Consider the following 576,716-nt stretch of genomic DNA (forward strand, 5'->3'; position numbering starts at 1 on the left):
ACTTTGTACGACCCCCTTTTGCCAACAAACAAGGTCTGGGGACTGAGATGGTCATGGGAGGAGCTTGATTTTGTGTCTGGTGAACCATTTCTGTGTAGACTTGGCCATATGTTTAGGGTCATTGTCTTGCTGAAAGACCCAGTGACGACCCATCTTCAGCTTTCGGGCAGAGGGCAACAGATTTTGATTTAAAATGTCCTGGTATTTCAAAGCATTCATGATGCCATGCACCCTAACAAGGTTCCCAGGGCCTTTGGAAGCGAAACAGCCCCACAGCATCACTGACCCACCCCCATACTTCACAGTGGGTATGAGGTGCTTTTCAGCATGCGCATCTTTCGTGGCACTCCAGACCCACTTAGTGTTTGTTGGCAAAAAGCTCAATCTTGGTCACATCTGACCAAACCACACGGTCCCAGTTGAAGCCTATATATATATATATTAGGGCTGTCAAAATTATCGCGTTAACGGGCGTCAATTAATTTTTTAAATTAATCCCGTTAAAAAATTTGACGCAATTAACGCACTTGGCCCAGCTCAGACAGATTTAAATGACAGAGGAGTGAAAGGCCCACTTGTTAATTGTGTTTTGCTGAGTTTTGCTGCCCTCTGCTGGCGCTTGGGTGCGACTGATTTTATAGTGTAAGTAATTATTGGGGGAGGGTCGTTATCGTTGGCGGCACGACCAGGTGCTGAAGACCATTGCTGAAGCCATAGCGAAAGCCGTAGCTAAAAACAACAGCAGCAAACAACAACCTGACAAGAGGAGGATAGCCTTTGTCAGGGCGGGAGAGCAGCTTCAGTCACAGCCCAAACCAGCTGCCGGGCTCCTCACCTCAGCAGTGGACTGGGTTCTCCAAGTGGACTTAGGCAAGCAACTCAAGTTTCCTGAACACATTTTGACAACTTCATTAAGACCAGACATTGTGCTTACGTCAGTATCGGCAAGGCAGGTGCTACTGATAGAATTGACAGTTCCCTGGGAGGACCGCATAGAAGAGGCGAATGAGCGGAAGCTGTCAAAGTACCAGGAGCTCGTTGAGCAATGCCAGAGAGGAGGGTGGAAAGCACGCTGTGAGCCCATTGAGGTGGGGTGTAGAGGCTTTGCCGGTCACTCACTATGCAAGGTGCTCACACTTCTGGGCATCACAGGTGCTGAGAAAAGGAAGGCGATCAAAACCACCATGGAGGCAGCAGAGAGAGCCTCCAGATGGCTCTGGATTAGGAGGAGCGATCTGTGGGCAAATGCTACTGGGACACAAGCTGGGGTCTGATCAACCCTGGCTGGGTCACCTAAGGGAGGGGGTATGATGTTGAAAGACCCGAAACCCCCAATGATCTCAGGAACATCACTGATGATGTGTCCCAGTGCATCCTAGGATGTATCTTACAATCATTGCCATCAACAATGGCGGGCTACAAGTTTATTTTTTGATTGAAAATTTTACAAATTTTATTAAAACGAAAACATTAAGAGGGGTTTTAATATAAAATTTCTATAACTTGTACTAACATTTTTCATAAAGAACTACAAGTCTTTCTATCCATGGATCACTTTAACAGAATGTTAATGATGTTAATGCCATCTTGTTGATTTATTGTTATAATAAACAAATACAGTCCTTAAGTACCGCATGCTGAATATATATATATCCATCTTGCGTCTTATCTTTCCATTCCAACAATAATTTACAGAAAAATATGGCATACTATATAGATGGTTTGAATTGCGATTAATTATGATTAATTAATTTTTAAGCTGTAATTAACTCGATTAAAATTTTTAATCGTTTGACAGCCCTAATATATATATATATATATATATATATATATATATATATATATATATATATATGTACATACTGTATATATACATACTGTATGTATATATATATATGTTTGTGTGTATATATGTGTGTGTGTGTGTGTGTGTGTATATATATATATATATATACTGGACTGTCTCAGAAAATTAGAATACACAATATTCTAATTTCCTGAGACAGTCAGGAAATTAGAATATTGTGTATTCTAATTTCCTGAGACAGTCCTGTATATATACACAGGACTGTCTCAAAAAATTAGAATATTGTGTATTCTAATTTCCTGAGACAGTCCAGTATATATATATATATATATATATATATATATATACACACACATACATACAGTGGGGCAAATAAGTATTTAGTCAGCCACCAATTGTGCAAGTTCTCCTACTTGAAAAGATTAGAGAGGCCTGTAATTGTCAAGATGGGTAAACCTCAACCATGAGAGACAGAATGTGGAAAAAAACCCCAGAAAGTCTGAGTTTGATTTTTAAAGAATTTATTTCAAAACTTTGAGTGGAAAATAAGTTTTCGGTCACCTACAAACAAGCAAAATTTCTGGCTGTCAAAGAGGTCTAACTTCTAACGAGGTCTAACGAGGCTCCACTCGTTACCTGTATTAATGGCACCTGTTTTAACTCATTATCGGTATAAAAGACACCTGTCCACAACTTCAGTCAGTCACACGCCAAACTCTTCTATGGACAAGACCAAAGAGCTGTCGAAGGACACCAGATACAAAATTGTAGAGCTGCACCAGGGTGAGAAGACTGAATCTGCAATAGGTAAAACGCTTGGTGTAAAGAAATCAACTGTGGGAGCAATTATTAGAAAATGGAAGACATACAAGACCACTGATAATCTCCTTCGATCTGGGGCTCCATGCAAGATTTCACCCCGTGGCGTCAAAATGATAAAAAAAAAAAAAAGTCCGTGTTGCCCAACGACAGCCCCAAAACATCACTGCTCTAGAGGAGATCTGCATGGTGAATGGGCCAAAATACCAGCAACAATGTGTGAAAAGCTTGTGAAGAGTTACAGAAAATGTTTGGCCTCCGTTATTGCCAACAAAGGGTACATAACAAAGTATTGGGTTGAACTTTTGGTATTGACCAAATACTTATTTTCCACCATGATTTGCAAATAAATTCTTTAAAAATCAAACAATGTGATTTTCTGTTTTTCCCCCCCCACATTCTGTCTCTTACGGTTGAGGTTTACCCATGTTGACAATTACAGGCCTCTCTAATATTTTCAAGTGGGATAAACTTGCACAATTAGTGGTTGACTAAATACATATTTGCCCCACTGTACATACAGTTTTTTTTGCTGGTCTGAATATAACAACATGCAAATATATTTGAATGTTCAGTTCAAATTCAAATAAAAAGGTCGTTTTGTGAAATAATATATTCTCTCTGTTTATATTTTTATAGCGAACACACAACGATGTCGTCTGAAGTGACGGGATGGCAAGACTGACTGTCAAATGGTTGCAAAGAGTAACAATAAGCAACAATCTAAGTAACAATCTTTTTAAATAAATGAACTATGTGTAACATTACAGTTTTTTTTTTCTTTTTTTAAAAAAATGTTTTTAAAATAACCATCAAAAATAAACAATACAAAATGAAGGTCAAAGTTTTTATTATATTTACACTGATCATAATTTCAATGAATCACTTTAATCATTCTTTAATCCTCTTTTACCACACATCTTGGGCTATGAAAATGTCTGATATATACAGCCATTAGTTTGGTTGGCACATGAAATATGAACATATGATCAAATTAAAATATTCAAATCAAGCTACGGTATAAAATTTGTAATTTTAAGTTTTAACTCGTGTCCTGAGGAATGAACTGATCTATGTGTGTAATATATTAATGAACACTAGAGGACGCCCTAAGACCAGCATGGAAACGAGAAGTGTCTTTCTGGTCGGAGCGGATGTGAAATTAATGACGTTGTCACAACAGATAGGTCCACACTGAAGACATAAAAAAAAGATGATAAACACGGCTTGGCTGTTGTTTTTGTTTTCCTTTAAGGTTTATGAATTCAAGCCATCGACTTGGAAAAAAACCCAAAAAAACTTAAAGCGTTTCTTTCATTTGACGTCATTACCGTTTTTTCCCAATTGGTGGAAATTTACCTGAGTAGGGTGGAAAATTTTAAAACCAGGAAGCAATGCCTTCAATGTGTGCGGAGACCAGTGGCAGCGTCAGTTAACAGTTCAAACATTCATCTGTAGCTACCGAGTACCTGAATGGTAAGCGGGGTATTTCCTCTCCTTATTGGGCCTTAAACTTATTTTAAATGTGGTCAACACATAAATTCTCCAGACCCACTTAGTGATAGAGCTCAATTTTGAGTGACATATTGAAATATAGACATAATGATTATACACTAAATAACCATGAAATGTTTTACGTTTTACTTCAAATGACACGTTTGTGCTTCAGGATGCAATGAAAGACCACTAGCGATACCTTTCGATCTATCCTGAACCCTCAGTCATAGGATTTGACGAGGTCCTACACATACCAAATGTTCAAAGTGAAATATTTCAGCGAAATGGCGTCAGACCTAAACAAAGTTCAAATGAACTACGACCGCCGGTTTGTAACGCGTGGCAGGGCAGGATGAGTGCATAAAAAGTAAATAAAGGACGCAGACTTCCACTTATGCACTTATAATACACAAAAAATAAATCAAATCCAGCTCAACCACTCGTCACTCAGGAGTGCAATTAACCACGCACACATGATCAAACTTGACTCCCAAAAAAGTAGCTAGAAACTGAAGAAGAAGACGAACATAAAGAGGCGCCACTGTGTGGTGGATGTCCTAAGGAACAAATAGTATCACAGAAGTGACCGTTACAGGCTCCCTAAATGACATGATAATCACACCCAAAGAGCGCACATGCTCCCTACCAGGAAACTCAGAACCAGGAAGAAACTATAAATGTGCAAATAAATAATCAGCCCTGAGACAAAATGTTACTGCTTGTATGATCCATGCCCAATTTTAGTGAGGGACAATGCGTGTAGTCTTGGGTGACCAAACGTCCTCTTTTGCCCAGACAAGTGCACTTTTCACGTCCTCGCCGAAGCGTCCGGCCGTGTTTTATAAATTAATGAAAATGTCCGGTTTTCATGATGTTTCACGGGACCAATTTGAAGAGAATACCTCCGGCCGCAGGGGGGCAGCGCCTGCCTGCGTTGATGTGGCTCCTACTAGTAGGTGGAGAAGGAGTAGTTCTTGTTTTTTGTTGGCAGTTTACCCCATGTATAATGGTGCATTACCACCATCTTCTGGGTTGACGGTTTGGCACGACTACAGTACAACTTGCAGACTACAATAAGGAGTAGTTCTAAGAGACGTTTATGCTGTTGTAATTTTTAAAAATATTTAGTTGGCACATTTTTTTTTTTTTTGTGGGGGAGGGCGTTTTTGTACTTGGATTATTTTTTAGGAACAATAAAGCCTGTTGAGTAAAAATTATTTCCATGTAACAAATAATATATACTATATGGTAATATACTAGTATATATATATTAGTGCTGTCAAAATTATCGCGTTAAAGGGAGGTAATTCATTTTTTTAGACAATCACGTTAAAATATTTGATGCAATTGACGCACATGCCCCGCTCAAACAGATTAAAATGACAGTAGTGTCATGTCCAATTGTTTTGTCGCCCTCTGCTGGCGCTTGGGTGCGACTGATTTTATGGGTTTCAGCACTTGTGTAATGATTGACATGAACAACTGCGAGCTACTAGTTTATTTTTTGATTGAAAATTTTACAAATTTTATTAAAAGGAAAACATTAAGAGGGGTTTTAATATAAAATTTCTATAACTTGTGCTAACATTTTATCTTTTAAGAACTACAAGTCTTTCTATCCATGGATCGCTTTAACAGAATGTTAATGTTAAAGCCATCTTGTTGATTTATTGTTTTAATAAATACAATACTTATGTACAGTATGTTGAATACAATACTTATGTACAGTATGTTGAATGTATATCTCCGTCTTGTGTCTTATCTTTCCATTCCAACAATAATTTACAGAAAAATATGGCATATTTTATAGATGGTTTGAATTATGATTAATTAATTTCCAAGCTGTGATTAACTCGATTAAAAATTTTAAGCGTTTGACATATATATATATATGTATACACACACACACACACACATATATATATATATATATATATATATATATATATATATATATATATATATATATATATATATATATGCAGTGGGGAGAACAAGTATTTGATACACTGCCGATTTTGCTGGTTTTCCCACTTGCAAGCCATGTAGAGGTCTGTAATTTGTATCATAAGTTCTCTTCAACTGTGAGGGATGGAATCTAATACAAAAATGCAGAAAATCACATTGTATAATTTTTAAATGATAAATTTGTATTTAACTGCATGAAATAAGCATTTGATACATTACCAACTAGTAAATATTTCGACTCTTAGTTCTTTTTTAAGAACCCCTCCTGTTCTCCACTCATTACCGGAAGTAACTGCACCTGTTTGAACTTTTTTTTACCTGTATAAAACAAACCTGTTCACATGCTCAAACAAATAAACTCCAACCTCTCCACAATGTCCAAGACCAAAGAGCTGTGTAAGGACATCAGGGATAAAATAATAGACCTGCACAAGGCTGGGATGGGCTACAGGAAAATAAGCAAGCAGCTTGGTGGGAAGGTAACAACTGTTGGAGCGATTATTAGAAAATGGAAGAAGTTCAAGTTGACGGCCGATCTGCCTCGTTCTGGGGCTCCATGGAAGATCTCGCCTCGTGGGGCATCACTGATCATGAGGAAGGTGAGGGATCAGCCCAGAACTACACGGCAGGACCTGGTCAATGACCTGAAGAGAGCTGGAGCCACAGTCTCGAAGAAAACCATTGGAAACACATAACGCCGTCATGGATTAAAATCCTACAGCGCACGCAAGGTCCCGCTGCTGAAGACAGTGCATGTCCAGACACGTCTGAAGTATGCCACTGACCATCTGGATGATCCAGAGGAGTAGTGGGAGAAGGTCATGTGGTCGGATGAGACCAAAATTGAACTTTTTGGTCTAAACTCGGCTCGTCGTGTTTGGAGGAAAAAGAAGGATGAGTACAACCCCAAGAACACCATCCCAACCGTGAAACATGGAGGAGAAAACATCATTTTTTGGGGCTGCTTCTCTGCCAAGAGTACAGGATGACTGCACCGTATTGAGGGGAGGATGGATGGGGCTATGTATCGCCAGATCTTGGCTGACAACCTCCTTCCTTCAGTGAGCGCCCTGAAGATGGGTAGTGGCTGGGTCTTCCAGCATGACAACAACCCAAAGCACACAGCCAAGGCAACTAAAGAGTGGCTCCGTAAGAAGCATCTTAAGATCCTGGAGTGGCCTAGCCAGTCATCAGATCTGAACCCGACAGAAAATCTATGGAGGCAGCTGAAAGTCCGTGTTGCCCGGCAGCAGCCCCAAAACCTGAAGGCTCTGGAGAAGATCTGCATGGAGGAGTGGGCCAAAATCCCTGCTGCAGTGTGTGCAAACCTTGTCAAGGACTACAGGAAACGTTTGGTATCTGTAATAGGAAACAAAGGTTTCTGTACCAAATATTAAGTTTGATTTTTGTGATGTACCAAATACTTATTTCATGCAATTAAGTGCAAATGTATTATTTAAAAATCATACAATGTGATTTTCTGTTTTTTTGTAGTAGATTCCGTCCCTCACAGTTGAAGAGAACTTATGATACAAATTACAGACCTCTACATGCTTTGCAAGTGGGAAAACCAGCAAAATCGGCAGTGTATCAAATACTTGTTGTCCCCACTGTATGTATAAATTTTCCTATCCTGAGGACGTAGGCACACTTTAAATATAAATGAAAGTGATATAGGCATCTTTGAGTGAACTTCAAGTAGAGTTCAAGTATATCGAGACTGGCCGAGTGTCCTCTTTTTTTGGAAATCAAAATATGGTCACCCTAGTGTAGTCAATTTTAAGCGAATGAATGAATCAATCAATCAATTTAGCAGTTTGTTTCGAAGGCTAAATCGAAAATTTGATAATATAGCTAAAAGAAATACATATGTGGCGTCGTTTGAATCTTGCTATAGGGTCTTGCGCTGTACGAGGAGCAATTTAAGAAAATACATAACTATAAGATAAATGCACTATAGGCAAGGCAAGGCAAATTTATTTATATAGCACAATCCAACACAAGGCAATTCAAAGTGCTTTACATCACATGAATATCATAAAAATCTCATTAAATCAATACAACGTAAAAAAACAAAGACAATCGAGAATGATACTGAGTTTGCCTTATTATGACACTGTGAGGACATGTTCTCACACCAATAGCTAACAGATTTTTTTTGTGTGACGTTCATAACCTCAAAATGTCATGATAAAAGTAAATATTTACCTGTATAGCACCTCCATAGCAAAAATGCAAGGGAAGCAAACGAAAAACCTTGTTCAGCAGTAAAAATTGCTTTATTATGCGCGACGACATATTCTTCATAACCTCAAAATGTCATTTTTCGGTGCATCGTAAACTGAGAATCCCTGTACAGTACTTTATCTTCACTCGGCACTAGTTTTCAAACTCGGTTATATGCAATGTTATTATATTTAACAGGTGACTTTTAAAAATCAAATGTTCCCTGGCTAACTCCTGCTTTCAATGGTGACGACATTTTCAGGTATGCTGTGAAAACATCCTTCGACTTTAATATTTGGGATAAGACAAAAGGACTGGACCGCAAGAGTTAACATCTTGCCTTAGCATTTTGCCAGTTGGTTGCCTGGGGCTTCATCAGATGGATGATCAGCTGCTTTCTATAAGGGCTCCAGTTGAGGTAAGCACGAGAAGCCATTTAAGTCCTGATAACATCACTACGTAAACACACACAGGCGCACACGCTCTACCGGACAGGTGTGAGAGCACTGACTGCTTAGTCTTCCCACAGCCGTTTAGAATGGCAGCCGGTGCTGACAGCACAGACAAACAGCATCAGAGTGAGTGAGGGGAAACAAACAACTGGTGGAAGGATGTGACAGTGTTTTTCAAGCAACCTAAAGCCAAAAGGGAACCTCTTTTTCTGCACTTGACAGTTGTGTAGTGTGCTCCTGATGAGAAACGCAACACATTCATTCAGTTAGATGATTAATGCGGGTTTCTTTTAAGATAAATAGGGAATATTTTATGCTAGTGGTAGTCAAACAGCAAAGAGGATCGAAGAAATACTTGGCTTTCCAAGTAACACTTGATCAATTTTGGAGGGGTGTTCAATTTTGAGCGTTTGATTGTATACGACATAAATCCTTACCTTCATTTTCAGACCAATACATATTTTTTCAAGGCCATTTTGGTGCTAATATTAATTTTACGGCTGTCAAAGGATTAAAAATTTTAATCGAGTTAATCACAGCTTAAAAATTAATTAATTGTAATTAGAGCTGAAACGAATTCTCGAGTAACTCGAGTTTAAAAACTGATCCGAGTAATTTTATTCACCTCGAGGAATCGTTTAATTTTGTCAGCTCTAAGCATCACACTTTGCCCGGACTCCTTTTAATGCGGAACAACGCGCTGATGTTATGTGCGTAGAAGAAGCAATCAAAAAAAATACCTTACTGCAGCCGACAGCCGTTACAAACTGCGCCAACGTTGCTAAAAACTACTCCCGCATGTTGCTACGGTGGTAGCAGGTAGTGTCTCATGCGTGTCATAGATATCACATGTACGTACAACTAGATGCGAAATGACCGACTCGGCGGCGTTAATAAAACAGCCGCCATCTTAAAGCAGTACACTTCTTAGCGCTGATAAATAAGATTAACGTTACTGTCACTCGCTCACGTAACGTTATCCCTGCGTAGGGCAAGGTTTCTATTCATTATGACCACTGTCGATGCGTGGCTAGCTCTTACATACGGGCTTTATTTAATCTGTGAAAACAGCGCTGTAGAGTGATTAGGGTGTAAAATAAAAACGTAATAATGCTAACTGTCAATTTTAGCTCACTAGTCATTGCTGGATAAAACACCAAGTAGCACTGGTGCCTAATGTGCTCCAATACAGCACAGCATTTATTTTGAACACTGCAAAAACTCAAAATCCTATCAGGACTTACAGTTTAGAGGTAACTTAAAACTTAACTAGAACTTATAGCTTGACACAAGTGGAAATTCAATTGAAACACGTGGGAAAAACACCTAACATTTAAGTGATGTCTGTTATCAAGCGTAATGACGTTTTTTGGGTAAGAAATATATATTTTATAAGCTCTAAAGTTTTTGGAGTGAAAGCAGTGCATTGGTGTTTTTATTCTAGTCACATCTGAGAGGCAACTGTTGGCTGTTTTCAACAATGTACATCGAAAATAAAGACATTGATTGACTGAAAGTGATTCAATATTAGATGTAATGTCTTGTTTTCTCATCTATATTTATAATTGTTCTTTACCCCCAAAAAATGTTTTATCCGATTACTCAATTAATCGATAGAATTTTCAGTCGATTACTCGACTACGAAAATATTTAATAGCTGCAGGCCTAATCGTAATTAATCGCAATTCAAACCATCTCTAAAATATGCCATATTTTTCTGTAAATTATTTTTGGAATGGAAAGATAAGACACAAGACTGATATATACATACAACGTACTGTATTTGTTTATTATAACAATAAATCCACATATGGCATTATTAACATTCTTTCTGTTAAAGGGATCCACGGAGAGAAAGACTTGTAGTTCCTAAAAAGATAAATGTTATAGTTACAAGTTATAGTAATTTTATATTAAAACCCCTCATGTTTTCGTTTTTCATAAAATTTGTAAAATTTTCAATCAAAAGTAGAGTTGATATAATAATACTAAGAATAAAAATAACAATAATAAGGATAGAGTGACCAGTCTGAGTAAGTTTGTGTATTTTGCATAACTATTTTGTTTGGGAATGCCAGTTCACTTTGCATTATTGTTTAACTGTGTGAGAATAGGGCCTCATTACTACAGACTGAAGTGCTTTTCTTTTTGTGAACATTATTTTTTTGAGAGATAGGAATATTATTTTTGTTGTGCTTTCACTAAATGATACTTATGTTTGTTGTGAAGGAGTTGCCGAAACATATGCCAATAAACGGCGCGGTCCAATCAACGCCTGTGTCCACTCCCCTTTATAATATATATCTATATATCTATACATTTCTTACCCAAAATACAACAAGAGACACATAATTGCCACTAAAAGAAAGAAAACTTACAGAAATATGTGTGGAGCACAAATAGCACAATGCAACAGCATAAACGTCTCACAACTACTAATTCTCCCACTATTAGAAGGAATAACATTGGTATGTCACGGCACTGCCCCCAAGCGGCTGGTGGCATTCTCTTCACTCTTAATGTGCATAAACGGCGTCATTGTAATGTTTGAGGCAATGCGTGAGCGGGTCATTCAGTGCATGCGTTAATTGTGTCAAATATTTTAACGTGATTAATATAAAACATTAACTCATTTGCTCCCAGAAACGTACAAAGACGTTGTATTTTTAAATGCTTAACTGTCCCACAAACGTAATTATACGTCTTTTGCGTTTTTTTGTACAAGAAGCATCTAGAGCTTCCGATCTATCGCCGAAACAAAAAACAAGCCTTAAAACCAATTTTAAAGCAATAAAACTGGCCACTGGAGGGCAGTAGCGCATCTGTTAAGACCTCACAACCCAATTCAAACAGTACAACTTTATTAGGGAAGTTAGCAGAGCCTCTCCGCAGCTTGCTGCTCAGGTCCACCGCACGCTCGAGTGTCCTGCACGGAAACACACACGGCCAAACCAGTTCCCCCCCAGGAACGTAAGTTCCCCAGGCAAACGAGACAGTGGTCACCACAAAAAAAAGACCAAAAAAAATCCATCTTTACGAGACAGTCGGCAATGAGGGAAAAGTTTAACCGCTTTCGCAGCCACCAAGCGTCATCTCTCAGTTAGATAAGTGTGAATAAATTGTTACTTTGCTATCAAAAGCTCTATTTGGCTGGTTGTTCATGTTATTTTGTTAAAGGAAAATATTATTCAGATGTTTGGGATGTCACTGAAGCAAAAAATAGCCGTGTTAAAGTCAAAGTTATGTTTGAAATTTTTGCGTTTACAAAAAGCTCATTTTCTCCGTTTTTTTCATCAGAAATTGGAAAATTGCTCAAACTAAGCTATTTTCTAATGCTGATTTCTAAAGAATGGAAAAAGATATGAACTTTTTTTTCTGCTGAAAGAAGAGAGTCAAATCTTTCTTTTGGTGGGTTCCATGTTTATATAGCAATAGAACAGAATTTTTTGTGCGCCTTGCAAAATCAGTCAAAATCCAGTAAAATGGCCGGGAGCGAAGGGCCTTGCTCCGGTGAAAATGGCTGGGAGTGAATGAGTTAATTACCGCCCATTAACGCGATAAATTTGACAGCCCTAACTAATTTACGACAAAATATTTTTCCTTAATACTACAAACGCCAACTGTTTTTGGCAATTTAAAAAAAGCAAATTAACCCCATAAAGACCTGGAATAATAAATAGCCTCGGGACCACTGCTCTACATGACCCAAAATGTAATGTCTCCATACCCTATGTCGAGGGTCAGCAACATGCGGCTCTAGAGCCACATGCGGCTCTTTAGCGCTGCCCGAGTAGCTCCCTGGAACTTTTTTTTAAAAAAAGTTTGAAAATTGATGGGTGAGGGAAATATATTTTTGGGTTTAATATGGTTTGTGTCAGAAGACAAACATCACACAAACATTCTTCTAATTAATTAATATTGTAATGAAATTAAACTTGAGGCGGATTGGTGCATCAAAGTAGTCACGTGGTGCGACATTCTCTATAGCAGGGGTGGGCAAACTATTCCACAAAGGGCCGCAGTGGGTGCGGGTTTTTGTTGCAACCCATTAAGAGGACACATTTTCACCAATCTGCTGTTTTACAAGTGCAATCAGTCGATTGCAGTCAGGTGCTTCTCATTTCTGCTGAAACCTCATTGGTTATACTATCTGTGCTGGGTCAGTTGGAACAAAGACCAGGACCCACTGCGGCCCTCGAGGACTGGTTTGCCCACCCCTGCTCTATAGGCTGCACTGCAGGGAAAACATTTAATCATGAAGGGTCATTATGTACAATTTAGTTATTTTGATAGTGGCTAATGTAGATATATACAGCATGTGTTGCCTTCATTATAAGGCTTTTAATTTTTTGCGGCTCCAGACGTATTTGTTTTTTGTTTTACTGGTCTAATGTGGCTCTTTCAACATTTTGGTTTGCCGACCCCTGCCCTATGTGGATGCTACGTCTCAGTTATAATTATTTGTACAGGTTGAAAGCCTGTCAAGTCAAGGCTCATGTTGTTGTTGTTGTTTTTGTTTGTGGTGTGTACAAGTTTTTTTTTTTTAATCTATTCCTCTAGATTACTTAATTCGTATTTTAAATTGAATGGATCACAATGAGATTTGGTAGGTAAACGTATACTCATCGATCTCTGGAGCCTGATTTAAGCTAAATAAATGTGTCTGGGCTTATTAATTAATTACAGACTTATTGTTACCTGTAGGTTATTGTTACCTGTAGTTTTGGAACTGATCCTCATAAAGCTCGGCAGCCGTATTCCATGGGTCAACGGCCATCGTACCTCGTAACTATTTTCCCTCTGAATAATTTGTACACAATTAAACAGTGACTATAAAATATGAACTGGTCACAGCATTCAGCCTCTATTTGCACATTAGTGCTTTATTTATTTATTTATTTTTTAAATTCTTAATCATAAATAAATGATAAAATTTAATAAAATGTAATGTAAACAATATTACTAACATTAAAATGAATATTAACCAGAAATGCACTGTGGTTTTAGCCCCCAATAATTTTTTGGGGGGTCCAGCTCAGATGTAATGAGAAATAAGGACTACTAATATCACAGTAAAGTTAATTTTATATTATTGTATTTTTAAATTTCGTAGTATTGTATTGAACTCATTGCCCGCCATTGACAACATAGACATCAAGTTCATTTAAACTCTGAGGACTGGCTGTGAATTTTAATTAGAGGAGCAACATCTAATCGACAGCTGATCGATTAGAAAATTAATCGACAACTATTTTGATAACCGATTAATCGTTTAGGACCTTCTTCACCTTAAACATGTACGAATCCTTGAAATTACAACATACTGTATATAGAACTTCTCAGTTGTAAATATAATCAAAATTCCTTATATATTTTTGTTAAGTCAAAGTAGGACATGAACAAAAATCTGCTTTTACTTTGGGAAAACAACAATTCACATTTTTTTTTGCCAATTTTCGGACATCTTACTGTCTAAACTAGCTTCTTAATAAAGCTGCAACAACTAATTGATTAAATCGATTAATAAATTTGTTGCCAACGAATTTGATAGTTGATACAGTTGACGGAAATAGCCATTTTGTCTTGATTGCTACCTACAACATGTGGAAAACAAGGTAAATTGTGAAGGTAATGGAAAGAAGTAACATTTATCCGTTTGTTGCTGATCTAATGCTAATCTTTCTGTGCCGTTGGCGGCGCTAGACGTCCTATCCATTTTGACTGGGAGGGTTAGGACTGGTCATTCATTGTTAGCTTTTCCCAGTCAAAATGGATCGGATATCTATTGCCCTCAATGGAAACCAATGAGTTCGGTAAGTGTCTTATAAAGGGTTAACTTTGTTTGTGGCATTGAACATGTGTATTTATATGGTTCATGGAGCACCCAGTCTCAGCAGCATTTGTTAAAAGTTGAATGGAAACGGATACATCCCCTAAGTTTTTCAAAATAACCTTGAAATATTCATCTTTTGCTATCAAAAGTTCCGTTTCTTCTTGTGTGTGTGTGTGTATGTTTGTGTGCATGGAGGAAGTCAGCCATAAAGGCGTGGGAAAGTGATAAGATCAGAGAAGTGTGGCTGGGAAAAGATTTTCCCTCGCCCGGATCCACCACGTCTTCTACTTTCACCTTCCTTCTCTCTTTCAGTCTTTCTCTTTCTGTGTTCCTGGCTCTTTTTGCCTAACAAACAGATCAGAACCATGATGATTAACACTAACAGTTGGCAGTGGCTGGCCACATCACATATCAATGCTTATATTCTCAGTATGATGGATGACAGTTTACTGCGAACCTAAAATCACTCGCGGATTCTGCACTGGTCCATTGTGGTGAAGAAGGAGCAGAGCCAAAAGGCAAAGCTCTGGACTCATTATCCGCCCTGTGCTCCATCGCAGGTCGCTGGCTGGGCGCCGGTGTATCAGCTGGGTGTTGCCTGCACCGGCGGGGGACCCTGCCCTGCCCAGAGCTTGGTGGGCCACTCGGGGTCCCGTGGCATGCTGTGCCGTGCCGGTTGGGGGGCTGCGGCTGTATGATATGTTAAATATTGCTATTGATCCTGAAAATATAAGTGATTATCTCTGCATTTGGTTATTTTTGTGAATCTAGCATTTGGTGATTTTTGTGAATCTAGTGTCAAATCTGACAATTTTATAGCCATTTTAAGGTTTGTTATACTCATATAAAAAAATAATTAATCGGGATTTTATAAGGGAACGACTTTGAATTTTTGATGCCGCTGCTCATGGAGACTCATATATGCCTAAGGTAGGTGCCTGTTTTGGTTTTAGGTCGGTAGCAGCTTTGGTTTTGAAAATCTTTGTATTCGCACGTTTTTGAAAATAGGCCCCCTACGAATCGGCCTTATGCCCCGTGTCATGTCGTATATTCATGTATATTATGAAGTCGATGTCCCAATAAAAAAAAAAAAAAAAAAAAGAAAACATAGATGTATTGGAATATATATATGTAAATATGATATATAACTTACATCTCATGCAGTTCTATTAAGTGTTCTGGTATAGGAAGAAAAATAAATAAATAAAAATACAGAACCTAAATATGACATACAGTTGTGGTCAAAAGTTTACATACACTTGTGAAGAACATAATGTCATGGCTCTCTTGAGTTTCCAGTTATTTCGACAACTCTGATTTTTCTCTGATAGAGTGATTGGAACAGATACTTCTTTGTCACAAAAAACATTCATGAAGTTTGGTTCTTTTATGACTTTATTATGGGTGAACAGAAAAAAGTGATCAAATCTGCTGGGTCAAAAATATACATACAGCAGCGCTAATATTTGGTAACATGTCCCTTGAACATTTTCACTTCAATTAGGCGCTTTTGGTAGCCATCCACAAGCTTCTGGCAAGCTTCTGGTTGAATCTTTGACCACTCCTCTTGACAGAATTGGTGCAGTTCAGTTAAATTTGATGGCTTTCTGACATGGACTTGTTTCTTCAGCATTGTCCACAAGTTTTCAATGGGGTTTAAGTCAGGACTTTGGGAAGGCCATTCGAAAACCTTAATTCTAGCCTGATTTAGCCATTCCATTACCACTTTTGATGTGTGTTTGGGGTCATTGTCCTGTTGGAACACCCAACTGCGCCCAAGACCCAATCTTCGGGTCTTGCACGGCAGCCTCTCAGTCCATGGAGATGCAAAACACGCTTGACTGTGAACACTGACACCTGTGTTCCAGCAGCTTCTAAGTCTTGGCAGATCTGCTTTTTGGTGATTCTCGGTTGAATCTTCACCCTCCTGACATATTTTCTCTCAGCAGCAGGTGATAGCTTGCGTTTTCTTCCTGATCGTGGCAGTGACAAAACAGTGCCATGAACTTTATACTTACAAACAATTGTTTGCACTGTTGCTCTTGGGACCTGCAGCTGCTTTGAAATGGCTCCAAGTGACTTTCCTGACTTGTTCAAGTCAATGATTCGCTTTTTCAGATCCATATATGTATATTTTTGACCCAGCAGATTTCATCACTTTTTCTGTTAACCCATAATAAAGTCATAAAAGAACCAAACTTCATGAATGTTTTTTGTGACAAAGAAGTATCTGTTCCAATCACTGTATCGGAGAAAAATCAGAGTTGTGGAAAAAACTGGAAACTCAAGAGAGCCATGACATTATGTTCTTCACAAGTGTATGTAAACTTTTGACCACAACTGTACTGTACATGCCCAAAATCCAAGAGCTCCAAAATAAGAGCTGCATCAGTTATGCAAAACCAATATGCTCAGATTTAACTGAAACTAGATAAATATTATAGTTTAGTTTAGGGCTAGGTGATTTTAAGATCAAGACCGAAGATTAGATTAGATCATTTTTAAATGTTTTCATTTTTTCATTTTTAAGTCGATTTCCATGATTTGCTGTGTCAAATTTAATCCACCATATAGCAGATTTTGAACAGTCTCTCAGAAAGGGTCCATTGATGATGGTTTTCAAGCGGTTGTTACACTTCAGATGAGGCCAACTGTGAAGCTAAATATATACTGTAACAGAGAAAATAACGTGCTCTAAAATACATATTTAATTTTTTGAGGCTGTAATGGCTTAATGTTAAATCTAAAAGGGAAGACACCATTATATAAATACTTATCGTTATGGTTATGGTGTTACACTTATATAGCGCTTTTCCACCTTTCAAGGCGCTCAAAGCGCTTTACACTATCTATTACTAGGGTTGTTCTGATCATGTTTTTTTGCTCCTGATCCGATCCCGATCGTTTTAGTTTGAGTATCTGCCGATCCCGATATTTCCCGATCCGATTGCTTTTTTTTTTGCTCCCGATTCAATTCCAATCATTCCCAATAATTATTCCCGATCATATACATTTTGGCAATGCATTAAGAAAAAAATGAATAAAACTCGGACGAATATATACATTCAACATACAGTACATAAGTACTGTATTTGTATATTAAATCCTCAAGATGGCATTTACATTATTAACATTCTTTCTGTGAGAGGGATCCATGGATAGAAAGACTTGTAATTCTTAAAGGATAAATGTGACTTTGTATATTATGACTAAATATTGCCATCTAGTGTATTTGTTGAGCTTTCAGTAAATGATACTGTAGCCGTTTAACTGTTCTGCCCAAATGCATGATGGGAAGTGCAACCATGACTGCGTAGTGGCACCAATTGATATATCTTCTCTGCGTTGGGAAATAACATAGGGTGTTAAGAAAAAGATCAACTACTACCTTTCTTCCCCACATTGCTTCCCACGATATTTCTAATTGTTGAGAGAGGGATAGTAAGGCTTTAGCCAATTAAATAAGAGCTCCAAAGGCTGCCAAAATTCACTCTACTCATTTTACGCTGCCTTTTAGCTCTATATATAGGTAAAATGGTGCCATTATAGATTGAACGCGACAATTCGTGAGTGGGTCGTGCAGCGCATGCGTTAATCGCGTTAAATATTTTAACGTGATTAATTTAAAAAAAATTAATTACCACTGTAACGCGATAAATTTGATAGCCCTACATTAAGCCAAAACTAAAGACTCTAGATGAGTGTAAGTCATTTTGTCTGTAACGTTAAATACAATTAGAAAATGATTTAATTAAAAAATCTATATATATTAAAAAAGGCATGTCCGATATTTTTTGCCGATTCCGATACTTTGAAAATGACGTGATCAGACCCGATCGATCGGGACATCTTTACTTATTAAAAAAAACTGTAGAAACCAAGTTTTTTAAAAAAAAAATTGAAATCGAGATCGGACAATCTGGGGGCGGGGGGGTTCTCCATATTGCCCAGCCCAAGTGTGGATTTATTATTTTTACATTCATACCCATGACAGCTATAAACGTCCACTGCACAATCTGTAGATTGCAAACTATATGTTTATCTGATTGCATTTTAAACATACACTAATTCATTACTTAATGAGTCAGTGTGCTTTTTACTTGGAGTTGTGTGAAATGAGAAAGTGTGTTTGTGTGCCACTAAGGGGCGAGCACAGCAGGTTAGTCCCACACAGCAACGCCTCCGTGCTGGCAGCCATCTTGGAAGAGATGGTATTACCCTGGCATGTTTTTTTGTGCGTGTTCTCATATGTGTGGGTGCTCTCCGTCTCCAATTCACATGCTTCCCATCTCCACCCCCAACCCCCCAATTTACTCCTTTCTTGCAGCTCAGGAAGCTCAGCCACCCCTCCTTTTCATTTTATTTTTTAAACAACGGCCCCCCACCCTTTCCCCTCATTCTGCACCTCAGCTCATTTAAATGAATTAACACGCCTTCCCTTGTCTGTGAAGAATCCTCCTGTCGACATTACACGCTCTCACATACGCCGCAAGCATCACGCATGATCGCTTAAAGGCTCGCCGTTCGCCACCCGCCCGTTAATACACTGCAGCAAAGTGTGTGCCATTCATATTTGCCCAATGCGGAGCCTCGTTTGAAGGCGGTGCCATGCAGATTTGGTGGTGGGGAAAAAAAAGGCTTTTTGCAGCTCATTACTTCCTCTTGATACAAACCTGGGCTAAGTAGGTTTCTAACATGGCACATTGCCTAATTTTCAAGCTGTACATGGCTCTCGAACACTCTTCGTTGCTAAACGTATGACCTTGCAAGGAGTCGTACAGCAGTTTGCGCTCTTCCCAATTCCCCCCTTGTCAATGGGCGGCATGCGCATTAATGTTGGCAACATTAGCGCTAATGTGATCCTAGCGTGTTGTGGGGGCCTGAGGGGGAAGCACTGATTGTCTGAGCATTAACATCCACATTAACATGTCTCATCACGCTCACGTCTTAGCCACCCTGCCCTCCTCGAATGGCGTTTCCCGCCCCTCCCCTCTTCTTCTATCTGCATCCCTAGCTCCAGGCAACCAGCGATGGCACCAATGATGGAGATGAGTCATTTTTTTTTTTGGGTGTAGAGCCATCTTGGGCCCCATCTCTCCCTAGTGACACTTATAGGAGCTGCTTGGCTTTTTTATCAAGACGTATGTCAACCCCGATGATGATCACTGTCTGACAAAGAGTATACAACCTGCTTGGTGCTGTCAGGCCCACTTATATCAGCCCTTTGACCAGCATACTGCCTCTTGCAGCCCTGGCCGCACACGTCCTGCTTTCCTGCAGGGTGCAGTTAAATGTGTTGTCAATGAGTGAGCGAAAGGAAGCGCATGATACTCTTGACACATTACATTGCCCTCGCATTTGTAAACAAGCATGTCTGTCCTACTCACCTAAATAGAGAAGCTTTATTAATGGGATAGCATTTGGGTTCGGTACAGGATATAGCAGTGGTTCTTAACTTGGGTTCGGTGAGTAAGTCTCGGGTTCGGTGAAGGTAATGAAACGCAGAGCCCTATTTTCGTACGCTGTTTAAATCTAGGCAAAGTGGCTTTTTAGACTACGTTTTGGACTGGTTTGCTCTCAATTTACAGGCTTAATCAATTTGTTTTAACTGCTAGTCCTCGATCTGATGGGAGGGGGAACTGGTTTGCTCAGTGGAAGGTTGACTTGCACTTGTTATGAGAGAATACAACAGACCATTGGGCAGCATGGTCTCAAATTTGACCTTTTTCTAAAACATGCTGTCAAAGCGAGAATAATTTTGAAGGGGAATTTGCTAAATTATTAGCTTGCTAGCTTTGATATATCCGTTTTGAATTTTGAAAAAAAAAAGCTTTAGTATCTAATTCCAAAGGGTTCGGTGAATCCACATGGGGAACTTGTGGGGTTCGGGAAGGTTAAGAAACACTGGTATATAGTATATTAGTGCCACCCTGATCCGATACTTAGTATTGGTATAGCTGTCCAACACGGCTATTTTTGAGTGAGATACAACACCGGAATGGGTCACAGGATGGGTATGGAAAATGTATTCATGTGTTTTCAGATCTGTCGTGGTTTTCCGCAGCTGTAAATAAAAAATACTCGGCAAATATGTCTATTGGGTGGAACTCCAAACCGGATTCGGTTGAAGTTGGGAAATTGTGTAAAATGTAGATAAAAACAAAATACAATAATTTGAAAATCCTTTTCAACCTATATTCAGTTGAATACACTACAAAGACAAGATATTTAATGCTCAAACTCATAAGCTTTATTTTATTTTTCAAATAATTAGAATTTCATGGCTGCAACACGTGCAGTACAAGTTGGGAAAGGGCATGTTTACCACTTGGTTACATCACCTTTCCTTTTAATAACACTCAAACGTTTTGAAAGAGAGGAGACCAATTCTCTTAGCTTCTGATATGGAATTCTTTCCCATTCTTGCTTGATGAACCGTTTCAGTTGTTCAAGTCACCCATGCCACGGGAACTAATGCACCCCCATACCATCACAGATGCTGGCTTTTGAACTTTGCGTTGATAACAGTCCGGATGGTCCGCTTCCTCTTTGGTCCGGAGGACACGACGTCCAGTGTTTCCAAAAACAATATGAAAAGTGGACTCATCAGACCACAAAACACTTTTCCATTGTGCATCAGTCCATTTTACATGAGCTCGGGCCCAGAGAACCCGACAGCATTTCTGGATGTTGTTCATAAACGGCTTTTGCTTTGCATGGTAGAGTTTTAACCCGCACTTACTGATGTAGTGAGGAACTGTATTTACTGACAGTGGTTTTCTGAAGTTTTCCTCAGCCTGTTTGGTGATATCCTTTACACACTCATGTCGGTTTTTAAAGCAGTGCCGTCTGAGGGATCGAAGGTCACGGTCATTCAGTCTTGGTTTCCGGCCGTGGCGCTTACGTGCATTGATTTCACCAGATTCTCTGAACCTTTTGATAAAATGGACCATAGATGTTGAAATCCCTAAATTCCTTACAATTTTGCTTTGAGAAATGTTCTTAAACCGTTCAACTATTTTCTCACGCAGTTGTGGACAAAGTGGTGAACCGCGCCCCATCCTTGCTTGTGAATAACTGAGCATGTTTGGGGATGCTCCTTTTATGGTACCCACCTGTTCCCAATTAGCCTGATCACATGTGGGATGTTCCAAATAGGTGTTTGATGAGCTTTTCTCAGCTTTCTCAGTATTTTTTGCCAGCTTTCCCAACGTCTACTGGATGTGTTGCAGCCATGAAATTCTAAGTTAATTATTATTTGGCAGAAAACAATTAAGTTTATCAGTTTGAACATTAAATATGTTGTCTTTGTAGTGTATTCAATTGAATATGGGTTGAGAAGGATTTTCAAATTGTTGTATTTTGTTTTTATTTACATTTTACACAATTTCCCAACTTCAACCGAATCCGGTTTGTACTTGAAGCCAGTGATATTAAACGAGCATCGTGTAATATTTGTAAACAGAATTTCTCCAGGGCTTACTTTAAAGGAACTAAACAGAATTTTTAGAGTTAATTTAAAATACTTTTCTACTCCATGCATGCTCCACCAATGTCCTGAGCCCAGAGTCATAGTATACAGAGCCCTGACATTTGAACTGAGACTGCTCCAAAAAGCCCTTTTTCTTGCCTTCAATAGAGAGCCTTCGGGTCGAACCCTCTGGGCGAACACATGCACTATGCACGTCCACGTGCACCCCCCCCCCCCCCCCGCCCCCCGCCAGCAGCGCTGTTTCATTGAGCCTCTGAGTAGTCTCCGGTCGGCAAAAGCACTTTTCTAACTCACTTAAGATTAGCTACCACTTGTTTTTGGCAGACCTTTTAATTTTAGTCTTAGTCTTTTGGACGATAATACTTTATAGTCTTATTCATCTCAAAATGTCTTTGTCTAGTTTTTGTTGAAGAATACTTAAGACTAATTTAGTCTAGTTTTAGTTCACGTCTACTAAAAATGTTTTAGTCTGTAAAATAAAAACATTTCACTCCAAAATAAATTAATAAATGAAGGTTTCCAACTATTTTGAATGAATAGTTCATTATTTTCAATACCCACTTGGATGCCACGAACTGTATATAAAAAAAAATAAAATAAAATAAATGTCCGAGAGTTTAAGAGGACGCTCGCCGTTAGCATTACAGTAATGCTAACGCGAACTTGAATGCTATGCTAAAGCTACAGGTTACATTTAGTGTGTGATGATCACTCAGCACAGACCTTTTAGGCTAAAGCAACATTACATATTCTCTCTGGCCAAGATAAGAAAAAAAATACCGTTTGTGCAAGACTGGAGACTGGTTGCGGGTGTTGGACAGTGATGGTGCGTGGGTGTTTGTGTGTGATTCGGTGCATGTGTGTGTTCCACCTGTTACATAATAAAAAGTGGAGGCAGAGTGTGTTGCTTCTACTGCCACTCTAGAGCGGCTCTTCAGTGGGAGTGAGAGAAGCCACAGCTCGCCTCAGCTCTCTTTCACAAACAGGATTTGGTTGTGTGTAGTTTTTTTTTGCATCTCAAACATCACAGTTCACCTCACATTTGAACACAGAAGCCGTAATGGATGCTACTCAAGTAGTCTCTCTGCTTAGCCCTAACCTGAAGAGCCTTTTTTTTGTAATTAAAACTTGAACATTAAATTGTCCTCATTCGACAGAAGCCAATTATTTTTGGATGCTGGTTGTTCTGTGATTTTATTCAAACGTATCATAATTCCCAGAGGGTGAACCTATGTTAAGTTCACAATAGTACTTTAAATAAAAGACAATTGATTGCAGTGAAGAAAAGAAAAATATGTTAACAATTTAACACTTGACGTGTCGGCAGGCGACACGTTTACGCATTTCACGTGAAAGATTCCTCCAGTTTTTAATATTGCAATATATATCGCAAACCCCAAAAAACTCGCAATGTATGTTTTTCCCCTAATATCGTTATTGTCCAATGCAGATTCTTGACTCTTGACACCTTTTCCAATGCGTATTCTTGACTCTTGACAACGTGATGATGCTGGAACTTTTCTTTGGTGCTGTTCCAGTGAGATTTACAAAGATGACTGCCTGAAGAAGACATCAAAATTCCCTCAGTTCTTGATGATATGGGGCTGCATGTCAGGCAAAGGCACTGAGGAGATGGCTGTGGTTAAATCTTCAATAAACTCACAAGTTTACATTCCAATTTTAAACAGATTTCTTATCCCTTCAATTGAAAATATGTTTGTCATTTTCCAAGATGACAATGCATCATGCCACAGAACTAAAACTAAAAAAGTATTCCTTGGAGAAAGACTCATCCAGTCAACGTCATGGCCTGCAAATAGCCCAGATCTCAACCATATTGATAACCTGTGCTGGAAATGGAAAAAAATGGTCCACAGCAAGGCTCCGACCTGCAAGGATGATCTGGCAACTGCAATCAGAGAGTTGGCACCACATTGATGAAGAATACTCATCAGGTCCATGCCTCAGAGACTGAAAGCTGTCATAAAAGCCAGAGGTGGTGCTACTAAATATTTGAGATGTGTTTTGATGCTTATTTCTTTGTTTGTTTCTCATGATTCCATAGTTGTTTTCCTCAGAATGGAGTGATTCCATATATATTTCCCTGCACCTGCTCTGTAAAATTAACATTTACTGACCACCACAATGTTTTTATATTCATTTCTTTTAGTGTTTCTTAATGCTAAAGAGTTGCACTTTTGAACTAATTCATTTTTTCAAGCTTTTTATCTGAGTTTGTTCTACATGATAAAATGTCTGAGTGCTCGTCCAAGACTGGTGATTCCATACTTTTTGCTAGGGGTTGTAGATGAAGTGGCTCAGACATCTGATTAGGATGCCCCCTTGGTTGCCCCCTGGTGAGGTGTTTTGTGCATGTCCCACTAGGAGGAGGCCCTAGAGTCATTCCAGGACATGCTGGGTGGACTCCGTTGCACGGCTGGCCTTTAAATGCCTCTGGGTCCCTCCGGAGGAACTGGATGAAGTTGCCGGGGAGCAGAAAGTCTGGGTTTCCCTCCTGAAGCTGCTCCTCCAGCAATCCGACCTCGCTTATCGTGGTAGAAGATGGTATGTTATGGTAGCTGCAAAATAAATATTAATAAGCAACGTTTGGTTTCTATAAATCACTAAAGTGTTCGCTTGCCTTAATGATCAGTCCTAAAATACAGTATTCTGTGGAAATCACAATGTTTCATCACTCTAAAATAAGTTCACCTGTTTTGAAAGTTTACCTCTGAGACAGATGCACCTCACTCGCAGAGGTGGGTAGTAACGCGTTTCATGTACTCAGTTACATTTACTTGAGTAACTTTTTGAGAAAAATGTACTTGTAAGAGTAGTTTTACTAAGCCATACTTTTTACTTTTACTTGAGTAAATTTGTGAAGAAAAAAACGCTACACTTACTCCGCTACTTTGGGCTACACATGCAGGAGTCATTACATTTTTCATCTTTATTGTACATATTAGATTTTTTTTTTTCTAGCGATGCCAAGAGTAGCCCTACAAATTTCATCAATGAGACGTCGCAACAATAATCACTTGACTACAATATACCAATCAGACGCAAGCTTGCCGTTCTATGATCACACCAGCCTATTCAATCACGTGGCGTCTTTAAAGCACCGTTAAAAATGAAGTATTTGACATAGAGCGCTGCCCTTAACATGACTCGAAAGTGTGGATTTAAACCTCTCTCTCAGTTTTTATTTCCGATTGACTGCGGAAAACCGGAGATATAATTCTTTTAATTTCATAATAGTAACCATTAAGGAACTCAGTACTCATTATTCGAACTATTATTTCCACTAAGAGGGCATTCATGCTCTTTGGACGAATAATGCTTCATTTCTGTCATTTATTTCTTCGCAGGAATTCAATGATTTTTTTTTTGTATTTCTTTGGCTCAATGTGGTAATGTAATGGGTTATTATTAATGTTGCACCAATACCTATACCAGTATCGGCGGGGGGCACCGATCCGGCCCGAAATGTTGGTATCGGTATCGGTGAGTACCAACAAATAGGGCGCCAACATCATTTACTGCCATTACTTGAAAGCAGCTGTACTGTGCTCACCAAGACGCTACGGCTCAGTCCTGGCTATACAGCGAGCTAAACTCCCAAATGACGATGCAGGACATCGGTATGATTTTTTGACTATGTCATAACGTTGATACTAACGTCATAACTTGAAGAAACAAACTAAAAATAGAAATGAAACAAACATGTTCGCAACAACTCAACACCGCGATGATTAGCTGCTAATACAGGTATGACATTCACAAACAGCATGCGTTCGCTCGTGTCCACACATCATCGAAACAACTACACAACTGGCTTTAAGTGTCCGATCGCGAGTGGAAACACACAACAACAATCCAAAAGAAGATACATACAGACGCTGCCTCTGTAGATATTTTAAAGTATCAAAAATGCACCAAGGCTCGCAGCTGTGTTTTCCTTTCTCACTAGCTCGCTCACTCGCTCGGATGCTTCGTATCTGTGCGTCTTCTTCTGGCGTGTAAACGCGCTCTTCTTCGCGTGAGTAAGTGCAAGTGCGCCCCGCTTAGAATAGAATAGACCTTTATTGTCATTATACAGTTGTACAATGAAATTGTGGAGCACCTCCTTTTACAGTGAAGGATAAGTTAATATCTCAAAAGTGACTTGCAAGTATAAAGTATAAAATCTAAATAAATATAAACATAAAATGTGTATGAGGAGAGGTGTATGATAAAGGGACAGGATGGTGTGATCAATTATCATAAAATTATTATTTGTCACCCATACCAGGTATGCAATAAAATTTTTTACATGATTCACTTTGTATTAGTCTTTCCTGTTTCACGAAGGTAAGCAGCAGCCTGACAAAACCATGTTAGCAATGATTTCCCAACCAAGTATTTCGCGCTTCATATAAGCAGTGTATACAGAATATACTATATATACTAGTATATATATGGCGGAAAACACTCAGGTGATTTCAAGTTTCGCTCTGAGACCCCCAGTTTTGTCAGATTTCAAAATTGTCCTATATGCATGTGTGATACATCATTGGAAAGCTTAAAATCTCAATTTTCTGGGAAAATACAAATTTTGAACCGGAGGGCATTAAAAAAAAAAAAAAAACAGCAAAACCCTAACTGGAGGTGAGAGCACGCGAGAGCAGAATTAAAGACGCCATGATTTTAACGAAATATTAATAATAATAATACATTTTATTTGTAGAGCGCTTTTACCAAAGCTCAAAGACGCTTTACAGTAGGAACAAAAACAGCAAACAACGTGAACAGAACAAAACAAAGAAAATAATTATAAGTTAAAAGCTAGTTTAAAAAGGTGAGTTTTTAACAGTTTTTTGAATGTGGGAAGGTCTGAACAGGTACGGACGGGTTTTGGGAGTGAGTGTAAATGGCCACAGCGGGATTTTTGGCAGATTTTATGGGTGAAACATGGTAATATAACAAGGGTTGTGATGCAGCGATCGCAGACATCGGGGAGTGGTCGAGATGCTCATTTTCATATATTTACTCTTTTAAACGTTTTTTTTCCCCCCAATTTTTCTTTGTTTGGATCGATTATATATCATCTAACATATCGGAGAAAATGCGACAGTAAAAAAAAAAAAAAAATACAATTAAGCGATACTTATGAGGTAGATATCCGTGACTTTTTTACAGACACCATTTTTTTCATTGTGACTTAATTTCAAGTTCAAAATATGCGAGTGAAAAACTTTTTAAAGTGTTTTTTTGGGGGGGGGGGTAACGAAATATTAGACATCAATTAATGATTCTAAGCTAAAAATGACGGACATTTTGAATAATAAATTAATTACCTTTGTTACGCGACGTCTGTAAACAGGGGTTTCCAGGGTAAAATGGACAAATTAAAAATAGTTCGGGGGCTTAATGTGCCATGAATCTGCTATGGCAGTTTATAGACATATTGTTCTAACTCAACAGTTCTTTTGGCTTAAAATATAGTTTATTTTAAAGAGGAGTGCAAGAGCAGAAACAGCTTTTTCAGTCTTTTCTGTGTTGTCCGCCATATATATGGCGGAAAACACTGAGGTTGTCAGGTGGTGCTGGGCAGGCAGGTTGTGTGGACCCAATTGCAGGGAAAACAAAGGCAGCCAGGGAGGTGGTGGTGATCTCAAAAACGTTTTAATAATAACTAACAAAACACAAAGTACAACCAAAAGTACTGGGGATCAAAAAAGGCAAGGTTCAAACAAAACTTACTTTACCGGAGGGTTTAGAACACGAGGGCTTGGACAGGATCTTGGCTTTGACACGGACATAGACGCTTACATTGACAATGACGCAACAAGGACTGAAAAGAAACTGGGAGCTTATATACACACGTAGACAAAGGGTAACGAGACAACAAGGAAAAGCTGGGTAACACACTAGGATGCAGATTGCAGGACACTAGGAGAAGGCACAACAGGTGAAATCAATGGGCAATCACAGAGACAAGTCACACAAGGAGAAAACCAACACAAAACCTAACAGAGGTGACTTGAAGTTCCGCTCTCAGACCCCCAATTTGGCCAACTTTCAAATTTGTCCGATATGCATGTGTGATACATAATTGGAAATCTTAAAATCTCAATTTTGAACAGTAGGGCATTTAAAAAAAAAAAGGGTTTTGCTGTTTAAAAAACATTATCTGGAGGTGAGAGCACGCGAGAGCAGAATTACAGATGCCATGACTTTAACAAGATATTATCGCTTACTTACCTTGTTTCGATCCAAAAACTCCATGTAGCATGTTTCATCGAGTGTCAAGACACAGATGTGAATTACCACAGCTGGATATTTTGGGGATTTTATGGGTGAAACATGGTAATAAAACAAAGGTCGCGATGCAGAAATCGCAGACATCAAGGAGTGGTCGAGATTTTCTTTTTCATAGATTTACCCTTTTAAATGTTTTTTTGTTGTTGTTTTTTTTTTGGGATCGATTATTTGCCATCTAAGATATCGGAGAAAATGCGACAGTTACAAAAAAAATACAATTAAGCGATAGTTATGAGGTAGATATCCGTGACTTTTGTACAGACGCCATTTTTTTCATTGTGACATAATTTGTTTAAAAGTTTAAAATATTTGAGTGAATAATTTTCTAAAGTCGTTTTTTTTTTTTTTTTTAATGAAATTTGAGACATCAATTATTGATTCTAAATTAAAAACGACAGACATTTTGAATAATAAATATAATTACCTTCGTGTTATGGCTGGGTTGAAACAAAAGCGGTTGCGCGACGTCTGTAAATGGGGTTTTCAGGGTAAAACGGACAAATTCAAAAATAGTTCGGGGGCTTAATGCACCATGAATCTGCTATGGCAGCATATAGACATGTTGTTCTATCAAACACAACAGTTCTTTCAGCTTAAAATATAGCAGTTTTTTTTAAAGAGGGGTGCAAGAGCAGAAACTGCTTTTTCAGCCTTTTCTGTGTTTTCCGCCATATATATATAATTTTTTCCCCCTAAACAGGGTGATATCGAAATGGTATCGGTATCGGCCGACATTACCCAACCAGGTATGGGTATCGGGGCCAAAAAATGGTATCGGGGCAACACGAGTTAGTATCATTGTAACAGCAGTTCGTAAAGTTAACTTTGTGCTCAGAAAAAAAAACATTGTTTAAAAAAAACAACAAACGAACAAATTTGTAAGCAGTTATTCACAATGTTACTCATTACTTGAGTATTCTTTTCACCGGATACTTTTTTACTTGAGTACATTTTTTGGATGACTACCTTTACTGTTGCTTGAGTAATATTATTTTGAAGTAACGCTACTCTTACTTGAGTACATTTTTTTGGCTACTCTACCCGCCTCTGCTCACTCCGTTCAAGACAAAAATGATATTATTTTTGTAAGACTCGGCAAGAACTTTGACACTATTTTTAATGGTAAACCTGCCACCACGCTCATGATGAAGCATGCGTCAAAGCGCGCGTAAGGCTGCTTGTTCCATCCGGGATGCGCGCGTCTCGTCCCCCAACATCTTGATGAGGATTGCGGGGGTGGGGCGACAGCACTCCGTCCCGGTAAGGGGAGGAGGGATCAGGCAGCGGAGGCGGTACTTTCTCCGCGGTTCGTTTCGCGGCGCCGGAGAGAGCGCGGGACCAGGGCTGGAGCGACCTGCCGGGGGAAGCGCAAGCCAAGAACCCAGTCCAGCACGGAGCCTCGCCTGCCTGGCAGACCTGCTGCGCCGTGCGCTCTTCTTTTGGAAGGGGACTGCACCACATTCCTGTGAACTATTACTGCTTTGAATGGCATGTGGCTTGTAACTTTACTTCTGCTGTATTCTTTGCAAGAAGGTAGGCCACCGAGATGGAGTCTTCTTTCTTCATATGTCCATCTGCACGCCGCATCTTCCATATTGATTTTACGCGTGCACGATCATAACGGGATTACTTTGATAAATGATGCTGATGTGGGCTGATAAAACACTACAAAATGTATTTTGGAGGGCTTTTGCTAACTTTTTTGGTGTTTTGCTTAATAGGTGCCCGCGAGCACATCTACCATCTTTTCGTGTGATATTGATTTTCTTGACAATATGAAGTCTAGATGGTGAGGGATATAAGTTCAGAACACAAAAATTAAAAGGCACCTTATATTGGAGGAGTGCGTAAAATGACCAAATGGCGCACAAAAAGTCGCGCATCTCGCTCGTTAGAGGATAGCAACACAGCGACCATTTGATTTGTCTGATTAATGCAAGCAGGTATTGTGAACAGCGATGAATACGCAGAAGCAGACTGATAGTGATCATCCTGAGGGCGCACGGTGTGACCGAGCACCTTTGGTCCATCGTGCTCTTTGGTGTTTTCGTGTCAAAGTCCAAAAGGGCAAATGACTTGAATGTATTTTTGCACTCAAACAAATTATATCCCTGGAGGAAAGTATAGGAGAAATCTGATTCTCCTTGTGCAATTATTTTTATCATTTAAACGCAATTTTAATCTTTTTTAAGCAGGTGAGTGCATGCAAAATGGTGCGTAAAAGCCTGTGTGTGCGTTCATGCAGCAACAGCATAGGGGTCATTGCTTTTTGATGGGAGATATGTGAGCAGTTTCTAGCAGAGATGAATTAATTTTGGGAGATAATTATGCTCAGTGGGAGACTTTCAAGACGATGCTTTGTTAACATTGCAATTTATTGATGAACACGCAAACGGGAGGGTAGGAGTGAGCATGCAGATGCAGTCGTTATCAGCCCTGCTCTAATTATTCATCCTCCATTTTCTGAGGCTCCAGATTTCACTGATTGGCTTCACTCTAAATGCTGCAGATGGGAGCTTCATGATTCCCTCGTCTTAAAAATCCAAATTTGAATTTTGTGTGATCACGGGCCTCAGGAGTTGTGTGATCCCTTAGAAAAAGAAGCTTCACGTTAATTGATTCTATCAGGTTTTGTCTTCATGCATGATTTGTCTGGATACTGAATTTCCAAATGACATGGGGTGGAGGGATTCATATTTCAGTCTAAAATGTATGGTGGGTGTAGGACGCTTTTTTTGTGGTTCCTCATCTTTGGCCTTGGAAGTGCCCTCTGCCACCTAGACTGCAGTGCTATTTGTTTCTTTTCATTGGATTACAAGGTGTTTGGATCATACACATTGTACATCCCGTCCCGTGACTGCACATCGCTCGTGTGTGTAGGAGGGCTGGGGGCGTCAAACAGCCAGTGGAGCGTTAACAGCACCTAAGATGGGAGAGATGAGATAACGCATGGGAAACAAACTTCCACGTCAGTTGTTTTCATCCAACGCAATGTTCTACCCATTTTGCACGCTTCCCCGGCATAGATTATCCCAGGTGCATTCTGTGCCTGTATTTTCCGTTTGATAAACTTAATCACGGGCACCGAAGGCAGATGCACGCATCAGTATACTGCGTATTTTTCAAGCTGGGCCGCGCCTCGAGAATGGCATTTCTTCTGCTTTCCTCTATTTTGCAACTAAATACGATATTTATTTTGAAAATTCTCTCTTTTAAAAAATAGGTATTTCTGCGTTTTATTGGAGCAGGGAAGGGATGCACCCATGCTGGCCTGAGAGGCCCCACTTGCAACTCACGTTTACATTTGAAACATTTTAACCATTTTGAGAGCGACTATTTTTGGTAATTAAAAACTATTATTTTCTTATTAATTTGTATATATATATATAAGTTTACATTTATAATAATTTTTTATAAGTAAATGTATACAACGTAAATAATTGCTGAATTAATGACAATGAATAAAAACAGAAATACACTCTTATTATGGCTCCAATTAACACTCTAAAGCGATTAAAAAAAAAAAAAAAAAAGTCATTGTATTTAACTCCTTGCCTGCCATTGACGGCGATACACGTCCAATTTAAACTCTGAAGACTGGCTGTCAATGTTCACGTTTCAGATCTGTGGAAGTCTTTGTTGCATGGTCATGCGCAGCCCTCCCACTCAAAATGAATTGGACATCTACCGCCCTCAATGCAGGCAGCCAGTGAGTTAAATGACTGCCCTCAAGGCATTTGGTGCACTGTTTTCCAAGACGGCTAAAAAGAAAAATCTACCAGTAAACATGGTATACTGGGATGAAATGGAGGCGTTTGTGTTGTTGGAGCGGCTTTTGCCATAATTATTTCATCAATTAACATGATTCCGGTTACATCCAGTTTCAGTCAGCAGGCCTTGTAAAAAAACGACTAAATGCAATGTTCACGATATGTCAGTCTTTATTTATTACACAAATTACAACACATGCAATTTGTTTATGACTTTCGCCTAAAATCAAAAAGCACTTTTCCCCCCCTTCTCTGACTAACAATAAATAGTGAACCTGTGGTGTTTTCTGCGCATGCTTATTCACATGCGGACTCCAAAACACTCAATCGCGGGATGAGTCACGTCGTTGCTCTGACTGCAGAAGCGGTTCGACTGTATTTGACAACTGATCTTTTACTATTAAAATGTAAAGTACTACTACTTTTTGACAAACAAAAACAAACCTTACTATTATTAGTATAGTAGATTGGAAATTAATTCATACCGCCTACGTGGAAAACTCACAGATTACATTACAATTACGCACGATGTTATACGAGAACATTGTTTGGATCCATTGTTTAGTTGCCGCTGTTGCAGCTGTCAGCTTCCAGTCGCGAGAGAAGCAGCTCAACAGCGGACGTGTCACTCTCAGGTTAACTCGTCACTCAGGTTAACTCGATCGCCTGTGCTTCCTCGGTTAAGTGTTGGCGCGCTGCGTTTGGCAGCTGAATGGTGCTGAACACCCACACACGCACTCACTTGTCCAGCTGACCGAGTCACCCAGTCTCGTACACAGTATGAACATTTAGTTTGTCTAGAAATAAAATAAACATGTTGGATAATGTGTTCGTGAGAAAATTAAAAATTTGTTTCGACTTTTACCATTTTCTATACATATTTTTTTCATTTTGAACCCTTGACAGTGCATTACACCAGATAAGGGCTACTTAAAGGGAAAGAGAAAGACATCTTCATCATGTGCATCTCAGTGCAAATGATCTTGATTAATAAATTCTAAACATAGAATCTCATTCTTCTGATATATAATAGTGGAGGAAAATGTAAATAAGAATATTTTATTATTTTTAAAAAATATTTCCAGAAATTGACTGCCTGACAGGAGGGCAGACATTTAATCATTGCCTGTATTATTGAACCAATCAAATGTTCGAAACCCTGATTACCCGCCCTACCTCATGACATATTTAATACACTTTATCACATGCATCTGTAATCAAGTCCATTGGTGTGTATGTGAATGGGTATAACTGACATTACAAAATGGCTGCGTCAGTTGGTTGTGTAATTTTTGGTTTCAAATATTTTCTCGATTATCAGAGGTTTTGAGAATTTTCCAATTTGCACACGTAAACACTTGGAGCAAGCGTCTTTCATATGAATCATCTGTACAAGGTGTTGTCTTTGCCCTAAAGTGCCTGTGACAGCATAAAAAAAAATCTTAAATAGCATTTATATGTGAATTAGAATAATATTTTGAGACGATTCGATTATATACAACAATTTGGCAAAGTGCAGATGACAAGAAATTAATCTTTTAATCTGCCTTTTAGCCCCGCCTATCATTATAGTGCTCTAGCGTCCCCAGCTGGAGGATGACGTAGGCAGGGTCACGATTTCATCTGATTTAGAATTTAGCCATTGAGGGGGAATTATTCAGAACGAGGAAAATGCGACAAAGAGAGGAGCAAAATGTTATTATTTCAATATATCTCTACTCCAATATTTTTACAGGATATTCTTTTGATCCAAGTATTTTTTTTCCCCAATTGATAAATAAATGGTATGGTCTTGACAAATAACAGTCTTGTGCTAGATGGAATATGAAATATTAAAAATGCATTTATTCAGTACGACATGGCAAAATTACTCCATAATGGTCAAAACTGTCAACTTCTTGAACCGAATGGTATTTTATGCCACCTCAGTTAGTCCGGCTTTTGTCATTTCTCTGCCCCGGCATCGGAGATTGTAAACAAACCAGGAGGCATGACAGCTAGATGACATGCTAACCCGATCCGAGTGGCGTTTCCAAGTCTTATTCTCGCCTCTCGAAGCGAAAAATCACACTAAACTACCCCGGTCATGTCACACAGCAGCGGGGTTGCCGATTGTCTTCACCGATTGGCAACCCGCCCAGCGGAGAGCAAGTTACAGCTCGTCGTTCCCCTGCTGCGGGCAGGAGGGCTCGTTTGCCAGGAAAGCAGCTGGAGAATGACCGCTGGACAAACTGGCTGACGTGGAAGGAGCGGGTCGCTGCCCGAGCCCAACCCGAGGATAGTGGCATATTACGAAGAGGGCAGAGGGGGCTGGAATTCTGGACGATATGGAGAACCGCACAAGCATAAGCAGAGTGTAGCGCTCTCCCGGCGGGCACGTCAAGAGAACCAAGGGGGGTGTGCGTACGCCGAGTGGCCTTCTCTGTGGACAAGGAGCATGGTCAATCACAAAATGCAAGCCACCTCCTTATTAAAACGTGTGCCATGATCCCAGTATTTGACATAATACAAAAGACGATGTTTACTCACTTCCTCGCAAGTCCAATGGTCCCACAGTTGCCAAACTTGTTTTGGCTATTCCCTGCAGTCAACGGGAACTTTTTGAAACCCAAAAAGGCTCACATGCCTCACCATGGCGCAGCAACAAAACCCTGCAGCACATTTGGTTGGCGTGTTGCGAAAAATAAATGAATTAATCATCAAATCAGCTGAGTCAGCTGTCCATCTGCATACTATAAAGCAATGAGATGCTGACCCGCGTGACGTCACATTGACATGCCTCCTCAATCCAGGAAGTTACACTTTTTCATGGCGCGGGATTCAAAAAATTGAATTTATAAATTGATCACTTCCACACATGTCCAAGTGGTCCATTTCATTCAGGAGGATAAAACACTGCGGGAGATATGAAACAAACATGCTTTTTGTTGTCATAGGCACTTTAACTTGTTTTACCTTGGAACCCAGACTTTTTCTGATATAGTTGTACTGCATTTTACGGACTATAAATAGTACAGTGGTACCTCGACATACAATCGCTTCGACACACGTTCTTTTTGACATCTGACGTAAAATTTGACTCGCCATTTTTTTCTACATGCTCGAAATACTACGATTTATGACAGCGCTGCAGTTTTTTTTACTGTAAGACGGACGCTGGGCGGATTTTCTTGTGAGAGAAATCAACATGGGTTCCAAGAAAGTTAGCGCAGGTGGTGAAAAAAAAAGGAAAAAGGTGAGGCTTACAATTGAAATAAAGATGGAAATGATAGAAAAAATATGAGCGTGGTGCGCGCATCCGTGAACTGGCTCGACAATACGGCCGTGGAATGTCTACGATCTCGACTGTCCTCTTCTGACCTCCGTTCGTCAGTCTTTATAAGTTAAGGTGACAATTATTATTGTAGTAACATCGTAAAAAAATCGCCAGCTTTGTCAGGTTTTTAATAATTTGTTTCAGAACTTGTGCAACACAACATGCCTACTGTCTGCTGCGGCTGAACAAAGTGAAAGTGAAAAGTCCCTCTCTCACTCTGTCAAGTCAGCCACGCGGTGCGTTCAGGTACACCACGCAAAACACATCTGCCACATTAGAACCCGATTTGTTACATTATTACAGTTATTAATATTACTATTACAGTATTATATTATTATTCCGAATTTTATTCATGATTTATTTGTTTTGCGCTGTGTAATGGCTGTTTGCAATAGTACCAGCAGCATTTATTAAGGATTTAGTGTAGGTTTTCGGGCTGTGGAGCGAATTAATCGAATTATAATGTATTCTTATGGGAAAATCCTGCTCAACATACAACTATTTCTATGAACACAAACAAGGTCCTGAAACGAATTAACTTCGTAAGTAGTGGTACCACTGCAATTTTTCCCAAAATTATTGTACGCCTTACAAACCAGTTTGCCTTGTTTATGAAATCTGGTTGTGCTTAATAATTTTGATCTTTTTTTTGTTGCGGCATAGCTGTTTTTTTTTAAAAAGCCAAGCGAAAATAATCATGAACGGAAAACAGTGAAATTACAATGGGCGAAGGAAAAGCTGTTGAGGACAGTGATTAATTATTATTCAGTGATAAATCACAAATCTGCATTAGGAAAGTTGGTGATACTGGAAAGTTATTTGATGCTGTTTCAATGAGATTTATATAGAGAAGTGCCTGAAGAAGCTCTGTCCACCATCGTTGATGATATGGGGATGCATGACCGGGTAAGGCACTGAGTAGATATCTGGTGTTAGAACTTCAATAAACATACAGGTTTATGTTGACATTTTGGGCATATTTCTTATCCAATCGTTTGAAAAGATTTTTGGGGATGATTAAATCATTCAAGATGATTATGCAACTTGCAAACGAGCAAAAACTGTGAAACACACATATAAGGTCAGTGCCATGGCCTGAAAATGATCTATTATTGGTCTCATCTGACCAAAGCACACGGTCCCAGTATTTTTTTGTGGGACCAAGATTGAGCTTTTTGGCAACAAACACTCTAAGTGGGTCTGGCGTGCCACGAAAGATGCGCATGCTGAAAAGCACCTCATACCCACTGTGAAGTATGGGGGTGGGTCAGTGATGCTGTGGGGCTGTTTCGCTTCCAAAGGCCCTGGGATACCAGGACATTTTAAATCAAAATCTGTTGCCCTCTGCCCGAAAGCTGAAGATGGGTCGTCACTGGGTCTTTCAGCAAGACAATGACCCTAAACATATGGCCAAATCTACACTGAAATGGTTCACCAGACACAAAATCAAGCTCCTCCCATGGCCATCTCAGTCCCCAGACCTTGTTTTGTTGGCAAAAGGGGGTTGTACAAAGTATTAACACCGAAGTGCTTATAATTGTGACACACATTATTTGATGTCAAATAATTTTTTCTTTATGTGGGATTTATTTCCCTACTGAATTAATGTACTTTTATTGAAGGTTGGATTTTTCTCTTTTTTTCCATTAAGGTCCCATATTATTTGAATTTTAAAAAAATATATAAGAAGCTAAAAAACACGTCTTTTTCAGGGGTGCCAATAATTATGGAGGGCACTGTAGAAATCAAGCCAATGAGTGTGTTATGTCCCTCGACTGTCGCCGTAGTTCCCTCTTTACTGGTCCATCCTTGTCATTTGAGTGCTGGCTTCACAACGTATGAAACCTGATAGTTTGTATATTGTGACTAAATATTGCCATCTAGCGTATTTGTTGAGCTAAACGAAATTTTTGAATAGAGTTTGACCAAAGTCTGAGTAAGTTTTATGTGTGTTTTGCATAGCTAGCCTATTTTGATTGGGAATCCCAGTTCTCTTTGCATTGTTGTTTAACTGAGTGAGAATAGGGCCTCATTACTACAGATTGAAGCGTTTTTCTTTTTGTGAATTTTTTTTTAAAATCAAATAAAAATATAAGAAGTTACTCACAATGTTACTCATTACTTGAGTATTGTTTTTACCAAGTACTTTTTTATTTGTACTTGAGTACATTTTCTTGGACGACGACTTATAGTTTTACGTGAGTAATATTATTTTGAAGTAACGCTATTCTTACTTGAGTAAAATTTTTGGCTACTCTGCCCATAATTCTGTATGTAGAGACGTTCAAAAGTAGATGTACCCTTGTATAAGTTGTTTTTGTGTGATCTTTCCTTATTTTTTGTCCTCAGAATGAGTGATTCCATATTTCTTTTCTCAGAAATTAGGGTTTCTATAATTCCTTTAATGTGCATGTTCTGTAAAATTAATTGTTACTGACGACCACATTTTAACTCTTTTGATTTCTTTAAGTGTTTCGTAAACCATAAAGTTGCCATTAGAGTTTTGTGTCCTGTCTATGGTTTGCTTTTTTTCCTACACAATAAAACAACCGAGTGAACATCGACCGAGAATGGTGATTTTATATTTTTCCCTCGCCAGGGGTTGTTGTCGTGAACTTTTAGTTTTTTGGCCATCTTGCTGTCAACACATTTTCAGCCTCGGCGGCCATGCTTGTATCCGCCTGATGTAACAGGTTGTATCCTCTGGACTGGAGATTGATGCATATTGACAAATATCTGACGATCACTTTGCATCTCTTTGTATTTTCTGTTCTGCTCACCGGGAAGCGATTTATGACCACGTCTCTGCCAGAGCTCTGGGGGAATATCAATAATAAAAGAAGAATATACACCTTTACAAACTTGACATTAAGCTAAGCCGCAGAAATCATCCTTTTGAAGTGCTAGTAGTGAATTTTTTAAATGCTGAAATGGCTGCCTAATGTTTTACTGACACTGCATAAAGTGTTTACAGGAGTTGTTTACCACCCTCTGCATAGTGTGTGTGTACGTGTGTTTTTCTGTATCCGTAATACAGCTTTCCATGTCGAGAAAGGACACTGTTAGAAATTATTTGCATGTATTGCCACACAACCTTAATGCATATCTATCTGAAGCACACACCATCTTATGCTCCTTTAATGGACTCCTGTATTCTTTTATAACTTCAACGCTTAGGCTATTATTTGACAAGTTTTTGTGCGGCTGTTATTGCTATGCACTTGCCTACAGAGGAAGCAGACTTTCTTGTACGTGTCATGTTTACTGTATGTGCATTCTAAATGAATTAATGGAACAGTAAGTATGTTTGAAGGCAAGAAAGTATTTAGAGAGGGGGAATTATTGAGCAGCTTTTCAATGCATGTGATGAATCTCGCTGCATGTGTGTTAGGGGTAATGTGCGTGGGGGTGTGTGTGTAAAATGAATGTAGATGAGACAGAAAAAAAGCTGCATAATGCATAACGGCTCACCATAGGCAATATCCTTGCTTCCCTAGCATACATATTCATAGTCCATTTTCATATCCACTGCAAAAACAGAGGGAAAAGTGCAAATATATTTGAGTTCATAGTGAACAAATGCACAAGAAAAGAAATACGAAGAAAAGTGAAGATACAGAAAAAAAAAAAAAACTATTGTTAAAGGATCACCCGCCGGGTACTTCACCTTCAATGAGTCTGACCTTCTTTATTGTAATCATGCCGCTCATGCTTGAAGAAAGCAATCAAAATACAGTTCATGAATGCTGCTCTGCCAACAAAGGAGGTGTGATGGAGGCCCCTGGTTATTGAAAGGACATTTAAGGTCAAAAGTGAAACAGTTGTACATTGGTGTCGAAGATATAAGTGATACACATTACAGGGATTTTGAGATATGAACCAACATTAGGAAAGGTTTTGCTTTGATTTGTGGACGCATATAGTGCAGACGCTGTTTCATGCCACTCCCTGCTGAAATTTACATGGAAATAAAAATAAATAGACCTGCGGATTTAAAACAACTACATAGTTTTGCCTTTGGAAAGTCTGCTATGAAAATGACTGCTATTAAAGCATCTTAGTGAATCACTTAAAGAGGCACTAAAGTGTTTTTTAACATTATTTTTCATTACCTTTCAATCTATGATACCAGATTTCCATGTGGGCGCTAGCAATGTGTTTGGTGACTTTGACACGTTGCGGGGACACGGACTACAATCGTTCTTCAATGACACTGAGCTTTGCAGTTTCATAATTATTTGGAAAAAAAAATCACTCACTTGACATTCTTGCTTGAGGGAGAGGCGTATTAAGTCAGGAGGCAAGCTTTTGCTGGACCTTCCTGGTTCCAAAATGCTTATTTCTTATTTCAGCTAAAATGAAACCTTCACATTGATGGAGAACCAGGCGAAGAGGCTGCCTTTTGTTGCTCAACAAGCTGAGCAAAAGTGCCTCTCGGCCGGCTAGACAGCGAACAGTGACCCATGGTGGAGATCTGGGGGGCAAAGATAGCAGTCACGAGACAAAAGTATTGTACTAAACCACGGCAAATGCGCATGTATAAATTTAAATATTGCAATATTTAAATACTGAATGCTGAGTGCGCCTCAGTTTACAACCAGGAAGTGGCCAACTTGAGATGAGCTTACTCAGCTCCTTGGCGCTCCTGACATTTGTTGGTGTTGAGAACGAACAGAGAGGGAAGGTACTTGGATAATAAGACATGGTTTGACGTAAGGCCGTGAGCATTGTCAAATCATACCATTTAAAAGTGATTGCAATCAAATAAAAATGAACAAATAACACACATCAGCTCGGGCTAACTAACACTCTTATTTATTATTATTATTATTTGCTTGCGTCTAAAAGACTATTGTACGAACTCCCAGTGGCTACGGTGGCCACACCAAAAGGAGCAGTACAATGAATTGGACTGTAGCATTAAATCATGATGCACAAACATTGTTATTTTCATAATTGTATTTCCTTATGTTATCACTCAATGTTTGTATTTAATACAGCATAAGGAATGTTATTTTCTTTTGTATTGAAACATGTATACTAATTCTTTGGGATTGGGGTGGGCCTGGGACAAATTACTTTTCATTAATTCCAGTGGGAAATGCTGATTTGGGCTATATGGTTTTAGTTACAAGTGTAGTCACTGATCTTATTTTAGTAAAACTTGGCCCTACTGGCTTGCTGGTCCAATTAAGAACCCTATTATGTTCTGCAATTCCTTCCTTTGCGGCGAGACGTCCAACACATGCGCACATCAGTTAAAAGCGGCAAGTACTTACTATTTGTGTTTTTATTGAGCCTTTTATTACCTTTTCATTGCCTCAAAATACTTTTTGCGTGTGTTTCTCTCTTGCACTTTTAAGCATTGTGTTTTCTTGTGATAGCTTTAAAGCAGATTGTTAATCAGTTGACTACATCAGTCACGTCGTCAGGGTACCCACAGGTTATTAAAAGTATTAAAAAAGCATTGAATTTAGTTTTCCATTATTAAAGGTGTTAAAAGCATTAAATTAGCTGCCGTAAGTCTGGAATTTTTTCACAGTGGTTTTAATTTTCAAGAACATCTCAGTGCAACCTAAATTATATCCATGACAAAGTTGTTTTTTTTTTTTTTTTTTAATCCAAGATGACGTGTAGAATTTTTACGATGCGCTGCACCTCGTGCGTGCGCGCCGTTAGCATCATTAGCATCAACAGCAGCCAATCGCACAGTACTGTGTGCTAACGCAAGGAACTGCTCAGATGCCTTAGTTGTTATGTTCGACGAAAGCCTCAACAAGACAACCAAGTCCAAACAGTTGGACCAGCATGTGAGGTATTGGATCGGCGACCAAGTCGCATCCAGATACTTTGGGTCGCAGTTTATGGGCCATGCGAAGGCAGTGGACCTTCTTAACATTTCAAAGTAAGTTGCCAATTTCTCCAGTTGAAATGTGTTAGATGCAATAATGTATTTCTGCACGGTTTGCCTTTTGAATGAATGTGAATTTCGCAGTTTTAACTCCAGAGTTAGCCATGTTCAATGGGATATTGGCAGGTGCACTAGCCTTAGCATGGATAAACCGGAGTCGTAGATTCACCATCACTCTCAGATACACAACACGGTTGACACTGTCTATTATTGGAACGAGTGCAGGGTAACGTACTAACGTTGATCTGAATAACATGGCATGGTGATAGGCAAATTATAATGTAGGTGATAGTAAAACACCTCCTGGTATATTTAAATGTTTTTCTTGATTAAATAAGAGTATGGATTTTCTCTATCTGATTAAAAGAAATGTCTTCAATAGCTAACAAAGGATTAACATGTGTTTTTTATACTTCTTGTAATGTGATTAGAAAAAAACAATTACCAAGGGAAATGGTCATGTGTAGCTTTTTTATTTTGTGGTAATTAAAGGTAAACTACTGCCATTTAGTGGCTGTTTTTTAAACTTTCACTGCCAATTGCAAGCACTTTACAGTTAAGGTGGCCAACTTGACAATCACCTACCTACCACCTTGACTAGGTCCTATTAAAAGGGAAACATGTTGTATTGCAAATGTAATTTCTGAAGTTGCTTTACAATAATAGTGTAAAATCCATTTTATGCTGGGAAAAAAAATTCTGAAAGACCTTATATTTTAATGTGTTTTAATTGTATCTTCAATAAATGTGCATTCTTTTGTCAAACACACTTAGTAATTGAGGTTAAATTTGATGTTCGGTGCTTTATTTTTTTAATTCAATATTATCTAAATAATGGGTGCGAGAAAAGTATTAATTTTCAGTTGAAATGGCATTAAAAAAGGTCTTAAAAGTCTTGAATTTAGATTTCGCAATCCTGGGGGGATCTGGTAGTGTATTTAAACCACCCTTATATGATATTACTACATTTAAGTATTTTCTTAGGGCATCTTTAGTATGTTCTGTGTGTACCCATCTAAGCAAAACAAGCTGAAAGTGCATGGTCGGTAGTACTTTGGGTGTCGAATTCGCCTCTTGTAGATGTTTCACCGGTGCAGCACATTTTGGCAGAACATTCATCCTGTCTTTCTTGTTCATTTTTCTTTTGCTGCTCGTTTTGTGAATATCAACAGTGCTGTCGTGCTCATTGATGTTCCTCGCCGGTTCAAATTGAAAGGGCTGAACAGATGACATATTAATGTCAGAGTCATTCTCTGGAAGCCCGGCAACGTAACCCAGTGACGTCACCGCCCTGCGACGTCAACAACAATGGCGACCTACTAGTTAAACTAATTTTACAAATTGTATAAAAACTACCGTGATAAATCAAGAGAAGTTTTAATATCAAATTAGTCTAACTCATAATTGCGTTTATCTTTCTAGCCATGGTTCCCTTTAAAGTTTTGATACCAAGAGACATTAGTAGTGTAATAGTACATGTTTCTGCCTTTTACACAGCTTTTTTACATGCAGTTCTTCAACCCAGACACTGTAGATATAGTGTTAGCTTGTAAACACTTGAACCATACAAATCAAGCAAAAAAGACACATGCTAAAGTCGCAACCCTTGATGAAAGAAGAGATGAGGAGTGTTTGTATCATGCCCAACTCAAATTCACCATTCTATTTTTTTATGTGATATTTACAGCAAGTTGACATGTGGTTTATGTTGTCGTAATGTTGGCACTTTCCTTGGAGGCCATCATCTGTGGAGGCCTCCTTCCGTGTAGGCGAGTGTGTGTAAACTAACTGACCTGGATTCATAGCGTCGGACAATAACGCGATTAGCCTTCCCCATCATAAGCTGTTGCTTTGTGGATGTTTTGGGCCTCTGCTTAAGCATTCACGAGTATTTTTTTGAGGGGTGGGGGGGTATTTTGGACAGCATCACCGGATGGTTTAAGGTTTGTTTAGATTTGAACAGATTATAGAATTTGGAAGCATATCATGTTGAAGTGAGGTGGCTGGACAGATGAGAGGGAGTTTACCTAGTTTGAAAAATGAATTGCATGTCAGCCAAAAAAGCTGGGTTAAGTTGTTGCACTCACTATAAAATTCAAGGAGAAGCAGGTCACTGGTGTGCTCCCATTCTGCTGACCTAAATGAGCTTGTAGGGTCCACAATTTCAAGGTTATCGGTCATACAAGCCATGTTTCCTCTGGTTGGGAGATGTAAAAATTGTTAATTTTACTCATATTAAATGTTATCATTCACAATAAAGCAGTTATCCAATTACATTAATTAGAATAATTCAATAAGAAAGTATCGCTCATTTTTACCAGTTTTTGGTGAAAAATTTCCATCCTGCACTAACCTACATCTGTCCCTGAGTGTGTTTCTCACTCACAAGTGCATTGAAGAGCTCTCGATGGACTTGAAAGTTTGGATCATTTGAGAAGAGTGACTGCAATAGATCAAAATTGTAGAAGGATGATGACACTTGCCACAAATTTGCTGTCTTTCGTGTCACCGATCACAGCTTTGCCTTGCACATGAACTCATACTACCTGTTTGATTTGAGTCACAGGCCGACAACTTTACAAGTGAGTTTCTCTTCCCAACAAGTCTCTGGTGTACCAGCAACCAGTGTTGTTATTCTTACTTTAAAAAACGTAATAGGCAGTGGTGTTAATCTTTCTTTAAAAAAGTAATTAATTACAGTTACAAATTACTTTTCCCAAAAAGTAATTGTTTTAGTAACTCAGTTACCTGAATGTAAGAGTAATTAGTTACTTGGCAAAGTAACTGGTGATAATTTTCAAAAACACGTCACACAATGTGAAGTTTAAAGAGTTTTTGGGACAATTGGCCCTAGCCCAATTCTTTACCCTAAACTTAACTAGACAGAATGGCTTTGTGGATATTGCGATAACTAGATAGTAACCTTTGCTATGTGTGGAAGTCATTTGTTGTTATGAATCAACCGTTAAAGTTGTTAAAATTGCTCCTGTTATTGCATTAGTTCCCTTCTGTCTATTTTCAACATGTCGAAGTTTTAAAACTGTTTCATCATTTAAAGATAAATTTCAGTAAAGTTTTGCCAAGTTAGGAGCATTTTAGATAAAAAGTTACTCAGGTTCGCTAGGAAGGTTCTCTACAACAGAGCCTTCTTGAGAAATCTACTGCTTTAAGATGGTGGCTGTTTACTAACGCATCTAGTTCTTTATTATACGTGTTGCTAATGCAGCCATGTCTGTCATTTGCATCCAGTTCTGTATATATGTGATATCTACTGAAGCATCGGCTACAGTCAGGTATTATTGGCGCCACTTAGCATAGTAGCATTGCGTTTGCAATTGCGTCACACTGTCTTGCCTCCTCCCCTCTCCTGCTCTGCTCTCTCGTCTCCGTGAGTCCGTCTTTTTCAGACTTTATTCGCGTCAGTCAACCAACATCGTAAAGCATAGTAACGCAAGGCTTTCCCGCCTCAGTAACGGTAACGGCATTGCCAAGATGAGAAAAGTAATTAACTAGATTACTCACGACTGAAGAAAATAACGCCGTTAGTAACGCCGTGATATTCTAACGCCGGTATTAACAACACTGGTTATAGGTTACAGTTACAATTTACTTCTCCCAAAAAGTAATTGCGTTAGTAACTCAGTTACCTCAACGTAAGAGTAATTAGTTACTCGGCAAGGTAATTCATGTTATTTTTTATGTTCTACACATTATTACATGATCCATTCGATAACGTCTTTCACGTCAAATACGTTTATATTAACTAATTGAATTAAACTTTTTCATTCCAAAAAAAAGCATAGGTCACCTTTTTTACATTTTTTTTTTTAAAATTTCACTTATATAAGAGTGTAATGTACGGTGGCCGAGAGGTGTCAGGCGAAATGCAAAGTCCAAAAACTTTGCAAATAGAAAAAAAGCACGAACCCCAATAGCTATCGCTTTGCAAAAGAAAAAAGCGCGAATACAAACTGCCACAACACGGTCCCCAATTCATAAAGCGTGATTGCAAATTGGCAAAAGCAAAACCCCAATTGCCACAACGCGACAGCAAATGGCTCGCGAGACGAATGCAAAGACCGGCAGCGCAACAGCAAAATCCCGCACTTTGTATATTGCTATTTTTTCTTTGTGACCATATCTACGGCCCTCCGTGAAGTTGACCACCCCACCCCCCCTATCAGACGCAAATTTATATAAAAATGATTTCTATCGTTTTTGCTGTAAAAGATTTGTGTGTGCTGCTTTTGTCTTACAGATATTTACAATTTTTATAGGTAAATCTGAGGTCAGCTAGCCCCCCCATTTCGATTAAGAATTGTGTCGATTGTTTGTGCTGGTTTGTGCTGCAACGGTTTTGTCGATGCAGTATTATACTTTTATTGAGATATTAATTTCGAGTGGTAACGCCACTCGTAGCTTTTCCTTAGCTTAGCTCCCACGGCTAATGGAGCGTACCGAATCGATCAATAACAGAGGGGTCTCCCAACAACTAGCACGATCATAACACAAACAAATTTGGGTCCATTTTACAGAAAATTGGGGGGCTTGAGATATTTTTTCGAGGTATGACGTCACTCTAAGCCCATTTTCTGCAAAATGGTCCTGAATTGGTGCCATTTGTTGGTGCTACGTTCGTGCTAGTTGTTAGGACATCCCTCTTTTATTGCGAGAGTTAGTACGCTCCATTAGCCGTGGGAGCTAAACTAAGGAAAAGCTATGATTGACGTCACCACTCGAAATTAATATCTCAATGAAAAGCATAATACTGTATTTACAAAACCTATCTGACCTCAGATTTACCTATTTTTTTTTAAAACTTCCGGGTCATCCTCTTGCCGTCGTGCTGCAGGATTTTGCTGTTGCGCTGCGGGTTTTTGCTGTTGTGCTGCGGGTCTTTGCATTCGTCTTGCGAGCCATTTGCTGTCATGTTGGGGCAATTGGGGTTCGTGCTTCTACCAATTTGCAGTTGGGCTTTAGGAATTGGGGATCGTGTTGTGACAGTTTGCATTTGTGCTGTTTTCTTTTGCAAAGCGTTTGCAATTGGAGTTCGTGCTTGTTTCTATTTGCAAAGTGTTTGGATTTTGCATTTCGCTTGACAAAAGAAAGCCTTTTTCCTGCTGTACTGAACCGTGACTTGTGTGTACCGTCACACCCCTAATACATGTAGATATATTTTTCAATATGCAGGTGAGGCTTTGAATCTCTTCCCTCTTCTATCTTTGCTCTAGTTGTTTTGATTGAAAAAAAAAAACAAATCACACACGGTTTATGGATACATCATTCATGAAAAGTTTAGAGCAAGTGACTATTTTTGGTAATGAAAAACAAAAATAAATTAATTATAATATAGCATCTACAAGGACAACACCCACTTGGTGATGATGATACATACTTACAGTCCATTGTTTTCAATTAATTGTACCCAACTGAGCGCCACGAACTGTATGTAAAAAAAAAATAAAATAAAATAAAAAGTTCCCCGAGTGTTTAAGATGACGCTCGCAACGCTAAATTCTAATACTAGCAAGAACGCGAATGCTATACTAACGCACCGAGCCACCTAGCATCGTTTTTGCACGATGCTAGGTATCCCCTCCTCCCTTCTCCCACTCTGCTATCTCCGTGTCTCTCAGACATCTCTCGTCATTCAACCAAATTGTAGTAACACATGCCATCAGGTCCTCAGTTACAGTAACGGTGTTGCAAAGATGGGAAAAGTAATCAATTAGATTACTCACCACTGACAGAAATAACGCCGTTCGTAACGCCGGCATACTCCGTTATTAACAACACTGCAAGCAACCATAGCCTATTCCACTTGATAGAAAACCCACACATGCATAAGGTGTGGGGCGTTCGAACGCAGACCTCCAGTTGTAGTGCGATTACTGGCTGGATAGATTCTGTGTGCATCAAATGCGTAAAAGGAGATTATGTGGGTTTAGCACTGTGCGTCTGGCATACAAATTCATCACTGTTGGAAAATACCAAGCGAAGAGTTGAAAGCGACGTATAAATAGTAAAAAGTGCTAAACCAAACCCACTACATGACATAATGTACAGTGGGGCAAATAAGTAGTCAACCACTAATTGTGCAAGTTCTCCCACTTGAAAATATTAGAGAAGCCTGTAATTGTCAACATGGGTAAACCTCAACCATGAGAGACAGAATGTGGGGAAAACACCCCAGAAAATCACATTGTTTGATTTTTAAAGAATTTATTTGCAAATCATGGTGGAAAATAAGTATTTGGTCAATACCAAAAGTTCATCTCAATACTTTGTTATGTACCCTTTGTTGGCAATAACGAAGCACAAACGTTTTCTGTAACTCTTCACAAGCTTTTCACACACTGTTGCTGGTATTTTGGCCCATTCCTCCATGCAGATCTCCTCTAGAGCAGTGATTTTTTTGGGGCTGTCGTTGGGCAACACGGACTTTCAACTCCCTCCACAAATTTTCAATGGGGTTGAGATCTGGAGACTGGCTAAGCCACTCCAGGACCTTGAAATGCTTCTTACGAAGCCAATCCTTTGTTGCCCTGGCTGTGTGTTTTGGATCATTGTCATGCTGAAAGACCTAGCCACGTCTCATCTTCAATACCCTTGCTGATGGAAGGAGATTTTCACTCAAAATCTCTCGATACATGGCCCCATTTATTCTTTCCTGTACACAGATCAGTCGCCCTGGTCCCTTTGCAGAAAAACAGCCCCAAAGCATGATGTTTCCACCCCCATACTTCACAGTGGGTATGGTGTTCTTCGGATGCAATTCAGTATTTTTTCTCCTCCAAACACGAGAACCTGTGTTTCTACCAAAAAGTTTGATTTTGGTTTCATCAGACCATAACACATTCTCCCAGTCCTCTTCTGGTTCATCCAAATGCTCTCTAGCGAACCGCAGACGGGCCTGGACGTGTACTGGCTTCAGCAGGGGGACACGTCTGGCAGTGCAGGATTTGAGTCCCTGGCGGCACATTGTGTTACTGATAGTAGCCTTTGTTACTGTGGTCCCATCTCTCTGTAGGTCATTCAGTAGGTCCCCGCGTGTGGTTCTGGGATTTTTGCCGTTCTTGTTATAATTTTGACGCCACGGGGTGAGATATTGCATGGAGCCCCAGATCAATGGAGATTATCAGTGGTCTTGTATGTCTTCCATTTTCTAATAATTGCTCCCACAGTTGATTTCTTTACACCAAGCGTTTTACCTATTGCAGATTCAGTCTTCCCAGCCTGGTGCAGGTCTACCGGTCGATCTTTATTCCTACCCTTGCTTTTGGTCACGAGCTGTGGGTCATGACCAAAAGAACAAGATCCCGGATACCGAAATGGGTTTCCTCCGCAGGGCGTCCGGGCTCTTCCTTAGAGATGGGGTGAGAAGCGCGGTCATCCGAGAGGGGCTCGGAGTAGAGCCGCTGCTACTCTGTATTGAAAGGAGCAAGATGAGGTGGCTCAGGCATCTGATTCTGACGCCTCCCTGGTGTGGTGTTCCAGGCACCTCCCACTGGTAGGAGGGCAAGAGACAGACCCAGGACTCGCTGGGGAGACCTGGGAATGCCTACGGACCTCACCCCCGCTGCATAGCTGGATGACGTGATTAGAAAGAGGGAAGTCTTGGTTTCCCTGCTGAAGCAACTGCCCCCTGCAGCCCCACCTCGGATAACTGTGAGAAAATGGATGGATGATGGATAGATGGTTGTGACTCAGTTCATTAATACAAAGGTTAACTATAGGTATGAAGTGAAAGTAAATTGGTTATATAAAAGCTTTACACAGCCTCGTTGCATAGGTTAAACATTTTAGACACATTTCCAAAAAGTATGTTTGATGTAAACGCACACTGCTTATCATCAAAAAAATTCCATACAGTACAACGAAGCATAAAAATGTTCACAGATAGTTATTATGATCAGGTCAAAATGCTAGTTAATTTCAGGAAAACCTCAAGCTTTCGTCAAGTAAATCCTACTAGAAAAGCTATTTGAACATTAATCGGAGGCACTTAAAATAGTGGCTGATGTGTTGACTTCCACTGAATGAGTATGAATGTGATTAGTTATAGTCTATCTGAACACAGCCATATGCCAGTTATGAGTAGGGGTGTGACAAAATATCGAAATGGTGATATATCGTGATACTTTGTATCCCAAAAGGTTATCGATATGCTCCTGCCAAGAATCGAGATATCGTTTTGAAAAGGTATCATTATCTAAAAAAAAAAATGAAATACAAATGAACCAACAAGTTGAAACCAAATTTTTCCACCAAAATACTGTCTCAGTTAATTCTAAAGCTTCATTGACGGTGCTCGATGCCCATCCATTTGGACTGGGAACGTTCGTTGATTCGAAACCAGAGCATTTACAGTCATTCTGTCCAATTTTCAGGACATTTACAGGTCACTTGCTGTTCATTTTAAGGCATTTACAGGTCATTTTCTGTTGAGTTTGAGTCACTGCCTATTCATTTGGGTGATTCCCAGGTCATTTCCTGTTTTGTAACTCAAAATAAACAGGAAGAGACCCATAAAATACCCCACAATCAACAGGAAGTAACTGAAAATGAACAGGTAAATGACCTTAAATGGCCCAAAATTACCTCATTACTTGGCATTGGGTGCCACTACCGGCCATAGACGTTCAATCCGTTTAAAGTGAGAGGGACGGCAGCGAATTCGCTGAATTCGCTGCCCCTCAGCACCCTCCCAGTTCAAATGGATTGGACGTCTACTAATGATAAACGCATTCGAATTCACAGCAGAAGCTTGTTTTTCTGTTTATTAGTTGTTTGTAGAATATCCTAGAATGATTTCCTGACCAATGTATCGATAATCGTTGTATCGTCAGATCATCGTTATTGTGAGCTTTGTATCGCAAATCGTATCGTATCATGAGGTACCAAGAGGTTCCCACTCCTAGTTATGAGGATGTGCAAACTTGTACAAACTATTTTTTTGTTTTTGTTTTCGTTAAACAAGCTATACTGTATGTCACATTAATTGTGGGGAAATTGTGGATGAACTACACTTTTTAGATCTCTAACTACAAACTTTCAGCAAGTCAGAGAGACGATGATCACTAAAGTGTTAATACGTCACAATTGTCATAAAGCAGCAAAACTATATATTCTATCATAATTTTCATCAGATAATGACAGTAAAATGTGTGTTACATATGTTCCATTTACCAAGCCCACTCATCCTTATTCTTGCTATCAAGATCTTCAGCCTTTGACTTAATCAGTGGTTATTAATGACGCCCTTTGAGGGCGACGAGCCTTAGAAATTAGCACCTAAATGACATGATATAGAGTCTTTCAATACCCATTGATGCGTTTTAGCCAGCACCCCTCTGTCTCCCGGGACATTGAGAATTAGAGAGATAGTGCTAATCCAGGCATTGTTGACACAATCCAGGAAAAATTGATTATTCAGTATCAAGGTTTGAGAGGAAAATTCCCTGGCTCGTGGGGGTTGGGTGGTGGGTCCCCGCATCTTGTCCTGGTCTCCAGCCAAGCTTAGCTCAGCGCTTTCTTTGACTCCCCAACTCCACAAGCTCCCTTTTAATACCTAAGAAATATACTATCCTTAAAATTATGCATCTCGTTAAGTCCTTAAAACTGATATATGGTGGTTCGTGGAAGACAATGTTTAATCTGTACTATAACATCTTTGTTCTATCACTAACGCCTCTCAAATCTGCTTCCATTGCTGAGTTCATGCCAGATTTAAAGAGGCTGATTTCCAAGGGCCACCTTGGTGGGAACTTGAAAGATTAGATATTAAAGATGTGTCTAAGGAACATTATAAATGAAGGCAGCGTGCACAAAATGTTGGCCTGAGTGCAGGTGAATAGTATATCTGTGCAGCATATGCCTTAAAAGTGGCTTTTTATTATTTCTTTGCTCTGTTACTCGAGCTTTTATAGACATTTTGGTTTTAATATACAATGGACCCACTCGCTCTTTATGCTTGGCCGTCATTGAATTTCCACTGGGGGATTAATGGGAATGTATTCATATCTTAAAAATGTCTCCCAGGGGACACTTGGTTACAGCCACATCGAATAGAAAGGAATAATAAAAAGCCTGCCTTAGTTGTGGTGTTAATCCAACATTAAATGTGGGATGGCATGGCTCAATAGTAGAGTAGTTGTCCCCCAACCCAGAGGTTGTGGGTTCGATTCTCTGCCCTGATGAACTCGCCTAAGTATTCATCAGCAAGATACTGAACCCCACATTGCTCCTGGTGCTGCGTCATGATGCGTAGATGGGAATGTAGTGTAAAGCGCTTTGAGCAACTTGAAAGGTGGAAAAGCGCTAAACAAGTACAGCACCATTTACCATAAATGGGTAGTTTCTAGGGGTGTTCATCTTACATTTATAAATACAGTGGGGCAAATAAGTATTTAGTCAAACACTAATTGTGCAAGTTCTCCCACTTGAAAATATTAAAGAGGCCTGTAATGGTCAACATGGGTAAACCTCAACCATGAGAGACAATGTGGAAAAAAAAGCAGAAAATCACATTGTTTGATTTTTAAAGAATTTATTTGCAAATCATGGTGGAAAATAAGTATTTGGTCAATACCAAAAGTTCCTCTCAATACTTTGTTATGTACCCTTTGTTGGCAATAACGGAGCACAAATGTTTTCTGTAACTCTTCACAAGCTTTTCACACACTGTTGCTGGTATTTTGGCCCATTCTCCTCTAGAGCAGTGATGTTTTGGGGCTGTCGTTGGGCAACACGGACTTTCATCTCCCTCCACAGATTTTCTATGGGGTTGAGATCTGGAGACTGGCTAGGCCACTCCAGGATGTTGAAATGCTTCTTACGAAGCCACTCCTTTGTTGCCCTGGCTGTGTGTTTGGGATCATTGTCATGCTGAAAGACCCAGCCACGTCTCATCTTCAATGCCCTTGCTGATGGAAGGAGATTTTCACTCAAAATCCTTCGATACATGGCCTTACGTGGTCCTAGCTCTATGTAGGTCATTCACTAGGTCCCCCCGTGTGGTTCTGGGATTTTTGCTCACCGTTCGTTATCATTTCGACGCCACGGAGTGAGATCTTGCATGGAGCCCCAGATCGAGGGAGATTATCAGTGGGCTTGTATGTCTTCCATTTTCTAATAATTGCTGCCACAGTTGATTTCTTTATACCAAGCGTTTTACCTATTGCAGATTCAGTCTTCCCAGCCTGGTGCAGGTCTACAATTTTGTCTCTGGTGTCCTTCGACAGCTCTTGTGACTGACTGAGGTTTTGGACAGGTGTCTTTTCTACCGATAATGAGTTAAAACAGGTGCCATTAATATAGGTAACGAGTGGAGCCTCGTTAGACCTCGTTAGAAGAAGTTAGATCTCTTTGACAGCCAGAAATCTTGCTTGTTTGTAGGTGACCAAATACTTATTTTGCACTCTAATTTGGAAATAAATTCTTTAAAAATCAAACAATGTGATTTTCTATTTTTTTCCCCCACATTCTGTCTCTCATGGTTGAGGTTTACCCTTGTTGACAATTAAAGGCCTCTCTAAGCTTTTCAAGTAGGAGAACTTGCACAATTGGTGGTTGACTAAATACTTATTTGCCCCACTGTATATATTGTAACATATTTTTCACTTCAAATTAAATCAAACTAAAGATCAGTACCATTATAATGCATTGCATTTTTTAAAATCTGTGCTGTGATAACAATAACAAAGATGCGTCTGAAAAGTTCCAGGACTTTCATCACAAAAGCTACACACGTTATCCCAAAAAAGTCAATATACTTTTCATTTTTCCCCAATTTGATATCGGGTGTCATTTGGACGTTAATTTGAGTTTTTGCAAGCCACTCCCTTCTCGAGCCCCCCCATGGTTTAAATTTTTGCTATTTATTTTAGTTTTTCTTTGGCCAATGGGGGATTTTGACCAGGGATATCATCATGAACCAACTCCAATCATAATTTATATTTTTAATATTTATTTAGAATTTTTCATTTTTCCTTATACATTTATTTGATTTTTGCTCTTACTACTTATCTTATTTATGTACTTTACAGATAGATAGATTATGATATTATTTTATCATTTCATGTCAAATTTTTTTTTTTTGGGGGGGGGGGGGGTGATTTAAGATTATATAAATTTTATTTGAAATTAACAGAGTAGTGCACTGAAAGAAAACACTTAGTGGAAGTTCTGCCGCTACCACTACTGATAAAAACACTCTTGAGCAGAGATAGACGCAAAACTGGGGAAAGTCTGGAGTCTATTTGGAGGACTCGTTATGACTTAATTGTCAACTCAGCTTCATATGAAACTGAGTGGCATCTCCAAAGATATCTTTAATGAGACCAATCCTGAAACCTTTCTGGCACAACCTCTCCTACACTGTCAATCAAAACTCTTGGTACTGATCATATTTGTTTAGGTGTATCAATTTGTCCACTTCTTTGTTTCATATTACAAATGCTTTTTGACAATTTGTCAAATTACTTTCGCCCATCCCGACGAGTAATGCATGTGTCCCTTTCTCTCATCCAAACAGTCACCAGTGAGGATGTTGTCTCTACGCGGTTGTACTTTGTGAACGCCTCCCTGCAGCGGGTGACCTTCTCCAGCTCAGTGGGGGTGTCCCTGCCCTGCCCTGCGGGCGGCGCCCCCCATGCCGTCCTGCGTTGGTACCTGGCCGCCGGAGACGACATTTACGACGTGCCCCACATCCGACACGTGCACGCCAACGGCACCCTCCAGCTCTACCCCTTCTCTCCTTCCGCATATAACAGTATCATCCACGACAACGAGTACTTCTGCACTGCCGAGAACCAGGCGGGGAAAATCCGGAGCCCCAGTATTCACATCAAATCAGGTGAGAGTAGATACAATAAACACCGACATAGGTCATTAAAATGGCTTAAAGCCACTGGCTCGTAAACCTGATTTAACCTACTTCATTTTAAAGCAGAGTCTTCACCAAACGGTAGAGTTCAGTTCAGCTCATCAGAGTTGACTGTTTTCAGCATAAGAGGGTGAGAAAAGAGATTGACGATTGTGAGATCTCACACTCCACTGCAGGAGCGGAGCTTAGGGGTGTTCTGGGGGTGCAGCGGCACCCAGGCCTAGGCCTCTAGGGGGCCCTGTTTGTTGGCGTAAAGTGTCTGTGGTTGGGGAGGGGAAACAGAAAGGTAATGATGCCCAGAGCTGAAACATAGTGTTTAGGTGTTAAAAATTAGACCGCCCCGCCCACACCCAGGCCTTCAGGGGGTCTGGTTTGTGGGCATAAAGGAGGCATGGTTGGGCAAGAGGAGGGTCAAACAGATGATGATGATGCCTGGAGCTGGAATATAGTGTTTAAATGTTAAACTATAGACCCACCCTGGCCACACCAGGGCCAGTTTCTGGGCATAAAAGGGGAATGGTTGGGCGTGGGGATGGTCAAACAGAGAGGTAAAATGATGCAGGAGCTGGAATATAGTGTTTAGTTGTTAAAATATCTCTAATAATCTAACCCTAACCCATCTACTACATTGTAAATATTGATATGGCCACTGTGCAAAAAAGTGTAACACAAATGACTCACGGGGGAGGGGGGCTTGAGCAGTGCAAACAGAGGACCGAGTACTGGACAATTTATTGTTAATCGCTGTTGTGACATGATCACTCAACACAACAGTGCTAGACACACTACTAACGCTGGAGTTAACTCTCGTAGCTTGTGGGAAACGTTCTTGACAGCGTTTACTACCCCTTTATTTTGTATAAATGTGAAATCATATTGGAGATAGTGCCTTTCCTGCCACCCCCCCGCAAACATGTTTTACATGTCTGTTGGCCCACTTAAGCCGCGGCTGTCTGTGACATTCCTTTACCCGAAGTAGTCCTATACCAGCGGCTTCGTTTTCTTCGATAGGGAAAAAGTTCAGGTGTTTCATGTTCTCCAGCCAACGTGCAGCACAGCTGAATCACAGACACTAAGCAAGCACTTGATAAATAGCTAATTAGCTTTTTAAATTACCTTGAAAAATAGCTAATGACGTAGGGACGGTATGATGGAAAGTTTTTGCGGTTTTGAAACCTTGACGTTTTAAAACCATGATATTCCTTGAAAATTGTAACCCGCCAGTGCCTACATTAAAGAGTCATATTATAGGCTACACTACTTTATGCTGAATGCTGAGCTGATCCTTTGTAAATGGTACCATCAATACAGCTATCAGTGACATACTGATTGCCAGGTGCGGTCTGTGGCCAAAGCATTGCTCCTGCATACACTCATTGAGTTCAGCCATTTTGACAACGTTAGAGTCGCTGTCGCTGGTGATGTCGACAAAGTTCTCCTCCTTCAGGTCCCACACAGAGCGCATTTGTTTCAGGGCCTAAGTGAACATTTCATCCGTGTCGTCGTCCGGGAAATACACAGTTCCTACTTGTTGTCTATGAAATGGCCCGTCAAACTGATGTCGGGCTCCAAGGTTTGTCATCCTTCCTGAATTCAAAATACTGCCAGACGACCGACGTCGAGTTCTTTCTTGGCACCAACACCACACTAAGTGTGTCAACTAATGTTATTCTCAAAGTGCCTGTGGCCTGGCTACCGGTAGCCATTTCACTATTATCTGACTCTATCATGTTCACTTGTAGCATTAGCGTACCGGTTGATAACCACGTGACTTCACACTTAAGCACACTGGCTGCACGTTCATAAAGGGGAATGACCATTGCATACCAACACATAGTCTCAGCGGGCCGAAAATGCTTTAATTTTCTCATTTAATTAAAAAAAAAAAAAAAAAAAGAATTTACCAGCCTGGTCAAAATTATGTCAGTCATCGTGAATCATCTCGGGAACGGTAAATTGTCGGTAAACCGCTGGCTCTAACTTCAGCTCAACAACAGCCAGTTTGTAAGATTTCTTCACCTTTCGTAGCAATCAAACAATATTTTACCCACGGTTTTTGATAAATTCCAGCTCACTGAAGGTGTCATGAGCAGTGTTGGAAATAACGCTGTTATATATAACGGCATTATTTTTTCAGTAATGGGGTAATCTAACTAATTATTTTTTCCGCCGTTACAATGCCGTTGCCGTTACTGATAGTCAAAAGCGGTGTGTTACTTACTTTGAATAAACTGAAGAAACTACCAGCCGTAGCGAGTCTACTCTGCTCTGTTTATTTGTCATTGAAGACTTGGGGTGCAGTCAGGTTCATGGCAATGAAAATAGTAAACACACATAGCCTACCTTTGCAAAAACGATGGAGTTGTTGTTTGATACGGTCATAATGTGCAGGTCCTGCACCCATCCGCAGCAAAACTGTTCATAGCTTTGTAGCGATTTGTAATTTCGGAATCGCTGCTGAGTTTAGTAACATACACCAAACAATAAATACAGCAGAATGTCCATTTCGCGTAATTGTGGAAGCCCGTCGACATCTTTACTCCATTTGTCTTCGGCTTGCTCGTATGGGTCAACATTGTTCACATCCTTAAGTTTGATCACATATCTGTTCTTCGCCTTAGTAACGAGTATGTCTCTCTATCGAACTGGCAAGTTAAAGTTAAATGTCCCGCGAGCCAGACCTGCTTCCAATATGGCTGTGTTGTTGTCAAATCTCACGTGATCCCCCATTCTGTGACGTAAACTCTCGAGCCTAATAGCGCACGTACTTCAGAGCCGGTGTTTTCACACACAAACCGGAACAACGCGTGCGGCAAACACACACACGCAAAACAGATACGGAGGGATATGATGGCAGAGCATTCAGAGGAAAATGTGTCCTTTACGAGGTGGAGATATAAACGCTATTTCAAATTGGTCGAAATTAAAGGAAAGAATGTGCATGTAAAGCAGGGGTGGGCAAACCGGTCCTCGAGGGCCGCAGTGGGTCCTGGTCTTTGTTCCAACTGATTCAGCACACACAGTATAACCAATGAGGTTTCAGTGGAAACAAGGAGCGCCTGACTGCAATCAACTGATTGCACTTGTAAGAAACCAGATTGGTGAAAGGCTGTCCTCATGATGGGTATGAACAAAAACCCGCACCCACTGCGGCCCTTTGTGGAATTAATTGCCCACCCCTGATGTAAAGTGTAATTTATGTCCCGGGGCAAAGCTTTTGTCGACATCTGTGGTAAGCAATTCAAATCTGTTTATTTTTGTTGCACTTCAAGTGTAGGATAAATCTGTTGCTGGTGAGGTGCAATAAATATTACAAGGTTCTATAATTTCTAATCTATAATTATAATTTTATAAAATTTCAAATTCTTTGACATACAACAACTTCTTTTTAAAGTAACGGAAATAGTTACTTTCCCTGGTAACTAGTTACTTTTACAATAGAGTAATTCAGTTACTAACTCAGTTACTTTTTGGAAGAAGTAGTGAGTAGCTATAACTAATTACTTTTTTAAAGTAACGTGCCCAACACTCGTCATGAGCCTAGCTTACCTATAGTGGCTTGCCTACACCATATTAGCACCTAGCTTTGGTTACTCTGTTTTTTCACTCGACTCTGGAAACATTTAAAACTTGAGATTTATGTAGCTACTTTGTGTATCTTGACAAACTCCCTTAGGAGTGTTGTCAAAAAAAGTACGACAACTACAACTGTAGCTTCCTTTTATTTTCATTCAAAGTAAACGCCTCTTCACCGACTTGTTTGAATATTGTATGGTTAGAAAAAGCATATGGACGCACAAAAAATACACTGTAGTGGAGTTGGAGCATTCAAAAATAATGAATAAAAATGAACCCCCACATAAAACTACATAAATTAAATAAAACCGCTCCAAATCAATGTTCCTTTTTAAAAATTGTTATTATGCTGGTTTGATTAATACAATAATTATGAACATAAATATAAGCTCTGTTTAAGCTTACTACTTTTTAGTGCATGTTAATCACAAACCATGTGTGTGCTCTTGCAGCTGGTTGTTGGTAATGGCTACTCCTTGGTCAGTGAAATAAAAATAAAAAGTACAATTCTATTTTTTTAACATTATATAAGTCGCAGGCCAAGCAAAAGTAAGAAAAAAATGTGGAAAATATGTCTCCATCTCCATCGACCAATCATCTGCAATGTGTAGTAGCTCCCCTCTTTTGGTACTGCACCATTTTGGAGTCCAATGGAAGATGGCCAAAACCTTAGAAGCACAGCTTTTAATGACTATCCTCAAAATGTGTCCTGTACTAAAATTACCTAAAGTTTTGTGCTCGGTGTAAAACTGGGTGCTGCTGACCTGTCTGCACTCCCAGTCAAGGTCAAAAGCTAGAGAGGCAACGTGTTACTTTTCACACAAATATACACACGCACATGCAAACACTAACTCATGCCAGCATGCCTCCTGCCTCCCAGTCTCCCAGTCTCTCCATCTGTCCACCGACTGGAAAGTCCCCTAAACACACACACTTCACACACACTCACACACAAAAACTGATATACGCACACAGAGAGCCATTTTCGTCAAGCTGGCTCTTGGTTTGTAGCTGCCAGCTCTTTGCCGGCGTGTTTTGGCAAGGACAGTTTGCGAGAGTCAGCTGCAGACATGGAACGATGCGAGCACAATCATGAAAAAAAAAAAAAAAAAAAGTGAAATAATTTGGAGTGTGTTGCTGATTCCTGCCTAAAGAAACACTCAGCACTTCTCAATACTCCCAACAAAAAGCACATAATGGGGCAGTCCCTTCTGTGTGACCCTTCTCACAAGCTTTCATGATGGAATGACCTTCCCTCGCCCAAATGATTGCAACTATTAATCAATTAAATGCTGAGGCTACTGCATGGCTACAGCTGTGTAAGCAGGGCCCGTGTGCATGACTGTCCACTTCACTGCCTCCACACGCACATGCAGTTGCCACGGGAGACCTTAGGTGTGGCTCAGGTGGGATTGACACAGCCAGAAAGAACACAAAATCATCCCTGCCTTCATATTTTTCTCCAGCTTGCGGTTTCTATCATTCCATTTTTCTACCTTCATGTCACATCTCCTGCCATTGCTCCCCCCTTTTTCACACCCATTACCACACATGCTCGTGGTGGTCCAATAATAGAATAAGAGCGAAACTTGTCTGAATGAGTCCACATTATGTCACTATGGGGGCTAACAGTAAAACTGTTATTATTATTTTTTTTCTATTTTCTTAAAAAGGTCTACTTGTCACCACTTTTCTGCATCTCTCACTTGTTTTTCACCCTGATATGAAAATTATACTGATTTCAATGTGATTTTTCAAATATATGAACATAAGGCAAGTCAAATCAAGCCAAATTTAAATCACACCGAGGCCTCAAATGACTTCACAAACACACAGTTGATATTTTGATATTAAAGCAACACTAGGTTAACTTTTCAACCTTTATAAAATATTTTCATAACATTTGTGATGATATGTCCACTGACAACTAGTTGAATGACACGTCTTTAATATTTTGAGGCGGTCTGAATTAGAGCAGGGCGGTAAACCAAAAATTTACAGTTACCGAAATTCTTCACGATGACTGACGTAATTTTGACCATGTCGGTAAATTCGGTAATTTAATAAAACAAGAAAATATAGTCTTCATCCCGCTTTCACTCTGTGTTGTTCGGCTATGTTCATTCCCCTTTAAGAAAAGCAGACAGTGCGCTTACATATGGAGTCACGTGGTTTTTAGGAAGCAAAACAAACAGAAGCCCGGTAGGCTAACGCTAGCGGCTAACGACGCTACAAGTAAACGGGATGGAGTTGGGCTTAAAGTGCCTGTGACACGAAAAAGCATGTTTATTTCATAATACACGCTGTATTTTATGCTCCTGAATGATATGGGCCGCTTGGATGTGTGTGGAAGCGATCGCTATATTTATTTAGTTTTTTGAATCCCGCGCCAGGAAAATGAGTGACTTCCGGCTTCGGTCTTGCATTGAGGAGGAGGGCGCTGTGACGTGTACGGTAGAAGACGTCCTCTTCACGCTACAGTGTACTGTTGTGTATGAGGACGAAGGATTCAGCTGATTTTGCGGATTAATACGTTTATTTTTCGCATCACGCCAGCCAAACGGCTGCAGAAAAATCATTCTGTATGAGGGAGAGGCGTATGCGCCTTTTTGGAGTTTCAAAAGGTTCCCATTCACCGTGGATATTTACTGTGGGACCATTGGACTTACAAGGAAGTGAGTAAACATCTTGTTTTGTATTATGTCAAATACGAATACAGCGATTACAAAGTAAACACTACAAACTTCCTTTAAATGAAGGACTACTTACGTTTGATCATTGATAGGCATGTAAAAAGCTCTCCTAATGCATTAGCAGCAGCACGTTAGCTGCGTTAGCTCCAGCCACCCTCCTCCGGGGAACGAACTGTAAATTGCTCTCCGCCGGGCGGTTTGCCGATCCGCTAAGACATTCGACAACCGGGTCGTCATGTCAAATAATCCAGGATAGCTTTGTGTGATTTTCCGCTTTGAAGACTTTGAAACATCACTCGGTTCGGGTTAGCATGTCGGCTAGCTGTCACTCCTTCTGGTTTGTTTACATTCTCCGAAGCCGGGGAAGGGAAATGACATATGTCCGATTTAGGTGTCATAAAATATCGTTCGGGAGGTGCGACAGTAAAGGTGAAGTCGACAGTTTTGACCATTATGTAGTAATTTTGCCATGTCGTCTTGAATAAATGGATTTTTATTATTTCATATTCCATTTAGCACAAGATTGTTATTTGTCTTGACCATGCCATTTATTTAGCAATTGGGGAAAAATAATTGGATAAAAAATAATAGCCTGTAAAAATGTTGGAATAGAGAGACTGAAACAATGACATTTTGCCGCTCTCTTCGTCGCGTTTTCCTCATTGTGAATAGTTCCCCCTCGACGGGCTGACTGGTCCTTCTCAAGCCATTTATATAGCTATTGGGGAAAAATACTTGGATAAAAAGAATATCCTGTAAAAATATGGAAGTAAAGAGACAGAAACAATGACATTTTGCCGCTCTCTTCGTCGCGTTTTCCTCATTGTGAATAGTTCCCCCTCGACGGGCTGACTGGTCCTTCTCAAGCCATTTATATAGCTATTGGGGAAAAATACTTGCATAAAAAGAATATCCTGTAAAAATATTGGAGTAGAGAGACTGAAACAATGACATTTTGCGGCTCTCTTCGTCGCGTTTTCCTCGTTCTGAACAATTCCCCCTCAATGGGCTGAATAGTAAAACCAATGAGCCCAGTCTACCGCTGACGTCATCCACCTGTTGGGGACGCTAAAGCCCTATAATGGTAGGCGTGGCTAACCGGCAGATTAAAAGACTAATTTCTCGTCATCTGCGCTTTGCTAAATTGTTGTATATAGTCGAATCGTCTCAAAATATGATTCTAATTCACATAATAATGCCATTTAAGACTTTTTGTCTGGTGTCATATGCTCTTTAAGTTAGCTTCGCCAAACTTTTACCCGACATTAAGTAAACTCTTGGCGGGTTCCAGACGGGCTTTCACCCGCTGTCCTCCCTGGTTCTCACGATTTCAGGGGAGGATGCTTTCAGTGGTTTCTTCTGGTAGCCAAGCCACAGGCTAACGCTAGCGGCTAACAGCGGCTACAAATGAACGTGATGGAGTCGGATAGCAGCTCTAACCTGGTCGAAACGGCTGAAATTAATGAGTGGACTGGGCACGGACTTCATGTAGCAATCATTATGTCGCGTTATTTGGTGTGTGATTTCTCTGAAAGCTTTCATGATGGTAAAGCACTCAGCATAAAGTATAATCCAACAGTGAAGGCTATATATAATATGACAGTTTAATGGCCACAGCTATTTTTCTGTATGTGTTTGCTTTAGTCTGCCATCATAAAATCTTAAATGTTTCATTGGCATCAGAGCAATACAGCTTTAATCTGGTTGTGTCTTTGTGGGTGTGTATGTATTAAAAAATGTTCTGGGGAAAAAAAAAACGTGAAACCTTGACGTAAACACTTGTGTTGAATAATTATGTCACAGCAGCCATTACCAATAAGTTGTCTGAAGTGTACTGTTAAAGCTTCAAGTCATTTGTGTTAGAATGACATGTTTGCACAGTCGTCATATTGATTTTTATAATTTTGTACATTTTTCAAGTCATACAAGCTGTTATAAATGTTCACCCTAGAATTCTTATTGTTTACAAGATTTTTTTTAATACTTGATGTTTAGACTGCATGTGCAAGTGTTAAATTGAAAGCTGGTAAATAAATTTAACGAGAAACGGTTTATTTGTATTCCATGCATTTATTCAAATTTTCAAATTATATAACAGTCCGCTTGGGCGAATTTCTCGTCATTTATCGTTATTGAGGTAAATCTGCTTCATTTATCGTGATACGCACTTAAGGCCATATCGCCCAGCCCTAGTCTGAATAGCCTTCACTGGCACTAATTAAGGAAGGTGGCAGGAACCCTGCCACACACAGCGAAAAATACAAATGTGCTGACTGCTTTACGGCATACATCACTTCCCCCTTTCCCCATTCATAATAAGACTGAAGTCGATGCTAACGCTTTCGCACAAATTCTCCAAAGATGGCAGAGCAACAAAAGAGGCAAAAAGTTTTGTATGAGGAGGAAACATTAAGGAAGGCTAACAGGATATACAGAATAAACGTTGGCTCGGCTTTCATTCGCTGGCGTGACGCCCCCCGCTGACTAGTTCGGGTGGAGTGGGGGGTTAGCCACGCAGTTGCTAACTAAAGATGGGAATCTTGGGGCACCTAACGATTCGATTATGATTCAGAGGCTACAATTCGATTATAAATCAATTATTGATGCCCCCCCACCCCCAGCTGTTAGCTGCTTTTGATGTTTCACACATTATTTACAAAAATTGTACAAAAATCCTCCCAGGCTTAAATAAACTACTATTTCAGTATCAAGTTAACAAAACAGTTCAAAACAGTAACTAAAATACTCAAGTCCCCGTTCTGTATCAGCAGCTTTAATTACATTCAGTTGATTTAATGTGGTGAATCAACCGTTAAAGTTGTAAAAAATTGCTCCTGTTATTCCATAATTTCCCTTCTGTCTACTTTCGACATGTGAAAGTTATAAAACTGTTTAATCATTTAAAGATAGATTAAAGTCAAGATTTTGTCAATTTAAGATTATTTTAGATAAAAACTTATTTAGGTTCGTTCGGAAGGTTCGCTATAACAGCCTTCCAGAGAAGTCTACTGCTTTAAGATGGCGGCTGTTTACCAAAGCCGACGAGTCTGTCATTTCGCATCTGGTTCTTTATACATGTGATATCTACCGTTGCATTATGTGTGAGTTGTTTGTAGCGGCTTATGGCTGCAATCAGGTATTATTGTTTTTTTTTATTTATTTATTTTTTTAATTTTTTAATTTTTAAATTTTTTTTTTAATCTAGCACCATGAGTTGAGCCAGAGCCGTGAATTGACCATGATGTTTACTCTCGGTCCGTTCCCCATTGCGTCCCGAAGGCGCGCTTATGGTGTTTTACTTCCGCTTTACTTGGCATATTTCAATAATTGGAATTCGGATATTTGTGAATCGTTCTCGAATCTTCCGTGGCCGAATCGCGAATAATCTAAGAACCTGAAATTTCGCACACCTCTATTGCTAACCGCCATATGCTACTGTTTAGCCACAACTGGATTCATTACCTTATTGCATTTCATTCTTCACACAGCCACTGGAAACAGAAATGTTGTTTATTCAATCTGCAGGCGACCATCATGATTTTACGACACTATGCGGGTGTGCGTTGGTCCTCATGGGAAATGCAGCGCTGGCCCTAATGGGAATCGCAGTCTTACTTGAGGCAAAACACTACCGATTTTATCCACCGGCGTCACTAAAATCGACCAAAACCGAAAAGTTACCAAGTGTTGCTTTGAATAAATACCAAATGAGTATTAATAATAATTAGGGTTGTTCCGATCATGTTTTTTTGCTCCCGATCCGATCGTTTCAGTTTGAGTATCTGCCGATCCCGATATTTCCCGATCCGATTGCTTTTTTTGCTCCCGATTCAATTCCAATCATTCCCGATAATTTTTCCCGATCATATACATTTTGGCAATGCATTAAGAAAAAAATGAATAAAACTCGGACGAATATATACATTCAACATACAGTACATAAGTACTGTATTTGTTTATTATGACAATAAATCCTCAAGATGGCATTTACATTATTAACATTCTTTCTGTGAGAGGGATCCACGGATAGAAAGTCTTGTGACTTTGTATATTGTGACTAAATATTGCCATCTAGTGTATTTGTTGAGCTTTCAGTAAGTGATACTGAAGGCCATGCCAAAATGCATGATGGGAAGTGGAACCATGACTGTGCGTAGTGCTATCAATTCTTATATCTTCTCTGCGTTGGGAAATAACATAAGGTGTTAAGAAAAAGATGAATTGCTACCTTGCTTCCCCACATTGCTTCCCATGATATTTCTAATTGTAGGGAGAGGGATTGTAAGGCTTTAGCCAATTAAAATAAGGCTCCAAAGGCTGCCAAAATTCACTCTACTCATTTTACGCTGCCTTTTAGCTCTCTATATAGGCATAACGGCGCCAATACAGATGGAGCGCGACAATGCGTGAGTGGGTCGTGCAGCGCATTAATCGCGTTAAATATTCTAACGTGATACATTTAAAAAAAAATTAATTACTGCTGTTATTGGGATAAATTTGATAACCCTACCTTAAGCCTAAACTAAAGACTCTGGATAAGTGTAACATATTATGTCTGTAGCGTTAAATACAATTAGAAAACGATGTAATTAATAAATATATATATATATATATTAAAAAAAGGCATGGCCGATACTTTTTTGCCGATTCCGATACTTTGAAAATGACGTGATCGGACCTGATCGATCGGCATCGGGACATCTCTAATAATAATAATATACAATAAAATACAGATAGAAATCCATTGAGAAATCCCCTAATCTAAACCCTCCAAAGGGATTACATTTGATGCCTTGAACCTTTGTACTTAATGGAAGTCAAGCAGATACCAACAGTTTTATTTCTCTTTCAACGTGTATACATTATATATAGTGCAGTATAGGACTGGTAACAAGCGCTATAGAAAATGAATGTGTAGCTATATGCCTCAGTTAACGTTGCCGTGCTGATTGAACCTCAGCCCTTTTGGCTGTGTTGCCACATGGACCCTCTCCAAAATGTAAGCACATGCCAACCACCTCATTTTCCTTTAAGAGGATTAGGGAGGACAGTTTTACAAACCATAATCACTTGTCAGTGACGGAATTATCAAACTATGAGAGAAGAGAAAATCTATTTCCCATTAATGTGAAGATTCAGGAGATGGATTCTTGGTGTAACAACCGCTCAGAGTCCGTTGCAAAGGGAATGGCATTGGTACTTTTTAGAGATGTCCCGATCGATCGGGTCCGATCACGTCATTTTCAAAGTATCGGAACCGGCAAAAAATATCGGCCATGCCTTTTTTAAATATATATATTTTTTCTTTTTTAATTAAATTTTCTAATTGTATTTAACGTTACAGACATAATATGTTACACTCATCCGGAGTCTTTAGTTTAGGCTTAAGGTAGGGTTATCAAATTTATCCTGATAACGGCGGTAATTAATTAAAAAAAAAAAAGTATCACGTTAAAATATCTAACGCAAATAATGCATGCGCTGAACGACCCACTCACGCATTGTCGCGCTCAATCTGTAATGGCACCGTTTTTACCCATATAGAGAGATAAAAGGCAGCGTAAAATGCGTAGAGCAGGGGTGGGCAAACCGGTCCTCGAGGGCCGCAGCGGGTCCTGGTCTTTGTTCCAACTGATCCAGCACAGAGCTTTTAACCAATGAGGTTTCAATGGAAATAAGAAGCACCTGACTGCAATCAACTGATTGCACTCATAACACACCAGATTGGTGAAAAGGTGTCCTCTTGGTGGGTTGCAGCAAAACCCCACACCCACAGCGGCCCTTTGTGGAATAGTTTGCCCACCCCTGGCGTAGAGTGAATTTTGGCAGCCTTTGGAGCCTTTTTGTAATTGGCTAAAGCCTTACAATCCCTCTCCCTACAATTAGCAATATCATGGGAAGCAATGTGGGGAAGCAAGTTGGCAATTGATCTTTTTCTTATCACCTTATGTTATTTCCCAACGCAGAGAAGATTTATCAATTGGTAGCACTACGCACAGTCATGGTTCCACTTCTCATCATGCATTTGGGCATGGCTACAGTATCATTTACTGAAAGCTCAACAAATACACTAGATGGCAATATTTAGTCACAATATACAAAGTCACATTTATCCTTTAAGAATTACAAGTCTTTCTATCCGTGGATCCCTCTCACAGAAAGTTAATAATGTAAATGCCATCTTGAGGATTTATTGTCAGAATAAACAAATACAGTACTTATGTACTGTATGTTGAATGTATATATTCGAGTTTTATTCATTTTTTTCTTAATGCATTGCCAAAATGTATATGATCGGGAAAAATTATCGGGAATGATTGGAATTGAATCAGGAGCAAAAAAAAGCAATCGGATCGGGAAATATCGGGATCGGCAGATACTCAAACTAAAACGATCGGGATCGGATCGGGAGCAAAAAAACATGATCGGAACAACCCTAGTACTTTTACATTATTTTGTGGAAATACAGAAATACAAGAACCAACATTGCCCTTTTTGTCATTAACGCAAGCACGTTTCTAAAGGTGCTGAAACATGGGATTAAAAAAAAAAAAAGAGCCAAGGTTCCATGTTATGTACACCGTACACCTTCTTGCAGGCGCTTGATAAAATGATATGAAATGACACCTGTTCACCCCATTTTCCTTTTGTCCTAACCCAAACGCACAAACCCGGGCAGTCTCGGCCAAGACAGCAGGTGTTAGGATCGTTTTCCTACTCCATCTGTGCTCCCCATGTCTTCTGCGCCTGACATGTATTTACTAATACAGTAAGCAGGGAAAAGAGGTCTGAAAATGATACACAACGATCGCGCCTGCTTTCCCATTCGCTTTCCCATTCGTTTAATAAAAGAACCTTTACCCATTAATTTCCCCGTGCATTTCATTATTTTTTCACGTCTCCTTTTCTGTTTTTGCAGCTCTCTTTATGAATAAGTAAATACAGTATTTGGTTTCCCCGGCGTTAATTATTGAAGCGACAGTGATACAGGACTTGCCTCCCAGTGCGCCCCTGCGCCAAAGCCGTGTTTTAGCTCGTTCCTAGGCAACCGGGCTGCATATAGTCAGGCATCAGTAACATCCTAATGATTCTGCGGTGCGTACAATGAGGGGGAGTGCAATTTACACACAAATCAGCCCGGGTTCGCATTTGCATCTTTGCATTCGTTTATGGAGAATATCAATTGCTAGTCACAGCTGGTGTATATCAGCACTTTGACATACTGACAAAAATAAGATTGTTACTTTGAAATTTTAACCTTTTTAGCAGAGGTTTGAGATGAAGGCTATGGGGCGCCGTTTGTAAAGCAGCACGTTGAAAATTATGACACTTTTTTTTTTTTTTTTTTTTTGCTCATTTACAACATTATTTAGCAACTTAAAGGGTATTATAATACTAAGGGGCTGCGAGATATCAATAGAACTATTATGTGGCAAGATAACAAATATTAATAAAGTTAACAAAAAAATAAATCACATTTATGAGCAATTATCAAAAATAGATCGAAAATTACGAACATTTCCAAAATTATTCCGGAAACAGCTGAATGGGGCGGAGACGTCACAATAAGGAAACAAAAAGTGGCATCGTTGTTTATTGAAGAGAGAGTTGCGTTCGTATTCCATCAAAAAATGTCTAAAATGGTTCAAACCTGTCATGCTATGTGGTGTACAAATAGCCATTTGTCGCAATGTAGTACCCATGAGTTCCCGAACGCGAGAAAAAGAGCTGGACTACGCAGACAATGAGTAAAGTTCGTCTGTGCTAAGAGGGCTAATTTTGCAGACCCAGCCTATGGCACGGTTTTGTGTGGTGCGCATTTTACACCTGAAAGCTATTCAAAATATGGACAAATGAAATCAGGTTTCGCTAAGAAATTGCTGCTGAAAGCAGATGCGGTGCCCACCATACACGCGTAGCCACCTAAACATCCCGTGATATCAAGAAAGAGGACGATGACTGGCTCTGATGAGACCACCCCACCACCCCAGGCTAACCAAAGAAGTGGAGCAGCCAAGCTCGAAATGGCCAGAGTGAGTTCTCTTTTATAATAATAAACATATCACGCATTGGATATAGGACTGGACACATGTATAATTTATTGCTCGTAAAATATGTACAACAAATCCTCTAATCTCATTCATATTTGTGTCTGTTGGCAGAGCGAAAACCTATGATAGCACAATAAATGATAGTTATTCTATACATTACTTTATTTTGCGGTCACGTTGTATCAGCTTGACAAAAAGAAATGCAAAACAAACCATTCGGTGTTTCCCCACACGATCTGTTGCCGGTGTTTCATCAGTGTGATTGTCCCCTCAATGATCCTTTCATTAGGCTGCATTGGCTTTCGTTTGGGCTGAAATTGATAACCCAAAACACCAAAGAAAGGTTCATAACTCTCCTTGTCACCATTAGAAGAACGTTCGTTACGTCGGATCCGTCGCTGCAACTAGAAACAAAATTGTCCGCCATCATCGCCACCATTCAGTACTAAGCACTGAGCCTGTTGTTTACTTGTTGTGACGTCACGCACACAATATGCTAGATTTCCGGGATCTCGGGCGCCGAACAATAGCCGCCCCGCGTGAAATGTCCCCCCTGACGGCAACGCTTATTTATAACGCTTTATTGAGGTGAAAACATCAAATGTTTTCATGGACGCATTACAGTAATGGATTTACGACTGTAAAATCAGTTTTAAACAAATAAATTACACAAAATACTAGTACTGTATTTAGTAACAAATCGTGGACTGGGCCACATAACCATCTTTGAACAGAAATATATTAGTCTACAGGTTTTCACGATCATATCCCAATGACAATCACACAGGTATGACATTTATTAGTTCAAGCAGAGTAAAATAATACATATTCACCGTACAAGAAAGTTTCCATTTCCATCGATTGGTAAGAGAAAGATGTTTGTACGAGTGACGTGTTGGCGCTCAATAATAAAATAAATAAATAAAATAAAATAAACGCTCAATATAGCATTATAAATAAGCGTTCCCGTCAGGGGGGACATTTCACGCGGGGCGGCTATTTTTCGGCACAACACCGGTCGTTTTAGCTTGACAATCGATCCAAATTTCTGTCATTTTCTTGGTGTTGCGATGTGTGTAATTACACGAAGTGGCATGATATGAATCCAAAAGGCATGCGTTTATGGATAAATGATGGAATATTAGCATTTCCCTAGGTGTTGTAATACCCTTTAAATATTCATTTTTAAATAAGAAGTTTTTGGACCTGATTCTTTAAATCCAGAACTAAATATTTAATTTAAATCTTAAATTCATATCCTATATCCTAAATGTTAAATAAGGTAACGTTCGGAAATAAATATTTAGCTTAATACGCCAATTCACATGACTGGGGACTGGAAGTAACAAAATAAAAGCTGGTGGAGCAGCTGAGACTGTCTGTTTACGTTGCTTGAAAATGAATAAAACCTACTCAACAGTGGCAGTCTGCTCTTAGACATGAGTCATTGTGATAATAACAATATATAAGTAAAATACATATTTAGGAGAAACTATTTAAAGAGTATTTTGTGTGCTCCAGCTTTTATTTTGTAACTTCCGGTCTCCAGTCATGTGAATTTGCATATTAAGCTAAATATTTAGTTCCAACTGTCTCCGGATTTAGCATTTAGGATATAGGATATAAATTTAGGATTTAAATTAAATATTTAGTTCCGGATATAAACATTCAGGTACAAAACCTCTTATTTAAAAATGAATATTTAAGTTGTTAAATAATTTTGTAAATGTGCAAGAAAAAGTGACTCTAAAAATTTCACACCACGTTTTCAACAATGTGTGGCGCTAAATGTGAGAAAATGTTGTCGTAATTTTCAGCATGTGCTGCTTTACAAATGGAGCCCCATAGAAGGAAGCCCAATCCTGGGGTGACATGGACTGGATGTCACTACACCAAATACATTTACAAGCTGTCAAGATGATTTTAAACACTCTATGATGGGCTCAGGGGGAATTGGGAATTTTCCCTGCTATTGACGAGTGGCAGCAGGGTCGATCAGAGAGTAAATAAATGATTGAAAGAATTAGCCGTGCCGTGGAAGCCGAGGCTACTCAGTCGATCGGCGTTATTGATCCGCAGGTAGATGGTATCAGTGAAAGGCAATGACAGCTTTAGATGTAGAGTAGGTCTTGAGACTTGATTGCAATTATATATCCTTTAGCTCTGAATTGGTTTACAAATGAGGCGCCTGCTCGCATTAGTGGTCAACGTGTCGGGCAACTTAAAGCGAAAAAGCGATCTGCCTACCGGAGGATGTGTTAAGGCTGTGTTTCATTTAAGGCTGTATTCTCCTGTGTGCTTGTAGTCAGAAAAGAAATTTGCACTCGTTTCCTTGAGTAAGTAGTCCCTCCAATTGGACACTCTGCCACAATTCGATTTTGATTTGATTCAAGTGCCTTCGAAGAACGTATTAGAATATTTCGTACGCATGAACAGAGTAATCTGTTCCCTTTTACTTAAAGTGCCTGTGACACGAAAAAGGCATGTTTATTCCATAATACACGTGGTATTTTATGCTCCTGAATGAAATCGACCACTTGGATGTGTGAAGAAGCGATCGATATATTTATTCAATTTTTTTAATCCCGCGCTACGAAAATGACAGACTTCCGGCTTCGGTCTTGCATTGAGGAAGAAGACGCTGTGACGTGTACGGGAGAAGGAGTCCTCTTCACTATACAGCTGTACTGTTGTATGAGAAGGACTAAGGATTCAGCTGATTTTGTGGATTAATTTGATTATTTTTCGCATCACGCCAGCCAAACGGCTGCAGAAAAATCTTGCTGTACGACGGACAGGCGTGTGAGCCTTTTTGAGGTTTCAAAAGGTTCCCATTCACCGGTGGATATTGGCCAAAACAAGCCCTACCACTGTGGGACCATGGGACATACGAGGAAGTGAATAAACATCGTGTTTTGTAATATGTCAAATACTGGGATCATTTTATAATGTAGGTGGCTTGCATTTTGTGGCTGACATGCTCCTTGTCCCCTCGGCCGACAACTGGCGGCTTGTCGCACATCCCCCCGCTGGGAGAGCACTATACTCGGCTTATTGCCCTCTTCATGTGCCTGGTGTTCTGTCAAATTTTCCAACCGATCAGAAACTGCAACTTTGTGTTAACAATAGCCGCGAATACAGTAAACACTACAAACTTTATTTAGATAAAGGACTACTTACGTTTGATCATGGATGGGCATGTAAAAAGCTCTCCTCATACACTTATTGTCATGTTAGCTGCATAACAATTGCAGCCACCCTCCTATGAGTCTCTCGCTGTTTACAACTTCGCTGTGTAGTAAAGCATTATTTTGCCGTATCTGTGCTGACCATTTGGCAGCTAAACGCTCCTCAGACTTCGGCCGGTTTGTCCGGCGGTCATTGTCCAGCTGCTTTCCCGCAAACAAGCCCTCCGGCCTCAGCAGGGGAACGATGAGCTCTAACTTGTTCGTTGCCGGACGGGTTGCCGATCGGCGAAGACAGTCGACAACCCAGTCGTCATGTGAAATGATGTCTGTCATTTGCATCTTGGTCTGTATATATGTGATATCTACCGAAGCATTATGTGGGCGTAGTTTGTAGGCTATCGTCTACACTCAGGTATTATTGGAGCCACCTAGCATAGTAGCATCGCGTTTGCAACGGCGTCACACTCCCTTGCCTCCTCCCCACTCCTGCTCTGCTCTCTCGTCTCCGTGAGTCCGTCTTTTTCAGACTTTTCTCGCGTCAGTCAACCAACATCGCAACGCATAGTAACGCACGCCTATCCCGCCTCGGTAACGGCGTTGCCAAGATGAGAAAAGTAATTAATTAGATTACTCGCTACTGAAGAAAATAACGCCGATAGTAACACCGTTATATTTTAACGCCGTTATTAACAACACTGACCGTGATACCATGAAACCATGATATTTTGGCTTAGGGTTATCACACCGTCAGAATCTCATACCGGCACATGCCTAGTGGTACAATATTGATTTTTTTTTTTTTTTTGGTGACAATTTGATACACGCCTTTGATCAAATTATTGATTCAGATCAATGGGTTTTTACACTTCTAATACTTTTATTTTTTTAATGCCACTACTTTCATGTCATGTACAGTACATACACATGTGGAGCTACCCTAAAATGTGGTTGTAACTAGAGATGTCCCGATCGATCGGGTCCGATCACGTCATTTTCAAAGTATCGGAATCGGCAAAAAAATATCGGACATGCCTTTTTTAAATATATATATTTTTTTAAATTAAATCGTTTTCTAATTGTATTTAACGTTACGGACATAATATGTTACACTCATCCAGAGTCTTTAGTTTAGGCTTAAGGTAGGGTTATCAAACTTATCCCATTAACGGCGGTAATTAATTTTGTTTTTAAAATTTATCACATTAAAACATTTAACGCAATTAACGCATGCGCTGCACGACCCACTCACGCATTGTCGCGTTCAATCTGTAATGGCGCAGTTTTACCTACAGTGGGGAGAACAAGTATTTGATACACTGTCAATGAGTTTTCCCAGTGGGGAGAACAAGTATTTGATACACTGTCAATGAGTTTTCCCATTGGCAGTGTATCAAATACTTGTTCTCCCCACTGTATATATAGAGGTAAAAGACAGCGTAAAATGAGTAGAGTGAATTTTGGCAGCCTTTGGAGCCTTTTTTTTAATTGGCTAAAGCCTTACAATCCCTCTCGCTACGATTAGAAATATCGTGGGAAGCAATGTGGGGAAGAAAGGTAGTAATTGATCTTTTTCTTAACACCCTATGTTATTTCCCAACGCAGAGAAGATATATCAATTGGTACCACTACGCACAGTCGTGGTTGCACTTCCCATCATGCATTTGGGCAGAACAGTTAAATTGCTACAGTATCATTTACTGAAAGCTCAACAAATACACTAGATGGCAATATTTAGTCACAATATACAAAGTCACATTTATCCTTTAAGAATTACAAGTCTTTCTATCTGTGGATCCCTCTCACAGAAAGAATGTTAATAATGTAAATGCCATCTTGAGGATTTATTGTCATAATAAACAAATACAGTACTTATGTACTGTATGTTGAATGTATATATTTGTCCGAGTTTTATTCATTTTTTTCTTAATGCATTGCCAAAATGTATATGATCGGGAAAAATTATCAGGAATGATTGGAATTGAATCGGGAGCAAAAAAAAAAAAGCAATTGGATCGGGAAATATCGGGATCGGCAGATACTCAAACTAAAACGATCGGGATCGGATCGGGAGCAAGAAAACCTGATCGGAACAACCCTAGTTGTAACCTGTTAAATCTTTTTTTCTGAGCCAAGGTATATTCGTATTTAAAAGTGTGCTTTATTTTTCCTAATTGACTTCAATAAAATGCACACGTCTCAGGGAGCCTTTTAGGTACATTTACAATGGTGCCCTGGTTTGGTGTGAGGGGTAAATTAGAATTCTGGATGGGAAAAATCCCAAATAGGTAAAAAGTAGACCAGAAGAAGAATTGAATTTAAATGTAGACAATTTTCCGACATTTGCTTTGTCATGATTGTAGATTGTAGTTCCCTTACAAGTTGGTGGAGTTGAGCTACTACCCCCCCCCCCCCCCGCCCTACCCCCCCCCCCCCAAAAAAAAAAAAAAAAAAATAAAATAAATTGGCACAGGTTTAAAGTAATAGATAAGGGTTACTTTAAGGTGAAAGACTCTCTAACATTTGGCAAGGACATTGCCTCTGGTTCCACTGGGTTCCAGTGACAGTGGTTCCTGGCATAAAGCATTATTAATGACCAAGGAAACTGGCCTTCAGGCTAGGCGTTAATTATATCACTGGAGAGCTGGGAGAGAGCATGAACACACCAGAGGGTGGGGCCTATCTCTCTGTTGTGTGTGTGTGTGATTTGCATTGTTAAACCATTGCTGTCCTCATTTTGGAGGGAGGCCTAGCTGGTTGAATGGCATTGATAGATTGGGATGCCAGGAACACTCGCCAGCATCAGCCTTTCTTGGGCCTCATTTAATTTCTGTAATTGTGCTTTCCTCATCTTCCACATAACTCATCCTACTTGTATTTTTGGTCCCGTGTCAAAATTTGTAAGGGAAAAATATTGACCCTTTAAGTGGGTTAGGTGTCCAAGGTTCGAATTAGAGAAAACTGGTCATGGTGTCGGGACTACCAAACTACTCTGTCTCAGCTACCACTTGGGAGTTACTTTCATATTGTTATGAAAAGCGCTCCAATATGACATCTTGGGGGTGGGGAATGATACTGACGCGGTTGGATGTATTATCAAAGCCAGACGCCATGGAGGTTGGCATTGTGTAATGTGGGATGAAGCCCACATAAGCACGGGGAGCATTCAACCTCTGCACAGGGAGGCAGAAGATGAGATTTAACCCCAAACTTTGATTCAGACGTTATAACCCCTCACTCATCAACATAATCTATTAAACCAATTTACTTCATGTGATTTATCAACAAATATTTGCTCCGATTCAGCATTGCACTTGTCTAACGACTCTGAAAGTGACAGAGTTAACTACAGAGATAATTCGGTTAGCTACAGGCTACTGTTTTCATCATTAAGCTGCGTCTTAATCACCACCACCCTGGCACAGATTCACTGCCCTACGCTCGCTGTGACATGTGCAGGCCACGTGTTTCTGATGCCTGGCGCCTGCATGTGACAGTCGCAGCGGCTGCGAGCTATGCCGCGCTCCTTGCCGTCTTGAAGCATCTGTGCCGTTGTTCTTTGAAAGGCTAAAGGCCACTCACTGCGCATCCCCTTCAACTGGGCTTTCAGTCAGCCCGCCTTAAAATCATAGTAGTATAGGGTTGGAGGACTTCTAACATGAGCGAGCAATAACACCAGCTCGGTTCTTCATATCTGCCTATTTGCCTATCCATGTGTATAACAACACAAAACTCTCCCGTTTAAATGTTTATTTAATACTTTTCCGGGCTGATTGAAAATAATCGCTAATTGCTTTCTTACATCCCAAACTTACAAAACTCATGACAAAAGCTACAGCTTCATAGCTACTTATTCAATATATATATATATTTTTAAAACTTATCAATGTCACTTCAAAGGAAAGTCAAGACTTTCTAAAACCTTTATGTGAAAGACGATTTCTCAAAGCAAACTGTTTAAACTCAAAAAATGACACCGCTTATGAGCACAACCATTTTGTGATGTCAGTTGTACCCATTCACATACACAGTGGCGACGTTTACATGCACAACATTTCATTTATCCGATCAGTATTCGGATTAAAATTATGATCTGATCGACTGTTTTTAATGGGCAAATGAAATATTTGGACTTGCGTCTTCATGCAAGAAAACAGTCGCTACAAATTATTTAACCTGCGCAGATTGATGCTGCCTTCACGTATTGTCGTAATTATGGGAAATATTGTTAGAAGCTAAGCTTTTAACAAGATTTATCATCTATTTTCACTTTTTTTTTTTTTTTTTACGCCAACATAATATCGTACTTACACATTTATGAAAATCATTTTTTTTTACGGTTTGCTAGAATGTTCAGTTACAAACAAAAACTTACCGTTTGCATTTTGATGCATTCTCTTCTTGTTGTGTAGATGAATTTGTCTAAAACAGTTTTTTTCCCACTTAACAAAACAAAATAAAGTCCATGTCTGCTATGTTTTTTACGACGACAACAAAAGTACATGAACAAGACGCACTCGAGATTACCAATGTGGTAACGTTCATCTTCCCACAGCTTGTGAAGGCAGCATGACCAAATATACCAGAAAACAGTAGTAACTAGGGTTGTTCCGATCATGTTTTTTTTTGCTCCTGATCCGATCGTTTTAGTTTGAGTATCTGCCGATCCTGATATTTCCCGAGCCGATTGCTTTTTTTTTTTTGCTCCCGATTCAATTCCATTCATTCCCGATAATTTTTCCCGATCATATACATTTTGGCAATGTATTAAGAAAAAAATGAATAAAACTCGTACGAATATATACATTCAACATACAGTACATAAGTACCGTATTTGTGTATTATGACAGTAAATCCTCAAGATGGCATTTGCATTGTTAACATTCTTTCTGTGAGAGGGATCCACGGATAGAAAGACTTGTGACTTTGTATATTGTGACTAAATATTGCCATCTAGTGTATTTGTTGAGCTTTCAGTAAACGATACTGTAGCCATGCCCAAATGCACGATGGGAAGTGGAACCATGACTGTGCGTAGTGCTACCAATTGATATATCTTCTCTGCGTTGGGAAATTACATGAGGTGTTAAGAAACAGATCAATTGCTACTTTGCTTCCCCACATTGCTTCCCAAGGTATAGGTAAAACGGCGTCATAACAGATTGAGCGCAACAATGAGTGAAAGGGTCATGCAGCGCATGCATTAATTACGTTAAATATTTTAACGTGACACATTTTTTAAAAAATTAATTGCCGCCGTTATCGGGATAAATTTGATAACCCTACCTTAAGCCTAAACTAAAGACTCTGGATGAGTGTAACATATTATGTCTGTGACGTTAAATACAATTAGAAAACAATTTAATTAAAATATATATATATATTAAAAAAAGACATGGCCGATATTTTTTTGCCGATTCCGATACTTTGAAACTGACGTGATCGGACCCGATCGATCGGGACATCTCTAGTAGTAACAGAAGAGGAGAAAGCCGTACTGACTTCCACGCAACAAAAAACAATCGCTCCATCCACTTTGAAATTAAAAGTTACCATTATTTTATGTGTTTTCCCCCCTTTTTCATGATCAAATCTTTCAACAATTTTAAGATCTTTTTATACCTCCATCAATGTTTTTGTCTTGGATACATACCAGTTTTACGCAAGTTGTGCCTACTCTGGCATCCGCTCGCTCTGCTTCTACTGGCTTCTGGGAATAACAGAAATGCATATACTGACACCAAATGCAAAGGCGGTTTGTTTCAAAATTTTGGCATAAACTGTTTTCATGCGCGCTGATCGGATTATCAATCGGGATAAACCACACCTCTTGTTCAGAATAGAATCTTGATCTAGGTAATATTCCGAAATGGGGGTGTACATGTGTAACCGGTCTTCATGGAGCCACGCCCTATGATGCGTCAGGCGAGCGCGCTAACCACCATGCCAAAAACTCAGGCTAGCAGCTTTAGCCGCCAGTGCGCCCTCTCGAAGGCATCGGGAGCAGGGGCGTTACCGAGGGGGGGGGGGCAGGGGGGGCCGCTCTGCCCACCCAAAGAAAACTGGATGTAGTACTAACGGCAGTCTGGGCACCGCGTATGGTGTCCCATTCATATACTAGTAGTACTGATGTGTTTAACCTTTGCGTTGTTACCTCCTCTTTGACCTTTAAAAAAAATTTTGAAAAATGAAATGAAATGTTGGCTTTGTTCCTAGGGGGCGCTACACACATTTACGCATATATATATATATATATATATATATTTTTTTTCTTTTACATTTTATCAACGTTTTCACCAGTGTTCACCTGGCTGTTTAGTTTGGTGAGTTTTGAAGCATTCTGAGGAGGTCAAAGTAGGGCTCAGAAGCGTCGGCGGGACAAAGAATGACTGCTAGGGGGCGCTTGGCTCTGCATAGTGTATTTGGAATTTGTCTTACACGGTATCAAAGATTGCACCTGTCTTGACCTGCCTGCTGATTTTGGTGCATTTTGAAGCATTGTAAGGAGGTCAAATTGAGCTTAAAGGGGCTGCAGAACAAAGAATAACTGTAATAATAAAACCGAGGAACCACAATAGGTTACCTAAAAAAAACATTGTCACCTGCATGCCCATACTGTTCAATTATGGATGTGTTAAATAGTCAAATAAAGTCAAATCAAATCAAATCAAATCAACTTTTATATGTTTAGACCAAATCACAACAACCGTTATCTCAAGAGGAAAACAAAACATGTTTTAAGGTGCAGTAGTCCTACGCTGCATTTCGACCTACTTGAGCATTGTAGCTTTTATTTTATTTTTTTCCCCAGGTAAGACTAATGCCCACCCACACCTGGCATCCTGGTAACACCACTGATCAGGACGGGGGTTTCTATGGAACGCACACAACAGACCTGCGTGCGCCCGTTATACATTTTTATTCCGATCAGGCTTTTAATCCGCATACCGGTAAAAGTAGGGTGACCATATTTTGATTTCCAAAAAAGAGGACACTCAGCCCGGCCTCAAGATACTTGAATTTTACTCGAAGTTCACTCAAAGATGCCTATATCACTTTAATATATTTAAAGTGTGCCCCCTCACTCTGGATGGAAATATGCATTTTGAAAAAAATAACAATAAATAATGACTAAAAAAAAATATATATATATACATAATGCAGACCCATGGAAGTGTAGTCCAGTCAATACACATACACACAGTAAGCTATGTGCCAACTAAACATTTTTAAAATTACTATTGCGACAATTGTCCTTGACAAATTGTTATTCCCATTCAATTGATATTCTCATTCAATGTTCTAGATTGCACACAAACAATAACCCAAAAAAAACTGACAAACTATTCAACCAGTATGTTTCCAAACGTAGCAGTTCAAAACTACGTTTCCCATAATGCCTAGCGTGGTTTAGCTTACTGATAGTTAGCACAGGCAAAAATCAAACTTTGCTACAAAAGTTTACAATCATTGGCAGCGCAACGATGCGACACCAAACAGGATTTTACAGTCAAAGCTCCGACAGAAGTCAACAGTTGCCATTATATACGTATTTATCATAAAAAACGTAACAACTGAGCAGGCGTTGTGGCCAAATCGTCAACCCAGTAGATGGCGGTAATGCCTCATGATAGGGGTAAACTGCCAACAAAAACAAGAAGAACTACTCCTTTCCTCCCTTCTAGTAGGAGCCATGTCAACTGCTGCCACCCAGCGGCCGGGAGGATTCTAGTCAAATTGGTCCCGTGAAAAATAATAAAAACCGGACATTTTTATGAATTTATAAAACCCGCCCGGACGACGAGGACACCACGCGAAAGTAGGATTTGTCCGGGCAAAAGAGGACATTTGGTCACCCTAGGTAAAAGTGTCCATGTGAACGTACCCACTGATAAATTCGAGCACATACAGTATGCACGTAATATTGGGTATAAATGACATCACAAGGAAGGACGTTCAATCTAGGATACTCGCATTTGATGGGCTAAAATGGTATCAGCGGACAATTCCTGAAATTACCGGATTTTACTTAAATTTTTCTTGACTATTAAATATCAGAAAAATGAAGATTGTTTTTATATATATATTTTTTTTTTTACTAAACGAGATTCTTCCCACTGGGATGCACGTAATAAAGGTGTTGTCTTACCCTTTAATGTTATAAAAGCCATAAATATACACTCGTGTTATAATTAGCTGAATGAACTCAATGCAAAACACAACGAATGCTTTTCTTCAGTAAAGTTATAATTAGGATTGTTTTACATAGCTGTGCAATAAGTAATACACATTACGTAATTAGAAGAAAATATATTTTGGCACTACACAATTTTTAAAAAAGGAATTATGAAAAATACATCTGACACCATGTGACATTATGGCAAAATGGAAAAATATGTCAATTACAAGTTACACCTTTTTTTGTCCAAAATATTTTGCAAAAGTTGTAAAAAGGATCGATTAAAAATGAATACTGTTGCTTTTTAACCCTCCTGTTACCCGAGTTATGCCGGGTAACAGGAGGGTCAGTTTGACCTAAGAAATGCGCTAGTGTCGAAAAATTATTTAAAAATCATGCTCTGACTAATTTGCTCAATGGATCGGACGTCTATCGCCATCAGTGGCAATGAGAATTAAAGGTGTAAGAAACTGAATTTTGAAAACTTTAATCTAATTGTAAACATGGTCCACTAACCTTCACTAAGCCAAGCAGAACAAATATAATACCCCAAAATACCTTTATTTTCTACATAAAGATGGGTCAATTTTAGCTCTACGACTAAATATCCTAATGTAAAATAACGACACTAAAAATAATTTTACTGCAAATATGTGTTAAAATGTTAATGAATAAAAATTTGAATATTAAAAATCGGGGGGGGAAATGGTCAATTTGACCTCTGTGAGTAAACATCCCAAAAAAAAAAAACATCACAAATAGCAATTTAAAACAGGTCTGTTTGACCCGTGGACGTAACAGGAGGGCTAAAGCCTGAGTTATGTTACCTCGTTGCGGTGACGGCGCAGCGACTACGGCGTCATTCGACATTCGATGGTTCTCCGGCTAGATGACGCGTTGCTCTGTAATTTACTGCCAAGCCACTAGAGGGGTGTTGTGTTATGTTTGTGCTATTTTGGGGCATGTTTGTTGACTTCCTCTTGTCTAGTTTAACAGAGAAAAAATAAACAATGCAAGATGGAACGCTTGAATGTAGCTCTTCAGCTCATCAACATTTAATAAATGTTGATCATACAAATGTTGAGGCGCAGGCGACGCATAAGACTGTTTCGAGGCGGTCTGTCCAACTTTTGATGCCGCATAGAGTTCTAGCCTCGGGTGAAAACCAGCTAGCTGTGGCGGCTGGCTTCAAACTCAAACTGGCGTCGAGCACTGCGTCCAGCGTTTTGTCCGAGGTCTGCAAAGCCCTCCAACCCGATTTGTTTGCCGTGTCCTACAACCAGCCAGTGGGAAGCTATAGCAGATTTCTGGCGTCTATGGAACTTCCCAAACTGCATTGGAAGCCTTGATGTTAACGTTATCATAAAAAGCACTGAGGCACTCTCAATCAGTGATGATGTATCGTGTGTGAACTATCTGTTATTGAAAATTAAAGATCAAAACAACTTTTTTGACACCAAACTGTGCTTTATTCTTCATATACTTGAACTGTGACAAGTAAATAAGTCACAGACTCACAGCAAATATATGTACACAATAAATGATGAAGTGCACCAACCAAAAATACGACATAAAGTGATAAAAAGCTGGAAGTTTTTGGCCGACTGGGTCACCGCTTCGTGTGGCCACTCGATTCCGAACACACACGTCTCGGTGGTTCTTCCATTTTTTTATTCAATCGCTGACCTTTCTATTTGGCAAACTTTATGATGTCTTGACGAGACTGGCTCTTCAACGATCCTCCCGTCGGCTTGGTCCATTTTTGCGTCTAGAAAAGTAATGTTTTACAATGGCGGTGATTTCGCGCTGAACCGGAAACAACAGTCTGAGCGAACCAATCACAGTCCATTTCCTCCACGTTGACGTGACGCTAGGGTTTGAAAAATCTATAGGACCACGTCAGGCTACGGCGCAGGGTCGTAAATCGGGTCTTCCTTGACGGCGTAGGTCTGACGTGGAAGTATAACTCGACTTTAAAAGGTCATTGACTGCAGTAATTACGAAGCTTTTTTTAGTCCACTTTTACCAACTTGATTTTTTTTTTTTTTTTTTTTTAGTTAAAAGAGTAACATTTTTGCAGTGAGGATCTTTTCCTTTATAGCAGGGGTCCCCAACCTTTTTTGCACCACGGACCGGTGTTATTTGGGTCTTTTTTTCACGGGCCGGTGTTCTGACAAATTATGCAACTCATCAAAAATTGCAACGATGCGGTTCTGCGCATGCGCGCAACGTTAAACATAGCCGCAAAATGCGTAAATGCAGCGATTCCAAAGTAAACACTACAAACTTTCTTGAAAGAAAGGAATATTAACTTACTTTTCTTTCTTGAAAGAAAGGAATATTAACTTACTTTTGATCAGGGAAGGACTTGTACAAAAGGTCTCCTCAGATACATCCTGCCAGGGGTCGCGTTAACCGAATATTTTCCGTCGTTGACCGGTTTTTTAAAACGGTGACGGAAAAAACTGAAGTCCATCTGTCATTTTGACAGGTTGCAATTCACACTCCAGACCACAGGGTGGCGAGTGAGCATATTAATTAGTTATTGTCTCTCTTGATGCATGACGTCGTTGGCCTTACTCGGAAAAATGTCAAGGAAACTGAGTGTCCGAAGTTTCTTCAAAAAGCCCCAAAACGACGATGGTGTTGATAAAAGAGGTGAAAAAAGAGGGACTGATTCAATGGAGGATGAAGGATGACAACGAATCAAGTGAATCGGCGGTTCACTCCTCACTGCGGCGCGCAGTTGAAAACGCCGCCAATTACCAAGAAGGGCAGAATTGGTAACACGGTGAAAGCTGCATAGAGCCAAAAAAGCGGACCAGACTAGTCAGAGCCTGAAATTATTTCAAGGAAAATATGGAGGGTGCCACCACTGTGTGTACTCTTTTTGCTAAGCTGAGCTCGCATACCACGGTAGCACGTCGGCTTTGAACGAACTCTTGGCGCGCCGTCACCCAGGTGTATTTCGGAAGACAACAGGAAACAACAAGCTAGCGGATTGTAAGTCCATACAACTTTCTAACGATTTAAAAAAAAATTGAAGTTGCCTTTATGTGCGTCGTATCAACGTGCATTTTTATTTAATAATGATAATAAAAAAATATATATGTACTGTATATAATGGAATTATATAATATTTGATTATTATTAAATGACTGGCCTGCTTTACTGTAATCCATGACTGCACTAATGTTAGTTACTTTATATTATAAAATATTATTGTATTATTGTGTATATACATATAGTGACTGCATCAAGATATAGTCATTTTAAAAATTTAAGTGACGGGTAAAAATAGATTATGACCGGATTTTTATGACCCTGTCAGTCAAAATGACAGACAACGAAAAAGTCTAGCGCAACCTCTGCATCCTGCCATGTAAGCTGCACACAACAACTGCACACCACTCTCACCATTAACGACTTTGCCTTGTCGTCAAACATTAATTATGAAGCCCGCTTCACAAAGATACGATGTTGGAAATTGTAGCAAGGTTTTCAATGCTCTTGTAGCGATGTCAGGATATTCCAGAATGACTTTAATCCAGAACCTCAGTAGAGTTGTCTCAAATATACGTTTAATAAGGTCGCCGTCATTTGCGATCTCTACAAGTTGATCTTCCTTTTGCACAGATATGCTCGAATCACTCGGTTTATTCACAAACAGGTCATGAATCCACTCCTTCGCAGTTGTAGCTGGTCAGGTGCCCTTTTCGCCGTAAAAATATCTTCAAAGACTTCTGTTTTCCAATCATCTTCGCTCGTGTGGGGGCCAATTATTTCCGGGAAAACAAATGTGCTGCGCCCGCGGCCTAGCAATACGTTACTATCAAGGACAAGCGCACATAGATATATTATATACACAAACAAGATGTACTACTAGCAGTCCAATCAATGGATTTCTATGACGACATTCTAATCTATGCCGTAGTATTATATCTAGATTAGACAGGGATATTGGTGTGTTAAGCAGGGGCATGGGGTTAATTCAGCCAGAATGCGGTGGTTATTAAATTATTATTTTTATGCGGCCCGGTAGCAAATGCGTCACGGACCGGTACCGGTCCGAGGCCCGGCAGATGGGGACCCCTGCTTTATAGCGAATAACTTATGAATAACCTCACTTTAAAAATAATCTTATTTAAAAGCTATTTTCTACTCTCCCTTATTCCATACTAGTGTTCCGGGAGCCATATACAGTCCGTGTGGCTGACCAGCGCTCCATGCGAGGTAATGTTGCTGTCTTCAAGTGCCTCATCCCCTCTGCTGTCCAGGAGTACGTCAGCGTGGTGTCCTGGGAGAAAGACACCGTGTCCATTGTCCCAGGTAAGGTGCTGAACTTGTCAATGTTGCGACAGAGTCATTTGTGACGGCCAGTTGAGTTTTGCTGGTGTGCTTGATCAAAATTCAAAAAGTGATGGAGTCAAACAGTGTTTACTCTGAGAAAGGGGTAGTTGGATCAGCAATTTCAAAATGGGATTTTACATCAAACCCTGTCATGGAAATGAGGTGTTCAAACTTGGTTGCTGTAATGAATTTCTCTCTGGATGTCATCGGTAAATCCAGTGCTGTCAGAGTGAGAAGATAGAGGGGAGGATTTAAAAAATGCACCACTCCTTCAAAAAGAAGATAAAATGGCCTTTGCCTGCCATGTTGCTGGCTCTTCGCTCGCTATCGGACGCCGCTGTTGTTAATAGCCATGTTCCGGGGATAAATCAGGTTGTGTGTGTGTGAGGTGAAGGAAAATGTAATTTGATGAGGGAAGGATCCTTTTAGCTGCTCATCACAGTCACCACAAAGAGAGCATACGTACCCTTGTCATTCTATCGGACATTATCCATGTGAAGGCCTCCTACACGTTTATATTTTGTGCTAGTGTGTGCGTTTGAAGGTTTGTGTGGTGCTCAGTTAACATTTGCTCTGCAGAGCAGTGGCAAATTGTTGGGTGTCAGATGAAACTGTTTAGGTCAGATGATATGTTACACTCCCGCTGCCCTTTATCTTGAGCTCTGATAACGAGCACCTCTTTCATCTTGGAATTGTGTGTTTATGTATGTGTGTGCCTGTTTTGTGTAGCGCTGCACTGTCCTTCACTCCAAGCACACATTGATCCAATACAGCTGTTGTGCATGTATGTTAGTGTGCGTACATGTACTAGTATGTGTGTGGCCTGAGGGGGGTTTCCAGTTTGGATCGATAAAACTTGCTGTTGGATTTCCCTCTCTCTTGTCACGGATCCCTCACCGTGAGACTGGCGAGACTCTCTGTTTTGTGTGTTTGTGCGCTTGTCATAGCCACTCTCTCGTAGCTGTGTGGGGTAAGAGCTCCGTGGGAGTATGTTATCGATCAGCTGATGGACGTATTCACTAACACATTAACATATCAACGAGCAAGAACATGAAAACACATGCCCACACAAACACACATTTTACATAAATCTCTGGCTAAGCAGATCAACGTCAATGTCCCCCAGCGTTATCGTAAAATGCTGAATGTTTAATGTAGTTTCATTTGCATTCAACAAAAAAATTATTAAAGTGGAGTATTATTGAATGAGTAGTTTGAATATGACACTCTATGTACAGTGGTATGAATAAGTATTTGAACCTTTTGAAATTTCTCATAACACACTCATCCTCACCGTGAAGCATGGTGGAGCCAGCATCATGATTTGGGGCTGTTTTGCTACCTCAGGGCCTGGACAACTTGCAATCATTAATGAAAGAATGAATTCAAAAGTTCATAAGGTGGTTTGCAGGAAAACCTGTGCCCGTTTGTCAGACAGTTGAAGCCAAGAAGAGGATGGATGCTGCAACAACACAATGATCCAAAACACAGAAGTAAATCAACTTCAGAATGGTTTCAGAAGAACAAAATACACGTTCTGGAGTTGCCAAGTCAAAGTCCAGACTTGAACCCCATTGAGATGCTGTGGCATTACCTAAAGACAGCGATTCCTGCCAGACATCCCAGGAATCCGATTGAACTACAGCAGTTTTGTTGAGATGAATGGGCCTAGATTAGTCCTGATCGATGTACTAGACTGATCTGCAACTACAGGAAGTGTCTGGTTGAAGTTATTGCTGCCAAATGGGGGACACAAAATATTGAATGTGATGGTTAGCTTACTTATTTTTCCCTCTTCTGTCATTTGCATACTATCCTCATTAAAATATGAAAACCTATAAATGTTTGGGTGGTTTTAGTTTAAGCAAACACAGTTTTGTCATGTGTGATTTTGACAAAAATCAGATCACATTTGATGGTGATTTTATGCAGAAATGTGAGAAATTCCAAAAGGTTCAGATAATTTTTCGTACCACTATAGAATTCAAAATTGACTTTTTAGATCACCTTTAAGACAACATTACTTGACATTATGAACAAAAAATAGCTTTTACTTGGGCTTAATATGAAGTAAAATAAGACCTATGAATGATTGCAAAATGTCTGGTCCAGAACTCATAGATCAAACTAAGACAAGTTTGAACAGTCTATCCCATTTGCACAAAGCAAGGTCTCTCAATGTATGTTTAGATGATCATTTTTGTGGACAAACTTAACTGGACCTGACCTCAACCTCATTAAACACCTCTGGAGAATAATGATTACTAAGCGACTGATTGTTGAGGAATCTTTGATGAAGCAAGTCGGAGCCAAACAAAGTGCTCTATTTAGCTGAAGATTCAATTAACTAAGCCCCTTTCACATATACCTGAACACCGTTTAAAATCCTGGACTTTAAACGGGTAGACCTTGTGTGTGAAACCAGTTGCCCAGGTCAACTGACAAGGAGATTACGCGGACATTTAACTCATTTGCTCCTAGAAATGTATAAATACGTTCTATTTTTAAATGCTTCATTGTCCCAAAAACGTATTTATACGTATTTTGCGTCGTTTTTTTTTTTTTTTTTTTTTTTTTACAAGAAGCATCTATAGCTTGCAATCTATCTGAGAAACAAAAAACAAGGCTCCAAACCCATTTTAAAGCAATAAAACTGGCCACTGGAGGGCATTAGCGCATTTTATAAGACCCGCAACACGATTCAACAGCAATGAACGGCCGGGCAGCACGGTCAGAGCGCTGTTGGCATGATGCCAGGCGGCGCTCCGACCGAACAAAACAACCGAGAGGACGCCTGGGAGGCCAGGCGCTGGACGACCAAGGAAAACGAGTGGGACCCCCAGTGCAGTGGCTCGCCGAGCAGACCCCGCAGAGACGCAAAATAAATCCATCTTTGTGAGACAGACAACGATGAGGGAAAAGTTTACACGGCTGACGTGGCGACAACGGGCGTCATCTCGGCAACAAAGCGTCATCTCTCAGTAGTCATGTGTAAATAAATTGTTACTTTGCTATCAAAAGCTCTATTTGTCTGGTTGTTCATGGTATTTTGTAAAAGGAAAACATTATTCAGATGTTTGGGATGTAACTAATGCAAAAAATAGCTTGGTTAAAATTAAAGTTGTGTTTGAAATGTATGCGCCTACAAAAAGCCTATTTTCTCCGTTTTTTCATCAGAAATTGGAAAATTGCTCAAACTAAGCTATTTTCTAATGCTGATTTCTAAAGAATGGAAAAAGATATGAACTTACTTTTTTTCTGCTGAAAGAAGAGAGTCTAATCTTTCTTTTGTTGGGTTCCATGTTTATATAGGAATAGAACAGAATTTTCTGTGGGCCTTGCAAAATCAGTCAAAATCCAGAAAAACGGCCGGGAGCGAAGGGCCTTGCTCTGGTGAAAATGGCTAGGAGTGAATGAGTTAACGGGTCGCGTCTTTGTATTATGCCCGGGACTTTCCCGGGAAGAGGCATGTGTGAAAGCAGGGGTTGAATTCCCGGTTCACGGGACGATGGCTGATGGTAAATATCATGGCGGGCCAGTCATCGTTTCCTCTTTCTTCGCAGTAAGATGAGTAGCGGTAAACAAACATTGCAGTTATCAACATGGCAAACTGGAAATAGCTAAATTAAACTGAAAACATAACAAAATTCAATTGCTACTGGATTGTAAAGCTGAAGAAGAGAGTCCATCGTCCATCTTTGGAAATGTGGTTTATTTTGTTGCCAATGCTGACCAAAAATGACATAATGTCCGGTTTATAAAATCGCACCAGCTGCCCTCCCGCAAAGAGAGCGCTGAGTCGGCAACATGGGACAAGTCTGTAAAAGTGTCCAACCCACGTCATTCCCGGGATATCGCTCAATGTGTGAAAGCAATGACACGGGTATATCCCGTGTCACCTTACACGGGAATTTACCGGGATATAAGTCTGAAAGGGGCTCTAGTTTGTTAACAGTAGAACAACATGATGTTGGCTATACCACTTTGTAAACCTCCACTGTAACAGCAATTTTCGGGTGGAATTTTGGTAGATGTTATAAATTCCGTTATTCGATTTAAAAACAGCCGATATCAGATATACCAGCCAATATATTATGTGGGAACAATTTGTAGTGAAGCAGAACATTACTCGATTGAAATGGGGAAATTTTAAATAATACAGTGTCTACAAAAGCAATATAAACTGTAAACTTTATGATTGTTTTGCATTAGATAATGGTAAATATGGGAATTAACAGTTGTCTTGAGTTTTTAATAAAAACCTGTGTTGCGGATACTCCTTATGGTTTATTGAACCCACAAGACAACAGGAGCAATTAATTAAAAAAAAAAAAAAAAAAAAGTTCAGTCCTCAAATATATGAGATCAAGTCTTAAAGGTAAATTTGGTGGAAAATGTTCATGTATCCACTTCATTCCAACTTCTTCCTCGTTGCAAAACTATGGCTGGTTACTGTACATTTATTTTCTTTGGTTAATATTCACTATATATGAAACAGATCAGTTTGCATTACATTTTTTCCTCAGTGAAAAATTAGGCCTGTCAAACGATTAAAATTTTTAATCGAGTTAATTACAGCTTAAAAATTAATTAATCGTAAATTATCGCAATTAATCGCAATTCAAACCATCTATAAAATATGCCATATTTTTCTGTGAATTACATATATATTCTGTTAAATAAATTGTTGGAATGGAAAGATAAGAAACAAGATGGATATATACATTCAACATACGGTACATAAGGACTGTAGTGGGCATTTCACTCTACTGTCATTTAAATCTGTCTATGCTGTCCTCACTCCGAAGCGTCTACTTTTTCCAAAGCTAGACAGCTAGTGAAAGACGCCTTAATAATCAGACTTCTTCCTTTTTCATCTGATTTATTAATAAAATGGCCTCAAACCATTGTCCTCTTTAGACCGTCGTAAAACTACAGAAAAAAAGTACACAAGCATTGCATTAGCAACAACGTTAGCTTAGCACGCTATACAGGTTCACTAAACATAAAGAGTGTCTCATACAAAAAATCTAACATTTCGCTTACTAACATAATATGTACATTCTTTACAACAGCCATACTTACGGACAAATCTTGTCCAAGGATCATATAAGCACAACATTACAATGTAGGCGTCAGCCCGAGACGTCATGCAGCCATATTGAACTGGCAAGAAAACAATACACCATGTCGCAAAGCGACCACAAGAGTTCGCTGTTAGCACAAAAAGCCTTGCTGTAAAACTTACCAAAAGGCAGAATACTGTCTGAGCGGGACATGTGCGTTAATTGCGTCAAATATTTTAACGTGATTAATTAAAAAAATTAATTACCGCGCGTTAACGCGATAATTTTGACAGCCCTATGAAAAATTTATGAGAATTTTGTGCAATTCAGATTAATGATGTAAAACGAGGTTTTACTGTACGTCATTGACATGTTGACCGATGTCAATGTTAAATAGTAGTGCCTCGACATACGATCGCTTCAAAACACGATCTTTTCGACATCCGACGTAAAATTTGACACACCATTTGTTTTTACATCTGACGAAATGCTCGAAATTCAACGATTCATGACAGCGTCGCAATTTCATTGTTTTCCCGCAAGACTGACGCACGGCGGATTTTCTTGTGAGAGAAATCAACATGACATGGGTTCCAAGAATGTTCAAGCAGGTGATGACAAAAGAAAAAAAGGTGAGGCTTACCATTGAAATGAAGATGGAATGATGGAAAAATATAAGCGTGGGGTGCACGTCCATGAACTGCTTGACAATACTCCGACGACCTCTGTTCGCCAATTTTTATACATTAAGGTGACAATTATTATTCTGTTACCATCGCCAAAGAGATAACCAGCTTTGTCAGGTCATTTAATTCAGAACTTGTGCAACAAAACACGCGTCGCCAACTGATAGCAACAACAAGACGTGAAAAGAAAAAGTCAACTGCACTCTCTCACTCTGCCGTCAGCCCCGCGGTGCGTTCAGGTACACTACGCAAAATACATAATGTATTTGTGTTGCTCTTGTAATTGCTTTTTTGCTATAGTAACAGCAGTATTTATTAAGGATTTTGTAAAAAAGCACTGAACTGGTGTGACTAGAGAATGGATACCCCTGCAGATAGTCCTTTTAGAACAATAATGATGCCCGTCCCGAATTATATAGACCAAAACTTTCTCTTCATCATTTTATTTTCTTTCTACGAGAACGTAGGTCTTAGCTTTCTTTAGGTGGCCAAAATATTGGTAACACTTTATAATAACTATCCGTTTCACTAGTTAATAGATCATTAGTAAACTGTTGATAAATGATTTATTGTTGATTTGTGAAGTATTTGTTAACAGTTTGTTAAGCATTTATAGGGTGTTCCAATATGGTTGACCCCATTCTAAATGCCCATGCTAGTTGATGGATCTTAATAAAACTATATACACTTTATGTTGAAGGTCATAAGTTTTATTGGTTAAATATACAAAGAAAAGTACAAATATTTGTTGGTTCTATGGCAGATTTTCATAAATGTGCAACATGAGCGTTGCCTGCAAAATGCCTTATCAAAATGCCTTTTCTTTTGAAGTGAACGGCATTTCTTAACCTGTAAAGATAGAAATGCCAAACGTTACACACAAAAACTTGAAACGTTTCTACACAAACTGTGTTCCAGGTTAACAACACCCTGTAAATGCATAACAAACTGTTAACAAATACTTCACAAATCAACAATAAATCATTTATCAACAGTTTACTAATGATCTATTAACTTGTAAAACGGATAGTTATTATAAAGTGTTACCAATATGCCTGATCATAAAAACAACAAATTGCAATCACCACCAGGGAGATTCAAAACACGTAAGATGCAAACAACCTGGCATTATTAACAGGTTTAATGTAGGTTTTTGGGCTGTGGAACAAATTAATGGAATTATAATGTATTCTTATGGGAAAATCCTGCTCGACATACGAACATTTCGACTTACAAACAAGGTCTTGGAACGAATTAATTTCGTATGTAGAGGTACCACTGTATATATGAATCTATACAGCACTAGTTCTAATGGGGATTTAAACAGAGCTTTTCCCATCCCAAACAAAAAACTCTGATGAATATTTGTTAAGTGACAATGCAATTTTTTTCTACAAGAATCAAATCCGTGGGGTATTTATGTTCTTGTCTCAATCCTTCCCACACGCAGAATGCCAAGATTATCAATGACATAGTGGCTCTTTTCTCCTCAGTTCTGTGTCCATATTTGACCCCTCCATTCTTTTCTCTTGGAAAGCCTCACAGCCTGTGTCAGCACTTTGTTGAAAACGGAGTTAGTCTATCACATGACTCCCTGCCACACACCTTCCGTCCATCCATCCATCATGAACAGCTTTGAATTTTTCAGCCGCACTCGAGATGCTCTGCTGGTTTGCCATCTATTAAGAGGTCCGTGTACGCCAAGGTGTGGACTTGACAGGATGACACGTGTCACACGAATGGCTGTGTTGGTCAATAAAACTGACTTTGAATAAGCTTTGATGAAGAGGCAGGCGTGTGTTTGCTGACAGCTGCCCTCACTGCGAGACGACCCCGCTTGGATGTCATGTCACATTTTGACAGCCAAATCTGTTTGCATTGGAAAGTTCACAAAGCAATGGGTGTGTGCTTGCGTGTGAGTTGGGGGGTCGACAGATAGATCCTTTCGCTACTATCTCACCGTAGCTCTTTTTCTCTTCCTTTCTCTCGATAATTGATGGTTTGCTGCTTAGAAAATTATCATTTGTGTGCCCGTCAGCTGGGAAGTGTTGAGGGATATGCCTGAAAGAACTGTGTTGGGCTGCATGTGTGTGACTTTGTTATTAGTACCCATCTTCTACTCCAACTTTTAAATCTAGTGCGAGTTTCATCTGGTCACCATGGTAACGGGTGCGAGCTGGCAGAATGAGGAAGATGTGAGGATGCAATACTGCTTGATTTATATTAGTACGTCACCACAACACACACATACACGGTACAAAGCAGCCGATGCATTTATACACACACTTGATCTCATTCACATGTTAGATATTGCTTGGAAAATACAGGTACATGTTTTATAATGCATCGCTTTGTTGTAACATTGCTAGGGAAATTATAAATTCTGCACTCATGATTATGAAAAGGGCATTTGATGGTGAAACAAGAAAGTCTTTGCACCTCAAAACTCACTGCACCTGCATCCAGGGCGAAGCTGGCTATGCGGCACAATAGAACTCACTGCTTATTAATGATGTTTCTTTGTGTTTTTGTTTTTATTTTTTCGTTTTCCGATGATTACACACGGTTTTAGCAAGATCATGTAAATTACTCACGGCTTTGAGTGTCTTTGAAGAAAGAACACCACAAGAATTAAAATGATGTAATATATTCTTTAAGCACAATTTTTGTTGCATTGTATGAAAAAAAAAATGCAACCGGTTACTTTGACCTTTTATCAAAAATTTAAGAAATGGATGCGAAATAGACGGCGGCACAGCCGTAGAGTGGTTAGCACATCTGCCTCATAGCTCTGAGCTCAAAGGTTTAATCCTGGGCTCTGGCTTTCCTGTGTGGAGTTCAGTTCAAGTTTAAGTTCATGCATGTGCATGGTCTCCCTGTGCCTGCGTGTTTTTTTTTCCGGGTACTGCAAGTGTATACGTGAATTTATGTTTGTCTCTTTGTGCCCTGCAATTGACTGGCAACAGATTCACGCTATACCAAGCCTACTGCCCATAGTTAGCTGGGATAGGCTCCGGTACCCCCGCAACTCTTGTGAGGATAAGCAGATTGAAGATGAATGAATAATACTTAAAATAGAAGCTGTTTGTTGCTGCTTATTTTAAAACTAAACATAAAATGAACACAGTTAAGCATTAAACATTCAAAATAACCATGTAACATGACTTTATGCAGCATTCTTTAAGACTAACATTGACGTTATGGTGTTATGTTCATTTAGCAATAGACATGTGCCGATTACCGGTTTCCAGGTATATCGTGGTATGAAAACATCATGGTTTCAAAAACGCAAACATTTTCCGTCATACCATCCCTAAGGGGTTAGCTATTTTTATGTCCTAAAAATGCAGGGAGAAATCCCTTGCTTGCAGCTGCAAAGCTCAACCCTCCCTCACCGGTTGTTGCTCAGTGTCAGTGAGTCAGCTGTGCTACACGATGGCTGGAGGAGGTGTAACTCCTGAACGTTTTCCCTGTCCAAGAAAACAAAATCACTGGTATAGGAATACTTTGGCTAAAGAAAAGTTACAGACTGCCGCGGCTTAGAGGAGGAGGGCCAACCGACATGTAAAACATATTTGCGGTGGGTGGCTGCTGAGGCAATACCTCGAATAGGATTTCGCATTTATACAAAATTAAAGGTTAGTAAACACTGTCATGAATGTTTCCAGCCAGCTACGAGAGTTAGCTCTAGCATGTTTAGTGTGTCTAGCGGTGGTAAAACTTGTTTTTTTCTCTTTGGCAACTGTCTGTTTTGAGAAAGAGAGTGTATGCATAATGTAAACATGATACAAGTCATACACACATGCTTTTTATAGATAATAATACAATTATTTTTGTTCTCATGGTAATAATGTTGATCTGTGGTTTTAGGATCACCTGAAGGACTGCATTTAATTTAATTTTATTTCGAATATTTCAGTTATTTTTTGGTAATTTCTTTTATTTATTTGAACCCAACCTATACTGTTGTAATTATCTAATTCATGTATATGCATATGAATGTATTTTAGTGTTCCTATAGTGGACAAAAAACACACATTACTAAGGGCAGTACGTTATTACTAATGGATTATTTAAAAAGGAAAATCCCATAGCACTTTTCTTATTTAAAAAAAAAAAAAACATGAATGTGCCTCAGCACACTAAAGGCTGAAGGCTGTGCCCTCTACTGGCTAACTCATAACCTACAGACAACACAGGCACCATAAATCTATGTGCTGGCGCTCATGCCCTCTACTGGCTAACTGGTAACGTAAAGGCAACGCAGGCATCAATAATTCTGCAATTCATTAATTACATAGCTAACAGCTACATAGCTACCAAGTTTCAAGACGAATGACGGAGAAGTAGGGCTTCAAAGTAATGTCCACAAGAACAACAAAAACAACAACCTGATTGGCGACTTGACAGGCCTTCACCCTGTTGCACAATTTTAAGTCACTTATGAGATGGATGAATGGCATTTACATTCATTTCAATGTTGAAAGATTGAGACCTGAGTTATGAGAAGTGTGAAGTATGAGGTCGAGGAACAAATAAAACTTCTTTAAGTCAAGGTATTACTATATGTCTATCCCTATCAAGTGAGGTTGTGTTTGCGATATTGTACAGCTCCCAAAGAGATTTATTAACTGGCCAGATTTCAGACTGACCAAACGTATTTTATGTGGTACCTATTCCTTAAATATAAATGGAAAATCCATCCATCCATCCATCCATCCAACCACCCACCCACCCATTTTCTCCCGATTATCCGAGGTCAGGTCGCGGGGGCAGCAGCTTCAAAAGGGAAGCCCAGACTTCCCTCTCCCCAGCATCTTCAGCCAGCTCTTCTTGGGGGATCCCAGGGCGTTCCCAGGCCAGCCGGGAGACAGTCTCCCCAGCCTGTCCTGTGCCGGCCCCGTGGCCTCCTCCCTGTGGGACGTGCCTGGAACACCAGGGAGGTGGCCTGGAGGCATTCTAATCAGATGCCCGAGCCACCTCATCTGGCTCCTCTCGATGTGGAGGAGCAGCGGTTACTCCGAGCCCCTCCCGGAGTACCAACCTTCTCACTTTATCTCTAGGGGAGAGCCCGGACACCCTACGAGGAATCTCAGTTCGTACTCAGCTTGTATCCGGGATCTTGTTCTTTTGGTCACGATCCACAGCTCGTGACCATAGGTGAGGGTGGGAACAGAAATCGACCGGTAAATAGAGAGCTTTGCCTTTCAGCTCAGCTCCCTCTCTACCACGACGGACCGATGCAGAGTCCGCATCACTGCAGATGTGGCACCGATCCACCTGTCGATCTCCCATTCCATTTTTCTGTCACTTGTGAACAAGACCCTGAGATACTTGAACTCCCCCACTTGGGGAAGGACCTCATTCCTGACCTGGAGAGGGCATTCCACCATTTCCCGACTGTGGACCATAGTCTCAGATTTAGAGGTGCTGATTCTCATCCCGACCGCTACACACTCATCCGCGAACCGCTCCAGTGAGAGCTGAGGGTCACGGCCCGTTGATGCCAACAACACCACATCATCCGCAAAAAGCAGAGATGCAATATTGAGGCCACCAAACCGGACCCCCTCAGTGCCTCGGCTGCGCCTAGATATTCTGTCCATAAAAGTGATGAACAGAACCGGTGACATAGGGCAACCTTGGCGGGGTCCAACTCTCACTGGAAACGGATCCGACTTACAACCGGCTACACGGACCAAACTCTGACATCGGTCATACATGGACCGGATCCCCCGTATCAGGAATTCCCATACCCCATACTCCCGGAGCACCCCCCACAGGACTCTCCGAAGGACACGGTTGAACTGCTTCTCCAACTCGACAAAACATATATAGGCTGGTTGGGCGCACTCCCATGACCCCCCGAGAACCCTGCTGAGGCTATAGAGCTGATCCACTGTTCCGTGGCCCAGACGAAAACCACACTGCGACTTCGACTTCCCGACGGACCCTCCTCTCCAGTACCCCTGAGTAGACCTTCCTAGGGAGGCTGAGGAGTGTGATCCCCCTATAGTTGGAACACTCCTCCGGTCCCCTTTTTTAAAAACAGGGACCAACACCCCGGTCTGCCAATCCAGAGACACTGTCCTCAATGTCCACGCGATGTGGCAGAGGTGTGTCAACCAAGACAACCCCACAACATCCAGAGCCTTTAGAAACTCCGGGCGGATCTCATCCACCACCGGGGCTCTGCCACTGAGGAGCTTTCTAACCACCCCGTTGACTTCAGCCCCAGAGATAGGAGGACCCGCCTCGGAGTCCCCAGGCTCTGCTTCCTCATGGGAAGGCGTGTTGGTGAAATTGAGGAGGTCTTCAAAGTATTCGACCCCTGGTCTTACAACATCCCTGGTCGAGGTCAGCAGCGCCCCATCCACACTATACACAGTGTTGGTGGTGCACTGCTTTCCTCTCCTGAGACGCCTGATGGTGGACCAAAATTTCTTTGAAGAGGAGAAGGCAGTTTGAAAAAAATCTCTGTTGATGCTAATCTTCAGTTAATTTATAGGAATATATTAAATTGTAATGTTTTTCATTACAGATATTACAGAATATTTAAATGTACAATTATAAATGGTCTATTCAAATTTTGTCTAAATCGAAATTGATAATATATATTTTGATGGGATTATTTTGGTCCTGAGCCGTGTGTCACTCTGAACCTATCCAGAGCTCAGAGATCAATGTGTGCACAGTTGAGGCCTAGTACTCTGCCTCTTGCTCCTGAGAGTGGTAGAATCACTCAGTTCCAGAGGAGGAGCACACATGTATTTTTTGTCAGTGAATGAATGAAGCAGAAAATGAAATGTGCTTTTTGTTGCTGTTTTTAAATATTTTTCCAAAATAAAGCAGTAAAAATATGAAGCACATTCGTTAACATTCAGGCACCGGGTGTCTGGATTTGAGCCCCTGATTAGAGAAGAAGGACGGTTTCCAAAATGAGGTGTTTGGGCCGTCGGTGACAACATAGGGCCCTCGACGGCATCCGTTGGGTTTTTACCCAAGCAATCTTAAGGGGCGAATATATTTGCCCTTTTTTTTAACTATTGATGATATAAAAAATAAGAGCCAAATGGGAAAAACCTGACTGTTAAAAAAAAAAATGCAGCAGTAGAGATATAAATAGACTATTTAGCCTAATTGAGGCCAATCGAATGCTCCCAAAAATGTTTTGTACCTGCCAAATAGAGTTAAAAAGAATAAGAACAATGAGAGACAGAATGTCACCCCCCCCATACACCCCCCCCCCCCCCCAGAAAATCACATTGTTTGATTTTTAAAGAATTTATTTGCAAATCATGGTGGAAAATAAGTATTTAGTCAATACGAAAAGTTCATCTCAATACTTTGTTATGTACCCTTTGTTGGCAATAACGGAGGCCAAACGTTTTCGGTAACTCTTCACAAGCTTTTCACACACTGTTGCTGAGCTTCATATTATTTTATTTACAGTAAAATATTTGTACAAGACCCAAGCTCATCTGTTCATTTGTGCAATTGAATGAATATATTGCAAAGGATTTTTAAGGCAGATTCCATATTCATGTGTTAAAATCTTTGCCATTGAGGTAAGTAAAATTAAAAGAGCTCGATAATAAATTGTTGTAAAAGAATTGCATTCTTACATTGTTGGCCATGATAAATGAATAAATGCATCATAAATATCTGAAGCCTTGTCACTTTCCTGTATACTCAAGCGGTGCATGTGTACAACATTCCTCCTCACTCCGCACCACAAAATAATCAGTAGAACCCAAATAATGGGGCCCGCGAACTGATGGTTATGTAGATGGATTGATTTTTGTTAAGTTATGGACTCCACATCTGCATTGATTGGCTGATGTAGCGAAGTGAGAGTTGTAGGCGTGAACAGTGCAGCAAAGTGTGGCGGGTGTACGCGTGCTTGTGCATTCATTGAAAGGACTTGTTTAATCCCTCTACACACACGCGCACGCCCCCCCCCCCCCCCCCCCACCCCCACACACACATGCATCTACACACAAAGTGGAGTACAGCCTCAGTGCAGCTTCCACCTAGTCTCCATTTTGTGGCCACTCTGCAATGGCCCCCACGTACTCTCGCTTTCCACCCTTTCTGAATTTTACCCCTTTCTGTGTAGTACCCACATTTGGAGAGGCACTTATTAGAAGATGAAGTGACAAAGCTTCATCTTTTGGCTTCCACTCTGTCAAACACAAAAGTTAACAACAGATAGGCGCCGGGAAAATGGCAGAATCAGCAGAAAAGAGAGAAAAGAGACAAAGTGGCGCAAAAAGTGTTCTAGGTGTTAAATTATGCAGGTGGCAAAGTGGGCATAGAATGGAAGGATGATGGACTGACTGCTGTTTGAAGAAGAGACTAGGAGGGATCTGTGTGTATTCTGTGTGTGTGCTTTTTTTTTTTTTTTATTGCAGTCCTAAGCCACCCCCAAGGGAGAGAGATGCGGCTTGGGGCTTGAAAGGGACTGTGTCCTGACATTAAATATGCATCCGACAAAAGCTTAATGCCCACCCTATCGCAGCCCACCCTCCGTCTCCTTTCTTCCTTTGCAGCCTTTCCATTTATCTTTGCTAGTGTTTGACCAGTAAGCATCTCTGTGTGTTTGTCTTTAGGATAGGAGCAGTTTGTTCCTCTCCTCGGTTGCGGGGACGAGGGCAGTCGTGTTGCGTTGAATAGGTGGTGTTTACTTATTGATGTGTGATTAGGTGTGCGAGTGTGAACCTGGCAATGATGCGTGTTAGGCAGGTTATTTATTCAGCACTTGTGTTTGGATGTTTTACAAAGAGAACTGGTGCAGAGTGACTCCAGTGTGCTCTGTTTGAGTGAGTGAGGATGTGTGTGTTTCAAAGTAGTATAGACTGCTTTCCAGACAAAGATCAGGCAGCAATATGCATTTGTGTTGAAAATATGATAAAGGTCATGTCCTTGTAAATAAGCCTCAGTCTCCAATACAACACTTGAATTGCTTTTTAAACATCGGAAGGTCAGTGAAACACTCAAAAACAACTCACTTACACTTAGATTCGCTGACGCCACTTGAAGAAATATGTCAAATTTCTGGAATATTTTTGTGTTCAATTGATGATAGTTACACTTGTATAGAGCCATTTCACCTTTAAAGGGATCCACGGATAAAAAGACTTGTGGTTCTTAAAAGATAAACGTTATTAAATAATTTGATATTGAAGCTCCTCTTGATTTTTTGTTTTTATACAATTTGTAAAATTAGTTTAGCTAGTAGGTCACCATTGTTGTTGACGTCGCAGGGCGGTGATGTCACTGGGTTACACTGCCGGGCTTCCAGTGTATGACTCTAGCAGCATAAACATATCTGTTCAACCCTTTCAATTTGAACCCAAGAGGAACATTAATGAGCATGACAGCACTGTTGATATTTCACAAAACGGCAGCAAAAGCAAAATGAACAGGAAAGACGGGAGGAGTCAAGCCGACAAAACCGGTGTTCTGCCAAAATGTGCTACACTGGCGAAACATCTACAAAAGGCGAATTAGACACCCAAGGTACTACCATGTACTGGTGTCAACAATAATCGATGCGACGATCCATCCCGATGTGGGGTATGGACGATTTGATTCGATGCGGGCAACAAGCCGAATGGATTCAGCGCATTTTAAAATATATAAGACTAATAGCCTAGATCTTGAGCCCGAACCCGACCAACCCGACCCGAATTTCGGGCCCAAAATGTCAATGATTTACGTTCGGGTCGGGTCGGCTGGACTTCTCGCTCGCTTTTTTTTTTTTTTTTTTTTTTTAAATAAATCTATATTTCTATACTAAAACTATGTATGGATGTTAAACTAAGGTATATTAGTTATAAAAATAAATAAATTGGATAAAACAGAGAGAAGGCGCTTTGGTAATCCCAAACATGAGCCGTAGCAGAGCCAGTGCATTGTTTGCGCACATGAACACATGGTTTCTGGGCGCGGGCCTACAAATAAAACGTAAAATTTCCGGGGTTTTTCGGGCTCGGGCATACAAATAAAAAATGAAATTTCTGTTTTTTTTGGGCTCAGGCCTGCAAGGTAAGTTAATCGCTCGGGCTGGGTCGGGCTTTAATACACACGGGCCGGATTTTTTAGGCCCGAACTAGGCTCTAATATAAGTATGTTCAAAAATCTTCCCTGCGCAATTCCGGTGATGCAACGGATTTGGTTTCTCCATCTGTATTATTATTCTCATGTTTACCTGTAGAGAAAGCTACTTTACATTAAAAGCAATGCAGGGGGGACGAGGAACCCAAATCTGCTTCCTTACCGGAGTAACGTCACAGACATGCGCAGTTGCAATCGAGAGAGCAGAGTGATAGGACATAACATAACAATGGCTGAAGCGGAGAAAGAGGGAGTGCTACTGTGTGTAAAAAAAAAAAAAGAGAAAGCCCTGGTCTCATTCAAAGCACAAATTAAATGCTGTGATATTTTTTCTTTCTTTCTTTTTTTTTTAATATATATATCTGAAAGTATAATATTTTCATTTGACTTCAACCAGGAGTGACACAAGAGCCAATAAAAAGTTGTTTAATGTCTGACCACTTGTGTTGCCTCATGATTCATGAAAAATATGCTTTGCTTTAGAATTTTAATGCATCCCAGGCTTTAATGCATCGCGATGCATTGCCGAATCGAACCGAATCGAATCGTGACCCTCTGAATCGAATCGAAGCGTGGCCCTCCTAATCGCAATCGAATCGAATCGTGAGGGCAGTGCCGATGCACACCTCTACTACCATGAGCTTTCAGCTTGTTTTGTATAGATGCATACAGACAGAACATACTAAAGATGCCTTAAGTAAATACTTAAATGTAGTGATATCAAATAAGGGTGGTTTAAATACGCTACATGACTAAACAGATCAACAATCTGCTTTAAAGCTACCACAAGAAAACACACTGCTTAAAAGTATGAGAGGGAAAAACATGCAAAATGTATTTTGACGCAATGAAAAGGTTATAAAAGACTCAATAAAACCACAAATGTTAAGTACTCGACGCTTTTCACTGATGTGCGCATGTGTTGGACGAATTGCATAACACCGGTAGTGTTCGTCTATGAGTTACAAACTACAGTACGCCATCACCCCGATTACATAATATTTAGAATGTAAATTGACCAGGGCGCAATGTTTTATGCGCACAATGGACACTCGGGGTGATGACGTACTGTACTTAGTCACTCATAGACGCACATACCGGTTTTATGCAATTCCTTCTATGCGACGAGTCGTCCAACACATGCGCACATCAGCGAAAAGCGGCGAGTACTTACCATTTGTGTTTTTATTGAGTCTTTTATAACCTTTTTCATTGCGTCAAAATACATTTTGCACGTTTTTCCCTCTCATACTTTTAAGCAGTGTGTTTTCTTGTGGTAGCTTTAAAGCAGATTGTTGATCTGTTTACTACATTAGTCATGTAGCGTATTTAAACCACCCTTATTTGATATCACTACGTTTAAGTATTTTCTTAAGGCATCTTTAGTATGTTCTGTTTGTATGCATCTAAACAAAACAAGCTGAAATCTCATGGTAGTACCTTGGGTGTCAAATTCGCCTTTTGTGGATGTTTCGCCGGTGTAGCACATTTTGGCAGAACACCGGTTTTGTCGTCTTGACTCCTCCCGTCTTTCCTGTTCATTTTGCTTTTGCTGCTCGTTTTGTGAAATATCAACAATGCTGTCATGCTCATTAATGTTCCTCTCAGGTTCAAATTGAAAGGGCTGAACAGATGACATGTTTATGTCGTAGAGTCATACTTTGGAAGCCCGGCTGTGTAACCCAGTGACGTTACCGCCCTGCGACGTCAACAACAATGGCGACCTACTAGTTAAAACTAATTTTACAAATTGTACAAAAACGAAAACCGAGGGGTTTTAATATCAATTTTTTAAACTCATTATAACGTTTATCTTTTAAGAACTACCAATCGTTCTATCCGTGGTTCTCTTTAAGTTCGTATTCTTTCTTTCTGATAATTAAGTTTAATTAAAGAAACTCCAAACAAAAAAGTATCACATCTTTTTGTGGACATGACACCTGTAGCTTTGAAGTGTTAGTTTTCTTATGTATTTTGTCATAGAAGGAACTGAATGGACACAAGAAGCCTTTCTATAGATACAGGTAAGGAGACAAAAGGTGCAGATCAATAAATATTGAAATATACATGTTGTACAGGGAGATATGGGAACATGGATGTTGTGTGCAGATTGAAATGGCGGGAGTGATGGAGCAAGATAAGGGAGTGGAAGTGTTAGAGGGGGGCTGTGCACGAGGAGAATTTCAATGGTACTCCAATCATGGAGGCAGTCTCGTTAGCCCAGGGAACATTTGCATAGTGCTTCGGCGAATTCATTTGGCCTTACTCAGAGAAGATGACTCCCTTTCCTCTCTGCTAGTTAGTTATTCATTAGCTGCACTCGGCCAAGGTGTGCATGCGCGAGGGCGCAGAGGCAGTCCAACGCCTTTGTGTTTGTTTTTGACCAACCCGCAGACATAATTTCACAGTGCGGGACCCTTGTCGTTTTGCGCAAAAGATCATTACTGATTGTGTTTGTGTGCCATCCTTTACTTTCCTAGACTTTATATATGTGCAAATGATACTTCAAGTACATGCTGGTCCAATCTCTGTCAGATTTTTCGGCAATTTGTCGACGTCATGCATTACTCATCAGCCGACACGATGTCCTCGCCAACATCCTCTTCCCCAACCTCGCTGCGTGTACCGCTGCTTCCCCCCTCCCACTTCCTCCTTCTTAAGCCTTAGGAACTAATTAGAGCAAAAATACATTATGGGGTGGCTTCACACAATCAGCTCAATATGCAAAACCATCACTAATGGGGATCATGACTTGCCTAAAAAAGATGTCACTTGTAAGAAGGGGGTTAGAGTGCGTCAAGTATTGGGGGAGGTGGTATAAAGGAGCACAGACAGTGAAGATTACATACATAATGTAGAAAAGAGCAAATGTTTTATTCTAATTATCCTGCTAACATCACCCGGGAATCTGATGTGGCTTGGCAGGGCACAACAAATATGGCGGCGATATGTACTCAGAATGTTTCTCGCGGGTTTCCTGGATTCTTGATGGTTTTTCTTAAAGCAACACTAGGTAACTTTTCAACCTTTATAAAATATTTTCATAACGTTTGCAATGATATGTCGACTGACAACTTAATTTTTTTTTTTTTTTTTAAATATGGACAGTGCACATTGATGAACATCTAAAATATGTAAATATGCCAGACTGCACCAAAAATGCTAATTTACATCCGCAGTCCCTAGGCAGGTAACACAAAGACAACCTCTTTTATATCTTGAGGAGGTCAGTATCGCTTTCACCGGCACTAATTAACTTGGAGGAGGCTGGCAGAAACACTGCCACACAAAAAAACTACAAATGTGCTGGTTGCTTTACGGTATACATCGCTTCGCCCTTTCCCCATTCGTTATAAAGACAGAAGTCAGTGTGAATGCTTTTGCACGAATTCTGCGAAGATGGCAGAGCAACAAAAAGAAAACGTTTTGTCAGAGGAAACAAAAAAAAGGCACTCAAGAATAAACATTGTCCCGGCTTTCAGATCGGGATACTGTATCGGCAAATTCTCAAAATCAGGCGACTTGGACGCGGGTGCAAAACTATGCAATCGGGACATTCCTAGTATGGATGAGGTGGTACCTTGGTAGTGTTTAAAATACACTGGGAAAAAAAAATACAAAACCCCTGTTGAAATATTTATGTGATATAAGAGATATAAGAGATCACAATCAATAATTTTAAAACTTTTACCACTCTATATATTAAGAGAGCTCCAAAAAATCGATCATTAGATGCATCGCGATTCGACACGTGACGATTCGATTACAATTCATAAAGGTTAAAAAACGATGATTTTTTTCTAATAACTTTACGACAGCCACTCATAGCGGAACGAAATGCAAGACACGTCTGCCGCCTGGACACCTTTAACGGACACACACAGAACGTTATGATGGATGCTGCCGGTTACTGAGTGAGAGATTTACTCTTTTTCAAAAGACTGGAAAATAAATTTGTGTATGAGACAGGCAGAGCTTAGCGGTCGCGCTTCTGTGCGCAAGTTATTTTTTTAGAGCGAGAGGGGACGAGAGATAGTTCGTTACTCCTTGTCTTTCAGATGTCCAGCAGTAGTTTCAAGTCATATCAATTGAAAAATGTCCTGAGTGTGTTGCTAAAACCCGTGTGCGTCTATAAGAGTATAAGGTGAGTACACGATCCCTCTTGTACAGTTTAGCCTTTATTGTTTTTTTTTCTTTAGATGTTAACAGTTAGCGCTGAGCGCTAAGGTAATTAGCTAATTTACTAACGTGTATTTCATATGCAGAATGTGTAAAACAATGAATAAGTACAGCTGTAACACTACAAACATGCGAAATAGTACAGAAATCTGTGAAAACAAAGTATATTAATTTAAAGAAGTCTTATTCCTAAAGACACTTTGTTTCCAGAAAATGTGGAATTCATTCCACATGTGTAAATGTTATTGTATTGTTGAGAGAAATAAGTGCTGCCTTTAAAATAGTTAATGTTTTTTCACTTTCTTGTAAAAAAAAAAAAAAAAAAAAAAAAAAACATAAATAAATAAAAAAGCAGCTTAAGGGCAGCTTTTTGTTTTGTTGCTTTTTGTTTGTCATGTTTCCATTGTTCCTGTTGAATCATTAAGATATTTTAAATAAATAATAGACATAAATTTGTTTGGCTACTTTATTAATTAGTAATGTAGGATGCATTGATAATCGTGATAATTGTAATAACTGTGATCATCGTCAATACAGTGATCATTGTTCGGAAATCGAATCGTAGCACCCTGAATCGTAATCGAATCGAGTCATGGGGTGCCTAAGATGGCACACTCCTACTATATATACAGTACCGTACATTTTAATTGAAAAAGAAAAATTCAGAGTAAAAATAACTAATACAGATGCACAAGTGTACACACACCCTTATAACTCAGCATGTGGCTGTTTAAAATTAGCCAGTCATGTTCACACTCATGTTAAATGGAAGTCAGTGCATACATGCCAGTATTTCAAGTGCCTCTGTTTAGCCCTAACAAAAAGTCCAAATTTTCAAGTAGGCTTTAGTTTCTGGACATTTTGTTGCCTTTTGACAGAAGCTACGTATTTTTTCTAACGCTGACTAGGGTTTGGAACTGCTGATAATACCCTCCATCTTGATTTACGCTCCAGTTTAAGTGGATGTCAAAGCTTAATATATTTTAGGTGAATTATTTACAATAAAACTAAATAATTAGCAGATAATGTACGTTTTATGGTTACTAACTGTTTTAAAGTCAATATAATTATTCACAATGGTCTGAAATAAATGATTGTCATCTGATAAAACAAAACGGTTAACCGTCATTTAAACAACCTTCAGTACACAATTGTAGGGAAAATAGTACTTATTATACATCTTAGAACAGGATCGTCATTTGATTACAGTAAGAGGATCAAGAAATGTGTAAGTATAATATTAAAGGAAAAAGTTGACCTGCAAGCCGAGCATTAATTTGCTCAGCCTCCAATTGCGTTTTTCAAAAGAGCTGAAGAAAATGGTTCGTTCTTGTGCCTTACAGTCATACATGTATTTGTGCGTGTTTGTATTTTCGTGAGGTATGGGGGGGCAGGGCAATATGAGAGATATCCTGTTCCAACACATCCCCTCTGGAGCGCACCTAATGACCCGTGACCTGAAGATGTGCATGCGAGCGAGGGAGGGATGCGAGAGGAGGAGGAGGCGTGCAGGTAGTAGACGAGAAGGTACAGAGTGGGAGGTGGGCGACAGCGCAGTGAAGAGCCTGGAACTAATGGATGATAAACCAAAGCAACGACAGCACAGTATATTCCTAACATGCCTTACCTGACTTGTCGCTGCCTCTACCTCTTACTTGGGTGTATTCTTACTCAAACAATGTCTCATCTTTTGGCCCCACCCTGTCCTCTCGTTAACACTAGCCCTGACCTCAGCAATTTAAACTGCGTAGCTGCATGCACTGATGTTTTTGCGTGTGTGTATATGAGTAGGAGAGAGAAAGGCAAACCTTTCTGACCTCCCCTGTGAGCAATGGTGTCTCTATGCTTTATTAATAGCTAATCAATGTGCTCTCTAGGATATATAGACTGCCCTGAGGACTCCCATAAGACATGTGCGGATCTATTAGGACACACATACACATACATGCATAACTATAAACTGCGAATGGCTTTAATCTAGTCGACAGGTTCAGGGTTTCAAGTTAACATAACAACATAGTAAAAGGAGGAAGTTTATATACAGTATGTGTACAGTATATGTATGTATTAGAGGTACAACAATTAATTGATTAATTGACAACTAATCGATTAGCAAACTAATCGACAACGACTTTGATAACCGATTAATCGTTTAGGACCTTCTTCAACTTCAACTTCAACTGAAATTATAACAAATACATAAGTTCTCAGTTGTAAATATTATCACGTTTCTTCATTATATGTTTGTTAAGTCAAAGTAGGACATCTGCTATTACTTTGGAAAAACAACAATTCACATTTTTTTCCAATTTTCGGACATTTTACTGTGTAAACTAGCTTGTTAAAGCTGCAACAACTAATCGATTAATAAATAAGTTGCCAACGAATTTGATAATCGATACAGTCGAAGGAAATGATCATCCAATTTGTCTTCATATATGCCGAAAACAACTAAATTGTGAAGGTAATTGAAAGAAGTTACATTTATCAGATTAATCGATTAATCGTTTAATTAATCGGCCAATTAATCGATTAGGAAAATAATCGTTAGTTGCAGCTAGTGTTGTTAATCTTACTTTAAAACCGTAATTACCGTATTTTTCGGACTATAAGTCGCAGTTTTTTTCATAGTTTGGCTGGGGGTGCGACATACTCAGGAGCGACTTTTGTGTGAAATTATTAACACATTATGATATCATTTCACGTGTTATTTTGGTGTTTTGGAGGGACACTGATGGTTTGGTAAACTTGTCTTCAGAAGAGGCTCCTGTGCATGACAGCCATGCACACCAATTTGATGTAGAGTGCGGCATGTGGTCTGAGCACTAACAGGCTGACCTCCCACATCTTCAATCTCTGCAGCAATGCTGACAGCACTCCTGTAACGAGTCACATGACATTTTAGAGGGAAAATGACAAGCAGCACTCAATTTGGACATTTAGGGATGTACTCACTTTTGTTGCCAGGGATTTAGATATTAATGGCTATATTTAGATTTATTTTGAGGGGAAAATAAATGAACTCTTTTATATAAGCTGCACACATACTGCTTTTCATTGTGTCTAAGTGTCATTTTGTCAGTGTAGAAATGCGAGGGGTGTACTCACTTTTGTGATACACTGTATATATATATGTAATGCTGTCAAAGCAATGCTTTTCTAAATGAGGATTTGGTGTGTTGGCGTACCCATGTGTTACTGATGTATTTTAGTTATAACAATGGGTTTATTATCAAGATGTGTCAGAAAAGTTTACAACTGGTGTCACAAAAGAAAAACAAGTATTGATGACATAACTTCGTGACAGAATTCACGTAAACAATGCACCCGATGCATTTGGTGGATGTAAAGTGTTCCAGTGTGTCAAAGATTGGTTTCCATATTTATTAACTACGAAGCAATATCCTTCCACATCAGCATCGCAACTCTCTTGTAGCAATTGTGTAAAACATCTTGTAAATAGTCGGACCTTCAAAATTAAGCATCGAGTCTACCGACTTTCCTGGACCATGGGGTGGCTTATTAAACAGTTACACTAAATAAACAAGCACACAAAACTTTTAATTTGACTGAATAACCCAAATTATGTGTGGTGAGAAATTTTATTACACTGGCGTTAAGCCTGTCACGATATGCAATAAGTCAAATTGTTGCGCGGTAAATCAAAAATGAGGGTGGTAATTTTCCCGGCTGCGATTTATCGCAGCATGTGTGCGTGCATACAGTTGTGCGTACGTGTTTGCGTTTGCTGAGTGCACTCGCACACGTGTGTGTTGATTGCATATGAGACTCCACTAGCTTTCACAGATGTTTATTGGCCATCAACATGCCGTAGAATTAAAGTTTAGATATACAAAATAAGGAAACACATCAATATTAAACATTAAAGCTAATGAAAAAAAAGACAATGTACTAACCACTTTAGCCTACTATAATTTTTTTTTTTTTTGCTGGGTGTAAAGCCTACGGTTAGTGGCTTAGCAAACGTACTTCTGGTGAACATTTCAAAATAAAAGCACGCCATGTTCAGGTTTCTGGAGGCAATTTTACATACTTCAGATTCTGCACTAAGAATAGATTTAGAATGACAGCCATTGTGAAAAATCTGATTGGCAATGATAATATGGTGCAATAAATGATAGTAATTCGGCTTCAAATTTGTTAATATGCGCACTTTGCAGGACAAGATGACAGTGATTTTGGATCAAATTAAAACTTTTATTCATTCATTCATTCATTTTCCATGCCGCTTTTTCTCACGAGGGTCGCGGAGGTGCCGGAGCCTATCCCAGCTAACTTCGGGCTAGGGCTGGGCGATATGGCCTTAAGTACGTATCACGATAAATTGAGCAGATTTACCTCGATAACGATAAATGACGTTAATTCGCCCAAGCGGACTGTTAGATAATTTGAAAATTTGAATCAATGCATGGAATACAAATTAACCGTTTCTCGTTAAATTTATTTACCAGCTTTCAATTTAACAATTGCACATGCAGTCTAAACATCAAGTATTAAAAAAAATCTTGTAAACAATAAGAATTCTAGTGTGAACATTTGTAACAGCTTGTATGACTTGAAAAATGTACAACATTAAAAAAATCAATATGACGACTGTGCAAACATGTCATTCTAACACAAATGACTTGCAGCTTTAACAGTACACTTCAGACAACTTATTGGTAATGGCTGCTGTGACATAATTATTCAACACAAGTGTTTACGTCAAGGTTTCAGGGTTTTTTTTTTTGTCTGAAACATGTTTTAATACATGCACCCCCAACACATACACAACCAGATTAAAGCTGTATTGCTCTGATGCCAATGAAACATTTAAGGTTTTATGATGGCAGAATAAAGCAAACACGTACAGAAAAATAGCTGTGGCCAATAAACTGTCATACTATATATAGGCTTCACTGTTGGATTATACTTTATGCTGAGTGCTTTTTCATCATGAAAGCTTTCAGAGAAATCACACAGAGATGCCAAATAACGCGACATGATGATTGCTACATGAATTCCCTGCCCAGTCCACTCATTAATTTCAGCCGTTTCGACAAGGTTAGAGCCGCTATCCGACTCTTTCAGGTTCATTTGTAGCCGCTGTTAGCTGCTAGCGTTAGCCTGTGGCTTGGCTACCAGAAGAAAGCACTGAAAGCATCCTCTCCTGATATCATGAGAACCAGGGAGGACAGCGGTGAAAGCCCGTCTGGAACCCGCCAAGAGTTTACTTAATGTCGGGTGAAAGTTTGGCGAAGCTAACTTAAGCCTGACTCCATCCCGTTTACTTGTAGCGTTAGCTGCTAGCATTAGCCTACCGGGCTTCTGTTTGTTTGGCTTCCTGAAAACCACGTGACTCCATGCGCAAGCACACTGTCTGCTTTCTTGAAGGGGAATGAACATAGCCGAACAACACAGAGTCAAAGCGGGATGAAAAGACTATATTTTCTTGTTTATTAAATTTCCGAATTTACCGACATGGTCAAAATTATGTCGGTCATCGTGAAGAATTTCGGTGACGGTAAATTTTCGGTTTACCGCCCTGCTCTACGACGGGCAGAAGGCAGGGTATACCCTGAACTGGTTGCCAGCTAGTCGGAGGGCACAATTAGACATACAACCATTCACGCACACACTCATACCTATGGACAATTTAGAGTGTTCAATCAGCCTACCATGCAGGTTTTTGGGATGTGGGAGGAAACCGGAGTTCCCAGAGGAAACCCACACGATTAAAACTTTTAATCGGCTCTAATTGTCAGGCAACAAAAATAACATTGGGTTTCTTACCTATTTCATTTTTTGCACTTACCTAGCTTTAAAATGACTCATTATATGCATTGTGTGTTTGAATATTTATATTTTTAATATAGTTTGTGTTTGATTTAAGGATAACAATTAATTGCATTTGAATAGGTGATTTTTTTTAGGATTTATTGTTACTATATTCGTGGTTGAATTGGTTTTAAAAAACTGGCAATATCACATATCGGCAATAATTTATGAGACAACATATCGCTCACTAAAATTTGTTATCGCGACAGGCCTAACTGGCGTTCTTTTAATTTGAAGGATAGTACCTTGATTTTACTTTACCCTATTTGAGTGTTGCAGACAGGGAGGCTTGGTATTGCCTTAAAAGACAACACAATAAAATTCGTTTTCTGGCACCTGCCGTCTTCGCTGCAGTTGTAGGTAACTTGGTCAAGAACTAAACGCTGGAAACTTATGTTTTCAATTGCTTGTTCGCAAATCTTATTTCCTTTTTTGTGCACTTTCCCATGGTGCTATTGTTAAATGGAAACTGTAGTGAAGTGGAAACGGACTGCTTCAGGACAGGTGTATTAGAGCTGTGCTGTCAATATAGAATCATAATACAGTAATCCTGAAATTAATGATGTATTGGAGGAAAACAATCTGATTTTATAATGTATGTAGATGGAGCCAACGGTAGAAAATGATACATAGTGGTATTGATATTTTTGTCCTACTCTCAATAAGCACCTGCAGCATTTACTAGCAGCCTTGTGGTATATAGATGACTACCTCTATTTCTCCTTTTCCCTACTTCTACCAACCTCCCTCTCTGCTCTTACCGTACATTGGTTCTCGCTATTTGGGAAATGCTTTGTTCGTGTGCATAGCCAGTGTCTTGCAATGCCCAGGGCAAAGCAAATTTTCTATTCCTCTTCTCTCCTTTGCTTTCTCACTGGAGACCTTGTTTGAAAATAACGATTCGGGCTTCAGACGTGTCTCGGGACGACAAATACTGTTTTCTCGACTTGGTGTTTTCTTCATGTTTTTAAAATTCTATGTGAATGATGAGATTAGTTCAATTTTTTAATGTTGCTCTACACCAGACATGTCCAAAGTCCGGCCCGGGGGCGAAATGCGGCCCGTGGTCAAATTTCATCAGGCCCCCAGCCTCTGTCATAAAATCAATAACATCTGGCCCGCACACAGACTTAATAAATTAGTCAGCAGTACTGCAACCAGCACATGAATTAGCTTACACACAAAATGCTGCTCCTCATTTACCCACTAAAAGGCAGCAGCACTTTAACCCTTTATTGCCAAATGCATCACATTTGATACACCTAAAATTTCATGATTTTCAGACTAATTTAGAATTTTGACATTTCCTTTTGGAAAAAAAAATGATGGATGCAAGTCAACACATGCATCTGCAGGTTCCATAAGAAAAAAACATGATTTAGCATGGGTTATAGATACTAGAGCGCTTATTACACATATTCATTTTTACTTTTCTTTTCACAAATTCGAAAAAAAGGTTTCATTAGGACCTTATTTTTCAAATTCTGGGATTCTCTCATAATTGCTTCATGTTGCAGGTATTTAGGCTAAGCAACATTACTCTGTGTGACCCTCTACTTCCAATTTTCTAAAATGGCTACAATCAACAACAAAAAAGTTGACTGTGACGACCGACGCTTCAAGGATAGGTGGAAATTGGACTATTTCTTCACTAAAATACGCAACAACTGTGTCTTGCCTCATTTGCAAAGAGACAGTCGCTGTTTTTAAAGATTTAAATGTTAGGCGATATTACCAAACAAGACACGCTGACATGTACGACAAGATTACAGGGAAGATACGCAGCGAGAAATTAAAGCAATTTGAAGCTAGTTTAATTTCACAGCAGTAGTATTTCGCAAGATCCCGAGAGTCGAAAGAGAACGCCGCAAAGGCTAGTTGCGAGATTGTTGAAATTATTCATTAAAAAAATAATAAAGCAAATATGACAAATGGCTTGCTAAATTTTGCTTAAATATATTGTTCTACGTAAAGGACATCAGCCAAGCTCGGCCCCCCACATTTTTACCACGCCAAATCTGGCCCCCTTTGCAAAAAGTTTGGACACCCCTGTTCTACACAAATATTTTAACGATAAATCAGGGGCAATTTTGCATTCAGGCCAGTGCTTCGTGTAAAAATCGTATACTAGAAGGTTAAAAGATTGTAAAAATCTTACACTTACCTATACTGTAGCTAAATCGCTGATTGCATTTAAATAAACACAATGTAAACAATCTATATTTCACTTTAAGTACCACTGTATAAACATACCACTATGCATATGACGATGGAACAACGTAATTTGGAAACAAAAAGTTAAAACCTGAACATAAAATGAACAAATGAAAAAAAGTAATACACAACATAGGCAGAAATCCAAGTTTTGTTTAAAACAAATGAATAAAAATGAGTTTTAAGGCTGCTTTTAAAAATGGAGAGTAACGTTGATCGTCTCATGAGTAAAGGAAGGTCGTTTCATTGTTTTGGACCAGCAACAGAAAATGCTCAATCTCTAAATTTCAGTTTAGACTTTGCAACCTCCAAGTGTAGTTGTTCAACTTGACCTCACACACTGGAGGGAGGAAAACACATTATAATATTACTATAATATTGTTGCTAGGTATCCGATAGTGTCTGTTTTGTGGCTACTGTATGTTCATTTAGAAAGTCTTAGAGAGAATATTCAGAAAATGAATCAAAATAATTACTATACGGTACCTTTTGATTTCACCTCTTTTCATATCCAACTGACGTTTGACTGCTAATGTTCTTTTAGTGAGCCTCTATATGAAAGACAAACCGCAAGTGAGCTGATTTTCTTTCATTTTTTTATTTATTTGTCTTTTTTAATAACCCAGTTTAGCTGACTAGGCTTCTGAAGGCAAGTGAATATGTAATTTGAATCTCGTTTACATTTCCGTTAAAATCCATTGTAGCCTTGATGCTTTCTCTCTGGAGTTGAGCTCGTACTCGCTTTCACGTGCGCCGAAACACACACATGCACAAGCTCTTGTGTACAAGCGCTGGCTGACAGTTGAGTGCTTGCACTACAAATCAGTCATCCTTGTTGAATACATCGCTGCTGCCAAATAGAAAAATACAGTGTATGTCAGATGCAGCCTCTCCACAAGATAAAATGTACTGGAGCAGCGTTGCTCACTTTAACACCTCCTATTAGAACATTAGAAGCACTTCAGCACAAAGGATGGTTAAAAAAAAAAAAAAAAAAAGAAAAACATAATGGCTCACTCTAACCCTTTTCGTTTTGTCATATTTTTTCCTGTCAACCATATTTTCCCCCATTACGGATATTAACTATTACTATGTAGTATGTTTTCTGGCCTGGTCATAACAACAGCCACTATACGTTATATTAAGGGTGTAACGGTACATGTATTTGTATTGAACGTTTCGGTACGTGGTGCTCGGTTCGGAACAGTGGCGTACCGAACGAGTTTCTGACGTAATGTAACCCTTACTTTTCAAAGGCTGTGAGTCGATCGGGTAACAGCTTCTTTTTGTGTAGATTATATTTACTCCGTCTTTTCTACTATAATGAGGACCAACACGGTAGGCCAGTATAACCCAGAAACGTCAACGGCGCGACAACGTGGCCGCCGGGAGAACACAGTGAAACGCGGGCGTTAAAGTCAATCAGCCAATGCACACCAGTCGCAGTGCGGCCGCATGTTAGACGCGTCCCAGAAGCGGCTCAACACGATGCACGCGAAAAGAACGGCAGAGTTTATTATTTGATGCGAGACGCAACCCTCCTGCGTCAATACTACTACCGGTAGCTAGGATCGGGCAGACCGGAAGTAACTCGTGTAAAAATACGGTGGATCCGGTCGATTTTCAAACTAATATGCAATCGTAACCCACTTTTTGAGTCCATCAGATCTCTCGCGTGGTAGATCGGGGCACAGTTGACTTGTCTTTGTTGATTTACTGCTGTGTTCTCTGCTATAATAATAACCAACACTGCCCCGTGTTCAATACAAAACCCTCCTACCACAACAAAACAAGTAAGAACTAATATTCACATAGGAACTAAAGTTCTACAACATAAAATATACTATATAAATGAACACTACATCACATTTGTAAAATATTTAAACACATAATAAAATAAATAATAGCTAATTTAAACCTTTAACACCTAACCTGTCGGCAGCGACGCGTTTACGCATGTCGTCTTTGAAGCTTCGTCACACTGTAATTACGTCAGCCACGTGCCGCTGGTTGGTCTCATTTGAAAGTGCGGAAGTTCATGTCCACACCAGTTTTTATTTGAAGTCAGTCGACCAAGAAAAACGGGAGATAACGCCATTTGAGTTTTATAGTTTTATAGCACTCATAAATATGCATTAAAACGCTGCACGGACTATGTATCTATCTCCATATTTCCATAATTTCTTGTCGTTTTTCAAAACCGAAAGCAGCACAAAAGACTACATATCCCAAGAGCCGTTTTGATGTCAAGAAGGGCGAACCGAATTTGGACATTTTTAATGAATTTCCAAGCGAGGCGCTAACTAAGGAAAAGGAGGCATTCGAATCAAGCAACAGCCGGTTTGATTGAGCGAGCGACTTTGAAACGTGCAGAATGAATCTAAAACTAAATTTAGCGCAAGCTAATGCATTATTTCAATAACTCAAGGAAGAAGATGAGCCGTATTTGTCGTTGTTTTCCTGGGATGAGTCGGCGCATCGGCGAGTAGAACTGTCAACAGCGCGCAAATGGCGAAAGAGTAGGCTGTGTGACGTTGTGTGTGACGCAGCTCCGTGACCTGTTCATGCAAAAGCTTTATTGAGTGCGCAAAAAAAAAAAAAAAAATGTATTGGGTTGTATGCAAGAAAAATTCTCTCTCCTCTCCAAGAAAAATTTGAGTTGAACTGAACTACATGTCAATATTTTTGAAAAATACTTTTTTTCAATGTTATATATATTTTTTCTTCACTATAATCTTTTCAATTTTTATAAAGATGAGTGTTCGAGAAGCTTGATTGCATGTACGTATATACTTTAGATAAGGTGATGGGTATAATACCTAACTCCACAAAGAGATATCCTCCAAACCCTTTTTGTGTTAGATGATATACGGCGTATTATTTATTTTTTTTTCTCACTATTTTGCACTATATATAACCTGTTTTGACCATAGTATGTGTAAAGGCCAAAAACGCCTATGACCATACTTGTTTTTCGTGTTGAATTGTCAGACATAAAACTATTCAATCTTATTTTTTTCTAATGAATGTTTATTCTAACAAGTTGTATAAATATTATCAAGCTTCAAAACGGTTGGTCGAGCATGTTTGGTGGTCAATGGGACATCAACATTACAAATTTTGAAAAAATATTTCAGGATTTTATTGTCTTTTTGGGTCCAAAATGTGGATTATAATTGGTCAGTGAAGAAAACAACAGTTTGGACATGAAGTTCAAGGTGTCCTTAAAAAAGGGACCCAACTTGGCCATTGTGAACAATTTTTTCTTTGAAATATAAAGGCAACATTAAATGCATGCAAATTCGGCCAAAATAGGCTTAGGTGTTAAAGGGTTAAATAAAATAAATTGAAATGAGCTAAAACACCTGTAATTAAATAATAAGAATTATACACAGATCCTGCTTACACAATTAAATTTATTAATTTCTGTGTGGCGCTTTAATTTGAGAAAATCCACCAATAAAGCTTTTGAAAACCGTTCATTAGAAAAAAAAAAAAAGATTCATTGAGGCATTTCATTTGTAAAATACATGTTAAAATCTATGTCATTGGGATTGCTTTTCTCTTTAGCACAGGACTTCTTTTTTCCTTTCTTTCGGAAAGAAAGCTGACCAATACGCGGGGTCTGAAAGACAAATTGTTGTTGGATTATCTTTAAATACCGGCTACCTTTTGGGTAGAATTCTAGCTTTGTATAGGCTAATGTTCCTATTGTTGAAAGCACAAAGGTGTGTAATAAACAATTAGCACATTTATATTTTGCATTTTGTTTTCTTACTGTACCGAAAATGAACCGAACCGTGACCTCAAACCTGAGGTACGTACCGAAGTGAGATTTTTGTGTACCGTTAAACCCCTACATTATATTATTTTCTACATAGAAATGGAAGCATCGTCTCTTTTTGGAAGTATTGCTCATATACAGTACTTTGCAAAATGCGAATCTAAAGCCAATTCTGGAGTTCCCAATATAAAAAGCATTGCCCTACAAATTTTTATTCAATTCTGTCCCTCGTCAAGCACACCCATCCTTTGTGACAGCCACTCAACTCTAAATTTGCTGTCTATGGGTGCCGTGTGTGTGTGCGTCTGCATAAACAGTGAGCGCCTCTCTTTTGCCGGATGACAAGTGAGTGCCTTGTTTATTTCTGTTGAGGGGCAAAACAGACTCTTATTTATTCCTTCGCTCTCCTTCCTGCTCCGTTACCGCTTTCTTTTATATACAGACAAACAGAGATTGCTTAACTTCACATTGAGCTAAAATTCTATCAAGGTGAGGTTGTTTGTGTTGGTAAACCGGTATCAATATGTGAATGGCCTAAGAAGACTGCATGTAATTCTGGGATTCCCTTAAGGATCATTCATTGTAAATAAAATGCTTATTTCCAATAAAAATAGGATTAAATGTGATGCTTATTGAAAGGCGGTCTTAAACATTGATAATATATTTATTCTAAAACCAATACGCTTCTTCTTTAAAGGGAACCACGGACAGACAGATTTGTAGTTCTTAAAAGATAAATGTTAGTATGGGCAAAAGCAATTAAATGACTTGCCTCCAGCAGGATTTGTACCTATGTTTCCCGTGTGACTGACGAGCACATATACACCACAGGACTATACTTCCATGTGGTGTTAGAGTCATGATTTTATTTTTAAAGCAATCGCAACCCACATGCATTGGCCGTATGAGAGGTAAAACCTGAAATGGAAACGCAACTAAAAGAAATTGCGGTTGGCTTGACGGATTTAGAAAACACGGCTTACTTCAGACAGCAAGCAGACAACAATAAAATAGGGATTGCGTAAAAGGGTTTATTGAACACACAAAAAACACACAATCATGAAAAGGGAGTCACAAAAACGGTCTGTGACAGTAGGTCGGGATCAATTAAAAAAAATAGAGGCAGACAAATGAAAAAAAAGGCAATGATGCAGCTAGCAAAGAAGGGATATACAAACTGTCAAATGGCAGCGAGTCAATATCTCGGCAAGCCGCCTAGGATCGGAATAAAGACACTGCTGATGAGCTGGAATTGGATGCAGGTACGACATTTTGAACTCATCCCACATTTCTGTAACAAAACGATCTGACCAGCAGCAGAATCTGACAAAATCATGCCAGTTGTCATACTAGCTTCGCTTGCTAGCTAGTACACCTATTCTCCCAGTCCAGCCCAAGCGCGTCATTACCTCCAGCATGCATTGTGCGCTTAAAACCTGTTTAGTATAGTATAGTATAGTATAGTATAGTATAGTATAGTATAGTATAGTATAGTATAGTCATATGCGGATTTTAAGGGGGGGTGGGCAGGGCCCCCTGTTGGCCGAAAAGTGTCATTGCATGTAATTGACTTTCCTATATATACTGTATAAAAGTTGTAAAGAAATAAAACTGCAACAAAAATGAATGAAATGAACGAAAAAATATATTTTTATAATGAGTCAAAATAATTTTCGAACAGATCATGTGACTAGCAACTTAGAAGGTCATCTGCTTAGCTTATAATTTTCAAAAAAAAAAAAAAAAAAATTAGGGGAGGGCAATTTTATTTTTCAAATGATTTTTTTTCTTTGATTGAAAATATATATAATATATATATATTTTTGTTTTTAATTGAAGCAGCTTTTTGGGGGATTAAATGATTTGGACACAAATGACCTACCCATAATATGGCCTAAACACAAAAAGGATTGCTTCAATCAAATAAAACTTTTTCGATGAAAAATTAAGTGTTCAAATTCAAAATTTTCAATCTATTTTTTCGCATTAAAAAACTTTTCCATGATTGATTTTTTTTTTTTTTGATTGAAGTGATTTTTCTTTTTTAAAAAATATATATGTTTTAAGCAATTTATTTTTTGATTGAGTAATAAAGAAATAAAGACAAAAATGTCCTAGCCAAAATGTGGCCCAAACACAAATCAACATTACACTTCAATCAAAAAAAAAAAAAAAAAAAAAAAAACTTGACTTGACTTCCAAAGCCAACAAAGAAAGTTTAGACTTTTGTCCATTCCCTTTAAATGTGTATTCTAATCAGGGTAGATTGAGACCTGTACTTCAATACTGAGTAGAACTCAGCATCAGTTCAGTCCAAACATTCAGCCTCAATTTAATGAGATCCTTCTTTATTTTTCTTTTTATTAATAAACCACAACTGGACAGAAGAGAATTTTTGGTCACAAACAGAAAAAAGGGAAATTGTGATATAGAAATATGATTGAATATTATGCTGCCTAGCTATAAGAGGCGATACAAGCTAATTACAACTTATTTTTCAGAGGAGACACCTTGTGGAGAGGGGATAAACCTAATAACTGAAAGTACAAGAAGAGGCAAGTCAGGGCAGATTTGAGTATTTCCATTACTACCTAAAAAAGTATTATTGGTTTGTGTGTATGACAATGCAACTAATCTCAAGGGTCTCATGCTAATAAACGTGATTAAAATATGTAATGGTTGCCCAGGCCTGAAATATTGCAAATATTCCTTTTTATTCCCAGGTACTCTATATATGACATCGGCATTATAGACATACAGTAAATAATTATTTTAAAACACAATATTCTGCTCTGGATGGATTTAGCTGTATACCTGAAAATGTAATTTATTGCGAAAATATAATGTCTTCGTAGGGTTTGAAATGGTTTTTGTTATTGTGATTAAGGCTTTGGCATGCTGTCTTTTGACCATGCTTTAAAATTTGCTTAGATAGCTAAAACATGGTTTATGCCAACCCAATAATCCAAGAGTTCCACTATGTTCAACCTCAGTGGTCGTATTCAAGGGCGTAGGTTTGATCTCAACATTGGTATGGAAGATTTAACAGCATAACCTGCATGTACTCTTTTTGCTCGGGACATTAATAAGAACAAAGAGATCAGGTGAACGGGGGTCAGGGCTAGATTTCTCACGAATATGAACCTAATTAATTGATAGGCAAAATGATTCATGCAAACTTTCATGTGCATTGGTTCAGGTGATACACCGTTCCATTCAAACCCTTGTTTCAAAAACTACTAAAACATTTTGAAAACATAGTTAAATTAGCAAATTCAAATTGCAATGTTTGAACATAACTTCAATTATATTAACATACACAATAAACAAAAACGTGTTAGCGATCTCTTGACCATCCAGGAATGCGAAAAAAAAAAAAATGGTCTTAAGACCACTCAACATTGTCTGTCGAGAAAAAACTTCTTTGTCATGGAATAACAAAAATACATAAAAATGGAGCCTTCCTTCAGGTAAAACACATTGTCCATAAACACAGCCAAACTCAAGAAAAATTGAATGCTCCTTAGGGCTGCTTTCCGACTACATAGATAAAATAAACATGAAAATTGACTGACACACACTGACTGGGGAGCGCTCTCTCGAAGCAGCTTCTTGTTTACATTTTTCTGGTTCTATAGTTTCCAGCAGACTACATTTCACACAGTTTAATTAATGTTAACTGGTGAAACCACATACAGGAGGACACTTCTCTCTTAGCAGCTTCTCACTTGAATTTTGCAGGTAAGCAAGTCTACACAGTTTAATGTTATGCTACTCTATTGTAGGTCGAACTTTCAGTAGCAAAGTTAGTAGTGTTCCCCACCTCCTGTCTTTACATTACTTACAGTGGCTGTTGCTGCTGCTGGCCGAAAGAAGACCTACTACCGTATTTTTCGGACTACATGTCACACTGGAGTATAAGTCGCATTTTGGGGGGAAATTTACTTGATAACATCCAACACATAGAACAGATACTGTATGTCATCTTGAAAGTCAATTTATTATAAAAATACAATAGAGAACAACATGCTGAATAAGTGTACAGTATGATGTTACATGATGCATGAACTACGAAATGCGAATATACTGTCCTCACTAGGACGCTACGGCTCGGTCCTGGCTCTACAGCGTGCTAAACTCCCAAATGTCGATGCTGGACGTCCGTATAATTTGCTGAATCAATTTCGTCCTCGATACCAAACAGGTTCGCATCAACGTAAATAAATGATAATTAGGTGCTATTACAGCAATGACACAAATGGTTAGCATGTGTTCGCTAGCATTAGCACATCGTTCAAACAACCACACAACTGGGTCTAGGTGTCTGATCGCGGGTGGAAAGCACAACAACAACAGAAAAGATGATACACACAGGCGTTGCCTCTGTAGAGCTATTTTACGAGCATAAACAATGAATGTTCTGCCGTGTGAGCACTCTTCTTTGTGTAAACAAGTGCGAGTGCGCCCCCACGTGAAAGCGGCACAAACTAAAAGCATGCATTTCAATATAAAAAAGTCAATAAAACAATAGAACACACATTGCCAAAGGCAGAAAGCGAACGCAGCCATAGCTATTAAATGTTATTCAGATAAATATAGCATAAAGAACATGCTAACAAGTTTACCAAACCTCCAGTGTCACTCCAAAACACCAAAGTAACAATGATATGATGGGAAATGATATCATAATGTGTTAATAATTTCACACATAAGTCGCTCCTGAGTATAAATCGCACCCCCAGCCAAACAATGAAAAAAACTGCGATTTATAGTCCCAAAAATAGGGTAATATCCCTCCCCTTCGATGGGGGCGGAGGAGGCGGCATGTTGTTGGGGGCTGTGCGTGTGTTTGTTTGTGTGTGTGTGTGTGTGTGTGTGTGGGGGGGGGGGGGGGTCGGTCAAGACTTCAGCCAATCAAAGGTGCCTTTGAGAGTAAAAAATTAACCGGCAAATTGACCAAATGCAAAGAGGTCAGTGTAAGTTTGAACGTTATGAAAATAATTCACTTAATAATGGTAGGGTCAATTCTATCTTGCAACACGTGTGAAGACAATCTACCGTAATGCCCTGAATATAAGACTGTGTTTTTTGCATTGAAATAAGATTGAAAAAGTGGGGGTCGTCTTGTATTCGCGGTCTAAACATCATACCCATTCACCAAGCTAGATGGCGCCAGATATCATTGAAGCGAATGCTGAACTTGAGGAGTAATGTTCTGTCATGACAGATCTCAGCTACTCTCAAGTTTAACCAGTTTGCATTATTTTATTGCAATGTTTTTCCTTATTCAGATTTGTTTCAAGACTACAGTTACAGTTAGAGCTCACTTTGATGGTTAACGCTGTTAATGCAATTTTGTTGTTTTATCACAATAGATTGGTTTATTTACATTTCAAAAACCAGAAGCCATTCATTTACAAATGTGATTGCACTTTAGTTTACATATTTAAATGTTCAGATATTAAGATTTGAATGAGGCAAAATAACATGCTTTTTCTCTCAAATATATTGTTATAATCAGTTGTTTCAGATGTACTGTAATTATTTTCTGTATAAAAATTAATTTGGTGTTCAAAAAGTCTTTATTTCAAACTTGAGTCTTGAAAAAGAGGGGGTCATCTTATAATCAGGGTTGTCTTATATTCGGGCCAATACAGTAAATTATTTAACGGAACTCATTATATAATGCAAATAAGGTTCCTTAAAAGTTGGTGGGGACAATTTGAGCATCCTGAAAAGTTGGTAGTGTTTTGTCCCTACCGTCCCTATGCAAACCTACGACCTAGGTTGTATTACATTTACTTTTCAGTACGTTGCGGCCTTTTGACATTGGTTCGTTGACGTCCAAATTGTATTTTGTCAGGTAGGCGTCACCTGCCTGTCTTTTTCCAGGCAGTTCTCACACAAAACGCGGGATGGCTGTCATTGTGGCATCCGTTGATAAGCAGTGGACACGAATGCGTGTTTGCACTTCAGAAGTCGACGGCGCGTGGCAGCGTTCCACTAATAGGAAGAGTGGCGCTGCGTATACGCAATGTGTTGCTGTGCAGCAGGAACCATTCTGCCTTCTACTCATTTGTGTGTGTGTGATTCTTTGAAGCTTATGTATGTGTGCATGAGTCTGCACATTTATATGTACATGTGTATGTTTGTTCATCTCTGCTCATTAATTCACACTCGCATACCAAGTTTACCTACGTGTGTGTTTTTGTGTTTATGTGAAAACCTATCAAGATGAAGGGTAAGTGACGACAGGAAGTTGTCAGCAAAGGAAAGAGGGATAGTGAGAGTGAAGACAGATAGGCGTATACTCTCCAGAGAGTTCCACAAGGGGACCAAAGTCGCATTCTGCCACCATAAGCATGTTTAAATTTTGAAGAGGCACTTAAGAGGACAGTGCAGAAATGCATATTTCTCAAAAAGGTTTGAAGAAGGGGCATGTGGGCAAACCTGATGGGTGTGTGTGTATGTGTGGAAGAAGCAAAGAGGTGTTCGAATGAGTGGGAGAGCACATTCAAGGAGAGATGTAAAGTGAGTGGGGATGCGGGTTCTCTTAATGGAGGTTTTTGCTTCACTAATTTTAGGGCCCATTTAACAGAATGTGCCTCCCACTGCCTCCTTCTCAACCGCTCCCTCCTCCTTCCTCGCATCTCCAGTTAATTTAATGAAGGGTTGCTTTTAGCATTAATATTCCAATACCAAGTGATGTAAATAATGAATGCAAGCCACCTCCTATTCTCTGTCTCCCTCTCCCAATGATGTTGAGCCCCATCTGTCGTCTCAATGGTGGCACAGAGCACTCCCTAAGGAGGATAGGCAAATGTGGGATAAGTGGCCAGAGAGGATAGGAGTGTTGTGAATGTTTTTCTCTACATAAGCACCCTAAGAGGTTCTCAATGTTAGACTTGTGTCTAAGGGTCAGATTTATTAAATCTTCAACCATTTCATTTACTCAATACACTGTTCAGAAAATGGCCGTCATGTTTTTCCCATTCCCTTCAGCATAAAAGGGAAAATTCATTGTTTCACACAAGACAGAACACCCTTAAACAAAAACATTTCAAAACATGAATACTAAAATATGGTCTTTTCTCAACTCACAAATATGTACTTGTGAAAACTGGGCCAGGTTAATCAGGTAAACAGTAAATATACTCACAGAAAGTTGTAATAGGCATGTCGAGGTATGACAATGTGACGGTATGATAACCTTAAACATAAATATCACGATTTCACGGTATCACTGTTTTGCAATTACAGCTCTAAAATGTGTTATTTTGAAATGTATGGATTAAAAAAAAAACATTTTTTTTCCAATGAGCAAGATTTTTATTTTTCAAACCAACAAATTGGCAAATTGGAACATATGAGTAATTATAATGTTAAAATAAGTTAAAAATAAGTTAAGTTAAGTTAAAATAATCAATAAAAATATAACAAAAAATAAATAACTGAAATATAAATGCAGTCCTTTAGGCGAGCCTAAACCCACAGCCACAGCTCAACATTGTTATCATCAGAATAAAAACAATTGAATTATTTTCCATAAAACTTGCATGTGTATGACTCGTATCATGTTTACATTATACACACTCTCATTCAGCACAGTCGCCAGAGAATTTATGAAAGAGTATTATGAAAATGTTATTTTGAACAGATGTTTACAATGGTGGAAGACTTAAGCAAAAGTAAGCTAATGTTGAATGAGAGAAACTAGTTAGCCGTCTTGGCATGCTAATTAGCCTCGTTAAAAAACGTACATTAAAGTTTTTTTACCCCCGCTGGACACACTAAACATTAGACGCGATTCTTGGATTATTCGTGATTCAGCCGTGGAAGATTCGAGAACGATTCAGAAACATCCAAATTCTGATTATTGAATTATACCAGGTAAAGCGGAAATAAAACACAGTCAGCGCGGTCTTCGGGAAGCAATGAGGAACGGACCAAGAGTAAATATCATGTTCAACTCATGCTGCTAGATTAAAAAAAAAAAAAAAAAAAAAAAAAACAATAATACCTGACTGCGGCCGACAGCCGCTACAAACAGCGCCCAGTTGCTAGTGGCTACAAACACATGGCAACATACGGCTATGGTAGATATCACATATATGTAGAAGTAGATGCGAAATGACTGACTTGCCGGCGCTAGTAAACAGCCACCAAAGCAGAAGATTTCTCTAGAAGGCTCTGTTGTAGTGAACCTAATTACTTTTGATCTAAAATACCCCTAAATCAGGGGTTAATCAATAATCGATTTATAATCGAATCCGTGCCTCTGAATCGGAATCGAATCGTTAGGTGCCCAAAGATTCCCACCTCTACTAAACATGCTGGAGTTAACTTTCGTAGCTGGTGGGAAACATTCATGACAGCATTTACTACCGTAATCTTTAATTTTGTATAAAGCAACGGGGGTGTTCACACAAATGCAAAATCATATTGGCGGTATTGCCTCCTTTGGCAACCACCCTCTGCAAACATGTTTTACAGGTCGGTTGGCCCTCCTCCTCTAAAAAAGCAGCCGTCTATAACTTTTCTGTAGCCGAAGTATTCCCATACCAGCAACGTCGTTTCTTCGATGGGGGAAAAAGTTCTGGTACTTTACCTCTTCCAGCCATCGTGTCGCACAGCTGAGCAACAACCAGAGGTTGAGGGATAAGCCCTGCAGCTACAAGCGAGGGATTTCTACCTGCATTTTTGGGACATAAAAATATGGCTAACACCGTTGGGACGGTATGACAGAAAATTTTAGTGGTTTTGAAACCGTGACGTTTTCATATCACGTTATACCTTGAAACTGGTAACCGGCAAATATCGAGTTGTATACTAAAATTTGATACTGGCAACAGTACCTTGTACCTTCTTCTGTCTAATGAAAGAAGATTTTATATGAAGATCTTTGTTGACATTTTTGGGCACATGCACAGTTGGTTAGATGGGAAGAAGTCACAACCATGACGGCAGGCAGTGAAGACGCGATGAACAGTTAGTGGGCGAAATCTCCAATTTATGAACACATTCATGTCTGAAGACCCGAGAAAGTTTAAAGAGACTCTTAAGATGTTTATTGCCGACAAAACTGAAGTAATTCAAAACTATACAATTGCATTGTTTCTTGTAAGACCCCCAACCCGATTTAACGGAACGAACAGCCGGCCGCATGGCCGGGGCGCCGGCGGAAGACGACCAAATGGACGTCCAGGATGCCAGGCGGCAGACGACCGAGCAGAACGACCGGGACCACCAGTGCAGCAAACGATGCCGTTGAGTCAGTGCTGGAAAGACTCTAAAAAATCCATCTTTATGAGACAGGCGGCGATGAGGGAAAAGCTTGCCCCAGCCATCGCAGCCACAACAGCGTCATCTCTCAGTTAGTTATGCGTAAATAAATTGTTACTTTTGTTGGGTCTAAACTATATACTATTCTGCAAAGTAACCCAAGCGAGGACGTAAATAACTGAGACAGGAGACAGAGAGTGAGATTTTACCAGACGGCCGCTTGGGGAGAGGTCGGAGACAGTGCAAGGTGCCAAATCGGAGTCTCACCGAAGTCTCTTCTCAAGCTCCTCATTCTGCCGTCTTTTGTTAGAGAGCTGTTGTTATGGTTACACAACACAGTCATGCATTACATCAGTTGCAAGGCGTCATTGTGACGGCAGTTTGTGATTTGCAGTGTACCTCTAAGTCAGTACTTCTCAAATAGTGGGGCGCGCCCCCCTGGGGGGGCGCAGAGCGATGCCAGGGGGGGCGCATGTGTCCTCGGGGAACATGCTTTTTTTTTTTTTCTTTTTTTTTTTTGCCGTACTGGAATAACGTGTACTTGCTCATCCACTCTGTGGGTGGCAGTGGCGTTCTCATTTACAGAGTGCGTTCAGTATTTTTGAACTAAGGAAGAGCACTCAGCACACAGAAAACAGATATGAAGAGCAGTGCGCCGCCGCCGTTTTCGAAAGCCGTTTTCCGACCGGACTCACTCACGCAGCGACCCACGGTCTTGTCGGGTTCTCACGTCGCCGCCCGAGAAGTGCCATTTTCGGCTTGGGATCGTCACGTCGACCGCCCTCACCTACGGTTCTACCTCGGCCGCCGAGAATGCGCTTTTTTCGTGCCGTTTGCCTTTTAGCTTTGACTTTTAATACAGTGTGTGCGGAGGAAAGACCACTGTTTACTGTGTCCAAAAATATTTATAGCGGACAGCCAGAAGCCAAATCAATTAAGACGCCACTTAAAGACATTCGACCCCAATCTCATTGATAAGCCGCTTGATTGTTTTTCAGCGAAAACGTGCCGAATATTGCCAACAATCGTCCTGCTTTGTCAGTGTTATATCAGTAAACCAGTGAGCATTGATCGCATGCTCATTGCAAAATAACTCCACACCATTGCAAAGGAGGTAATACTGAGTGTGAGCAGCAAAAATAAAAACTGTCCTTCTGTCCAAGGACACTCTTTTTTTCTTTTATTCACTTTTGTTTTTTTCGGTCAAATTTTTTGGCATATTGTCCCCATGAGTGAATGTTTCTAATCAATTCGAATTTGTTATTATTTACTGATTTTATTACATTTTATTTTTCTGTATCAAATGGTCAAAAATGTAACTTGAGTGTATTTTTACAGTTTGAACATTGACTTTTTTTTTTTTTTAATTCAGGCAAATTGATGCTCGTCAAGTCTTCTCTGTTACAAACAAAACAACGTTAATAAAGTTATACTTTATTATAAGTTGATCTGTTACTTTTTTCTTTATTAGAAAAAAAGGACACAGTGTTAGGCAGATGCGTATTTATGATAGTAATTTTATAGACAAATGATACTATTTACAGTGGCGGCAGATAGTTTGGGGGGGCGCGAAACATTTATGTCTTGCTTGGGGGGGGCGTAACAGAAAATAATTGAGAAGCACTGCTCTAAGTGAAGATAGCAACTTTGTTTTGAACACACACACACACTCGCACACAATGTGGTTGGGGGAGTACAAACATGTACATTAGTCACTCCGCGTGAGTATGCATTGTTACAGTGTTTAACTATCATTCGCATCATAGCTTGGGAGTAGTTATGGGAGAGCATACTTGTACAACTGGCGTAATAAGTGTCATACAGATAAGCTTATATTACAACTTTGCTATCAAAAGCTCTATTTGTCTTGTTGTTTATGTTTTTTTGTAAAAGGAAAACATTATTCAGATGTTTCGGATGTAACTAAAGCAAAAAACTAGCTGTGCTAAAGTCAAAGTTATGTTTGAAATGTATGCTTTTACAAAAAGCTAATTTCTCTGTTTTTTCATCAGAAATGGGAAAATTGCTCAAACTAAGCTATTTTCTAATGCTGATTTCTAAAGAATGGAAAAAGATATAAACTTTTTTTTCCTGCTGAAAGAAGAGAGTCTAATCTTTCTTTTGGTGGGCTCCATGTTTATATAGCAATAGAAAAGAATTTTCTGTGTGCCGTGCAAAATCAGTCAAAATCCAGTAAAACGGCCAGGAGCGAAGGGGGTTGCTCCAGTGAAAATGGCTGGGAGTGAATGAGTTAAATTTGATTATATTTAATACAATGGTGGTCATAAAATAGTTATTAAAAAAAAAACAACAACAACAACAAATATAACTGCAGCATACTGAGGAGCTGTAACCGTTTTGATTCCCTATATGGTAAATGGTAAATGGTGTTATACTTATATAGCGCTTTTCCACCTTTCAAGGCGCTCAAAGCGCTTTACACTATCTCGCCATCCACCTACTGGTGACGCAGCACCAGATATTCAAGTATTTTTATTATAATATACTACTAGCGAAAGCAGCACAATGTCCCTTGAAGTGAAGCTAAAAATGTGGCAAACACTGTTTAAATCTGTACATTCTATTTAATTGTCATTATTCTACATTCTTTATAGCATGATATTACCAGCTGTTAATTTTCATATTTAACCCCAATTTTGGGAGGCTGGGTTACTTTGGAAGGCTGGAAACGTTCAACAGCAATGTGGAACTATGTTTTGAGATATGACGAGTTCCTTGTTTATTGTTAATCGAAACTTAACCTTTGTGAAGAGTGATTTTCCTGTTTCGAATGTCATTGTATGGCACAGATTCTATGGTTGAATTATTGATCGATAGAAACTACGCAGAATTGCAAAATAGTGGTTCAACACTGTTACAAGAAGGTTTTTCAAAGATCCATAAAATGCTTGTGTCTGCATGGTTCAGACTGCAGGCCTCTTGCAAGCTTGTAATGAGAGAGCTAATTAATTTAGGCTCTGCCACCAGATGGCTAAAACCGCATGGCAGCAGTCGAGGGAGGTACTCCTCTTTCGTCTTGCTCACCCTTTCTTTTGCTTTGAAGACGTCTGTCCATCTCGCTAGCAATACTTTTGGATATGTGTGAGAAGGACACAGTAGCTTTCGGGAGGCACGACATTTGATCGATCATCAGCAAGCCTCAACGGGCCTCTGGGGGTGCCTCTAAGTCTGTTAAACAATTATGCACTCACAAGGTGGTCAACTCAACCTTCCACGCTATCACCCAGCGTTTGCGTGTTCTTTCCACTTGAGATGTGAGCGGATGGTTTTGGTATTATTTATGACATTTGTCTGTGGCGTTACTCACTGACTACACACACACACACACACCTACACACCAGCATACACAGTCAGCTAGCCGCTAACCACTTAAATCTGTTTCTCTTACAATGCTGCCACAATGAGACCACTTTGGTGTTTCTTGCAACCTTAGCCATTTTTTACTAGTTTCCTTGAGTACTTGAGTGGGAAAAAGCATTAAAGTTTCACGACAAAGTGGGGGAAAAATGAAGAAATAATGAAAAAAGGACATCGCTCTACTGTTGCACACCACCAAGCCCCCTTTCCACCATTTGTGACGCATTTCCGCAATCTTATCTGAGGCGTGTACTCAACTGCAGGTTGGGATGGCATTCATTTTATTTGATACATTGTATGTATATGTTCTTCAAGCGAAACTGACGTTTAAAACCAAAAAAAAATTATTGCAAAGGTGAAAAACACTAAAAACTAGCAAAAACTGGAACAATTAGTCCCAACTTGGTGCTGCTGTTTTGTTCAGTGACAAATCTGACCATCAGTTTTTATAGCATTTTTTTTACAGTGTTTTTGTCAATTGTTTTGAACTTGCCATAGGTGAGTTTGTTTTTCACAAGTGGTTCAAACCAGTCGTGGTGAGTGTGATTAAACTTAATCTGATTTCAAAGGGGGAAAATTACTTCATAAAAGTGGGCAACAGCTTCCATCTCCCCAGCAATTTCATCCATATCCTCCAAGGAAATCTGAGGCATTCCCAGGCCAGCCATAAGACATAGTCTCCCAAGCATGTCCTAGGTCGACCCTCGGTCTCATCCCAGTGGGACATGCCAGTACAACTCACTCAGGAGGCGTACAGGGGGCATACTAATTAGATGCCCGAGCCACCTCATCTGGCTACATCAATGAGGAAGAGCAATGGTTCTACGCTGTGCCTCTTCCGGATAACCGAGCTTTTCACCCTCTAAGGGAGAGAGACACAGAGAGGGCATTCCGCTATTTTCCGATTGAGGACCATGGTCTCAGATTTAGAGGTGTTGATTCTCATCCCAACCGCTTCACACTTGGTTGCGAACCTCTCCAGTGAGAGTTGAGGATCCCTGCCTGATGAATCCAACAGCACCACATCATCTGGAAAAAGCAGAGTTGCAAAGCTGAGGTCACCAAACCAAACCTCTTCCACACCTCAGCTACTCTTAGATATTCTATCCATAAATGTTATGGAAAGAATCGGTAATAAAAGGCAGCCTTGTCGGAGTCCAATCATCACGAGAACCAAATCCGACTTAAGACAGACGAACGCGTAGAACACAGGACTATACTTTCGCATGATGTTAGAGTCAAGATTTTCCTTATAAAGCAATCCCAACACACATGCAATGTCTGTGTGGTAAAACCTGAAAGGGAAGGTGCAAGTGCGGCTGGCTTGACCACAGAATTAGAAAATGAGGCTCACTTCAGACAGCAAGCACACAACAACAAAAAAACACGTGATCATGAAAAGGGTGACACAAAAAGGGTCCATGACAGTAGGTCAGGATCAATAAAGTATAAAATAAATAAATAAATAAATAAATAAACGAGGGAAACCGTGGTGAGAGGCAGACAAACGAAAAATACATGGCAATGACGCACCTAGCAACCAAGGTATATACAAACTGTGAAATGGCAGCAAGTCAATATCTCGGCAAGACGCCTAGAATCGGTTTAAATTAGGGCTGTCAAAATTATCGCGTTACGCGCGGTAATTAATTTTTTAAATTAATCACGTTAAAATATTTGACGCAATTAACGCACATGTCCCGCTCAGACAGTATTCTGCCTTTTGGTAAGTTTTACAGCAAGGCTTTTTGTGCTGTCTAACAGCGAACTCTTGTGGTCGCTTTGCGACATAGTTTGTTTTCTTGCCAGTTCAATATGGCTGCACGACGTCTCGGGCTGATGCCTACGTTGTAATGTTGTGCTTATATGATCCTTGGACAAGATTTGTCCGTAAGTATGGTTGTTGTAAAGAATGTACATATTATGTTAGTAAGGGAAATGTTATATTTTTTGTATGAGACGCTTTTTGTTTATGTTTAGTGAACCTGTATAGCGTGCTAAGCTAACGTTGCTAATATAATGCTTGTGTACTTTTTTTTTTTGTAGTTTTACGACGGTCTAAATAGGACAATGGTTTGAGGCCATTTTATTGATAAATCAGATGAAAAAGGAAGAAGAATTATAGAGGCGTCGTTCACTAGCTGTCTAGCTTTGGAAAAAGTAGACGCTTCGGAGTGAAGACAGCATAGACACATTTAAATGACAGTAGAGTGAAATGCCCACTACAGTCCTTATGTACCGTATGTTGAATGTATATATCCATCTTGTGTCTTATCTTTCCATTCCAACAATTTATTTTACAGAATATATACAGTACTGTGCAAAAGTTTTAGGCAGGAAACCTGCCTAAGACTTTTGCACAGTACTCTATATATTTTGTTTTAATTATTAAATTTATTAGGATCATGGAAGCTTCCACTTGGGGAAAATATAAACATACAGTATATCCTGTATATACATAATATAATAAAAATATACAGTACTGTGCAAAGGTTTTAGGCAGGTGTCCCGTCTAAAACTTTTGCACAGTACTGTATATAATTTACAGAAAAATATGGCATATTTTATAGATGGTTTGAATTGCGATTAATTGCGATTAGTTACGATTAATTAATTTTTAAGCTGTAATTAACTCGATTAAAATTTTTAATCGTTTGACAGCCCTAGTTTAAATACACTGCTGATGAGCTGGAGTTGGATGCAGGTACGACGTTGGGTACTCATCCCACATCCCTGTAACAAAACAATCTGACCAGCAGCAGAATGTGACAAAATCATGCCAGTCGCCATACTAGCTTCGCTTGCTAGCTAGCACAGCTATTTTCTAAGTCCAGCCTAACCGCGTCATCATCCTCAGCATGCATTGCACGCGTAAAACATGGCGGCCTTTGTAGGTCAAAACATGTACTTAATGTTATAGATTTTTAAATCAATGTCAATAATATATTTGTTTCCAGTAATGTTTTAGTAAAAGAGAAAAATTGTGTCTTATTAGAGCCTACAAGTCTTTAAGTCCGAGGTTCCCTTTAAATTTGTAGACTTCTGAAACTGACTTGTTTTGGTCTTGTATATATGCTCTTGTGGGTTTTATTGTGGATATAATCAAGGGGTGTAGAATAGATCGCGTTTGAGTTGAGCTGACAATACAGTGGAAATTACAACAATGTGTGAAGTTACAAATCTTAACCACTTGTGTCTGTCGTGACTTTTGCTGCTTTTCAGCCACACATAATACCAAAAGGCTGCAGAATAAAATGGAGACGATAGTAGGTGATGGTGCATGTGGCACATTTTGCATGGGACTGTTGTCATTGCACAATAGTGATCATTATCTTAGCTGTTGAGTGCACACAGCGCTTGGCAGTATAAAGTCTGATGTGGCGGAGGGGGACGGGGGATAGGCTGTAGTCATAGTCGTAATATAATCAGAGCCCTTTTTGTGAGCGAGAGCAGAGTACGGCTCAGTGTCTGCTGTTATTGAGAGCTTATCCCCAAATGCCTCCTACTTGCATATACACACACACGTGAAATGTATAACCATCTCCATAAAATTATTCCATTCATTCTCAGCCCCTTGCACACATCAAATACACCACAAACCTGTCAGTCACAGCTGGAAAATATTATGCAATATTTAAAGAAAATTTTGTTTGATCAACTCATTCGCTCCCAGGCACTGTCATAACCAGAACCGGATTGAATAGCAACAGACTAATGGAAAATGGAACTTGTCGGCTTTATAAAAAAGTGTTTATCCAAATAGATTTAGATCATGTTCAGTGTTGTCACAGATTACTTGAAAAAGAAATGTAATTACTGATGACCAATTATGCTTCAAAAAAGTAATCTTACGTTACTTTAGAAGTAATTTATCGGTTACTTTTTACCAATTTTTCTGCTTTTCTGCCTTAACACCCAATGTAAAAAAATCTGAACTTCCCCTTTAAAATAAAGACCTAGCCGTTAAAATTGTTTCTATAAAAGATGTAAAGCAATGAAACAAACAACAAAAATGAACGAAATGAACAAGAATCCTTCAAAGTATTTCATAAAGGGTCCAAATTATTTTTCGAACAGATCATGTGAGTAGCACCTTTGATGGTCCTTTGCTTTGCTTAGCCAAAACTACACCTGGATGGATATTTAGAATTTCTTTAAACCTAAGCTTTCAAAAGCTTCAACAACAACTGAGCTTGAACCGAGAATTAAATACGAACAGTTTAAAGATAAACCATTTTGGCGCGGAATATAAAACGGTGTTTTTTGCATTGAAATATGATTGAAAAAGTGGGGGTCGTCTTATATTCGCAGTCTAGACGTTATACCCATTCACGACGCTAGATGGCGCCAAATATCATTGAAGCGAAGTTCTGTCATGACAGATCTCAGCTACTCTTTTTAATTGAACCAGTTTGCATATATTTTACTGCAATGTTTTTCCCTATTCAGATGTGTTTCAAGACTACAGTTACAGTTAGACTTCACTTTGATGGTTAATGTAGTTATTGCAATTTTGTTGTTTTATCACAATAGATTGGTTTGTTTACATTTAAAAAACCAGAAGCCATTCATTTACGAACGAATGATTGCACTTTAGTTTACATATTTAAATGATTTAATTTAAGTAATCGTAATTTAATCAGATATTAAGATTTGAAAGAGGCAAAATAACATGCTTTTTGTCTCAAATATATTGTTATAATCATTTGGTTTAGATGTACTGTAATTACTTTCTGTATAAAAATTAATTTGGTGTTCGAAAAGTCTTTTTTTCAAACTTGAGTCTTGTATTTATACAGTATATGCCAAATGTTTGGACACACCTCATTCAAAGCAATACAAACGATGGTCACAACCCCATTGAAAAGGCAACAAATTCCACGTATTTCCTCTGTTAAGGCACACCTATGAAATGAAAACCTTTTCAGGTTTTTGCATCTTGAAGCTCACTGAGAGTTCCAAAAGTGTGCAAAACAAGGAATAAGAGCAAAGGGTGTGTACTGTGAAGAAAGTAGAATATAAAACCTGTTTTCAGTTATTTCACAACTACATAATTACACACGTTTATTCATAGTTTTGATATCTTCAGTGAGAATTTAGAATTTAAATGGTAGGGAAAATATAGAAAATATACAAATGATGAGGTGTGTGTCTAAAATTTAGACTTTTGTTTCAGGGTCATCAACATGTTTTGAAACCAACAAAGGTCAAACTCCGCCTATGGTTACAAACTGTAACTATAAAATGTACGTAAAGGCTGGTCACAAACTGTAGAAGTGCTGTCTGTCTCATTAACGTTTGTGGTATCTCTTCTGCCTCTTCAATTGTTCGTGTCCTGACGAGGTAGCTAGGCTATGTCGTTATGGCCGCAGACACGACATGGTAATACACGTGACCCGTTTTTTTGTTCTCCACTGAGAAAACGTGACATATGATGTCACTCCCAAACTCAAGGGCAACATTTGTTATTCAAAGTGCTCTTCATACATGACTGCAGTATGATTAATTCCAAATACATTATGATACAATCACAAAATTAGTATTGGCCCGAATATAAGATGGTGTTTTTAGCATTGAAATAACACTGAAAAAGAGGGGGTCGTCTTGTATTCGCGGTCTAGACATTATACCCATTCACAACCGTAGATGGCGCCAGATATCATTGAAGCGATGTTCTGTCATGACAGATCTCAGCTACTCTCCCCATTCACAACGCTAGATGGCGCCAGATATCATTGAAACGATGTTCTGTCATGACAGATCTTAGCTACTCTTTTTAGTTAAACCAGTTTGCATTATTTTATTGCAATGTTTTTCCTTATTCAGATTTGTTTCAAGACTACAGTTACACTTAGACTTCAATTTGATAGTTAATGCAGTTATTGCAATTTTGTTGTTTTATCACAATAGTTTGGTTAATTTACATTTCAAAAACCAGAAGCCATTCATTTACAAATGTGATTGCACTTTAGTTTACATATTTGAATGTTCAGATATTAAGATTTGAATGAGGCCAAACAACATGCTTTTTCTCTCAAATATATTGTTAAAATCATTTGTTTCGGATGTACTGTAATTATTTACTGAATAAAAATTAATTTGGTGTTCAAAAAGTCTTTTTTCAAACTTCAGTCATGAAAAAGAGGGGGTCGTCTTATAATCAGGGCCGTCTTATATCCGGGCCAATACAGACACTAAAGAAACTAACTTTAATCAGATGGTTTCGAAAAATGAACGCGTTAGATTGCTCGTTACTGAGAAAAAGTAATCAGATTACAGTAACACATTAATTAGTAACGCGTTAGTGACAACACTGTTCATGTTTCAAAAGAGCCGAGGTTCCAAAAATTGCAGAGTCTTTCAGTGGTATTCTTATATTATAGGCTGGTGGAGACTGTCCCAGTAGCCCAACCACTCATAAGAGGAATAAGATGGATGGATGATCTGGTAGGGTGGGTGGTTGGGGTTTATTGGATGGATTGATGAACAGTGATTTGCCCCCAAAATACGTCCAGTAATTTAGTCTCTCTACTCTTCTGATCTAGTGTTACGCTAAAAGCGTAGCCCACCATAACAAAGTGAGTTGAAATCATGGCTGCCTATTTCAAGCAGAGGTTTAAAGTTCATAAGGAAGGCATGTGTGACATTAATCCTAGTATGGACCTGGCACTGAATGTAGTGAAGTTGGGTCTCAAACACAGGACTTTAGGACTCATAAATAATTCTTTGACCTGGTCATGATCTCTGAGCCCTGAGGAAATCCCACTGCTGACCGGAAAGACGACACATGAAACATCTCAGGCTTGACCTTCCACTACTGCACATATCCACACAGAACCAACCCAATCCCTTAAGACATCCTTCTTCCCACACGGATTCTCTCTCTTGACCCTCTCTCACTTTCATTTTTTCCCCTCCATCTCAGCTCTACTGGGACGGGCTCTGCTATTCCTCAGTGATAAATAAATGTTTCGCTTTGTCTCCTCATTAATAATACAGACTTACTTTAAGTGCTGAGGTGGGGGGCTTCCATTCTTAGTCTTCCCACTATGTTGTTCCCTCTCCCAGTTCTCCATCCGCTCATCTAATACAGGCAGAATGGAATGAACATAAAAAAGCACTCAGAATCTCCGCCGCTTTCTGTGAAGACTACCTGTAGCTTTGCGTGGGCCTTCACCTCAGCAACAGGAGGTGAAGAAGACAACATGGATCTCAAGCTTCATAGGAGACGAGGTAATAGCAGAGCCTTTGGTTTGTTTGTTCAAAAGGTTTAGTGTACAAAGCTTCAATGATTTAAACTTAATGGAAAAGTCTTGGAAAGACAAGGACTTGTAAAAAGTCTTTAATTTTATCCAACGGAATGTATATTAACAGAACTGTTAGGTAAAGCAGGCGCTTGTTTTCATGTGGCTGTTTTATTCACTGATTACATTTTAAACACGAGCGGCGTATTGGCCTTGGATGAGTTGTGCATTCACCAAGTGCCCTTTTATTTCCACTTATGCTTCTCAGTGGCGGTGTAAGAGCTGCACAGTTATGAATCAAGGCAGCAAAATACTGCGTTGGGGGGGATGCACACTTATTTTTCAAACATCTCCCTAATTTTTCACTTAAGACTCTTATATGGGTGACATTTAAATAGTGACTGATTCATCCCTCTGGGTTCTAGTATTTTGCATTTCACTTATTTATAATGACGGTAGTACTGTAAATTTGTCGTAAGGGCTTCGTGTGAGATATGACTTAATACACGGGGTGAAAGTAGGGCTGGGCATTGTTTGAATTTGAACAATTCCGATTTTACGTTTCGATTCTGGTTCCAAACGATTCTCGATTCCGATTCTTCTAATAGGTAGGGTAAAAAAATATACATTAATTTCTTATCAATTTTTTTTTTTTTTACTTATATGAACTTTCAATTAAATATGAATTTCTCACAGGGCCATTTTTAACCTGTACTGTATATGGCGGAAAACACTCAGGTGACTTGAAGTTCCGCTCTGAGACCCCCAATTTGGCCAAATTTCAAAATTGTTCTATATGCATGTGTGAGACACCATTGGAAAACTCAATTTTCTGGGGGAAGAAAATTTTTGAACAGCAGAGCATTTAAAAAATATATACGTTTTTAACAGCAAAACCCTAATTGGAGGGGAGAGCACATGAGAGCATAACTAAAGAAGCCACGATTTTAACAAGATGTTATCGAGTACTTACCTTTTTTCGATCCAAAAACTCCATGTAACATGTATCACCGAGTGTCAAGACACAGCTGTGAATGGCCACTGTCGGAATTTTGGAGGATTTTATGGGTGAAACATGGTAATATAACAAGGTTCGCGATGCAGAAATTGCAGACTTCAAAGAGTGGTCGAGATTTTCATTTTCATATATTGACTCTTTTAAAAAAAAATTTTTTTCAATTTTTCTTTGTTTGGATCGATTATTTATTATCTAAAATATTGGGGAAGATGCAACAGTAACGAAAAAATACAATGAAGCGATAGTTATGACGTAGATATTCGCGCTAATTTTTTCATTGTGACGGAATTTATTTAAAAGTTTAAAATATGCGAGTGAATCATTTTTTTAAAGTCTTTTTTTTTTCCAACTAAATATTAGACATCAGTTAATGATTCTAGGCTAAAAATGACAGACATTTCAAATAATAGATATTAAGGGTGTAACGGTACATGTATTTGTATTGAACCGTTTCGGTTCGGGGTCTTCGGTTCGGAACGGAGGCGTACCGAACGAGTTTCTAACGTAATGTAAGTTTGTAACCCTTACTTTTCGAGGCTGTGAGTCGATCGGGTTACAGTTTTTTTGTGTAGATTATATTTACTCCGTCTTCTCTACTATAATGAGGACCAACACGGTAGGACAATCCAGAAACTCAATGGCGCGACAACGTGGCCGCCGCGAGAACGCAGTGAAATGCGGGCGTTAAAGTCAATCAGCCAATGCACACCAGGAGAAGTGCGGACGTGTCCCAGAAGCGGCTCAACGCGACGCACGAGAACGGAAGAGTTGATTATTTGACGCGAGACGCGGCCCTCTTCGTTGATTTACAGCTGTCTTCCCTGCTATAATAATAACAAACACGGCCCCGTGTTCAATACAAAATCCTCCTACCACAACAAAACAAATAGGAACTAATTTTCACATAGGAACTAAAGTTATACAACATAAAATATACAATATAAATGAATACTACATCACATTTGTAAAATATAAACACATAATAAAATAAATAATAGCCCCTTTAAATAAAATAAATTGAAATGAGCTAAAACACCTGTAATTAAATAATAAAAATAATACACACATCCTGCTTACAAAATTAAATTTATTAATTTCTGCGTGGCGCTTTAACTTTAGAAAATCCACCAATAAAGCTTTTGAAAACCGTTCATAAGATAAAAAAAATGTTTCATTGAGGCATTGCATTTCTAAAAGACATGTTAAAATCTTTGTCATTGGGATTGCTTTTCTCTTTAGCACAGGACTTCTTTTTTCTTCTTTCTTTCAGAAAAAAAGCTGACCAATACGCGGGGTCTGAAAGGCAAATTGTTGTTGGATTATCTTTAAATACCTGCTACTTTTTGAGCAGAATTCTAGCTTTGTATAGGCTAATGTTCCTATTGTTGAAAGCATAAAAGTGTGTAATAAACAACTAGCACATTTATATTTTGCATTTTGTTTTCTTACTGTACCGAAAATGAACCGAACCGTGACCTCAAAACCGAGGTGCGTACCGAACGAGATTTTTGTGTACCGTTACACCACTAATAAATATGATTGCTTACCTTCTTTTTATGGCTAGGTTCAAACAAAAGCGGTTGCGCAAGGTCTGTGAACAGGGGTTTCCAGGGTAAAACGGACAAATTAAAAATAATTCGTGGACTTAATGCGCCATGAATCTGTTATGACATATTTGTCTATCAAACACAACAGTTCTTTTGGCTTAAAATATAGCAGTTTATTTTAAGAGGGGTGCAAGAACAGAAACTTCTTTTTCAGCCTTGTCTGTATTTTCTGCCATATAAATATCAGTCTTTGAACTTGAATATGATAACGTTTCTTTCCACAGGAGTGCACTTTCACAAAGATTTTTATATTTCAATATCAAAAAGTCAATAATACAACTGAACACACATTGCCAAAGGCAGAACGCGACCGTGGCCATAACTATTAAGAGTTATTCAGATAACTATAGCATAAAGAACGTGCTAACAAGTTTACCAAACAATCAGTGTCACTCCAAAAACCCAAAATAAAATGTGAAATGATATCATAATGTGTTAACAATTTCACACGTAAGTCGCTCCTGAGTATGAGACGCACCCCTAGCCAAACTATGAAAAAAACTGTGACTTATTGTCCGAAAAATACGGTAGCATCATTGCAATGAGCTCGAGAGTGTATCTGTTCATTGTAACCTGACAGTCTAAAATGCCTGGAAGAATGTTTCAGAATTTGCACACAGAGGCGGCAGCATATGTGTAAGTGTGAGAGTTTGTGTTCGTTTGTTTGTCATTGCAGTCTCCCAGTTTCAGGGTAAAGATGCTCCTGTGTATGTAATATGATTTGTAGGGTATGCTATGTGTCACAGCAAAATAGCTGCGTAGAGCCGCTGGGTGTGAGTGAGTGGTTGTGTGAGGGACAGCCTGCCTTGTATCACTATCACTCACCCAGACGTGGAAAGACACTGATGCCGCTTCACACTGACGCTCGTCTGACTCCAATGTCCGAAAGACTTCCGCCGCTCCGGGCAGATATTTGTGTTCTCGTGTGTCACATCACATCAAAGTCTGGCATCCAAACACCGTCCTAAAGCTAGTTTCTCTCCCTCACTTCCATTGCTAAATCCCTCTGTTTTTCATTCTCTTGCTTGCAAGTGCGGGTGGGGTAAGTGTCTCGATGGCAATTCCGATGCCTCGTAAAATGTAAAAGGTGAGTTGGCAGACCGCCGTGGCTTTATTTGAGGCTGTTGCAAGGCCACTTAACCTTTGATCGTGAGTGAATGTCAGGTTTTTGGGGTTGAATGAAATAGATAAATTTGGAATTATAATCACTAAAAATAAATGTGAGCAATTTATGCTTATTATTAAACACTTGTGTTACCCTCTGACCTGCTACTTTGTAATTAATTTATATATTTGACGGTATGTCAGATTTTACTGCTTGACTCAACCTTTAATGGGTAGGAGTGCCCTTGCTGCTTAACTATGGTACAGTAAATTAAAGAGGAAATCAAGGTGAGGCCTGAAAAAACACAAAACAATATTTATAGAAAAACTAAATGTACTTAAAAAAAAGAAGTAACGTGTTTTGTCAAGATCGAAGTGGCTGAAATGAGGATAAGCAAGTACAGTGGGGCAAATAAGTATTTAGTCAACCACCAATTGTGCAAGTTCTCCTACTTGAAAAGATTACAGAGGCCTGTAATTGTCAACATGGGTAAACCTCAACCATGAGAGACAGAACGTGGAAGAAAAAAAAAAACAGAAAATCACATTGTTTGATTTTTAAACAATTTACTTCCAAATTAGAGTGGAAAATAAGTGTTTGGTCACCTACAAACAAACAAGATTTCTGGCTTTCAAAGAGGTCTAACGTCTTCTAACGAGGTCTAACGAGGCTCCACTCATTACCTGTATTAATGGCACCTGTTTTAACTCATTATCGGTATAAAAGACACCTGTGCACAACCTCAGTCAGTCACACTCCAAACTCCACTATGGCCAAGACCAAAGAGCTGTCGAAGGACACCAAAGACAAAATTGTAGCCCTGCACCAGGCTGGGAAGACTGAAACTGCAATAGGTAAAACGCTTGGTGTAATGAAATACACTGTGGGAGCAATTATTAGAAAATGGAAGACATACAAGACCACTGATAATCTCGATCTGGGGCTCCATGCAAGATGATGCGTCAAAATGATAACAAGAACGGTGAGCGAAAATCCCAGAACCACACGGGGGGACCTAGTGAATGACCTACAGAGAGCTGGGACCACAGTAACAAAGGCTACTATCAGTTACACAATGCGCCGCCAGGGACTCAAATCCTGCACTGCCAGACGTGTCCCCCTGCTGAAGCCAGTAAACGTCCAGGCCCATCTGTGGTTCGCTAGAGATCATTTGGATGATCCAGAAGAGGACTGGGAGAATGTGTTACGGTCAGATGAAACCAAAATCGAACTTTTTGGTAGAAACACAGGTTCTCTTGTTTGGAGGAGAAAGAATACTGAATTGCATCCGAAGAACACCATACCCACTGTGAAGCATGGGGGTGGAAACATAATGCTCTGGGGCTGTTTTTCTGCAAATAGACCAGGACGACTGATCTGTGTAAAGGAAAGAATGAATGGGGCCATGTATTGAGAGATTTTGAGTGAAAATCTCCTTCCATCAGCAAGGGCATTGAAGATGAGACGTGGCTGGGTCTTTCAGCATGACAATGATCCCGAACGCACAGCCAGGGCAACAAAGGAGTGGATTTGTAAGAAGCATTTCAAGGTCCTGGAGTGGCCTAGCCAGTCCAGATCTCAACCCCATAGAAAATCTGTGGAAGGAGTTGAAAGTCCGTGTTGCCCAACGACAGCCCCGAAACATAACTGCTCTAGAGGAGATCTGCATGGAGCAATGGGCCAAAATACCAGCAACAGTAAGTGAAAAGCTTGTGAAGAGTTACAGAAAACGTTTGGCCTCCGTTATTGCCAACAAAGGGTACATAACAAAGTATTGAGATGAACTTTTGGTATTGACCGAATACTTATTTTCCACCATGATTTGCAAATAAGTTCTTTAAAAATCAAACAATGTGATTTTCTGTTTTTTTTTCACATTCTGTCTCTCATGGTTGAGGTTTACCCATGGTGACAATTACAGGCCTCTCTCAGGCACATAAATGTCAATCCTACACATAAATATCAAGTCTAAATATTTCTAATTACAGCCAATATATCCTGCTAAGTAAGAAGAGCAATGTTGCTGAACTGCGTAGAATGGTGTAGACATACAAGTTTAACAATTAGAAATAATCAGAAGTGTTCATTCCAAAACTGCCCATTTTTGACAAAAGTAGCCCAGAACCTGCCCAATGCATTTCCCTCCCACCCTGAGTCTTTGAAATTTGAGCCAATAGGGTAGGAACCCACTGAATCTGACAGCAATGTCTCCAAATTGGCCAATTGTTATGAGATGTATCCAAAAAGTGAGCAGAATATGCCAAGATTCAAACGTTGCTGGATACTAGTAGAGTCAAATCGCTTCAGCACCAATCGCCACCAACTGTGGATCATCCTAATACATTATAAAGGTTAGTTACTTTCTTAAATGAACCAGTGTACTGACGGTTAAGTCAAAGTGGCTCTGTTTAAAAATAAGACACAAACATGAAATAATTGCTATCTTCTGCCCTCTAAGATAACCTGCAGGCATTATTAGGGACTGAGTCACACAAGTGTTGCTGTGCCGAAATATTCATAGTTCTCTGCTCCAATTCTGTTGCATGAATTCTGTCACCAATGTTCTTACGGGTTAAGTCATGGGCACGCGCACACACACGCACACACACGCACTCACACACAGTCAGCCGTCATGGTCTGCCAGCACTCACTTGTAATCCCTCAGACAAATTACAACGTCCTCTCCTCCTCCCTCCCTCTTTGCAGCTGCAATTGGATTTGGATAAAGATGGCTTTTCCTTTTCTTCTCCATTCTTCCCCGCTTCAGCTAAAGAGGGATCTGCCTGGGGAGATTACGCACACACAAATGCACGCACACACTGCAGCGCATAGACGTCGCATTTGAAGAAAAACATCTTCACTAACATGCTGTCCCCTGCTTCCGCCCCCTCTCCACTCTTAACTATAGCGACAAGCACCATAGCCTAGAGGTCAAGAGCCTCTATTTTCTTGGCTGTCTTTCACTGAATCACCTCACATTTCTCCTACACACTTGGTTTCTAAGACTACTTCTACTACTACATTGAGATACATGTTCTTTACTGTGCTCACTCCATCATTCATACTCCTTGTTTTTGTGCCCTTGGGGTCAAAGCCCTTACCTCGATATCATGTTCACTTCGAGCCTCCCCCCCGAGTTCTCAGGCAACTGACCTCCTGCTTCTTTCAGCATGCTTGCCACAAAATTCAGGTATGATATGATCCAAACGTCTTCATTGTCGTAACAGGATATACTGTACTATATAACAGGGACTATGCAGGCATCAGTCTTTCTTGTTCTCCCTGTGATGTTTCCTCTGCGTTCTTTTGACTTATTGCCTACAGTGTTGTTAATATTACTTTAATAAAGTAATTATATTTCCAAATTACTTCTCCCAAAAAGTAATTACGTTAGTAAGTCAGTTACCTGAATGTAAGAGTTATTAGTTACTTGGCAAAGTAACTGGTGATAATTTTCATGTTTTTTTTTTTTTCCCCCCTCAAAAAGAAGAAAAAAAACCATAGGTAACACTATGTGAAGTTTAAAAGGTTTTTAGGACGATTGGCCCTAGCCCAATTCTTTACCCTAATTTACCCTTTACCCTGAATCAACCGTTAAAAGTTGTTAAAATTGCTTCCATTATTGCATTAGTTCCCTTCTGTCTACTTTTAACATGTGGAAGTTTTAAAACTTTTTCATCATTTAAAGATAGATTCAAGTCAAGATTTTGCCGATTTAGGAGTATTTTAGATAAAAGTTACTTAGGTTCGCTTGGAAGGTTCTCTAGAACAGAGCCTTCCTAAGAAGTCTACTGCTTTAAGATGGCGGCTGTTTACTAACGCATCTAGTTCCTATAATGTACATGTTGCTAACGCTGCCGTGTCTGTCATTTCGCATCTAGTTCTATATACAATATATGTGATATCTACTATGTCTACCATATCTACCATATCATGTGGGCGTAGTTTGTAGACTATCGGCTACAGTAAGTATTATTGGAGAAACACAGCACCGCATTTGCTCGGCGTCACAACTTTTTTGCCTCCTCCCCACTCCTGCTCTGCTGTGTTGTCTCGGTGAGTTCGTCTCCTTCAGACTTTCCTCGTGTCATTCAACAAATATAGTAACGTATAACGCACGCCTTTTCATCCTCAGTAACGGTAACGGCGTTGCCAAGATGAGAAAAGTAATTAATTAGATTACTCACTACTGAAAAAAATAACGCCGTTAGTAACGCTGTTATATTCTAACGCCGTTATTACCAACACTTACCAAGTCTAATTCATTTGAAATGGCGCATGATTCAGTGTCTTTGGATGTGCTAGACATCCAATACACTTTGACTTGGATGGTTGGCAGCGATCATTCACTACCAACCTCTGCCAGTCAAAATGGATTTGGACGACTAGTCCCGTCACGTCATGAGTTAAGGGAGACAAAATTTACAGAGATTTTTTTTCACAGCGTAACTTCATGTGCTGCCGTCAAATTCCCCAAGGATAAAGAATGATGGCACAATTTTGTGAACAATTGTGATTTTTTTTTATTTTTTTTTATGAAAAGTGCCGTTTGCTCTGGGTCCGCAGAGAGATGTGCCCTGGTCCGGTCATGGACCGCAGCCTGCTAATTGAGGACCCTGGCTCTAGCGGATAAACTGAAACGATGGCTGTGGAAAACAAATGAGGAGCAGGAATGCCACGTCTTGATCGTTCGCCTCCATTGTTTATAAAGCCGTAATGCCACAGTATAAATGGTGATGGCGCGTTACATACTTCCTTTGTATCGTATTATTATACGGAGACACCAGTCTAAATTAAGCGGTGGGTCCGTAGTTTATAACATTACACGGCTACCCCGTGCAAGAACATATATGGAGAAGAGGTACATTAATGTAGCTGACATGTCGTATACTCCAACTAATTACGCCTTTAAGGCCATTATCCGTCCTAGTGTAGACGTAGACTTAGTGTGTAGTTGTTAAAACGAAGGATACAATAATTCTATGATTGATGTTTGGTGGAGTCCATTATTTTAGTTAACCCTTGCTTCATCCCATAACAGGATGTGCGATATTGAAAATGGAAAGCTCGAATTTGAAGAATAAATGTTTGCATTTTAGTGTAAGATATTATCCACTATACAGTGGATGTTAAAAGTTAATACACACCTATTCAAATGCCAAACTTATATAATTTCAAAAATTAACAAAAATACTTAACATTTATAAACTTTTTCCCTAACCAATAATGACTGTGTTCAGAATTAACCTGACTGAAACTCATTTTAAAGGGAGCCAGTAGACATGCACCATTCGAAGTGTTTGAAAATTGATAGTGATGACTTACCCCAAATTCGGCTCTTCTTGTAGGCTTGCCCAGACATTCTTTCTCTTAGTGGACTGAAGGTTTTTTGCTCACACTATGCTGTAGTGCTATTTGTAATTCATTTGACAAAGGTTCTAATTACAACTAAATGAAGAAATATCAAGTTCACAAGTTCTAATAGGGTTTTCCTGATATTTTTCAGCTTTCTTGCAGAAGTTAAAATGTCTTATGCAAACATCGACTCATTTTTCAAACTATTCATAATTCCTTCCCTAATTCCAGCAGATAAAAAGAAACAAACCCAAAGCCTCTCAATAGCCCCTTTCACACAAACCTGAATACCGTTAAAATCCCGGGATTTAAATGGGTAGCCCTTGGGTGTGAAAGCAATTTTCTGGGTCAACTGACACGGAGATTACGCGTACAATATCGCATCTTAGTATTATGTCCGGGACTTTCCCGGAACGAGCCATGTGTGAAAGCAGGCGTTTGATTCCTGGGTCACAGCACGAAGGCTGATGACGTAAATATCATGGCGGGCCATATAATCTTCGCAGTAAGACGAAGAGCGGTAAACAAACATCACAATTATCATCATGGCAAACTGGAAATGGCAAAATTAAACTGAAAACATAATGAAATTAAATTGCTACTGGATCATAGAGCCGAGCAAGAGAGTCCATCGTCCATCTTTGGAAATGTGTGGTTTATTTTGTTGCCGATTTTGGGATCCGCAACTGCGGAAACAAGGTTTTACCTCAAAGCAAACAACGGAGGGAAGCGTTCAAGGGTTTATTAAATACAAACAAAAATACATGCGATCGTGGAAAAGGGGGAATAACACAATGGGTCCGTGACAGTACATGAACGGGGATCAATAATACTAACCTAAGCGGTAGCCAGAGAGCTGATAAGACAACAAATAAATACACTCAAATACCAGCACAACGTAGAGGATTTCTAAACAAGGTCGGCAGACAAACAAGCTAACAAATGCATGAAATTTGACAGTACAAGGTGTCGAATGGCACCCATCCATCCATCCATCCATCCATCCATCCATCCATCCATCCATCCATCCATCCATCCATCCATCCATCCATCCATCCATCCATCCATCCATCCATCCATCCATCATCTTCCGCTTGCTCCGGGGTCGGGTCGCGGGGGCAGCAGCTTTAACAGGGAAGCCCAGACTTCCCTCTCCCCAGCCACTTCAATCAGTTCCTCCGGCGGGATCCCAAGGCGTTCCCAGGCCAGCCGAGAGACATAGTCTCTCCAGCGTGTCCTGGGTCGTCCCCGGGGCCTCCTGCCGGAAGGACATGCCCGGAACACCTCACCGGGGAGGCGTCCAGGAGACAGCCGAACCAGATGCCCGAGCCACCTCAGCTGGCTCCTCTCAACGGGGAGGAGTAGCGGCTCAACGCCGAGTCCCTCCCGGAAGACCGAGCTTCTCACCCTATCTCTAAGGGAGAGCCCGGACACCCTGCGAAGGAAACTCATCTCGGCCGCTTGTATCCGGGATCTTGTTCTTTCGGTCACGACCCACACCTCGTGACCATTAATGAGACTAGAAACGTAGATCGACTGGTAAATCGAGAGCTTTGCCTTTCGGCTCAGCTCCTTCTTCACCACTACGGACCGGTGCAGTGTCCGCATTACTGCAGATGCTGCACCGATCCGTCTGTCGATCTCTTGCTCCCTCCTACCCTCACTCGTGAACAAGACCCCAAGATACTTGAACTCCTCCACTTGGGGCAGGATCTCATCCCCGACCCAGAGAGGGCATACCACCCTTTTCTGACTGAGGACCATGGTCTCGGATTCGGAGGTGCTGATCTTCATCCTAACCGCTTCACACTCCGCCGCGACCCGTTCCAGTGAGAGTTGAAGGTCACGGCTTGATGAAGCCAACAGCACCACATCATCTCAAAAAAGCAGAGATTCAATGCTGAGGTCACCAAACCCTAAACACCCCCTCAACGCTTCGGCAGCGTCTAGAAATTCTGTTCATAAAAGTTATGAACAGAATCGGTGACAAAGGGCAGCCTTGGCGGAGTCGAACGCTCACTGGGAACGAATTCGACTTACTGCCGGCAATACAGACCAAACTCTGACACCGGTCGTACAAGGACCGAACAGCCCGTACCAAGGGGCTTGCTACCCTGTACTCCCGGAGCACCCCCCACAGGACTCCCTGAGGCACACGGTCGAACGCCTTCTCCAGATCCACAAAACACATGTAGACTGGTTGGGCGAACTCCCATGCACCCTTGAGGACCCTGCAGAGGGTTTAGAGCTGGTCCACTGTTCCACGGCCGGGACGAAAACCACACTGCTCCTCTTGAATCTGAGATTCGACTTCCCGACGGACCCTACTCTCCAGCACCCCTGAATAGACTTTACCGGGGAGGCTGAGGAGTGTGATCCCTCTATAATTGGAACACACCCTCCGGTCCCCCTTCTTAAAAAGGGAACCACCACCCCGGTCTGCCAATCCAGAGGCACTGTCCCCGATGTCCACGCAATGTTGTAGAGGCGTGTCAGCCACGACAGCCCCACAACATCCAGAGCCTTTAGGAATGGCACCCAGCAAGTTAATATCTCTGTACCCTTCTCTTGACTCGCCCAGGACAATTTCCCATGTGTGAAAGCCATGACACGGCTAAATTCTGCATCACCTTACACGGAAATTTGCCAGGATACAAGTCTGAAAGGAGCTTATGGTTCTTACGGTGATGAGCTGCTGTAAATGACAGTGGCAGAATCCTATGTTGGGGGATTAGTTCCCAGGGTTCTTTGAACCATTAGACAGTATAGTCTCTTTATTTGTGCACCGTTCTGTGGGGTTGTGCTGGCATAACATAAAGAAGAAAGAGAGCCTATCAGGATGAAATAGATGTGCAGCACCGTGTGTGTAATATGATGAATGCAACCTCAGGGACTAATGTTGTGTGTACGTGTTTTTTAAGGCTTGTGGTGCGGCTGAATTATTGAAGAGCGGAGGCAGCAGCTGCTCTTTAACCCTGAACCTCAGACAAGACAACGATCAATATTTAAGCATAGATGTCATGATACACCACACACAGGCACAAATACACACGTGCACACACATATATTGTGCAATCACATTCCTATATGAGAAGCAGTGCAGCACTGTCAGTGCACGCATGATAAATGGAGAGTGTTTTTCTGCACATCAGGGGAATTTGCAATGTGTGTTGCTTAGCTAGAGTAAACACGTTGGTGTGTTTGTCAAGTAGGACCCTGTGTTGTGTACTTGTGGTCGGCAGGCAAGGTGATGTCATTGCAAACATGCAGTATTATGTGAACAGAAGAAGAGCTCTGTCTTCACTATGTCTGTCTCTGCCTTCCCTGGGCCACCAGCACTGGTAATAGGGAGGGACCTGTCAGCTCACTTAATGCAGCTAATGTTTGCCTGCGCCTGGGGACACGAGCACAGCAAACGCACACGGTCCTGACACACACAGTGCTCCACTCTCGCTCACTGTCATCCACTCTGTCACATCGCCTCTCTTCCACAAGCACACAGCCCCCCACCCACTCTGCACCCCCCTCTAAATCTCCTTCAGATTCTTCTACCTCACTTCAATCTCTTTGCTATCTTCCCATTTTTGTGTTTTTTTTGTTTTGTTTTGTTTTGTTTTGTTTTGTTTTACACACGGTGACAATTTTATAGGCCACATCTTGTATCATGAATGCTGCTAAGACAATATGACATTAAATCATCTCTGTGCTTTCATGCTTGCCTACCCACTTTAAGACAATGTCTTAACCTTTTCCTAAGTGATAGACGTTGTTAAATATACACCGTAAAACTTGGGGATCTATCCAGCAATATTTTTTATTTCATACTGTAACAATTTGAGTTGAGTTCTGTCAAGTTTGTGCCCTACTTTGCCTTGTCCGTTGATCGCCCATTGATTTAACCTGTTGGGCCTGCACCTTGTATGTCCACCAATCCGCTGCTGCTTGCGTCTCCCACCTGTACTTCATTGGCCTTGTTCAGAATGGCAGCCGAAATGTTTTATTTTTAGCTCATCCAGATTGAAACTGGATGGTTTTTCTGTGTTCTGAACAGTCACAAAGCACAGAAATCATTTTTGCTAGATAGATTGAGACCATGTACAAGAGGCAGTTTGATATCCATAATGGACATAATGGCTAGGTTCATACTGCAGGCCCTAATGCACGAATACGATTTTTATGTGTGTTTTTCCGACTCGAGTGAGGCATTAACTTGACGGTCTGAACGGAACGAGTCGCATAGAAGTGGACCATTTCAAATCCGATCTTGGCCACATTTTTCCAGAACGGCTCGGCGGTCTGAACTGTAAAGTCTCCCAAATCGTAATTCATGCAGCAATTATGTCATCAAAGGCTAGGTTCATACTACAGGTCTTAAAGCGCGAATCCGATTTTTTTGTGTTTTTCCGACTCGAGTGAGGCATTAACTTGACGGTCTGAACGTGACAAGTCGCGTAGAACTGGACCATTTCAAATACGATCTGGGTCACTTTCGTATGTGGTTCAAATCCGATCTGGGCCACATTTTTCCAGACTGTCGCGGCGGTCTGTACTGTCCAGTCTCCCAAATCGGAATTCATGCAGCAATTACGTCATCAAATAGTGAGAGAGACGCTACGGTAGCGGTGCAGCTGTGCGTTATTAGCGCCTAGCTTGCAGTGAACACGGCTTTTGGGGAAAGGCCGGGCTTGACAACAGTCATAAAATAAAAATTGGGTTGAGGATAAGCCTCTCTTTCTCTCTGCTGTATGTGAGCAATATTTCAACATTGCAATGCCTACACGGCCGAGAGTTGGGACAAACTGCCCGTATGTGTGTGTGACATGCACGGACAGTGCTTGCATGCTATCGAGCCATATAAACTTCGACTATAAGCCTAAACGGGGATCATTTATGTCTGTTATTCGTATCCTCATTTTGAAATGCAAAATGTGATATCCCTGGAATGACGGATGACGTGTGTCATTTTTTTGATGCTTCTGCAAATGCTGGTCTTCTTGCTCCACGCGTGTAGGACTGCGAATTATAGCGCATGCGTAATACTTGAATGGTCTCAATGGACAAAGGCAGTCTGAATGGGCATGCCAAAAAAACGGATATGACAAAAAATTGGATTTGTGCATTAAGACCTGTAGTATGAACCTAGCCAAAGAGCGAGAGAGACGGCGCGCTACGGTAGCGGTGCAGCTGTGCGTTAGCGCCTAGCTTGCTTTGAACACAGTTTTTGGGAAAGGGTCGGGCTTGACAACAATTTAAAAAAAAAAAAAAATGGGTTGAAGATAAGCCTGTGAATGATCGTTTTTCTCTCTGCTCTAGATGAGCAATATTTCAAAATTGCCTACACGGCGAGAGTCGGCGCAAACTGCCGTATGTGTGTGTGTGACATGCAAGGACAGTGCGTGCATGCTATCGATCCATATAAACTTTGAATATAAGCATAAACGGAATTGTTTATATCTGTTATTTGTGTCCTCTTTTTGGAAATCAAAATATGATCGCCCTAGAATGACGGATGACAGCCAGCATGTGTAGTCATTTGTTTTGATGCTTCTGCGCATGCAGGTCTTCTTGCTCAGCGCGTGTCGAACTGCGAATTAGGCTAGGTTCATACCACAGGTCTTAATGCACGAATCCGATTTTTTCGTGTTTTTCCGACTCAAGTCAGGCATTAGCTTGATGGTCTGAACGGGACAAGTCGCATGGAGGTGGACCATTTCAAATCCGATCTGAGTCACTTTCGTATTTGGTTCAAATCTGATCTGGGCCACATTTTTTCAGAACGTAACTGGCGGTCTGAACTGTCAAGACTCCCAAATCGGAATTCATGCAGCCATTACGTCAGCAAAGAGCAAGCGGCACGTTGGACGCCAGCCATGTAGGCAGTAGCGCCCAGCTTGAACTCTTGAAACATGAAGCGGGCTTGACCACAGTTGTACAAAAATAAAATGAAAATGAAGAATAAGCCTTACAATTTTTGATTTTCATTCTGTGCACCAAATGAGCAATATTTCATTATTGCACACATGGCCGAGTCAGGGCAAACTGACGCACCCACGTCATTTCACGCACACACGTCAAGGCTCGTGTGTGCGTGTATGCGTTCTATCAGTCCATATGAACTTTGAATGTAAGACTAAACGGGAATTATTAATGTCTGTTATTTGTGTCCTCTTTTTGGAAATCTGATCACTCTGGAATGACATACAGCTAGCATGTGTAATTTGTTTTGATGCTTCATAGCATGCGGGTCTCTTTGCTGAGCGCATCTCGGACTGCGTATTAGTGCCCATGCGTGATACATGAACGGTCTCGATGGACAAAGGCAGTCTGAATGAAACAATATGGCAAAAAATCAGATTTGTGCATTAAGACCTGTAGTATGAACCTAGCCTTAGTGCGCATTCGTGATACTTGAACTGTCTCAATGGACAAAGGCAGCCTTAACGGGCACGCCAAAAAAAAAACAGATATGACAAAAAATCAGATTTTTGCATTAAGACCTGCGGTATGAATCTAGCCAATGTCACTCTATGCTGCATAACGTCTTTGTCGTGACAGTCTGCTGCCAGCTGTGTCAATAATGTGGTCCAGTCTGAACAGGCCCAGATCCGATTTGGACACTTGCTAAAAAATAAGAGTGAACAGTGAGCCCTAAATTTCAGACATGAGGAGGAATCCGATTGGGATCATATACTGTATATGCCTGCAGTCTGAACACCGCCTTGTCTGTGCCATGTTCCATCATTCCTTTGTTGCGTGATCGTCAATGTCTGCGTCCGTGCCTCCTATGTTCCTGGGCCCTCGCCCTGCCATGTTTTCGAGTAACGTGGTTTTTATTTTGGCCTTAAATTTACCTTAAGACCTTTTAAACCCGTCTTCTTGTTTGCACATTGTTTTATTCACTTCAATTAAAGCATTTTTGAGGAGCGTCAGACACCTTGCCTTGCCTCCCCGTTTTTCGTGGGTTTGGGTCCACCCCTCCTTTGTTCTTCACATGCTTGCACCTGTTCCCTGACACATAACACATAATTCGTCCAACTTTTCCTGTTCATTCTTGTTAAGTTCTTCCTGCTTATTACCACCTAAAAATATAGCCATAATGAAGGGGCTTCTGACTAAAGAAGACATGGAAAAACTTTGATTGTACTATTGCAACGGTATATTTACAGCTCTTGATAAAAAATCAGTCAGGATGCTGCAACTAGTACAAAATGCTGCTGCCAGAGTCCTTACATGTACAAGGAAACTGGATCGTATTACACCGGTTTTGAAATCGTTACACTGGCTTCCAGTGAGTTAAAGGCTATAAAATATTGCTACTCGTCTACAAAACACTTAATGTCCTTGCACCAAAATACATGCTTGATTTGTTGGATCCTTATGAAGCATCTAGACCCCTAAGGTCGTCTGGAACTGGTCTCCTGTATTTTCCAAGAACAAGAACCAAGTAGGATGAGGCAACATTTAGTTATTATGCTCCTCACCACTGGAACAAGTTACCAAAAGGTCTGAAGTGTCCTCAAACTGTCAGCTCCTTTAAATCGGGGCTAATAACGCTTTTGTTTATCCCAGTTTATAGATAACTGTCTATATATTTCAAATTTCAAGCTATTTGCTTTTTTTTATGTATAATTTTATTTCCTGTTTCAATTGACTTTGTTTTAACTTTCTTTTGATTTAATGTGATTTTTATGAATCATCTCTGCTCGTGGATCTTCATGTGATGTAAAGCACTTTGAATTGCCTTGTGTAGAATTGTGCTATACAAATAAATTTGCCTTGCCTTGCCTTAACTGACATTTGCTGTGAATCTAAACAAAACAAAAATAATCGCACATTGTGGATTTAAAACTACTATGAGTCTGCTAACTTAATACTAAGAATAAAAAGCATTCTGATACTTTGGTGCTGCAACACATGTAGACTGTAAATATAAAAAGACCCGTATAACCCAATTAAAAAAAAATATGAGCGAATGAAGAGTACATGGAGTGGCAACAAGGTTAGTTATGCAGGCTTCATAAAATTTTGTGAAATTCAAATATTTTTTGAAAAAGCCTGTAAAGCTTATTGAACGTGAAAATGCTTTCTTACTTTCTTCTTACTCCCACCTCCCTACAATCACCCTCTGCCCTCCTCCCCTTCCCTTGAATATCAGTCATGCAAATCCACGATGCAGCCAAATCTTGTTCATCTTTTTGCCTTTTTATCGCTCGCTCTCCGTCCCCATCTTTGCTCCTCTTACCCCTTTCACCTGATTTCCGCATGTGTCATCCATCCTTGCTTGGATACGTGGTCTCCTTCTCTCTCATTATAATGATTTCGGTTCTGGCTTCAGTTGCTGGCCAATTAAAACTGAACAGCAGGAGGTACCTTCCTCCTGCTTCATGAGATGGCCTCTGCTCTCCATACTGTAAGCTTATATAATAGAAGTTAAATTATGCTTACATTTTAGTATGGTGTATGCTGCTGACCTTGGTAAATGCCAAGTGACAATAATGCGGCAACAGACACCAGGGTGCATTATATTTTGTTGTTGTTCTTGTTACTTGTTTTTATTTTAAGACCTCTCAGTGTTAAGGGAAGAGTATTAAGGATCACACAAGATTTGGAGCACGAGCTGTAAGTAGTACTAATAATAGTAATAATTACATTATTTCAAATATTGTATAAGAATTTGAGTAATCCTTGTATGTAATTTGGACTAAATAAAACTATGAATATCTAGTGTTTGTGTCTGTGTATTTTAGTAGGGATGTCCCAGTTGCATATTTTTGCGTCCGAGTCACCTGATTTTGAGAATCTCATGATACCGAGACCCGATCCGATACCAGGAAAAAAAGTTTGTAATTTTTTTTTTTTTTTTTTTTTTTGAACAAAAGTTCCAAACATGTTACAGTACTGTACTGTTTACAGTACGTCCTCCATCTTTTTCCAGGAATGTTGTGGAGTATAAAACGTATGTATTTATATACAGTATATCTCTATATATTAAAAAATAAAAACGTCTCACCCACTCAGGCGGTATGGTCTCTCCTTTCAAGCTCGGGTCCTCTACCAGATCACTACTGGCTATGCCTACTACCTGGTTATGTCGTTCCATGTATGCCTTGCCTGCCAGCATCTTACACCTGGCTGTGACGTGCTGGACTGTCTCAGGGTGCATTGCCTGCACCTGGGGTCCTGTCTGGTGTGATAGACCCCGGCCTCTATTGATCTTGTGTTTAGGGCCTGTTCTTGTGCTACTATGATCAGTGCCTCGGTGCTGTCTTGCAGTCCTGCTTTTTCTAGCCACTTGTATGTTTTCCCATGTCAGCTACCCCCTCAATTTGTCAGTGGTACATACCATGCAGGGGCTTGTCCTTCCATGATAGCTCCTCAGGGTCCTCCTCCTTACTGGGCTTCTGTTGCCTTAGGCATTCACCAAGCAGGTCATCACTGCGGGCCATTTTCATGATGTACTCTTGAAGGCATTTAGTTGCCTCCTGGATAGTGGCTTTGATGCTCACTAGTCCTCGGCCTCCATCTTTCTGCTTTGTGTAGAGCCTCAGGATGCTGGACTTAGGGTGAAACCCTCCGTGCATTGTAAGGATCTTCCTTGTCTTGATGTCCGTAGACTGCATCTCTTTTAGTGGCCAGGATACAATGCCATTAGGGTTTCTGATTACTGGTAGGGCATAGCTGGTAATGGCCTGGATCTTATTCTTGCCATTCAGCTGACTCTTGAGGACCTGCCTCACCCTCTGTATGTATTTGGTTGTGGCAGACCTTCTAGTTGCTTCCTCATGGTTTCCATTTGCCTGTGAGATCCCCATTTATTTAGATGTCTTCCACATCTGTTATGTTGCCTTCAGGTAGTTCAGCCCCTTCAGTTGAGATCACCTTCCCTCTTCTGGATACCATTCGCCCACACTTAACTAGTCTGAATGACATATGTCTTCCTTATACTTCTCATGAGGTGAATCAGGGAGTCGATGTCACGCTCGGTCTTGGCATACAGCTTGATATCAACCATGTAGAGGAGGTAACTTATGGTTGTTTACTTCAGAACTGGTACCCAAAAACCACTCTTTGTGATGATCTGGCTTAGGGGATATAGGCCTATGCAGAACAGCAGGGGTGACAGAGCATCTCCTTGGTAGATACCACATTTGATGCCCACATGTGCAACTCGCTTTCAGTTGGCTTCTAGAATTGTCCTGGTCCCACTGCCCCAAGCCAAGCTCTCCTATTTCTAATGCATACATTGCACTATCCTCCCCTCACAATCCCATCACGGTGCTGGGTAATGGCTGCCAGCCGGGAACCTGGCAGCCACAGTAATAGGGTGGTAGGTGGGTCCAACACTTTTTCTCTAAGGCGTGGCTCCCGGGGCGTGGCCTCCTATCTGCCTGGGCTGCCGGCAGCGGGAGTGGGGGGAGGGTGCACCCCCCCCCCCCCGAGACCCCCAATTTGGCCAAATCTCAAAATTGTCCTATGTGCATGTGTGATACATCATTGGAAAGCTTAAAATCTCAATTTTCTGGGGGAAAGAAAATTTGGGACTGCAGGGCAACTCGAGGTGAGAGCATGAGAGAGAGCATAATTAAAGACACAATGACTTTAGCGAGATATTATCGCATACTTACCTTGACACAGCTGTGAATGGCCACAGCCTGACTTTTTGGGGATTTTATGTCTAAAACACAGTAATATATCAAGGGTCGCAATGTAGAAATCGCAGACATCAAGGAGTGGTCGAGATTTTCTTTTTCAAATATTTACCCTTTTTAAAAAAAAAAAAAATTCTTTAGTTGGATTGATTATTTATCATCTAAAATATCGAGGAAAATGCAACAGTAACAATATATATATATATATATATATATATTAGGGCTGTCAAACGATTAAAATTTTTAATCGAGTTAATTACTGCTTAAAAATTAATTAATTAATCACAATTAATCGCAATTCAAACCATCTATAAAATATGCCATATTTTTCTGTAAATTAAATATATATATTCTGTAAAATAAATTGTTGGAATGGAAAGATAAGACACAAGATGTATGTATACATTCAACATACGGTACATAAGGACTGTAGTGGGCATTTCACTCTACTGTCATTTAAATCTGTCAATGCTGTCCTCACTCCGAAGCGTCTACTTTTTCCAAAGCTAGACAGCTAGTGAACGATGCCTTAATAATCAGACTTCTTCCTTTTTTATCTGATTTATTAATAAAATGGCCTCAAACCACTGTCCTCTTTAGACCGTCGTAAAACTACAAAAAAAAATACACAAGCATTGCATTAGCAACAACGTTAGCTTAGCACGCTATACAGGTTCACTAAACATAAACAAAAAGTGTCTTATACAAAAAATATAACATTTCACTTACTAACATAATATGTACATTCTTTACAACAACCATACTTACGTACAAATCTTGTCCAAGGATCATATAAGCACAACATTACAACATAGGCGTCAGCCCGAGACGTCGTGCAGCCATATTGAACTGGCAAGAAAACAAACCATGTCGCAAAGGGACCACAAGAGTTCAGTGTTAGACAGCACAAAAAAGCCCTGCTGTAAAACTTACCAAAAGGCAGAATACTGTCTGAGCAGGACATGTGCGTTAATTGCGTCAAATATTTTAACGTGATTAATTAAAAAAATTAATTACCGCGCGTTAACGCGATCATTTTGACAGCCCTAATATATATATACAATTAAACGATAGTTATGAGGTAGATATCCGTGACCTATTAACAGACACAATTTTTTTCATTGTGACGTAATTTGTTTAATATGCAAGTGAATAACTTTATAAAGTCGTTTTTTTTTTATATATATAAAGTAAATATTAGACATCAATTAATCATACTAAGCTAAAAATGATAGACATTTCGAATAATAGATATAATGACTTTCCTTCTTTTTATGACTGGGTTGAAACAAAAGCGTTTGTGCGGTGTCTGTAACGGCGTCTCCAGGGTAAAATGGAAAAACTGAAAATAGTTTGGGGGCTATTTAATGTGCCATGAAACTGCTATGGCAGCATATAGACATATTGTTCTATCAAACACAACAGTTCTTTTGGCTTAAGTACAGCATTTTATTTTAATGAGGGGTGCAAGATCAGAAACTCCTTTTCGGCCTTGTCTGTGTTTTCCGCCATAATACAGTACATATATATTTTTATATTATAAACCTTTTCACCTGATACCGATCCTCTGAAAAATGGCCCGATCAACCCGATTTTCGATCACGTGATCGGATTGGGGACATCCTTAGTTTTTAGTTTAGTTTCAGTTGAGGTTGAATAATTTAGCACACAACAGTGTATATGTTATGTGCATGCTTTGGTCCATTGAGTAAGTACAGTTTAGTATACAATCAGTAGACACACTGGTAGAAGTGTTTCACAACTGAAGCAGCAAGATTTTGTATATAGTGTAGCGTGATTGTGAGTAGATGTTCCATATACCGTATTTTTCCGACTATAAGTGGCAGGTTTTTTTTCATAGTTTGGCTCGGGGTGCGACTTATACTCTAGAGCGACTTATGTGTGAAATTATTAACACACTATTATATCATTTCACATGTTATTTTTGTGTTTTGGAGTGACACTGATGGTTTTGTAAACTTCTTAGCATGTTCATTATGCTATAGTTATCTGAATAACTCATAATAGCTGTGTTACGTTTACATACTGGCCACGTTTGCATTTTGTTGTTCATGCATCATGTAACATTAACATACTGTACACTTATTCAGAATGTTCTCTATTGTATTTTTATTTTAAATTGTCTTTCAAGATGACATACTGTATCTGTTCTATGTGTTGAATTTTATCAAGTAAACCCCCCCCCCCCCCCCCCCCCCCCAAAAAAAAAAAAAGTGACTTATACTCCGGTGCGACTTATATATGTTTTTTTCTTCTTCATTGGCCGTTTTATGGCTGGTGCGACTTATTGTCCGAAAAATACGGTAGTGTAGTGTGATTGTGAGTATTGCCATATTGTCTGTACTGTGATTGTATTGTCATGTTGTCTGTATTGGTGTTTTTTGCGTTCAAATATCTGTTGCATAAAATGTCATAACAAAGACACTGATGCTGTTTGTGACTTGTTCATTGGCCTTTTTCATTGTTTGTTACCATTAGGGCTAAACTGACTCTTTTAAGCTAAAGCAAGCTATGTTGTTTTATTTTCTTGCTTAGATTGACAAACCTAAACTGAGTGGCATTAAGTGTAAAACTACATTGAGGAAGTTTACTTTCTGCCAAACTGCTGCTTGTTGCCAAGTGTTTATTTTTACTGCATTCATCCAGCTCTCTCAAGTCTGTCCTTGTAAATTAAAGAAAAGGGCCAAACGATGACTTACAAGTATAGAAAAAAATTCTGAAAAGGTGTCTTAATGCAAGCTTGCTTCCACTTCTGCCCTAATACGTATTAATGTTTTTTTTTTTTTAGCCCCTTGCTATCATGTCAAAGTGTTATTTTGGCAAATAGATCCTGCGTAAAAAGCTTGACTCTGTAATTGAAGGTTTTTGTGTGTGATATTCTGTCAATTAGCTGCGTACACAAATTTTTCTATCGCGCTCTCTGATCTCACTAGAAACCATTCTAGTTGCAAGGCTATGGAACCACCACTTGTTGTCATGATATTCAAACCCTATATCATGATTTTCCCAGCAGCATTAAAGGCGGTGTTTACAGTTTACAGAAAAGGTGTACCATGATTCTTTATTCTTGATGACTGAATGTCTGACCTCTTTTGCTAGGAACCTAGTAACTGTCAATTTAATTTTCAAGGGATAGAGGTGGCAACTCTCTTACAAGTCTAAGCGGGCTCAGTTTCATAACTGTCATTTTCATGAAGCACAAATGGGATTTTGGATTATTAGGGCTACTTGGGTGTTTGCGCTTGTTCTCTGTCGCCATGCTTGATGCTTGTATAAGGAGGCAGAGCATTAACCATATCACAGCAGATGTCACCATCCTCTGTGGAACTGTGCTCATCCATTATATAAACACCAGCATCCTTCATTCTTGTCACCCATTATTGTTTCTCCACACAACAACCGCACCCTTTGCATCCTTGCTTCCCTAATAACTTTGATTCACGTTTACTATTGTTTCAGTTAGGGTCAGCATGAATTGAGTGTTCGCACAGAGGCGGCCATCTGTAACGGTAAAGAGGACGCGCAATGTTTGCCGAAGACACGACAAAACAGAGCCGACAGTGAAGTGGACACAGTGTTTGCTCAGTATTTATCTACACGGGTCTCTCATCAAGCTGCCACGGGACGCTGGATTATCTGACATGACCTCAAAACACGCCTGACTTGCCCCTCTGTGTGCGTATGCAAGCATGCACAAGCGCACATGTATAAGCAATGAGACGTTTGTGCTCGGTTGCATGTGACTTCACATATGCTAAGTGTGTTTGGATGGCAACGAAACAAAAGAATTCCCTGTTGAGGGGATTGTTTGCAAATCTACTGTACATAAAAGGATGTAACAAGCTTCCCTCATTGTCACTATTATCATCACCATCTTTATCTTTCTTCTCCCCGCCTTAGCTCCTTGTTACTCTCCTCCAATTAGCCCTCTCGTCATTTTTTCCTGTCCCCTCCCCCTTGCTCTGCCTGTGACATTGGGCTAAAGTGGGACAGTGTAGCAGGGCAGTGAGGCAGAAGAGACGTAGAAACAGTCAGGCAGGAACGAAGGCAAATTTGCTCCTACCCTCCTCCCACTTCCTCCTCAAGTCCTCCTGGACCCTCAGGCCTTCCCTTCCTTGTCTGTGACTGCTTTTAGCATGTCACCACTGCTCCACTCCCAATCGGCAACATCTGTGTCTAGATCTCCTTCGCTCCCCATCATCCCTCATTACATCCCACTTCCTCGACACCCCCACCCCATCCTCTTTTTGGGTCTGTGTCGCCAAGATGCCCAGCAACAGCGGTGCAGGCGCATCATCGCCTTGGTTAGGAAGCACAGCAAGGAGAATAGTGCCCTCGCTTCCCCTCCCTCCATGCCAGGTGCAACCATGCGAGCGCCGGCCATGCTCCCCGATGACCTCCCGCTCCCCAACACTGTGTATGTGTCACTGTGGCGTTGCTAACATGCTGTGGCACATCATGGCGACATGGCGCTGCAGAAGGGCGAGGGCGAGTTTAGCGCAAGTGAGCTGGCATGGCTATCAGCATTGGCAGGGTTCCCATGCTTGCTCGAAAATTTTCTTGGCATCAGTTTGTTTTTTAAAGGTCTTTAACTTTTCCACAACAAATAGCTGTCAACACTCAGGCTAAAGCAAGGATGTTCAAAATGTTTCCCCTTGGGGTCAAATACAGAAAAATAGATGAGTGGTCGCACCTTAATATTGCATTCACTGTGCTGTAGGTCAATATATGCTAAACTGTTGGACATAGAGTATAGGACAGTAGTGCCTTGAGATACAAAAACACCCATAGCAAGACTAATGTTTCTCTTTTTAAAGGAATGAATATCCATTGCTTAAAGGGTTATTCCAGACATGTCCAAAGTCCGGCCCGGGGGCGAAATGCGGCCCGTAGTCAAATTTCATCCGGCCCCCAGCCTCTGTCATAAAATCAATAACGTCTGGCCCACACAGAGACTTAATAAATTGGTCAGCAGTACTACTACGAGCATATGAAGTACCTTATACAAAAAAATGTTCCCACTAAAAGGCAGCAGCCCTCTAAGCAACATTACCCCGTGTGACCCTTTACTTCCAATTTTCTAAAATAGTGACAATCAACAAAAGAAAGTCAAGGATAGGTGGAAATTGGACTATTTCTTCACTAAAATACGCAACAACTGTGTCTGCCTCATTTGCAGAGACAGTGGCTGTTTTTAAAGAGTTCAATGTGAGGCGATATTACCCAATAAGACACGCTGACATGTACGACAAGATTATAGGGAAGATACGCAGCGAGAAATTGAAGCAACTTGAAGCTAGTTTCATTTCACAGCAGCAGAATTTCGCAAGAGCCCGAGAGTCGAAAGAGAACGCCACAAAGGCTAGTTGCGAGATTGTTGAAATTACTAATTATTTTAAAGCAAATGTGACACACAGAATGGCTTGCTAAAATTTGCTTAAATATATTGTCCTACGTAAAGGACGTCAGCCAAGGTCGGCCCCCCACATTTTTATCGCACCAAATCTGGCCCCCTTTGCAAAAAGTTTGGACACCCCTGGGTTATACAGTATATCACTACTGCACCAATGCCATTTATTTTTACATCTATGCATAGATTTCATAATAATATTGACGGGACACTGGGCGCAGGGCCGATTAATAGGGGGCCTGCATTGTTGGCGTAGCTGTCAAAGCTGACTGAGTGGAATCACAGACAAAGAGCTTTTTTCGTGTAAAATAATTGTGAATAAATGCTTAAATCACTGAATCCTTTATACAAATGGACGTCTCGATTCTTAGTTAAAAGCAAAAAAAAAAAACTGTACAGTTAGCATTTATTTTACGTAAATATGTCAAAGTACGATGCTAGTCTGTCAGTCAATGGACAAGATCTCCTCTACAATGTGATCTGAACCTGGACAACTCGCCTGCCTGGGAAACCGTTTCAAGTCTGGATATATGGAGGATAGCTCAAAGTTGAAGACATTGAGGATGTACCGTAATTTCCTGAATATAACGTGCACTTTTTCCCCCCAAAATCAACTTGTAAAGTCATGGTGCGCATTATAAAGGGGTACATGGATGGAGACAGAAATATATATATGTATAAACCGATTTTTTTTTTATTGACACGGCCACGTTGTGTTTGAAGAAACGTATGTGGTGACCCGTTGCTGACCATTACGGTACGTGACGTCACCATTTTGTTTCGGTAATACTTCACTCTAATCGGCCGAATGATTTCGTCTGTGTTATATTCTGCTTTTTTCACTCCTCATAAAGCACAGAATTTAGTTTCTTGAACTCATTTGAGTCAACGTTTATTGCAGCTCCGCAACTCGGACAATAACAAACATAAGCACACAGACTTCCTGTGTCCGTCAACTATATCTGTCCCTCGGGAAACTCAAACCCAAATAACAATACTTCCTATTGTTACTGTCGTGTTGACAGCGATGAGCTCTAAAGGATTTCCGACTTACGTTCTCACTTTCATTTTACCGTATCAATCCATGGAAGAAACATTTATTCATCATGATGAAACGATCAAGTTATACAGCAGCCTTTAAAAGAAAAGTCACATCTGTTTTGTTTTCTCTTAGATTCTGGTAAGTTGGAGAAGTTGTCAAATCATATTATTACCGTAAATATTGTCAGTTTATGGTAATGTTTTCAACTACCAATGTGCTATGCTTGTGCTGTGTTTTACCAGTCAGTAAAATGACATTTCTGTATCTGTACACGAGCTCTGTTTTCTTGTATTCTTCTATTTATTGGTGCTAAAATTAGGGTGCGCGTTATAAACGGGTACAATAATTTTCCCTAGATTTTACAAGTAAATTTGGGGTGCGCATTATACACGGGTGCGCCTTATATTCGGGAAATTACTGTATATCTCTTTGTTGCGCTGCTGGCTGCGATTCTTGTGCAGGGGCTTGGAGCCCAATTGATTCGTCGGATCATCACGTAAGTGTTGGAAAGCCAAAAGAAATCAGTGGAGTTGGCCACTACTACGAACAGCACTATCACCGCAGTGCACGCCTGCCTCAAAAAGGCCTGTGATGACTTATTACAGGTGAAGAATGATCTAGCGGCATCCAACGCTGCCACAACCAAAATGGTAATCAAAATTACTATTGAGCTGCGAAACCTGGAGATAAATGTTCGTCGGAATGCAGCAAGGAATGAAAACCGCGACGAGGATTAAATCGACGAAATTGGGTGGCGGACACGGCCTGCCATCGGTCCTCAGCTTTTCACCTATCTTCTGGATTATCCCGATCGATCGGGTCCGATCACGTCATTTTCCAAGTATCGGAATCGGCAAAAAAAATATCGGCCATGCCTTTTTTTAATATATATACAGTAAATGTTTTAATTAAATCGTTTTCCAATTGTATTTAACGTTACAGACATAATATGTTATCAAATTTATCCCGATAATGGCGGTCATAAGTTTTTTAAAAAACGTATCATGTTAAAATATTTAACGCAATTAATGCATGCGTTGCACGACCCACTCTCACATTGTTGCACTCTATCTGTAATGGTGCCATTTTACCTGTAGAGAGAGAGATAAAAGGCAGCATAAAATGAGTAGAGTGAATTTTGGCAGCCTTTGGAGCCTATTTTTAATTGGCTAAAGCCTTATGATCCCTCTCTCTATGGTCAGAAATATCATGGCAAGCAATGTGGGTAAGCAAGGTAGCAATTGATCGTTTTCTTAACACCTTATTTAATTTCCCAACGCAGAGAAGATATATCAATTGGTAGCACTACGCACAGTCATGGTTCCACTTCCCATCATGCATTGGGGCATGGCTACAGTATCATTTACTGAAAGCTCAACAAATACACTAGATGGCAATATTTAGTCACAATATACAAAGTCACAAGTCTTTCTATCCGTGGATCCCTCTCACAGAAAGAATGTTAATAATGTAAATAATGTAAATGCCATCTTGAGGATTTATTGTCATAATAAACAAATACAGTACTTATGTACTGTATGTTGAATGTATATATTCGTCTGAGTTTTATTCATTTTTTTCTTAATGCATTGCCAAAATGTATATGATCGGGAAAAATTATCGGGAATGATTGGAATTGAATCGGGAGCAAAAAAAAGCAATCGGATCGGGAAATATCGGGATCGGCAGATACTCAAACTAAAACGATTGGGATCGGATCGGGAGCAAAAAAACATGATCGGAACAACCCTATTCTGGATCGAATCAACTGAATGAACTAACCTCTGAATTATGAACTGATCTACTGGATTTAATCAACATAACAAGCACATCGCCGCGATCGACCAGGACTATTTAGGAAAATGAACAATCAAGGGGAGGGTTAGAAAAATTTTTTCAAAAAAAACCTTGTAATCACGCCACAATCTGAAATGTCAAAAATTGTTATTCGATCATTTCTGCGTCCTATTGTATACTGGGGGCGGGATTCAATAAGCTTCGGCTTCTCCCATCTGCCCTTTTTTTTCGGGTTGAATTAAATGTAAACACATATGATTGCTTTATGATTGTTTGGATTTGTCATGCCTGAAAGGAAAAGAAAGAAAGAAAGAAAGAAAGAAAGAAAGAAAGAAAGAAAGAAAGAAAGAAAGAAAGAAAGAAAGAAAGAAAGAAAGAAAGAAAGAAAGAAAGAAAGAAAGAAAGAAAGAAAGAAAGAAAGAAAGAAAGAAATGTGGCGGTCGCCATATGTAAACAGAGCTTTTCCGGTGAAAATTCTTGTGAGTAAATGCTTAAATCCCTGAATTCTTTATAGATATGGATGTAAAACAGTCTCGATTCTTGGTTAAAAGCATAAGAAAAAAAGACATGCAGTTAGCATTTATTTTACGTAAATATGTCGAAGAATTATGCTTGTCTGTTGGATAATGTGGCGGCAGCCTTAAAACACAGAGCTTTTTATGTTGAAAATTCTTGTGAAGAAACGAAAAATAAAATAATTATCTTGAATCCACGAACAAATCACTCCTGAGACAATCCTTCCTGTTTGTAAGCGGTACAGCTTTTGTACTTTTTCAACATGAATCCGGTGTTGAATCACTGCATGTGTCGCTGCTACCGACTGCGAATAACTGAAGCGGATTGTGGGATGGCCTCCTACTTCAAGGCGTGGGGCAGTGAAGGTTGAATCTGAGCCATCAATATCATTATGAAGTCTATGTTTTTTGGCATGTTGTATTCTTGCTTAGGGATAAACTGTAGCTTATCAAAGCTATTGTATTTGGCTGTTATCGAGAATGATTGTTGGGTTTTAATTTTATGCTTATGTTTATTAAGCAAATTGGTTGCCTTGCTTTTGTCGGTCTGCCCCAGGGAAGTTGTACCTACAATAGCCTATTGTACCTTTTGTGAAATGAATGAATAATAGAATGCAAGCCATCTTTCAGTGTCATAATTGTTGCAATACAAAACCAATGCATTATTATTTACAGACTTTATTCAGGCAAATCTGTGTTTGTTTTCAACAATCATGAATTGATTTTTATTTTGTTTGCTTTGACAGTTAAGTTAAACTGCAACTGGCAATAAGCAGTTTGAAACATTTTTTTTAAAATGTGTTCAGTACAGATGCTGCATGTTATGAAGTGATCTCAAATTATAAGAAGCCCTCTATCTTGAAAATGTTGTTTTGAAAAGTGATATTTTGATAAATGTAATATGTTACCTGTGATTTATTGACCCCCATTCCAGGGAGTCTCCATGTATTGCTTATTTATGAACTTACAGCAAAATAGTAGATATGATTACAATAGTAGAAGGCGTGCTGCTTCCAGAAGATTTTCCCAGAGAACCAGGGTTTCATCTAAATAATGAATGACAAACACACAAAAACAGATCTGTGTGTGAAATTACTAGTCTTGTTGTTTGGTATTTTTCCACAGACAGCTGAATTAAGGTCACGTCGTAAGAAGCATTTGCCATGTGCATTGTGTGTTTATAATGTATTAGCTTTGTCCCGTTAGCATTCTCATGGCTTCCGAGCGTGTCTGTATTTATAATCTATGAGGCTAAATAATTAAAGGCAAAAGCGACACAATAAACTGCATGTTGACAAGTTTGGAAAATATGTTTGTGTGTGTACCTAGGGAAGAGAGACATTTTTTTTTGGGTGGTGTGTTTGTGGGACTTCAAAAGGATACAAGGATACAATCTAAGGACAAGAGGATAGAAAGCAAAGAGGATTAGGTTTTTTTTTTTTTTTTTTTGTCACTCTCGCTTCTCTTGTAGTTTTCATCTCATTTTCATTGCCATGCAAATATTCAACTAGATCCATGCCAGTTTTCAATATATATGGACCTACCAATTAAGGTCACTTATGCAGACACTTTAGCATGGAGGGAGACTCAAAATCAAAATGGATGACCAGATCGTCTTACATCCATGTTGCTTTAATGTTTAATGCAAATAAACATGGAATTGTTCATAAAACTGTTTCCTCGAAAGACAAATGCCACCAAACAACCCTTCTAATGTGACACATAAATTATGGAGAATAAATTTTAAACCTCTTTTTTGTGATGACACAAAAAGCTGGTTCTGCAAAATGAAACGGAATTTTCACCCTCGTAAACATAGTTGGAGTGGAATGGAAAACACTTGCGAAAAGCTGCATTTAATATTAATGTGAAAAGATTCCCAAACGCAAAGGAGTAATCCCTGTCCGAGTGACATTTCATTATAGGGTGAATACGAATCTTGAAGTAGTGATTTCGCTCTCCACTTCTCTTCGCATGCATCACTTCTAAAGATTGACAACACGATTTATTTTTACAGCGGTTTGCTTGTACGAAACAGTTATGCATGCATATGTAAATGATGTTCTGCTACCAAAACAAAAGCGCCTTGAGGGATCTATAAAGATTTTCCATCTTGCTGGTACTTCGTGGAAGGAAAATTGATAAAATGGTAACATGTTAGGTGTTAGTATACTAATATGTGGCCAGGTAGAAACTTAAGTATGGAAAAGGTTGATGGGCAGAACATCAATACTACAGGAACTGTGACGATATCTTATTAGGGAACTATATTAATATACTGTATTTTGTATCCTGATTAGGGCTGGGCGATAGGGCCTTAAGTACTTAAATTCAGCAGATTTACCTTGATAACGATGACTGACAATAAATTAACCCAAGCGGACTGTTATATGAAAATATGAATAAATGCATGAAATACAAATTAACCGTTTGTCATTTATTTACCAGCTTTCAATTCAACATATTTTACAAGTGTGCATTCAGAGTAAACGTTTAGTACATAAAAAATATATTGTAAACAATAAGCAAAACGGCTTGTATGACCTGAAGAATATACAAGATTGTAAATATTGCTATGGACACTGTGCAAACATGTCATTGTAACACAAATGACTTACAGCAAGAGGGGCTTGAACAGTGCACTTCAAACAGAGGACCGAGTATCAGACAACTTACTTGTAATGGCTGCTGTGACATGATCACTCAACAAAGCTGTTTACTTTAAGTTCCTACTGCGAAAAACTAGCATGTTAACCATTTCCAGTTTTTTTTTTTTTCTTCAGAGCATTTTCTGAAATACGTGCACTTATGCACACACACCCACAATGAGCACAACATTATAAATATTGCTATGGCCACTGTGCAAACATTTCATTGTAACACAAATGACTTACAGCAAGAGGGGCTTGAACAGTGCACTTCAAACAGAGGACCGAGTATCAGACAACTTATTTTTAATGGCTGCTGTGACATGATCACTCAATAAAGCTGTTTACTTTATGTTGCTACTGAGAAAAACTAGCATGTTAACCATTTCCAGTTTGTTTGTTTTTTCAGAGCGTTTTCTGAAATACATGCACGCATGCACACACACCCATACACAGATTAACCTATATTGCTTTAACTCTTATGCCAATGAAGCATTTAAGATTTTATGATGGCAGTAATGACACAGAATAAAGCAAGCACATACAGAAATATGGCTGTGGCCATTAATCGGTTTTATTATCGGCTACACTCTTGCATTACACTTAATGCTGAAAGCTGAGCTGATCCGTTGTAAATTGTACAATAATAAAATCTTTCAGATAAATCATACACACACACACACACACACACAGATACAAAATAACAACTGATTGTTAGGTGCAGTCCGTGCCCAAAACACTGCTCCTACTTTAACTTCTTGATTTCAGTCGCTTCGTCAATGTAAGCACCGCTGTCGGTGGTGATGGAAACTTCACGTCCCACGCAGGAAGCATTTGTTTCCGGGCCCGAGCAATCATTTCACCCGTGTGGTCATCTGAGAAATGGGCGGTATCCAGCACCCGGGGTGCGCAACTCCCACTTTTTTACTATGAAATGGACGGTCAAACTGATGTAGGGCTCCATGGTTCGTCGTCTTTCTCAAAAACAAAATAGAACCGACGTCGTTTTTTTCTTGGAACCAACACCACACAGTGAGTGTCGACTAATGCTATACTCGAAACTACCGGTAGCCGTTTCACTATCATCCGACTCCATCACGTTCACTTGTAGGGTTAGCGTTGCGTACGGGTTGATAGCAACATGCTTCTGTTTGTTTGGTTTCTGATAGCCACGTGACACATAAGCACACTAGCTGTACTTTCTTAAAGGGCAATGAGCATAGCTGAACAACATATAGTCAAAGCGGGCTAAAAAGACATTTAATTTTTTCATTTCATTAAAATTTACCAAGATGGTCAAAATTATGTCGGTCATCGTGAACCACCTCAGTAACGGTAAATTTTCGCTAAACCGCCTGGCTCAAATCCTGATAATTGATAATTTCTGAAGATATTCTTTTTCTTATTATTGGGCTTTAACTAATTTTTTTTGTTTGTTTGTTTGGTCCATATCGATGTGCAGGTTAATGCCTTGCAGTAGATTTGTACTTTACAGCAGCACAACACATAAAAGAAAAGTATCCACTACAAGTCGTTCCTAAGAAAGAAACACATTTGTTTACAATAATATTGCAATATTATATAATGTTGCTATTAAGAAGGCTCTATATAGACAAGATAATTTTTGACTGATTGTTGGTGAAAATGCAAGAAAATTAACATTGTTTTTTTTTTAAATTTAGAAATACCTTTTTATTCTCTTCAAAGGGAACCTCGGACTTGTCGGCTCTAATAATTCTCGATTGTTCTCTTTTCCTAAAATATGTTATTAGGAACACCATATATTTTTGCCATTGATTTAAAAATCTATAATATTTAGTTAATGTTTTGACCTCCAGATGGCGCCATGTTTTACGAGCAATGCACGCTGGGGGTGATGACGCGTTTGGTCTGGACTGGGAGAACAATTATGCTAGCTAGCAAGTGAAGCTAGTATGACGACTGGCATGATTCTGTCAGATTCTGCTGCTGCTGTTTTGTTACAGAGCTGTGGTATGAGTTCCCAACGTTGTATCTGAATCCAATTGCTGCTGGTCAGCAGTGTCTTTAAACCGATCCTAGGCGGCTTGCCAAGATATTGACTTGCTGCCATTTGAGAGTTTGTATATCCCTTCGTTGCTAGTTGTATCATTGCCTTGTTCTTTTTTTCGTTTGTCTGCCTTCCACCGCGGTTTTCCCTCAGGTTTTGTCTGTCACTGACCCTTTTTGTGATCGCATGTTTTTTTGTGTGTTCAATAAACCCTTTTACATATGTATGTTATTGTTGTCTGCTTGATGTCTGAAGTTACCCGAGTTTTTGTAATTCCGTGGTCAAGCCAGCAGTCAGGTTTTTCCACACAGACAGATAATGCATATGGGTTGGAACTGTCTGACTCTAACGTCACGCGGAAGTATAGTCCTGTGGTCTACGCGCTCTTCTGTCACACGGGACATGCGGTTTCAAATCTCACTGGAGACAATTTTATTTGCTTTTGCTGCTCCTTTTGTGAAATTTTGACAGTGCTGTCCTGCTCATCACTTTTCCGCTCGGGTTCAAATTGGAAGGGAATAACAGACAACATGTTTATGTAGCTAACGAGTGACATTGTGGAAGTACAACAGCGCTGCCAAGTGATGTCACCTCCCAGAGTGCAATGCATCATCAACAGCAATGGCGACCTACTAGTTGAACAAATTTTTCACATTTTATAAAAACGAAAACATTAAGAGCGGTTTGAGAATATCAAATTGTTATAACTCATACTAACATTTATCTTTTTACTCATTCACTCCCAGCCATTTTCACCGGAGCAAGGCCCTTGGCTCCCGGCCGTTTTACTGGATTTTGACGGATTTTGCAAGGCCCAAAGAAAATTCTGTTCTATTGCTGTATAAACATGGAACCCACCAAAAGAAAGATTAGACTCTCTTCTTTCAGCAGAAAAAAAGTTAGTTCATATCTTTTTCCATTCTTTAGAAATCAGCATTAGAAAATAGCTTCGTTTGTACAATTTTCCAATTTCTGATGAAAAAAATAGAGAAATTGAGCGTTTATTAAAGCATATATTTCAAACATAACTTACTTGACTTTAACACAACTATTTTTCGCTTTTGTGACATCCCAAACATCTAAATAATGTGTTTGTTTTACAAAATAACATAAACAACAAGAATAATCTAATCTAATAATAAGCTTTTGATCGCAAAGTAACAATTTATTTACACATAACGAAACTATTCAACTGTTGAAATATTTGCGCACATAACAACGGGGAAGGCTCTCTGCTGCTCCCGGTTGAATGAGGTGGCTCCCAGTAATCTGATGAGCCTGGATCAAGATCAGTCTCACTTTTTTCACCATCTTCATCGTTGGTTTCAACCTCGGGCTCAGGAGTAACGCAACGTGAGCTTCGCAGAACGCGTGTGGAACCTGACGCTGTTGTGGCCGTCACCGTCTGACTCATCAAGCTAGATCCTCCAGTGTCGTTACCTTTCGTTTCCGATCGTTCTCCACATTTTTCTCTAATTCTCACGCGTCTTCACAAGATCCCTCCAACTTCCCTTTCCTGACTATTTTTTTTTTCACTTCCTTTCCTTTCTTGGCCTTTCTTGGAGTTCTGACAAAATGCGCTACTGCCCTGCAGTGGCCAGTTTTATTGCTTTAAAATGAGTTTTGAACATTGTGCATTGCAGTTTAGGTGCAACAGAACCTAGAGATTAAGCCTGAACGATATATCGTTTAAACATCGCCATCGCTATGTGTGTGTGCGCAATAGTCCCATCGCAAGGACGTGCGATAGTTTTTATTTTTTTTAATCCACATACGCCCTGCTTTCTGCTCTGCGCAGAGCCTCAAACCCTCCCTCTCCCAGCTCTTTGAACCTCACAGTCACTGCAGCACTTGCTTATTAAAGTTAACGATGCTGGTATCTTTGATCTTGCCAAAGAAGCGGATATCACAGCGCAGCAGCTGTCAATCATCGTTTAACTTGTTGAACAGTTTCTGCAAGGAAGCCGCTTTGGAATGAATGTGTGTGTGTGTGTGTGTGTGGAGACATTTGAGACATATAAATTGAATGCCAGAAGTGATCATGAGGAGTTTGTAATTTCTACATGTCCACCAAGAGTCAGAGCTGAGGTAGATGAACAGAAGTATTTAATAAAGCCAAGCATTTTTCTACTACAGTACTTTATTCTTGTTCAAAAATGATTTGGTTGGACAGTTATGTTTAAGACTGATCATAATTATTACATTTGAAGTGCTTAAAACCATTTATTAAATTTATTAATATACATGTATATGTATATATATAATTTTTTTTTTTCATATCATACTTTGGGGAAAAAGTGAGAAAAAAACATGCCTTATATGTATCTCTTTTCAGTGCTAAATCTGAATAAATCGAGCACACAAACAAAAAAATAAAAATTTGGGAGGCGGGGTGCGCAACTTTGCGGTTTTTCACTTATTGCGGCGGGTTCTGGTCCGCATTAACCGCGAAAAACGAGGGATCACTGTACACTGGTCATTGTGAGTCATCCGAAGTCTTTCCAAACAGCTATTCAAGTCATCTAGTGAAAATTTCTTTTTAAAAAAAAAATATATATATATATTTTTTAATATCGCAATATAATATCGCAAACAGGCACGGTGGCTGAGTGGTTAGCACGTTTGCCTCACAGTTCTGAGATCAAGGGTTGAATCCCGGGCTTCGGCCTTCCTGTGTGGAGTTTGCATGTTCTCCCCGTGCCTGCGTGGGTTTCCTCCGGGAACTCCGGTTTTCTCCCACATCCCAAAAACATGCATGGTAGGCTGATTGAACACTCTAAATTGTCCGTAGGTATGAGTGTGTGCGTGAATGGTTGTATGTGTCCTTGTGCCCTGCGATTGGCTGGCAACCAGTTCAGGGTGTCCCCCTGCCTACTGCCCGTAGTTAGCTGGGATAGGCTCCAGCACCTCCGCGACCCTCGTGAGGAATAAGCGGCATGGAAAATGAATGAATGAATGAATGAATATCGCAAACCCCCCAAAAATCACAACAATAGTTTTTTTCCAATATCGTTCAGGCCTACTATAGATGCCTCTTGTAAAAAAAACACACACAAAAAAAAAAAAAAACGTAAAAGACGTATAAATACGTTTTTGGGAACACTGAAACAATTAAAAAAAAAACTTATTTATACGTTCTTGTGAGCAAATGAGTTAAGAATGACAAGTCTTTTTGTCAGTGGTTCCCGTTAATAGTTGCATTGTATAATATCCAAGATTGAGTCCCTGATGAATGAATATATAATTATTGTACATATCGTAAAATAAACATTAGCATGAGTCTTGCATCGTGTTCGTATGTCATTATAAAGTAGGCAGAGGATTCTATCCTAATAGGAATGTCATTTTTCTGTGAGGAACTGGTTTTGAAATCCTATCAGATCAATCAATGGGGGCTTCCTCTATGAAAAGCCTGGTGGTAAAGAAGCCCACTGAGCACCCACCATGATTTTGAAAAAAAATATATATATATATGATTACAAATGTTAAGTCCGCCAGGTTTGGTGAAAACCCTTATTGAGCAACCTGCGGATGATTGGGTTTAGCTTTCGAATGTAGTGTTACATTATTTTTTTTCCCGCTCTTCTTTTTGATGAGAGTTAGGAGGAGGGGGCGAGGGTCTCCACATATTAGAACAGGAGGCATGGGTATCCTTGGTGGGGGTGGACAGCTGGCATTTGACAATGAAACATGCCTTTTTAATGAGAGCATTAGGCCTCTGCTTACGTTGGATCATGCACCTGGAAAATAAACCAGCCATTTTAAGACCGGCAATTGTATTGTTGTATTGTCTATTATCGTTGCTGAGTGTCTTCTTTTGTTCAATTCACACAATTTCTTTATTAACCTTCTGTTATTTTGACATAGCCTCTTCCGAGTTCTCACCTTGAAGCCTTTCTCTTCCCTTGATCTAACGTGCCTGTAATTTTACCGTCTTGGTGGCTCTCTCTGCTGTTGAGTTTTCCAAGCACTACTTGTCTATTATGCTTTGAATTTGAATAGAAGGGAAATAGGAGCCAGTGTTCATTTCATACTAGAGCAAGAGATAGATATCGGGGGGAGGAGAAGGTGGAGTATGCTTCAAGCTTGTTGTCACGAGGTGTCGATTTCCCTTTGTCAAATATACGCCGCTCCTTTATGCCTCGACAACAGAACAAATGAGAGCAAAATCAGGAAATGATAGCGGCGGAGGGAAAGGTTGGAGGGAATTGTGAGGAAGGGACCGCTATTGATTTGACACGCAGGGGAATCACAGAGGCTCTGTTCATTTTCATTCATCTGCCCTCGTAATGGACTGTTAATACGGTGGGTTTGTTAGAGGGCAGAGGGGGGATTTCGGGGAATGACTGCGCTTTATCAGAATTCAACACTTATTTCTCAAATTTACCGACAATCGGCAGAATTCACATGCATGTATAAACTTGCATGCGGACATGGAGGATGTGAATCTGTTAACTACATATTGGGCCAGAATGAACTCACTCTGTTGCACTAGTCATGTTTCATAAAGTGTGTGTGTGTGTGTGTGTGTTCGATGTGTCTGCCTGTGTGCATGCAATATATGCTCTAGGTTAGTGTGTGTGGGGGGGGGGGGGGGTAAATAACCAACACAAATGAAATAGCTTTTAGGTTTTTTGCCTGCCTCTTAGAAATAAGCCATAATGGACCCTTGGCAATTATATAAAATATATATATGTAATAACTACCAGAGTAAGCAGAGCAGTGACCAAATACTTTTTCTCTTATTGAAGTGCAGTAGAAACCTTCATCATCAAGGCAAGGCAAGGGAAATTTATTTCTATAGCACAATTCAACACAAGGCAGTTTAAAATGTTTTACATCACATGATGATCCACTGCGATAAAATGATAGGTAAAAATCACATTAAATCAACAAGAAATTAAAAAACAAAGACATTTGTGACAGGAAACAAAATGATGCATAACAATCACATTAAATCATCAAGAGAGTTAAAAATAAATAAAAGAATTGAAATCGGAAATGGATATAAAACCAAAAAATCAATACAAAGTAAATAACCTGAAATTTGAAATATATAGACAGTTATGAATATGCTGTTGTAGACAATAGCTGTTTTAGCCCTGTTTTAAAGGAGCTAACAGTTTGAGCACACTTCAGACTTCAGGTAACTATTTCCAAAGATGAAGAAGGAGAATAGTAACTAAATTTGCCTCACACTGCTTGGTTCTTGTTCTTGGAACATATATCAAACCAGTTCCAGGCGACCTTAAAGGGATCCTCTATTTTTAAGACAAGTAATTCTTAAAACATAAATGTGAGTATGAGTTATAATAATTTGATATTAAAACCCCTATTAATGTTTTTGTTTTAAGTTTGTAAAATTATTTTAAGTGATAGGTCGCCATTCTTGTTACATCGCATTGCGTGACGTCACTGGCCCCGAATGCCAAAATTCCAGCTTGTCACTCGTTAGCTTTCCCAACATGTTGTCAGTTCTACCCTTCCTATTTGAACCAGATCTGAAAAGTGAAGAGCAGGACAACACTGTCGGTCGTTCACAAGACGAGCTTCAGGGAAAAATGCGTGCAACAAATACCTGATAAGACAAAAGTAGGGCAAAACTGGTGATGCGAGAGAGTCCTGTTGGGAACTCCGGTTGGGAGCGAGAGTGCATGCTGTTGGGATTCGGGAACTCCGGTTTTATTAGCAGATATTCAAGGTAAGCATATTGCATTTTCAAACGTTTTACCAATATAATTATGTAGATTGTTAGCTTCCAGAGCTGTTGTGTGCTTTACATACAGTACAGGCCAAAGGGCACACCTTGTGTAATCCAGGTCTTGTACATTGTAATGCGTGGTAGCTAGGATACGTGTATAAAAGTATCAGAAAGGGGAGAATCTTCCATTTATGCACATTTATTCACAAGAAATAATATTTCCACCTTGACCACTCTTCACTCGGGAGCTCAGCAGTATGCAAACACACATTCCCTGACGAAGTCCAACATTGTTGTAAGGTCCACGTCAGAGTCACTGTCGTCACTGTAGCGTGCCATAGTGCTTTAATTATTTAGTATGATTTGGGGAAAACTCCCACGAAGAATAGTCAACAAAAAAGATAGCAATAGTAATCCTAATCCGCGTTTTTTACTCACTCGAAGATCCAGGAATTAGACCGATCCCATGGCAATATCGCAGCCGCGATTAGGCCGTCGATTCCACAAAATAGACTGATCCGAAAAGCCGCTGTGGGACCGATGAATAAAAATAAATGGACAGATCCAAAACCATTATTGCAGACGCGATGGGACCCTTACTTGACTGAGGATCCAGGAAAAATGTTCGGGCGCCAGTTGTAACGCGTGGTGGGTAGGATACATCCATACAGGGACCAAAAAGGGGGAGAAGCTTCCACTTATGCACATTTATTCACTAAAAATAATAATTCCACCTCGACCACTCACTTCACTCCCCTTTTTTCCATTTGACTGGAAATTGCATCCAAAAGCAGCACATCGTGGCATTTTACTTCGCGAGTTTAGGCAGCTATAAGCAATTGTTGAACACGCTACACATTCGGAAAGATACCAACGACGTCATCACTGCGAGCCCGCAAACCATGGCGCCAACTAACGGTCAAAATATGGACTAAATATTATAAAATATTGCCATTGATTTAACATTTTATGTGTTTCTAACAACATATTTTAGTACAAGAGAACAATTGTGGTTTATTAGAGCCTACATGTATTTAAATCAGAGGATCACTTTAAGGTCAAGATGCTTCATAAGGGGTCAAACAAATCCATCGTGTATTTTGTTCCGAGGCCATTAAGTCTCACACAATCCGGTCTGGAGAACACACTGGTGAACATAAAGTTAAAATCTAAGATGTGTTTTTCGCAAGAACACATTGCATGTGCTAAAACACAATATTCTGATTATTATATTTAGGGTTGTTCCGATCATGTTTTTTTGCTCCCGATCCGATCCCGATCGTTTTAGTTTGAGTATCTGCCGATCCCGATATTTCACGATCTGATTGCTTTTTTTTTTTTCTCTCACGATTCAATTCCAATCATTCCCGATAATTTTTCCCAATCATATACATTTTGGGAATGCATTAAGAAAAAATGAATAAAACTCGGTCGAATATATACTACATTCAACATACATTACATAAGTACTGTATTTGTTTATTATGACAATAAATCCTCAAGATGGCATTTACGTTATTAACATTCTTTCTGTGAGAGGGATCCACGGATAGAAAGACTTGTAATTCTTAAAGGATAAATGTGATTTTGTATATTGTGACTAAATATTGCCATCTAGTGTATTTGTTGAGCTTTCAGTAAATGATACTGCAGCCATTTAACTTCTGCCCAAATGCATGATGGCAAGTGCAACCATGACTGTGCGTAGGGTCACCAATTGATATATCTTCTCTGCGTTGGGAAAGAACGTAGGGTGTTAAGAAAATGATCAACTACTACCTTTCTTCCCCACATTGCCTCCCACGTTATTTTTAATTGCTGAGAGAGGTATTGTAAGGTTTTAGCCACATTAAAAATGGCTCCAAAGGCTGTCAAAATTCTCTCTACTCATCACACGCTGCCTTTTAGCGCTATCTATTGGTAAAACGACATCTTTATAGATTGAACGCGACAATGCGTGAGTGGGTCGTGCAGCGCATGTGTTAATTATTTGATGTGATTAATTTTAAAAAATTCATTACCGCTGTTAACGCAATAAATTTGATAGCCCTACTTTAAGCCAAAACTACTCTGGATGAGTGTAAGACATTTTGTCTGTAACGTTAAATACAATTAGAAAACAATTTAAATTTTATATATATATGTATATATACATATATATATATGTGTGTGTGTGTGTGTGTGTATTTTAAAAAAGCATGTCCGATATTTTTTTGCCGATTCCGATACTTTGAAAATGACGTGATCGGACCCGATCGATCGGCATCTTTAATTATATCATTACAGTATATATTATATCATAACTCATTTACTGCCATTAACAACAAAAGCCATCTAATTAATTTTGCTTGATGATTCGCTGCCAGCCCATCCTAGTCAAAATACAGGTACATTGGATGTCTATCACTTTGAATGGCAGCCAATTAGTTAATTTAACAGATAAACTAGTTCCATTTTTAGTTTTATGATTACAACTACACCAAGATAAAAATAAAAATCCATTCGATACTTTGGTATGACAAATATTCCAGTTTACCAGTACATTTTTAACCACTGCTTGTAAAACTGCAGTCACTAATGCCTTTAGGTGACATTTGAATCAAAATCGCTCTCCATGGTGCTGAATGATTGCAAACCTAGAATGTTTTCCATGAGTGCTGCACTTATGGTGCACTGCTCTGCTCATTCACTCATTCTTTGAGTCAGGACGAATGAAATTGTGTCACTTAAAGTAATGTAGCGACGTCAAAAATGCAAAAACATCTGCTAGCATTGTTATCCCATTTCAGAAGTCGTTTTTCTACGACATTCACGTAAACAATGAAAAGTACTTAGACACAGTTTAGTCTTCATGACACCACTTAACTGATGCATAAATTAATGATCATTTCATTTCAAATGTGGTCAGGGATCGAAACATTGCCCTGAAATGTGCAATGTGCGATTTTATTACTGTGGACACAACATATTTATTTTATTAACATGAATTTATATATTTTACTTTTACATGTTCTGCGGGTTAGATTTTTTTTTTTTTAATGCTTTCTTAAGGCCTCTTTGTTGTGCGTGATTACTTGGAGCTGTGAATACTGTCAGATTAAAGGCTCTGCCTGGTGTCTTTTAAAAAGATTTCAGTGGCCTGCGGAGGGCTACAATGTATAATAAGAAAAACTCTCATAAAAACAAAACAATGAGTTTCAGTCCAGCATTCTCACACTGAGAAAACACTTCAATGCGAATACATTTTGATTGTGCTGTTGATCCTACTGTTATCTTATATTTCATTCACCGCATGGGGCAAACTGAATGTAACCTGCCTAGTTTATCACATTCATTCTTTAAGATTGTGGTCATTTAATAAGATAAGAGCAGAAACTAAGCGTGTTCACTCGTCGCAATTCATTTCACACACGATTGGCCACATTAGTAAATGTATTGTAGAAGTGGTTTCACCATTTGGTTAGGAAAGATTTGGAAGAGAACTACAAGTGCAAAATGAAAGTTGAAGTGTCAATTGAAGAAACAAACAGACACATTACAGATTTACAGACCATAAATAGATTGTTTCAATAATTTTAGGGAAGACAAGAAATGCACATTATTTGGTTAAACTATTCATGAATGCATGGTATTTGGTGCATCTGTCCATTCAGCATTTTTTTATCAAGTATCCAAAGAGGAGGTTTATAGATTTAGTTAAAGAGGACATGAAGGTGCAGATAACAGGGTATGATAGAGACAACTGATTCGCTGTGGCGGCCCCTGAAGGGAAAAGCCAAAAGTAAAAGACGAACAAGAAAAAAAATTACATGTAGTCGCTGGGTTACAACGTACTCGACTTACAGTGGGGCCAATAAGTATTTAGTCAACCACCAATTGTGCAAGTTCTCCTACTTGAAAAGATTAGAGAGGCCTGTAATTGTCAACATGGGTAAACCTCCACCATGAGAGACAGAATGTGGAAAAAAACAGAAAATCACATTGTTTTATTTTTAAAGAATTTATTTCCAAATTAGAGTGGAAAATAAGTATTTGGTCAACTACAAGCAAGCAAGATTTCTGGCTGTCAATGGGGTCTAACTTCTTCAAACGAGGTCTAACGAGGCTCCACTCGTTACCTGTAATAATGGCACCTGTTATAAATCATTATCGGTATAAAAGACACCTGTCCACTACCTCAGTCAGTCACACTCCAAACTCCACTATGGCCAAGACCAAAGAGCTGCCGAAGGACACCAGAGACAAGACCTACACCAGGCTGGGAAGACTGAATCTGCAATGGGTAAAACGCTTTGGTGTAAAGAAATCAACTGTGGGAGCAATTATGAGAAAATGGAAGACATACAAGACCACTGATAATCTCCCTCGATCTGGGGCTCCATGCAAGATCTCACCCCATGGCGTCAAAATGATAAAAAGAACGGTGAGCAAAAATCTTAGAACCACACAGGGGGACCTTGTGAATGACCTACAGAGAGCTGGGACCGCAGTAACAAAGGCGCCGCCAGGGACTCAAATCCTGCACTGCTAGACGTGTCCCCCTACTTAAGAAAGTACACGTCCAGGCCCGTCTGCGGTTCACCAGAGAGCATTTGGATGATTCAGAGGAGGACTGGGAGAATGTGTTATGGTCAGATTAAACCAAAATAGAACTTATTGGTAGAAACACAGGTTCTTGTGTTGGAGGAGAAAGAATACTGAATTGCATCCGAAGAACACCATACCCACTGTGAAGCATGGGGGTGGAAACATCATGCTTTGGGGCTGTTTTTCTGCAAAGGGACCAGGACGACTGATCTGTGTAAAGGAAAGAATGAATGGGGCCATGTATCGAGAGATTTTGAGTGAAAATCTCCTCCCATCAACAAGGGCATTGAAGATGAGACGTGGCTGGGTCTTTCAGCATGACAATGATCCCAAACACACAGCCAGGGCAACAAAGGAGTGGCTTCGTAAGAAGCATTTCAAGGTCCTGGAGTGGATTACCCAGTCTCCAGACCTCAACACCATTGAAAATCTGTGGAGGGAGTTGAAAGTCCGTGTTGCCCAACGACAGCCCCAAAACATCACTGCACTACAGGAGATGTGCATGGAGGAATGGGCCAAAATACCAGCAACAGTGTGTGAAAAGTTGTGAAGAGTTACAGAAAACGTTTGGCCTCCGTTATTGCCAACAAAGGGTACATAACAAAGTATTGAGATGAACTTTTGGTATTGACCAAATACTTATTTTCCACCATGATTTGCATTTCCATACTAATGTTATTCCTCCTAATAGTGGGAGAATTAGTAGTTGTGAGACGTTTATGCTGTTGCATTGTGCTATTTGTGCTCCACACATATTTCTGTAAATTTACTTTCTTATAGTGGCAATTATGTGTCTCTTGTTGTATTTTGGGGTAAGATATGTACAGAGATGTACAGTATATGTTAAAGAGGCGAGTGGACACAGGCGTTCATTGGCATAAGCTTCGCCAACTCCTTCACAACAAACATACAGTAAGTATCATTTAGTGAAAGCACAACACAAATAATATTACTATCTCTAAAAAAAAAAATAATGTTCATAAAAAGAAAAGCACTTCAATCTGTATTAATGAGGCCCTATTCTCACCCAGTTAAACAACTATGCAAAGAGAACTGGCATTCCCAATTAAAATAGCTATGCAAAATACACATAAAACTTACTCCGAATTTGGCCACTCTATTCTTATTATTGTTATTTTTATTCTTATTATTATTATATTAACTCTACTTTTGATTGAGATTTTTAACAAATTTTATTAAAATCAAAACATTAAGAGGGGTTTTAATATAAAATTACTATAAATTGTAGCTATAACATTTATCTTTTAAGAACTACAAGTCTTTCTGTCCGTCAATCCCTTTAACAGAAAGAATGTTAATAATGTTAATGCCATATTGTGGATTTATTGTTATAATAAACAAATACAGTACTTACAGTATGTACAGTATGTTGTATGTACATATATACCTGTCATGTGTCTTATCTTTCCATTCCAACAATAATTTACAGAAAAATATGGCATATTTTAGAGATGGTTTGAATTGCGATTAATTAGGATTAATTAATTTTTAAGCTGTGATTAACTCGATTAAAAATTTTAATCGTTTGACAGCCCTAAAATAATACATAAGTTAACATCTAATTTAAAAAAAATAATAATAAAATAAAATAAAGGTGTGCATTTTTATGGAATTTTATGTTTTGTTTTCGTTTTTAAATCTCTTATGGCTTAACATAGCTCAGGCTAATTATAACTTTTGGTAGTGTTTTTATCAACAAGTTAGCCAAAGTTAATTAGCAACATTACACACAACCCCCTTTTATGGGGAATCCCTGATGCTGCCCAGACTCCCCCCCCCCCCCCCCCACCACCACCACCACCTCCCACTAAATCGAGTTTGAGACCACTGCTTTAAAAGTATTTCTATAAATAAAAATATTAGTGTAGTTTGAACATAAAATATCCGTATGAATCGTTTCCTGACCTCTTGTTTGCATGCCACTGAGCAGGAAGTGAAAATTAAGTGCAAAAGAAAAACAAAGCAGTGATAAGAACACAAATTTGTGCCAGTTTAAATAAGGAGCGTGTAGGAATTTTGTGCTGTTGGTGCCTTGTTGCACCATCCTGTCAAGTGGAGGTTCTGGATTGCGATGCAAATACTGACAATTCGTTTAACGCAAATGTGGATTGCGAGCCCCTTTACGGCCGCTACCCCAAGCTTGCTAATCAATTACAGAGCAATTCAGAAGTTTCTTTCCCCTCCCTGGATGTCCGTCGTCATTATTTCAACGTCTGATTCTGTTTGTACTTCTAATGAAAAGTACTCTGTTCCACACACTCCTTCACCAAACGCACCCGGGCAGAAGTGGCGCCGCGCCACCGCAGCGCCCCCTACTCAGATGTTGTCATGTGAGCGAGTGGGCCCTAGCAACAGTGAGCGAACAAAAAAAAAAAAAGAGAGAGAGATTCTGATGAAAGCAGGGTAATGGGTAAAATTATGGTGCAAAAAAAATACATTGATGAAGGGAGGAACGAGGAAGGGATGGGTTTGGGCTGGAGGCCTTAGCGCATTAATAAATGATGAGTCCAACAGTGTGAATTGCTGTTAGTTTGCACTGCTGCAGCGCAGCCTTCATTTGCATGGCAGCTCCCCCCACACCCACTCAACTTACGCCATTTCCTCTCTCGTTTTCCCTCGCTCGCCTTCACTCGCCTTTTCATCTATTTTGGTCTTCTGTCCCTCGACTAGTTCGTATCTGAAAATACATTTTTTCCTTACAATTTCTTTGGCTCCAACCTGTATGCTGGCAGGACTAACGTTATAGTAACATTGAACATTCTCTACTTTCTCCTTGTTTTCCTGCCTCATCTTGGCACCAACTTTTTCAAAATGGTAAATATAGTAATCTATATTTAGCAGAACCTTTCCATCCCCCTTTACCTATTTCAAAGAAGAATGTTGCTATGTCTCTCACTGGGAATTTTGGGGAAGAGAAGTGATGCTGCCGGGCTCTCCTTTTGCTTCCAATACTCCCATGTCTTTCTGTTTTGGTATTTGCACGTGTGTGCACATGCATAAGCGCACACACACACATCCAACGGGGGCTTCTCTCTGCACTTGGTTTGACTCACAGCCTCAGGCCAATCAGCTGAACTGAACTCCATTGCGAACACACCCTACTGCTAAAAGAAGAAGAGAGGAGAAAGGAAAAAGGCAGGGATTGACAGAGGTATAGGGCAAAAGGGAGGGTTGGCATGATGAGAAGACAAAATATGATGAGTGGAAGAGGTCAGGAAATAAGGAGAATGTGAGGGCGTGCTGGAATGAACCTAAAAAAATCTCTTACAAGCCCCTGGTAGAATGAGAAATAATTAGAGGAAAGCAGACTGTGATGCATACTCTTACAAAGATGCACTCAACAACAACAACAACAGTCCTGGAGGCGTTGGCAGACTAGACTGGAATTGATCTCTTCTCCCACGAGAAGACGAGACTGAGACATGGACGAATCGTTTTCGCTCATGTGCCGCTCTCGGGCTCATCCCTTTCACTCTCTGTCACTCCCGGCGGCATGTTGCTCTTTATCTTCTGTTGTACTCCCTCCATCAATCTCCATTTGCTGCCCTCCTTACCTGTAGGGTCACCTCCTCCAGCGTATGGGAGGAGAATGTCAAATATTAGATAAAAAGAGGTGGATGGCCATCAATTAATACAGCTGAAAGAGTCACCGCAGGCCACAATGAATACATACACCGATGAGGGCCGATACTAGACCTCGTCTGCCTTTACATACAGCAAATAATAATGGGTCATTTCCGAATTCAACCTTCAAATTCTAAAATAATCCCTGTTAGGGCTGCAGCTATCGAATATTTTAGTAATCACGTATTCTACTGAAAATTCCATCGAGTAATCAGATAAAACTAGGGGTGTAACGGTACACAAAAATCTCGGTTCGGTACGTACCTCGGTTTTGAGGTCACGGTTCGGTTCATTTTCGGTACAGTAAGAAAACAAAATGCAAAATATAAGTGTGTTAGTTGTTTATTACACACCTTTGTGCTTTCAACAATAGGAACATTAGCCAATACAAAGCTAGAATTCTGCTCAAAAAGTAGCGGGTATTTAAAGATAATCCAACAACAATCTGCCTTTCGGACCCCGCGTATTGGTCAGCTTTCTTTCTGAAAAAAAGAAGTCCTGTGCTAAAGAGAAAAGCAATCCCAATGACAAAGATTTTAACATATATTTTACAAATGAAATGCTTCAATGAATCTTTTTTTTTTCTTATGAACGGTTTACAGCTTTTACAGCTTTATTGGTGGATTTTCTCAAGCTAAAGCGCCACACAGAAATTACGAAATTTAATTGTGTAAGCAGGATCTGTGTATTATTCTTATTATTTAATTACAGGTGTTTTAGCTCATTTCATTTTTTTATTTAAATGGGCTATTATTTATTTTATTATGTTTTTATATTTTACAAATGTGTATATTGTATATTTTATGTTTTATAACTTTAGTTTTATCTTAGTTCCTACTTGTTTTGTTATGGTAGGAGGGTTTTGTATTGAACACAGGGCCGTGTTGGTTATTATTATAGCAGAGAAGACAGCAGTAAATCAACAAAGACAAGTCAACTGTGCCCCGATCTACCTCTCAAGAGATCTGATGAACTCAAAAAGTGGGTTACGATTGCATATTAGTTTGAAAATCGACCAGATACACCGTATTTTTACACGAGCGACTTTCGGTCTGCCCTAGCCTAGCTACCGGTAGTAGTATTGACGCAGGAGGGTCGCGTCTCGCGTTAAATAATAAACTCTGCCGTTCTTTTCGCGTGCGTCGTGTTGGGCCGCTTCTGGGACGCGTCTAACACGCGGCCGCACTGCGACTGGTGTGCATTGGCTGATTGACTTTAACGCCCGCGTTTCACTGCGTTTTAGCGGCGGCCACGTTGTCGCGCCGTTGACGTTTCTGGGTTATACTATCCTACCGTGTTGGTCCTCATTATAGTAGAGAAGACGGAGTAAATATAATCTACACAAAGAAACTGTAACCCGATCGACTCACAGCCTCGAAAAGTAAGGGTTTCATTACGTCAGAAACTCGTTCGGTACGCCTCCGTTCCGAACCGAGCACCACGTACCGAAACGGTTCAATACAAATACATGTACCGTTACACCCTTAGATAAAACATTTTTTTTTTACAATTTTTTTTTTTTTTTAGGTAAAGAGCAATTCTAAGTACGCCTGCAAGCAGGACTGAACAGGCCCTCGTAGTTTGGCGCAACTTGGACGTCATGCAAGTCAGACAGCATGCAGGTCAGGGTGGTGGCAGATCGTCCCCCTCTCATCGTCTCATGAGAACCTAACTTGCACGAAACTCGCCTCTTTTTTGGGGGATTAGAAATACATTCATACACCTAGGGGAGAAAAAAAAACTATTGAAGAGGGTTCTACAAAAAAGGAGGCGTTACTGAGCTGTGCAACCACGCCCTTATTCAAAACCAAAATGAATCTTCTAATTGGGCCAATTCGACCAAGTGTTTTAAATTTTGTGACTCTATAGGCTTCCTAAGTCCCTGAAGAAATCTACTTCCTTTTAATGGCAAACAAAGGGTCGTCACGGCACCAGACAGAGACAAGTTAACATGGGCCTTAAAATGTAGTATTTCAAAAGGTCTTGTCAATGACCAAACTGAAAATAACTGGACATGTAGAAATAAAATGAGTGACTTTTTGTTGCTACTAGTTGGCGCTGCAGGGTTGTTGCAAATGACCCCTACAGGACAAAATGGTGACGTTTCTTGTTCCCACTTGGGGGCGCCAGGCCTAATGGGTAATATTTCAATGCAGTCGCGTTCAGCCTAGGATACCTCTCATATATACCAAATATAAAAAAGACTGCACCTTGTATCAGTGAGTTATTCGTCATTTACTGAATTTGTTGTGTTGCCAAAAAAATGGTCGACTTTGGCACTCCGCTTAGGTCAGACCCATAAATGAAAACCCACCATTTTGATAACTTAACATCTCATATGTGTCATGAACAGTCTCACCAATTTTGAAGAGGATCTAACTAACTCCTTAGGCGGCAAGGTCTCAAATGTTCACCATGAAAATCGATAAAAAGTTCTCATTTGCCCCAAAATACCCGATTTCCTGTTGGGTTTGAATATGGGTGCAAGAGAGTTATGGACTCCCGCAAATTTTATTGCTCTACATTCAAGGGGGTGCCACTGAGCCATTTTGTCACATTTTTTTTTTTTGCAAAGTCACAAGATTATCGAATTTACGCCAAGTTGCATCTATGAGCGAATTTTGCTGAGTTTTCATTCATGTTAAGGCCTCCAAATTGGCCATTTTCATTTGCCATGAAGAAATAATAATAACAATCCTTTGTATTTCAATAGGGCTTTCGCACCAGTTGATGCGAGGGCCCTAAATAGACATGAGAAAACAAGACATTTCACCTAATATTGAACCATTTTTAGATAATCAATGTCATTATTTTATACAGTATTATGTTAAATATGTGTCTACATAGTGCGAGCGTGTAAAGAAGCAGACAGCATAGGTGAACATGTTTCCTTGAGCACTGAAAAGCTAATTCTCTTTAATTTGTCCTCTATCGCTTTCTGGTTTTTTTCTTTCCTTTCCCATTCTTCACTGTCTTTGAAATTCCTACTCTACCCCTCCTCCTGCCGCCCTCACAGACCTGTCTTTCTTTCTGCAGGCATGTTGTGACAGGGTGTAGCAGTGTGTTATACAAAATTCCACTCACCAAGTGCACATTATCATGCAAGGATTAATACCCAGGTTGGAATAAAAGGGCAGGCTTGGAAATTAAATCTTATGTCCCTTTAGCCCTCGTTACACCAGTCTCATGAAAACATATTTGTATGTGAACTTCTATCCAATTATCCATTAAATGTGCTTGCACGCTTATATCATACGGTATTTCCAGTGAGTTATTCCACCTGTGTTCTACCAGGGTCTTCTCTTGTCAGCCTTGTGAAGACACATGGGAACATGCAAAGCAAACAACAGAACCATGTACAAACACACTGGCGCACTTTGCGGTCACAATGGCGTAACCAAACAACGTGCGACTTACAAGAAAGCCTGAAGTGTGCACTGTCTAAAATAACCCTTTGGGGTTGGGAAGGAATACAAAATCATTCAGGCAAGCGTGAAAAATCAAACACTGAAATTCACTCTCCTCATCTTTTCCCCCATCGCGCTCTCTTTTTCTCTTCCTCCATTTCTAAGCGCGCACACACTTTTTTTTATTGACATGTGGATGAATCACAGCGAGAACTAGAATGAAAATGACACTAATCTGCAGTTACAGTAATACACATACACACAACATCAATTATTAACACTTACAATGACTCCCTTGGTATCTTTTTCTTCTAGTTCTCATCCATCTTTTTTTGCGGTGCATATCTCACTGGATGGATGGGACATGTTAAAAGCTCTCATGTGTTTAGCTAAGTGCTGTGGCAGGCTCTTTTACAAGATTTTTTTTTATTCCATTTGAAATCTGAGAGTTTTTCTAGCCTATAACATAGAAGATATTAGCAGCAAAAATCTCTTCAGAACCTCAAGTTCAGTTTCGTTGTTAAGCTTACTTGTACAAAACACACTTGCTTTTGCCAAAAAGGAGAGATTTTTAAATGTAAAAATAGAATTATAAATATGGAGTCCAATTTTGTTGAGAGTAAGTGCTGGTGGGCAGCCTGACTGTTGCTATAGTGAGAATGTTCATTCATGAGTCACAAATCCGTGACGCTGCCACGTTAATGTGAGTGCTCATTTTACCACACATTTATGTCTGTTATCGTCATACCATTTTTTTTGTATATTGAATTATATTTGTGTATTTTTTGCATATTAAAGTATGATATATACTAGTATATCCATGACACAAGAAAATATGGAGTCTGCAAACCTAGGATGACTTTGTAAAAAATGCTCACAAGACCTTGTATATCATCTAAAGGGTGTTTGATTGGTTGAAGGCACCAGACTCATCCACATTTGCATACATGGACTTTGTCAGACTATAAAAGAAAAGAGGATTCCTTTCACTGTTCCCACAAATCTAAGCCTTGAGATCTTTTGATCCAAAATGTCTTAGTAAATGAGTGAATGAAGACTCAGTGGATACAGCGATGGAGTCTAGTCCAACTTTGATTGCTTATTTAATTTTGTCAAAATTGGTAAAGTCTCAGGTGGAATGGCTATTACCTGGTGTCCCCCAGGGATCAATCCTGGGGCCCCATTGTTCAACTTATATACATTCATGTGAAAAAATTAGGACATCCCATTTAATATTCAGTTCTTTATTAAGAAATGTTCACAAAACAATGTCTGACCTTGTTTTTCCTTAGCTCTGGAAAACAAAGTGATTTAATTGCAGGTAAACAACAAAAATTAACATTGTTTTACTCGTTAAACCAAATATATACAGTATATTTTTAAAAAATGCATATTATAGGTGAGGAAAAAGTTAGGACACCATACCACCTAATAGCTAGTGTTACCCGCCTTGGCTGAAATAACTTCAGTGAGATGCTTTTTGTAGCCATCTACCAGTCTTTGACATCGGTCTGAAAAAAGTTTGCCCCAATTCTCAACGCAGAATACTTTCAGCCGTGAGATGTTTGAGCGGTTTCTTGCATGTAAAGCCTGTTTCAAGTCACCCCACAGCATCTCAATGGGATTAAGATCTGGGCTTTGACACGACCATTCCAGGACTCTCCATATCTTCCTTTTCAAACAGTCCTTGGTGGATTTACTGGTATGTTTTGGGTCATTGTCATGTTGCAGCGTCCAGTTTCGCTTCAGCGTTAATTTTTTCACATATGTTCTCACGTTCCTCAAGCAGTGTCTAATGTAGGATAGAATTTATGGTGAATTCAATGATGGTAAGCTGGGCAGCAAAGCACCAGGGTCATTGGACTTCCACCCCCATGTTTCACAGTTGGTATGTGGTTCTTTTCCTAGAATGCTGTATTGGGTTTACGCCAAACATGTCCTCTGTTCCCGTGTCCAAATAATTCAATTTTAGATTCATCTGTCCAAAGAGCATTATTCCAGAAGTTTGTGTCTACATTCACTCTAGCAAACTTCAGTCTGACCTTCATGTTCTTCTTGGAGAGCAAAGGTGTCCTCCTTGCACACCTCCCACAAAGGTTAAACTTATGGAGTCTCTTTCTGATTGTAGAGGCATGCACTTTCACATCAACAGTAGCAAGAGCCTGCTGTAGGTCCCGTGAGGACATTTTAGGGTTTTTGGAGACTTCTTTTATCATCTTGCGGTCTGCTCTCTTTTTTTTTTAAATCAATTCTGAGATATTTCGCGATATAACGTCACACAATTTTCATATCGATTCAAAATCCATCTGTCGCGATTCTGGCACCTGTTTTTTTTGGTGGAAATAAACAAGACAGTGGCTGCACTTCTTCCCCCGTCCACTAGTTGGCAGCGTGCAGCAGCCTTGCCATGCAGTCTGCTGAAGTAACAACATCTTACAAGAGTTATCTCGGGTGGCTTCTTTAAATAGTCTCGTTAGGTTTGGCGCCACGGAGCAAAGTTTCAAAATGGCAGATAGAGATACGCGATGCCCTGAAGCACCTTTATAAGTCTGAAATTTGGCCTCATTTTGGCTTTTGCTGCAAAAACGGAGGCATGGAGTAAGCCACGCCATATATGCCGTATACTGTACCTGGATGCTCAAGCTAATGTTTTGACCTACCATTTTTTTTTTAAAATAACTGTTCGTTATTGAAATGTTTTACATCCTAAAAAAAATTTTTTTCATATCAATTCTGCATTGAAGCAGGTAAAGCTGATTTGCACCAAAGCAGGTTGCACTTATAGAGAAATGTTATAATAAAAGCCATATGTTGTTTAAAAATAAGACAAAAAGATGTTTACTTGAGTGGTGGAGTAGGTTTTAGGAATAAATTGATATAAATGTACTTTTATGCCCATTTTGACTTGTTTTTCCTAAAGTGATATGCAAATATCGCAATCATTGTCTTAAAGTGGAGTATCCGGATTAATCGGGATTGAATCGACTCGTGACCTGTAATTGTGATTTGAATCGTATCCTCGGATATGAAGCAAAACACACCCCTATTAAATATTAATGCTGCTTTTTGTGTTTAAAATGACCTTTCAAAAAAGTAATTAACATTATTGTTCCATGTATTGTATCCTTAATTGCACACAGTATAATTAAATACAAATTGTTACTAACATTACTGGTTCATCTTTGCTTGACAGTGTCAGCGCCGTTTACCATTTCTCCGCCTTCTTGAAAAGTTAACTGGCATTCAACCCCGCTTGCCAACGTGAAAGCAACGCTTGAAACAAACAGAAAACAGCGCTGATGTGACGTTAAAAAAGTCAGAGCGCAACAAAGGAAAGCGGACCGCACATATACTGTTGCATCATGACATACCAGATATGCATAGAGATCAACCATTTGGACTGCTTAGACCTAATAAATAACATAATTAAATGACAAATTATATACTGTGCTTACCATCAATTTTGTGAGGTGGCGGACAAGACACTGATAAGCTACTTTAAAAAAAAAAAAAAAAAAAAAAAGACTGGAGATAAATCAGCGGACGAGACAGGCGTCGTAAATATATGAAATCACGTTAGTCGGGTACATGTACTTTTTCTTCGTTACATTGCACCACTGGTCAGACGTTGCATTGCACCACTGGTCTTCCCACAGCTGCCTGTCTGTCCGTCTGTCCCTCCGTCTGCCTGTCTGTTTGTCTCTCTGTCTGCTTTTTTCAATGTACAATAGCTTTCTATGAGCTAGTGTCTGACCAGCTGTGTCTACATGATTGAGCTGATCTGATATTGTTGCCTTGCTAAAGGTGCTGCAAGGGATGTGACACCCCTGTTGAGAAAAAAATAAAAATCACTTTGGGAACCAACTCTTTATTGTCACAAATGGGAAATACTCTTACCTTGGGCCTTTGTCAGTAATGGCCTCTTAGAATTGTTATCACTCTTTTCACCCATACAGTGCCTTTTTTTTGCCTGCCTGTGCTCATTGAAAAATTCTGAAGTACAGTACCTGAAGAGGATAAAATGTACGGAATGAATCGCTGAATGTCTTTATCTGACTACAAGTAATGTGTCTTCCACCTTTTCTCTTGTCTGCCACAGGTAACCGTTTCTTCTTGACCTCATTTGGAGCTCTGTATATCTCAGAGGTACAGAAGGAAGATGCTCTGTCCACCTACCGCTGTATCACAAAGCACAAGTACAGCGGTGAGACTCGGCAGAGCAACGGAGCCAGGCTCTCAGTTATGGGTATGCAAAATTTCAACTGGCCAGAATCAAGAATTACTGTCCACTGTACTTATTTTTCTTCCTGTTTCTTCCTTTTCAGACCCTACGGAGTCCACCCCGTCAGTGCTGGACAGCTTCCAGTCCGGTGAAGTGAAGGTAGGGCACAGTGTGGAGCTGCCATGCATCGCATCCGGTTACCCAAACCCTACCATCAGATGGTTGAAAGATGGGCGGCCGCTTCCAGCAGACTCTCGCTGGACGCGCCGCATCACGGGCCTCACAATTTCTGACTTGAGGCTGGAAGACAGTGGAAACTATATCTGTGAGGTCACCAACAGCTTCGGCTCCAAGGAGGTGACAGGTCACCTCAACGTCATAGGTGGGTAAAAATGAAATAGTATTTTAAAGGGCCCATGTTTGGCAAGTTAGGGCAATGTGATTCATGTTTAGGTAGCCGATGAAAGAGATTTGTATAATGTATAACTTTTGGGTGGCCCAATAATTGCTTTAACAGTTTTTAAAAATAATAATGATAAAACCTGCCAGTGATGGCTTAAACAGGGATGCAAAACCGAAATGAAAGGAAGAATATGTCCTGATTAAAGTAATTGAGAATACCAGCCATAAGCTTTTTCCAAGTAACAAAATGTTGATAATTTCGTGAAACAAAACAAAAAAATAAAAAAGCTCAATTAGGTATGAATGACCCAATTTTTAAGTTTCTTAAAGGGAACCACAGACTTATAGACTTGTAGGCTCTATTAAGCCTCAATTGTTCTCTTTTACAAAAACTTGTTTTTAAAAACACATTAAATATTGCCATTGATTAAAAAAATCCATAATATTTAGTTCATGTTTTGACCTACGGAGGGCGCCATGTTTATGCGCACAATGGACGCTGGGGCCGATGACATAGTTTGTCACTGTCACTAGACGAACACTACCAGTTTTCTGCAAATCCTTCCTACGCGGCGAGAAGTCCAACAAATGCGCACATTAGTTAAAGCGGCGAGTAGTCAGTATTTTGTTTTTATGAAGTCTTTTATTACCTTTTCACCGCCTTGAAATACTTTTTGCATGTGTGTTCCTGTCATACTTTTAAGCATTGTGTTTTGTTTTGGTTGCTTTAAAGCAGATTTTTAGTTTTGTAGCGTATTTGAACCACCTTTATTTGCAATTACTATGTTTAAGTATTTTCTTAAGGCATATTTAGTATGTTCTGTCTCTATGCATCTAAACAAAACGAGATAAAAGCGCAAAGTAGTCCTTTGGGTTTCAAATTCGCCTCTTGTTTCGCCGGTGTAGCACATTTTGGCAGAACACTGGTTTTGTCCTACTCTCCTCTCGTCTCATCCCGTCTTTCCTGTTCATTTTGCTTTTACTTCTCGTTCTGTGAAATACCGACAGTGCTGGCATGCTCATCAATGTTTCTCTCGGGTTCAAATTGAAAGAGCTGAACAGATGACGTTTGTGTCACTAGTCATACTCTGGAAGTCCGGCAGCATAACCCAGTGACGGTACCGCCCCGCAACGTCAACAACGGCAACCTACTAGTTAAACTAATTTCACATATTGTATAATAATAATAATACATCAAACTTGTTTAGCGCTTTTTTGGACACTCAAAGACGCTTTACATAACATAACACATAAGCAGAATTAAGAGGTGGGAAAAGCTAGTTTGAACAGGTGGGTTTTTAGGAGTGATTTGAAGTTTTGTAATGAGTCCGAGTTCCTGATGGGTTTTGGGAGTGAGTTCCAGAGTGAGGGGGCAGCAGCGGCGAACGCTCGGTCCCCCAAGGTTCGGTGCTTAGTGCGAGTGATGGGTGTGAGGAGATTGGAGTCGGCAGAACGTAGGCGGCGGGAGGGACAGTGCTGTTGTAGAAGGTCAGTGAGGTAGGAAGGGGCCAGGTTATGGAGGGACTTGTAGGTGAGGAGGAGGAGTTTGTACTGAATCCAGTATGAGATTGGAAGCCAGTGAAGCTGTTGGAGGATGGGGGTGATGTGCTCTCTGGAGCGGGTGTGGGTGAGGAGGCGGGCGGCAGAATTGTGGATGTATTGCAGCTTTTGGAGATGAGAAGATGGAAGACCATAGAGGAGGCTATTGCAGTAGTCGAGTCTGGATGTGATGAAGGCGTGAATGAGTATTTCAGCTGTGGCTTGGGAGAGGGAGGGACGGATGCGGGCGATGTTGCGGAGATGAAAGAAGGAGGTTTTAGTGAGGTGGCCGATGTGTGATTGGTATGACAGTGTTGAGTCCATTATGATGCCAAGATTGCGTACGGAGGTGGAGGGGGTGACAGGGTGACCATCAATGAGGAGAGTGAGGTTCTGTACAGAGGGGAGGAGAGCTTTGGGTCCGGTGATGAGAAGTTCTGTCTTGTTACTGTTGAGTTTGAGAAAGTTATTGTCCATCCAGGTTTTTATGTCGGACAGGCAGTTTGAGATTTTAGAGAGAATGACAGGAGTGATGGATTTAGCTGAAATGTTCAGTTGAGTGTCATCTGCATAACAGTGGAAATGGAGTCCATGGTGGCGAATGATTTGACCGAGGGGAAGCATATAGATTATGAAGAGAAGGGGGCCGAGGACCGAACCTTGGGGGACACCATGGGTGACAGGAGAGGTGTGGGATTTATGGTTATTGATGGAGACGAGGTGGTGACGATCAGAGAAATAGGAGGTGAACCAGAGTAGTGCAGTGCCAGATATCCCTATTGACTGAAGACGGTGGAGGATGTTGTGGTCAGTGGTGTCAAATGCGGCAGAAAGGTCGAGGAGGATAAAACGAGGGTATAAAAACGAAAACATCAAGAGGGATTTTAATATAAAATTATTTAAACTCTGAACAAGTCTTTCTATCCGTGGTTCCCTTTAAGATTCATTGAGTTGAAGCAAAAGATTTGGCAAAAGCATCTTTACATTTTATGTCATAACTATACCATCAGTAGAATATAGTTTTTTTGTGGGTTTTTTAACACATGTATAAAATGTGTTTTTGTTTGAAGTCTGAAATGGATCAATGACATTTCTATTCATTTCACATTATTTATATAACTTTTAAGAGTTCATTTTCACGATTATTGGTGGAATTATGGTCGAGATCTCAACCAAATAAATCAATTTTATGGAACTTATTTTGATAATGCCGTGCTATAATAAGATGATTGAAGATATTGAAGTCATTGGACATTGGACAGACCGGCCACAAGGCACATCAGTACACAGCCCACAAACATGGAGTGACATGGCATAGGAGCAAAGATACACACACTCAAGCTATAAATCATCTTTAACACGTGCACGTATCTTTTTCACCCAAACCCACACAAGCAGGAACTCAAAACACCAGCTGCTTTATTGTTCACTGACATTTTCTTCTCCTTTTTGTTTCTCTGTGTGAGTTTCATTGTTGTTTAGAACACACACACGTGAAAATGCATCTGACGATGCAGAGTGTGTATCACATTGACAACCTAACAGACACAAAGATGTTGAAATGTGTAATACTCATACATCAACCCTATTTTCAGTTCAGCATGACACAATCGTTTGCATTCGAATCATCCAAAATGCACCTCTTCTGTGTTTTATGATATCAAATGGGTGTCAAAACCATTGTGCGACAAACCTGACGTCAGCCATATGCCATGCATGTACGAACACATAAACGCTGTTACACTCAAAACAGGTAAACCTCGTGTAACTAAGAAAATAGGCACATACATACTCTTTACATATTTAAATGCTAACAAGCTTAATGCTATATAATTGAAAACATAACACTGAGCATCAAAAGTTGTGGTTTTGTAGCCCTTTAAGCAGCATATTTTGAACACAATTGGTGAAGAATACTTAAAGGCATACTGTATATTATTTGTCTTCACTTACAGTATCTCTACATACAGTGGGGCAAATAAGTATTTAGTCAACCACTAATTATGCAAGTTCTCCCACTTGAAAATGTTAGTTAGAGAGGCCTGTAATAGTCAACATGGGTAAACCTCAACCATGAGAGCCAGAATGTGGAAAAACACAAACAAACAGAAAATCACATTGGTTGATTTTTAAAGATTTTCGTTGCAAATCGTGGTGGAAAATAAGTATTTGGTCAATACCAAAAGTTCATCTCAATACTTAGTTTTGTACCCTTTTTTAGCAATAACGTAGGCCAAACGTTTTCTGTAACTCTTCACAAGCTTTTCACACACTGTTGCTGGTATTTTGGCCCATTCCTCCATCTCCTCTAGAGCAGTGATGTTTTGAGGCTGTCATTGGGCAACATGGACTTTCAACTCCCGCCACAGATTTTCTATGGGGTTGAGATCCGGAGACTGGCTAGGCCACTCCAGGACCTTGAAATGCTTCTTACGAAGCCACTCCTTTGTTGCCCTGGCTGTGTGTTTGGGATCATTGTCATGCTGAAAGACCCAGCCACGTCTCATCTTCAATGCTCTTGCTGATGGAAGGAGATTTTCACTCAAAAGCTCTCGATACATGGCCCCATTTATTGTTTCCTTTACACAGATCATCTGTCCTGGTCCCTTTGCAGAAAAACAGCCCCAAAGCATGATGTTTCCACCCTCATGCTTCACAGTGGTTATGGTGTTCTTCGGATGCAATTCAGTATTCTTTCTCCTCCAAACACGAGAACCTGTGTTTCTACCAAAAAGTTCTATTTTGGTTTCATCTGACCATAACACATTCTCCCAGTCCTCTTCTGGATCATCCAAATGCTCTCTAGTGAACCTAGCGGGTCTGGACGTGTACTTTCTTCAGCAGGGGGACACGTCTGGCAGTGCAGGATTTGAGTCCCTGGCAGCGTGTGTTACTGATAGTAGCCTTTGTTACTGTGGTCCCAGCTCTCTGTAGGTCATTAACTAGGCCCCCCCCGTGTGGTTCTGGGATTTTTGCTCACCGTTCTTGTTATCATTTTGACGCCACGGGGTGAGATCTTGAATGGAGCCCCAGATCGAGGGAGATTATCAGTGGTCTTGTATGTCTTCCATTTTCTAATAATTGCTCCCACAGTTGATTTACGTCAAGCGTTTTACCGATTGCAGATTCAGTCTTCCCAGCCTGGTGCAGGTCTACAATTTTGTCTCTGGTGTCCTTCGACAGCTCTTTGGTCTTGGCCATAGTGGAGTTTGGAGTGTGACTGACTGAGATTGTGGACAGGTGTCTTTTATACTGATGAGTTAAGACAGGTGCCATTAATACAGGTAACGAGTGGAGCCTTGTTGGAAGAAGTTAGACCTCTTTGACTGCCAGAAATCTTTCTTGTTTGTAGGTGACCAAATACTTATTTTCCACTCTAATTTGGAAATAAATTATTTAAAAATCATACAATGTGATTTTCTGGGGGGGTTTTTCACTCTGTCTCGCATGGTTAAGGGTTACCCATGTTGACAATTACAGGCCTGTCTAATCTTTTCAAGTAGGAGAACTTGCATAATTGGTGGTTGAATAAATACTTATGTGCCCCACTGTAAGTGTTCTTTATAGCCAATACACATCAGAAGGAACAATTAGTCTATTTTATGCATTAAATAATGATATTTGGTCTTTAATTCTTTACACAGTAGTGATGCCTCGTTTTTTCGGTTTATGGGGAAGTGCGATAATCTAAATCCGTTAACTAGAGGTGTAGCTTATATATATATATATATATATATATATATATATATATTCCAATGTATTTAGAGATACAAAACACATGATTGTTCCCCTTTTTTCCCCAAAGTATAATTCTTTTATAAATGCTTCATTGAGTGGGTCCACTCAAATCAACTCATGCTGCTCAGAACAGCACACAACATAATGAATTGCCATAGCACACTAAAGCCAATGTTTAACAAGTTAAACCAGTTGGCGCCTTTGTAAAAGCTTTTCTGGCAAGTTCAAAGCAGCTACCTTGTCACTCATCGTTAACTTTAACAAACTGTAGCTGCCTGGTAAGAAAGAAAAGCTTCAGGATGGAGACTGAGAGGCTGTATGTGATCAAATGGGACATCTTGATAAAGACCTACATTTATTTATTTTTTTTAATAGAAAAAAAAAAATCCACGATGGACAGAGGGTGAGATGTTTGAAGCGCAAAGTAGCGAGGGATCAGTGTATTACATTATTACTACATTATAACATAATTATTTTTCCGTTGTATCGTTTGATTTTATGTAGTACAATATTACAGAGGAATAGTTTTCCTAGCTAGGATTAGACATATATTTCAGTGGTGGGGTAGTGCTGTTGTGTATTACCTTACTATTTCATTCAATGGGGAAATATTTTGTTATTTTTTACAAATATGGTGTAATTATGTCAAGGATATGACAGAATGAATAATGTTTCTCCACCTTTAGAACCCCTGCGGGTCACTTTGTCCCCCAAGAACCTCAAGACGGGCATCAGCAGCACAGTCATCCTGTCTTGCGCCGTCCAGGGTTCTCCCCATTATACTGTGTCGTGGTACCGTAACACAGAACCCGTCCTGCCCGACCAGCACTTCTCCATCCAAGGGGCACACAATGACACCTTGTTCATTTCGGCAGCCCAGAAAAGACATTCAGGAGCTTACCAGTGCTTTGCCACGCGCAAGGCTCAGACTGCCCAGGACTTCTCTATCATATTACTAGAAGGTGAGGTTCATCAAAAGCATCCAGGTATCCAGATATTGAGACATTGACACATTATTTTGTGTTGTTTGCCAATTTAGAGCAAATAGCTTAAATATATTTTTTCCTCAGATGGTACGCCACGTATTGTGGCCTCCTTCAGTGAGAAGGTGGTAGTCCCAGGTGAACCGTTTTCCTTGATGTGTACCGCCAAAGGAGCACCTCCACCCACTATCACTTGGACTCTGGACGACGAGCCTGTGGCCCGCGACCTTTCCCGTGTGCGAGCCAGTCAGTACACGCACTCGGACGGGAGCACCGTGAGCTACGTCAATGTCAGCAACCCCCAGATTCGCGACGGAGGATTGTATCGGTGCGCTGCACGAAACTCGGCCGGTAGCGCCGAGTACCAAGCGCGCATAAACGTAAGAGGTGCCTGTCTACTTTTCAATATCAGTCATACTCAAGGCTTCACACAGCCTCACCCCTACCTCACCACCCCAACTCATATCTTTCCTCTACCCTTCTATTTCTTTACTTTTCACTCCTTTTTTATTCTTACTTGTGTCTCCAATGAGCTCTTTGTCATTATAATGTGACTTAATGAGTTTCAAGAAGAAACCCTTGGTTAAACCAGAGCTTCCTAACCAATGTAACTGTAGTGTGCTCTAAAAGTGATCAATAGGTGTGTCCTAACAAATGATCCAATTTTCACGTAAATGGTCTGACAAAGGTTACTTATTCACTACAATGTATCATTGCTCATCTCAGCCAGTGACAGAATACTGCTGTCGATTTTTGTTTAACCAGATTTGTATCTCCAAAACCACTTTTCATGAAATCGAAAAATATCAGCTAACTCAATACATTAAACTTATTTTATATTTGTACCTTAGCGATAATTACTTTTGCACACCACCAGCCATGCCAGTAGTCTGTGTTTTAACAATGAACAAAAGCTAACAATGAAAGTTACGTCTTCTTCCCACACTCTATTTTAAAAGTCCATGAGCCATAAATGATGGCTAAAAATTCAATTTAGACACACACATACCTTTGCGGTTGACAGGATTAAGCCTTTGCTTGTTAACAAAACAAGTTTACCTTTAAAGTGCCTGTGACACGATTTTAAAAAAAAAAAAAATCTTAAATAGCATTATTATTGGAATTAAAATCATATTTTGAGACGATTTGACTATATACAACAATTTGGCAAAGCGCAGATGAAGAGGAATGCGTCTTCAAATCTGCTATTTAGCTCCTCACGTCATTATAGCGCTCTGGCGCTTCCATCTGGGTGATGACATCAGCGTATGAGTGATTTCAGCGGATTTAGCATTGAGCCTAAAGGAGGGGGATGCGTTTTTCAGCGATTCTGGTTCAAGTGTGGATCTTTCAAATGATATTGTCAAGCCAGAGGAAGCTTGTTGCATACAGCCAAATATGTTTGAGTTGTATTTGGAGGAGGAGGAAGATTCAGAACGAGAAAAAGGCGACAGTCCAACAAACATGAGGCCCATGACTAGAGCAGACTGTAAAGTGTCATGATTGTTTTAATCTCTCTACTCCAATATTTTTACAGGATATTCTTTATATCTAAGTATTTTTCCCCGATTGCTTCATAAATTGTAAGGTCATGACAAATAATAGTCTTGTGCTAAATGGAATATGAAATATTAAAAATACATTTATTCAGTACGACAGGGCTAAATTACTGCATAATGGTCAAAACTGCCGATTTCTTAAATCTCCCAAACAGTATTTTATGACACCGGACACCGCGGGGACTCGGAGAAGGAGGAAAAAGAGGAGTGTTAGAGTTAAGCTACTTGCTAACCCGAACCTCTTCCAAGTCTCTTCCTTGCCTTTCAAACACGAAAAATCACCGCGGCTCATGCCACACACAGTGGCGGGGGTGATTGCCTTCACTGATCGGCCAGCTCCCGGCGGCGAGCAAGTTTCAGCTCGTGGGTCCCCTGTTGCGGCCCTGGCAGGAGTGCTCGTCGTCAGGATGCAGCTGGGGAAAGAACACCGAAAACGGCGCATTCTTGATAGACAAACTGGTCAACGTCGGAGCCCTTAGGGCCCGAGCGCAAGCCGAGGATAGCGCTCTCTAGGCGGGCACACAAAGAGGGCCAAGAGCGGTGGAAGTCTCCACACAATCAAGAACCGGAGACAAGAGCGCGTGGCTGCCCGAGCACCTGCGCCCCCGCCTTTATCGACCAGCGACCATGGTGTGCGAAATGCCGCCGGTCGTCGGCAGAGGGAGGCGGCCACTCCCGCCTTCTCGGTGGACAGGGAGCCTTGTCACCCACAAAATGCAAGCCACCTCCTTATTAAAACGTGTGCCATGATCCCAGTATATGACATAAGATAAAACATGTCGCTTACTCACTTCCTCATCCGTGCAATGGTCCCTGGATTGGACAAATAAGGACAAATAATCTTTTGGCTGTAAATGCACAAAAAATTGACTTCAAATAGTGGTATTGGATATTCTGTAACGACATGGAACTGGTCAATTGGCCACTGAGTGCCCTGGCCAAGATCTTTCTACAATGCGGCCAAAACCTGGACCACCCGCCTGCCTGGGATAAACCCTAAAGTCTGGATATGTGGAGGATAGCTGGGGTAGATGGCGGCCGCTGTGTCTGACCACACTCGAAGTGGAATGACATCGAGGATGTTCTTTTTGTTGCGCTGCTGGCTGCTACTCTTCTGCAGGGGCTTGGTGTACACTTGATTCATCGGAACATCATCAAAGTGTTGGATAGCCAATAGCGATCGGTGAAATTGGCAACTACTGCGGTCAATGCTATCGCTGCACATCACATCAAGGCCTGTGATGATATATTACAGGTGAAGAATGACCTGGCAACATCCAACACTGCCACAACCTGAATGGTGATGCAACTTACCATGAAGCTGCGCAACTTCGAGATGAATGCTTGTCGGGAGGCAGCAAGGAACGAAAACTGCAACGAGGATTAAGTCGACGAAAGGGGTGTGGCGGACACGGTCTGCCATCGGTCCTCAGCTATTCCCTATCTTCTGGATCGAATCAACTGAATAAACCAACCACTGAACTGTGAACTAATCTACTGGATCTAATCAACATAACGATCACATGGACATGATCAACAATGGACTATTGGGAAAATGAACAATCAAGGGGGATGGTTACATTTAAAAAATAAATTAATTAATTAAAAAAACTTTGTAATCGCTACGTATTCTGAATGTCAAAAATTGTTATACGATATTTTCTGTGTCCTATGGTATACTGGGGCGGGTCTCAATAAGCTTCGGCTTCTGCCGTCTGCCCTTTTCGGGTTGAATTAATTGTAAACACATATAAATGTTGTATGTTGTTGGATTTGTCATGCCTGAAGGGAAAAGAAAGAAAGAAAGAAAGAAAGAAAGAAAGAAAGAAAGAAAGAAAGAAAGAAAGAAAGAAAGAAAGAAAGAAAGAAAGAAAGAAAGAAAGAAAGAAAGAAAGAAAGAAAGAAAGAAATATTGTCATACTCGTTTTTCCTATTCTTTGCGGTGAACAGAATCTTTTTGAAACCCAAAAAGGCTTACACCATTCTCCCTGGTGTAGCAACAAAAGCCTGCAGCACATTGGGCTGACGTGATGCGAAAAACAAACAAATTAATCAGCAAAAGCAGGTGAATCTGCAGTCCTTCTCATACAACAGTATGGCGGTATAGTGAAGTTGATGTCAATCGTTAACGTCACATCACCCTTCTTTCTCAATCAGAGACATTGGCCGAAAGTCTCCCATTTTCGTAGCGCGGCATTTAAAAAATTAAATAAATATAATATCGATCGCTTCTGTACACTTCCAAGTGGTCCATTTCAATCAGGAGCATAAAATACATCATGTTATATGAAATAAACATGCTTTTTTTGTGTCATTGCACTTTAACGTATCTAAGCAAACTATTTGTTAGATTTTTCTTCCCACAAACTTTAAATCATTGCTGCAAATCTTCAGAATCTGAATCAAAATGAGTTTGACGGCACTTTGTAAGAAACTTGAACTGACGATGTGAGGGTTGTGGTGGCTTTATTCCCTGCGCTGGTGCCCTTGTTGAAGTATCCTTGAGAAATTAACTGAACCGTGTTGCTTCTGATGCTGTGTCATCAGTAGGTGAATGAAGAGACCCTGTCAAACCGCTTTGAGAACCTTGAAGGTACAAAGCCCATTTACCATTGAGATTGGTTAACGTTCATAATTTGCCAAAATAGCAGCCCACATCATGATTGATCATTAATATCAATTGATGCAAAACATATTCAATTGACAATGCTTTTGGGCATCCAATTTTTGGGGGGGTTTACGCCTGAGAGAGATTTTCCTGTGTGTATGCTATTACCTATGCTATCAGGTAATATTTCAACAATATTAATAATTGTTGTGGTAGTTTGTAGTGTTGTAGAACTACCAGTTTGAGACCCCCGCTCACCATTATTATTAGGGTTGGGAATCTCTGGCATGAAGCCGATTCGATATGTACTGTATCTAGATACACAGGTTACGATTCGATTAAAAAAACGATACATTTTTAAGGCCGAGCGATTCGATACGATTCGATACAGTTTAAGAACGATACGGTTCGATACAGAGTGAAAACGAAACGATAGTAAACATTTGTTGTGTGTGTTCGTACAGTATTTTAAACATATAAAAAAGATTAAAGATTAGATTAAACAACAAAATTTCATACCAATGTTGTTTTGTTTTGTTTTTTTATGAAAAAAAAATAAAGCTTACTATAGGACCGTCATTTTGTTGGATGGGATTGATAATAAAATAAAACTCCAGTGACAGACAACAATAAAGTGCAGTAATTTAATTAATGTATTTCCTGGTGTTCTGAACACAATAGATAAGTAATTTAAGTGCAAACTTTCAACATGAACATCTGACAAGCAAAAAATATTAATTATATGCAGCAGCTCTTGAAAAAAAGAATTAAACCTGCTGTGTTATCATAAATAAATAATAAATTATGCTGTACCACTGGTATAACTGGGGGAATAAAAACATGGCATTTTAGACAATACAGGTCTATAATCATTACTTTAACCTTATACACAGCAAAGTCATTCACTTATGCCTGTGCTTCCACATTTTTTTATTCCTCATCACTGTCTATATCTTTTTTGAAGGGCAGATTTTTCTTGAGGAAGATCAACTGATCCACATATTCATGTTTAAGTAGACTGCGTTTTTTGGAAACAATATGCTACCTTTCCACCATTGTAGTGGGTTATTTTTCAGGGTTAAAAACTCACAATCTCTGTACCGCTTCACACGTCACACTAGCTCTGTCCCATGCGAACAGATCGGGCTGCCTTCATCACTTCCAAGTCCGACTTTTGTTTTCTGGGGTGCGTTGAAAATCTCTCTGCACGTCGCTTGGCGTGGTGCGAAAACTGTCCATTGTTTTAGCACGTTGCTTCATTGCCACTACTAGTTTCATTTTGGGCTGTGAAGAAAACGCTATGGAGTGTGCGTTACAGTGGTTTTGTTAGCTCTCGCGTTGTTCTCACACGCCCGTGACGATCGGGTAATGACGGCGACTACTAGCGGTTCTGCCGAAATGAATGGGAAGTTGAGGCAACCACGGCGGCGGTCACAATCTAAGTGCGCTGTGTGGTGAATGACACAAGTGCAGCATGTGAGGTAAAAGCTAAGTTATTATCATATTAAGCAATGCATCGAACTAGGCATTAGAAGCCGATTCTTGTGCTCGCGATAGCCGAATTCTATCTCTACTATCGGTTCATTGAATATTTAATGGCTAATTACTGTCGAATGGTAACTTTACTATCGATACAGCTGTATCTCTGACCTGGAAAATCGGATATCCGATCGTATCGGTTTACATAATGTAGGCCTAAAATTTTAAGATGGATGGCGTGTAAGCGAATGTGCTTTGTAAGCGAGGGAGAAAAGCATGAAGCATATGGTGTCCCGTAGATGGACGTGATGACAGAAAGAGAGTGCCAGTATGTGGATCGAGTGATGGTAAACTTTGATGGTCCTGTCAGAATGATGAGTGACCCTGATGGACACGCCTGCGTCACCGTCTACATGTCTCATTTTAGTGTCCTATTCCCTTACTGTATCCCTCCGTGAAAAACATCTGTATAAAGCTAGTCTGCTTCTCCAAAGACAATCTTGGCATTGACAATAAGCAGTATTGCTAGAGAGGTTCAACTCTACGAGCAACCCAAACTGACACACATACAAAGGCCTATCTAAAGCAGTGGCGCTTACTCACTCACAGAAATGGAATAGACTTATCCCAGCCAGTTATGGGGCCAACAGCTACAGTCATTGTTGTGAATACATGTGGATACACTGTATATCTCTGTGTATTTTTGTGAGTGTGTGGGAGCGTGTGTGCCAGCGAGACAGTGCTTCTGAATAATACATCTTTGGCTCGTCAAAGCTGCGACTTCAAAGCTCGGCACACACTGAGAAATGGAGGAGAGGAAGTGAGGATGCGAGGCACGGCGGCGTATAAGAGAGGTGGAAGAAGAGATGAAAACAAAGATGTACGTAAGATAAAGTAAGAGAAGGTCAGGCAACAAATGAAGGATGATTGAGGGATGGTCACTATTGTCCTCTATTGACTCTAGACACATTTCTTCACTCACTCAATTTTTTTCTGCCTTAGTCTATCCATATTGTTTCTTATTGTTGAAATTTAATCCACTGTTCATATATTTTGGGCTTATCACTCACTGTACGCTCCTTGTGAACACAATTCGATGTAAATTTCAGCTTTTTATGTTTTATGCAAATGTCATTTAACAGTGGCTAATGATTATGATTCCAGTATCACGACAGATTATCGATCTCTTTCGTGAGATGTGTAAGAAAGTGCTTCAAACATGCGGCCCAGGGGACCAATTGCGGTCTGTGGGACAGTATTTTGCAGCCCCTTACTTGGCATCTAGTTTAAATGTTTGTGCAGCCCATGTGTCAGGGATGGCTCTGGATAATTACAATTTTAAGTGTTGTCTTTTTGCAGAAGTTGTCAAAATTTATTAGCGTTAGTAAATTAGTTACTTGGTTGAAACGTAATTCCAAACTGACGCCAGGTGGAAGGTAAATATTTCAAGTTTTATTTTACGTCTAAGTTTTTTAACTTCTTCCTACTCCTTTTCGAATCTTATGTATTTGTATTGTATTGTATTCTTATGTATTTGTATTGTGTTTGTATTCTTGTATGTCCATAATGGGATGCATGTTTTCAAAATAATTTAATCAATCAATCAACCAATCAAAATATTTCCTGTCACCAAGTTGTGCCTTTCACAAAACCTGCTGTGAAGAGATACTGTCGGTTGGCAATAGACGTAGACAATTTCAATAAAAGTAGGAGACAGAAGATTTTTTACGTGAAAACGTGTGCCTCTAGACCAGGGGTAGGGAACCTTTTTGGCTGTGTAAACAATGCAAAGGACTATAATGAAACTTTTTTTTTTTTTTTTTTTTTAATGTGCTGTCAAAAGAGCCAGATCTGGTTTGTAAGCCGTAGGTTCCCAACCCCTGCTCTACATTCTTATATGTAATAGATACACAAATAAATTTTCTAATGCTCGAGAATTACAATATCAGATGTCGTTACTCAACTAGACATGCAGAGGGAAATTGAAAATAGCAGAACTGTCAAGGCTAAATTTTTACCAGATGAGTTTGTGTTCCGGGTCCAGCAATATATAGCGCCAGAGCCAATCCGTGTCCATTATATGGTATTGTTCAAATTATACCGTCCGCGTCAGCGCTACGAATTGACTGCGGACCATCTCCGACGTGCCGGAGCCCGCCGAATGGTTTGGGCTACTATTTTTGTCGGAGACGCATCCGTCAAAATGGGCAGAGCCAGGCCAAGAGTCAAAAGGTGCTTATTCACTGTTTAAAAACTAGCAAACATGGACAAAGAACGCTTCATCATGGAGGTGGAAAGTCACAAAGTGATTTATGATGCAGCAGATCCTTTTTTTTAAGGACAAGATTAAAAAGGAAGCTGCATGGAACGCCATAGCAGAAGCTATGAGGATGGACAGTGAGTTTTTATTCAAGTTATCTAATTTACAACAGTAATTAAATAGTGTCACAAACCCAAGGTAAAAGCAAAAAAATCGGGAAGGATGGCATGGAGCTGCCGGTCAGTTGTGCGCAGGCAGTATGTTTTGTCTTATTTTTGACGTACTGCAGAGCACACAGTCAACACGGAGATTGGCGGATTCGTACCAAAGACGCGTCCGGTATAATTTGGGCTTAAGAGGGAAGCAGTTCACCAATTTTTATGTTCTGAAGAAAATGTTCTCAAATGTTATTTATAAAGATTGAGATTAGATTTCTTATCCTTTTTTTTACTAAAATACTAAAATGGAACCGGTTGAATACTTGATGGGGCCAAAACTCACCTTGAAGTGGCCTCCGAGATAAGTTGAGTTTGAGACACCTAGTCAAGGAATTCCTTCATTAGGATGTCATAAAAGATCAAGATGATTTAACTTCTCTCTTTCTCTTCTTTTCCCTCTAGTCCATCCCTTTCCTCCAACCCAATAACCCTCCCCTTGTTATTCCTTCCCTCCAAAAATTCCACGCCTAGGTCTGGCACCATTATCTAATGATATTTTTTCCCTCTCTCTCTTCTGGTAAAACCTCTCCATCTATCTGTCTCTGTCTTGCCACCTTTACCCTCTCTGCGTTGATCAGGCAATCCAAGGATTCGTCCATTGAAGAACATCACGGCTGTGGCAGGACGTAGCTCTTTTATAAACTGTCGTGTGATTGGCTATCCATATTACTCCATCAACTGGTACAAGGAGGGGCTTCTGCTACCTGACAACCATCGTCAGGTGAAGTCAACTACATGCAGCTCCAATGTCAATACAAACCTCAGTTTCTCAGCATGAACAGCCGGTTTCAGTTCTATTATTTCTCGTGTATAAAAAGGAGTTATTCAGGAATTAATTTGTTTCCTACTTCTGAGTAGTAGTGGGGTGTCTTCATTAAAGGGTGAAGTTCAGAATTTTTGACATTGGGCTTAATCTTCGAGTTATCGGGGGTTTAATTAATCGGTCAATTCCGTGCAGTTAGTTAGTTAGTTATTAGTTTCAGGGCTCTGGAGTGGCTAAGCTACTGCGAGTAATGGGCATGCCAATAAAAAACAACATATGCACGCATGAAAATCACCGATGACCCATGCAATCAATAGTGTTGGCTATGTTTTCAGGATGAAGTTATTAGAACTTAACATTGTAGGTTAATAACTAGGGGTGTAACGGTACACAAAAATCTCGGTTCGGTACATACCTCGGTTTTGAGGTCACGGTTCGGTTCATTTCGGTACAGTAAGAAAACAAAATGCAAAATATAAATGTGCTAGTTGTTTATTACACACCTTTGTGCTTTCAACAATAGGAACATTAACCTATACAAAGCTAGAATTCTGCTCAAAAAGTTGCGGGTATTTAAAGATAATCCAACAACAATTTGCGTTTCAGACCCCGCGTATTGGTCAGTTTTCTTTCTGAAAGAAAGAAGAAAAAAAGAAGTCCTGTGCTAAAGAGAAAAGCAATCCCAATGACAAAGATGTATTTTACAAATGAAATGCCTCAATGAATCATTTTTTTTCTTATGAACGGTTTTCAAAAGCTTTATTGGTGGATTTTCTCAAGTTAAAGCGCCACACAGAAATTAATAAATTTAATGTGTAAGCAGGATCTGAGTATTATTCTTACTATTTAATTTTTAGCGCATTTCAATTTATTTCATTTAAATGGGCTATTATTTATTTTATTATGTGTTTATATTTTACAAATGTGATGTAGTATTCATTTATATTGTTTATTTTATGTTGTATAACTTTAGTTCTTATGTGAATATCAGTTCCTACTTGTTTTGTTGTGGTAGGAGGGTTTTGTATTGAACACAGGGCCGTGTTGGTTATTATTGTAGCAGAGAAGACAGTAGTAAATCAACAAAGGCAAGTCAACTGTGCCCCGATCTACCACTCAAGAGATCTGATGGACTCAAAAAGTTGGTTACGATTGCATATTAGTTTGAAAATCGACCGGATCCACCGTAGTTTTACACGAGTGACTTTCAGTCTGCCCGATCCTAGCTACCGGTAGTAGTATCGACGCAGGAGGGTCGAGTCCGCGTCAAATAATAAACTCTGCCATTCTTTTCGCGTGCGTCGAGTTGAGCCGCTTCTGGGACGTGTCTAACACGCGGTCACACTGCCACTGGTGTGCATTGGCTGATTGACTTTAATGACCGCGTTTCACTGCGTACTCGCGTCGGCCACATTGTTGTGCCGTTGACGTTTCTGGGTTATACTGTCCTGCCGTGTTGGTCCTCATTATAGTAGAGAATACGGAGTAAATATAATCTACACAAAGAAACTGTTACTCGATCGACTCACAGCCTCAAAAAGTAAGGGTTACATTACGTCAGAAACTCGTTGGGTACGCCGCTGTTCTGAACCGAGCACCACATACTGAAATGGTTCAATACAATTACATGTACCGTTACACCCTTATTAATAACTAATACAAACAGCAACATTTGTAATCCAGCAGCTCTGTATGTAACAGGCTGCAGAGCGGAATGATATTTTTTTCCCCCGTTGTGTTTAGGTCGTAGCCAGCAGCAAGTATCCACAGTTTGTATTGTTCCCCGTTCTTAATAGGGAATCTGTGGACACTGTCATTTGCCCATTTCTTCTGTCTGTTTCCATCACCTCTAAATGCACGTTTCACTATGTTGCCGTTCTTCAGTCAAGACTCTGTAGACTGATGCAGTATTCGGGGAAGGTGGCAAGTCGGGAGTTTTCCAACCTCTAACCAGGAAGAATATCATTGGAACACCACTCAAACTAGGAGGCCCGAGTCCCAAAGTCAGGAAAAAAAAGAACCCTGACTTCACGAATTGCTTCAATCAGACGTCACTCGACCAAATGGGCTGCCCGTCGATAAGAAGGCTGTCAATAGTAAAACTAAAGAAGACAGTTTACAGTGTGGTCTATTTACCTTCGCCATCATTTTTCCTCCACTATTTGATCGCTTACGAGAACGCAGGTTTGCTGGAGGTCAAAATGACTTTTGATGGCCAAACTAAAAAACACTAGGAACTAGAGCTGTCCCGATCGATCGGGTCCGATCACGTCATTTTCAAAGTATCGGAATCGGCAAAAAAATATCGGACATGCCTTTTTTTAATATATATATATATATATATATATATATTTTTTTTTTTTTTTTAATTAAATCGTTTTCTAATTGTATTGAACGTTACAGACATAATATGTTACACTCATCCAGAGTCTTTAGTTTAGGCTTAAGGTAGGGTTAAAAAATTTATCCCGATAACGGCGGTAATTAATTTTTTTAAAAATGTATCACGTTATAATGTTTAACGCAATTAATGAATGCGCTGCACGACTCACTCACGCATTGTCGCATTCAATCTGTAATGGAGCCATTTTACCTATATAGAGAGCTAAAAGGCAGCATAAAATGAGTAGAGTGAATTTTGGCAGCCTTTGGAGCCTTTTTTAATTGGCTAAAGCATTACAATCCCTCTCCCTACGATTAGAAATATTGTGGGAAGCAATGTGGGGAAGAAAGGTAGTAAATTATCTTTCTCTTAATAATTTATGTTATTTCCCAACGCAGAGAAGATATATCAATTACGCAGAGTCATGGTTGCACTTCCCATCATGCATTTGGGCATGGCTACAGTATCATTTACTGAAAGCTCAACAAATACACTAGATGGCAGTATTCAGTCACAATATCCAAGTCACATTTATCCTTTAAGAATTACAAGTCTTTCTATCCGTGGATCCCGCTCACAGAAAGAATGTTAATAATGTAAATGCCATCTTGAGGATTTATTGTCATAATAAACAAATACAGTACTTATGTACTGTATGCTGAATGTATATATTCGTCCGAGTTTTATTCATTTTTTTCTTAATGCATTGCCAAAATGTATATGATCGGGAAAAATTATCGGGAATGATTGGAATTGAATCAGGAGCAAAAAAACATGATCGGAACAACCCTACTTGGAACTCTTCGAGGTTGCAACTGGTACCATCCAAGTGGGATAAGTCCAACGCCCCACCTTCCTCGAATGCAGTATGAGCACGAGTGGCCCGCAGCACTCCTCTCTATTGTGGTCTTAAATTATAGTTCCGCAGAAATAAATGAATTACGGCAGTTTGGTGTGATGTTGTTTTGGCCGCATGGGTATTTTGAACAACGATCTGCATTTTGAATTTATTTGACTATGTTAGATCTGTTAACATCATTTTTTTATTGGCATGCTAGGATGGGACCATTGACTCGCGGTAGCTTAGCCACCTCGGAGCCCTGAATTTAATACATAACTAACAAACTGCACGGAATTTGCTGAAATCAACTCCACTGACTATCTAAACTCTCGCTACCTCGAACATTAAGCCTAATGTCAAAAATTCTGAACTTCCGCTTTAATGCCTTTATTGTAATATTGCACATTTTGTTATATATTGTTACAGCCGAGCAAATAAGATATAATTAGTTGAGATTAAAGATGGTAGCTAAAATGTTTTGGGATATAATTACTGGCTTAAATTTGAACACTGGATTGAAAAGGGTAGCACAAGTGTCAGCCACGCTTGCCCCTGACTGTGACCATTACATAACTCTTTGCAGGTGGTGTTCGAAAATGGTACATTAAAGCTTACCGATGTCCAGAAGGGAATGGACGAGGGGGCGTACATCTGTAGTGTGCTCATACAACCGCAACTGTTCATCAAGCAGACTGTATATGTCACAGTCAAAGGTAAGTCGTGTTATTCAAATCAAGTTCCCTTCCTCAGTAGTCACTTATCTATGAAACAAAAGTGCACAGTGCGTAGGAGGTCGTACAAAGAAGTTGTGTCGTGTGATTTTTATGGTTTCTTTTTTTATGGATTCTACTGGTGCTGATGGTGTGTTAAGTACAAGTTTTACAAAGTCATAAGGGAAACATGGGGGCTCCTATCTTGTCTGTCCGCCGTTACTGCTGGAAAAAAAAAAAAAGCTAATACGGTTGGTGATAATTAGTAACTGGATGATCAAGAGGATCAGAAAATGGCCTTCGAACCCAATGATTTTTGAGCTGTAGCTTGGTTCAGAGTACAACTACTTCGATGTATTTTTACTGTGGTGACTAAAGTGACTCAAGATCAGTACTGTTTTTGGCAGCCATTTTGATTTTCGTATTAGTCTTTTGGACGAAAGTACTTATTAGTCTTAGTCATATTATAGTCATTTCAAAATGTGTTCGTTTTCATCTAGTTTTATTCAACGAAAACTAAGACAAATTTCGTGTAGTTTTAGTCAACGATTCTCGAAATGTTTTCGTCTATAAACTTCAAACATTTTAGTCCATAAATAAATAAATTAATTAAAGGTTTCCAACAAGTTCGAATGAACATGACAGACGAGCACATACGTAACTGCAGAGTCTACAAGGATATCACCGTTTTCATGATGATAATACACACTCAGCAGGAAAACAGCACATCATTTGCAATTAATTAAACTCACGTGGACGCCATGAACTGTATGTAAAATTAGGGATAGGAATCGAAATCCGATTCAAATTCCGAAACGGTTCCTAGTGTTTCGAGGGGCCTCGACATCACAATGAAAAAGCCTTAACGATCCCTTTAACGATTCCTAAAGACGCATATTGCGTCGTGACGTGTCTTGTTGTCCAGACGCATCAAACTAGCACGGCGCCAAGAACCACTCGCTCCAAAGTTTGGCTATACTTCACCAGGAAAGAGGGTAAAAATAAAGGTTACGATGGTTTAGCACGAGCAATGCAGCCGGAAACATAACAATGACAGCACGTAGGTTCAAACGCTCGAAAGTGTGTCTTCACTTCACGAGGAAAAATTACAACAAAGCGACTTGCAGTCATTGCAAGGTGGAGATAACTGCGTCGGGAGGGAATACGACTGTACTGTCCTCACCAAGACACTAAGTCTCAGTCCTGGCTATACAGCGGGCTAAACTCCCAAATGACAATGCAGAAGACGTTGGTGTAATATGCTGACTTTATTCAGCCGTCGTTATGACACCATCACTTGAAGAGTGAAACTAAAAATAGAAATGAAACAAATCAATTTCGTCCCCAATAACAAACAGGTTTGCATCAACGTACAGTGCCTTGCAAAAGTATTCGGCACCCTTCAACCTTGCAACCTTTCGCCACATTTCAGGCTTCAAACATAAAGATATATAATTTCAATTTTTTGTCAAGAATCAACAACAAGTGGGACACAATCGTGAAGTGGAACAACATTTATTGGATAATTTAAACTTTTTAACAAATAAAAAAACTGAAAAGTGGGGCGTGCAATATTATTCGGCCCCCTTGCATTAATACTTTGTAGCGCCACCTTTTGCTCCAATTACAGCTGCAAGTTGCTTGGGGTATGTTTCTATCAGTTTTGCACATCGAGAGACTGACATTCTTGCCCATTCTTCCTTGCAAAACAGCTCCAGCTCAGTAAGGTTGGATGGAGAGTGTTTGTGAACAGCAGTCTTCAGCTCTTTCCACAGATTCTCGATTGGATTCAGGTCTGGACTTTGACTTGGCCATTCTAACACCTGGATACGTTTATTTTTGAACCATTCCATTGTAGATTTGGCTTTATGTTTTGGATCATTGTCCTGTTGGAAGATAAATCTCCGTCCCAGTCTCAGGTCTTGTGCAGATACCAACAGGTTTTCTTCCAGAATGTTCCTGTATTTGCTGCATCCATCTTCCCGTCAATTTTAACCATCTTCCCTGTCCCTGCTGAAGAAAAGCAGGCCCAAACCATGATGCTGCCACCACCATGTTTGACAGTGGGGATGGTGTGTTCAGGGTGATGAGCTGTGTTGCTTTTACGCCAAACATATCGTTTTGCATTGTGGCCAAAAAGTTCAATTTTGGTTTCATCTGACCAGAGCACCTTCTTCCACATGTTTGGTGTGTCTCCCAGGTGGCTTGTGGCAAACTTTAAACGAGACTTTTTATGGATATCTTTGAGAAATGGCTTTTTCTTGCCACTCTTCCATAAAGGCCAGATTTGTGCAGTGTACGACTGATTGTTGTCCTATGGACAGACTCTCCCACCTCAGCTGTAGATCTCTGCAGTTCATCCAGAGTGATCATGGGCCTCTTGGCTGCATCTCTGATCAGTTTTCTCCTTGTTTGAGAAGAAAGTTTGGAAGGACGGCCGGGTCTTGGTAGATTTGCAGTGGTCTGATGCTCCTTCCATTTCAATATGATGGCTTGCACAGTGCTCCTTGAGATGTTTAAAGCGTGGGAAATCTTTTTGTATCCAAATCCGGCTTTAAACTTCTCCACAACAGTATCTCGGACCTGCCTGGTGTGTTCCTTGGTTTTCATAATGCTCTCTGCACTTTAAACAAAACCCTGAGACTATCACAGAGCAGGTGCATTTATACGGAGACTTGATTACACACAGGTGGATTCTATTTATCATCATCGGTCATTTAGGACAACATTGGATCATTCAGAGATCCTCACTGAACTTCTGGAGTGAGTTTGCTGCACTGAAAGTAAAGGGGCCGAATAATATTGCACGCCCCACTTTTCAGTTTTTTATTTGTTAAAAAAGTTTAAATTATCCAATAAATGTTGTTCCACTTCACGATCGTGTCCCACTTGTTGTTGATTCTTGACAAAAAAATTACATTTCATATCTTTATGTTTGAAGCCTGAAATGTGGCGAAAGGTTGCAAGATTCAAGGGGGCCGAATACTTTTGCAAGGCACTGTAAATCAGCGATGATTAGCTGCGAATACAATAATAACACAAATGGTTAGCATGCGTTTGCTAGCATTAGCACATCATTCAAACAACTACACAACTGGATTTAAGTTTCCGATATCGAGTGGAAACACACAACAACAACACAAAAGATGATACATACAGGCGTTGCCTCTGTAGCTATTTTAAAAACGTAGGCTCGTAGCAGTGTTTCCCTCTCTCACTAACTCGCTTACTCGCTTGGATGCGGCACTTCTTCGCGTGTAAGCGCCCTCTTTTTCACGTGAGCGCGGACTTCTTCGCGTGAGGAAGCGCAAGGGCGCCCCCACTTGAGCGTGAAAGCGCCATAAAAACTAAAAGGAATGCATTTCAATATAATGGTAAATAATACACTTTAACACATGGGTCCCAAAATTACGGCCCGCCTCCACATTTGGTCCGGCCCCCTGAACAATACTAGAGAGCATTTTGAATTTTTTTTTTTTCTCTCAATAGTGTTATTTATTTCCTGGCCTTTTTCTGTGAGGAACTCAGAGAGGGTTATTTGGTTATTATCTATTTAATTAATAGTGTTATTATTATTTATTATTATTATATATTATTATTTTCATATTATTTACTTTTGTTGCGTGAAGAAACCCAGAAAGGGTTTTTTGATTGTGGCTTTCTGAAAAACAATAATTTTTTACATTTAGGCACTCCTGCAATCGTCACACTTTTTCTGTTGCAAACTGACCCCAGCCCCTCATCAGAGAAGGGAAAAGTTTTGTGGCCCTCACAGGAAAAAGTTTGGGGACCCCTGCTTTAACACATATTGCCAAAGGCAGAACAACGACCTATATGCCAATATATATCATTATTTTTTATTTCTATTAGAAAAATGTTTCAGTAAAATGTTACACATTCTTGTTCATTTGCCACTTATTGCCACAGTTAACATTGAGGCTTTGGGCCTCTTTTGACCTTGTTGTGAGTTTGTAAGGTTGTGACTTCTGATTAAACAAACTCGATGCCAATCAAAACTTTTGTTCTTCTTTTTCCCCAAATTATAATCGATAAGAGAATCGATGAAGAATCGAATCGTTAAGCAATATCGATAATGCAATCGGAATCGTAAAAATCGTATCAATTCCAATCCCTATGTAAAATGTTTTCCAAGAGTTTGAGAAGTCACCACGCTAAATGCTAATGCTAATGGAAACGCATTGCTAACTCAAGCGCTATGCTAACGCTACAAATTAGTTAGTGTGTGATGATCACTCAGCACAGACCTTTAAAGGCTAAAGCAACATTGCATATCTAGCCAAGATAAGAGAGCAAAACTTACCAAGCGGCACCTAACGCATATGTTTCACAGCACGTCACATGAGTGACATGACCAAACACTGCTAAATGTATGCTAAATACACATACAATAAGAAAACCTCACACATTGTGAATTTATGGCGGAAACTATGACGAATTTTCATCTCATTCTCGTGTCGTCAGACGAAAACTGGCCTCCATCTCGATATGTTTCCCAAGTGTCCCAAGACACGTTTTCAGCGCGTCAAATGAAAAAATTGTCCGTTGACTAAATATTTTCATTATCGTTATTTACGAAAACAACACTGCTCAAGATAAACTAAAACTAGAAGACACACTGTTGATAATATTTTAAAATGTTACGTATCATTCAAAATAGTTTTTTCTGTTTCTAGTTTTTCTGTGAGTGGAGGATATGTTTAAAACAAACAAACAAACAAACAAACAAACAAACAAAACACAGCGATTAGTTGGTAAATTCCTCAATGGCGAACAACTAATATGTGTGGGCCAACTTTTGTGCTCAAAAGTGAATTAAGATGCCCTAACCATCACTGAGTAATGCCTGTATATTCATGTTGTATTTTAAAGCAGGGCTGCTTATTGTTCTTTTGTATCTTTTTTACCAACTGCTGTACATTTAGTCTGATTGACCAAAATGCTCTTTTCATCACGTTTTATATATGACTTTTTCAATATTTATCTGTATTTATTGATATACAGTGCTAAACTTTGCAGGCTTCCCTGATGCTGACATAATTTTGAGTAAACCAATTAAAATGATACCCCCAGAAACCTGACCAAAGTTTAATTCAGAAAAACTATGCCAGTATTTCAGTTTTTTTTTTTAAAACTGGCAAAATTCTGCAAGCAACAGTACTATGCAATATTGGGAGAGGGAAAGTGGCTAAATTCCCCTGATTTTTACTCATAATTATATAACACACAATTATAAGCAAGAAGCAGTTTGACCCTAAAGCACAAATGTTGTGAACAAAACAGGAAGAGAATAAAGTGCGGATGCATTGCCTTTAATAACCCCTGATTAAGGGGCGGAGTGGCCTAGTCAGTGTCCTCTTGTAACCACGAAGCAATTACATATGCCCAAGTGCAATTGAAAAGGATATGTGTGAGAGCGTGACATATGCGCATATATGTGGATTATACCTGGCTGTCACCTTGAGCTTTTATTCACTTTGCCCTTTGCAGCGCCCGTATTGTTGTATACGTATTTTGCATCTTGTCTTGAAGTTATCAGACATGTCGAAAAATTGTGTTTGTGAAAGTGTGTTCACAAAGTGCGAGTGTGTGCTCGTCATGCCTGTGATTTAATTAGATGAATTTTAATGAGGTCCAGATTAAATCCCCCAGATGTCTCAGCTGTAACCCCCACCGTCGCCACCCTCCCAACTCTGCATCACCTCTATTGGTCTCCATAGCAACACCATTCTCCCCCTGTGGATGGGGCTCTAATTAGAGCAGCTATTATGGGCTGGCTTTATCAGGGCAGGGAGGGTTGGAGTGAAGAGGTTGGCAGGGGGTACAAGCGTAGTTGCTAACGGGTGTAGATAGGTGGGCTAAAATGCGTTGAGAGTGACTAAAAATGAGTGGGGGGGGGGGCTTGACATTACTTTGGGTGAATTTTCAACAATTTCTTCCCTTTTTCTCACCCTTCCCTGCTTCATTGTTTTAAATCCTGAACCACGCACACCCCTCAACCGCTGACTCTCCACCTCTTGTCCTTTGAATGCCCTCACATCTCCAAATCGGCACGTCTGCCCATATTCTGCCTTCACATTCGCTGTCTATACCCCATCCTTCACTTATTCATATCTGACTTTGAATCTCTGTCTTCACCTCTTGCTCACCCTGCTCATTTAAACAACCATCAAACTGTTTGATTCTCTTCTTCCCTTTTTCATTGACTCTGTTTGCCTGTCGTCTCCTGCTCGCCTGCCCTGTATTTCACCCTGTTGCCTGTCCTTGCATTATCTCGACGCCACTCTGTTTTCATCACACGTTGTCATCGCCATTATACGTCATGTCACTATTTCTCTTCCCTCCGTCTTTTTCCCCTCATGTATTCATTCACTGTAATCCCACCCAGTTCCTCCGCTCATCCAGCCGTTTGACTTTCCGCCGACCTCCATCGGCAAACTGATGTACATCGCTTGCGTGGTGGCGTCCGGAGACATGCCCATCCGCATCACCTGGCGCAAGGACGGCCAGGAGATTGTGCCTTCGTCAGGCATCACCATTGACACCAAGGAGTTTATGAGCTCCCTACAGATTTCAAAGGTTTCACTGAAGCACAACGGGAACTACACATGCATTGCCAGCAATGATGCTGCAACTGTTAGCACTGAGAGGCAACTCACTGTCACAGGTGAGCAAGTAGCAGGAATTCAGTAGATTTTTATAAACGAAATACAGTGGGGCAAATAAGTATTTAGTCAACCACCAATTGTGCAAGTTCTTCTACTTGAAAAGATTAGAGAGGACTGTAATTGTCAACATGGGTAAACCTCAACCATGAGAGACAGAATGTGAGAAAAAAAAAAACAGAAAATCCCATTGTTTGATTTTTAAAGAATTTATTTCCAAATTACAGTGGAAAATAAGTATTTGGTCACCTACAAACAAGCAAGATTTCTGGCTGTCAAAGAGGTCTAACTTCTTCTAACGAGGTCTAACGAGGCTCCAGTCGTTACCTGTATTAACGGCACCTCTTTTAACTCATTATCGGTATAAAAGACACCTGTCCAAAACCTCAGTCATTCACACTCCAAACTCCACTATGGCCAAGACCAAAGAGCTGTCGAAGGACACCAGAGACATAATTGTAGACCTGCACCAGGCTGAGAAGACTGAATCTGCAATAGGTAAAACGCTTGGTGTAAAGAAATCAACTGTGGGAGCAATAATTAGAAAATGGAAGACATACAAGACCACTGATAATCTCCCTCGATCTGGGGCTCCATGCAAGATCTCACCCCGTGGCGTCAAAATGATAACAAGAACGGTGAGCAAAAATCCCAGAACCACACAGAGGAGACCTAGTGAATGACCTACAGAGAGCTGGGACCACAGTAACAAAGGTTACTATCAGTAACACAATGCGCCACCAAGGAATCAAATCCTGCACTGCCAGACGTGTCCCACTGCTGAAGATCTCCAGATCTCCACCCCATAGAAAATCTGTGGAGGGTGTTGAAAGTCCGTGTTGCACAACGACAGCCTCAACAAGTCACTGCTGTAGAGGAGACCTGCATGGAGGAATGGGCCAAAATACCAGCAACAGTGTGTGAAAAGCTTGTGAAGAGTTACAGAAAACGTTTGGCCTCCGTTATTACCAAGAAAGGGTAAATGGTAAATGGTGTTAAAGTATTGAGATGAACTTTTGGTATTGACCAAATACTTATTTTCCACCATGATTTGCAAATAAATTCTTTAAAAATCAAACAATGTGATTTTCTGGGTTTTTTTCCCACATTATGTCTCTCATGGTTGAGGTTTACCCATGTTGACAATTCCAAGCCTCTCTAATATTTTCAAGTGAGAGAACTTGCACACTTAGTGGTTGACTAAATACTTATTTCCCCCACTGTACCTTCAGTCCAATGAGTCACAATTTGGGACTTACAGAGCAGCTTTCTCCTTTTGATTTTTTTCCCTTTGAATTTCTTTAACACTTTATAAGGCTGGTGTATATTTTTTGTAATTTAAGAGACAAAAAAAAAGAACTTGACCACATTATCATCTTGTGTACAGTTTTGGCCTATGACATATATAGATATTTAATTATTATTTATTATTCTATTTTTTGTTATTTTTATGTATTGGTTTGTGAATAAATGGATAAATTAATGAAATATTATTAAAACAAAATTTAAGAAAATTAACATGATGAAAAACAGAAATATCCTCTGGTTAATGCCCTAAAGATTTTTTTTTCTTTTTAATTTAAATTTTTATTTAACTCTTTGCCTGCCATTGACAACGATAGATGTCTAATTCATTTAAACTTGGAGGACTGCCAGTGAATGCTCATGTTTTAGTGCCACTGGCAGTGCTAGACATTCAATCCATGTTGACTGGCAGGGCAAGCAGCGGTCATTCGCGCTCCCAGTCAAACTGGATTGGATGTCTCGTGCCGTCAATGGCAGCCAACGAGTGAATTGAGTGGTTTACAAAAGGTAAATAATCTCTTTTATTTCAATTAGTCTTTAACCAATCAACCAACTAACATCAATCAATAATGTACCTAAAACTTTATTAATTCTCCACAGTGCCCCCTCGTTTTGTGGTGCAGCCCAACAACCAGGATGGAATATACGGCAAGTCGGGTATTCTTAACTGCTCAGTTGATGGCTACCCTCCCCCTAAAGTTATGTGGAAACACGGCAAAAGTGCACTAGGTATATAATCACATTCTTATCTTTCATTTACAATCCCGGCACCCACATTAAATTCACCTATTTCCTCTAATGAGGTCTGGTAAAACTGTATATTTTTAAAAATTCTACAGTTCTGAAAGATTGCAATGCTCAGAATTGATTGGTTTGCTTTCACAGTGCCTGTAAAGTCAATCCAGATATATGTCTCTTAATACATATTTGAAGATGGTTGCTTGAAGTATTGAAAGATGTGAAGAAACAGAATTGAATTCACCATTTTAGTTTTCAGTTTTTGCTTTATGTGCTTTTAAATTGTTTCTTAACCTGTGCATTTTGTCTCAGCTGGTATCGGGAACCCACAGCAGTACCACCCTGTGCCCCTGACTGGCCGTATACAGATCATGAACAACGGCTCGCTGCTTATTCGACATGTGCTGGAGGAGGATCGTGGCTTCTACCTTTGTCAGGCCTCAAACGGAGTCGGCTCCGACATCAGCAAAAGCATGGCGCTCACTGTAAAGAGTGAGTATATAAACTCCTATAGACTAATTTTGCAATTGTCCAACCACAAAACAAGACTAGATAAACCTCATGACGGTAGTTGGAACTTCACTTTCTACAACTTTCTCTGTTGTTCAGTAAATTTTTCTCCTTCGAACTGTGAACGAAAATTTTTGATAGGAGTGTCTATAGCAGAGGTCACAGAGCCGCGGACTTCGGTCCGGTTCCGGACCCCCAAGCCGTCTGGACCGGATCTCAAGCTGTCGCGACTAATACACGTTGCAACAAAAAAAATTTTTGTTTGCGGGTTTGCAGAGCGGAGGTGGGCAACAAACAAAAACGTTAGCGGTGACGCGCGTGAGCCAGCCAATGGGAGTGAAGCATTTGAAAGTTATTTTTAGAACAGCATGCCTCACACTCGATTTCCAGACTCCGCGGAGTGACAGCCAAAAACCGAACCGAATGAAGTTGAAGGAAGAGGCGAAAAGATACGGCAAATGGCATGCTCAAAACTACGCAAGATTGATGCAAAAAAACAGTGTTTAAGGAGGAGTGGACCAACACATTTTTGTTCATTTTACCTGGCGGCAGCATAAGACCGCTATGCCTCATCTGTTTAGTGACAGTAGTGCTTGTAAATAGCAGCAATTTGAAAAGGCACTATGAGACGAAGCACGCAGCTTTTTCGCAAAGTTTCCCTATGAACTCTGCCATCCGTTCTCAAAAACTAACGGAATTAAGGGCTCAATATGATCACACCTCAAGGCTCATGGTTCATTCATTCACTGTACAGCAACGCGCAAATGAATGCTCCCTCAGAATAGCGCGGATATTGGGTCAAAACAAAAAGTCTTTAAGTGACGCACCGATTGTCAAAGATTGTATGAGTGCAGTTGCTGAAACTTTGCTTCATGGAAAGCAAAAAGAAGAGGTCTGTCAAAAAAATAAAGCAAATCCCCCTGTCAGCATCCAAGCATATAAAAAGCATATTAAAAAAAAAGAAGTCTTGAACATGCTCTTATGTTGCTATTTAATGATTAAATTAAAGCACTTTTTTAGTTTTATGCACCTTTTATATTTTATTTACATTTTTGAATGTTGTAATTATCAGCATGGCCACGTAAAGATACGTTTGCATTTTTATGGGGAAAAAAGAAGCATTAAAAATATTTCCGGACCTGAGATTGTTGTAATTTTTCTAATTCGGACCCAGAGGATTTTTAATTCATGACCCCTGGTCTATAGTGTTAAAATTAATATAAAGAGAATTGCGCAGTTTGTATTAAACGAAGCCGTTTATTTTGCTAGATAAATCCATTTAGCTTAATTTTGTAAATACTGCATTTTTCCCACTATAAGGCAAATCAGAGTACAAGGCGCACCTTCAATGAATGGCCTATTTTAAAACTGTTTTCATACTTAGGATGCACTGGATTATAAGGCACAGTAGTTGTAGTAGTAGTTGTAGTAGTAGTAGTGGTGTATTGTGTTGTGTTATACTGTACATCATGTCATGCCATGATTAACCAATATTGATCCATATATAAGGCGTATCGGATTATAAGGCGCACTGTCTGCCTTTGAGAAAAATTGAAGGCGTTCAGGTAAACCTTATAGTGCGGAAAATATGGTACATATATTGTTTATTTTATGCACGGAGGGTTCCACCCCAAATCCAGTGTCCAGAGGCTATACGCTAAGCGCAACAAGGGAGGCTGAGGGTTAGTGAGCATCAGGAACACTATCCAAGACGAAATATCCAAGCTCCACGCATACATTACGAAGATGGCCCCAAGAGATGAAGTACTTCGTGAACATCTCAATCACTACAAACTGAAACGGAGGAGTTGGAGGAACGATCACGGGAGGAAAAACCTCTGCATGGGATGTACCACCGACAGATAACTGAAGTGGCAAATCTGAACAGGTCCTACTAATTTTTAGAGAGGGCCGGACTGAAAGACAGCAAGTCCCCCTGCTGAAGCCAGTACAAGTCCAGGCCCATCTGCAGTTCGCTACAGAGTGTTTGGATGATCCATAAGAGGACTGGGAGTGTTAATGTGTTATGGTCAGATGACACCAAAATACAAATTTTTGGTAGAAACACAGATTCTCGTGTTTGGAGGAGAAAGAATACTGAATTGCATCCGAAGAACACCATACCCACTGTGAAGCATGGGGATGGAAACATCATGCTTTGGGGCTGTTTTTCTGCAAAGGGACCAGGACGACTGATCTTTGTAAAGTAAAGAATGAATGGGGCCATCTATCAAGAGAATTTGAGTGAAAATCTCCTTCCATCAGCAAGGGCATTGAAGATGAGACGTGGCTGGGTCTTTCAGCATGACAATGATCCCAAACACAAAGCCAGGGCAACAAAGGAGTGGCTTCGTAAGAAGCATTTCAAGGTCCTGGAGTGGCCTAGCCAGTGTCCAGATCTCAACCCCATAGAAAATCTGTGGAGGGAGTTGAAAGTCCGTGTTGCCCAAAGACAGCCCCAAAACATTACAGCTCTAGAGGAGATCTGCATGGAGGAATGGGCCAAAATACCAGCAACAGTGTGTGAAAACCTTGTGAAGAGTTACAGAAAACGTTTGGCCTCCGTTATTGCTAACAAAGGGTACATAACAAAGTATTGAGGTGAACTTTTGGTATTGACCAAATACTTATTTCCCACCATGATTTGCAAATAAATTCTTTAAAAATCAAACAATGTGATTTTCTTTTTTTTTTTTTTTCACATTCTGTCTCTCATGGTTGAGGTTTACCCATGTTGACAATTACAGGCCTCTCTAATATTTTCAAGTGGGAGAACTTGCTCAATTAGTGGTTGACTAACTACTTATTTGCCCCACTGTATGTGACTTCATTCTCATTTTTTTATGGCAGGTCACATTAATGTCTGGTGGACTGCTTTTTCAGTTAATAAGGCAGCTAATAAGATCTGGTAGAACGAAGCCTGCTTTAGAAAGCTAATTTAAACCACGGTGTGTGTGTTTGCGTGTGCATACGAGTTTATCGGCCGGGTTGTGAGAATGTCGAGCAAGTGAGCGATTGATCCCCTGAACCCCCGGGATCTGTCTACAGACAATCAAAAACACTTTGAGCTTAATCATTATCTGCAATCAATTGGCACGACCTGGCCTCGTTGCCAGTAATGGCCCGCATGATGAAGAAGCACGGGGAGAGTCGTCGAGGACAACGCACTTCGGCCGCCATTATGAAGTGAACAAGAGACTCATATCAGCTTCATCGTGCTGGACAGTGACCTTACCTGACAGCAGTACTGGCAAAAGAGATGTTAACGATTCATTTCTGGCACATTTGACACTGGTGGATGAATAACCACTCTATTAAAGGTTCACTCCACCCCCCGCTGTCCTCTTGCTTTACTTGTGGTATTAGTGTTATTGATTGAACCGTTCCTCTGCTCTGCCTCCTTCAATTTTGTCTGTTTGGTTCAGTGGCGTGAGGAAAAAACGAGGTAGGGTGGGATGAATAAGTGATGAAAACAAAACAGCAGAACCTTCCTCCTTGGGTCGATATTGTGTGTGCGAGAAGATTGAGTGCGCCAGTGATTTTGTGTACAGAGGAAGGCAGAGTGTATCGCTTTTGCTTCTTCATTCACCTAGACCTCAGTATTAACTATCGAAGAATGAGAGAGGAGGTTTATTGACTGTAGCTCATTGACCATTGCTCTTCATTGCTGGAACTTTGCCACTTCGACTCCACCTTTTTAACAGCTCGCTTTCCTTCTTTCGCCCTCTCTGCTCCTTCACCTCCTTTTAAACTCTGCCTATTATCCACTAACTTTCTTGTCTGTCGATCCTTTTACTGTCTCTCCCTTGCTCGCTACAGTCCCAGCCATGATCACGAGTCACCCCAACACTACCATGGCCAAAAAAGGTCACGTAAAGGAGCTGAACTGCACGGCCAGGGGAGAATGGCCCATCATCATCCGCTGGGAGAGAGGCGACACGGTCATTGACCCTGACCGCAATCCCCGCTACTCTATTACCACCAGCCCCAACGAGAAGACAGACGAGGTGTTGTCCACTCTCAAGGTAAGAAACACTTACGCCTCGCCGACAGCGGGAACTTTATGAGTCACGCTTGACAAATTGTTGCACTTTGTTTCCACAAGTCAGGGTGCAAGTTGCAAAAACATACTCACTTCAAGGCTTTTTTTCTTCATGTAGGAAAATATATTTTCAATAATGCTATAAAAATAACTTTCTAGTCCCTGAGCGGTTGCATACGTATGCCTGGAGATGATGTTGCTGGGGCTATGCGCCAATGAAAGAAAGAAATTGCCAAATATAACTAATAATAACTTAAGACACCAGCAGTCTTCAAATATACCATGCACGTGTCCTCATGAGAGGGTGTGAGCAGTATAGGGACAACATCAAAACGCTTATTAGATAACATTGCTGTTTCTTTCTTTCTACCTTAAAAAGACGCTGATACATGAAGGGAACGATGTTAAAATCTCAAATGGGTGCTGATCTGAAATAGGAGCCTCTATCTAATGCATTGTTAAAAAGTTGAAAGACAACACGTCTGAATTTTTTCTGAAATTACAGTGGTACCTTTACATACGATCGCTTCGACACGCGATCTTTTCTACATCCCACGTAAAATTTGACTCGCCATTTGTTTCTACACCCGGACGATGATTAATGACGGCGCCGTAGTTTCTTTGTTCTCCTGCGAGACAGGCGCACGTCAGATTTTCTTGTGAGAGAAATCAAAATGGGTTCCAAGAAGGTTAGTGCTGGTTAGGAGTGGGAACCTCTTGGTACCTCATGATACGATACGATTTGCGATACAAAGCTCACAATAACGATGATCTGACGACATGGCGATACAACGATTATCGATACATTGGTCAGGAAATCATTCTAGGATATTCTACAAAGAACTAATAAACAGAAAAACAAGCTTCTGCTGTAAATTGGAATGAGTTTATCACTAGTAGACGTCCAATCCATTTGAACTGGGAGGGTGGCAGCGAATGAACATTCGTTCATTCACTGCCATCCCTCCCACTTCAAACGGATTGAACACCTATGGACATCAGTGGCAGCCAATGCCAGGCAATGAGGTAATTTTGGGCCATTTAAGGTCATTTACCTGTTGGTTTTCAGTAACTTCCTGTTGATTTTGGGGTATTTAATGGGTCACTTCCTGTTTATTTTGAGTTACAGAACAGGAAGTCACCTGGGAATCACCCAAATGAATAGTCAGTGACTCAAACTCAACAGGAAATTACCTTTAAATGCCCTAAAATGAACAGCAAGTGACCTGTTAATGCCCCGAAAATCGGACCGAATGACTGTGAATGCTCTGGTTTTGAATGAACAAACGTTCTCAGTCTAAATGGATTGGGCGTCGAGCACAGTCACTGGCAGCCTTAGAGTTAACTGAGACACTATTATGGTGGAAGATTTTGGTAGCAACTTGCTGGTTCTTTTTTTTTTTTTTTTTTTAATATTGAAACCTTTATAAAACGATATCTCGATCCTTGACACGAGCATATCGATAACCTTTTGGGATACAAAAAAAAATCAGTTTTGGTTGTAAAGTTTTTTAATATTGCTACTATTTTCCAGACCGATCAACAGACCTTTGCAATAGCTTTTTAACCACACAACCTTGAATTCGCTTTCTCATATGTCTACGTCTGCTTGCAGCTGAAACCTGCAGAGCGTGAAGACTCAGTCTTCTTCTCCTGCCATGCCATTAACTCATACGGTGAAGGGCGAGGCCTCATTCAGCTCACTGTGCAAGGTATCCATATGCGTCTTTACGCACAATAGCTCTATATCTACACTGGTTCACAATGTTTAACCCTCAGAGCCCCCCGACCCTCCAGAGCTGGAGGTGCGAGAAGTAAAAGATCGCAGCATGAACTTGCGATGGACGCAAAGATTTGACGGCAACAGTGTCATCACTTCCTATGACATCGAGTATAAGAACAAGACCGGCAAGTACAATTACTGTAGAAAAAAAGAGGCTCAGTTGTTTGTAGGAATTGAAAGATAACCATTAGGATCTTTTTTTGTCAGATTCTTGGGAGCTAAAGCACGCCACTCGAAACATATCCCCTACAAACAATCAGGCCAACATTGTGGACCTCCACCCAGCTTCCGTCTACAGCATCCGCATGTACTCCTACAACGCTATCGGTAAAAGCGAGGCCAGTAAGGAGCTCACCATCAGCACAGAGGAAGCTCGTAAGTACATGGCCACATGAGAGAAAAGCTAGTGTTTGTTTCACTGTGTGCTAAATGGTACATTGTCCATTTTTACAGAACCTGATGGTCCCCCCATGGATGTGATCCTGCAGCCAGTGACCTCTCAGAGTATCAGGGTTACTTGGAAGGTAATGCATGTTTCATTGGAAATGTAAAAAACAAAATCTTAGAGAACCACATAACACAGTGTACAAGTAAAATTATCTTATTACAGTATTTGCAATTATAAAAACCTGCGCACCTATCCCTGGCTGTGTGCTCTGTGCCGCTCCCACCGCAGCAGCATAATGGCTACAAACAATACAATTACATAGCTAGCACAAATCTGAAAAGCACTGACACAATTTGTTGAATTTGAGGCCATTTCTTTCCTCACCAATCGCTTATCCAAAATATAAAGTCGTTAGCCTCTTTTCCTCTGATCACTTTCAGGAACGTAGTTCTAGGTATATGGTCTAAACAGTTCATAGTGGACATGGTGGTTTTCATTTTAACAGGCCCCACAAAAACAAGTGTCACGCTGAAGTCCGTTTTTTCCCTGACGCAGCAGTGACATATTATTTATGCTTCAGGAGCAGTGAAAATGGAGAATAGAGAAGCCACAGCACAAATATTTTCCATGTTATTGATGTTGTGTGCACTAACATTAGCTGTGGAGTTTATTCAGAGAACCAGGAGATGAGGAAGGGGCAGAAGTATGGGTCTCGGTTGTCGGCTTTACCAATCACGTCGTCCAGTTCCTGTGAACTATCCAAACTACTACCAAAAGACCCTGCCCGGGATTAAGGGTTTTTGGAACTACAAAATTTTTGCGGTTCTACCTGCTGAACCGTCATATGAGCTGCAGTGCGAATAGTAAATGGAAAGTACTTGTATAGCGCATTTATCTACATGGTTACCTTTTCACACACACATTCACATGCCGATGGTGCTGTTGCCATGTAGGTCCCTGCCAACCCATTGAGGGCAAATTAGGGTTCAATGCGTTGCCCAAGGGCACTTCGACAGTGAGCACTTGTAGCCGGGAATCGAACCTCTAACCCTTCGGTTCCAGGACAACTCGAACTATCAATTGCGCCATGGCCCCCCTGGCACAGGCGAATGGCGCTATTCTTTCAACCAATGGGTGTCATGTACGAGATGGAGGAACCAGTTGCGTTTCGCAGGCACAGGATTTTATTGATGTTGACAGGCAAATAAAACAATCAGGTCAAGCGGCAATGGCTAGTTGGCATGCAAATGCTGAATCACAGACGACCTGACACTGAATGCTAGGTGTTCGTGCCTTATATACTGTTCTCAGTTGTTCTTTGTGACATATGAAAGAGTACACAGTCTTTGTGATGGAAGCTTTGTGATGCATGAGTGTGATACAATATGCTGGCAATATGCTGGTACATTGGTACATGACAATGGGGGCCCATCGGTTCCTGTAGTGATGAGGACGACGCCTTGTGGTTGAGACAGAAACAGTTATTTATTTAATTTCTTTTACAATTTTGAGGCCATTTCTTGATCAATTGCTTAAAAAAATATGAAACATATGAAAGAGTACACAGTCTTTGTGTTGGAAGCTTTGTGATGCATGAGTGTGATGCAATATGCTGGCAATATGCTGGTACATTGGTACATGACAAAACCCCCTCTCAAGAGACAGCTCCCACAAGTCCAAACAATTGAGCCCACCAAGGGTTGCTAATCCACCGACCCGTCCATGGCCTCATCCACGGAGGGCATCGGCTCAATCTCCTCCTCGCCAGTGGAGGAATCAACTACCGATGGCACAAGGTCGGGTTCAGAGTCAGATGTGGCTAGGGCTGAGAGCAAGCCGCTCTACGTCAACCGCACCGGACGGACGGTTGGTCCGGATGGAGGCGGTGGAAGTCTGAGATAATGGTCCGATCTACAAACCGCCCAGCTGGGACCCACAGCCTCTCCTCAGGACCATATCCTTCCCAGTCCACCAGATATTGGAGGCCCCTGCCCCGGTGGCGTGACTTGAGCAGGCGGCGAACTGTGTAGACAGGACCCCCGTCCACCATGCAAGGAGGGGGAGGTGGTGCTGCATTCGGGACCAGGGGGCTTTCATGGACTGCCTTTAATTCAGAGACATGGAAGGTTGGCTGAACCTTCATAGACCTGGGTAGTTAGAGTCGGACAGCTGATCGGCTGATGATCTTCTAGATGGGAAATGGACCAGTGAACCTGGGTGCCGATTTACGTGATTCTACCTGGAGTGGCAGGTCACTGGAAGAAAGCCATGCCTTCTGGCCCACTTGGTATGCAGTGGCTGCAGTCCGTCGAGGGTTGGCTCTGATGGCATAACCAGAAGCAGACTTTAAAAGAGCGGCACGGGCTTGAGACCAGACTCGGTGACATAGTCGTACACAGGCTTGGGCGGAAGGGCAGGAAGCGTCTCCCTCTTGGCTGGCGAACAGGGGCGGTTGATAGCCGAAGACAGTGTGAAAGGGAGACAGGCCGGTGGCAGAGCTGGGAAGGGAGTTGTGAGCGTATTCCACCCACAGCAGATGTTGCGCCCAAGAATGGTGGTTGCGTGAAGCCATGCAGCGGAGGGATGTCTCAAGCTCTTGGTTGAGCCTTTCCGACTGGTGGTGATAGCCTGACGTGAGGCTCGCTGTGGCTCCTAGGAGGTGGCAGAGCTCCTTCCAGAAGGAGGATGCAAACTGTGGACCCCGGTCAGATACGACATCCCTTGGTAGTCCATGGATTCGGAATACTTGCTCCATAACCACCTGTGCTGTCTTCTTAGCAGTGGGCAATCTTGGCAGTGGGATGAAGTGGGCCATCTTGCTAAACATGTCCACAACCGTGAGGATGGCAGTGTTTCCTTCAGAAGGAGGGAGTCCGGTGACAAAGTCCAATTATATATGGGACCAGGGTCGTTTGGGGACTGGCAGGGGTTGGAGCAAGCCGGCTGGGGAACGGCTGGTGGTCTTGTTCTGGTTACAGGTGGGGCAGGCTTTCACGAAGTCCTGGATGTCTGTTCTCAATGATGGCCACCAGAATCGCTGGGAGAGCCGGTGGATGGTGCGTGTGACACCAGGGTGACAAGCCAGGTGGGAGTTGTGGCCCCACTGGATCACCTGGGACCTCAGATTATCAGGAACAAAAAGGCGATCAATGGGGCAGGCGCTGGGGCCAGGCTGATCCCGGATGGCTTCTCTGACCCGCTCCTCAATGTCCCAGGTCAGCGTGGCAACTAGGCCGGAATCCGGGAGAATGGGCTTGGAATCCTCCACTAGTGCTTCATCCTTCTGGAATACTCGAGAGAGGGCATCAAGCTTTGCATTCCGGGAACCAGGACGGTAAGAGAGGGTGAAATTGAAACGTTTAAAGAATAGGGACCACTGGGCCTGCCGCGGGTTCCACCGCCGAGCTGTTTTTATGTATTCAAGGTTCTTGTGGTCAGTCCACACCAGAAACAGAACAGTTGATCCTTCAAGCCAATGTCGCCATTCTTCCAGAGCAAGTTTCACAGCCAGCAGCTCGCGATTCCCAAGTCGGCAGGACAGTCGGCGAGAGTAGAAGGGGCACAGATGTAACTTGCCATCCGATGCTGCGCGCTGTGAAAGTACTGCCCCGACTCCCACGTCGGACGCATCCACCTCTACCAGAAATTGTCGCTCTGGGTCGGGTATTTGGAGGATTGGGGCAGACTTGACTTTTTCACCTGCAAAATTGTCACCACTTCCAGGGGAGGGAGACTCATAAAACAGCTGTTCTAAGAGGCTCCACCTGTCTTGGCCACTGTTATGGATATGTCCCCCTGGTTGTTGTTTCCACTTCCAGGAAATGCACGCAATGCCATACCATGTTTCTATTTGTTATTTTACAAGTGGTGAGTACGCAAATGATTGGAACATTCCGCGACTGCTCGTAGAAGCCGAGCATGACCCCTCTCTTGCACCAGTGTGCTGCGTTCAAATGCTTTCACAAAAAAATAAATAAAAAAGTGGTGCTCACAAAATGGACTTGGATAAGCTGCTAACAGAACATAGAATTTATATATATACTGTATATACATAGTTGTGTGTGTATATATATATATACATGTATTTATTAGAGAGAGAGAGATGTATATGACACACACACACACACACTGTATGACTCTCGTGGGTCCATATTTTAAAATTTGTTTGGTGTCTTGGCTTTCTCGGTCAAAAAGTTTCCCGACCCCAGCTGTAGCTGGTCAGAGACAATGTTAGGCTGTCTTTCAAAATAAACATCATCATTCCACCCCACAGGCCCCTAGGAAGGAGCTGCAAAATGGAGTGATCCGGGGTTACCAAATTGGTTACAGAGAGAACGGCCCAGGCAGCAACGGTCAGTACAGCATTGTGGAGATGAAGGCCACTGGAGACAATGAGGTGTACACACTGGACAACCTCAAGAAGTTTGCCCAGTATGGCGTGGTGGTTCAGGCCTTCAACAGAGCTGGCACTGGGCCATCCAGCTCTGAGATCAATGCTACCACACTTGAAGACGGTAAGGACCAACCACCATACAGTCAGTTGTACACCATCTCGAGATGTGTCCAAAAAGTTGTAATGTAGTCAGGCCAACATTTTTTTTTTTTTTTTGGGCTACATGAGAGGTGAATCACTTCTCAGCATCGTACAGTGCACTTCTGCACCATGGGAAACTACAATAAAAAAGCTCATGTTTGTTTTTCAAGTGTAAAAACGGGCCACTTAAGTGACCAGCCACCATAATTGATGCTTGTCAAACAGCACGGCGCCATGTGAGCAAGTGGAAGAGTAAACTGTCACCCATCCGCCAGCTTTGATTCACAGTTACTGCACGTTCTGTGTCGCTTTCTCGCCGCCTGAACTGTGTCACATTGCTCCATCTTTTATTCACTGAAAAATCACTGCATTCGCTCTATTCTAACAAGAATGAATGTTGCCTGCAGTAATCCAAAGCTTTCGTGCACAGCACAAAGGAGCGCAGCGATAAAAAAAGCTGAGTGATTAGATGGAAATAAACAACTACAACTGATCTTATTGATGTTTTTTCCAACCCAACAGGGCCAAACATTTGCTCATTTTAGATGTTGAAATGTGCAAGCTACTCTTTAGTGACATGATTCCTTTTTCTTTACTAATTAGACAAAAATGCTTTACTGAAAATGCCTTTAATTGTATTTTGAATATGGAACTAATTAATAATGGATATTATTTTGTACAACAATAACTATTGGAATAAAAAAGATAGCATTTGCGTAGGACTGGTTGGAGCTGGAATGAATTACAGCCAAGCAGGGTTTGTCTTGGCTCAAATTGATGCAGATCATTCACACACACGTACCAGTAAAGTTGTCACTCCTTGCTGAAACAAGCACTTATTTGTTGAAGTCTATACATGGTTTTTCTTTGTTCTCAAACCTTTTTTCCATTAGCCTAATAGCATAATTGCCTAACTCAATTTTGAATGCTTTTGGAAAACAAAAGAAAAAAACACAATAAACAAATAAGAATAGTCCAGTTGTCTTGGTTGAAAACAAGCGTTTCTGATTTAGAATTGTACCAACATCATTTGCACCTGCATTTGAATTTTAAAGGCAGCAAGAATTCTTACTGCATTTATAACACAGTGGTACCGCTACTTACGACATTAATTGGTTCTGGAAGTAGTCTCATAACCTGAAAATTTGAGAAGTAGAAGGGAAAAAGAAAAGATATATATCTTCCCTTTCGAGTTAAGCGATGTCCTCTTCTTTCACGAGATCGAAAATGGCGTTGGCTTTGTGGCAGAGTACCGTCTTGGTGATTGTATCTCCAGCTATTTCCTTTTCCTAAAACCATACAAGTCTCTCCATCATCATGAAACTGACTCCTCTTGCATGAAAGGATAGTCAGAATTTTCGAAAGTGTTAGTGTTTTGGTGGTTTCTTTCTCTTAAGACGATGTCTATCACCTACCTCGCTTTTCGTGACGGAAAAACGCGAGGAGACCTGTGCTGTAATTTGCTACTACAACAGTGAACCGCGTGTGTGCTTAAAAAAATCTCTTCATGAGACAAAACGCGAGGAGACTTGTGCTCTTTTGGCGAAAACGTCAACCCGTTATAACAATAACACCGTTGCGCCTGTGCACGGTATCATACCGCGACACCCAAATTGAAACATTGGCACGATATTTAAAAGCAGAAAGCAGGAATTAAAGACGTATCTTTCACAGTATATTATTGTATTTTTGCCTCTCGTAACCTAAAATTTCTTTCATAACAAAAGGCATATTTGTTGAGCTATTCCTAAGTACCACTGTATTTCTCTTTTGCCCCCATAACACAAGGAGTGATTTGTCCAAATTCTATCCGTTTACAACATTTTTTTTTTCTCAAAAGAGGCTGCTCCCATAATGTCATGACTGCCTGTCTTCCTCTCCTCATGCAAACCCATGCATACATGCACACACACGTTTATTGAACAGTTGGCTGAGCCCAATTGGACCAGAGGAGGCACAGCCCTGCAGCACTTCCCTGTGGCTGTCACCGTGGCGACAGTGATATTAACGGCCATTCTGATCATAGTGATAACAGCAAGCATACTAAAAATAATTATAATTAGCTTGTCTGTCGGTCCGTCTCCCCCTCGGTCTGCTTCCTGCTGTAATTATCCGCAGCTGAGCGCTTTGTCTCTATGCGCTTCTTTTCATCTTTTTCTGTCCTTCCTCTGCTTTTAACCCCCTTCCTCCCTTCCTCCTTTCTTCCTCTACCCATCCTCTCCTTCTTGAAGTAAAAACAAAATATGCGTTTTGTTTTTTTATCCCCCATTTTATTATCCTATTAATGATTAATTCGTCTAAGAAATGGACAAGGTTATATATTAGACTAGTCTTCCTCCCACCTTTCTTCATTTACCTTAGAAAGCCCTCACCTGTTCTCTGGAATACGCACGTCCTCATTTATATCTGCAAAGTGAAAAGACATACATCCTAATTATTTACACTTGTAGCCCAAAGGTTTATTCATAAAAGGCCCAGTTTCCTCGCTTCCTCTGTCCTCCTCCCCACCTCCGCCTTCCACGCCAGCTGCCCAGAATAACGGCCCTGGCGGACTTGGCCCAATCTCGTGTCTTTCAGTCCGCACTCTTCCTCCCTCCCTCACAACCCCCCCCCCCGCACAAGTTGACTTCTGTTCATTGCCGACACTGCGCGTTATTGAAAGCCTGAAAAGCCAATGCTTCAGAGTGGACACCTGGATGAGTTAGAACAGAGTTGGACTTGTGCAGAGGGAGAAACGCTTATATATTTTTGCAAGCCCGTTGAATCGCCACTCGGTTGCAGCGGAAACACCCATTAGGGCTTTGCTAATTAACCTTCAATGGGCCTCTCGTTGCACATTGCTGATTTACTGTTGAAACTTATCCAAGCATTTCCTTTTGTTAGAAAGATCTATACTCTCACTCACAAAAACAAAAAAAGTTTTCATGCTTCAATCGTTCATCCGTTATATACAATGAGCAGTGGTGCCTTGACTTTCTACATGAGTACTATAATATGCTTTCCCTGGACACGCCTATGACTCGGGATGAGAATCGAAATCCGATTCCAATTCCAAACTGGTTCCTAGTGTTTCGAGGCCTCGACATCACAATGAAAAAGCCTTAAAGTGATCCTCTGATTTAAATACATGTAGGCTCTAATAAACCACAATTGTTCTCTTGTACTCAAAGATGTTGTTAGAAACACATAAAATGTTAAATCAATGGCAATATTGTATAATATTTAGTCCATATTTTGACTGTTAGTTGACGCCATGGTTTGCGGGCTCGCAGTGATGACGTCAATGGCATCTTTCCAAATGTGTAGCATGTTCAACAATTGCTTATTGCTGCCTAAACTCGCGAAGTAAAATGCCACGATGTGCTGCTTTTGGATGCAATTTCCAGTCAAATGGAAACAAGGGGAGTGAAGTGAATGGTCAAGGTGGAATTATTATTTTTAGTGAATAAATGTGCATAAGTGGAAGCTTCTCCCCCTTTTTTGGTCCCTGCCCACGCGGTGTGCATGTACGGTCATCTTGGCCATAAAAGTGGCGAAAACTAAGCACTTTACACTCATATTGATGTACAACATCATCTTAAGATGCTAAAGTAACACATTCCCTCTTAACACAAATGTCCAACGCAAATATAATGTAAACAACGCTCTCCTCGACCAGCCAACTAGCCAACGTAACAGTAAAAACACGAAACGGTTGCGCTGATAACGGCTCTAACTTATCATAAGAACTTTAAGATGATATGAAGAGAAAATACTTACATTCGTTCATGGACGCACACAGATTAACACTTCCTCGCACACATTTTAACAGGTGTTCGCACTCTGCTCGAAATGCATACCTTACGCCTATTCTCGGTCACAGAATACTCAGCGCGTGTGACGTAGGACAATAACAGGAAGTAACTGACTGGTTGCTATGTGAACGAATGCATAGCCAACGAACCTTTCTAACAAGAGTATTAAAATTGCTAATAGAATGGTTTGCGATTATTTTAGATGCATATATGTTTATTTTTCTTATAGAGTATTCGACGAGGAATACGATAGACGCATTTATAGACTTTTGGGGGGGGGGACACACACCATTTTTTAAAGTAGTCTCATGAATAATGACCTGGCCAGTGAAAAGCAATGTAAAAATCACTCGACGATGACTCTTCAGATTATACTTGGTGAGTGGTTCCTGTTTGAGTAGTCATCTAGTAGTACTTGCTGAATCGAATGTGTGTAATATGCATAATCTACGTGCTGTAAATCGTACTGGTTGGAATCTATAAGAGAATTGTTAGATAAACTGCCAAACGATTGCATGGAACTGAAACACACGGAACCGGTTCTCTATAGGAACCAGTTCTTCATTCCCATCCCTAGTGCTACACCGTCAAAACGTCTACAAGAGGCGAATGTGACACCCAAAGTACTACCGTGCATTTTCAGCTTGTTTTGATTAGATGCATACAGACAGAATATACTAAAGATTCCTTAAGAAAATACTTAAACGTAGTAATATCAAATAAGGGTGGTTTAAATAGTCTACGTGACTAATGACCGATCAACAATCTCCTTTAAGGCTACCACAAGAAAAGACGATGCTTGAAAGTATGAGAGGGAAACACATGCAAAAAAAAAGTATTTTGAGGCAATGAAAAGGTAATAAAACACTCTATAAAAGCACAAATAGTAAGTACTCGCCGCTTTTGACTGAGTGCGCATGTGTTGGACGTCTCGCCATGTAGGAAGGAATTGCAGAACACCTGTGGTGTTCGTCTAGTGACAGAGACAAACTACGTCAATACCCCGAGTGTCCATTGTGCGCATAAAACATGGCGCCCTCCTTAGGTTAAAATAGTCCTAAATATTATAGATTTTTAAATCAATGGCAATATTTTATGTGTTTCTAATAACATACAGTATTTTACTAAAAGACAACAATTGTGGCTTATTAGAGCCTAAATGTCTTTAAGTCCGAGATTCTCTGTAACAATTAAACAGTTTCCGCATCATTACTTAATTCTTCATTGCTCTTTGACATTGAGGTCATTCTGATGTGCACACCTTGATGGTGTTGCAGCAGTTAACATTTTTTGTTCAATTGAGATTTTTTCCTCAATTGCCTTCACTAAATTGTTTTAGAAATGTGTTCAGTTCATTCATCTTCGGTCTGTTATGAGGTTTGCTGCCACCATTTACAGTTGTGTTCAAAATTATTCAACACCAACTGTCATATAGTGTTATAGCAAGTTTGAATTTTTAAAAAAAAATCTTTCATCTCAATCATAAACATATCCAATAAGGCATAACGTCTTACAGACTAAAGCAACTGTTGATTTTACAAGTCTTATTTGTTCTAAATGTGAATAAGATGAAAAAAAATAAGTCATACTACGACACCGTACAGCAGTGTGTTTTGAATAATTTTGATCATAACTCAAAATGTTTGTCAACACCTCAAGACAAAAAAACAGTGTGTCATTTGAAAGTTGTTGTAATGCCTTTTCACATTCAGTAAGTAAAGTCATTATTGTAACCGGAATGAGGACTTTCTGATGAACCATACTTTCTGAATTTGCGACCTTTTCTGTGCTCCATCAATTCAAATAAACGCCCTGCCTTAATTAAATCACTTTGATTAAATATCTTATTTTATTCCTGGAAATTTAATAACATGCACAGCTCGACAGTATTATTCGACCACCCATCATTAGAGGAAAAAGAGAGTGCAGCATTATTAAAAGCTTTAATGGGGACTCTTTCACTTTGATCTTTTGATGCCAAAATTTGAATCAGGTCAGTCGGCTTCTCTGTGAAGTCAGATTTTAATCAGACATCTTACAACTAATCCCATTCTTCTGTTTTGGAATGTATGAACATTCACACCTTGATTAATAGCATAAAAATTCTACTTAAAAATACATATATTTCATTTTGTTTCTTTTTAATAGTATTTTGGTGAAAGAAAAAAAACAGGGCAGCTTTCATACAGTACAACTTTAGATTGAGTTGTCCTCACATTCTTACATGACTGTAAACATTTAGTATACATTTTAAGGTTTTGTATTTTAAAATCTCCTTAAAATCAGTGTAAAACAGCCTAAATGGAACTGTTGTTGTTTTCTTACAGCTAAATCAGAACCTTTTGTTGGCATTTGACTTGTTAACCATCAATAAAAAAACTATTCCTGATTAATTCATTTGACACCAATTAAAACATGAGATGCATTAATCACGTAACTTGTCATTTACCCACTGTGTTCCCAGTTCCTAGCCAGCCACCTCAGAATGTGCGCGCCATCTCTGTCACATCGGATGAGGCAGTCATCTCTTGGGCCCAACCTCCCAGAATGACCCTGCACGGCGTTCTGAAGGGCTATCGTGTCGTTTTTTGGGCGGTATTCCCTGACGGAGGTGTGTTTGTTAGCTTCTTCTAATACTGCTTACACTAGTACAGTGGTATGAAAAAGTATCTGAACCTTTTGGAATTTCTCATATTTCTGAATAAAATCACTATCAAATTTGATCTGATCTTTGTCAAAATCGCACAGATGAAAATACAGTGTCTGCTTTAACTAAAACCACCCAAACATTTATAGGTTTTCATATTTTAATGAGGATAGCATGCAAACAATGACAGAAGGGAGAAAAATAAGTAAGTGAACCCTCTGCCTAAGGAGACTTAAAGAGCAATTGAAACCAATTTTTACCGAACAATTTAAATCAGGTGTGTGCCCAATCACGGATGAGTGTTTTAAAGCCCTCCCTGCCCACTATAAAAAATACACCTGGTAAGAATTGTCCTGATGAGAAGCATTGTCTGATGTGCATCACTGCTTGGTCAAAAGAGCTGTCTGAAGACGTGCGATCAAGGATTGTCGATTTGTGTAAAGCTGGGAAAGGATACAAAACCATCTCTTTAAGTCTGGGTGTTCATCAATCGGCGGTCAGAGAAGTTATCTACAAATGGAGAGAGTTTGGCACTGTTGCTTTTGGTGGCCGTCCACCAAAGATGATGCCAAGAGTTCAGTGCAGAGTACTCGGAGAGGTAAAAAAAAAAAAAAAAGAACCCTAGAGTGTCTGCTAAAGACTTGCAGAAATCACTGGCACAGTCCAATATTTCTGTGCACACATCAACTCTATGTAAAACTGTGGCCAAGAATGGTGTTCATGGGAGGGGTCCACGGAGGAAGCCAGTACTATCTAAAAAAAAAACATTTTTTCTCGTTTAATGTTCGAAAAAAAGGCACTTGGACTCTCCACAGAAGTTTTGGCAAAATATTTTATGAAGTGATTTAACCAAAGTTGAATTGTTTGGGAGTAACACACAACGTCATGTGTGGAGGAAAATTAGAACAGCTCACCAACATACACCTCATCCCTACCGTGAAGCATCATAGAGGGATCATCATGATTTGGGGCTGTTTTGCTACCTCTGGGCCTGGACAACTTGCAATCATTAATGGAAGAATGAATTCAAAAGTTTATCAGGATGTTTTGCAGGAAAACCTGAGGCCTTCTGTCAGACAGTTGAAGCTAAAAAGGGGATGGATTTTAACAAAGATCAGATCACATTTGAAGGTGATTTAAGCAGAAATGTGACAAATTTCAAAGGTTTCAGATACTTTTTCATACCACTGTATGTTAGTGTGCTGTTACCTAATTGAAACGAGGCAGATATTTTACATTTTCCAATTTCATGCACACGAAACATGTCAAGCCTGAGTTTTCTCGGCACTTTGAGTTGGCTTGGTCTTCTCGTTGCTGTGTCAAATTTGCAAGACATGTTTATTCCCACTTCAGAGCAGGGGTATCAAACTCATCTTTGTTGTGGGCCACATCGTAATTCTGCTTTCCTTTGGGGGACCATTATCGAATGTCTGCGTATATGGTGGCTTCATCATATTATATACTGTACACACAACAACAAACTGAATGATACCAACTCCAGACGGCATTTTTTCACTTTTTCACCTAACCTGATATTTTCGGGCTGCAAGTAGAAAATTGATTTAAATCAACTTACAAGGTAAATATGTAAATATAACCTGGTAAATTTTCAGTCATGTTCACTGTATTACTGACAGTGTTGTTCAAGTTACCTTTGAGAAGTAAAACGTTAGTTACTTCTTTGAAAAAAGTAACTAATTACTTTACTGGTTATTCAATTCTGAAAGTAACTACCTTCAGTCACTTAACTAGAAAAAATAAAAATAATAATTAAATAAAAATAAAAATTTAAAAAGTTTTTTTTGTTGTTTTGTCTTACAGTAAGATAAAAGACAACTCCCTCCTAACACTATGAAATGTAAAGGAACAATAAAACGTGCAGAGATTTTGACAGTCTTGTTTATTTTTACAAAATCGCCTTCAAAACAAAAGTTGTTTTTCGATATGAAATGAATAAAATAATCAAAACATTAATAATAATCAACTGTAGACATCATCAATAAGACCCGCCCTACTCTGTCAGACTATCTCTGATTGGAATACGCTGACATCTTGCGCTATGTTTGCCAATCAATAACCTCTTCTGGGACATGCTATGTTTTCTTTAGAGTGAGAGGATCCATGTGGACTCCGAAACTAGTATGAGAGCCCAAAGCTGTCAACAAAGATCACCACAGATACAGATAGCGGCAGGGGTCGCTGTAAAATGACAGATAGACTGACGTACCACAGCACTCCAGTGGAAGATTTTCACTTGGATTACTTAATATAAGTAACACGGGTAGCATCATACAATAACTAAAGTACCATTGTAAAATGAGAAAATGTAACAAGTTGTGTGAGAAGTTGCAGCAAAAAGTAGTTTTTTGACGTAACGTAATGAATGTAAGGGCGTTGTTTACAACAAATACTGTACTTTAGGCGCTCCTTCTTGCATTATGACCAATAAGTGGACTGAACTGGACTGGTGGAGATGTTTTGTCAGACGCCCGAATAAGGAAAAAAAACAAAAAAGAACAATGATTTTTAAAATCAACAAAATTACTGGTTGCACAGATGCGAGAAAATGACCAATTTAATTGTTATGTGTGACATTTTTGGGGCAAAGTTCCTCCATTTAGAAGCAGTCAAGAAAACGGATACCTTTTTCATCGTATATTTTTTTCTAATTGTATGAAAGTGACAACAATATTAAATTCATATTAAATATATTATTAAATATATAATATTACATTCAGTGCAAATGATTTGCTTTCACAGGCCATACAAAATCGTTGGCGGACCAAATCTAGCCCCAGGCCTTGAGTTTGTCACCTCTGCTTTAGCGGGACTTTTATTCTACACATCATTGGCAATGTGTATAAACAGCACATGAACAAACAATGGAATTAACAGCCTTAAAAATAAAAAAGATTCAATTACCGTATTTGCCTGAATATAAGACGGCCCTGTTTATAAGACAACCCCCTCTTTTTCAAGACTCAAGTTTGAAAAAAAGACTTTTTGAACACCAAATTAATTTTTATACAGAAAATTATTACAGTACATCTGAAACAAATGATTACAACAATATATTTGAGAGAAAAAGCATGATATTTTGCCTCATTCAAATCTTAATATCTGAACATTTAAATATGTAAACTAAAGTGCAATCACATTCGTAAATGAATGGCTTCGAATTGCAACGAAACGAATTGCAATAACTGCAATAACCATCAAAGTGAGGTGTAACTGTAGTCTTGAAACAAATCTGAATCAGAAAAAACATTGCAATAAAAAAATGCAAACTGGTTAAACTTGAGAGTAGCTGAGATCTGTCATGACAAAACATCGCTTCAATGATATCTGGCGCCATCTAGCGTCGTGAATGGGTATAATGTCTAGACCGCGAATATAAGACGACCCCCACTTTTTCAGTCTTATTTCAGTGCAAAAAACCCCGTCTTATATTTAGGCCAATACCGAATTGAAATTTTGGTCATTTTTCATGACTAATCTTTTCATTTGCTGTTCAGAATGGGGTGAAATGCAGAACATCACCACAACCAAGGAGCAAGTGGAGCTGAGGGGCCTGGAGAAGTTTACCAACTATAGCATCCAAGTCCTGGCCTATACTCAAGCTGGTGATGGCGTGCGCAGCAATGTCCTATACATCCAAACCCGTGAAGACTGTGAGACTCTTGATGTTTTATCTTAACACACACGCACACACATGGATAATGCAGTTTTATCCAAGGGTTTAAGACATTTCATCCACAGTGTGGGAGGCGCATTTGTGCAGGGAGTAAGAGGGTCTTTGTAAGGCTGAGGTAGCTGATTAAAACCTCTTTGTGCTCTGATGTGCCATTACCAGTACTAATGAGAATTAAGAATCAAAAAAGTGTGTGTGTGTGATGAGCCTAAGGGTGTAGATATGTGCATGTAAATCCGTTATAGGGAGGGTGGTGTTTAGCGTTTGTGTGTGTGCATTTCCCTGCCTGTGTGTGTTAGCGTGAGAAAGTGTGCTTTTGTTTGTGTGCAGGTCTCGCCTGGCATCACGTACAAGAGAGAGATTAATTCTTTGTGGCTTAGGGAGAATTAATTTTGTGCTTACACTGGTGGGTTGTGGATTACATCCGGATCCGCCTCTCCGCCCTTTCCCCGAGGCTCTGACAAGGGAGGAAGGCAGGCGGGGGTATAAGAGATTTTTAAGATGTGCCATTTCAGAGAAAGGCCTTTATTCTGACTTCCATTTACCTTTTTCTTTGTATTAGCCTGACTGCAGTAGCTCTTCAAAAACATCTGCGTGCCCGTGTGTGAGTGTTTATCACATCCAGGCTGAGAGGCTCTTTCCCCTCCTCTCCCTGATACGGGCCGACAGTGTGTCCAGGGGCAACCTTTTCACATACGTTCAACACTATCTTTTTGATCCGTTTGCCCTCAGTGCTGTGTACGGCATATGGGAAAGTGTTTACAGTGGAGCAAACAGAGCAATTGTCAGCCCGCCTCCGTCTGCCGCTAAAGCAGAGAGGACAGTGATTCACGACCGCCTTCTGTGGGGGTCCTTTTGAATGTGCATATGTGTGTTATATGGCCGTGCTTGTTACAGTGATTTGGGTACTCTATGGTCCTCTTTTTACCACGCTACAATTTCAAGTGACTATTTCAAGTAGACCTCTGCAATCTAGTTAATCTGATATGATTCAAAATGGGGGCTTTACAAAGGTAGCAATGCTCATTTGTGACACTTATTGTTATACAGTATTAACAAAAAAACTTTAACTGTTTAACAGTTTAAAATTATAAACAAGTTCAAAGTGCTGTGGAATGCAGTTGTGGCTATAGATAGGGGTTTCAAGATCTGAGCTGTTGTGGGACTGATTTTTACTTTCTTTTTTTTTTCCCTTCATTTGTAATTAAAATATTAGATTCAAGTGCTGCATGGTGGCATTGAGCTCAAGTCACTTCACAATAAAAAAACTTTAACTGTTTAACAGTTTAAAATTATAAACAAGTTCAAAGTGCTGTGGAATGCAGTTGTGGCTATAGATAGGGGTTTCAAGATCTGAGCTGTTGTGGGACTGATTTTTACTTTCTTTTTTTTTTTTTTTTTCCTTCATTTGTAATTAAAATATTAGATTCAAGTGCTGCATGGTGGCATTGAGCTCAAGTCACTTCACAATAAGCAGCAGTTACACAATGTTCATGCCCTTAATTTTGGCTTAATGATTAAACAAAACAAAAAAAGCCCAAGTGACAGCTCATGTCATGAAAAACATTTAGGTCTTGTCACTTGCTATCTTAATGCTCCATTTAAATGCATTCATAACTTTCATGTCGTAGACTAGATTTCCTCCAATTTCATCCAATTGTGGCCTTTGTTCTAATGGGCAACGTGTCGCATTTACTTGTCTGATAAATTCCCCACTTGTGAAAAATAAACATCAAAAATATTTTTGTTTCAATCAAACTGCAATATTTTTTATTTCTATAAATATGCATTTGTATAAACAAAGGCCTTCATATTAAATGTTTCATGCTCTATAAATAAGTGCTTAAATGATATTGGACACTGAATAAGGATATATAAATATATGACGGAAAACATATGGCGGTGACTTGAAGTTCCTCTCTGAGACCCAAAATTTGGCCAAATTTCAAAATTGTCCTTTATGCATGTGTGATACATCATTGGAAAGCTTAAAATCTTGATTTTCTGCGGGAAGAACATTTTTGAACAGGAGGGCATTTTTTGACACCTTAAAAGTAGGTCAAATCAGGTAAGTGAAAAATAGACATTTTTAAGACCTTTGAAATTTTCTTTAATTTTCTCATTTAAAAAAAGGTTTTCGACACCCATCTTGGTACATAACGATAACTAACGAACACTTCAAGATGATCCCCCTTTGTCTACTCAAGTCTTATTTATAATCTATGTAATCAATATGCATGCACTAAGACATGTGGGTGGATGTACAATATTAAAGGAAATTGGTGTGTGAGTAAATGTAGATTTGATTTAGCCCTGTGTTTTATTTTGTAAATAAACATGGCTAAACGGGGAGTTAGCTGTAGAGTTAATGATAACTTTACTGCATGCATTTTTTGATTTGGCTTGATTTAAACCTGTTCAAAGAAAAACATTTCCAGGGGAAATTCCAGCGTTAAATTCCAATACCATAATATTTTTGCAGTGGGCTTTTACAGTATTTTTTTCAGTTATGATTAAAGAATGTGAATGCGAGATACTGAGAATAAAAGGCTCCATATGCATAAAGGGAACATATAAATGTGAGTACATAACACTATTTATAGTATTTGGCCTCGAAGCCTAAGACCTCGGCTTTATGATTTAAGCATCTAATTTATCTCATACACCAATATCTTCCCATAATAAGCAATCCAAATGGTAACAAGGGTCGAAAAGATAATAGATAGCACGCTAGTCTATTAGTCTGCTGTGTCCATAATTCTCGTGCTAGCGTTCGACGGCAATGTACGTCGTTTTGTGGTGCGACCATGAGCGAGCATCATAAAAGACACGCTGATTTTAACGAGATGTTATCACGTACTTACCTTGTTTCGATCCAAAAACTCTGTGTAGCGTGTCGCACCGAGTGTCAAGTTACAGCTGTGAATGGCCACAGCTGGACTTTGTGGGGGTTTTATGGGTAAAATACTAATAACAAGGGTCACGACACTGAAGTCACGAACAAAAAGGAGTGGTCGAGATTTTGTTTTTCAAATATTTACAGTTAGTTTTTTTTTTTTTTTTCATTTTTCATTGTCTGGATCGATTAATCATCTAAAATATCGGGTAAAATGCAACAGTAACAAAAAAATACAATTACGCAATAGTTATGAGGTAGATATCAGTTACAGACACTATTTTTTTCATTGTAGCGTAATTTGTTTAAAAGTTAAAAATATGCATATGAATAATATTTTTAAGTAGTAGTAGTAGTTTTTTTTTTTTTTTAACTAAATATTAGATATCACTTAATGACACTAAGCTAAAAATGATAGACATTTTGAATAAAAAAATATAACTATGGTACTTCTTTTTAAGGCTGGGTTGAAACAAAAGCGGTTGCGCAGTATCTGTAAACGGAGTAAAACGGACAAATTAAAAATAGTCCGGGGACATAATGCGCCATGAAACCGCTATGCCAGCATATAGACATATTGTTCTATCAAATACAAAAGTTCTTTTGGTTTAAAATACAGCAGATTATTTTAAAGAGGGGTGCAAGAGCAGAAACTGCTTTTTCCGCCTTGTGTGTGTTTTCCGCAATATACAAATGTTTGGTATCAAATTGAATAAGTCAGTGCTATAATAATACATATTTTATGACTGTTGTTTGGACAATCAAGAAATCCCACAAATGATTTAAATTGATCTATGTTTTATTGCAAGCATGCATCTATTATCATTTTGTTTACATGCTTCTCAGTCCATTGCCTCTCTCTCATGTTGTAGACCCCGGGCCCCCAGCTGGCATCAAAGCTGTGCCTTCCTCCGCCAGCAGTGTTGTGGTATCCTGGTTACCCCCTCATAAGCCAAATGGAATCATCCGCAAGTACACTATCTACTGCTTGAACCCCGGATCAGGCCAACCGGTGAGTTGAAAAAGTGCATAAAAGAGATCATTTCTGGAGCGAAAACATTCCATTTGCTTTAATTTTCTGTCATTAATCTTGTGTCCGTAATTCTTATGACACCAAGATAAAAGTGAAAGGATTCAATTTTACCCAGCATAGAGTCTGTATGCGCTCTTGCACTTTTTTTTTGCTGCAGTCTCAGCACGAGGCGTGTGTGGGAAATGAGCTCCGCTTTACTGCAGTGTGTGCGTGTGTGAGCTCGCCCTCCCGCCTTATTTGCATATCTGCGTCTCATCGCGTTGCCAGGACAACCTCATCTGTTCATCAAGCAGGACAGAAAAACACACATGCACATAGAAGACACACATATCTATCTGTCGGTCTATTATTCTCTCTTTTCTATCTAGAGTATCTATCTACAGTATCTATCTATCTATCTATCTATCTATCTATCTATCTATCTATCTATCTATCTATCTATCTATCTATCTATCTATCGATTCATTCATGCATCCATCTGAGGCCCCCATGCAGAGTTCAGGATGATTACTATGTAAATGAGTTGTACTAGGGAGAGAGAAGAAAGGAGGGATAATATGGTGGGTTTGCATACACACTGCACGGGGAGTACTTTTGTTCTGCTTTTCATTATGTCCCTCTATTGTTCCCTAGATCGCCGCTATTGCCCCTCTTAAGAAATATTTTAATATCCGTTTCAGCAGCATGCGCTCACTCACACCACACCACCACTACCCTCCGCTTGGCTGTTTTTGACTGGTACAGTATCCATCCATTCATGACTCCTGCTGTACCTCTCCCTCACTCTCCACCTGTGAGTATAGAGACAAATGCACGGGAGTCATTGAAGTAAATGTGAGTCAGCAAGAGGTTGTGAAGCACAAAGTGGGGAGGCTCAATGTACTGGCGGCTGTAAAACCAAAGGTGGGAGGAGAAGGGAAGGATTAGCACAGCAAGGGGTGAAGGATAGGCAGAGAGGACTGGTTGATGAACACCAGCTGAAGAATAAATAATTGCCCATCTGGGTTTCTCATGTGAAGCAACTATCCTGCAGGAATAAAAAATATGGCAGCAGGCTCAATTTTGACCACCCTAAAATAACTGGACCACTGAAAATGGAAATTAGTGCCAACCTGCTGGGTGTGGTGACATTTAAATGGTAGCAGCAAATGTTTTCTAGGAGTCTTTTTAGGCAAGCTGTTATTAGGAGGAAATGAATGTACCATACAAAACTCATTCACGTAATCAGGAGTTTTATGTTTAGGCGGGGGGGGGGGGGGGGGGGGGCACAACATGTTGATGACCCCAAAATGCAGTGTCAGCAATAAAATTAACTTACAAGAATATTTAAAATAAGAAGCCGACAATGAGCGTTTTTTGTTTCCCATCGTTCTTGAAGGGAATTCTAAATCAGGCAATATTTTTCGCCAAGATCGTCATGCATTGAATTTGATACGCCCGCCGGTGTCGCGCCAATGTAGTTACCCCAGTCAAAAATTGTATCCCCTGGGCGGAGCCGTATGGAGATAGATTTGTGTCTTTATTATTCAATCAAAAAAAAGTTGCTTCAAAAAAAAAAAAAAAAAAAAGTTGCTTCAATCAAAATATATATTTTCAACCCAAAAAAAAAGTCGCTTCAATAAAAAAAAAAAAATGTCTTTGAATGCAAAAATAAATTTGAAACTCAAAAAACTAAAAAAATGCATGTAATGCATGTTTTTCTTTGATGAATTTTTATTTTTATTTTTTTTGATTGAAGCAACTCTTTGATTGAAGTAATGTTGATTTGTGTTTGGGCCACATTTTGGCTAGGACATTTTTCTCTATTATTCAATCAAAAAATAAGTTGGTTAAAAAATATATATTTCCAAAAAGAAAAATAATTTCAATCAAAAAAAGAAAAATTTCAATCACAGAAAAGTTTTTGAATGCAAAAAAATATTTGAGATTGAAAAATTTGCACTTAATTTTTCACTGAAAAAGTTTTCTTTGATTGAAGCAATCCTTTTTGTGTTTGGGCCATATTATGATTAGGACATTTGTGTCTAAATCATTCAATCCCCCAAAAAGTTGCTTCAATCAAAAAAAAAAAAAAAAAAATTTTCAATCAAACAAAAAAAAAAAAAAATCATTTAAAAATTTTTTTCATATGTGTATATATATATACATATATATATATATATATATATATATATATATATATATATATATATATATATATATATATATATATATATATATATATATATGTAGGAAAGTCAATTACATCTAGGGACACTTTTCGGCCTCCAGGAGGGGCCTGCCCCCCCTTAAAATCCGCTTATGAGTATAGGGTTATGCAGAACAGTCCTGAATTTAAATGCTCTGCAACAGGCAAAGCCTCAAGCACGACATTTATTCGTCCTCCTTTGTTGCGCCTGAATGCAACACACCCCAGTGTGTTCACGAGTGCTTGCTGCATTGGGAGCTGTGTTAAGTACTTCGGAAAGTGCTATTCCATCTTAATATCTGATTTGCTGTTAAATTGTAGGCGCCACTGCCACAAATTAAATTATTTTTTTATTGTCAACACATCCGTTAGTAAGGAGGAATTTGAGTTTTTCTTGCCGTTTATGTTAGCATGCTGGCAGTTAGCTGCTTCTCACGTTAGACAGGGCAGTAGTTGTTGTTGCTGGACTTTAATGTTTTTTTTGAAAATATTTTTCTGCTCAATATAAAAATAAAAAAGAAATAAAAATTGTATTCTTGCATTTATTTATGCAGATTTAGTTTAGTTTCACATTTAAAGTGATCCTCTAACTTAAATACATGTAGGCTCTAATAAACCACAATTGTTCTCTTGAACTAAAATATGTTGTTAGAAACACATAAAATGTTAAATCAATGGCAATATTTTATAATATTTAGTCCATATTTTGACCGTTAGTTGGCGCCATGGTTTGCGGGCTCGCAGTGATGACGTATTTGGTATCTTTCCAAATTTCTAGCGTGTTAAACAATTGCTTATTGCTGCCTAAACTCGCGAAGTAAAATGCCCCGATGTGCTGCTTATGGATGCAATTTCCAGTCAAATGAAAACAGGGGGAGTGAAGTGAGTGGTCAAGGTGGAATTATGCACATTTATTCACTAAAAATAATAAGTGGAAGCTTCTCCCCCTCTTTGGTCCCTGTATGCACGTACCCTACCCACCACGCATTACAACTGGTGCCCGAACATGTTTCCTGGATCCTCAGTCAAGTAAGGGATCTGTCTATTTTCTGGATCCGATTTTTTGATCCGTCGGTCCCACAACGGCTTTTCGGATCAGTCTATTTTGTCGAATCGACGGCTCAACATTGCCATGGGATCTGTCTACTTCCTGGATCTTCGAGTGAGTAAAAAAACGCGGATATGGATTACTATTGCTATCTTTTATGTTGACCATTCTTCGTGGGAGTTTTCCCCAAATCATACTAAATAATTAAAGCACTATGGCACGCTACAGTGACGACAGTGACTCTGACGTGGACCTTACAACAATGTTGGAGTTCGTCAGGGAACATGGGTTTGCATACTGCTGAGCTCCCCAGTGAAGAGTGGTCAAGGTAGAAATATTATTTTTTGTGAATAAATGTGCATAGTCAAAGCTTCTCCCCTTTTTGGTACTTTTATACACGTATCCTAGCTACCACGCGTTACAATGTACAAGACATGGATTACACAAGGTGTGCTCTTTGGCCTGTACTGTATGTAAAGCACACGACAGCGCTGGATGCTAACAATCTACATAATTATATTGGGATAAGTTTGAAAACGCAATATGCTTACCTTGAATATCTGCTAATAAAACCGGACAGCATACACTCTCGCTCCCAACCGGAGTTCCCAACAGGACTCTCTATTTGCTGCACGCATTTTTCCCTGAAGCTCGTCTTGTGAACGACCGACAGTGCTGTCCTGCTCTTCACTTTTCAGATCTGGTTCAAATAGGAAGGGTAGAACTGATGACATGTTGGGAAAGCTAACGAGTGACACACTGGAATTTCGGCCACGGGATCAGTGACGTCACGCACTGCCACGTAACAAGAATGGCGACCTATCACTTAAAATAATTTTACAAACTTTATTAAAACAAAAACATTAAGAGGGGTTTTAATATCAAATTATTATAACTCATACTAACATTGATCTTTTAAGAATTACTTGTCTTAAAATAGAGGATCCCTTTAAAGCCATAAATGTTCTGCTGCGTGACACTGCACTTTGAAAGAGCGACGTATTTGCAAAATAAAAATACTTACAAAATTGAAATTTGCCTTCTCCAGATATGTTTTTCCTATTGTGTTACACACGACAGGCCTAATCATGATATGGTATATCATAGATAAATTATCTTTTCATGAACAATATATCTTTTAATGACTGTATTATGATACCATTGTTATCATGTATGTGACTGTGGTGCACTTTGCCAGATGTCAGCCTTTTCCTTACTGAATGCCACAGGGTTTCCTCCTTTTTGGTGTTGTGGAAATGGCCACCCTACTGTAGTATTATGATATTTGCTGTCTCTGAGTGTTGATACATAATTTGTGTTAAAAATATGCTTAAATAGCCATATGAAATCAAAAGTACTGCTATCATATATTTTTTTCTCTCCATGTCATGTTGCATATTGGCATTAGGCTAGCGTAGAGATCGGGAACCTATGTCTTGCGAGCCATATCTGGCTCTTTTGATGAGTGCATCTGGCTCTCCACACTCCGTGATTTTAAATGTGGAACCGGCCGGCTCGTTTGACATGAACGAGCTGTGCTGAGCTGATGGTCCATTCACACATTTTTCTTGAGCCATTAAACATACGTCATAATAATATTCTTCAATTCAGTGCCCAATGGTGGTCCTCCCGTCGCGGACTGCACGGAGATGGGCGTTAGTACAGAACTCGTCTTGCGCCTTAAGTCTCCGCTCAGCCAGCAGCAGGGTTGGCACCGCCCAACTCAATGCCAAGCAATCTGGAGTATATAAGAATGCATAGAGGAAAATTAAACCACTAAAAGTGAACTACGTGGTACCTGAAGTCATAGAGGTGCACAATCAGTTTGACTTTGATGACTTTTTCGCCTGTCAAAATTGTCGCCACATCCAGGAGACTCACAAAATAGCTGCTCTGAGAGGCTACACCTGTCTTGGCCACTGTTATTTACAAGTTCCCTGATTTTAACATCCCAAGTAACGATGTCAGGCCTTTGTTGTTGTTTTCTAAAGATTTATTTCGATCACAAGTTAGCGACTGCTCGTAAAAGTTGAGCGTGCCCTCACTCTTGCTCCCGCATGATGCATTCAAAAGCGCTCACGAAAAAAAAAATAGTGATCACAAAGCCGACTCGGACAAGCTGACAACAAAATATGTAAACTCTCTTGGTCAAAAAGGTTCCCGACTTCGGGGCTAGCAGGAGGTGAATTTTTTTTCTCTATGAAGTCCAAACAAAAATATCTCTTCAAATACTGTAACTGAAGTTTCCAAAGCACCACTGTAATTTATTTTGTGTATTAACTGAAAGGTAAATGAAAGAATAATCCAAGAAGATTTACGGAGTGAGTGCCAGTTACTGTGTGTAATTGTATGCACGTATGTGTGTGTGTATACTCTACGTGTGCTCAAAGAAGACAATGATGTGACTAGACAGCAGGCACACGGCTGAGTTAAACACACTGCAATTACACATTCACCTCCAGGTCATGTATGCCACTGTATGTGTGTTTTCTCTATCATTCGCGTATGCGAGTGTAAATGCAGATTTATGCCATTCTGCATGCGTATTGTGGCTTCTGCAGATTGGCCTCATTAGTGTATGACTGTTCATGATATCTCTGACTGACTCATTTATCTTTCTCCCCATTATCTTTGTCTGTGTTCACCCTGCCTTAGGAGAAGCTATTTTCTTCGCCTCCTGTCCTCCCCCTCCAGCCAACTCCCTCTCACACACACCTCTGGTGTATTAGATTATGTCTCACCCCCTCCAAAAAAACAAATCTCGGTACACCTTCCAAGACTGTCCTTGCTTTTAGTTTTGGGGGAGACTTGAGGGCTAGGTTCACATTAAATTGATGTTCACTGAGTCTTTCACATTACTTCTGCCTCTCTAGTAAAGTGACAGTATGACCCAGTGTTTGGAACCCCTTGGATTTATCTCACTGATTTCTTTTTTACCACGCAAACATTAAATCATATAACATATTTTCTGGACTATAAGGCTATGTTCATACTACAGGTCTTAATGCATGAATCCGATTTTTTCGTGTTTTTCCGACTCCGACTCGAGTGAGGCATTAACTTGACGGTCTGAACGTGACAAGTCACATAGAACTGGACCATTCCAAATCCGATCTGGGTCACTTTTGTATGTGGTTCAAATCCGATCTGGGCCACATTTTTCCAAATCGGAATTAATGCAACAATTATGTCATCAAACAGCAAGAGAGACGATACGGTAGCGGTGCAGCTGTGCGTTATTAGCGCCTACCTTGCATTCAACACTGCTTTTGCGGAGGAGTTGAGGATAAGCCTGAAAATGATTGGTCTTCTCTCTGCTCTATATGAGCAATATTTTAACTTTGCTTACACGGCCGAGAGTCGGGGCAAACTACCTTATGTGAGTGTGACATGCACGGACAGTGCGTGCATGCTATCGATCCATATAAATTTTGAATATAAGTCTAAACGGGTATTATTTATGTCTGTTATTTGTGCCCTCTTTTTGAAAAGCAAAATATGATATCCCTGGAATGACGAACGACAGCCAGCATGTGTGGTTATTTGTTTTGATGCTTCTGCGCATGCGGGTCTTCTTGCTCAGCGTGTGTCGGACTGTGAATTTGTGCACATGCGCAATACTTAAATGGTCTCAATGGAAAAAGGCAGTCTGAACGGGCACGCCAAAAAAACGGATATGACAAAAAATCGGATTTGTGCATTAAGACCTGTAGTATGAACTTAGCCTAAGTCACTTTTTCCCCTAGATTTGGCTGGGTTTATGACTGTATACTGTATACTTATTATACTATACTTAGGTGTGATTTATATATTATGTTTTTTTCCCCACACTGACAGCTGTGATAACAGCACGCTGGGCGTGCCCTCAACATAATTGGCGCAGTTTTTCAGAAGTGATACTGCAGATGATTTTGATGGTTTGATAGATATTTGGAGTGAGATCGCTAGTTTTGTAAACAAGTCATATTTTGTCGTTTAGGCTATAGTTATCTGAATAAATTTTTAATATGTTACCTTAACAGACAGACATCAATTTAGCATGTTGTCCTCAATTTTATTGTTATTATAATGTTTAATGTTTGTTCTTGGTTTCTGAAAAATAAAAAAATCTATATTTCTACTTACAGTGGGGCAAATAAGTATTTAGTCAACCACTAATTGAGCAAGTTCTCCTACTTGAAAAGATTAGAGAGGCCTGTAATTGTCAACATGGGTAAACCTCAACCATGAGAGACAGAATGTGGAAAAAGAAAGAAAATCACATTATTTGATTTTTAAAGAATTTATTTCCAAATTAGAGTGGAAAATAGGTATTTGGTCACCTGCAAACAAGCAAGATTTCTGGCTGTCAAAGAGGTCTAACTTCTTCTAACGAGGTCTAACAAGGCTCCACTCGTTACCTGTATTAATGGCACCTGTTTTAACTCAGTATCGGTATAAAAGACACCTGTCCGCAACCTCAGTCAGTCACACTCCAAACTCCACTATGGCCTAGACCTTGCAAGATCTCACCCCTTGGCGTAAAAATAATAACAAGAACGATGAGCAAAAATCCCAGAACCACACAGGGGGACCTAGTGGATGACCTACAGAGATCTGGGACCACAGTAACAAAGGCTACTATCAGTAACACAATATGCCGCCATGGACTCAAATCCTGCACTGCCAGACGTGTCCCCCTGCTGAAGAAAGTACACGTCCAGGACCATCTGCGGTTCGCTAGAGAGCATTTGGATGATCCAGAAGAGGACTGGGAGAATGTGTTATGGTCAGATGAAACCAAAATAGAACTTTTTGGTAGAAACACAGGTTCTCGTGTTTGGAGAAGAAAGATTACTGAATTGCATCCGAAGAACACCATACCCACTGTGAAGCATGGGGGTGGAAACATCATGCTTTGGGGCTGTTTTTCTGCAAAGGGACCAGGACCAGGACGACTGATCTGAGAAGTATCTGAGAGAAAGAATGAATGGGGCCATGTATCAAGAGATTTTGAGTGAAAATCTCCTTCCATTGGCAAGGGCGTTGAAGATGAGACGTGGCTGGGTCTTTCAGCATGTCAATGATCCCAAACACAAAGCCAGGGCAACCAAGGACTGGCTTCGTAAGAAGCATTTCAAGGTCCTGGAGTGGCCTAGCCAGTCTCCAGATCTCAACCGCATTGAAAATCTGTGGAGGGAGTTGAAAGTCCGTGTTGCCCAACGACAGCCCCAAAAACATCACTGCTCTAGAGGAGATCTGCATGGAGGAATGGGCAAAAATACCAGCAACAGAGTGTACAAAGCTAGTGAAGAGTTACAGAAAACGTTTGGCTTCCGTTATTGCCAACAAAGGGTACATAACAAAGTATTTAGATGAACTTTGGTATTGACCAAATACTTATTTTCCACCATGATTTGCAAATAAATTCTTTACAAATCAAACAATGTGATTTTCTGTTGTTTTTTTTCCACATTCTGTCTCTCATGGTTGAGGTTTACCCATATTGACACTTACAGGCTTCTCTAATATTTTTAAGTGGAATAACTTGCACAATTAGCGGTTGACTAAATACTTATTTGCCCCACTGTACTTCTGTAGATACATCTTTAGATTGTGTTATTTTTGTTTTTTGGTGAGTGTTTTGGTCCATCCAGCAACCCATTAGCTATATATTACTTCCTTACGTGCGTTGCAAGCATGCTGGAGCCTTTTCCAGCTGTCTATGGGCAAGAGGCAGGATATACTCTGAACTGGTTGCCACCCAATCTCGAGCACATATAGACAGCAACTTTGCCGCTGAGTGTTTTATTCATAGTATGTGAGATTACTTCACAGCCTTTTTTGTGTCTTTTCTTTTCTCTTTCCTCAGATGCCCAGCGAATATGAAGCCAACCCAGAGCTTGTCTTTTACCGCATCAGCCACCTAAACCACAGGCAGCAGTACTTGATCTGGGCTGCGGCCGTCACCACTGCAGGACGAGGAAACTTCAGCGATAAGGTCACCGTTGAGCCTGCCGCCAAGGGTGAGGTCCCACTGTGTGATACCAGATTTTGATGTGAGATAATCTGACTTGTCCAAAAGGGGTTTAGCAGTATAGTAGAGCTACTCATGAACATATTTTCTGGGTTTAGATACTCTTTTTATCGTTAGATCCATCAGTTTTCTAACTTTACGGTAGCTCTATTTTGTTTAAAAAAAAATTTAAGTGTTATTCTTCCCAACGGGAAAATTCAAAGCACACAGAGTTGCTTTAAATAAAACACACAGGGAAAAATGGGTGAAAATAAAAACAAAACAAGTTTTTTATTGTTGGAAACCGAGCATTGAGCATCACCTCAGATTCATTGCATTCCTTTTCTCTACTGAGCTTCCCCCCGCTGTCTGTTACTGACTGTTTTCATGCCGAGTTGCAAGGTGCACTATTGATTTCTGAGTTCAGAGGGCACCAGATAAACTGCTCTAAACCTAGGGAGGTGATTGGAGGGTGCAGAGGGCTAAGAGAAAGTGCCATGACAGGAGAAGACTTACGTAACTAATAAACCAGGCAATGAAGAGCCCAGTTAAATCAATAGGTGGTTCGTTTTGATTAAAATATAGGCAAAATAATGTAGATTGAATTAAAAAGGGAAATGTTTTCTTTTTTTCTTTTTTGTGCTGCTTGACGTAAAGCTTAGCTTGCGTGCGTGGTGTGATCCGCAGCTGTAAATGGCAGCATCCTCAGGCTTTCACACTCAATACTTCATTCAACATGAACATAAGTGCACTAGAGTGCTGGCGTTAAGAAGCCTAGCTAGAGAAAGTAAGTGGGAGGGTGACCAGGCCTCGGATTGGATGGAATTTTTCCCCCATTATATCCTCTCTGCTCATTCTCTGTCACGTTCTGTATTATTCACATGCTGTACTTTGTTGGGCAATGTCATGTTGTAATCGTAAGGGGTATCAGCCATCACATACAGTCTGAGGAGTCATATTTAACCAAATTTATTCACCAGCTAGGTCCCTTGACACATCTGCGCTTCCAGCTGGCAATAGTTCAGGGAAGGAGTTTTTCTTAAATAGTTTGGTATGATTGACACTGTTAACCTGTCATTCAAATTCTCGAACCACAGACTGGTCGTTGGCCATTCATGAATACTAGTTGCTTAGAGCAGGGGTGTCAAACTCATTTTGGTTAGTGGGTCACATTCAAAGCAAATAAATCTCATGTCGGCTGGGCAAGATTATTTTCGGCCAAATAATTTAACTCGCTGGCTGCCGTTGACAGCGTTCGACGTCTAATCCATTTTGACTGGGACGTCGTTCATTCGCCCATCCCAGTCAAATTGGATTGGACGTTGAACGCCTTCAATGGTAGCCAGTGAGCCGTCAATGGCACTGGAATTGGATAATGAGCATTCACATGCAGTTCTTCCATCATAAATGAATTGGACATCTATCGTTGTAAACGGTTAATTTTGTGTCACTTCCTTTACATTTTTGATCATTTCCTGCTGATTTTAGGACATTTCCAGGTTACTTCTTGTTGATTTTGTGTCACCTTCTGTTTGTTTTGCGACTTTTTTTGGTCACGTCCTTGTTAACTCATTGGCTGCCATTGACGGTGCTAGACGTCCAATCCATTTTGACTGTGAGGGGACGTCTAAACAAATGTAACTGCAGACATGAAAGTGAGCCAAGTGCATTCGTGCACGCACTCGATTACACAAATCATAAATCTGCAGTTTTACGCCGCCAATGTCAAAATAAAAGCATGTGGTTTTCTTAAGTAAAGTATGAATGAGCTACAATGTGCCTGTCAGGAAGAACAACCCAGCGGGCCAGATTGGACCTGCCGGGCAGCTTATGGTCCGTGAGCCGTACATTTGACACCCCTGGCTAAGAGGTTTTAATGGCACTAAGTTTGAGCCGTTAAAAATAACGTCCTCTTGTCCATATTTTATCAGCCCCTGCAAAGATCCTTTCGTTTGGAGGCACAGTGACGACCCCATGGATGAAGGAGGTTCGACTGCCCTGCAACGCTGTAGGAGAACCAACACCAACCGTTAAATGGACCAAAGACAGGTTGGAAGTGGCGCTAAATTAAGTCTTTGGTCCTTGAATTAAAACTCGTGTGAAATATAATGTATTTTTCTCGGGTAGTGAGAACGCAGCCATCCCTGTGTCGCTGGACGGACAGCGTCTCATCATGGCTAATGGCACATTGGTGCTGCGCACAGTCAAAGCTGAAGATTCTGGCTATTACACCTGCACGGCCACCAACACATTGGGCTTTGACACCATCATCGTCAATCTTTTAGTGCAAGGTGGCCAACTGACAGCATCTGTTTTCTTATTCTGTTTTAATAGCTTTATGCAGAAACAATTTATTTTGTGTGTATTTATGTCCTTCAGTTCCCCCAGATCAGCCTCGTCTTACTGTGTCCACCACCTCCACTTCCTCCATCACTCTGGCCTGGATACCAGGAGATAATGGCGGAAGCTCTATTAGGGGTATATCTAGTTTTTTTCGTTGTATTTTTTTCTCCCATTTATGTATTATCAGATTAGTTGTCAATTAGTTTAGATATTTCCAATATCTGGAAAACATTTTCCTTGTTTTTCTCTTTCTGCTAGAATTATGGTGAAACTACTGTTGTCAATCTGACATGTTAGTCATTATTAAGTTAATAAATTTTCTTGAATTTATACTTCTCTGACAGTCATAGTTGAGACTTCTCTTTAGAAAGTCTACTCTTATATTGAAACTCCTGAGTTTGTACTGTACTAGCATCCCCATTTGAGTGTCTTATAAGTATATTCCGTAACATTCAGTGCTGCACCAACTGTACATTCAAATAAATACCAAACCAGACACTAAAGTAGGGTGACCAAATGTGCTCTTTTGCCTGGACATGTCCACTTTTTACATCTTGTTCTGGGAGTCCGGTCGGGTTCTACGATTGATTTGCATAAAATACTACGGTACTGTCGGGCTTGTGACATGTTCCCAAAGAGCCTGCTCAGTTGTTAAGACTTGTGTTCAATACATATATAATCAAATGCTCATGTACCTAAAAGTGTAATTAAGTCAAAAATACTTTTATTCTACTTTGGATACAAATTTGCGCATGTGTGCGCAGTCACAGATTGGCTTTATCATGTCATCAACTATCAATTCTCATTCACAAACAAATCTTCGTCACGACAGGAGCTCACAGGCTATCGGTACGTTGTAAAATTGCTAAACTTACCTTTCGGCAACTGTTTACTTCTGCCGGAGCTTTGTACTGGTGCGATTCGTAAAATCCCATTTGGTGTAGCATCGTTAGGCTGCTGATGATTGTAAACATTTATAGCAATGTTTAATTTTTGCCTCGGCTACCGGTGCTAGCTATCAGTGAGGTAAGCCGCGCTAGGCAATATAGGATGTGCAATTTTGAAGTGCTGCGTTTGGAAACAGGCTGGTTGAATTGTTTTTCTGTTTATTTTGGTTATTGTTTGCGTGTAATCTAGAACATTGAATGAGAATAATAATTGAGTGGGAATAACAATTTGTCAATGATGATTGTTGTGGTATTCTCAAGGCTACGGTTTGATTTACATTATTTTACTGGAAAGAGAAATGAACTTTTTGTTAAAGCTGAATTTTCTGCAAAAGAGGTATTATTTAGAACATAGTTTCAGATAATTTATTTGTAAAGTAAGAATTTAAAAGACAGCTATTATTTTGTTCAAGGATTCACCAGTACAGAAGAGATTTTTCTTTTTTAACTCACTATTTAATTCCAGTGTGGGTTTTTTTTTTTTTTTTTTTTTTTTTGCGTTTTTATTTTAGGAATAACAAGGCCTGTTAAGTAACCTCTGTGAATTTGAATTTGTGTTTTTGGTTATATAGTTATTATTTTTTTTATAAAACTGATTTTTTTTTTTCTATCCAGGCGGAAGAGGCACACTTTAAATATATTAGAGTGATCAGGCATCTTTAAGTGAACTTCAAGTAAAATTTAAGTATCTCGGGGCTGGGCCGAGTGTCGTCTTTTTTGAAAATCAAAATAAGGTCACCCTATACTAAAGAATATGGTGAAGGAAAATTAATGAAATCATTACTAAAAGATACATTCAAAGCGACACCAACCAAGAAAGAAAAGGCTCGTTAATACAACTGACTGTGTTTACATCGCTTGAAAAAAAAAACATTGATTATCGTTATTAGCATATATGCTCAGTAAGCAGCACTTCTGAGGTTTTAGTAACCTAGGAAAGGTTGTCCTTCAAACAGCTTTTTTGTGTATCGCTCAGACTGACTAATACTCCCATCTAGTGGAACATAAATGTACTTTCGTTTATCAATTTACAGTGAGAGCCACAAAATGCTCAGTTAGTTTGTAATAGCTATGTAATACAATCTAATTGATAATAGCAACACGTTTTGTGTGCATTATTCATAGGTTTTGTGCTGCAGTATTCCGTGGACAACACAGAGGAGTGGAAAGATGTGTTTATCAGCTCTACCGAGCGCTCATTTAAATTGGAAAACCTGCGCTGCGGCACCTGGTACAAAGTCAAGCTGGCAGCAAAGAACAGTGTCGGATCAGGACGCATCAGCGAGATCATTGAGGCCAAGACCCACGGCCGAGGTCAGATGCCCCTATAATGCATTGGATGTCTATCGCTTTCAGTGGTAGCCAGTGAAAGAATACAATTAATGTGCACTTCAGTATTTCAAAATCTCAGATTTGCACACGGACATCTTATGGTGCTCTTGACCCATTCAACAAACATCAAACTTGCAAAAAATATTCTTCATTTGGACCCCTGTTTTCAACTGTTTAGGGTTGTTATTTGTATTGTAATAACCTCAATTTGAGGTTTTGTTTTCCAATAAAACAAAACAATATACTAGTCCTTCTCAAAAAATAGCATATTGTGATAAAGGTCATTATTTTCTGTAATGTACTGATAAACATTAGACTTTCATATATTTTAAGATTCATTAAACACAACTGAAGTACTTCAAGCCTTTTATTGTTTTAATATTGATGATTTTGGCGATAGAAGTTAAAAAAAAAAAAAAAAAAAAATCCCTATCTCAAAAAATTAGCATGTTTCATCCAAACAATACAAAAAAGTGTTTTTTAATACAAAAAAAGTCAACCTTCAATTAATTATATCAGCTATGCACTCAATACGTGGTCGGGGATCCTTTTGCAGAAATGACTGCTTCAATGCGGCGTGGCATGGAGGCAATCAGCCTGTGGCACTGCTGAGGTGTTATGGAGGCCCAGGATGCTTCGATAGTGGCCTTAAGCTCATCCACAGTGTGGGGTCTGGTGTCTCTCAACTTCCTCTTCACAATATCCCACAGATTCTCTATTGGGTTCAGGTCAGGAGAGTTGGCAGGCCAATTGAGCACAGTAATGCCATGGTCAGTAAACCATTTACCAGTGGTTTTGGCACTGTGAGCAGGTGCCAAGTCATGCTTTTTAAAAAAATGAAATCTTCATCTCCATAAAGCTTTTCAGCAGATGGAAGCATGAAGTGCTCCAAAATCTCCTGATAGCTAGCTGCATTGACCCTGCCCTTGATAAAGCACAGTAGACCAACACTAGCAGCTGACATGGCACCCCAGACCATCACTGACTGTGGGTACTTGACACTGGACTTCAGGCATTTTGGCATTTCCTTTTCCCCAGTCTTCCTCCAAACTCTGGCATCTCGATTTCCGAATGACATGCAAAATTTGCTTTCATCTGAAAAAAGTACTTTGGACCACTGAGCAACAGTCCAGTGCTGCTTCTCTGTAGCCCAGGTCAGGCGCTTCTGCCATTTCCAGCACACACTTGTGCATGGTGGCTCTGGATGTTTCTACTCCAGACTCAGTCCACTGTTTCTGCAGGTCCCCCAAGGTCTGGAATCGGCCCTTCTCTTTTTCAGGGTGCGGTCCTCTCCTCTGATTATGCAGTGTTTCCTGCCACACTTTTTCCTTCCCAAAGACTTCCCACTGAGGTGCCTTGATACAGCACTCCGGGAACAGCCTATTTGCTCAGAAATTTCTTTCTGTGTCTTTGCCTCTTGCTTGAGGGTGTCAATGATGGCCTCCTGGACAGCAGTCAGGTCGGCAGTCTTGCGGTTTTGAGTAATGAACCAGGCTGGGAGTTTTTAAAAGCCTCAGGAATCTTTCGCAGGGGTTCTGAGTTAATTCGTTGATTTAGATGATTAGGTTATTACCTTCTTTAGAGTACCTTTTCATGATATGCTAATTCTTTTAAATAGGGATTTTTGGTTTTGTCTGGATTTTTTCCCCCCAAAATCATCAATATTAAATCAATAAAAGGTTTGAACTACTACAGTTGTGTGTCATGAATCTAAACTATATGAAAGTCTAATGTTTATCAGTACATTACAGGAAATAATGAACTTTATCACAATATGCTATTTTTCTGAGAAGGACTGGTAAATGCTACACAAAACATCTTCTTACAATCCTTTTTGACCATTTCACTGTGTTATTTCCTGATTCGACACACATTCAACAAGTATCAATCCTCCTTAAATCAAAATCCTACCAAAGAATACTATACATTTGGTAACGGTGTAAATCACCAATTTCATGACAATAAAATACGATATTGAATCTTCGTACAGAGATACGATATTTGCCGATATGACTTAAATCCTAGGGCTTTTTTAACGCAATATTATCTACAAATTTAACACGATCAGTTCCATTTCACCCGAAGTCGTAACAAATATGAAGCAATTTTGATGTTTTTGACAATTTTGTTGCTAACGCATGTCACAGATTTCAATGAAAAGCAGTCATTTTAACAAAACGGCATGTCAAAATGATGCATTTTGAGCCATTTGAATTGCTCCTAATCAATTTATATATTGATCCAGATCTATTGATACACATCTAATATTTATGCATATACTGTAACTGTAAGTGACCGATTTCCAATGATACATAAAATGTAATCATTTTTAAATAAAGTATTAGCATGAATGTATTTGTCCTGTATTAAATCTATCAGCATCCATAAGTAATCATTGTTACTTCTCAGAGCCCCAGTTCAACAAGGACCAACCCGTGTTTACCCACATCAACTCCAGTCATGCCCGTCTCAACTTGCAGGGTTGGGCCAGTGGCGGCTGTCCCATCAGTGCTGTGACATTGGAGTTTCGCCCGAAAGGTAAATCATTTCCATTTTTGTTAGAAAGAAAAAAAAACATTTGAAAGGCTTCAATTAGGCTGTTGCTTCAGGTACGTGGTCTTGGCAGAATGTACGCACTAATGCCACTGCAGGAGTTTTCCTGGCTGAGCTACGTGAGGCCACCTGGTATGAACTGAAGATGAAAGCATGTAACAGTGCTGGCTGTGGCAACCAGAGCACCCAGTTTGCAACGCTTGATTACAACGGCAGTGAGTTGTTAGAATGTAAAATTGGTGAGACTCTGACGTCAAACTGGCTCGTTTAATAATCATGTCTGCTCTTCTTCCGGGTAGGCACAATTCCTCCAATCAAATCCCCGTTGGAAAAGAATGACGATGTCAAGAAGCTGTTTTCTATTGGCTGCCCCGTGATCCTGGTCACCCTCGGCGTGGCGCTCCTCTTCATCGTCCGCAAGAAACGTAAAGAAAAGAGACTGAAGAGACTCCGAGGTGAGGAGAGACATAAAGTAGGACAAGCGAGTGTGATGAGTTGGCAATAAGAACAAAGCAGCCTGAGGCGGGAGCTGACTTCAAACAGATTTCAGAATGAAGTGTTACCTCTGCCAAGGAGGTTTTGTGGTTTGTTTGTTTTTGTGTTGTTTAGTATAACTTCCTGTCTATCCCTTAACGCAGATATTCTCAAACATTTTACAGTAAGTACCTCTTCAAAGAATACTTAGCTCTCCAAGTACCACTGTCAGGGTCAACATTAATACCTGGGCTGCCACTTACAGCGCTACAAAATACAATCCATTTGACCTTAGAAGGCACAATTGTGTTTAAGTGCCATTGACGGTGCTATACGTCCAATCCATTTTGAGTGGGGTGAGTTTGTGTTGTGTTGTGGGTTTTGTGTTTTTTGTTCAATTTCGGTTCGGTTTATTTTGGGTTGTTTTGGTTTTTTTGTTTGGTTTGGGTTTTTGTTTGGGTTTTGTTTTGTAAGACACAGTTTGAACGTTAACGCTCTGCTTGGATTTTGGGGGGAAAAATGAATTTGAGTTAAATGGTATTACCTTTAGAATGTGTTTAGAAATATTTGAAAAGAAACAGTTCTAAGTCATCGTGTGAGTGAAAAATTAATCATGAAAAAAATTGTTTGAACCTTTGATTCCGTCAGTCTTTCGCGTACAACCAGAGAGATCCCACGCACCACACTTTAAAAAGGCCCGAGCCCATTTTGAAATCCCTATTATAAAATCTCTCATTTCAAAAATCATGCTTGGAGTGAAACTTCAAATGAAATTTGCTTGAAATATGAATGCTGTAATGAGAAACAGAAAATATAATGCAAATTTTATTTTATTTTATGTTTTTTTAGCACATATCGTACGTACAGTATCTGAAAATTCTCTCTTTTTCTAGATGCCAAAAGCCTGGCAGAGATGTTGATCAGGTGAGCTGCATCTTCTTCTCTCCTCATATCAGCATGACCTGAACATTTGGTCAAATCCCAACACTGAATGTTTGCCCGTGTGTGTGTGGAGCAGTAAAAACAACCGAAGCTTTGACACCCCAGTGAAGGGGCCGCCTCAGGGCCCGCGCTTGCACATCGACATCCCTAGAGTGCAGCTGCTGATCGAAGACAAAGAGGGCATCAAGCAGATCGGTGAGAGGAAGGCAGAAGAGAGAGAGTGTTGTTGTGCTCGCATCTGTGTGCATGTCACTAGAATAATCGACACAAGACCCGCTTATCTGAGCTGTTTCCTGCCTGTGGGACAGGCGAGGACAAGGCCACCATACCTGTGACGGACACGGAGTTCAATCAGACTGGGAACCCGCAAAGCTTCTGCGCAGGTGTGTCCGTTCACCACCCTGCTCTCATCCAGAACACTGGTCCTTTGATTGACATGTCAGACATCAGACCAGGAACCAGTAAGTGATCCTTCTCCTCGTTGGGCCTTCTCATCATCTGAGACAAACTTAACTGAAGCAGTAAGCGATATTAAAAGTGTCATTATGACCCCACATGTCTTCCTGGTTTGTTGAACCCCACTAGATGTGTCTTAAGTGTTGTTTTCCAAACACTGGTTCCTGGCTCAAACGCCCTCTACATTTATCCACCAGACCCAGTTTCAAGAAAGAGTGTCAAATCCACCCACAGCATCAGGAACCGCTACTCGAGTCAGTGGACTCTGACCAAGTGTCAGGCTTCCACGCCAGCTCGTGTTCTCGCCTCGGACTGGCGCACGGTCAGCTCGCAGCACGGCATCACTGTTACCGAGAGCGACAGCTACAGCGCTAGCCTCTCGCAGGACACAGGTTGGCACATGGCACAGCCACTACACGACACTAAATCTCACTCCAAAAAAAAAAAAAAAATGTGATAAAGAAGTTTTGAATGTAGGTTCTGTAAAATGCACAAGAATGAATTCAACCTTCGAAAAATAAATGTCCAACTGCTTAAAGCAGTAATGTGAAGGTTGACCAACCCTGTTTTTGAATAATATCAATGGCTAAACAGTTATAAGCATATTTTCGTTTTTTTTTTTTTTTTTTTTTTTTACGCAACCCTTCCAGATTCTTTGTTTAACCCTTTAAGGTCTGGGCCTATTTTGTCTGATTTTGCATGCCTTTGAAGTTGCCTTTATATTTCAAAGAAAGAATTGTTTACGATGGCCTGGTTTGGTCCCTTTTTTTTGTGACACCTTGAACTTCATGTCCAAACTGTTGTTTCCTTCACTGACCAATTATAAATCATCATTTTGGGCCCAAAAAGACCAAAAATTCCAAAATCGTTTTGTCAAAATTTTTAATATTGACGTCCAATTGACAACCAAACATGCGTAACGAACCGTTTTGAAACTTTGTAATATTTATTCAACATGTTAGGATGAACATTCAACCAAAAAATTTTAGAATAAATAGTCTTATATTTGACAATTCAACATAAACAACAGGTATAGCCATAGGCGTTTTTTGCCTTTATACATGCTCTAGTCAAAACAGGTTATATACAGCAGACCAAACAGTGAAGAACAGTGAAAAAATATGTACCATCTAACACAAAAAGTGTTTAGAGGCCATCTCTTTATGAGTTTAGGTATTGCGGCCCATCACCTGATGAAAACTATGTAAACACAATCAAGCTTCTTGAACACACATTTATATACACAAATTGAGAAGACTGATTGTGGGGGGGGGGGGGGGGGGGGGGAATATATATATATATATATATATATATATATATATATATATATATATATATATATATATATATATATATATATATATATATATATATATAACATCGGGGGAAAAAAGTATTTTCAAAAATATTTACAATAAACAAGTTACATTTTTTTCAGGCATGCCACTCCGAAAAGCAGTTTCGTCCTGGAATTAGACACAGGGCTACATCACACAGCCCACAATCCATGGGGTGTCGGTCCTCTTTCCACCCTTCCATTTTCATTTCACTTTACTTTCATTGTCACTATAAATGTAAATGAAAAAAAGTCTGTATTTATGAAAATGATAAAGTATAAAATAAAAATATATACAGCAATAAATAATAATGGAAATCTATATGTATGACAATAGAAAGAATACCATAGCTGAATATGTGCTACATCCCTAATCTTCATATAGAAAGAAGAACACCACAAATGATAAATTCCTGCCTGGGATACACAGAGTGCACTTACGACTTTGATCTGATATGCACATTATTATATACACGAACACACACTTATATTGCATCAAAATTAACTTTGTCTTGCAATATCAAAAAAAACTTTCAAAAGAAACTTTTTCCAGCATAAAAAAAAAAAGTGAGTTGGCTTACCTCTGCTCGTCGATGGCGTCACCCACGTGTTCAAATCCGTCACTATCTTCACTCGAGGACTCTTCCGAAGAAGACGATGATGACGAATTTGGACCATCCTCTTCCTCAAGTTGATCAAAAAGCACAATTGCTTGCGCTAAATTTAGTTTTCCATTCATTCTCAAAATCACACAAAGTCGCTTCTCGATCCAAACGGCCGTCGCTCGCCACCTCGCTGCTTCAGAACACTCCTCCCTCTCGTTCGGTGGAACCTCGCACGGCAGTTATATTTATTTTTTTTAAAAACGCATTTTGTGCTTCCACTGTGACTTCGAAAGGGTTCGTTTGATTTGTGTTTTTTTCATGGAGCTTCCGTTTTGAAAAAGGACAAGAAATGATGGAAATATAGACATAAACAAATGATCAATGCAGCGTTTTAATGTTTTTTTGAGAGGACAATAAAACTATAAAACTTAAATGACAATATCTCACGTTTTAGTTGGTCGATTGACTTCAAATAATAACGAGAGTAAACCGCAACTTCCGCACTTTAAAACGAGACCAACCAACGGCATGTGGGTGACGTAATTAAAACGTGAGGGCGCTTCAAAGACGACGTGCGCTGAGGACGCGCCGGTGCGTCCTTCGACTCTCAAGGGTTAACCCATAGCAACTCCCTTGACAACGTAAATGCTTTTCTTCGGCAATCTTCGGAAATTACGTCACACCGATAAGTGCGAGGGAAGTCCGCCATAGAACAGTATTGTTTGTTGCATTGCTTCTCGGTAAGATGCCACGGCGATGTGTGGCGATGTTTTGTTCTTACTCAAACGAAAAGTTGTATGAGTGGCCAAAGGATAGCAGGGCACGTAAATGGACATCTTTCATTCGCACGAAGCGAATGAATTTCACGCCATCATCGAGTAGTGTTCTCTGCTGCAAACACCTCGAAGATGCCTGCTTCCTTAACCGGTCTGCTTATGATCAAGGATTTGCCAAAAAGTAAATGTGATTTTTGGATAGATGACTGATGCCTTTGTCAAAGCAGCGCTGCCAACTGTTGTGGAATGAACAGTATAAGCTAGCGACGTTAGCCGAAAGTTAACTCGTGGCAATCCCCGATCATAGTTGTTGTTGCGTTTGCGAGGTTAAGCGTGTTTAAATTGTGCGTCATCTATGATCTTGTCCGAAAGGGTTAATCCACTGTCAATCGGGAAAGGGGTGTGAATGTGCATATAAGCGGGTCGGCGTCGCGGTAATTCACGGTCACGTTGCAGTAAGAGACACACACCGCCGGTGAGTTTGTGCACATTTATTTGTATTTGTATTATGTATTTCCACCTTCATGCTTCAAGCATTGCATTGCATTTGTACGGTTCGGCATTTTTTTCACGGTGATCGCATGATAGCCTTCTTGTTTGTGTTTCGCGAGAGCCGCTGACAGGTGACAATTTAGCGTGTTGGCATTGAGTCAATCTCGCAGCGAATCAGCGAGCGGCTCAAGTCACGCAGTGAATCATGGGAAATGTAGTCTCGGGACAACACTGAAGTGGTGCTTTGTAATCTGTTCGCTTGTGTGAAAAAACAAACATTTCCCCACGCCATTAGACGCCACTTCCTGCCGAGAGCTGTGCCGAGTTGTGTTCTTACTGTTAGCTCCATGTGTTAATACAGAAGCAAAGTTGTCAGCACGTCGTGTGTTCGATACATTTGTAAGCAAAAAGCTCATAACAAGACACTATGCACGATCTGTTTAAGAGACGCTGGAGTAGTAGGAGGCGAGGAGGAGATCAGCGAGAAGCAAAACTTCGCGGTCGAATGTGGCGGCAGTCCGCTATTATTTTGTTTGCCACAATAAAGCGGAGGAAGACATCAACGACTCATCTCCTTCTTTCCCCCCAACGTTTTTATATTATTATTTTATATGCACGAGAGCTGCCGGATCTGCCAAAATGAACATGAAGTCTGATTATTATTTTTTTTAACAATGTCATCAGATAGACAAAAAAATAAAATTATGTGCAAATGCCTGCATCTTCAAATCATGAAAATAATAACAGCCTATATCTTACCAATCTTGTAATCTCGATGGGTCTTGTCTCCATTCCATGTCAGGTAGTCAAGACACATTGTTTGCATCCTGATTAGCGTCTGGCTAATACATGTTAGGTCCAACATAAAATTCCAAGCTCCTCTTCTTCCTCCAACTCTTCAAAAACTTGGATCTCCTCCCTTGCGCTCGATCTATCCTTATATCGCTTTTTGAATCATTGTTTGAAGGGCTTTGTATGGCGGCCGTATGTATGGAGCTGCCATCGCTGTTCCCGGTGTGACGTATCACGTCCGGGTTCGTCCCCTTTCAGGCTCAAACTTCGGAAACGGGATTATTTAGTCAAATATTCAACATAAATTATTTTTTCATGCTTTATTTGTTGGACAATGTTTAATTACTTTAATTGTGACCCTATTTGGCATGTTATGAAATTACTTCACATTACTGCTTTAAAAAGAATTTACCTTCCATTTTCTCTAAAGTCAATGGGTGCGCCTTATACCGTATTTTTCGGACTATAAATCGCAGTTTTTTTCATTGTTTGGCTGGGGGTGCGATTTATACGCAGGAGCGACTTATGTGTGAAATTATTAACACATTATGATATCATTTCACATGTTATTTTGGTGTTTTGGAGTGACACTGATGGTTTAGTAAACTTGCTAGCATGTTCTTTTTGTTATAGTTATCTGAATAACCTAATAGCTATGGCCACCTTCGCGTTCTGCCTTTGGCAATGTGTGTTCAATTGTATTATTTACTTTTTTATGTTGAAATGAGTGCTTTTAGTTTGTGGCGCTTTCACGCCCACGTGGGGGCGCACTTGCACTTGTTTACGTGAAGAAGAGCGCTCACAGCGCTCTACGTAGCTCTGAGTGAGTGGGTGAGTTAGCGAGCGAGAAACACGGCTGCCAACCTACGTTCATTGTTTATACTTGTAAAATATCTCGACAGAGGCAGTGTATCATCTTTTCTGTTGTTGTTGTGTGTTTTCCTCCCGCGATCGGACACTTAGAGCCAGTTGTGTGGTTGTTTGAACGATGCGCTAATGCTAGCGAACGCATGCTAACCATTTGTGTCATGTAATTGCTGTAAAAGCACCTAATTATCATTTATTTGCGTCGATGCGAACCTGTTTGGTATCGAGGACGAAATTGATTCAGCAAATTATACGGACGTCCAGCATCGTCATTTGGGAGTTTAGCCCGCTGAATAGCCAGGACCGAGCTGTAGCGTCCTGGAGAGGACAGTATATTCGCATTTCGTTGTTCATGCACTGTACACTGTACACTTCTTCAGCATGTTGTTCTGTATTGTATTTTTATATTAAATTCCCTTTCAAGATGACATGTCTGTTCTATGTGTTGGATTTTATCAAGTAAATTTTCCCCCAAAATGCGACCTATACTCCGGTGCGACTTGTATATGTTTTTTTTTTCTCTTCGTTTGGCATTTTATGGCTGGTGCGACTTATACTCAGGTGCGACTTGTAGTCGGAATAATACGGTAATGTGATATTAGTTAATCATGGCATGACACTGCCTTTAGCCCACCTCCATCTAGTGGAAGCATAACACAAACTCACCCACTACTACTACTGCGTCTTCCAATGCGGTGCACCATAAAGATGAAAACAGTTTTTAAAAAAGGCCATTCATTAAAAGTGCGCCATAGTCCAATGCGCCTATGTTCAGAAATCGTCACTGCAAATGATTTTTTTCCTCTTCATAGATAAGGGTCGTAACAGCATGGTGTCGACAGAAAGCGCCTCATCCACCTATGAGGAGTTGGCCAGGGCGTACGAGCACGCCAAGTTGGAGGAGCACCTGCAGCACGCCAAATTCGAGATCACTGAGTGCTTCATCTCCGACAGCTCGTCCGACCAGATGACCACGGGCACAAACGATAATGCAGACAGCATGACATCCATGAGCACGCCCTCAGAGCCCGGCATCTGTCGCTTCACTGCCTCGCCGCCCAAGCCCCAGGACTACGATCGTGGCAAGAATGTAGCTGTGCCCATCCCGCACCGAGCCAAGAGTAAGTCTTTGTCTATTTTTTTTTCTGGTAAAAATAATGGTATCTTTATGAGTTGCCCAAATTAGTTCAGGATACAAGGTGTCACTTGGACCATTTTATGCTTTGCCTGAATCACAAAAGCAACTCTACTCACTTCACAACAAGCATAAAATACTGAACATTTATTTGAAAGAGGGCTTAGGAGGCAAAAGACACTTTTCCAACCATAACACACTTTAAAAAAAAATACCCTAGATAGGCTATCGAAAAGCTGCTATAGGGCTGTTTCATAATAATTCTGTTATCGGTATATGGGCTACAGTAATGGTAAGGCAATACAGTGGGGCAAATAAGTATTTAGTCAACCACTAATTATACAAGTTCTCCCACTTGAAAATATTAGAGAGGCCTGTAATTGTCAACATGAGTAAACCTCAACCGTGAGAGACGGAATGTGGAAGAAAAAAAAAAACAACAGAAAATCTAATTGTTTGATTTTTAAAGAATTTATTTGCAAATCGTGGTGGAAAATAAGTATTTGATCAATACCAAAACTTCATCTCAATACTTTGTTATGTACCCTTTGTTGGCAATAACGGAGGCCAAACGTTTTCTGTAACTCTCTTCACAAGCTTTTCACGCACTGTTGCTGGTATTTTGGCCCATTCCTCCATGCACATCTCCTCTAGAGCAGTGATGTTTTAGGGCTGTTGTTGTGCAACACGGACTTTGAACTCCCTCCACAGATTTTCTATGGGGTTGAGATCTGGAGACTGGCTAGGCCACTCCAGGACCTTGAAATGCTTCTTACGAAGCCACTCCTTTGTTGCCCTGGCTGTGTGTTTGGGATCATTGTCGTGCTGAAAGACCCAGCCACGTCTCATCGTCAAAGCCCTTGCTCATGGAAGGACATTTTCACTCAAAATCTCTCGATACATCTTTCCTTTGCACAGATCAGTCGTCCTGGTCCCTTTGCATAAAAACAGCCCCAAAGCATGATGTTTCAACCTCCATACTTCACAGTGGGTATGGTGTTCTTCGGATGCAATTCAGTATTCTTTCTCCTCCAAACACGAGAACCTGTGTTTCTACCAAAAAGTTCTATTTTGGTTTCATCTGACCATAACACATTCTCCCAGTCCTCTTCTGGATCATCCAAATGCTCTCTGGTGAACCGCAGACGGGCCTGAATGTGTACTTTCTTCAGCAGGGGGACACGTCTGGCAGTGCAGGATTTGAGTCCCCGGCGGCGCATTGTGTTACTGATAGTAGCCTTTGTTACTGTGGTCCCAGCTCTCTGTAAGTCATTCACTAGGTCCCCCCGTGTGGTTCTGGGATTTTTGCGCACCGTTCTTGTTATCAACAATGACACCACATACTGTATATAAGCCATTCATTTTCAGTGAGTTTCAATATTGAGGTTAATATTAAATAATGGCCTTTTTTTTTTTTCAAAAAAAATCGGCATTGGCCAATTTACAATTAAGAAGTTGATGTTTTAGGATTATTCCCTGGCAGTCTTTCACCCAAAGATTAACCAGGCCCAACCCTACTTATCTTCCGAGATAAGGTGTTTTCAGGGTATTATGGCTGTAAGGGTGGGGGATGTTGCAGCCCCCGCCTGACTGATGGTAGGACCCTACAATTTATGAAACAGGTTTTTCATCTGTTTTCTTAGTTGCAGTGTTGAAAGTTATACTTGTGAGTTAGCCTCTCGCAGAGTTGTATACAGAGTTGTATAAAGTTACATGTGGTCAATGTAAAAACTGCTTATTTCAATTCTAAAATTCTAAAGCATTTTCTTGTTCCTTCCACCACTAACATATTTTCATCTTTTGGGTCAATTCCTTTTTTTTTTTTCTTTTTTTTTTTTTTTTAAGGTTTTATTCTAACCTGTCCTGTTCAGCTGCGTAGACACAGTCTGAACAGTTTTAATACATCACATGGGAGTTTGATATACTCCCATTGTGGATGTTCATTATGTTTTAATTATTAGGAGAAAGCCGTGAGCAGGAAGGGGTTATGGAGGGACAGAAAGGAAAGAAGACAGAAGAGAAACAAACAACAACAAAAAATACATTGTTACACGCATATGCTACCTATGAACATAGTGGTGCCATTGTTAGCTAGTTATATACACCTGTGGACACCATGTGGGGGCCATAATCACTGAGGAGAAAGAGGTGAGTTGGGGTAGGTGTAGGGTGAAGCGTACCCAAATCAGCAATTAGGGGTGTGGAACACAGTATTATGTGAATTACATTTGCGTGTGGGCATGCTGACATCCTATTCTATGCTACCTGATCGCTAATCCTGACACCAACACTCTCTCTACCGGAGTATGTCTAATTCAACCCAGTCATGCATGAACCCACTCAGATGTCATCCTGTGGTCATTCCTGACAGGTGACTACTGCAACATCCCCCTCTACATGAAGTCTGACCCTTTCTTCCGAAAGCAGTCCGAGCACCACGACCCGTGTCCAGTAGTTCCTCCCCGTGAAGCCTCCATCCGCGGCCTTGCCCAGCGGGCGTACCACACCCAAGGCCGTCACATGACTATGGATTCTTCAAAGCAGCAGACCCTCACCATGGGCCACTCCGGCCTGTCCAGCCTCACCTCTTCTGGGGCGTCAGGCGGAGGAGCCGCTGGTGGAGGAGGCATGTCCGCCAGCTCCAGCAGCTCCACGCTCCCCCAGAGGACTCTCACCATGCCGGGCTCCTCAGCCACAGGGGCACAGAGCGCTGTCGCCACCGCCGCTGCCGCCACCGCTGCTGCCACCGGAGCTTCTTCATCCTCCGGCGGGGCCATGGGCGCCACAGGAGGCACGCCCGGCGGCGCCTCATCCTCCAAGATGGGAGGATCCAGAGACTCTCTTTTGGAGAGCAGCTCATCAGGCTTAGGCAGACTACAGAAGCAGAGGGATGGAGGCGCGGGGGCCTACTCCAAGTCGTACACACTTGTGTAAGCCTGACATCACGGCGGCTGAGTCGAAATATTAGTGGTCAAACGCGGGGTGAAGAAGACACCAATGCTCGGCTCCTCACCCGCAGGTGCCTGCGTTGTGCCAGGCTGCTGGGGGCTACTTCGGCTCTCATCATCACTGCAGTAAGGAGGAGTTGGGGGGTCTCCACAGCACAGGGGGGTTGCCTTTCTTTCTTGCTTTTCTCCCCACCTCTTTTACATAACCACTTGCCTAAACCCGTATGATTTATTTGTCATGTTCTGCTTGGAAGCCCCACTTACTCAACGTATGCACAAAATCCTCTCGAAGTTGGTCGCTTAAATTTCACACTGGTTATGTTTTAGATGGACTGGAGCTCATATCAGTATGCTTTTACTGTTGGCCACCCGACTTAGTGGCGTTTGCGCCGTGAATTTTCTTTTCAATTCCATGTTTCATGCAACCTAGAAGAAATACTGTATGTCTTTTCTGGCGATGGGAAATATAAATCTCATGTGAGGATTGTCAAACCTGCGTGTATGTGCGTGTGGGTGTATATGTGTAAATATATACAGTACAATATATGTGCACGTGCAGCAGGCACACAACATTGGTTGACCTTTTTAAGTCAATGTATGTTGAGCGTCCAAACACAAAAACCTGACGTGCATTTTGTACTTACAAAGCTGCAATTTGAATTATCTTTTTACATGATAATTTTATTTTCAATTGAAAGAGGGGCAAGGGGGCCTATGAGTAACTCTTATAGTTCATCAAGGTGCCACAATCAATCATGATTTAGTGATACGTCATCCTCCTAGGAATCTATTTTATTCCTCCCACTGACTTCATATCCATACAGCGTCACTGTGATAGCAAAAATGTAGAGCTGTATATTATGGAAATTTGACTATTTATAAACAAACTGTTGTATTGAAATTAGGGAATGATAAACTGTTTAAAAAAAAGAAGCTAAAATTTACCGTAAAATATTAGCTGCTGTGGTTGTCAGAATTTTACTGTTACAAAAATGGATGAATGATAAAATACACATAAAGAAAATGTATATTGCCTCAGTAACCGTAATTTTTGTAGATGCCAGTAAAAATGTAATATTTTTAATACCATTAACAAAACGTAACCGGTCTTGAAGACATCACAATGCACCTTTTGTTGTTCCCCAACCCAGATTTGAACCCACACTGTTATCTTGTCAATCAAACTTTGTAACTACTAAGCTACTACTGACCGGTTGGACCAGGTGCTGTACATGTGGAAGATTATGAAAACCTTATTTCCTGAGAACTTAAAAGAGCATACTTGCTAGACTGGCTATTAGCCAGGGAGTTAGTCAACATGCCTGACTGCTACAGTGACAGCTTGAATTCAAACACCAATTGGAGAAAGGAAGCCCCCATCATGTAGGGTACGCATAAAGTCAGGGGCACTGGAAGACACTCGCAGCAGTGGGTGCTGTTGATCTTATTTTGTTTTTCCCATCCCGAAACAGACGTTTTGGTACACACGCTTGTTGGATAGTTGACGTACTATGACTAAGCTACTACAAAGACAGCATTCTATTTCACTTACAATGTGTGTTGCAGTTTTTATATTGGAAATAAAAGCGCCCATGTATTAAATCAAATCCCCGCAACTAGGTAGCACAATGACACACAAACACATTTGAAAGCCTCGGTTTAAATGCCACTTTTCACAACACTCAAATAAATTGCACACAAATATCCAACAGCGCCCTGCATCGCAGCAGCTCAACAGCAATAAGAAACAATAATATGGCTACAATACAAACTATTTGAAGGTCTCCACAGTCTAAATCTGTAGCTGCAGTAACCTTTCCTCGCTGGGCACTATTATAAACTATCATAATCATCTTAATTTTTTACCCAAAATTAAATTTTACAAAAATTACGCTGTTTTTGTAAGGGGAAAAAATCGCTAATTCGTTTTTGCACCATGTTAACGCCTCCTGTGTCAACAGTTAACTTTTCCGTTCCAATAGCGCCTTAATTCAACGTGACCTGGTAGCAAGCAAGGTGTCAGGTAGTGACCATGTTATTAACAAGAAAAAAACCTTTTTCAACATACTGTACATATTTAATTCTCAAAATTAAATATGCTATTGTTTCAATGTTTTTTTGATGTTTGGTGTTTTTAAAAAAAAATCTTTTTTTTTCCCTCACCAACACCAGGAGGCACCCAACTTCCCGCGCCACTGCTTAAAGTATGTACCCTTTACAGCCATATGATGTAGAAGTTAAAATGTAGTCCTTTTAATGGTAGATTCAACTTAATTTGACAATTTTTATAACAGTTTTCCTGTTTTTTTAACTGTAAAATTCATGCAACCACAGGTGCCTTTTTATTTATTTTTTTATTTCTATTTTATCTGACAGTGTGGGCTGTGTTCGGAATTAGATGCTCATTGCATTTTATATTGAATATTGAATATCCCTATTACCAATGTTTAATGCTTTTTATTGTTTCAAGGCACATACAGTTAAACCAAAGGTTAACATACACTACTGTATATGAAAAGACACGTTATTTGATAGGTTTAAGGCTTGTCAAGTCGCCACCCATGTTGTTGTTGGGGTTATGTACACAATCATGTTAAATCCATTCTTCCGTTATTCGTGGACAGAACACAGTGACATTCGCCCAGCATTATTCAGATATATGAAATATGTCAGGCTAATGAGGATTTTTTTTTACGTTAGGGGGTGGGGGCGGGGAGGGGGGGGGGTAAAGAGATCAGTTTTCCATCATTTGGCTAATATGTGAAAGGAAGGCTGGGTAACACAGTATAGCGTTCGAGTAGTGGGGAATTAGTCCATGATTCCGAACACAGCCTTGGAAAGTTCACATAAATGAGGAAGAAAACGGCTCTATGAAATGAGTTAAGCTTTAGGCATGGTGCTGTATCTTTTATTTTAATTGAAACTTATGTTTCTTCCCCAATTTCGCCATCCCAAACCACAATCTCATAGAAAAGGATCATTTCCAAATTAAGAAAAAAATGGGAGTTGCTCCTAATGTTTTGCCATGATCAAACATAACGAACATCAGGGCTCTCGCAATAGGAAAAGATATATACGGTTCTATAAATTTAAAAAAAAAAATGTACATATATATTTCTAATCAAATATATAGCAAATATATGACTATTAAGAAAAATAACTATTAAAGCTGTTCTAATTGAAAATACAGTATATTAGAAAGATCACAAGACAATCGCTCTGAGAAACAGAGAGAAAAGGGATAAGCGACAAAGAGGCGAGTGACTTTTAACGGGTAGCACAAGCGTCACGGCTGCCCGTGAGGCAAATGGGAGGATGATGAGGCACTCTCATCTTTCTCCCACCCGTGCTTGAACAGCAGCCGCACGAGAACGTGGCTTGGCAGACAAAGCACAGTTAAATTGTGGTGTGAGATTGTGTTGCTAGGTAGAAAAGTAACAGTGTGTGGTGAGCTTGATGTTAAAAAATGAAAGAAATCAAAACAAGAGCAGAGCCTACAGTGTGTTAAAAAAAAAGTACACACCCTAGTTAAAGGATTTTGTGATTTAAAATTTTTTCCCCCATCATTAACACTTTTAGTGCCTTTGACGATGATAGATGTCTAATCGTGTGGTTCTTTTCATTCTACTGCAGTGAATTTACGTAAATTAGTTTGTCACTCGCAGACGTCCAATCCATTTGAACTGCTAGGGGTAGTTCAAATGGATTGGATGTCTTTCGCCATCAATGGCAGCGAATGAGTTCATGTGGCCTAAAACTTGTACAACTCACCTGAGAGGGGAAAATAACTTTTTTAAATTTTTGACCTTCTCCAACTGTTAATTTTTTTTTTCTTTTTTTGTACAAGGATAGGTCATATTGATAGTAATGGTGAATCTTGGTCTCTTTTTATATCACAAAATCCTGGCATTGTAACAAGGGTGTGTTAACTTTTTATTCCCCGCTGTACAGTACGGGAGAGAGCCTGTTGTAACATGTTGTATTGTACCTTTCAGATGTGTGTTCACCAACTAGTTGCCATCACACCAAACTAAACCCCCCCGCCACCCCCACACACAAAAGTTTTTCCATTCTGTGTCTACTTGTCCATGTTATGCATACACTCCATCACAAGCATATTGGATGGAATAATGAAACAAGTTGCCGGGACAGACTGATCATATATCAGTTTGCTTGAAGTCTTTAATTTTGACTAGGGGTCCAAATTACACTCCTTAAGGAAAATGATTGGTATTTTGGAATTACTTTTTGAGAGTACTGTCAAAGAACATATACAGGCAACTTTACTTCTTCTGTTTTCTATTTGTGTTTATCCCCCTGTAGCTTTTAGTATTATATATTGTAGGTTATATTTTCACCAGGTTGGCTTGAGCTGTATTTATATAAAAGCGGACATACTTTTTATTGGACTGTGATCAAATAAAAGTTATAGCACTCAAATTCTGCATAATTGACCTGAATTGAGGAAAATATTATTGATGATCATTTCTCCTGGCTCTTCAATAATTCTATTTCATCATTGCAGAGGAAGAAAAGTCTCAGGATGACTTCACTTAAGGACACACTTGCAAGTGGCTGATTTAAGGCAGGCCCCCGTAAATATTTTGCTATATGCTCCACTGATAAGAGGTACCTTCCTCCCAGCGCTATACAGTACGACATTATTTCTATTCCATCAGTACGAACCCTATGTACATAGGAAAGTGTTTTTGTATAAATGAGTACTATTTTCAACATCTTCACTAGATGTCAGGGCACAATGTAAACTTTAAACTCAAGTTATTGTAATGAAACAGAAGAGGACTTGATTAAAAACTATTTAAAAAAAATAATAACATATAGAAATATACAGAAATTGCTTTATCTTGATTTTACAGAAACACGTCAGGGTGGACCAGGCACAATTAAACGCTGATGTCTTCTTTTACAGGACATTAGTTTGCGTTGCCTCCTTTGATTTGATTTCCAAACCTTTCCTTTCTTCTGTTTGGGTTGGAATCCCGCCAGAGGTTAGAAGCATTTGCATGTTGTGAACATTTGGCTGGTTGCTAAGTGGCAAATGCTGATATGATGGGTCGTGAAAACACTTTGAAAATGCACAGCTTGTTCCTTAAATCCAATTTTGCGGGCAAATGTTTGCTTCAATTTGCAATTGCTTGTGTTTAACTTGACATTTTCTTTTTCTATGAAAATAAACAAAAAGGATAAGAAAAAAAGTACTCGACACATTGTGCAATAAAGCTATCTTTTTATGAACTGGGATGATGTGTTTCATTGTATGTTCTTACACTAAGAGTTATACATTGTTTTATTTTCTGCAAATATTTTTTAAAATGGCAGTGTTTCTACCGGGAAAAACGTTTTAATTTTTTACAAATGAGTTATAGGTTGTTTTTAGGTGAAGTGTATGAACAAATTTCGGCAAATATAAAGCAATACATTAAAATAATGTAATTTTGGAAAGAAGAAAGGTTAATAATTCCAGAGTTATGTCATGCAGGGGATGTAAAAAATGTTGTTTTTTCACATAGTTATTTTGGTTTCAAGGCATTTTATTTTTTTTAGGTTATTTTTTTATGCGCACTGCAGTGCAAAATAGTTAAGCAATTGATTAAGTTGATTAGTTTAAGTTTGATTAAAATATATGGTGATTTTGTATATTTTAAAATTGTAGTAAAAAAAAAATTATCTGCTCTTTGAGGAATTACCAAAAATTGTAGTGTTGTTAGCCTCTGTTGTTGTTGTTGTTGTTTTTTTTTTTTTTTTTTTTTTAATTCATCACAGTGCCAATTTTTGTTTGTTGATGAAAAAGCTGTACCCTAATCGTACACCAGAGGGCGACAGAGAGAGAAATCCATCAGACTGAAAAAGACGTTTATTTAAAGAGGTCAATAGTTCAATAATTCACATTTATTTATTTACTCTGTGGCTGTCAACACAAGATTGCTTTCAAAATCATACTTTAGAAACATGCATGTACATTCAACTTCAGGGCGACAACATTGAGTAACTATTTGGTTGTGAGAAGAATAATAGCAGTATGCGTAAAGCTCAAGATTCAAATTTGAATGACCTTCATCCACGCAACTGAATTGGGAGCTTTGCAAGTTTTGCGACAAATTCAAATTAGAAATGTATCAAAGGTGGCGTTCCTTTTTAGAAAGTGGAGTAACATGAGCTTTGAGCACATGAAAGTTATTGTACAGGACCCTATAATGACTTTATTCAGGGGAGAGCGAGAGCAGGGTTTGTTGTCAAGACTTTCCATAACTCGTCAACTAGAGGGCGCCATTGCACAATATCAGCGTTAAATGATCATAATTGTGCCCAGAAAAAAAATCTGCAGTTTCATCCATGTAAAGTCACACATCACATCAAGGTAAGAGGCAATTACATTTTTTAATATCATTTCAAAATTATAAGGTCTTCACGATACATTCAATGGGCTTTTACACATTAATAATAACAAATACTAGGACAAAGCTGCAGTTCTGACCAACAGTCGACAGTTGAGTGCTGGCAGTAAGCTTAGCCGTTAGCGACAAAGGGAAAAAAAGAGTTTAGGTTATTTGTCACAATTTGGATACATATGGTTGTCACATCGACCCAGCCTAATTATTAAGCTTTTCACACCATTTTAGCTTTCAAATAAGTTTTCAAATTAATTATTAATATCTACACATTAAAAATACGAAGATACAGTTCTTATTGTTCTTTACTAACTAGTCGATTTGTTCCTGGTTGTTAGCTGGTGGTTGCTGTTATAAAATATTTTATTCAACATGGCGAACAGGTTTTTTATGTGGGTGTGGGTGTAAACCTGTTCTAATGTATAAGATTGCAATGTAATCTTGTTGAAGTTATGTTTTTGAAGATAACCGTTTTTAATGTATTAAATTTCATTCAGAAGATGTCATTTTAAAGAAAATCCCATTTAATTAAAAAGTGTCAACCAACCCCATAGTGTGCGACAACCATCACCGCTGTCTTTGTCGATTAAGCAATGTTAAAAAAAAAAAAAATCAAAAAGGATAATGATTATTCTAAGAACTGTTTGAAAAGAATCGGTGTTGCATGAAGTAATTTCAACTGCTATTCCATGCTACTGAACCCCTCAAAAAATATTTTTCAAATATAAAAAATATCTCATTTCATAAATTATGTCCCTCTCACGTCACTAGATAAAGTGCTTCAATATACATAAGGAGGCCATTTAAAAAACTATGGTAATATGCATTGTTCTGCCAATTTAGGTAATTATGAAAGTTTGAATGAATTCCTCGATAATATCCATCCATTATTTATGTTCCTCTCTTCTCACAATGGTTGCAGGTGTCCTGGAGCCAACCCCAATTGATTTTTTTCAGGAGGTGCGACAACACCTTAGACCAGGGGTCCCCGACCTTTTTTGCACCACGGACCGGTGTGATTTGGGTCTTTTTTTTTTTCAGGGACCGGTGTTTTGACAAATTTTGCAACCCATCAAAAACTGCAACTATGCGGTTTTGCGCTTCACAAAGATACGATGTTGGAAATGTAGCACAGTTTTCATTGCTCTCCTAGCGATGTCAGGATATTCAGAAATGACTTTAATCCAGAACCTCGGTAGAGTTGTTGTCTCAAATGTACGTTTAAGGTCGCTGTCATTTGCGATCTTTACAAGCTGATCCTCGTGTTGCACAGACATGCTCGAATCACTCGGTTTATTCACAAACGGGTCACAAATCCACTCCTTCGCAGTTCGTGGGTCGAGGTTATAGGCTCATCTTCTGGCTCGTCAGGTGCCCTTTTTCGCCGTAAAAAATCTCTCCAGAGATGTCTGTTTTCCAGTTATTTTCGCAAGGAACAAATGTGCTGCGCCCGGGGCTTAGTCATACGTTATTATGGAGGACATAAATACAAAACAAGATGTATTGCTTGCAGTCCAGTCAATTGATTTCTATGACGACGTTCTAATCTATTCTGTAGTAATATATCTAGAGTAGACAGGGATATTAATGTGTTAACCTGGGGCACAGGCCAAAGTTAATTCGGCCAGACTGCGGTCGTTAATGAAATATTATTTCTGTGTGGCCCGGTAGAGCAAACGTGCCACGTACCAGTACCGGTCTGCGGCCCGGCGGATGGGGACCCCTGCCTTAGACCACTGGTCTCCAAACTATTCCACATAGGGCCGCAGTGGGTGCAGGATTTCACTTCAACAAAACAAGACCAAACCTTTTCACCAATCTGGTGTTTTATAAGTGTAATAGTTGATTGCAGTCAGATGCTGCTTGTTTTAGTACAAACTACATTGGTTAAAAGGTCTGTGCTTGATAAGTATGAACAAAAACCAGGACCCAGAGCGGCCCCCGAGGACCAGTTTGGAGACACCTGCCTTAGACTGATCCCCAGACAATCACAGGTGATTATTTACAATAACAATTAAATATTTTGAATGACTTTAGTTAAGGAATGATTCCCTTCACACATACTGCAAAAATTGCACCTAAATAGAGTAATTGTTTAAAAACATACCCAAAATACATTCACAGCTGAACTTGTGTGTGATTCCCCCCCCCCCCCCCCCCCCCGGATTCCACTTGAGGGAGCCAGCGAACCAATAGTGATACTCCATCTGCACTTGTGTGCCGGCGTCCAAACAGGTGCGAAGGGTTTACTTGCCGTTCTTTTGCTTCTTCTGTTGGAACTTCCTAAAATGCGTCTGGATGGTGGCTGCGGCCTTCTCCACTTCCACGGGGCTGAGGGGGGGAGGACCGGCCAACTCGGTGCAGCACGTGCCGTTGCTAGCATTTGAGTCTGAGAAGAGGACACGCATGTGGGTCACGGACATATAATTTTGCAAAATTGAGGGGACTTTGTGTTTGTGAGATAGCAACAGATAACATAGGAACAGAAACATAGAAACGGATAGATTCTGTTGTATTCAATCTAAGGGGGCCACCATTTTGTATCGATCAAAATTATCTCTGGTTTGATGCTAACCCAGGGCCGGCCCAGGCCATTTGGGGGCCCTAAGCAAAATAATGCAAAGGGGCCCACCATTTTGTCACAGTGTACTGTGAAACCAATACATGCAATCCAACCCATACGTCCATATTTTATATTAATCAGATTTTGTTGCACTACATACTTCAAACTTCTCACCCCAAATGATTGTCAGTATTTAAAGTAGATAGCGCCAAACCTTTTTCTAAAAGAGGAAAGAAAGAAGTTAAGGAAGAACTTTTATTTTTTTAAGCTTGTAATCAAGTATCAAAACTCAACAAAAGTCAAATAAAGCAAACTGCAGTAAACAAAACCAAAAAAAATTAACAATGGCGTACCGCACGCAGGCTATTTTTAGACCGTGACGTCGCATCGTAAAGCGGAAGTAAAGCCGAAGTGGGACATTATAGACCCGCCCTCGCATAGACCCCACGTAAAAAGTGCTACTTTTCGCCGGTAATCTTTCAAAAATGAACATGGCGATCACGCATTGCTTTTTTGGAACTTGTAGAAACGACTCTAGACATTACGACCATGAAGGATGTTTTCTTCATACGTTCCCGGAAACCAAAAACTCGGGAGGAAAAAATGTGAAAACCGAATCAACTTTAACACCAGCTCGGCGAATCCATTCACGTTTCATATGCGGTAAACATTATGTTGGGTTGGCATGATCTTTCAGAGGACAAAGAGGTAAGCCATTTTTATATTTTTACTTTATTTTTTTTTTAGCGTAACGTTGTGCCTTACTGCTTCTGTCTGACAATGAATGACCTGAAAAAACTACAATGGTATCTGACTGCCACTGTTACCGTTTCTGTTATATATATATATATATATATATATATATATATTTATATATATATAAAAACTTTAGTAAGGGGGAAGTGTAAATGAATTATAGGATTAAGATGTGTTATCAATGAAAAAATTTTAAGTGTTCGTTGGCTGTCACTGAGTAGCATTTGCGACCGCTACACAAAGCTAACTAAATTACCCCCAAGAACGGTAAGAGACTTAGGACAACCAGAGGATATATAAGAAAGGCAGGGCTGATGGTAAAGGATAGCTTGTTGAAACCGGAGAATGTCATTGTCAGTCGCGTCGATTAAAAAAAAGCTAAAGCTATGCTTAGGTCGGTTCGTTTTTTTCGTCTTTTTCAGCCTTCGACGCTAAAGCCATCTCTTTAACTGAACATTTTTATGTTCTTCCACATCTATGCCAGTCAATTTGGCACCAGGCACATCATTTTCGGAGAGAATTGGTAGGTTTAGCGCTGTAAACATCTCCTTCGTACACGATTTCCATTCATTTCCTATTAGGGACAAATGGTGGCTTGTCCTTGCATAGCAACCGTAGCTAATGCCATGAATATTAATGGGCGGAAGTGACGTGTTGCTTGCGGTACGCCATTGCCAGATTTGGGGCCCCCAAGTGGTCAGGGCCCCTAAGCAGCTGCATAGTCTGCGTATAGGCTGGGCTGGCCCTGTGCTAACCAAATTGCGTATTAATGACAAAATGCTTCAATAGATGTTAATGACACGACAAAATGCACCCTTTTTCTTTCAAACCGTCACGTCATCAATCCCTACTCAAAGGGATTAAGACAGTGCATAATTTGTAAATCATAAAGTAGCGGAAACGCAAAGTACATATGATAGCCCAGCAGTGACGAGCTGGACACATGCCTTAATTTCAGATAATATACAGTGTATGACAAAAGTAAGTGCATCCCTCGCATTTCTGCAGATATTTAAGTATATCTTTTCATGGGACAACACTGACAAAATGACACTTCGACACATTGAAAAGTAGTCTGTGTGCATCTTATATAATAGAATTAATTTGTTTTCCCCTCAAAATAACTCAAAATATAGCCATTAATATCTAAACCCCTGGCAACAAAAGGGAGTAGACCCCTTAGAAACTACATACATCCCTAAATGTTCAAATTGAGTACTGCTTGTCATTTTCCCTCCAAAATGTCATTTGACTCGTTACAGGAGTGCTGTCAGCATTGCTGCTGAGATTAAAGAGGTGGGGGGTCAGCCTGTTATTGCGCAGACCATACTCTCATGCCCGTCTCATCAGACCATAGGACATGGTTCCAGTAATCCATGTGCTTTGTTGACATGTCCTCAGCAAACTGTTTTCGGGCTTTATTATGTACCGTCTTCAGAAGAGGCTTCCTCCTGGGGTGACAACCATGCACACCAATTTGATGTAGAATGCGGCATTTGGTCTTAGCACTAACAGGCTGACCCCCCCACCTCTTCAATCTCTGCAGCAATGCTGACAGCACTCCTGTAACGATTCACATGACATTTTGAAGGGAAAATGAGAAGCAGTACTCAATTTGGACATGTAGGGATGTACGTAGTTTCTAAGGGGTGTACTCACTTTTTTTTGCCAGGTGTTGAGATATTAATGGCTATATTTGCAGTTATTTTGAGCGGAAAATAAATTAACTCTATTATATAAGCGACACACAGACTACTTTTCATTGTGTCAAAGTGCCGTTTTGTCAGTGTTGTCCCATGAAAAGGTATACTTAAGTATCTGCAGAAGTGCGAGGGGTGTACTCACTTATGTGATAAACTTTACATGGTAAATGTACAAGCTGTAACTGTACATAGTAAATAACGTTATACACAAAGTATAATTGTGAGTGATATATTCTTTGGCACTTAAACACATATGTGAGCAGGATTTTTCATTTAGAAACTGATGGGTATCTTTACTCTGTGATATTTTTTTAATGAACAGCAGCTCATGCAGAAAACAACACAGCACGAATTACAACATCATAGTATTGTGATGCCCTTTCTAGACCACACTGCTGGAAAACAGCTGCAATGTTCGTTTCACTTGCTTTTATTAACATGCAGTAAGTCTGCATGTTAATCATAACTAATAATGTTAATGTTAATGTCGGCTATTGGAAAAACGATTATTGCGATTTTTGGTGGGTTTGCGATACATTACGATATTTAAACTACAAGAATTCTCATCAGATAACTTGAATAGCTCTGCTTGGGATAGGCCTGAACAAAATTAGAAAAAAGTAACATTGGGATACATATTGCCAAGGCTCCACGCTTACTTTTTGCATTGGTCGCACCTGACTTTTTTCTTAAGTTGCACCAGGACAACACTTGGACGCTCAGGCTGCAGAGAACAACCTCCCACTTACATAATGAATGAGTTGGCACAACACACTTCAGACTGGGCTGCAAGTTTAACGATGATTAACACATTTGTGCCTTTGATCGGAGAGCTACCGAGGCTTCTCAGGCCATATCATTGCTACAAACCTGTCAATATTCATTAAAGGGTATGTAGTGCCCTGGGAAAATTTTAATATTCCATCATTAATCCATAAACGCATGCCTTTTGTATTCATATCATGCCATTTCGTGTAATTACACACAAGAAAATGAGAGAAATTTGGCTCGATTGTCAAGCTAAAACGACCGGCGCCCGAGACCTGGCAGATTGTGTGCGTGACGTCACGACAAGTGAAGAGAGTGCCACCGGCCACTAGAGGGGCAGCACCTGTCTGCATCAATATAATTCCTTCTAGTGAGGGGAGAATTAGGGGTGTTTTGAGCTGTTTATGCTGATGCATTGTGTTCGTCCTGCACATATTCCAGGTTCCCTCATGAAGAAACACCACTCGTTGTCAATAAAAGAGAATTCAGAATTGACAGTGAGGGGTGTTTCTTCAACAAGAAAAGAAGCTTTAATCGGTGTTTTAGGTTACCAATTTGAGCCCAAACGAACGCCAATGCAGCGTAATGAAACGGGCATTGAGGGGAGCAATGACGCTGATGAAACATCGGCAGCAGATCATTTGGGAAACACCAATGATTTGTTTTGCATTTCTTTTTGTGAAGCTGATACACCGTGACTGCAAAATAAAGGAATGGATAGAATAATTATCATTTATTGCGCTATCATAGCTTTTCGCTCTGCCAACAGACACAAATATGAATGGGATCAGAGGATTTGTTCTATATATTTTACGAACGATAATTTATACATGTGTCCAGTCCTGTATCCAATGCGTGACATTTTTTTATTATAAAAAGAGTACTCACTCTGGCCATTTCGAGCTTGGCTGCTCCCCTCCTTTGCTTAGCCTTAGCCTCCTTTGCTAGTCATCGTCCTCTTTCTTGATATCTCGGGACATTTAGGTGGGTGCGTGTGTATGGTCGGCACCGCATCTCCTTTGAGCAGCAATCTTCACTTGTCCATAGTTCGAGAAGCTTTCAGGTGGAAAATGCGCACCACAGAAAAGCGTGCCGGAGGCTGTGTCTAGAAAATTAGCCCTCTTTGCACGGACGAACTTTACCCATTGTCTGTGTAGTCCAGCTTTTTTTTTCGCGTTCAGGAACTCATGGATACTATATTCCGATAAATAACTATTTGCACACCACATAGCACAGCAGTTTTGAACCATTTTTGTGATGTTTTGGTCAAACAAACCCCAACGCTACTCTCTCGTCGTTAAAAAACAATGGCACCTGGCTCCGCCTCAACTGTCAATCACTTGTCGTGACGTCTCCACCCCATTCGGCTGTTTCCGGAACACTTCCGGAAATGTTCGTCATTTTCGATCTATTTTCGATAATTGCTCATTAATGTGACAGATTTTTTTGTTAAATTTATCAATATTTGTTATCTTGGCACATAACGGTTCTATTGATGTCTCACACCCCCTTTGCCGCTACATACTCTTTAAAGTTAAGTACCAAACACCAGCTCCTCTGGTGACACAAAAAAATACAGTTTGAGCGCACTGCCTAGGATGAAGGAGGCTGTGGCTCTGTACAAGAGTGAAGCAGAAACATCCTTTTCACCAGATTCCGATCCTCTGGAAAAATGGCACGATCAGCACAATGTCAGATCACGTGATCGGATCGTTGACTTCCCCAATTCTTATAATGCCGTTTAATCCAGGCTTGCTGTATATAAAGTGGGATCCAGGATATGCACACTCGCTGCTTTTATGAAGTAAAACAAAAGTTTACATGTTAAGAAAAAACAAAAACAATTGCCCGTCCTGCAACGTGACTATTGCGTATGCACAGATTGAGTGTTCAAACGTTATATTGTGCAGGCCTAACATGGAGTAACAAAAAGCGCAAAATACAGTACAATGAGCCACTGTCGCCCAAAACACAGAAAATAAGGCCAGTACCGGTGCCGCCAGACCAACTTTTTCTGCATACGTCATACCCCAATCACATCTATACTGTTTGAAACACTAGTTACTCTACATAAAACAACAGCACCGCCCACTGGTCACGGCCAAGAACAAAAGCTGTTAAATGTAATACTCAACCCCTACAAATCGATTATGACAGAGCTGGTCAAGAAGGTGCCGGATCGGCTCAAGTAAGTCTTGAAACACAGTGAGGCAATATTCAACAAGCACCAGATCCATTTCGAGCAGGATCCAGCGCAAAATAAGCCCTGGATAGAAAATACCTTGATCATGTGCACCCCAAGTAATAAAGTGAAAAGACACAGAATAAAAAGGCTCTGATGTGTAATAGTGGTGAAAAACATAAATAAAAGCCAATATTTCCCAGAAGTGGACTCAATAGCTGTTTTCTGACGTTTTTAAATACCAGAACTATTTTAGCCAATCAAAAGCAAGTATCTCCAAATGTCCTGTGAATATGTTACCCACTGTGCGACGCGTGGCTACTGAAAAAACAAGCTTTAATAGACCCGGGAAGTGAAACGGGCTTTGTTTGAGTCACAGACAGAGAAAGAAGAAAGACAATGAAAGATTGAATTGGTAAATAATAGGGCTGTCAAACGATTACAATTTTTAATCGAGTTAATTACAGCTTAAAAATTAATTGATCATAATTAATTGCAATTCAAACCATCTATAAAATATGCCATATTTTTCTGTAAATTATTGTTGGAATGGAAAGATAAGACACAAGACGGTTATATACATTCAACATACAGTACATAAGTACTGTATTTGTTTATTATAACAATAAACAAGATGGCATTAACATTATTAACATTCTGTTAAAGCGATCCATGGATAGAAAGACTTGTAGTTCTTAAAAGATAAATGTTAGTACAATTTATAGGAAGTTTATATTAAAACCCCTCTTAGTGTTTTCGTTTTAATAACATTTGTAAAATTTTCAATCAAAAAATAAACTAGTAGCTCACCATTGTTGATGTCAATGATTACACAACGCTCATGGTGCTGAGACCTATAAAATCAGTCGCACCCAAGCGCCAGCAGAGGGTGACAAAACACCAAAAAACACAAGTAACAAGTGGACATTACACTGTGCTGTCATTTTAATCTGTTTTAGCGGGGCATGTGCGTTAAATGCGTCAAATATTTTAACGTGATGAGGACAAAGCGGCATGGAAAACGAATGAATGAATGAATAATTTAAAAAATTAATTAGCGCCCGTTAACGCGATCATTTTGACAGCCCTAGTAAGTAAACTATAAAAAGTCAGTGTCTATTTTCTTAGGTACTTTTACCTGTTTCGAGAGTACGCAGGTATTATGACTACAGTCATATTCGTCACTCAATGGCTGTGCTTGGAAGTCATGTCATTTATTTGAATTTAAACATTACTTTCTCTTTCATCAGATGTCCAAGAAATGTGCAATTTGCATACTTAAATACTTTGTACAATTGAATTTTGCATTAAGGTAATTCATACTAGGTGTTGTCTATTGCTTAAATTTTGCATTACTAATACACGTCTGTGAAGTTGGCCCCCCATCAGACGCAAATTTGTATAAGAATGATGTCAATGGTTTGTGCTTGTTTGTTTTTTACGTATATACAATTCTTTCATAGGTCAATTATCTGAGGATAACCATCCTCCCCATTTTGATTAAAAATGGTGTCCTTAGTTTGTGCGGGTTTGTGCTGTAAAAAATGATTGTTTGTGCTAAAATGGTTTTGTAAATATTATGGCTTTTAATTTGTAGTGATAATATCACGCAGTCCCCCCCTACCCCACTTACTGCAAAATGGACCCGTTACTTACACTTTCTATACACGCCCATGCTGTTTCTTCTGAAGCCGTCGAGCTGTAAAACAGATAAACGCTGTGTCACTTGAGAAAACGAAACCAAGCCATACAACCGTGTTTAAAGATGATATTTTACTAGTTATCTTTAATTGGTAATGCAGGTAAAACCACTGATTGCAGTGTTTGGCAACGAGTGCTCATGTTTTAAAATGATTGAAACTTAGGCCATGTCTACAGGTAGCAGGGTATTTGGCAAAAAGAACTTTATCTACGGTTTGGCCCAACATAAACACATACATTTTGGGCATTGAAAATGAGGGTTCTTAAAAAAACCCTTCCAAAGTGAAGATGTGCGAATTCTGCGTTTGTAGCTCCATCATGTGGACACTGATAACTGAAAATTTAACTGTTGAAATGTCATTGACTGCGACAAACATGTGTTCCTATGTCACACATGAGACCAATGTTTACATTTGGAGTAAACATGGATACCTTTGCAGTGGGTTTGGATCTAAATATTAGACAGGTGCTTTTTGTTTCCATTTATTTACAAACTCTTGCAGTGCTTCATATTGAAGAACACATCCGAAAGGTATTTTAGACAAATATTTTTCGCGCATTGTTATGAATGTACTTAAAAATGAATCAATGCGGTTGGCTATGGAATATATTTTTTTTTTTTCAACAAATGTACTGGTGTGGATGTAATTATTTTTTACAGACGTATTGGGCCAGGATCCTCGGTTTAAAAAAAAAAAAAAAAAAAAACGCTAGCTGAAGACATGGCTCTATTCATACAGCACCCCTACATAATAGAATGAGGAGTGAGTAGTGGTGAGCCGACGCACTGAAAAGTCAATTAGTGCCTAGTGATGTAGCGTAACTTTCTCTTCCAGTGTCAATGTTATGAATATCACCACATCATTTGTGAGTCATATTGGAAATTAACAATGAATGGAGAGCAGTTTCTTTATTCATTTCATTCATCATCATTGATTCCCATTATACTGTTCAAAGGACAAACCACTGAGAGAAATCTCATTAGTAGTATATTTTGCATATACTTTATAATCATACAACACAATGTTAAATAAAAGTACAATTTAAAGGGGAAACCAAAGCACCATTTATTTTTGCAAGAATATTGGGTATGCTTTCCCCACAATTCCAAACACAGTACAGTATTCCAAAAATTTAATAATAATTTTACTGGTGCACGATAATTATTGGTCCGTTAATTATCGGTCCGATAATAGGAATTATGACGTCATCCCAATAAATCCAATAACATAATTAATAGGACCGATAATACAGTGTGAACTGTGCTCGCTGGCTGGGAAATCAGTTGACCATTTGCGGGGCATTGCTGCCACCTGCCGGTCAGAATAATTTGCTGCATCTATAATTTGGCCCACAAACTCATTCACTTTACACAGTGCTGTGTCTAGCGTTAGCATTGACAATCGTGAATGCTTTCTGTTACAGACATATATTTCCGAGGCGGAAACGTAAGTAAGTATTCATGTTTACTATAACATATGGATGTACAATAAATGTTTACTTCGGTGGTGAAGGGTCACATGTACAGAACTTCATAAGTTGTTGTGTTATAGAAGCCAGCCGATGCTTAAGGGTAGTAGCTCAAGCTAGTGTGCTATGCTATACATACATATAATAGTTGTTGTGTAATGTTAGTCCTGTCAGCATGCTTGGTAGGATTTTACACTATGCAGAGAATAAACCTCATACTTTATTGAATATGGGTTCACTCACTGCCGTTTATATTGATTATTATAAGGCAAGCCATTAATCCTTTTTGTTCTACCATATTTTTGTTATGAGGAATGAGTGACAAACCTTACTATTTAATGTTTACAGTGTTAGTTATAAGTTAGTAAGTTATTGAGAGGCCTTTTGGTTATTGATAGGCTTGCTGTCTTAACCTGTCTCCCAGGTTGAGAAAGTTGTTTCATGGACCAAGACCACAACAGTCTCCTGTAGCACCAAATATTTTTTATCTGATGACAAAGCACAATACCTGTTGGGTTTATGTTTTAGTTCAGTGCTCATTGTTCAGGAAACACATCTTCAATTATATTGACTAATTGATTGTGATTGACTCAAATTATATTTATTTGAAAAAATAAATATTGGCACTTTATTTGAAGTCAAGACTGTTCTTGTCTTTGTTTTGTTCATTAAAATTCTGGTGAGATCAAAGACAAATCTATGTTGAATCCACCATTATTATTTTTTTAATCCTCCAGGTGTTCAAAAACTCAGGTAAAAATACATTTTAAAAATTATATATTTATTATCGGTTATCGATATCGGCTTTGAGGAGCAGGAAGTTATCGGTATCTGTTTCAAAAAATGGATATCGTGCACCCATAATTAATTTTGATTTATCACAAGTGGGACTGACGCTCAGTCAAGGAAGAAAAGAATTGCGTGATCACATGCATCAGATACATAGCATCGCAATCCACATCTGTAATGCTATGTGACCAACGAGTTCTCTTGAACATTGTTCACATTCTTTGAACTGCCAAATCTGATACTCTGGAACGGTGCATGCAAGAAAGTACCCAGTTTACTTAAACTGGAGCCAGTGTGACCGGGTTGCCACGTGCCTGGCAGGTCCTGTGTCTGGAGATCCATGTAGGCATGTGTTAGACAGCCAGACTTGAAGTAATGACCTCCAACACAAATCGCCTTGATTGGGATTTGCAACCGACGAAGAGCAAGAGCTGCGCAATGGCTAAAGGCTGAAGGCGAGAGCTGCTTAGTCCACTCACTTTGACCTCAACAACCAGGCCTGAGGACATAGCAAAGGGTGCACATATGAAGTGATTTATCTCTTAACCAGAGATTGACCAATTATTGGGGCCGATATTTGGAAATTTGACGTATATCAGTATCGGCCTTTTTTTATCCGACCGGCCGATATGGAAAAAATCCATTTAAAACTGGGGGAAAACCTAACCCGCGCCTCTCTCTCCTGCCAGCGGTCTCCTGCACTATTATTCATTTTATTGCTTAAATGGTAATGGTAAATGGAGTTACACTTGTATTGCGCCTTTCCACCTTTTTCAGGCCTTCAAAGCGCTTCACACTTTATCCTCATCAGCCTACTACTGAAGCAGCACCAGGAGCAATGTGGGCTCTAGTATCTTGCTCAAGGATACTTACACAAGGTCGGAGAATTGAACCCTCAACCTCTGGGTTGGGCAACGACTGCTCTGCTGAGCCTGATAACTCTATTATTGTTGTATTGTGTTTCTTTTAAAAATTTCTGAGCACTATTTATTTAACCTTTTAGTCAACTTTATCTGAGATGTTTCTGAGTCTAGGAAATGCAGGCACTTCTGGAGCTATTATTTTCTGTTTGTGTGATTCAATAAACATGCTTTAGGCATTTCAATGAAGTTCAGTGTTTGCATTATTCAATTTTTCTACGCCAATTTTTACACTTTTCCTGCAAATGAATATCTGCTCCAAAAATCGGTTTTCGGCGCCTCTAACTACTAATAATCAGTATCGGTCCTGAAAAATCCTTATCGGTCGATCTCTAAGCTTATCAGCATTTCAAAATGTTAAATCCCACAAGAGACATTGAAACAAATAAATAATTATATTAGCTGTATAACCAGCTGTTGTCTTTGGTAACTATATTGGTTTTTAATTCTTGTCACTGTTATTCTTCTTTGCTTTCTAGCATGCTGTTCTTCCCACTAATACCAACTAATAAAACAGTGAGTGTAATCAAACATGTTAGATTGGAAGGATGTAATGTTATCTTTGAAGAAAGTTTGGTAATTATCCCAGAAGAAAAAACTACTATGAAAAAGTTTTTTATTTCACTTACATTGCTAAAGAACACCTAACCCCAATAGGTCATGTCATAGTATACAGATACTCATGTCTAACTTAAGTTTAATTTTGTGCATAGCAGTTCTAAAAATGGATCTTTTTTATTTTCCAGGTTTTATAATCCGAGATTTATTGAATGAAACTCCCTGTGTGGCGAAATCAGCGACTGGCAGAGCTCAAAAATTGCATCAGTCGATGGTTTCCTCATTTGGAAGCTTTAGCAGAGCTCGTTTAACCCCAGGTTATCACATAGCACATGGCTAACCTAAGGCTAGTCTGGTGTATGCTGAGCCAGTAGGGACGGGAATAATCACTCTTGTGCTTTTAAATAGCTATAGATTGCTGAATAATCGACCGATTTTCAAACGGCTTGGTTTGTCATAAATTTCAGAGATGCAGTACTGTTACTGCATATTTAGGCATATTTATGGCATTTTCTCAAAATCCAGCCGGAATATTGGCCGTATTAATACGACAAGTTATAAACTATACCATAGGCTGTGCAAAGATGCTCCGGAGGCAGTCCAGCACATCTTAGCAGGGTGTAAGATGCGAGCTGGATCAGCGTGCGTGGAAAAAAACATAGTGGCAGTGTACAGGAACATCTGTAACCAGTATGGAATAGAAGTGCCCAGATCGCAATGGGACACGCCACAGAGAGTGGCTGAAAGCAACATGGCCAAGGTTCTGACTGAAAAACACCTCCAGGTTAACCAACCAGACATCGTTGTGGTGGACACAGAGCAGAAGAGAGTGATGGTAATAGATGTGGCAGTACCAGGTGATGTCAACATCAGGAAGAAGGAATACCAGAAGTTGGGGAAGTACCAAGGACTGAAAGAGCAGTTGGAGCAGATGTAGAAGGGATAGGCTAGCATGTTTCCCATGGTAGTGGGAGCACTCAGGGCAGTAACCCTCAAACAGAGAATCGCTCCAGCAGATCCAGGAACAACATCTGAAGCTTCACTCCAGAAGAGTGCAGTCCTAGTAACAGCTAAGACACTGCACAGAACCCTCAAACTCCCAGGCCTCTGGTAGAGGTCCCAAGCTTGAGAATAAACAAAGAGGAATTAGAGTGACTATATACAGTATACTTTGGGACAGTAACCAGCAAACTGGGAGAGTGGCTCCACCAGATCCGAGGAACAACATATAAAGCCTTTGTACAGGAACAGCTAAAATTTTGGTTGCAGAACCATCAAGCTCCTAGGGCTCTGGTAAAGGACCCAAGTTTGAGGATGAGACAGATCCCACTCCACTAGGGTGAGAGGGACAACATATATACGTTGTATTTGACTAACATTCTGACTTTAAATGTGATCATTTGTGTCTTTTTTTCAAACCTCGTCTGCTTTGCTGCTTCTGCGGCTGTGTGACACTGAATGCACTTGCCAAGGCAAAGGCTGGGACACCATGTAAGGCAAGGGCTCCTGTTCGCGGCAAAAGTGCTCTCCTATCTGAAAACACAAAAAAATAAAATATAATCTGAAAGGTTAACACACATTTACTGCAAACTTTTTTCATGGCATTCTTTTTTTGGGGGGGGGGGCAGCAATGAAAAGTGTCAGGAGAGAAAATCAGTTCTCCCTTTGTTTTTAGAAGAAAAAGGCTCTCACTCCAGAAGTCCTTTAAAAGTTTACTTATGATCATAAGGAGAACATCCATCACAGACAGAGTACAACGATGCTGTAACGTGGCAGAGCTCAGAGGATTGTTATAATTCTGGACGGCGGGGTTGTCTGCTAAAACAATAGTCCCATGATAAGACAAAATACGTCATATGATGAACAATGGTCCCATGATTATAAGACAAAATACTTCATATCATGAAGTGTGGGTGGCCAGGCTGCGCGGTTACCAATTAAATGATACATTGCTTTTGAAGAGCAGCTTTACCATTTAAAGCAGGGGTCCTCAACCTTTTTTGCACCACAGACCGGTGTGATTTGGGTCTTTTTTTTCACAGACCGGTGTCCTGTCAAATTTTGCACCCTTATAAAATTTTGCTCCCAAAACTTTTGTGGCGGTGAAAAAAAAGCCCTCTTTTATATTCAGTTGGACTCTCAATGTTATCCAACGGTGCTAAAAAAACTACATCATAAACATACATGTGCAACACGAAAATGGCGTAAATTAATGCTTATCGACACGGCGAAGTCGTTAAGTGACAGAGCTGCGTGCAGTTGTTGTGTGCAGCTTACATGGCAAACGTAAGTTAATATTCCTTTCTTTAAAGTTTGTAGTGTGTACTTTGAAATCGCTGCATTCGCGGTCATTTTTAAGGTTACGTTCATGCCAAATTTGTCAGAACACCGGCAATGTGTGGCAGAAAAATACAGCAAATATAAAATAACATTTGTATTTAGCCCTGTCGTGTTAAGTGCAAGGAAAATACAACTCACCCACTGAATCAGTGGGAGGCCTGAGCTCGTTTCGTTAAGACGAGATGGTCCCGAGATACGATGTTGGAAATTTTAGCACAGTTTTCACTGCTCTCCTAGCGATGTCAAGAAATTCTGAAATTACTTTAATCCAGAACCTCGGTAGAGTTGTTGTCTCAAATGTACGCTTAAGGTCGCCCTCATTTGCGATCTGTACAAGCTGATATTTCTGTTGCACGGACATGTTCGAATCACTCGCTTTATTCACATACGGGTCACGAATCCCCTCCTTTGCAGTTCGGTAGCATAGATTTTGTTTTCTGCGGGGTTGCAGGCTCATCTTCTGGCTCGTCAGGTTCCCTTTTCCCATAAAAAATCTGTCCAAAAACGTCTTTTTCTCAGTCATTCTAGTGTGGGGGCTAATTATTTCCGGGAACAAATGTGATGGGCGACGCCCTATGTCATTCGTTATTATCGAGGCCAAGCGCACATAGATATACAAAACAAGATGTACAGCTAACAGTCCAATGAATGCATTTCTATGACAACCTCCTATCTTGTAGTTGTATATCTAGAGTAAACACGGATATTGGTGTGTTAAGAGGCACAGGCCAAAGTCAATCAGCCAGAATGCAGTCGTTAATAAATCATTTATTATTTCTGCTATTATTTCTGCGCGGCCCGGTACCAAATGCGCCGCGGTGAGAGGGAATATTAGGAGTCATATTAGATTATGTTGATTTAGCCAAGGAGAACGGCAACTTGGAGACAGCCTTCCACCTAAACACTTATGTCCATCTTCAAATTCCAAAATACGTGTGTTGTGCGCTCTGATGGCACAAAATCCAAGTTGTGTAATGTTTTTCCTCAAAGTGCACAGGCACAGTCTATGAAACGTCTGGCTGTGGGACCATCAAGTCCACAGTCAATGCGGCTAACTACCAGTAATTTTGGAGCTCTTTACGCTTGCCATTTCTGATGGGCTTTTAAGAGTCAATGATTCATATTTCCGATATCTGTGTTCCACTCCTTACTTTATCAAGATTGCTGACTTGTTTCAATGTCCATTGGTGATTACATCACATACACAGAGTGAGGTAAAGTTGAATGCAGTTGTGATTTCATTCTGCAGCCACATAGAAGGATGTAAGCAGGGACATTGATGTTTGTAACAGCCTTAAAGTCACTAGCATCTGGCATTAAAATGCGTATGACAGCAAGAAGCATTTTTATTTCATATTTCATACGGTATTTTATGCTCCTGAATGAAACGGACCGCTTTGATGTTTGTGAAAGCGATCGATTTATACACTCGATTTTTTGAATCCCACGCCATAAAACTTAGTGACTTCCTGGATTGTGGAAGAATGCAAATGTGACGTCACCCGGGTCTCACAATAAAGCATTGCTTTATAGTATGCAGATGGACTGCGGATTCAGCTGATTTTGCCACTTAACTCGTTTATTTTTCACATCACGCCAGCCAAATGTGCTGCAGGTTTTTGTTGCTGCGTGTGAGCCTTCTGGGTTTCAAAAAGTTCCCGTACACCGAGGAGATTGGCCAAAACAAATCAGACAACTGTGGGACCTTTGGATTACGAAGAAGTGAGTAAACTACAGTTGTGGTCAAAAGTTTACATACACTTGTGAAGAACATAATGTCATGGCTCTCTTGAGTTTCCAGTTATTTCTACAACTCTGATTTTTCTCCGACAGAGTGATTGGAACAGAGACTTCTTTGTCACAAAAAACATTCTTGAAGTTTGGTTCTTTTATGACTTTATTATGGATTAACAGAACAAGTGATCAAATCTGCTGGGTCAAAAATATACATACATGGATCCGAAAAAGCGAATCATTGACTTGAACAAGTCAGGAAAGTCACTTGGAGCCATTTCAAAGCAGCTACAGGTCCCAAGAGCAACAGTGCGAACAATTGTTTGTAAGTATAAAGTGCATGGCCACAATCAGGAAGAAAACGCAAGCTATCACCTGCTGCTGAGAGAAAAATGGTCTGGAGGGTGAAGATTCACCAGAATCACCAAAAAGCAGATCTGCTGGAACACAGGTGTCAGTGTCCACAGTCAAGCGTGTTTTGGATATCCTTGGACTGAGAGGCTGCCGTGCAAGAAGGAAGCCCTTGCTCCAAAAGCGGCACCTTAAGGCTCGACTGAAGTTTGCTGCTGATCACATGGACAAAGATAAGACCTTCTGGAGGAAAGTTCTGTGGTCAGACGAAACAAAAATCGAGCTGTTTGGCCACAATGCCCTGCAATATGTTTGGAGGAGAAAAGGTGAGGCGTTTAACCCCAAGTACACCATGCCTACCGTCAAGCACAGAGGTGGTAGTATTATGCTGTGGGGCTGTTTTGCTGCCAATGGAACTGGTGCTTTACAGAGAGTAAATGGGATACTGAAGAAGGAGGATTACCTTCAAATTCTTCAAGATAACCTAACGTCATCAGCCTGAAGATTGGGTCTTGGGCGCAGTTGGATGTTCCAACAGGACAATGACCCCAAACACACATCAAAAGTGGTAATGGAATGGCTAAATCAGGCTAGAATTAAGGTTTTCGAATGGCCTTCCCAAAGTTCTGACTTAAACCCCATTGAGAACTTGTGGACAATGCTGAAGAAACAAGTCCATGTCAGAAAGCCATCAAATTTAACTGAACTGCACCAATTCTGTCAAGAGGAGTGGTCAAAGATTCAACCAGAAGCTTGGCAGAAGCTTGTGGATGGCTACCAAAAGCGCCTAATTGAAGTGAAAATGGCCAAGGAACATGTTACTAAATATGAGCGCTGCTGTATGTATATTTTTGACCCAGCAGATTTGATCACTTTTTTTCTGTTCACCCATAATAAAGTCATAAAAGAACCAAACTTCATGAATGTTTTTTGTGACAAAGAAGTATCTGTTCCAATCACTCTATTGGAGAAAAATCTGAGTTGTAGAAATAACTGGAAACTCAAGAGAGCCATGACATTATGTTCTTCACAAGTGTATGTAAACTTTTGACCACAACTGCACGTGTTTTGTATTATGTCACATACTGGGATCATGGCACACGTTGTACTAAGGAGGTGGCTTGCATTTTGTGGCCGACAATGCCCCTTGCCCACTGAGAATGCCACTCGGCCGACAACCGGCGGCTTGTCGCACGCCCCCCTTGGGCCTCTTCGAGTCCTCGTCGGAAATTCACTTTCCTCGGCTTGGCTACGAGCACTGGCAGCCTGCCAGTAGCTGTAACTTGCTTGCACCGGAGGCTGGCCGATCTAGCCCGCTCGGTCCTCTTTTCATGCCTGCCGAGAATGCGCTTTCCACGACTAGGCAGCTCCGCGCTCAGACGTCGGCCGATTTGTTCACCGAAAATGGGCTATTTTCCGCGTTCATTCCCGGTGAAGAGCACTGCCAGCCCACCGTTATTTATGCTCTTTCCGCCGTCTCCAAAGCCAGGGCAGGGAAATGACAAAAGACGGACTAACTCCGGTGGCATAAAATACCGTTCGGGAGAGGAAGATGTTGGCAGTTTTGACCATTATGTAGTACTTTTGCCCTGTCCTACTGAATAAATGCATTTTTAGGATTTCATATTCTATTTAGCACAAGACTTATTAGTCATTACCATACCATTTATTTAGAAACTGGGGAAAATATCCTGTAAAAATATTGGCGTAGAGAGATTAAAACAATCATGACATTTTGATGCTGTCTGTCGCATTTTCCCCGTTCTGAATCTTCCCCCTCAATGGGCTGAATTCTAAATCAGATGAAATCGTAACCCTGCCGACGTCATCCTCCAGCTGGGGACGCTAGAGCGCTATAATGACAGGCGGGGCTAAACAGCAGATTAAAAGATTTAATTTCTCGTTATCTGCGCTTTGCCAAATTGTTGTATACAATCGAATCGTCTCAAAATATGATTCTAATTCACAAAATGATTCTATTTAAGATTTTTTACGCTGTCACAGGCACTTTAAATGTTCTGTCTAAAAAAAAATATATATATATATATATAAAACCAGGAACAAGCATTTTTTTCTATTTGTAATCATAGCAACTGTATTTTTGTTTCAGTACAAGTTTACAAAGCCATAGCAACACATTTTGATAACATAGAAGGCCCATGATTTATAAAAAAAAAATTTTGAAATAATTTCAGTTGTGGCAAAATATAAAAACAATTATTGTAAAGACAAAAGGAAGAACTAATCATTTTAAGTACATGGCACAGTCTATTTATTTAAGAAAGGGTTCTAGATGGTTTCTATCTGTAAAGTCTTTTTTTAAGTCTCTATACTTCTACCTAGATGTGTGACTACTTTTTCCCCCTCGTTCCAATCCTATCACAGCCATACATAAAATGTCCGTAATGTTCTTACCGATTCTGCAACTCTGACCATCACGTACATGGCTGTGAGCATGGTGATCAACATCCTGACAACTCCTCTGATTCCCTTAAGATTTGTGTTTTCGGCTTGCTTTCCACAGAACAGTTGAAGTGGCGCGATGAAGTCACACCAGGCGAAGATTGAAGAGCGGCTCAACGAGGACAATTGACTTGATTAGACCAGTACACATTTGCTCCTACACACATAGGTATCCCACAGTGTCAGACACATGAAGGTAAAAGAGCTTTGCAGAACACATGCTAAAGAGCTTTGCAGGACGTAAATAGAGAGATGCTAATCTTTTTTCCTCTGCACAACAACTTATCCCTCAGTTGCTCTTGCGGCTCTCTACAGAGATACAAGCTCACACTATTGTGATTGTTTACATCCATCAAAATGAAAAGTCAGTGTTAAAGTGAAAACTCTAGATGATTATAATTATAATGTGTTTCACACAATTGATATGTTTTCACTCATTTCATTTTGTAAGAACAGTGGCCAAACATAAGCAGGTTCAAAAGCTGGATGTTATTATAGATAATGAACTTTTTTTTTTTTTTTTATATATATATATATATATAACCTGTCATGTTCAGCTGCTTAGACATGCATAATGATAGATCTGTCTGTATTCAAAATGCTGGAAGTTTTATTGTGTCAAAAGCAGGGGTGAAAGTGGGCCGGAACAGTCCGGAACACCGTTCCAGTAGGAGATTCGGAACGGGGTGGAACATTGCTTTGATACCGAAAATATGACGCCAACTGTCAAAACCCCATGTTACAAAAAAAAAAACTGCCACGCTGCCACACATGAATCTCCAATAAGAACAATCTACCAATGTCAGATTTACATACACAAGTGTTAACAACAAGCCTAATAAAGTGCTTGTGTAGCGTAATCTTTTTTTCCCAATATTTATTATTCATTTATTTATTCTACTAGTTCTTCCCAGCGTCTCTCTTTATCTGACAAGTCACATCGCTTTGTACATTCAGGCAGACAAAAAAAAAAAAAAAAAAAAGGAAAGAAACTGGACTCTGCTTTCCGTTCATTTGGATAACATACTGACATGTGATCAGCATGGATAGTTAGCTTTGATTAGTTAAAATGCACGTTTTTCTTTAACAACAAAGAGAGGGAAAACCAAGCTTGTTGGACAAAAAGGCAATGCAACAGAAAATTTATAGGATCTCTAAGAGAAAGGAAAGAGTTGATGAGGTTTATTTTATTTTTGTTTATTTTAGTTTAGTTTTAACTTATTTGGCAGGTTCAGAATATCTTCCAAGTTAATGTGCAGTTTGGACCTATTTTTGTTCATTTATGTAAGGCTACTTATTTATTTCCTTAGAATTAAAAAAAACAAAAATCAATGTTTGCTTTATCTTCAAACTACAATATATTCCATTTCACTGTGCATAATGTAAGTCATGTGTACTTATTTTTAATGTATGTTACTTATATCTTTTTAAAAAAGTCAATGTTTACATTATCCTAAATTTTGATGTGCAGTCTATGTTCTTGAATAGTTGAAATGGAGGTTTTGTGTTTAGATTAGAGGAAATGAGGGGGAAAATAAAAATTGGGATGTATTTTTTCACTGATTTACAAAATTCATTCTAAAACTCCAATTTTGAATGAAAATCAGTTTCTAATTTATGCCTTGTTTTAGTGTAATGCCGTAGCCTAATGCATTTGTGAAACCTTTTTTTTTCATTCATTCATTCATTTTCCAAGCCACTTGTTTTCACGAAAGTGTGAATAAGTGGAGCCAATCCCAGCTAACTATGAGCAGAATGCGGGGGTCACCCTGAATAAGTTGCCAGCCAATCGTAGAGCACTAGGAGACAAACAATCATTCGCACACACACTCATACCTAGGGTCAATTTAAAGTGTTCGATCAGCCTACCATGCATGTTTTTGGGATGTGGGGGGAAACTGGAGAAACCAGAGAAAACCCACACAAGCACAAGGAGTACATGCAAACTCCACACAGGAAGGACAGAGCCCGGGATTGAACCGTGGATCTCAGAACTGTGAGGCAGACATGCATACCACTGTGGGTGTGAAACAGGGCCGGCCCAGCCTATACGCAGACTATGCAGCTGCATAGGGCTCCTGACCACTAGGGGGCCCCCAATCTGGCAGTTGTTTAATTTATTTTTTATTTTGTTTACTACAGTTTGCTTTATTTGACTTTTGTGAGTTTTGATACTTGATTACAAGCTTAAAAAAATAAAAGTTCTTCCTTAACTTATTTCTTTCTTATTTCTCCTCTTTTAGAAAAAGGTTTGGCGCTCTCTACTCTAAGTACTGACAATCATTTGGGGTGAGAAGTTTGAAGTATGCAGTGCAAGAAAATCTGATTAATATACAAAATATGGACGTATGGGTTGGATTGCATGTACAGGTTTCACAGTACACTGATGAAATGGTGGGCCAAAAATATGGGCCCCTTTGCATTATTTTGCTTAGGGCCCCCAAATGGCCTGGCCTGGTGTGAAACCTATTATATTTTATTGTGTGTTATATTTACAACTGTGCTAAAAGAAGTTTTTGCATTTTAGTGGTTGTAGGAGCTTTTTTCAGGGAGTTTCGGCAAGAAATTCTTGCCACTTTCACCCCTGGTGAAAAGGGAGTTAGAAATACTTCATTTGCATGCAATTATTAACTTTCTATTTTGGTTTTATTAAAATAAACTTCAATAAACATGACAGAAAAGAATTAAAAAGATGGACAGAAAGAGCCAAGCGAGATACTGTAACAAAATTGAATGATCATGCTTCCCGACAATTTATAGTAATACAAATACTCCCGACTTCATTCAGCAAGGGGACATGCAGTGAGGAAGGGATACACAAGCCAACCCGATAGGCTGAGAAGAAGGACAGGAAAGACTAGGCAAGACGGGGAAAAGAGTAGTCATGTGGTGTTAAAAAAAAAAAAAAAAAACACCAGAGAAAAGGACAGGCCACCACCCCTAACTCCAAGAAGGGTTGATTGTGCTGTGCATTGCTATAATTTGCCATTTTCTGTGCCAGCCAGAGAATGTCGATACAACCACTCGTGACACTTGTTTCCTCACTTGTGATAGTGCGTGTGATGGATGGACCTTTTGTACATGTTGGATGCTAGAGATAAATGACAGCGTGAGGAATGTGTCAACAGGTGCTTATAAAAGCACCAACACTGGAATCCACCCACTTCTTTTTGACTGAGTACTAATAAAGGACATATCAAATATTTTCTCACAGCAATGGCTAATTCCAACAATCCTGAGAGACAGGTAAATACATGCCACTTCCACACATTTTTAAAAAACCACCATGATTAGTACAAAGCTACAGTATAGAAAATTTTATTTACCAATAAAAGAACATGAACATGCTAACAGTTTAAATTAAAGTGAACAAGATTTTGAGTCGGAGATATTAATGTGTTTGAATTGCAGGTTTCCACATAATTCTGCACACTATTCGTGATGTGTATTAGATGAAGAGGAAAAAAGTCAGTCAAAGACAATCATCATGTCAACTAAACTTACAAAGAAGCCAAGCAGCAAAAGGAAAAGTGAGTATTTTATTTACAATGGATTTTTTTTTTTTTTTTTACCCCAACAATTCTTGAACAAGGCGACCTAACATAGCTACATTTTTCTGAAAAATAAAATCTGACAATCTAAATTATTTACCGATAATTTATGTGAAACAGTAACATTGGACACTGCTATGATAAAATCGTGAGCCATTATAATATGTTCAGTTGTAACCGTGCTATTGGAATTAAGGCATTATTAAGGTGTAGGCATTTTTACCCCATCATTATCAATAATAGTTTAACTGGCCTGAAATTATCTTTTACACTGCACAGTGCTCTTCTGTGTCTAGCACAATTTATCAGCCTCAGGTAGGTACTCAAGGAAAAATATGAAAAGCATGTCATGTCGAAAGCATCAGTCAGGATGATAAACATCAACAGTGGAAGGGAGTGCCACTGTCCTATCTTTAATGTACTTCTTGGAATGTGGGTGCTTTGTTCTTATATGCCAAAGCAGACTGGAGGGCTTTAACAATGAACTGCAGATTACTGCATACTCCATCCAAGAAAAGCTAATACAAGCAAATTGTTTTTTTTTGTTTGTTTTGTTTTGTTTTTTCAATTGAAAGTTACACATTGAAAAAGAATAGCACCACATCGAATATGGTAGTGTTTGCCATTTACCTAAGTACTTCTTAATCATAAAGTATAATTGAGCAGATGATGTACTCTATAATTAGAAAAAAAGTATAAATGTGTGTATCTACTAAAATTTCACGGTTTGTGCTTCATTCAAACCAGAGCACCCAAAGAACACTACAAAGTTTGAAGTTCTTACCCAACTTGGTCTGGAAGATTTCTATCCTTCCCAACTGGAACCAGCATCAATATTGGACCTCAGCACCTGGATCCTGGACAATCTAACTGCCAGAGAACCCAATGACCTGCCTAAATCTTTCCTTCAAAGGCTTTGGCTTCTTCGCCCAGATGCTCGGCATACTTGTTGCAAGGCCCTATCAGATGCTACAGAAAACCTTGAAAAGAAGCCTGCCAATTTAGTAGGATCGATTGCCTGTACAATCCACCCTCTTGATTTAGTAACTGCTGTCTATCAATGTTCCAACACTTTCCTTCAGCAGGAAATGACAGCACATATGCTGCACTGCCGTTTTGCCGTGCCCCTGGTTCTTCCATATGTAGATGACAAAGAACCAAGTAGCTTCCTCCTTTGGCCTTTAAGAGGAGTTGTGAGACAATGGCATTCCCAGTCTGTAGATGGTGACCAGAAAATCCAAGAAGCAATTTTGGCAAGCACGTCCATGCCAATAATCTCTTGTGTAAGGCTTGGTTCATGCAGTGTCTCCAAGTCTGAGGTGCTAAATCATGTCATCAGCAGTGAAACATTTGTCCACAAAGGTATGGAAGGAGGACAATTACCCCGAAACCTCTCCAACGGTCTTGTGGAGACTGCATGGTATCTTCCTTTAGGGGACCCTGTCAAAGACAACTTTGTAGTTCCAGTGGTCTTCTGTAATCTACGAGGAGATGCATGCATGCACGAAAAATGTCTGTCCCTTCTCAGCCAAGCCTCTTCAGCAGTTATTGTCTTGTGTGAAAACCCTGAAGGGAGAGAGAAGCAACTTCTCGCCTCCTGGCAAGATATTACCGCCAAGCTCATTGTGATTGACCTCTCTAAGACCAAGACCACAGAGGACAGAATGGTCAAGTTTTCTGGTAAGAACCTTCAGGAGGAGTTAGGACTTCCACTGGGATCTGTCATTTCTGGAACTGGTTTGAATGCAGAGAAGCTTGCTAATGTACTGTGTCAAAACATCAAACACCTGCTACCTGACCTGAGACTTGTAACGCTTGAAGGAGCAGCAAAGTTAGCCGTGGAGCAGGGGTTTGATTGTGATGAAGGAGCGGTCTGTAAAAAAACAATGGCCACAGCAGAGGAAATTTTAAAAGGTTTGAATGAGGGAGCTGCCGTTTTTAGGCAAAAGCAGCTGCCACTGCAAGGTGCTTTGTGGAGTAGGTTGGCCGAAATAGACAAGGAGGAAAGTAGAAGGAAAAAAGAGAGGAAAGAGTTTGATTTTCAGTTGCAAAATGAGAAAAAAGACATTCTGCGCAGTCTGAGCAAATACAAAAACACTCAGTCAATGAAGAATTTCACAAATGCTATTTCAACCACAGATAAATTTGAGAGAATGTATTTCCTCAATTGGATGAGGGTGAAACTCAGACTACTACAAAGACAAAAAGAAATTGACCTAAAAGATCTACTGATAAATCAGCAGACAGAAGAGAAAAGCAGCATTCCTGAACTATCAGAGCTTCAGAATGGCACGAAAGATCTATGGCATGATAGCACTAGTTTTTGCACAGATTCAACATTTGAGGATGAGGAAAATTTAGAGTTTACAGATAGCCATCAGGTTGTGACTGATTCAGGGAACGAAGTGGATTTGAAGTCCATTTCACGAACCAAAGACAATGAAAGATCAGAATCTCTGCTGAGTGAACATCTTGACTCAAATGAAAAAGAAATCCCAGGTGAAGAAATCTTTGAAAATGATACTTCTTTAAGCCACATACCAGGGGAAAATGTAAACCAAGATGATCTTTGGAATGGCTTTGGAAAATCAATATTTCACAATACCACCTATGCAGAAGAACAAACATGCCAAGAGACATTTACCAAAGTTGAGACAACACCATCAGTGCACTCATGTTTACTAAGGCTTGAACAGCAAATAGGAAATGATCTGGAGGTTGCCTATTCAGGGAATGACTTGGATTCGAAGCACAGTTTTCTCGTCGAAAATCGAGAAGAAACTGAATCTCTGCCAGAGAGAAATTGTTTCTCTCTACATGAAAAAGAAGTCCTCAGTGAAGGGATACTTGAAGCTAATGTTTCTTTAAACACAGTGTTTATCGATAATGAAACAGGTGTGAAGAACGGTTTTGAAACTCAAAATACTGAAGAATTAGAAGAACTACAAAGTGGACTTTTCCACTCACCAAATCAGTTTGCTGGTGAAGAGATTCATCAAAATAATGTTTCTATGAACTCAGAGTTGAGAGACAATACATCATTAAGTGTTCATGGGAATTATTTCAGTGAACCCGATTCAGAAATACAAATGTGCAAAGATGCATGTTTTGAGGGTCAGGCAATAACATCTCCACAACCATTACTGCTGCAATCTGAATGCATGACAGCTAATGATCCCGAGCTCACTGATGCAGTGAATGAAGAAAGTTCGAAGCACATTTTTCAAAACAGATGTGATGAAGAATCAGACACTCTACTACGTCAACATTTTGACTCATCAAATGAAGAGATCCTGCCAGAGCAGATACCTGAACACGTAGATAATGTGTCTTCAAATTCAATATTTGAAGATAAAGGAGCATTGGACGTTCCCGGGAATAATTCCATTGACTCTACCCATCAAAAGACAACTTCTGTGGGCCAAGTTGCATCTGTCGAAGGTGAGACAATAAAATCGGAACTGCCATGTTTTCTGGGACTTGAGCACTTTTTTCGTGAGATGGGCCTAATTTTTGAACTCACCCAAATTAATCCTGGAAGCGGAAGCCATGATGAGCTGCGACTCCCCAGTATTGCTGCTGACTTGATCCTCAGTGGTGTTCCACTTGAACTCATGGATGGTGATGCTTCAAATTTACCCATGCGCTGGCTTTGCAGTGTTCTTGCAGAAATAGAGCATCGGTTTCCTCGAGAGCGCTTCAGGACACTCACAAGCCTTGGAGCGCATCATGCAAGGAATGCTGAGATCCTTTCGGCATTATTTGGGGTGAAATTTCCAGATGAACCCAAAAGATCAACTAGAGGAGTGTACATGGTTGCCCTACAACTACCCACCAAAGTCAAAAAGAAGCTAAACTTTGATTTTCTCTTGCTGCTTGATGTTGAGGGTCTTTGCTGTACTTCTTCAGATGGCCAAATTAATGAGATCATTGATAATGAGATGGCAACTGTTGCAGCCGGAATGTGTGATGTTTTATTGCAAAACATCTACTCATGTTCAGCTTCTGAACTTGAAACAAACCTTACGGTTGCTGTCAATGCGCTTTTACGGATTAGAGAATATGGCTCAATGCCCATCTGCAAGGTTTTAATTCAGGATGAAGGGATTAATACCATATTAGAAGCCACACAATTAAACCGCGTATCTAAAATTTTGCAGATCAGGACGAGAGAGCAAAGCCTGACGGATTCTGATGCAATTAATCACAATTCAAAGAACAAACATTCAATTGTCTATGTTAGACCGTGGTATAATGAACCACTCTCAAAATCAATTAACAGCCAGCATAGTGAAGCTGTGCTGAAGTTGAAGCGTACCCTGTTTGGAGCACTAAAGGAAGCATCTACTCTCTCTGGAACTAGTGGTATGCCTGAATTTATGGGCCGTTTGTATTCTGTTTGGGAGGCAGTAAAGGCAGAAGCCTCTGTTTGTCTGCAAAATAAAGACATTGCTTTTGCCTTTTCTCTGTTTTGCACTGAACTTGCTAAGTGGGAGGAAATCTTGCTGGACCACATGGAATGCTGGCTTACACAAGCAACCAAGACAATTTCTTCCACCAAACCAGAAGCTTTAGACCCTTCCAGCCAAAACGACTTTCTGTGTGAGCTCAAGTATGATGCTAAACGAGAGGTCAAAAGGGAAGTAAACAAACTAAAGTCAAATATGAAGGCCAGTTTGAAAGAAAACAAGCTTGATGTCTACATTAGAATACTCAACACTATCCTCTCGAGTTACATGATTGAGCTTGAAGAACGAATAACTGCAATGGTAATAGCAAGGCTGGAAACAATCAATGAGAGCCATTTTTCTTCCACTCAATTCAACAGAATCGAGACAATACTAGAAACTGAGCAAAATGTCAGACTGCAAGGACTTTTAGACCGCAGTGCATCAAAAAACCAACTCTTACATGATAAAGAACTTGAAGAAGAATTTGAGGACGTGTGGAAAGAGGCATTGTCCAAAATGGAATTCCGACCTTCAGAAAGCGAAGATATTACAGAAAGGGTAAAGAATATTCTGGCAGCAAATATTGTCAGACATGGTCCACAAAAGCATTTGAATAAGCTTTCGGCCTTCGGCCAAAACCAGACAACCCACTTTAGAGTGGATGATCAGTACTTTGGATACAGCAGCAGAATGAAAAACCTGTTTGAAAACCAAAACAAGACACCGAAGGCTAAAGCGCAACAACTGTCAAGTAACCTCATGGACTACTACCAGCAGTTTGTAGCAGAAAAAGTCAGTTTGCCACAAGACTTCTCAGACAGTTACATCACAGAACTGTTAGAGATGATTGATAAAACTTTGAAGGACTCACAATTGGAAATCAGAACGGCCTTTGAGGTTGATCTGAAAGTCTTCATATGTAACGCTGCCTGCAAAGACTTCCAAAGAGTCCACAACCGCTTTGCCAAGGATGGAGAACTTCTGAAGTCCTTTAAAGCCAAAAAGAATGCATATATGGCGCAATTCATCTATCAGTTCAGGAAGAGGGACCAGCGTCAGAGATTTGCCCAAAGGTTCGTTTCTGACATCATCCAACCTACAGTAATGGACTATGTCTACAGACCTCTCGGAATGCAAATTACGGAGGAGATCCAAAGTAAAGTCATGCAATATCGTTCACCATGGGCCTTCCATAAGAGTTTGTTAGAAGAGCTGATCCAGGTGGACAGGTTTGAATGCTTTACGGAGTACTTGTTTTCTTATGATATCTTCAGAATGAGGAAGATCCAGGAGACAGTTGTGGCTCACTTATCTGAATGGAATGTGAACACATGGAGGCATCAGCGCCTTGGAGAGATCATTGGAAAGGTTGCAGCAGCTGCGAGCCAAGTAGCAGAAGGCACCAATGCAGTGTTAAGTGACACCAAGCCATTGCTGGAGCAGGTGTGCCTCATTCTGGAGGACGAAGGTGTTCAGATCCCCTGGGAGTCTCTGAAGGGACCAACCTACAGTATCAGCACAGAATGGGATTGCTTTGTGACTTGCTTCATGGAATTACTTGCAGCATTGCGTTTGGATCTTGCCCAGACTTTCTCCCAGCAACTGGAAATTGATGAACTACTTGAGCTACTTCCTATTCAACCAAAAGACTGCCTTTTCAACAAAGTCAATGGCTGTGAGGCACGATGTCCTCTTTGCAGTGCACCTTGTAGAGTCGAGAAAATCAGGAATCATGTTCACGAGACCTCGCTCCACAGGCCCAAATGCATCTTGGGGTCCACTTCTGTGATCACATCTGAAAGTACAATTCTCAATGACCTCGACACACAAGGTGCAGCTGTGACTTGCTGGGAACTCCAACCCTTCAATCCAGAGTGGAATCTTTCACCTGAGGTGACAAGCAGCCAGACACCCTGTCTTTACTGGAGGTATGCTTAGATGTCATCACTGGTTTTATCTTCAGTATTAGGCTGTGCAGTATGTCAAATTATTAATATAGTCTGTAATTTGCAGGTATGTTTTAGCCAGATTTAATGAGAGGTTTGCAATGAAATACAACCAGAGGCCAGCACTGATTCCAGATGAGTGGAAGGCAATCACACAAGATGAGGTCTTGGCAAGTCTGAGGGACAACTTCCTTCCCAGAGAAAATTCATCAAAGGAGTCTTAATTCACTCACTCTCATGTGAGTTTTTTTTATCTCCTACATGGACTTTTGAATATTATTGGGCAGCGATGTATTTGGTGAGAGAAGAGTCCATTAATTAAAACAAGGCAATATTAAGTGATGATATATAGCATTTTTGCCTGCACCTGCACCAGATTACCTCACATACAGTATATGTTATGTCTCATTGCCAGTTTGTTGTACCTAGTGTCAAAGTTCTGCCTGCACTCGTTGTTCCTCCTCATTGATCATATTATTGAGCCTTGATCCAGTGTTTATTAATAATGCTTCTTTCCTGCTTTTTTTGGATGCTGTTACTTTTGCTGACTACCTGATAATGTACTGAATCCTGCTTGTCATTAAACAAGTCAGTTTTTGGAACAGTCTTTTGTCTTGTCTTGTATTTGAGTACAACACTTTTTCTATATCACAGATTCGGCTAACAATTGAGGAAAGGGGAATAAAAAGCTGTAGGAAAGTTATGGTGGCCTACCACTCTTGACGATAGACGTCCAATCCGTTTGAACTGGGAAGGCTGAGAGTAATCATGCAATGCTAGATAGTGCTGGGTGATACAGTATATCGTATGGTTCAGTTCAATCGATATTTGGTTGAAGCCCGTTTTGTTAAGGCTCATTTTGTATAGTACTTATGCCACAAGATTTCATTAGCTTCGCGAATGAGCACATGTTTCACAAACATGAGGGCTGAGACTTAACCCCCCCAACTGTTACACTTACCACGAATGACTATTTGGTGAATGAGAGTCATTTCGAATGTACTCCTCCAATTGGTGCCATAATGCTGACTGCCGTTGTATTTAGACAATCTTAAGGCAAAACTATGTAACTTTTTAGTTTTGGTCGATTTTACCGATGCAGGTAGGCAAACGCGATAGTGTTTTGCCTTAAGAAAGACTTTTTCACATGAGGACCAGCGCACAGTGTCGTAAAATCCTGATATCCCGGTCGTCTGCAGATGGATTGAAGGCCATTTCTGTTTCCAGCGGCTGTGTGAAGGTTGAATAGTAATTAGGTAATGAATCCAGTTGTGGCTAAAACAATAGCATGTGATGATGTTGAAAATAAGAAATAGATTTTGTACCGTATCATCCCCCAACCCCTCACCAAAACTCATCAGGCTGGCAAGTTCGGTTGGGGTCTCTTCAGACAAAACTTTTTGTCTCTTTTGTTGCTCTGCCATCTTTGCAGAATTCGCGCAAAAGTGTTCGCATATATTTCCTCCGTCTTTATAACGAATGTGGAAAAAGGGAAGTGATGTATGCCGTAAAGCAATCAGCACATTTGGAGGTTTTTTTTTGTGTGTGGCAGGGTTCAGTTGTGCTACTAAAGCGATACAGAACCCCTTAAGACATAAAAGGAGTGTCATTCAACAAGTGGTCAGTCGACATATCACAAATGTTATGAAAATATTTTTTAAAGGGTGAAAAGAGACTTGGCTTCATTGTATTTCTGAAAACAGCATTTGACATTTCACCTTCCCAGATCACGTGACCCATATACAGCGTCCGAAGCCCCTAAGAAAGAACATGCTCCAATTGCAGAAGGTTATTTGTCAGGGAACTCTGATGTTTTGAGTTTGGTATCTGGACTGATGGTGAAAATTCACAAATTTGATTGTGTGGACAATTATTGAAAAACCCACTTCATTAGGTACACTGCAACAAACTTAAGTCAGGGGTCCCCATCTGCTGGGCCGCGGACCGGTACCGGTCTGTGGCGCATTTGCTTACAGGCCGCACAGAAGTAATAATTTAATAACGACCGCATTCTGGCCGAATTAACCCTGTGCCCCTGCTTAACACACCAATATCCCTGTCTACTCTAGATATAATACTACGGGATAGATTAGAATGTCGTCATAGAAATCCACTGATTGGACTGCTAGCAGTACATCATGTTTGTGTATATAATATATCTATGTGCACTTGTCCTCGATAATAAAGTATTACTAGGCCGCGGGCGCAGCACATTTCTACCCCGAAATAATTAGCCCCCACACGAGCGAAGATGACTGGAAAACAGATGTCTTTGGAGATATTTTTATGGCGAAAAGGGCACCTGACGAGCCTACAACCTCGAAGATCCACGAACTGCGAAGGAGTGGATTCGTGACCAGTTTGTGAATAAACCGAGTGATTCGAGCATGTCTGTGCAACAGGAAGGAACAGGATAAACTTGTAGAGATCGCAAATGACGGCGGCCTTATTAAACATACATTTGAGACAACAACTTTACCGAGGTTCTGGATTAAAGTCATTCCGGAATATCCTGACATCGCTACGAGAGCATTGAAAACCTTGCTACAATTTCCAACATCGTATCTTTGTGAAGCAGGCTTCTTAATTAATGCTTAACGACAAGGCGAAGTCGTTAATGGTGAGAGCGGTGTGCAGTTGTTCTGTGCAGCTTACATGGCAGGATGTATCTGAGGAGAACTTTTCTACAAGTCCTTCCATGATCAAACGTAAGTTAATATTCCTTTCTTTCAAGAAAGTTTGTAGTGTTTACTTCGGAATCGCTGCATTTGCGCATTTTGTGGCTATGTTTAACGTTAACGCGCATCCGCAGAAACGCATTGTTGTAATTTTTGATGGGTTGCAAAATCGGTCAGAACACCGGTCCATGAAAAAAAATAATAATAACACCGGTCCGTGGTGCAAAAAAGGTTGGGGACCCCTGATCTAAGTCATGAAATTAGGCTGTTACCTTTTTTTCTTTCTTCTTCTTTCTTCTAATAACTAGGGAACATTTCAACATTATATATTGGTTTCATTCATTTGAATTGCCCTTTCTCTAACCGTTTACTGACACCTGGCTCTGGAACAAGTGACAATCCAAACTCAGATTCAATTTTCCTCCTCACTCTGCAAAATGATGTCCTCCATCTGTGATCTATTGCGATCAATATCCACTGCTCTGTTCTTCTTTTCAAGTGCCTCAAAGCACCTAGAACGTTGTCTTGCCTGTGCTTTCTATTAAGCACTGTCTATGTACTGAATTGATTTCCCCATTTGTAACAAGTGTGAAATGGCTGCAAAGGAGAACATTTAGATGTGGAGTGCCAGACCTTACAATAGTTCATAAAAGGAGGCCTCTTATTGTGCAAAAGGAGCAAGAGAATTGAAAGGATAGGGAAGAAACTTTTTGAAGGGACCTGATACAACTGGACAAAATTTTAGAGTTAAAACCTCTATTCAGATCAAATGTTTTGACTGACAGTAGTAATGTAGACTGAGTTAAAAACTTGTTCTTGCAGTTGTAATGTATTTTTCCTCAGATTTTGTAGCCTTTTTGCAGTCTATGCAGACACTGCAAATAACTCTAGCATTATCTAGAAGACTTGCATTATCACACTCTACTGGTAGCACAACATGATGGGCTGCCCAGCCAACCAATATTAGACCAATTACATTCGGTGCACTATACACATGATTTGGGGAATGACATTTTTGGGAGTGGCGGTAAAATGGGTTAAAGGCTGGAACAAATGCCTATTCTGGCTTCTCACCTTTCCTGCGTTGCCTTTAATTATGTTGTTTGTTTAAAAGTGAGTAAAGTGTTAATGAAATAAACCTAAGTCTTGTTTGCCCTGGTCAATGTTACAACGAGGACTGTCGGACTTTATTGAAACATTCCTCCAGAAGGTAATACATCTGATCACTCAATTATTTGATGGAATCATCAACGGCGAACAGGATTCTAAGATCACCCCAGGATAAATACATCAATTCCACAGTAGAAAGCTTTTTGGAGCTTTTTTTCATCTTTCACAGCAAGAAACGTCCTCATTTTCTTCCCCTCAATTAAAGAAAAAAAACACTTTTCAACACAACAGGTTGCTCCACGTGACACGGAATGAAAGGGCAGCATTGGGTCGTTTTAGACATCACATATATTGAATTGCGACTGAGTTAAACAAAAGAGGAGAAAACAGACTATCTCTCTTCTTTGGATGTGTTGAGAGCGAGAGAGGTTACGTACTATAGGTTGCTTTTTCGTCCTACCACCCTCCCGAGCTCACTCTCTCTCTCTCTCTGAGTTCCCCTGATTGACCGACTGCCCTTCAATGTCGGCTGCAAAAAAGCTTTAATTTCTAAAAAATATCTATATATTTTATATATATTGTATGTATTAATAAAATAGCCAGGAAAGGTGAAGAATCCAGCATTATTTGGAGAAGTGGAGGACCTTTTCAGCTCTAATTTATAACATTAGCTGAGGTAAGTGATTCATTTTTGCATGCACAACACAGATCTAAATTGAATATTTTCTGTTTTTAGCAGTTTTGTTTTGTAGCTAAAACCCGAATAAATAATACACGGTATGTAAAACGTGACATATTCAGATAAAGAATGTTAATAAGAAAATGGAAATGTAAATTTTAATGTCTTAATTCCTTAGACTTACCCCATCTATACATCTCTGAATTCTAATCAAATTTTATACATTCACAGTCTTCCAAATTGTTATTTTTTTCCTCTATCGGAATATTTGGTAGCACATATTGTTCCTCAGAGTGTGTCTGATATATGAAGATGCCTGCATGATTGCTATATAGAAAACCATGTCGTTCCATTTGAAAGTGAAATTATCCACATTATTGGTAATTGACCATGCACGTATAAGGTACACTCAAGTTATTATGCAGATTGAACAGTCAAGCAAATATTATTCCTACATTAGGGCGAAAGCAATCATTAGGCGTTGATGGAATGGGGGGGGAAAAATCTTTCACTGCAATCATTTTCAGCATTAAGTAGCACATTTTTTTAAATTACTTTCCTAAAATCAGCCATTGCATATGAAATCATTTAGCTGAGACACGCAAAGATTGAAAAGTATATCACTGAAATAACTGATCGGCTGCCATAGACGGCGCATAGACTTCACTTTCAGTTGACGGGAAACGGCACAGGGCCGCTCTGTAGGGGTCTATATTCAAAAACTTTTAATTTAAATATTTTCAAAGCCGCTAGAGACCTAAAACCAAAACAGGCACCTCCTATAAGCATATATGAGTCTCAATGAGCAGCGGCATCAAAAAATGACCGGAATTTTCACACTATAAGGCGGACCTGACTATAAGCCGCACCCTTCAAATTTGGCACGAAAACGGCATTTGTTTATAGATAAGCCACACTGGACTATAAACCGCAGCTTTCCTCACTATGTTATGGGATATTTACAGAAAAAGATATTAAACGGTAACACTTTATTTTAGGGCTGTCAAAATTATCGCGTTAACGGGCAGTAATTAATTTTATAAATTAATCACGTTAAAATATTTGACGCAATTAACGCACATGCCCCGCTCAAACAGATTAAAATGACAGCACAGTGTCATGGCCACGTGTTACTTGTGTTTTTTGGTGTTTTGTCGCCCTCTGCTGGGTGCTGCTTGGGTGCGACTGATTTTATGGGTTTAAGCACCATGAGCATTGTGTAATTATTGACATCAACAATGGCGAGCTAATAGTTTATTTTTTGATTGAAAATTTTACAAATTTTATTAAAACGAAAACATTAAGAGGGATTTTAATATAAAATTTTGTATAACTTGTACTAACATTTATCTTTTAAGAACTACAAGTCTTTCTATCCGTGGATCGCTTTAACAGAATGTTAATGTTAGTGTCATCTTGTTGATTTATTGTTATAATAAACAAATACAGTACTTATGTACAGCATGTTGAATGTATATATCGGTCTTGTGTCTTATCTATCCATTCCAACAATAATTTACTGAAAAGAATGGCATATTCTATAGATGGTTTGAATTAATTACGATTAATTAATTGGCAGCGGCATCATACGACTGTCGTAAGAGCAAATGAACCACCATTTCCTCAAGAAGCTTCATTCATTACTGCTCCCTTGGGGGAGAAAGTCAACCGTTGCTGCCACCATCGGTCAATACTGTTGTCGTCCAACATGCCTCCTAGCATGCATTGCAGCACGACAGGCTTAAAAAACAATCACAATTCATGTTCTGTGCAAATTATTTCTTCAGTTACTGTTCCAGTTGTTTCATTATTTGCTGTTATGGTATTTGGTAACACTTTGACAGTCGTGCCATAAGACTGTCATGAAACAATCATCATAATGACATGACACTGTCATGAGCATCAATGAATGCTTTTAAAAGATGCCATTTATTGCTATCCAGCAAATTATCTCACTTTTGAATGGATGCAAAAGCTGAACAAAAATGGAGTTAGTGACATAATTTGCCGGTTGCCACTTAATGACATCTGTCATAAGCATTCAGTAATGCCTATGATAGTGTCATGTTATAATTATGACGTTCTTATGACAGTCTTATGACGCCACTGTCAAATTAAGTGTTACTTATTAACTAAAATAAATCAACAAATAAGCCGCAGGATTCAAAATGAAGGAAAAAAGTAGCGTCTTATAGTCCAAAAAATTAAAGTATTTTTCATATCACAAAACTTAAAATGGCTTTAAAATTCTCAAGACTTTACGCTAGATGTACAAAAACACCAAATGCAGAGGTAATCACCTATTTTTCAGAATCCATAGGAATATTTATTAACGTATGTTTTTGCCCAAATTAGCAACTTTTATTTATTTAGTGCAATTTTTTAGAATTCAACAGCTATTAAATCACTCAATTTTCACATCAGAAACCTAATACTTAAGGAAAGCATGCAGAATCATCTTAATTTTACTCAACAAAAGCACATTTTTTGGGTTGAATCTCGATGTCACTATTGCCTCAGCTCATCTTGCTGGATATCTGACCCTTGTCATTTTTAGAATGAAATTTCATAAAATAAATCACGTAAAAGTTTTTTTTTTTTTCTTTTTTTTTTTTGTTGTTGCTTTGAGTTTTTTTTTTTTTTTTTTTCTTGCCAAAAAACGAGCAGTTGGCCGAAAATAATCTGATTATTTGAATATAAAGTTACGCTATTGTGTATGGATACAAAATCCAACTTGGCGGCCAAAGAGCTTTTTAAAATTCTTGTAAATAAATGTGTAAATCCCAGACTTTCTATAGATATGAACATAAAACTGTCTAGATTCTTGGTTTAAGGCAAAAATTGGGCAGTTATCATTCATCGCACATAAATATTTCAAGCTAAAGTTACAGTATGCCAATTTTTTCCATTCATTTCATTTTTTTCCACGTTTCAAAGTGCATATATGGTGCTATTTTATATAATAATTACCTTGAATCCTTGACCAAATCACTTTTTAGACACTCCTGCCTGCTTGTATGCACTAAAACCTTCGTCCTTTTTCCAGCTAAACCTGGCCTTAGATCGCAGCGTGCGTTTTGAGTTTATCGCAGTGAAAGCTGCTATGACGCTCTGCCTGGCTCGGCCCCCTTCGAGAAGCCGTGCCGCAATCTCTGTAGGAGCTGTCTTGCCAACTGATAGTGAAGTCTATGGACGATCATTATCATTGCAGTTTCTTGTTCAAAAGGTATTACATTTAAACGGGGGTAAAAAATTTAAAAACAAGCATTAAGTGCTACTATAGCCTAAAGGCTGTGACCAGTTCGCTTTTGAAAGTCATTTGATTGTTGTATCGGTCCGTGGATTATACTGGTGCGCTCTACGCTCATTCCTAGTATCAATGAACATTTTCGTTAATCAGTCATAAGTATTGATTAGACAGCAGAGGAATATAATCAAAATAATTATGTACACACCAACAACAACAACAACATGAATGGTTATTTAACAGGCCTTCCGCCTACAATAATAATATGAATGGACCTCCAGGTACTAAAAACATAGCTATCCTTTTTTTTTTTTTAACCGGTCCTCATGAGGGTGGAAACTGAACTGATCACAGCTGATTTTTGGTGGTTACCAGCCAATAAAATACAGTATATAAAGAAATAGAATTTATTATACTGTGAAGTCTTCTAATGTGAGAATTTTTGTGAATTCTTCATGTAAAACTAAAATACAACAGATGCATACCAGGAGTTAAAAAACATTTTTAGGGGTGTACAGAACTTTGTCTTTTTCAAAATAAATTGTTTTAATTGAATTGAACTAATTGGACATGGTGACTGATCTAAAATGGCCTTTGAAAAAGAATAGAAAAAGTGATGAAGAGCAGTGCTCCAATTGCAGTGAAGATGAATAACTAAGAAGCACAAGTCCTTTTGACGGCCTCTTGGCTTAATTAATGCAATTGGCAATTTCAGCAGAGACGTTCTCATTATTCGCAGACAGTCTTGTTCAATTGATCAATTCCAACATGTGCATGATGTAAGTTTTATATATTTATAAAAGGTAGATTGTAACTTTTTAGCGGAGGTGGGTAGTAACGTGTTACATGTACTCCGTTACAACTTTTTGAGAAAAATGTACTTCTAAGAGTAGTTTTACTAAGCCATACTTTTTACTTTTACTCAAGTAGATTTGTGAATAAAAAAACGCTACTCTTACTCCGCTTCTTCGGGCTACACAAGAGTCGTTACATTTTTCAACTTTATTCTACATTTTTTTTTTTTTTTTTTGCTAGGGATGCTATTGCCAAGAGTAGCGCTACTAATTTCACCAATGAGACGTCGCAACAATAATCACATGACTCCATTACACCAATCAGACGTAAGCTTCCTGTCCTATGGTCACGCAAGCCTGTTCAATCACGTGTATTTAAGACACCGTAACAAATGAGGTATTTGACATAGGCCGCTGTCTTCAGCAAGAATTGAAAGCGCGGATTTAAAACTCTCTCCCAGTTTTTATTTGGCACTGATTGACCATTGAAAACCAGAGATATGATCCTTTTAATTTCATAATAGTAACTATGAAGGAACTACAGTATTCACTATTTTCTCCACTAGAGGGCAGGACACTCATGCTCTTTGAACGAATAATGTTTCATTACTGTTTTTTTTTTTTTTTTTTTTTTTCGCTTTGATGATTTTTTTTTTTTCTTATTTGTTTGGGTTATTGTACAGTATCAATATAATAACAGTTCATATAGATAAGTTTGTGCTGAGAGAAAAAAATACTATTGTTAAAAAAAAAAAAAAATCAAACAAAAATAAGCAATTACTCAAAATGTACTCATTACTTGAGTATTTTTTCCACTGGATACTTTTTACTTGTACTTGAGTACATTTTTTGGATGACTACTGTACTTTTACTTGAGTAAAATTTTGGGCTACACTACCCACCTCTGCATTTTTAGATAGGCAAATGTACTTCTTTATCATCATGTTTTCAATTTTAACATACAAATAAATTTAAAAAATTGAAAATATTCATTTTATTTCATTCAACTAAAATTTAAAAATATATATATACAACACAGAGGGTTGACAGTGAATGAACACCAGTCCTAGTATGTAGAAGATGAGTTAATTAGAATCTAGTGAACTCATTGACTGCCAGCATACAGTATCCGCTATGGTAGTTTGCAAAATTCATATTAAAAGCACCATTTAACGGCATTCGACATTAATGGCAGTCAAAGAGTAAAAATGGTTTCGAAATCTATCGCTGTCAACGGCAGCGAACGAGTTGATATAGTATTAAGATGCCCGATTCAAAGTGCTGCAAAATTCACATTTTGTGTGTAGGTGTCGAGCTCTCTCAATGTTCTCATCAATTACAATGACATTCATCCTTATGGTAGTTCTTTGTAACCTGACAGCCTCTACACTGTATCCATGTTATTGATTGATGTAGCGACATGAGCGAGAGGTTTTAAACAGCTATTTATAGTGAAAGTAAGTCCAGGTCCTGCTGCTCGCTGCCTCCGAAGGCATTATAGGCCATAAAATGTCAAAGCTGAAGCAGACCTCTCAGTTAAAAATTAAATGTGCCCCTCACCAAGCCATTGCCTTTCAGAATACTTGGATGTGAATCACTTCTGCTACCTTAGAAGTGTCTTGGCTTGAAATGTCACTGTGCCAACAATGCCGTTTGTCGCTTCTAAATTTAATTCTTTGCTTTCTGCTTTGTTAGAGTTGACAATTTAAAGACCTGCATTTGGATTTTTCTATCGAGTCCTAAGGTCAAATGCAGAATGAAGTGAAAAGTAACCGAAATATTATATACTGGATATGAAATGAATAATTTGAATGCATTGTAATGTTATGCATTGTCAGTGGGTGGTAGAGAATATTTGGTGTAAAACACAATACTAACTGATTTTCCCAGTATATTGTTTTTGTCATACAGTGGGGCAAATAAGTATTTAGTCAACCACTAATTGTGCAAGTTCTCCGACTTGAAAATATTAGAGAGGCCTGTAATTGTCAACATTGGTAGATGTCAACCATGAGAGACAGAATGTAGAAAAAAAAAACAGAAAATCACATTGTTTGATTTTTAAAGAATTTATTTGCAAATCATGGTGGAAAATAAGTATTTGGTCAATACCAAAAGTTCATCTCAATACTTTGTTATGGGAACGCATCATTTCCTTCAGCAGCATGCTCTGGTCTGAAGGGGTTAAGAAAGCTTGTTAGTCAGAAATGTTCTTAATTTCAGAAGAGATATTGTTCAAAACATATAGTTGAAAGCAACTTTTTCTTGATTTAGGTAAAAAAAATACCAACCTTTAGATCAGTACTTCTCAAATAGTGGGGCGCGCCCCCCTGGGAGGGCGCAGAGCGATGCCGGGGGGGGGCGCATGTGACCTCGGGGAACATGCTTTTTTGTGTGTGTTTTTTTGCCGTACTGGAATAAAGTGTACTTGCACATCCACTCAGTAGTTGGCAGTGGCGCTCTCATTTTGAGAGTGCGCGCAGTATTTTTGAACTAAGGAAGAGCACTCGGCACACACAGAAAACAGATATGAAGAGCAGTGTGCCGCCGCCGTTTTCGAAAGCCGTTTTCCGACCGGACTCACTCACGCAGCGACCCACTGTCTTGTCCGGTTCTCACGTCGCCGCCCGAGAAGTGCCATTGTCGGCTTGGGATCGTCACGACGACCGCCCTCACCTATGGTTCTACCTCGGCCGCCGAGAATGCGCTTTTTTTCGTGCCATTTGCCTTTTAGCTTTGACTTTTAGTACAGAGGGTGATGAGGAAAGACCGCTGTTTACTGTGTCTAAAAATAATTATAGCGGACAGCCAGAAGCCAAATCAATTAAGACGCCACTTAAAGACATTAGACCCCAATCTCATTGATAAGCCGCTTGATTGTTTTTCAGTGAAAACGTGCCGAATATTGCCAAAAATCGTCCTGCTTTGTCAGTGTTATATCAATAAACCAGTGAGCATTGTTAGCATGCTCATTGCAAAATAACTCACACCATTGCAAAGGAGGTAAATACTGTGAGCAGCAAAAATAAAAACTGTCCTGTCCAAGGACACTTTTTTTTTTCTTTTATACAGTTTTGTTTTTTCGGTCAAATTTTTTGGCATATTGTCCTCATGAGTGAATGTTTCTAATCAATTTTAATTTGTTACTATTTACTGATTTTATTACATTTTATTTTTCTGTATCAAATGGTCAAAAATGTACCTTGAGTGTATTTTTTACAGTTTGAATGTGACTTTTTTTTTTAATTCCGGCAAATTGATGCACGTCAAGTCTTCTCTGTTACAAGCAAAACAATGTTAATAAAGTACTGTAATACTTTATTATAAGTTGATCTATGTTACTTTTTTTCTTTATTAGAAAAAAAAGGACACAATGTTAGGCAGATGCGTATTTATAATAGTAATTTTATAGACAAATGATACTATTTACAGTTGCGGCAGAGAGTTTGGGGGGGCGCGAAACATTTACGTCTTCCTTGGGGGGGGCGTGACAGAAAATAATTGAGAAGCACTGCTTTAGATGAATGCTCTTAAGAACAAACAGTAAAATTTACTTAAAGTAATCTGACACATTAATCTGTTAACTAGTCTTTAACACTCTAAACAAGATGAAGAAATTTATTTGACTAGATTTGAGGAAAATAATCTAATTAAGACGGTATAAATTACCCACGTTTCCTGAAAACATCATTTGGGGTTGCTTTGATAGGCTGTCACTCGCCTCACATTGAGCACTCGCCTTACATTGAGGCCACGGCCCCCACGCCAGAACACGTCTAAAAGTTTTGAAACTGAAATAAAAAGATCTGAAAGTAAAAAATAAGATAACCGAAACCAAAAAGTTAATATTTGAACCTGAAAATAACAACTTTGTAACTGAAAAAATGAAAAGTTTCTTTCAGTTTTGAAATATTCAATAATAAAAAATTGTTTCAATATTTTTTCCCAGTCGTTTCTTTTTTTAAATTACCATACTTTTGGCCTTGATTAAGCACCATAGACGCACTCCATTAAGGCGCAGTAGTCGTAGTATTAGTAGTGGTTGGGGTTGTGTTATGCATCCACGAGATAGAGTTGCGCTAAAGGAAATATCAAGCCATGATTAACCAATCTTGGTCTGTATATAAGGCGCATCAGATTACAAGGCACACTGTCGTCTTTCGAGAAAGTTTGTGCTTTCCAACATAATTTGTTTTTGAAATTATATACAGTGGGGCAAATAAGTATTTAGTCAACCATCAATTGTGCAAGTTCTCCTACTTGAAAAGATTAGAGAGGCCTGTAATTGTCAACATGGATAAACCTCAACCATGAGAGACAGAATGTGGGGGAAAAAAACAGAAAATCACATTGTTTGAATTTTAAAGACTTTATTTCCAAATTAGAGTGGAAAATAAGCGTTTGGTCACCTACAAACAAGCAAGATTTCTGGCTGTCAACGAGGACTAACGAGGCTCCACTCGTTACCTGTATTAATGGCACCTGTTTTAACTCATTATCGGTATAAAAGACACCTGTCCACAAGGTCAGTCACACTCCAAACTCCACTATGGCCAACACCAAAGAGCTGTCGAATGACACCAGTGACAAAATTGTAGACCTGCACCAGGCTGGGAAGACTGAACCTGCAATAGATAAAACGCTTGAGAACAATTATTAGAAAATGGAAGACATACAAGACCACTGATAATCTCCCTCGATCTGGAGCTCCATGCAAGATCTCACCCCGTGGCGTCAAATTGATAAAAAGAATGGTGAGCAAAAATCCCAGAACCACACGGGGGGGCCTAGTGAATGACCTACAGAGAGCTGAGACCACAATAACAAAGGCTACTATCAGTAACACAATGCGCCGCCAAGGACTCAAATCCTGCACTGCCAGACGTGTCCCCCTGCTGAAGAAAGTACATGTCCAGGCCCGTCTACGGTTCGCTAGAGAGCATTTGGATGATCCAGAAGAGGACATGGAGAATGTGTTATGGTCAGATGAAACCAAAATAGAACTTTTTGGTAGAAACACAGGTTCTCGTGTTTGGAGGGGAAAGAATACTCAATTGCACCATACCCACCGTGAAGCATGGGGGTGGAAACATCATGCTTTGGGGCTGCAAAGGGACCAGGATGACTGATCTGTATAAAGGAAAGGATGAATGGGGCCATGTATCGAGAGATTTTGAGTGAAAATCTCCATCCATCAGCAAGGGCATTGAAGATGAGATGTGGCTGGGTCTTTCAGCATGACAATGATCCCAAACACACAGCAAGGGCAACAAAGGAGTGGCTTCGTAAGAAGGATTTCAAGGTCCTGGAGTGGTCTAGCACGTCACCAGGTCTCAACCCCATAGAAAATCTGCGGAGGGAGTTTAAAGTCCGTGTTGCCCAACGACAGCCCCAAAACATCACTGTTCTAGAGAGGATCTGCATGGAGGAATGGGCCAAAATACCAGCAACAGTGTGTGAAGAGTTACAGAAAACGTTTGGCCTCCGTTATTGCCAACAAAGGGTGCATAACAAAGTATTAAGATGAACTTTTGGTATTGAATACTTATTTTCCACCATGATTTGCAAATAAATTCTTTAAAAATCAAACAATGCGATTGTCTGGGTGTTTTTTTTTCACATTCTGCCTCTCATGGTTGAGGTTTACCCATGTTGACAATTACAGGCCTCTCTAATATTTTCAAGTGGAAGAACTTGCACAATTAGTGGTTGACTAAATACTTATTTGCCCCACTGTAAGTCTGTTGGGCTTATTTTCAGACAGCTATTTTTCTTATTTCAAGAAATCAGTTTCACTTATTCACGTATATACAATGGTGTCTCAGGACACCATTGTATATACGTGAATAAGTGAAATTGAAGGTGTGCCTTATACTCTGGAAAATACGGTTATAGAAAATAATATCTCTGCTGTTATTGAATTTATGTAAAGGAGGAATTTTCTTCCCTGGTACTATCATCCTAATGAAGTTAGTAAATCAATTTAGATATCCATGAAGTCCATTTAATTTGCTGTAGTTTAAGCAATTGCCTTCAGCAGCAGCCAATGAGTCTGACGTGAGTCTATCTGACATGATTAACAATGGCTTCATCATGCTTTTTCAGGTAATCATGAACATCCTAACCAAAGAAAACTTCAGCATGAGCGGCGAGATCCATCGAGCGGGCCAAAGCGTTCTTGAAGGATACGAAAGTCAGGCACTGAACCACAGCGACCCGTTGGACATGTTCATCGGCATGGAGCTTTTGCTTCGTTTCAAGCCTCTCTTCATGCCTCTTTACTGCCTCGTGGTTGTCATAGCCAGCGTGGGGAACACTTTCCTGTTGACTTGCATCCTGGTGGACAAAAAGCTCCACAATGCTACTAACTTTTTCATCGGTAATTTGGCTGCTGGAGATTTGCTGATGTGTTTGAGCTGCGTGCCGCTGACCATGTCGTACGCCTTCGACAGCCGGGGCTGGGCTTTCGGGAGTCCTCTGTGTCATCTGGTGCCCCTAGTTCAATGTGCCACTGTCTTTGCATCAGTGCTTTCCCTCACTGCCATCGCGGTGGACCGATATGTTGTCATTGGTAAGAACGTTGAATGGAAATCATGCCACCCCAGTTTCTAAGTGTTCAGTTGCTTCTTATGTTTCCTGCGTAGTACCTCTGTTTACCGCATGACGAACACGTAAAATGGGTAAACACAAAAATAAAGATAACACAGTAAATATTGCTATGTTGATTCACTGATTTTTACTGATGATTTGTCTTAATATGTGGTTACCCACTGCACATCGTTAGCACTGCTTGCCCACTCACACTGCCCAATCATACCTAAACCTGTCCTGTCTTCCCGCTTCCTGTCCTATCGTTTATTGCATGCTGTCTCTTTGGTACAGTGGTATGAAAAAGTATCTGAACCTTATGGAATTTCTCACATTTCTGTATAAAATCCCCATGGAATGGGATCTGATCTCTGTCAAAATCACACGGATGAAAAAAACTGTCTGCTTTAACTAAAACCAACTAAAAATTTATAGGTTTTCATATTTTAATGAGGATAGTATGCAAACAATGACAGAAGGGGCAAAAATAAATAAGTGAATCACATTTAACATTTTGTGCCCCCCCCTCCTTTGGTAGCAATAACTTCAACCAGATGCCATCAATCAACAAAATATTTTTCCAAAACTTGTGGAATGTCCAAGTGCCTTTTTGCGGACATTAAATGAGCAACAACGTTTTTTAGACAGCAGTGGCTTCCTCCCATGAATACCATTCTTGGCCATAGTTTTACATTGAGTTGATGTGTGCACAGAGATATTATTGGACTGTGCCAGTGATTTCTGTAAGTCTTTAGCAGACACTCTAGGGTTCTTTTTACCTCTCTGAGTATTCCGTGCTGAACTCTTGGTGTCATCTTTGGTGGACATCGACTCCCTGGGAGAGAAGCAAACGTGCCAAACTCTCTCCATTTGTAGACAACTCCTCTGACTGTCGATTGCTGAACATCCAGACTTTTAGGGATGGTTTTGCATAGTTTCCCAGCTTTATACAAATCAACAATCCTTGATCGCAGGTCTTCAGACAGCTCTTTTGACCGAGCCATGATGCACATCAGACAATGCTTCTCATCAAGACAATTTAGTAGGCAGGGCAGCTAACTCATCAGTGATTGGGCACACACCTGACTTAAATTGTTTGGTAAAAACTGGTTTCAATTGCTCTTAAAGTCTCTTTAGGCAGAGAGTTAACTTACTTATTTTTCCCCTTTCTGTCATTGTTTGCATGCTATCCTCATTGAAATATGAAAACCTAGAAATGTTTGGGTGGATTCAGTTAAAGCAGACATCTGTGTGATTTTGACAAAGATCAGATCACATTTGATGGTGATTTTATACAGAAATGTGAGAAATTCCAAAAGGCTGATACTTTTTCATACCACTGTACCAAAGGGACAGCATGCAATAAACAATAGGACAGGAAGCGGGAAGACAGGACAGGTTTGGGATTAGGCAGTGTGAGTGGGCAAGCAGTGTAGACACCCAATCCATTTTTTTAAAAAGTTGAAAAATACTTGTCTTTATTAAATGCTATATTGAGTGAGTCCCGTCAAGCTGCTCACTTACACACAATGAGTTGCCACAGCAACTGTTTAAAAAGTTAAACAATGTTGATGCATGCAGCGTTTTGAAATCTCGGCTTACCAGCGCCTCTGGCAAGATCAAAGCTCAACTGTCTGTCAATCATTGTTAACTTTAATAAGCAACTCAAATACACTGCCTGACCATCAAAGAGCAGAAAGAGGGAGGAAGGGAGAGTGAGACTACGCGATCGGCCTGGGACACCTCATCTGTATTTACTTTTTAATTGAAAAACAATCCGCGATGGACTGAGGGCGCAAAGTTTGAAGTGCATAGTAGCGAGGGAAAAAACAACTTCGGGAGCACGTCAGAATACATGAAAAAAATACAAACAAAAATGGCACGAACAGAATCGGCAAGCGAACCAAGGGGAAGGTAACAATGGCCAGAAAAGGCAAAAACAAAAAATAGCAAAGTCCAACAAAAATACTAGCACAACAACAAAGTGATAACAATTAATACAACCGTAAGCAGGCAAGAGATCTCGAGACGACGCACACAGCGGTAAGCAAGCAATAGTCCAACACTCGCAGATGGCAACAGGCGTCCTTTAATATTGAGCATTCCTAATGCACCACAGGTGTGTCGCACGGCCCCGCCCATCCGGCTCAATCAGGGTCTGAATCAAAAAAGGAACTGAGAACGCACACAAACATGACAGATTATGTTAAATGGGTACACATAGTATCGTATGAAAAATTATTGAAGGCCATTAAATCGAATTCAATCGGTGAAATGTAATATTGGCAAATATTGCACCATTGTCCTTGTCCAAAGAAATCAATAACCTATTGCATTGACAATAAATTAGTGATTTACGCCCCTATTGCTGTCTGCTGCCAACATTTTTAGATACAGTGGGGCAAATAAGTATTTAGTCAACCACTAATTGTGCAAGTTCTCCCACTTGAAAATATTAGAGGCCTGTAATAGTCAACATGGGTAAACCTCAACCATGAGAGACAGAATGTGGAAAGAAAAACCCAGAAAATCACATTGTTTGATTTTTAAAGAATTTATTTGCAAATCATGGTGGAAAATAAGTATTTGGTCAATACCAAAAGTTCATCTCAGTACTTTGTTATGTACCCTTTGTTGGCAATAACGGAGGCCAAACGTTTTCTGTAACTCTTCACACACTGTTGCTGGTATTTTGGCCCATTCCTCCATGCAGATCTTCTCTAGAACAGTGATGTTTTGGGGCTGTCGTTGGGCAACACGGACTTTCAACTCCCTCCGCAGATTTTCTATGGGGTTGATATCTGGAGACTGGCTAGGCCACTCCAGGACATTGGTTGACTAAATACTTATTTGCCCCACTGTAGTTTAACATAGCAGTCTATCCTTGTGTCCCATCATATAGTCACAGTGAAGACAGTGGAAGGCTTTTGTTTTTCTCATCGCCGACTCTGTTTTTCTATTCATCCTGTTCAATATGTTATCATGTTTTCTTGATGGTTTGTTCACAGAACCTTTTTCATCTTCCACTTGTGCTGTGTGTACTCTTGCTTGATGCATAAAAACCCAAATTATAGAGCTCATACTCCCTGCACTGTGACAACAAGAGAACAATTGTCTATAGCGGTGTGCAATTACACTGCATTCTACTGTAGTATAGTATAAACACATTCACCAAGGTAAAATGCATGTGCCTCGCCCCTATTACACTCCTAATCTTCTGTCATTGCTATTTTGTGGTCCTTCCATTCAGCTCACCCAGTGCGTAGGAGGATCTCATTGAGGGGCTGCGGTACAGTGACAGTGGCCGTGTGGCTTTTATCGCTGGCCTTGGCTGCCCCTTCATCGTTCTACACGCGTTACTTGGACCTACGGCCCACTGGGCTCAACCTGGTGGTTTGTGAAGAATTCTGGCCAGAAGGCAGCAACCTGCGGCTGCTGTACTCCTGCTTCGTCCTCATAGCCTCCTACATGATCCCACTGCTATCCGTCAGCATCTCATACTGTGCCATCAGCGTCAGCCTGAAGCGTAATTTCGTGCCTGGGGAGCAGACGGGCAGTAAACGCCACTGGAAGCAAAAGCGGAAAAAGACCTTCTCTCTTTTGGTGGCCTCTGTTCTGGCATTTGCTTTGTGTTGGCTTCCTTTGCAGGTAAGATTATGCAGTCTCTGTATTTAGGCTTTAATGTTTTTCATGGCCCATTTGGAAACAGATTAGGGCAATCTAAACCATCAACGGGATTAACTGTCCATAAAAATATGTGCCTTCTAGACAATACCATTAGAAGATTATTGTTGTCACCATTCAGATATTAGGTCAGTAATGGACCATGAAAATGTGGAGATCATCAACATACGGGTCATGATTTCTGAAGAGCAATCTGTGCCACAATAACGTCATACTTCCCTAAGAATATGATCAATAGCTACTTAATGTAGCATTTATGTGCTTTTGTGACAGCAAAAACCAGTATGTTTTTATTTTTTTAAAGACCCTGTAACTTTCAGGGTCTTTGAAATTAAAAAACAAAACAAAAACGAAAAAAAAACACTTGTATGCCGTAAGTCTTTTTTCTTTTGGGCTTTTTTTCTCATTAGTGTTGTTTCTGTCAACAATGACTATAGCGAAAGTATTTCGTCGACGAACTATTTTTTCATGACAATGACGAGACTATAACAAGCTAAGAAGTTGTCTTGGGAGACTAAAACATAACGAAATGAACAGTGTGCATTTGTTGTGCAGCTAACATGGCAGGATGTGTCTGAGGAGAGCTTTTCTACATGTCTGTCCATGATCAAACAAGAGTAAATACTCCTTTTTTTTTAAAAAAAGTTTGTAGTGTGTACTTTGTAATTGCTGTATTCGTGGCTATATTTAACACAAAGTTGCAATTTCTGATGGGGTGGAAATTTGACAGCACACCAGGCACACGAAGAGGCAATAAGCCGAGTATAGCGCTCTCCCGGCGGTGGGGGTGGGGGGTGCGACAAGCAGCCTATCGTCGGCTGAGTGTCATTCTTGGTGGACAAGGAGTATGTCAGCCACAAAATGCAAACCACCTTCGTATTAAAACGTGTGGCATGATCCCAGTATTTGACATACCGTAATTTCCCGAATATAACGCGCACTTTTTTTTCCCCAAAATCAACTTGTAAAATCATGGTGCGCATTATAAACGGGTACATGGATGGAGACAAAAATATATATATATTACATATGTATATATATATATAAATCTCTATATATATCTCTATATACAGTGCCTTGCAAAAGTATTCGGCCCCCTTGAACCTTGCAACCTTTCGCCACATTTCAGGCTTCAGACATAAAGATATAAAATTTTAATTTTTTGTCAAGAATCAACAAGTGGGACACAATCGTGAAGTGGAACAAAATTTATTGGATAATTTAAACTTTTTTAACAAATAAAAAACTGAAAAGTGGGGCGTGCAATATTATTCGGCCCCCTTTCGTTAATACTTTGTAGCGTCACTTTTTGCTCCAATTACAGCTGCAAGTCGCTTGGGGTATGTTTCTATCAGTTTTGCACATCGAGAGACTGACATTCTTGCCCATTCTTCCTTGCAAAACAGCTCGAGCTCAGTGAGGTTGGATGGAGAGTGTTTGTGAACAGCAGTCTTCAGCTCTCTCCACAGATTCTCGATTGGATTCAGGTCTGGACTTTGACTTGGCCATTCTAACACCTGGATACGTTTATTTTTTAACCATTCCATTGTAGATTTGGCTTTATGTTTTGGATCATTGTCCTGTTGGAAGATAAATCTCTGTCCCAGTCTCAGGTCTTGTGCAGATACTAACAGGTTTTCTTCCAGAATGTTCCTGTATTTGGCTGCATCCATCTTCCCGTCAATTTTAACCATCTTCCCTGTCCCTGCTGAAGAAAAGCAGGCCCAAACCATGATGCTGCCACCACCATGTTTGACAGTGGGGATGGTGTGTTCAGGGTGATGAGCTGTGTTGCTTTTACGCCAAACATATCGTTTTGCATTGTGGCCAAAAAGTTCAATTTTGGTTTCATCTGACCAGAGCACCTTCTTCCACATGTTTGGTGTGTCTCCCAGGTGGCTTGTGGCAAACTTTAAACGAGACTTTTTATGGATATCTTTGAGAAATGGCTTTCTTCTTCCCACTCTTCCATAAAGGCCAGATTTGTGCAGTGTACGACTGATTGTTGTCCTATGGACAGACTCTCCCACCTCAGATGTAGATCTCTGCAGTTCATCCAGAGTGATCATGGGCCTCTTGGCTGCATCTCTGATCAGTTTTCTCCTTGTTTGAGAAGAAAGTTTGGAAGGACGGCCGGTCTTGGTAGATTTGCAGTGGTCTGATGCTCCTTCCATTTCAATATGATGGCTTGCACAGTGCTCCTTGAGATGTTTAAAGCTTGGGAAATCTTTTTGTATCCAAATCCGGCTTTAAACTTCTCCACAACAGTATCTTGGACCTGCCTGGTGTGTTCCTTGGTTTTCATAATGCTCTCTGCACTTTAAACAGAACCCTGAGACTATCACAGAGCAGGTGCATTTATACGGAGACTTGAATACACACATGTGGATTCTATTTCTCATCATCAGTCATTTAGGACAACATTGGATCATTCAGAGATCCTCACTAAACTTCTGGAGTGAGTTTGCTGCACTGAAAGTAAAGGGGCCGAATAATATTGCACGCCCCACTTTTCAGTTTTTTATTTGTTAAAAAAGTTTAAATTATCGAATAAAGTTTGTTCCACTTCACGACTGTGTCCCACTTGTTGTTGATTCTTGACAAAAAAAAGAAATTTCATATCTTTATGTTTGAAGCCTGAAATGTGGCGAAAGGTTGCAAGATTCCAGGGGGCCGAATACTTTTGCAAGGCACTGTATATACACATGTACATACATATGCGATATATATATATATATATATATATATAACCATTTCGGTACGTGACGTTACCATTTTGTCTCGGTAATACTTTACTCTAATCGGCCGAATGATTTCGTCTGTGTTAAATTCTGGTTTTTCCACTCTTCATAAACCACAGAATTTAGTTTCTAAAATCAGCTGAATCCTGAATCTGTATGCTATAAAGCAGGGGTTGGAACCCTATGACACGCATGTCAGAACTGGCACGCGAAGGGTTAACCAGTGACATGCGAGCGCATGGCAAAATAAATTTTTAAAAATGCGCCTTTTTACTTTAAATTAATGCATTTTCAGTTGCGCACCCAGTTACTTAGGGGCTTTAAGGAAGCGCCCCTCCCACCTCCTCTGCATATGGTACTATATGCGAGCAATAATGGATTGTGAGCACAACTCCAGCTCTTCATCAACTTGTCGACTCCTGCGCTCGTCTTTTTTTTTTTCTCTGCGCACTCAATTCAGCACAGGCTACTAATGTGTCACAAAGCCAACCAATCAGAGTGCTGGCAGAAGTACACTGTGTTACCAATCTGCACTTTTGGTAATAGCAGTGCTTTCATAGCCTGGTACACCAGACTCACCGCTGTTCCAGCTATTCTCACAGTGTTTGAAATATACAGAGAGAACAGTCTGGCCGCGCAAGGCAAGTGCTTTCATCTCTGCACCGTAGTGTGGAGTGGACCGGCGATTAACGTGGCTCGTTGTCGTCGATTCGTCAGGTGCTTACAGTACTTCGGAGAGGTGGCAATGTGTGTAAAAACACAGTGGCTTTTTGCTGGAGACTTTTATGAACAAAACAAAAACCAGAGGAGGACACGGCGGCTTTTCACTGCGCTCTCTGCACAACTCTCTCTCAACACCGTTCTCTCTTTTCCTCGCCCAGACTAGTGTTGTATCGGTCGCGAACGATTCGTTCTTTTTGAGCGAATTGTTTGGGTGAACGAGACCGAACTAATCACCATCTGCACTGATTCGTTCTATGAAGTTGGTGCTTGTTCTCTGCGTGGGAGGGCGTTGAGCAAGCGGCAGCGTCTTCTGACATCGCACATGACCAATCAGACGCCAGCCTCATCGCGGGCAGGGGAGGGACCGGAAACAGAATCAGGGTGTATGTCACTCACTTCCACGTGTGGCCAATGAGCAGCCAGCGTGCAGGCAGGGGGGCAAGACTGAGTTTTGTCACTTCCCGTTCAGTGACTCGGTCCTCCGGTTCCTGACCTAGCTTGCTGCTAACTTGACTTTTCAGTAATGACTATGCGGTGAACGAATCAAAAAATGAAAGGAAAGGACTTTGTCACATATTTGTTAACGTGGAGCCTATCAAATGCAGCTCAAAAAGACAAAAACACCACACAAATCTAGCGAGCATGGTTTAGTGTACTACTTTTCTCAACAAACTCGCGACTACCTATTACGACATACTATCAAATTTACAGTAATTTAAAACACGGGTAGCTACGAGGCAAGCAAAAGCTGAGCTGCGGTTGCGTGACGGCAATGAAGGGGGCAAAGAACTGTCACTATAAGGAGGCTTCATGGCAGCGATATTTACCTCATATGTGCACAGAAAAAAAGAAAATTTAGTATGATAACCATAATACTGATTTGCAATGAAACGGTATATACATGTCCATTTTTTCCAAGTGTTTTATTTTTTTTTTTCGTGTCAGGTGTTGGTTGGTTTGACAAATTATGTCAATCCGTCCATCATGTGCTACACAAGCGCCCCAAAACAACGCACATGGACAGGGGAGATGTCGCAATATGTCTACATTTTTCTTAACAGACTAATGAGAGTAGAAAGGCGACATCCTAAAGAGCAAGCAATCATTTCTCGTCAGCATTTGACGATCTGAGATGCGGGGACAACAGGGGAGTTGACCGGATTATTTTATTTATTAATACCAGTGCAAAAATTAAATACGATCATCTTAATACTGGTTTGCAATTAAACTGTCAAATATCAAAATGTAGTATTGTCTTTATTTCAGAGCAGCACATTCGACAACTAGCTATTTACACTTATAGTTTTAACAATAGTAACTAAAAATAAGAGCATAAAAACAAAAATACAACAGAGCGAGAGGTAAATATGATGTGTTGGTCGTTCCATATTTAGAAATTAAACTTTCGATTTATTTTTATTTTCGTGACAGCAAGCATGCTGCGTTGGCTGGTAGCAGCAGCATTGTCAATGTGATTAAGAACATGCTAAAGTCCGTGCGCCCCCGACCCCAACCCCCCGCTCCCCCCACAAAAGGAAAATGTTTAACCGTGTCCTCAATCGAAATGCAAGCACGAGCCATGACTTTGATCCCATTAAACTAGGACAGACGACGCGGAAGTTCTCCCTCGCTTTTGCAGCAGCGGGAGGGAGACGAGGCTGTCTGTGAAAGCAGAATGATATTGCCTGTCACTCATTACTGAAACTACGACGAGCGGTCAATGAGGAGCCTGTGTGCAAGAGAGAGGGAGGGACCAAGAATGTCACTTCCCGTTCAGTTATACTGCGAAGCGGTCTTTGGTGATTCGTTCGGCAACGTCACTTCCCGTTCACTAACCGAACGATTCATTTGGGCGGGGAGGGAGATGAGGGGGGCGAACGATTCGTTGAACGATTCGTTTGAACAAATCTTTTTACTGAACGATCCGGAATGGATTCGTTTACTCAAGTGAACGACAGATCCCGTCACTAGCCCAGACACCCACTTCTTCTACGCTTAACTAGTAACCCGGTCATATTGTAGGGGACAGCGGCCCCTTGGGGATGCCAGTAACAACTGGTAGGCTAGTTACTTCCGCTAGCTCTGTTTGTGCATTGTGTGTCGCACAACAAATGCCACTACAAGACAAAACATGAAGATTCATGGAAAACAGGGCCAGGGATCATATTAAGGTAGACATCTTTCATATTAGTAATATAATATCTGAAATCGTGCATAGAATTCACTGTTTTAAAGTGATCCTCTAACTTAAATACATGTAGGCTTTAATAAACCACAATTGTTCTCTTGTACTAAAATATGTTGTTAGAAACACATAAAATGTTAGATCAATGGCAATATTTTATCATTTTTAGTCCATATTTTGACCGTTAGTTGGCGCCATGGTGTGCGGGCTCGCAGTGATGACGTCATTGGCATCTTTCGTGTTCAACAATTGCTTATTGCTGCCTAAACTCGCGAAGTAAAATGCCACAATGTGCTGCTTTTTTTGGATGCAATTCCCAGTCAAATGGAAACAAGGGGAGTGAAGTGAGTGGTCAAGGTGGAATTATTATTTTTAGTGAATAAATGTGCATAAGTGGAAGGTTCTCCCCCTTTTTGGTCCCTGTATGCACGTATCCTACCCACCACGCGTTACAACTAGCGCATGAACATTTTTCCTGGATCCTCAGTCAAGTAAGGGATCCGTCTATTTTTTTTTTTTTTTTTTTTTGATTCGTCGGTCCCACAGCGGCTTTTCGGATCAGTATATTTTATGGAATCGACGGCCTAATAGCAGCTGCGACATTGCCATGGGATCGGTCTAATTCCTGGATCTTCGAGTAAGTAAAAAACTGACAGGGCTCAGAGAACAAACGGACCCAATAATGCAGTGCTCAGAGCAGATTTATTAACAATGGTTCTGAGAGGAAGAAGTCTTGGCCCTTGGAGAAGCACGGAAGGCTGTTCGAGCAGGAGGGGGACGAGCAAGGCGAAGGCCCAGGCAGGATGCGTCTAGATCCGGTCCTGTAGCAGGGTTCAGGTCACAGAGAAAAGGCAGAGGCACAGACGAGGAGCAGGCTAGAGGCAAAAATCCACAAGGTCAAAAAGGTGTATCAAAGGCAGAGGCACAGACGAGGAGCAGGCTAGAGGCAAAAATCCACAAGGTCAAAAAGGTGTATCAAAAATCCGGCAAGACAAGGTAACTAGAAACGCTCGTAAGTTGCAGTGAAGGCTAACAAACTCGCAATGGAGCAGAGGGCTGTGTGTGCTTATGTAGGGAGGCTGTGGTAATGACCAGGTGTGTGGAATGAGTGCTGATGACTGAGGGGGAAAAAAAAGGAAAAAGTATACAGGCCTGCTGTGGGGCTCTAACAGAACCCCCCCCCTAGGGACGGACTCCGGACGGACCAGGCGCGTCTGGGTGGAGTCGGTGGAAGTCCCGAATGAGGTCCGGGTCCAGGATGTGAGAGGAGGGGACCCACGAACGTTCCTCGGGGCCATAGCCCTCCCAGTCAACGAGGTACTGGAAACCACGACCCCGCGGTCTGGATTTCAGGAGTCTGGTCACGGTGTAGGCCGAGCCGCCGTCAATCAATCGAGGAGGCGGCGTGGGGGGAACCAAAGGGCTCACACAGACCGGTTTTAGTTGTCCAACATGAAAGGTCGGATGGACCCTCATGGTCCTGGGGAGTCGCAGCCGTACAGCCACCGGGTTGATGATTTTGGAGATCGGGAAGGGGCCAACAAACCGGGGAGCTAGTTTGCGGCTCCCAACCTTAAGAGGGAGATGTTTGGTTGACAGCCACACCTTTTGACCCACCTCGTATGTCGGGTTGCTCGAGCGATGACGATCTGCCATCCTCTTCATACGGGCTGCGCTCCTGATGAGACTGGCTCTGGCTTGGCTCCACACCCTCTTCTTGCGGCGGATCCACAACAAGGCAGAGGGTACTCGTGTTGGTGTCTCTGTCTGTGGGAACAGAGGGGCCGGATACCCAAATACAACATGAAACGGGGAAAACCCCGACGAAGAGCATGGCAGGCAGTTGTGGGCAACCTCAACCCACATGATGTTTTGGGCCCACGTAGTGGGATGTTTGGAAACCAAACAGCGCAGAGTGGTTTCCAAATCTTGATTCATTCTCTCCGCTTGCCCGTTGCTCTGAGGATGGAACCCTGAGGACAGACTGACTGTGGCACCAATGAGCCCACAGAATGCCTTCCAGAAACGAGCCACAAATTGTGGCCCTCTATCAGACACTACGTCAGACGGAAAGCCATGGACCTTAAATACCTCGTCAAGCAGAGCGCTGGCAGTTTCTTTAGCGGTGGGTAGTTTAGGGAAGGTGATGAATCGGACCATCTTTGAAAATCTGTCCACCACCGTTAACACGGTGGTCTTCCCCTGTGAGGGAGGCAGTCCGGTAACAAAGTCCACCGAGATGTGTGACCAGGGTCGCGTCGGAACCGTCAAAGGGAGCAGTTCGCCCGCAGGTGACCTCCTAGGCGTCTTGTTGGTGGAGCAGACCACACACGCCGCCACATAATCCCTAACGTCATTCTTCATGTGCGGCCACCAAAATTTTCGGGCCAGGATAGCCAGCGTGCGTCTGCTCCCTGGATGGCCTGCAAATCGGGATGTGTGGCTCCAATGAATGACCTCCCCTCGGAGGCCCTGCGGCACAAACAGCGACCCTGGGGGGGTACCAGGTGGGTTGGTCAATCCCTTGGTGGCCTCCTGGACCTTCTTGATGATCTGCCACTGGAAACCCCCCACCAAGCATGACTTGGGAAGGATGGGTTCGGGTTCCTCCATGTGTCCCTCCGAGGGAAACACCCGGGAAAGGGCGTCTGGTTTGGTGTTCTTGGCACCGGGTCTGTATGACAAGATGAAATTAAAGCGTGTGAAAAACAAGGACCACCTGGCTTGACGGGCGTTGAGTCTTTTGGCTGTTTTGAGGTGCTCCAAATTTCTGTGGTCTGTCCACACAACAAATGGCTGTTCAGCCCCCTCTAGCCAGTGTCTCCATTCTTCTAAGGCCACTTTGATGGCCAATAACTCCCGGTTTCCCACGTCATAATTTCTTTCTGCATTGGTTAGTTTCTTGGATAGGAACGCACATGGGTGGATTTTTCCTGTAAGGGGAGATCGCTGGGATAGCACAGCACCAACTCCGGTGTCTGAGGCGTCGACCTCGACTATAAATTGGAGAGCTGGATCAGGAAATCTGAGGATCGGAGCGGAGGTAAAAAGCCGTTTCAGTCTACAGAAGGCCGCCTCGGCCTTGGGGTCCCACTGAAAACGACACTTGAGAGACGTCAAACAGTGTAGCGGTGAAGCCACCGAGCTGAATCCCCTTATGAATTTTCTGTAGAAATTTGCAAATCCCAAAAAGCGTTGTACCTCCTTACGTGAACTGGGCCTCGGCCAATCCTGGACAGCTCGAACCTTTTCTGGGTCCATGCGTATTTCCCCTTCTGCAATGACAAAACCTAGGAACTGAACAGATGGTTTGTGAAATACACATTTCTCTGCCTTGACAAAAAGGCCGTTTTGTAATAATTTTTCAAGAACTGAGCGAACATGTTTGATGTGGGTCTCCAGGTTGGGGGAATAAATCAAAATGTCATCCAAATAGACGAAAACAAAGACATTCAAAAATTCCCTCAGAACATCATTGAACAAGGCTTGGAAGACAGCCGGGGCATTTGTCAGGCCGAACGGCATGACCAAATATTCGAAGTGGCCAATGGGTGTGTTAAAAGCGGTCTTCCACTCATCCCCCTCCTTTATGCGGACAAGGTGATATGCATTGCGCAAGTCAAGCTTTGTGAAGATTTGGGCATCTTGGAGCATCTCAAAAGCAGATGACATTAACGGTAGTGGGTACCGATCACGGACAGTTATTTCATTGAGCCCACTATAATCAATGCAGGGACGGAGTGACTTGTCCTTCTTTTCGACGAAGAAAAACCCAGCACCGGCAGGAGAGGAGGATCTCCTGATGAGCCCTGATGCTAACGACTCATTTATATACTTTGTCATGGCCTGGGTTTCTGGGCCGGACAACGAGTACAAGCGACCCCTGGGGGGGATTGAGCCCGGTTGTAGGTTTATGGCGCAGTCGTGAGGACGGTGTGGGGGGAGGCTAGAGGCCTTGAGCTTATTAAACACCTGCTTGAGGTCATGGTAACAGGCCGGGACCTTATCGAGGTCAGGGAACTCAGCTTGTTTTTCTTTCTTCGTGATAAATGTGGTGGAGGCTATCTGGGCTGAGTGAGTCTTGTCCGTCTTCGCCGTACCGTCTGTCATGCACGTTCCGTCACACGACAGGCTCCAGGAGACCACCCCCCCGGTGTCCCAGTCAATGTGGGGGTTGTGTCTTTTCAGCCAAGGCAATCCGAGGACGAGTGGTTCGTTAGGGGAATGGTACACATGAAAACTGATATTTTCGGTATGACGACCCGGAAATTCCATTTGGATAACGGGTGTGCGGTGCGTTACCCGCCATAGAGGGCTTCCGTCCAGGGCCACGGCTTCCAGAGGAGAAGGTATTTCGATGAGCTGCAATCGAAGTCGTTTAGCCAGATCCATGTTTATCAGGTTGGTGTCTGATCCCGAGTCAATCAGGGCTTCCTGTTGGAGAGAGAAGGCATGTGAACTTAAAACCACTGTGGGTTGAACCCGTGAAGTTATCCCCAAGGAGATGGCGCGACTGATGGACACTTTGTGTTTGTGTATGGGACTATGCCTCTTGTTGGGGCAATTAAGAGCGAAATGCCCGGGTCTCCCACAGTACAGACAGAGCCTTGTCGATAATCGGTGATTGCGCTCCTCTACGGACAACCTAGTTCTGCCAATCTGCGTCGGTTCTCTCTGGGTGGGGGATGTGGCCTCAGCGCCCCCACGGATAACTGGGGTCACAACAGGGGAGCTGGCGGAACGAGGCCTCCACTGGGCGATTTGATCAGACACCTCTATGGCGGTATTGATGACCTCATCTAGTGTTGAAAAACGGCACCTGAGTGCTATCTCCATTCCAATTTCTGGGTCAAGTCCAGCCTTGAACGACGATAACAGGGCCTTGCTACCCCAGCAGGATTCGACCGCCAGAGAATGAAACTGACTGACATACTCCCTGATGGGTTTTCGGTCTTGCCTCATCTGAAGGAGGAGTGTGCCGGCTTCCTGTTCGCGTAGTGGGTGGTCATAAATTTTCTTCAGCTCCGCTGCAACGAGTTCATATGTGGCCAGAAATGGAGAATTCTGCTCCATTAGGGCATTGAAGTAGCCCAACGGCGCACCCTCCAGGAGATTTGCTAGAAAGGCGATCTTGGCTGTCTCCTGGGAAAAACGACAGGGCTGAGAAGCAAAAATTAGTTTCAACTGGTTAAAAAAGCTTCTACACGTTGTTGGGTCACCTGAGTATCTTGAGGGTGGTGGGATGTTGGGCTCTGACCACATTTGTGATTCCCTTTCAGCAGCGGGTTGATTGTGGTATGAGGCAGCCATGTGGGAAAGCTGAGACACACTTTGGGTCAGAAAAGACAGGAGCTGCTCATGCTCACCTAATCGTTGGCCTTGGTACTTGATGGCCTGCTCATACCGGGAAGAGTCTGCTGGGTCCATGTTATGGCGAGTTTGTTCTGACAGGGCTCAGAGAACAAACGGACCCAATAATGCAGTGCTCAGAGCAGATTTATTAACAATGGTTCTGAGAGGAAGAAGTCTTGGCCCTTGGAGAAGCACGGAAGGCTGTTCGAGCAGGAGGGGGACGAGCAAGGCGAAGGCCCAGGCAGGATGCGTCTAGATCCGGTCCTGTAGCAGGGTTCAGGTCACAGAGAAAAGGCAGAGGCACAGACGAGGAGCAGGCTAGAGGCAAAAATCCACAAGGTCAAAAAGGTGTATCAAAGGCAGAGGCACAGACGAGGAGCAGGCTAGAGGCAAAAATCCACAAGGTCAAAAAGGTGTATCAAAAATCCGGCAAGACAAGGTAACTAGAAACGCTCATAAGTTGCAGTGAAGGCTAACAAACTCGCAATGGAGCAGAGGGCTGTGTGTGCTTATGTAGGGAGGCTGTGGTAATGACCAGGTGTGCAGGACAGGTGTGTGGAATGAGTGCTGATGACTGAGGGGGAAAAAAAGGAAAAAGTATACAGGCCTGCTGTGGGGCTCTAACAAAAACGCAGATTTGGATTACTATTGCTATCTTTTTTGTTGACTATTCTTCGTGGGAGTTTTCCCCAAATCATACTAAATAATTAAAGCACTATGGCACGCTACAGTGACGACAGTGACTCTGACGCGGACCTTACAACAATGTTGGGAGTTCGTCAGGGAACGCATGTTTGCTTACTACTGAGCTCCCTAGTGAAGAGTGGTCAAGGTGGAAATATATTATTTTTTGTGAACCAATGTGCATAAGTGGAAGCTTCTCCCCTTTTTGGTACTTTTGTACATGTATCCTAGCTACCACGCGTTACAATGTACAAGACATGGATTACACAAGGTGTGCTCTTTGGCCTGTACTGTAAGCATACGACAGCTCTGGATGCTAACAATCTATATGATTATATTGGGATAAGTTTGAAAACGCAATATGCTTACCTTGAATATCTGCTAATAAAACCGGACAGCATACACTCTCGCTCCCAACCGGACTTCCCAACAGGACTCTCTCGCATCACCAGTTTTGCCCAACTTTTGTCTTATCAGGTATTTGCTACACACATTTTTCCCTGAAGCTCGTCTTGTGCTGTCCTGCTCTTCACTTTTCAGATATGGTTCAAATAGGAAGGGTAGAACTGACGACAGCTAACAAGTGACACGCTGGAATATCGGCAACGGGACCAGTGACGTCACGCACTGCGACGTAACAAGAATGGCGACCTGTCACATAAAATAATTTTACAAACTTTATTGAAACAAAAACATTAAGAGGGGTTTTAATATCAAATTATTATAACTCATACTAACATGTATCTTTTAAGAATTACTTGTTTTAAAAACAGAGGATCCCTTTAAGTTGCTAGTGAACAAGACAAAATGTAACAGTCGGCTGTTCTGACTTTGAAGGTTAAAACAGCCCGCTCTGTACTGTGTAAGAGACCTGGACTGAGAATCACACCTGTTCCCCTTTTCCTTTTTCCTTCTGTTTGGGGGGGGGGGGGGGGGGTAATATGTTTACAAAAGATGATGCTGCTGTAAAGCTGTTATTACTGTTGTACATATTTTCATTTTTCGATATTTTGTACAATATGCATTTGTTTTTTTTAGTTAATTGATTAATAAAAATGGTAGTTATTCGGTTTCAATGTATGTCCATGTTGTTTTGTTGTTTTGGAGTAAAATTTCAGCTCTGTTGGATATAAAAGTTCGGATGTCCATCCATCCATCCATTATCTTCCGCTTAGTCCGGGGTCGGGTCGCGGGGGCAGCAGCTTTAGCAGGGAAGCCCAGACTTCCCTCTCCCCAGCCACTTCAGCCAGCTCCTCCGGCGGGATTCCAAGGCGTTCCCAGGCCAGCCGAGCGACATAGTCTCTCCAGCGTGTCCTGGGTTAACCCCCGGGCCTCCGGTTAGCTTCTGCAGCTGGGGGTTGGACCGCCCGCCTTTGGCTGCCGCCCAACTCTCTACGCACCCGACCCCTTTGGCCCCTCCCACAGGTGGTGAGCCCATGGGAAGGGGAATACATGTTGCCTTTTCGGGCTGTGCCCAGCCGGGCCACATGGGGACAGGCCCGGCCACCAGACGCTTGCCTTTGAGCCCCACCTACAGGCCTGGCTCCAGAGGAGGGCCCCGATAACCCGCGTCCGGGCAAGGGAAACTGGAGTTCATTTCTTTTTCTCATCATAAGGGGTCAGTTTGAGCCATGCTTAGTCTGGCCCCTCACCTAGGACCTGTTTGCCATGGGTGACCCTGCCAGGGGCTTAAAGCCCCAGACAACATAGCTCCTAGGATCATTGGGACACGCAAACCCCTCCACCACGATAAGGTGATGACTCACGGAGGAGAAGTTCGGATGTGTGTCATTAATCTTGGTGTGGCAACTGATTGACAAGAAAATTTGAAAGTGGCACTCCGCGCCAAAAAGGTTGCTGACCCCTGATATAAAGCAATGCAATTGTGAGATGCTTACCCGGGTGACTTCACATTCGCATTCATCCTAAACCCGAGACTGGAGCCGGAAGTAACTCATTTTCATAGCGTGGGATTCAAAAACTGAATATATACCGAATTGGCCCGAATATAAGACGGTGTTTTTTGCATTGAAATAACACTGAAAAAGAGGGGTGTTGTCTTATATTCGCGGTCTAGACATTATACCCATTCACGACGCTAGATGGCGCCAGATATCATTGAAGCGATGTTCTGTCATGACAGATCTCAGCTACTCTCCCCATTCACGACGCTAGATGGCGCCAGATATCATTGAAGCAAGCGATGTTCTGTCATGGCAGATCTCAACTACTCTTTTTTGCTTAACCAGTTTGCATTATTTTATTGCAATGTTTTTCCTTATTCAGATTTGTTTCAAGACTACAGTTACAGTTAGACTCTACTTTGATGGTTAATGGAGTTATTGCAATTTTGTTGTTTTATCACAATAGATTGGTGTATTTACATTTCAAAAACAAGAAGCCATTCATTTACGAATGCGATTGTACTTTAGTTTACATATTTAAATGTTCAGATATTAAGATTTGAATGAGGCAAAATAACATGCTTTTCCTCTCAAATATATTGTTATAATCATTTGTTTCGGATTTACTGTAATTATTTTCTGTATAAAAATTTGGTGTTCAAAAAGCCTTTTTTCAAACTTGAGTCTTGAAAAAGAGGGGCTCGTCTTATAATCAGGGCCGTCTTATATTCGGGCCAATACAGTAAAACGATCGCTTCCACACACATCCAAGCGGTCCATTTCATTCAGGAGCATAAAACACTGCTTGAAATATGAAATAAACATGCTTTTTGGTGATATACGCACTTAAGGTTTTTGTTTTACTTGTATAAACAAAATAATAATCGGGATTTTATAAGGGAACGACTCGCTGCTCATGGAGACTCATATATGCCTAAGGGAGGTGCCTGTTTTGGTGTTAGGTCTCTAAAAATATTTGGAATATTGAATGAATATTTTAGGTTTTTGAAAATAGACTCTTTATGGATCAGCTCCGTGTCCCGTCAACTGATAGTGAAGTCAATGGTTTGTGTGACATGTGACATGTTGAACCCCCTCACCCCCAATTCACCAGTGTCCTCTCTAGGCTTGCTTGTTTTGCAACACACAGTAAGATTTTTTTTTATCATGGCAAGTGAGAATATGCAATGTTGTTTTAGCCTTTAAAGGTCTGTGCTGAGCGATCATCACAGATAAAATGTAACTCGTAGCGTTAGCTTTGCATGCACGTTAGCATTAGGCTAGTGAAAGTAATGTACTGTTTTGCTGCTTAGAGTGTATAATCACCAGGTAGTTGACGTTGTCTTTGTGGACACTAGAATATGTGCTCGTCTGTCAATGTTCATTGTTGGAAACTTATATTTATTTTTTAACTAAAACTTTTGATTTTTAGAGACAAAAACATTTTGAGTAAACGGTGACTAAAACTAGACAAAATTAGTTTCGTCAGCAAAACCAAAGACAAACACATTTTAAAATATGACTAAGACTGTGAAGTATTTTCATTCAAAAAACTTGAAGACAAAAATATAAAGGGCTGCCAAAAACAATGCTGTTTTTAATACATGAAATAGCTTTGAAGATAAGTTCTTTGTGCAAGGTCTGAAAACAATTTCATGTTGAGTTGCTGAATTCTTGGGACAGTGATTGTTTTCCCGTTATTTCCAGGTGCTGAACCTGTTGCTGGACCTGGACCCAGACTGCGACATCATCGGAAAGCGCTACGTCAATATCCTACAAGTGTGCTGTCATTTAGCAGCAATGAGCTCAGCGTGCTACAACCCCTTCATCTACGCTTCGCTGCACAGCAAGGTACGCAAACACCTGAAAGGTTACCTGTACCCTTGTAACAACCGAAGGATGGTGCAAAGTTCCTTGTCTAAAACCTGAACCCATTCATCTGCAATGTGAAGAAACCTTTTCCAGAAACCAACTTGGAACAATTCATGCCACCCCATTTTTATACCAGTTTGACTTAGAGAAGAAAAGGGGAAAAAATCAGCGGTATATGAGGGTTATTGGAGTGAATGTGGACATTAAACAAAAAGCACCCAAAGAAAAATACTCTGCTGCCCAACCCAGACCTCGTGATCAGATGTCATGAACTCTTGGAGAAAAGATGCCTGACTTCACAAGATCTAGCTGTGGAGCAAATTCAGTGCACTTGGATTATGATCACATGCATTTAAAAAAAAAACAAAAAAACATTCCTTTTTGGTATTCATCACTGCATTCACCTCTTTTAGATAGTTAAGCCCTACGTGTGTGCTGGGCTCATGGTAAAGACACTGGGCTCATGCTAAAGTGTCGTTATACAAACTTGTTCATGTGAACTTTGTCCAGTGGTTGTCAAATGTTTTACAGAAAATACCACCTTAAAGAATACTTGGCTCTCCAAGTATCACGATTCGCCAACATTAGCTGATATTAATTGCGCTAGATGTCACATTGTGAAAATGAATGTGTCGTCTAGTGCTGTCATTAGCACTGAAACATGCTTTCACTCTCAGTCCTTCTAGTTCAAATGAATTGGACATCCATTGCTGCCAATGGCAGACAATGTGTTAAAATATATTAGTGTCGTTGGCGAAAATGTTCGGAAAAGATGACTGAGGTTATAGTTACAGTATTTTATAAGCCACAGTTTGTGCATTATTGAAAAAAAGTAATGAAACTGTATGTTAAATTGTGTTACACTTAAAGGTTGTTCCTAAATATTTTAAAAGAAAGTTCTTAAACATTAAATGTGAATCTTTTGTAGTTTTAGTTGAATACAACTGAATTGTACTTGATGAATGTATTCTAGTGGATGAAAAAAGACTTTGAACATTTAACACGGTCAATCTTTTGCGTACCGCTAGAGGGAGCCCTCGTACCACGAATGGTACTTGTACTACACTTTGAGAATAATTGTGTTAGTCAACGCTGCATTACTACAACTTTCTTGACTTTACAGATTATTTCTTTCTGTTCACTGTATTTATTTGGAAGCTGAAAATCCTGTGGAGGCGGGATGTTTTGGAAAAAGTCCTTTTCAACCTATTCAACGGAAGCGGTGAGATAGGCCATAGGTCACCCACAATTGCTATTAACTGGAAAATGGCTGAATAAGGGTAACCATTAATTTGTCATAGTTATGGTTATTTCTATCGTGCATGAAAAACTGGTGAAACAAGCGATGGCTTTAATTATAAAATCTTACATACGGTAATTAGTGCTGTGCTTGTTTACAACACACCGGATTTCATTACAGTGTGACTTGAATTCTAATCATGGTTTAGTGTCCTAAAAGGCACTTAAGGCACTCTATCACAAAAGTCTACAACCCTAGTGTTTTCAAACAACAGATTTTTGTCATGTAAAAAAATATGTCCATGATAAATGCTGTCATTTCAATCTGTAACCTGCACAACACAATTGAGGAAAAACATACAAAGTGGAACATCAGAATTTGATCAGGGGATAATCATCGAATCATTAATCATTGCCAATGTTTGTCTACTGTGTCGAGACACGACCCCCTGCATGGAGTTGTGCATCAGCAGTAGCCAATGTTGTCACCTCGCTAAAAATCCACTTTAATGCCTGTTGCCTGGCAGCTCTGAAAGTGAACCTTGAGACAGCATTTAGCGCTCCTCAAATTAGATTTCGCCGTCATTTTCTTTCAGGCACTCACTCTCCGCATGAGTCCTTAGGAGTATGAAAGAAGTGCTGCTGTATATTTAATGCTTTTTTTCACAGCAGCATCATATAGACATACAAAATGTCCACACAATGTCAGACTTGGCTATTGTTATACAAAAGTGAATTTAAAAAAAAAATGTGGGAGGAAGCTAAAATAAATCACAGAAAAGGCATATGAGTAAAACATGCAAAACAAATCCTCACAGGAAGGCTGGATGTGAGATTTGAATCCTGAACCCATACTGTGAGGTAGTTGCAACATGCTGCTTTAATCTGGATTTTTGATTTATTCCATCCTTTATATAAATAGTGTAAATAGAATAATGTTTATTCAACAGCAGCATACAAGTCTGTATATTAAAACAACATCATGTTTTGTCGTGCTTTACTTTCGGAGCAAATCATTTGTACAAATCTTCACATGATGATGTATCTCATTGTATATGCTGTTACGCTTTTAGACTAATATTCGTAACACACGTAGACTAATGATTGATAATGATTTGAAAAGTCGGTAGTCACTTGTTTCTAGTGAGATGAAAGTGGAAAGGCGTGCCTTTCCACTTTCATCTCACTAGAAACAAGAAAAAATGGATTCTTAAGTTCAGAATTTTTAACTTTAGCGGGGGTTTAATTAGTCGGCGGAGTTGATTTTTAAAAATTCTGCGCAGTTTGTCAGATATTTACTAGTTTCAGGGCTCCAGAGTGGCTAAGCTAGCGTGAGTCAATGGTACAATCTTTGCAGGCCAATATAAAACTATATTAACAGCTCTAAGATAGTCAAATAAATTAAATATGCAGATCATTGTTCGAAATACACATGCAGCCGAAAGAATGCCACACAAAACTGCCGTAATTCATCTAATTCTGCAGGGCTATTTTTTTTTATGCGTAATGCGACCACTAGGGATGGGAATTGATAGGATTTTTACGATTCCGATTCCATTATCGATATACCTAACCAGTGTTGTTAATTTTACTTTAAAAAAGTAATTAATTACAGTTACAAATTACTTCTCCCAAAAAGTAATTGCGTTAGTAACTCAGTTACCTGAAATTAAGAGTAATTAGTTACTTGGCAAAGTAACTAGTGATAATTTTCATGTTTGTTTTTTTTTCTCCCAAAAAAAAAAAGGTCACACAATGTGAAGTTTAAAGGTTTTTGGGGACAATAGGCCCTAGCCCAATTCTTTACCCTCCACTTAACTAGACACAAGGGTATTGCGATAACTAGATAGTAACCTTTGCTATGTGTGGAAGTAATTAAAAGTTGTGAATCAACCTCTAAAGTTGTTAAAATTGCTCCCGCTATTGCATTAGTTCCCTTCTGTCTACTTTCAACATGTGTAAGTTTTAAAACTGTTTCATCATTTAGAGATAGATTTAAGTCAAGATTTTGCCGATTTAGGACCAGGTTCGCTAGGAAGGATCTCTACAACAGAGCCTTCCTGAGAGGTCTACTGCTTTAAGATGGCGGCTGTTTACCAACGCATGTAGTCCTTAAAACATGTTGCCAATGCAGCCGTGTCTATCATTTGCATCTAGTTCTATAATATGTGATATCTACCGTATCATGTGGGCGTAGTTTGTAGGCTACAGTCAGGTAATATTGGAGCCACCTAGCATCGCATTTGCAACGGCGTCTTCCCCACTCCTGCTCTGCTCTCTCGTCTCCGTGAGTCCGTCTCTCTGACATTTTTCATTCAACCAACTTAGTAACGCATAGTAACGCACGCCTTTCCCGCCTCAGTAATGGTAACGGAATTGTCAAGCTGAGAAAAGTAATTAATTAGATTACTCACTACTGAAAAAAAGAACGCCGTTATATTGTAACGCCGTTATTAACAACACTGTACCTAAGCGATTCGATTATCGATTCTAATTTGGGGAAAAAGAAGAACAAACGTTTTGATTGGCATCGAGTTTGTTTAATCAGAAGTCACAACCTTACACACTCACAACAGGTCAAAAGAGGCCCAAAGTCTCAATGTTAACTGTAGAAACAAGTAGCAAATACACAAGAATGTGTAAAATTTTACTGAAACATTTTTCTAATAGAAATATTTTTAAAAATTGGTATACATTGGAGTATAGGTCGTTGTTCTGCCTTTGGCAATATATGTTAAAGTGCATTATTTACCATTATATTGAAATGCATGCGTTTTCGTTTTTAGCGTGCTTTCACGCTCAAGTGGGGGCGCCCTTGCGCTTCCTCACGTGAAGAAGAACGCGCTCACGTGAAGAAGACTGCGCTTACACGCGAAGAAGTGCAGCAACAAAGCATCCAAGCGAGTGAGCGAGTTATTGAGAGAGGGAAACACTGCTACGAGTCTACGTTCTTTGTTAATGTTTGTAAAATATCTACAGAGACAACGCCTGTATCTATCATCTTTTGTGTTGTTGTTGTGTGTTTCCACTCTCGATCGGACCCTTAAATCCAGTTGTGTAGTGGTTTGAACGATGTGCTAATGCTAGCGAACGCATGCTAACCGTTTGTGTTATTACTGTAATAGCAGCTACTCATCGCTGATTTACGTTGATGCAAACCTGTTTGTTATTGGGGACAAAATTGATTTGTTTCATTTCTATTTTTAGTTTCACTCTTCAAGTAACGACGGCTGAATAAAGTCAGCATATTATACCAACATCTTCTGCATTGTCATTTAGGAGTTTAGGTCGCTGTATAGCCAGGACTTAGTCTTAGCGTCTCGGTGAGTACAGTACAATCATATTCCCTCCTGACGCAGTGAAGACACACTTTCGAGCGTTTGAACCTACGTGCTGTCTTTGTTATGTTTACGGCTGCAATGCTCGTGCTAAATCATTGTAACTAGAGATGTCCGGATCGATAGGGATGCCGATCGATCCGGACATCTCTAGTTACAATGATGATGTCCGATCACGTGATTTTCAAAGTATCGGTATCTGCAAAAAAAATATTCACCATGCCTTTTTAAAATATATAACTATATATATATATATATATATATTTTTTTTTTTTTTAAATTAAATAGTTTTCTAATTGTATTTAACGTTACAGACATAATATGTTACACTCATCCAGAGTCTTTAGTTTAGGCTTAAGGTATGGTTATCAAATTTATCCCGATAACGACGGTAATTAATTTTGTTTAAAAATGTATCACGTTAAAATATTTAACACAATTAATGGATGCGCTGCACGACCCACTCACGCATTGTCGCACTCAATCTGTAATCGCGACATTTTATCTATATCGAGAGATAAAAGGCAGCGTAAAATGAGAAGAGAGAATTTTGGCAGCCGTTGGAGCCTTTTTTAATTGGCTAAAGCCTTACATTCCCTCTCCCTATGATTAGAAATATCATGGGAAGCAATGTGGGGAAGCAAGGTAGCAATTGATCTTTTTCTTCACACCTTATGTTATTTCCCAACGCAGAGAAGATATAGCAATTGTTAGCACTACGTACAGTCATGGTTCCACTTCCCATCATGCATTTGGACATAGCTACAGTATCATTTACTGAAAGCTCAACAAATACACTAGATGGCAATATTTAGTCTCAATATACAAAGTCACAAGTCTTTCTATCCATGGATCCCTCTCACAGAAATAATGTTAATAATGTAAATGCCATCTTGAGGATTTATTGTCATAATAAACAAATACAGTACTTATGTACTGTATGTTGAATGTATACATTCGTCCGAGTTTTATTCATTTTTTTCTCAATGCATTGCCAAAATGTATATGACCGGGAAAAATTATCGGGAATGATTGGAATTGAATCGGGTGCAAAAAAAAAGCAATCGGATCGGGAAATATCAGGATCGGCAGATACTCAAACTAAAACGATCGGGATCGGATCGGGAGCAAAAAAACGTGATCGGAAAAACCCTAATTGTAACCTTTCATTTTCACCTTCTTTCCTGGTGAAGTGTAGCCAAACTTTGGAGCGAGTGGGTCTTGGCGCCATGCTTGTTTGTTGCATCTGGACAACAAAACACGTCATGTGATGACGCAATACACGTCTTTAGGAATCGTTAAAGGGATCATTAAGGTTTTTTCATTGTGATGTCGAGGCCTCGATACACTAGTAACCTGTTCGGAATTGGAATCGGATTTCGATTCCCATCCCTAGCGACCACAGTAGAGAGAAGTACAGGGTGTTCCAAAATTGTTGACCCCATTCTAAATGCCCATATCTCGGAAACTACCTGATGGATCTTAATGAAACTAAATACACTTTATGTTGAAGGTTGGTTAAATTTACAAAGAAAAGTACAAATATTTGTTCGTTCTATGACAGATTTTCATAAATGTTCAATATAAGCGCCGCCTGTCACTCTGCACACGTCGAGTCGGTATTCGAGTTCGTGCCAAATTCGCATGTCTTCGGTAACAGTTTCCAGTGCAGCTGTGATTCTCTGTTTTGTTGTTTAGTTGGTGCCTTCTTTGCAAAATTTCTGAAGAAGGCACATTGCACTGTCTTCGGTGATTAAGTCTAAGCTTACTCTAACACGCAAAATGCTTTTTCTTTTGAAGTGAACGGCATTTCTTAACCTGAAAAGATAGAATGGCTATTTTTTGGGGGGAGGCATCAAAAGACATTTTGACCTCCAGCAAACCTGCCTTCTTGTAAGCGATCAAATCGAGGTGAATAGCACTCACTGTAAAAGGCCTTCTTTAGTTTTACTATTGACGGTCTGCCTTTTGATGGGCAGTGCCATCTTGTCGAGTGACGTCAGATTGAAGCAAGTCGTGATGTCTGGGTACTTTTTCTCAACTTTGCAACTAACACCTCCCAGTTCCAGTGGCGATCCAATGATATATTTCCAGGTCGGAGGATGGACACTCCGACTTCCCTCCTTCCTCGAATGCTGCATCAGTCTGCTGAGATGACTGAAGGACGGCAACATGGAGAAATGTGCATTTAGAGGTTGTGGAAAAAGGAGAAATGGGCAAAGGAAAGTTTCCACAAATTCCCTATAAAGAACGAGGTACAATATGTACTGTGGTTACTTGCTGCTGGCTACGACATAAAAAATCAGCAGTGAAAAAAATGATGTGATATCACTCTGCCCTGCTCCCTGCAAAGCTGCTGAATTACTAATGTTGCTGTTCATGTCAGAATAATTGACATGTAATGGGAAGTTTTAATACCTTTATCCTGAAAACATAGCCAACACTGTTGATTGCATGGGTCATCTGTGATTTTCATGCGTGCTTATGTTGTTTTTATTGGTGTGCCAAGATTGTACGATTGACTCGCGCTAGCTTAGCCACTCACTCAGGAGCCGTGAAACTGCTAGGAATTTGTTTAAATTAATTACACCGACTAATCAACTCCCCCGCTAACTCGAAGATTAAGCCTAATGTAAAAAAATTCAGAACTTCCCTTTTAAGGAGCCCTTTAATGTTCTGAAGTAGAAGTGTTGTTCTCAGAGAAACACTACTCTAACAGTAAACACTACTCCTATAGCTCCTATATACATTTCACACAAATACATGATTTGTCTGAAAGTTCCAGGTCAGCTGGCACAAAAGATACATTTCTTAGTTTCAGTGTATTCCTCAATGTTCATATTTATTATTATCTTTTCAGAACAATTTCATGAAATTACAGCTGCAGTATTAACATGTAAAATGAGTGATTTTGACATGTTCTTGTTGTGACAATAAACAATGACAACATCACAAAGTTTGGTACTTGAGCTATGTTGATTTTTTTTTTAAGCTCATGCTGGACCTTATAACGACTAGTGAAACAGATTTTTCCCCTCGCTTCATTTGTTTTCTCGTCATGATTGTCTATATAAATTTAATACAATTTTCCCCCTCGCTTCATTTGTTTTCTCGTCACTATTGTCTATTTTTATTTAATACAAAACGAATCTTCATTTTGCTGCGCATGTCACCTGCCTTATTGAAGTATTTACCGATATTGATGACGATAGAGTTCCTCTATCTATGAGCCATCAAAACCATCAATGGCTGACAGTGAGTTAATTGCTATTTGATATTGCAACAGGTTTTTTTTCTACCTTGTAAACTCCTAAGTTGTTCACCTCAATAATAGTTACAAGATACTGTTAGCTGACAGTAAGCCCAGAAAACTAACTAAAGTTCACAAAACTGTCAAATATGGGGTGAATTCCAACAAATGTATTGATTATAATGTCATGACTAGAAATAAGTGCCGAATTGTTAATAATTCATATTTTAGAACCCCGAAGTGGTGCTAGCAATGACATTGATGCTTCCATATCAGATGCATCCAAAGTGCACTTATGGACACTTGTTAGTGTTCATAATTGTGGACCTGATAAGTACATTATCGATCAGAGACTCTGCTTCTCCGAGTCATTTGAGCATTTTTTATGTTGCGTTTTGTTGTCAGAATTGTTTGTCGATAGGATACTCTCAGCCCAACCCTGTATAATGGCTCAGAAGCAGTAATTGGCAGAATCACATTACCATACACATTGCCTTTAGGACTGAATGAGCATGAGATGTACAGTGGGGCAAATAAATATTTAGTCAACCACCAATTATGTAAGTTCTCCTACTTGAAAAGATTAGAGAGGTCTGTAATTGTCAACATGGGTAAACCTCAACCATGAGAGACAGAATGTGAAAAAAAAAACTGAAAATCACATTGTTTGTTTTTTTAAGAATTTATTTCCAAATTACAGTGGAAAATAAGTATTTGGTCACCTAAAAACAAGCAAGATTTCGGGCTGTCAAAGAGGTCTAACTTCTTCTAACGAGGTCTAACGAGGCTCCACTCGTTACCTGTATTAATGGCACCTGTTGTAACTCATTATCCATATAAAAGACACCTGTCGACAAACTCAGTCAGTCACACTCCAAACTCCACTATGGCCAAGACCAAAGAGCTGTCGAAGGACAGCAGAGACAAAATTGTAGACCTGCACCAGGCTGGGAAGACTGAATCTGCAATAGGTAAAATGCTTGGTGTAAAGAAATCAACTGTGGGAGCAATTATTAGAAAATGGAAGACATACAAGACCACTGATAATCTCCCTCGATCTGGAGCTAACAAGAACGGTGAGCAAAAATCCAAGAACCACACAGGGGGACCTAGTGAATGACCTACAGCGAGCTGGGACCACAGTAACAAAGGCTGCTATCAGTAACACAATGTGCCACCAAGGACTCAAACCCTGCACTGCCAGACGTGTCCCCCTGCTGAAGCCAGTACACGTCCAGGCCCGTCTGCGGTTCGCTAGAGAGCATTTGGATGATCGAAAAGAGGACTGGGAGAATGTGTTATGGTCAGATGAAACCAAAATATAACTTTTTAGTAGAAACACAGGCTCTCGTGTTTGGAGGAGAAAGAATACTGAATTGCATCCGAAGAACACCATACCCACTGTGAACCATGGGGGTGGAAACATAATGCTTTGGGGCTGTTTTTCTGCAAAGGCACCAGGACGACTGATCTGTGTAAAGGAAAGAATGACTGGGGCCATGATCCCAAACACAAAGCCAGGGCAACAAAAGAGTGGCTTCGTAAGACACATTTCAAGGTCCTGAGGTGGCCTAGCCAGTCTCCAATCTCAACCCCATAGAAAATTTGTGGAGGGAGTTGAAAGTCCGTGTTGCCCAGGGACAGACCCAAAACATCACTGCTCTAGAGGAGATCTGCATGGAGGAATGGGCCAAAATACCAGCAAAAGTGTGTGAAAAGCTTTTGAAGAGTTACAAAAAACATTTGGCCTCCATTATTGCCAACAAAGGGTACATAACAAAGTATTGAGATTAACTTTTGGTATAGACCAAATAGTTATTTTCCACCATGATTTGCAAATAAATTCTTTAAAAATCAAACAATGTGATTTTCTGTTTTTTTTTTCCACATTCTGTCTGTCATGGTTGAGGTTTACCCATGTTGACTATTACAGGCCTCTCTAATATTTTCAAGTGGGAGAACTTGCTCAATTGGTGGTTGACGAAATACTTATTTGCCCCACTGTAATATTGGAGACAAATACATACATATCGTGTAATTTATTTGGTGCCAAATGAGTCAAGCCAAGAGGTCATCATTTCCTGATTGCGTGTCCATACTTGACACTGGTGATATGCCGCATTCATGATTACATATAATTTGCGCGTGACTTTATTGGCTATGACACACTCACTTCACTTGCATGGATGTCTTCACATTTTATTTTGCTCTACTGCATGCATATTAAGGATGAAATAAGAAATAAATATTTTTCTCTAAATGTGATGTTTCTGTTATTTCCATGAGATGTGCTTATGTCATGCTAGTTTAGCTTCATGTTAGGTGATTTTTTAAAACAAAGCACATGTATATTGAAACACAACATTTATTTTAAAAAAAAAAAATATATATATATATATATATACACACACAGTACATTTACATAAATGACATCATGCTTCACCTGTTTGGATCATATTAGCAACCCATTCTCAAATTTCGTAATTGTGGTCATCTCCAAATTGTGCGTAATTTGACAATTCTTAATACAGAGAATCTTTGCTACTTTGCAGCGCAACTTTCTCGACCTCAGTGCATGGCAGACTTTTTAATCTTGTTATAAGAATATAAGAGTTCTAAAAACATATTTATGTACACTTTATTTATATATACGTATGTATATACATTTAAACACAGGTACCGTGAGAGAGAATTAATGTACAGTACGTATGATAATATTTACTCATTTTATGTATGTTATATAGTATTTTATTTGTTTCAAATTATTCTTTAATGCTCAAATGATAACATGCATTTATAAGCAACACCTATTGATGTTGTATATACGCAAAGAAAATGTTGAAAATGGGGTGACACTAGTTCACGGTTTTTCATTTTATGCGGTCGATTTTGGTCCCCAATAATAGCGATAACCAGGGGTGAAAGTGGCTAGAATATCTTACCGGAACTCCCTAACATAAAAATCGCTACGGAGCCAGATTTTTTTTTTTTTCTTTTCTTTTCTTTTCAAACCTCATAAAACCACAGAAATGCAAGGCAAACTGCCTTTTGCAGTTAGACCTATAACGCAAAATAAAACAGCAGGTTTTACAGATGCATTAGGCTACTGCATTATACTTACTGTAACAAGGCATAGATGAGATTTTCATGATTTTCATTCAAAATTGTATTGTTTTTCAATGATGTGCAAAAAAAAAAAAAAAAAAAAACGTGACATACATTAACAAAAATAAGCACAAATGACTTACGTTATGCACAGTGAAATGGAATATATTTTGAAAACGCAAACATTGACTTTTTATTGATATGGAAATAAATACGTAGCCTAACATAGAACAAAAAAAAGTTCAAAGTGCTCCTTAAGTGCATTTAGGACAAGCATTTCTGTACCTCATTGCAGTAAAAAAAAAAAAAATTGTGGAAAACTTTATTACGTTTAATCTCACTTTAATTATGCTGTATTTGTAACTGCATGTAAAGAGAAACATATCTATATATACAAATTAATCTTTTAAAACATGTTCCAAATGTTTATTATGTTTCAGGACCACATAAAGCTTTCAAATTGACAAAAAACGAATTTCCTGTTCATTATTTGTGGGGATTATGATTATTTCAGGCATTATACGGTGGTATGAAAAATTATCTGAACGTTTTGGAATTTCTCATATTTCTGAATAAAATCGCCATCAAATGTGATCTGATCTTTCTCAAAATCACACAGATGTAAAAACAGTGTCTGTTTTAACTAAGACCACCCAAACATTTATAGGTTTTCATATTTTAAGGAGGATAGCATGCAAACAATTACAGAATGGGGAAAAATAAGTACGTGAACCCTCTGCGTAAGGAGACTTAAAGATCAATTGAAACCCATTTTTACCTAACAATTTAAGTCAGGTGTGTCCCCAATCACTGATAGTGGTTTAAAGCTGCCCTGCCAACTAAAAACACACACCTGGTAAGAATTGTCTTGATGAGAAGCATTGTCTGTTGTTCATCATGGCTCAGTCAAAAGAGCTGTCTGAAGACCTGTGATCAAGGATTGTTGATTTGTATAAAGCTGGGAAAGGATACAAAACCATTTCTAAAAGTCTGAATGTTCATCAAACAACAGTCAGAGACGTTGTCTACAAATGGAGAGTTTGGCACTGTTGCTTCTCTCCCAAGGAGTGGCTGTCCACCAAAGATGACGCTAAGAGTTCATCGCAGAATACTCAGAGAGGTTAAAAAAGAACCCTAGAGTGTCTGCTAAAGACTTATAAAAATTACTGGAACAGTCCAATATCTCTGTGCACACATCAACTATATGTAAAACTATGGCCAGGAATGGTGTTCATGAGAGGACTCCCCAGAGGAAGCCACTTCTGTCTGGAAAAAAAAAACATTGTTGCTCATTTAATGTTCACAAAAAGGCACTTGGACAAAATATTTTGTGGACTGATGAAACCAAAGTTGAATTGTTTGGGAGTAACACACAATGTCTTGTGTGGAGGAAAAATGCAACAGCTCACTAACATCAACACTTCATCCCCACTGTGAAATATGGTGGCGTAAGCATCATGATTTGGGGCTGTTTTGCTGCCTCAGGGCCTGGACAACTTGCAATCATTAATGGAAGAATGAAATCAAAAGTTTATCAGGATGTTTCGGAGGAAAATCTGAGGCCGTCTGTCAGACAGTTGAAACTAAAAAGAGGATGGATGCTGCAACAAGACAATGATCCAAAACACAGAAGTAAATTAACTTCAGAATGGGTTCAGAAGAACAAAATACACGTTCTGGAGTGGCCAGGTCAAAGTCCAGACTTGAACCCCATTGAGATGCTGTGGCATGACCTAAAGACAGCGATTCATGCCAGACATCCCAGGAATCTGATTGAAGTACAGCAGTTTTGTAGAGAAGAATGGGCCAAGATTAGTCCTGATCGATGTGCCAGAATGATCTGCAGCTACAGGAAGCGTCTGGTTGGGAGGGAACAAAATATTAAATGTGATGGTTCACTTACTTATTTTCCCCTTCTGTCATTGTTTGCATACTATCCTGATTTAAATATGAAAACCTATAAATGTTTGGGTGGATTTAGTTAAAGCAGACAGTTTTTTTCATCTGTGTGATTTTGATAAAGATCAGATCACATTTGAAGGTGATTTTAGGCAGAAATGTGAGAAATTCCAAAAGGTTCAGATACTTTTTCATGCCACCTCATATGCAGACAGTCGTGCACTGCCCTAGATAGGACGGTTGGGATTATGCTTTCCTCAAGGGCACCTCAACAGTAGCCAGGAGGCAAATGGTAACCAATTGTACTTTCGGAGCCTTCGGTTTTGTAAAAAACGTCACTCCAGAAATGATCTCTGGAAACAAAAAGTTTGAGAAGCCATCTAGCACTCAAATGATAAGCAATATTTTCAGTTATTCATTTTCCATGACGCTTATCCTCACGAAGGGTGCAGGGGTGCTGCAGCCTATCCCAGCTCACTCTGGGCAATAGGCAGGGTAAACCCTGAATTGGTTGGCAGCCAATCGCTGGGCACAAGTAGACAGACAATAATTCAAGCACACACCCATGCAATTCAGAGAGTTCAACCAGACTATGGTGCATGTTTTTGCGGATATGGGAGGACACAGAGTACAGTGGTACTTCTACATATTCCAGGACCTGGTTTGGAAGTCGAAATGGTCATATGCCGAAAGGGATTTTCCCATAAGAATGCATAATAATTCAATTAATTCGTTCCACAGCCCAAAAACTAATGCCAAATTCTTCATAAATATTGCAGATACAATTACAAATAGCAGTTACACATAGCAAAACAAATAAATTATAAATACAAATCATAATAATAAAAATATAATAATGTGAAGAATCTGGTTCTAACGTGGTTGTGTTTTGCCGGCTGTTCATGAATGCAACATATGACTGACAGGTCCAGAAGAATCAGAAGTTTTTACTTTCTTTTTTCATGTTCTGTTGTTGTTGGCGTCGGCTACGGCGGCCAGTAGCCGTGTTGTGCTGCACAAGTTCTGAAATAAATGATTAAAAACTACAATACCAATAATAGATAGGAAATGAAAAAGTGTCCTTATTGTCACCTTAACTTATAGAGACTGGATGGCGAACGGAGGTCAAGGAAGTCCAGCACCAATCAGGGTTTAAACCCTTTGAGCCCGACATGCTAGCCACTTTTCCACTGTGCCACCTACAAGTAATTTTTGCATGAACGTAGCTTCATGAACCCCACCTACTCCGAGCAGGATACGTGGAAGATAATGAATATGTTAATGTGACACTCTCAAAAGATCCGATGATTTTATCTGGGAGAGTTGCATAGAATACCAACGAGACAGTTTATAATAAGTTATGATTCAACTTTGCCGTGTTACGTCTGGAGAGAGCGCTCTCGTCTATCTCTTCCCTTTTAGACCTTTTGCAGCAGACTTTGACTTCCTCCCGAATGCCATTGCTGACCAGCACGTAGAGCACGGGGTCCACCACGGAGTTGAGGCTGGACAGGGCCAGCGTGCACGAGAAGGCGAAATGCATCTTCTGCTCAAACTTGCAGTAACTGCCATCAGGCTGCGTGTCGTTACTCCAGTAGAAGATGAGCGAGCGCACCAGCAACAGGACGTGGTATGGCGCAAAGCAAACGGAGAAGATCCCGATTACACCGAAAGACAACATGCGGACCTTCTTCTTGAGTTGGGCGCTCAGGCCTGGACTGCGGCCCACTGTGGTCAGCACCCTCCAGTAGCTGACCACCAGCACCAAAAGGGGGAGCAAAAAACCAATGCCCACCCGGAGCAGGTTGAACAAAGCCACCGGACTTTCCATCGGGTAGGTCTCATAACAGCGGTCGTCTCGGCTGTCGTGGGCGTCGGGCAGGTTGTCATTGAACAGAACCATGATGTGTAACACCATGACGGCCACGTAGACGCAAATACACTGCACCCAGGTGCAGCACAACGTTCGGTGGGTTTTGGAACGAAGAGGGTACGTGACCACCAAGCAGCGGTCGACAGAGATGCAACAAAGCAGGTAGATGCTGATGTACATGTTGGAGTAGTAGAAGAACCCGGCAACGCTGCACGACATGACGCTCAGCTTCCAATGGTGGTTCTGGTGGTAGTAGTTGATCCAGAGGGGCATGGTGAAGATGAAAAGGATGTCAGAAAACAACAGGCTGAGCAGGAAGATGCCCAGCACGTTTTGCCTGCGCACTTGTTGCAAAATGGGGCCCAGGGTGAGGACGTTAAAGATCAAGCCAAAGATGAAGGCTAGGATGTAGACGCTCATCAGAAGGTCGCTGATAACACTGTCATCGATATTAACGCACACGTCAGTCGAGTTCCCAGTGCTGGTACCGTTCATTGTCTCTGGTAGAAAAAGGAAAACACGTAATTAGACAGACGTCATACAACATTATCGACGACAAGCGCACTTAGATATTAAAAAATTAATAAAATAGCTAACGTTACTGTTTACATTGACTGACGCTGGGCTGCTACTGAGGTGTGTAAACACCCCAGTAATGGTGGCGACCACTAAAGTGCGACGTCCACATATCTCTACTCGCATTAGTCAATAGAGTATGCAGGCAGATTGGTGTGTCAAGAGGCACAGGCCATTATTTAGTATTTCTTTGAAGTCCGGTAGCATACACTACAGTTCAAAAGTTTGGGGTCGCTTAGACCCCAAACTTTTTAACTGTAGCGTATGCGCCACAGCCGAGACTGGTCCACAGCCCGGTGGTTGGGGACCACTGCTTGAGCTGTATGTACATTGAGTACCCTGAATTACCAAGCGCTTACTTTTTGCAAGTACAAAATCTCCTTTGGCCATTTTAAAACTTGTGTTCTGAGCCAAACAGTTATTTATTTATTTTTTTATTTTTATTTTTTACTATTATTTTCTCTGCTAATCTTCAGCTTTCCAACTCTACAGTTGTTCACAGCTTTTACCATTCCCTCAAGACCTTTTGTTTATTAAGTACAACAAACACTGACTAATCCCCTTAGTCATTATTTGCATGTTCACCCACAACGAGACCGCCGGTTCAATCAAAATATGCACATATTAAATCTTGGGCTGACTATGCAAAACCTAGAAATGCTTGAATAAAGTACATTCAGCACCTCACTGGCCTAAATGAATCAATCCCCAAATTATGTCAGTGATGAACATAAGAGATGCACTGTCAGAGCATGATGAAGCAGTGGGCTGTTATGCAAAGTTCAGATGAAAATCGGTGCCGCATAATTGGGCAAAATATACTCAAGACAAAATTGATTACGTCGAAACCGCCTGCAGTCATAAATCAGCACCTCCGACAAATTGATTCATGCGTTCACGCGTCTGTCACAGTTTGTGTCAATTTAGTGTTTTGGTTTGGTTTCATTGTTGTTAATGCACAGTCTGTCTGGTCCTTGTGATTGATAGTTCCCCTCGTATTACCCACCTGTTCCTCATGGTCTCGTTTGCCCGTCTGTCTATATAAGCCCCCAGTTTGAGTTCAATCCTTGTTGCGTCATTGTCAATGTCAAGGTTCCTCTGCACCCATCTTGCCTGATGTTGTTGAGTTTTTGTTTGCTACTTTGTTTTTGGGTTTGCACTATTTGTATTCTGAAGGTGTTCTTTGTTTTAAAAAAAAATTTGACTTTTTGGTTTTCACCAGGTTCCTTCTTCTTGCCTCCCTTTTTGTTGTTCCTGCATCTGGGTCACCGTCCCTTGTTTCTCACCTGCTCATCCTTCTGCATGTTACAGCGTTAGGCATAAGTCATCTTTGGACATTATTGCTTTGATTGTGGCAACTTTTTGCAATTAGAATGAATCTCAGACATGGCTTTAAAGTGCGTACGACAGGAGAAAAAAAGTCTTAAATAGGATTATTATGTGAATTACAATCATATTTTGAGACAATTTAGCAAAGCGCAGATGACAAGAAATTAGTCTTTTAATCTGCCGGTTAGCCACGCCTACCTTATAGGGCTCTAGCGTCCCCAACAGGTGGATGACATCAGCGGAGTCACGATTTCATCTGATTTAGTATGCAAAAAAAAAGAAAAGAAAAAAAGCGTCTGTGTGCCGCGCTAAGCCGCTGCATAACCCCCCAGCCCCCTCCACGCTGGTACTCTTTGACCCTGGGTGTGTGGTGAGGAGTCCGAGAACATCTAGTGGTTAGAAACAAACGGTGTTACCCTTATAAACTGCGGTCGAGCCAATAGTGAAAATTCTTACACCAGGTTTATTGTGGGGATTTGAAAAAAAAAAAAAAATACATAATTTTCTCTCATATAGTTTTCTACTATAATAATTAATTACCCGCCACCCACCCCATGGCTATTTCAATCCGTGTATCTCTACTCTCTATAGGCAACCATATTTGTCCATTCTCTTCACAATGTTATCTAGATAGGTACACATCTTTGAGTTCTCGTTTTAATCTAAATTAAATATTTGCAATCCGTCCCTTTATTTCATTTTCTGTGATTCCGGTGTTTGTATGAATCTTAATGTGATAATTTGGTAGCTCCATTTTTATTATGTTATGGTAAAATTTATATTTTTGTATTGTTTCAGCTAGTCACCCTTGTTAAGTGTTGTCTCCTCTCTCCCTTCACAACGTTATTGAGAGAGAAAGGAATTAAGAAATCTTTCAAAATAAAAGCCACCGGGAATCTTTTTTTTATTTATTTTTTTAATTTATGTTTCATTATGTAGACATGCCTCCTTAGGAAAGGAGGTTGAGGGATTTAAAAAAACAAAAGGAGCTGGATGAGGCTGCTCATGGCAGTGGATCCCTCACCAACCAGGTTGGAGAGCACAATTGGTAAGAACAGCACAGTTTGCAAAGATATTCAGGTATAAAATCCAACAATTATAAACAAAATTAAAATTCTATTGTCCTATAATATTTTATGTCATTACTATTAATTATTAGGTGCTACAGTTGTCAAATATGGATAATAATATAGTGATTTTAAAAAATAAAAAACTGCTGATGGTGGCTCAATGAACATCTAATGGGGTACATCAGATGTACAAACAGTTGAGGAAGAAAGTTTTGATATAGAGGTTGAAGGAAGAAAAGAGGCAAAGACTGACTGAGTCACAGCCGGAAAGTGTTGATGATAGTGTTGATTTCTATTCACTATTCCCCTCTCCCAGTTAAAGTGTAACTGTAAAGCTGGTTAAACTGGAAGTTATGTTGTTGTAAGGGGCATTAAATTTTTGTTCATGTGCCCCTTTTGATCTATGAGCACCTGCCATTCATCAATCTCTGCAAGGCCCTGCTGTTAGGGGTCCCTGATTGCAGGCTGGAGGCTAGACGGGAGAATGACGACAGCTGCGACCTATCACAATCAGTCGCCTCCATAAGCCTGCTAGTCGTTGCCGCTTGTCGCCAGACCAACACTTTCAGCATCCCAGTCAGTCACGTGCAGCAATCAGGTATTTTTCATATTGTATCACGCCCGGCTAATTTGACGTTTTGTTCCATCCCAGGATTCCCCGTGCCTGATCCCCAGCTGTACCTTCGCCTAATTGACCGCCCGTCAACTTTTGCCTGCTACGACCCGGCGTGCACGTGAGCTGCTCCGAGCCTTGTGTGCACTTAAATAAATGTTGCATACTAGCAGTTTATTCTCTTAGTCTGCTTTGGGGTCCACTTTGCAGCACACCCTACCATTGACGCGGCAATTTTGAAAACAAAAACGCAATCGAGGAGTCGGGGAGAAGTTGCTCCGCTTGACTCTCACAAAAGTCCAAATCCTTGCAGAAAAAGGTTTTTTTGGGCCACTCGTAGAGACTCGTGCCTTCATGTGAGCAATTCATCACTGCACATCGAGATGGCATGACGAATCTCGCGAGTAAAAAATGCAGTATATGGCAAGGATAGCGTGGTGCTATACTTTCGTTTTGGAGTACTGGTGAGGTCATCAGGAATTGACGTCATCGGGTAGCAGCCGGCAGCGAGGCGCGTCCCTCGTTGCTAAGCTTTTGTGATGGCAGTAACTCAAAATCTATGCGGTCAATTCAAAAGAATTTTGGGTAATGTGAGTTTTGAGACAGCGAATGATACATTCATGCCAACTAATCCAAGTAAAACGTCGTCATCGTCGTCTCCTGCTTATCCGAATCCGGGTCGCGGTGGCAGCAGCCTCAGCAAAGAGGCCCAGACAGCCCTCTCCCCAGCCACTTCCACCAGCTCGTCTGGGAGAATCCCAAGGCGTTCCCAGGCCAGCCGAGAAATATAATCCCTCCAGTGTGTCCTGGGTCGGCCCCGGGGTCTCCTCCCAGTTGAACATGCCTGAAACACCTCCCAAGGGAGGCGTCCAGGGGGCATCCTAACCAGGTGTCCATACCACCTCAACTGGCTCCTCTCGACATGGAGGAGCAGCGGCTCTACTCAGAGTTCCTCCTTGATGACCGAGCTCCTCACCTTATCTCGAAGGCTGAGCCTGGCCACTCTGCGAAGGAAACTCATTTCAGCCGCTTGTATCCGCGATCCTGTTCTTTCGGTCATTACCCAAAGTTCATGGCCATAGGTGAGGGTAGGAACGTACATTGACCGGTAAATCGAGAGCTTTGCCTTCCGGCTCAGCTCCCTCTTCACCACGACAAACTGGTTAAGCGCCCGCAACACTGCGGACACCGCCCCAATTCGCCTGTCAATCTCACGTTCCAACCTACCCTCACTCGTGAACAAGATCCCAAGATACTTAAACTCCTACACCTGGGGCAGGAACTCACCCCCGACCTGGAGTGAGCAATCCACCCTTTTTCGGCTGAGAACAATGGCCTCAGACTTTGAGGTGCTGATTCTCAACCCAGCCGCTTCACACTCGACTGCGAACTGTTCCAGTGAGAGCTGGAGGTCGCTGTGTGATGGAGCAAGAAGGACTACATGATCCGCAAAATGCAGAGATGAGATCTTCCCACCACCGAACTCGACCCCCTCCACCACCAGGCTCCGCCTAGAAATTCTGTCCATGAAAGTCATGAACGGAACCGGGGACAAAGGGCAGCCGCGGCGGAGTCCAACCCTCACCAGGAACAGGTCCGACTTATTGCTAGCCACACGGACCAGACTCATACTCCTGAGGTAGAGGGACTGGATGGCCCCTAGCAGCGGGCCATCCACGCCATACTCCTGGAGTACCCCCCACAGGGTGCCCCTGGGGACACGGTCATAAGCCTTCTCCAAATCCACAAAACACATGTGGACTAAATTGGCGAACTTCCATGCCCCCTCAAGCACCCTCGCAACGGTAAAGAGCTGGCCTGTGGTTCCATGGCCAGGACGAAAACCACATTGTTCCTCCTCAATCTGAGGAACTATCGACCGGACCCTCCTTTCCAGTACCCTGGCGTAGACTTTCCCGGGGAGTTGTGTGACCCCCCCAATAGTTGGAACACACCCTCTGGTCACCTTTCTTAAAGATAGGGATCAACACCCCGGTTTGCCATTCCAAAGGCACTGCCCCCGATGACCACGCAATGTTGCACAGGCGCGTCAACCAAGACAGCCCTGCAACATCCAAAGCCTTGAGATACCCAGGGCGAACTTCATCAATCCCTGGAGCTCCCCCGCCATGGAGTAATTTCACTACCTCGGCGACTTCTGCCCCAGTGATTGACCCGACCAACCCCAGGTTTCTCGGCTCTGTTTCCTCCATGGAATGCGTGTTAGAGGGATTAAGGAGGTCCTCAAAGTATTCCTTCCACCGCCCGACTATGTCCTCAGTTGAAGTAAGTAGCTCCCCGCCCCCACTGTAAACAGTGTGGGCAAGATGCCACCTTCGCACCCTGAGGCGCCGGACGGTTTGCCAAAACCTTTTTGGAGCCGATCGAGATTCTTCCTCCATAGCCTCACCGGACTCCTCCCACATCCATGTTTTTGCCTTGGCGACTGCCAAAGCTGCACTCCGCTTGGTCCGCCGGTACCAGTCAGCTGTCACAGGAGACCCACAGGCCAACCATGCCCTGTAGGCCTCCTTCTTGAGCTTGATGGCCCCCCCTCACCTCCGGTGTCCACCATCTGGTTCAAGGGTCACCACCACTACTGGTCCCAGCTACCTTGCGGCCACAGCTCTTAGCAGCCGCCTCGACAATGGCAGAGCCAAACAAAGCCCATTCAGACAAAATGTCCCCCACTGCCCCCGAAACGCGGTCGAAGCTCTGCCGGAGGTGCGAAATGAAAATCAGTCTGACAGGTTCCTCCGCCAAGCGTTCCCAGCAGACCCTCACTATTCGTTTAGGCCTACCAGGTCTGCGTGGCTTCTTACCCTGCCATCTGATCCAACTCACAACCAGGTGGTGGTCAGTTGACAGCTCTGCTCCTCCCCTTTAACCGAGTGTCCAGAACAAAAGGCCGCAGGTCTGATGATACGACTACAAAATCGATCATCGACCGGTGGCCTAAGGTGTCCTAGTGCCATGTGCACTGATGAACATCCTTATGTTCGAACATGGTGTTCCTTATGGACAAACTGTAAGTAGCACAGAGGTCCAATAACTGAACACCACTAAGGTTCAGATCAGGCAGGCCGTTCCTCCAACCACTCCACTCCAGGTCACACTGTCATTGCCCGCGTGGGCGTTGAAGTCCCCCAGTAGGACAATGGAATCTCCTCTCGGTTCACTTTCCAGTACTCTTCCAAGGGACTCCATAAAGGGCGGGTCATCTGCACTACCATTCGGTGCATATGCACTTATAATAGTGAGAACACGTTCCCTAAGCCTAAGGCGCAGGGAAGCAACCCTTTCGTCCACTGGGATAAACTCCAACACAGAGGCAGAAAGCCATGGGGCTACCAAAAGACCCACCCCAGCCTTCTGCCTCCCCCCCGGAGCAACTCCAGAGAAGGAGAATGTCCAACCCCTCTCGAGGACCTGGGTTCCAGTGCCAGAGCTATGTGTTGAGGTGAGGCTGACTATATATAGCCGGAATCGCTCAACCTCTTCCACAAGCCCCTGCTCCTTCCACGCCAGAGAGGTGACGTTCCATGTTCCAAATGCCAGTTTCCACAACCGGGGATCAGACCGCCAAGGTCCCTGCCTTGGTCTGCTACCCAATCCACATAGCACCGGACCCTGCGGATTCAACCTGTAGGTGGTGGGTCCACGGGAAGACGAGCCCATGTATCCGGTTCGGGCTGTGCCTGGCCGGGCCCCATGGGCGAAGGCCCGACCACCAGGCGCTCGCACACGGGCCCCAACCCCAGGCCTGGCTCCAGGGCAGAGCCCTGGTACTCCTCCAGGCCGGGTACACTTACTCCTGTTTTTTTCGTCCATCAGGGTCTTTTGAACCATTCTTTTGAACTGTTCTTTGTCTGACCCTTCGCCTAGGACCAATCTGTCATGTGAAACACTACCAGGGGCAAAAGCCCCTGACAGCATAGCTCCTAGGGTCATTAGGGCACTCAAACTTCTGCTCCACAATAAGGTGACGGCTCACAAAGGAGCCAAGTAAAATGCTCATCCGAAAAGCTCTTCAGCTGCCCTTTAATGTATGCTTTTATGAAACAGCATGTACAAACAAATCCACCAGTCTCTCACTGGCTCCTAAAGAGCGCGTTAGGAAGCCTGCTTATTTGTGCGAAGGAGGACCTTATAGTGGTGCATTAACAAGTCACGGCATAAAACATCCCCATCTTGGCGCGCACTCACGCTTGTCTAGAGTTATATTGCGTATGAAAAAACCATTTTCATTAAGTGAGACAGTAAATCTGTGAATGTGATTTTTGCACCTATAGTCAGACACTTTATAGCTTCATATTAGCTGGCTTAGGCCATGTCTACACGTAGCAGGATATTTCGTAAAAATAACTTTTTCTACGGTTTGGCCTATCATCTTCACATTTTCTGGACATTGAAAACAAGGGTTCTTAAAAATCATATGGACACTGAAAACTAATGATTTATCCGTGGAAACGTCATTGTCTGCGACAAACTTTGGTCTCGTGTAACGTAGGAACAATCTTTACATTTAGAGTCAACATGGATCCTTTCGCAGTGGGTTTGGATCCGATTATTCGACAGGTGCTTTTTGTTTCCATTTATATACAAACTCTAGCATTTCTCCATATTGAGGAACAAAAATGAAGGACGAGATTATGGACATTTTTTTTTTTTTTGCGCATAGTTACAGTGTGAATGTGTTTGCGGTTGGCTGTGGATGCTTTTTACTACTAACGTGGTGTAGATGTAATTATTTTTTCAGGACGGAGTGGAGCTATGTAAATATTCTATTAAAGGGGTCTCAGGATTAACCCCTGGGAAACACCACAGGATATAATAGGTCACAGACACAGTTACTGTCGCAATTTCAACTAAGCACGTCAAGATAAGACTTGACAGTAGGAATATGGACAAATGACCATCCGTTTTCCATACTACTCATCTTCTTCAGCAGCTTGAGACTGCACCATACTACACATCTTCCTCAGCAGCTTGAGACTGCACCAGATCAGTTGCAAATAGATCACAGCACACACACACACTAACAAATGGCTTTCACATCCTATCTTGGTCTTCAATAACATACACCACGCATTTTTTGGATCTAGATCCTCTTGAGTGTGAAAGGGCAGCCAACAACTTTTTCTTGAACCACGGCCTAGTTATAAACCCTACAGTATGACGGCCATTTCAAATAATTGCATAGAACTAACAACACCTCTGAACTAAAGTCCTGCTTGACTATATTTGAACTGCAGTTGATTTTGCCGCAATCATACACCTGCACTTTGAACCAATTGGAATCATATTTCAACTTCCATTGGTGCACTTTGCTCACTTCGTGGTTGTCCACTAATGACCAAAGCCACTCTCTCACTCATACGATCATGCTGTGCATACATATGTTCAACTACTATGACAAACAACTACAGTAAGTCTTAATACAGCATGTTAGTGTTAAGCTGTATATTCTGTCGTTATCTATTACTATCAATTTTGATACTGATGTATGGGTTCTGTTTATAGGCGAATATCTCTCATATGAGTTATCCATAGTGTATATCTTAGATCTCTGTATTAAATTATATTAGCCTCGTCTAGTTGTGTTCCCAGATCCAGGAAGCTAATAATGCCATTAGGTTCCCCAACAGAGATGGTCTGTCCAATCTAAACCCAATAATGGAAAAGCCATTTGAGTGGGGCCATCTTCACCAAAATAGTCTCTACTCGTGGGTGTGGGGGGGGGATGTTTTTGAGTGTGGCCGTGTGTGTGTCTGCGCATACTTGCAGGCACGCTGCCAAAGCTGTTCATATAAGATGAGTAAGTGGCTGGAAAGTTTTGCAGACAAATAATGTCTAAAATTATTCATTGGCTGTTTACTCATCCTCTCTTGTTTCTGTCTGCATGTGGGAAACATTTTGCATCATTTGTTTCCTTTTCTGTTTTGAGCTAGTTTTAGTTTTGTTCAGGTTGAATTGTGTTTTGCATATTTTTAAGGCAGCTGAAGACTCCTTTTTATTGCCGCTAGCTGTAGCTAACCGTATGTTTCACACTGACCTGTTATCAATTTGAACAAACTATGCATTTGTGAATGTTGTAAACTCAGTCAGGTTGTTATTTCTCAAATAAGCCTTAAAAGAAGCACCACAATTGCAGTTTCTATTAGACTTGCGCTCCTACCTAAATTCACTTCAAATTTACTTGTGGTATTTCTTATTATTTATCTCAACCTGATACATTGTGCTAAACACAAATAGATTTACTGTATGTCAATGTCAGATATATAAAAAGAAATATGGGGGCCACACTGGAAAAAAGTGATAAAATGACAACAACAAAAAAGTCAGTCATTGTATTTCTAGAAATCTAGAGGGAAAAAGATTTTAAAGGGTAAAATCAGTTGTATAATGAAGTACATAAACTAACAAAAAAGTTAAAAGTTAGCAATAGTAACCAAATAATAGTGATTTTTAAAAGCTTAATTATTATTATTTCTTATTTTATTTTTATTTTTTTGGAGGAAGGAAAGGGTAATTTTACAAAGATTAAGTTCTAACCACAAAAAAGAGAACATGAGTTGTGATATGAGAAGAAACAGCAGGAAATGTAACGTTATCAGATAAACTGTGAAGAAGAAAAAATAGTGTGCACTGTTAGAGGCAAAATGTTAACCCCTTCAGACCTAAGCATGCTGCCGAAGGAAATGACGCTAAACCAAAAAATACACTGAATGTAGTTGCTATTGCTACTTCTGGGAGATGATTGGATGAAACTTTACCCATCGAAATGAAATTATTAGGTTTGCCACGCCCTCTTTGCTATTTTTGCTCTTTGAAAATGGCTGACCAAACGCAACTTCAAAAAGTTACCTAACCCTAACCCTAAACCCTAACCTACCCAGAAGTTTAACTTACACAAATAAATTACATATTGATCTAATATCGACACATGCGTATAAGTTAATGAAAAAGAACACTAATGTATTACAACAAATGGGAATCAAAAAGCCCTTCGCCAAGAAATCTCGTGCTTCTTTGATGATCAATAAAATAGCTCGCAGCATTTCGCTCTGACAATCTGCAAAACAATAAAAGGGCAAAGACAACGTTCGTTCAATTGGGAAAAGCATCAAAGGAGAACAATCTAACCTATAGGTATAAAAATGATTTTTAGAGTAGATGAACTGGTTACAAAATGGGGGCACAGATAGTCCCCGGGTTACAACGGACCTGCCTGCGTGTCGTTTTTTTTTTTTTTTTTTTTAAATGTTGACTTTTGACAGTGGTTTTTTTGGACAGCAAAACATAAAGTGCTCATTTCTCATAAAAAACACATTAACATAAAAAATAGCCAATAAAAGCATGAAATTCCCCAACTAAAAAATTGCACTTTGTTCTGGTGTTTGAGTAGAGTAAAAATCAGTGCAGATTTTTTTTGCCCAGCAGAAAAAAATGTGGGTCTGAATGGGTTAAATTAGGAGCTTAAATTTGAAATGTACAGATTGCAAAAAAAAAAAAAAAAAAAATCTGTCTTTTGTAATTTTACAAAAAATGTTTTTTTTCACACTGTTCAAAGAAAATGTGTAGTATGAAAAGCATCAGACTAAGGTGAAATACATTACAAATTCTTGTACAGTGAAGAAAACAAGTATTTAAACACCCTGCTGTTTTGCAAGTTCTCCCACTTAGAAATCATGGAGGGGTCTGAAATTTTCATTGTGGGTGCATGATAATCTAAAAAGAAAAATCCAGGAATCACAATGTATGATTTTGTAACGATTTATTTGTGAGATGCCTCCACACAGATCTTCTCTAGATTAGAAATTTTCCTTGGTTTTCCTGGCTGTGTGCTTTGGGTCATTGCCATGTTGGAAGACCCAGCCACGACCCATCTTCAATGCTCTGACTGAGGAAAGAAGGTTGTTCCCCAAAATATCACAATACAGTGCACTCGTCCTGTCCCATACGCAGAAAAACACCACCAAAGCATGACGCCCATATGCTTCACAGAAGGGATGGTGTTCTTGGCGTAGTACTCATCATTCTTCTTCTTCCAAACACTATGAGTGGAATTATGACCAAAAAGCTCTATTTTGCTGTCATCTGACCACAAAACTTGCTCCCATGACTCTTCTGCATCATCCAAATGGTCATAGGCAAGCTTGGGACGGGCCTTGACATGTGCTGGTTGAAGCAGGGGAACCTTCCGTGCCACGCATGATTTCAAACCATGACGGCCAGTGTATTACTAACAGTAACCTTGGAAGCGGTGGTCCCAGCTCTTTTCAGGTCATTGACCAACTCCTGTCGTGTAGTTCTGGGCTGATTCCTCACCTGACTAGGATCATTAAGACCCCACGAGGTGATATCTTACATGGCCCTCCATGGCGATTGAGACGGTCATGTTTAGCTTCTTCCATTTTCTAAGGATTGCTCCAACAGTGGACCTTTTTTTAACCAAGCTGTTGCACCATAGCCCTTTCCAGCCTTGTGGAGGTGTACAATTTTGTCTCTGGTGTCTTTGGACAGCTCTTTGGTCTTGGCCATCTTACAAGTTTAAGTCTTACTGATTTTATGGGGTGGACAGGTGTCTTTATGCAGCTATCGACCTCAAACAAGTGCATCTGATTCAGGATAAGACATGGAGTGGAGGTGGACGTTTAATAGGCAGACAGGGCTTTCAGGGTCAGAATTCTAGCTGATAGACAGGTGTTCAAAAACTTATTTGCAACTGTATCATATAAGTAAATTGTAAAAAAATACCATGCATTGTGGTTTCTGGATTTTTTTTAGATTATCTCTCTGACAGTGGACATCCACCCACAATGAAAATTTCAGACTCCTCAATGATTACTAAGTGGGAGAACTTGAAAAAGAGCAGGGTGGTCAAATACTTATTTTCTTCACTGTATATAGCGTGAAGGAATTTGGAATTTTAGAGGACAAATGTATGAAATAAAGGCGAGGTGCGGAGGCCAGGTTGCTGAGAATTGTGGGCTTACAATTTTTCATGTGGAGCAAGATAACATTAAGTTCATGTTTACAATAAAAAGTTAGTGGTTTTCCTTCAAATGCCAAATTTGACTTCATCCAGTTTCTTCCAGCATTCACTCCCTATGTTTTGCTGTCATTTTTATGGAAAAAAACAAGTTCTAGCAATTTCAGTAAGAAGCTCACCTGCTGAAATTTTGGATGTCAGTGTGTCTTCACCGTTAAATCCTGAAGTGTGAAATGTCAAGTCGAAGTTAGGCGGGGTATAAGCGTCAAAAGAGTTTCGGGTTCCACTTTGTCATCATAAATCACCAACTGTCCTTTACGGTAATCGGGATCAGTGCACTAGACGCTTTTGTCTTTCAACTCTACACTAAGATGCTTTGAAATGTCAGCAAGGAGTGTAGAGGCGGGAACACTAAAATAGGGGAAGACCCACATGCAGAGGAGGGACGGCTGCTTGCATCGCACGTGTACAGAGGAAACAGTACTCTGATGTGGGTGGGCGTTGATACCAGACTGCAACAGATGTAAGCCATATTTAACTTACAATGAAAAAGGAAATGACATGTAATTTCACTTCTATTTACCACCATCGCTCACTTCTCATGAAGTATACCACAAATGTTGGCGACCACCACTTTATGACTGTTTGGTGGTTTCAAATGAACAACACAACAGTCGTTAAAAGGTCTTACAGTGTTCAGACTTTCACCAACAGCACTACCCTCATGCACTTGCAGCAGTTCTCCTCTCAGTATTCAACAGCCTGCAGAACTACCAGAACTTCAACCTAGATGGCTAACTAGGATTGTGTATGCTAGCACATGACACTGCGAGTTGTTTCTTATGTTATTTTGTAATAGTTTGTAGGGATGTCCCGATCCAGGTTTTTGCACTTCCGATCCAATACCGATATTGTTTTGCACTTCCGATCCGATACATCTGAGCATGTGTTAAAGTTATTTAGCCTCCTTACTTAGTTGTCAGACTCATGTTGAAAAAGGTTTTAGTACTCTTGATAACAACTAGCCAGCTGAATTAGGTGAGTTTGAATAACACACAACGGTTGGTAACAAGAAACTGACCTGTTTATTCAGTGACAAACGCAAAACATTATAAATAACAAACAGAAATGGCATAGTCAGTCAGTAAAACGTGCAAATAATATTGTAAACTGTCTTAAAAAAGCAAAACACACAAATAACCTCAGTGGAAAATCCCACAAACCCCCCAAGCTATTAGATACTTTTAATGTTTCGTGCATTAGTTACAAAAATTGTATAAAAAGCCTCTCAGGTTCAAATAAACGACTATTTCAGTATCAAGTTAACATTTTAAAACAGTAAATAAAATACTCAAGTCCCCATTCTGTATCAGCAGATTTAAACTACATTCAATTCATTTAATTTTGCGAATCAACTGTTATAGTTGTTAAAATTGCTCCCGTTATTCCATAATTTCCCTTCTGTCTACTTTTGACATGTGAAAGTTTCAAAACTGTTTTGAAGATAGATTCAAGTCATGATTTTGCCGATTTAGGCGTATTTTAGATAAAAAGTTAATTAGGTTCACTTGGAAGGTTCACAACAGCCTACTAGGGAAGTCTCCTGCTTTAAGATGGCGGCTGTTTACTAACGCAACTTGTTTTCATTACTTCAATGTTGCTAATGCCGTCGAGTCTCATTTTGCATCTAGTTCTATATAGACCCTACTCACCTACGTCACAAAATGACATGTCGCTGTATCCGGCCGCCATATTGTACCTATTTTTTAGACCTATTCTCATTGTTTTCAATTAGTCGTGCAAGTTATACAGCAATTCATGGAAGCCCCGGTGTTATCTGACGCCGTTAACTCATTGGATGCGTTGCATAAAAGGCGTTATGTGGAAAAGCTTCAGTTTATCCATTCGCCAGATCCGTATTTGATGCCTAAATCGATATTTTTCGACCCGCTGTCTTCGCCCTCTCTGCCTGACATCTGCTAGCCTGATATATACAACTATCTTTTCCACAGAAACTCGGCCTATTCTCACGAAACTTTGAAAAACATTAAGAGCAGCACTCTAAGCACCATTACCCTGTGTGATTTCTAAAATGGCGACAATCAAAAAAAGAAAAAAGTTGACTGCGATGGCCGACGCTTCAAGGATAGGTGGATATTGGACTATTTCTTCAATAAAACACGCAACAACGGTGTCTGCCTCATTTGCAAAGAGACAGTCGCTGTTATCAAAGAGTTCGATGTGCGCGATAATTACAAGACACACTGACATGTACGACAACATTACAGGAAAGATACGCAGCGAGAAATTATTACAACTTGAAGCTAGCACAGCAGCAGTATTTCGCAAGAGCCCGAGTGTCGAAAGAGAACGCCACAAAGACGAGACTGTTGAAATTATGTATTTAAAAAAATAATAATAAAGCAAATAATAAAGCAAACGTGACACACAGAAGGGCTTGCTAACATTTCTTTAAATGTATTGTTCTACGTAAATCAGCCCAGGTAGCCCCCCACATTTTTACCACACCAAATCAGTTACCAACTAAATATTATTCAAAAAATAAAGATGGTGGAACAAATAAGCATCTTGAATTTGAAACTGTATGTTGTCGGCGATTAGCCTAGCAATGCCCCAAACCCTCTAAATATAGATTAAATGCATTTTACCAGATATAAAATGACTACTACATAATCTGTGGTAGTCGTTTGGAGCCCAGTTTTCTCGTCGAATTGAAGCAGTCCATCTCGCTCTACTCTCCAGGTCTCTCGGAATACGGTAAAACTTCCAAGTCTCTCCGTCTATCTTCTCTGTTTTTGCAACCGACCGCCACACACGCCTTCACCATTTTGATTATTAATGTTAACGAGCAGAAAAACACGCCATAATAGGAGGAATTTACGAAGCAGTAATGCATTAACATGACGAGTATACGGACAACATGGCGCGGGGGCGTGGCTGTGACGTCACGTGAGTAGGGTCTATACATATGATATCTATTATCTACAGTAAAACGATGTTGACGTAGTTTGTAGCGGCTGCCAGCAGCAGTCATGTATTCTTGTGTTTTTTATCTAGCGGCTTGAGTTGAGCTAAAGCCGTGAGTTGAGCATTGGCATTACCCAGGTCTATGACAAGCATGGTGTTTACTCTAGGCACTCAATGCGGTCGGTTTCTCATTGCGTCCCGAAAACCGTGCTGTGTATTAGTTCCGCTTTACTTGACATATTTCAATAATCGGAATGTGGATGTTTGTGAATCGTTCTCGAATCTTCCACGGCCGAATCGCTCAAGGATGTAATGACGGCTGGGCATGATGTACCGTGAAGTGTTGGATGGTGCGTCTTTACTCACGAGAGATAATGGCTCGTCATCCAGAATGAATTCTTCGGCAATGACTCTTGTTATTCCCTGGGCTTTGGGACTGTCGAGTGCCAGTTTGTCACACATAGCAAAAGTTTCTTCCAGTGTTAGTTGCGTAGGACCTTTCTTTTTGTCTTCGGTTTTCTTAACATACTTCTTACATTGTTTGTCGTGGTATTTCGCTAAATGCTTGATTAGGTTGGCTGTATTAAAACTTCTTACAGCTTTACCACCACGCTTGACTTTATTGTGGCATATGTTGCATTCTGCCTCTTCGTCTTTGTCGTCCTTTAAGGTGAAATGATTCCACACAGCTGACATTTTTACCGATAAAGTCTCCCGGTAAATTGGGAGACAGTAATGTAAATGTAGTGTGTTGAAGGTGTGCCGTAAAATGCGAACCGGATTTTAGGGAAACCGAAGCAAAAACTGGAATGGATTATGTAAATCAGTGCGCTGAAAACCCAGACCGGACTTTTAAAAAAAACTAGATCGGAAGTCTGGACCGGAATTTTTCCGTGTTGGCCGATCCGATACCGCTGCGCATTTTTTTGCCCATATCGGGGTCCGATCTCTAACAGTTTGTCTATAACATATTTTGTTCCAGTCTCAAATCCAAAAGTTCAAGTTAAGTTCACTAAGTCTGATTTATAAATCACGCCTCAAAAGATGGAAACTCCTCCACCACTCCCAAAAGCGCTTTGTCATTATCATCAACTCCATATGAGGAGAATTTTTCACTTTGTTCAACCAGGTTTCTGTCAGCAAGTTTGTGTCGTTTGTGCAAGGTTGAGCCTTGGCAGTTAATGCAACAAATGTGACGAATAAGTAACTGTGCTGAAACTTTAAAATAGATTTACAGGCACATTAAACTGAATATTTTAAGGCGAGCATGGTATGAAGTCAGAACAAGACAAGTTGAAAAAAATCCCTGTCAGGTGACAAAATTCTTGTGAATTTGCAGCTGCCATGAATGTTTATTCGACACGTTTGCAGATAAACTGCAGACTTAAACCGCAAGCGTGTTCTCATAAACACTAACAGTTCTGGTGGGGATTGAACAGCTTTCTATCTTAGAACACGTTATGAGAAAAAACAAAAACAAAACTTAGTACAGAAGGTTTTGAAGCCTGATTTTTCAGCCAATATATTCATGCATACTATACACCACTGGCCAAAAGTATTGGCACCCCCTTGCAATTCTTTCAGATAATGCTCAATTTATTCCAGAGAATGATTGCAATTACAAATGCTGTGGTAGCAATATCTTCATGAATTTTGGTTGAAATGAAAAAACAAAAGAGAATGGGAAAAATTTTTAATCATTATCATTTTACACAAAACTCCAAAAATGGGCCGGACAAAAGTATTGGCGCCCTTTGAAAAATCATGTGATGCGTCTCTAATTTGTGTAATTAACAGCACCTGTTACTTACCTGTGGCACATAACAGGTGGTGGCAATAACTAAATCACACTTGCAGCCAGTTAAAATGGATTAATGTTGACTCAACCTCTGTCCTGTGTCCTTGTGTGTACTACATTGAGCATGGAGGGGAAAAAAAGAAGACAAAAGAACTGTCTGAGGACTTGAGAAGCAAAATTGTGAGGAAGCAAGGGCAATCTCAAGGCTACAAGTCCATCTCCAAAGACCTGAATGTTCCTGTGTCTACCGTGTGCAGTGTCATCAATAAGTGTAAAGCCCATGGCACTGTGGCTAGCTTCCCCAGATGTGGACGGAAAAGAAAAATTGACGAGAGGTTTCAACGAAAGATTGTGCGGATGGTGGATAGAGAACCTCGACTAACATTCAAACAAGTTCAAGCTGTCCTGCAGTCTGAGGGTACAACAGTGTCAACCCGTACTATACGTCAGCCACTGAACGAAAAGGGACTCTATGGTAGGATACCCAGGAAGACCCCACTTCTGACCCAGAGACATAAAAAAGCCAGGCTGGAGTTTGTAAAAACGTACCTGAGAAAGCCAAAATTGGTTTTGGAAGAATGTTCTCTGGTCAGATGAGACAAAAGTAGAGCTTTTTGGGAAAAGGCATCAACAAAGACTTTACAGGGGGAAAAAGCGAGGTCTTCAAAGAAAAGAACATGGTCCCCACAGTCAAACATGGCAGAGGTTCCATGATGTTTTGGGCTTGCTTTGCTGCCTTCGGCACTGGACTGCTTGACCGTGTGCGTAGCATTATGAAGTCTGAAGACTACCAACAAATTTGTGTGAGAAAGCTGGGTCTCCTCAGAGGTCATGGGTCTTCCAGCAGGACAATGACCCAAAACACACTTAAAAAAGCACTAGAAAATGGTTTGAAAGAAAGCACTGGAGACTTCTAAAGTGGCCAGCAATGAGTTCAGACCTGAATCCCATGGAACAGCTATGGAGAGATCTGAAAATGGCAGTTTGGAGAAGGCACCCTTCAAATCTTAGAGACCTGGAACAGTTGGCTAAAGAAGAATGGTTTAAAATACCAGCATTGTAAAAAACTCACTGATGGATATCGGAAGTGGTTGTTCGCAGTTATTTTGTCTAAAGGTTGCGCTACCAAGTACCATATTTTTCAGACTAAGTCGCAGTATTTTTCCATAGTTTGGCAGAGTCTTATACTTTGGAACGACTTATGTGTGATTATTTACAGTCGGGTCGGGCCAACTTCTCTCTCGCTAACTTTTTTAAAAATAAAAATAGGTTCATATATTTATACTAAAACGATGTACGGATGTTAAATTAAATAAATAATTTGGATGAAACTGAAAAAGGCGCAGTGCATGCCTGCGCACGTGAACACCGTGGCCCCGGTCTTTTTCAATCTTCCCCTCCCGCCCTGGCGCCCTCCGCGAGCATCCTGGAATTTGCTTTTCGATATGGAGCAGCTAGGAGCATAAACAAACTAAAGACAGGGGAATTGAAAAGCAAACAATTGCGGTAGGAGTGGGGTATGGAAAGTATTCAAATTGATTGTTGAAGATGCTATACAGAAACCTGTGTCGGCTTGGCCGAATGTAATCGAATGTGCCGCTTTGGTCTCATACGAGAAATATACACTGTATTCAAAAAATTTTTCCAGCGTTATTTCGTTGTGGAAATGCATTTATAATGATCATAAAAATATGTAGACTATTTATACATTGAGAAAACTTGCATTTTTTTTTTTCTGCCAACTCGAGGAGATTAAAATAAATGTCAAATCCACTATTCACCTGTTAATTGATCAGGGCAGGCTTTAATACCCTGGGATTTCTGGGAGAAATTGAGCATTATCTGACAGAATGGGCAGCAGGGGTGCCAATATTTTTGGCCAGCAGTGTATATACTGTAGTATAATCTATTCAGTACATCCATCTGTGATCCATGTTTGTCTCATAACAAAGCTCACCCTCTTTGATCGAATCTTTTATTATAACAATCGCAAAGTTGTTTTTTTCACCAAGTAAATGTATATATTTTTTTTCTGTAGAGGAAAAAAGTTCTGTCCAACATTCTCATGAATAATAAGTGCAATTCAAGTACAGTAGTACTTCGACATACGATCACTTCGACACACGATCTTTTCGACATCCGACGTAAAATCGCCATTTGTTTCTACATGCTCGAAATAAACAATTTATGACAGCGCTGCAGTTTCTTTGTTTTCCTGCAAGACTGGCGTACGGTGGATTTTCTTTTGAGGGAAATCAACATAGGTTGTGAGGAATGTTAGTGCAGGTAGTGAAAAAACAAAAAAGGTGAGGCTTACCATTGAAATGAAGATGGAAATGATAGAAAAATAGGAGCGTGGTGTGGCTGTCCGTAAATTGGCTCGACAATACGGCCGTAGAATGTCTACGATCTCGATGGTCCTCCTCCGACCTCCGTTCACCAGTCTTTATAAGTTAAGGTGACAATTATTAGGGCCCGAGCACTAAGCGTGCGAAGGCCCTATTATTCTGCAAAGGATGATTTTTTTTTTTTTTTTTTTTTTTTCTCGGCAAATGAAAACGGCCAATTTGGAGGCTTGAACATGCTCAAAACTCACCAAAATTTGCACATACGTGCGGCAAAATTTGAATTATGATAATTTTGCAACGTTGTAAAAAAATGCAGCAAAATGGCTCAGTGGCACCCCCTTGAAATTTTGAAATTGGCCTATAACATTAGGTTTTGTCAGCGTAGAGCGATGAAATTTGGGGAGTCTATACCTTGTCTAAAACTGCTCCAAAAAAGGCATTTGCACCCATATTCAAAACCCAACAGGAAATTGGTTATTTTGGCTATTCCAAACCTAACCGGAAATCGGTAATTTTGGATCGAATGTGAAATTTTTATCGATTTACAGGGTGCACATTCGAGAACTTTTCGCCGAGGGAGTTAGTTGAATTGTCTTTAGAATTGGTGAGATTGTTCAGGAGACATATGAGATCTTCAGTTTTTAAAATGGTGCGTTTTAATTCATGGGTCTGACCTGGGCGTGGAGCCAAAGTCGGCCATTTTTTTTTTTAGCAAAATGACAGATTCATTAAATGACTAATAGCTCCTTGACACAACGTTCAATCTTTTTCATATCTGGCATGTATGTGCGGTATCCCACCCTTAACACCAGTGCATTGAAGCGCCCCCGAGTGGGAACATGATTTTTTTTTTTTTTTACGAGACAGGCTCCTCCTCCAAGGGAAAAAAATCTATTGACCTCAAACCTGCATCAGAGGAGCCTTAAGACGTGTGTTCAGGTGCCTAATGAAAAATATTGAGGTTTGGTTGAAGCACAAGGGTCCAACAGGAAATTGAAAATGACTGTCAACATTTTTGTCTCGCCAAAAATTTTGAACAGTCATAACTCGGCAGATATACAACATATCTGCGCCAAAATTCCCGTGCTTGTTGAGAGTCATACTCTGACGGGTCCTGTAGGGGTCATTTGCATAGATCCTACAGCGCCAATTAGTGGTGACAGAAAGGAGTTTTAAAAAAGGCCTCTCCTATTAGATTTTTTCAACATAGAACAATGAAATTTGGGGAGTTGATACCTTATGCAAAACTGCTCCAAAAAGTCTCTTTCAACCATATTCCAAATCTAACAGGAAATCGGGTATTTTGGATTGAATGTGAAATTTTTATAGGTTTATAGTACAGGTTATATTTGGAGGCCGAAATATGCATGAAAACTGACCAAATTTTGCACATACATGCGGCTTTGCGTAAATTTCGATAATCTTGCGACATTATGAAAAACCGTAACAAAATGGCTCAGTGGCGCCCCGTGAATTGAGGCGAGTTTCGAGCAATGTAGCTTCTCATGAGATTACGAGAGGGGGACGATCTGTCACCACGTCAACCTGCGTACCGTCCATGTTTGTGTGACGTCCGCATTGCGCCAAACTGCGAGGGCCCGTTCAGTCCTGTTTGCAGGCCTAGTTATGATTGTAACATCGCCCAAAAATTGCCAGCTTCGTCCGCTTTTTAACAATTACAGAACTTGTGCAACACAACATGCCTACTGTCCACAGCACCTGAACATGAAAAGTGAAAGTAAAAAGTCCTGTCTCACTCTGTCAAGTCAGCCACGCGATGCGTTCAGGTGCACCATGCAAAACACATTCGCTACATTAGAACTTAATTTGTTATATTATTACAGGTATTATTATAATCACTATTGTTATATTATAATTCCTATTTTTATTCATAATTTATTTGTTTTGCTCTGTGTAATTGCTATTTCCAATAGTACCTGCAGTATTTACTAAGGATTTAGTGTAGGTTTTCGGGCTGTGGAACGAATTAATGGAATTATAATGTATTCTTATTGGAAAATCCTGCTCAACATATGACCATTTCGACTTACAAACAAGGTCCTGGAACGAATTAATTTCGTATGTAGAGGTACCACTGTAAATGGTAAATATTAAGGTAATAAACTGGATTTTTTTCCATAGACAATAGTCGCAGATGAAGAAAAACATCAGTATGCTGACTTTTAAACATAGCCCCAGTTACTGTCAGCTAATTTCGAAACTCGATGCTTAAAAATGCCTAGGATATGCCAGTATTGGGATAACAAATTGTATTGAGGTTAATTTTAAATGGACCGTCATTGATTGCAAGTCTTTGCCTCTTAATCACCTCCAAATAGCATTCAACAAAGTCCTTATAACATAATTACAATATTTTCCAACACTTTCACTGAAGGGAACTTGCAAGCCGTTGATTGATTGATCACCTTGTCATTTTATTATTATCATCACCATATTTGTTTGTCATTATAACTTTTTTAACTGTGAAAAACACACTGACGGATAAAGTATTGGAATTCTTGAAACTTGGGATATGTCACAGACATACAAGACTAGTAAGACACTTGGGCACTGTCTTATAAGGTTAAAGGAACCACGGATAGAAACATTTGTAGTTCTTAAAAGATAAACGTTAGTATGAATCGAAATAATTTCATATTAAAACCCCTCTTGATGTTTTCGTTTTTATACAATGGGTAAAATTAGTTTAACTATTAGGTCGCCATTGTTGTTGACGTTGTAGGGCGGTGGCGTCACTGTGTTACGCTGCCGGGCTTCCAAAGTATGACTTTAGCGACATAAACATGTTATCTGTTCAACCCTTTCATTTTAAACTGGAGAGAAATATTAATGAGCGAGACAGCACTGTCGATATTTTGCAAAATGAGCAGCAAAAGCAAAATGAACAGGAAAGACGGGATGAGACGAGACGAGCGTATGACAAAACCGGTATTCTGCCAAAATGCGCTACACTGGCGAAACGTGCTACAAAATGCAAATTTGACAACCAAAGTACTACCGTGCGCTTTTACCTTGTTTTGTTTAGATGCATACAGACAGAACATACTAAAGATACCTTAAGAAAATACTTAAACGTAGTAATATTAAATAAGTGTGGTTTAAATACGCTACGTGACTAATGTGGTCAACAAATCAACAATCTGCTTTAAGTTACCCCAAGAAAGCACAATGCTTAAAAGTATGAGAGGGAAATACGTGCAAAACGTATTTTGACCCAATGAAAAGGTAATAAAAGACTCAATAAAAACACAAATAGTAAGTACTCGGCCCTTTTAACCGATGTGCGCAAAGAATTGCAGAGCACCGGTAGTGTTCGTCTCGTGACAGTGACAAACTACGTCATCACCCTAGGCATCCATTGCGCACATAAAACATGGCCCCCTCCGTGCTAAATATTATAAATATATAGTTGTGGCTTATTAGAGCCCACAAGTCTTTAAGCCTGAGGTTCTCTTTGAAAAAACACCAGTGTTCTAGGCAAGCTGAGGGCTATGACGAAGAGCATGCATGCCCTCTACTGGCTCACTCATAACCTACAGGCAAATACAAGTCCGCAATGGCGTACCACAAGCAACACGTCACTTCCGCTCATTAATAATATTCATGACATTAGCTACTGTTGCTAAGTAGGGACAAGCCACCGTTTGTCCCTAATAGGAAATGAATGGAAATCGTGTACGAAGGAGATGTTTACAGAGCTAAACCTAACAATTCTCTCCGAAAATGATGTGCCTGGTGCCAAATTGCAAATGCAAAGATGTGGAAGAACATAAAAATAATCAGTTAAAGAGATGGCTTGAGTGTCGAAGGCTGAAAAAGACGAAAAAAAACGAGCCGCCCTAAGCATAGCTTTAGCTTTTTTATCGACGCGACTGACAATGACATTCTCCTGTTTCAACAAGCTATCCTTTACCATCAGCCCTGTCTTTCTTATATATCCTCTGGGCGTCCTACGTCTCTTACCGTTCTTGGGGGTAATTTAGTTAGCTTTGTATAGCAATCGCAAATGCTACTCAGTGACACCCAACGAACATTTTTAATTTTTTCATTGATAACACATCTTAATTCTATAATTTATTTACACTTCCCCCTTACTAAAGTTGTTATATATAACAGAAACGGTAACAGTGGCAGTCAGATGCCATTGTAATTTTTTTCAGGTCATTCATTGTCAGACAGAAGCAGTACAGCACAACGTTACGCTAAAAGAATAAGTTCAAAATATAAAAATGGCTTACCTCTTTGTCCTCTGAAAGACCATGCCAACCCAACATAATGTTTACTGCATATGAAATGTGAATGGATTCACCAAGCTGGTGTTAAAGTCCGCGCAAGTTGATTCGGTCTTCACATTTTTTCCTCCCGGGTTTTTGGTTTCTGGAAACGTAAGAAGAAACATCCTTCATGTGTTGTAATGTCTAGAGTCGTTTCTACAAGTTCTAAAAAAAAAAGCAATGCGTGATCGGCATGTTCGTTTTTCAAAGATTACCGGTGAAAAGTAGCACAAATTACGTTAAGTCTATGCGAGGGCGGGTCTATAATGTCCCACTTCGGCTTTACTTCCGCTTTACGATGCGACATCACGGTCTAAAAATAGCCTGCGTGTGGTACGCCATTAATAAATCATCCATTTAAAAAAAAATTTAAAATTGGGTTAAGGGGATCGATGCTTATACAGTACATCCCGAGGATATACAGTACCTAGCAAATTTCATTGTTATCTGTCCACGTATAACGAAGGAAAAAATGATAGTGTGCACACCAACAACAAAATGAACAGCGATTTGACAGGCCTTTAGCCTGTAATGAAAATTGCATAACATGACATAGCAAGTGAATGAATGTTTTGTACAGGTTACAATTTGAACTACAGTGTCACTCAAGGTTCAAATTTAGGTCCACTTCTTTTTGCTCTTTAAACATGCCCACAGCGTGGTATCATCAAGAGACAGAATCTACATTATCATAGTTATGGTACGGATACACGTCTCCATTGTTTTTAAAATCAGAAGCACTCAAATTGAAAAATTCTGGTGAAATAAGAAACTGTGTGGTTTTTGACTTGGCGAAGAAATTTGAACATCTTCCGCCATATCATCTATATCAGGGTTCACTAAATCCAGACCTCGGTGCCACTTTCCCTGTCGTGTTTTCCACGTCTCTCTCCCCTAACACACCTGAATCATATGATTATGTCATCAGCAACCTCTCCAGAAGCATGATAATGATCCTGATAAATTTGATTCAGGTGTGTTGGAGGAAGGAGACATGGAAAACGCGACAGGAAAAGTGGCACCGAGGTCCGGATTTGGTGAAACCTGATCTATATCATCTTTACTGAGTTTGTGGACAAATAGACGCTTGCCTCATCAATACCCTCTAGTTCACAGGTGTCAGAACAATTCCAGAAAGGGCCAAGGGGGTGCTGGATTTTGTTCCAACCGATACCGCGCAGAGAGTTTAACCATGAACTTCCTGCTGAAACAAGCAGCACCTGACAAAGTTTAACTGATCACACATGTAAAAGATCTAATTGGTGAAAAGGTGTCCTCTTCATTGGTTGGAAAGCAAACCTGCACCCACTTGGCCCTTTCTGGAATCAGTTTGACACCTGCGCTTAGCTCCTACCATTCTGTCAAGACGTGGGAGTAAGGTGGACCCAAAAGCAGGGAAAAGGGGAGGCGAGGCAGGATGGCAGTGAACTCAAAATGCTTTAATAGGAATTAACAAAAAAACACAAAGTACAAACAAAAGGCATCAACAACTTAACAGAGGATGCGGGGGAAAAAAGTGCTATGGACTGCGAAATGAACATGAACAGACCTTGGGACACACTTCGACACTCTGATAGACACTTTGATAGACGTTCGAATTAGTGCTGCAACGATTAATCAATTAACTCGAGCAATTCAATTAGAAAAAAGATTCAAGTTCAATTTTGCTGCTTCGAGTATTCATTTAATTGAAGTGACATTGTAACGGTTTGTTTTTAAAGTGTTTGCATTTAGTTTTATTGATTTGGGTGGATACAATGCCCTCTACTGGCAACAGTGAATATGACATAACTCATTTCACATGGTTGAACCCAGCTGCTCCCTGTTAAGACCAACATAAGCTTTTGTTTGAGCTAATAGTTTCTTTATGTATTCGTAAGTTAGTTTATCGGCTTATTTAGCCATTTTTTGAGGAAATATGTGTTTGAACCATTTTTTAAAAACACTGTAAAAAAAAAAAAAAAAAGTTTGCATTTTTATAGCACTTAAACTAGTGGACCTTTGCTATGCAAGTTAGCCAATAGTTCTTTTGTTGTACTTCGATCCTCACTTATTTATTTTTGTTATATCGTTTCAGGCTCAGCTCAGCTATTTTAATTTTTAATGTTCCTTATCCAATTACTCAATTCTTGGAACTAACTAGTTCATCGATTGATCATCTACTAAAATAATTGATAACTGCAGCCCTAATTTGAATTGACAATGACCGAACAAGAACAGACAGCACAAAGGGTACTTGAAGAGCAGTTGAAGACCTTTGCGGATTTCGGTGGGATTTTTCAAATATTAACTTTGGACGAGTTCGTCAAAACAACCATGTCATTTTTAACGCGTAACTGCAGGGATAATTTGCATAATTTGATACTTTTTTTTTTAGGATTTGTGCACTCCGTTAATAGTTCCTTCCCAAACCCGGAAGTGTGATGTAAATTCCCAAATGCGACAGAACACTATCCACAGCGACAAATCACGATGCTAGGTGCCTGCCACTCTTTCTTGAATCATCAAGCTCCTAACCGGCGTCATCTAGCCTTGAATTATATTAACATACACGAGTACAAACATATTTATAATCTCTTAACTATCCAGGGATGCAAAAAAAAAAAAAACAACAACATTTGTCTTAAGACCACTCAACATTGTCTAGATAAATAAATATAACTGAAAAAACGTCTCAGCGTACAAAAAAAAAAAAAAAAACGACAACAAAAAACTTAACAAAATATTTAAGCTTCTTTGGGCTGCTGTAAGACCAAATAAATAAAATAAAAGTGTAAATAAAAGGAGGTAAATCTCGGTTCACTACATTCCTCACAGTTTAATTAAGGCTTCCAGTAGAAAACACAAACAGGAGGATATTTCTCTCAAAGCAGCTTCCTACTCGAGTTCGCGAAACTCACACAGATTAATGTTATGCTAACTCTGATGCAGGTCGGACTTTCAGTAGCAAAATTAGTGATGTTCCCACCTCAAAAAAAAACAACAGTCTTTTTACATTACTTACAGTGGCGGTTGCTAGCGGAAAAAAACTTCTAATATTCCTCGTCTTCGAAGCGGGCGGAGGAGGCGCTATATTGTATTTGAATTGGGGGTTTTGTGGAGGGGTGGGGGGCCAAGTCATCAGCCAATCAAACGTGTGTTTGAGGGAAAAAATGGACTCGCACATTCAGCAAGTGAAAAGGTGTCAATGTAAGTCTGAATATAAAAAATGTAAGTCTTAACATAATAAAAGTAATTCACTTAATAATGGTCAGTTCAATTCGATCCTTACAACAAATGGGAAGACAATCTAAATGACCAATACAGTGGGGCAAATAAGTATTTAGTCAACTACTAATTGTGCAAGTTCTCCCACTTGAAAATATTAGAGAGGCCTGAAATTGTCAACAGGGGTAAACCTCAACCATGAGAGATTACTCACTTTGACATGATCTCTCTGTTGGTAGGGTGGAAGAGCAATCCATAACACAAGTAGTTAAAAACCTGGCACTACAAATAAACCACCAATCTATCAATAGGTTTAATATATGCCGATCAGACATCTGGCAAGGAGCCATCAGAGGTTTTAAACGAGCAACATTCTCAGACTCAAAGGATCTTCTTCTCAAGTTTTCTGATGACGAAGGAAGACTCGAGGAAGGGATTGATACTGGTGGCCCAAAAAAGAGAATTTCTCTCTCTGCTCATGAAGACTCTCAATGAACGCTGCATATTTGATGAACCTGCAGAACGCCGCTACCTTGTCTATAATTCTGCAGGTATACTTGAATGTTGCTTTAGTGTAAAATTTCTAATTGCAAGACATTGCTATTCAGCCTGTGCCTGTTCTCTTTGAAATCTAACTGATGACTTAACTCTCCATTTCTTTGAGCAGCAATGAAAGAGGATGAATATTATTTAGCAGGCAAAATTATTGCCGTGTCCATTGTGCATGGTGGACCGGGTCCAAAATTCCTCTCAAGGCACCTGGTTAGCTACATATCTGGAATACCAAGTTGCAGCTCATCTGTACAAAGACATAGCTGATGAGGAAATAAGCAAAGTGTTGTCTGTGGTATGAAGTTAATTAATGTAAAGGTGGGAATTTTGGGCAAAGTTCAGCTTGCTATGTCCACAAAAAATATACAAGGTTGGTTACCTTGCCTCACTTTTTGCATTTGAAATGAGTGTATAAATGTACATTTTACAGAATGCAGTCAGTCTCCAAACCCTACAAGACTTGATTGTGAGTAACAGCAGCATGTTGCAGACTGCAGGGTGCTTGAAACATGCAGAGTCGTCGGAGGAAAAGCATATGATTGTGAAGGACTATCAGCAATGGTACATAATTGATCGAAATCACAGTGCAATTGAAAGGTAATTGTTTTTATTTACTAAAAAAATACTAAAACAAATTAGCTATTTATTTTTTTTAATTGACTAGCTTTAAAGTTATATTGTTCAAATTTAAATTTGAATGTTGCATCTTGTTTCAGATGAAAGAATGGATTTAACACTTTGGGCTTTTTATCAGCGCTGCAAACGCATCCGGCGGTTATGAGCAAAATCGTCATGTTTGAGTCACTCACAATAAACACAAATGAGTAGTGCCTTCAAACACATGGAAGATCCATAAACACCAACAAAGAAGAAATAGAACGAATGATGGGCATGTATCGCAAGGTGGGCCTGGTACAATTGGCTGGAGTGCGAATGTACTGGGAGACAGACACACGGCTTGCACCTGTTGCTGATGTGATGTTTCTAAATAAATATGCTATTTGTAAAGATGTGACTCCTGTTGAAATTAGGATTGTTCCGATCATGTTTTTTTGCTCCCGATCCGATCCCGATCGTTTTAGTTTGAGTATCTGCCGATCCCGATGTTTCCCGGTCCGATTGCTTTTTTTTGCTCCCGATTCAATTCCAATCATTCCCGATCATTTTTCCCGATCATATACATTTTGGCAATGCATTAACAAAAAATGAATAAAGCTCGGACGAATATATACATTCAACATACAGTACATAAGTACTGTATTTGTTTATCATGACAATAAATCCTCAAGATGGCATTTACATTATTAACATTCTTTCTGTGAGAGGCATCCACGGATAGAAAGACTTGTGACTTTGTATATTGTGACTAAATATTGCCATCTAGTGTATTTGTTGAGCTTTCAGTAAATGATACTGTAGCCATGCCCAAATGCATGATGGGAAGTGGAACCATGACTGCGCGTAGTGCTACCAATTGATATATCTTCTCTGCGTTGAGAAATAACATAAGGTGTTAAGAAAAACATCAAGTGCTACCTTGCTTCCCCACATTGCTTCCCATGATATTCTTAATCGTAGGGAGAGGGATTGTAAGGCAATTAAAAAAAGTCTATTAAAAAGGCCAATTAAAAAAAGGCTCCAAAGGCTGCCAAAATTCACTCTACTCATCTAACGCTGCCTTTTATCTCTCTATATAGGTAAAACGGCGCCATTACTGATTGAGCGCGACAATGCGTGAGTGGGTCGTGCAGCGCATGCATTAATTGCGTTAAATATTTTAACGTGATACATCTTTCAAAAAATTAATTACCACCGTTATCGGGATAAATTTGATAACCCTACCTTAAGCCTAAACTAAAGACTCTGAATGAGTGTAACATATTATGTCTGTAACGTTAAATACAATTAGAAAACTATTTAATTAAAAAAAAAAAATATATATATATATATATATATATATACATTTAAAAAAGGCATGGCCGATATTTTTTTGCCGATTCCGATACTTTGAAAATGACGTGATCGGAAGATCGGAACATCTCTAGTTGAAATTATTATTAATATTATGTACTGTTCTGGGGCTATGTAACAAGCAATCAACCAGTGCAAATTAATCCATAGTTTTTTTTTTGTTTTTTTTTACTGAGACATAAACATTTGTATCTTTCTGATTTGACAATGAGTACAACTAGGGTTAGAGTAGGGAAATCCTGCTACCCCATTCAGCCAGCGTTGTAAGATTACAGCGTTCTCATAAAACTTTACAAAACATATTTGTTTTTGCAAACACTTCATTTTCATCTTCAAAGGCCTCCTACAACACCATATAAGTGGTTGAATTTTTTTTCTTTTATGTTTTTCTATGTTTGCCCACTACAGGGTTGAAGGGTCTGGCAGCATCCCAGCTCATATGAAGAAACTGTTTGATCAAAGACAAGTTCGAGACAACAATGATCTGCCAGAATGTTCTGATCCACAGACTCTCGCGGTCCGGGTCAGAGACTTGGTGTTCCTGAAAGTGGTGCGGCGTGCCAGGTCGGACAGTGAACGCTGGGACGGTCCTTACGAGGTGGTTGCCGTCAGCCCGACTGCAGTGAAAGTCGACGGACGCACCGGGTGGATTCATCAATCCCAGTGCAAGCTCTGCCGGTTCCCAGAAGGACCTAGCGACGCCAGTCCCCCAGGCCCTGATTCCTAATGTCCCGACCTCACCTAAAGTCATCCGGAGCGGTGGAAGGGTTTTCCGCCCTGCTGGCAGCCCGTCCGCTCCTACAAAAGACCACAGTGGGAGAGTGGTTTTCCGAGGTAAACTCACCCTTCTCAAGAAGATGGTGCCCCTGGCAGAAGGACAATACCCCTCATGACAAAAGAGGATGAAGTACTGTTGTCTTGGTGTTCTGATGACGTCACTAACTGTGTTCACTTTCGTATGGACACTCCATTTTCAGCTGCTGACCCCGCCAGCGTGAAGAACGGGTCGTTTCGGTGCCACGCGCGAAGTTCCCCGGGTCCTAAAGCTAAACGTTTGTGTAAAGGCTATCAGATAAGCTAACGGTTTATGAAGGGCAGGTTGATCTAGATGCTTCAGTTATAAATCTGTTGCTATGTACACACATTTATAGTGCCAAAAACAGTGCATAATGTTTGTTGTGTTTCCTTTTTTTTTTCTTTCTTTCTTTTTTTTGCTCCTTGCTTGGGAAAGATTTCCATCCTTTTTTCCTTTACGAAGGTTTTTGGGTGGTTTTTTTCCCTACTCAAGCAATGAGTGTTATGTATTGTACTGTTTTAATTATGATAAACAGGAGGGAATTGTGAGAGGATTTTATTCATGCCTTAAACACAACCATTATACCGTATTGGCCCAAACATAAGACAGCCCTGATTATAAGACGACCCCCTCTTTTTCAAGACTCAAGTTTGAAAAAGACTTTTTGAACGCCAAATTAATTTTTATACAGAAAATAATTACAGTACATCTGAAACAAATGATTATAACAATATATTTTAGAGAAAAAGCATGTTATTTTGCCTCATTTAAATCTTAATATCTGAACATTTAAATGTGTAAACTAAAGTGCAATCACATTCGTAAATGAATGGCTTCTAGTTTTTGAAATGTAAATAAACCAATCTATTGTGATAAAACAACAAAATTGCAATAACTGCATTAACCATCAAAGTGAAGTCTAACTGTAACTGTAGTCTTGAAACCAATCTGAATAAGGAAAAACATTGCAATAAAATATGAGAGTAGCTGAGATCTATCATGACAGAACACGCGTCAATGATATCTGGCGCCATCTAGCGTCGTGAATGGGGAGAGTAGCTGAGATCTGTCATGACAGAACATCGCTTCAATATCTGGCGCCATCTAGCGTCTTGAATGTGTATACTGTCTAGACCGCGAATATAAGACGCTCCCCTCTTTTTCAAGCTTATTTCAATGCAAAAAACACTGTCTTTTATACGGGCCAATACGGTACATCATATTTTGTATGCTTTTGTTATGCTTGCATGAGAGCATTGTAGCATACAGCATCATTGTTATATTAACCTGTTTGAGTGTGCCTTCCAATAGCCTTGACGATTGTAGACTGTATCACAATACGCCCAAATATGGACTGTTATGTTCCTGTGTTTTCCCAATATGCCCCTAATAAATACAATGAGCGACTGTGGCTTTACAGACTGAGCTCATCATCATTCTAGCCAGAGCCGGTGTTCAAGGTCATAACTTGAGGTGTTTTTCCCCTACTGAAGATGTTTTTCTGTAACTTGAGATATTTTTACCAGGATATGCTATAGTAAGTTTCGGTTTTGTTTCAATGATGTCAACCCATAAATACAGGCATGCCCTGCATTTCTCTTTTGTCCACATGCGGAGAGGACGCTTTGTGTGTGGCTCCGCGTCTGTACCCGAGAGCTCTTGTTCATAAAGCCTTCGAAGCAAAACAATCCTTGGCTGAGTCTGATTCTGTTCTCTTATTTGATACTTGTCTTAGTGTTAAAAAATGAATTTCCCTGACAGTCACAAAGCACATATTGCAATATACAAAGTCGTCCTTTTCCTTTTTTTTTTTTAAATTTCTGGGTCATCCTCTTGCCGTCGTGTTGCGCGATTTTGCTGTTGTGCTGTGAGCCATTTGCTGTTGTGCTGCGAGCCATTTGCTGTCGTGTTTTGGCAATTGCGATTCGTGCTTTTGCCAATTTGCAATCGCGCTTTAGGAATTGGGGATCGTGTTGTGGCAGTTTGTATTCGTGCTGCGAGCCACTTGCTGTCGTGATGTGGCAATTGGGGTTCGTGCTTTTGCCAATTTGCAATCGCGCTTTAGGAATTGGGGAGCGTGTTGTGGCAGTTTGCATTCTGCTGCAAGCCATTTGCTGTTGTGTTGTGGTAATTAGGGTTTGTGCTTTTGCCAATTTGCAATCGCGCTTTAGGAATTGGGGATCGTGTTGTGGCAGTTTGCATTCGTGCTTTTTTTCTATTTGCAAAGTGTTTGGACTTTGCATCTCGCCTGACACCTCTCGGCCACCGTAACACTCTGATTGGAATATTCGACAGAATAAACTGCACGGACGGGTTTCACACTGTCTTTTACTACTGCTTGCCAAGTTATGTAATAATGTACAAAGCGGCACCTTCAAGCATTTCCACAGCACAACAGGACCAAAAAAATCACATCATCAGTGATATTTCCACCAAAAGTAACCATTCAGGATCGCAAAGGTTCCCAAGAAAGATTATCTACAATTAATCCCTACATGTTTGAACCTGAGGCGTAAGATAACGACGATTTACTCGGCACAGCAGACATTGGTGATGACGCCTAGCCTGGAACTCCAGACTCACCGCTGTTCCAGCTATAGAGTCTGGCAACTGTTCCGCGGATCAAATTCCCAGGCGAAGCAAGCCACAGCAAACAGACAGCTGAGTGGACCAATCAGCGACGGGCGGACGTGACGTTGGTAAAGCGACAAGAAAACTCTAGCGCAAGGACGTAAACATACGAGGAGAACGGAGAACAAAGAAGCTTATTCAACATGGCTAGCGCGAGACAGACTGTTGGTTTTAGTGACTCAATGTGTTTTTGGTCATTTAAAACTGAATTTACTTCAGATAGGAATATATTCTTGGCTCTCCCGTTCGCCATCTGTGTTGTTGTTGAGATTACTTCCGATGCGCGTCAAGAACACGTCACACAAATAAACGAATCTGATTGCACGGACGATTTCGTCCGGGCTCGAGAAGCCAACAAAGAGCTGGGTCCCAGACTCTATAGCTGGACCAGCGGTGAGTCTGGAGTTCCAGGCTAGATGACGCCGGTTGGGAGCTCGACACTTCACGAAAGAGTGGTAGGCATCTAGCATTGTGATTTCCCTCTGAACCTTTCTCTCCCATGTCATTGTGTGGTATAATTATCCGTAATTGCAAAAACAGACGAGTAGCCACATAGATCAAATTGACACGAATAGACAACCTGTCAGCTGTCTTATGACAGGCAAGCAACAACAACAACAAAAACAGGTCACGATCAAGTAATACATGTATCAAATTGTCAGTAAGGGTCTACTTACATTGTATTGTCCAAGACTTTTAAAGCTGCCGTCTGTTAGAGATCCCTGATTGCTGGCTGGAGTCCAGACGGGGGAACGATGACAACTGCGACCCATCACAATCAGCCGCCTTCATAAGCCTGCTCGTCATTGCCGCTTGTCTGCTCTGGGGTCCACTTCCTAGCGCACCCTAACATCATCGCTGAAATGTTGAAAACAAAGACGCGAACGAAGGGCCGGGAAGAAGTTATTCCGCTTGATTCTCAGAAAAGATGTCCAAATCCTTACAGAAGAAGGTTTTTTTGGGCCACCCATAGAGTCTTGAGCATTCGTGTGAGCAATTCATCGCTACACATCGAGATGGCATTACGAAGTAAAGCCCAGAAAATGTTTGCAATGTATGACGAGGATAGCGTGGTGCTATACTTTCGTATTGGAGTGCTGGCGAGGTCTTGGGGAAATGATGTCATCAGGTAGTGGCCGGCAGCAAGGCGCGTCCCTCATTGCTAAGGTGTTGCTATGGCAGTAACTAGTGATGTCACGAGGTGCGCCGAGCCTTCGAAGCATGTGTTGAGTAATGAAGGGACTTTTCTGCGAAGCGTGTACCGATGCTCGCTTCATTTAGGGGAGGCTCCGAAAATGATGACGTCCGAAGCCTCGCTTCCCAGCCGTACCACGTGATTGCTTCAGGGAGTGCTTTAGATTTGCTGTGCGGTTTGACAGCTCGCTACAGTCAATCAACACCTCTGGCTGCATTCACAATGTGGGTGTTTGAAAGAGTTGTGATCAGGTGAGAGTTTGGTGAGTTTAAAGGTGGTTTGGAGAGTGAAAAGTTTGAGTTGAGAGAAGGGTACAGTAGCTCATACTTGGATGGAACCAGCAAGAGCCCCTCTGTGCAAAAAATATATATTTTCAAATAAAACAGAATGAAAATCCCCACTATCCTGTAGCTACATCAATGTCCATATTACACAAGCATAATAAGTTCCCTTTTATTATGTTACACAAACACGTTTACTGTTCTCTCCATGATTACGTGTAACGGGTACACGCAGGTCTGTCGGCTTCTGACTTTGTGGTCTGAGCATCTGCCTGCCGTGCTGGGTGCGTCGTACGCGTGGGCAGGTGGGGTGTTGTATGGGGCGGGTCCATGCAACAAGGGCTACATAAGCGCATGTCATTTTCAGAGAAAAAAAAAAAAACACTTTGGCACAACGTGCTACATGATAATGCCATTTATGGAATCATTTTCACACATACACCCACTACATTAAAAAAAAAAAATATATATATATATATATATATATAGTAAGTTTTACTACATGAGAGACGTATGACTGTATGTGGCCACTCCTCTTACTTGACCCAAAAGTTCATACTTTTATATTAGGGCTGTCAAAATTATCGCGTTAACAGGCAGTAATTAATTTTTTAAATTAATCACGTTAAAATATTTGACGCAATTAACGCACATGCCCCACTCAAATATTAAAAACAGCACAGTGAAATGTGTACTTGTGTTTTTCGGAGTTTTGTCGCCCTCTGCTGGCGCTTGGGTGCAACTGATTTTATAGGCTTCAGCACCCATGAGCATTGTGTAAGTAATTATTGGCATCAACAATGGCGGGCTACTAGTTTATTTTTTGACTGAAAATTTTACAAATTTTATTCAAATGAATGAAAACATTAAGATGGGTTTTAATATAAAATTTCTATAACTTGTACTAACATTAATCTTTTGAGAACTACAAGTCTTTCTATCCATGGATCGCTTTAACAGAATGTTAATAATGGTAAGGCCCTCTTGTTGATTTGTTATAATAAACAAATACAGTACTTATGTACCGTATGTTGAATGTATATATCCATCTTGTGTCTCATCTTTCCATTCCAACAATAATTTACAGAAAAATATGGCATATTTTATAGATGATTTGAATTGCGATTAATTGTGATTAATTAATTTTAAAGATGAAATTAACTCAATTAAAAATTTTAATCGTTTGACACCCCTAGTTTATATGTATAATTTGTTGTACGTTGATTTTTGGGGAGCTGCTTGGCACTGCTGACCTACTGGAGACATCGCCATATCATATATATTTATGACTGTGAGGTACTGTTTACATCTATGTGTGCGTTTTTGTTTCATATGTATATGTCCTTTTTGTTTTTTCTTTTTCTTTTTGGGGGGTACTGCCCCCCATACATTATGGTCTCTCAGGTTAGGAGTTTGATCCCATTGCTGAACATGTATGTCAAATTTAACTTCTGTGACAGGAAAACAATGAAAAGAAAGTTGAAGAAAAAAATATATATATTCTTATGTGATAATCTATGTACATGGAGGATTTGGTGAGACAATATTTTGCTAAATAATACTTTCCCAACAGACACACACACAAAAATTAACGAATCACTCATGTGGTTGGGAGACAAATGACTGTGATTATACACTCAGCCAGTAGGTGGTTCCGTGGACACATGAAGCTCCGAGAAATGAACCCTTTCTCAAACCAACTGGCTCAAGTGGGGCAATGCTTCATGAGGCTTCATTTCACCATCACTAGCAGTAACTCAAAAACTACGTAGTCAATTCAAAAATTTTGGTAATGTGAGTTTTGAGTAGTGATGTGCCCTCCTGTGCCGAGGCGCAGAGGCGTGTGCCGAGTAAACCGAAAAAAAAATCTGCAAAGTGCGCATCGAGGCATGTGTTAATTACGCTTGTGGCCACGCCCGAAGCCTCGGAACGTGCGTTGCTACGTCCGAAGCCTCGCGAGACGGGCTTCCTAGTCATCGCCAACACATGGTTTCGCGGGTGATTCGAAATAAAATGGTGCACCGAGACAACAATGAGCTCACAGGTGACACTGACACACCCAACTCGCATCTTCAAACCTCAATTCAATCGGAATCGTTTTGCAATGGACACACCGTCCACAACGAAAAAGAAGAGAACATCCACTGTCTGGGATCATTTTGAGCAGAGCTCTCCTAAAATGGTACAAATTATAATAACCAGTGTGAATATATATTGTAAATTATTGTGACAACACAGTGTATCCCTCGTTTTAATGTCTTTTTTCTGCTTGCTGATATTTCAAAAGGTGAAGTGTAAACTTTATTCTAAAGCACTTGGGTACCAAGAGAACACTTCATCTATTTTGAGGTATTGTACCCCGGCGTCATCCCTCCCTTGCTTAAGACTATTTTCAAAAGCAGGAGAAATCCTATGTAAAAAAAGAAACCGTTTAAACCCCAAAACTTTGGAAATGCTAGTTATCCCCAATAAAAATGAACGAAAGGTGTGTCTTGTTCCTTGTTTATGTGTCAATGTCTAAAATACAGCAATCATTCTTTCAAGTAGAGCCTAGATCTTGAGCTCGGGCCGGGCCCAAAACGTCAATCATTTTCGTTCGGGACAGGTCGGGTCGGGCCGGACTTCTTCTCTCGCTTTTTAAAAAATAAATATATATTTGTATATGGATGTTAAACTAAGGAATACGTATTATAAAATAAATAAATTGTATAAAACAGAGAAAGGGCGCTGTGGTAATCCCAAACATGAGCCTCAGCTGACGAGTGCATTGTTTGCGCACATGAAGGCTCTGGGGCTCACCGCGCGTCTGCAACTCTGCATCCTGATATTTCCATTTCGAATTTCGATATGGATATGATATTAGTCAAACATCTTTATGATCATTTGTTTCGAGGGCCGCACCTCTTTGTGCAAAGCAGGACATTGTGGAATTCCTGGTGTTCCTTAAAATGTTATTTTGTTTCAGTGCTCCTTAAGGCAGGTTGTTCTTTTGTGTGCTCTGATGCGAGTCATTAAAATAAAGTTATTTAAAAGTATTTTTAGTTTTATTTTTGTATATGCTGCTGTTCCTCTCGTTAGAGAGGTGCGTCAATGAGAGCACAATATCCCACACAGAAATATATTTAACAAACCTATCCAGCGTTATTTCGTTGTGTGCATGCATTTATAATGATTATAAAAATATGTAGACTATTTAAACATGAAGAAAAATTGCGTTTTTTCTGTCAACTTGAAGACATTAAAATAAATGTCTGTTGCTGCATTTTGCCAAGGAAATGACGCATGAACTATCCACCTAGTAGAACAGACACAGAAATATAAGACTGTAAAATGCACATTCAATAAACATTTATGTTTAACTGGGAGAATTTGTTACAAAAGACAGGCTTTAATTTGTTGTCATTATGCACATATAGGCATCGTCACAAATGTGATCACACAAAACGCAACCATTTTCCAAGCAGTGTTGTGTCCAGGTCTGACTGACGCATTGCATCCCCGCATTTCCTCCTTCTGGGTTCTCACAAATAAAACATAAAATTTCGGCTTTTTTTCCGGGTTGGCTTTAATACACGCGGCCGGGTCGGGTCGGGCTGGATTTCTTAGGCCCGATCTAGGCTCTACTTTCAAGTAACACAGACAAGTTCATTCACATCCCAACTCCCTGCCCCATCAAATCCATGGTATCATTTTAATCACTCTGCTTGTCATGACATTTATTTTCCACATGAAGGCGCAATAGAACAAGTGAAGCCTCATGATGCTTTGGCCCAGGAGCGAACCAGTTTGATGAAAAGCCTCATTGCTTCATGATGCTTCAGTTTGCCATCACTAGTTCTGAGACAGCAAATGATGCATTCAGGCTAATTTAACCGAGGAAAACGCTCATCCGAAAAGCTCTTCAGCTGCCTTTTAAATACACACATGGGGTAACGAGACAATGAGACACAGGTGGTTGATACAAGAAGCAGCTGATTGGTCAAGACACAAGGAGCAGGCCACAACAGGTGAAACCAATTGGTAATCACATGGACAAGAAACACTAGGGCAAAATCCTAACAAAACTCAAGGCGTGACACATACCATAGGTACAATTTTAATGTTCAGCAGCAATTTTAGTGTTTCAAGTCTTAAAATGAAAACATAATACTACTCCAGAGGGTAATTCGCAGGTAAATAGCCTGACTCCCAATGTTCCAACGCAAAGAGTGGCCACATAATGTAAGTTGCCGTTTTCCTGTTTAGTATCAGAAAGACATGTTTGCATTAATCACAAGCAATGACCCTTTCTGAAGTTTGGAAGAGTGCGTTCTATACATGAGTCACTTTGAAAACACATTAAGGGTGTAAGGACAAGCTCAGTAGCTGCCAGCCACAGCTTTTTGATACCCGTAATAGCCAAATGTCAGGAAATGGCACAGCATGCAGTCACAATGATTAATGAAGAAAGTGTGAATATGAACGCACACACATGATGGAGGCAACATTTCTGTGGTGATTTTTGCCTGTGGCGTTTCAGGGCTTTTTTTTTTTTTTACTATTACAGCATTAGAGCAACAGGTGGCTCCAGTTTATTCATTTACTAATTCTTTGAATTAATCCTGACCTAAAATACCAAACAGACACTTCGTCAGCAGAGAGAATCAGCGCGGTTAAATAGCAAAATTGCATTACATTTTGCAACACATAATTGTGCTTCTAGTTTGTAAATGAAGATCTGTGCCCACTATTTTTCTTACTATTATAGATATATAATGTTCTTTGCATGCGTCACTCCAACACTGTGTGATTGTCTGACTCAGAACATGGACAGTAATTCAGGTCTTCTTAATCACAAATTGATGACAGTGTTAGAGGTGGGTATGCTGTTTCTGATTGTGCCAATCCACTTGAGTGAGCATCTTCATCAAGAGACAGCAAAGGCACTTTTTCACTAGGTCAGAATGATGATGAAGTCCTCAACTACTAAAACGCGATCATCATTATAGGGAGTGTTTCTTAAGAGTTAGGCCACATTTTTTTCCAAGATCTATTAAGAAAATCTACAAAAAATAGACAATATAAGCTGTTCAATCTTGTTGTTGAGGTTCCTGAAAGATCTATACATACAGTGGGGCAAATAAGTATTTAGTCAACCACTAATTGTGCAAGTTCTTCCACTTGAAAATATTAGAGAGCCCTGTAATTGTCAACATGGGTAAACCTCAACCATTAGAGACAGAATGTGAAAAAAAAAAAAAAAAACAGAAAATCACATTGTTTGATTTTTAAAGAAATTATTTGCAAATCATGGTGAAAAATAAGTACTTGGTCAATACCAAAAGTTCATCTCAATACTTTGTTATGTACCCTTTGTTGGCAATAACGTAGGCCAAACATTTTCTGTAACTCTTCACAAGCTTTTCACACACATTTACCGGTATTTTGGCCCATTCCTCCATGCAGATCTCCTCTAGAGCAGTGATGTTTTGGGGCTGTCGTTGGGCAACACGGACTTTCAACTCCCTCCAAGAGATTTTCTATGGGGTTGAGATCTGGAGACTGGCTAGGCCAGTCCAGGACCTTGAAATGCTTCTTACGAAGCCACTCCTTTGTTGCCCTGGCTGTGTGTTTGGGATCATTGCCATGCTGAAAGACCCAGCCACGTCTTATCTTCAATGCCCTTGCTGACGGAAGGAGATTTTCACTCAAAATTTCTCGATACATGGCCCCATTCATTCTTTCCTTACACAGATCAGTCGTCCTGGTCCCTTTGCAGAAAAACAGCCCCAAAGCATGATGTTTCCACCCCCATGCTTCACAGTGGGTATGGTGTTCTTTGGATGCAATTCAGTATTCTTTCTTCTCCAAACACGAGAACCTGTGTTTCTACCAAAAAGTTCCATTTTGGTTTCATCTAACCATAACACTTTCTCCCAGTTCTCTTCTGGATCATCCAGATGCTCTCTAGCGAACCGCAGACGGGCCTGGACGTGTACTGGCTTCAGCAGGGGGACACGTCTGGCAAGCAGGATTTTAGTCCCTGGCGGCGCATTGTGTTACTGATAGTAGCCTTTGTTACTGTGGTCCCAGCTCTCTGTAGGTCATTCACTAGGTCCCCCCCGTGTGGTTCTGCGATTTTTGCTCACCGTTCTTATCATTTTGACACCACGGGGTGAGATCTTGCATGGAGCCCCAGATCGAAGGAGATTATCAGTGGTCCTGTATGTCTTCCATTTTGTAATAATAGCTCCCACAGTTGATTTCTTTACACCAAGTGTTTTACCTATTGCAGATTCAGTCTTCCCAGGCTGGTGCAGGTCTACAATTTTGTCTCTGGTGTTCTTCGACAGCTCTTTGTACTTGGCTATAGTGGAGTTTGGAGTGTGACTGACTGAGGTAGTGGACAGGTGTCTGTTATACCGATAATGAGTTAAAACAGGTGCCGTTAATACAGCTTTATTTGCGTTAGTTTTTCTCAATTGCTTTAGTACCTTTTTCAGATCAGAATTGAAATTCTCAAAACTATTTATTCAATCTGCCCAACATCGTATCACTAGTGCACATCAAAAAAGCAGTTTCTCATTTCTTTGAGCAAGTTGTAGATGTTTTAGTGCATCCATGCAAATGATTTTGTACAATTCTCTGTTTCCTACATTATCAAGTGAATCTGTCACGATGGTCAAAATGGATGATCTTGGGTCTCTATTGAATAGTCTCACCACATTTAGTCATTACCTTATGGCATAAGTCTTTACATGCAAAATGCATAAACATGTCAGAATATGTCATATGTGTGCTAATTTCGAAGCTTTTACGGAACTTATTTTAACCTGCAAAAATTTGTACTTACTTTTGCTGTTATTTTTCCAATTTCTTCCCCCTTGATAAATAAAATTATCCTTTAGAAACCACATTTTATATTATCTTGGATTGTCTGATATTAGATTAAATGAAACCTTTGTGTGTGATATACAAAAAAAGACACAAAAAAATCAAGAATTGGGCAACTACTTTTTCACTGCACTGTATTTACTAGAAGAAAATGCTCAATGAATAACATCCTAAACTGAATAAATCATTCTTTTTGATTGCTTATTGGAGACAAAAAGACACGTACAACTTAGAAAATGCAAAAGAGTGGCTGCTTACTTATTAGTATGGATTCACATGAGCTCCTTATGAGGAGATGTGCTGCTCATTGCTTAAAGACAAAGGCAGTGGCCAATGATTGAGATATAAAAAGTTGAGCTGAAAGCTGTTGGAAAATTGCGGCCTCCTCCGTGTATGGCAGCTTTTCCTTCTCAAGAGCAGGCTCAAGAGTGCTCATCACAACAAGGAAAACAATCTACGATCTTCACCTCCACCTATGATGGTGTTAGAGTAATTCAGCTTTTGTAAATGCACCCATGCATTTCCTGTCAATTAGAATGAATACAATATTTCAAGAGGGCACTAAAACTGCTATTCTCAGCTGTTAAAAACATAATTTTGTTTACATAGCTAGAAATTGCATGAATTCTAAAACAACAGATGACGTCACCCTTTGAAAATGATCCAGGAGCTCATTGAATATGGGTAGATGTTAAGATACGATATGATACTGGTATCTGCCAATAGAGAAATAGTATTTTTGCTACCATGCTAATCAATAATCACAGACACGTCTGCTTCAATGTTTTTAGTACATAAGAAAGATATTAAAACTAATGATGAACCGATACCAGTATCGGCGGAGGGGCCGATCTGGCACTAAAATGGTGGTATCGGTATCGCGGGTACCAACAAATAGGGCACCGATACAATTTACCGGTCCAGTATTATAACACTTGACCGCAGCCTTATTTCTCCTGACGCTTACTAAACTGTTGTTGTGTGATCACACGTGATCACTTTGCATGCTAAGCAGCTATCGCTATTGGCCAGCTCCAGACCAATGAGAGCGGGCCAATAGTCGCTCTTAACCAATGCCGGGGCAGCTTTTTCAAATGGAGGTAAACAAACTAGGAGAAGAAAGTGTCGGCGGTCTGGAAACATTCCGCCACCCCATCGAGTACAATGGCTGCATGCAAGATTTGTGGCCTGAAAGTTTCGAGAGGTGAAGTTAAATCAACCAGTTTCAATACCTCGTACCTGATAAAACATTTGAAGACACTTTTCAACCGATGTCTGGAGCAGCCAAGTCTCACAACTTTCCCAGCTTCGCTTGTCAGCCCTCTGGAAAGCGTCAAACTTCATGTGAATGAATTCAAGGGATCACACACCGGCCAAACTACTGCAGGAGCAATAGAGAGCGTGCTGGTCAACTGGTCAAAGGTACTTTACTTTTCTTGTCTTTTACTGAAAGAAATGCCACAGTAAAATGAGACCTGTTTCAAAAGTGGTGTAGAAGTAAGCTAAGCGGCTAAATTGAATATGAGTGTGTGTGAGAGAGAGAGAGAGAGAGAGAGAGAGAGAGAGAGAGAGAGAGAGAGAGAGAGAGAGAGAGAGAGAGAGAGAGAGAGAGAGAGAGAGAGAGAGAGAGAGAGAGAGAGAGAGAGAGAGACAGACACATGCGCTGCTATAAAGATGGAGTAATGTTGCTGCTGGTGCCCAGAGAGGGAGACTGAGAGACCGGGTGCTGCAGTCAATTATTATTACTTCATGCAAGTTTTCAATTTAATGAAAGTTGCACAGTGTGGCCTTTGAGAGCCAAAACTCAGGGTTTAAAAAGTTTATTCAGAGTTTATTATTAATGTATTTTTACTTTCTTACTGTTGGGCTAGTATAATCCGTGTTTTAATTTCACGAATTTAGCACTACTTTGGCCTTCGAGAGCCGAAGGTTTATTCAATTATCGTCACCCATACAAGGTCTGCAACAAAAAGTTCTTCTGGATTCACTTTGTATTAGTCTTTTTCCTGTGTCACAAAGGTAAGCAGCAGCCTGACAAAGCCATGATAGCAATGATTTTACATCCAAGTATGTAGCTCTTCATACACATGCAGTGGATATATAAATATATAGGAGTTGTATCGGTATCTGCTGATACTGCACAGCCAGGTATCGGTATCAGGGCCAAAAATGGTATCGGTGCAACACTAATTAAAACCATATTGTAACCAACATTAAAAGACAGCTTTGTGAAACACTAAATGCTGCCAACAAATATGAGAAAAAATGATTGTGTGCGCAGATGAAATGAGCCCCAATATGCAAGAAATGAGTGAGCATGTGATAAGAATATGCCAGTATGCTGACAGTTGAAGAACCACGTCAGACCTTTGGCATATGATAACTAATCGAAATGATGTTCCAAGCTGACATCCAGAGCCGGGTAGAGCAGCCAAAAATTTTACTCAAGTAAGAGTAGCGTTACTTTAAAATAATAATACTCAAGTAAAAGTATAAGTAGTCATCCAAAATGTACTCAAAAACAAGTAAAAAAGGTCTTGGTGAAAAGAATAAAGTAATGAGTAACAATGTGAGTAACTTTTTCCATTTTTGTTTGCTTTTTTTTTTTTCTCTCAGCACAAAGTTATCTATATAAACTTGTCCTAACGGTACTGTAGAATAACCAATTACATAACCATATTAGGCCAAAGAAATACAAAAAAAAAACTTTAAATAAGGTGAGAGAAAAAAATGACAGAAATGAAGCATTATTTGTCCAATGAGAATGAGTGCCCTCTAGTGGAGAAAATAGTTCGTAGTTTGAATAGTGAATAGTTCCTTCATTGTTCCTATTATGAAATTAAAAATATCATATTCCGGTTTTCCGTGGTCAATCGGTGCCAAATAAAAACTAGGAGAGAAGTTAAAATCTGCGCTTCCGAGTCATAATGAAGGCGGAGACGCCACCTGAATGAACAGGCTGGCGTGATCATAGAACGGCAAGCTTGTGATTGATTGGTATAATGGAGTCATATGATTATTGTTGTGATGCCTCATTGGTGAAATTGGTGGAGCCACTCTTGGCATCATTGGCAAAAACAAAATTAATATGTAGAATAAAGAGGAAAAATGTAACAACTCTTGTGCAGCCCAAAGTAGCGGAGTAAGAGTAGCGATTTTTTTCTTGACAAATCTACTCAAGTAAAACTAAGTCAGCCAGTTGTACTCAACTCCTGGCTGACAACGACAGAAGACAATCAGCATTGCCCTGAGGACACACAAACTCTTTTCCCCAGTGCAAGACCCAGCCACCCTTTGGACGACGCCCCGCTTCCTAGCCCTCTTCACAAAACTGAACAATTTTTCCAGACCTCGTCACTTCTCTGGATGCCAAGGGGTATGCTGCTAGAATTGACCCTGGGCCTAGTTTCTCCCTCTGTCTGCTGTTCTTTTGCTGTCGTTTTGTTTGCTCTCTCCTTGTCATTTTTTACTGTTCTTGACTTGGAATAAATTGTCAACATTGTGGAAAGTCGTTATAGCTTTTCTTCAGATGATCAAAGTTAGTGCTCTTGGCGTCAGAGAGGGGTTACAGCAACATGAACGCGCAACATTTTGGCTGAGAGGTCAATTGCTAACACCGTACATGAGGGGTTATAAATAAAAGTGCCTGTGACACGATAGAAAAAAATCTTTAATATCATTAATATGTAAATTAAAATCATATTTTGAGACGATTCGACTATATACAACAATTTGGCAAAGCGCGGATGACGAGAAATGAGTCTTTAAATCTGCCGTTCAGCCCTGCCTGTCATTATAGCGCTCTAGCGCCTCCAGCTGGGAGATGACGTCAGCAGAGTAACGATTTCAGCTGGTTTAGAATTCAGCATATTGAGGGGGAAGATTCAGAACGAGGAAAATGCGACAGAAAGCAGCAAAATGTCATCATTGTTTTTAAACTCTCTACTCCAATATTTCTACAGGATATTCTTCTTATCTAAGTACTTTTCCCTGTAAACCTCCCGAATGGTATTTTATGCCACCGGAGTTAGTCCGGCTTTTGTCATTTCTCTGCTTCGGAGACAGAGGAAAAGCGTAAACAAAACAGCTAGGCGACATGCTAACCTGAACTGAGCGGCTTTTTTTCCAAGTCTTCACAGTCGTAACACACAACTACCCCGACTCATGTCACACACGGCAGCGGGGTTAATTGTCTTTACCAATTGGCTAGCCCCCGGCGGCAGGCATGCAGTGTCTGAAGCTGGGACGCAGAAGGGAATGATCGCCAAAAAAAGCGCATTTTCTGTGGACAAATTGGCCGACGTCGGAGCGTGTGGCAGCCCGAGCCCAAGCCGAGTATAGAGGCACGCGAAGAGGACCGAGGGGGCTGGACGTCTGGACACAATCAAGAACCAGAGACGAGAGCAAGAGGCTCCTCGAGCCCAAGCCAAGGATAGTGGTCTCTCGGCGGGCATGCGAAGAGGACCGAGGGGGCTGGAAGTCTGGACACAATCGAGAACCGGAGACGAGAGTGGGGGGCTCCCCGACCCCAAGCCGAGGATAGTGGTCTCTCGGCGGGCATGCGAAGAGGTCCGAGGGGGGTGGATGTCTGGACACAATCGAGATCCAGAGGCAAGATCCCTGGGCCCAAGCTGAGGCACGCCTTTATCTGCCGGCGACCATGGTGTGCGACAGGCCGCCGGTCGTCGGCCGAGTGGCCTTCTCGGTGGTCAGGGAGCATTGTCGCCCATAAAATGCAAGCCACCTCCTTATTAAAACGTTTGCCATGATCCAAGTATTTGACATAACATAAAACGCCTACTCCCTTCGTCATCCGTCCAAATTGTCGGACTTGTTTTGCCCATCTTCATCATCTTTTGGAAATCCAAAAAGCCTCACACCAGTCTCCCTAGCAACAAATGCCTGCAGCACATTGGGCTGGGATGACACAAAAATAAACGAATTAACCCGCAAAATAAGCTGAATCTGCAGTCCTTCTGCATACGATAGTCATGGCTGTATTTTGAGATTTTTAGTCCCCTGACGTCACATTCGACTTCTTCCTCGATCCGAAACAGTGGCCAGAAGTCCCTCATTTTCGAAACGCGGGATTAAAAAAACTGAATAAATATATAGATCGATCGCTTCCACACACAACCAAGCGGTCCGTTTCATTCAGGAGGCATACAGGCATGCAAACTGGTTAAGGGTGAAAAAGGTGACAAAGTAACATAAACACACAGCAGCGCGGAAAAGTGCATTTCATAGTGCAACCAGAGACATCTTGAATTAAACACAGTACATAATAACATATACAAGTCTAAATCTCTCTTCCTGATATCAGAACATATAAGACGCATTAAGTAGCAAATTATACAAAATCTAAATTATAAAATATACAGTATGTCCCATTTGCATTAAGCAGAGAACAGCTGTACAGCATAAAATATGAATTTACAGGTACATTATAAGTTCCATTCACTTAACTATTATGTGTTAGAAAGATAGATAGATAGATAGAATTTAAAAAATTTAAAAGCATTAACTGTAGTGATCGTAACTATATTTACATTCAACCAAAGCAATTTGTCCCATGGTCCTTAACTTTGATTGATAGGGCATCATACTGGATAAACAAAAGTACACCTTTTGGCTGGGGGGGTTACTTTCAAATGCGACCTGTAGCGGAGCTCTCCGGTTTGATAAACTCTCGATGGCTAAACAAATGAAACGACCTCCCCAACAAGGCAAAACTCGTCCCTTTCTGTAATTATCGGAGAGTATAGAGGGGCCTTAAATAACTGCTGACTATTGAGAACTTTACTAACAAAGCCCTGAACATGACTTGTATGGAAGGCACTAGTTCATCACTCTAGTTACCTCATTGCTCATGATTAATTATTTTTTTTATCGTTAACAAGCGCTTTACAAAAGGTATGGTGGCCGAGAGGTGTCAGGCGAAATGCAAAGCACGAACCCCAATTGCAAATGCTTTGCAAAAGAAAAAAAGCACGAATGCAAACTGCCACAACACAATCCCCAATTCCTAAAGCGCGATCGCAAATTGGCAAAAGCACGAACCCCAATTGCCCCAACACGACAGCAAATGGCTTGCAGTACGACCGCAAAAGGCTCGCAAGACAATTGCAAAGACGATGACCCAGAAGTTAAAAAAATAATAAATAAGACGACACTTTGCTATATGTGCTTTGAAACCATCTTTACGGGCCTCCATAAAGTTGCCCCCCCATCAGGCGCAAATTGTATAAAAATGATTTTAATTGTTTGTGCTGCAACAGTTTTGTAAATACAGTATTATGCTTTTATTGAGATATTAATTTCCAGTGGGGACGTCACTCGTAGCTTTTTCTTAGCTTAGCTCCCGCAGCTAATGGAGCGTACCAACTCTCTCAATAACAGAGGGGTGTCCTAACAACTAGCACGAACAGAGCACAAAAAAATTTGGGTGCATTTTGCGGTAAATTGGGGGGCTTGAGATATTAATTTCTAGTGATGACGTCCCAAAGCCCCTCATTTACTGCAAAATGGTTCCTAATTGGTGCCATTCGTTTGTGCTAGTTGTTAGGACACTTCTGTTATTGAGAGAGTTGGTACGCTTCATTAACATAACTTAACAGAGGGGACTACAGTTTTGAAGTTAACGGTTTCACTCGCTCGTTGACATGCCCCAAACCCCCCCCCCCCCCTTTTTTTTTTTTTTCTCCTCGGATCTACGTGATTCAGAAGAATGACGCATTTTGATTTCAAAACGGCTAAATTTTGCCGAAAGGTGGCAAGTTTGCATGCCTGGGCATAAAATACCGCATGTAATATGAAATGAACATGCATTTTTGTGTCACAGGCACTTTCAAGACACTGTAAAGAAAATACAGAATGTTTAGTCATTTTGGCAAATTACAGTGGATTAAAAAGCATGCCCTACCTGAAAGGCAAGAAAACATGGCAAGAATCTAAAATAGAGCTCTAAAATGATTAAAACTATAACTTACCTTTAACTTGCAGGATTATGTAGGCATGTCCACTGAAACAGACCTTCAGCTGTCAACCAAGTCCATGCATTGGCCTCATCAACTACTTTTGAGCAATGTTCAGATCACAGGAGGAAACTTGTTTGTGCGATGAAAATTTTTTACATGACTGCTTTTTTCAGCACTTATCTTCAAAAACAATTTGAAAATGACTACAGAGTGTTGTTGGGTAGAGGTTCAGCATAAAACCTGCTGCACACTGTGCAAAAAAATTACTGTGAGTCACACCCCCACATTGAGTTGATTGACTACCAACGCAGTGCAACATTAAGCTGCAAAGCTCAAGAATTACAACATGACATGCCTTTACACAACTGGAAATGCTGGGGAATATGCCAGAGAATACCAGAGAGATGAGAGGAACGGGATCGAGTTCATGGTCAGAGGAGCCATTCCGAACTGCTATTAATCAAGATTGAAAAGATTGGATAAGCTAGTCCTTCTCCTTTGTGAAATACTTGATGTTGCCAAGCCTCAACAGCTAAATTGTGTTTGTGACCCCTGCTGTTTAGACTTTTAAGCACCACATGTAGTTTTTGTGTGTGTGTACTATATCAATTTTAATAAACTATTTTTTTAATAAATATGAGTTAAAGGAACAGGTTGCGACACACAGAGAGCATTTACTGAGGATTTTTGAAAGGCTCTCCCTCTCCTTTTCAATGATTGAGAGTGATTTTCTTTCTATGCCGCATTGCTCGGTGCGCAGCACGTCTAAGGGATGGATAATCTTGAGCGTTACGTTCAGATTCTAATAGGTTCAGGTTGTAGTTGTTATGGTTAAATCCCTCTAAATGTTATGTTGAAAGTTGCATTGAGTTCATTTTGCCTGAACTTGTATATTCGTCAAACTTTTATCCCAAGCAATAGTAGATGGTTTATTTATTGGAAATTGTTTATTGTCATCATCATCGGTATCGTTGACAGTTACAAGATAGTATTGTGATAAGATTAACCTGAAGAAACCCGAAGAAAAGACAAGGGCTGACGGGAGAAGCCTGGGCTAATTAAATCCCGTCAAAGGACGCACATCATTGCATGATAGAGTAGGTATTTCACATTGTGGTACCAGTACAGTATTTTTTTTTTTTTTAAACACATGAATTACTTTCCCAACAGTCATTGATTAGACATATAGGCTGGCACATCCCGCATTGATAGCGTCGCCGATGCTGCGAGCAAGCTCCATTGCTTCTCTACGGTGTCGCATCACTTTCGTCAAGAAACCACACGGGGGACCTAGTGAATGACCGACAGAGAGCTGGGACCACAGTAACAAAGGCTAATATTAGTAACACAATGCGCCGCGAGGGACTCAAATCCTGCACTGCCAGACGTGTCCCCCTGCTGAAGAAAGTACACGTCCAGGCCCGTCTGCGGTTCGCTAGAGCAGGGGTTTTCAACCCAGTCCTCAAGGCACACTGTGGGTCCTGGTTTTTGTTCCAGCCGATCCAGCAGAGACAGTTGAACCAATGAGGCTTCTGCTAAAACAAGCCACACCTGACTGCAATCAACTGATTGCACTTGTAAAACACCAGATTGGGGAAAAAGTGTTGTCATCTTGTTTGGTAAGAATGAAATCCTGCACCCACAGTGTGCCTTAGTGGAATAGGTTGGGAACCCCTGCGCTAGAGAGCATTTGGATGATCCAGAAGAGGACTGAAAGAATGTGTTATGGTCAGATGAAACCAAAATAGAACTTTTTGGTAGGAACACAGGTTCTCTTGTTTGGAGGAGAAAGAATACTGAATTGCATCCGAAGAACACCATACCCACTGTGAAGTATGGGGGTGGAAACATCATGCTTTGGGGCGGTTTTTCTGCAAAGGGACCAGGACGACTGATCTGTGTAAAGGAAAGAATGAATAGGGCCATGTATCGAGATTTTGAGTGAAAATCTCCTTCCATCAGCATGGGCATTGAAGATGAGACGTGGCTGGGTCTTTCAGCATGACAGTGATCCCAAACACACAGCCAGGGCAACAAAGGAGTGGCTTCGTAAGAAGTATTTCAAGGTCCTGGAGTGGCCAAGCCAGTCTCCAGATCTCAACCTCAAGGAAAAACCTGTGGAGGGAGTTCAAAGCCCGTGTTGCCCAATGACAGCCCCAAAACATCACTGCTCTAGAGGAGATCTGCATGGAGGAATGGGCCAAAATACCAGCAAGAGTGTGTGAAAAGCTTGTGAAGAGTTACAGAAAACGTTTGGCCTCCGTTATTTGCCAACAAAGGGTACATAACAAAGTATTGAGATGAACTTTTGATATTGACCAAATACTTATTTTCCACCATTATTTTCAAATAAATTGTTAAAAAAAAAAAAAACGTGATTTTTCAGTTTTCTCCCTCACTCTCCTCAGTTTAGGTTTAGGATGTGTTTCGAGCTAGGCTGCGTTCCATCTTGCGTGTTTGGAAAAACATAGATTTATTTCTTATCTTGGCAAGAGAGAATATGCAATGTTGCTTTAGCCTTATAAAGGTCTGTGCTGAGAAAATATCCCAAACTAAATGTAACTCGTCGCATTAGCATAGTATTCGTTTCAGCATCAACTTTAGCGTGGCGAGCATTCTCTTAAATGCTCGAACAATTTTACATACAGTTCGTGGCTTCTAAGTGGGTTTAATTGAAAATAATATACTGTTTTTCACGCTGAGTGTATTATCGTCACGAAGTTGGCGCTGTCTTTGTAGACGCTAAAATATGAGCTCGTCTGTCTATGTTCATTCGAAACTGTTGGAGACCTTTATTTTTAAGACTAAAACTCGAATTTTAAGGACAAAAACATTTTGAGTGACTAAAACTAGACTAATTTTTATGAGATTTTGTCGACTAAGACTACATGAAGACAAACACATTTTACTAAAATATGACTAAGACAAGTAAGTATTTTCGTCCTGAATACTATTATGAAAATTAAAAGGGTTGCTAAAAACAACACTGTTGCGGAGCAACAGTAAAATCGTTCTGATTTTGAGGCCGGAATCAAAAGTTTGCGTTCTTGCAGTCACCATGTAAAGGCGAGGCCATTCCGCAACCCATTTGTTGCGTCTTGGTGTCACAATGTAAACGGCCCCGGTTTGTCCTCTCTGCGCGCTCAGTAATCATTTTTCAAGTTTATGCAGCCCCAAAATCACCAAAAGATCCCTCAGGGCTTCACGGACACACAATTGGCATTAAAATTTGAATTTTATACATCTACAATTTAGAGAACTAAACTTAATATTTTTTGTTTTGTTTTGATAAGTCCATACATAATAACAAGGTTTGTTTGCACATAACAAGCGTTCACTGGGCTGAAAGGATTTTCAGATCGAAACTACTTGATAATAAACCGCTGTCTGCTGATATCTGATGACTAAAAGGAAAAAGACAAAGAGCCAACTCAGCTGTCAAAACAGTATTATTAAGGTGACTGTGACGCTTTTAACATGTTGTTATGTTGCAGTACTTTTGCCTTGGTGGCAGGTTGCGCTAGTGTTTGTTTATTTGCATCTTATCTTGCATTTTATATAAAGCGATACATAAAAAAGACAGAACAAGAGTCAATATTCTTCATGGTTTGTATTGTGCTACAGTCTAAGCATCACCATCATTGTCCAAGTATGTAGATAAAATGGACACTACATAGACTTCAGGGTACACATGCTTATAATAAAAACAACACTGTTTTACACTAATTCTACCACATTGTTCTACGCAAAAACATGAAACCTATTGACAAGGCAGATAATCAATAATAATGCTACAACACATACACAACAAAAGATTTATTACAAAGAAGAGGGCACATTTTTGTGCCATGTAAGTCATTGATGGCAACAGCCATCCAGTTCATGGCGATGGATGTCCCATGAATGAATTGCAGCAAAACACTGCCAGCCCCTCTAAGTTTAAACGGATCGCTGTCAATGGAAGTGAATGAGTAAAATGGGCAGAAATGAGAAAACTAAATCCTAACATTTTCATGGCAGGAACATTAAGATGTATGATTAGGACATGTGTTAATTACAGGAAGACGTGCTGTCGCCTAATCAATACTTCCAGCTGGACAGGACCATTATGGGCAGACCACAGCAGCGCAAATGTTGAGTCATTTGAAAGCATAATAATAAAGAAACTACTATTTTTATCATTAAGTGGGGCTAAGATTCAGGTAGTTATATTACAAAATAAATCCAACTGATTGCTTTTATGGATTATTATGGATCAATCTGATGGGAACATTATTCTTTTGTACACTACTGTGAGTCAATATCACCATTAAGAGCCCTTTTCATTGAACTTCAACCTACTAAGTAGATGCTATGCTATAAGAAATGCATTTTGGTCATACTCACACACTTTGATAAATTAACTTGAAACTGACAATGTACATGAAAACAGCAAAATGTGTGAGCTTGCTGAAATTTTCGGCATATTTTAAAATAGGGATGTCCCGATCAGGTACACGTGATCGAAAATAGGGCCAATTGCACCATTTTTTAGAGGATCGGCATCAGGCGAAAAGGATCGGGATTTTGATTAAAAAAAATATATTTATGTTTTTCTGCTTCATGCTCGTACAGCCTCTCACCCTCCCTCTGCTGCATTTTTTTTGGTCACCAGTGCAGCTGGCCATTGGCACTTAAAGTTAATGATGATGGACAGGTTTGTTGCTCTGATCTAGCGAGAGAAAGCTCAGTAGCTCTACGATTAAAGGCACAAATGTGTTAATCATCGTTTAGTCAATGTTCTTGTAGAGAGGCTGCTCTCGGCAGCATGAGTGAATTTGCGTGATCTTAAGGCCGAGTTATGCTCCCACGTCAGACCTGCGCCGTCAAAGACGACCCGATTTACGACCCTGCGCCGTAGCCTCTCCTGCTCCTTCTCAATTTTCCGACTTCGCGTCAACGCGTGTGACGTAGTGGAAATGGACTGTGATTGGTTCGCTCAGACTGTTGTTTGCGGTTCAGCGCGAAATCACCGCCATTATCGAACATAATTTTTCTACACACGCAAAAATTGACCGAGCCGACGAGAGTATCAACGAAGAGCAAGTACGACAACTTCTACAATGTCTCGTCAAGACATTATGAAGATTGCCAAATGGCAAGAAATTCGTGGAAGGAGATTGCTGATAATACGGAGCTGGAGGTCAGCCAGCGATTGAACAAAATGGAAGAACCACCGAGACAAGTATGTGTGTGTTCGGAATCGAATGGCCACACGAAGCGGTGACCCAGTCGGCCAAAAAATGCCAGCTTTTTATCATTTTGGTTGGTGCACTTCATCATTTATTGTGTACATATGTTTGCTGTGAGTCGGTGACTTATTTAAATGTCACACCTCAAGTATATAAAGAACAAAGCACAGGTTTGTTGTCAAAGAGTTGTTTTGATGTTAAATTTTAAACAACAGACAGTTCACACACGATACATCATCACTGATTGAGAGTGCCTCGGTGCTTTTATGACAACGTTAACATCAAGGCTTCCAACGCAGTTTGGGAAGTTCCATAGATGCCAGAAATCTGCTATGGCTTCCCACTGGCTGGTTGTAGGACACCGTAAACAAATCGGGTTGGAGGGCTTTGCAGACCTCGGAAAAAAACGCTGAATGCAGTGCTCGACGGCAGTTTGAAGCTAGCCGCCACAGATTGCTGGTTTCCACCCGAGGCTAGAACTCTATGCGGCATCAAAAGTCGGACAGACCGCCCTGAAATGTTCTGCGCCTCAACATTTGTATGATCAACATTTATTCAATGTTGATGAACTGAAGATCCACATTCAAGCGTTCCATCTTGTATTGTTTATTTATTTTTTTCCCGTTAAACTAGACAAGAAGAAGTCAACAAGCATGCCCCAATACCGTACAAATATAACGCCGCACACCTCTAGTAACTTGGCGGTGAATTACACAGCAACGCGTTCCCTCACTGCAGAACTATCGAATGCTCATTGACGCCGTAGTCACTTCGCCGTCACCGCAATGCAGAAGCATAACTCAGGCTTTACTCAATGAAGAATAAAGACAAGCATTTTTCTACATTATTCCTGCTTAAAGGTCATTCACGTTATGAAGGCGGCACGGTGAGACAGTGGTGGCACGTCCACCTCACAGTTCTAGGATTGTAGATTCAATCCTGGCTCCACCTCCCAAAAAAACATAAATGGTATGCTGATTGAACACTCCAAATTGTCCGTAGGTGTGATTGTGTCCGTGAATGGTTGTGTGCCTACATTTGGCCGGCGACTGGCTAGCAACCTGTTCAGGGTGTAACCCGCTTTCTGCATTGAGTTAGCTGTGATAGGCTCCAGCACCTCTGCAACCCTTGTGAGGATAAGTGGTTCAGAAGATGAATGGATGTTATGAAGAGTGATTTAAAGTATGGCGTTAAAGGTGATACAATGAAAAATGTGGGTGCGCCTACGTTTTGTGCTGGGGCACCTTGAGAAAAAAGTGCAACCAATGCAAAAAGTAAGTGTTGAACCTTGGAAATCTATATATCGCAATGTCAGTTTTTTCCAATATCGTTCAGGCTTAATTTACATGATCATTTTAAGAGCTAAAAAGTAAAGTAATTCAGAAATGGCATTGCCAAAAGATACAAAAATATATACGTTTTATAGTCCGCAACACTCCAGGAAAAAGCGGAAGAAGTACTGTAAAAAGTAAAGTACTGTAACATGTTTGGAACTTTTGTTCAAATAAAAACAAAAACTTTTTTCCTTCCCGGTATCGGATCGGGACTCTGTATCGGCAGATTCTCAAAACGAAACGGGACATCCTTAGTTTAAAAGCATTTTGAAAGGACAAACTTCAGTTAGCGACTGAATGTGTATTGTAAATGTTTGGCCACTCATAATTGTATTATTTTCTTTATAGTTTACTTTTACTTCTGGATTTATTCTGTCAGTTATCTGCAAATACTCCCGGTACTTGATGAAACATTTTCAACATTTCAAAAAGCAATTAGAGGAGAAAACTATTTGAATTAGACTGCCTGGATGAAATTACGCCTTGACAAACAAAGTGCTGTCATACAGCTGATAATGGTGATGACTGTGTAAACACTGTTAACAGAACAACTTCTAAAGCCCGGCGGACCTTCAGAGGATGCTGACGCGCTCTGTGAGGCCTTGCACGTCTGTGTCGTCCCTTCCCTCTTCGTCATCTGAGGCGGGTGACGGCAACGGGGGTACGAGGTGAGCGGGATATGTCAGAGTGTACTGGTGGGCGAAAGACTGCCAGCGGCTGTCGTCGCTTTCGTGGGTGATGTAACGCTCCCCCAACTTGGTCTCCAGCTCTCGCAGGTCCAGCCATGTCTGATAGTCCTGAGGGGTGTTGGAAAGTTGAAAATGGCTTTTTGAGTGCATCATTAAGCAAGCACATTACAGGCCGTCTGGGTGAGGGTGTGTCAGGGAGAACTGAAATGACCCGAGACTCACCCAGTTGTTTTTCCCATTTATCAATACTTGATGCTCATCCAAGTCATCATCACTTTCATACTTTGTTTTTAATAGATGTGACACAGTACGGTTCACTCATGTTAAGTCACTAACTGTGTTAGACGTTCAATCCATTTTGACTGGGACGGCTGAGAAATAGATTGGTAAGTCTATCACCGTGAATAGGTATTTTTAGTGTAAATTTTCTTCTTTGGTTAAATACCAAAAACGTTCCGTGAATACTTTCAATATACTGGGCTAGCAGTGGAATGAGTTCACCAACCAAGACCAGTAGAGATACAGTACATAACATACATACCTCGTTTTTCGCGGTTAATGTGGAGTTGTGGACCAGAACCTGCCGCAATAAGTGAAAATCCAAAAACCACGAAGTAGCGCCCCCCACTCCTAAATTTTTATTATTTTTTTTTGTGTGTGTGTTAAATGTATTTATTCAGATTTAGCATTGGAAAGAGATACATATGAGACATGTTTAATTTTGAAAAAAAAAAAAAAATTAAAACAATTTAAAAAAAAAAAGTATATCTGGCGGAAAACACTCAGGTGACTTGAAATTCCGCTCTGAGACCCCCAATTTGGCCAACTTTCAAAATTGTCCGATATGCATGTGTGATACATCATTGGAAAGCTTAAAATCTCAATTTTCTGGGGGAAGAAAAATTTTGAACAGGATGGCAGTAAAAAAATAAAAAATAAAATAAATTTAAACAGCTAAACTCTAATTGGAGGTGAGAGCATGAAGGAGCAGAATTAAAGACGCCACGACTTTAAGAAGATATCATCGCTTACTAACCTTGTTTCGATCCAAAAACTCCATGTAGCATGTATCACTGAGTGTCAAGACACAGCTGTGAATGGCCACAGCTGGATTTTGGGGGGATTTTATGGGTGAAACATGATAATATAACAAGGGTCGCGTGCAGAAATCGCAGACATCGAGGAATGGTCAAGATTTTCTTTTTCAATATATTGACCCTTTTAAACGTTGTTTTTCCAAATTTTCTTTGTATAGATCGATTATTTATCTTCTAACATATCGGAGAAAATGCGACAGTAACAAAAAAACCCAAAACAAAACAAAAAACAAAAAACAAAAAAAAAAAACAAGCGATAATTATGAGGTAGATATCTGTGACTTTTTTGTAGACAAAATGTTTTTCATTGTGACATAATTTGTTTAAAAGTTGAAAATATGCGAGTGAATCATTTTTTAAAGTCTTTTTTTAAAAAACGAAATATTAGACATCAATTAATGATCCTAAGCTAAAAATGAGAGACATTTTAATAATAATTATCATTACCTTCGTTTTATGGGTGGGTTGAAACAAAAGCGGTTGCGCGACGTCGCTAAACGGGGGTTTCCAGGGTAAAACGGACAAATTAAAAATAATTGGGGAGCTTAATGCGCCATGAATCTGCTATGGCAGCATATAGACATATTGTTCTATCAAAACACAACAGTTCTTTTGGCTTAAAACACGGCAGTTTTTTTTTTTTAAGAGTGCAAGAGCAGAAACTGCTTTTTAAGTCTGTTTTCAGCCATATATATTTTAAGAAATTGTTTTAAGCACTTCAAATGTAATTATATGTTTTAAACTTATTACCGTCCCAACTAATTATTTTTAAACATGAATAGGGTAGAAAAATACTTGTCCTTATTAAATGGTTCATTGAGTGAGTCCGCTCAAGCTGCTCACTTACACACACTGAGTTGCCACTGCAACAGCTTAACAAGTTAAACAATGATTGGCTCTTTGAGGATCCGGCTTCCAGGCATCTCTGGCAAGATCAAAACTTAACGTTTGTCATCATTGTTAACTTTAATAAGCAACTCCAGTACACTGCCTGACCAAGAAAAGGAGCAGGAGGAGAGAGTGAGACTACGTGATTATATCGGGACAGCTCATCTGGATGTATTTATTTTTTTAAATTGCAAAAAAAAAGAAATCCGCGATGGACTGAGGGTGCGAAGTAGCAAGGGATCACTGTAATTAAATATGGTCCCCACCCGATCACATGATTGGAAATCGTGCCCAATCACCATATTTTCTGAGATGCAAAATCGTGGGAAAAAGATCGGGTTTTTACAATGTATTTATTTTTTGAAATGAAATTAACCACTTCCGTGTTACTTAAAATTGATTTCATAACCTTTTATTATTTTTTGTTGTACTGCAGATAGTGGAATTTCCAATATTTCATTTTTATATCAGTTTATTTATTTAAAACAATATTGAAAAATAATTTGTTTGCAACCTTATTTTATGTTGCACAACTATTGTGCAGTGCAAAACATGATTTTCCATACCCATTTGTATATATTTTATTATTTTTGCTTTCTTCAATTAAAGCAACTGTGCACTAAACCTTTCATATAGTCTGACAATTGAGATAATACAGTATATACATATATATTTTTTTTTGTAATTGGATGTGCTTTGTTGTCTCCTAAATACATTGCCGAGGTATCGGATCGGGGAAGATCCTCAAAATCAGAACACTCGTACTTGGACCAGAGTGCAAAAATACTGGGTGTTATCAGGACATTATCAATAAAAATTAAAAGACTTCATGGATATTAATATAAAACCGTGTTTATCATTTAAAGAGATAAGGAAGGTTTGTTATTTCTTAAAAAAGTGTCAAACTCCATATAGTCCCTTTAACTTGCGACTGTAACCTCCGGCCTAAAGTGCAACTGCAGCCTGTGTTAAACTTGGCGCGCATGCATGTTCGAGCACGAACATAAAGCAATGAGCGTTTTGCCCATCAAATCAGCACCAGAAATATAAAAACATTTAGTAGCAAGTTAGGTGGATTAAAAAAGTGTTTTTGCCAAGCAGAGACTAGGCGGTGGTGCAGTGGAACAGCGCTAGTGCCGTGGGGAATGCGTGTGAACGTGGACAGGCGCGTGTTCTTCCAGAGTGGTCGACCTGAACCCTGAAGGTAAGAAACCGGCTTTTTGGGGCGGTTTCAGTTAAAATGTCAGGGCTCCGTGTACTCATCAGGGCATTGGTAGAACATGCATTAGTAGAAAAGTATTTTAAATCAACTAAAAATCCCATTTAGTCCCGTTAAAGATTGTGTTGGTTGGTTTTATGTGTTACCTGTAAATAAGCATGGCTAAGACTCTTGTCAACGCTGTAGCGCTTCCTCATCTTAACTTGCAGCAGATTGTTGATCAAGTCAATGGCTAGAAATCACACGGGTCATATTAATAAAACTCTTACAGCAACAACAACAACAGGTAAAAATGCAGCTGTCTACCATCACAAGAAATCTGTTTCCAGGGGTTGGAAGGGTACATGAAGGCAGCATTGTGTATCTGGTCATTGATATCTTCATCCTCGTTAAAAGGGAAGGTCCCGCTGAGGCTGACATACATGATGACGCCCACGGACCACATGTCCAGCGAGCGATTGTAGCCCTGGTTGAGCAGGACCTCTGGGGCGAGGTAAGCCGGCGTACCGACTACTGAACGACGGAACGACTTCTCCCCGATGATTCGGGCAAAGCCGAAATCACACAATTTCACCTGAAAAGAGAAGATAGGTGGAGCCACATTTGTAACCGTAAGACGTACAGTTTAATTAAGACTTAAAAATTCCTCTAATTGTTAAACCCAGTTTATCATTCTTAGTGCACAACAAGTACTACAATGACCTGGTAAAATTAAAAGACAGACAACACCTAGAATTAATGACTTTCATGAGAACGACGGTTGCTCACAATATCTAAGTATGTATAGGTCGTCCCTGGCTTACGACGTGCCCGACCTACGTGATTTCGACTTTACGACGCCGGGGTTTCGTCCGCCATTTTGTCTCCAGTCATTTTTTTAAAGTCACGTAAACAGTACCTTATTGTGCCACGGAATATCTTATTTTTTACTTTATTTCAATAATGACTGTTCTGCTCTTTGCCGAAATGTATTTGATTATGATGTTGACATTTGTTTTGTGATGCATAATTTTAAGCGTAGAGCAGGTAGTATTTCTGGACGCGAGTAAAAGCACATGTATGCACGGAGATGACAGCTTAGCTCCAACGTCTTGGCGAGGACTGTACAATGATGTATAGTACATGTTTTGGGATAGGTATTTTGTAGGGCTGTCAAAATTATCGCGTTAACGCTCGGTAATTAATTATTTAAATTAATCACGTTAAAATATTTAACGCAATTAATGCACATGTCCCGCTCAGACAGTATTCTGCCTTTGGCAAGTTTTACAGCAGGCTTTTTGTGCTGTCTAACAGCGAACTCTTGTGGTCGCTTTGCGACATGGTTTATTTTTTTTCTTGCCAGTTCAATATGGCTGCATGACGTCTCGGGCTGACGCCTACGTTGTAATGTTGTGCTTATATGATCCTTGGACAAGATTTGTCCGTAAGTATGGTTGTTGTAAGGAATGTACATATTATGTTAGTAAGCGAAATGTTCTATTTTTTGTATGAGACGCTTTTTATTTATGTTTAGTGAACCTGTATAGCATGCTAAGCTAACGTTGTTGCTAATGCAATGCTTGTATACTTCTTTTTGTTGTAGTGTTACGACGGTCTAAAGAGGACAATGGTTTGAGGCTATTTTATTAATAAATCAGATGAAAAAGGGAGAAGTCTGATTATTAAGGCGTCGTTCACTAGCTGTCTAGCTTTGGAAAAAGTAGACGCTTCGGAGTGAGGACAGCATAGACAGATTTAAATGACAGTAGAGTGAAATGCCCACTACAGTCCTTATGTACCGTATGTTGAATGTACAGTGGAGAGAACAAGTATTTGATACACTGCCAATGTATCAAATACTTGTTCTCCCCACTGTATATATCCATCTTGTGTCTTATCTTTCCATTCCAACAATTTATTTTACAGAATATATATATAATTTACAGAAAAATATGGCATATTTTATAGATCAGGGGTGGGCAATTAATTCCACAAAGGGCCGCAGTGGGTGCGGGTTTTTGTTCATACCCATCATGAGGACAGCCTTTCACCAATCTGGTTTCTTACAAGTGCAATCAGTTGATTGCAGTCAGGTGCTCCTTGTTTCCACTGAAACCTCATTGGTTATACTGTGTGTACTGAATCAGTTGGAACAAAGACCAGGACCCACTGCGGCCCTCGAGGACCGGTTTGCCCACCCCTGTTATAGATGGTTTGAATTGCGATTAATTAATTTTTAAGCTGTAATTAACTCGATTAAAAATTTTAATCGTTTGACAGCCCTAGTATTTTGAGATTTTGGGAGTATTTGTATTTAGGGTACTTAAAGGGTTAATTCCCACTCACAGGTAAATTCGTTTTACGTCGCCAGCGTAGGAAAGGAACTCATTCGTAACCCGGGGTCTGCCTGCAAATTTCCAAATTCTTAGACGTCTGTGACAACAGCCATTGTACGATGACAGTTATATGCCACATACATACTTGAGCGCAGGTGCATGTGATAATGATTCATAATGAGTATGCTTGACTTCATCAGGAAGGCTGTACAATCTGGTATACTCGCATTTGATTATCTGTAAAATAACACCCGCACTGATAAAATTGTTGCTTGTGATGACGACTTCCTGTAAATACTGTAATCTACTATTTTTTTCCACAATAACACTTCAGAAAAATCAAATTCTGTGTTTCTTCAATTGATGAAACAACATTCTTTAATCTGAGATACACATGATAAAGGTGCTGTCTGTCCCTTTAAGCAATTGAAAAATAATAATAGAGCTGAAACGATCACTCGAATAATTCGAGCAAAAAAATTGATTGAGGAATTTTCTCTGCCTCGAGGAATCATTTAATTTCGCCAGCTCAAAAAATGACATTTTGGCCAAACTACTTTTAATGCAGCACCACGCGCTGACATCACGTACATATAAGAATAAGACAAAGGCGGCGGATATATTGTATTTCAATCATGCATGAATATAGAGGTAATGACAAAGAAGCCGACGAAAGCGAACAGAAAGGCACCGAGAAAAAGCAAAAAATGTCAAAAATGCGGAAGCATTTCAAGCTGGATACCAAGGCGAACGCTATTTCATGTATTCACTATAAGACAGCGCTTGCATACAGCACGTCTTCAATCCTGCAGCTCCATCCACTGAAGACACACGATTTACTCCGAGAGCAGAGGAGTGATACTCAGGACAAGGAAAAATTAAGTTAACGTAGCACTAATAAATAAAATCAAGTAAGGGTGTAACGGTACACAAAAATCTCGGTTCGGTACGTACCTCCGTTTTGAAGTCACGGTTCGGTTCATTTTCGGTAAAGAAAGAAACAAAATGCAAAATATAAATGTGCTAGTTGTTTATTACACACCTTTGTGCTTTCAACAATAGGAACATTAGCCTATACAAAGCTAGAATTCTGCTCAAAAAAGTAGCAGGTATTTAAAGATAATAATCCAACAACAATTTGCCTTTGGCCTTTCAGACCCTGCTTATAGGTCAGCTTTCTTTCTGAAAGAAAGAAGAAAAAAGAAGTCCTTTGCTAAAGAGAGCAATCCCAATGACAAAAATGTTAACATGTACTTTACAAATCAAATGCCTCAATGAATCTTTTTTTTTCTTATGAACGGTTTTCAAAAGCTTTATTGGTGGATTTTCTGAAGTTAAAGCGCCACACAGAAATTAATCAATTTAATTGTGTAAGGAGGATCTGTGTATTATTCTTATTATTTAATTACAGGTGTTTTAGCTCATTTCAATTTATTTTATTTAAATGGGCTATTATTAATTTTATTATGTGTTTATATTTTACAAATGTGATGTAGTATTCATTTATATTGTATATTTTATGTTGTATAACTTTAGTTCCTATGTTAATATTAGTTCCTACTTGTTTTGTTGTGGTAGGAGGGTTTTGTATTGAACACGGGGCCGTGTTGGTTATTATTATAGCTGAGAAGACAGCAGTAAATCAACAAAGAGACGTCAACTGTGCCCCGATCTACCACTCAAGAGATCTGATGGACTCAAAAGTGGGTTACGATTGCATATTAGTTTGAAAATCGACCGGATCCACTGTATTTTCACGCGAGTGACTTCCGGTCTGCCCGATCCTAGCTAGTAGTATTGATGCAGGAGGGCCGCGTCTCGCATCAAATAATAAACTCTGCCGTTCTTTTCTAGTGCGTCGCGTTGAGCCGCTTCTGGGACGCGTCTAACACTGCACTGCACTGCGACTGGTGTGCATTGGCTGATTGACTTTAACGCCCGTGTTTCACAGCGTTCTCGCGGCGGCCACGTTATCGCGCCGTTGACGTTTCTGGGTTATACTGTCCTACCGTGTTGGTCTTCATTGTAGTAGAGAAGATGGAGTAAATATAATCACAAAGAAACTGTAACCCAATCAACTCACAGCCTCGAAAAGTAAGTGTTACGTTACGTCAGAAACTTGTTTGGTACGCCTCCGTTCCGAACCGAGCACCCCGAAACGAAACGGTTCAATACAAATACATGTACCGTTACACCTTTAAAATCAAGTAATCAACGTTACTGTACCTTACTAACGGAACGCGAGCCCTGCCGAGAGCTAGGTTTCTATTAATGCGTGGCTAATGCGTCTTTCATAAGGCTTTATTTAAACTGTAAAAACACAGCGCTGTAGAGTGATGAGGGTGTAAAATAAAAACATAATAAAGCTAACTGTCAATTTTAGCTCAGTAGTCATTGATCGATAAAACACCAAGTAGCACTACTGCCTAATGTGCTCCAATACTGCAGGTATTACCAATGGGTATGGTATACATACATTTTGAACACTGCAAAAACCTCTTATCAGGACTTACAATTCAGAATAACTTAAAACTCAACTAGAACTTAGAATTAGCTTGACACAAATGGAAATTCAATTGAAACATATGGGGAAAAACAGCTTTTAAGTAATGTGTGTAATCAAGCGTAATGACACTTTTAGGTAAAAAATAAGATTTTTTTTTTTTAATAAGGTCTTACGTTTTTTGAGTAAAAGCAGTAAATTTGTTGGGGTTTTATTCTAGTTACATCTGAGATGCAACTGTTGGCTGTTTTCAACAATGTTCATCTAAAAAAAAAAAAAAAGACATTGTCTAAAACTGGTTCAATATTAGGTGAAATGCCTTGTTTTCTAACCTAAAAAAATAAGTTTTATCCAATTACTAGATTAATAGATGGAATTTTCAGTTGAAAACTAAAATATCCGATAACTTCAGCCCTAAATAATAAACGGAAATAAATATAAATAATGAACATTTTTAAATCTTTGATGATGACTGTTGGCCCACCTGTGGAAAAGGATCAGCAGAGGCAAGCAGCACATTTTCAGGTTTGAGATCGCAGTGGACGATGTTCTTAAAGTGCAGGTGTCGCAAGGCTGCGAGGATCTACACAAACAAAAACAGGATGTAGAGGCCGTAGCAACACACTTGCTGGCGTGCCTGACGGCACCACGAAGCATACAGACAAGCACTAGTTCGCATAAATCGTATTTGTTGCCATTTGCATGCACACCTGAGTGATGAGGAATTTGGTGAGCCTCTCAGGCAGTCGGCCCTTCTCGCTGGAGAGGATCATCTCAAGCATGTCGCCATGGAGCTTCTCCATGACAACAAAAACCTTCTCCGGGGTTTCAAACATACACTCCAGGTTGACAATGCCCAAGTGGCGCAAACTCTGAAAAGTGGGATTCCAATTATGTTGTAAGTGACAAAGAAGGCACCAGGAAGGATAAGGCTGAGATTTACTGGCAGGTCTTGGCAAAGAGGACAGATAAATGACTCAAATAAAGTACAAGTTAATGCTTGTTGAACTTCTGGGGAAGAAAGCTCTTGAAAGATCTATAAACAACATTTGAAAGGCCAGCACTATGCTATCCTTTGTCGCCCTCATCTGGCTCTATATAAATTGCAACTTTAATGTCAGAGTACAAACATGTTGTACAACTCGTTAAAACAAATACATGTATTTGTTTGTTTTTTTTGTGACTACAGCAAAGGTCTTGTGCTCATTTAATACAGCTGACAAATTTAAGAATGAAATATGAATCATGACGGGGGTGTGGAAACTATAGTATGTATACAACATACCCATAAACAGTCTTTCATTGTTTTTTTTTTTTTTTTTTTTTTTTTTTTTTTAGAAAAGGTTCAGATGTTTGAGGTGTTAAAGTCCAGCAGATTAATGAATCAAACTCAGGGGGGAAAACGCCATGTTACATAACATTTTAACAAATTCAAAACCATCACGTCAACAACTCGCGTCATATGGTGAGTCTGTCGACCGGTTTCTCAGGTTTGGTCACATGACATTTACAAAAGGAATAAAGATGAATAGTTTTTGTCATTATTTTGTCAAAAAGTGGGTCGTGAAGGATGGCAGTCGGTGTTTACCTGTAAGATGGCCACCTCATTCCTTAGCTGGCTCTCCTGCTTAGTTGGGAAGCGGAGTTTGTCAATAACTTTGACTGCCACATCCCTCCCAGTCTTTCGGTGCTTTCCTGAGGGAGGAAGTAAACATTTAGAACTGTGCCCATTTGTTTTGTTGTGTTATACATTCTATCTCGATTTGCTTTGTGAAAGCATACCTCCATAGACAACTCCAAATTGTCCAGATCCCAGAACTTCATCTGCAAAGATTTGATAGACTGTTCCAATGTCCTGCAAGAAAATACAGCAAACGCAACCGTATATGAGTTATCATAGATACACTAACGTTTCTTGAATAATGAAAGTGTTTGAAAAGACGATAAAAAAAGTCCTACCACATTTTCTTGTATTTGACTGTTAGATACAGAAATGCTGACAGAAGCTTGCCCTAAATGGGAAATAAGTACAGTATGTTACAAAGTAATATCCACAGTAAATACGTTTTTACATATATGGCTCTTACAAGTTTGCTTAGTAATATCCAGCGTAGGTGATTCAAAAGCCCCTTAACATATGCGTTTTTTTTTTTCTATTTCATTTGAAGTATCATTCAGACAGGTGTAAGACTATCAATACTTGAAGGTTACAGAGGTTTTCCTTGTGCAACAGCGTTGGCATTTGTAGCCATCACACAGTAAAATGTACTCTATATATGGAAATTCTGTCCAAACAGGATCTGTTCTTGACATGCCATGCCATGGAAGGTCTACCTTTTAATGAAAATGCAAAACTCCTGTGTCATGTGCTCGAGTAAAGCACTCGGGGTGAACAGGAATCCAATTTAGCAGGCGGTTCAGAACTTCAAACAGCTATAAAGCTTAACCATAAGATTATGATCCTCAACATCCGATCCCCTTAAGTAAATCTTGTTATGGATAGAAACATCTAACTGACACTGATCTGCAGTGGGGCACAGAAAACTTTGTTTTGGACGAAAATACTTGTTAGTCATATTTTAGTCATTTCAAAATGTGTTCGTCTTCGTCTACCTTTCGTTGACGAAAAAACTGACAAATTTATAATTATTTAATAATAATTTCGAATGAACATTGACAGACGAGCACATATTGTAGCGTCTACAAGGACAATGCTAACTTCATGATGAGGATACACACTCCGCTGGATAACCGTGCATTATTTTCAATTAATCATACCTACCTGGATGCCACAAACTATGTAAGAAAAAAAAAAAGTTGTCCGATAGTTTAAGAGAATCCTTGCCAGACTAAAATATCTGCTAATGCTAACATGAACACGAGTGCTACGCTCACGCTACAAGCTGCATTTAGTGTGTGATGATCACTCAGAACAGACCTTTACAGGCTAAAGCAACATTGCATATTCTCTCTTGCCAAGATAAGTTAAACTAATCCTACCATGTGTTTCAAAACAAGTAAGCCTGGAGTGCAGCCTAGCTTGAACCACATCCTACACATAGATGAGGGGTGGGCGCAGGCTCGCGGGGCACGTGTCGCATGAGTGAGACGACCTGAATACTGCTAGGATGCAGGCTGAAATAGTAAACGTACAATATGAAAATGTCATGCACTGTAAACATACGACAGAAACTGTCGCATTTTGTTGTAGTTGTCGTCTCGTTATGTTTTAGTCTCCCAAGATACGTTAAGCTCGTCATCGCCACGTCACTGTCATGAAAAAAATTGTTCGGCGATGAAATATTGTCGCTATTGTTGATGAAAACAACAATGTTCCCAGGGAACAATTTTGCAATGAATCCCAGGTTCTTAGCCATAAACAAGGGAATGATGTTCTTACAACAACTACAAAGTCTACAAAGTCAAATCTGTCTGAATGGTACATGAGAAAAAAATAGAAAAAGCAGGTGTAATATTGAGTGCCTTTTGGGATGAATTGGAAGTAGTTCATTTTTGTCAATAGCAATTACATCGCCTCAATTTGCACTGTTAACACAGTGAAGGTGTGACTCACTATGAGTGGCATTCCCCTCTGCTGTGGGGGCATCCTGGAAGATGACCGGCATGAGGGCCTGACGGATGACGTTCTCCCACACCTTGGCCACCTCACGCCCGATACCGCTATTGGGTGCCACTTGGCTGGGGGATGGAGGTGACTGGGGGGTGGCATGTTGATTAGACAGGGGAGGAAGGGTGTTGGGGTCTTCACCCACAAAGTAGCACATGGTGCCCGTGATGATCTCAAAGCAGTGTGGGTTTGTCCCGGATGGTACCAGAGTGAAATTGCCAGCAGGTCGCACCTCTAGGATTTCTGAGAGAGGGATCTCCTATGAGGAAGTCGAATCCAGGACAAAATCAGGGGGGCTTACTGCAATTACGGCATTTGATAACACGATGGAGGAATCTGGACTTACCTTGTAGTATTTGTTTGAGGTGTTGTTCTGGAAAAGGATGATGCACTTACAGTCCAGACGCCAGTAGTGTCTCTTTCTCTGTTAGGGGAGTGCAGAGGGCGTGTAAGGTAAGGTTGAGAGTTGACTTCCATAGGAATAGAAGCAGAATGGCCAGGTGACAGGAAGACTAAGAGGTAGAGAAAGTGAAAGAAAAAGAAAAGTTAAAAAAAAAAAAAAAAAAAAAAGCACAGAAAGCAGAGAAAGTGTAAATGCAGGAGGAATATGCATAGGGAAAATACAGTAAGTAAAAAGAAGAATGTCAAATCCAGCCCTAAAGTGGATCAAAATACAATTGTGCATAAAAAATATAGTTGATTACAAAAAAAAAAAAAAAAAAAAAAAAAAAAAAAAAAACAATGAGAATTACATTATGCATGTAATGTGGAACCATAACTGGTGGCTTTTGTTTAGAAATGACTGTCTTCCTATGAAAAAAGTATAAATCCATCCATCCATCCATCCATGATTTTTCAAAAGACATACTGTAAATACCATATTTTGCCATGTTCATAATAAAGAAAATCTTGGATACACTCCATTATCTGACCAAGAAAGCAGGCTACAGAACCCTGGCAGAGGTAAAAAGCTCTAAGAAAGGAAAGGAAACAGGGAGAACCACATAAGACATATCATTTTAGCGATGAAGCTACCAATGTGTCCTTATTGCTGTAGTGAACCATCCATCCCTCTTTGATAGCTGTGCTGGATCGACGGGTTGTCTGTCTGACTGACTGGACCACCCTCATGAGTGGAATGTATACACTGGGAAGAAGTACAAAACGCAGGTGTAAGTTAGAATATAAAATGTGTCTGTACAGTGGTACCTCGACATACGATCGCTTCGACACACTATCTTTTCAACATCCGACGTAAAATCTGACTCGCCATTTGTTTCTACATCCGACGACATGCTCGAAATACGACGACAAGACAGCACCGCAGAAGGACGCCTGGTGCATTTTCTTGTGAGAGAAATCAACACCGGTTTCAAAAAGGTTGGTGCAGGTGGTGAAACAAGGAAAAACGTGACGCTTACCATTGAAATGCTGATGCAAATTTAAGAAAAATATGAGCGTGTGAACTGGCTCGACAATACATCTCCATGGTCCTCCCCCGATCATCATTCGCCAGTCTTTATAAGTTAAGGTGATCATTATTTTGGTAACATCACCAAAGAAATCGCTAGTTTAGTTAGGTTTTTATCATTTATTTCAAAACGTATTCAACACAAACGCCTACTCTCCGCCGCAGTTGACTGTGTTCTCAAGAAAACATTGAAAGTGAAAGTATTAAGCTCTGAACCTTACCGCTCAGTCTCTCTGTCACGGCCGTCACGCAGTGCGTTCAGGTACAGCAAAAAATGTCCGCCACATTAGAACCCTATTCGTTACATTATCATTATTATTATTATATTATTATTCAGATTTTTATTTATAATTTATTTGTTTTGCAATGTGTAATTGCCATTTGTAATAGTATCAGCAGAATTTATTAAGGATTATTAAGGATTTAGTGTAGGTTTTTGGGCTGTGGAATGAATTAATGGAATTATAATGTATTCTTATGGAAAAATCTTGTTCGACATATGACCATTTCGACTTACAAACAAGGTTCTGGAACGAATTAACTTCTTATGTAAAGGTACCACTGTATATGCAAACTGTTTTATGTTCTCTTTGAATACCTCTGGTCTGCATTGACTCCATCTTGGTTACTCTCAGGAGAGAAGGAGCCCGGGATGCTGCAAGCCTCGTCTGAATCGTCCATTGGTAACTTGTCTGTGGAGTCATAGTCACTGGTGTAGTCCATAGGCACCTCAGGGTCAGCACTGGGACTTAACATGTCTGGGAACATTTAAATAAATAATGTAAGTCAAACCATTTTTTAACATGTTATGTTATAAAAAGATGTTGCTTTTTACTTGGATGAATACCATTCAGCACATACACATGCAGACTTACCACTGTTACTTCTGTTTTCTGAGAAGATAAAGAGATTAGTGGCAATGAGATAGAGTCCAGTGTGATTATATTTGTTAATAATTTAGGAAAGCAAGCAAACGAGATCGTTTTATGCAACTCAAACAGGCAGGGTTAGATTTGTAGTAATAGCAAATAGACGTTTATACAGCCACATACCTCCAATGGTTTCCCCCAGACAGTCGTTAGGAACTTTGTATGCGCAGCGTTTATGGCAGTTAAACTTGCAGTCTGAAAACAATACATTACACATAATTCAGATTATAATGGAATGTGACCTGTGGGGTGCACTGTACTGTATATATTTACTAGGAGTGTGTAATTCCTCATATCTGGCGATATGATTCGTATCACGATTCACAGGTTACGATTCGATTTTATCCCGATTAATCCCGATACTACACTTGAAGACGATTATTGCGATATTTGTCATCACTTAAAAAAACAAAACAAAAAACCTCATCCAGAACTCAAGTAAAAATGTTTATTTTATGTTTAAACAACATATGGCGTCCATTATAACAGTTTCGCTTTTTCATGCAAACCTACTTAAATGCCGGATTATAAATACTCCGTGTCTCCATTTTTGCAATAAAAGCCAAAATGAGCCTAAATTTCAGACTTATAAAAGGACTAATCTGAGCAAAACGACCGGAAGTACCCCATCTACTGATGCTGGGCTGCTATAGGTGTGTAAACACCCCAGTAATGGCGGCCAACCACTAGACTGCGACGTACACAAACTACCACTACAACTACTCGGATTAGTCCAATGTTGTTGTTACTTCAGGAGATTGCAAGGCAATGCTGCTGCGTGCTGCCAACTACTGGACAGGAGTAGAAGTGTAGGCATTGAATTATTTATTTCTAACAAAAACATATTGGTAAGGACAGATACAGACGGATTTTGGATCGATACGAGAATTGTGTGACAAATTATCGCGATATATCTCAGAATCGATTTCTTTAAACACCCCTAATATTCGTCACCTTTACACTGCAAGCCCTGCCTGAATATCCCTCTGAGGAGCCTCTTGCAGTACTGGCACACTGTCGGACGCGTGTACGAGTGGATGGCAAACGTGTGCGGCACTTTCACTTTGCTCATCAAGATCTTGTCCAGATGTACGGGTCGGCCCGTGTAGAAGCGGCGAGTCTCACTTGGCGTCCGGGGCTATGGTAGAACGGTAGTAAAGAAGGAGTTTTTACAACAACAACAAAAAAAACTAAAGCAACAAGTGCCATATCAAGAGTTAATACCATTTGAGTGTGTGAGCGGACCAGGCCAGAGTCCTCAGTACAAGTAGATGCGGTCCCAACACTGTAAACAGACTCGCTGGTGGACAGCTGCAGGGACTGGCTGCTTCCAACAGAGGTGGTGGACAATCGCCTCTTCCTTGCTCTACAATTGTTTGGGATGCTAAACGCGCAGCGCTTGTGATAGTTCAGTCCACACCCTGCAGGAGGTACCAATAAACCATGAAAAGCAGAGCATGACATCGCCTAAGTGGTGGATGTGAGGATGATATTCTGTGATTCTCCTTGATGGGGGGAAAAAAAAGGGCTCCTACCATCACATTTGAGACCTTGTCTGACCAGTCCAAACAACATCTCTCCACAGTAATCACAAAAGGCCGGGGCCCGATAGGAGTGTACGTTTAGAGCATGGGGCCGAATCTGGAAGTCTTCAGATGTGGCTGCCGCTGCAAAAAAAAAAAAAAAAAAAAATCAATAAATCAATTTAATCATCAAGTCTTAATAATTGATGTTTCATTTTTACACTATTTACCAGAGAGGACCACCTCCACCAGATCCCCCTCCTGAATGTCAGAGGCAGTTTTAACCAGTTGCAGGATGTTGCTTGTTGATGTGTCATGCTTAAACAGCAATATCTTATCATAGATACCATAGAAACCACACTCCGGGAACTGGAACATACAAAAAGAGAACATGGCATGTCAGTTACAGTAAGTAGGGTGTGCAGAAGACAAAAAAGGACACAGCCATACACAGTCGCATTACATTAATATTTAAGTATGAATTAGTGAATGAATAAAACAAGATTACAAAATTATTAACATTTTTTTAAAACAGATTTTCTATAACAGGTGTGTCAAACTCATTCTGGTTCACGGGCCACATTTACGGCAATGAGATCTCATGTTGGCTGGACTAATTTAGTTTTTTTCCAAATAAGTTAACTCAATGGCTGCCATTATTGGCGCTAGATGTCCAATCCATTTTGATTAGAAGAGGGATAATGAACATTCCCAGTCGCCCACCTCGCCTAGTGTCATCAAAGGAACTTGAAAGATGAGCATTCAAAGCCAGTCCTTCAAGTTTAAGTGAATTGGATGTCTATCGTTGTCAATGGCAAGCAATGGGTTAATTTTGTAGACAAACTGTAGACACGTAATTGAGCCAAGTGTAGTAGTGCAGGCACTCAATCACACTAATCATAAATCTACAGTTTTACGGTTTGACTAGAAGAGGGATAATGAACATTCCCAGTCGCCCACCTCGCCTAGTGTCATCAAAGGAACTTGAAAGATGAGCATTCAAAGCCAGTCCTTCAAGTTTAAGTGAATTGGATGTCTATCGTTGTCAATGGCAAGCAATGGGTTAATTTTGTAGACAAACTGTAGACACGTAATTGAGCCAAGTGTAGTAGTGCAGGCACTCAATCACACTAATCATAAATCTACAGTTTTACGGTGTTGATGTCAAAATAAAAGCATTTTGTATGTAGAATATGAATGACCTACAGCGTGCCTATCAAGCACAACAACCCCGTGAGTTGTATTTGACCCCCTGCTGTGCCGCTTCCAGCCTACAGGCCGTACAGTTGACGCCGCTGTTTTATAAAACTAGTAACATTGCCAACAATATCACATCCAAAATTTTGGTTGTACGGCAAGAACAAGAATGTTGTTTTTCCTGTAAGAGTCAAGGCGCACTATATGTTCAAACGTTAGCAACGCACAGGAAGCACAACCCTGGTCTAGGCTTTGAATGATATGCATACCTGTCCCTCACTTATCCCCCAACACAAATATACACACACATGCACACACTTCATCCTTTAAAGATATCTTGTTTACTGAAGCATGCACACACATTGGCTGTCTTAGTTTGCAAACGTGCGCTCCAAAATCCCACATCTGATATACAGGCCTGGCTAGTACTAGTGCCAAGCTACACAGAGAGGGCACCACACCCCAACAGTGGCTACTGTTCCTCACCACACACACACTCTGCAACTAAATACGCAAACAAACAACACACAATACCTTTTGGATACAGGAGGTCCAAAAATCAGAAACAAGTGACGTTTTAGGAGAAGGCAGATAATACATCGTGTGACACTGTTGATTGCATACAGACATTATTGCATGTAACATTTCCATGTGGTGATGTATATTTGCAATATTCCAATAATTACTAGAATGTGACAAAGTAGATTACAGACTTTTGGCAATTAAGGTTGTCTGAGAGTAAGCGGCACGGTTGAATGAATTAATGACACCATTGTTTGTTAAAATGTCATGTTTTGGGACTGCAACAATTTGCATCTGGAGTGCCTTGACTAGGGAATTCGCCCAACAATAAGAGCTCTTTTCCCAAAAAACTACAACAACTTTGTTGAACATGTTTTTAGTGAGACAATTTGTTGTTTTGACAGAAGATGCAAAGTGAAACTTACAACTCGAGTTAATGTATTTTTTTCCCTTAAAATACTGTATGTCAAATGAATTGTAGATACTCTAAATCAGTGTTTTTCAAACAGTGTGCCGCGGCACACTAGTGTGCCGAAAGAGATCGTCAGGTGTGCCGCGAGAAATTATCCAATATCGCATTTATATATTCATATTATATTGTATATATATATATTAGGGCTGTCAAAATTATCGCGTTAACGGGCGGTAATTTATTCTTTTTAATTAATCACGTTAAAATATTTGACGCAGTTCACGCACATGCCCCGCTCAGATTAAAATGTCAGAAGTGGAATGTCTGCTTGTTATTTGGTACTTGTTTTTTGTTATTTGGCACCCTCTGCTGGCGCTTGGGTCCAAATGATTTTATGGGTTTGGGGAGTGAGCTTGGTGGAATGACATCAACAATTGCGAGCTACTAGTTAATTTTTTTATTGAAAATTTTACAAATTTTAATAAAACAAAAACATTAAGAGAGGTTTTAATATAAAATTTCTATAACTTGTACTAACATTGATCTTTTAAGGACTACAAGTTTTTCTATCCATGGATCGCTTTAGAGAATGTTAATAATGTTAATGCCATCTTGTTGATTTATTGTTATAATAAACAAATACAGTACTTAGATACCGTATGTTGAATGTATATATCAGTCTTGTGTCTTATCTTTTCATTCCAACAATAATTTACAGAAAAATATGGCATATTTTATAGATGGTTTGAATTGCGATTAATTACGATGAATTAATTTTTAAGCTGTAATTAACTCGATTAAAAATTTTAATCGTTTGACAGCCCTAATATATATATATATATGTATCCGTCGGGCGGAGTTGCAGTAGTAAGGAAGGAAGGAGTAGGTAGAACGTTCTCGGTCGTGTGCACATGAGCGAGGTATTGAAGAATTGCTCGGATTTCTAGCCATCAGCGACTTTGCTGTCCGCGACAATGTGGACCCCAGCATGTCTACTGCACATCATTTGGTTAGACACATCATGTGTCGATATACTCGAAAGTGTCCTGTTTTATCCATATGTGACGACCGTCAATCGTCTCCCTGTGTTTTATTCCATCACATTGTTGAGGACCGCAAGGTGGCTAATGGCTAGAAATCCGAGCAGTTTTTGAACGTGACACGAGCAGCGATCCAACAACGCCAAGCAAGCTTAAACGTCATCTTCAAACGAAACACTTGTCGATTAAAAACAAGTTGATGAACTATTTTGTTCGCCTTCGTGAAAACACAGAGAAACAGGCAACTTTTTTTTTTAGAAAAACTACAAAGGTAAATGAGAAAGCCCTCAAAGCCAGTTACCTTGTTGATAAATCCAAAAAGTCCCACACTGTGACAGAGATATTAATACTACCTGCCTGCAAAGCCACTGGTTTGCTCAGAGGAAGGTTGACTCGCCCTTGGTATGAGGGAATACAACAGACCAATGGGCAGCGTGGTATCAAATTTTGATCTGTTTCTAAGACATGCAGTCAAAATGACAAGAATTTTGAATGGGTATTTGCTAAATTATTAACTTGCTAGCTTAGATATATCAGTTTTGAATTTGAAAAAAAAAATCCTTTATTTTCTAATTTCGAAGGGTTCTGTGAATCCACATGTGAAAATTGTGTGGTTAAGAACCAGTGCTGTATATTCATATCACTGATCTTTGATGGTTTCCAACTCCAAAACAAAACGTGTCGATCACGCTTATCTTAGAATGGTAATCATTCTCTTTCCGATGTGATGATGGTCCCAAACAAGTGAAGCAGCAAATTTAGGAACATTCAGCGGCTTGGCAAAATTCAAAATATGCAGTATAATCACCACCATGTGTTACCAGCAAATGGCTGCCACACGTTTAAAGGTTTGTTTATCAGCTATGGTAGAACAGTGCTGACAAAAATATAGTAGGGCTACTGAGCTAACATTTGAACCCACTAATAAAACTGTACTGAATACGATAGAGAGCATGTGTCTCTGACCTTTCTCTCTGTAGCTTGCATGCTTTCCATGTGCTTTTCTGCTTTTTCTCTGTGTGCTGTACTAAAATGAAGTTGAAGACATAAAATGCACAATTTGTATTGTCAACTTGAATTTGCACACTTATGTCAAGAAAGACAGGTTGTGCTTGGGACATGCTAGAATTTGTTCATTCTTACCAGTTACCCAGTTCATGCTCTGTTCATGGTCATGTCAATTACAGTATAGCACTCAATAACATTAAGGGACCTCTCTAATGTAATGTACATTGGCACTTATGCTATGATTCTGGACATCAAACATATCTGCAGAAATAATTTAATTCTTTCATTATCCGGTACCCTGCTTCTTCCCACAAGGGTAGCGGGGGTGCTGGAACCTATCCCAGCTGGCGACGGGCAAGAGGCGAGCTACACTGAACTGGTTCACACAATCACCGCCCCAAATATAGTATTGCTTTTCCAGTATTTTTAATACATTTCTGAACACCATCTTATAGATAATGTGCCCATTTGCTGATCAAAAAACCTTTACCCCCCCCTTCCCCCCCTAACAATATTATTCAATTTAAAGTGTAAACACGTCTACTAACACTCTTGAATTCTCAGAATATATGAGATGGGGAACTCAGTCTACTTCCTTTTCCTCTGGACCCGCGATAGGTAAGTCTGTGCTCTCAACTGTATCATTTCCACCTATTTACAGGGTTTGGGAAGTAATATGTATTGTATTGCTCCTGGCTTAGATAATGATGTCACACCAAGACATGATAGTATCAATTTTGGCAATGAAAATGGGGTTTCCACAGGAACAGATTACAGATTGATCCAAAATGGACTGAGATTGAAAATTAATACAAGATATATTTTCCTGAGCAAAACGTATTGAGCTTTTAAATGAAAAACAGAACTTTACTCCATAGCCCTTTAAGTAGACAGTAAAGCTTGACAGAGACTCTACAGCAGACGTGTCCAAAGTCCGGCCCGGGGGCCAAATGCGGCCCGTGGTCTAATTTCATCCGGCCCCCAGTCTCTGTCATAAAATCAATAACGTCTGGCCTGTACACAGACTTGGTAAATTGGTCAGCAGTACTGCTACCAGCATATAAAGTAGCTTACACACTAAATGCTGCTCCTCATTTACCCACTAAAAGACAGCAGCACTCTGAGCAACATCAACCGTGTGACCCTCTACTTCCAATTTTCTGAAATGGCGACAATCAACAAGAAAAAGAAAGTTGACTGCGACGGCCGACACTCCGAGGATAGGTGGAAATTGGACTATTTCTTCACTAAAATACACAACAACTGTGTCTGCCTCATTTGCAAAAAAGGCAGTCGCTGTTTTTAAAGAGTTCAATGTGAGGCGATATTACCAAACAAGACACGCTGACATGCACGACAAGATTATAGGGAAGATACGCGAAGAAAAATTGAAGCAACTTGAAGCTAGTTTAACTTCACAACAGCAGTATTTTGCAAGAGCCAGAGAGTCGAAAGAGAACGCCACAAAGGCTAGCTGTGAGATTGTTAAAATTTTTAATTAAAAAAAAAAAATAAAGCAATTGTAACAACCAGAATGGGTTGCTAAAATTTGCTTAAATATATTGTTCTACGTAAAGGACGTCAGCCAAGGTCGACCCCCCACATTTTTACTGCACCAAATCTGGCCCCCTTTGCAAAAAGTTTGGACACCCCTGCTCTACAGGGTTTGTCTGTTTCTGCATTATTCCTTCCTGGCAAAAAATGTGAAATGCAGTCTAATGAAAAGCATTTTTCTTCCCACCACTAGGCTCCAAAAGCCAGACGCAAACACACCGAATAATGTAAAAATGACATGCAACAGAACCTGGCATTGACACAACTAAAATTAACTACTGAAATGTGTAATTACAATCACCCACAACTCTGAACAGCACAGGCATTCCACTTTTAACTCTGCAAACCACTTTGAAAACCCTTCAGTTCATTCATTCAGTCATTGGATTCCCAACTCCATCATTTTTATTTTCTTTAGTTGGCACTGCTACTATTAGAGCATTAGAGCTATTATGTTAAAATAGCCAGAGAAGGCAAGCTGGCTTTGGCCCCTGCATGACGTCTAAAACATACACTGTACTAACCACAATGGCAGCACTCACGGAGCTGCCCACAGGTCTTTGTGCTTGTCTGTGGAGAATATTATTGTCGCCTCTGGGAAAATCACTTTCTTCTTTTTTTTCTGACAGCTACCAGCTAGAGAGTAAAGGGAAATGTACTTTTGCCTGAATCATCATGGGGAGAAGGGTGTTGTTTGTATATCTATACTGTACTGTATATTACCAGGCATGTTAATGTGTATGCACATTGTAAGTTGAGAGGCTATCGGTCTCGTTGAAAGAAAGGTGTGCTGTCTCCAGACAAAAAACAAGCTGTACACTCCTTGCATGTACAATACATGGTGTCATGTAGAGCGCTTGTCCTGAAGACTTGGTTGTGTCTCCAATTTGGATTTGGGTTACCAAAGGATCAGGTTGCTTCACAATACCTGCTGTTCTTTGGGCCAATAAGGCCATTATGCCTGAAATGAATTATGGACAAGGCCTTCTTTAACTCAATTCCCCTCCCACGTTTCCTAATCAACATTGCCTACCTTTTCTTTGGATCCTATCGAGCAATCCCTAATCTTCTTTTACACTCATCTGTCTCGCTGTGCATATTTATGCAAGGAAAAGTAATAAGGGCAGGAAACCTAAGAGTGGCTGGAAGTGGAAAAAGATGTTAACAAAGATGCAGATGAGTCTCTCCGCTAAATTAGCCAGGCACTACTGTCTTGTAACCTAATGTCACATTAAGGCCGCCCTGTGATGCTATCACTGAATAAGACAACCTACTTCTATCAATTGGACTTGATGGAGTTTTCCTGTCGGGACACACTCCAGAGTTTTGTAGAATGCCTTTATTCAATTTGTTGAATATAATTATTTATAAAACTATTAGCTAACAATTTGAAAGTTTTAGTAGCATCGTCATCTTTTATTCTCTGGCGAAGACGTGTAAGCAATTCCTTCAAAGTTCTCGATCCAGAGAAACCAAACTAGTTTAAATGTCTCATCGAGGCTAACAAAAATGTACGCAGCAAGCTGTCCACAAGTGCAGGCACCGTGTCTTTGCAAACAACACTGCTACTAAACTCCACAGAATGGTCAAAATAAAGGCAAACTAGATCAGCCCATTTTTTAAAGGCTAATGTAATGTCCATTTGGACTGTGCGTAAGAAAAATAGAGCATAGAGTTCAACAAAGTTTCCTTTGTGGTTGGAATAGGGATAGTAATAGTAATAGTACAGTGTTGGGGTTGTTGCTGGGTGCGAGCTATGTGTGCACAAAGCACACAAAAAAGGCCTTTCTCATCGGATGAAGTCATGAGAGCCATGTATCAGTGGAACGTCAAGGAAGAAGGCTATTGAGTGTGAAAGGTGAGTTGCAAACATTGTATATTTTGTCAAATGCAGACATGCAATGCTACACGTCCAGTGTGATCCATTACCTCAAACGTTTGATCATAAGATGCAGGTCACAGGGCCAGAGTGGAAGTGATTCATTCTATTTCCCTTAACAGTGTAACAGTCAAATCAGCAGGTGATGAATGAGGAATAACCTCATTCCTGCTTATTTACTGAAATTTTAGAAACATTAGATTAGGTTGGTGTTGCGACTCATTTTTAGGCCTGCACAATATATCGTTTGAACATCGCAATGTGTGCATGCGGCATAGTCCCATCACAGGGTGTGCGAATGGGTGTTCAAAAAAATATACTGTATATACATCAAATTTTGTTTTGCTTTATAAAAGCAGCGGGCTGCTTTATGGTCATTGTTATGCAGTGCTTTTACATCCAAAAGGACTGGGAGAATGTGTTATGGTCAGATGAAACCAAAATAAAACTTTTTGGAAGAAACACAGGTTCTCATGTTTGGAGGAGAAAGAATACTGAATTGCATCTGAAGAACACCATACCCGCTGTGAAGCATGGGGGTGGAAACATCATGCTTTGGGGCTGTTTTTCTGCAAAGGGACCAGGACGAATGATCAGTGTAAAGGAAAGAATGAATGGAGCTATGTATTGAGAGATTTTGAGTGAAAATCATCTTCCATCAGCAAGGGCATTGAAGATGGGACGTGGTTGGGTCTTTTAGCATGACAATGATCCCAAACACACAGCCAGGGCAACAAAGGAGTGGCTTCGTAAGAAGTATTTCAAGGTCCTGGAGTGGCCTAGCCAGTCTCCAGATCGCAACCCCATAGAAAATCTGTGGAGGGAGTTGAAAGTCCGTGTTGCCCAATGACAGCACCAAAACATCACTCCTCTAGAGGAGATATGCATGGAGGAATGGGCCAAAATACCAGCAACAGTGTGTGAAAAGCTTGTTAAGAGTTACAGAAACGTTTGGCCTCCGTTATTGCAAACAAAAGGTACATAACAAAGTATTGAGATGAACTTTTGGTATGAACCATATACTTATTTTCCACCATGATTAGCAAATAAATTCTTTAAAATCAAACAATGTGATTTTCTGGGTTTTTTCCCACATTCTGTCTCTCATGGTTGAGGTTTACCCATGTTGACAATTACAGGCCTCTCTAATATTTTCAAGTGGGAGAACTTGCGCAGTTAGTGGTTGACTAAATACCTATTTGCCCCATTGTAAATATAATTCAGGTTGCATTTGTATTAGAGTTGTGAGGTTTAGGGCTGAAATCCCAGGCTATCCTGACAGCATATTTTCCTGTGTTTCTCAAAGGGAACTCCGGTCACAATTAGTGGTTGACTAAATACTTATTTGCCCCACTGCATATCAATTTGGACCCTGATTTATTGATGTGGTGGTTTTGACAAAATTTCTCTGTGAACATAAGGGTTGAGATATGCTTTCTAAAAAGCAGTTCTTTCAGACAGGATGTTGTCAAAGCCTCTTGTGTTTTAGAAATACATGTTTATTCACATATAAAATCCTTTATTTTAGAAATTCATACTTACATTTTGTCAGAACAAAATGTAATGGCAACTGTAGTCTGTAAACAGTACATGTGCTGTGTCAAACTAGTCACAGTCCCTTATCCCTTCTTGTCCAAGCAGTTTAACAGGAAATATGCAAATTCAGCTATTTCACAGATAAAATTATCCACTTGATTGCATTCTAAAAAAAATACACACAAAGCACGGACCATAGCGTTAAAATATCAGATATAAGGTAATTATTATAATTTTTACATGCATGAACTGCACGACCCTGCTAAAGTCTAACACAATACAGTTCACTATCAATGACTCGAAACAGGTGCTACATTGTGGGAAATGCCTGTGGTTCAAACTGACATAAACTGATACTAGACTCTTTGGTGCATGCAACACTTTAATTTTTTGCACTAAAGCAGATTTCAAAAGGGAATTAAGGATGCGCAGGAAGATGTTGGAGGACCAATTCAGGTCTATATCTATATTTTGGCAGTGCATCGTAGAGGCGTTGCAATCTTGCAGAATCTGTTGGCCGAAGCACAAGACAAACTTTCTGGCCCTACATGGTACTACAAGAAGATGTGTTTTGGCAGCCAAGGTGACAGCAGCAACAGGCAATTTTTTCCAAGTCATTTTATAGGCAAGAGGGAACAAACTGCATCGCTTTAACTGACACACATTGTTTAAATAGCCATGTGTTCCTATGGAACCAAACGAATCTGCTTACAGTTCCAGTGTTTGTGTTCAAATAGAGTCAGGATTATTACTGCTTCCTTAGACACTGTCAACTGTCAGGTTAAACTTCCCGTCGTTAACATGTCAGGCACTGACTCGATAGATGAAGAGCCCCACCCTTATGAAAGTAGTCAGTGGCATAATAAGATGTTTCCGTAGCAACATGCACGTGAAGACGTCAAAGGCCTGCCCTCATTAGATCGTCACAACAACCGGGCGCAACGCAGGAATGTTTTTTCTCCTTTCCAGCAATGGAACAAACTCAGCTTGCTATTTATAAGCCCAATGAGGTCACGCGATGACGATGATATGAAACAGACAACGTAAATGCTCGTCATTCCTCTAATTTGGTTCTTCCCACTGTCCTCATTTGAGAGTATTTACAGTGCAGTATGTCGGACTTAAGAACACAATGTAAATGCATGATTTGTTGTCTTTTTAAAACAAACTCAAAGATGTGAGTGACGTTTACTGCGTAACAGCTCATGACATCAGCATCACTCTGGGCTTGCCTGGCATAAAAAGGAATGAGGGCAGACAAACAATTGAAAAGTGCGCATGCAAAGAATTGAACCAGTACAATGATGGCATAGAACCAAATCAATAAATCATTGGTTAGATAATGCTTTGAAATGACAAAAAGATCTGTCTGATCTATTTGCTGTTGTGCTCTGACAGTAGCGCACTAAGATAAACAGCTGGTGGGTATGTTAAATGAAGGTTAAAACACAACAACATGAGTTTAATGATGAGCAATGCTAAATGGAAACTAGAGATGTGCCGATTACAGATTTCAAGATATACCGTAGTAAGAAAACGTCAAGGTTTTAAAACCGCAACCACATCATACCGTCCCTAAGGTATTAGCTTTTTTTTGTATCCCAAAAATGCAGGGAGAAATCCCTCGCTTGCAGCTGCAAGGCTCAAACCTCCTCCACTAGTTGTTGCTCAGTGTCGGTGAGTCAGCTGTGCTACACGATAGCTGGAGGAGGAGAAACTCCTGAACTTTTTCCCCCATCGAAGAAATCGAAATCGGGAGTATAGGAATACTTCGGCCACAGAAAAATTACAGACAGCCGTGGCTTAGAGGAGGAGTGCCAACCGACATGCGGAGGGTGGCTGCCGAGGAGACAATACCTCAAATTTCGAATGTATACAAAATTAAAAGGTTAGTAAACACTGTCATGAACGTTTCACACCAGCTATGACTATGAGAGTTGACTCCAACGTGTTTAGTGTGTCTTGCGGTGGTGAAACGTGGTGTTTTTTTTCCTCTCTGGCAACTGTGTTGAGAAAGAGAGTGTGTATATAATGTAAACATGATACAAGTCAGACACACATGCTTTTTATGGAATTTAATTATTTTTGTTCTGATGGTAATAATGTTGAGCTGTGGCTGTGGGTTTAGGCTCACCTAAACGACAGCATTTAAATTTTATTTGAAGGACTTCGTTATTATTATTATTATTATTATTTATTTTTATTTTTTTTTTCACTTAAAATACTTATGTTCCAATTTGCGAATATTTAGAAAAATAAAAATCCTGTTCAATGGGAAAAAAGTATTTCTTTTTTAACCCAGATATCTCAAAGTAACACATTTTAGAGCTGTAATTGCAATACTGTGATATTTTGGCTTCAGGTTATCATACCGTCAGAATATCATACCGGCACATGCCTACTGTGAAACAATGCATTTTTATCTAGTTGAACGTAATGTCACTTGAGCAGTCAATACAGAAGTAGAACTTGCTGTATTCATTCATAATTTTTATTTTTCAATACTGCATTATACTGTTGTTGGAGGTAGCATAGTGGCCAGAACTGTCCCACATCGTACAGACTACTGAGATGTGTTTGTTATTTACTCTTTTTGTTCTTGAGAAGTGTTGCATATTCATCATAGACTGCAAAGAATAACTGAACATGGTGAGTCACATCACCGATAGTTCAGGGTGCTGCTATGACAGACGCCATGCTTTCCTCCATGTTCGTGAAACCTGTAGTAGGGTATTTGGCCGGTACACATTCTTTACGTCAGTCTATGGGCGGGAACTCCAACACGCCGACTTGGTAAAGATTTTGAGAGAACCCGTAAATGCAAGTGGTCCCCGCTGCCTCAATTCAATTTTGATAGACACCTAATGATTGTGGTTCCCCCCCCCCAAAAAAAAAAAAAAAAATCACCCACCCACTCTTACAGTGGTCATGAAGCATTTTACAGTCACAATTCAGTTTGAACCAGGATTTAATCAGGTTAATTTTCATGGTGAAATCGTGTAGTTTTGAACAGCGGGTCAATAAAATGCTTCACTTCCACAACCAGAAAAGCCAGACCCAGTGGCCAAAATACCGGTACTGCAGTCTTTTTCAAAAACTTCCAGGACTTCATTTTGTAAGACAGGAGGTTGGGCCTCGGTTTGTATCGGATGTTCACTCAAAAGCATGGCCCTAATTAGAATTGGTATGCATGCACTCTCTTTTTCCACTCACAGATGCCAGAGGGACCAAAACAACTAATGGGACAAGACATCCTGCGAGTTACAGAAATATGCGTTTGTTCTTTGGGAGCATGCTTAGCTTAGCAAAGATAACATATCAATCCTTGGCAACGCTAGTGTGATGCCTACATTGTTTCACCTTTATGACTCTTAAAATGTTGGTTCCCCTGTTTGTCTCAGTCCTAACTTTGAATTAATTGATTTAAATTATTATTTGTGATTAACTGGAGCATTTGGGGAGAAGACAGCAGTCTAAAATTTGCAACCAAATCATTCACCAATGATTTTTTGTTAAGTCTTAAGAAAAGAGGAAACCTTATATTTATTAAAAAATATTTAAAAACTCATAAAGTACTACTGCCCCCTAGAGCTGGGAATCTTTGGGCACCTAACGATTCGATTACGATTCAGAGGCTCCGATTCGATTATAAAACGATTATTGATGCACCCCCCCTCCTTTTTTTTTATTTTTTATTTTTTTTAAAGTTTTGTACATTAGCTCCAAAATTGTTCAAAAAATACTCTCAGGCTAAACCAGTACTTCTCAAATGGTGGGGCGCGCCCCCCCAGGGGGGCGCAGAGCGATGCCAGGGGGGGCGCGAGTGACCTCGGGGAACATGCTTTTTTTTTTTTTTTTGCCGTACTAGAATAAAGTGTACTTGCACATCCACTCCGTGGGTGGCAGTGGCGCTCTCATTTTCAAAGTGCGTGCAGTATTTTTGAAGTAAGCAAGAGCACACGGAAGAGACTCATGCAGAGCTGGACTCACGCAGCGACCCACTGTCTTCTTCGGTTCTCACGTGTCCGGCCGAGAAGTGCCGTTTTCGGCTTGGGATCGTCACGACCACCGCCCTCACCTACGGTTCTCCCTCGCCCGCCGAGAATGCGCTTTTTTCGGGCCGTTTGCCTTTGACTTTTAATATAGTGGGAAATGAGGAAAGACCACTGTTTACTGAGTCTAAAAATGATTATAGCGGAGAAGCCAAATCAGTTAAGACGCCACTTAAAGACATTAGACCTCAATCTCATTGATAAGCCGCTTGATTGTTTTTCAGCGAAAATGTGCCGAATATTGCCAATTGTCACAATCGTCCCGCTTTGTCAGTGTTATATCAGTAAACCAGTGAGCACTGTGGTGAATCAGCGAAAATAAAAACTTTCCTTCTGTCCAAAGACTCCCCCCCCCCCCTTCTATTCAGTTTTGTTTTTTTTCGGTCAAATTTTTTGGCATGTTGTCCTGAAGAGTAAATGTTTCTAATCAATTTGAATTTGTTATTATTTACTGATTTTATTACATTTTATTTTTCAGTATCAAATGGTCAAAAATGTACCTTGAGTGTATTTTTACAGTTTGGATGTGACTTTTTTTTTTTTTTTTTTTTTTTAACTTCAGGCAAATTGATGCGCGTTAAGTCTTTTCTGTTACAAGCAACACAATGTTAAAAAAGTTATACTTTATTATAAGTTGATCTATGTTACTTTTTTTCTTTAATAGAAAAAAAAGGACACAATGTTAGGCTGAGGCGTACTTATAATAGTAATATAGACGAATGATACTATTTACAGTGGCGGCAGAGAGTTGGGGGGGGGGGCGCGAAACATTTACGTCTTCCTTGGGGGGGCGTAACAGAAAATAATTGAGAAGCACTGGGCTAAACCAAACTACTATTTCAGTATCAAGTTAACATATAGCAGTAAACAAATATACAAAAATAACATTAAATAAAAAAACTCCAGTCGCCATTCTGTATCAGCAGCTTTAAACTACATTCAATTAATTTAATGTTGTGAATCAACCGTTAAAGTTGTTAAAATTGCTCCCGTTATTCCATAATTTCTCTTTTGTCTACTTTGGACATGTGAAAGTTTTAAAACTATTTTGAAGATAGATTCAAGTCAATATTTTACCGATTTAGGAGTATTTTAGATAAAAAGTTAATTAGGTTTGCTTGGAAGGTTCGCTACAACAGCCTTGCAGGGAAGTGTACTGCTTTAAGATGGCGGCCGTTTACTAACGCCCGCATCTAGCTTTTCTGAAGATGTGCTGGTAACGCTACCAAAACTATAATGCATCTAGTCCTATATAAATGATATCTACCGTAGCATTATGTGGCTGTACTTGGTAGAAGCTTTTCGGCAGCAGTCAGGTATGTTGTTGTGGTTTTTTTTATCTCGTGGCATGAGTTGAGCTAGAGCCGCGAGTTGAGCATTGGCATTACCCAAGGGGCTGGGTAATGAGAAGCATGATGTTTAGCTACTCTTGCTCCGTTCCGTCCCGAAGACTGTGCGGCGCGCTGAGTGTGTTGTACTTCCGCTTTACTTGGCATATTTCAATAATCGGAATTTGGATGTTTGTGAATCGTTCTCGAATCTTCCATGGCCGAATCGCGAATAATCTAAGAATCAGAAATTTTGCACACCTCTACTGCCCCCCACCCCACACATGTCAAAGCAACTAATGGCAGATTCAAGGCAAATAGTTTATTTTATGACAGTCCTCATTTGTACATGCTGCATAACGAATAAGACTGCTGCACTGGCTTTCAGATCTTTTCCATTTGATTAAAGCACTTTGTCCGTGACAGAAACTGCTGACATAATCCACACTACATTCCTGACTTGTTTTCTAACAGTACATACCACAGACCACTGTTTGAACTCCATTGATGTGGTCCATGAGTTCTAAACCGACGCAGAGCGGAACATTGAGAGATTGTAAAGACCTGATAAGATACAATCAAGTGAGTTTAACTCATAATAAATTTTACGGAAAATTACCATTAACATTTAAATGCTATCCCTATGGGATAGCAGTTTTCAGGAAGAATATCTCTGAAAAACACAAAAATGATCAGCATGAAGCTCATCGGCTATGTGACAGCCAAGTTAGGGTGGTGTTTTATGAATTTATTACGATTTGATGATGGTGAGGAGGGGTTAATGGAATTTCCAAAACGGTTCATCAAGTTTTTAATCACAATACAGTATGTACCCTAACTGTGAAAGGGTTCAATTAATATCATCAGAGAGGTGGGAATCTTTGGGCACCTAACGATTCGATTACAATTCAGAGGCTCCGATTCGATTATAAATCGATCATTGATGCACCACAACCCCCCGCTTTTAATTTGTTGTACACTAGTTCCAAAATTGTTCAAAAATCCTCTCAGGCTAAACAAACTACTATTTCAGTATCAAGTTAACCGTTAAAAACAGTAAAGAAAATACTCAAGTCCCCATTCTGTATCGGCAGCTTTAAACTACATTCTATTAATTTTATGATGTGAATCAACCGTTATAGTTGTTAAAATTGCTCATAATTTCCCTTCTGTGTACTTTCGACCTGAAAGTTTTAAAACTGTTTCATCATTTAAAGATAGATTCAAGTCAAGATTTTGCTGATTTGTGTGGTTTTTTTTTAAAACATTTTTTAGATAAAAAGTAATTAGGTTCGCTACAACAGAGCCTTCTAGAGAGGTCTACTGCTTTAAGATGGTGCCTGTTTACTAGCGCGGGAAAGTGTCATTTCGCATCTAGTTCTTGGTATATGATCTAACACGGCGTCGTCTGTCTTTTCACATCTAGTTCTAGATATATGTGATATCTACCATAGCCGTATGTTGCCGTATGTTTGTAGCAACTAGCAACTGGGTGCTGTTTGTAGCGGCTGACGGCTGCAGTCAGGTATTTTTTTTTTTTTTTTTAATCTAGCAGCATGAGTTGAACATGATATTTACTCTCGGTCCATTCCCTATTGCGTCCTGAAGACCGCGCTGACTGTTTTAATTCTGCTTTACCTGGTATAATTCAATAATCGGAATTTGGATGTTTGTGAATCATTCTCGAATCTTCCACGGCCGAATCGCGAATAATCTAAGAATTGGAAATTTCGCACGCCTCTAATCATCACAATATGAAGTGGGATACAGGAACCAGAATTGATGTGTCTCCTGATTGGCTGAAACAGCTCTTCAGAAGCTATGCATGTGATTTGCAATTGTGGAGTCACATTTGTGAGACTCCCCAAAAATAAGGGGAAAAACCTGCACTTTGTCTTTATGTCGTACTTTGACCACAACTACATTCTATCACAGTCAAATGTCACTTGAGGGTAAGTTTCTTTGTGACAGTAAAGGCTTCTTTTTATATGGGTCATGGATGTGATGGTTTATCTGTAGGATCATACAGGGTTGCATCAAGATGGATGGGAATTGTAACACAAGAGGTGTGACCAGGTTGGATAGATGGACTGAGGGATAAAGAAGGATACACATTCTCTTTTACATGTCACTGGTTCTCCTCCTCTTCTCCATCATTTGGCTCGGCTCTGCAGAGGTAAGTTAATAGGAACCTAGGACTCCAGCCAATGTATGACTAGGAAGAACAACAAGCCAGAGCTAGATGGTCAAATGTATTTAACGTACCGTATGTTCCAAGTGTTTGCCTATTTAAGGAAAATGTGTGTGCCACTGTGGTGGATTATTTTTCTCTGATCTGTAATTTAAAACTGTTTTAGCACTTTTTCGCCTTTAAAAAAAGATTAATGGGATGTTTCAATAGATGATTTATTCAATTAATTTATGGTGGCAATGGTGTTTCATGTGGCAAGTGGATCATTGTGCATGACTATGAATGAATGGCAGTGTGACAACACAGCCATTGTTGTCAACTAATCAGCCTTCAATTTGACATCATGAAAACTCCCAGAATGGAAAACAGAATGAAAACAAACTTCATGATGATTGAAAGCTGAAACACAAACGTAAGAATTTGCTTAGTGGATGTCAATTATAAAAAACAAGAAATAGAAGTTACTTTAGCACACATTACCAACATTTGCATATTCCTTGATAAATACAAAAGCACAGCAACGCAAAGTTGCATGCTGAGGACCACAATAGACATAGTTCAACTGTGAGTCATCCCATCGTCTTTCATGCACTCTCACACACCCCCTGCGAAAGCTGCTGTTTTTTTTCTTCCATGGCTTTGGATCCTAATTGGAACAACTCAAAAGTGCCAGACAACAGATGAACCCCTGATATATGACTAACAACTGTTTACACCAGTCACCATGGACTTAAAAAAGGAACAAAAATCAGTGTCAATTTGGAAAAAGCACAAAACCATACATACATTTTTTTTCAAGTTAAACTAATCACTGGTTTAGTATCACAAGTTTCCTTAAAATGCAAGAAAGTCTGAGTATAAATCCTGTAATGAAAGCCTTAAGGAAGCATGACCAATGAAAAAAGTCTGGCATTCTTTAACACAGCTCCGGTCTCATTTTGTTGTCTTTTTACTAGGTCAACCAACAATGTTTCAATACATCATCTAGTTTTTTGTTCGTCAAGGAGTTCTAGGTGCAATTAAGCTCCATAATTATTTTCTTCTGTCAATAAAGAAAACCCTTTAATTATACAGTAAGGGTGAAGACATTGTTGACAATTTGACATGGCAAGGTATGACATGACGGAGGATGCAAAGGGATGGAAATCAGGAAATATAAAATGATGGGTGTCTAAATAGACAAAGACATGAAAAAGAACGTTTTGGGCAGGGTGCATAATTGGTTAGCAAGCATCAAATTAAAAAATGTTGTCATGTTGCATCATCCTAAACTCAAGGGACTAGTCAGTAGGCAGACTTGTTAAATGCAAAACAAGACCTGTATCAAACTCTTAATAACTTAATTAGGGCTGCAGCTATCGAATATTTTAGTAATCGAGTAATCGACTGAAAATTCTATCGATTAATCGAGTAATCGGATAAAACAAATATATTTTTAGGTGAAGAGCAATTATAAATATACATGAGAAAACAAGACATTTCATCTAATCTTGATCCATTTTCAGTCAATCAATGTTTTTATTTTCGATGTATATTGTTGAAAACGGTCAACAATTGCATCTCAGATGTAACTAGAATAAAAAAAGACTAATTCACTGCTTTCACTCAAAAAACTTTTAGATCTTATTAAAGAAAAAAAATATATATATATATATATATATATATATATATATATATCTTACCTAAAAATGCCGTTACGCTTGATAACACACATCACTTAAAAGTTAGGATTTTTTTCCCACGTGTTTCAATTGAATTTCTCTTTGTGTCAAGCCATTTTTAAGTTCTAGTTAAGTTTTAAGTTAGTCTAAACTGTAAGTCCTGATAGGATTTGGAGTTTTTGCAGTGTTCAAAATAAATGTATGATACAGGCTGTATTGGAGAACATTAGGGACCAGTGCTACTTGGTGTTTTATCCAGCAATGACTACTGAGCTAAAATTGATAGTTAGCATGATTAAGTTTTTATTTTACACCCTCATCACTCCACAATGCTATGTTATGTTAAAACCTGAATGTAAGACACGTTAGCCACGCATCGACGGTGGTCATAATTAATTGTAACCTAGCCCTCCCCAGGGGTAACGTTACGTGAGCTAGTAGCGACAGTAACGTTAATCTTATTTATTAGCGCTTAGCGCTCTTTATTAGCGCTTAGCGCTCTACTGCTTTAAGATGGCGGCGGTTTACTAACGCTGCCCAGACGCGGCCGAGTCTGTCAAATCACATCTAGTTCAACATACATGTGATCTCTATGAGACTCAGACGCTACCTGTACCAACGTAGCATCGTGCGGGCTAGTATTTAGCAACGTCGGCGTCGTTTGTGTCGGCTGCAGTAAGTTTTTTTCCCCTTCTTCCTCTCCGCACGTGACAGCGCGTTGTCCCGCATTAAAAGTAGTCCGAGCAAAACGTGATGCTTAGAGCTGTCAAAATAAACGATTACTCGAGGTGAATAAAATTACTCGGATCAGTTTTTAAACTCGAGTTACTCGAGTTGCTCGAGTACTCGTTTCAGCTCTAAACTTAATACAGGGGTCCCCAAACTACGGCCCGCCTCCACATTTGGTCCGGCCCCCTGAACAATTTTTATTTTATTTTATTTTTCTCCAATGGTGTTATTTATTTCCTGGCTATTTCTGTGAAGGCCCCAGAGAGGGTTATTGGGTTGTTATCTACTTAATTAATAGTGGTATTTTTTTATTTTATTTTATTATATTATATATATATATTTTTTTTTTAAATTTTATTTACTTTTGTTCTGTGAAGAATCCAGAAAGGGTTATTTGATTGTGGCTTTCTGAAAAACAATACATTTTTACATTTAGGCACTCCTGCAATCGTCAAACTTTTTCTGTTACAAACTGACCCGGTCCCTCATCAGAGAAGGGAAAAGTTATGTGGCCCTCACAGGAAAACATTTGGGGACCCCTGACTTAATATATCAATTTGGGATCAAGCTCACGCACACCCCCTCTCCTACACACACACAAAAAAACATCCACTGATCATGTTATCTGAACTCAACAACTGATAAACATCAAAACCTATGTCTACAGGCAGTGGTGTATGCTTTGAATAATCAAAATGTGGTAGTGCCACCTAACCCTCCTCTGCAGAACACCACAAGCAAAGTGACAACGGTCAGTGTGCAGTCGTTTTGCTAACATGCAAATCAACACGCTCGCGCAATTCCAAATGGACACCATACATCAACCCATCTATTTTATGTCTTAACTAGTACAGCAGAAGTGGCTCTCGACGATGGTGTCCGTTGATTGATTAGAGGTTACCGAACTGAATGTATAACTGCAACGTACAGTAGTTTGTTATTCGCGCCAATGACCATACTTTGTGTGTTTGTGTGGATTAAAAAAGTAAAACAGTGACGTAAATGGGAGATGTGTATGATCCCAATCCTGAGGCCCAAAAAGTTGTCTCGAGTGGTGAAATAGACAGGATTTTCAAAACTGAGGAGAAACAATAGCCAGGGAAGAGGCTCTTCATTACTGCTATGTGTGTGTTGTTCGTATGTTTGAACAGCCACTGGCAATTATATTTGTATGACCTACAGTATGTGCTGGCAATGGAAGAATGAAAAGAGACACACCTTTAATAAACCAGTCCTTCTTAAAAAGTGAACGCGATGGTGGGGGGGCCGGCATACTTTTTTGCTGTACAAGAATAAAGTGTAATTGCACAATGCACATCCACTTAGTGGTTGGCAGTGGCGCTCTCATTTCAGAGTATGCGCAGTATTTTTCCACACAGCAAAAAGAAGGCGCTATGAAGTGCATTTAACATACCCTTCAGCGAGACAGACAGCATCAAAATATATTGGACAGGGATGTCAGAGATGGCTCTCGAAAGCTACGACGAGGAAATATGACGAAGTATGATGTAGCGTTTGGCTTCACTTTTAATACAGTGAGAAACGAGGGAAGACTTCCATGTTAACTGTGTCTAAAAATGATGGCAGAGGACATCATGAAGCCAAATAAATGAAGAAGTCATTTAAAGACATTAGGATCCAATCACATTGATAAGCGGCTTGATTTTTTTCAGTGAAAACGTGTTGAATATTGCCAACAATTGTCCCACTTTGGGAATGTTACATCAGTAAAGCAGCGAGCACTGTTACCATCATAAGGCAGCACAGCAAGCTGCTCATGGCAAAAAACCCAAACCATAGCAAAGAAGAAAATACTGCCTGCAGCATTAGACATGGTTTCAGTCATGCTGGATGATTTAAAAAAAAAAAAAAATGTATTTACTATTATTTTTTTTCCTGGTCAAATGGTTTGGCATATTGTGCTGGGAGTTAATGTTGCTAATCAATTCGAATTTATTATTATTTATTGATTTTATTAAATTTTATTTTGTACCTTGAGTGTATGTTTACAATTTGGATGTGACTTTTTTTTTTTTTTTTTTAATAAATTCAGGTAAATTGATGCCGTTTTCTGTTATAAAACAAAAATAATGTTAATAAAGTTATACTTTATTGAAAGTTGATCTTTATTACTTCTTTCTTTAATGTTAACAAGGAACCAATGTTATGAAGAAGTGTACTTATAATAATTTTATAGACAATTGATACTATTTCTAGTGGCAAAAGAGAGTTGGGGGTGTGTGCGAAACATTTTTTTCTTCCTGGGGGGGGGGGGGGGGGGGCGTAGCAGAAAATAATTGAAATACAATTAAGTTCAGCAATAGGATCAAGTAAATAAATGAAGTAAGTAAAACCTGCTTGTTATCCTATGATGCAACAGAACACGATCAAACTCCTGCTGAAGGACTTTTTATAAATGCTGGGAGAAAGTCCCTCAAGGCATAGAAGAAACAGAACAAAGGACCATTTATTTTCCTTCACATAATGATGTAACTATTAATGTACGGATAAGCACTGATGTACCTTTTTGAAATACAGTAAAAACCTGCTTGGAATAAACAGGCCTGCTAAAAGGGGATCCTAGTACCGGTGTTCTGCCAAAATATGCTACATCGGCGAAACGTCCTACATTGGTCGAATTTGACACCTAAAGTACTACCGTGCGCTCTTAATTTGTTTTGTTTAGATGCATACAGGAATAACGTACTAAAAAAATGCCTCCAGAAAACACTTAAATGCAGTTATATCAAATAAGGATGGTTTAAATACGCTACGTGACTAATGTGGTCGACTGCTTCAAAGCTAACACAAAAAACACAATGGTTGAAAGTATGAGAGGGTAATACATGCAAAAAGTATCTTTGAGGCAGTGAAAAGGTTCTAAATAACAAAATAAAAACAAAAATAGTGAGTACTCGCCGCTTCTAACCGATGTGCGCATGCGTGTGGATGCATGCGCAAGCGCCCTGAGCATTGTGTAGGACGTTTCGCCGCGTAGTAAGGAATGGCCGAACGCCAGGTAACTACCAGTCAGGGGCCCTATTCAGGAGATTCCCAAGCTTTTATATGGGTCAGTGTCGGTCATCTCTTACATACGAACTAATCTGACAAATACTAGTATATAAAACCATAATCAAAGAGATCGTCCTGTAAAATAGCGGTCACCGAAATGTCTGTTGGCACCAGTGATGTGACATTTTATCTTGTAAAAAAAACTCATTTGAAGAGACTTAGAAACACAGTGACACAAGTTGAGGGAGTTCAAAGTTGAAAGGCGGACGACAAGAGGATGCTTAGCCAGAAAGGAAGGTGACCAGGCAGAAGGATGAGGGAGTAGTGCAGAAGGAGAGGAAGTTTGTGATCTAAAGAGGAGGAAGAGTGGGAGAGTGGGAAGCATTTTGCTTCAATAGTATAGTCATTGTAAAAGAGACATTGTAATGGGACTTTGTAATCAGAGCAAAGAAAAGAGTTGGGTTTAAAAAAATAGAGCATTGGGGATTAACCCTTTAACACCTGGGCCTATTTTGTCCGAATTTGCATGCCTTTGATGTTGCCTTTATATTTCAAAGAAAAAAAAATGTTCATAATGGCCTGGTTGTGTCTTTTTTTCAGGACACCATAACCTTCATGTCCAAACTGTTGTTTTCTTTACTGCCCGTTTATAATCAACATGTTGGACCCGGAAAAAGATTTTTTAAAAAAATCTAAAATTGTTTTTGTCAAAATTTGTAATATTGATGTTAAGTTGATAACCAATTATGCTCAACAAAACATTTTGAAGCTAGATAATATTTATTCCACTTGCTATGATGAACATTCAACAGGAAAAATTGAGACTGAATAGTTTTATGTTAAATAATTCAACAGAAACAGCAGGTACAGTCATCAGTGTTTTTGTTCTTTCTACATACAGTGCCTTGCAAAAGTATTCGGCCCCCTTGAATCTTGCAACCTTTCGCCACATTTCAGGCTTCAAACATAAAGATATGAAATTTAATTTTTTTTGTCAAGAATCAACAACAAGTGGGACACAATCGTGAAGTGGAACAACATTTATTGGATAATTTAAACTTTTTTAACAAATAAAAAACGGAAAAGTGGGGCGTGCAATATTATTCGGCCCCTTTACTTTCAGTGCAGCAAACTCACTCCAGAAGTTCAGTGAGGATCTCTGAATGATCCAATGTTGTCCTAAATGACCGATGATGATAAATAGAATCCACCTGTGTGTAATCAAGTCTCCGTATAAATGCACCTGCTCTGTGATAGTCTCAGGGTTCTGTTTAAAGTGCAGAGAGCATTATGAAAACCAAAGAACACACCAGGCAGGTCCGAGATACTGTTGTGGAGAAGTTTAAAGCCGGATTTGGATACAAAAAGATTTCCCAAGCTTTAAACATCTCAAGGAGCACTGTGCAAGCCATCATATTGAAATGGAAGGAGCATCAGACCACTGCAAATCTACCAAGACCCGGCCGTCCTTCCAAACTTTCTTCTCAAACAAGGAGAAAACTGATCAGAGGTGCAGCCAAGAGGCCCATGATCACTCTGGATGAACTGCAGAGATCTACAGCTGAGGTGGGAGAGTCTGTCCATAGGACAACAATCAGTCGTACACTGCACAAATCTGGCCTTTATGGAAGAGTGGCAAAAAGAAAGCCATTTCTCAAAGATATCCATAAAAAGTCTCGCTTAAAGTTTGCCACAAGCCACCTGGGAGACACACCAAACATGTGGAAGAAGGTGCTCTGGTCAGATGAAACCAAAATTGAACTTTTTGGCCACAATGCAAAACGATATGTTTGGCGTAAAAGCAACACAGCTCATCACCCTGAACACACCATCCCCACTGTCAAACATGGTGGTGGCAGCATCATGGTTTGGGCCTGCTTTTCTTCAGCAGGGACAGGGAAGATGGTTAAAATTGACGGGAAGATGGATGCAGCCAAATACAGGAACATTCTGGAAGAAAACCTGTTGGTATCTGCACAAGACCTGAGACTGGGACGGAGATTTATCTTCCAACAGGACAATGATCCAAAACATAAAGCCAAATCTACAATGGAATGGTTGAAAAATAAACGTATCCAGGTGTTAGAATGGCCAAGTCAAAGTCCAGACCTGAATCCAATCGAGAATCTGTGGAAAGAGCTGAAGACTGCTGTTCACAAACACTCTCCATCCAACCTCACTGAGCTCGAGCTGTTTTGCAAGGAAGAATGGGCAAGAATGTCAGTCTCTCGATGTGCAAAACTGATAGAAACATACCCCAAGTGACTTGCAGCTGTAATTGGAGCAAAAGGTGGCGCTACAAAGTATTAACGCAAGGGGGCCGAATAATATTGCACGCCCCACTTTTCAGTTTTTTATTTGTTAAAAAAGTTTAAATTATCCAATAAATTTTGTTCCACTTCACGATTGTGTCCCACTTGTTGTTGATTCTTGACAAAAAAATTAAAATTTTATATCTTTATGTTTGAAGCCTGAAATGTGGCGAAAGGTTGCAAGGTTCAAGGGGGCCGAATACTTTTGCAAGGCACTGTACCATGGTCAAAACTATGGAAACCCATTCCCGCCACAAACAAAAAAAAAAAAAAAAAAAAAAAACTTTTTTCTCAACAAAACAAGAAGCCCATTTCCGCCAGTGGATTTTTTTTTTTTTTTTTTTACTTGCTGGTGCCCGTTTCCACCAGTGGAACAATTAATATTTTTTGTTGTTTTTACTCGTCGGAGTCCTTACGCACAAGCTAAGCTACTCGTAGGCCGATAAATACTGTAGATCTTGCACTCAATGGCAACCTTATCCGTGACTTTGTGAAGGTATCGTGTACTTTTTCTCGACAAAATGAAGTAAATGATGTGCATGATATTGTTGTTTTATTCACCCAACCATTGTGTACAGGTGCCGTATCGTACTATGGTTGGAAGGGGGCAATGGACATTATAGAATTGAGTCACTATGTGTCAAATTATAGTTGTTTTGGAGGAATCTGACTATGAAAATGAGCCACCAGACCCTGGAAAGAATGCTGAAGAAGAACAAATTGTGGTTAAATAATGTATTGTTATAATTATGATTATGTTGGTGCAACACATGCTAACTACTAGGCTAGTAGTACTCAGTACGTGTAATGTTTGCGTAGGATAGTACAATTATGTTCAATTTGACTACCCAATTCTGTGTTTTGCATCGCAGCTGAGACATCCTTAACTCATTTGCTCCCAAAAGCGTATAAATACGTTCAATTTTTAATTGTTTCGGTGTCCCAAAGACGTATTTATACGTATTTTACGTTTGTTTTTTTTTTTTTTTTTTTTCAAAAAAAGACATTTCTGGGTTCTGATTCAATTTAGCTCCAAAGCACAAAGCTGAAAATCCATTTAAAAGCAATAAAACTGGCCACTGGAGGGCAGTAGAGCATTTGGTAAGACCCGCAACCCGATTCAACGGCAACGAACAGCCAAGCCGCACGGGCGGGCGCCAGCGGAAGACGACCAAGTGGATGCCAGGCGGCGGACGACCGAGCAGAACAACCGGTAGGACGCACAGGATGCCAGGCGCTGGACGACAGAGCAGAACAACCCGGACCAGTAGCGAGCTGAGCCCGCAGAGACTCAAAAAAATTCATCTTTATGAGACGGACGGCGATGAGGGAAAAGTTTAACCGGCTGTCGTGCCACTAAGCTAGGCCCTCTTAAGAGACTATCGGACGGGGAGCTGTGACGTAGAGGGAAGCGAGAAGGAGACTGGGCGAGATAGAGGTTGCATGTCGTGGAAGCCCGCTGTTATTTTGTTATTGTTTTTCTTTATTATTGTTGCCACAATTATGTGGGTAAGCCAATACAGACTCCTCTCCTAATGAATGAATGAATGAAATATTTATTGCCATCATCATCGGCATCATTGACAATCATTGACAATTACAAAATGTGATATGATTTGCCCGAAGGAAGAAAGAACCGAAGAAAAAGACAGACAGACAGGAGGAAGCTTATGCTTATCAGTTTCCCGTCCCCCCATACAGCTAAAGACGCACAATCAGACATGGTACAGTTACATAGATCAAATGGCCACAAACTGTACAATAACACAATCAACAATCTGGGTTTACAATAACTCAACGTCCAGTCAAGCAGCTCCATTGCGGTTGTTGATCACACAGCAGTCTCGTACACAAGATTAGTGGTCTGAGTTTCAGGGCGTACAAGGTTATGGCTTTGTCATTGTCCCTGACATTCTAGCATCTGTTTGTTGTGGGAACATTTTGTTGTGGCTATGTGTGTGGCAAAAGTGTTATGTGTATCACAGCTGGTGTGAATAGCGACTCAAAATGCTTTTCTTATAAGTCTCTTTAAAGGGTACATTCCTAAGGTGTACATGGTGGCAACAATTGCCGCACACAAAGATCACTGTAACAGTTTCATCAGACATGAATGTATGAGGAAAATCAAACAACATGTTGTACATATTTTACCACAAGATTAATGTCTCCACAAAAAAAGAATATTCTTTTTAAACAGTATCTTTTCCATATACTCAGTAAGCTGGACATTTGAATCAGGAGCTCGGTAGACACAGCAGATACAGTAAATATGTTTTTACAATTGGGGATAAGGAGCTCAATTGTAATACATTCCAGGAGATTGTCAATCCTAATTGACATGTCATGTAGGATTTCAAACTTTAAAATTTTCATTAACAAACAAGGCAACACCTCCTCCCCCTTAGATGCCAGATTCATTTGTGCCATGTTATATCCGTGCAAATTAAAGTCAAAGTCTTTGTTATCTTTAGTAGATAATCCTTAATGTGTTCAAAATTCTTGTAGAGGCTCATGCCGTTGATAATTTTCAGCTTACCGTCCACATCCACGGAGTTGTTATACTGGGCCGCTGTGTAGTATTTACAGTTATCCAACATGCTATTGTAGAAGTTGTGGTCCGGATCAAGCTAAAGTGTGGTTTCAGATGTCATCATTAATTTTCGAATGGGGTCAGCTCCTCAAGACTCCTTATAGCTTTAATCTTCATATCTTGCATCTTGATAAGGATCCTGCAATCCGAGACCCATGTGTTGGCTATTTTCCCAGCTTTCTTGAGTTGACGTGCTTTTCTTGCAATTTCAGCATTTTGAGTCAAGTTGTCATTCAAAAAAATCTTCGACCCTTTCAGGTGGCAGCGCTGGTTAAGCAGGGCAGTCTTGGTCTTGTGGTCTGCCAGCTTCATGAGCACCGTCGCCGGTCCTCTCCCCCCAGATGGGAGCAGAAAGCAGCGACGGATGTACAGCGGTTCCATGTTTATTCCACACTCTTTCAGCTTAGCGATTGCCAGTTGCGCCACTGTATCACCTGGGCTAGGCGTCAGTTGTAATCCCGAAATGATAAGCTCATTTGCGCGTCGGCACTGGTCGAGATCATCAGCCAAAATTTCCAGCCTTTTGATGCGAACATCTATCTCCTCAACCGCCTGCTTGAGTTTCTCGTTTTCAGCACGCATTAACTGGAGCTCTCTGAAGATTTCTCGATTTCTCCTTTGATTTTCTTGATTCTCACCATCCAGGGCATTACAGTGTTTTGGATCTGACTTTTTGGCGAACGTGAGCGGTGGACGGTACGGCAAGTTTGAATGAAATTGCACCGAGAGGCGGGCAGAGCGCCGCCGCGCTAATGTCAACAACGCACTCAATAGCAGAGGGGTAGGCGTACTTATATCTGTGCTTTCAGGCTGTTTCGGTGGACGGATATACGCAATCACGGCTGACAAAACCTTGATAAATGCACTTTTTTATCCAAGTTTCGTGAGCTCTGGGACACTCGAAAAATGGCTCTCATACTTCTCCTTGCTGAGCTAATTGGTACCTTGATGTGCGTTTGTGTGGAAATGTTGTTCACAAACAACAACAACAAAAAAACGATCACCTTCTCACCGAAACTAGTAAAACTCTACACGGCAATTAGAATTTCCCTCTACTCCTTGAAATGGGTCCATTTTAAGGGCGTAGGTTTGGTCTCAATGTTGGTAGGAACGATATAACAGCATAAACTGCATGTACACTTTTTGCTGGGGACGGGACATTAATAAAACCAAACAGATTTGGTGAACAGGGGTCAATACTATATTTCTCAAGAATATGAATCTAATTAATTGATAGGCTAAATGATCAATGCAAAAATAAATCTGTATTGACTTGTACTAATTTTCACACTGCAAATTTATAACGTTTTAATCTGATGATTTTTCCTAAATCTAGTCAAATAATTTCCTCCATCTTGTTTTGAGTGTTAAATACTAGTTAACAGATTAATGGGTCAGATTATTCAATTTACTTTAGGTAAATATTACGATTTGTTCTTATTAAGCCCATACATGTAAAGGTTGGTCATTTTTCACCAAAATCAAGTGGAAAAATGCTTTCAAGTAATGTTTTGAACAATATCACTTCTTGAATCAAGAACATTTCTGATGAAAAAAAGCTTTTTTAAAGATTAAATATAATCACTTTTTGCTTAAAATAAGTGTTAAGATTACTTTCAGATAGCCATTTTTCTTATTTCAAGAAATTTGAGTAAAATTTATTTGAAGCACTGGCAGCTAATTTCACTTATTTCTAGTAGATTTACACTGAAAACAAGCGACTTTAACTAGTCATCAGCCAATCAAACGTGTGTTTGAGGGAAAAAATGTGTCAGTGTAAGTCTGAACATAATGAAAAAAATTCTCCTAATAATGGTCGGGTCAGTTCTATCCTTACAAAATATGTGAAGACAATCTAAATGACCTCTATGATTGAGCTCATTATATAATGCAAATAAGGTTGCTTAAAAGTTGGTGGGGACAATTTGAGCATCCTGAAAAGTTTCCAGTGTTGTCTCTAATGTCCCTATGCAAACCTATGCCATTGGTCCATTAACAGTAGGACTATTATTGTTGTGTTAACGTAGTACATATAAGGGCCAAATAAAAGAACGACTATGAGATGTAAGTCATACTATTGCTACGATTAAAAAAAAGTCTGACTTTATGTAGGGTAATGTAGCAGTAATAAGCTACGGATTTTACATATACAGTATATACCGTAGTTGAGAGCTACGACATTAGCCTGGCTATTGAAATATTTCAAATAGATATTTATTATGGTTCTTCTAGGGAAACAAAATGTGAAAAAAAATATTTGTCATGATATGACGCAATTTTGCGATGGCACGACATGGTGAAGCGGTCAGACTCCGATGCAGCCCACCACCGCGGCTTCAAAAAATCCTAGGGGGAACCGTGCCCTAAATGCATAAATGCAAGTCTTACAAGTTTTTAGTTCGTTTACAGGTGGAAAACGCTGCCAGGCAAGGGAAGACAAGTTGGTGTGCCTCACTCACAACTTACTGTACGTTGATGGACATATATCGAGACTACATGCAATCTACTTTTCACACATGCTGCCTGAAATTGTGGATGACTTTGATGATGGCAGGCTCGAGTTATGCTCCACCTTCGTTAATGTTTTTCTACTAACTTTATAAATTGTGATTTATATACCTGTTTTGCACATGCACCAATTCTTATGAATAAAACAAGAAATGGAATCATGTTCTCTAAAAGTTTTATTGTGATCAATATCGGCAATCAAAAAGAATTACATACTATTGTTTACATGGGACATGGATGATGAGCTCATAATACTTTATAATCTAACAAGGTTAAAAAAAAACAAAAAAAACGTAGTATTTCCTTGTAACAACAAAATCCATTGCAGACTTCTGCATTCGTCAACTGTATATCACATATTATTTGTAATTTCACCTCATTTTGGTCACTCAGGTAGCCGACGTATTAATCTACACCTGATATTAACACAGGTTGCACACATTGTTAGAACTTTGTCCATGAATGATCAACGAAGTGATAAGAACATACATACAATCTTTAAGTTGGAAACTTTAAAGCAGCGAGCTACATAAATTAAATTATTGTCTGAAAATGGTTTCAATTTAAGGCTTATGGTGGGGTACATTCACACCAGAGCTTTGTAGCTGGTCGGTGATCAATACATTCCACGCTTCCAGGAGCTGACACAGCACAGAAAGTCCCAGAGCTTCATCTACGTCGTGCTGAATCCATTTGGAGATTCCATAGGTTCCTCTGGTTTGATTTTGTATTTTAATTTTGTCTACACAAGGCCTACTTTAGCCACACTTTATACTGTTCTGTCCAAACGGGAAGGCCATTGCATATCAGAAAGTGGGGAAAAAAAAAAAAAAAAATCCCACTGGCAAAGCGGGCACCAGCAATTAAAAAAAATAAAAAATCCCCACTGGCAGAAACGGGCACCAGTAAGTATTTTAAAAAAAAAAAAAAAACTTTTTTTTTCCCACTGGCGGAAATAGGCTTCTTGTTTTGTTGAGAAAAAAAGTTTCATACCTTTACTTATTTATTTATTTATTATTTCGGGGCGAAACTGCCTTCCATACAAAACAGGTTATATACAGTAGACCAACAGTGTAAAATAGTGGCTTTATATGTAACATATAACACAAAAAGGGTTTGAGGATATCTCTTTGTGAGGTTAGGTACTGCACCTGTCACCTTATCAAAAGTATATAGATACCATCAAGCTTCTCGACCACGCACATCTACTGTATACAGAAATTGAAAAGATAGTGAAAAAAATATATATAACATTGAAAAAAAAGCCTTTTAGATATTGACAACAAACTAGTTCAGCTCAATTTTTCAGGCATGCGACTCAGTTTTCATTTGAACAGGACACGGAGCTACGTCACAAAGCCCACACTTCCGCTGTTCAGTTGCGCACTGATGTCACTTCTCACTCGCTAACTCATCCGAAGAAAACAACGATGCTTTGTGGGGTTGATGAAATAATGCATTAAATTTAGTTTTCCATTCATTCTGCACGTTTCAAAGTCGTTCGATAAACCCAACCAGACTTCGCTCGCTACTTCGCTTCCCTCTCCTTAGGTGGCGCCTCGTTCGGCAATTTATGAAAAATGTTCACATTATGTCCGTCTTTCATGACCTCACATTGGCTCATGGGATATGTAGTTTTTCGTGGCGCTTTCGGTTTTGAAAAAGGACAAGAAATTATGGAAATATGGACATAAACACATGGTCCATGCAGCATTTAAATGTTTATTTAGGAGGGCAAAAGAATTGTAAATCTCCTGTTTTACTTGGTCGATTGACCTCAAGTAAAAACAGGCGTAGACCTCTATTTCCGCACTTTCAAATGTGACCAACCAGTGGCACGTGGGTGTCGTAATTACAGTGTGGCGAGGCTTCAAACATAATAAGCGTACGTAAATGTGTTGCCGTCGACACGTCCGATGTTAAAGGGTTAAAGAGTGGCGCCAGTGACGCCTGTCCAATACAAAAGCAGTAGCATGATGAAATGGTAATAACTTTGGGATTCCAAGTTATAGTAAAAGTTGTAATGTTGACAAAAAAGTGAGTATCCTCTGTGGGGGACATGTTTGGAAAGTGAGGGTTAATTTGGCAAGACGGGAAGTGAATGGGAAAAACGTGCCAATGGAATAACTGTGGCGGGAGGGAGCCTGTGAATAAACAGAAGTGGTGACTCACTCTTTCTGGGATGGGAGAGATGACCGTGGGCCAAGCTGGAGGAGCTTGGGGTGCACACTGCACCACACTACTCCTCTAAAAACACACCAATGTAGGCATTCATGCATGCATACAGTCACTCGGGCTCATGTGGCACCCGGGCCGGGACAAGTCGCCTATTGTCCAAAGTCTCTCACCTAAATCCTCCTCTACTAGCAGGGTTGCAGTTTTGTATTTAGGGGATTTCAGCATTGCTGGGTAAGTGTGGGTGTGTGGCTCATGTGGTAAGACTTGAAAATAAACAGCCTGAGGGTCTTTTATTTTTTTCATATAATCCGTTTTTGCTCCATACTCAGCACCACAGTCATTTACTTGTATTACTGTTAAGACACAAGCTACATTCAGTTTGGACTACAGTATTGATAACATCTGTTAATACTGTAATTAGTAGTTAGAATGATTCAGGATTTATTATTTGAGGATAAGTGGATTTTGGAGAGAAAAACTCCAAAATACAAAAAGAAAATATCACGACAAAATTTAAAAGGCAATGAATCATAATTTAAAAAGACAAATATATTTCAGTTTGCATTTGTATTAGAGTTGTGAGGTTTAGGGTTGAAATCCCAGGCTATCCTGACAGCATGTTTTCCTGCGTTTCTCAAAGGGAACTCTGGTCCTTCCACATTCCAATATGCATGTTATGTTCTTTGAAGATTCTATATTGTTTAAAGATGTGAATGGGAATTGTTGTTTGTCTACAGTACATGCCATGCAATTGGCTGGTGACCAGGCGAGGATGCACCTGGCTTCTGGTCTAATGTCAGCTATTAGAATAAATATTCCAGTTCACCTACATGGAGGCAAGCGGCAAAAGCTAAAGAAAAAAAGCTAAATAGATCATTTAAGGTGGAAAGTTTTGTAAGAAACTGCATAAATCTAGACGCACTAAAGTTTATACAGTGGGGCAAATAAGTATTTAGTCAACCAATAACTGTGCAAGTTCTCCCACTTGAAAATATTAGAGAGGCCTGTAATTGTCAACATGGGTAAATCTCAACCATGAGAGACAAAATGTGGGAAAAAAACAGAAAATCTCATTGTTTGATTTTTAAAGAATATTTGCAAATCATGGTGGAAAATAAGTATTTGGTCAATACCAAAATTTCATCTCAATACTTTGTTATGTACCCTTTGCTGGCAATAACGGAGGCCAAATGTTTTCTGTAACTCTTCACAAGCTTTTCACACACTGCTGCTGGTATTTTTGGTCCATTCCTCCATGCAGATCTCCTCTAGAGCAGTGATGTTTTGGGGCTGTTGTTGGGCAACATGGACTTTCAACTCCCTCCACAGATTTTCTATGGGGTTGAGATCTGGAGACTGGCCAGGCCTCTCCATGACCTTGAAATGCTTCTTACGAAGCCACTCCTTTGTTGCCCTGGCTGTGTGTTTGGGATCATTGTCATGCTGAAAGACCCAGCCACGTCTCATCTTCAATGCCCTTGCTGATGGAAGGAGATTTTCACTCAAAATCTCTCGATACATGGCCCCATTCATTCTTTACTTTACACAGATCTGTCGTCCTGGTCCCTTTGCAGAAAAACAGCCCCAAAGCATGATGTTTCCACCCCCATGCTTCAAAGTGGGTATGGTATTCTTTCTCCTCCAAACACAAGAACCTGTGTTTCTACCAAATAGACCGTTACACATTCTCCCAGTCCTTTATGGATCATCCAAATGCTCTCTAGTACCGCTGACAGGCCTGGATGTGTACTTTCTTCTGCAGGTGGACACGTCTGGCAGTGCAGGATTTGAGTCCCTGGCGGCGCATTGTGTTACTGATAGCAACCTTTGTTACTGTGGTCCCAGCTCTCTGTAGGTCATTCACGAGGTCGCCCCATGTGATTCTGGGTTTTTTTGCTCACCGTTCTTGCTTTCATTTGGACACCACGGGGTGAGATCTTGCAAGGAGCCCCAGATCGAGGGAGATTATCAGTGGTCTTGTATGACTTCCATTTTCTAATAATTCTCCCACAATTGATTTCTTTATACCAAGTGTTTTACCTATTGCAGATTCAGTCTTCCCAGCCTAGCGCAGGTCTACAATTTTGTCTCTGGTGTCCTTTAACACCTCTTTGGTCTTGGCCATAGTGGAGTTTGGAGTGTGACTAACTGGGGGTGTGGACAGGTGTCTTTTATACTGATAATGAGTTAAAACAGGTGCCATTAATACAGGTAACGAGTGGAGCCTCGTTAGACCTCGTTAGAAGACCTCTTTGACAGCCAGAAATCTTGCTTGTTTGTAGGTGACCAAATACTTATTTTCCACTCTAATTTGGAAATAAACTATTTAAAAATTAAAACAATATGATTTTCTGTTTTTTTTCCCACATTCTGTCTCTCATGGTTGAGGTTTACCCATGTTGACAATTACACTAATTAATCTTTTTAAGTAGGAGAACTTGCACAATTGGTGGTTGACTAAATACTTATTTGTCCCAATGTAGTTTTACATTAGTTTTCAAAACCATTTTACCAGGTTTGCACATCAATTTGCGTTGAAGGTGCACAAAATGTCATTTTTCAAGCCATTTTAGTTCTTTTAGGGCTCTTTTGCAGAATTTCCATTTGTTGACTTTGAATACTCTTTGCACTGATTGGCCGTCGTTGGAGTGGGTGTGTTAGTAGGAAGCTCATGGACCTTGACCATGTGTGACTGACACATCGCAGAGATGCAGACTATCAAGTTCTTCAATGACACCAAACTTTGCTATTTCACAGTTCTAAGACATATAACTATTCACTCACTCCATGCTCCCACACGCGAGGGCCAGCACTGATCAGAAAAAAAATAATAAATTTTTTTTTTAAATCGACCTCTGAGGATTGATGAGTATACGTCCACAGCACATACCCGACAAATTTCATTGTGATCAGTCCTTGAATAATGAAAAAATAGCTCAAAATGATAGTGTACACCCGGGGTCCCCAACCTTTTATGCACCATGGACCGGTGTGATTTGGGTCTTTTTTTCATGGACCGGTGTTCTGTCAAATTTTGCACCATTATAAAATTTTGCTCCCAAAGCTTTTGTGGCGGTGAAAAATGCCATCTTTTATATTCAGTTGGACTCTCAATGTTATCCATCGGTGCTAAAAAAACTATTTACATCATAAACATACATGTGCAACACGAAAATGGCGTAAATTAATGCTTAATGATACGGTGAAGTCGTTAAATGAGAGAGCTGCGTGCAGTTGTTGTGTGCAGCTAACATGGCAAACGTAAGTTAATATTCCTTTCTTTAAAAAAGTTTGTAGTGTGTACTTTGGAATCGCTGCATTCTCAGGCATTTTTAACATTACGCGCATGCCAAATTTGTCAGAACACCGGCAATGTGCGGCAGAAAAATACACCAAATATAACATTTGTTTTTAGCCCCGTCGTGTTAAGTGCAGGGAAAATAAAACTCACCCCCTGAATCAGTGGGAGGCCTGAGCTAGTTTCGTTGAGAGGAGATGGTCCCGAGATGGGAGTGTGAGAGAAGCCCGCTTCACAAAGATACGGTGTTGGAAATTGTAGCACAGTTTTCAGTGCTCTCCTCGCGATGTCAGGATATTCTAAATTAGTTTAATCCAGAACCTCGTTAGAGTTGTTGTCTCAAATGTACGTTTAAGGTCGCCGTCATTTGCGATCTCTACAAGCTGATATTCCTGTTACACAGACATGCTCGAATCACTCAGTTTATTAACATACGGGTCACAAATCCACTCCTTCGCAGTTCGTGGGTCTTTAGTGATTGGGAAGTAGCATAGATTTTCTTTTCTTCGAGGTTGTAGGCTCATCTTCTGGCTCGTTAGGATCCCTTTTCCCGGTAAAAAACCTGTCCAAAGACGTCTGTTTTTCAGTCATTCTAGTGTGGAAGCTAATTATTTCCGTGAACAAATGTGATGGGCGACGACCTACGTTATTATCGAGGCCAAGCGCACATAGATATGGCAGAAAACACTCAGGTGACTTGAAGTTCAGCTCTGAGGTCCGCAATTTGCCCAACTTTCAAAATTGTCCCATATGCATGTGTGATACATCATTGGAAAGCTTAAAATCTCAATTTTCTGGGGGAAGAAAATTTTTGAACAGAAGGGCATTAAAAAAAATGTTTTTTTTTTTAAACAGCAAAACCCTATCAGGAGGCGAGAGCACGCGAGAGCAGAATTACAGACGCCATGACTTTAACGAGATATTGTCGCATACTTACTTTGTTTCGATCCAAAAACTCCATGTAACATTTATCATTGAGTGTCAAGACACGAATGTGAATGACCACAGCTGGATTTTTTAAATTTTATTTTATGGGTGAAACATGGTAATATAACAAGGGTCGCGATGCAGAAATCACAGACATCAAGGAGTAGTCGAGATTTTCTCATTCATATATTTACCCTTTTAAACTTTTTTTCCAATTTTTCTTTGTTTGGATCGATTATTTATCATCTAACATATCAGAGAAAATGCGACATTAACAAAAAAAATACAATTAAACGATAGTTATGAGGTAGATATCCGTGACTTTTTTTACAGACGCCATTTTTTTCATGGTGACGTTTGTTTAAAAGTTTAAAATATGCAATGAATAATTTTTTTAGTCGTTTATTTTTTTTTAACGAAATATGAGACATCAATTAATGATTCTAAGCTAAAAACGACAGACATTGTGAATAATAAATATAATTAATACCTTCATTTTATGGCTGGGTTGAAACAAAAGCGGTTGCGCGACGTCTGTGAACGGGGATTTTCAGGGTAAAACGGACAAATCAAAAATAGTTCTGGGGCTTAATGCGCCATGAATCTGCTATGGCAGCATATAGACATATTGTTCTATCCAACACAACAGTTGTTTTGACTTAAAATACAGCAGTTTCTTTTAAAGAGGAGTGCAAGAGCAGAAACTGCTTTTTCAGTTTTGTCTGTGTTTTCCGCCATATACAAAACAAGATGTACTGCTAACAGTCCAATCAATGCATTTCTATGACGACCTACTATCCTGTAGTTGTATATCTAGAGTAGACAGGGATATTCGTGTGTTAAGCTGCACAGGCCTACAAATTAATAAATTATTTATCATTTCTGCGCGGCCCGGTACCAAATGCGCCACAGACCGCGACAGGTCCGTGCCCCGGTCGTTGAGGATCCCTGGTGTACACGACAACAACAACTTCAACATCATGAGTGGCAACTTGAAAACCTTTCAGCTTGTAATTATAAAAACAGTTGTATTTTGTGTTACTGTGTCACATGCAAAAACAGCACACAACAACCACCAAAGCTAATAAAGCCACAGATGTGACATACTTAGGGTTGCCAACAGTCCCGGATTGTGCGGGACATTAGAATTTAGGAAGTTCGCCAACGGTTCCAATCAGAACTTCCCAAATTCTGGGTTGTCCCATGCAATCCGGGACAGTTGGCAACCCTCGACATACTATATTTAAGTCACAATGCTGTTGCCGTAGTTGGCACTCCCTTTGATGTTTGTATTTGATGCGCGAGTGACATAAAAAGAAGCCAGGTGATCATGTGACCAGTGAAGGTACACTGAATAAAGAAGTGTTTTTTTGTGTTTTTTTTTTTTGCAACCCAATTCTCAGCCTTGAGTATACTCAATTAAAGCCACACCTCCTACTTGCCCTGCACATTTCTTACCATCACAGGTATGCAAATTATAAACCCTTTTTTCCCCCAAAATATGTTTGCAAGCCTGCTGCTAAATAGTACAGTGGACAAAAAAAGATGTGAAAAGAGATTATCCTCTTTGCTGATGTAGCTTTGTGAAGAAATTTACTAAAAGCTGATCAACGTAAGCTTTGGAAATGTCTTATTAAAACCTCTTAGCAGCCCAACTGGCCACTCCAAAGTTCATGTTCCAACAACTACAGCTCAGCTTACGAAAACCTCAGCCATGTTATGCCTTTTATTTCATTTTCCTGAACCACTGCATGCCTTTGAAGAGTGAAAATAAACTATAAGACCTTTTTTCTATGCTGCAAGGAGGATGTAAACAATTGAATGTCTTTGCATCTTCTCACAATGCCTGTACACGGTTCTTGCTCCCTTTTAAAAGTCAGATTTAATGCTCAAGACTAGAGCGGTCCCGACTAGTCGACGTAATCGACGTCAGCGATGACGTAAATGCGTCGACGAGCACAACATCCCGTTGACGGTTATTGAAGGGTTAAAAAAATATATGCGTGGAAAGTTGAGAATTTCGGATGTTCGGTATACAAGCTGCGAAAGCGGCACAAAGGCAAAAAAGCGCACGAGAGTGGCCAAAACATTGACTTATTTCAATGAAACAAAGGAGGGAACACACTTTAACGCCAAGCTTGCATACCAGACTGTGTGGGCTGTGAATGAACACCAAAAGCGCCGTCACCCTGTTGTAATTTTGGAAGACGACAGGAGACAGGAGATGGCAGAACGTAAGTCCATCTAACTACCGACATGTTTTATTGAAGTTGCTAAGCCTGTCGCGATATGCATTGAGTCCATTTATTGCACGGTAAATAAAAATAAGGGTAGAAATTTTCACGGCTGCATTTTATTGCCGCGTGCGTGTGTGAATACATTTGTGCGTGCGTGTTGATGGCATATGAGACTCCAGTTCCTTTCATAGATCTTTGTTGTTCATCAACACGCCGTAGAAGTTCAGACATACAACATAAGGAAACACATCAATATTAAACACTGTAAACGTTAGCATTGTCACATTAAGGCTAATGGGGAAAAAAAGACAACCTACTTTAGCCTACTATAAAACATTGGCAGTCTTCTCCAAAACGCAAACTTGCGGTTAAAAGGTGACACTTCAAACATGAAAAATCGCTGGTTAACAGCATTTGCAAATGAATAAAAAGATAAAAAAATCTTTTACTGGCACCATGTGCAATGACGAAAAATGTTTTTGGCGGATTATAAAGCTTATAGTTAGCGGTTCAGGGATCGTAATTCCGGTGAACATTTTAAAATAAAAGCAAATATTGTTTGTCATACAAATAACGATTTTTGGAGTTAATCCCACATACTTCAGAATTCAGATTCTACCCTAAGAATACCTTTGAAATGACACCCTTTGTGAAAAATCTGATTGCAGTGAATAATTATTATAATTTTAAGAATAGTATTATGTATTGTTATATACTATAATATTAATGTTAGATATTTTTTTTAAGAATTGTTTTGAATTATGTTGGAAAGGCGAAGTCAGTGTTCTGAATCTGTTTATATTCCATTCTTTTGGACTAGTTAATGATATCAGCATTTGACCTCATTGTTAGTGATTTATTATTGTTATTTATGTGTTTATTTGTACTTTAATAAAGAATTTAAGTGTTCCAAAATGTTTTTGTGAATTAATAAGCATCAAAAAAATTTCATTACTAAATTAGTAAAAATCGTAAAAATAGTCGGCTGACTAATTGAGAGAAAATAAGTCGTTTGGGACAGCCGTACTTAAGACCTTGAAAATATAATTACATTACAATTATATAATTACAGACAACAAAGTTTGCCAATATATTGTTGCCGAAATGGCTACTACGTACAGTATAACCTCGCTTTGACAACAAACAGGTTAAGACCGCCCATGGGTCACAGAGACCTAACTCACGGTTACATGATGAACAATGATTGGCAAATTAAGAGCACTGTACTTTAAACTCGTTCTGTTTATGAAAGTCGATCGTCAAATGTTGGTGTTCTGCACTAATGAGCAGACGTGACTTCTGTGGCGTTTGTTAAATTTTTTTGAATGCCCGACAACACTCGCGCACACCTACTAGATTTCATCAAATAGCAACCTAGATGTGCTACGTTAGCTCCCCCCAACTCCCATGCCATTCGCTGCGTGAGCCCAGAGTGATCATGGGACGCGTAGTCCATATACTACATCGATGAATGAAAACCGCCATGACTGAATGGAAGTTAAGCAGGCCAAATCAATCCATACCAGTGACTATAGATAATGCTGCAAATATTGTTAATTCAGTACATAACACAGATGGACTCTGACCATAAATACAGTGTATCACAAAAGTGAGTACACCCCTCGCATTTCTGCAGATAATTAAGTACATCTTTTCATAGGACAACACTGACAAAATGACACTTTGACACAATGAAAAGCAGTCTGTGTGCAGCTTATATAATATAGTTAATTTATTTTGCCCTCAAAATAACTCAAACTATAGCCATTAATATCTAAACCCCGGCAACAAAAGTGAGTACACCCCTTAGAAACTACATCCCTAAATGTCCAAATTGAGTACTGTTTGTCATTTTCCCTCCAAAATGTCATGTGACTCATTAGTGTTACTAGGTCCCGATGTGCATAGGAAGCAGGTGTGTTCAAATTTGTAGTGCAGCTCTCACACTCTCTCATACTGGTCACTGAAAGTTCCAACATGGCACCACATGGCAAAGAACTCTCTGAGGATCTCAAAAGACGTATTGTTGCGATACATGAAGATGGCCAAGACTACAAGAAGATTGCCAACACCCTGAAACTGAGCTGCAGCACAGTGGCTAAGATCATCCAGTGTTTTAAAAGAGCAGCGTCCACTCAGAACAGGCCACGGGTTGGTCGTCCAAAGAAGCTGAGCACACGTGCTGAGCGTCACATCCAAATGCTTTCTTTGAAAGATCGTCGCAGGAGTGCTGTCAGCATTGCTGCAGAGATTGAAGAAGTGGGGGGTCAGCCTGTTAGTGCTCAGACCATACGCTGCACTCTACATCAAATTGGTGTGCATGGCTGTCACCCGAGGAGGAAGGCTCTTCTGAAGACGGTACACAAGAAAGCCCGCAAACAGTTTGCTGAAGACATGTCAACAAAGCACATGGATTATTGGAACCATGTCCTATGGTCTGATGAGACGAAGATTAATTTGTTTGGTTCCGATGGTCTCAAGCATGTGTGGCAGCGACCAGGTGAGGAGTACAATGATAAGTGTGTCATGCCTACAGTCAAGCATGGTGGTGGGAATGTCATGGTTTGGGGCTGCATGAGTGCTGCAGGGAAACATGAACGTCAACATGTACTGTGAAATACTGCAGCAGAGCATGATCCCCTCCCTCCAGAAACTGGGTCGCAGGGCAGTGTTCCAGCATGACAATGACCCCAAACACACCTCCAAGATGACCACTGCTTTACTGAAAAGGCTGAGGGTAAAGGTGATGGACTGGCCAAGCATGTCTCCAGACTTGAACCCAATAGAACATCTTTGGGGGTATCCTCAAGCGGAAGGTGGAGGTGCGCAAAGTCAAATAATCGGCAGTTCCACAACGTTGTCATGGAGGAGTGGAAGAGCATTCCAGTGGCAACCTGTAAAGCTTTGGTCAACTCCTTGCCTGGCACGGCCAGACTGTTCTCCCTGTGTTTTTCAAACACAGAGAATAGTCTGGGACCCAGCCCATTAACGGCCTCTCGAGCAAGTACAAAATCAATCGACAAATCAGATTTCGTTTATTTGCGTCATGTGTTCTTAACGAGCAACGTCACTCTTCGGCGTCGGAAGTAGTCTCCACAACAACACAGATTGCAAACAGGAGAGCCGAGAATATGTTCCAATCCACGGTAAAATCAGTTTTAAATGACCAAAAACACATCGACACAAGTCACTTACAACAGTCTGTCTCACACTAGCCATGTTGAATAAACTTCGCTATCCTCGTATGATTACTTCCGCGTGCAAGTCCCTCGTCCCGCCCGTCGCTGATTGGTCCACTCCGCTGTCTTTTTGCTGTGGCTTGCTCCGCCTTGGAAATTGTATCCGCGTAATGGTGACCAGACTCAATAGCTGGACCAGCGGTGAGTCTGGAGTACCAGGCTAGTCAACTCCATGCCCAGGAAAGTAAAGGCAGTTCTGGATAATAGTGGTGGCCACATAAAATATTGACAGTTGACAGGTTGTATGTTAATACTGACAACTTTCACGAGTGTATTTTTTGTTCCAGAGAATTAAATTTATTGAATCGAAAATCGTGTCGCTTCTCGTATCGAAAATATATCGAACCGTGACTTAACTGCATTGTTGCATCCCTAGTAAGCGTCACGTTTTCTTTTTTTCTCCACCTGCACCAGAGGTTGCGCTAGACTTTTTCGTTGTCTGTCATTTTGACTGACAGTGTCATAAAAATCCGGTCATAATCTATTTTTACCCGTCACTTACATTTTTAAAATGATAATAATGACATATTCAATAGTATTTAGTTTTCATTCATTTTTAATTAATATTCTGTCCGAACAAGCTTAACAAGAGGTGAACAGACAGCGGAGTGCACCAATCAGTGACGGGCAGACGTGCCGTTAGCAAAGCGACGAGGGCAGGATGAGGGACTTGCGCGCGGAAGTAAACATACGAGGAGAATGGAGTTTATTCAACATGGCTAGCGCGAGACAGACTGTTGTCAATGTCTCGTGTCGATGTGTTTTAGCTCATTTAAAACTGAATTTACCGCGGATTGGAACATATTCTCTGCTCTCCCATTCGCCATCCGTATTGTTGTAGAGACGACTTTCGGCGCGCAAGAGTGATGTTGCTCGTGAAGAACACGTCATGCAAATAAACAAATCTGATTTGTCAATTGATTTTGTACCTACTCGAGAGGCTATGTCCCAGACTTTTCTCTCAGTGTTTGAAAAATACAGGGAGAACAGTCTGGCCGTGCCAGGCAAACACTCAGTTGCCTTGACATTTTTCCGAGTAAGGCCAACGACGTCATGCATCAAGAGAGACAATAGCTAATTAATATGCTCACTCGCCACCATGTGGTCTGGGGTGTGAATTGCAACCTGTCAAAATGACGGATGGACTTCAGTTTTTTCCGTCACCGTTTTAAAAAACCGGTCAACGACGGAAAATATTCGGTTAACGTGACCCATGACCTAGAGCTGGGCGGTAAACCGAAAATTTACCGTCACCGAAATTCTTCACGATGACCGACGTAATTTTGACCATGTCGGTAAATTCGGTAAATTAATAAAACAAGAAAATAGTCTTTTCATCCCGCTTTGACTCTGTGTTGTTCGTCTATGCTCATTCCCCTTTAAGAAAGCAGTGAATGTACTTACGTAGGGAGTCACGTGATCATCAGGAAGCCAATCAAACAGAAGCCCGGTAAGCTAACGCTAGCAGCTAATGCTACAAGCAAAACGTGATGGAGTGTGGCTTAAGGGAGGTTCGCCAAACTTTCACCCGACATTTAATAGACTCTTGGTGGCATCCAGACGGGCTTTCACCAGCTGTCCTCCCTTGTTCTCACAATTTCCGGAGATGGTGCTTTCAGTGCTTTCTACCGGTAGCCAGGCCACAGGCTAACGCTAGCTGCTAACGCTAGCGGCCGCCAGCGGCTAACGCTACAAATGAACGTGATGGAGTCGGATAGCGGCTCTAACCTTGTCGAAACGGCTGAATTTAATGAGTGGATTGGGCATGGACTGCATCTAGCAATTACTATGTCGCGTTATTTTGTATCTGACTGTGTGTGATTTCTCTGATAGCTTTTGTGATGGTAAAGCATTCAGCATAAAGCACAAATGGCCCCAGCTATTTTTCTGTATGTGTTTAATTCTGTGTCATTATTGCTATCATAAAATCTTAAGTGTTTCATTTGCAGAAGATCAATATAGCTTTAATGTGTGTGTGTCTGTCTGTCTGTCTGTCTGTCTGTTTGGGGGTTCATGTATGTGTGCATTTATTAAAAAATGCACTGTGGGGGGGGGGGGGGGGACCCTGAAACCATAAAGTAAACACTTGTATTGAATAAATATGTCACAGCAGCCATTAACAATAAATTGTCTTTTTGAAGTGTACTGTTCGAGCTGCAAGTCATTTGTGTTACAATGACATGTTTGCACAGGCATATCGATTTCTACAATGTACATTGTTCAAGCCATACACTCTGTTATAAATGCTCATACTTGAATTCTTATTGTTTACAATTCATTTGTATAAACCTAATGTCTAGAATGCATGTACATTTGTTAAATATATCAAATTGAATGCTGATAACTAAATCAACAAGAAACTGTTAATCTGTATTTCATGCATTGATTCAGATTTTCAAATTACAGTATATAACAGTCCGCTTGGACGACTTTATCGTCATTTATCGTTATCGAGATAAATCTGCTCCATTTATCGTGATACATGTTTAAGGCCATATCGCCCACCCCTACCCTGACCTGCACCAACTTTCTTAGAAGCAGTGTTGATTTCTCTCACAAGAAAATCAGCCGTGCCTCCGTCTTCTGGCAAAACAAAGAAACTGCGGCGCCGACATAAATCGTCGTATTCCGAGCATGTCGTCGGATGTAGAAACAAATGGCGAGTCAAATTTTACATCGGATGTCGAAAAGATCGTGTGTCGAGGCGATCGTATGTCGAGGTACCACTGTACTGATATACGTTAAATTTCCAAATATCGGCGTCGTTAATCCGCCCGGCCGATAATCCGTCAACCTCTACTACACAGCAAAAAAGTAATAATAATAATAATAATAAAGATGGACAAGGACATTCTCAAAAGAAAGCCCAAAAATGTATGTTTTGTAATAATTGATAAAGAAATTAATTGCATAGGTATCGAATCAGTACTCTGTATCTGCAGATCCTCAAAATCAGGTGACTCAGGAATCGAACACGAGTGCAAAAATATGTGATCGTGAGAACTCTAATTGATAATAATAATATAATTGAGACCTAGTGTGGCCACCACATTTTGGGTCATGTGGGTGTGGCACACTTACTAAAAGTTAATATTGTGGCTTATATGACCCACTTCCAACATCAATATGTTGTGATTCTCAAACATCAAAATTAGTTTTGGCATACATAAAAACATTGACATCCTTGTACGGCAGAAAGTGGCAGAACAAAAGTTATCAAGTGCTTACCATTAAAAGCAACTTAATTGACTGCAAAATTGTCTCATCCTCCAAAATGATGCGACAACTCCCTCTTGCAACAGCATACAGGAACAAAAACTTAATTGTATGTGTGTGGGTGTGTGTGCCTACCTTGGTGTCAACAATTGAGCAGGCAATTTGTTTAACATAGGCCAAGTCTGCACTCTGTAACATCAGCACCGACTCTCTCGTCAGACCGATCTGGATGCTGAAGGAGACCCCTGCAGGAGTTGGAGGCACCTGGGCAGGAACACTGGAACCCCCTGAAGAACCCTGTCCGTGGTTCATGTCCATGACGTTGAAGCCACCCTGGGAGGACACGGAGGCCACTGGAACTGGGCTCACAGCGGCCGAACCGTGCAGAGCGGAAGCTCCTGGAGGAAAGAAGACATGGCCTGGGGGTCCCGAGGGCATGCAGGGGCTGGCCATCCTCGAGAAGCTCTGCTATGAAGCGCTCGACACAGTATTCACTGGCTCATCCACGCAGGAACGTGGAGCACAGCTTCCCCGTGGAATAAAGGAAGCGATCCTTCGCTCCAGGAACTATTTTCTGCCTTTCTCTGTGTCTTCCCTCTCTCTTACATGAGAAACAAAACACCCTCACGCTGGGATGGAAATTAGCCTTCTCTTCCTCCAACTTTTTCTTCTTCTGCTGGCACTTTTTCCTTCTTGTGCTATGCTGAAGAGAAAGTCCACACTCTTGAATGTGACAACAAACAAACAACAAAAGTGGCAGGGGTAGAACAAAGAGGTGAAAAAGTCTCGCTGGAGTTACAAAATGGCCTTCCCTCGTACAGGAAACGGCAAGAATAAAGGCGAGCGACACAGAGTGCTCATTTTACGAGTCTGTTTCAGCCTCACTTTTTTTTTAAGAGGAAAAGGAAAAGAGTTGAAAGACGGCTCCTCCCTCGCCTCCAAACAGGAAGTGAGATGATTGACATGTTGGCCAACCAATAGGATCTTTTTGAAGGTGGGTCAACGTTGACTACTTGCTCCGCCCTCCTCTTCCCTTTCCTTCCTGGTTAATTTGGCCTTCCTGCACAAGTCTTCTTTCATAGTCTCGCAGGGGAAACTCCACGCCGAAAAAAACAAATCCACCCTGCTTGCTCCCTTTATGTCCCTCCGTGGAAATTAATTTCCTGTCTTGTCAAACTCCCTCCCTTTTTTGGGGGGGGGGGGACAGCACTTTGTCATGGCACACCTATTACTATGCCCAAACTGAAAAACAGCAACCACACCTAGTAGACACGTGATTCTGTTGTGAATTCCAGTGCCAGTGCTTTAAGGAGGGGTTAAATCATTAAGTAGACTAGCTCTAGACCAGTGCTTCTCAATTATTTTCTGTTACGCCCCCCCAAGGAAGACGTAAATGTTTCGCGCCCCCCCCAACTCTCTGCCGCCACTGTAAATAGTATCATTCGTCTATATTACTATTATAAGTACGCCTCAGCCTAACATTGTGTCCTTTTTTTCTATTAAAGAAAAAAAGTAACATAGATCAACTTATAATAAAGAATAACTTTTTTAACATTGTGTTGCTTGTAACAGAAAAGACTTAATGCGCATCAATTTGCCTGAAGTTAAAAAAAAAAAAAAAAAAAAAAAGTCACATCCAAACTGTAAAAATACACTCAAGGTACATTTTTGACCATTTGATACTGAAAAATAAAATGTAATAAAATCAGTAAATAATAACAAATTCAAATTGATTAGAAACATTTACTCTTCAGGACAACATGCCAAAAAATTTGACCGAAAAAACAACAAAACTGAATAGAAGGGGGGGAAAAGGTCTCTGGACAGAAGGAAAGTTTTTATTTTCGCTGATTCACCACAGTGCTCACTGGTTTACTGATATAACACTGACAAAGCGGGACGATTGTGACAATTGGCAATATTCGGCACATTTTCGCTGAAAAACAATCAAGCGACTTATCAATGAGATTGAGGTCTAATGTCTTTAAGTGGCGTCTTAACTGATTTGGCTTCTCCGCTATAATCATTTTTAGACTCAGTAAACAGTGGTCTTTCCTCATTTCCCACTATATTAAAAGGCAAAGGCAAACGGCCCGAAAAAAGCGCATTCTCGGCGGCCGAGGGAGAACCGTAGGTGAGGGCGGTGGTCGTGACGATCCCAAGCCGAAAACGGCACTTCTCGGCCGGACACGTGAGAAAGACACTGGGTCGCTGCGTGAGTCCAGCTCTGCATGAGTCTCTTCCGTGTGCTCTTGCTTACTTCAAAAATACTGCACGCACTTTGAAAATGAGAGCGCCACTGCCACCCACGGAGTGGATGTGCAAGTACACTTTATTCTAGTACGCCAAAAAAAAAAAAAAAAGCATGTTCCCCGAGGTCACTCGCGCCCCCCCTGGCATCGCTCTGCGCCCCCCTGGGGGGGCGCGCCCCACCATTTGAGAAGTACTGCTCTAGACGCAAAAAATAACAAATGGAATACACTATTTTCCTCATTAAACATTTGAAAAAAACACATCAAGGGCTGAGATTTATGTCATGCAAGACCAGGGAATATTCCAAATACAGTGATCCCTCGCTACTTCGCACCCTCAGTCCATCGCGATTTTTTTTTTTTCAAATAAAATACAGTATTTTATAAAAATGTTAAGATATATGCATGTATACATGTACAAATCGTTATATATCTCATAATTATTACATTGGCAGTGCTTAAAATCCATTTCTTAAAATACACATATATATAAAAGGTTTTTTGTTTTTTTCTTACAGGATCTCTTTCCGCTGTTAGATCTAAATAAATACATTGAACACACCAAAAAATATACAGTGATCCCTCATTTTTTTCCACAGTTAATGGGGACCAGAATCCGCCGCGATAAGTGAAAAACCGCGAAGTAACCCTCCCAAGTGTGTTCAATGTATTTATTCAGATTTAGCATTGGAAAGAGATACATATAAGACATGATTTTTCAGTTTTTCCCAAAGTACATTAAAAAAACTTAAGTATATATATTTTAATAAATGGTGATCAAGCACTTCAAATGTAATTATGATAAGTTTTAAACATGTTACTGTCCCACCGAATTATTTTTAAACAAGAATAAAGTACAAAAATGCTTGTCTTCATTAAATGCTTCATTGAGTGAGTCTACTCAAATCAGCTCAAGCCGCTCAATTACAATAGGTTGCCACACAACTGCTTAACAATCTAAACGATGATTGACACATGCGGCATTTTGAAGTTTTGACTTCCAAGCATCTCTGGCAAGATCAAACCTTAGCGTCTGTCAATCATCGTTAACTTTGACAAGCAACTCCAGTGCACTGCCTGGCGAGGAAAAGCAGCAAGAGGGAGAGTGAAACTACATGATCAGATCGAGACAGCTCATCTGTATTTATTTATTTATTTTAAACAGAAAAAAAAAATCCGCAATGGACTGAGGGCGCTAAGTTTGAAGCGCGAAGTAGAGAGGGATCACTGTGTATGTGTATATATATATATATACATATATATATGTATATACACACACAGACACAAACACTCACTGGCCACTTTATTAGGTACACCATGCTAGTAACGGGTTGGACCCCCTTTTGCCTTCAGAACTGCCTCAATTCTTCGTGGCATAGATTCAACAAGGTGCTGGAAGCATTCCTCAGAGAGTTTGGTCCATATTGACATGATGGCATCACACAGTTGGTGCACATTTGTCGGCTGCACATTCATGATGCGAATCTCCCGTTCCACCACATCCCAAAGATGCTCTATTGCAGACATGTCCAAAGTCAGGCCCAGGGGCCAAATGCGGCCCGTGGTCAAATTTCATCCGGCCCCTAGCCTCTGTCATAAAATCAATAATGTCTGGCCTGCACACACTTAATAAATTGGTCAGCAGTACTCCGACCCGCATATGAAGTAGCTTACACACTAAATGCTGATCCTCATTTACCCACTAAAAGGCAACAATTCAAGGATAGGTGGAAATTGGACTAGTTCATCACTAAAATACGCAACAACTGTGTCTGCCTCATTTGCAAAGAGACAGTCGCTGTTTTTAAAGAGTTCAATGTGAGGCGATATTACCAAACAAGACACGCTGACATGTACGACAAGATTACAGGGAAGATGCGCAGTGAGAAATTGAAGCAACTTGAAGTTAGTTTAATTTCACAGCAGCAGTATTTTGCAAGAGCCCGAAAGTCAAAAGAGCGCCACAAAGGCTAGTTGCGAGATTGTTGAAATTATTAATTAAAAAAATGATAAAGCAAATGTGACACACACACAATGGGTTGCTAAAATTTAAATATAAATATATTAAATTAAATATATTATTCTACGTAAAGGACGTCAGCCATGGTCGGCCCACTGCATTTTTACCCCACCAAATCTGGCCCCTTTTGCAAAAAGTTTGAACACCCCTGCTCTATTGGATTGAGATCTGGTGACTGTGGGGGCCATTTGAGTACAGTGAACTCATTGTCATGTTCAAGAAACCAGTCTGAGATGATTCCAGCTTTATGACATGGCGCATTATCCTGCTGAAAGCAGCCATCAGAAGTTGGGTACATTGTGGTCATAAAGGGATGGACATGGTCAGCAACAATACTCAGGTAGGCTGTGGCGTTCCTACGGTGCTCAATTGGGACCAAGGGGCCCAAAGAGTGCCAAGAAAATATTCCCCACACCATTACACCACCACCACCAGCCTGAACCGTTGATACAAGGCAGGATGGATCTATGCTTTAATGTTGTTGACGCCAAATTCTGACCCTACCATCCGAATGTCGCAGCAGAAATTGAGACTCATCAGACCAGGCAACGTTTGTCCAATCTTCTATTGTCCAATTTCGATGAGCTTGTGCAAATTGGAGCCTCGGTTTCCTGTTCTTAGCTGAACGGAGTGGCATCCGGTGTGGTCTTCTGCTGCTGTAGCCCATCTGCCTCAAAGTTCAACGTACTGTGCCTTCAGAGATGCTCTTCTGGCTACTGTGGTTGTAACGGGTGGTTATTTGAGTCACTGTTGCCTTTCTATCAGCTCGAACCAGTCTGGCCATTCTCCTCTGCCCTCTGGCATCAACAAGGCATTTCCGCCCACAGAACTGCCGCTCACTGGATATTTTTTCTTTTTCGGACCATTCTCTGTAAACCCTAGAGATGGTTGTGCGTGAAAATCCCAGTAGATCAGCAGTTTCTGAAATACTCAGACCAGCCCTTCTGGCACCAACAACCATGCCACGTTCAAAGTCACTCAAATCCCCTTTCTTTCCCATACTGATGCTCGGTTTGAACTGCAGGAGATTGTCTTAAACCATGTCTACATGCCTAAATGCACCGAGTTGCCGCCGTGTGATTGGCTGATTAGAAATTAAGTGTTAACGAGCAGTTGGACAGGTGTACCTAATAAAGTGGCCGGTGAGTGTAAGATATATATATATATATATATATATACACACAGTGGGGAGAACAAGTATTTGATACACTGCCAATGGGTTTTCCCATTGTGAGTGTATCAAATACTTGTTCTCCCCGCTGTATATATCATATATAATCATATATATATATATATATATATATATATATATACACACATTTATATTGTACATCATAAGCCTTATAGGGCAAGTGACTGTTTTTGGTCATTTGAAACAAAAATAATACAAATAATTAAAAAACCCATAAAGACCTGACATTCGTATGCGTGGAAATCAATTTTTGGGACGTGTGGGTCACACATTAACATTTGGTTTACAAGTGTAGCATCCATGACCGTAAATATGATGCCCACATGTGTTAATGAAATTTCTCAATTATAATCACGGTACATAATTACTTTTCATTATCCATCACACAAAAGTTATGAAATTTAAAACAAAAAACAAAACAAAAAAACTAACATTTAACTCTTTGCCTGCCAATAAAAATAGAATTCCAGTTCATTTAAACTGTTAGGATCTGCTGTGAATGCTCATCTTTCAGTGTCATTGATGATGCTAGACATTTCTATTTTTGTCAATAGTAAATCATTGCTTTGGTCATTACAACAACAACAAAAAAACTAAAGCAATGACGCACACACAGTTCCTGTACAAAATCATTTTTTATCCTTTTATCTGACATACAACAAGCAGCCCATAAAACAAAAACATAACAGGAGTCATTTGATAGAAGCTCGAATGCAGTTCAAAAATATATAACTAAACCAAATTAATAATAATAAAAAAGCAGGTCTCTTGTCCATTGTAGTTAGAGGAAATAGTTTGAATACAGCTAAATATGATGTACAAAGTATCACACAGTGATAAATTGCTAATAAAAAAATAAAAACAATGAGTCTTTTATCTTGGCCTCTGACTGATAATGTTTTCCACCATTTTCTTGATTTTTTTTTTTTTTTTTTGCATTTTTTTAAACAAGTTGTACACTGTCATTATCAATCACAAGCGAGTCCTATGCCTAGTAAGGAAGAATGATTAATTTATAATACAAATGATTCAAAATTTTACATCTTGAGTTGCATTCAGAATCAAAAGAGATCCAACAAAAGAGAAATGGGACTTTTTCAGCACGCAGGAGGGCGTTGTCTATATTTCCGCAGACTTTCCTTTTGTGTTACGCGTTTCACTGATTTGTTTGCACTCAAAGGCAGTGCTCAGTTTGGCCTTCAGCAAACCATTAAGTCATGAGTGAGATGGAGCCTACACAACCTTATAATGGGCAAGCGGCATAAACCTCCGACTGATCGTTGTGAATAAGCCTAACGGGAAAATAGACATTTGTTAGTCCAGTAAAGTGTTTACACAACAGGCTTGTCAAAAAAGACCAGTAAATTGCAATGTTGCACTTCTGTCATGTGTTTTTTTTAAATGTGTTTTCAATGTCATTATGTTAACCATCATAATTGCTACATCAACAGGCCACCATTTGTTTTGTGTCATAATTGAGGGGCGGTTATTATCATGTTTGTTTCACAAGCTTAAAAAAAAAAAAAATTGCATTCAAAAGCAAGTGGGGTGTTTCCTGCAATGAGTGTGCCTGTGAATGCGCAAAAATGATTGACACCACAAAAGTCACGCCTCCTGTCTGATGGGTTGTCTTTTTTTCTGTATCAAAACAGAACCAAGAGAGCCACACATGGCCGTTTTGTTTGTTTGTTTGTTTGTTTTTAAGGTCAAGTCATAAGGTGATACGTATTAGAAAAGCCTGTGATTTTGCAAGCTCTCCCACTTGGAAATGATGGATGGGTTTAAAATTTTCATGGTAGCTTCTTGGCCACTGTAAGTAACAATTTACAAAAAAAAAAAAAAAAACAGGAATCACAGTGTATGGTTTTTTTTACAATTTACTTGTAATATAGGCTACTGCTGCAAATAAGTATTTGAACACCTGAGAAAATCAATGTCAATATTTGGTAGAGTAGCCTTTGTTTACAATTACAGAGGTCAGACGTTTCCTGTAACAACAAGTCCGACTCAAAAAGTCCACCTCCACTCCACTTGTTTAGGATAATAATTGGAGTGGAGGTGGACTTTTTCAAATAAGTAATTGAACACTTGTCTATTAGCTAGAATCATGAACCTCAAAGACCTGTTAGTTGCCCTTATTTGCAGCAGTATAGTAAAAAATAAATTGTTTAAAAAATGATTTCTAGATTTATTTTATTTTATTTATTTTTTTTAAACGTCTCTCACAGTGGACAAGCACCTACCATGAAAATTTCAAGTTAGAGAACTTGCAAAAATTGCAGGGTGTTCAAATACTTATTTCCGTCACTGTAACTGTTTATCTAACAGAAAAAGGCTGGAAAATTGTAAAAATCAATAGCCAAAACACTTTTTATCAGAAAACAACAATGAAACAAACAAGAGCCAGTTATGCATGGAGCATCTGCTAATTCAGTTGCATTTTTGTTTTGCCAGAAAAATCTCATTGTTAAAGTTTTACAAGAATAAACAGAGAGGGACAAATGGCATCCCTTTTTGCGGTAAACTCTCAATGCTGGACTCCCCTGCTGATTAGGAACGTTTAACACTATTCTCTAAGGTACCCTGTTATCTTAAGAGTTGCAAAACGGACCTTTATCACAAAATTTTCAGTCACTTCTCAGATGGGCATAATCAATAAAGTGATTGTTTAAATCTGATTTCTACAGAACACAAAGTTGACTTACATATTGAAACTGCTAAAGAATACAGACAGGCAACCATCCCATTTTTGTAATCCATCCATCCATCATCTGCCGCTTACTCCGGGGTCGGGTCGCAGGGGTAGCAGCTTTAGCAGGGAAGCCCAGACTTTCCTCTCCCCAGCTACTTCAACCAGGTCCTCTGACGGGATTCCAAGGCATTCCCAGGCCGGCCAAGAGACACTGTCTCTCCAGCGTGTCCTGTGCCGTGCCTGGGGCCTCCCGCCGGTGGGTCATGCCAGGAACACCTCTCCAGGGAGGCGTCCAGGAGGCATCCGAACCAGATGCCCGAGCCACCTCAAATAAGCTCGTGGAGGAGTAGCGGCTCGACACAGAGTCTCTCCCGGATGACCGAGCTTCTCACCCTATCTCTAAGGCAGAACCCGGACACCCTGCGGAGGAAACTTATTTCGGCCGCTTGTATCTGGGATCTTGTCCTTTTGGTCACAACCTACACCTCGTTACAATAGGTGAGGGTAGGAACGTACAGTAGATTGACTGGTAAATCGAGAACTTCGCCGTTCGGCTCAGCTCCTTCTTCACCACTACGGACCGGTGCAGAGTCCGCATCGCTGCAGATGCTGCCACAATCCGCTTGTCGATCTCCCGCTCCCTCCTACCGTCACTCGTGAACAAGACCAAGATACTAACTCCTCCACTTGGGGCAGGATCTCATCCCCGACCCGGAGGGCACGCCACCCTTTTCCGGCTGAGGACCATGGTCTCTGATTTGGAGGTGCTGATCTTCATCCCAACCGCTTCACCCTCGGCTGCAAACCACTCCAGTGAAAGTTGGAGGTCACGGCTGGATAAAGCCAACAGCAGCACATCATCTGCAAAAAGCAGAGATGCAAAGCTGAGGCCACCGACCCGAACATCCTCAACGCTGTGGTTGCGCCTAGAAATTCTGTCCATTTTTTGTAATCATGTCCCTATAAAAGCAGAACATTTTTTACGAGGATTACAAAGTCAAACTGAAGTTCTTCCATTACTCCTCATTAGATTGCTTCCTATGATCAATGTCATAATGCATTACAACATAACCGTTTTATTACCCCTGGGAACCGTTTTGTCTTTTGTTCAACTTAGACACGCCATACAAGTGGGAATTTCACTACGCTGACATTGGGCTTCTCTCTCTCTCTCTCTCTTTTTTTTTTTTTTAAGTCTAAAAGCAGAACAACGACTACTAATGAAATGACAACGCGATGTGAGGAAGCAAGCAAGGAATCTAGCTCACACTCAAATCCCACTGATGAGGAATTTAGAAAAGTCAACATTGTGAAATGAATGACAAGTCATTGAAATGATTCAACAGTGACGTCAACACTGCAAATCTCTCAAGCGCAAAAAAAATGTCCCTGAACTAACTCAGGCTTTCGTAGCACCATGATTTGACTAGAGCGCATACACTCACATGCACACACACACACCCCTGTATAGTAAAAATCAGCAAATACCACAATTTGCTGGGAATGCGCAAACTGGCCTTATACTGCATCCCCTCCCCCCAACTTTGAACTGTGCTCTCACACTACTGATTTACAAGTGCAACATCGGCTTCAAATGAGGAGAAAGTCACGGGGATGAACATTCTGTACGACACTTATACAGTGATACTGGGTCGTGGGCTCTTGGCCAAGATAAAATTAAAGCTATAAAGTTTAAACACTGGCATGTTGAACATTCTCGGACCTTGAATTGAAAAAATAAAGCAGTCGCACTGCTCATTGAGTCTTTGGAATGTGACAAACTCACACACACACACACACACACACACACACACCGATTCCACCTTTAGATAACACAACTAAATCCCCTGGTCAGCCACACGAGATTGACGCTTTGCATTAGTGCACCATGCACGAGTCTACTTGGTGATACTCCTTAAAACATGATCATTTAGTTAGAAAGCATGAGTGCCCATGCCGTCTTAATATAACCATTGATACTCAGAATTACAAGAAAAAAAACAGACAAAAAAGGAAAAGCGTATTGTAGTATAGAAAAAGATCTTATCTGAAGCTGCAGCTAAGAGCTTCTTGAGTTAAAAAACAAAGCAGTGTGGTTCATATAACAAGAAGTCACTGAGGCATAAAACAGTGAGGAAGTGAGGGGAGGTGACGTCCTGTGACAATAACCCAGCCAGTGGGGTGCAGGACAACAGTGTGTGTGTGTACGCCTGTATGTGTGTGTATGCGTAAGAGAGTAACTGTATGTCTGTAGAGAACTGGCGTCCACTGTAGTCTCTTTCAGCCCAGTTGCGGGTGTCTGGGAAAAGAAAACAAAAAAGAAAAAAACATAAGGTCATATTGCGTAATCGTTTGCAATAATTATTAAAGTATGCTACTTGGGCTCCTTCAAGTGGTATGGAAAAGAATCACATCCTAAGTCTGGTTCAATTATACAGTGGCACCTCGACTACGATCGCTTCATGACACGATCTTTTTGACATCCGAAGTAAAATTCGACTCGCCGTTTGTTTCTACATCCGATCACATGCTGAAAATATGACAATTTATGACAGTGATGCAGTTTGTTTTGCTGCAAGACGGACGCACGGTGGATTTTTTTTCTGAGGGAAATCAACACGGGTTCCAAGAAGGTAAGTGCAGGTGGTGAAAAAAGGAAAAAAGGTCAAGCTTGCCATTGAAATAAAGACGTAAATGATAGAAAAATATGAGCGTGGTGCGTATCCGTGAACTGACTTGACAAAACGGCTGTAGAATGTCTATGATCTCGACTGTTCTCCCTCCGACCTCCGTTCGCCGGTCTTTATAAGTTAAGGTGACAATTATTTTTGTGGTAACATCGCCAAAGAAATCGCCAGCTTCATCAGATTTTTAATCATTTATTTCAGAACTTGTGCAGTGCAGCACGCAAAATGTTAAAAGAGAAAGTAAAACCTCTACCGCACGTTTCTCACTGTCACGTCAGCCACGTGGTGCGTTTAGGTAAAGAACTCAAAACATGTCCTCCACATTAGAGCGCGATTTGTTACATTATTACAGGAATTATTTTTATTATTTTATTATTCAGATTTTTATTCATAATTTATTTGTTTTGCTATGTGTGGAACCAGCAGTATTTCTTAAAGATTTTGTGTAGGTTTTTGGGCTGTGGAACGAATTAATGGAATTAAAATGTATTCTTATGGAAAAATGCTGCTCGACATACGACCATTTCGACTTACAAGATCCTGGAATGACAACTTCATTTGTAGAGGTACCACTGTAATTATAAAAATACAGTATATTTTTTTAGGTCATTTGCATTTAATCTCGAGGTGCTTGTTGGGATTGTTAAAACCTTTATTTTGGGTTGAGATAGGAGCTGTCTTCAGGTTGATTTTATGCTTTGACTTGTAAGCAAAAATTTGAGACGAGTGCTGCATGGTGGCTGTCTACACAGCTCCAAGTTTATTGAGTAACGTTGCTGTCAAAAAAGACGTTTGCTCAACTTGACATTTGTATTTTTCTTATGCTGTAAAATACTTGAGTCTGAGAATTTTGTTTGAGTTAATTTCGTGTGAGAACCGTATTTATCGGACTATAAGTCGCAGTTTTTTTTCATAGTTTAGTTGTGGGTATGACTTATACTCTGGAGCGACTTATGTGTGAAATTATTAACACATTGTTGTACCACTTCACATGTTATTTTTGGTGTTTTGGAGTGACACTGATGGTTCGGTAAACTTGTTAGCATGTTCTTTATGCTTTAGTTATCTGAATAACTCTAATTAGCTATGTTACGTTAACATACCGGCCAGGTTTGCATGTCATAGTTCATGCATCATGTAGCATTATCATAATGTACACTTGTTCAGCATGTTGTTCTCTACTGTATTTTTATTTCAAATTGCCTTTCAAGATGACATATCTGTTCTATGTGTTGGATTTTATCAAGTAAATTTTCTCAAAAAATGCAACGTATTCTCCGGTGTGACTTATATGTTTTTTTTTTTCCTCTTCATTGCGCATTTTTGGGCTGGTGTGACTTATATTCAGGTGCGACTTATAGTCCGAAAAATACGGTATGAGAATTTTATACCAGTTAGATTTTGTGTATGTGAATTAAGATTTTTGATTAAATATGTGACTACATATCTAAGTTGTGTTTGAATTGTTTAAATGTGACTACCAATCTGGAAAGACTAGGATGCAAATTTTTATGAACACAACTCTAAACTACGTAATTCATGTCTGTGTGTTTGTTTGCGTAAAATAAATGTAAATTTGACTTGCACTTGCACTTGACTTGCTACTGTAAAATAAAGCTGATGTAAATCTGTTTTTTCTGCCTTACTAGATCAAACCGAAGTTCAGTCAGATAAAAATCTTGGCAAGTGCGTCGGCGCCGGCGCTGGCAATGAAGGGCTGAGAGCAGTGGAAGGCCACGTCGTGAATGGCCTCGTCGTGTTTCTTCCTGTGGGCAGTAATCTCCTGGACGCACGTCCTGTTGTCGAGCATCCATAGGCGTACTGAGCAGTCGTGGCCTGCGAGGGGACGGGGAATTATAATTATACATAAGAAAGAAGAAAAAATGTTCGCTAGACAAATGTGGTAAGAAAGAAATGCTAATGATTAGAGGTCACATGGTTCACATGGATGTACTGCAATGTTTCCGTTTTGCATGTTTAGTTTTACTTACTTATGTACCATTTCGGTTATGTTTCATGTATGGTTTTTTGGCTCATAAAAAGTCTTATTAGTGCGGCCTAAGAGCTGCATGGGGAACTGAAGTTTAGTGGGAGATTCCGTACAGACGCCTTAAGGCTGAGTTATGCTTCCGCGGCAGACCTACACCGCCAAGGCAGACCGGATTTACGACCCTTCGCCGTAGCCTGACGTGCTTTTCCACAATTTTCTGACTTCGCGTCACGTCAACGTGTTGAGACGTGACGCAAGTTAACTGTGATTGGTCCGCTCAGACTGTTGTTTTCTGTTCAGCGCAAAATCCCCACCATTTTCAAACATTGTTGTGCTACACGCAAAAATTGACCAAGCATTCCATCTCCGTTGGCATCATTGTGTAACAGGAAGAAAACTAGAGGAGGTCAACAAGAGTCCCCCAAAACCGTACAAACACAACGCCACACCTCTCTAGTGGCATGGCGGTAAATTACAGAGCAGAACTATCGAATGCTCATTGAGGCTGTCGTCGTTACGCCATCACTGCTACGCAGAAGCATCAGGCTTTAAGCGTCGGTCATTATTGACAAACGAGCAGTTTGTAGGCATGACATGCATGCAAATGAGAAGCCTCTGCTGGAAAAAAAACCTACTCTTTCACTTCTGTTGGGAGACAGTACCAGCTTGTTTTTTTTCTTTATTTTAAAACTGTAAAACAAATTCCTATGAAATATCACCAAATAGGACGCTTTCATTTATTTACAGAGGTTCTATTGTTTCCATACATTTTTACAAATAAAAGCATTTTAAGCATTTTTTCCCCCCTGCCTTTTTTTTTTCAGCGAAAATAACCCTAACCAAGCACTTCAAGAAATCGAACCGAAATTACATTTTAGTGTGCCGTTCCACTTATTATGTTGATGAATGATGCATTTTGGGGTGAGGAAGCGTGTGATTGCAGATTTTTCCTTCGGATAATATTACAGTGTGATTTATATTGCAATTGTTTTGTCTGAGTAACAGTGATTACTTGACTCTTGAATATTAATAGAATAGAATAGAATAGAATAGAATAGAATAGAAAGCCCTAATTAGTATTATACAGAGTACAATGATATTTAAAGCTTCTCCATAAAGTACACCACATAAAAGAAAAGTACAATAAGGGTAATATAATAACTTAGATTACAGGGTACACAAACTCGGAATAAAGTGATAAGTGACTAGCAGCAGCAAATGGTGATGTAGTGGAATTTTGACAATTTAAAGTACTCAGACTAAGAGGTAGATGGCCGACTTGATAGGATAGTGCGAATGACAATTTGTGTGTAGATATTGATGTGATAGTGCAAAAGTCTTTAAATGTAACTGAAAATATTGCGTATGCAGTAGGTCTGTCCCAAACGACTAATTTTCTTCCGATTAGTCAGCAGACTATTTTTACGATTGGTCGACTAATCTAATAATTAAACTTTTTTTTTTTTTTCCCCCCCACTAATTTAAGTATGAAATTTTTGTTGACGCTTATCAATTCACAAAAACATTTTGGAACACTTAAATTCTTTATTGAAGTAAAAATAAACACGTAAATAACAATAATAAATCACAAATAAACAATGAGTTCAAATGCTGATAGAATTAACTAGTGCAAAAGAATGGAATGTAAACAGATTCAGAACACTGACTTCACCTTTCCAACATGATTCAGAACAATTCTTGAAAGACACTTAGCATTAATATTATGGTATAGTACTATATATAATAGTATTATAATAATTATTCATTGCCAATCAGATTTTTCATAAAAGGTGTCATTTTAAAGGTATTCTTAGTGTAGAATCTGAATTCTGAAGTATGTGGGAAATCGTTATTTATATGACGAACATGACATGCTTTTATTTTGAAATGTTCACCGGAAGTACGTTCGCTAAACAGCTAACTTAAGCTTTACACTCTGCAAAAAAAAAAACACTTTTTGTCATTGCATGTGGTGTCAGTAATAGATTTTTTTTCTCCTTTTTTTTTTCGTTTGCAAATGCTGTTAACCAGCGATTTTTCATGTTTGAAGTGTCACCTTTTAACCGCAAGTTTGCTTTTACGAGAAGACTGCCAATGTTTTAAAGCAGGCTAAAGTAGGTTGCCTTTTTTCCACCCATTCACCTCAGTGTAGCAATGCTAACGTTACAATGTTTAATATACAGTGGGGAGAACAAGTATTTGATACGCTGCCAATGGGTTTTCCTATTGGCAGTGTATCAAATACTTGTTCTCCCCACTGTAGATGTGTTTTCTTATTTTGTATGTCTGAATTTTAATTCTACAGCGTGTTGATAAGAGAAAGGAACTGGAGTCTCATATGCCATCAGCGCGCATGCGTAGCAATAAAGCGCAGCCGTGAAAATTACCGCACTCATTTTTATTTGCCGTGCGATAAATGGACTCATTGCATATCGCGCCAGGCTAAGCAACTTCAATAAAACATGTCGTTAGTTATTTAGATGGACTGACTCCTGTAGTCTTCGAAAATTAACACTGGGGCACAGCGTAGGTGTTTATTCACGACCGACGTGCAGCCAAGCTTGGCATTGAAGAGACAGGACACACCAGTGTACCCTCCTTTGTTTCTTTGAAATAAGTCAATGTTTTGGACTTTCTGGTGCGCTTTTTTTGGCTTTGTGCTGCTTTCCCCGCTTGCATACCGAGCGTCCGACATTCTGAACTTTCCACGCATATATATTTTTAACCCTTCATTAACCGTCGGCGGGATGTTGTGCTCGTCGAAGGATTTACGTCATCGATGACGTCGACTATGTTGACTAATCGGGACAGCTCTAGCATGCAGTACCCAGATTATGTTAAGTAAAAAATATTAATTGTAGAATTAATTGCTACTCACTGCCAGAGATGAGGTAAGTGCCTTTAGGATCTGTAGTAAGACATGTAACTGCATCCAGGTGAGCCACCATGGAGTGGACCACTTTACCTGCAGAACAATGGATCATATGGATCACTACATTTGTGTTTCCCAAAACATTTGACCATTAAATATCAAACTGTGGATACCCGTTTTGTTGTCTAAGAAGCGGATGGTGCGGTTCTCGTGTGCAGTGATAGAGAGGGGCTCAGATGGGTGACTGACCACACGGTTAATTAGTTCACTTCCTGTAAAGGACGATAAACAACTGTCACAATCTCGATATCCATGACAACTTCTTGATACAGTTAACTCATTCACTACCAAAGTCTTATTACAATGTTGCATATAATGTTCAACTGTTCATAACTAAAGAATGAAAAAGAGCACAATATTCGGTGGTGCTTCAAAGGGGATGCCTTGTGCATGTTGTTTAATAATGAATGGGTTGATTTAGTGATGCAGGAGTCCTGGACATACCATCCTTGGTCTGCGTCTCTAGTGCTGTGACACTCTGCTCGGTGTTCAGGTCGTAGAGAAGAGTTTCGCCTGCGTCAAATGACACAACCACTTGGTTGGGGTCAGAGGCCACGAAGGCCACTGAGGTGGGCGTTCCATGTTCTGTGGAGAAGGTGGCAATGTGCTGTGTTACGTGTGTAAACAAGGAAAAACCTCCGCCGTCGTGCCCTATCTACCTCTCTCCTTGTTGAAGACAGACAGGCAGGGGGCAGAGTTCCGTGGGTCCCAGATGCGAATGGTGCCATCCGCTGAGCACGATGCAAGCCGATGTTGGACTGCAGAGTATGTGAGACCCCACACGCTGTCTTCATGGCCTGCTAGCACGCTGCTCTCGATACCAGGATCTAATTGAGGCGGCATAAAACAATGGTTGTACAAACTTGAATGGCACTGCACTACAAACAGGAATGCTACCGTAAAGGAATGGGCTAAGTAAAACTTCCAGAAAACATAAAACACAACTCATCGTGCTATCTGCCGTTGCTAGACGAAACTATACAGTACATGGAAGAAGCTATTTCTAAACAGGACCCAGAAGCACAGGCGTTATATGGGCCAAGTGTCAATTAAAATAGAGTGCAGCCAAGTGATAAACTGTTCAATGGTCAAAGGAATCACAATTCCATGCTCTTTTTGGAAAACTGGGACACCATGTCATCTGGACTAAAGAGGACAAGGACTACCTAAGTTGTTATTAGTGCGTTAGTTCAGAAGTTTGCATCTGTTATGGTATAGGTTTACATGAGTGCACGTGGCATAGGCAGCTTCAATGTAACAGCACCGTCAATGCACAAAAGTGCATTCAAGTTCTGGAACAGGGGTCTCTAAACCATTTCACATGGCTGCAGTGGGTGCCTGATTTTATTTCAACAAAATAAGACCAAGCTGGTGTCTTACAATTGTAATCAGTTGATTGTAATCAGTCAGGTGCTGCTTGTTTTAGCAGAAACCTCATTGGTAAAACTGTCTGTGCTCAACTGGTAGGAACAAAACCAAATACGGAGACCCACAGCAGCCCTTGGGGGCCGGTGTGGAGACCCTGTTCTAGAACAAGATATGTTCGATCATAAAGAGGAAAAGGTGCGACAAAGAAGGCCAAGACAGTTGAATAGTTACAGGCCTGTATTAGACAAGAATGGGACTGTATTCCTATTTCTAAACTTGAGAAACTTGCCTCATTGGTCCCCAGGCTTTAGTAAGTGGTGAAAACGGTTTTGTCCTCATTTGAGATTTGTTGACACTATAGAATTTAAAAGCAACATTTTTCCCCTTAAATTGATACATTTTCTCAGTTTAATTTTGTGACCTGTCATATGTTCTATCCTGAATAAAATACTGACATTTGGCACCTTCACATCATTGCAATGAGTTTTAATTCACAATATCTGTTGTGTACCAACTTTTGGGGAATGCGGTTTGTATTACAAGACCTAAATTTACATAACTAACTAACAAAGTGGGCAGCTGCTGGAGCTGACTAACTGACCGTAGTTGTCATACGGATCCACGTTGAGGTCTGGCATCTTCCAACACCGCACGCTTCCATCCAGGCCTCCGCTGTAGCAGGAATCTCCATCTTCTCCCATAGTTAGTGACAAAACTGCACCACTGGACAAAAAGAGAAAATAAGTTAGATAAAGGGTGACAAACTTGTCTTTGTTGTGGGCCACATATGGTTTCCTCCGGACGACCTTCATGTCTACCAACCCATATACAGTGGGGCAAATAAGTATTTAGTCAACCACTAATTGTGCAAGTTCTCCCAATTGAAAATATTAGAGAGGCCTGTAATTGTCAACGTGGGTAAACCTCAAGCATGAGAGATAGAATGTGGGGGAAAACCCGAGAAAATCACATTGTTTGATTTTTAAAGAATTTATTTGCAAATCATGGTGGAAAATAAGTACGTGGTCAATACCAAAAGTTCATCTCAATACTTTGTTATTATGTACCCTTTGTTGGCAATAACGGAGGCCAAACGTTTTCTGTAACTCTTCACAAGTTTTTCCACACACAGTTGCTGGTATTTTGGCCCATTCCCCCATGCAGATCTCCTCTAGAGCAGTGATGTTTTGGGTTGTCATTGGGCAACACGGACTTTCAACTCCCTCCACAGATTTTCTATGGGGTTGAGATCTGGAGACCGGCTAGGCCACTCCAGGAGCTTGAAATGCTTCTTACGAAGCCAGCCCTTTGTTGCCCTGGCTGTGTGTTTGGGATCATTGTCATGCTGAAAGACCCAGCCACGTCTCATCTTCAATGCCCTTGCTGATGGAAGGAGATTTTCACTCAAAATCTCTCGATACATTGCCCCATTCATTCTTTCCTTTACACAGATCAGTCGTCCTGGTGCCTTTGCAGAAAACCAGCCCCAAAGCATGATGTTTCCACCCCCACGCTTCACAGTGGGTATGGTGTTCTTCGGATGCAATTCAGAATTCTTTCTCCTCCAAACACGAGAACCTGCGTTTCTACCAAAAAGTTCTATTTTGGTTTCATCTGACCATAACACAGTCCCAGTTCTCCCAGTCATCTTCTGGATCATCCAAATGCTCTCTAGCGACCCGCAGACGGGCCTGGACGTGTATTTTCTTCAGCAGTGGGACACGTCTGGCAGTACAGAATTTGAGTCCCAGGTGGCGCATTGTGTTACTGATAGTAGCCTTTGTTCCTGTGCTCCCAGCTCTCTGTAAGTCATTCACTAGGTCCCCCCGTGTGGTTCTGGGATTTTTGCTCACCATTCTTGTTATCATTTTGACGCCACGGGGTGAGATCTTGCATGGAGCCACAGATCGAGGGAGATTATCAGTGGTCTTGTATGGCTTCCATTTTCTAATAATTGCTCCCACAGTTGATTTCTTTACACCAAGCGTTTTACCTATTGCAGATTCAGTCTTCCCAGCCTGGTGCAGGTCTACAATTTTGTCTCTGGTGTCCTTCCACAGCTCTTTGGTTTTGGCCATAGTGGAGTTTGGAGTGTAACTGACTGAGATTGTGGACAGGTGTCTTTTATACCGATAATGAGTTAAAGGTGGAGCCTCGTTAGAAGAAGTTAGACCTCTTTGACAGCCAGAAATCTTGTTTGCTTGTTTGTAGGCGACCAAATACTTATTTTCCACTGTAATTTGGAAATAAGTTCATTAAAAATAAAAAAAAATGTATGTTCCCTCCCCCCCCCCCCCCCCATTCTGTCTCTCATGGTTGAGGTTTACCCATGTTGACAATTACGGGCCTATCTAATCTTTTCAAGTAAGAGAACTTGCACAATTGGTGGCTGACCAAATACTTATTTGCCTCACTGTAAATGTATGATGATCTCATATTATTACATAGACCAGGGGTGGGCAAACCGGTCCTCGAGGGCCGCAGTGGGTCCTGGTCTTTGTTCCAACTGACCCAGCACAGATAGTTTAACCAATGCGGTTTCAGCCGAAATGAGAAGCACCTGACTGCAATCGACTGATTGCACTTCAGATTGGTGAAAAGGTGTCCTCTTAATGGGTTGCAACAAAAACCCGCACCCACTGCGGGCGGCCCTTTGTGGAATAGTTTGCCCACCCCTGACATAGACACAACATTTTTTTTTGTTTTTGATATGACCAATGTATCCCGTAATCTGAAATTGTAGGGGCATCTTAAAAGGGTGATTTTTGCTTGCAAAATCTTGATGTTTTTACAAGGGTTGCCGCTTTACAGAATTGCACTCTCATTTCACAAAAGCAAAAAAGGCATTTAAAAAGAAATTAAAATACCTGAATTTTGCCTCAAACGATATAAATAAATGAGGATCTAAGTACAACAAAAGAACAACTACCTAACTTGTATAGTAAAAGTCTGGTAACTTAAATGCTAAAAATGCTAACTTTTTTTTTTTTTTTGGGTGGGGGTGTACACAAAGCTCTTAAATTGTTTAACAACATATTCCCATAAAAAATGCTAAATATACTTCTAAACTAAATAACGAATGCATAAGTATATTAGCGCAAACAAAAACATACCTTATGTTGGTCTTAACAGGGAGCAGCTGGATTCAGCATTGTTATGCGAGTTATGGCCACTACAATGTTGCCACTAGAGGTGTAGGGTGAATCCCATTTCACCCCTTGGCCCTACACCTTATAGTGACGGGATCTGTCGTTCACTTGAGTAAACGAATCCATTCCGGATCGTTCAGTAAAAAGATTCGTTCAAACGAATCGTTCAACGAATCATTCGCCCCCCTCATCTCCCTCCCCGCCCAAATGAATCGTTCGTTTAGTGAACGGGAAGTGACGTTGCCGAACGAATCACCAAAGACCGCTTCGCAGTATAACTGAACGGGAAGAGACATTCTTGGTCCCTCCCTCTCTCTTGCACACAGGCTCCTAATTGACCGCTCGTCCTAGTTTCAGTAATGAGTGACAGGCAATATCATTCTGCTTTCACAGACAGCCTCGTCTCCCTCCCGCTGCTGCAAAAGCGAGGGAGAACTTCCGCGTCGTCTGTCCTAGTTTTATGGGCTCAAAGTCATGGCTCGTGCTTGCATTTCGATTGAGGACACGGTTAAACATTTTCCTTTTGTGGGGGGAGCGGGGGGTTGGGGTCGGGGGCGCACGGACTTTCTTTAGCATGTTCTTGATCACATTTACAATGCTGCTGCTACCAGCCAACGCAGCATGCTTGCTGTCACGAAATAAAAATAAATCGAAAGTTTAATTTCTAAATATGGAACGACCAACACATCATATTTACCTCTCGCTCTGTTGTATTTTTGTTTTTATGCTCATCACTATTATTTTTAGTTACTATTGTTAAAACTATAAGTTTAAATAGCTAGTTGTCGAATGTCCTGCTCTGAAATAAAGACAATACTACATTTTGATATTTGACAGTTTAATTGCAAATCAGTATTAAGATGATCGTATTGAATTTTTGCACTGGTATTAATAAATAAAATAATCCGGTCAACTCCCCTGTCGTCCCCGCATCTCAGATCGTCAAATGCTGACGAGAAATGATTGCTTGCTCTTTAAGATGTCGCATTTCTACCCTCATTAGTCTGTTAAGAAAAATGTAGACATATTGCGACATCTCCCGTGTCCGCGTGCGTTGTTTTGGGGCGCTTGAGTAGCGCATGATGGACGGATTGACATAATTTGTCAAACCAACCGACACGCTCTGACACGAAAAAAAAAAAAATAAAACACTTGGAAAAAATGGACATGTATATACCGTTTCATTGCAAATCAGTATTATGGTGATCATACTAAATATTTTTTTCTGTGCACGTATGAGGTAAATATCGCTGCCATGAAGCCTCCTTATAGTGACAGTTCTTTGCCCCCTTCATTGCCGTCACGCGACCGCAGCTCAGCTTTTGCTTGCCTCGTAGCTACCCGTGTTTTAAATTACTGTAAATTTGATAGTATGTCGTAATAGGTAGTCGCGAGTCTGTTGAGAAAAGTAGTACACTAAACCATGCTCGCTAGATTTGTGTGGTGTTTTTGTCTTTTTGAGCTGCATTTGATAGGCTCCACGTTAACAAATATGTGACAAAGTCCTTTCCTTTCATTTTTTGATTCGTTCACCGCATAGCCATTACTGGAAAGTCAAGTTAGCAGCAAGCTAGGTCAGGAACCGGAGGACCGAGTCACTGAACGGGAAGTGACAAAACTCAGTCTTGTCCCCCTGCCTGCACGCTGGCTGCTCATTGGCCACATGTGGAAGTGAGTGACATACGCCCTGATTCTGTTTCCGGTCACTCCCCTGCCCGCGATGAGGCTGGCGTCTGATTGGTCGTGTGCGATGTCAGTAGACGCTGCCGCTTGCTCAACGCCCTCCCACGCAGTAAACAAGCACCAACTTCATAGAACGAATCAGTGCAGATGGTGATTAGTTCGGTCCCGTTCACCCAAACAATTCGTTCAAAAAGAACGAATCGTTCGCGACCGATACAACACTAACCCCTTACCCCTTCCCGTCCGTTTTGCGCGTTCACGTGTAGGGGTAGGGCTGTCCCAATTCACGCTAATGTGTGGGCTTTCCACCCCTCCAAACGGAGGGCCATGACTACCCTCACTCCAAACGGAGGGTTATGCGAAATTTCCCAGGGTGCAAAGCGATTACCCCCCGAATCATTTCCAAAATGGCGGAAGCAAAGAAAGAAGTACACAAATGTAAGTAGCTCTGTTTTTCCCCAATTTAACTATTTTAACCGTTTTAAGTTGTGATAACTGATGTATTGTGTGAGCGGGACTTACGTCGCAATGTGTAGTTTTTTCTGCTATAAACGCACATCGGCGAAATCGCTCCTTATTGCTTAAATAAGGAATCGGTCAATGCATGTGAAAGTGCTGAGAAAAGTTGAATAACAACACGGTTGGCGTTTTCATAAGATTCACAAGCAATGTAGCATCATTTCCAAAATGGCAGAAGCAAAGAAAGGTGTGCACAAATGTAAGGAGCTCTGTTTTTCCCTAATTTAACTGTTTTAACCGTTTTAAGTTGTGATAACTGATGTATTGTGTGAGCGCGGCTTACGTTGCAATGTGTAGTTTATTTTCTGTTATAAACGCACACCGGCGAAATCGCTCATTATTGCATTAATAAGGAATCGGTAAATGCATGTGAAGGCGCTGAGAAAAGTTGAATAACAACACGGTTGGCGTTTTGTAAAGATTCACGAGCAATGTAGTATCATTTCCAAAATGGCGGAAGCAAAGAAAGATGTACACAAATGTAAGGAGCTGTTTTCCCCAAATTTAACTGTTTTAACCGTTTTAAGTTCTGATAACCGATGTATTGAGTGAGCGCGGCTTACGTCGCAATGTGTAGTTTTTCTGCTATAAACGCACATCGGCGAAATTGCTCTTTATTGCATAAATAAGGAATCGGTCACTGCATGTGAAGGTGCTGGGAAAAGTCGAAAAACAACACAGTTGTCGTTTTTTAAAATTTGCGAGCAATGTAGTGTTGCTTTTGAGCGACGTGTGCGTCATTTCGATACCTATTATCACAAGTATTCAGGTTCGTGAATGTGATTCACAGGGAGTCCAGCACAAACAAAGAGGCTTATTAGGTTTCGCGCTGAGAACGAAGAACGATTCTTGAAGTCAAAAGCCTCGGCCAAACAGTGGAAGTGAGTAATTACCTCTGCTAAGGAGGTTATGTTTTTGCCAGAGTTTGTCTGTTTGTTAGTTAGCAATTCATACGTTATCCCTCGCATTTACAACACAGGAAGCTGATCAAGGAGCTGGGGCTGCAGGGGAAGGTGTCCTCCCAGCAGGTCTCCAAAAAATACAAGGTAAACAGTAATGCCCGTTAAGTAGATGAATACTATGTACTCCTGAAATATTGTCAGCGAGCAATAAAGTACATTCATAATTGCCATTGTCTTGCTTCTTACAGGAGCTGAAAACTCCCTGCTCTGGGGGTGGGACAGACGAAGGCCAGGAGACCGCCACAACGTGGCAATATTATGAGGATATGCATGCGGTGCTGGGAGGAAGGGCAGCAATGGACCCTCCACTCTTGGTGGATGCATGCGCAGAGGGGGATACCATCATCCAAAGTGCTTTGGTAAACATACAGCCATATATTGTTTTTTTGGTTAATGTGCATGGTATGTCCAAATATTGATGTATTGTACACACAGCCACCACTCCCTCATTCTGTAACACCCTTTTTCTCGATGGATTGAAGTGCATGCTGTAATGTAATGTTCCCCTAGAACGTCGCTGAGCCCAGCACCTCCGATGCGCCATGCACCGCCACCGTTCCTGCTGTTCCCTTATCATGTCAGAGTCGTCCTCCACCATCCACATCCCCATCCCCTAAAAGAAGAAAGTCCAACCCTATACTTGACTACCTGGTACACGAGAGTGAGAAGGAGCAGAAACGCCATGAGGAGATGGAGCAGAGAATGGACCGCTTTTTAGCGCTGTTTGAGCGCATGGTGGACAAAATGTGTAAGTTGATGCGCCATGCACCTATTGTACACACAGCCACTACTTCCTCATTCTGTAACACCTTTTTTGCAATGGATTAAAGTATCCTATAATGTTATGCCGTGTCTTGTCCCCCCAGAACATCGCTGAGCCCAGAATGTGCCATGTGCTGTTCCTGCTCCAGTCACCCCACCATCTCTTCATTTTGTTTATTGATTGTCTTATGTTCATTTTTTTAATCTGGTCATATTCATACTGTTTATTTTCCGTAGTTGCACCACACACTTTCAGACACTTTACGCTATAATTTGCACTATGTTCACTATTTCAGAAAAGAAGCTGCTAATAAAAGAAAGGAATAACAGTTTGTGAGCACGATTATCACATCAGCGTCATATGAATGGCTGAAACATATTGGTTTGAAGAGATTTATTTTGTAAAATAAAAATGTGATGCATTACATTACAATGTAATGGGAAAATGGGAGAAAAAGCGTGCCAAAAAAAAAAAAAAAAAAAAAAAAAAAAATCACCAAAAATTATATACATTGCACATCAACACACGAGCCACCACGATGTAAGAGTCCATGTGGCAACCAGTATATATAAATCAGGACCTCCAGTTGCCCGCCCCAACCATGGTCCTGCTCTCTCTGCAGCAGCTTTTGGACAGCGTTTATGGCTCTTCTGCTGAGGTGTAGGTCCTGCCTCAAGTCCGCCTCAACATTGAATCACCTTAGAACAGGCATATTATGGTCCAACCGGCAATAATTTGTGGGATGGCCCATCTGCTGGAAAGACACACATGGAAAGATCAGGCTTTCATCCCCCAAACCAACACATTGATAGCACACACAATGCATTGAATGTATTTATGTATTCAAATCTGAACCTAGTACAAAAAAATGGGTTCAAGCCCCACTGAGCAGCATGTTTATCCCAAACGGAAGGAGGGAGTAACAAAAGCCACACGTTAGCTGTTGCTTTTTGTTTGGTTAGCCAGGCTAGGACACTACTCCAATCAATAAATCAGCAAATCAAAAAAGGCAAATTGTTTCTGTATAACAATATTTTACCACTGTACAGTTAAAAGGACTTTCAAACACAAACACATTGTTACTTTCACACGCTAGCTCTGGAGGCTACCAACCATTTGTGCTGGCTGGACACTAAAAAGTGCTCACTCACACGCGTTATTTGTATTACTTTCTCATTTTACATACCCCAGCAAGATACAGCAATGCTCCCAGATGTCGAATACGCCTTCGCCTGATGGCCTTTCGTCGATTCGACGCAGATATTTGTAAAAATATCTTCATAGCCAAGGAGAGCGTGGGCACCACAGCAGCAGGCATGTTGGTTTAGTTCTGTCGCTTTTTGATGACGTCACAACTAGCGGAACGGACTTATGACGTACGTGAGTGTGAAGGGGTGTCCCAATTCGTAGGGCTAACGTTTCAAGCCCTACCCCTCATTGCTCCGTTTGAAGGGCCAAGGGGTAGGGGTAGAAAAATAGAAATGGGATTGGGCCGTAGTGTATCCACCCAAATCAACAAAACTACATGTAACACTTTCAAAACAAAGCATTACAACGTCACTCTATTTAAACAAATCTTCTAAGCAGCAAAATTTGATTCGAAACTTTTTTTCCAATAGAATTACTTGAGTTAATTAATTTTTACATAATGACAATCTGAAATTTATTTAAAATGTACTTATTTTTTTATTATTTAAAAGTTATTTTAGAGCGACAACTAAAGTCGATGCACCTGATTGGTTTTCACTTGCCACACAAAATGGCGTAGCGGGCCAGATCTAGCCCCCCGGGCCTTGAGTTTGAATCTGTATGGTTCACTTTTCACAAACCTATCCATCTGCATTTTATTTCATTGGAACATACCATACAGCACCACAGGTTAATGTTGTAATATGAATTTTAAATGATACAGCATTTAACTGCTTAGAGATCGGAGTTTTTGGTACAATTAGTGTTTAAAAAATATCAATTTAAATTACAAATCTCGCACTTTGAGAGGTGGCCTTATCGGGATCTAGTGTTGTACACCAAAACAGGATCAGCAACATTTTGCCTTCAACTCCGATCATTCTCAATTAAGGAAAGAGCAGTGATTTTATTTATTTAGATTTTAAATTTTGACGGCAAATAACATTTAATGTGCTTGTTTGGCCATGTTTGTAATTACCTGTGCGCTCGAAACGTGTAGATGGGCTCAACATCTAACGCGGCGTTCCTGTGGAAGAAAATTTTGCTTCAGTTTGTATTAAAATTCAATTATGCCTAAAAACTACAGTTTTAAAACTTAACATATATGGTTGATTCTGACTGTATTTGGACAATTTTCACTAAGTATCTGGATGTTTTATGGGTTCTTACTTCTTAGAATGCATAGATTTATTAAGGTTCCACAGTTTTAATGTTCCATCCTCAGAGGCTGTGAGCAGCACCGCTTGACTGGGGTGAAACGTCAAAGCACGGATGGCATCGAAGTGGCTACGTAGTGTGAAACGGGGGTTCCACGTCTTCTTGAACTCCTCTCTGTTATCCTGCATCTTTAAGGCGCACACACACAACGAGTTACATCATTAAAGCGGGATCGGCTTACTGATTCGGAAGGTTTAAGCTACATAGGAGAAAATGTGTTCATTACATCCATGGAGAGATCGTTGTCATTGGCGACGGTGAGATCAGCCAGTTCACCCAAGTTCATGTCACCGCCTCCGACTGCATCCATGATGAAAACATCTGAGGAGAAACCCAAGGCACCACCTGCAGGTTTGGAGTGGTACGTCAGTCCTTCCAGCGTCAGTTACAAAATCATCAAAATATAGAGCGATTCTCGTCAACCCCGGCATCTTATTTCAATCCTTCTGGCTTGCATACTGAAGGAACATATTTACAGGTTGTGGAGAAACTACCCTATTTTTTTAGGGATCTTAACCAGTGGTTTGGAAACATTTTACAGCAAATACCACCTAACAGACTATAGGCTCTTTGAGTATCACCATCAGAGCCTACATTAATTCATTGGCTGCTATTGACGTCTACGCCATTTTGACTGGGAGAGGCTGGCAGTGATTGGACATCTACGAGCTTAACTGGCAATGAAACATGAGCATTCACAGCCAGTCCTCCTATTTATCGACTTATAAACGTCAATGACAGCCATTGAGTAAAAATACGTGTTTGTGGGAAGCAAAAATGTTTAAAAAAAAAAAAAATCCTTACTTTCACAAGCCACAGTTTGAGAATACTGTTCTTAAATTCCAGGACAAAAAAGGTAATGCACTTAAAGATTTGAGTCAAATGGTATTACACTTAGAAGTCCCTAAGTATTTGAGGAAAAATAGTTCTAAATCATTAATTGTGAATCTTTCGTAGTTTAAACGGACAGAAAACACTTTTATCATGTGCATCCCAGCAGAAAGAATCTCTCTGATGTGTACTTGTGGAGAAAAATGTTTTAAAAAGCCAGTATTTTCAGGAACGGGATAACATTAGTGCTGGCAGAAATTTGATCAATTATAGTACTATTTTAGTCAGCCAAATTTGAGCATACCAATTGCCCGTCCTTGCTCACAACTTCATTAATACTCATTGTCACATAAACCTATATAGGTCTATCAGTCTTTATGTGCGTGGGTAAACTGACATGCGAAAATGGCTACAAGATGTCATTTGTTTGTGTGTTTAAATAAGGTATAAGTCGCCATTTGCAAACTGAAATACTTTTGGCAAACATCTTTCATATGAAGTTCAATTATCCTTGGTGTTGTCTGTACAACTGAACTTTACTTAATTGATAAATTCATGTAGTGGATTAAAAAAGGTTGTTTGAACATTTAATTGAGTCGATCTTTCACATACATCTAGAATGGGGCTGCGTACCACTGGTGGTACTTGTCACTGGTGGCCAAAGTACTCACTTTTTTTTTTAAGTAAAAGTACAAGCATCAAAGAAAAAAAAATCACTCAAGTACAAAAGTGCTTGCTTTAAAATTTACTTTACAAGTAAAAAGTAAAAGCTTTATCCCGGTGCAAAATATACATACACACAGAAATCTGAGCCAATATTAAAAAAAAAAAAAGAACCAGAAAATAAATTGACTGCTCAATTTAAACTGTGCAGAATGGGGAAAAAAACGCAATAAAGTTGACTCCACTGTAAACAGAAGCTTAACAAGCTAAAAAAGACATATACTTCCTAACTTAAGCCTAATGGCAGATTACAAGCAACTATCAGGTGTATACCCCCACTTACTGTACAAGAGTGTGTAGCACCCATCTGCATCTGCATTTATTGGTCAATTTGTTGTTCACCTGCCTAATCTTGCTTGTACTCGTGTTGCTGCCCCTCGTGCTCAATTATGGTATTGTCGCACAGGGCTTATCGATTGCGCTAGAGGCGTGAAAACGAAGCTGTCAATTTTACCATTACCAATTACCTTTACGCAATTCTTCACGATGACCGACATAATTTTGTCCATGTCGGTAAATTCGGTAATTTAATAAAACAAGAAAATATAGTGTTTTCAACCCCATTTGAGTCTGTGTTGTTCAGCTATGTTCATTCCCCTTTAAAAAAGCAGTCTGTGTGCTTACATATAAAGTCAAGTGGTTATCAGGAACTCAAACCAACAGATGCCCAGTAGGCTAACGCTAGCGGCTATCACTACAAGCAAACGTGATGGAGTCGGGCAAAAGGGAGCTTCGCCAAACTTTCACTGAATTTAAGTAGACTCTTGGCGGCCTCCAAACGGGCTTTCAGCCGCTTTCCTCCCTGTTTCTCACGATTTCAGGAGAGGGTGCTTTCTTCTGGTAGCCAGGCCACAGGCTAACGCTAGTGGCTAACACTATAAAATGAACGTGATGGAGTCGGATAGCGGCTCTAACCTTGTCAAAACGGATGAACTTGATGAGTGGATTAGGCACGGACGGCATCTAGCGATTAGCATGTCGCGTTATTTTGTATCTGTGTGATTTCTTTGATATTTTTTATGAGGGTAAAGTATTCAGCATAAATTATAATGCAACAGTGAACCCTATAATATGGCCGTTTAATGGCCACAGCTATTTTTCTGTATGTGCTTGCTTCATTCTGTGTCATTACTGCCAACATAAAATCTTAAATGTTTCATTGGCAAAAGAGCAATATAGCTTGATTTTTATAATGTTGTACATTGTTCAAGCCATACAAGCCGTTATAAATGTTCATACTTGAATTCTTATTGGTTACAAGAATTTTTTATATACTTAATGTTTAGACTGCATGTACATGTTGTTAAATATGTTAAATTGAAATCTGGTAAATAAAACAACAAACAGTAAATTTGTATTTCACACATTGATTCAGATTTTCAAATTATATAACAGTCCGCTTGGGCGAATTTATCGTCATTGAGGTAAATCTGCTCAATTCACCGTGATACGTACTTTAGGCCATAACGCCCAGCCCTAGTACAGATAAACAAAAAATCTACTTGAGTACAGTAACAAAGTACTTTTACTTGTTTACATTCCACCACTGGTACTCATGCCACACTTTGAGAACCACACATGTACAAGATTGATAAGAGATGTTTTTATTTCTCTTAGCGGAATGTCTTACCTTCTCCAGAGCGGGCTTGTCCCGATACAGAGGGCGGTGGGGCAGGTTTTGCGGGGAAGTCCGACATCATGCCTTGCAACTTGTTCCTGCGGTTCTCTGAACCCGGCGACAGGAAAGAGACAACAATCCAGTCATGCAGAGAGATGGAGGATGACGTCGAAGGCCAAAGTAGACAAAAAGATATAAGATTTCATTCTTTTACAAACAGATTATTATGGGGTCAACGTGGATATGTAAAGGCTGCATGCATGATACTTATACTTCATGATACTCATGAGGTAATGAACCCCAGGAAGGAGAGGAAAATAGAGAAAGAACACCTAAAGACAGATGACAGAGACACTGCTTAGAGTCACAGACAGAGAAATAGAGACAGGCGATTGGGAAAAGAGGTCGGTTTTATTGACAAGAAGAGATGCTGAGACATAATGAGAAGTAACTCATAAAAAAAGGTGAGTGTGTGGCGAAGTAGAGGAGGGGCAGTCAGAAAAGACAAATACAGTGGCAGGGATGTTGAAAGGGGTTGTTGCTATGGTAGCTGCGTACCTAACTCCCGTCCGTCCCCTGAAATCCTGGCCTCTCCCGCCCCCTCCCCATCCTCCCCGGAGCCCAGAAAGTCAAATTCACTCAAGGCGTCTTCAGAGTCGTCCTCATCCTCCTCGTCTTCCGGGTCTAGGTCTGTGGTCATGGGCTCTGAAACCATCTGGATATGATGGAAAATGAAAGATTTATTTAAACACGAAGTGATTATGCATAATTGAAAAGGTGAAAAAAGTAAGAGGGTCGTAGGATTGTCAGAAAAATCACATCAAGAATGTTTTTTTCCCCTCCAAAATATATTTACAGCCGCTTCCTTGATTAGTGAGATTATTTTCAGTGTGACTGTTTTTCTTAATTCCATCACTTTAAATTAGGGTTGTTCCGATCATGTTTTTTTGCTCCCGATCCGATCCCGATCGTTTTAGTTTGACTATCTGCCGATCCCAAAATTTCCCGATCCGATTGCTTTTTTTGCTCCCGATTCAATTTCAATCATTCCCGATAATTTTTCCCGATCATATACATTTTGGCAATACATTAAGAAAAAAATGAATAAAACTCGGACGAATATATACATTCAACATACAGTACATAAGTATTTGTTTATTATGACAATAAATCCTCAAGATGGCATTTACATTATTAACATTCTTTCTGTGAGAGGGATCCACGGATAGAAAGACTTGTGACTTTGTGTATTGTAAATAAATATTGCCATCTAGTGTATTTGTTGAGCTTTCAGTAAATGATACTGCAGCATGCCCCAATGCATAATGGGAAGTGGAACCATGCTGGGAAGTAAAACCATGACTGTGCGCCGTGCTACCAATGGATATATCTTCTCTGCTTTGGGAATTAAGTTAAGGTGATAAAACGTAGATCTATTGCCACCTTACTTCCCCACATTGCTTCCCATGATATTTCTAATCATAGGGAGAGGGATTGCAAGGTTTTAGCCAATTGAAGAACGGCATCAAAGGCTGCCAATATTCATTCATCTCATTTTGCGCTGCTTTTTATCTCTCTATATAGGTAAATTGGAGTCATAACATATTGAGCGCGACAATGAGTGAGAGGGTCGTGCAGCGTATATATTAATAGCGTTAAATATATTAACGTGACACATTTTTTAATAAATTAATTGCCGCTGTTATCGGGATATTTTTGATAACCCTACGTTAAGCCTAAACTAAAGACTCTGGATGAGTGTAACATATTATGTCTGTAACGTTAAATACAATTAGAAAACGATTTAATTAAAATATATATACAGTTGTGGTCAAAAGTTTACATACACTTGTGAAGAACATAATGTCATGGCTCTCTTGAGTTTCCAGTTATTTCTACAACTCTGATTTTTCTCTGATAGAGTGATTGGAACAGATACTTCTTTGTCACAAAAAACATTCATGAAGTTTGGTTCATTTATGACTATTATGGGTGAACAGAAAAAAGTGATAAAATCTGCTGGGTCAAAAATATACATAGAGCAGCGCTAATATTTGGTAACATGTCCCTTGGCCATTTTCACTTCAATTAGGCGCTTTTGGTAGCCATCCACAAGCTTCTGGCAAGCTTCTGGTTGAATCTTTGACCACTCCTCTTGACAGAATTGGTGCAGTTCAGTTAAATTTGATGGCTTTCTGACATGGACTTGTTTCTTTAGCATTGTCCACAAGTTCTCAATGGGGTTTAGGGAAGGCCATTCGAAAACCTTAATTCTAGCCTGATTTAGCCATTCCATTACCACTTTTGATGTGTGTTTGGGGTCATTGTCCTGTTGGAACACCCAACTGCGCCCAAGACCCAATCTTCGGGCTGATGACGTTAGGTTATCTTGAAGAATTTGAAGGTAATCCTCCTCCTTCATTATCCCATTTACTCTCTGTAAAGCACCAGTTCCATTGGCAGCAAAACAGCCCCACAGCATAATACTACCACCACCGTGCTTGATGGTCGGCATGGTGTACTTGGGGTTAAAGGCCTCACCTTTTCTCCTCCAAACATATTGCTGGGCATTGTGGCCAAACAGCTCGATTTTTGTTTCGTCTGACCACAGAACTTTCCTCCAGAAGGTGTTATCTTTGTCCACGTGATCAGCAGCAAACTTCAGTCGAGCCTTAAGGTGCCGCTTTTGGAGCAAGGGCTTCCTTCTTGCACGGCAGCCTCTCAGTCCATGGTGATGCAAAACACGCTTGAATGTGGACACTGACACCTATGTTCCAGCAGCTTCTAATTCTTGGCAGATCTGCTTTTTGGTGATTCTCGGTTGAATCTTCACCCTCCTGACCAATTTTCTCTCAGCAGCAGGTGATAGCTTGCGTTTTCTTCCTGATCGTGGCAGTTACAAAACAGTGCCATGCACTTTATACTTACAAACAAATGTTTGCACTGTTGCTCTTGGGACCTGCAGCTGCTTTGAAATGGCTCCAAGTGACTTTCCTGACTTGTTCAAGTCAATGATTGTTCAAGTCAATAATCACTCACAAGAAATTGCTAATTCGTGTTGCTGTATGTATATTTTTGACCCAGCAGATTTGATCACTTTTTCTGTTAACCCATAATAAAGTCATAGAAGAACCAAACTTTATTAATGTTTTTTGTGACAAAGAAGTATCTGTTCCAATCACTCTTTCGGAGAAAAATCAGACTTGTAGAAATAACTGGAAACTCAAGAGAGCCATGACATTATGTTCTTCACAAGTGTATGTAAACTTTTGACCACAACTGTATATTAAAAAAAGGCATGGCCGATATTTTTTTGCCGATTCCGATACTTTGAAAATGACGTGATCGGACCCGATCGATCGGCTAAATAACCGCATTTGTTAGCAAAGCTTTTTCCTGTTGGCAGCTGTGAAAACTTTCATGAGCAGGGCTGATGGGGAGACATGTCTGTAATATTCGCAAAGCCAAGCCAAGCCAAGAAGAAGAAAAGCTGGCAATTTCTAAAAAAAAACAAAAAATTCGTTTTTGGACATGAATTTTTAGAGGTGCTGTGTTGTTGGATTGCAAAAGTATTTATGGCACTTAAAATGTAGGGTTGGCCAGTCAGTCTAGAATATATTATATATATTCTTGTCCGATCTCTAATATTTATTTTCTTTTTTAACCGACAGTTAAAAAAGAACTACAACTTCCAACTTTTCATCATCTTATAAAGTAAATGTTAATCAACATATGCTAGGTTGATACCGAAGGTCTTAATGCACAAATCCGATTATTCATATCCGAGGACACAAATAACTGACAACATAAATAATCCCAGTTTAGTCTCATATTCAAAGTTTATATGGATTGATAGAACGCATGCACGCACGTGCATGTCGCCCAAACATACGGTCAGTTTGACCAGACTCTTGGCTATGTAAGCAATATTGAAATACAGTACCGCTCATTTGGCACACAGAAAGAAAACTGAGCATTTTCAGCCCCCCCCATTTCATTTTTTTATGACTCTTCAAGCTATAGATTTCAAGCTAGGTGCTAACGCGTGACTCTCGCTCTTTGCTGAAGTAATTGCTGCATGAATTCTGATTTGGGAGACTTGACAGTTCAGACCGCAGCCACATTCTGGAAAAATGTGGCCCAGATCGGATTTTAACCACATACGACCTAGATCAGATTTGAAATAGTCCATTCTTATGTGACCATTACCGTTCAGGTCGTCAAGTTAATGCCTCACTCGAGTCGGAAAAACACGAAAAAAAACTGATTTGTGCATTAAGACCTGCAGTACGAACGTAGCCATAAAGTCAGAAATGCCTGTCATACATCCCTACTATGCTATGTTTATGCTATTACTTCACTTCTGACTCAAAAGCAAACCATCACCTTTACTCGAGACTTTTTGCTCTTGCGAGGGCCGTCAATGCAGTCTGTCGCCATGCCTTGAAAGTCGTCCTCTTCGTCGCTGTCGTCCTCGTCATCGTCCTCGCATCCATGCAGGAAAGGAATTTTATCGATTACCGAGCCGCTGAGACGTTCCTTGGAGCTTTCTTTGCCTGCATTCCTACAAATTGATAATTCAGTTCATTGATTGGAACATTACTGTATCACCCACACTGAGTTGAAAAGCTATGAACTCCAGCATTTTTAAAGAGGAACACTGACTCAACACGTGTAAATCTAATTATCTTCTTTAGTCTCACCTCTTAATTTGCTCTTCTATCTGTCTGACCAACAAGGATTCTCCACTTGCTCGTGTGTCAGGCTCCGGAGAAGATTCAGGAGGTGGCGGCCCGTTTGCTTCGGGGCTGTTCCGCCCGAGCAGTGAGCGCACTCGCTTTGAACGCATGTCGAGTATTGTGTCTGAGTAACCAACTTCCTCGAGGTATCTACATTGACGGTAAACATATGTGTCAGAAACTTAGCAAGAAATTGGACAAGGAAATGAATGGTTAAAAGCCATACACATACCTGCTGCTAAATATGACCAAAACTTAGCCATTCTGTTCGAGGTTTTAATATACATAATTTCCTTTTTTGTGTGTGTCTATAATGTCACATCTAAAGTGCAGATAATTAAGATTGGATTACACTGCCGGCCTGAATTTCTGGAATGTCAGAAATGCTTTTATATGCATCAGCAGATGTTTTTCTTTGCCGCTTGGGCTTTTGTCACACAATTTCACACAATTCAGTGCAATTGAAAATCGAAAGAATTTAAGGCTGCTTTTTTTAAATACACCATCAAAATTTGTAAACTTAGAGATGGACAAGCCCTTGATTATTTCCATCTTAGATCAAAGAATCTTGTTTTATAACGTGAGAAGACACCAAATTTTTCTGATATGTAACAGTGGTGAAAAACGTAACCAAAAGCCAGTATTTTTAAGGAAGTTGGCTAACTGTTGTCAAACGTTTTAAAAGGCCAGTGCCATTTTAGCCAATCAAACACTATTGAAGCAACAAGTTTTAATGGATCCAGGAAGTGAAGCGGGCCTCGTCTCAGACAGAAAAAGGAGAAAGACAGCAACATATTTAAATAAGTACATAAACTATACAGTGTGTGCCTTGTTTCTTATCTACTTTTGACCTGTTTTGAGTGTACCAGTTTTTTTTTTTTTTTTTTTTTTGCTGCATGCGCATGCTTTCTGAATTTCGAGGTTTAAACAGTATTTTCTCCATCATTAGAGTTTTAAGAAATGTGCGATTTGCATACTTAAAAACTTTGTGCAACCGTAATTCACATGAAACTCATGTATACTAGGTGTGGTTTATTGCGTTAAGACTTTTAAAGGCTTGTTAAGATCCCGCGGGCACCATGTCTATGAGATTTTACAGTGGTCTGAGGAGTGTTATGAGCAACTTTTTTTTTCCAGAAAGCGTCTGAAACGGGTTGTAGATGTTAAATGTCAGTAGTTATAAACAAAAGTATTCACATGTGAAAAATAAAACCCTAACCATAAAAAATAGTTACCTTTCAAATGTATGTTTTAAATCAAATATTACGGATTTGACAGAACCAGTATATTTTATCCGGGTTTTTAGGCTACCTTGCTCTAATATGCCTTTTCTGTTTTGCCCATAAATTTTCAATAGGCTTGAGATTAGACTTTGTTTTCTTTAAGCCACTTGATCAATCTCCTTCCTGAGACCTATGATGGCTCGACATTCTCGTAGTGTTCATATTTGCATAGTTGTATACAACAGATGAACTTGGCACCTTTAGGCATGGGAAAATAACACGAGAATATGAACCAAGAGTTCTTTTCCTGATATTTTGGCGGAATACTTTGGACTTTCCTATGATGTAAAACTAAGAAGAAATGTGTTTCAGGTATGTCTTTAAATTACGTCAAGGGTATAACTGTTTAAAGGTATAGTAATGTTATAGCGAGTAAACTTATGACTTAAAAGAAATAAATTAAAAAAATTAAAAAAGTCTTTAAAAATATATTTTTGCATTTTTTTCTAGCAAGTAATGCAAATAATTTTGGTAATCTAGCCAATCGAAAACGTTTCGTCTGATTACATTTCTGACGGAAAAAAAACCCTGTTTTATTTAGTGTATGTAGACAGCTGCTTTCAACTATAAACGAGATGAGATGGTCTAATGATAAGACTTACTTGCGTAGTAGCTGACGTCCCTCCTTCCATGACATCTGATTGGCTGGCTCAGAATCTGACTCAGCTGGGCCATTGGGAACTGTGGAGACAGAGATTGAGTGGATAAATCACAATGTACTAAAGCAGTGTTTAAAAAAAGTATAGGACCAATAGAGGGTGCAACTATAGATAAGGAGGATGATTTTAAAATAGAACAGAAGATAAGGACGTCAACATACTTGGTTCTGCTTCCATCTCTGGCTTCTTGTCACCTGGACTTAGATCATTTCCTGTCTTCAGCTTCTGGTGTTTGGCCCTGCACACATAAAAAAGACCACAAGAGGGCCCTATTACAAGAGAATCAATGCCAAACTCTAGTGTAATTAGCTTCTCAAAATCTTAAAAATCCTGATTAGAACATTAAACTGTGTGAATACAGAGTTTTAGTGGACTCACCTTTCTTGTTTTAGAGCGTATTCCAACATTTTAATCCGTCTTACTAGGTCTTGTTTCATATTTTCCTGTCCTTTACGCTCACCTTGAAGGAATGCTACCTGAGCCTGAAAACACAGCAAACATCAATTCAAGCGGCAGCAGCATACCATAAAATAACATATCAAAGTACACTTGAAATATTTAATTAAATCCAATGCAAGTGCTGCATCAAAAAGTCTGTCTTTCCCACACAAAAAAAAAAAAAAAGAAAAGAAAAAAAAAAAAAGTTTTAATTTTGACCAAATGAGATGGAGTAAATATTTAAAGTAATGTTAATGGATGCATATTTTTTCCGCCTGGACTTGTGAGCAATAAAATCAGTTACTGGTCAGCTTAAGACTCTCTGCATCTCCAGTAAAGTAAAAAGAAATGAAGTATATAATGTAATATTCAACATCATGTAGTGGTCATATTCATAAGATTTATTAGCGTAGTCTGATAATGATTTTATAAGCAAATACAGGCATCTCGATATTGTCCAACTCCAAAAATCTGGTACCGATATAGGCATCGTGGACGTAACATAGTATGGCTTTGGATATTTTCAATAATTTATTGTTCAGTTCATTTTTGCTCTATGAATGCAAATGGTGTGTTCATGTAACAAATCCCAAGCATCTTAGTTTGGAGACATCTAATCGTCAGTAAGCATAACTGCTGTGCTAAGCTATGACCAGCCCTTGTACAAAGGTAGAAGGCTTCTACATTCACTTTGAAGGCAACATGCATATTGGCCCAAAACCGATGATGAAAAACCAATGTTGATAGTATCTGATATCATTTTAAAATGCTCTACTTTATATATGTATATAATTCTTTTGCTTTGAAATGTTCTGTACTTTCAATAGTTTAATTTAAAAATACGTAGAATTTTGTTGAGATTTAAAAAAAATATTTAAACAAAAAATATCGCATCTCAATAAATTGTAAGAGTACATCTAAATAGTGTATGGTTCTCAAGTCTATTTACAACTATGGAAACCACAAGTGCATTTGCAATGAAGAAATGAATAAATAACAAGCACTGTGTCAATTACTTTATGTTAAGTGCGGTATTTGATAACTTAGTTGAGGGTGTAAACAGAAAGACAAAGATGGCAAACAAGATTTATGTGAACTCACAAGAGAACATGTTAAGTAGAGGCTTGTGGAAGATGGCCTTTTATTTTTAAACTTGTTCTAACCAAGCACTCAGTGCGCAGCTGCATGAGAGGAGGAAAAACAAGAACACTGGCCAGATTCAAATGGCCGAGCGCAGTTAAAACACATCCTTCCTTTATGCGCTTCCTTTTTCATTTTCCATCCATTTCCTTCCTCAGGGAACAGATAAAATGCATACCGCGAGGAAAGAAGCGGTCATGGATTCAACATGTGTCAAACAATAAAAGAAAACCTTGATGGTATTGAGGGAATACTGTACAATGTGCAAGGCCTCACGAGTTTAATGTCTCAAACATTAACATTCATTTTGGTGGAAAATGTATGCGCTGCCTCAGAGGAACAGTCTGAATATTTGGCCGGGAACCTTTTTATTTTGCAGACTAGCATCTCAGCCCTTCAAAACACTCACACAACAACAAAAAGACTCCAAACAAGACAAATACTATACTAAATTTCCAAAACAATGTACGCGTACCGTTGGTTATATTACTCATCTCACACTAAATCCAGCAAATTATTGTATCTTGGAATATATGTGTGACAATGGTCATGAGGCACGGTCAAGCTCGAACCTGCGTTACTACTAGAGGTGAAACAAATACTCGAGCAACTCGAGTTTAAAAACTGACCTGAGTAATTTTATTTACCTCGAGGAATCGTTTAATTTTGCCAGCTCTAAGCATCACGTTTTGCCCGGACTACTTTAAATGCGGGACAGCACGCTGACGTCAAGTGCGTAGAGGAAGAAGCAATAAAATTTTTTAAAAAAACCTTACTGCAGCCAACAGCCGCTACAAACTACGCAGACGTTGCTAAAAACTACGCCCGCATGATGCTAATGTGGTAGCAGGTAGTGTCCGATGCGTCTCATACATATCGCATGCATTTAGGACTAGATGCGAAATGACAGACTCGACCACGTCTGGGCAGCATTAGTAAACAGCCGCCATCTTTAAGCAGTAGACTTCTCGGCGCTAATTATAAATATAATGTTACTGTCACTCGCTCACTTAACGTTAGCCCTTCGGAGGGCTAGGTTTCTATTGATTATGACCACTGTCGATGCGTGGCTAACGTGTCTTACATACAGGCTTTAATTAATATGTAAAAACACAGCGCTGTAGAGTGATGAGGGTGTAAAATTAAAACATAATAAAGCTAACTGTCAGTTTTAGCTCAGTAGTCATAGCTGAATAAAACACCAAGTAGCACTGGTCCCTAATATGCTCCAATACAGAAGGTATCATACATTTATTTTGAACACCGCAAAAACTCAAAATCCTATCAGTACTTACAGTTTAGACCAGGGGTGTCCAAACTTTTTGCAAAGGGGGCCCAGATTTGGTGTGGTAAAAATGTGGGGGGCCGACCTTGGCTGACGTCCTTTACGTCAGTACTTCTCAAATGGTGGGGCGCGCCCCCCCAGGGGGGCGCAGAGCGATGCCAGGGGGGGCGCGAGTGACCTCGGGGAACATGCTTTTTTTTTTTTTTTGCCGTACTAGAATAAAGTGTACTTGCACATCCACTCCGTGGGTGGCAGTGGCGCTCTCATTTTCAAAGTGCGTGCAGTATTTTTGAAGTAAGCAAGAGCACACGGAAGAGACTCATGCAGAGCTGGACTCACGCAGCGACCCACTGTCTTTCTCACGTGTCCGGCCGAGAAGTGCCGTTTTCGGCTTGGGATCGTCACGACCACCGCCCTCACCTACGGTTCTCCCTCGGCCGCCGAGAATGCGCTTTTTTCGGGCCGTTTGCCTTTGACTTTTAATATAGTGGGAAATGAGGAAAGACCACTGTTTACTGAGTCTAAAAATGATTATAGCGGAGAAGCCAAATCAGTTAAGACGCCACTTAAAGACATTAGACCTCAATCTCATTGATATGCCGCTTGATTGTTTTTCAGCGAAAATGTGCCGAATATTGCCAATTGTCACAATCGTCCCGCTTTGTCAGTGTTATATCAGTAAACCAGTGAGCACTGTGGTGAATCAGCGAAAATAAAAACTTTCCTTCTGTCTAGAGACCTTTTTCCCCCCTTCTATTCAGTTTTGTTTTTTTTCGGTCAAATTTTTTGGCATGTTGTCCTGAAGAGTAAATGTTTCTAATCAATTTGAATTTGTTATTATTTACTGATTTTATTACATTTTATTTTTCAGTATCAAATGGTCAAAAATGTACCTTGAGTGTATTTTTACAGTTTGGATGTGACTTTTTTTTTTTTTTTAACTTCAGGCAAATTGATGCGCATTAAGTCTTTTCTGTTACAAGCAACACAATGTTAAAAAAGTTATACTTTATTATAAGTTGATCTATGTTACTTTTTTTCTTTAATAGAAAAAAAAGGACACAATGTTAGGCTGAGGCGTACTTATAATAGTAATATAGACGAATGATACTATTTACAGTGGCGGCAGAGAGTTGGGGGGGGGGGCGCGAAACATTTACGTCTTCCTTGGGGGGGCGTAACAGAAAATAATTGAGAAGCACTGCTTTACGTAGAACAATATATTTAAGCAAATTTTATCAAGCCATTCTGTGTGTTACATTTGCTTTATTATTTTTTTAAATGAATAATTTCAACAATCTCGCAACTAGCCTTTTTGGCGTTCTCATTTGACTCACGGGCTCTTGCGAAATACTGCTGCTGTGAAATTAAACTAGCTTCAAGTTGCTTCAATTTCTCGCTGAGTTTCTTCCCTGTAATCTTGCCGTACATGTCAGCGTGTGTTGTTTGATAATATCTCCTCACATTGAACTCTTTAACCCTTAAAGACTTGCAACATGAAGCAATTATCAGAGAATCCCAGAATTGGAAAAATAAGGTCCTAATGAAACCTTTTTTTCCAAATTTGTAAAAAGAAATGTAAAAATGAATTTGTGTAATAACTGCACTCTAACATCTACAACCCTAGCTAAATCCAGTTTTTTTTTTCTCATGGAATATGCAGATGCACGTGTTGCATCCATCTTTTTTTTTTCCAAAAAGATTCTGAATTACTCTCAAAATCATGACATTTTAGGTGTATCAAATGTGATACAATTGGCAATAAAGGGTTAAAAACAGTGACTGGCTTTTTGCAAATGAGGTAGACACAGTTGTTGGATATTTTACTGAAGAAATAGTCAAATTTCCACCTATTCTTGAAGCCAACTTTCTTTTTTTTTGTTGATTATCGCCATTTTAGAAAATTGGAAGTAAAGGGTCACACGGGGTAATATTGCTTAGAGTGCTGCTTCCTTTTAGTGGGTAAATGAGGAGAAGCATTTAGTGTGTAAGCTACTTCATATGCTGGTAGCAGTACTGCTGACCAATTTATTAAGTCTGTGTGCCAGCCCGACGTTATTGATTTTATGACAGAAGCTGGGGGCTGGAAGAAATTTGACCACAGGCTGCATTTGGCCCCCGGGCCGGACTTTGGACATGTCTGGTTCAGACTAACTTAAAACTTAACTAGAACTTAAAAATAGCTTGACAGTAATGGAAATTCAATTGAAACGTGGGAAAAACACGTAGCTTTAAAGTGATGTGTGTTATCAAGCGTAATTACATTTTTAGGTAAGAAATGGTTTTTTTTTTTTAATAAGATCTAGAAGTTTTTTGAGTGAAAGCAGCGATTTTTTTTCTAGTCACATCTGAGATGCAATTGTTGGCTGTTTTCAACAATGTACATCGAAAATAAAGACATTGATTGACTGAAAATGGTTCAATATTGGATTAAATGTCTTTTTTTCTCATGTATATTTATAATTTCTCTTTACCTAAAAAAAATGTTTTATCCGATTACTCGATTAATCGATAGAATTTTCAGTCGATTACTCGATTACTAAAATATTCGATAACTGCAGCCCTAGTTACTACTGCTCCTCGAGTTGAGAGTCAAGCGTAGGCAAAGACCCCATGCAGCTCACCCATTGACTGCCACCACTCCTTACTAGGGGTGAGAACCTCTGGGTAGCTCACGATACAATATGATACAAGGCTAATGATAACGATGATATCACAATCTGGCGATACAACAATTAACGATACATAGGTGAGAAATCATTCTCCGATACTGTATAATACAACTAATAAACAGCTGTGAATTGAAATGAATTTATCACTAGTATACGTCCAGTCTATTTGAACTGGGAGGGTGGCAGTGAATGAACATTTGTTCATTCGCTGCCATTAGAGGTTGGGAGGCATCTAAAGATTCGATTAGGATTCAGAGGCTACGATTCGATTATTAATTGATTATTAATGCCCCCCCACTCCCAACTATTAACTGCCTATAGAGTCTACCCACGTACCACGTGTTCGCGTAGGGTTCCGCCCACTTGTCCGTCAAAACATAGTGTTAACCTATTACGGCTACGTACATTTCTCCTATTTACGGCGTGTTTTTCTGCTCCTTAACATTAATAATCAAAATGGTGAAGGCGTGTGTGGCTGTTGGTTGCACTAACAGAGAAGATGGAAGGAGAGACTTGAAATTTTACCGTATTCCGAGGGATCCAAATAGAAGAGCGAAATGGACGGCTGCAATTCGACGTGAAAATTGGACACCAAAAAATCACCACAGACTATGTAGTAGTCATTTTATATCCGGTAAGATGCATTTAATATATATTTAAAGGGTTTTGGCCTGACAACCACAATTAAGATCATTGCTAGGCTAATCGCCGACAACATACGACGTAGTACGACATAGTTTCAAATTCAAGATGTTTGTGACTTCCCTTTCTTCCACCATCGTTATTTTTTGAATAATATTTAGCTGGTACCAAGTGAAAGAAACTGGCCTCGTCTACGGGGCTGACAAATAACCACAATTAAGATCATTGCGAGGCTAATCGCCGACAACATACGACGTAGTACGACATAGTTTCAAATTCAAGATGTTTGTGACTTCCCTTTCTTCCACCATCGTTATTTTTTGAATAATATTTAGCTGGTACCAAGTAAAAGAAACTGGCCTCGTCTACGGGGCTGACAAATAACCACAATTAAGATCATTGCTAGGCTAATCGCCGACAACATACGACGTAGTACGACATAGTTTCAAATTCAAGATGTTTGTGACTTCCCTTTCTTCCACCATCGTTATTTTTTGAATAATATTTAGCTGGTACCAAGTGAGGGAAACTGGCCTCGTCTACGGGGCTGACAAATAACCACAATTAAGATCATTGCTAGGCTAATCGCCGACAACATACACGTATGTATGTAGTGCGTGCTATCGCTAAACCATATAAACATTAAAAGCCTTAACTCCATTGACAAACGACATGAAATACATTAGACTTGACAGTGGATGTTAGCAATAACAAAAGAAAATTTCGTAACTCACCTTTCCAAGCACAAGATAGATTCCTGCCAAACGAGGACCTGTTTCACCCAACCAGCAACGAAGTATTTATAAGCGTCCAAGCTCTTGAAGTTTTTCGTGAGAATAGGCTGATTTTGTGTGGACAAGATCATTTTAAATATCAGCGTAGCAGATGTCAGGCAGACAGGGCGAAGACAGTGGGTCGAAAAACATCGATTTGGGCATCAAATATGGATCTGGCGACTGTATAGAACGAAGCTTTTCCTCATAACGCCTTTTATGCAACAGATCCAGTGAGTTTGCGGCATCAGAAAGAACCGGGTCTTCCATGAAATGCATTTTAAATTGCGCCATCAATTGAAAACAATGCAAATACAGAGTCAAAATGACGGACAAGTGGGCGGAACCCTACAGCGAACACGTGGTGCGTGGGTAGACTCTATAATGTTTTGTACATTAGTTACAAAAATTGTACAAAACTCCTCTCAGGCTTAAACAAACTACTATTTCAGTATCAAGTTAACAGTTCAAAACAGTAAATAAAATACTCCAGTCGCCATTCTGTAGCAGCAGCTTTAAACTACATTCTATTAATTCAATGTTGTGAATCCACCGATAAAGCTGTTGAAATTGCTCCCGTTATTCCATAAATTCCCTTTGGTCTATTTTCGACATGTGAAGGTTTTAAAATTGTTTCATCATTTAAAGATAAAATTGGCAAAATCTTGACTTGAATCTCGGAGTATTTTAGATAAAAAGGTATTTAGGTTCGCTCGGAGGGTTCGCTACAACAGCCTTCCAGAGAAGTCTACTGCTTTAAGATGGCGGCTGCTGACTAACGCTGGCGAGTATGACATTTCGCATCTCGTTTTCTATACATGGGCTAACGCCGCTGAGTCTTTCATCTCGCATCTAGTTCTACTAGTATATACATGTGATATCTACTGTAGCATTATGTGGGAGTTTGTAGTTGTCAGCCGCATTAAGGTATTTATTTTATTTTTTTTTTTTATTTATTTATTTAGCGGCATGAGTTGAGCATGACGTTTACTTTCGGTCCATTCCTCATTGCGTCCTGAAGACCGCGCAGACTGTGTTTTAGTTCCGCTTTACTTAGCATATTTCAATAATAAGAATTTGGATGTTTGTGAATCGTTCTCAAATCTTCCACAGCCGAATCACGAATAATCTAAGAAACGTAAATTTCGCACACCTCTAGCTGCTACTTCAAACAGGTTGGATGTCAATAGCCGTCAATGGCAGCCAGTGAGTTCATTTTGAGGCGTTTCATGTCTTTTGTTGATTTTCTATTGCTTTCTTTTGATTTTGGGGCATTTCTGTGTCACTACCTGTTGATTTTGGGGCATTTAAGGGTAGCATCCTGTTAACTTTGGTTTACTGAACAGGAAGTGCCTCGGAAATGTCCCCATATGAATAGGAAGTGACGCATAATAACAGAAAATGACCTGTAAATGCCCCAAAATTCCGGAAGTGACCATGTTTGAGTGCCATTGACAGCAGTTAACGCCCAATCCATTATGAGTATAAATATGAATTGGATGTCAGTGGCAGCCATTGAGCTAGTATAGACATTATTCTAGTGGAAGATTTAGGTAGCAACCTGTTACTTCTTTTTTGTCAACGGATACACCTTTTAAAACTATGTCAATTCTTGACAAGAGCGTATCGATCAACTTTAGGGATACAAAATATCGTGATACATCACCATTCCAATATATTGTCACACCCATACTTTTTGACTTATATTCAAGACCCACAGAATATTTTGTTCTATGATTACACATGCATTTAATCTACCAAATGAAAAAAATAGACCTTCCACCAGGAGGAAAAAGTAGAACAGAAATTGCTCTTGCCAAAAAGGGATGTTTCTCACCAAAAGCAGAAAAAAATATTTCTGTTAAAAGAGGATGATATGTGTTGCTTTTTTAAAAAGACTTGCATGCATTACTCATGTCCGGTTAGCAGGGGAAGCCAATTGGCTGGCACTACTAAGGCATAGGGAATCCCATCAATGTAGCAAGTCAGTGCAAATTGGTTGCCATCTGCTGTCCAAAAGGTAAGTTGCAGGTACAGGTCTATTTATGGCGATTATAATAAGAGACATGGAAAATGTTGAAAGTTTTATATCGCTATGGTGATATACATATACATCTTACACATCATATTTTAAAGCACTACTTCGGATTGTAAAAAATAATGGATTTCTGATATACTACATAGACACACAAACACACACACACACACACACTTCTGCATCACTGCGTAATTTTAGGCATATACAGAAGGTTTATATCTATGGCGAATGTCTACATTTCTGCTACAGTGTGCCATAAAAATTGATGATGACATCTCTAATAAAAAAAAGAAAAGACACATCCTTCGCCAACAGATTAGGGATCCACAGCAAGCAAGACAAATGCACATTTGACAGCGCTTGGAATGAATAGTTTTACAATCCTTTCTGTATCTAAACGTGGATGGAAGAAGAAGAAGAAGAACAACGTCTCATGAGACAGGCACTTGGTCTACTTGAGTGGGCAGTCAATCTCACAACACACACACACACACACAGTCATGTAACAACGTGCGCTGGCGTGCTGGATTATCTGCCGAGCCAACCTTGCTGATGAGGCTGCCGTGTAATCCCGATTAATGCAATGTGATTTTACATGCTTATCGCAGACTTTTGTTGATAACTGTTCAAGCCAGCTAGTAAACACTGGCAACGTAATCACACGCAGACAACCATGAATTTGTTTTAGGCCAGACATGTCCGCAGGGATTTATCTAGGAACTTGGAGGACACTACTAATCACTGTAGCCAATGATTGCAGTGAGGCTAAATTAGCTATTCTAGCTATATCAATGAGCTAATTTATGTAGTAGAAATGGAAGAGGAGTAGTTTGTTAGTTTTTTCCTAAATGTTATTAGGCCACCACTTGCACACCAATCAACACATGCAGAAACAAGCCAAATCCTGCTTGCTCACAATGTTGTGAGGTCACAATGCACCTTTCAAAGCAGCCAAAAGGGTTCATAACCTTAACCTTAGGAGGCTAGGAGCAAGGTTGGTAAACGAACACAATAAGAATGACAGGGAGAAACATAATATCAAAAACAAAATCAAACAGCTGTAAGAAATGCCATTATGTTTAAGTCATTATGGAATGAAATGATATGGCGACGAAAAGACGTCATCCTGTTCTTTCCTTCGACGCCTTTTCCAGATTCCGGTTAACATTGGGACGTGCCTGTTCTTGCTTAATGTGTAGAACACGAGCCAGTTCAGTTGGTGGTTACTTCGACATCAAGAAGAAATAAAGCATTGGTACTTGAAATGAGTGCTAAGTGACAACACATTTTCAAAAAATATCAATTTACTCAGATGTTTCAAGCGAACTCATACTGAAGCAGAAATGACCTCTTTGCATTCTGGGAGTTTTCGAACAGCCTGGCTTGAGCCTTGGGTCATTTTCTTTGTGTCGTGACGATAAACAAACAACTGACTCAAGTACAAAAGAGCCCTGATGCAAGCAAAGCCCTTCTGCCACCTGATCTCTCCTTCCTGTGGGAGGGATTTCCTCCACGTGACCCTCAGCTGCTGGCTCGAGCAAGGTTCAGAATAGGCAAAAGTTAAAAATAAATAAATAAATTTAAAAAAAAAGGTGTCAAGCACACATTTCCTCCTCTGCTGGCCACGTGCCATCTCCTCATCCACTCATCCTCGCATCCCTAAGTGAGCATTCACGATCCCAAAAAATAGAACGCTGAACTTTTCTGGGCCACTGTACTTTACTGAAGCATATGTAGCAATGTAATAAAAAGGGAATCATCTATACTAGGACTAAGAGAGAGAGTGATGTAAATAAACATATAGAAGAGGAGTGTAGGCCGAAGGTGCCACTGCAATGGTGCACTATATACGGCTGTCGTTTGTGTGTCATAGCTGGGAGCACAATCTTATTAATTACTGATGTGCACCCAGGGACTTTATGAGCCAAGCTAAATGGGAAGTGGCAGCTTATGGCCCATAAAAAATATATCTGTCACTTGCAATAATATAAATAAAAACTGAAAAGGCATATCACGTGTATTCGACAGTAGTTAAACTTAAGTGGTATCAATAGATAATTGTAATGCTATAGAGCGCTAGCAGAATAAAAGATGGTTGGGTGGAAAGATTTGTGGGTAACAGTTTAAAAAATGTGCATAAACACCTAAAGGACATGAAAGGTAGAGATCGTTAGCTTGAACTTTTGGGCACAAGCAGTTTTAGTGTTTTTTGTTGTATTTTTTATTTATTTAAAGCAATACTAGGTAACTTTTCAATCTTTATAAAATATTTTCATAACATTTGGGATAGGCCTGCACAATATATCGTTTGAATATCGCCATCGTGATGTGCGCATGCGCAATAGTCCTATTGCAGGATGTGCGATTATTATGTTTTTCTTCATAAAAGCAGCAAGTATGCCGAGACATGGCCTTCTGTATCCCTTTTATATACACAGGGGTGCACATATTTTTTTTGCCCAGGTTCTCAGAGGAGGACCTGGAGATGTGACTTGGTCCTCATTGAGCTTGAGAGCCGACCCGCCTGATGCGATACAATGATGACAAGCTTTACTTAGAGCCAATTACCTTTAATTAATTATATTAACAATTAATGCTTGATTAACATCAACTGGCACAACAAAATTGCCAGTACTTTGACGTGAAATGTAAAGAAATAAACATAAAAGCACCAATTCAAAATAAAGGGCATTATGCGGCTCCCACATTAACTCCAAGCCTTTGTAAAAGTGGGATGTCCTCCTCATAAGAGCTCATTGAACGTTCATGTTTAGCTTTGTGAAATGCGAGCAAAAACACGTTTGTCAATGCATGGCGCTGTTCTTCAACTTTATTCCGCCTCTTGTCCATAGGGCGAGTGGGGTCCTGTCTGACATCGATAGTATGCTTAATTGCCACATGCTGTTTTTTACGTGCTTTTCAAAGTTTGGATGGCTGAAATTCTTTGACCCTACATAAAATGCGCTGCTCTTATCAGCGACATTGAGATTCTCACGGCAAATTTTGTACCACATTTCCGCGCGAGCATCATTTGCTTCTAGCCATGGTACCTCCTGCAGACACTTTTCAGCAAAAGTCCTTTTTTTCGGTAGCTTCGGTGATGTCTCTGTCGTCTGTCTGTCTTTTGACAGGGGTAGGGGAACACGGAAATAATTACTCAGTGGGGCCTGCCTCTTTGACATTTTGAGAAGTGATTTTCTCGTGTCCGCCGCAAATACAGTGGTCAGCCATCGGTACGCAAAAGCGTATGGAAGCCGTTGAGGGCCAGCGCGTTTGTCTACGTCCAGTACGCATGCGCGCATGCAACCACTTATGTGCACCCCTGTATATACAGCAATCTTCATCATTCACAGATAAACCCCTTTAGCCTGGATTAAACGGTATTAAATGAATACAATAATATATCGGGGTTTGAGGGCCAGTGGGGGAATATTGTACAAAACCAATAGTTTCTAATTTGCACCATCGTCAAATGCTATTGTTTAGCCAAAACTGGATTCATTACTTCATTACTATTCATCCTTCACACAGGTGCTGGAAACAGATATCCTCCAATCGGTTATTCAATCAATCTGCAAGCGACCAGGGTTTCCGGATTTTACGACACTGTGCGCTGGTCCTCATGGGAAACGCAGTCTTCCTTAAGCCAAAACACTACCGCTTTTGTCCACCTGCATCGGTAAAATCGACCAAAACTGAAAAGTTACCAAGTGTTGCTTTAAACAAACATCAATACACAATTTGTTTTAACAGTACCTTACTAGAACACCCCAGATCAGTTGTAAAAAAAAAAATATTATCAACAAAGAAAAAAAACAACAACAAAAACATTCTTCGATTCACGTGGAATTCAATTTTTACATACAGTGGGGCAAATAAATATTTAGTCAACCACCAATTGTGCAAGTTCTCCTACTTGAAAAGATTAGAGAGGCCTTTAATTGTCAACATGGGTAAACCTCAACCATGAGAGACAGAATATGGAAAAAAATAAAAGAAAATCATATTGTTTGATTTTTAAAGAATTTATTTCCAAATTAGAGTGGAAAATAAGTATTTGGCCACCTACAAACAAGCAAGATTTCTGGCTGTCAAAGAGGTCTAACAAAGTCTAACGAGGCTCCATTTGTTACCTGTATTAATGGCACCTGTTTTAGCTCATTATCGGTATAAAAGACACCTGTCCACAACCTCAGTCAGTCACACTCCAAACTCCACTATGGCCAAGACGAAAAGAGCTGTCGAAGGACACCAGAGACAAAGTTGTAGACCTGCACCGGGCTGGGAAGACAGAATCTGCAATAGGTAAAACGCTTGGCGTAAAGAAATGAACTGCGGGAGCAATTATTAGAAAATGGAAGACATACAAGACCACTGATAATCTCCCTCGATCTGGGGCTCCATGCAAGATCTCACCTCTTGGCGTCAAAATGATAACAAGAACCGTGAGCAAAAATCCCAGAATCACATGGGGGGACCTAGTGAATGACCTACAGAAAGCTGGGACCACAGTAACAAAGCTACTATCAGTAACACAAGGCGCCGCCAGGGACTCAAATCCTGCACTGCCAGACGTGTCCCCCTGCTGAAGAAAGTACACGCCCAGGATCATCCAGCATTTGGATGATCCAGAAGAGGACTGGGAGAATGTGTTATGGTCAGATGAAACCAAAATAGAACTTTTTGATAGAAACTAGTGCTGCAACGATTAATCGATTAACTCGAGTATTCGATTCGCAAAAAATATTCGAATTAAATTTTATTGCTTCGAGTATTCGTTTAATTAAAGTGGCGTTTAAATGCTTTATTTTAAAAGTGTTTGCACTTAGTTTTATTGATTAGGGTGGATACACTACCCTCTTTTCACATGGCTGAATCCAACTGTTCTCTGTTAAGTTTTTCTTTGAGCTAATGTTTTTTTTATGCATTCATAATTTAGTTTATAGGTATATGTATCTCTTTTTCTGGGAATGTGTCTGAACCATTTGCTAAGAGCATTGTAAAAAAAAAAAAAAAAAAATTATAGCATTTACGCAAGCGGACTTTTGCTATGCAAGTGTTCTTTTGTTGTACGTGGATCCTCTTTTTATTTTTTAATTTTTTAATACCGTTTGAGGCTCAGCTCAGGTATTTTAATTTTTCATGTTCCTTATCCGATTACTCGATTATTCGAACTAACTAGTTCATCCATTAATTGACTACTAAAATAAGCTGCAGCCCTAATAGAAACACAGGTTCTCGTGTTTGGAGGAGAAAGAATACAGAATTGCTCCTGAAGAACACCATACCCACTGTGAAGCATGGGGGTGGAAACATCTGTTTTTCTGCAAAGGGACCAGGAAGACTCATCGTGTAAAGGAAAGAATGCATGGGGCCATGTATCGAGATATTTTGAGTGAAAATCTCCTTCCATCAGCAAGGGCATTGAAGATGAGACATTGCTGGGTCTTTCAGCATGACAACGATCCCAAACACACAGCCAGGGCAACAAAGGAGTTGCTTCGTAAGAAGCATTTGAAGGTCTTGGAGTGGCCTAGCCAGTCTCCAGATCTCAACCTTATAGAAAATCTGCAGAGGGAGTTGAAAGTCCATGTTGCCCAACGACAGCCCCAAAATATCACTGCTCTAGAGGAGATCTGCATGGAGGAACGTGCCAAAATACCAGCAACAGTGTGTGAAAAGCTTGTGACGAGTTACAGAAAACGTTTGGCCTCAGTTATTGCTAACAAAGGGTGCATAACAAAGTATTGAGATGAACTTTTGGTATTGACCAAATACTTATTTTCCAACATGATTTGCGAATAAATTCTTTAAAAATCAAACAATGTGTTTTTCTGGGGGGTTTTCCCCACATTCTGTCTCTCATAGTTGAGGTTTACCCATGTTGACAATTACAGGCCTCGCTAATACTTTTAAGTGGGAGAACTTGCACAATTAGTGGTTGACTAAATACTTATTTGCCCCACTGTAGATAATATGAAATTAATATCTTTCAAATCCCATGACGCTGAAGTGTACCACTAATCATTGCTAATGCAGTAGTCAAGTCATGATTCAATGAAATATTTGTATTTGGTTAAATACTTTGTATTTCTTGGCCATAAGTATAAAACAAGTTTGTATTTTCAAACTGACACGTGCTATAAGCTAAGGACCAACTGCTGTCTCTTAAAATCAGAGGGAATACTAATTTTTGGTTTGAAAAGAGAGAGCTGATTATCTTTGGCAACACAAGTGGCACCTGTCTCCTGTGGGACACCCCACCTGATCAAGTGTGAGGGGGGCCGTCATTCCTGCCTTGACAGTGTAGACATACAACCACAGGTGGCCTTCCACATAAAAAAGGACCAGGGTTTTCCTGTCAAGACCTCAAAAAGAATTTCCCACGAGAAGTCACACTGCTGTAAGATGATAGATGGCGCCGACGTATGACAGGAAGCGAGGATTCTTATTTTACAAAGCATTAATGTCATGAGCTGGTGACGTGAGTGGGCAGTAAATACGTAAGGCCCTATAGGAGCACACTAACTGGCATGTTGAGCGCTCTGGAGTCAGAGGCGTGCGGCCATCGGGCGATTAAATGGAGGCGAGGTCATCTTAGAAGACTGTGCCAAATGTACTCAAAAACCCACGCTTTTACAAAATCTGCGATAGGCCGCGGTGGACACAGCCTTTGCCTATTTCTAACAGCGTCTCGCACAGCTTTATTGTTCATCTATATTTCAGCAGGCTTCTATTTATAAACGCGTAGATAGGAGTGGAAGGCAGAGACGCGGGTTGAGTAAAAGTGTTAAGTAACAATGCGTTGCCAAATGTTTGGGTTATTTTATATTTATAAGCGGCATTGGAATAACACTAGAAAGACAGACTTAAACATTTTGTATATGCTCTGAACCATTTTTTAACCTAAACCTCTTAACAACTCTCGGTATCTCACACACATCACACACATCATGGAGGTCATACCTGGGTCCTGCTTTGGGTACTTTTTCCCTATTGCTTACAAGGTAATTTTTACTTGGATTCGCGCTTCCCTAAAACTATTAGGAGTTTCACAATATTCTGCCTCATACAAATCCATCCATCATCTCAAACTGTCCTTATCATTAGCAGTAGGAGTGGGAACCTCTTGGTACCTCACGATACGATACGATTTGTGATACAAAGCTCACGATAACGATGATCTGACGATACAACGATTATCGATAGATTGGTCAGGAAATCATTCTAGGATATTCTACAAACAACTAATTAACAGAAAAACAAGCTTCTAGTGTGAATTGGAATTAGTTTATCACTAGTAGACGTCCAATCCATTTGAACTGGGAGGGTGGCAGCGAATGAACATTTGTTCATTCACTGCCATCCCTTCCACTTCAAACGGATTGAACGTCCATGGCTGTCAGTGGCAGTCAATGCCAGGCAATTAGGTAATTTGAAGCCATTTAAAGTCTCACTGGAACAGCACCAAACAAAAGTTCCAGCATCATCACCTTGTCCAATACAGATTCTTGACTCCCCCCCCCCCAACCGGGAGAGCACTATACTCGGCCTATTGCCCTCTTAGTGTGCCCGGTGTTCTGTCAAATTTTCCACCCGATCATAAATTGCAACATTGCGTTAAAAATGGCCGTGAATACAGCGATTACAAAGTAAACACTACAAACTTTCTTTAAATAAAGGACTATTTACTTGATCATCAACTGACATGTAGAGAAGTTCTCCTCAGACATATCTTGCCATGTTAGCTGCAAAACAACTGCAAGACCCTTTCTGTTTACGTCTGCACCGTGTGGTAAAGCGTTATGTTACGCCATATTTGTGTTGACCATGTGGCAGCTACGCGCTCCTCCGACGTCGGCCGGTTTGTCCGGCGGTACTCTCCAGCTGCTTCCCTGGCGAGCTCTCCTGTCCATAGCAAGGAAACGAGCTGTAACTTGCTCACCGCCGGGCAAGTTGCCGATCGGCGAAGACAATCGACAACACCGCACCCGTTTGACATGATCCGGGGTAGTTTTGTGTGATTTTTCACTTCGAAAAGCGAAAATAAGACTTTGAGACGTCACTCAGTTCGGGTTAGCATGTCGGCTAGCTGTCACGCCTCTTGGTTTGTTTACATTCTCTGAAGCCGGGGCAGGGAAATGACAAAAGCCTGACTAACGACAGTGGCATAAAACATCGTTCAGGAGGTGCGACAGTAAAGGTGAAGTTGACGGTTTTGACCATTATGGAGTAATTTTTTTCCATGTCGTGCTGAATAAATGCATTTTTATTATTTCATATTCCATTTAGCATAAGAATTATTTGTCATGACCATGTTATTTATTTAGCAATTGGAGAAAAAAACTTCAATAAAAAGAATATCCTGTAAAACTATTGGAGTAGAGAGACTGAAACAATGACAATTTGCGGCTCTCTTCGTAGCAATTTTCTCGTTCTGAATAATTCCCCCTCAATTGGCTGAATTGTAAATCAGATGAAACCATTACCATGCCGACGTCATCCACCTGTTGGGGACGGTAGAGCACTATAATAGTAGGTGTGGCTAAACGGCGGATTAAAAGACTAATTTCTCGTCATCTGTGCTTTGCCAAATTGTTGTATATAGTCAAATCGTCGCAAAATATGTTTCTAATTCACATAGTAATGCTATTTAAGACTTTTTTATCCTTTCATACGCACTTTAAAACTGGATGAAATTCAATGCATTTTATAGAAACTTTTTCAAGATCACTAAATGTAATAATTTTTAAGAACCCACAGGTACCCTGCAAAATGAAAAGTCTATATTGTGTGATTTTTTTTTTTTTGTTTTGGGGGGGGGGTGATATGAAACCTTTGGTATGAACATAACATGATAATTCATCCACATGACATCGGAGAATAATATTATTATGACGTTTTAGCTGGAAAATCGTTAGACATAACTGCCTTAGTCATCTCTTTGACTTCTAAATTGTTGCTACGACAACCGAGCCGAGAGAGACTTCCAGAGGGCGTTAAGGCGAAGAAACGAAAGCTTCGCCCAGGCACAGGGCTTTTCTGTGGGCCCACCTCCCCCTGAAGTGCCCAAGATTTTTTAGTGGATGTGTGTTTGCTTTCCGAAAACAATAGAATATGTGTAAGTAGTCAGTATGGTCGATTTGGGTTCATTCAGGTTTCTGGTTGGGTTATTAGTAGAGGTGTGCGAAATTTCCGATTCTTAGATTATTCACGATGCGGCCGTGGAAGATTCGAGAACGATTCACAAACATCCAAATTCTGACTATTGAAATATGTCAAGTAAAGCGGAAGTAAAACACACTCAGCGCGCCGCGCGGTCTTTGGGGCAGAATGAGGAACGGAGCGAGAGTAGCTAAACATCATGCTTGTCATTACCCGGCCCCTCGGGTAATGCCAATGCTCAACTCACGGCTCTAGCTCAACTCATGCCGCGAGATAAAAAACAACAACATACCTGACTGCTGCCGACAGCTGCTACAAAGTACGTCCACAAAATGTTACGGTAGATATCATATTTATATAGGACTAGATGCAAGATTGACTCGGTCGCGTTAGCAGCACGTGTACAGAAAGCTAGATGCGGGCGTAAGTAAACGGCTGCCATCTTAAAGCCGTAGACTTCCCTGCAAGGCTGTTGTAGCAAACCTTCCAAGCGAACCTAATTAACTTTTTATCTAAAATACTCCTAAATCGGTAAAATATTGACTTGAATCAATCTTTAAAATAGTTTTTAAATTTTCACATGTCGAAAGTAGACAAAAGGGAAATTATGGAAAAACGGGAGCAATTTTAACAACTTTAACGGTTGATTCACAAACTTGATAATGAAATAGTCGTTTATTTAAGCCTGCGAGGCTTTTTTTTTTTTTTTTTTTTTTTTAAACAGTTTTTGTAACTAATGTACAAAACATTAAAAGCAGCTAATGGGGGGGGTTTGTCATCAATAATCGATTTATAATCGAATCGTAGCCTCTGAAACGTAATCGAATCGTTAGGTGCCCAAAGATTCCCACCTGTAGTTATTAGTGTTCCGAGTTGGTGCATGCCGTAATGTTGAAAACGGGTAAATGCTGACGCTACACGCCAGTTTGTTACACGCAGACGTTACACAAAAATAATAAAAATTCTAAACATCATTTTAGCGCAAGGACTTCCTGGTCATGTGACAAATGCACCCAAAATCTGTGTAGGGTGACAGCACTCCACCGGCTGCATGAGTTAGGCTACGCCTCCTGTTTGTACATTATATACTATTATGGAATTGGAATAGATTATTTGCACGAGATTCATTTTTTGCACCGTTTTGCTGCACTTTCAATTAAATCTACTGCAAAAAAAAATGTTATTCATGTTATTCAAGCAAATTGTTCTTTTTTGTCATTATTGGGATCAATAACTGACGCACTGACCAGGGCCAGTGGTTTTGATAGTGGGGCCAGTGAACTTCAAAATTTCTTATTGTCAATGTGGACCCCTGTTACGTTAGCTGCATGCTGGTGGTAATAAAATTATGTAAACATGACCTCTACAGCACAAGTCATCCTCTCTGAAGCAGTCAGACCAACACTGCAGACTTTTTGTCTTGTATTTTTTTCCAACAAAAAACTAGCACCACTACTTCCATTATTGTTGTTGTTGCTACTGCCGTAAAGATAAAGGACCCGCCCCCCCTGACAGTTTGATTGGACAATATCAGTCCAATGAACAGATACGACATTACACAGTGATTTCCTGAAATGTGTTGTGTAAATAGATACTTTATATTCATATTAAGCACATCAAGGTGACTAACATGGCTCATGCTTTAACCACTCAGAGGTTTTACAGGGTTATACAAAAAGAATGAACTGATTCCTTGACTCATTAATTCACCTCTTTAGAATTACCATGGAATGAGTTAGCGACCGATCAATTTAACGAGGAGTTTTTATGTAGCAAGTGCGCTCTCTTGAAGGCATCTGAAGCGAGGTTTCCCCGGCAAGCACACGATCCGCTTGCACCTGTTACACTTCCAAAAGGGTGCTGTATGGGGCCTGAGACCTTGCCCCTGATGCTCAAGATCCCCAAACCTCATAGTGGGATTTTTTTTTTGTTATTATGTAAATATGTGAAAGATTGTGTTTATGTTTCATCATCACACACTAACTTCGATGACCATAAACATCAAATAGCACCAGGGCTCAAGTTAACATAAGGATCTTGGATGAATTGTAAAGTGGATCATGATAATGCTTTACAATGTTAGGAACTCTCTTATCGCATTGATTTTGACTGTGTTCCAATTTATGGCGATATTAAACACTTGTACAACCAGTGGAAAGAATTGATTGTAATGTTTGTGCAATATTTGTGACTTGGTTTTCTATTGGTGATCCATGCTAAAATATTAAGATAGGAAATTGTTTAATACTTATTTTAAGCCTGTATGTCAGACAGCTCGTAAAATGGAATCCGTATTTTCGTAGTCGTAATAGTCTTGATTAATAAAAGAACCAACGAGTTGCTACTGAAATTTTCCACTACATAACTGTATCTGTTATGAAAGACTCGTTTGTTTACAAGTGTTGCTAAACCTGGAATAAGATAAAATGCTATAATCCCCAAAATGAATATTATTTTTCCGTTAAAGAAACACAGTGGTACCTCGACAATACGATCGCTTCGACACATGTTCTTTTCGACATCCGACGTAAAATTTGACTCGCCATTTTTTTGTACATCCGACGACATGCTCGAAATACGACGACATGACAGCGCCGCAGACGCACGCACAGTGGTTTTCTTGTGAGAGAAATCAGCATGGGTTCTAAGAAGTTTAGTGCAGGTGGTGAAAAAAAGGAAAAAGATGATGCTTACCATTGAAATGAGGATGGAAATGATAGAAAAATATGAGCGTGGGGTGCGCATCCGTAAACTGGCTCAACAATACGGCTGTAGAATGAGTATATCTCCACAGTCCTCCTCTGACCTCCGTTCGCCAGTCTTCATAAGTTAAGATGACAATTACTATTGTGGTTATATCGCCAAAGAAATCGCCAGCTTTGTCAGGTTTTTATCATTTATTTCAGAACTTGTGCAACACAACACGCCTTCTGTCCGCCGCAGTTGACGGTGTTCTCAACAAAACATTAAGAGAGAAAGTAGAACTCAACCACACGTCTCCCTCTCGCTGTCACGTCAGCGACGCAGTGCATTCAGGTACAGTACGCAAAACACGTCCGCCACATTAGAGCCTGATTCGTTACATTATTACAGGTATTATTATTATTTTATTATTCCTTTTTTAATTTATAAGGCATTTTTTTTGCTATTTGTAACTGACATTTGCAATTCTCGCAGTCGGACATCCGGGCATAAATGGCGTCACCAGCCACAATAAAGTGTCGCTATATTGAAATGGGGGCAAAACACGAGTCACAAGCAGTTGTTCTGTCGTGCATTGTAGTACAAAAGCATTGAACTTTTGTCTTATTTGCGGTCTTTTTTTCCGTCGGAATGACTAAAAGTTGCCGTGTTGCAGGTTGTAACACAAGGAAGAGTACGGAGCCGCATTTGAAGTTTTTCATTCACCCTCGTGAGAAGAAAAGGACAAGCTGAAAGCAATCAATCGAGGAACAGTAAAAGAAGACTGTTCCGTGGAACAGGCACATTTACGTTTGCAGCCGACATTTTATTACTGGTGAGTAAACTTTAATTGATTTTTTGGCCCCAATTAGCTGCTAAGATTCAATAGACTAGGCAGTGGTTATTATTAACGGAACCGACAACTCGCAAAGCGTTATTTTACTTTTGCCATGAACTGCTCTGATCGGTCAATCGTTATATTATTGGCCTGGTGGGAATTGGTTATTGTGCCGTGACGTGTTCACGGCTAAATAACGCTTGGAGGCGAATTACAGGTTACAGCAGAAATAATCACTCGGTATATACTACCAGTTTTCTTAGTTCCACACAGTACATATTCCACGTAACTGATAAAAGTCAACTTACTGGGTGACTTTATGAGGTAGTTGTAGATGTTTCCGAACTCCACTGCAGGCAATTCCATTGGATTCTTTATCCAGCTATCAGCTGGACTTTGTATGGGCAGATTTGCAGGCCAATACACGCTAATTTTAAGTTGTATCGCCTCTTCGCGTCTGTCGGCAGCGATTCGTGAGAATAATAAGTCATGCTTAAGACATTTTTACAAAAAAAAGACGCTAAACACAGCTGAAATATATGAATTTCAGACAACGTTTGTCTACAGATGTTTACCTGTGTGTGCCCCCCTCTCAAAATGGCGACACGTTGCTATGCGAGATGACGTCATCGTGACATCACGCCGACAGCGAGAATAGTGCCAGCAGTTCCGTAAATCCTGGACTATCAGCCGCCACGCATTAAATTTGACACGAAAACGACATTTGTTCATAGATAAGCCGCACTGGACTATAGGCCGCAGTTGTCCTCACTGTATTATGGGACATTTAGTCCCCCAAAAATATTAATCGGTAACACTTTATTCGACAGCAGCATCATGAGACTGTCATAAGACCAAATGAACCACCATGAAGCTTTGAACCAATTGGCTGCAGAGCGTCATTGCTTCATGAAGCCTCATTTGCCCATCACTTCTCTCTTGGGGGAGACGGTCAAACTCTGCTGCCACCTGCTGTCAACATTGTTGTCGACCAACATGCCTCCTAGCCTGCATTGCAGCGCTACAAATGCAAATAGCCATCAAAATTCATGTACTGTGCTATTTCTTCAGGAATTGTTCCAGTTGTTTTATTAATTGATAATTTTGGTGTTTGGTAACACTTTATTTGACAATGGCACCATAAGACTATCATAAGACAATCATAATTATGACACTGTCATGAGCATGAATACTTATAACAGATGTCATTTAGTGTCATTAGGCAAATTATCTCACTTTGAATGGATGTAAAAGATCCCAGCTGGACATAATGACATAATATGCCGGATGACATTTAATGGCATCTGTCATAAGCATTCAGTAATGCCCATGGTAGTGTCATGTCATAATTATAGTTTTTGAAAATAGCCCCCCCCCACCGGATCGGCCCCTTTTCCCGTGTCATGTCAAGTATTATGAAGTCTATGGCTCATGACAGTGTGTGGCCATACTTATGACGGTCTTATGACAGTCTTATGACGCCACTGTCAAATAAAGCGTTACCTATTAACCTAAATAAATCAACAAATAAGCCGCACTGGACTATAAGCCGCAGGAGTCAAAATGAGGGCAAAAAGTAGCGGCTTATAGTCCGAAAATTACGGTATTAAGAAATTGGTGTAGGTTTCCGGCTGTGGAACAAATTAATGGAATTATAATGTATTCTTATGGGAAAATCCTGCTCGACATACGACTTTTTCGACTTACAAACAAGGTTCTGGCACGAATTAACTACGTATGTAGAGGTACTACTATAGACCCTACCCACGTGACGTCACAACTCCTTCCTCCCGACTGGTGCCGCCCAATTGTCTGTCAACACATCATGTTTACCTGTTACAGCTACTAAGCCTGAACGATATATCGTTTAAACATCGCCATCGCGATGTGCGTGTGCGCAATAGTCCCATCGCAAGCACGTGCGATAGTTTTTCTTTTTTTTGATCCACATACGCCTCACTTTCTGGTCTGCGCACAGCCTCCTACCCTCCCTCTCCCAGCCTTTTGATCAGTCACTGCGGCACAACAATGGCTTTGATCTGGCCAAAGAAGCAGACTTCACACGGGCGTCTGTCAATCATCGTTTAACTTGTTAAACAGTTGTAAGTTGTGTACTGTGGGGACGTTGGAGACATTTAAATGCCAGAAGTGATCATGAGGAGTTTGAAATTTCTACATGTCACTTCAACGGTCACAGCTAAAGTAGATAAACAGAAGCATTTAGTAAAGCGAAGCATTTATCTGCTACAGTACTTTATTCTTGTTCAAAAATGATTTGGTTGGACAGTTATGTTTAAAACTTATCATAATTATGAAATTTGAAGTGCTTAAAACCATTTATTTATATACATTTTTTAAATCACTTTGGGGGGGGGGGGGAGTTGGGGGGGAGTGAGAAAAAAACATGTCTTATACACGGTGACCCCAAAAAAAGTTTACACTGCCATAATACAACTTAAATGCCATGTTTATTCATCTTAGAATTAGAATTGAATCACAAATTATACATTATTGTAAAGAACATGTACAGTACACTCTATTTTTCAATGTGTCCTCCCTTAAGTGTCACAACAGCCTCCAGGCGCCTGCGGAACGCTTCTTTATGTAGGATGCTGTCATCTTTTCCCAAGATCTAACAATGGACCTCTCCAGGGCTGCCACAGAAGTTTGTGGCTTCTTACAGGCACTGTCCTCCACAGTTGCCCATATGCTATAATCCAGGGGATTGAGATCTGGACTCTGGGGTGGCCACATATCACCTTGTCAATCAACTTTTTGGTCCGCACAGATCGGCACTTCCAGACCCAGGTTTTCGTGAGGCTGTTCCAATATCTTTCAGCTTCTTTTTAACTTTGTAGACTGCACATCTGGATATTCTCAGATTTGCTGCAATCTCAGTAGGTGTCAGACCGGCATAGAGCTGGGAATCTTTGGGCACCTAACGATTCGATTACGATTACGATTCAGAGGCTTCGATTCGATTATAAAACGATTATTAATGCACCCCACTCCTTTTTTTTTTTTTTTTAATTTGTTTTGTACATTAGTTCCAAAATTGTTCAAAAATCCTCTCAGGCTAAACCAAACTACTATTTCAGTATCAAGTTTAACATATAACAGTAAACAAATATACAAAAATAACAGTAAATAAAAAACTCCAGTCCCCATTCTATATCAGCAGCTTTAAACTACTTTCAATTAATTTAATGTTGTGAATCAACCATTAAAGTTGTTAAAATTGCTCCTGTTATTCCATAATTTCTCTTTTGTCTACTTTCAACATGTGAAAGTTTTAAAACTATTTTAAAGATAGATTCAAGTCAATATTTTACCGATTTAGGAGTATTTTAGATAAAAAGTTAATTAGGTTCGCTTGGAAGGTTCGCAACAACAGCCTTGCAGGGAAGTGTACTGCTTTAAGATGGCGGCCGTTACTAACGCCCGCATCTAGTTTTTTGTAGATGTGCTGGTAACGATACCGAAGCTATAATGCATCTAGTCCTATATAAATGATATCTACCGTAACATAATGTGGCTTGTAGCAGCTTTTCGGCAGCAGTCAGGTATGTTGTTGTTGTTTTTTTTTTATCTCGTGGCATGAGTTGAGCTAGAGCCGTGAGTTGAGCATTGGCGTTACCCGAGGTAACGAGAAGCATGATGTTTAGCTACTCTCGCTCCGTCCCTAATTGCGTACGGAAGACCGCGCACTGAGTGTGTCGTACTTCTGCTTTACTTGGCATATTTCAATAATCGGAATTTGGATGTTTGTGAATCGTTCTCGAATCTTCCACGGCCGAATCGCGAATAATCTAAGAATCGGAAATTTTGCACACCTCTAGACCGGCACGCAGCAATTCAGGTACAGCTGAAGTTTTCTTCATTTTCAGCAGAAGCACAGGAATTGTAGAGACGAGAGATTACCAGCTGCATTGAGTGACCTTAATGAATCACTTAAGCACGACAACATATTTAGATATGTTTCAATGGCTTTTAAACAAGCAGTCAACTGAGTGTAAACTTTTTTTTGGGTCAACCTGTATGTATCTCTTTCCAATGCTAAATCTGAATAAATACATTGGGCACAAAAAACACACACAAAAAAAAAAAAATTTAAATGGGGGGGGTGGGCTACTTCGCGGTTTTTCACTTATCGCGGCGGGTTCTGGTCCCCATTAACCGCGAAAAACAAGGGATGACTGTACACTGTGGTGATCTAAAGTCTTTCCAAACAGCTATTTAAGTCATCTTGTGAAAATATCTTGAAAAAAATATATATAATTTTTTTTTAATATCGCAATATAATATCGCAATATATCGCAAACCCAAAAAAAATCGCAGCAATAGTTTTTCCCAATATCGTTCAGGCCTAACGGCTACGTACATTCCTCCTATTTACGACGTGTTTTTCTGCTCGTTAACATTAATAATCAAAATGGTGAAGGCGTGTGTGGCGGTCGGTTGCAATAACAGAGAAGATAGACGGAGAAGACGGAGAGACTTGAAGTTCTACCGGATTCCGAGAGACCCGGAGAGAAGAGAGCGAGATGGGCTGCTGCAATTCGACGAGAAAACTGGGCTCCAAACGATTACCACAGATTATGTAGTAGTCATTTTATATCTGGTAAGATGCATTTAATATATATTTAGAGGGTTTTGGGCTGACAACCACAATTGAGATCATTGCTAGGCTAATCGCCCACAACATACACGTATGTATGTAGTGAGAGTGCTATCGCTAAACCATATAAACATTAAAAGCCCTAACTCCATTGACAAACGACATGAAATACATTAGACTTGACAGTGGATGTTAGCAATAACAAAAGATTTTGAATTGAAAATTTCGTAACTCACCTTTCCAAGCACAAGATAGATTCCTGCCGAATTTTCGTGGACGAGGACCTGTTTCACCCAACCAGCAACGAAGTATTTATAAGCCTCCAAGCTCTTAAAGTTTTTCAAACTTTCGTGAGAATAGGCTGATTTTGTGTGGACAAGATAGTTGTACATATCAGGGTAGTTAGCAGATGTCAGGCAAATACGGCGGAGACAGCGGGTCGAAAAACATCCATTTAGGCATCAAATATGGATCTGGCGAATGGATAAACTGAAGCTTTTCCACATAACGCCTTTTATGCAACGCATCAAGTGAGTTTACGGCATCCGAAAGCACCGGGTCTTCCATGAAATGCATTATAAATTGCTCGATCAATTGAGACCATTGATAATACAGACACAAAATGACGGACAAGGGGGCGGAACCATACAGCGAGCACGTGATTTTGTGACGTCGGTGGGTAGGGTCTATAGCTTGTTATCCTTAGAGTAGTTGTATCACAGGATACCATAGACTGCTTTCCTGACTCATGTCAATAACTGTTGCATCGCCATGTCGTGCGATAAACGTTATCGTGAGGCTTGTATCGTATCGTATCGCAAATCGTATCGTATTATGAGGTTTCGGAGGTTTCCACTCCGAGTCATACATACAGTACACCAAATCTGTTCATATGCAGGGTGAAGTCACGGATTGTAGACGTCCAGTCAGTACATCCTCAAGTTATAGTCTATGTCCCGTTGCGAGTTTAACAGATAATTAACGTTTCCTGAAAAATGCTGTTTATTGCGTCAATTGTTCCATTTTGTAGTTTGATGGTCTAAATCACGTCGGAGCAGCAGCTCAGTTTAATGTTAGCCCATTAGCATGTTGTCATCTGATTGATTGTAGAGGTTGCTGTACTGTGAATTGTTCAGTGCAGCATAAACAAAGCAGGAAACCTTTTTTCTTAATTAAACATTCCAAATCCAGGGAGTAAACAATGAAAACATTTACCCGAAGTTCGTCTCTCTCTGCCTCCCAGCGGTATTTCTCGGCCTGGAAGCGTCCCCACTCGTACTGGATGAAGTGCAGGATCCCGGGAAGAGTCATTCCCGAATCGCTGTCCTGCTGTGATTCGCGGAGGTGTGACGATCCGGGCATGGCCCCGACTGCCGCTGCCGCCATAGCAGTAGCAGCTACTGGTGCTGACTGGCCCGTTGGTGCTTTGGGCCCGTTTGGGTTGCGCCCTGATCCACCGCTGCCGCCTCCGAAGTTCGGGTTTGGTCCTCCGCCGGATCTGTCCGCCTCCATTTTAACCGTTCAACCCTTCGCCAGGTTAATGACGCGGTACCGGGACAAAGTGTAGGGAGAATAAAATTAAGAATGTGCCAGTGCCTTCCTTCTTGTAACGGCACTACGTTGAAGACAATCCTCCTTTCCTTTCTTCCTTTTTTCGCACGCACAGAGCAAAATTACTATGCCGTCGGTAATATACTACACTTCCGGTTCTTAACTTTCAATATAGAATGATCTAGCACATAATTAATTACGAATACAAGTGTTGTTTAGGTCTGAGTGCACCAAATTCAGCAAAACACATTACTGTCTCTTAATCTATGTATAAATAAATATAAACTATTGAATTATCTTCATATAAAATGGAAACATGTCTAAATTACTCTTATTCTGGTAGTCCTTAATCTGTTTCCTACTCCTTGTGTTTTGTACTGGAAAGACCTATCTGTAGGTGACAAATATAGGTTTTCTGTAATACACAACGAGTGTGTCGTCAGGGGAACTCGTTTCCTGCCGTTTTGCGAACAGAATGTTTTGCAGCTAATGAAGAATGCACGAGTAACATAGTTTTAATTCTGGTTTAAGAGTGACGCGAATGGATTAAACAATGTCCAAATACTCTCTCTAGATATCGCATCCAGTAAACTCATAAATGTTAGCCAGTGTTTAAAAAAACAAACAAAATCGTCCTCTGACAAAGATCAGCTTCCGAGCACGACTAGCGAAGTAACTCAAAGCTAATGCGAGTGGTTTTAATCTGTAATTTTATTTTGTATAACAATAACCGGAAGTAATTACGTTGGTGAATGTTGCTACGCTGAAGCAGGAAAGCTAGCCTTTTAGCTAAATGCTAAACACTGGGCTGTCTACATTTCCCGCATGCACGAATGTTTATTTACGTTTTGCTTTTTCGTGTATTATACGTCTACAATGCAACGCAATTCGCATCCTCGTTCTTACCAAGTTGGCCCAAAGAGGAAGATCATTTGTAGTAATTTTGATAGCTCTAGTCCCGAAGGAATGCCCTGCGTTCTAAAAATGAATGTAAAGAAGAAATAATGACTGCATTCACCTGCTGGTGAGTTTTGATTGACAATAATATATTTTGGGGAAAGCTTTAGATGGGGACTCAGGTGTTAGATTGGTGGGAATTATTGATCAAATCTCCTGATGCTTAAGCGTCAGTACAAGCTACTGTATGCACTGAACCTTAAAACTGCACATTTGTTCCTTAAAAGTTTTAATAACAAACATTTCTCCAGTCTTACATACTGCTCTGCTAAAGTTAATACTTGTGCAGCGATTTTGTCATGCTCCGCCAGAGGGAGCCCATCTGACATTTTCATTTGTCATTGTAATTTATCCAGTGAATAGTTCTTATAGGACTTTATTACTGGTACAGTACTGAGTAAGTTTAGATGAAATTAATTTCCATTTTTATAGTTTCTCGTTGTATCAATGCACTACTCACAGATGAGCCCGGGAAGTTTAAGGCTTTATACTGTTCTCTCAGCAGATAATTTTCGCCGAATTGAGTCCTATTTTCATTTTTTTTAACACACCTTTTACATATTTTGTTGTTTCTCACAGTTTGAAACCTTGAATGCCTGTTTAGTGACACCAATGGGGACTTAAAGGCGGGAGTTCTTCATTGGAACAGTACTGGAAGTTCTTAGCGACCATGAGGATCACTTTATGCCAAGGTGTGTTGACCGGGGCCATAGTCCTCAACCTCCTCATCCTCTACTATGTTTCCCGAGCCCAGCAGCAAATGATGGAGAGGAGGAAAGAGCACGGTAGGGCCTCCAAGAGGACTGCCCTACCTGTCTCCGCTCTAGGGGGAGGCATGGCAGGACCCGTCAGGCCTGGCAGTGAGCCCGTAGCAGTTGTGGCTGGGTCAAGTAATCGTAGTCCGCGCGTGACTGTGCTCCTTCGGGAGTTTGAAAACTTTGAGAACTACGTCGGGGATGTCGCCAATTCCTTCCTCAGACAAAGACCTGAGCTTCCTTTCCTGGTCGTGGCCGACACACCTCCATACCCACCTCTGGTGCTTCCTGACGGCTCTCGCCTCCTGGTGCTCAATCCAAGCCCAGACCAGCCGCCGCAAGCACACAGGCCAGAGTTTCACGTCCAAACAGAGTTTGTTCTTCTCGTTCCGGACGGCGTGGAGCTGGAGCCGCCCCGAGCTATGGAGAGATTGATTAAAGAGCTGGAAGGTGAGGGCGGCGGTCCAGTGAGGCTTGTGGCTTCACCCGTACTGGTTCGATCTGCCGTGCAGTGTCTCCACTTGCGGGTGAACCTCCGCGAGTGGACTGCCACTTATTCTACGGCCATGTCCGGGAGTAGCGGCAGCGTGTGCACGGCATTGCAAGGCGATGCCGTGGTGCTCATCCGTGCAGAGGATCTATTCAATCTCTCTGTACCGCTGGGCCGCCCCCTTTTTTCCTCACTCTTCATCCAGACCACACTAAGGGGCTGGAAGGTGAAACTCCTGGAGAGTCCGTGTTTCTCTGCCAATCACCGGCCCCTCTTCAGCTCTGCTCACAACCAGTGGAAGGCTGACACCCGACTGAAGGAGTCCACGGGGAAGCTGATGAGGAGCTTCGGTCTGAAGCGTCTTCTGCTACCCGATGGAAAAGAACAGTGGCACGGCTGCAGCAAGGAGACACCTCGCTGCTTCGGCACAGTGCAGGACGATACGCCGGACTACCTCTATCTGGATCGCTGGACACCACCGTGTTGTCTGCGCGCACTCAGAGAAACTGCCAAATACGTCATCAACATCCTAGAGAGTTCCGGGGTGCGCTACTGGCTGGAAGGTGGGACTTTGCTAGGCGCCGTCCGTCACCAGGACATCATCCCATGGGATTACGACATAGACCTGGGAATCTACCTGGAGGATGTACCAAACTGCGATCACTTGAAGAACCTAGACTCGGGCTCGCTTGTGGACGCTAACGGATATGTGTGGGAACGTGCGGTGGAAGGCGACTTCTACAGGGTGCAGTACAGCGAGGCCAACCACCTGCATGTGGATCTATGGCCCTTCTACTCCCGCAACGGGGTCATGACCAAAGACACGTGGACAGAGCACAAGCAGGACGTGGAGTTTCCCGAACACTTCCTCCAGCCGCTCGTGCCCATGCTCTTCGCAGGCATCAATGCCTACGGTCCGAATAACCACCGCTCATTCTTGGAACTCAAATTCGGTGAAGGGGTTGTGGAGAACCCCCAATATCCAAACCCTGCTAAGAAAAGATTGGACCGTGCCAAATTATGAGAACATATGTTTGTATGCTAAGATCAGAGGTGGGTAGTAACGCGTTACATTTATTTACTCAGTTATATTTAGTTGAGTAATTTTTTGAGAAGGAGTACTTTTGCCACGCAATACTTTTTACTTGAGTAAATTTGTGAAGAAGAAACACTACTCTTACTCCGATACTTTGGGCTACACGAGTCGTTAATTTTTTCCTCTTAATTCTAAATAATGGCTTTATTTCTGCCAAAGACGCCGACAGTGGCTGTCTCACTTTCACCAATGAGACATTGCAACAATAACCACATGACTCCATTATACCAATCAGAGGTAACAATGTTTTCCTCTACTAGAGGGCGCTCATGCTCTATGGGCGAGTGATGTTTCAAGTGTTGTTCTGGTCCGAATTTGAGGATTTTTGTGTCATCATTTTGGCCTTATATAGTCATGTAATATTTAGGGGTGTGACAAAATATCGAAATGGTGATATATCGTGATACTTTGTATCACAAAAGGTTATCGATATGATCCTGCCAAGAATGGAGATATCGTTTTAAAAAGGTGTCAACGTCTAAAAAATAAAAAGGAACCAACAAGTTGCTACATAAATCTTCCACCATAATAGTATCTCAGTTAACTCTAAGGCTGCATTGACGGTGCACTACGCCGAATCCATTTAGACTGGGAACGTTCGTTCATTTGAAACCAGAGCATTCACAGTCATTCTGTCCGATTTTTAGGGCATTTACTGTTGAGTTTGAGTCACTGCTTATTCATTTGGGTGATTCCCATGTCAGTTCCTGTTCTGTAACTCAAAATAAACAGGAAGTGACCCGTAAAATACCCCAAAATCAATAGGAAGTACCGTAACTGAAAATCAACAGGTAAATTACCTTAAATACCCAAAATTAACTCATTGCCTGGCATTGGTTGCCGCTTACGGCCATAGACGTTCAATCCATTTGAAGTGGGAGGGTGGCAGCGAGTGATAAACTCATTCCAATTCACAGCAGAAGCTTGTTTTTATGTTTATTAGTTTTTTGTAGAATATCCTAGAATGATTTCCTGACCAATGTATCGATAATCGTTGTATCGCCATATCGTCAGATGATCGTTATCGTGAGCTTTGTATCGCAAATCATATCGTATCGTGAGGTACCAAGAGGTTCCCACTCCTAGTAATAGTACAGTATAATAATAACAGTTCATATAGATGAAGTGCTGAGGAAGAAATATACTTTTTTTTTTTTTTTTAATCAGACATTGTCAGCTGTTACTCACAATGCTACTCATTACTTGAGTATTCTTTCAACGAATACTTTTTTACTTGTCCTTGAGTGACATTTTGGATGACCATTACTTTTACTTGAGCAATGCTATTTAGAAGTAACGCTACTCTTAGATAAGTATAATTTTTGGCTACTCTACCCACCACTGGCCAAGGTATATAGCTCAAGGGTGTACTCGCACTAGGCTTTAGCACTCTGGAAAAGTCTCATACCTTTGGATAGCGTGGGCATATAATCAAGTTTGGTACCATTCAACTCGTAACACTACATGATCATGATCGCCGTCCATAGTCATTAGACATTTCTTCATTACTGCACCGCATTCCAAATGATTTTTTTGTTTGTTTATGCAAATTACATTTTGTTGGCAGGAAACAATTGATTTTTCTGGAATCAAATACCAAGAATTAATTGGCATTTTCAGGGTCCCAGAATGTGTTAAAATGACCTCTTCCACTTTCTTCCATGATACAAAAACTTTTTTTTTTTTTTTTTAATTAATTTTACTTATGTATTTTTTGGTAGTAAAACCATCGTCTTGACAAATGACAATTTTCCTCCCCTGACCTCAAATGAGCCGGAGGCTTTTTTGGCATCCGTCAAAGAAATTCAATCAAATCAGTTGAGCTACCGTATTGGCCCGAATATAAGACGGCCCTGATTATATGACGACCCCTCTTTTTCAAGACTCAAATTTGAAAAAAAGACTTTTTGAACACCAAATTTTTATACAGAAAATAATTACAGTACATCTGAAACATGATTATAACAATATATTTGAGAGAGAAAAAGCATGTTATTTTAGCCTCATTCAAATCTTAATATCCGAACATTTAAATGTGTAAACTAAAGTGCAATCACATTCGTAAATTAATGGCTTCTGGTTTTTGAAATGTAAATAAACCAATCTATTGTGATAAAACAACAAAATTGCAATGACTGCATTAACCATCAAAGTAAAGTCTAACTGTAACTGTAGTCTTGAAACAAATATGAATAAGGAAAAACATTGCAATAAAATAATGCAAACTGGTTAAATTTGAGAGTAGCTGAGATCTGTCATGACAGAACATCGCAATGATATCTGGCGCCATCTAGCGTCATGAATGGGTAAAACGTCTAGACCGCGAATATAAGACAACCCCCCACCTTTTCAGTCTTATTTCAATGCAAAAAACACTGTTTTATATTCGGGCCAATGCGGTAAATGTTTTAATCTATTACCAACTATAAAATATTTTGGGAGTGGTCAGTGTAACAGTTTGAAACTGCATTTATCACTGAAAATATTTTATAGTTTAAAAGTTGATTACTTGAAAATCATCCTGTCATTTGCATTAATTACAATTTTTGTTTTTTAATAATGCATATTTATTTGGAAGGCGGCATAATACTGACACTGGACTGATTTTTTTTTTTTTTTTTTTTTTGCTGTAACATTATTTTACAATATGGTTTACAATACTGTGTGTTTATTAAGGTGTACGTGTTGTACAACTGTTTACTATTTTGGGTGCATTCCTGCTGATTTGTTCTGCCAACACAGCATGTAAACTACTGTATGGTTTTGCCCCTATGTCTTTGTTGTGGCTTTTATCTCACCGTTGCCTTGTTTTGCACTGATTTTGTTCAGCATAGTTTTTTGCACACTTGAATGTCATTGTAATGTAGCGTTTCCATTAGGTGACCTGAATCGTACTTGCTGTTTTATGGAGAAAATAAACATTATACTTGCTGACGCCTTTTAGTCACGAGATCTCAAATCTTCTGCACTGTGTAATTGTAGTCACACTTGCTCTTGAACACGAGGTGGCGCGATAGACCTAATTCCACATAGACGATCCTTGCACCTGTCGATGTAGCACATTGTACTAGTATATATCTGATCCCATTCCTATCAGTGCCTAATGTATAAACAGCATCGTTTGGATATACTAGTACAGTCGGCTTTCATTTTGCACAGCATGCTATGGCTTAATGGTAGAATTACCCAGTGTGTCTGTGGGCTTTTTAAAGGTTTACTAACCCTTCAGAGAACGACTAAGAAACATTCTGGACCATTAAAGAAACAAAACTAGTTCATTTAGTACAACATTATCTGATGTTCACACCAGTAACTAAGGATTATCATGAAGTCACTTTAATATATTTAAAGTGTGCCTTCTCCGCCTGGATAAAAAAAAAAAAAATCAGTTTTATTCAGAAAAAAATTCAAAGAAATCAAATTCTCAGCGGTTACTCAACAGGCTTTATTATTCCTAAAAAATAATCGAAAAATAAAAACACGGGTAAAATAAAGAATAATGACAATAATATAGGGTGACCATATATTGATTTCCAAAAAAGAGGACACTCAGCCCGGCCTCAAGGTATTTGAATTTTACTCCAAGTTCACTCAAAGATGCCTATATCACTATATTATATTTAAAGTGTGCCCCCTCACTCTGGATGGAAAAATGCAGTTTAAAAAAAAAATAATAATAATGACTAATATACATATATATATATATATATATATATATATATATATATATATATAGACCCATGGAAATGTAGTCCAGTCAATACACATACTCACAGTAGGCTATGTACCAACTAAACATTTTTATAAATTACTACCAACTAAACATTTTTATAAATTACTAACACTACAATTGTCCTTAACAAATTGTTATTCCCATTCAATTGATATTTTCATTCAGTGTTCTAGATTGCACACAAACAATAACCGAAATAAACTGACAAACTATTCAACTAGAATGTTTCCAAACGTAGCAGATCAAAAACTATGTTTCCCATAATGCCTAGCGTGGTTTAGCTTACTGATAGCTAGCTGAGGCAAAAATCAAACTTTGCTATAAAAGTTTACAATAATCGGCAGCGCAACAATGCGACACCAAACGGGATTTTACAGTCAAAGCTCCGACAGAAGTCAACAGTTGCCATTATATACATATTTATCGTAAAAAACTTAACTGGGCAGGCGTTGTGGCCAAATCGTCAACCCAGTAGATAGCGGTAATGCCTCATGATAGGGGTAAATTGCCAACAAAAACAAGAAGAACTACTCCTTCCCTCCCTACTACTAGGAACCATGTCACCGCAGGCAGGCGCTGCCACCCACTGGCCGGAGTGATTCTCTTCAAATTGGTCCCGTGAAAAATCATAAAAACCGGACATTTTTATGAATTTATAAAACCCGCCTGGACGACGAGGATACTACGTGAAAGTAGGACTTGTCCGGGCAAAAGAGGACGTTTGGTCACCCTACAATAATATAATGGAAATGTAGGCTATGTGGCAACTAAACATTTTTCTAAATTACTATCACAATTGTCGTTGACATTGTTATTCCCACTCAATTGTTAATGTCACTCAAAGTTCTAGATTGCACACAAAACAATAAACTGACTAACGATTCAACCAGCATGTTTCCAAGCGCAAGAGTTTAAAATTATATTTCAAATAATGGCTAGCGCGGCTTAGCTCACGTATTAGCGAGCACTGGTAGCTGAGGCAAAATCAAACACTGCTATAAAAAGTTTACAATCATCGGCAGCGCAACAATGCGAGACCAATGCGGCATTTTACAGATCACACCAGTACAAAGCTCCGGTAGAAATCAACAGTTGCCGAAAAGTACTTTTAGCAAGTGAAAATACCGATAGCCTGTGAGCTTCTGAGGTGACGAAGGTTTGTTTGTTAATGAGAATTGACAGTTGACGCCATGACAAAGCCAGTCTGTGACTGCGCACGATGTGCAAGTAGAATAAAGGTATTTTCGACTTACTTATTTTAGTACTTGAGCATTTGATTGTATACATATTGATCGTAATAAAATTCTTAACAACTGGTCAGTGGGCAGGCTCTCTGGGAACACGTCACAGGCAGCACAATACTGTTGTATTCTTTGCAAAGTGTCAGTCAATTTCAACACATGGTAATTTGTCCCGTGAAAAATAATTAAAAAATGGATATTTTCATTTATTTATAGAACCCCGCCGGACATCCCGGACAGAATGTAAAAAGTGGATATGTCCGGGCAAAAGAGGCCATTTGGTCGCCCTAACCATTATGATGGTGTGATCAAGGCCTCACCAGTGATTTTCTCTACTAACTGGGGGTGAAGACCCAATTGTAGCGCGCACTGTTGCCACTGGTAAACCTGCATAAAAAGTAAAATATGCTCTAGAAACCCACAGTATAATAGTAAACATCACATCACTATTAAATCATAAAAAACATTTATTGTCCAAAATTGAAAGATTTTATGACACTCCCCCGCTTTTGCAAACATCAAAATAGAAAATACACAACATATTGGAATTCCTTGTTACTTACAGCAAGCATAGTTTCTACACACTCATATCAACCTTGTACCGATGAGTGTAACAGAGGAAAACGTGGCTGTTTCTTTGGTTCTTGCTTACTTCACTAGTACGACAGCTTCACTTTGGAAAAGATAACCGCATGCTTTGGAAGAAGACCAGTGACTAGAGTGCCACCCTGCGAAGTTAGCTAGACCATAAGATGGAGAGAAAAGAGATAACAGTGGAAGCACCATGGAGAAATGCTCTTCAAGACAAGTGAAGATATACAAACTTCAGATATATTCATAGCGTACAATGATTTCCCAAATTTTACCAAGAACAGCAAAAAGTTTGAAATAACAGCTCTGATAGTACAGTAGAAGAATAAAAGTTGTCAGACATGAATATACAAGTACATTTCCACCTTTTGTCCTGTGTGCTTTTAGGCTGAAACACAAATTTGACTTAGTGTTTGAAAAAGGCGATAAAGCAGTGAAGATTTTTGGTTTTAAAGAAAAACAACTTTCTGCAAGCTTAGATATTTACCTGAGATGTAGTGGCATTGAGGTCAGCTTTTTAGTTTTGGTATTTTGACAACATAGAGTTAACAGTATTGCTCACTTTTTTCACACACAACAAAGAAAGGTCTGAAGTAAGTCAACAAAGAAGCATGGAGTGCACTACACCAAATTCAACAGGGGATGTTCCTTCACCATTTTAACCATGGTTCCCACAAACCTATTTTTACCCTAACTGTGTTTGTAAAGGATTTGATTGAATAACCTTGACATTAAATTCAGGTGTTTTTGTGAAATTTTCAAAATCAAGTGGGCTATGTCCAAGCAGACCTCCACTGTAGCATAAAATGATTGTACCCTGAAAATTTCACATCCTATTAGAACAAGGTCAACATGACAAAAAGTCAACTGTCCATTAAACAGGGAGCTTGGCGTTTGTATTGTAAGGTGAAATAAGCCATGGCACGCTCCCATTAACCCCTTACCTTGGGCTACAGGAGAGTTTTGGGGACTTTCGGAATATCCAACTCTGGAAAATAAATAAAATTGCAAACAGAAGCAGGGCAAAGGGACTTCAAGCAGTTCAAAAGATAAGACACGCAACGTCAATTCTGCCATGTTTATGCCTGATGTACATTTATCACTTTCCTATTTCTCACCTTATTATTTGATTGTGCGTTCTGCAAAAATTACATTTTAAAAAAGATTAGTGACGTGAGGTGAAAAACTGCATACTCTCCATTTTAAGGAACGGATATTCCAAATGTTAGAAGTGTAACATGGGAAATATCTGCATGGCGGACCATATAGCCAGCACAGCACATGCTATATATATAGTACCTATATTGAACCTTTTGAGTAATATTCAAAGAAAGCACAAATGAAAACAGTAAGCGAACAGCCGGTCTGATGCTAATGTGCCATCATCTTTTTGGCAAATTAACTCATTCACCTCTAGTCTTATTTTTCACAGCATGTGGTCCATGATTGCATTTTATATACACCCAATCCGCTTATAGGGAAAAAAGCTTGATTCTACCTTTTTCTGTTTGTCAATACAGTTGAAATCTCTCAATAAATACTGTACTCACAAACTGGACTGATCTTGTAGCTAAAATGGTGTTGTTTCCGAGCTTGAAATTAACATTGGAGCAAAGCATCAGATATCTACCTCCAAATCATCCTTGTTGAAAAACGTAACTGATGCATATACTCGTATGACTTTTTTTTGTAGTGAAGCTGGCACAGTGACACGACAACAAAGTGATATCTAAATTGTAACAGAGGTCCCAATGGGTATGTCCCTCCACTTGACCTCTAATAAATTACTATTATCTAGGACATAACTTGTAGGAAATCATTGGTCTTCTACCTTCAGATATTTCCACGACTCATGCTCTCTTATGGATTCTGGTAAGGCTTATTCAAATGCCACAATGTTGCTGCAAAAAATCTTTGCCAGTTCATGTGCTGCATCAAGTACATCCTCACTTCACAAACCTTTTAAAGCGAGAGAGGAAGAAAGGTCCAGAAAGTCTCGAGATCACGTCAAGCGTGATTTACATGACAGATTCTTTATCCGGGTATGATGTTTTGTTGTTGTCGCGGTGTCCGATGCCTTTCACTTCAATGAGCGGCGAGTGCTCAGCGGGTGGTGTGAAGGGTCTGACCTCGCCTAGCTCTGCTCCTCCTTCTTTCTTGGCAGTGCGGTCTACGAAAAACTGCAAGAGGCCTGCTCCGAAGGCATCGCCCTCCACGTTTATCACTGTGCATGTGCGGTCCCTAAAAAAACAAAAACAAAAATTGGAAACTTATTACCAGCAACCAGTTAAGATTTGAAAGCATTGTGATACAATGCGGAAGAAAAGGGATAACGTTAAAAACATATTATATTCATACATTCATAATATATTCATTATTAACTTTGAAATGAGCATATGTTGAAAACTCAAATGTCTGACCTATAACTACTAGTAGAGCTGGGAATCTTTGGGCACCTAACTATTCAATTACGATTACGATTCAGAGGCTCCGATTCGATTATAAAACGATTATTGATGCACCCTCCTCCTTTTTTTTTTTTTTTTTCCCTTTAAAATTTATTTATTTATTTATTTTTAATGTTTTGTACATTAGTTCCAAAATTGTTCAAAAATCCTCTCAGGCTAAACCAAACTACTATTTCAGTATCAAGTTAACATATAACAGTAAACAAATATACAAAAATAACAGTAAATAAAAAACTCCAGTCCCCATTCTGTATCAGCAGGTTTAAACTACATTCAATTAATTTAATGTTGTGAATCAACTGTTACAGTTGTTAAAATTGCTCCCGTTATTCCATAATTTCCCTTCCGTCTACTTTTGTCAAAGTTTTAAAACTATTTCATCATTTAAAGATAGATTCAAGACAAGATTCTGCCAATTTAGGAGTATTTTAGATAAAAAGTTAATTAGGTTCGCTACAACAGAGCCTCATTGAGAGGTCTACTGCTTTAAGATGGCGGCTGTTTACTTACGCCGGAAAGTCTGTCATTTCGCATCTCTGTTCAATAATACATGTTCTAACACCGACGTCGTCTGTCATTTTGCATCTAGTTCTACATATATATGATATCTACTGTAGCCGTATGTTTGTAGCAACTGGGCGTTGTTTGTAGCGGCTGTCAGCCACAGTCAGGTATGATTGTTTTTTTATCTAGCGGCATGAGTTGAACATGATATTTACTCTCGGTCCATTCCTCATTGCGTCCCAAAGACCGCGCTGACTGTGTTTTACTTCCGCCTTACCTGGTATAATTCAATAATCGGAATTTGGATATTTGTGAATCGTTCTCGAATCTTCAACGGCCGAATCGCGAATAATCTAAGAATCGGAAATTTTGCACGCGTCTAACAACTAGTATTTCACTACCAGCTGTTTTCTGAGTAGTCAACCCCTGAACGTGAGCTATTTTATCAGCATTTTGACTATTTTTCATTAGAATATTTTGTCCAATGATTAATGAATGAAACAATACTATTCTTTCACCAGGATTTTTTCGATTATTTAGTAATCAGTGGTAGAATACAAGTTGGTTAAATCTACTGTAAAAACTTCGCTTTGAAACTTCATGTGCTTGTGTGAAGGTAAAACTATCTTATCTTATAATTCAGTGAGGGCATGGTCAGAAACTACATACTAAAAAAAGTTCTGATGGTGAGCCAATCAGGGGAAAGAGGCGGGAGCTGCAGACGTGAGCAGGAAGCGACTATCTGCTTTAATTCTTTGGCGGAATTCAAAGCAGTTTTTGTCGATAGGTCTATTTTAGAACGACACTAAAAACGTTTTGGGATGGGAAGCAATGTTTTTGCGAGTGTGACGAAAAGAGCCATCATCTAATCAGCAATATATCTGTATATTTTTTTAAGATTCCACCCGTGAAACAGATCTCAGTTGGATCTTTCCCAGATTGATAAGTGGAATATTTTCCTAGCAGTTATATGTAACAATCAACCTGGTTTACTAGGTTAATTATCATTCATATACAGGGGCGGACTGGTAATCTGTGGGTTCTGGAGGATCACAGAACGGCCGGTGCCCTGGACGGCCGGCGGCCGCCATTCATTATACATCACTGTTTTTATCCCCCCTATCCTCTGATTAACTACAGTTCGCATCCAATCCGACAGGTGGCAGCAATGCGCCTGGCACTGCCAATCTGATAGAAGAACGAAGAAAGCACAGAGTAGCCTTCATTGGATCCTTGTGGAAGCAAAATAGCAACATGCGTCAATACGAATGGTGGTGGCAAAAAAAAAAGAAAAGAGAAGGTTAGGGAGAAAAAATTAAAGAAACTGGAGAGCGAAGCATTAAAATGTCATAAATTGACAAATATTTTCGCAAGCTGCAACGGCCACGTCGGGTAACAAGTCAACAGCCCAGCCCCCGGCGATGCTGAGTGTGGGAGCGGCAGCCGCTCTGACGTGCAACCGGTGCAGGGAGAGAGAAAAGAAGAGGGAGGGGGGTAACGATATGGAACTTCCCCAGACAAACGCAGGGAAAGTAAGTAGTGATGAAGAGGGTTACTTGCTCGGTATACTGGCAGTTATCCACCAGGTAGCTACATTTTAAATGAAATAAATGACAATTAAAGGGTTAGTGCCAGCTAGCCCATGTACCCGTTTGCAATCGTGTCAAGTTACAGTATGCTAGTCCTACTAGCACTCTCCTAAGAAAAATATTTTAGCTGTAAAACAACGTATGCACACGCAGCAGCAATATTAATTCAGAAGAAATATAACAAAATATTAATAAACTTTACTTTAAAGTTTAGGTAGTTAAATTGATGTTATATATATATGAATCATTTATATATCGTTTTGTTTTAAGGTTAATACTTTCCAATGAAGGTTATGTATACAGGATTTGTCTTGAAATGTTTATTGTATTTTCATTGAAATTTATTATTTGTATGGCAAGATTAATTATGGCAAGGCAAATTTATTTATATAGCACAATTCAACACAAGGCAATTCAAAGTGCTTTACATCACATGAAGACCATAAAAATCACATTTAAATCAACACAACAGGGGTCTCCAAACCGGTCCTCAAGGGACGCTGTGGGGCCTGGTTTTTGTTTCAACCGATCGAGTACCGACAGTTTAACCAAAGAAGTTTCTGCTAAAACAAGCAGCACCTGACTGCAATCAACTGATTACACTTGTAAGACACCAGATTGGTGGATACGTGTTGTCTTGTTTTGTTGGAATGAAATCCCTCGCCCGCTGCGGCCCTATGTGTAATAGTTTGGAGACCACTGAATTATGGCATAAACAATGAAGTCATTTTATAGACAGAGATATATAGAGATATATTATAATCAACTGGATACATAAAACTTGCTTTGAAAAATAAATTCTTTCATTTGTTTATTCAGGTTGATCATAGAGCTAGTACAGAAAATGAATCAAACTCCAGTTCAGCCTTGCAGTACTTTGAGCGCCTCAAGTCAGACAGTCACAGTCTAGACACATTTTCTTCATTTTTTCTCAAAGTGCACGAAATTGATGCATTTTACAATAAAATGTGTAAAAAAAAAAATTTTTTTTTAAATCCCCGGGGGGGCATGCCCCCGAACCCCCTAGGGGGTCGGTGTTTCCCTTCGTATAGCAATTCTTGTGGGCTGGGCTGAGTCAAAGTCCAGGGCTGCTTTTTAGTCCCAGTCCGCCCCTGTTCATATGTGAGTTCACAGCTTACATACAAACCTCTCTTTAAACACAAATTGGCGTGTCTGCATGTTTGGTACAGTGGGGCAAATAAGTATTTAGTCAACCACTAATTGTGCAAGTTCTCCCAGTTGAAAATATTAGAGAGGCCTGTAATTGTCAACATGGGTAAACCTCAACCATGTAAGACAGAATGTGGGAAAAAAAACAGAAAATCACATTTTTTGATTTTTAAATAATTTATTTGCAAATCATGGTGGAAAATACGTTTTTGGTCAATACCAAAAGTTCATCTCAATACTTTGTTATGTACCCTTTGTTGGCAATAACGGAGGCCAAACGTTTACTGTAACTCTTCACAAGCTTTTCACACACTGTTGCTGGTATTTTGGCCCATTCCTCCATGCAGATCTCCTCTAGAGCAGTGATGTTTTGGGGCTGTCATTGGGAAACACGGACTTTCAACTCCCTCCACAGATTTTCTATGCAGTTGGGATCTGGAGAATGGCTAGGCCACTCCAGGACCTTGAAATGCTTCTTACGAAGCCACTCCTTTGATGCCCTGGCTGTGTGTTTGGGATCACTGTCATGCTGAAAGACCCAGCCACGTCTCATCTTCAATGCCCTCGCTGATGGAGATTTTCACGCAATTCAGTATTCTTTCTCCTCTAAACACGAGAACCTGTGTTTCTACCAAAAAGTTCAATTTTGGTTTCATCCGACCATAACACATTCTCCCTGTCCTCTTCTGGATCATCCAAATGCTCTCTAGCGAACCGCAGACGGGCCTGGACGTGTACTTTCTTCAGCAGGGGGACACGTCTGGCAGTGTAGAGTCCCTGGCGGCGCATTGTGTTACTGATAGTAGCCTTTGTTACTGTGGTCCCAGCTCTCTGTAGGTCATTCACTACGCCCCCCCTTTTGGTTCTGGGATTTTTGCTCACCATTCTTGTTATCATTTTGACACCACAGGGTGAGCTCTTGCATGGAGCCCCAGATCGAGGGAGATTATCAGTGGTCTTGTATGACTTCCATTTTCTAATAATTGCTCCCACAGTTGATTTCTTTACAACAAGCGTTTTACCTATTGCAGATTCAGTCTTCCCAGCCTGGTTCAGGTCTACAATTTTGTCTCTGGTGTCCTTTGACAGCTCTTTGGTTTTGGCCATAGTGGAGTTTGGAGTGTGACTGGCTGAGAGTGTGGACAGGTGTCTTTTATACTGATAATGAGTTAAAACAGGTGCCATTAATACAGGTAACGAGTGGAGCCTCGTTAGACCTCGTTAGAAGTAGTTAGACGTCTTTGACAGCCAGAACTCTTGCTTGTTTGTAGGTGACCAAATACTTATTTTCCACTCTAATTTGGAAATAAATTCTTTAAAAATCAAACAATGTGATTTTCTGTTTTTTTCCCACATTCTGTCTCTCATGGTTAAGGTTTACCCATGTTGACAATTACAGGCCTCTCTAATCTTTTCAAGTAGGAGAACTTGCACAATTGGTGGTTGACTAAATACTTATTTGCCCCACTGTAGTTGTGTGGCATATGTCTAGCTCCATTGTGATAGTGCTCATTGTGATTTTGTTACTATAGTTTACATGTGAGTGTTGGACGTGCCAAATACCGATTTCAAGGTATACCGTGGTATGCAAACCTCAAGGTTTCAAAACCGCAAAAATTTTCCGTCATTCCGTCCCCTAAGGTATTAGGTATTTTTGTGTCCCAAAAATGCACGCAGAAATCAATCAATCAATCAAAATCATTGGTATGGGGATACTTCGGCTACAGAAAAGTTAAAGACGGCCACGGCTTTGAGGAAGAGGGCCAACCGACTTGTAAAACATGTTTGGGGAGGGTGGCTGCCAAGGACGCAGTACCTCCAATATGATTTCGCATTTATACAAAATTAAAGGTTAGTAAACACTGTCATGAACGTTTCCCGCCAGCCACGAGAGTTAAATCCAGCGTGTTTATTGTGTCTAGCGGTGGTAAAACGTGGTGTTCTTTTCTCTCTGGCATCTGTCTGTTTGGATAAGAGAGTGTGTTTATAATATAAACATGATACGAGTCATACACACGTGCTTTTTAATGGAAAATAATTATTTTGTTCTGATGGTAATAATGTTGAACTGTGGCTGTGGGTTTAATATTGAGCTGTGGCTGTGGGTTTAGGCTCACCTAAAGATCTGCATTTATTTTAATTTTAATAAGAATTTTTCGTGTTTTTTTTTTTTTTAACTTACCATTGTACTTATGCTCCGATTTGATTTTGAAAAATAAAAATCCTGTTCAATGGATTTTTTTTTAAAACCCAGATATCTCCAAGTAACATATTTTAGCTGCAATTGCAATACCGTGATATCTTGAAACAGTGATATTGTGGTATAATATGATATATTCTGATATTTTATTTAAGGTTATCATGCTGTCAGAATATCATACCGACACATGCTTAGTGAGGGTATTGAAATACACTGTCAAGACTGTGAATAACTGCTATAAACTGCCAAAATAGCTAATAAAGATATTGCCATGAATCATACTCACACTAGCCAGTCAACAGCCAAGATGAGGGATATGTCATTGGTGGGCAAACTGACTGCCTCCAAGATGATAGCAAGCGTCAATACCCCGCCAGCGGGTATTCCTGCTGCACCGACACTTGATGCTGTGGCAGTCACACTAGAAAGACAGAATTATGAGAAAGACATCAACAACGTAAAGAAAATAAAATTAAAAAAAAAACTAACAGGAGCATCCGGACTACCTACAGGATGGTAATGATTTGGATGAAGTTGAGGGAATAGTTGTTCAACTGAGCGATGAAAACGGCGGCCACGCACTGAAAGCACGCGGCTCCGTCCATGTTGACGGTGGCGCCTATCGGAAGAATGAAGCGGCTGATTTGCTTGGAGATGCCGTTATTTTCCTCTACGCACTTCATCATCAGGGGGAGTGTGGCAGAGCTATGACAGGGGGACAAGACAGAAGTCGTGAGCACAAAAATGGTTCAATTTTCTATCATGAAGCCCTATTTGTTCATCATCTGCCCGGTTACCATTTGCCAAAGTTAACATGTGTAAATTGGTGTCCATCTCATCTGATGTTGATTTAACACAAGGAGCAGCATACAAGTCAGCTATTTTAACCACTATACTTCCAATTGAATCATCCCCGAAATGCCATTCAGGCCTAAGTTCATTACCTGGACGCTGTTCCAAAGGCAGTGGCTAGAGCAGTGAATATTCCCCACAGAAAAGTGTACGGGTTCTTCCTTGTGATGACGAAGTAAATGGCGGGCAACACAATGAAGCCATGAATGGCATGCCCGACAACGCAGCATGCTATATATTTTCCCAAACTGGCAAATAGCGTGCCAACGTCCTCCATTTCCACAATCTTGCCAGCAACAAGGAACATGATACCAAAAGGAGCATACCTGAGGAAGGAAGAGAAAGATTTTGAATGGTAGTGGTTATTTTATTACTAGTTGTGGACACATTTATTCCTTAATTGAAATCCAACATTTACCGCCACAATGAATATATTTGTCAGTGGGGGTGTTCAGATACATCAATTGATTGATTCATCGCTTTGCGGCTTTTTTTCCACAGTGGTGCCATTTTTTGGTGTGTAAAACATTATTTTCTTCACTATCAGAGGTTTAAAAAATTTCATCCTTAAATACTTTGACCAACAATCTTTCACATGAAGGTAATTTAAAAGAAGTAAGGGACTGTACAGAGTATGTCACTTTTTTACTCGCGACTGCTACAGTACCTTAGTAAGTGTAACTGCTATAACTGCTGTCTAGAGCTGGGAATCTTTGGGCACCTAACGATTCGATTACAATTCAGAGGCTCCGATTCGATTATAAAACGATTATTGATGCACCCCCCTCCTTTTTTTTTTTTTTTTTTTTTTTAAATGTTTTGTACATTAGTTCCAAAATTGTTCAAAAATCCTCTCAGGCTAAACCAAACTACTATTTCAGTATCAAGTTAATATATAACAGTAAACAAATACAAAAACAACAGTAAATAAAAAACTCCAGTCCCCATTCTATATCAGCAACTTTAAACTACATTCAATTAATTTAATGTTGTAAATCAACTGTTACAGTTGTTAAAATTGCTCCCGTTATTCCATAATTTCCCTTCTGTCTACTTTTGTCAAAGTTTTAAAACTATTTCATCATTTAAAGATAGATTCAAGACAAAATTTAGGAGTATTTTAGATAAAAAGTTAATTAGGTTCGCTAGAACAGAGCCTTCTACAGAGGTCTACTGCTTTAAGATGGCAGCTGTTTACTTACGCCGGAAAGTCTGTCATTTTGCAATCTCTGTTCAATAATACATGTTCTAACACCGACGTCGTCTGTCATTTCGTATCTAGTTCTACATATATATGATATCCACTGTAGCCGTATGTTTGTAGCAACTAGCAACTGGGCGTTGTTTGTAGCGGCTGTCAGCCGCAGTCAGGTATGATCGTCTTTTTTATCTAGCGGCATTAGTTGACCATGATATTTACTCTCGGTCCATTCCTCATTGCGTCCCAAAGACCGCGCTGACTGTGTTTTACTTCCGCTTTACCTGGTATAATTCAGTAATTGGAATTTGGATATTTGTGAATCGTTCTCGAATGTTCCACGGCCGAATCGCGAATAATCTAAGAATCGGAAATTTCGCACGCCTCTACTGCTGCCTGTGTTAAGCTAATACATGACATACATGCTTGTATGAACAGTTAGTAGCAAGTCTTAAGTTTGTTAGAAATGTGTTTTTACCAAGCAGAGACTAACTGAAACGCAACTGCTGCCGCAGCACACACGTGGACGTGCACAGGCGCGTGTTTGCCCAGAGTGGTTAACCCGAATCTCTCTATGAAATGTAAGAAAAAGCGCTTTTTGAGGCAGTCAGTGTCTTTTAAAATGTCAGGGCCTATGTACTCATCAGAGCATTGAGGATGCATGCATGGAGTAGAAAAGCATTTTTAAAAAAACTCTAAATATCCAATGTAGTCTCTTTAAACAAAGTGTAAGCCAAATGTCCATCCTGACACAACTATCCCATTCATATGTGCGCCTGGGATCAGGAATGACCCAGATTTGTGCACAGACTAGGGAAGAAGCAGCACCTTATACAACCAGATAAAAACTACCAACCAGTAATGTCTTTTGTGTTGATTATTCCATTCTAGTAATTTTTTTGTCCTGTGAATAGGGAATTTTATTTACTTTCTGGTAACACAGGAACTAATTCTGTTAAAATATAATTCGAAATACACAATATTAATCAGAATACGGGCACTACTGGGAACCTCTGTGAATCAGATGGTGGAAATTGTATCTACTAGTAGTTCTGCCAATGTAAGAGTGCGAGTAGCGAGTACAGCCATTCTGAGTAGACTAGCGCCAGAACAGTGGAAAAGGATATTGATTGTAGTGTAACCTTACCACATGATCCAGGAGACTAACACCATAGTGGCTTCATTGAATGAGTTGAAGAACTTAATCAAGATCTCGCCTTCCTCCCCCAATTTCCTCAAAGCCACACCAAACACGATGGCAAACACGACGAGGCCAAGAATATTCATCCCGTCCTGGTTTGTTCCAAAAGGGACCTACACATACAGCACAATCAGGACACACATGAAGAAGCACCTTTCTTACAAAAAAAATGGCCGCAATTATGTCGACTTTATGCGGCCTGGCTTACCTTCTCCGCTGTGTAGTTGAGGACTCCGTTTGTGTTATTAACGCTCACCAGCTTGTAGCTTGTTGCGTACTGCAAAGGAGACGATCAGCTTAAGAATTTAGGGAAATATTCCCTTCTTAATTTTAATTTTTTGAAGATGCAAGATGCCGTGCTTACAGACTGAAAGGCAGCAGACACCAAGTTGGAGGGAAAGATGTTTCTGTGAAGAAAACAAAACAATCATGAACACACAGCATTCCTGAGCATTAGATGGCCAGATGAAAATCAAAAGTCCTGTTTTCTATTTATACAATGCCTGTTGGGCCTGAAAAACTCACAGGTCAAATATCTGACTATTTACTACAGGAAGAACAATATTAACATGTAAGAAAAATACAAGTGTAGCTGCAGATATGGGCATTCTGTTCAATGTAAATGGCACAGGTTTTAACTTTTTGTTTTGCCACCACCTCTAATATACAAAGGTTTCCCCTTTAAAAGCCTGTTTTCCTATTTTGACTAAAATCAGGCCATCAGCATTTACATCTTAGACTTTGCAGTTTTTGTAAACTGGCAGGAAGTTTTTTTTTTTTTTTACCCTGAATTCAGTTTAGCATTGGTTTGACATGATTTACAGATACCACACTGCTCCAACACAAAGTAAATGTATGATATCCAAGCTAAATTTCTAAATTTCTGAAAACACTTATTTAAAAGTCACACAGCATAGAAAGACCATTGATGAAAATGTCCAACTCATATTATACTCCTAGGTGCTGCACTGAAACCCCTCTCTAAGAAATGATCTTTTCAACGGACACTTCACAGAGTGATGAAGCAGTACATGTACCGACTTCAGGTTGTCATAATCTTCTTCTTGAAGCAACAGATCTACCTGAAGTCGAACAGAAAGCCCTAAACTCTGTCCCTCTCTGCTCTTGATATTGGAGTTACAGTAATAAGCAATTATCTTGAGGCCCCAATTCAGGACATTTCCTTCACTTTTGAATGAAAAGAATGATCAGCATCCAGATTTAGAATCTGTCATGGGATAAATGACAGGACGTCATCTAATTGGATCACAGAATGAAAAGCCACAAAAACATAACACTACTGCAGTATTGCACTTGGAATACAGTTTGATTTTGTTTGAATGGTAGCATCTTTAATAATAGCTTTAGAAAATTTTTTTTCATCATCCAACTTTCTCGTAAACTAACAAATATATCGTTGTATTAGGACTTTCTTATCATATCATTCATATTAGTCTAATAAAAGGATTCTTGATAAACTAGGATTTTATCTAAATACAGGTAGTACCCGGGTTACGAACGATTTCCGTTCCTACGCTGACGATGTAACCCTAATTTCCGTGTAAATTGGAATTAACTCTTAAAAAAACCAAAATAACTATCCAAAAAGTCCATAAGTATAGTCTTTTGTTTAATTCATTTGCTCCCAAAAACGTAAAAATACATTCTATTTTTAATTGTTTCAGTGTCCCAAAAACGTATTTATACGTCTTTTACGTTTTTGTTTTTGTTTTTTTTACATGAGACATCTCTAGGTTCTGATGCAAGTTCGCTCCAAAGCACAACGCTCAAAATCCATTTTAAAGCAATAAAACTGGCCACTGGAGGGCAGTAGCGCATTTGGTAAGAACTCATATCGGACCATGAAAGGAAATGAATGAAGATAAATAGTCAGGAAACAGAATTTGGAAGAAGTAAGAAGCATGAGAAAAATGTGGCGAACGATGTAAACACATGCCCCACACTAGTTCCCTAGGTGAATTCTGTTATGGGGTAGTGGTCACTACAAAAGAAAGATTCAAAAAAATCTATCTTGATGAGACAGACAGGCGGTGATGAGGGAAAATTTTACCCCATCTGCCGATACAGCCGCGGCCACAACAGCGTCATCTCTCAGTTCAATAGTTTAGTTATGTGTAAATAAATTGTTACTTTGCTATCAAAAGCTCTATTTGTCTTGTTGTTTATGTTATTTTGTAGAAGAAAACCTTATTCAGATGTTTGGGATGTCACAAAAGCAAAAAATAGCTATGTTAAAGTCAAAGTTATGTTTGAAATGTATGCTTTTACAAAAAGCTCAATTTCTCTGTTTTTTCATCAGAAATTGCAAAATTTCTCAAACTAATCTATTTTCTAGTGCTGATATCTAAAGAATGGAAAAGATATGAACTTACTTTTTTTTCCCTGCTGAAAGAAGAGTCTAATCTTTAGTTTATATAGCAATAGAACAGAATTTTCTGTTTGTCTGTGCTTGCTAAATCAGTCAAAATCTAGTAAAACGGCTGGGAGCGAAGGGGATCGCTCCAGTGAAAATGGCTGGGAGTGAATGAGTTAATAGTGGAGTATACACTGCCCTCTGGTGGCAGTGTTGGGTGTGGCTGGACTGTCGTTCAATAATGCTTCCATACAGGAGCACTCAGACGTCTCACATGGATAAAGAACAGCTGCGCACTGGTTTGGCCCATAGAGCAGGGGTTTTCAACCCAGTCCTCAAGGCACACTGTGGGTCCTGGTTTTTGTTCCAGCCGATCCAGCAGAGACAGTTGAACCAATGAGGCTTCTGCTAAAACAAGCCACACCTGACTGCAATCAACTGATTGCACTTGTAAAACACCAGATTGGGGAAAAAGTGTTGTCATCTTGTTTGGTAAGAATGAAATCCTGCACCCACAGTGTGCCTTAGTGGAATAGGTTGGGAACCCCTGCCATAGAGGACTTTTGTGAAGCAAATTAGGCCAATTTAATCTACTAAATTTACATATTGATCAGACTACATGGACGTTTGAACACCAATCGATTTGTGTCAAGTTTTTCATTGTTAAAATGCGTGTTACGGCTTTACAAATTGCCAAAAGTGAAGGAAGTAAAAAGCTTCACAAAGCACAATCGCTTAGCTGTCCGTCGATCTGAACAACTTCACGTTTAGTGAGGACAGAACAAGTCCTGTTAATTAAGTAAAGTGAAAAATAAGATAGTAAAGATACTGTGAAGTACAATTAGGTAATAATGACGACTGGAGACAAAATGGCGGACAAGACTCCCGCGTCGTAAAGTCGAAATCGTGTAAGTCGAGTACGTCGTAACCCGGGGATTACCTGTAGTTCAACTTTCATTACATAAGGTTAATTATATTTATCATATTACAACAATAACTGCAGTTTGATTTTCTCATTTTATTTCCAAGCTTTTTTTTTTTTTTTATTATTGCTTTTTTATCTCACTTGTAGGATGTTATTTAACATTTCGTATTTATGAAGCCTTAATAAGCCTTCGTCAAACGTATATGCTTATAATTTATTGGTATGAAAAGCAAATTTGGTGCAATTGTACCTAAATAACCTATTGCCAGGTAACTTTTTTTTCTCAAGTCAAAGCATGTGTTTTGACAGTTGATAATCAGTTTGTATTAGACATATGAGAGAGAGGAAAACAAAACAAAAGGAGTTGGGAACAGTCGACACATTTGTGTGTGGTGCAACTTCAGGGAGCGTTGCAGTGATACGTGCAAAATTAAGTCATGCCAAACCCGAAGCAAATGTGCAGGTTTACCATGAGGGGCCTTTTTGTTTTGTTTTTTACACTTGGTTAACAGCAGTAGCCATGTTGCCTCATGAACTTTTGTCAAGAGAGCAGGACACCAATTGAGAGGGCTCGCTATAATAAGAGACACGGGTTTGACTTGCTATTCTATTATCATAATGGCTCAGTGTGAGTTTGTGTGTGTGCACTGCACGGTTGCATTCCCCTATTATTCACGCCACCCCCTGGTCTGGCGATCAACTTAACAATTTCATCATTTGCATTCTAATTAACCATGCTATTGTTATGTTAACTACTATTACTTCATAAAAGACTTCATCTGAAGATGTTTTTGGTCTGATTTATATGGCTTTTGTTTAAGAATGAGCAAGAACAGACCACAAGAGCATTTGAGTTGGTCCAGAAATAAAGAAATACTCAAAATGAACTGTTATAAAGAACAACTTTCAAGGCATATATTCTGTGAAGAAAAAAAATAATTTTACTGAATCTTACAGCGGTTGTGTGACAATCTCATTTCATTGAATATTGGATTGAGTATTTTACTGGATCTCTGGGATCAACCCATGTGTATGTATGTATGGACACAGATAAAGATGGATAAAGAGAGGTTCTTGATCATATGCATCCCGCCGGAAAGAATCTTGTTTCATAAAGGAGAGACAATTGTATTTTTCTGATGTGTAATAGTGGAAAAAATGGAACTAAAAGCCAACATTTCCCGGAAGTAGGCGCAAGAGCAGACATTTTTAGATGCACCAGCAATTTTAGCCAATCATATGCGAATATGTCTGACTGTCTCGCCTACTCGTCACACATTGTCTACTCACTAGGATATGCGTGCGTGGCTATTGGGGGAATACAAGCTTTAAACGACCCAGGAAGTGAAACTGGGTAAATCTGAGGGCGCTTTCACACTAGCGCTGTTTGGTCCTTTTTAAACGGACCACAATTCTTTTTCTCAGATAGTCCGCTTCGTTTTATAAATGTGAACTGTAGTTCGGACCAAAACAAACCAACTGGTCCACTCAAAAAACGTGTGTTTCGGTCTGCTTTAAGCGAACCCTGCTTCCACAAGCGAAGCAGTGTGCGCTTCTTACATGAGCCGTTTTGAGGCTCCAAGCTCCCTCCTCACCCAGTAAGGAGGCATTTTCCTCTTCTAAATTTGTCCAATCAATGAGTGCGCCTTTCGTCCACGTGATGCTACTCGAAGAGTTCGGTTGGCGAAGTGTGAATGCTGAAACTTTTCAACAAGTCATTTGCAAGTGTTGTTGTGAGGTAGCTCTCCAACCGGACCCTGGTCCTCTTGTTCTAATGTGAAAGCGCCCTGGGTCTTAGACAAAGAAAGGAGTAAGACAGCTAGCAGATACCAAAACAGGTACTGAACAGGTACCGAAATCGAAAAGAATGATTTCTTAGCCATTTTTGTTTACCTGTTTTTAGTGGATCATCATTTATTTGCTGTACGTGTGAAGCGTGACTGACGTTGCGTTGGAGACACTATGGCTGCGCTTGTAAGCATTGTCAATTTTTTGTTGAACTCAATGACTGCCATCCAATCCATTTGAACTGGAAGGGTTACCAGTTGGGTTGTTCCGATCATGTTTTTTTGCTTTGCCGATCCCAATATTTCCCGATCCGATTGCTTTTTTTTTTTTTGCTCCCGATTCAATTCCAATCATTCCCGATAATTTTTCCCGATCATATACATTTTGGCAATGCATTAAGAAAAAAATGAATAAAACTCGGACGAATATATACATTCAACATACAGTACATAAGTACTGTATTTGTTTATTATGACAATAAATCAAGATGGCATTTACATTATTAACATTCTTTCTGTGAGAGGGATTCACGGATAGAAAGACTTGTAATTCTTAAAGGATAAATGTGACTTTGTATATTGTGACTAAATATTGCCATCTAGTGTATTTGTTGAGCTTTCAGTAAATGATACTGTAGCCATTTAACTGTTCTGCCCAAATGCATGATAGGAAGTGCAACCATGACTCTGCGTAGTGGCACCAATTAATATATCTTCTCTTCGTTGGGAAATAACATAGGGTGTTAAGAAAAAGATCAACTACTACCTCTCTTCCCCACATTGCTTCCCACGAAATTTCTAATTGTTGAGAGAGGGATTGTAAGGCTTTTAGCCAATTAAAAAAAGGCTGCAAAGACTGCCAAAATCCACCCTACTCATTTTACGCTGCCTTTTAGCTCTGTATATAGGTAAAACGGCGCCATTACAGTTTGAACGTGACAATGCCTGAGTGAGTCATGCAGCGCATCCGCTAATTGCGTCAAATGTTTTAACGTGATTAATTTTTTAAAAAATTAGATACCGCCGTTAACACGATAAATTTGATAGCCCTACTTTAAGCCAAACCTAAAGACTCTAGATGAGTGTAAGACACTTTGTCTGTAACGTTAAATACAATTAGAAAACGATTTAATAAAAAAAAAAAATATATATATATATATATATATATATATATTAAAAAAAGGCATGTCCGATAATTTTTTGCCGATTTGATCGATCGGGACATCTTTAGTTACCAGCAAATGAACATGACAAATTACATTGATCCTTCGCTACTTCATGCTTCCAACTTTGCGCCCTAAGTCCATCGCGGATTTTTTTTCAATTAAAAAAAAAAAATACAGATGAGCTGTCCCGAGCCGATCGCATAGTCTCACTCTCCCTCCCTCTCCCTGCTTTTGTTTTATTTTTATTTATTTATTTTTAGCCTATTTGTGATTAAATGCGATCTTTATGTATAATTTTATTTCCGATTTTGATTGTCTTGGTTTTTACGTTGTATTGATTTAAATGTGATTTTTATGATCTTAATGTGATGTAAAGCACTTTGAATTGCCTTGTGTTGAATTGTGCTGTGTAAATAAGTTTGCCTTGCCTTGCCTTTTTGTTGGTCAGGCAGTGAGTGTAATGGAGTTCCTTATTAAAGTTAACAATGATTGACAGACGTTGATGTCTGATCTTGCCAGAGAAGCTAGTTACTAAGCACCGCATGCGTCAATTATCATTTAACTTATCATTGTGTGTGAGCAGCTGGAGTGGATTTGAGTGGACTCACTCAATGAAGCATCTAAAAAAACCAAGTATTTTTCTGCTTTATTCTTGTTTAAAAAATAATGCGGTGGGACAGCAACGTGCTTAAAACCTATCATAATAATTACATTTGAAGTGCTTAAGAACCATTTAACTTTTTAATTATACTTTGGGGAAAAAAGTGGGAAAAAAAATCTTATGTATAGATCTCTTTCCAACGCCAAATCTGAAGAAATACATTGAACACTAGGAGTGGGAACCTCTTGGTACCTCACGATACGATATGATTTGCGATACAAAGCTCACTGACGATATAGTGAATTAGCGATACAACGATTATTGGTCAGGAAATCATTCGAGGATATTCTACAAAAAAACTAATCAACAGGAAAACAAGCTTCTGCTGTGAATTGGAATGAGTTTATCACTAGTAGACGTCCAATCCATTTGAAGTGGGAAGGTGGCAGCGAATGAATGAATTCGCTGCCACCTTCCCACTTCAAATGGATTGAACGTCTATGGCCGTCAGTGGCAGCCAATGCCAGGCAATGAGTAATTTTGGGCCATTTAAGGTCATCTACCTGATTTTCATTTACTTCCTGTTGATTGTGGGGTATTTCATGGGTCACTTGCTGTTTATTTTGTGTTACAGAACAGGAAGTGACCTGTAAATGCCCCGAAAATCAGACAGAATGACTGCGAATGTTCTTGTTTTTAAATGAACGAACGTTCCCAGTCTAAATGGATTGGGCGTCGAGAACCGTCAATGGCAGCCTTTTTTTTTTTTTTTTTCTTTTAAATTTGACACCTTTTTAAAACGATATCTCGATTCTTGACAGGAGCATATTGATAACCTTTTGGATACAAAATATCCCAATATATCACCTTTTCGATATTTTGTCACACCCCTATTGAACACACACAATTTTTTTTCGCTAGTTCGCGGGTTTTCACTAATCGTGGTGGGTTCTCGTCCCCGTTAACTACGTTCACAGCAAAGACGATGTTTAGATTTCTATCATCGTAAATGGCACTGAAAGAGTTATTATTTTATTGATGATCAAATCCAAGAAATGTGCGATTTATATACCTAAATACTTTCTGCAACTTTGGTCTTTGAGGTCATTTATACTAAGTCTTTTGTTTTAATATAATACGCCCATTAGGTTAACAAATTCCGATGAAACCTAGGGGCAGTTTACATGGCGACTCTCTGACACAAAGACGCAATGACTGAGTTGCGGACTTGCCTCGCGTGCATATGGTGTCGGTGAAGACGGAAGACGAAGACGAAAAATTCTGAATGCTGCCTCCAAAGTGGAAGAATCCGATTGCGGGGGGTTGAGGGGGGCTTCCTCGGCATGCATATCAAAGGCTCCTGCGGCGCGAGACCGCGCTGTCAATGTCAGCACTCGTACACGTCACATTGGGCGTGCGCAGCTAAACATTAAACATTAAAAACAGCAAATTTGGCAGAATGTCGGCTTTAATTTACTGTTTTAATATTTTTTAATTAAATATGTTGAACATTTCAATTTTTGTGCCTTTTTGAACAAAAGAAAAATGACATTGCTTCGAGTGGGCGGGGATATTTTTTCCGGGCTGAGGGAGCTTGGTGGGGTCAAAGTGCATCATTAAATCTGCACCATTATTGCATCATTAAAAGTGCGCCCAGTAAAACTGCACTGCCCCCTAGGGCCTGGCATGAATACTACATCGTTTTCATGCGGAATGGCGACATTGTTCAAATGGAGACGCAAATGCAAATTTGAAATTTTTCGTATTCTCGGAGAGTCACCATGTAAACGGCCCCCTAGTAAAGCTACTTTTTTCTCTTTTTCTATTTAACTTTCAAACCCACCATATAAAGCACTGCCCCCTGTGGTCGAATGCTCCATCACAAAGAGAAACCCTGCATTGTTAACAGTAGTCAACAAACGACATATGCTAAATAAAACGTTTCCTTTGTGGTAATAAAGGTATCATGGTGGCAACAGAACCAATTAATTCACTTAACTCCCTATGACAAACTGTTAAGACACAACTGATAACGACATGGAGGCAATCTGCAAGTAAAAACGTCAAAGTCCCTGTTTGTAGTCAGTGACAATAGTGACTGGCATACTTCCTGCTTGTGACGAGAGGACTTCGCCAACATTTCATCATGTGCTTGTGAACCATTCCAGTAAATTTGACTTCACATGATCTTATTGTTTAAAATTCCCAAAAGGTAGAGAGACAAAACACGTGTAATGAATGTGGCACATAGGTGCCCCTTTGAGCCTTGAGTGTTAATTTAGCTTGTTGTAACAGGAGCTGATGCAACTACAGGACTCATTGCAGCTATGTCGCGTCTACAACACACGTGTCGTGTAGTTAAAAGTTTAATGTGTGATTTATTGGATAGAGAACTTAACACAAAAGAATGTTGGACTTTGAAGGTGTCACTCACCTGATCAAGTCTAAAAAGGAGTCTATGACCTCTTTGGGCTCGGGGACGCTGGCATCCAAGCCGGCAATTTGAGGTTTTCCCATCGTTACCGAGCCAGGGCTGATGATATAGGCCATCACCACGCCGATGGATGAGGCGATCAACGTGGTGACCAGGAAAAAGAGCATCGCCCAACCTCCCAGCTTGCCCAGGGCTTTTGGATCGATACTTGCCGCCCCGGAGACCAGACTGCATACCACCAATGGGATAATAATCATCTTGAGCAGCCGGATAAGCAACTCGCCTGGGAAGCCGATGTAGATGATTTGGGTGCGGGAGAGTTCCACGTTGCGCACGCCGAGGCCGATGAAAACCCCTATAATGACGCCCGCCACGGTCAGAATCACCAGGAGGTTTGCCATCAGTATTCGCTTTACACGCCGGGAGAGAGGCTCCGACGAGCCGCCGCCGCCGCGGGACAAACCGTTGGCCAGCTGATCCTCTCCGCCTTTCGGGGCGGTCACATTCTCAAACTTGTCGGCCATAGTTTTAAAAAATATATAAAAGTTGTTAAGGAAAAAAAGTCTAACTTCGTACTCGTAGTGGTAGTTGAGAGGTAGACACGGCGAAACTTCAGTACCGATTGATTCTTGTTTGTAGTGTGGGAGGTAGCCTGTAGGGAGGGAGTAGTAAAGAGTACAGTTTGTGCTTGAAAGGAGATATGCTAAACGTCATATGGGGCGTGGCCAACATTACCTTGATCCTTTTTTTTTCCAGCCAGTCATTCTGTTATTTGTTCCTCGGATGTATTTTAAAAAGTTTTCCTCTGTGTTCAAATATTATTTACGGTTAATTATTAATTTACACAAAATTTATTTAAATATAAATACTAAGCGTTGGTGACCAAACTACAGCCCACGGGCCAACTGCAGGCCACTCCCCAGTTTTTATTGGAGCGCAGCAAATGGCGTACCGCAAGCAACACGTCACTTCCGTTCATTAATATTCATGACATTAGCTACTGTTGCTAAGTAGGAACAAGCCACCGTTTGTCCCTAATAGGAAATGAATGGAAATCGTGTACGAAGGAGATGTTTACAGCGCTAAACCTACCAACTCTCTCCGAAAATGATGTGCTTGGTGCCAAATTCACTGGCAAAGATGTGGAAGAACATAAAAATGTTCAGTTAAAGAGATGGCTTGAGTGTCGAAGGCTGAAAAAGACGAAAAAAACGAACCTACCTAAGCATAGCCTTAGCTTCTTTATTGACGCGACTGACAATGACATTTTCCTGTTTCAACAAGCTATCCGTTACCATCAGCCCTGTCTTTCTTATATATCCTCTAGTTGTCCTATGTCTCTGACCGTTCTAGGGGGTAATTTAGTTAGCTTTGTGTAGCAATAGCAAATGCTACTCAGTGACAGCCAACGAACACTTTTAATTTTTTCATTGATAACAAATCTTAATTCTATAATTTATTTACACTTCCCCCTTACTAAAGTTGTTATATATATATATATATATATATATATATATATATATATATATATATATATATATATATATATATATATATATATATATATATATATATATATATATATATATATATATAAAACGGTAACAGTGGCAGTCAGATACCGTTGTAATTCTTTTCAGGTCATTCATTGTCAGACAGAAGCAGTATGGCACGTTACGCTAAAAAAATAAGTTAAAAATATAAAAATGGCTTACCTCTTTGTCCTCTGAAAGACCATGCCAACCCAACAAAATGTTTACTGCATATGAAATGTGAATGGATTCACCGAGCTGGTGTTAAAGTCCGCGCAAGTTAATTCGGTCTTCACAATTTTTCCTCCCGAGTTTTTGGTTTCCGGAAACGTATGAAGAAAACACCCTTCATGTGTCATAATGTCTAGAGTCGTTTCTACAAGTTCCAAAAAAGCAATGCGTGATCGGCATGTTCGTTTTTGAAAGATTACCGGCGAAAAGTAGCACAAATTATGTTGTTTCTATGCGAGGGCAGGTCTATAATGTCCCACTTTGGCTTTACTTCTGCTTTACGATGCGACGTCACGGTCTAAAAATAGCATGCGTGCGGTACGCCATTACAGAAATACAGTGGTACCTCGACATAAGATCGCTTCGACACACGATCTTTTCGACATCCGACATAAAATTTGACTTGCCATTTGTTTCTACATCCGATGAAATGCTCGAATTACGACAATTTATGACAGCGTCGCAATTTCATTGTTTTCCCGCAGGACTGACACACGGTGGATTTTCTTGTGAGAGAAATCAACATGGGTTTCAAGAATGTTAAAGCAGGTGTTGAAAAAAGGTTAGGCTTACCAATGGAAAAATATGAGCTTTGGGTGCGCGTCCGTGAATTGCTTGACAATACTCTTCCGACCTCCATTTGCCAGTGTTTATAAGTTAAGGTGAGAACCATCGCCAAAAAGATCGCCAGCTTCGTCAAGTTTTTAATCATTTATTTCGGAGCTTGTGCAACACAACACACCAACTGCCAGCAACAACAGGACATTAAAAGTGAAAGCAATATCTTAACTGCTCTCTCTCACTCTGCTGTCAGCCCCGTGGTGCGTTCAGGTAAACCACACAAAATGCAACTGCCACATTAAAACCCAATTTGTTATATTATTACAGGTATTTTTATTATTATAACTTTTTTATATTATTATTCTGGTTTTTATTCATAATGTATTTGTTTTTCTCTTTGTTATTGCTATTTGCAATAGTAACAGCTGTATTTATTTAGGACTTAGTGTTGGTTTTCAGCCCGTGGAACGAATTAATGGAATTATAATTTATTCTAATGGGGAAATCCTGCTCGACGTACGACCATTTCAACTTACAAACAAGGTCCAGGAACGAAATAACTTCGTATGTAGAGGTACCACTGTATTATTGAATATGGCCTGCACAAGCAGCTTAAATTTAGCACTTGTACTTCTCATCTTTAACACAAGATGGAGCTAGTCACTTAAACAGGGCATTTCCATTATGGAAAAGGCAAATGGACAGGAAGACTGGTCGGTATCAATTGCAAGATGAATGTGGCCATGTGTTGTGATATTTTGCGTAAAAAGTAGAGTTTTCCAATATTACCAGGTGCCGATAATAATTATTATTATAATTAACATAACCACATTAAGCAAAAAAAGAAAAAAAAAAGATTGAATCCCGGCAAGAAAGAAAAGAAAAAGACAGAAATGAAGCATTAATTGTCCAAACAGCATTCGTGCCCTCTAGTGGAGAAAATAGTTCCTAGTTTGAATAGTGAATGGTTCCTTCATAGTTACTATTATGAAATTTAAAAGGATCATATCTCTGGTTTTCGCGAGGTCAATCAGTGCTAAATAAAAACTGGGAAAGAGGTTTAAATCCGCGCTTTCGAGTCATGTTGAGGGCAGCGCTCTATGTCAAATACTTCGGGGTTTTTTTTTAACTCGCTTTAAAGACACTACGTGATTGACCAGGCTCGCGTGATCATAGAACTGCAAGCTTGCGTCTGATTCATGAAATGGAGTCATGTTATTATTGTTGTAACGTCTCATTGGTGAAATTAGTAGCGCTACTCTTGGCATCGCTGACCAAAAAAAAAAAAAAAATCTAATATGTAGAATAAAGAGGAAAAATGTAACGACTCTTTTGTAGCCCAAAGTAGCGGTGTAAGAGTAGTGTTTTTTTCTTCATAAATCTACTCATGTAAACATAAAATTATGGCTTACTGAAACTACTCTTATAAGTACATTTTTGTCAAAATGTTACTCAAGTAAATGTAATGGAGTACATGTAATGCACTACTACCCACCTCTGGTTAATATTGACTTTGGTTTTTCATTATCGTTTTAGGGCCAATATACATATGCATGTCTACTTATTGCCTGCCTGTTCGGGTGTTTTTTTGCCCTCTGCTGGCGCTTAGATGCTCATTTAATAAATTCCAGCCCTTTTTGCTGACGTAATCATTTGTTGTTTGTTGATGCGAGCTCATTTTGAACAGAGAGCTAAATGGACAAGCAAACGTCTTCAACCAGTGTACCATAGCAGTTCTTGCCACATTAATTGTACCTTATGCAAGCATCACTTGTAAGTTATATTCTTCCTTAATTTTAAATTCATGAGCAATTTGTTGTATATTTGAGATGAGTATATTTCGTTTTGTTTGCATTTGTGGTAAAGTGGTTACATTATTTAATTGCTTGCAAGCTGTACTACCAGTTTCTATTCAAATTGACACGTAGTGTTTACTTTGCTTTGCTTTGTGACTTTATTTCATATTATTTACAGAATGTTTTGTTGTTTTCAGTTTTACAAAAAAGTATTAGCGCTCTTGTCAAGAAAAAGATGATCACAATAAGGCCAGCATCTGACTTCTCTTTAGAGCCAGTTTTGTTTGCTATCTGTCGATTTGTGTATCCACACACACATTGAGGACTGAATAAGTGCCTTATTTGCACTTACACTTGATCCAAAAACTGATTTTTGCACTATTTTAATACAACAGTAAATATAGTTATGCAGTAGAGGCACTTTTTCCATGACTTCAGTTGAAGTTGTTCTCTTATTTTTCACAGAATGTTTATTTGGAAAACCTTGTGGTTGTTATATATATCATTATTAAAGCATCCAGTGGGGCTTCACAGTAGATTCAGCCATAATATGTTAAGTCCACGACCGCATACAGTGCTGCTCAAAAGTTTGTGAACCCCCTCAACATTTTGGAATTTTCTATTATTTCAACCTGATTTCGTAGTCAATCAATTCAGTAGTTTTTTTGTTTGTTTTTTTAACAGTTGTGTTGTCGAGACTAAATTAAAAAGAGTTTTCATCAGCTGATGTAGGTGCAAAATTGAACTGTTTGGTCACAACCAAAACCGCCATGTCTGGCGAAAAGTCAACACTGCATACCACCAAAAGAACCTTCTCCCAACAGTGAAGCATGGAGGTGGGAATGTCAAGATCTGGGCTTGCTTTTCATCCTCAGGACCTGGACAACTCCACATAGTCCAGGGAATCATGAATTCTGAGGAATATTGTCAAATCCTAGAACATAACCTGACGCCATCTGTTTTGAAGTTAAAGCTTGGCAGAAGGTGGATCATGCAACATGATAATGATCCAAAGCATTCCAGCAATACAACCAAGGAATGGCTGAAAAAGAAGAAGATTCGTGTTCTGGACTGGCCCAGTCAAAGTCCTGACCTAAATCCCATTGAAATGCTGTGGCGGGACCTGAAGCGAGCAGTTCATGCCAGACGCCCATCAAACCTCTCTCAACTGACTGCGTTCTGCAAGGAAGAATGGGCAAAAATCCCCCAAAGTAGATGTGAGAGGCTGATTAGTCACTACAGAAACCGTTTGGTTGAGGTAATCTCTGCAAAAGGAGGCGCAATATCCTATTAACTGAAGGGGTTCACATACTTTTGCACACATGATATCTGAGTTTTTCTTAAATCAACCACTTTTGTTAAATAAAGAATGACAATGTAACTATTTCTTTTGTTTCAGTCCATTATTTGGAATGTCAGTATTGTGGATTTGGGTATAACTTAACATTTAATAAGGTTATTTTAGTTTTTTTTACAAAAAATCTGACCATCGCTGTGGGGTTCACAAACTTTCGAGCAGCACTGTATGTCGGTATCCGTTTGATATTGATATCAGATTTTTGGAGTTGGACATTATGGGGATATCGGTTAAAAAGTCATTATCGGACAACTTTAGTAAAAACCTCCTTCTCAGAGAATTTAAGCTGTCAGGGTCTTTCAGCATTCTAACAATTCAAAGCACACTGCCAGGAAAACATGCAGCGGGTCTGTAAAAAGCATATCAAGGTTCTGGTGTGGCCTCAACCCAATCAAAAACCTGTGGAAGGAGTTGAAACTCTTGTGTTGCCAAAGGACAGCTTATTCACTGCTCTGGAAAAGGTCTGCGCAGAGGAGTGGGTCAAAATACTAATTAAAGTGTGTGTTAATGGTAACTTTTGATGGCCAACCATTATTACAAATAAATTGTTAAAAATCATCCAATGTGATATATATACATTTTTTTAACATTCTGTCTCTCACGCTTGATGTGTACCTATTATCAAAATTACAAACCTATCAGATCTTTTTAAATGGGTAAACTTGCCAATTTTTAAGTTGCCCAATACTTAATGGCCCCAATTTATATTTTCATTCTTCTTTAATGTCTAAAATGAATGGAAATGGCAGTAATCTGTTCAAGCCTCCCTAAAATGTTTGTGATGTGTCCCCAAACAATTACTTTGTAAGAACACATTGTCGTGATTTGAATTAAAATTAAGACAGTTTTTGCCTCAATTCAATGGACGTTGTGTTGCCACGTCTGGTGTAAAGTGCTTTGACCTGCCCAACTGCTGCTGTCGCTCTGAACTTACGCTGCTGCTTAAAACTGGTTCTTTGTGCATGCGCTCATGTCATTTGAATGATCCAAACGACGTTCAAAATAAAAACTAGACGAGAGAGCTTTTTGAACTGTGAGAAAACACAACTTCAAACGCATCAAGTTTTTCTAGGGCTAGAGGCTATAATAACACACACAAACACACACGCACGTGTGTGTATTGTGACATGGCCATCTTAGTATGTACAATTTGAACAAACAAGATCCACCAAAACATTGTTGTGTTTGATATTTCACAACTAAATTGAAGGGAAAACATATTAAGAACACCTCTCAGTATGATGCAGCGTACGTAGTTCAAACTTTGATAGAATATACCGTAATTTTCGGCCTATAAGCCGCTACTTTTCCCCTCATTTTGAATCCTGCAGCTTATGGTCCAGTGCAGTTTATTTGTTGATTTATTTGGGTTAATAGGTAACAATTCATTTGACGGCGGCATCATAACACTGCCATAAGACAGTCGTAATTATGACGTGACACTATCATGGGCATTAATGAATGCTTATGACAGATGTCATTAAGTATCATCCGGCAAATTATGTAAATTAACTCCACTTATGTCCTGCTCGGATCTTTAAAATCCATTTAAAAGTGAGATATTTTGCTGGACAACACAAAAATGACTGAATGAATAGCATTCATTAATGGTAATGGCAGTATCATGTCATAATTATGATGGTCTTATGACAGTTTTGTGGCGCTACTGTCAAGTGTTACCTAATACCATAGCTAGCAATTAATGAAACAACTGGAACAGTAACTCAAGAAATAATTAGCACAAAACATGTTACTTACATCTGTAGCACTGCAATGCATGCTAGGAGGCATGTTGGATGACAATAGTGTTGACAGCAAGTGGCTGCAGAAATTGACTGTCTCTCCAATGAAGCAGGGATGGCCAAATGAAGCTTCTTGAAGTAATGAAGCTTTGCAGCCAATTGGCTCAAAACTTCATGGTGGTTCATTTGGTCTTAGACAGTCTCATGATCCCACTGTCAAATAAAGTTTTACCGTTTAATATTTTTTACACAGCTGCAGCTTAAAGTCCAGTGCGGCATATCTATGAACAAATGTCATTTTCATATCAAATTTGGTGGGTGGCGGCTTATAGTCAGGTGCGCCTTATAGTCCGAAAATTACGGTACACTGGGGTGCACATAAGTGGTCCGCATGCGCGCATGCGTACCGGACGTAGACAAACGCGCTGGCCCTCAACGACTTCCATACGCTTTTGCGTACCGATGGCTGACCACCGTATTTGCGGCGGACACGAGAAAATAACTTCTCAAAATGTCAAAGAGGCAGGGCACACTGAGTAATTACTTCCGTGTTCCCCCATCCCCGTCAAAAGACAGACAGACGACAGAGACGTCACCGGAGCTACCGAAAAAAAGGACTTTTGCTGAAAAGTAGGAGGTACCATGGCTAGAAGCAAATGATGCTCGCACGGAAATGCGGTACAAAATGTGCTGTGAGAATCCCAATGTCGCCGATAAGAGCAGCGCATTTTATGTAGGGTAAAAAAATTTCAGCCATCCAAACTTTGAAAAGCACGAAAAAAACAGAGAGCATGTGGTAATTAAGCAAACTATCGATGTCAAACAGGACCCCGCTCGCCCTACGGACAAGTGGCGGAATAAAGGTAATGAACAGCGACATGCACTGACAAACGTGTTTTTGCTCCCATTTTACAAAACTAAACATGCACGTTCAATAAGGTCTTATGAGGAGGACATCCCACTTTTAAAAAGGCTTGGAGTTAATGTGGGAGCCGCATAATGCCCTTTATTTTGAATTGGTGCTTTTTATTTCTTTACATTTCAAAGTAATGGCAATTTTGTTGTGCCAGTTGATGTTAATCAAGCATTAATTGTTAATATAATTAATTAAAGTTAATTGGCTCTAAGTAAAGCTTGTCATAAATTTATCGCATCAGGCGGGTTGGCTCTCAAGCTCAATGAGGACCAAGTCACATCTCCAGGTCCTCCTCTGAGAACCTGGGCAAAAAAATTATATAGCCAATATAATGGTAATTATATTTTACTTCTATGTTATGAAAGAATATCTAATAGACACGGATATAATTTTTTAATGGAATTTAAATGGAATTGGAAGGTATTTCAGAATATTGCAATAAAGTATTTAAACCAAACAGCAATACGAAAAATAATGATTGTATGTTAAATTATTGGTAAAAAGGGAATACTTCACAAATTCTGTCAATTTCAGATCAAAACTGTATATGTTTAAAAAATGCTAATACTGTACATACTTGAATTACACTGAATTCAACTTTACTGAGGTATTTGTTACATTAAGATGTATGTATATCTTTATCAATTTATAAATTGTAAGAAATTATGAAACTCTGGACCTTTGCTTAAAAAATGGTCTCTTGAACTAGCCCTTCAATTTGATTTAAAACCTCCTGGAATAGAATTTGCATACCTACCTTATGCGTTGGCAATCTTTACATCCCTATTTTAAGGATAAACATAAGTGTTTTTCCACTTGTAGGACAGCAAAGAATGCCACTCAATATATTGCTTGAACGATTACCCACAGCTTCAATGATTGAATTTTGTTGTTGTTATTATGCATTACCTTTGCCTAACCAGCAAAAACAAATTGCCCCGTGACCTTAAAAAAAAAGCATGGCACAACAAAAGTTCTGCTGTCTCATGTGTCATGAACAGAGACAAACAAGGAGTGCTCTGTCATGGTGGAGAGCAAAGGGAAACTGATCTATCCTCTTCTACATGTAACGTAATGCCTGATATTCAGCCATGATAAGCAGCATAGTCAATACAGGCCCTTCATGACTGCTTGCTATCTATCTATGCTGTCCAGAAACTATGTGGAAGCTGCCAAAAAGTTGTATTCTTCGAAGGCTGACCGTTAGTGGGGAGGAATGTGCTTATTCATGCTGAGGAAGCATCACTGAGCCAATATGGGGAGAAGGAGATGAACAATTTTTAACCAAACAATGGCAATTGTTGGGAATCAAAGGGCTCACTTCTTTGCATTATCAGCCTGTGTGATACAGTTACATTCTAAAACAATCTACCCATTTATTCTCTAAATTACTTGTGCTATTTAGTTGTTGCGAGACAGCAAAAACACAGCTGACTTGGGCCAAAAGACACTCTGGACAACATTGGTGATCCCTCACCTTCAAAGAAAGAAATAATCCATGGTGGGCACTAGGCATGTGCTGGTTACTGGTTTGATGGTTTACCGTCGTATGAAAACGTCAGGGTTTAAAAACCACTAAAATCTTCCGTCATACTGTCCTACGGTATTAGCTATTTTTTATGTATTAGCTATTTTTTATGTCCCAAAAATGCAGCGAGAAATCCATGACTTGGAGTGGCAGCGCTCACCCCTCCCTCTCCGGTTTTTGCGCTTTCCTGTGTCTGTCGGTAACATTACACTGTCGCTCAGCTGTAGAGTAAACACAAGTG

The 576,716-nt window shown here is 40.0% G+C and overlaps 10 protein-coding genes and 1 long non-coding RNA gene across 19 annotated transcripts; 6 read left to right on the plus strand and 5 right to left on the minus strand.

Annotated features, from left to right (window-relative positions):
* The first annotated feature begins 3,921 nt into the window (after nt 1-3,921).
* On the plus strand, nt 3,922-24,740 carry LOC130917345 (uncharacterized). The gene is made up of 3 exons (XR_009063449.1): nt 3,922-4,102; nt 8,580-8,735; nt 24,480-24,740. It is a non-coding gene; the product is annotated as an uncharacterized LOC130917345 (long non-coding RNA).
* Nucleotides 24,741-29,662: 4,922 nt separating this feature from the next.
* dscaml1 (Down syndrome cell adhesion molecule like 1) lies at nt 29,663-275,973 on the plus strand. 4 transcript variants are annotated; one of them, XM_057838656.1, is made up of 35 exons: nt 29,667-29,930; nt 53,930-54,250; nt 84,147-84,293; nt 190,740-190,886; nt 190,966-191,244; nt 197,228-197,503; nt 197,612-197,911; nt 206,227-206,369; nt 210,219-210,348; nt 216,752-217,030; nt 218,934-219,062; nt 219,384-219,563; nt 223,401-223,606; nt 225,239-225,335; nt 225,403-225,531; nt 225,614-225,781; nt 225,860-225,930; nt 230,068-230,308; nt 236,587-236,733; nt 240,285-240,440; nt 244,229-244,368; nt 253,477-253,630; nt 255,552-255,669; nt 255,748-255,911; nt 256,000-256,098; nt 258,036-258,224; nt 260,652-260,780; nt 260,852-261,010; nt 261,095-261,250; nt 262,163-262,193; nt 262,288-262,406; nt 262,520-262,594; nt 262,865-263,059; nt 268,348-268,656; nt 271,042-275,973. In XM_057838656.1, exons 1-35 carry the CDS (start codon nt 29,888-29,890, stop codon nt 271,602-271,604), a joined length of 6,189 nt encoding a protein of 2,062 aa, XP_057694639.1. In that variant the 5' UTR covers nt 29,667-29,887; the 3' UTR covers nt 271,605-275,973. The 4 variants fall into 4 exon arrangements, 3 of the variants coding, with proteins under 3 accessions (XP_057694639.1, XP_057694637.1, XP_057694638.1); XM_057838654.1 differs by having other exon boundaries at nt 29,668-29,930; nt 262,520-262,672; XM_057838655.1 differs by lacking the exon at nt 29,667-29,930 and adding an exon at nt 41,169-41,388 and having other exon boundaries at nt 262,520-262,672.
* A 4,212-nt stretch (nt 275,974-280,185) lies between these two features.
* Nucleotides 280,186-298,539, minus strand: LOC130917344 (uncharacterized). 2 transcript variants are annotated; one of them, XM_057838657.1, is made up of 4 exons: nt 298,279-298,527; nt 292,858-292,971; nt 287,657-287,699; nt 280,186-280,417 (listed from the first exon to the last, which is right to left on the minus strand). In XM_057838657.1, the coding sequence occupies exons 1-4, from the start codon at nt 298,330-298,332 to the stop codon at nt 280,275-280,277; spliced, it is 354 nt and encodes a 117-aa protein (XP_057694640.1). In that variant the 5' UTR covers nt 298,333-298,527; the 3' UTR covers nt 280,186-280,274. The 2 variants fall into 2 exon arrangements, with proteins under 2 accessions (XP_057694640.1, XP_057694642.1); XM_057838659.1 differs by lacking the exon at nt 292,858-292,971 and having other exon boundaries at nt 298,279-298,539.
* A 2,798-nt stretch (nt 298,540-301,337) lies between these two features.
* Nucleotides 301,338-308,876, plus strand: si:dkey-202l22.6 (interferon-induced very large GTPase 1). The gene is made up of 4 exons (XM_057838055.1): nt 301,338-301,572; nt 301,738-301,856; nt 302,625-308,256; nt 308,342-308,876. Exons 2-4 carry the CDS (start codon nt 301,814-301,816, stop codon nt 308,496-308,498), a joined length of 5,832 nt encoding a protein of 1,943 aa, XP_057694038.1. The 5' UTR covers nt 301,338-301,572; nt 301,738-301,813; the 3' UTR covers nt 308,499-308,876.
* A 3,694-nt stretch (nt 308,877-312,570) lies between these two features.
* si:dkey-202l22.3 (7 transmembrane receptor domain-containing protein) lies at nt 312,571-357,994 on the plus strand. Of its 2 annotated transcripts, XM_057839690.1 has the most exons (5): nt 312,571-312,738; nt 322,888-323,353; nt 326,621-327,018; nt 342,351-342,494; nt 356,769-357,994. In XM_057839690.1, the coding sequence occupies exons 2-5, from the start codon at nt 322,894-322,896 to the stop codon at nt 356,787-356,789; spliced, it is 1,023 nt and encodes a 340-aa protein (XP_057695673.1). In that variant the 5' UTR covers nt 312,571-312,738; nt 322,888-322,893; the 3' UTR covers nt 356,790-357,994. The 2 variants fall into 2 exon arrangements, with proteins under 2 accessions (XP_057695673.1, XP_057695672.1); XM_057839689.1 differs by lacking the exon at nt 356,769-357,994 and having other exon boundaries at nt 342,351-344,875.
* gpr184 (G protein-coupled receptor 184) lies at nt 353,602-370,161 on the minus strand. The gene is made up of 2 exons (XM_057839691.1): nt 369,982-370,161; nt 353,602-357,719 (listed from the first exon to the last, which is right to left on the minus strand). Exon 2 carries the CDS (start codon nt 357,712-357,714, stop codon nt 356,695-356,697), a length of 1,020 nt encoding a protein of 339 aa, XP_057695674.1. The 5' UTR covers nt 357,715-357,719; nt 369,982-370,161; the 3' UTR covers nt 353,602-356,694.
* A 38,465-nt stretch (nt 370,162-408,626) lies between these two features.
* On the minus strand, nt 408,627-474,369 carry prkd2 (protein kinase D2). Of its 2 annotated transcripts, XM_057838562.1 has the most exons (19): nt 473,306-474,369; nt 428,775-428,913; nt 428,557-428,688; nt 428,246-428,442; nt 427,976-428,159; nt 427,145-427,216; nt 426,968-426,985; nt 426,691-426,850; nt 425,657-425,768; nt 424,968-425,045; nt 424,568-424,880; nt 422,953-423,005; nt 422,776-422,848; nt 422,582-422,688; nt 421,704-421,865; nt 421,478-421,576; nt 416,479-416,746; nt 416,319-416,404; nt 408,627-413,076 (listed from the first exon to the last, which is right to left on the minus strand). In XM_057838562.1, exons 1-19 carry the CDS (start codon nt 473,621-473,623, stop codon nt 412,852-412,854), a joined length of 2,796 nt encoding a protein of 931 aa, XP_057694545.1. In that variant the 5' UTR covers nt 473,624-474,369; the 3' UTR covers nt 408,627-412,851. The 2 variants fall into 2 exon arrangements, with proteins under 2 accessions (XP_057694545.1, XP_057694546.1); XM_057838563.1 differs by lacking the exon at nt 426,968-426,985.
* Nucleotides 474,370-479,250: 4,881 nt separating this feature from the next.
* Nucleotides 479,251-537,623, minus strand: strn4 (striatin, calmodulin binding protein 4). Its single transcript, XM_057838515.1, has 18 exons — nt 537,145-537,623; nt 510,017-510,120; nt 509,800-509,876; nt 509,582-509,660; nt 507,661-507,846; nt 507,344-507,521; nt 503,516-503,672; nt 502,970-503,065; nt 500,012-500,130; nt 499,738-499,913; nt 499,547-499,594; nt 490,905-491,026; nt 489,595-489,762; nt 489,380-489,520; nt 489,049-489,147; nt 488,882-488,968; nt 485,660-485,849; nt 479,251-483,625 (listed from the first exon to the last, which is right to left on the minus strand). The coding sequence occupies exons 1-17, from the start codon at nt 537,439-537,441 to the stop codon at nt 485,680-485,682; spliced, it is 2,304 nt and encodes a 767-aa protein (XP_057694498.1). The 5' UTR covers nt 537,442-537,623; the 3' UTR covers nt 479,251-483,625; nt 485,660-485,679.
* On the plus strand, nt 495,265-497,814 carry LOC130917274 (uncharacterized). Of its 3 annotated transcripts, XM_057838518.1 has the most exons (6): nt 495,265-495,573; nt 496,445-496,535; nt 496,634-496,700; nt 496,805-496,975; nt 497,127-497,364; nt 497,483-497,814. In XM_057838518.1, coding segments are annotated over exons 1-6 (651 nt in total). In that variant the 5' UTR covers nt 495,265-495,491; the 3' UTR covers nt 497,485-497,814. The 3 variants fall into 3 exon arrangements, with proteins under 3 accessions (XP_057694501.1, XP_057694499.1, XP_057694500.1); XM_057838516.1 differs by lacking the exon at nt 497,483-497,814 and having other exon boundaries at nt 497,127-497,467; XM_057838517.1 differs by lacking the exons at nt 495,265-495,573; nt 497,483-497,814 and adding an exon at nt 495,588-495,853 and having other exon boundaries at nt 497,127-497,467.
* Nucleotides 537,624-538,219: 596 nt separating the features above from the next.
* fkrp (fukutin related protein) lies at nt 538,220-543,787 on the plus strand. Its single transcript, XM_057839094.1, has 2 exons — nt 538,220-538,504; nt 539,017-543,787. The coding sequence occupies exon 2, from the start codon at nt 539,108-539,110 to the stop codon at nt 540,704-540,706; it is 1,599 nt and encodes a 532-aa protein (XP_057695077.1). The 5' UTR covers nt 538,220-538,504; nt 539,017-539,107; the 3' UTR covers nt 540,707-543,787.
* A 2,414-nt stretch (nt 543,788-546,201) lies between these two features.
* slc1a5 (solute carrier family 1 member 5) lies at nt 546,202-567,490 on the minus strand. Its single transcript, XM_057839223.1, has 8 exons — nt 566,813-567,490; nt 557,890-557,932; nt 557,734-557,802; nt 557,472-557,638; nt 555,219-555,452; nt 554,785-554,979; nt 554,561-554,695; nt 546,202-548,584 (listed from the first exon to the last, which is right to left on the minus strand). The coding sequence occupies exons 1-8, from the start codon at nt 567,334-567,336 to the stop codon at nt 548,362-548,364; spliced, it is 1,590 nt and encodes a 529-aa protein (XP_057695206.1). The 5' UTR covers nt 567,337-567,490; the 3' UTR covers nt 546,202-548,361.
* Between the last annotated feature and the right edge of the window lie 9,226 nt (nt 567,491-576,716).

This window comes from Corythoichthys intestinalis, chromosome 6 (genome assembly GCF_030265065.1).
Source record: "Corythoichthys intestinalis isolate RoL2023-P3 chromosome 6, ASM3026506v1, whole genome shotgun sequence".
In the NCBI taxonomy this organism is placed as follows: Eukaryota; Metazoa; Chordata; class Actinopteri; order Syngnathiformes; family Syngnathidae; genus Corythoichthys; species Corythoichthys intestinalis.

Excerpts from the sequence above, each read along its gene's own strand:
- dscaml1 (XM_057838654.1), top strand. The coding sequence starts at position 29,888 with ATGTGGCTTGTAACTTTACTTCTGCTGTATTCTTTGCAAGAAG. Across the intron at positions 261,251-262,162 it reads GAGACTGAAGAGACTCCGAG|ATGCCAAAAGCCTGGCAGAG; the intron begins GTGAGGAGAGAC and ends CTCTTTTTCTAG. Across the intron at positions 263,060-268,347 it reads TAGCCTCTCGCAGGACACAG|ATAAGGGTCGTAACAGCATG; the intron begins GTTGGCACATGG and ends TCCTCTTCATAG.
- LOC130917344 (XM_057838657.1), bottom strand. The coding sequence starts at position 298,332 with ATGTTGATCACCATGCTCACAGCCATGTACGTGATGGTCAGAGTTGCA. Across the intron at positions 287,700-292,857 it reads GAAGCAGCAAAGCAGACGAG|CTCGACGGCTTCAGAAGAAA; the intron begins GTTTGAAAAAAA and ends TCTGTTTTACAG. Across the intron at positions 280,418-287,656 it reads CATGGGCGTGTATAGAAAGT|ACTCAAATGCTAGCAACGGC; the intron begins GTAAGTAACGGG and ends TCCTCTTCTCAG.
- si:dkey-202l22.6 (XM_057838055.1), top strand. The coding sequence starts at position 301,814 with ATGTCAACTAAACTTACAAAGAAGCCAAGCAGCAAAAGGAAAA. Across the intron at positions 301,857-302,624 it reads GCCAAGCAGCAAAAGGAAAA|AGCACCCAAAGAACACTACA; the intron begins GTGAGTATTTTA and ends CATTCAAACCAG. Across the intron at positions 308,257-308,341 it reads ACACCCTGTCTTTACTGGAG|GTATGTTTTAGCCAGATTTA; the intron begins GTATGCTTAGAT and ends TGTAATTTGCAG.
- si:dkey-202l22.3 (XM_057839689.1), top strand. The coding sequence starts at position 322,894 with ATGAACATCCTAACCAAAGAAAACTTCAGCATGAGCGGCGAGATCCAT. Across the intron at positions 323,354-326,620 it reads GGACCGATATGTTGTCATTG|CTCACCCAGTGCGTAGGAGG; the intron begins GTAAGAACGTTG and ends CCTTCCATTCAG. Across the intron at positions 327,019-342,350 it reads TGTGTTGGCTTCCTTTGCAG|GTGCTGAACCTGTTGCTGGA; the intron begins GTAAGATTATGC and ends CGTTATTTCCAG.
- gpr184 (XM_057839691.1), bottom strand. The coding sequence starts at position 357,714 with ATGAACGGTACCAGCACTGGGAACTCGACTGACGTGTGCGTTAATATC.
- prkd2 (XM_057838562.1), bottom strand. The coding sequence starts at position 473,623 with ATGGCCAGCCCCTGCATGCCCTCGGGACCCCCAGGCCATGTCTTCTTT. Across the intron at positions 423,006-424,567 it reads AGAGGGGAATGCCACTCATA|GGCAAGCTTCTGTCAGCATT; the intron begins GTGAGTCACACC and ends TTTCCCATTTAG. Across the intron at positions 416,405-416,478 it reads GAAACAGATTTCTTGTGATG|CCATTGACTTGATCAACAAT; the intron begins GTAGACAGCTGC and ends TGTGATTTCTAG.
- LOC130917274 (XM_057838516.1), top strand. The coding sequence starts at position 495,492 with ATGCGAAATTTCCCAGGGTGCAAAGCGATTACCCCCCGAATCATTTCC. Across the intron at positions 496,536-496,633 it reads GCCTCGGCCAAACAGTGGAA|GAAGCTGATCAAGGAGCTGG; the intron begins GTGAGTAATTAC and ends TTTACAACACAG. Across the intron at positions 496,701-496,804 it reads AGGTCTCCAAAAAATACAAG|GAGCTGAAAACTCCCTGCTC; the intron begins GTAAACAGTAAT and ends TGCTTCTTACAG.
- strn4 (XM_057838515.1), bottom strand. The coding sequence starts at position 537,441 with ATGGAGGCGGACAGATCCGGCGGAGGACCAAACCCGAACTTCGGAGGC. Across the intron at positions 500,131-502,969 it reads ACAAGCCCGCTCTGGAGAAG|GTGGTGCCTTGGGTTTCTCC; the intron begins GTAAGACATTCC and ends CCAAACCTGCAG. Across the intron at positions 499,595-499,737 it reads AAATCTATGCATTCTAAGAA|GAACGCCGCGTTAGATGTTG; the intron begins GTAAGAACCCAT and ends TTTCTTCCACAG.
- fkrp (XM_057839094.1), top strand. The coding sequence starts at position 539,108 with ATGAGGATCACTTTATGCCAAGGTGTGTTGACCGGGGCCATAGTCCTC.
- slc1a5 (XM_057839223.1), bottom strand. The coding sequence starts at position 567,336 with ATGGCCGACAAGTTTGAGAATGTGACCGCCCCGAAAGGCGGAGAGGAT. Across the intron at positions 555,453-557,471 it reads TTAGTCTCCTGGATCATGTG|GTATGCTCCTTTTGGTATCA; the intron begins GTAAGGTTACAC and ends TTCCTTCCTCAG. Across the intron at positions 554,980-555,218 it reads GCCTTTGGAACAGCGTCCAG|CTCTGCCACACTCCCCCTGA; the intron begins GTAATGAACTTA and ends CCCCTGTCATAG.